General features: G+C 42.1%; 9 protein-coding genes and 1 pseudogene across 12 annotated transcripts in view; 4 read left to right on the plus strand and 6 right to left on the minus strand.

The window, feature by feature from the left end:
- Nucleotides 1-19,000: 19,000 nt before the first annotated feature.
- On the plus strand, nt 19,001-35,486 carry PWP1 (PWP1 homolog, endonuclein). Of its 3 annotated transcripts, none has more exons than XM_058804788.1 (15): nt 19,001-19,098; nt 19,179-19,237; nt 21,403-21,560; nt 21,992-22,077; nt 23,625-23,721; nt 25,215-25,325; nt 26,088-26,218; nt 26,784-26,854; nt 28,945-29,041; nt 29,870-29,931; nt 31,669-31,780; nt 33,112-33,202; nt 33,570-33,691; nt 34,138-34,243; nt 34,959-35,486. In XM_058804788.1, exons 1-15 carry the CDS (start codon nt 19,033-19,035, stop codon nt 35,072-35,074), a joined length of 1,485 nt encoding a protein of 494 aa, XP_058660771.1. In that variant the 5' UTR covers nt 19,001-19,032; the 3' UTR covers nt 35,075-35,486. The 3 variants fall into 3 exon arrangements, with proteins under 3 accessions (XP_058660771.1, XP_058660772.1, XP_058660773.1); XM_058804789.1 differs by having other exon boundaries at nt 19,028-19,098; nt 21,421-21,560; XM_058804790.1 differs by having other exon boundaries at nt 19,033-19,098; nt 34,812-35,047.
- Nucleotides 35,487-37,235: 1,749 nt separating this feature from the next.
- PRDM4 (PR/SET domain 4) lies at nt 37,236-53,208 on the minus strand. Its single transcript, XM_058805495.1, has 11 exons — nt 53,149-53,208; nt 51,491-51,624; nt 50,662-50,847; nt 47,893-48,687; nt 44,670-44,819; nt 43,364-43,482; nt 42,539-42,624; nt 41,491-41,618; nt 40,615-40,929; nt 39,311-39,479; nt 37,236-38,294 (listed from the first exon to the last, which is right to left on the minus strand). The coding sequence occupies exons 1-11, from the start codon at nt 53,157-53,159 to the stop codon at nt 37,985-37,987; spliced, it is 2,403 nt and encodes an 800-aa protein (XP_058661478.1). The 5' UTR covers nt 53,160-53,208; the 3' UTR covers nt 37,236-37,984.
- Nucleotides 53,209-59,521: 6,313 nt separating this feature from the next.
- ASCL4 (achaete-scute family bHLH transcription factor 4) lies at nt 59,522-60,088 on the plus strand. Its single transcript, XM_058805916.1, has one exon. It carries the CDS (start codon nt 59,522-59,524, stop codon nt 60,086-60,088), a length of 567 nt encoding a protein of 188 aa, XP_058661899.1.
- Nucleotides 60,089-72,250: 12,162 nt separating this feature from the next.
- Nucleotides 72,251-83,081, minus strand: RTCB (RNA 2',3'-cyclic phosphate and 5'-OH ligase). Its single transcript, XM_058805278.1, has 12 exons — nt 82,931-83,081; nt 82,754-82,832; nt 81,800-81,867; nt 80,548-80,647; nt 79,321-79,477; nt 78,569-78,725; nt 77,307-77,466; nt 76,810-76,985; nt 76,134-76,322; nt 75,541-75,651; nt 74,327-74,446; nt 72,251-73,292 (listed from the first exon to the last, which is right to left on the minus strand). The coding sequence occupies exons 1-12, from the start codon at nt 83,021-83,023 to the stop codon at nt 73,185-73,187; spliced, it is 1,518 nt and encodes a 505-aa protein (XP_058661261.1). The 5' UTR covers nt 83,024-83,081; the 3' UTR covers nt 72,251-73,184.
- Nucleotides 83,082-84,411: 1,330 nt separating this feature from the next.
- On the minus strand, nt 84,412-98,590 carry BPIFC (BPI fold containing family C). The gene is made up of 15 exons (XM_058805928.1): nt 98,485-98,590; nt 97,994-98,105; nt 97,741-97,869; nt 96,816-96,971; nt 95,996-96,059; nt 95,073-95,133; nt 94,014-94,105; nt 91,987-92,160; nt 91,244-91,297; nt 89,742-89,912; nt 89,147-89,214; nt 87,829-87,871; nt 86,944-87,007; nt 86,096-86,172; nt 84,412-84,477 (listed from the first exon to the last, which is right to left on the minus strand). Exons 1-15 carry the CDS (start codon nt 98,588-98,590, stop codon nt 84,412-84,414), a joined length of 1,437 nt encoding a protein of 478 aa, XP_058661911.1.
- An 18,550-nt stretch (nt 98,591-117,140) lies between these two features.
- On the minus strand, nt 117,141-139,337 carry LOC131558283 (BPI fold-containing family C protein-like; annotated as a pseudogene).
- A 102-nt stretch (nt 139,338-139,439) lies between these two features.
- Nucleotides 139,440-148,505, plus strand: FBXO7 (F-box protein 7). 2 transcript variants are annotated; one of them, XM_058805484.1, is made up of 9 exons: nt 139,440-139,696; nt 141,028-141,277; nt 142,220-142,447; nt 143,735-143,876; nt 144,344-144,427; nt 145,511-145,603; nt 146,554-146,730; nt 147,397-147,434; nt 147,770-148,505. In XM_058805484.1, the coding sequence occupies exons 1-9, from the start codon at nt 139,575-139,577 to the stop codon at nt 148,172-148,174; spliced, it is 1,539 nt and encodes a 512-aa protein (XP_058661467.1). In that variant the 5' UTR covers nt 139,440-139,574; the 3' UTR covers nt 148,175-148,505. The 2 variants fall into 2 exon arrangements, with proteins under 2 accessions (XP_058661467.1, XP_058661468.1); XM_058805485.1 differs by lacking the exon at nt 139,440-139,696 and adding an exon at nt 140,153-140,243 and having other exon boundaries at nt 140,868-141,277.
- Nucleotides 148,506-153,985: 5,480 nt separating this feature from the next.
- On the minus strand, nt 153,986-339,063 carry SYN3 (synapsin III). The gene is made up of 14 exons (XM_058805619.1): nt 338,949-339,063; nt 319,201-319,680; nt 307,321-307,378; nt 296,994-297,085; nt 285,172-285,328; nt 279,341-279,430; nt 186,722-186,784; nt 177,107-177,249; nt 171,804-171,878; nt 168,395-168,497; nt 162,443-162,577; nt 157,495-157,579; nt 155,740-156,037; nt 153,986-154,256 (listed from the first exon to the last, which is right to left on the minus strand). Exons 2-14 carry the CDS (start codon nt 319,515-319,517, stop codon nt 154,124-154,126), a joined length of 1,749 nt encoding a protein of 582 aa, XP_058661602.1. The 5' UTR covers nt 319,518-319,680; nt 338,949-339,063; the 3' UTR covers nt 153,986-154,123.
- Nucleotides 238,994-276,478, plus strand: TIMP3 (TIMP metallopeptidase inhibitor 3). The gene is made up of 5 exons (XM_058805620.1): nt 238,994-239,302; nt 264,580-264,662; nt 270,598-270,709; nt 271,397-271,518; nt 272,144-276,478. The coding sequence occupies exons 1-5, from the start codon at nt 239,179-239,181 to the stop codon at nt 272,339-272,341; spliced, it is 639 nt and encodes a 212-aa protein (XP_058661603.1). The 5' UTR covers nt 238,994-239,178; the 3' UTR covers nt 272,342-276,478.
- A 68,339-nt stretch (nt 339,064-407,402) lies between the features above and the next one.
- Nucleotides 407,403-576,716, minus strand: part of LARGE1 (LARGE xylosyl- and glucuronyltransferase 1) — a 274,524-nt gene continuing 105,210 nt past the window's right edge. The window contains exons 4-16 of the mRNA XM_058804704.1: nt 553,619-553,902; nt 547,372-547,454; nt 537,764-537,887; nt 517,783-517,954; nt 475,204-475,308; nt 457,831-457,943; nt 456,223-456,348; nt 445,741-445,896; nt 435,513-435,676; nt 430,872-431,150; nt 423,843-423,989; nt 418,537-418,732; nt 407,403-414,353 (exon numbers count right to left, since the gene is read on the minus strand). Coding sequence (XP_058660687.1) covers nt 414,156-414,353; nt 418,537-418,732; nt 423,843-423,989; nt 430,872-431,150; nt 435,513-435,676; nt 445,741-445,896; nt 456,223-456,348; nt 457,831-457,943; nt 475,204-475,308; nt 517,783-517,954; nt 537,764-537,887; nt 547,372-547,454; nt 553,619-553,902 — 2,147 coding nt within the window. The 3' untranslated portion in view covers nt 407,403-414,155. The remainder of the gene's footprint in view (nt 414,354-418,536; nt 418,733-423,842; nt 423,990-430,871; nt 431,151-435,512; nt 435,677-445,740; nt 445,897-456,222; nt 456,349-457,830; nt 457,944-475,203; nt 475,309-517,782; nt 517,955-537,763; nt 537,888-547,371; nt 547,455-553,618; nt 553,903-576,716) is intronic.

The raw sequence follows: 576,716 nt of genomic DNA on the forward strand, positions 1-576,716 counted from the left end.
TGCCCTCTCTGAAAACCACAGTAAGAAGCAGGCAAAGATGTTGCCTTCTCCATGGCAAAATGACATTAATATATTTATTTTTAGCATGCCATTCTAAGAAGTTTAGAAGTTTGCATGTTAACCTCTTTTTCTTTTGTTGAAGCATCTACATCAGGTGCCCTTCCATGTTCCAGCTTTTGATGTGCTCAGAGAACACAGTTTTAGCTATCAACACAGTAGGAGAGTGTTTTATGACTTGAGGTATAAATCCTCCCTTGTGCTTGGTCTTCTAAAGCCTCTACAGTTTCTGCAACAAATGACAAAATGTCTAAACTGCCACTAATGTTGCAGAGACACTGCATGTCAGTAAGTTAGATCTTGTTCTCTGCATAGTAGATGTTCACACAAGATGTTGTCTGGAACTTGAAAGTAGTGGCTACTTCTGAGTAAATGTTGTGATCATAGAGAAGCAAGACCATAGTTAATACAACAGCAACACACAGAGGCGCTTGTTGCTGCTTGGTGTGCCTTCTCATCCATGGAAACCCAGCCTTGTATGACAAAAACCACTGGCCAAGAGCAGGCCTCACCCTGCAGCCTCATGGTTTAATACAGCAAAGTTTTTAAAAAAATAATAATTGTATTAAATGGGAGAGAAGCACTGGTAACTCCATGCTAGTCCTTCTTCTGAGTTGAGGGTGTCTGTGGTAAAGTTCACTAGATTTCTTTCAGCAATAAAAGGGTTAACAGGGCCTTTGGTGGCTGCACATGGGATGCTCACCTATTTGGGCACCCTGAGCTGATAAAGGAAGGTACTGCAGCTGAAGATTTTTACAGGAATAACTTTTGCTCTTGGAAATGCTGGTAATCCAAACATCACAGATGAATAGTTGAAGGAAACCTTAAGAAAAAAGAGTCATCACTTTCAATTATTTTTTGCCCAGTAGTCCCCAGGACTTTTGCCAGCAGAAAAGCCAGCCTGTGTAAACCTAGCATTCATTTCTCCTGGAAGCAGCCAGCAAACCTTTGTGGATCCACAAACCAGAGTTTGGAGATGGTGATTTTAGTCTGCCTCTCCTGATGTGAGGCTGGGTGAAGTCCAGCTGAGCCATGCCAGACAATGTGCAATTTGCAGGCTCTTCAAAAATCCAGTCACAGAGATCCATGATCTTCACTGCTCTTGTAATCAGAAGGTTTTCCTAAGAGACTTCAGAATTTCTTCATTGCAAATCAAGCCACTTTTCCTTCGAGTCCTGATTGACAGGAAAAACAGATGATGTTACAAGATCTTTTTAGAAAGTTATTCTATGTATGAAAGGAATTATCCTCCTTGCATCACTAGTATAGTCTTTCCTAGTTCCTTTGTTCGTGTTTTCTGATTTTGCTGTCATTTCCCTCATGGCTTCCTATTTTCCCCAAATTTCCATACTCCAGCAGGAGTTTTATATATTAGCAAGCAAAGCAGAGAAGCTGTTGTGGTGGTTTATGTAAAGCATATCAGAAAATATATCCCCAGATATTTTCTGCAAGAACATCCCATGGCTGACTTTGATCTAGTCTGTTTTATAATTCCTGAGGGATTCACTGCTGCCTTCCCAGGAATTCCATCTTTATTTATGCATTTGTTTACTACACCTTTCAAAGTATAACACTTTCAATTTCTCCTTATTAAATTTGTTCTGCTCTAATCAGGGCAATTTCCCCACTTCATCAAGATCAATTGCAATTCTGATCGTGTCTTCTAGCCTGTTTCATAATCTCCAACCTTTATTATATGTGGCTTCATGCATGGATTCTTCATTCCATTAATCTGGGGCTGGGGGGAAGGGCTCTTGTCAATTTAATCTAAAAAGCAGTGTGAGTTTCAGTGGGTACCCATGAATACCATCACTATCAGATAAGGCTTTTTCCAACAGAGCATTTTATTAGCATTTTTTTCAGACATGGTGTTATCATCTTAGAAAATAAAAAGCTTTCTCTTCTTTTCATCTTTGTATGAGTCGCAATAATTTACAAGTTTTGAGGCCAAATATTGCTTCCACTTTTGGTAAAATGGAAAAACATACAACATCCTTAGAAAAACTTGAGATTTTCTCTTTTAATCATAATTTTCCAGCCTCTAATGAGTGAAGTTGCCTTTCCATCTGTCATTTTTATACTAAACCACTGCTGTAATATTTGAGGATTTACATGCATCCTGTCCTTGCCTCCTGGCAGATCTTTCCTTACATCCCTTCACGGTTGTCCCTTCGTTTCCAGAATTTCCTCACATTCCCACTTTGCTTAATGTCCTGCCAGTTCCCACACTTCCCAGTTTTTTTACTCTAGAGCCCTGCTGGATTCCTTTCCAAGCCCAGAAGTGGTATCTGTGTTGTCCTGAATAGTTGATTTTCCAATAATTTGCTCAAGAGCTAGGAAGCCAAAAGGATGGGGAATGTAGGAGGGCAAAGGTTTTGGACATCACAGGGGAAGGCTGGCATTCCTTTCATTACACATTTCAGCACTACTTGTTTCTCTGATTTTCCCCTGATCTATTCCTTAGGCCTGCTGTCCTCTAAGCACAGCTGGTGGCCAGATGCTCTCTGTTCTGGAACAGGGCCAGCTTTCTAATGGCTAAGACTGCTTTTTCCCCAGCTAAAACTTCTGCCTGCTTGGTTCCAGCTCTGGAGTAGATTCATAAAAAAGACAGAGGAAACATCTCTAAAAAGGTGTGAAGGTTTAGTAGCCAGGCTCCTATTGGCACTAATGAGAGCTGCTTGCTGAATCCTCCACCTGCTGCTTTGGACACTGAGCCTTTTTCCACTGAATATCCACTGGCTTCATACCAAACACTGCACAAGTCCTGGATGGGCTGGACTGTGTGATGTGCTGATGGCTTTCTGAAATTCTAGATTAGTTTCAAGGCATAGCAACATGTGCTGCTCTTTGAAGGTTAAAAAATAAAAAGGGAAGTGGTCTGTTTGCACTGAAATAAACTGCTCTGAGGTGCTGCAGTGATGAAAAAGAAAGGGCATCTCTTCTTCCCAGCTGTACATGCCTAAAATCAGAGGAGGCTTCAGTTAAGGCATGGAATGCTGCCAGGTCTGTGGGGATTCAGGCATGCAGGATCCTGTTTAAGTGGGGTTTTTTAATGTTAACACATTCACATACTAAAGATGAGGATTAGGCCATCCTAGAAAAAACAGCCATTCCTAGTGCTTCTATCTATGGATTAAATCCTGGGAGAAACTGGAATCCTGCAGAACTAATTGAAGTCAGTTGCACATATTTGGGGTCCCTCAGGAGCTGGCTCTGTCTTAAAAATACTGCTGAAAGATGACAACCTGAAACTTGCATTCACTAAAGCTGCCTCTGAAGCCACTAGCTTGGGTTTGGGGTTGTTTGGTTGGTTGGTTTTGGTTGTGGTTTTGGTGTTTTCTTTTGGTTTTGCTTGTTTGGGTTTTTTTGCTGAACGAGAGTTACCTAAAGCCAAAGACTTTAAGTTAGTTGGTTTGACAAAGTGTCTTTCATGTGAGGCTCTGCAAGTGCTTTACAGAAATGAAGGGCCTGATGTTGCTTTCGTTATCTGGCACAGAGGTGTTGAGATTTATAAGAATTAAAAGAACTGCCCAGGATTTAGCCTAAAATTTAATAAACTTGTTTGTAGGATGTTAGCCTTGAAACAGCCCTCAGATAATATCTGAAACCCCATAGATGAGAACATTACTATGTCAGCCTATAAGCAAACCAACCTGCAGCACTTCCATGTGTTTGTAGCAAAATTATTATGCTATTTTTTAACTTGTTATTTATTTTGAGGTAAGGCCTGTTATCTTTAGTGGGTGAAAACAGAGGCTGGCCACTCTGACCATGTTATCATTTCAGTACAATTGCACCTGATCTGCTATTTGTAACTGGCCTTCAAGTGCAAAAAACAGCAAAGCTAAGTCTTCAGCTGTGGCTCAGTGCTCCATGACTTCAATGAGAGCACTGCTGAGAATATTATTCATGTGGTGCCCAAAGCAGAAGGAAAATCTGGAAACCTGCAGAAAGACTAATGAGAATTTGTCAGCTGCCTTCAGGGAGCCTTTGACCTGGGGAAGCAACCTCAGTGTGGGTAGGAGAAGGGCATTCCATTTATTTTTGTTGCCATTAAGCTGTCATTCCTTCAGCTTTGTCCAAGGCTTCTTGCATGGAGCAGCCATGAATGGCCTAGAGTGTGTTTGTCTTGGATGCCTGCACACGACTTAAAATGTGGTATCTCACCACTTCAAAGTCAAGAGTCTCATTAGATGATGGGGTTTGTGCTTTGCTTGGACTGCTTGTCACTAAAACACCCAGGAGACACGGCAGCAAGTTACAAGAGAGGTTGTGTTGTCTGGATAGGTTAAATTCTACAAACACCTTGTGCTTTGCATGTTTAGTTGACTAAATCTGTCCTCTTGATTGTACCAGAACAGCAACTTTATAGTTTCTTTTTCCTTTGGAGAGGCATTTTTCACCTTTCTTTGGGCTGACAGTTTTGTTCTTTCATCCTGTAGAGGCAGTGATGCTGTGTGAGTGGGAATGCTTAGCTTAGGCACAGGTTTCTGTCCATGCTGGATGGCACACTAATGAAGAGGTCTTGGTAAGGGAAGAGTATTAGGTAAAAGAATTTGAATGTATAACCTTAGATCTTTGCCCCTGATTCCAGAGGTATATTGTCCACTGCTGGCTAATTCATTTGTTCCCCAACTCAGAGTTTCCAGGAAATCAAAGGGAAGAGGAAAACCAGCCCCCTCTCCCACCACTTGCTTGGCATTCCCAACCAGCCTGGCTGGCTCCAGTCTCTTCAGTGCTCATACAGAGGCTTTGCTTGGTCCCATGCTCAGATATGGCCACGGAGTTAAGCAGTTGGTGGCACTTACTTGTCCTTACCAATGTCTTCACTGCTGCTGCTGGTTAACTTTGGTCTTTCCACTCCCCCTCATCTCTGCTGCTGTGTTATCATTAAAACTTCCATTATTCGGCTTTCGTCTAGCATAGTGAGAGGCAATCTTCTTTCTTACTGCCTTTCTAAAGCAAACAAAGACAAGGAAAAAGCCTCACTGAAATACCCAATAGAAAATCATTTATGGTTTAAGTCACAAAAGAAAAGGGAGATGCTCAGAAACAAAAAAACAGACTGCCACTTTAGGAAAATCCAGTGTGTTAGGAGGTCATTTTAATTAATTAAGGTCAAAGCCTTATTCTGGCAGGGACAGATTAACATGTTTCAAAACATCTGGACTTGTTAAAGCTGCAGGTTCAAGAGAGTCCAGCCTTACCCTTTCCCCTTCCCAGCAGTGGATAAATTGAATATCCTGTAGCTTACTACGTGAGAGGCTTTCAGATGAGCCTTTCCAAAGTCAGGTTCTCTCTGTTCTGCATAGCTTTTGAAGAGCTCACAGCACATCTGCAGGCTGGGATTTGCCCCTCAGCACAGTCAAAAGCCTCCTATGCCCCAGTGCTGGTTGTGGGGCAGAAAGTAGGAAGGAGCACAGAAAGCCCCTGGAGCCTCATCAGAGTGAAAGCTGCTTCCCCAGCATCCAAGCAGTGTCTTGGTCAAATACCCTGCTTAACCCAGTCAGTTCAGTACCTTGGGAACTGATTTTTGCCATGCAGTTATTAAGCCAATGACTAATTGTGCCATTTGGGGTTGCAGTAAAACGTGCAGTCTTACTTCAGTTATGAGTTATGTTTTCCCATTGAAGAATACATGGACTATAGGAATGTATCTCAGAGCTTTTTGACTTCATGTTCCTGGCTAAGTTCCAGTTAGTACTAGAAAAGCTTGACCTGTTTAAGTTCCCATCAGTGCATTTTGGCCAGCAGGTTGCTTCCTGTCTGTTTCTCTGAAGCCTTGCAGCTGTTATGCAGCCATATGTGCTGTGCCAGTGGGAAGCAGAGGTGCTGAGCATTATGCAGACCCTAAATAAGTAAATCCCACTCTCTGCAATGCAGGACATTCCTCCTACCAATCTCTTTGGTGTTATGGGTGAGGCTGAATAATGGATCTCTGCTGTTTACAGCCCCAAGTTAGGATCAGTGCTCTTCTTCCCCACTTTCTCTTGGCTCTGCCATCTACCACAGAGAGGAAGGAAAAGAAAAGCCCACAGGAAATACCACATTCTCTCAACCTGCCCTCCCCACCACCAGTAATAGGTGGGCTGCTAGAGTGTCCTTCAGCCCCACTCCTCTGAAGGCTTCTTGTAATGCTATTTGTACATGAGTTATCCTTAGAGCATTTTTTGCATTAGGTCAAAGTCTGGAAAGTGTCTTAAGTCATTCATGGCAGAAGTGAGATTGTAAAACTTTCAATTCCAGTCATCCATGCTGAGAATTTTCTGTTTCTCTGTTGTTTTTGGTGTTGAGTTGGTTGGCTGGTTTTGGGAGGGATTTGGGGGTTTTGGGGTTTCTTTGCTTGTTTTGTTTTTTGGTTGGTTTGGTTATTTTTTCATTGGGAAGATGAAACATGTACAATGCTTTGGATTTTGTGTCTATAGTTCAAGAAAGAGAGATGGACAGTAAACAGATCTACAGGATATGTTATGAGGCGTGAAATCATGTTTGTAATGAGATTTCTTGTTAATGGCAGTCAGCATTCCTTGATGCTAAGCATTAATGCAATATCCATTAGTGCAGCTAAACCTCCCTCTGCTCCACTTTCCCAAATGGCTTTCACTTTGTACCTAGTTTAGCATTTACAAATATTTGATACAGGGTTCAAGGAGTAATTTACATGTTAATAACGTATGAATGTTCTATGAAAAAATACAGGTTAAGTTTCTGCTATAACATCATTCACAAACCAAAACATGAAAGCATGATGAAATTTGCTCCACTAAAATGGCTGGAAGCCTTTTCATTGATTTCTCTAGTCTGTGTATTAGGTCTGTTTTCCATCTCTCTTTCATACTGTGTTACCTTTGAAGTCCTTGCAGGCCAAATGCATATCTGTAATTAGAAAGCACAGTCTTGATCTTTAAATGCAGAATGATCCACTCCTGAAAGCAACACCTAAATTAGGAAATCCTGGTGTGAGCATCCTGTAAATAGAGAATAGCATTGTCTGTGGGATAGCTCTTTGCTTCCTTTCTGCCTCTTTGCATCCACTTCCACCTGTCCCTGAGATCTCTTGGAACTGGAAGCTAGGAAAGAAAAGTGAAAACAAGAGGAAAGGATGTGGCAGAAATAAGATGTGCAGAACCATTGTGCTGATCTTGATTTTTTGCTGGTTTTAGGCAGACTCCTAATTTGTGTAATACAAACCCAGGAATGGTTATGATTGTTTTGCATTTGTTATGGTTTTTACGAATTTGGGGTTGGCTTTTTTTTCTAGCAAAGTGGTTTTGTTTGCTGTCATCTTTTGTTGGGGTTTTATGTGGAAGTTTCATTTCACTTTTTATTGAGAAGGAAATGAAAGATCACATAACCCAACAACCATCATCAACAAACAGAGAGATCCTGTCCTCCTTCCCACAGATGTGGCTTAAATACTGGTTTGTGGCTTCACAGGCATGTTTGAGGTCATCTGTAATTACCAACACAGGTGAAACTTTCTTCCCCTTTACTTACCCATTTACAGTGGATAAAAACAAAATAACAGAGTGAGAGTGTGGACAATAGGATGGCAGATGTTTTTCTATTGAGAAGGATTATAGCTAAGAAATACAAATGTTTCTGGAACCAAATATTTTTTCTCAAAAGGACAGAGAGACATCTGTAGCTCATTCAAAGATGTCATTCTCTTGAGTGTGTTAGATGCTTTTGAAAATTGCCTGGTTTGTGCTGTTAATGATCCAGCACAAGCCCTTCCACTGGAGAGACTAACTGAGGGCACTCAGAACCAAGACAGAAGGGAATGTATGAAAAATAGGGAAGCTCAGCCATAATTTGAGGTGGCAGCTTTGTTTGCTTTTGTCCACTGTGTCCACAGATTGAACATTATTTTAAAGGGCATGTTTGTATTTAATTTCTTTTGAATCCTTTTTTTAATTGCTGAAGTACTCTCACAGCATCTTCTCCAAGTGCACCTTAGGTCATCTTAAACACCATTTAATGTCTGTCTGATGCTGATCCTTTTATAATCTCCAATGAGACTACGATTCATTTGTCATTGCTAGATGACAAATGCATTGTAACAGCCTTAACAAAAATCTTATTTTGTTAAGGCTGTATAAAGGCACTGCAGCATGTGAAACCAGCAAGTTGATTTTTATTATTGCATTACTCTGAAAAAAAAAAAGACTAATGAGATCTTTGTTTCTAGTGTGAAAGGCTCCCCTTAGCTTGAGAGGACACGTGCAAAGCCTCTGCTGTAAATGCCTTGATATAATCAGCTTACAAAATGGAGGAAAATGGTATTACAGAAAGGTTTTTGAGGAACATAACTCCAGAGGAGCAGAGCATGCACTTGCTAAAGACTGCTCTCTTGCTCTGTCTCTCTCCTGAAGTCAGTGGGAATTTTTAATGGGAGTTACTGCAAGGCTGTATGGTTTTTTAATGCACTAGCAGATGTAATTTCCCATGCAGTCATCTGCACAGTTGTGGTTGGTACACCATAAAGGCTGAAGGCCAAATCCTGCTGTCACTGCACACAGCCCCTCTTCTTCATCAGGGATCATAAACGTGTACTTATGTTACTTGAGGTTTTTGCTGAAGAGAAATGGGAGAGGGCAGGCCTTCCTTCTGCTCCTTAATCACAGGCTTTGCATTCCCAATGACTTTTATTAGAAGTATCATATATTTACATGCTGCAGAATGAGGCCTGTGTGGGATGGGAAAGATTTTTATGAATTTAGACCTGCCTAAGAAAACAACCATTCTAATTTTAGACAAGTTGCATTCCATATCCATCTGTTTAGTGCATCAGGCTGATGTTTACTGTTTAGTAAATTGCATTTGGGCTTTTTTTTTTTTTTTTTTTTTTTTTTGAGGGCATCTCCTGTCATCAGCGTAAAATAGCACCAAGGACTCAGCCAGTGTAAAATAGCACTAAGGACTACCAGACATACACATAAGACCAAACTGTGCCAGTTTCACACACCACAGTCCCATGAAAAGCAAGGGAAGCTGGACCGGGCACACTAAATACAATCCCCCTGACATTACATGTCCTGCCTCATTTCATAGAGATGGATGACATCCTGGGGAAAAAAAAAAAAAACAAACACATGCTGCCACTTCATCTGAGTTTAAAATGTATTAAAATCAAGGAAATTGTATTAGACATGGCTGTAGTCTATCAAATCCCGCCCTGTGCATAGTCAGAACTCCAAGGAAAAGTAACAGGAGTTTCCATTATGGAGTTTGCAGAAGGAAGCCTACATAATAAATTTGACAAAATGTCAACTTTGTGTAAACTGTCCTGGTGGGTCTGTATGAAGAGTTTTTAAAGAAATCTTCATTGGAACACACCAGAGAATAATAAACTTGCACCTTGATAGAATAGCTTTATTTGTATATACTCTATGTAAATTTTAAAGCAGAGGATACGTGTCATTCCTTGTACATATCTGACTAGAATGGTGGCAGTGCTGTGCACTGCTGTTTAGGGGATCCAGCTTCTCAGTCCTGGATTTCCAGCTGTAAAGGTTGCAGGAGACTGCTTGGGACCAGCTAAAACATTGGATGGATAGATGCTCACCACTCACTGCTTAGAAATGCAGGAGCAGGATTTGGAACAGATGTTGGCTATGGAGAAGATTGCTTGCCTCTACTCCTGGCTAAGGGACAAGTGCCTCCTTTGCTGTCATCTCCAACAGAAGTGATTTATTGTCAGAGTGTGAGAACCTTCAGAGCCCTGTTTGGTCTTTCAAAGGGGTCTGAGATTCAGGTGTCACATGGGAAGGTCCCTGAAGAAGCAGGGTGTACCTACATCTACCTACTTGTCTGTGTGTTATCTAATATCCCACTGTTTCTGTATGGAATGGTCTCAGTAATCTGTAAACAAGTGATCGCTCCTGTTGTGCTACTGCTTTGAAATTCTTTGCATGCACTCTAGCATATAATTCTTTAAGAAAAGAAATTATACATATTATATATACATATATATATATATAGTAGCTTGCAAAATATTCATGTTGAAGAGCCATGTTTTGTGCAAATTGTACATTCATGTTGTGAGCAATATGGCAATACAAACTTTTATTAGTTGTCAATAGTAGATTTATCAAATTATTTTTGAGCGTATGTACGTATCCCAAGCTCTCAACCTCAGGCATTAGATCAGCTACTGAAGGAGACTTTTTCTGTGCAGTAGAAATAGCACAGGCTTTCAGTAAATAGGCAGGTGTGCAAGTCTCATTCTGTTTAATGCAAGTTGTGAGGCTGATTCTTCATGCAGTTTTGTCAGACAAATACTCTCTTATCAGTGCTGGAATTTGTGTTTGGTATGAGGACCCTCTTGTGCTCATCTAGAACAGAACTCAAACCCCAGCGTTGCAAAACAAAATGCTTGACTCCTACTGCCCTCTGTCTCCACAGGTGCTCCAATATAAACACAAGGAGGACTTAGGGAACTCCCAGTTGCCTGCTGGATAGCCAATGTTATATTTTCAAATGTTCATGCTACATAGTTTTCAATGTAGGGGCTAGATAAAAGTGTAATACCAGTACGGCTTTAGAAAAGCTACAGTGTTTGGAGCTTGACCGTGAAACTTTTACCTGATTCCTGAACATCTTCGGTGGCTTTGTTTGCTCATTGTTTACCTCTGAGAAATGTATGCTATTGATTTAAATGTTTAATATATTGACTGCCTTTTTTTGTATATTTGTTATCATAAATATATGATTGGTTTGGTTTAAATGCTAACAATTGTGGTCTATTTTCAGACTTGAAATACTTACGGTTCTGTATTGGGAAGGCAAAGTTATTAATAAATATAGCAATTTGGTATTTTATTCCTGTTTTATACAGCTGCCCCCATAGGTTATTATCAGATAGCAATGAATATTGCTGAACAGCAGGTGGAACTCCTTTGAGTGTGTTTATGAGCCATCTCTGTTCAATAAAAATTCCATTGTTTTCTAGCCTAGGAAATGGCTGCTGTGAGTGTTTTTGTTTCTTCTCCCCTTAAGGTGTTTCTTGATATATTTCAGACAGCAGCAGGACTGGGCTTCTCCCAAGGACCATCTCCCAGAAACCATGTGTTCAGGGTTTTACACCTGCGAGTCCTGGTGCTGTTTTCCCACATACACTGTGATCAGCTTGCTGTGCACGTAAAGAAGTGATATGGAGTTGGTTCCCAAAAAACTTTCTCCGAGTGCTGGTCTGCCACAAAATGGGCACATCAGACCTGGGAATGGAGCTCCATGATGCTTAAAATTGTCTGCAAGTGCATTATAGCCAGAGTTTGGGTGCAGGAAGATCTGAAATGCTTGTTTGGAAGCTTGCTCCATTATACAGCATTACTGCAAGTGCATACAAATTAGCTGGAAATGGGTATCTCAAAGGGAAATCAGGTATAAACAGAGGGACTTGATTAACCTTGGTGTGAGTGTGAAAATCAGGTTTTAAAAATATTTTTGGCTTTACTTTTTTACTCCTTAAATTAATTTCCAGTGTATTCTGTCTTGTATGTTTTAGTGGATTTGAAATCAAGTTCTTTCTTTGTATTTAGAATCTTTCTCCAGATTATTGAGGAACAGGTCAGTTCAGGAGACAAAAGAGGGTGACATCCTTTCATGTCTTTTACATAAGTTGTGGGAGTAAGACACCACTCCCACCACACTGGGTGACTGCCCAGACCAGTGGTGGCTCTCTCAGGTGCCTTTAGGTTTTGCAAACTCGGCTGTCCAGGAGTGGACTTTGAAAAGCAGCTCATAGGGAACCTTGCTGTCGACGGAAGGAGACCAGGACATCAATTAGATCATCACAGGCCCAATTTTATTGATCAGTACGGCGGGTTAAATACAGTTCATAATGAGTTTCATACATATTGCAAAAGTTGAGCTCAGGATTGGTCAGTTACATATCAGCACCTACGCCTACTTCTGCATTCCTATGGCTCTACTTTTGATACTTTCTACATATTCTCAGGATATATTCAGGAATAATTTCTACTCCCTATCCTCATGTTGCAGCAAGGTCACTGCTGACCTTTCCTTTCAGCTTGCTGACTGCTGACTTTCTTCCTTCAGCTTAACCAGCGGCATTATGTCAGTATGGCCTTTTTCAGCTAACCAATTATTAATAAATCTCTCCACATTTCACCCATTTTCTTCTTGAGCAAGGAGATTAGTTTGCCATGTTTTTGCTATTGTACGGCTGACCATGTTTTGAATACAGTTAAAGATACAAGGCAAAATAAGCAAAACCAGTAAGATTACACCCAGAAGTCCTATAGCATAGATCACAAGGTTCCTCAGCCACGGTCCAAGTCCTAAGCCTTTAAGCCATTCGTCAATTTCTAAACCGTCTTCTTCCTTAAGTTTGTGAAGTCCCTGTTGCAATTCTTTTATCTTAGAGTGAATGGACACCGAATGATCAGACAGATTCATGCAACACATTCCCTCGAACTCTTCACATCCATGCCCTTGTGCTAAGAGCAAAAAATCTACAGCAGCTCTATTTTGCAAAACAGCATGGTTAACACTTTGCACATCTGCGGTTAGCATGTCTAGAATTTGTGATGTCCTGTTCAGCTCATCCTTGGCCCAGCATCCTAATTGTTTTGCTAAATTCATGGCTTTATTGGCACATCCTCCTGGCAAGATAGTTGAAACCATCACTTGTTTGAATGTACCCCAAAACTGTGGATCTCCTATCTGGCTGCAGTCTAAGTCATGTATGCTACGTTTTTTCCTGTTTGAATTTTGACTCAGCTGCATTAGTAAGGACACGTTAGGGTGAAACAATGACAATTTTCCCAAAAAACAGGGCCCACCTTGTGGTTTAGCTGGTATGCCATTCCACGCCCTGTCTCCACAAATCAAAAATATTCCTGTGGGTAATTTCATTGGTGCTGTGATATTTGTGCCGTTACATTGACTGTAATGTTGCGGAGAGAATTCACTCACATTCAGGGATGAATCTAGGGTGGCCCATGTTTCTTTAGGTTGGTTTAAATTCTGAGCATCCGAAAATTTGAAGCTAAACCATCTGCCAGTTGTAGTGTTAGATATACTGGCGTTTGTACTTCCAAAAAGATCCAGTTCCTCAGGAGGAGAATGTAAAGAGGTGTTAAATGATTGGATTAGTAAGCATTGACGATAGCCATCACTCTGACCTGCAGTATACCCTTGTTGCACTGGCAATGTGATGTTTGACATGTTAGACATACATAAGGTTTGATTGTTTATCAAACTGCAAAATTCTCCAGGAGACCACACCGGAAGTCCCACCAGGCATGTTCGAAATGGGTTAGTGACTCCTCCAAGACTAAGACAAAGCGATGATTGGTTAGTTTGATTAGCAAGTGTCACCCATAAATTTTCTCTTGGTTGACTAAAGTGTGTTATTCCTACTGCTTCGCTTGCTACAGCATTGAACAGTATAACAAGAACAAACCTCATTTTTCTTTCTGCTTGCTTTGCTTCTCCTTTCTTTCCTTCTGCTTGCTTTGTTTTTCCTTTCTTCGTTGTCTTTTCCCTGGTTTGCTAGATTGTCTATTGTAAGGCTGAGTCCAGGACATCAATTTGATCATCACAGGCCCAATTTTATTGATCAGTACGGCGGGTTAAATACAGTTCATAATGAGCTTCATACATATTGCAAAAGTTGAGCTCAGGATTGGTCAGTTACATATCAGCACCTACGCCTACTTCTGCATTCCTATGGTTCTACTTTTGATACTTTTCACATATTCTCAGGATATATTCAGGAATAATCTCTACTCCCTATCTTCATGTTGCAGCAAGGTCACTGCTGACCTTTCCTTTCAGCTTGCTTACTGCTGACTTTCCTCCTTCAGCTTAACCAGCAGCATTATGTCAGTATGGCCTTTTTCAGCCAACCAATAAATCTCTCCACACCTTGCAGTTATCCAAATTCTATGGGAGATGTAGGCCTGCCTTGCCTGCCTCCCCAGTGTCTGGAAGAAAACAAAGCAAGCCTTCACTTGTAGCAAACTGGAATGATTTGTCTCCCTTTCCCAACTGTGGGTACTGAAACACTATAAAACCCTTTTTCATGGGCATTTGAGTTAACGCTTCACTGAGAAAAAACGGGAAGTTCGGCCAGAAATGTTCACACCATTCTTCTGGGTTCTTTGTAAACTTACCCATGTTTTTTCTACATTCCATTCCCAGTTGTGTTCTTGAGGTTTTCTGTAGAGACTGAAGGCTGTGGCACACGTTCCCTGGACCAATTAGTCTTGCCCACTGCCTCTCCCACAGAGCAGAAATGGACAGTGATGTCTAAACCCACCCTGCTACAGAGTAGAACTCACCTAGAGGAGCCCAGGTTTAGTCCTGAGGCTAAAGCACTGCCAGAAGTGCTTGATGTTGATCTGTTGATGGAACCAGCTGCAGAAGCATGTGCATAATGTAAAAGTCATTGTGTGTCTCAGTTTGATTACATAGAAGTAACATTCAAACCACTCCGAATTTTTTTCCCAAATCTGCATAATGGTTTATACGGATACATTTCTAGGTGTGTGGTGGTATCAGCTAAAGTTTTCTATGTTGACAGAGCCTTACACTTTAATGAACATTTCCTCAGTGGCTTTTATTTTGTCCAATAAGTCTTTCATGGGAAATGTTCCAGGATAAGTGTGTGGGCTGGCTGTCTCTAAGCTTTGCTATGAAGATGTAAAACTGCAAAGCAGAGGGTGTCTGAGAACCTGTGCACATATCCTTGCAGGCTGGAAGGCCACCATTCCCAGCACAACCCTGCAGCCTGGCTACCTTCCTAGGAGCTTATTAGCCCCTCAGGTCTACAAGCCAATGGCTTGTGTAAAAAGCTGTTGTGTCCTCCTGTAATAACGAGTTCTCGAAGCATACAACACTGGGCAACACACTCAGACATGGAGGAAATAAAACTGTGACACCTCTGAGACAAACACTGGCCCTGATGTCCCCCATTGCTCCCATGGTGGTGGAGAGGTGCAAGCCCTCGGGTGTTTTGAGGTGTCCAGCTGAGAGCAGTTGTTGCAGGAATGATGGGATTCTCATTCCCAAACTCTCCAGCACACCTTTTGGGGAAGCAGCTGCTCCACAAGCTCACATTCCTGATAATGCAGTTCCTGTATCCCAGTGAGGTTTTAATGTCTTTCACATGTATCTGGTTCACACTGAGATCACACTTATTAGATGTAGCAAAAAGATAAGTGATAGACCTCATTTATTCCATAAAGTTAAACACAGACTACCAAGAGCAATAGGTAAGATCTGGGAGAATAAGCCTTAGCAAAAGGATGTTTTATTTTTCAAAGTGAGGAGGTCTGTGGTCTCCCAGAGAACCCCTTAAGGAGATCCTGCGTGAAAGAAAACCAAAGCAGCCTTGTTTTAACGACCTGAAAACTTAACTTTCTGCTTAGCTATCAGTTCAAGAGTTCTTCCCCCCAGGCTATGCAGCAGTATGCAAACAGGGCATGTCATCTCCCTTGATGAGATGCTGCCCTACCGAGAGCTGATACTTCTTTGGCTTCCTGCCACTATTTGTGCTCTGTGTTTCACAGAAACACACAGGGAATGCAAACAGAAAATCAAAAGACAACTTTGAGGACTTAGATGGCTGCCTTTGGTGTTTCAAAGTCACTTTTAATACTTCTTTCTTCCTTTTCTTTCTTTCTTCCTTCCTTTATTCCTTTTATTCCTTTCTTTTCTTCATTTTTTTTTCTCTTGATTATGTCATTGTTTTTAGTTTTTTAGCATCCCTGGGGCTGCAACACTGGTATTTTGCAGATCATTTGATAAAATAGACAAAAAATAATCTGAGATGCCCGTGTATTGATCACTTTCCCCTTTTCTCAAATAAAGAGGTCAGCTTAACCACAGCTGTAAACCTACAGCATAACTTCTGAAACCCATAAAACCCCCTTTGTTTTCTTGCCTGCAGCCTGGGTGATTTGCACAATTAATCTTTTCCTGGCCTTGTAGAACCTTCCAGCTGTCATACTAGAGATGCTTACAGTGTTTCTGAGACCTTCATGACTCAAGGTATATCAAGGTCTCTACAGACCCTTGGACACTGGAGCTCTTTAAGTTTTCCAGTAGTTACTGGAGAGCCTCCTGCTGGAACCAGCTCCTTCAACATTACTTCATCACCCAGCTCTCCTCTCTTCCATCTGACTTCAAGTGAAGAACAATACTCTGGGTGCTCTCTGGGCACCTTGACATGTCCCCTAAAAAAGAAGCTGAACCTTCCCTTTCAAGGACTCATTGATTTTTTTCCCACTGGTTCCCTTTCTTTACCTGGCATATCCACTGCAGAACAGAAATTTGCTTTTATCAAGCAGTAGGGATAGGTCAAATACAGATCCAGAAACAGGGACAATGTTTCAGCGCTTTTCACTTCAGACAGGCAGAAGTTTCTGACACTAGAATCAGTGACTAAACGGAAAATGAAAATTGCTATTGTCAAGTCTTGCCTTCCTTTATGGACATTCATAGGGATAAAAAGAATCTCAGCTCTCCTCATCAGAGGTTAAGAAATGGGTCTGAGAGATTCAGGCAGTGTCTGACCTCTGACTGGGGCCAGGGGAGTGGAGCTGAATCCTTTCAGGAGATCATCTTTAGGAAAGGCCCAAGGCTGGTCCAGAACAGGCTGTGTCATGAAAGTGTCTCATGACAATTCTTTTATTTCCACAGGATCTGAGCTTTGCCCTCACACCCTTCCTGGGACAGCTTGTCTGCTGTTGCACATACCTTTCTTCATGGCCATTTTTTCCACCTAGCAAAGATTCAGAGACTTCTGTCAGCTGTACAGCCTCATTCCCAATTAGGATAGCTCTTTGGGCTCATCCCATAATTCCTCCAATGATGGCAGAACTCCATCCAAATGAAGAAAATAACATCTGCTTTATTCGCTAATCTTTCCATCTCTGTGGCTGAGCCATCTTTGGACACTGGATACCAGGAACACCATTTTTTATTGGTGTGTAGTGTTCTGTAAGTCATCCTGGGGGATTCCTTGCTGTGGCTATTCTGGGCTGCAGTAGATTTTGCTTCCATGTGCTGGGAGCTTCCTGCCTGGGGCATCACTCTTTCAGCCACATTTCCATGACTGCCAAGGCACCATGGAACACTAATACCTTTAATAGAATAATTTTTCTTTTGAAAAAAAAACAGTTGCACATCCCCAGAAAGTGTATGACACAGAGAGGTATTGGAATCACCCAGCATTTATAGACTGCGTCTCAGAAGAAAAATCATCACAACTAACTGCAGCTTTCTAAGCTATAATATCCATTGTGCACAATTGCTACCTATTTTCCATCCTTCCTGCTTTTCTTTGGTACTTCTGCTGCTGAGCCTCCCCACAGGGCACTGCCAGCTTGTGATTATGTACATGATAGGACAGAAGGTAGAGCTTGTGAGCCCCCTCTGAGTATGGCTTCAGTAAAAACAAATCTCGTTCCACTTTGTTCGGTGAATCTCCACACTGTAAATGTATACATCTGAAAAAAAACCCCAAATACCCAGGAACCACAAACACTGGAAAGTAACCTGTCTTTCTTCCTCTTGGCTGCCTAACACTCCCCTCTGCCTGTCCTTTGAGAATAGCAGCCATTTTCACAAAACTTTCCTGGGAATCTGGAGGAAGACGGAAGGTCACGCTGTGGCAGATTAATGCACAGGAGGAGAAGGATTTCTTGACCACTGTTAAGAGAAGATGGACAGCAAAGCAAATACAGCCCAGCAAAAAGGCAAGCATGCCAAAATGCAAGATTACAGGTAGGACTAGGATGTCCATGTCACAGGTTGCTACAAGGAAAAGCTAGTAGAATACAACTTCTGCCTTGGGATGTTCATGTCTACATTAAGACAAAACACAGCATATTGGTGAAATTAAGGGGGAAGTGAAAAGGTAGTAATATTTTGTAGATTTTTATTTCTCTCTCATGCCAGAACCACAGAAGAATCAGGATTAAAAAATAATGAAAATGCCACAGTGGTGCTGCAGATGGAATAGAGGCCATTTCATCTGCCCAGCTGCAGTTCGATTACTGAGTTGAGAAACACTCCTTCTCCTTCCTCAGCTGCCCATCCCTGTACTTTGCACTGATTTAAGATTCCAGTGATGGGAAGCATGGTTTCTGCATGTTAGAGAGTACCTTCCTGTACGTTCCAGCTAGCATTTAATTAATTTCCTCTGATTTAATGAGTTAGCTCGTGTAGGAGAGCAGAAAGCAGCCGCTCCTGTGGAGACGCCGGACCCTCACAAGTCCTTGCCCGTCCCTGTTGCCATTGATTCCGTGCGCTGGTTTCTTTTCCTTGGATAAAACGCAGGGACCAATATCAAAAAAAGGCCTTTCGGAACTTCTCATTCCAGTGGATTGCCGCCGGGATATCTCAGTGGCAGGGTAGCGAGGGAGGCCGTGACCCAGAGCACGTGAAGGTTGGACTCACTGATCTCAGAGGGTTTATTCTAACTTAATTGATCCCGGAATTCCGCATAAATCCCGCAGACCGGACACTTGCAGCGCCCGCGTCCCCCTGAGGCGGCAGCGCCCGCCCCGCCCTCAGGCCCCGCCCCGCCCCTCAGACCCCGCCCCGCCCAACGGGCCCCGCCCCGCCCCTCAGGCCCCGCCCCTCCCAACGGGCCCCGCCCCGCCCCTCAGGTCCCGCCCCTCAGTCCCCGCCCCTCAGAGCCCGCCCCGCCCACCAGAGCCCGCCCCGCCCCTCAGGCCCCGTCCCGCCCCTCAGAGCCGGCCCCGCCCCTCAGAGCCCGCCCCGCCCCTCAGAGCCCGCCCCGCCCCTCAGAGCCCGCCCCGCCCCTCAGGGCCCGCCCATCTCTCGGAGCCGCGCCACCACCCCGGCGCGCGGGGATGACGTAACGGAGCAATCTCCGCCCCCTCCCCGGCCCTCGCCGTTGCGGGCGGCCGCTGCGCTGGTGACGTCACTGCGGCGCGCCGGGCCGCTCGCACGTGTGGCGGTGGCGGTGCCGCCATGAGCGGCCCCGTGCCCTGCGCCGCCTGGGTGCGGCGCGGCGTGGCCAAGGAGACGCCCGACAAGGTGGGGCCGGGGCTGGGGTCGCGCTGAGGGAGCGCCCGCGCCCCCGCCGCCGCCCTCACCCCTCTGTGTCCGCCCCGCAGGTGCAGCTGAGCGAGGAGGAGCTGAAGGGTCTCATCGAGGAGGCGCAGGACCGGCTGGGGTGAGCGGGGGCAGCGGGAGGGACTCGGCGCCACTCTCGGGCTCTGCTCGGCCGCTCAGAGCCGGCGAGGGGAGGGGGCGGCCCGGGCACGGGGGAAGCGCAGCCCGGGGGCTGCAGCTCGGAGCGGGGACGGGCAGCAGGCCCGCGGATCCCTCCGGCAAACACCGCGCCAGGGCAGGCTGGCGGCCGGCGGGGCCAGCGGGGCAGCGTCGGGCGCGGTGGATCGGGGGCAACATCGGGTGCTGCCGTCGGGGACGTGCGGTTCCTCAGCTGTCAGTGGCAGCGATGGGCACTGCGGGGCCTGGCGCTCGCTGGAGCTCCGCTTCCCGCCTGCAGGGAGAATTAAAGCGCTGGGTTTGTATCCGTGGCTGCTTTGGACATGTGGCAAACGGAGATGGGAGTCCCGAACTGCTCGGGAAAAAGGGTGCTGAGGGTGGGACAGGGCACTCTAGGTAGGGAGGGCACAGTGGAGATCAGAGTGATGGAGTATTCGTGCTTTGGTAAAAAAGGCAGAACGTCACTCAGGGGTGTGTTTATGTTGCACACTGAAACCGGAGGCATCGCAGCTCTCCCCTCAGCGCTGAGAGCCCTTAGTTATGTAGTTGTGTTGTCTTGTCACTCTGCTTTTAAGAAAAGTGTATTTACAAAACTAATACAAGAAGTGACGTAGAAGACACAGTAGAAGACAAGAAAGAAATGTCTCTCTTTTGTGTAGAAAGAATGGGGGATTGAGGTCTTATTCCATTTTCTGGCCATTTTCTGTTAGATCTGTTCATATATTTAGGCTTCTGAGTGTTTCAGCTCTGTAGGGTGTGTGGTAGTGCCACAGTGTGAGTGGTTAAACAGATGCAACAGGTAGCAGAAAAAGTTTTTATAGTTTGGTGAATATTGTTCACCCTGTTTCTGTTGGATGTATCAGTGACACCACTGATACACTACCGAGTGTACTGTCCCAGGATGTATTTTATTCTGGTTTTTCTGGTTTTGGTTATTTAAAGGTTCCAAAATAATCTTAAATATTTGGAAGATTCTCACATTGTGTTAATTTCTTAACTGATTAATGTTTCTGGTTTGTGTGGAGTTATTTGTTTCCCCTTTCTGTGTGCGAGCATTTGGTTTTCTGAGTGATTTCCTTTCTCTTGCAATTTCAAAAGCATGGAAAGATTTGAGATGCATGCTATAAAACTTCAGGATGGAAGTATGAAGACCATCTGAAAAAGCTGATCTATTTATAATTTGTTGTACTTTGCAGAATTTGCAACACCCCACTTTTTTCCCTGTCCAAAGATCACCAATCAAACTTGGATTTAGTTATTTAATTGCCTCGATATTCATCTCTAGTTATGTCGCTAATGTGAAGTGTTTATTTTACTGAACAAATTAGGAAAATTAGGTTTCTGATATTTAGTTTAGAACCTGTATCTGAGAACTGCCTTGGCTCATTGTTGCTTGGGAATTTTGTGTGCAGGACAGAAGTGCAGCGTGTTGAGCAGGGGTGAGTTTCTTTGGAACATGCTCCATTGGGACATCTTGGGTGTTTGTTATCTTCTCAAACAGTCTTTAATGTGCATTTCCTTCTCCTAAATTCCTTGCATGCAGAATTGATGTCACAGAGTTCTGATTTTTCTAGATGTTGCATGGTTTACCCCATAAGAAGAATCCACAGTGTGACCTTACCTAATGAATGTTAATCTATGTGATTTTTACTTTGCTTAAGTATGGGAAGTATGAGGAAATTAGGTCTTAAAAAGCTTGAAGAAATGTGGGAATTCTCCCACATGACCATGCCCCTGAGTGGGGAAAAGAAAGGAAGGAATGGCATGGACACTTGTGAATGCACAGAAGTGAGGTTGAGAGCACTGTATCCACAAAAAACGTGTAAGAGAAAGGGGATTGCATACACAGTTTACCTTGTTGAAGAAAATATATGCCATGTTTTGTCATGAAAACTTTCAAGGAAAAACTTCCTCTGAAAGCCTGAGAGTTACAGATGCCTTGTACTTTAGGAAAGGCTCTAGAAGGAGTGGATTGATTTCGAAATTATTGGCATAAGGGCTTGAAAGCCATGTGAGCCACTGAGACTGTGTGCTGAAATCTCACCAGCAGCCCCCTGGAAGTGTTCTGTGTGTCTGCCACAATTTCTCAGGGCTGTGAACTTTCCACAGGGACGGTGCCGGTGGCAGTGATGAGGGCCAGACAGCAGGTGACACGAATGCACCCGTGCCCGGCAGCAGCACTAAGTCTTCCCAAAATAATGAAGAGCTGTCTGATCATGAACTGGATGAATATGATTTGGACAATTATGATGCTGAGGAATACACAGGTAAGAAAAATTTGTGTCTCAGATGTGCAGTGTAAGTGAAGAACCTTTCCACTTCTTGTTTTACTGAGGGCTTTAATATCCTAAGGCTACACTGTGTTAAGATTCAGAAATTCACAGTTTTAATTATTTGCTTGTCTCATCTTGGGAAGTCATTTATTGAGGGAAACGGTTCAGCATTCCCCTTGATGACACTAAGACCAAGTGCATGTTGGAAAGGTCACTCTGGCTGCTGTAGTGCTGGAGCAGAGCAGCAGAAGTCCCTGAAAGCACTAAGCAGTTTATCTTACCAAGATACTTATGTTTGGAATTTGGAAGTTCATGTATACCACTCCTGATATTTTGCTATTTAGGTAATACTGGTATTGGTACAGGAGTTTCTAACTTTGCCTGTTACAGACATGTATAAAAAGTGTTCTGAAATTCCCATCTAGGTGATTTAAAACTTGGAGACTCTTTGGCTACTCTGACAGTATATGGGAGCAATGAAAACGATCCTTACATCACTCTAAAAACCACTGTGAGTACTTAAAAGATGTTAATTATCTTAAACTGCACAAACTTTAAAATCAGTTAAATTTTCCACTCTGCCTTGGGGTGTCTAAGTGCTTGCAGTCCTTTTTCAAAGGTGTGCCAGAGTTTTGGTTGGATGGTGCTCTTTTATTTTAAGGTTGCTTTGTGCAGGCCCTTCTTTCTGTGCCTTTTGCATTTAAGTAGGAGGTTAAGGTGAGCTGGCTCCTCACTTAAACCATGCACTTCTGTACATGGAGTGGTTTTTCACCTGCCTAGTAGGTCACAGAAAATACTTGAAGGAATAACAAGTCTCAGGCAGCTAGTGGCCAAAATTAGAAAATTTCACAGATTACAAGAATCTTGCACCTTCCACCAGTTTGTGTAAGAAATCAGGCTGAGGTGGACTCTGGACTCAATCAAGGTGTCTAATATATCAGTGTTCTGTGTATAAATATGTGTGTGTGTATACGTGTATATCAATATATATATATCTAAATAGTACCGTGTCATTGGCTGCTTCTGCCTGTATTAGTTTCTACTGTCAGATGGGGAACATCTTTGCAGAAGCTGGGTTTGTAGACATACAGAAAAATGAACACCTTTTTTCTCAAAAGAAAAGCAAGCTCTTCTTCCTATGCTCAAGTTCTTTGCCCAAATTATAAAAATTATGCAGTTCTTCAAATATCAAATGACAACAATTTTCTGTTGTCATTTGATATTTGCTACTGGAACTGTTGAAGACTATGTATTGTGTAACCTTAAGTGAATTCAAAGAATTGCAGGACTTGATAGAATTCAAATATTAAAGTATGCTTGAAGTGAATTAAAAAAAAAAAAAAAGCTTGCAATGAGAAGTCCACAAAGTCTTGTATGTGTTGAAGATGGGAAGGATGGTACTCTGGGTAGGATTATTGACTTCTGTACAGTTCTTAATTTTTCACAACAAAAATTCCCAAGTTCCTTCCATTCCTCAGTAACAATGAAAATCAGATGAGTGGTTACATCTGTTCTGGTACAGCTGAATGCCTGGTGGTGCTGTTGGCAATACTTCTTGGGAAATAGTTTCCAGGAAGTAGACAGTGGAAGTATTTCCTGGATGTGAGGAGCAGCTGCGGCACTGTTATTGGGTAAAATGCTGTTATATAAGTGGTCAAGGCACAGGAGCACAAGGGAAATCACCTTTGTTTGTGGACTCCTGGTGATGATTTTCTTTTCAGGAATCAGCTTCATCAGGATAGCCTTGAAATATATGTATATTGATAATATATATTGTTTAATTATATTTGATAATTAAACACCTCTACAAACCCACCTATGTTCACATAAAAGTCCTTCAATCTAATTTAATGACTATTCACTCTCCCAAGAATTGGGTATGGTTCTTGCTTTTGTCTGTTCAGCACCATAACATGGTTTTAGGTGGGTGGGCATTGGAGTGATTTTGAGTGTTTTCAGCTGGGGTTCAAAATTACTGATTCCAGCTTTTGAACATGGTAGTTTCATATTTTTGTGTGCTCTGCTCAACACCCCTCGTCTTCTCTTTTTGCTGTTCAGGAGCAATATGAACAGGAGGACTTTTTGATTAAACCCAGTGACAATCTTGTCCTTTGTGGCAGAGTTGATAAAGACTGCTGTAGTTTGGAGGTCCATGGTGAGTAAAACAGGGTTTGTTTTTTACAGTGAACATAGGAAGTGTCTTGCCTCATATGTGCCATGTGGCTGTGTTGAAAAGGGAGTGGGTTGGTTTTGAGGATTTTTCTTCGCTTCTGCCTTGTGTTTTGTCCTTTTCCATGTCATGGTGCTTTAGCTACTTTTCAGGACTAGAGTATTTCCTGTGTAGTTATTGCTATTTATTTCAGGCTGTATAGCAATTCCTTTCCTTATTTCATTTCTTAAAACTTTTAGGAAATACTATGGCATTTTTATTCTCTGAACATATGCTCTCCATTCCAGTCTTACTTTCCATATCCTGCAAGCATCCTCTAGTGGTTTGTTTTGTTGTGTTTGTTTTTTTTTCTTTAGCTTTCTCCTTGCTTCTTTGAGTGGGCTTTCCACTGCTGGGATTAGAAGAACCAGCACCTTTATCATCATGGTCTAGGAGAGATAATCCCTAATAGGGCCTGAATACTGCTTATTCTAGAAATAGGTTGACTTTTGCTGTGTAAAAATTTTTCTGTTGCAGCCAATAAATACTACTGAACGTGCTGACATTATCATCTTTGCTTACTGTGGTTCTTTTTGGGAATGTTTCTGGCCACTTGTGCTGTGGTCTGTGTTTCTGTAGGAAAAATATTTCATGTTAAGCAACCAACAAGACCAAAATGTGTGAAAGCATCTCGTCAGATACCAGCATGTGGCATTTTCTATGTCTGGAGGTGTTTACAAATTTTATTAACTGTAAGTTTATACCAAATATAAACTTACAGAACAATAACAAAGGCTTCTGCAGCTTCTAAAATTGGGTAACCTTGTCTTAGTTGACTACTGAGATAACTTAGTTAACTGGAGACTTTAGTTAGTATCTGAACATCTGTCACATGCACTGTGATTTTGTGTGTGATAGGATGTTATTAAAATAATTAATGGGTTTTCTCTGCTGTCCAATTGGTAAGTTATTTTATTATATGGAGAAAAATAGCTGGCTACAGTGAATTTGTATTTAGTAAATGGCTGCTTTACCAAAACTTTTCCTGTATCTCAGTACCATCTGCTAAAGGTAACTTCTGACTTCTTCACCTTCCTCTGGTTTGTCTTTTTACCTTAATTTCCCTTTCAACTTCATCTGAAATAATTTTTTTGATCGCTAATCCTGTAAAATGAATGTATCCTGATGCAGAAAGTGCTGGATATGGAGCACATACTATGAAGAGATCTTATAAACAAAGTAAAAGTATTGAACCTTGACTGAACTTGTCACACCTTTATCTAAAGTACACAGAAGAATGTTTAATTTTTGTAATTCTGTGAGGTATAACATTTGTAGAGGGTCTGGCCTCTACAGTAAAACTCTGAAGACTGAATTTTCCTTCTAAATCTTCTTGAGAATTTTGTTTTTTCCACAACTGCCTTTGTAGAAGTAACCTGCTCACGGTTGGTTGCTTTCCCTCTTCACTGATATGTTGCATAACTTTAATTATTTTTCAGTTTATAATCATGAAGAGGACTCATTTTATGTCCATCATGACATTATCTTGCCTGCTTACCCTCTGAGTCTGGAGTGGTTGAATTTCGATCCTAGTCCAGATGAATCAACAGGTAAATTACAAAGGATACTGTCAGTGTCTAGTTAAAGAATTTTTGCTTGAAAAGTGTGTAAGTGTAATGTTGTCACTAAATAAATTCTTCCTGCAGTACAAAGAAATAAAATCAATGTTAATGTCAGGGTAATATTGACTTGAGATAACCAAGATGTGAATATCAGGTATTTTTGCTTGGTGATACAGTCATCTCAGTAATGCTGCTGTAACAAATGCTTTTACTAAAATACTGATTTTATTGCAAACAATTAAGTTATTGTCAGCAGACCAGAGCAATCTCTAAAATCTGCTTTATTTTCTGTTTGCAAATGGAAGGTTGCTTATGTTAAATTTCTTTATGTCCAGTGCAGTTAACTAAATGTAAACCACAGCAAAATTTACATATATTTTATATATTTATGTATTTAGTAACATTTTTCCTGTGTTTCTCAGATTTTTTTCTTCCGTAGTACAGGGGATGTGGTTTAGTTTTGTTTGTTTTTTCCTTTCAAAAACAAACAAAACATGCAACTTTATACAGGTTGTTTGAACAGTTACTTGTACTGAAGGGGAAGGAGAGCAAGTAAATTTTTTCTGGCAACATCTGCCGTCAGCTGATATTTTTAAATAGCTCCTTGCCAGTTTTAAACATAAATACATTCAAGTAGAAGATTATGGCACATAAGTTTTACTTAACTAAAGAAATAAGGGACAGCTGGATTGCCAAATAGACTGTTTCATAACTAAATAAATGTGGTTGCATTTCATTTTTTGTTTGTAGGAAATTATGTTGCAGTGGGTAACATGACCCCAGTCATTGACATTTGGGACCTTGATGTAGTAGAATCCTTGGAACCAGTCTTTTCTCTTGGAGGCAAGAAAGAGAAAAAGAAGAAAAAGAAAGGAAAGAAAGTAAGTGTTGCAAAAAGGTTTACCTGGTTGGATGGAGGAAATTTATTGCAGGGATAATGCCTTCTTTTTTCCTCCCTACAATATTTAAAATGCTAATTGTTCTCTAAATAACTAAAGCCTGGAATTAAGAGCAGAACAGGAGTGGGGTGGTGTCCCAGTAAACTTTGAATCTTAACTATTTAAAATTGGAAGTTACAGGAACTGGCACTTGCAAGGACCCAAGCTCTGTTAATTGGGAGGAGAGAGAGGGAACTGCCAGGAGAGTTTAGAAAGAAGCTGAAGAAGTTGCACATTAGCTGGAAATAATGAGATTTCTTTGACTAGCCTGGAGGGAATACCCAGTTCTGTAAACCCAGCAGCTGGAGCAATCTGTGATCTGGGGTGGGAGGCAGGGTGCAGGTGGTGCAGAGATGTTCTCTCAAAGGCTGTGTTGCAGCAAGTGAGAGTAATTTCATATGAAGCTGTTTGTGAAGACTTTAGGGAATTCATACTAATGTGGAGTAATGCTTGATTTGCACTGAAGCTGTAATTTTCAAAAGTCTGTTTATGTTGTGTATGTACACAGAGTTTATCTTCAGAAGGGACTGAAGGACATACTGATGCTGTGCTTGATCTTTCATGGAATAAACAAAGCAGGTAAAAGAATACTTGAATAACAGTGGGTGTTAGAAAATTGCAGTCTCAATTAGGCATAGTTTCCACACAAAATCAAAAAACTTAAAAGCACTGCTGAAATTAATGCATTCTTAAAAATACACTCTTTTTTAAATTTTTTAACTAGAGTTCTTGATTTTAAATTTTTTTTGGATACTTGTATATTGCTGCAGGTCATTTTTGATTTGCAGGTTGAGGGCAGGGCAAAGGTGGGTGTGAGCCATTTGATAAATTGTCTACATTTCACTTGTTCAAACTGGAGAAGCAGAAGGGCTGCCCTGAGCTATGCTGTTCTGCCAGTGGCCTAAACCACCATTTCAACAGAGACAAGCAGATTTATAGAAGAAAGTCCTTGCTATTCTGTTTTGTTTTTTTTTTTTCCTTCTGGCTTTTGCCCCAGAACTGTGAACAGGAGAGTGTAAAAACCCTAATAGCTCAGTTACAGGAATGCCTCTGGCCTCCAGGCAGAGAAAATTCCCGGTTGCCTGAATTAACTAGAAATGAAGTCCTGCTATAGAAGCAACACGAAGTTGGCCCATCCTGGGGCAGAGGTCAAGGACAACGTGCTGACTGAAGTAAAGATGCTGTTGGTTTTTGTCACTTAGGTTGTTGTTAACAGCTCATCTGTCAGAGAATCCTCAGCAGGGGCCTTGAAACTGCTTCAGTTAGACATAGGCAGATTTTTTTTTCTTCTGTCATACATGCCTCTGCCTTTGAACATGTTCACAGACAACTCTGAATATTCTGATGAGCAGGTGTGAGCCTTCCCTTGTACTGCATTCTTATCTAGATAGTGATGAAGAAAACACCCACACAGACCTCAGTAAATGTATATAAATTGCACTCTTAATGTACAGTGTTCTTAAATCAGACACATATGCACAGTGTGACAGTGACCAGTCCATCACTCTTACAAAAGAGGAGCTTTTGTGTACCTAGGAATAGTCTCGTGATAATACAGACAAGGATGAAAAAAATTATGGCTTCAGTAGTTAAGTTTGAAATGCATAATTCTATGATGTGCTGAGTTACAAAATTCACTGATTCTGGTAGGTCTTTCAGGAAATAAAACCAGCCCTGAAGTGGGCAGCTTATGGAGAAAACAAGGAACTCCTTGGAGCAGCTTGTATATAAAATGTTTTATTGTCATTTCTTTGTTTTAAGCAAGGCATGTTGTGACAACTCTCTACAAATAACTTTCTGCCTGTAGGTCATAGTGGTGTTACTGTAAAATGTTCTTACAGCCTTCACTATGCATTTTCTTAACTTTCCTTTGTAACATTGCTTGGGAAAACAGCCTTTCCAGGAGAATGTTAACTCTTTCAGTCAGAAACACTTGGTTAATATAAAAAGGGGAGAGGGAACACTTTCAATCAGAAGCAACGTATTGAGGTAATAAATCTGATTTTAAAAGCAATGAAGCAGTTATAGGAAATGGTGTGTGTTCTTGACAGGCATTTAGGGATGTTTTGATTTGTTTTTTCTGATAAAACTTTTAAGCTGTTTTTATTGCTGTTAACACAATTGTTCAAATTCAAGTTGAAGTATGGGGTCTGTAAACTAACTGAAATTTTAGTGGTTCTATTCAGCAGTCTACAAAGGATATAGTGTTGTGTCTTCAGTAGGAATATAAACAGATATTGAAGGGCAAAATATTTCACAAACAGGTTTGTCAGGTTCTTGGCTGCATGAATATGCAAACAGAACAAAGTAGCATAGGTAGTGTTTAAAAGTACTATTCAATGTCAAAGGAAATAATGTGCTTCAAAGACTTTGTTTTGTTTGAGAAATCTTTGAGCAAATGGTATTGTAAGTAATGTCAGGGGAAATAGGAGCAGAGCTGTCATTGTTATAAGTGTTCTATAATGTAATGTAATATATCCTATTTATAATCTTTACTTAAAACTTAGAATTGCCTTTAGGGAATTATCCCTCAGGCTTGAGAGGAATCATCTATAGACCACAGTGTACTTCTTCTCAGAATTGGGCACTGTGTGTATTTTGGATTTTTGACCATTATTTCTTTGTACCCGTAGAAAGAATTTTAAAACTAATTTTTGATCTGTTATCAGGAATGTTTTAGCAAGTGCCTCTGCTGACAACACAGTGATTTTGTGGGACATGGCTGTGGGTAAGCCAGCAGCCAGCCTGACACTGCATACAGACAAGGTATGGAATATTGCTGTGTTTCTTCCACTGTAGAGTACTGCAGTTTTTCATTTGCTGCTTGGTAGTGAGCCCTCAGAACAACAATCCTCTTATTTTCTGACATCTGTGCTGAATTGTTTTAATTTATTAATTAGTTGCTTTTTCAAACAGCACTGTATTTGCTTTTTAAAAGGTTATTTAACTTTTCTTTAAACAAGTTAGAAAAGCTTTGCAACAGTTTCTAAAATACCTTTTGTGTGTTGTCCCTAATGGTGGGGAATATAATAATGCTGGTATAAGCTACAAAAATAGATTTCTGAACATAAGGTCAAACTATAACTCTCTTAAGGGAACAATGAGTGTCAGTTACAGTTTGTTCTAGGTGGAAAGGTTTAAAATAAATGATACTAAAATACCATAGTGATGGGTACTTCAGAAATGAATTAATCTCATAGTAATTAAAATGTAAAACCTAGTTATTAATAGCTGTAACCTTATTTTGCTGCTAACAAAGTCACTGCCCTTGACAAACTCCTAATTTTCATTTTTTGTGAACATCTGCATTTTTTCCCCAAACTGGAAGCAGATATTCTTTTGCCTCCAGCTTTTTTTTTTTTTTTTTTTTTTTTTTTTTTTTTTTTTTTTTTAATTAATATCAAGGGCAGAAAGGGGGCATGGAGTTCTGTTTGGTCAGATTTTATTGGACAATATCTTGTTTTCCCCAGGTGGGGTTGTTTGAAGTAATGCACATCTCTTGCACTGATTTTGAGCAATCTGAGTGGGATGGTTGTGCTTTGTTCCAAGAAAGTTCCTGTATATGTGTGTTACATAAAATCTTCCATTATCTAGGTCCAGACATTGCAGTTTCATCCCTTTGAAACTCAGACCCTCGTTTCTGGATCGTTTGATAAGTATGTCAGGATCATGTTTTCACATGTTGCACCTGGGGAGGGTATTCGTATTCATTTAAGCGTTGTGTTTTCTTTCATTTTTTTTATAACTCTGCCAATTTGAGTAATGTTATTTTTTCCAGCAAGGAAGCCAGGTTTGCATATGGCCAGGATGTACTTTTCCTTACCTCTTTTTCAGGGGTAGCAAATGCTTTAACCATCTGGACTGACATTTTCTGTGCCAGGTGTCTGCCTGCTCCAAACCAAATTTATTTCTTAATTTGGCCTTATGGCTTTTCTTCATTGGGAATGTGTCACTGTTTATTCCTGTGAAAATTTGCCCAAGTTTTGCCAGCCAGCAAGTCCACGGTGGAGGCACGAGGGACTTTAAAATCCCAGTTCTCCCCTTCCAGCTTCTATAGGCACAGCCAAAGAGTAATGGGCTGTCTCCTGTGATTGCAGCCTGGAGATGCTTGGAAATGGTTTGTGTCTGCACACTTGGTCTGCTCTTGGCTGCCAGTTCTTGTAAGTCCTGCCAGCCAAAAATATCCCTCTGTGTTCTCCCATCTCAATGGAGTAACTTTCAAATTTTAGTCTCTCACCATGACTTTCTTACATTGATTTTTTTTTTTATTCTGCTTTTAGGACTTAGTCCTTATGTTAAAATAATTTATAGACTTGCCAATCTTTAGGCAAGCCTTTAAGTTCTCTGGCTTCTGTTTGTTCTTGCTGCATCTGCTGAAGTATTGGAGGAGGACCTTTTGCTGTTAGGAGGCTGCTTCTGTCTTTTCCCTCTCAACTTCCTTTGATGAAAGGAAGCATTAAGTCCAAGCAGTGACCAGCTCCTGATCCCTTTTTAGCTGCCCCTTTGATACCATGGACACCTCTAAACCACTGTGTTATCCATAAACTAAGTGTGCCCCTTGTGGATTTTTCCTGCAAAGCCTTGCACAGGGCCACAGGCAATTCAGTGTGCATTTGGCAATGCCTTCAGAACCTGGAATTCAGACTTAAAGAAACTGTTGTGTCAAATGCCTTTAAAAGACCTGGGAAACCTATATCACACTTCTTTAATTACATGATAGAGTGGGAATGAGTTACACTGAGGATGTTGATAGTGGTGAGATGATGCTGGACTTACATGACCACTCCTCCCTTGCATTTGCACCCAGGAGCTTTTTGAGTTGGGACAGATTCTGCAGCCACTCAGCTGAGCACGTGCCTGTAAAGAATCCCAGAGGACCCACTGACTGCCATCCACTCTTTCTCCTTTGTGGAGTACTGTTTCTCCAACTATTTGTTAAGATTGTTGGATTTCAGAAATTACTTTTTTATTAAGCACATTTGAAAATGTATGCATACGTATGACAAAATGATTTCCTAATTAATGCATCATTACTTGAGTTTACTGAAGTCTGTTCGTAATTAAGTGATATATTTGCATAATTATGGTCTGCTATGTGATAAGTATCTTATGTATTGAGTAAATTCAAGCTCTGCTTAGTTTCAATAGATAGGCTTTTGGGGTAACCAGGATGAAACTTTGAAGCACATGGAAAAATCTTATGCTTATCTGCAAGAGTTTAATCTGTTACTGAATTAGAAGACTAAGTAGGGAAGTTGTTTCCATTTAATTTTTTAATTATAGTTTACATGGAGCTTCTGTAGATGTCAGTGAGAAAGCAAACTATGTAATGAAGCATTCTGCCCTGATCTTTTTTTTTTTTTTTTTTTATTTCCTGTCCCTTTATCTCCTAGATCAGCAGTGCTGTATGACTGCAGAAACCCCCAGGACAGCCATCGAGTGTGGCGGTTTAGTGGTCAGGTTGAGAGAGTAATTTGGAATCATTTCTCACCTTGCCATTTCTTGGTGAGTACTGCTTTTCTGTTTTGGTTGGTTGTTGCCATGTCATTTAACCTGTGTTAATCTACTTAGTGTTCATAATGCTTCTGAATCAGAATGGAGCTGATGGACAAATATTTGGATAGTTTGTGCTGCTTATTATAATAATGCAGTCTGGGGGAGGATGTTTTTAGGTAGTTTTTTCAGTAAGTATCTCTAGACCAGCTACTTACTTGGTATCTTCACTGTGACAGTAGAAATTCCGGAGGTGACAACCTTGGTCACGTCGTTGCAGTGTTCAGTGGCTGGGATACATTTTCCTTTGCAGAATTCCTGTTGTGTTTCATGCAATGAAGGAACTGCAGCTGAGAAACAGCTAATTAGAACGAAAATCCTGAATATTAATTCAGTGTTTCAAGTCAGCGCTAGAGGGCACTGTCCTCCTGGCTGGTATGGAGCGATCCACTCCTTTAGGTTGGAAAAGTCCTGTGAGATGGAGTTTAAATGTTAACCCAACACTGCCAATCCACCACTAAACCATGTCCATAAGTGCCTCATCGACATGGCTTTAAATACCTCCGGGGGTGGGGATTCCACCACTTCCCTGCCCAGCCTGTGCCAGTCCTGACAACCTTTTCAGTAAAGGCATTTTTGCTAATGTCCAATCTAAACTACCCCTGGTGCAACTTTTCTGTTGTTCTGTTGCTTATTACCTGGGAGAAGAGAGCTACAGCCACCTAGAGTATAAAGGAAAAATATCTTGGTGTTGTTGAGTCTTTTGTAATAAAACTTTGCAACAGAAGTTAAAACCAAATCTTCCCTATTATCTCAATGGCTGTCTAGTTCTCTGTTGCTTTATGTATACAGCCAACAGAAGTGGCTGCTCAGCTCTGTTGGTTTTATGATGTGGCTCTCTCCTGGTGTAATCACACTTAGTTTTGCACAGGACTTCTGTCAGTAGTCCTGTGCAAAAACTGATGGCTCCAAAAGCCACTAATGGCTCCAAAACTAAACTGACAGTAAAGAGACTGAAGGCTCTGTATTTAATTGCCTGCCCTGAGCACCAAACTTAGTGGGGCAACTCTATTTAAAATACATTTTAAGAAGTTTGCATGGGATTAAAACTTTCATGTCATTGGTGCAGCATAATCGAGGTTCATAGAATAGCTGGGGTACCGGCTGGGTGGAGCCTGACTTTGGGGGTGCAGGCCTGGGAACAGTGTAACATGTGCTAGGGAGAAGCAGTGTCTGCCTGGGATCAGAGGGGTTTACCAGAGGGTGGGTGTTACTTCACTGGCAGTTTTTCCCCAGAACAGTGATGGTGGCTGTTTGTTATTTAAATGTTGTGGTTTCCGTAGGCAAGCACAGACGATGGCTTTGTGTACTGTCTGGATGCTCGTGCTGATAAGCCCCTGTTTACTCTGAAAGCTCACGATGAAGAGGTGTCAGGTAAATTGTCTTTGTGTCCTCTTTGTTCCAAGTGGGCAAGGCACATCTGGAAGATGCCTTTAATCCACAGCACTGAGGTGTAGTTATTCTTTGTTAAACAAGTAAATTGTGCATGCTGATCATGGTAGCTGGCATGTGAAACAAATCTCTGCTGAGGGTATTGGGAGGCAAAGTAGGCCTGCATGGTTCCCTTGGCTCACTAAAGTGGCAGCATGGAACTTTCATTAATGTTCTGCTCCTTTGTTCTGGAGTTAGTGTGAGGAGTATATTGGGGTTGTTCTCGTATCTTCACTTCAAAATGTATCCTAATCTCTGTGAAATGGGGATTGCCTGTTGCTCTCACACTGCTGCACTCTTCATCTTCCAGGGCTACAACTAAGCAGTCAGATCAAAGGGTGCCTTGTGACATCATCTGCTGACAAATATGTGAAAATTTGGGATATCCTGGGAGACAGACCAAGTTTAGTCCATTCCAGGGATATGAAAATGGTATAGTAATATTTATGTATTGATTCTACTAAGTTTTATATATTAACTGTCTGCTTTTTTTTTTTCTGTCTAGTTTAAATCTTGTTCTACCTAAGGTCTCAGAGAGAAAAAAATAGTAATATATTCTGGGTAAATCATTTTCATCACAGTGCAGTATTCCATATGGAATTGGCAGAGTGCTTTAAAGCCTTAGAGTCCCAAATTCCAGGTACAATGTTCTAAGTAGAACTATGGGTGCTCCAGCTTGCATCTGCTACATTCAAGAAAAAGATGTGAGCAACTGTTTATAATTAGCAGCTCTTGACTTTCATTTTATGTCTTTATGAAAGAAGTTTCAGAAACTTAATTAAATTAGTTTAAACTTGCTTGGTGAAAATATTTTCAGATGACAAATTCATTTTAAGATTTTAAAAAAAAATCTTTTTTTTTTTCTCCCACCCTGCCAGGGAGTTCTGTTCTGTGCAGCTTGCTGCCCTGACTTCCCCTTTGTCTTTGCCTTTGGAGGAGAGCGGGAAGGGCTGCGTGTTTGGGATATAAGCAAGATCTCTGCAGGTAATGTTCTAATTTCTTTGAATGTTGTAGTTCTCCCCTTGCTTGCAGGGTGTATTTGTATTCAGTAATGCATTGCGACTCTGACAGAAAACTATAGGTTAGTATTTTTAAATACTCCAAGACTGTATGTGTGGTCACATTTACAGCTTCAAAAAACGTGAGTTTTTTTCTAAATTGGAAAACTGCTTGACACGATTTATGTTCTTGCAGCTGATGTGTAATACCTTATTCCTTATAATACCTATGTTTTGTTTTTTTCTTGATAGTCTTGATAGTCATATTTTTGAGTACTTATGGGAAGAAAAGTGAGGACTGGTTTTGATCACTTGTAGTTACCTGTAACTAAACAGCATGATTTTTTTGGAGAAGGCTTTTAAGAGCCTATTGGGAACCACAGACTAAAACCAGAAATAAATTATTTAAACTTAATGATGTGGTCTTCAAACCTCATCAGTTTTACAGTACTTAGGTACAGAATTATGTAGAGGAAACCGCTAGATGCTCTGGAGGAAAAATAACAGAACTTTTTAATTGAAGTATCATAGGCAGGCAATTTTCTGACCTTTAGGTTCAACTCTGCACTTGGGCTAAGGGGAAGAGCTTTGAAAGCCAAGTACATTGGGATTTCCATTCCATGGTGCTCACCAGGCTGTCCCTGCTCTACTCCTCTTCCCTCTGGGAGAGTAACATGTAAGCAATTCCATTTGTATTATAGTGAATGAAGTTTTTGGAAACAGAGAGAGGCTCGTCCTGGCCAGTGCAAACTCTGTGGCTTCTAGCTCCACAGCCAGCAGAAGCAGCAATGATTTGGAGACACCAATGGAATCATGATGGACCAAACATCAAAAAATCAAAGTAATTAATGGGACTACAACTAATGTGTATTCTGCAAATGCTCCTGTTCAGTGAGAGTTCATGGAAACAACTGGTGTCTTGCAATCTGCAAGCTTCTTCATCTCAGCCAAAGAAAGATGGTGGTGTGGTTAAGCTCTGAGCTCCTGCCTCTATTACCAGCTCTGAAAGATTGAAGCGCTTGCTTTAGCCTGAGATAATGATCCCTGAAACAGGGGCTACCATATGTAAAGCTGATACACAAAATGGAACAGTCACTAGAAAAGCATTCTGTGACCACAGAATTTTGTTGAATACTGCAAAGAGAGTTTTATCTTCTACCTTCTAAGGGCATAAGGAAAAATACTTCATACAACAGTTGTGTAATAAATAAACAAAAGATTGACTTAAATTACAAGTGTAAATAAATAATTTATCCTTAATTTAAGGCAAAGTTTACAGATTTTGACAGATCTTCCGTGTAACTTTTTAAATCTTAGGAATAGTTCTTGGGCAACAAGTTGGAGTCTCCAAGCAGAATCTTGGAATGTATTTCTAACCCAGATGTCACCAGTATCAAACCAGAAATAACCCAGCTCTATCCCACCACGACTGGGGGTTTCTTTTTCCAGGTTCCACAGCACCTGAAATTCAGTGACCCTGCACATAGTATTGGGGTTTTTTTCTTCACACTCCAGATGTATTTCAAGAGAATTTGAACTGAAATAAGGAGCTGCTACTCAAGTAGGATGAGAGGCTGTCAGGACACAAAGTGAGGGTTGGGATCCCAGCTGTTCACTGTTAGTGGTGAAAAGCTCTCTCTCTTATGTTCTTAACTCTGTTCAGTCATTTCTGCCTGACACCTGATGGGCACAGAGGAAAATCTTAAGTATCAGTTTAACCACCAACTTAAGCCCCTTGTTTGCAGAATCAGGAACCTAATCAAGGGATATGACTCAAATAATTTCCTTGCATTTATAATGTAACACCCACCTGCTTTACCTCAGGAACTCAACTGATGCTCTTACCTTCCAGTGAGCACTTGCCCTCTGCACACACTGAAAGTGCCTGTAGAGTGTTCCTGCTGCAAAGTACCCTGGCTATTAAATCCACTGATACCAAAGCAGCTGTAGGATCATACTCACAGCTGCCAAGCTCTTCCCACTGCATTTCACTCTAACTCAATGTAGTTCATGCTGCTGAAGTAAAACAGGTAAATTGTGTCCCTACAAACTGCAGCTGGGGAAAAGGCCAGTCTGTAATTTTCCTTCCTATCCCTTGAGGGCAACTGGCTGCTTTAAAACTACTTCAGCTGTTTGTAGTCTGGTGAAGGTGTTCAGCATGGCTCTGCAGGAACCAAGAAGACTTTGTATGTGCTGGGACTCCTGTCTCCATCCTGTCTCTGCCAACCAGTAGAGCATGATGTGTGGACAACAGATGCTTTTGTGAAGCTTAAGAAGGTGTATGTACCAGAACCACTGCTGTTTAACTGCTCTCTGTTGAAAACTTCCAAGTTTATCAAAGCTTTGATTTTAAATAAATGCTTTGTGACAAGATCTTTGAGGGTGAATGATTTCTCTTACCTCTACTCCTAGTAATATAACTGGCAGTGTAGCTCTCAAAGTTGCTTTTTGGTTTTGGGAGAACTTGCATTACTGGAAGCAAGACATATTTCCCTGGATTCACCAAGATTGCAGCACCTGTCTCTCTGGATCTTTTTGGTCACACACTGATCTGAGGCAAGCATTTTCAGGTTTTAAGAACCCTGGGAGCTCTCTAAAAACTGCAGCATACAGGGAGAGCTTAGGCCATTTAGGGCCCAAAGCAGAGCCTCTTTTCCAAGGGAACCTCCCATTACCTTGTCAGAGAACAGAGCACAGCTGAATCTTCTTTTGCAGCACAGCCAGAGGAGTGACACAGCAAATCAGAGTTCATGGAGGTCCTCCTACACATACCATGTCCCAGGAAAGCCTGGGAGAGGCAGATGATTAAAAGGTGGTATTACTTCTCTTAGCATCATTATCAGAAATGGAAACAGTCTTTTTCCGCATATGTAAATATTAAAAAAGAACATTAAAGAAGAGCCACATTTTTAATTATTTTAAAAGAACAACCAAATGTAATAATCTTCATTCCATAAATAGTATTAGCAGCAAACCTCCCATGGTTCTAGGTGGTAAAAGGTTTACAGCACAAGAAGTAACATATACTGTAAACACAGCCTGATCGTCTGTAAGCCCCTTCCTGACTGAGTCCATACAGTCTTTTATCTCTTCACTGCTTCCGTGGGCTGTGAACTTGAGGGAGAAGAGGGGATAACTGTTCTCCAAAAACCAATGTCTGATTTTCTGTAGTGGGATAACTTTTGTATGGAAGTGCTGATTTCACTGGCCTTTTTTTTTAACCAAAAGGTTTTGTTTTAAGAAGGAAACCTGAGCATTGAGAAGTCCTTGCTTTGTGCCAAACCACATCCTTCAGTTAAAAAGTTCCACCACCATTTTTTCCTTGTTTCTCTTCATGTCACAGCTTGGGCAGTTAAGGACAGTTGGCTTACAGGTCACTGAAACCCCTCAGCTACATTTCTGGTTCGTGGCTCTTTGAGCAAAGGGCTATGCGAGGTGTGTCACGTGTCCTGGCACTGGATGGATTCATCTGAGTGATTTGGAGAAGTATGCACAGCGTGTGTGAAAGAATCTTGCCTCACATTTCCTTCTTAGCAACTCTTCACTCGTACGTGCATGGTCCAGTCTTGTTCAGTGTTCTGGCTACAGATTATATTAAGTGGTGGTAGTGTGGAGACAAAAACAGAAGGAAAACTCCTCACCTGACATACACTGGTGACTGGGGAAACAAGGAGAAGGGTTTTTTCCTTCCCTACTAGTAATATCCAAGAAAGTTTCCCTCTCTTCTTCATTTGTGTCCAGAGAGAACATCACCTGTTGAATAGACGCCATTGTTAATCCTACAGTCTTCGGTCCTCATAGAGTCTATTAATTCCTCCTCTGAATCCTCCTCCTCTTCCTCCTCTGGGGCTGACAGACTGGATGTAGGGCCTTTACATATTTTTAAGTGTCGAGTGAGGTGATATTTGGTTAGATAAGCCTTGGAGCATTTTTCACAGACATAGTCCCTCTTTCCTTCATGTGAATTGAGATGCTTTTTCAGGTGATTTGTCCTCAGAAACAGCTTGTCACACTTGGGGCACTTGATCTGCCGTTCTCTGCAAAACACAAAAAAGTGAGTTTGCTCCTGCCACAAGACAGCTGGTATTAAAATGCTGATTAAGGTCCACGTTCTAGCAAGGACAGAGATACCACCCTTGATGAAAAGGTCAGTTTCCTTCCCACCCTACATAAAGGCAGGCGGGGAGGAGGCAGGGAAGAACAAGTAAGGAAACAAGGCTCCTGCATTTTAACAACCCTCGGTCTGTAAATGCAGAGGAGCTTACCAGACTGCAACACATTCTGTAATGACACTGCAAAATACCTCTCAGCAGCAGGTAGGAACAAGCAGCAGAGCAAGTCTGTGTTTCTGTCTGCCTCTCTCTCACTCATCTGGCTGCACTACACTGGCTCCTAGGCAGCATGACAGAAGCAGCAATGGATTCTAAGTGAGTACAAAAACCAGATGCTGAAAATGAAATAAGCAAAGGGACTAGCTTTGGCAAGCAGCTTTTAAGGAGGACCTTGGCTTGGGAATAAATGAACAGGATGGAGAGATTCTCAGAGCAAAAGACCAGGCCTGGCAGAGGGCTGTGGGTAGGAATCTGCCTACAGGAGGAGTGGGAGAGCAAGCATGCGAGTGAGACCTGCAGGGAGGAAAGGGCTGGGAAGGGGAGCAAAGGGCTGGGAAGGGTGGCACCACACCCCTACAGCAAACAGGTGGAGCTCACTAACAGGGTCCTCAGTGACAATAGCACTGAGAAGTTTGTCTTTTTTGGTCACGTTGGGACATGGAAACAGTTCTCAGCAAATAATGAAATATAAATCAAACAACCCCTCTTTCTCTTCAAAATTATGAACACTCCAGACTGCCATTTCACAACACAAGGAGCACACTTCGAATTTACTGTGTCATGGAAATACTGCAGACACTAGAACTGACCTCTCTGTCATTTCAGAGGAAGAACCCACCTATGCTCCCTAGGCCAAACTATTTGCAAACTGGAGATTCTGTCTTGGGCTGTTCATTATTTCTCGCACTGGCCAGTCCAACAGCTCCTGTGAAGTCACTTACTGTGTGTGAGTGAGCACGTGCTGCTTGAGGTCCTGCCTGCGCATGAAGAGCTTCTCGCAGTAATCGCACTTGAGGTTCTTCTCCCCGGTGTGAATGACCATGTGCGACTCCAGGTGAGCCTTCTGCGTGAACGATTTGTCGCAGAGGGTGCAGCGGTAATTCTTCTGACCTAGGAGTACACAGGGACACCCACAGATTAACACTTGGTGTCCCAAGAAATGCAGTAAGCAAACAACCCTCACCATTGCTGAAAAATTAAATTTTACCGTGACAAAAGGCAGATTTTTTGTGAACAGGACTTGTTTTCTCCTGCAGTTCCTTCAGACTCAGCATAAAGGCCTACTTGGTTCCAATCTGCATTTAGCTATGCAAAAAAACAGACAGCTGACTTCATCATTCCCAAAGCTTTTCATCCCATACTCCATGCCCCCAATGCCACGACACTGTTTCAAATCACTGATGCGCTAGTGCACCTTTCTGCACGTCATCCTTCTAAACACTGCTGCTTGTTTCTCCAGTGCTTGTGGTCAGCCAGCCTTTCTTGTGAGGTGGGGTTTGTGCTTCTTGTCCACACCAACTGTACCTCCTTGTTCTGGATTTCAACACACCCCCAGCAGCTCTGCACATTTTCCACCAAGAAATTCAGGCAAACACTTAAAAAGACTAGTCTTATCCAAGATGAATTCTTCAGTAAAAACAATGGTACCTTCCTTTGTAACAGTAACCATGGTAACCATCTAGTTACTGTACATTAGTACATCCCTATCCTCACTGATTTCCCACAGGAATTGTATCTGATGCCTTACTGGAGCCCAACCACATTTGATGCACTGCATTGCTTTTGTCTGCAAAAACAAGTTCTCTTACCTAACAAACACACAGGTACAAATGTCAGTGGCCCTTTGAAAACTTCTATGTTTTATCCCATTTTTCAAATTATCAGTACTTCTGTTATTCTTTGCCAAAAATAGTTTAAAACCCCAGCGTGTTACTGAGTTCAGACTAAGTCTGAATACCACTTGAATCCCACCCCACTGAGTATTCTGTGGTTGTGTATACATTAATATTTCATCAGTCCATTAAAATCCCTGGCTATTGAGTCGACAGCTTCCTATGCTTAACTTGAGAGCACTTCACTCCCAGTTTTATTTCTTTTCTAGCTTTGTAATTAGAATTTTGTGATTTCCCAATAAGGAATAGTGAAAAAAACGAAGAGGCAAAAATACCCACACTGTTTACTGGCCTGTAACTTGACCTTCACCCTCTCCCCTGTCCTCACACAGGCATCTGTACAAAGCCCTCACCTGTGTGGATCTTGAGGTGTGTCCGTAAGTTGCTTGGATCGCTGAAAGCTTTGCTACAGAAATCGCACTTGTGTGGCTTCATGCCCATGTGCCCCATGAAGTGCACGTGCAGCTTGGAAGGGGAGATGAAAGCCTGGGGGCACATGGAGCACTTCCACTTCCTCTCCTTGCTGTGGCCTGGCCCGTGGCTGCTGCTGTGCCCCTGACTGGGGAGGTGGTTGTGAATATGGCTGCTCAAATGGGCCTTGAAGTCCGCATAGGAAGCGCATTCCTTCCCGCAGTGGCAGATGTGCACGTCTGGATGCTCAGGGACATCTTTGGGAACAAAAACATCACTTGTACTGAGGCACAGTAAAGCCTACCAGACCCTGAACAAGGACCACTTCAACATTTAGTCTGTGGTAGCAAAGCCAAGTGCAGAGATTTTCACCTTTGTTCTCTTCTTTCACCTTTGTCTGGTGTTGCTTTCCAGCTGTTTCAGGTAGGTCAATTAAAATGTTTTGAGGGGCCAAACTCTGGAACGGTTTTGAGCACAGCTCACCCAAATCTAAATTATCACAATCCCAGCTGGGGGAGGATAGGACCATCTTCAGCTCAAAAACTCCCTTAGCCCTGGATGAACAGAATACTATTTTTCTTAAAAAAAAAAATCTTCAAAATCTTTTACTCCTGATCAGTGGAATTACATAGGGAAATGTTTCTTTTAAATTATGGTACTCTGTAGTAATGAAATGTTGAAGGAAACTATGACACGCACCAATGGGAATTGAGAAGGAACATAATGCAGTCCCAAGTCACAGAGCCAAGAGATGGCACTGAAAGGGATTTCAAGCTGGATACTCCCTGCAAAGCCAAGAAAAAAGAGCTCTTACTTACCAAGCTGTCGTGCATAGTCCCGACTGTAATAGAAGAGAAGCTCGTGTTCAGGGGGGATGTCCCGAGAGGTGCAGAAGTAAATTTTTCCATCATGAGGATAAGCTACCAGGTTCTGCTCTTCCCGGTTCCTACAGCAATAACAACAGCTAAGGAAAAAAGCCCTTCAAAAGTAATGCCTTTTGGGGGAGAGGAGAGGGATGGAAAAGAAAAAAGGAAGGGAAAAGGAAAGATTCCTACAAAAAGGTAATAGGAACATCAGTGCTTGTCAGCATATTATAAAAACTTGTATGTCTATCACTTCTGTCCTTCTTTATTAAAGGAAAGAAATACGAGACCTTGAGAGCCAATATCCTCCACCAAATTATGTGTTTCTCACAACACTTCTGAGAAAATTATCAATAGATATTTGAGTGGGCTGAGAGAAATGAGTTTATGATCTCCTAAGAAACTACAAAAATCTATGTATTTTTTATACACATAGATTAATTTACATAGATATATCCCTTAAGAAATAGAGAATGCATGATGGAAAAAATATCGGTAATGTCATGAAGCAACATTATCTTTAAAAAGTCCTCTTGAGGACCAGTTCCAAGACGTGGTCATTTATTTTTTGAAGCAGTATCTTGCATAAGTTTGTTCTCAGTATCTGAAACCAGCAAAAGGTCTGCCCCACTGCAGTGGGAGATTAAACATTACAGTTCTTGACTCCTGCACATAGGAACAATGAAATGGAACTGCAGGAGAAACCTACTTTGTGTCACAGAGAAATAAGAAAGGTTCAGCCTTCTCAGTGGACCATGATGGAGCAATACTTAGGCCAGCCTGGATAGTTTTCATCATAGACTGAAAGGCGCAGGTCTCACAGGCTGTGGGGCTTGGAATTTGGCCAAAAGAACTCAGGGACACTTTGTAAATAAAGTATTAAAATCAAAAGGATAATCAAGGTCAACTTAAGTTGAATGAAGGTCAACCTTCATTCTCCAGTACAGCTATGAGCCTGCAGCTCAGACTCAAAGCCCCTTAGCACAGTCCAGGTGGCTCTCACCTGGCTTTGCGTACGAACATCATCCAGTTACACTCATTTTCATCAGCTGTGATGACACAGAACTCCAGGACACCGTTGTGATAGATCTATCAGGAAAGACAAATGCAACCTTAGGACAAAACATGGCAATAAATGCAGTGAAAGCCAGCTTCTTTCTTTGAGAGAGGATGTGTTTACCTAGAACAAGCCAGGAAGTCTCCATTGCCACTGCCAACACCACAGCCCTGTTTTCACTCCTTACTTTCCTCTTCACACAGGCACCTTGACCTCTATTACCCAGGAGGCCAGAAAACGTGTTTATCAGCATCTTTCTCACCTTTACCTTCCAGCAGAAATGCATTTGGCTGCATTTCTTACAAACCAAGTCTTGTGAATAACAAAATCTGGGCAAACAGTACATGTTTTATTTATATAGGTCAGATTTACTTTCTGAAAATGAAATTATGGGGAAAAGAAAGCTTTACATTTACTTTCCTAAAATAAAACATTCATCACCTGGGGGAACTTTCAATGAACAGAGATACAAAACAAACAAACAACTGCTGCCTAGCAATTCATACACAATCTCTGCGGCAACTCCACACAAATACTGAAATCACACACAGCCCTTTAAAAGAGAAGGCATTAAAGAAGCTTATTGCTCTTCAGGACTGACTACCAGCATACTGCAAGGTATACAGCTCTGCTGTGCTGATACTAAGAATTAAACAATTAAACTGCATTACTTTTTACTTTGAGCCAAGATGATAATGTTAATGTTGCTGTCATGTGGTATCACCAGATAAAGGCATGCTGGCAGGCTGTGGGAGCTGTAACACCACTGACCTTCCAGATGTGACTGGCTGCTTTGTCTGTCCAGTCGGCCACCTCCAGAGAATGGCTCTGCTGCCCGATCAGAGGCCCGAAACAAGTCCTCACAGGAATGGTTTCTCGTGTCCACACACCTATCATTAGAAGACCATAATCTGAAGAAATCAATTATTTAAATAACTAATCATGCACAATAAAGAAGTGGGAGGCTTATGAGATAATGCTCCAGAGGTAATATCTATGCATAAGATCATCAAAGCTTCTACTTCACATGTGAAACACACCTATGGCAGAGACAAGAACTACCACCACCACGTGACACTAATGGGAGCCGTTTTGGTGTCATTACCAATATTTATTTGGTCAAAAGCAAGTAATTTATTTTTCAGTAAGCTATAAAACTAACATCCTAGCCACTTGTACCAATTAAAGGTCTCATGGCACTTTGTGCAGAAGCAGAAAATACTAGTTTCAGTAACTACATTTTGCCTACCTAATCCCCAGGAATTTCCAGAATTGTTGCTGGGCATTGTTAAGCAGCTTCTGCATTTCTCCCCAGAGGCAGCTGTATTTCTGTCATGGGCAGAGGGATTCCTGCATGTATATTATTTATTATTAAAACATTTATATATATATGTAGGTCTACATGAATACACTGAATAGCTTTTAGGAATAAACTGGAAACTAGTGCAGCTTGAAAAGAACAGATGTCATCTACTCTCAACAAGCAGCATCACTAAACAAGCCAATAATCACATTCTTCTCTAGCCTTCAGATCCTTAGGGTACTGCACTGTACTCTTCGATTTCCAGGTGACACTGACGTGAAATACAGTAACAAGGTCCACATCCAGTGGCAAAGTCACAGTCTACATGCCAAATGTAAATGAAGGGGGGGAAAATAACAGAGGCACTTGTGATCAATACTGCAGTGAGAGCACCCAGAAGGTAGCAAACCAAGCTCATGACCAAGCAGACAGAATTCTCCTCTATGACTTCTAATTGTCAGCTTCCACTGCAATTGCTGCATTGTTTTCTAATCAAAGCTGTGCCTGGGCTGTTTAGCACGATAAAAAAACCCCATACCTTGCTTAACCTTAAGAAGTGCCACACTGTGGCAGCAGCCCTATGGTACAGCTGAAGTCTAAGCAGTAACCAGACCACAAGGAGCTCATGGATATTATAAGTCAGGGTGATTACAGAAGAGGGAAGCATCTCTCTCTTGTGTTTCTTTCCCACATTAATCTCCCCACGGTTTTGGATTTCAGCAGTGAGTGTATTTTCAAGTGCTGCAGGGAAGTGCCCAGCAATGCGATCCTTACCCGCCTCAGCTCCCATGATGGACTGCCGGAGCAGCAGCTGCTTCGGGAGGGACAGCCTGGCTCGGCTCTCGATGGGGCTGTCGGGGACAAAGGTGACGGGCCCGTGGTCCGGGCAGTCTGATGGATACGCCTTGTCACACAGGGTGCACCCTGCAGAGACAGGAGGGGACAGCAGGCATGAACAACATGCCACAGCTCCCTACCAATGTGCTTCAGCTCAGCTCCTGCCAAAGGCTGCTTCTGTCACGTTCAACTTGTCCACTCAACAGCTTTTACTCAGAAGAATATGGACCATGTTCTTACAGTCAGGTGGGACTGACATGCATGTCAGTTTCTATCCAATTCAGATCAAATGTGAGGATCTCCATCTACTTTTCTGATGGTAAACTGATGACCTAGACTCCAGATTATCCCTACAGGGGAATCTAGCAACCGTACAGAGCCTACTCTTCATCAAAGCTACTGCAAAATGAATGATAACCTCCCCAGTGCTGGTGATGGAGGAGCGAATTTCACTCTGATCACAAGTGAAATGAAGTCTACTGGCAGAAAAATCTACAACTAACAAAACCAAACATATTCTAACTGGTTATGTTTTTGGAATTAGGCAGAAACACTTCTTGCATGTAGAACTTCAAGGATATCCATGCAAATGAACCAGTAAGATCATCCTTCTAAAATTTTCTGACCATGAACCACAAATCCCCTAATCTCCATTTAAATTCAATGTGTAAATCACAGCAGCAAAAACCTGACCTCACTGCTGCTTTTGAAGGTCTCACTGCAGCAAACCCATGCAGGCTGAGTATGCCACTGAATGCAACAAAAACAAAAGTCCAAGAAGAATCAGCAGCATCGCTTTCCTAATCTGTTATTCAGCAGAAGTACTGTTATAAAAGAAAACAGTGAAAGTCTTCAGTCTAATAAATTTGAGGAAAAGTACAGCATAAAATGCTCTCTATAGCATTACAATTTAATGTAAAAAAAGGATGTAATTTTAATTCTCTGTGGATGTAATAACCAACACCTACTCAGCAGCCACTCTCCTGATAAATAATTACTCTTCTGAAGAAGAAAGATGTTCAGGTAATTAATCAGGATGTCTGCAAAGACCCTCTTTGGCCTCTTGATGACCCAGCTCCAGTATAAAAGACCTATCACAGAAGTAGCCTTCAGCAGGCCCAGACAGCAGTTCCATCCTTACACGCTTTAAGATATTTTCCAGATACTTCAATGATATACCAGGGTACCAGAATCTGACCTCATATAAAACACAGTTTGAGCAACTACACAGCAACAGATAGGAAAGTACTCAAAAAAATTATTAGGTTGCAGCTATGTAAGCATTATTCCATGTGCACAGGTGACATGCAGGAGTAAAGCAACAACAAGCGAGACCTGAGTAATGAGAACCACTGTGTGGAAAAGCTGCTTTTAAGCATTGCCTGGCACACACCCACTATGGGTCTGTGGACCAGCTCCAAGGAGAGGCAGAGGAAGAAAAGTTCTAGGCATGGGATATTTCCACCTGGAGAAGTTCCACCATTCATACATTTTTAAGATGTTGGAAAACAAAAAATCTCGCATTCCGCAGAAAGTTAAATATACTTTCCAATACTGTCCTTGCCAAATCATTAAAAAAAGAAAATTAGTCATTATTTCTCTGATTTGGATACCCAGAACTGCCAACAAAGATGACCAAAAAAAATGGTTCTTAAAAGTGTTTGCAAACTTTCAGGACTGTAGCAAAGGAACACTTTTTATTTCCTGCTTAGGAACAGTAAAAAGTTTTCTGAAAAAGGCCCCGACTCCTGCCATCTGAGGGAAAACCGCTAAGGGGACCTAAAACAACTCCTTGTCCTTGCTGTCACCTGTCTGGACACAAATTCCTGTTAATTCAGGTGAAGTTTAAAAACATCAACAAAAAGTTAAAATTTAAACCTCCCCAAGTCAAGAATCTGTTTTGCAAATCACATGCAAGCACAAGGCATGCAACAGCCATTTTAATGTCCTACCAAAGGGGAGCATCGTCTGGAAAACAATTTAGGACTATGCTAACTATAACAACAAAAAGCTGGCACATCAAATCTCACTTTTAAGAGAGGAAGAATAGTTATTTCACCACAAGCATGTTGGATATCACAGTATTTTGATCATTATTTGTTCAATTTGCAACAGATGCTTGTAGGAACCTCTGAGTGCATCAACTGTAAAACTCTTCCTCTAGGAGTTGTAAATTCATCATAGTTCTATGCCCACCTGATTTGAAGTTGTATTTTATCCCACAGAATAAAATCTTAACAAATTAATCCAAATGTCTGACTGACTAGACACTTTACACTAAACTGCATCTCTTCCCTTGCTAACCATAGCACTGTACCTTTCAATTTCTTAAAATATGTTCCCCTGGCAAAGCAAGCCATTAGGTTCTGGCAGTTGTAGGGCCAGACTGGATGAGGAGCAGCACTCAGCAATGCTACCACAGATAATAAAAATGAATATAAAAGCTGGCCTTTTGTTTCAGTGGCAGTAAGCCAGACATCCTGCAGGTGAAAGTGCAAATCTCTCTCCCAGCAAATGAGAACTTCTCAGTTCTCAAACACCACTCCTTGAAAGATAACAGGACTGGCAATACAAAACCCAGTGCTCCTTTCTTCCTACAAGATCTACTAACCTCTGGACTGAAGTCCTTTGATGAGAATAATTAGAAATATTATAAAGTTCCTTCCCTCTCTGCTCTTTTTTTCTTATTTAGAACAACACTTTCATGATAATTGTTCATGGTTTAATATAAATTTTGCAAAATCATGTAATGTCATACTCAAAAATTACACCCATTTGATGGAAAGTATGGCCTGTGGTCATGTTTGTTGTGTACTTTTAATGGGGAAAGAAGAGTCACTTTTGATGTGACTTTATAAAAAGAGAAGTCTCATTGGAAAGGATAATAAGCATATCCACCAAATCAAGAGCTTCACTAAGATTCAGCTTCCAACCTCATGGCAACATGAAAATGATACAAAGAGAATTATGCTAAAACATCCTCCTACGTCTCCTACTACTTCCAACTACTGTTGTTTCAAAACAGTTAATCTGGCACTGCAGATGTTTCAAATTTTGCACTTGTTAAATAACCATAAATCTGTAAGACTAGCAACCAGAGTCCAGCCACACCAGCTACATGGCAAACCCTACCCCAAAAAAGGACGAAATGTCCACTCACATATGGTAAACAAGGTTGCCATGTTTTCCTTGTTGGAATTGGAGTCTTCCATTTGCAGAGATGACGGTACAAAGGCAAGATTGTCTGCAGACACATCGACATGGCTTGGCCCCATGGCTACTTCCTGACTTATGGAAGACACTGCCACGGGCTCCAGGCTGAGGCCCACTTCATGCAAGGCTACTGAGTCCAGGGAAGCGAGGTTGTGTGAGGTAGGGAGCGCCACACTCACGGAGTTGGTGCTCATGGCCACAGTATGGATGGGGTCATTTAGTGTGCTGTCCGACATCCCTGTCACCCGGCCGGCAATGTGCTCGGGCTCCATGACAACAGGGAGTTCCAAAGTGCTACCGTGAATGGGAATGACAGCGCTGTGTCCCACAGCGTCCGATGTCAAGTTACTGCCCACTGCGTCTACCGCTAAAGGTTCGTGGTTTCGGGAGCCGTTTGGGATCTGCGTGTGATCCCCAGCTACATCATCCATTGTAAGCTCCTCTGCCATCCCATCTGTAGAGATGGGGCTGGTTACCCTGGAAACGCTCTCCATGGTGATTGTAGTATCCAGTGCTACCTCATGGCTGTCACTAGGATGCAGATTTTGAGGACCGTGTGTGCTCACTGTGCGGGAGTCCATGGAGACAATCCCTGGTTCCAGCCCCACGGTCCCACTGGGCTGGTAGGGATCCAGGGCTGAGGGATTGTTGGAGACTGACAATGCTGGATTGCTGTCAACATTTATAGTGTTGGGATGGATGTACTGAGGTGGTGGTCTGTCAGCCAAGTAAGATAAGATACCTGATAGGAAGAGAGGGAGAAAAAGAAGGGAGTGAGATTACAACAGTTTTCAAATCTTGAATAAAAATCCGTTGAAGGATACACTGAATACATGTTCTCTACATTATCTCCAATTCAAATCCACTAAAATGGATTCTAAAATATGGCTTACAAACACATGCCAGCCTAACACTCTTGTCAAAGTACCACTTGACAACTAATTCAGAGTTTCCACCCATAGAGCAAGTCTCTAGTTATTTCTCAAACTCTGAACACCCACGTTCGTGGCAGAATTCCACCTAGGCTGCTCAGTACAAAGATCGAATGAGAAAGAGGTTCTTCACATTTTAGGCTTAATTTTTCATTCCCAAAAAACAGGTCATGAGGATGAAGGCCTGGTAGTGGATTCTATAATTTGGTCATTCCTGGTTCATCTTTGCTAGAAACAGAAACAATTCTCCAACACACATTATTTTTGCTTAGGTATTCAAGTTTTAACAATGACTGCTTCCTTCCTCTAATACTAAGTGGCACAACTGTCTATCTCAGAGGTCATCAATTGCAATTCTGAAGGACAAAGACAAGTTCTCTCACAGACTTCATGAGTCATCTGCTCTCTTTTCTAACATGAAAGCATGTTGTTTCTCCTAAAACAATGGTTTGGTTTAATTTAAATCAGAAACCTACCATCTTTTCTGATAGTTCTGGGAAGGTACTCAACATCAAACAACCTTGAAACTTAAGATATGAAGAAACACTAAACTGTGTTTACATACTAAAAACAAACAAACAAAAATATTCAGAAGAAATGCAACAGCACATTCAAGTAAACATTATTTCCAGCAGAGACAGAGGCAGATACTGCAGATTCTGCAAGATCTGACTCAGCATGTTTCTTTTTAGTCTTCAACTCTATGAGCCACTTGTTCGATGTTTTCCATTCAAATGTGTTTGTTATTACAAGGATGCAAACACAGATACTCTTTCTGCAGCACAACAAGCCAAGAAATTAACAGTTTAATTTAATCAGCTGCATCAAATATTTCTGCATGCAATGCTGCCTTGTGGCTTGAACACAGAGGATCCTTGATGGCAGCAATACTGACAGAAGAACTGTATAAAACATCACAGAAAGATTATTCCAGCTCAGAAAATGGCAAACACCTTTGGTCCTAGTGCACAGTCTCCTTGCCTACTGAGCAGCAGGCATGCAGTGCAGCAGGAAAGGTTACTCCTAAGCAGCTGGAAAGTTCAGCCATCAGTCACCAGGTAGCTGCAGGAGACCTGGGCCGCTAGTTTATTCCTAATCCAGGCCGAACCAGCCCAGTGAGTCACCTTGAAGGAGTTTAACTACCTCATCCACCCTGCCAATCTTAGCTACCAAACAAAACCAGGAGTGCATTTAAAGTTTCAATGTCTGTGTTTTCACATACTGACACGTAAAATCCTACATTAATACTCCAAAGCACGTGTGAGAAAGCAAACAAGATAGAAGTCAGTGTGTTAACGCCTTTGGAAATCAACCTTGAAGAAAAATGAAGACAAAATGTGCCATGGGTTAAATGGGTGGGAAAGTGCCCAACACCACAGCTGATGTCTTGCCCTCTTTGAGCTTTGAACTCCTGTAACCTCCCATTATGCACATATTAAATATTGCTTCAGACTACAGGACAAGAAAAACAGAAGCAACTTCCAAGCTACAAGCCACTGGAGAAAGAAACCAGGCACGCTTTGTTTTCTGTTAATCCTAAAATCAAAGCAGAACCAATCTAAGGTTAGGTTTAAACAGAAAATGCCCTGCAATTCTTTTCATACACAAATATAGAAACAGATATCTGAAAATCAAAGTGTGTAAATGGCACAACAGTCTCCAGACAAACTCAAGGGAACAACAGCTCTGTCAAACTGTCAGTCATTCCTGCTTCAGGACAGAAACAGACAGCTCTTAAAACAGTTGCTCTTATTGTTCCCATCCATCAGCACCAGAGCACTTACCAGGTAGAATGTGTCTGAAATAGCTGCTCTCCAGGTGAGGGTATGGTGGTGGAGGTAGGGTGTAGTTTCTCTCTGGTATACCACACATCACTCCTCGATCTCCAATACCCATTGGGAGCATCAGAGACAGAGCAGAGGGCAAGGAACTCAAGGAGGGGCCCAGGTTTGGAATTGCAACAGGCAAGCCTGCAAGAGAAAATGCCCATTTAAATTCAATGGAACTCCCTGAGTTGATGAACACATGAGCTAACAAATAGATTACTAATTCCCCAGGAGCTTTTGCCCTAAGGAAATACAGCATGGCACTGTCCAAGTAAGGTGCCAAGCATCAAAGAAAGGATCAGTTATCACAGAAGTGAGAGGCATGCCTGAATATGGCTAGATCTTTTACATTTTATAGGCCTTGCTTCTATGTGACAATTGTAATGGACTTCTGTCTGTGCAGGCCCCTGGAAAGAAGAGCTATGAAAACAGTTTTGCTATACAAGTGATTTTTCACCTGAGAGAAATTAGACATAGATGAAGAGAGATTTTCAGCTACAGTCCTAATTTCAAAGGGTTTTGATACTACTCACCCACAGAGCCAATCACCCCATTAAAACCAAACGATGCTCCCACTAAAGCGTAAGCCTGACAAGCACTGGTGCCTTTTGCTTTGCCCTCATAAGCAACTATTTATGGTTTCCCCTTCCCCAACTCTGCACCATTTCACTACCTACGGTATGACTTGCTATCAGAGCGGGCACTGCTGCCCAGTTAGGACCATTGCTGTGACAGCAGAACACAGAGCAGGAGCTGCAATACCCCGTGTGGGGCCCTCCCCCGTTACCTGGTGCTGGTATGGCGCTGTGAGTGGGTGACGCTGCCAAGCCCAAGTGACTTCCTGACACTGGCAGGGCATTGCTCACAGAGGAGGAGGTCAGCTGGTCCATCCCTACAGGACTCAAGTTCATTTCATTCATTCTGGAGACAAGGAACATAGAGGGGAGTAGGAAAAAGAAAGAGAATGCAAAAGCATTCTTGATTACTGACTGTACTGTGGTGAGGAAAGGTTGAGCAAACAAACTCAAAATCTGATATTGGCATATAAAAACTCTGCCTTAAAAAGCTAAGCATAAAACACATCAGCCACTCATATGGTCATCACATCATGATCAATACCTATTGATCATATTAGATAGCAATAATCAGGATTAAAAAACAGTTCAGAAAGACAAATCAGACATAGCTTCTTCCTTGCCATCCAGAAAACAAAGTCTTGCTCCTAGTAATAAAAGCAACTGCGATTAAACTATTGTGAAAACAGATCCATTTACAAGCTGAATGTCAGAAATACTCAGCACCTGATTTATATTTCATGAATTCTGGACACCATATCCACATTCAAAATCTAAATTCTGGGGAGAAGATCACTTCAAATTGGTAAGAGACACACAACCTCTAATTCCCCACCAGTTCAAACCGGGCCAATAGTGACAAGAGTTACCACCACAAAACAGCCATAGCAGTTTTAAAAGACTGTCTCAGTCTGGTTCTACGTGCTCCCATCACATTAAATACTGGTACCGTGGATGCCATCCTATTTCAGTGATCAACCGCACCGCTCAAGTGGGCACACACCACACAAGCAGCTGCAGGAACCGTCCAACACTCCAAACCTTCAGCCTTGGTAGAACCCATGTCAGCTTGGAGCACACATGTCCTTTGGGGTCTCAAGCTGCACATGCAGCCCAAACCACTCCGCAGGGATGGGGACAGCATGAAGACACTGTCTACTCCCACTTGTCAAACTCTGCAAGCCGTGCCTAACCCAAGCCTGCCCACGCCGGCCCTCTTACCCATACACCAGGTCTGACCAGCAGCTCTTAGGGCCAGCCAGACCAGCTGCCCCCCGAGCAGCCACACACGCAACACGCTCCAGGCTGACCCAGGCCTCCCACATGGCCTTTGCCAGCAGCAGGCCCAAGCGCCGCAGTACTGATGGAGAGCTGGAGTTTGGGCTGCCGCTTCGGAAAGGAAAGGTACCACTCATCCAGGAAAAGCGGCCGAATCCACCAAACTCACGCAAGTTCACATTACAAGGTCTCAGCTTGGAAGGGGCCCGCAAGGAACATCGAGTCCACTGGCAGCTCCTCGCAGACCACCTGCCACCCGGGGGACTGAGCCGCAAGCGGAGTCGCCGACTTCCACCTCGGCTCTGCCCACCTTGGGCACCGCGCACTGCCCAACGCCCCGCCCGCCGCCAGGGACGGCTCTTCGGGGACGGGGCCGAGGGCTCCAGCTGCCCGGCGGCATTTCATCCCCGGCTCAGGCGGCGGCTGAGGATGGCGATGCCCGAGGGAGGGAACCACCACCCTCACCCCGGAGCCGAGTCTCGGGGCCTGCGGGAGGCGCCGAACGCTTGATGGACCCCCTCCCGTGCTCGCCGTCTCGGCCGGGTGCGCCCCGCGGTCCCGCCCGCCTCGCCCGGTGCCCCGCGGCGCTCACCTGGGGTGCATGAGGCCCGCCGGCGGAGCGCCCGCAGCCGCATCAGGGCCCGACCCACCGCCTGCCCTCGGCCCCGGCTCCGGCCCCAGACACGGCCCGGCCGCAACCCCCAGCGCCGCCGCCGCCTCATGGGCGGGACCCGGGCGGCGCGGGCCCGGCGCGGGCGGGGGAGGCGGAGGGAGGCGGGGACGGCGCAGGGAGGGGGCCGGGGCCGCTTCCGCCGGCGAGTGCCGGAGCCAGGAAGCGGCGCCACCGCCCCGGGGCTCGGCCGCTCCCCCCGAAACCCTGCCCCAGGCTTCCCGTGCCGTCTCTTCCCGAAGGGTGCGATGTTCACTCCGGTGTTCCACCCAGTATTCCCACACAATATTCCCAGCTGTCTCACTGCTTTCTCATTACAGCCTCGTATCTGCTGTCATTAGAGGGTTGCGTTTTGTGTCCTCAGCCGTTCCATCACCCCGTACGTGCCCAGCTGCCTCTTGGACATCGTCGTTCAATTACGGTTCATCATATGTGCAATTCTGGCTAAGGTGACATGTAAAAGGAATCTCTTGATGTGTGCAAGAGGTTTTGTAGTTCGCTGTTCGCCTGCGACACGTGGATAGTCATCATGTACGCTGCTCGAATCAATCGCCGCGTTCCTTCAGAGCCGGGGCGAACAGCTGTTTCCTGGAACACTGTAATGGGGTTTGGTAATTTGCTTGTGCCTGACACTTCAGTGATGCCTCGTTAAATGAGCCGTCGCTCCGTAGGATGTCTGCACAGGAGGAAATTCAAAGTATTTTTCTGTCTGCTCTCTTTTGATCTAAAGAACCTAAATGTAGGATCTGTGAGGATCATTCTATGATCTAAAGGGCCTAAATGTAGAGGTTTAGTTCAGTACAAACCTATTGATTCTTCTGGGGGTGGAAACTCTCATTCGGCTTTGTCAGAAAGTTGAATGCCAAATATACACTTGTTTTTCAAGCTCTCTCTGTAGCTGAAGGAGAGAAATAGTTTGCTGCAGAGAGTGCTTCATCTCCTCCTGAAGTAGGTGTCTGAGATGTGTGAGAATTCCCTTTGGATCTGCCTTTCTGTGTCTATGGCCTGAAACTGGGACCTGCATAATGGGTTTAGTCTAAATATCTGACATCTAAAGGAGCACATTTAAGCAAAGTAAGTCCAAGTCTCTGTAATTCATGACCAAAAGAATATCCCACAACCTCTCCTCCACCAAGCCAAATAATCCTTACCTGACCTTGACTGACTATCTGAATTGGCCCACAAACATTATTTCAGCGAGTCAAAAAAGAAGTCACCAAGTCCTCAGGTTGTTATGGAATGCTAATCCTGTGATGGGGGCTTTAGGTCTGTTTCATTTTTGTATGTGTAGTCCCACGTATTCATATGTTGGTGCTAATACTTCACATTTTTCTTAGAATCTACAGTGAATGACTACAAGCCCAAAAGTCTCTCTCTTCATTTTGCATTCCCTAATAGAAGATGACAGGAGACCTTCCATTTTCAGTTTTCATCCTTTAAACTTCATGGTCACACTCAGTACATCTCAGTTCTGTCCTGAAATGCTAGGTTATCCCAAGCCCTCAGCTTGTCTTAATTCCAATTATGATACTGTAATTCTACAGCAGAAGTACCCTGGCACTGAAATCTTTGTGCTGTTTCAACTATCTAAGCTGAAAGCAATACTTTGAGCCTATGAGCCAGATTGGATGTAGTCATACATAGATAAGAGTATTTTTTTCCTACTGTCAAGCACAAGTCTTCTGAGATTCCAGCTTTTTTTGTAGTCACTTTACTCCCTTGAACTAGTGATATCTTAACTACCAGTTTAAAGCAGAAGTATCAAAGGAAGCCAGTGATAGTATGAAGTGACACTGAATGAGAAGTTAATCTGTGTCTACAGAGATGTATGCTGCATGCCCAAGGTATTGTGATAAAACACATTTGGAAACTGTTTCTTCTGCAAGGAAAGATTTTTTTTATATACCAAGCACTTTTATTATATGTGAAGTGTTTTGATAAGACAACTGCACTATGTCTCCTGAAAGCCTGGTTTATTGACATTTATAGCAGTACTTGCTGCGTGAGGAACAAACTGCTGAGCTAATTTTCAAGACATCTTCAGATCCTCGAGATATACAGAAAGATAAGGGAGACTCTGAAACCACAGGGGAAAGAGATGGCGGTAAACATGCTTCAGTCCTTCCCTGCAGTGTGAGCCAAAGTCCCTTCTGGACCGTGCCCATGTCTCCGTGCAATCAGTTCCCTTCTGCTATTGCAAACCTGACCCTGGGTTCTTTCTCACACTGAGCAGGATAACACTGCAATGAAGATTATGCAAAAAGCCATTTTACCACCAAAAGCCATTTTACCACCAAAAATCCAAATTTCTCATCACCTTTTATTGTCTTGTCAGCACTTTGCAGGCCAGTATTTTGGTGATAGTCACAGTAGGAAGCCTAGGTAGTCTATGAGCAGCTTTCCCTTCTAGGTCTAGGCTTGGAAAGAGATGATCCATGCTTAAGGATAAAACAGGATAAGACAGACACAAACTGACTCAGTCCTGTATTCCTGCAAAGTTATTCTATAATTCTGTGTGAGCAGTTAACAAGAGAATCTGGTTTGGTGGTTTTTTTAATTACATATTTTTCTATCTGATAATAAAATGCAGCAGCCTAGACAACCTATGATATGTATAATAGATACTAGAATTTGGCATAATTACAGCACAGTAAAATAAAAGAAATGCACAATATTATGAGAGTTTCAATGTAAGAAATGCACAGTGTTGTGAGAGTTTCTTCTTAAATTCCTGGTGTATTTTCTTCTTCCTTTTCAGTAATGTGTTCCCAGATAAAGCAGCAAGGACATCTTCTGTTGGGAAGTTAGTGGACTTGCACGTGTTCAGCTGACTCTTGTGTTTCTACTACAGTATTTCCACCAATGACTTTCTTTTCATACACAGAGGGACACAGGGTCAAGGAGGAGCTGTTTCTTTGAATAATTCAAAGTAATTCAAACTCACTGTGTAATGTCAGTAGTGTTATTCATGGTTATGGTTCGTTTGGGAGTGGGAATGTGTTAAGGGTTCTCTTGTACAAAGATTACATACTTACAGATATCATGTTAGGATATATGCAATTAAAACCACAACTAAGTTATATCTGGAAGGAAGATGCCTAAATGTGTTATTTTAGATATATCAAGAGTACTTTCTATTCATTTAGGCTAGGTAATTAGGTGCTTATAATGAAGTATAAGAAAAGGAAGAGAACCTGTTTGAATACCGTAGGTGATGGAGTGTATAAGGAGCCTCCCAGCATCCCCATTTAGACTTCGTATTTACAAACAAAACAAAACAACAATGAAGCCAAAACCCAAAAACCTAAGCAAAAGCTAAACATAAAATATGTGTATAAACATACAATATGTGTATCTGCCATTTTAGAGCAGTGAACACCTGATTTGTACTGCCTGAAAAGAAAACCAGGCCATCTGCTTTGTATCAGCACAGCAGATACTGCATTCTGGAGTCAAAGCTTCATCCAGACAAAGGTGTGAAGAGGATTTAATTGGAGAAACAGTGTAAGAAAGAAGATCAAAGGCTCATCTTGAAAGAGGACTATTATTAATGTAGTCTTAACCTACTGTAAAAATGGAAAAGAATTTGTATTAGCCTTTCCCCTTGGTGGTCCAATCCCACTACTTTCACTGTGTCTGCATGTGCAAACATGCTGAGACTTTGTGCAGGAGTTGGCGCAGGAACGATGAATTGCTTTAATCCTGCTCACCCTCTCAACAAGGACCTGCAGTGGGATGTGAGATGCGTTGGTCTTGCTCTGGCTCTCTGCCAGGGGCAAATCCCTTTCTGAGCAAGTGACATTAGATTGTCAACAAGATACCATATTCATCAAAAGCCTGTGGCATATTTTCTCATTTCACTTGCACACAAACAAATTCAGACTTTAGAGTCCATTCGATATGAGATCAGCTTCAATAATTCAGGTCAACAATCAACATTTACCAGTAATTTTTCTTCATGTGTTTCTCTAAAGGATTAGCAACGTGGATTTTTCTGTCAGAAGAGAAGATGTCATTAGCACAGCTGCAATTCTGACTCTCTGGGAAGTGCTGGTGGCCTGCATTTACAGTAAACATAGAAAAGAGGTCTGGTGGCAGGGCACAGTGCATCTGCATGACAGAACTGAAACGTAACCCTGCCTTTTGTACGTGGCCAGGCTGCTGGCAAGGTCATGGAGAGCTGTGAAATGATCTGGGAGCTGAACCCCCCAAGAGGCATGCTTCCATTTCCTTACAGGAATACTGCCAGAGAGCAGTGTTTTAAACTTAATGATAACACAGATCAAATGGCTTTTGCCTGCTTCAGGTATTTGCTTAGAGGTCAACATTCTCTTTGTTTCAAGAAAACTAGAAGTCCTGGCCTAGCCTAGTGCTACAGTGAAGGAGCTATTTTCCTTTAAGCATTCATTTCTGAAAACATTTCTGGACAATGAAGTTTAGAGTGCAAGTAATATTGAAAAGTCTATCCTGATCAGCTGTTTCCAAAAATTTTTTAAAAGGCAGAAGGACTCTCACTTATTTGATCTGCAATGAGCTGTACATACCATGGGGCATTCCTCAGTAATTTTTGCTCAGGCTTTTGAGCCATTTTGGTGCTGATTCTACCCCTGACATAAACCAGAGTCCAGGACTGTTCTCACTCATGTCTGTCTGGAGTGGTCTGCCTGTATGTTCATCGTACTTTGAAGATTACCACTGTTTTTTTGAAGCTGCAGAATAGGCCAGCAGAGACACAAAGGCTGACTCAAAAATGCATGCTACTCACATCATTGCTGCTAGTTTCTAACTCACCAGAGGCATAGATGTATTTCTCAGACTGGAGAATGTTGTTTCAGTTACTGACACTTCTGAGGCAGTTTTGCATGAAACACTAAACAGGGCAGAAACTTTCACTTTGAGCAAAAACCCAATTTTAATAGAGCCTACTCACCTGTACCTTTTCATGTCTGTCCCTTCCCACAGCTCTCCCAGACCAAACATGCAATTCCCCAAACTGATGATGGCCAAAAAAGGAGATTCAGTGAATGTGAAAATGTGTTTTCAACAAAAAAAACCCTGTAACAACGGAGCTCTTGAACAGCAACAAGGGAAAAGTCAAAGACTGTCAAGTTGCTGCAGAGGAAGATCCTAACGCAGCAGGGTATCTCAGAGGAAAGACACAGACAAGGACATTAGGAGTTTATACTGCCAAAAGTCCTTGTAGTTTGTCCACCTCTTTGATTTGGCAAGCTGCAGGCAAACTGGAGGACACAGCGTAGAGCTGGCAGGGTCAAGAGGGACTTCCAGCTCTCCCATTAAAGCAGCGTGTAGGGTCTATCAGGTAAGCCAATCCTTGTAAACATATGGTAATAGCTACACATGGGGCTATCAGGGCATCACCTTTGTGTTTGTTTGTCTGAGGCAAGTTCTCTTAGGGATGACCAGAACATTCCTACAATGAGCAGAAACACACAAAACCTTGAAAACTGTTTGAAAATGCCAAAATGCTCATGTTCAATTTGTGAAACGCACTTCTTGGAAAAACCTCTCTTAGGGCAAAGAAGGCAGTTTTCCTTTTATGCTTGCACGTAGTACACTCTTCATCTGACAAGACTTGCAACCACAAGAGAGCACTCTTTCCTTTGAAGATGTCTCAGCTTTCCCAGAAAGCTTCAGATATGCCATATAAGTTTTGCAAACTGCTTGTAAGCTGGTTCAGTTAAACCAGAGCAGCCGAAACAACAAAGCTTGCAGTTGTCTTTTGGATTTCACTGTGAAAAGCCTTTGGGTAGTTTTTACATGACAGAAGATCCTTGGTTCCTGAAAGTGAGGAGTTCTGCCAAAACTTTGAAGATCTCTATAAACTTTGCAAATTACCCATCTTTTGGAGACAATTATATCAAACGATATCATGGATTACAATACATGAGAAGTCTTTAGAGCCTGGAAGATTATTTATGTTTGGCATTAACTCTTATGGTCATAATTTCAAGTGGAGAGAAAAGGAATACGCAGGAACCCTCTTATTATCTTTTGAAATATGAAGATCACAGGAAAAGAAGGGTTTAAACTGGGGAGTGATGGTCCTCAAAACCTGTCTGTACATTAACTGGCATCCTACCCCTATAAAAACAACAAGGCTTTCCAGGCACAGTGTGGACCTTGTGAGTTGTTAGCCTTGCTTTGAGATCTGAGTTTTTATACACCACAGGAGGAAACTGCAGCCTGTGGGGCAGGGTACCTATACAAATGTTGGATTGATACACGGGGAGCCAAATTCAGGAATTAGCACTCCACTGGTGAGGAAAAAAGAAACATGGACAACACTAAAGACGATGATAGACTACCGAAGAGGATTGCATTTCCAGGATCTGTGTCCCTGGCTAACAGCCGCATGCACGCCCATGGGGTACCCCTGAGAGAGCCCTTTGGGGTTCCCTTCCACCTGGACCCATCTTACTGGGAGCAAGCCTACAGCGGGCACACAGGCCGCATCTCCTACCTCCCATTTCCTGGCTGCATGGGCATCTATGACTATTCCTTCGAGCCTGCCTTCATTCGCAAGAGGAACGAGAGGGAGAGGCAGCGGGTGCGCTGCGTCAACGAGGGCTACACGCGCCTCAGGGAGCACCTGCCCAAGGAATTGGCCGACAAGCGCCTCAGCAAAGTGGAGACCCTGAGAGCTGCCATAAGCTACATCAAACACCTGCAGAGCTTGCTGGACTGCCATCCCTTAGGCTCTTCCAGTAAGGAAACGCTCTCTGCCAAGGAGAGCCCGGGAACTCCCAGTCCGGCTTCCCCGCGGGAGTGCAACAGCGATGGAGAGTCCAAAACTTCTCCAGCGTCATCCCCCTACAGTGAGTTTGAGGAGATGGGCAGCTAGGTCTCCTCTCTGGACACAGAAAGCTTCAAGACTGGCTGAAAAGCAATTTCAAACCCTGGGGAATTTTCTACAGGTGAAAATTAATATCAGGGAAAGGAAAAGCAGATAGGGAAGGCAAGAAAAAAAAAGGTACTTTTAATCTGTCAAAGGACTTTAAATGTTTGCTGTATAAAACTTAAACGTAATTTGTGAACAAATAGATGTCTCGCAGGTTGCTTCAGCTGTGTTACTAAGCTTCCTTTGGACTGTTAAATTGGAGCAACATTTACATTCTACTTTTCATTCAGCTTTTATTATGTGCTATTTTCTTTTGCCTTTCACTTGAGACAGTAAAACCAGATAAATCAATTTTGGGGAATTCCCCATCCCTTTCTTCTGCTTTGTCCAGTGAATTTTACTGTCTGTTTTTCCTGACTGCTAACCTGAGATGCACTGCACTGCAAACACTTGGACTGGGAGATGTACAATTTAGATATATATCTTTCCCTGACTATTTCAAAAAGCTCACAGAAATACTTATGTTTATGAAACAACAAATTTTCAACTAAAAACAAGGCTATATTTTGAAACTTATTTCTTTTAAAGCATCTTCTAAAGTGAAAAAAACAGCTCATACACTGGACACTGGCTATTTGGTGATTATTCTAAGGATAATTTTCAGGAAAATAAAGCTGGACACTCATTCCAGTCAATGCTAGGAAGAGGGATACAGAGTTGTAGAACTGCATCTTCAGAAGCAAAGCTTCACTCAATATACTGAAAAAATTAAAGCCTTTTCCCTACTTTTCTGAAATCTGAGTTCATGGACAAAATAGTCTTGATTGTGTCTTTGGCAGGTCAGAAATGATATGCTTAGAAACAGAACCTGTAATGGTTAGACACTGCTGTGTACAAAAAGGGAAATGTTGAATATATGGGTTTACATCTGCATGAAAATGTAGGTATTTCTCCTTTTGTTTAGAATATTGTATTACTTTTTCAAAGGACACTGCTTTTAAAATTAATATCTCAAAATCTATAGAATGCCTTTAATTTGGATTGCATCTACTTAAAATGACAATTTCTCTCCAATTTGTTCTCAAACCTGCTTTTCTCCAAGGCTTAAATCCCATTCTGAATATGGGGTAAAATTTTTACCCATCCACTTTCAGCACACCTTTCAAACTTTTGCTTTTTTGGCCTTGTGTTGATGAAATGATTTTGTATCTTTTTGTCTTTCCTTCGTGTCATGCTGACTGAACACCTGAATTTTATACTCATGTATAAAGAAGAAATACTGATCAAATACCTCAAAATGTGTCCATAAAATTTCCTTTAAATAAAAAAATGTAATTAATCCTGGCTGTGTCTTTTTTCTCTTTTCACAAACAGGACAGCTCTGGTTGCAGGAGTAGAGAAGTAATAACTTCTCAGGAAAAATATGGAGAAAATGAAAAGGGATTAAATATTAACTTCCACCTATAAAAATAAACTTTTCATCTAGATTTTAAAATTTAGCTAAGGAGCAGGTTTGTGTTTTGGCCATCTAATAAAAATTATTTGGTATAAAAATACTCTGCTGCTTTCTAGAAGACTATTCTTAACATTTGTACACTTTAAGCTCCTGTGTCCATGGGAGTCACAGATGTTGTTCTTACTCTTTACACGGGAGCCTCCTCCATTTTATAATGATTATTTTGTTTCCCCAAGGGCTGTTACTTTTGCAGAGGCTGTTTGCCATACTCAAAAATTGAGATTTAGTTACCTGGACAGTTCAGATCCAGAGCCAATGCACTAATTTCCAGCTGTGCAGTATTTGTATTTCTTACCCAAGAAAGAAGAGGACAGCAAGGTAGGGGTCCAAATGTCTGATTGAGTTCCACTGTTCCTTGGCTTTTCTTCTTTCCTTTGTGTTTCTCTGGCAAGAAATTCACCCTGTCTCTCTCTTTGACTCAGTTTTGAGATTTCTGGAAATGTGGCATTGCTGCTGGTAATTCTGTAAGCCTGAACTGCATTTGTCCCTCAAAGCAGAGATTAGATCTTGGTTATCTATAAAAAACATACGCCCCCTCAGAGTACCAGAGGCAAATTCTGTGAAACTTCTTTGGAAAGCACTCTGAAGATAAAAAGCATCTTCAGATATAATGACAATAAATGATATAATGACAATAAATAGCCAAATCAAACCAAACCATTAAAAATAAAAATTGCCAGAGTGACCATTACTTCCTGGGCAGGACACATCAAATAAGGCCACAGATGAATTTTTAGGTCAGATTCCTATCACAGTGGTCTGACCCTGACTGATAAATATCCAGGAGCCTCAGTCCTCTGATTCTCAAACCTCAGAGATGGTGCACTGTGCCACCTTCTCGTGAGCATTTGGCTGGAGAAGGGGACTAAGGGGTGACTCTTCCCCTTTTCATCTCTCAGGTGGAATGTTCCTCAGTGTGGAGTGGAAATTATCCCACCCTGGGCCTGTGCTTGGCCATCACTGCTTTAGGCTGTCTAGCTACTTTTTTTTTTACTATATATCTTTAACAGTTCTGGAGATGTCATTAAAATACCTCCCAATCCAACCTCAATGCTGAAGATGCAAAAAACCAGAATGCCATATGTATTTTAATTTACTTTTATAAAATAAAATTAATTTCTGGATGAAAAGGAAATTCTTTCTGTAGGAAAAATCTGTCACAGGTGGAACCCCTCTCTTGAGGAAAGTTGTATGATTTTATTTCTCACAGTTCCTGTTGTTACTCAAACCTCTTGCACAATTTTAGCACAAGCAAATAAAAACCAAGATTTCCTAAATATTGGTGCTTTTGTCCAGGCATCAGCAAAGGTTTAAAGTGAATGCCACACTTCAAAATGCCACATTTCCCAGCTTTATTAAGCTGTTTCTGTCTAGACAAAGGGTTTTTCAAAGCTCCTAAAGTGTATCATTATCAGACTTTAAAGCAGAGAATGATCCAACTTGTCATCATGAAAATTAAAGCTTTAATAAAAATGGTGACCAGAAGAATTCTCTCCACGTGAGACAATTACTATTTACAAGAAAGGTGAATGCTGCTGTCTGTAGGCAACCATGCTATAGTTTTATCCAACCCTTGCACACCAAAAGCATCCACTTTAATCTTTCTATCAAATCTGGAAAAAACAGACATCTGAAGTCTTCTCTCTGCTGCCATTAAATTACAAATCCATTTGCTTCTTGATATTATCAGCATTTGAAAGATGTGTTATCCTGGCCATGGCATTGCTTTTAATCCTCTAATAGCTGTTTAGCTGATTTCTTTATAAAAGCTCATTCACAATCCTTTCATGTTATATTACCCAGTGTCAATAATGTGGCCAAGGAAAACCAGAAGGCACTATAGAAAAGTCATATTCAGACAGTAAAGCAATCAGGGCCGATTTATCTTACTGGAACAAATGAGCAGGGAATGTCCACACACACACACACACAGAGTATCTTCAAAAACATTTGTCTCCAGCATACTTAGGCAGGAGGCAAAACAAGATCCAAAATATTTTGAAGAGAGACTCTGAAGAGGTACCAATAGGAGAGCCCTGCTGAAGTAAGCTGAGGTAAGTGCAATAGCTGAGTAAGGTTTTAGTAAACCTCTCCAAAACAGTCTACACAAATACAACTCCAGCAGGTGCTTCTCACTAGTAACCCCCATTCTCCATCGCCTGAAGGTGTGCTTGTAAGTAAAAATCCACTGTGAATTCTCACTCATGTATTTCCCACATGATCCTTACACAATTCTTTTCTACCTTATTGTGACTATGTCCACTTACAGAGCAGTGGAAAGGTTCTTCAAGTTGCCTTTGCTGAGAGAACAAGTTAGAGGAGTGAAAACACCCTTGAAAATTTTGGAGACCCCCTCAGCTCACTTCTTATAGGGCTGGAGATAGAGGTGTCAAAGATATGAAATTCCTACATGGTCCATGAGCACTGGGAACACCAGTAGATCCTGCCCCACTGGAAAACATCACCAGACTGCCCCTGTAATGCTTTACCAGGAGCTGTTTGCATGGGTTTCTTGTTCCCTGTGTGAGTGGATGCACCCAGGGCTCCTGTGCTTGTAGATAAACCTGCCCTTGCAAGTTACCCAGCTCTGGTATTGCAGAGTTGGCAGCTATTCTATTCTATTCTATTCTATTCTATTCTATTCTATTCTATTCTATTCTATTCTATTCTATTCTATTCTATCCTATCCTATCCTATGCTATCCTATGCTATCCTATGCTATCCTATTCCCTTATATTACAGTTACAGTGAGGGTGGCAGGGACAAATAAATCTCTCTACCAGGCTGTCATGACAACAATGCCGCTGGCATCCTCCTTGCTATGAGTGTTCCACTGCTGACTAATGCAGACCACTGCTGGAGCCAGGCAAAAAGCCATGAAAAGCCCTGCCCTGTTCCCCTGTTTCCTCCCTCAGCCCCCAGCCCTGGCAGTTTGCCCCCAACACACCTGGGCGATGCTGCAGCCCTGGTTCACAGGGGCAATGCCCCATTGCAGGCAGTGGTGCAGATCCTGAAGGCCTTGTTAGGACAGCTTAAAGCTCTCAGCATGACAAGCAGTACAAATGCAAGGAATTTGTCTCTGTTTATGCAGTGTGCTCCATAGCTTTGCATTTTGCAGCACCATGAAAGCTTTAAAATTTCCATTTACATTAACAAGCCCATAAAGCATAAGGTTATTAAGTGGTGTTTATATTATCCTGAGAAGCTCATTCAGTTACCAGCTGGTTCAATTTTTACTAAAAGCAAGTTTCATGAGGGTGCTGAGCTGGAGCTGCATGTGTTGGGGGAACTTGCTTTGAAAAGACAGAACAGCAGCAATGCCACCACCATGAAACAGCTGAATTGCTCTGTGCTACAAGTGGTCAGTGCCTTCAGAGGTGAATGAAATTAGTTGGCTCTGTGATTGAAAAACATGTTGCATTTTTAAACATTTTTAAATTTACTTTTGACAAAACTCTTTGAGCATTGGTTAGTTTCTGCAAACTTTACTGGAATTTCACTGTCACTGTCTTAAGGAGCACTTTTACAGTCTCAGGATTATTTTTTTCCTAAGAACAAAGTCTAGTGGGGTCTCTGGCCAGACATTCAATGGCTGAAGCAGGGGGTAAGAAGAACCCCTGAGAAAGAACCTGAGAAAGCCACTGGTGAGTTTCCCACGTGGTTCTTGATTGCAAGAGATAAAGAGTGCAGCACTGAAGCCTGGCATGCAGGTGTAGGCACAGATCCGTGCGGGACAAACACCACAGAGCACCTAGGGGAGCAGGCACCAGGGGCTGGAGAGCAGGGGCTGGAGCGTGGGCAGGTGTCAGCTGGTACAACCTGGGACTCAGGTGTGACAATGGCAGCAGCAACCCCTGCCCAGCAATCATCAGGATGTGTGTTTTACTTTATACCTGAAGTTTTACAGGTAAGAAAAATATTATTCTGCCAATCTGTAAATGAGGTGGTTTTCAATTTGGAAGAATATAATGAGAAACAATGTAAAAATATATTTGTATTGAGTCATGCCCACAAAACAGAGGCAATTTTTGGGTTTATTTTTGTTTTCTGCAAGCATTCCCTTCTTTCAGCTAGCCCTAACTTTTAATGCTGGGAACGAAGTTCCCAAGTGTATGCTCAAATATTGACAGCAACTTCACTGCAACAATTAGGAAAGTGACTTAACAGATCTGAAGGCTTAAGGCTTCCACACCATGAAATGTGTGAATGGGAAATTCATTAGACTTACTTAAAATTTACTTGGAGAGTTTAAGAAAAGGCAGTTTGTAGGGCAGAGTAAAAAATGTTCAAAAGGTTTGAAGAGCTGTTGAGATTTCTGGAAGATCACGTGCTAATTTTTAATGAGACTCATTGGAATGGAGCTCTTTGGAAAATAGGTTTTATAGTGACATTTCCAGTGCTTCTTCATTTCAGCCACGTTTTAGATAAAAATATTACAACACAAATATTCCAAAGGAAACGTGTGCATATACCAGGCTGCCAGATAGAACTAGGAGTATATTCCACCTGGTTCATTATGGATGTAAGAAAACACTTCCATGCCTAAATTATATCCCTCTTTCCTGTTTTTTTTATCCTAAATTCAGTGGGACAAACTTACCTCCTCAAGAAAGACCTGGCAGCTCCCTCTGTGTCCTGAACCCTATCCAACTGATAATTAGACTTGTTTGAAATCGGGGAGCTGAGAAGTAGCCTCCAGCCACTCAACAAAGGCTCCTCCAGTGCTCGGAGCAGGCGGTGCCGACACTTCCTTCTCCTCGTCTGCCGCCTGCTGAAACACATTTGCAGGGTCTCCTGAAGCCTCTAAGGCTTTTCCAGAGATCTGGTGGAACCAGACCTGGTATCTCATGGAGTATCATCACATGCAGAGACAAAGAAACATCCCCACAGGCATAGTTAATGCAGTCAAACCTTAATGGCTTTTTTTCCTTCCCCCTCCAGTTGCAAATGTATAATTAATCTCAGTTCAAATTTACATGTTTGATCTATTTCCTTTAGGCTTCAGATGTCTTTGAAGGAAGGGGAAGAGCCTGTAATTTGATCTGAGGTGCCTGGGATAGGCTCAGTGTTTACATGGACAGACCTGCATGCCCAGAGCTGGTCAGGCATGGAGAGCTCCCAGCTTGCAGCCCTGGGGCAGCAGGGCAGTGGCTGAGGTGCTTCCAGCTGGGTTGCAGGAGCCCCTTCACCCCAAAAAAACATTTCCCCAGGGCACCCATGAGCAGTGAGGACACCCACAGCCAGGAGACAGGAACCTCCTGTGGACAAGAGCCAGAGCAGGAGCCGCCCCTCCCCTGAACAGACCCTCTGAGCCCCCGCTCCCACAGCGTAACAGAAATGAAAGGGGTAGGGATGAAGGATGTTTCCACTTCAAACAGGGAAATTTCCATTTGAAGTGCTGTCTTGAGTCAAATCCTCCCCAGCAGCACTTTGTTCCCCTCACTCGTGTGTATCAATTTCTTCTGACAACAGTTTCATGGCTTCAGGATAAAAAAGCCCAACTCCACTGAATTATATTTTACACCTACAGACAGACCATGGAGATTAAAATTCCTTGGCTGAGTCACCGAAGATGGGACGGGGGGAGATGGGTCCACCAGGCACTGTGAAAGGTGGGTCGAACACAAACCACAGTGAACCCAGCCTTTCATCCCTGGTGGTGCCATGGAGCCTGGGGAGGGTGGTAGATGCAGGTGGCAAAGGCAGAGTGAGGGGACACTGTCATGAGAGGCCCTGCAGGCTGGGGAAATGGACTCTGGCACTGACTCAGGGCCCTTCACTTCTTATGGCATGACACTAAGGGCTAGTTCCCATGTAAACATGGCTAGCTTTAGAACAGAACAATTTCTGGTTGATCCATAAGGGTTTTGTTTGAAACCAAAGGTGGAGGCCTTTTAATTGTTTTCTTCCCTGACATGCAGCATTTTAATGTGATCTTTAGATTTTGAAGGTTTTTCAGGTAGGACTGTGAAGTGTGAAGGAAAATGAAACCCCGTGTGCTGACATCCATTGCTGAATGTTTCCTGACTGAAAGCATCCACCTAACACTGCCCCTTTCCCTGATCCACCCTGAGAGAGCAACCCGACGCTCTCTCAGCTTCTGCCCCTTAGCACACAAAGATGTCACATTGAGCATTTCACATGAGCACAGAGGAATTTAGGCACTCACTAACACTGAACTCCAGGTGAGAGTCTGGCTGAGTGGCTCTGTGTTCTAGCCAGAAGACAAGGAAAAAGTTATTCTAAATTTTGCTGTGACTACTTGAAACTCAGAACAGCTTACACTCTCTCCTACTTGCAGTTTAGATTGTGAGAGGAATGAACCCATCCCCTCCAGCTGCACTGAAGCCTCAGGAGAAGACAGCATATACTGAGCATGGGACAGCTGAGGACACGCTTCACAGAGAGGTACCACTGTGACCAGCAGCACTCATAGGTGCAAAAGGATCTGGTCCCTGAATCACAGACTCATATTTAAATAGCAAAGACAAATAAAAAGTGAGATTAAAGGAAGTAATTTTTATTCCCATTTGCAAATAGAGCACCAAGACATGGGAAGATGGAGTGACTTGGTACAGGCTGGAAAATCCATGATGGACTTGAATGTCTGAGCCTTAAGCTGAACTTTTCTTCCCAGGACCAGTCTGTGATGCAGGATTCACTTTCTGCCAGAGAAGCAGGGGGAAAGGAGACAGCAATGGGGCTTTTGGCTGCTATTGATAATCATCAAATTGTTGGAATTTCTGCCTGAGAGACAAGGAAAGGAATATTGGCACAAGCAGGGCTTTGTGTTTCTCTATCAAGATAAAACTTCCGCTCATCCACTGGCCATTAATTGAAGAGCTCATGGGGTCTGGCAGAAGAGCAGCCAGCAGGCTGCACATCTCCTGGACTTCCTAATGACACTTGTGAAGGCCAGCTCACCCCACAGCCCTGGAGTGAGGATAGGACAGGAGCTTAGCTGCTGGCACACCGCTCCTGCAGGCAGGGCTCTCCCTCCCTGCTCGCCCCTCTGCGGGCTGGCAGCTGCCCAGGGGCACTGCAGTGCCCCTGAGATCCCTTCCCTGGGGAGAGATGCTGTGCCCTGGAGGGCCCACTGGGGCTGCTGGGGTAGGAGAGCACCCAGCACTGCCTGCACCCACAGGCACCCTCCTGCCAGCACAGCCCCATGTCTCGGGCTGGGCAAAGGCTCCTGGATGGAGTTGTCTCCTGCTCTGCAGGGCTCAGTTCTTCCACCATGAAAGGGCTCCAGCCCTGCAGACATGCACAACTTGTGTCAGAAGATGGGCAAAGACCTTTCTGGGTAGATTCAAAATATACAGTTACTCAAAATAGTCAAAATGGAAAGAAAGGGCTTGTCATGGCTCTTTGTGTATCTGCCTGACAAAAACACTCCAATGAAAGGCAGAGAAAATCCCTTTAGCAACAGCTACAGTATAAATACCTTTGAGGGAAAGAATAATTGACAATGATACCTTTTCAGCCCTCATCCAAGGATTGGTTAAACATTTGGCAGGGAAACAGTAGAGGAACTCATCAGCCTACCTATGGTTTTAAAGGTTGATAACTTGTCTGTGAATGACACAAATTTAAAGCACCATAATAACAAGCGTTAGTCAAAAAAAAAAAAAAAACCAACCAGGTTTTTGGTTTGTTTGGTTTTAAGATTAAAAGCACAAACAGGTTATAATTCTTAAGAGCTGAGAGCTGGGTAACCAGGTGGTTTCTTGGAACAGGCTCCAATATACAAGGCTGACTCAAACACCTCAGCATGTGAGGGCAGCCTAGCCCCTGTGTGTCTTTTGCTAAGCTAGTAAATGTTAAATTAAGTGCTGGCAGATGATTCAACTTCCCTTTCCTGGTCATAATCTCTGCAATTAAGACTAGTGATTATTTTGGTTTCTGAATTTATATATACAACATGATCCAAAGCAGTCTTATGGGGTTTGGGAACAAGGGTGCACCAAGATGGGGATGTGCTGAGCACTATGAAAGCCAGCAGCAGCTCCTCAGGCAGGGGATGGTTGGCTGCCTGAGGAGACCAAGCTGCACATCTGCCATGGGAGACAGAGGGATTTCTGTGCCCTCTGCTCTCCCACCTCACGCATTGCTCACCATGACCCCCACCCTCCTGCTACATATTGCAAACAAAAACCCCACCAGAAACCACATAATTATTGGTGTTTGTGAGTGCCAGGAAGTTACCCTCTTCTTCCTCCCATGGTGCAGAGGACAAAGCACCTGTACCCAGTATCTCCCTGTCTGGGGACTGCAGAGCTCCTGCTTTTCCACTGTACACCTCCCACTGCCACCTTTCCAGTCAGAAAAACAAATCTAAAACAAATTTGTGGTGATCAAAACCATTTGGGCTAGGATAGGGCTCAGGAGAGCAAAGCGAATGCCAGGTACAGCAGGGCCAGCTGCTGCACTGAAGCTTTCCTGCAAGCAGGGAGCGTGCTGGCCCACGCTGCAGGAGGGACATGGCTCTGTCTCATCGCTCTGGGGCGGTGCAGGGAGAAGAGGCCAGTCAAGTGTGTTTATGTTTGAGAAGAACAAAGGAGAGTGGAGGAGAGTGGGGTGCCTGTGCCAGAGATGTTTCAGAGATCACTTGCTCCTCCTGGGCCAGAGCACCAGCCTGGGACCACCAGCGTAGGAGGAAGTGGTGTGTGCAGAGCTGCATTTCCAGCAGGCAAAGTCAGAGCAGAGGGAAGAGAAATCCCAGGAGACTTAGGATGGTGACAAATGTGATACCAGGTGATTAACATCAGACACCAGGCTCCCAACCCGTGAGGTGTGCGGTATGGTGCAAATACACCCCAGCAGCTTACCTGGCTGCGCTCAGGTTTCCCTTGGGAGAGGCTGAATTAAAAAAGTTAGGCACCTGGGGAACACAAAGTGTGACCAAGTCAAGGGAGGCCATCAGCTGCACCCCAGCAGTGAGTGCTGCCCCTTCCACCTGGCACTGCACCCCACAAACAGCACTCCCAGCTTGGGGTGCAATCCCAGGGCTTTCTGAGAGTCACCCAAGACAGTGCAGACAGTCTGTGCAAGCCAACAAACCTTCTGCTGCAGACCACAGATGAGTGAATCAGCTGAACTTGGGCAGGGAACAGCTGAGTGCCTGTGCAGCAGAAGTGTGCAGCAGTTCCAAGGGTAAATGTAGACCAGATCTCCTAACTGTGGTATCCCAGGGAAAAAAGGGCCTAGCACTCATTCACCAAGGCTTTTTCAGTCTCCTGGGGAGGAAAGAGCATCATCAACAGGTATTTTAGAGTTCTTAGTAATCCCCCATGGAAGCAGAGATGGTTCAATAATCACACTGGTTCTCTGGTGTTGCCAAAATGCTCCTGCAGATCCACCTGTATTTCAGCACATGAAATTAATACTGCATGCCTTCTCTACCTAACACCTCTTATATTTTTTTTTTTTTTTAATACAGAATAAAAAAAGTTGGTGGACAACCCTATTTGCAGAAAAAAAAGACAGACTTGAACTGGAAAAAAAATCCTGGTTCAAGCAAATAACTGGGAGACATCTTACATTTTCCCTTTCTTTTTTTAGGTGGTAAGGAAACCAGCACTTGACTTCATACAGCAAAATATATAACCAAAACTAACACCAGCTTTGTAAGAGGAAACCAGAACTGACAGCTCTTCCTGCAGTCTTGACTGCTAATGCATAAACATTGATGATCAGAGGTCATAAGGCATACATCCCATGCATATGACAGCACCTCCATGGTACTTATGATTTCTGCTTGTAAAAAACTTAAATTTGTCACTTAATGGTAACAGTAAGTAGAAGTTGGAAGAACTGTATTTGTGAAATGCTTATTTTTAAATGTGAATTTTTTTAAATGTTAAGTTTTTCCCCTTACATTCCACATCAAAGAAGCTGAAGTATTTATAGACAGAAACTTCTGCAAGGAACATAGACTTTTGCAGAAGATTTGAGACCAATTTTTCTTTCAATCACTGGAGGCTAATTCACATTTCTAGGTGAAAAGATTTTTGTTTTAAACTCAGCAAGTATGTCTCAGACCTCTGAAATGTCAATCTGAAGTGTTCCACTAAAGAAAGGAGGGGAAAACAAGAAACTGTAAGTTCAAACCCATAAGAACTCACAGCAGTGTGTATAAGTACATGTACTGCTTCTGAACCTGCACAAACACAGTATTTGAACCTAAAAAACCCCGTAAGAACAAAGGGATTACAACAGTGAAATGCCATTATGCCTTCTAAGATCCTGCACTTAAAGGGATGTTTCATCAAAAGGCACTGCAGTCCATCAATCACCATCTGCTCCCCTTACACGAGTCCTTGGCAGGCTCCCCTCTTGCTCTGGGGTGTTGTTTCCCTGCAGCCGCCCTCTTGTGCCGGCATCCAGCCTTGCAGGCAGCCGCCATCCCTGGCCGGGAGGTGGGCTCGGCAGGACAGGTAACAGCCAACACACTCCTGTCAAAACCGAGCTGGGAAAACAGCACTGCACTGCCCTTCCTTGTATCCTGCAAAAATCCTGCCATCTGCACATTCTCTGCAAGATCCATCATCTGAAGTCACAAAAGGCAGCGCGTTTCAAGCTTGTATGTGGCTAAAATGTCTGTTGGCTGCTTTCAAGTACACAGAATAAACATGACACAGACACACTGCCACATCCATCTTCCCATTTTATTGTAATCCCCCAAAATGATCCAGTGAGGATGGTCAACTTCCCCTCCAGCCTTGGTTAATGAATGTAAAAGAAACACTCTAAGTCCCACTGCATTGGGCCTGACCCCAAAATTGGGCTCCATTGAATCAGAGCTGTGGGACACAGTGAGCAGCATTACCCAACCCAACTTTCACATGCTCAGAGCTTCTTAAAATGTTAGATTAGCACATCCCTAATTTAAGTCACAACCTTTACTAGGCAAAAAAACCTCTCAAGGCAACATACTCAGTTCTACTCAGATTTTCCAAAAACCTGTGGAATGCCTACTTGTCCTGAGTCAAATTCACCAGGTGCTGTGTTAAATGGGAGAGGCTGGGGTAAGACAGTGTCTCCAGCTTAGCTAGCCCATCTCAACCTGAGCAGGAGACTAGTCCCAACTCCAGATTTCTTACCCAATTACCAGAACACATGCAGCAGTACAGACTATGCATCTCCCTGCCCACAAGTGCAACACCTTGTCTATCAGAGTACTTCCACATGTAGAAAGAGCTCCAGGCACTCAGGTGGGGTGACAGCAGCTCTGGTTCATACACCACCTTCAATGATGGAGGTGGTCTTGCAGCACAGCACTTAGTGACAACTCAGGCAAGTCTGAAGTCCTGCCTGAGCAGGGAAATGGAGGAAGGACTGCATATAAAAACCAAGACTTACGTATTTCTTTGCCCCGTCCTCACAGGAAAACAATGCCATATAACAAGGAGGAGGGGCATTAATTATGGCTAGGAGTGGTAAAAATAGGTGTATCCTCAGCTGTTGTGTTTCCAGAACAGGAATGTGATATTTGAGCATCCTACAGAGCCCAAAAAGTGTGGGAAGATGATAACTCTAGTCAGTTTTGTGTAAGGCCTGGAGACATGGGTGCCTTGTTGGCTCCTAGCCTTTTATAACAGCAATAGGTCTCAGTTTAATGGCTTTCTTGCTGATGCCAGCTTCATGGCAGGTGTTAACCACATCAGTCACGTTCTTGTAAGACTCTGGTGCCTGGAGGGGGGGAAAAAAAAGAAAAGACAAAACTATAAACAACTGATAGTCACAGGAAATCAGGCGTAGAAATCCACTCTTCACAAAAATAACCATGTCAATGAAGAGTGTAGAAGCAGGTGCAGGTGAACATATTGAGAATCTGTCCACCTGATGTATCTAAGAAATCTGTAAGACACTTAGCTTTCCAAATAAGCTGTCATCATATTTCAGATAAAATATTAGCTATTTTAATCCAGTTTTTCAGATAATGAGTGCCCCAGCATGTTAGAATTGCAAGCCTCATTATCTAGTAGGAAGTGACTCCAACTTGTTCTTTACAGGTCGCCTTTAAGTTTTATCTTCACTGCTCCTTAGTGACAGCAGTCAAGGTTTAACTCTAGAGTTTCCCCCTCTGGCCCCTATTCTGACAAGGAAGCTGCTCTTGAATACAGACTTTAATGTTATCAATATGTTCATATAACACCAACACCCAGAAAAGCATAGTGTCAAATGATTAACACTTTTATGAGTGAGGTTGTGAACAGAAAAGGCATGCTCACATTAATGCAGAGGAACACCCAAGTCATAATACTCAAAGTTCTCTGACCATTCAGAGTTCTCTTCTTGAGCAAATATAGGAGTTCATCTTAAAAGAGGATCTTTCAAGGTGCTACTAATCTACATGAAAGCTGCCGAGTAAGGTAAATTTAAGGCAGGGAGAACACCATTCAAGAAGAAAATCCATAAAACATAACTAGTTTTGTAGATGCTCACACAAAGACAGCAACTATCCCTATCACCAGGCAGAAGAGGAAAAAAATACCCCCAAAACCTGTCAATCAGGCATCTCGCCTTTTAGCATGCTTTTAGGATAGAGAACATTTCACATCATTTTCCAAAAAAATTGACAGCTCTATCAGAAATCACACGAGCTGCATATTTACAGTACTGGCAATTGCTTAGCACTGCAAAAAATCAGGTCAGGGAAGGTCATTCAGTCAGGGAGCAAGACCCCCCCTTTTCCTTCTAAGATAATGAAGTACTAAACTCACTTCTTCCATGACCAGTTTGGGAGAAGCAACACGGATGGCAATGCCCATGTCAGCCAGCTTGTCCAGTACGTCCTGGAAGTCCAAGTTACGTCGAGATTTGGCTCGAGACAGTGCACGACCCTAGGCAAACAGTTGTGTTAGTTCTACTTTTTGTAGCAGTTTGGAAAAACAAAACTCTTTCTTATCAAAAAAACCCATTATTGCTTTATAAGCAAACACAGAATGACTGAGAGCACAGACCACAGTAAATACGAAGACAGGAAATTAATTTGGCCTTCAGGTTGATAGTGGAACCCTGCAAAAAGTTAAAGATAGAATCTAAAATGTTAGGCTTTGTGCTTTCCCAGATCAACTGCACCTGCGTAAGCAGTATGATAAATTATGTAATTGTTAGATGTGATGATTGTTTAGTAATTAAATGTAATTATTATATAACCATAAGAAGAATAGTGAGAAACTATGTTGGAAATTCGGAGAGGAGCTAAATTTATGTATACAATAGAACAATAGAAGTTTAATAATTAACATGAAAGTTATGTAACGATAGAGTATAAAACATGATCATTTCGGATGTATGGTCGGAGTCAGATTTGGGTTGAATATACCCCGATTCCCAGAGCTCTTAATAAAAAGCACCGCATATAGTCCCCGTGATTATGTGTTTCTGAACACTAACAAGGTCACAGGCTCCTGCAAAATCACACCTCTGGTATGATGAGTAGGAAACTTTCATTTGTATAACACACTTGTCTGCAAGTATCATTTTTTACCCAAACCAAACAGTATTCAGGACTTGGAATTTACTGGAAGATGCTTCTCTTCCTCAATCATTGTCTCACACTATGAATAACAGGGGAGAAAACAACTTCTAACTACTGAGGAGTTATATATATAGACAGCCTCAGCCCAGTTAACCCCCTAGTTAGCTCAGAGGTATCAGAATTGCATAAAATAAGCTTATTCTCCACATCTTCATCCTAACATCTGCCTTATAAAGAGCAGTATCCCCTAGGTTTTCTGCAGAAGGAGTCACAACTACTCGGTAAGGGACCAAGACTTCTACCTTGCAGTTCTCCTGGGCAAGGACTACTGGCAAGGCTAATGTCTGCTTGTATGACCAACAGAGGAATCACACATTGGCTGACTCTTCAACAACTTTGTTCTCTGGGTCAAGTCTCATCCCAATGCCTCCCTGAAATAACTTCTTGACTTACAGCTCCATGGCAAGTAGTTCCAAAGGTCTCAGTCATGCCTTGCTCTGTGCCAGTGAGGACATAGCTGCAGGTGCCCATTGTGCCACCGATCAAAACAGGCTGTCCAGTCAGCTGTGGATGCAAAGCATTCATTCGTAAGAAAATGCTGAAAAATCTCATTCTTAATAAAAATCTGAGATGAACTGTGTCTCCAGAAAAGGAAGTCAGATTAACATTCCTTGAGAGCATCCCTGGCTGTCTCAGGTGCCTGGAATCAAAGCATTCTAGAAAACTAACTGCTCTGAAAGATGCAGACCAGTAGATCAAAAGCCTTGTGTCCAACAGACAGACAAGGCAAACCACTGAATCCTGAAGTCCATAAAGGACTTTCTTTCCTTTCATGTTCTTCCAACCATTTTGTGTCTGGAGCAGAAAGAGAAGCTCAGTGCCCCAAAGATCTAACACACACAGAAGCTGAATACTGCCATCCCACCAGGGTTCCAGTGCTGTTACCTTAAAAAATGAACTCACAGCATTTAGGTATCTGTTAGGAACCCTAAAATTGTCTGATTAATCCAGAATTCTTTATTTCCTTCTCCCAAAGCTAAACTTACTTGATAATCAACAGCAATAAGAGGATGGTGAGGGGGGAAGGCCCTGGTTGATCCCTTTCTGTGCACCAGCAGAGTCCGCTCCTTTCCATCCACTACATGCTGTTCCACTTTGGCAATGTTGTGAGACACATCATAGATAACGTGCATGTCAAGGTCATCTGGGGTTGTGTTGAACACTTTGGCAAAAGCCTAAAAAGAGAACAAGTCAGGATGTGAGACACAAGATCATCATAATTCAGCCACAGTGGAACTGAATACAACAGTGCTGAGAATGACAGAATTGGACTGCATAGATTGTTTCTCTGCCACTGCCAGCTTCCTGTTGTAATTCAGTCAGATATCAATTAGGCAAATTTGTGCAACTCTGAAAAGCTGGCTTTAGCAACGTAATTCCCCAATTTTAGCAACAAAACCCCCAGTTTTCTTATATCCTCTGTTTCCAGCTCAAGGTGTTTTCAAAAATACTGCTTAAGCAGCTTCTGCCAAGTACAACCTGGTGATGTTGAGAGGTTTTAGACAGATTGTCAGGACTACATCTTTGTGCAAGTCTCTCCGGAAAAAAACAGTTTAAGAAACACACAAATGAAATAAAGTTAAATAATGCAACTACTCTCTGTTCTCTATGTCTGGGATGAAGCAGGAAAAATATCTGCATCAGAGACAACTGTGATCCTACCTGTCGTGTTAGGAAAGTCATGGAAGAGCGGTTAACCCAGGCATAGTTGCCAGCAGCTGCCATTCCCTTTAGGTAATCCTGTCCCTCTGTAGAGGCAATCCTGGCACACGCCAGCTGCCGATCATTCACTATGATTTTGTCCCGTTTCATAGCTTTTTCCATAGCCACCAGTGCATCTGGAAAATAAACACAGTAAGTCTAAGTGACTTCTTATTTTGCTGCAATCTTTGAGATTAACAGGGTGTCTGTAATTTATATCCTAAAACTGAACTCATGTGTCAATGGTCAAGCCCAAGGCCATTTCTCAAACACAAACGCAAATCTGTGGCAGAACGTTATCAACTGTTTGCAAACAGATAACACCAGACCAGGCAATTCAGGATCCTCTCAGCAATTCACTGCAGGAAATGCTCTTTGGTGCTGGAGTTTGCCGTCAGTGACAAGACCATGCTGGGGAGTTTGCCTCACTCCAGGTAGCTACACCAGTCAGATCATACCTGTGGCAACCTGGTGGCCCAGCCCTCTGCTTCCACTGTGGATCATCACGCACACCTGCCCTTTGTGGTCAATGCCCATTTTCTTGGCAGCGTATTCGTTGTAAATCTCATCCACCACCTGGATCTCGGCGTAATGATTTCCAGCTCCCAGGGTCCCCAGCTGCCAATCACAACACACTGATCAGACAGGGAGCCTTTGGGAGCACAGGGGAGAGCTACAGCAACAGGCAATAGGGCAAATTGCTACAGCAAAGTTTTGGGTTTAGAAAAGGTTTTTTGGGAGAAAAATATTCCCATATAAACTGCAAGGAAGTAGAACTCAGTAGCATCACCACTTTCCTTTTTGCTCAAACTTGTAACTACCTGTGATGTTGGAACAAGACTGTGATTAAACACGAGGAGCAGGATCTACATACAGACTGTGCTGCCACTTTTTTCCAACTTACTTCGGCCTGGATGGGAAGAGTGTAGCGTATTGAAACTTCAGTTTGTACAGACAAAGCAGACAGGCTTATACTCAGTTATAACTCCACAAAGAAATTACAATATCTTGTTAATCACGTACTTAAAACTTTTCAGTAGATTATAACAAGTTATTCCATTTCCAAGCCAAATTTTTTCAACTATGTAACAGATGCAAGGCAAATGATGAAAATTGGGGACATAACATTATTTTGAGGTTAAAATGCTGTAATTTTGCACCACCCCAATTAATAAAAAATAATATCAATTAGACCAAGAATGTACAAGAAAGCTTTACAAATATGTCATTAGTATAGCCATCTCAAATTGTTCCACACAGAGTAGTGTGAAATATATATACAAATTAAATCACACTATATATAGAAATTAAATCCAACTCTTAAAATGTGATTCAGTTATGAGCTAGTTCCATTTATTATTGTATCTTTTCTTGCCCTGCTATTACTTGCTGAGCAAACATGGATGAAAGTTGAACACTAACTCGCCTATCTCTTAAAAACAAAATGCATCTGGATGTGGAAATGGCACCCAATATAACTTCCAGTACCAGATGTTAACAGATGAAAACCTGATGGCCCCAGAGACCTTGGATTAGCCCAGTATTATTCTTCTCTGTTTCAGCTTTGTCAAGCATTATTCAGAACTGACCTCACCATCTCACCTTTCCCCCTGCCCAGAAACACTAGACAGAGTTTGAAGAAAAGACACAGAGAACTACTTTCTAACATTTATATTTGAACCCTGGGAGCATGCACAGCCCCACTGAAAGATAACATTACCTGAGGCAGGCCCCTTTTCTTTGCCCTTGAAGAGACTTTGTTGGGGTCGGCCTGTAGCATTCTTCCATATTCCTCACAGTGCTCCTTGTCCTCTGCCCAGGCATAGCCCTCTCGGAGGGACCAGTCCACACCCATCTCCAGTGCCTCTTCCAAATCCCTGCAATTTCCAAACACCTACACATAAGATGACTATCCTTGGATATCCTCAAAACTCCACTGGATATGGCCTTGAGCAACTTGATGCCTTTTTTTGACAGACCTAACTTTAGATTTAGATCCTTCCTGCAAGGAATTGGGTGAGATGACCTCAAAAGATCCCATCCAACCTAAATTATTCTATTATGTTATGGTCAGCCCCCAGCTCTCCTAACAATATGTCCAGCTTCTTAATACTTCATGAAAGCTCTACAAATATATTAACTTTTGGTACATCATCACTTTTTCCTCTTTGCTGGGTGGAAATATCCTATTTTCTACCTATAATCCTCTCTTTCAAAAAAGGCCTTTATGTTCATGGAAGTTTTCAGAAGAAATGAGAACCCAGCAAGAACCTTTAAGGGGTTTAAATGGGGAAGGAAAGAGCTGACTGTGCATTGATGATGATATCAGTCCTGGTAAGGCACACATGCAGAAAGAACAGAAAGCAGTCTAGAATGACTTTTCCTTTCTTAAGTCTCTCACTGATGAATCTTGCGTCAAAACAAACAACAGAGATGTCCCCTCTAGTGATGTGTGCACAGTCATTCTCTTACTTGGCATTCATGGGGATGACACCTTTGGAGCCAACACCAACAGGAATGTGGTCAAACATAGCCTGGGCGAGCTGTTCTTTCACAGGCTGCACATCGCTTTCGTCCAAATTTGTCCGCAGCAAGCGGACACCACAGTTGATGTCAAAGCCGACACCACCTGCAAGAGCAGAAAAAGCCATGTCAGGGAGCACGTTCTGAAGGCTGCAATCTCACTCCTTTTCCCGTGACACAGTACTGAGGGAAAATAAGCAGAACTGTACTAAGTTTCATTTTAACAGATTTACATGAAGCCTCAGATTTCAAGACATAGCTGTATGATTGCCTACAGAGCTCTCCATTTACAAAGTTACTCCAGCAAGCTGACAAAGAGAAGTGGACACAATTATAAAACACACTGCCCATAGAAAGAAGAGAGAATGTTCCTGTTCCGCTGCCTAAGGTCAGAAGAAAAGTGACAGATCTTAGAATAGCTCCCTGATGTAAAATGCTCTTAAAGCAATACCTAAAAGTAAGTTCTTTTTTGAATCTTCACTGGAATAAATAATAAATAGTTATAAGAAGTAATAAATACTTATAAGGAATACTATACTTCAGTTCTTGATGTTTTGCTTAACTATTTATAATAATAAATTCTATAAGGCAATGCCAAATGTGAAAGATAATCATGCCAGTTTTGTTATGAAGGTTCTGCTATTACTAATGTTAGAGGGGAGATACCAAACTAAGAGACTTTGGGTCTCAGTCAATCAGGAACACTTGAACTGATTAAAGCAAAACTAAAAACGAGTATCATGTTTCATGACAACCACACAAGCTTCAGACTGTCAGTAACCAAAGATCTGGGTGTTTACTAAAAAGACAGACATACTGTAAAGTCATGTTTTAAGTGGAGAAATATCCTCAAAAGATGTTTTCAAACTACTCAAAGAAACTAGTCAGTTCTTTATCAATCTGGTGAAACAAGGTCAAAGACTTCAGAACGGAAGGACATCACAAGTCCAAGCTGCAACACAAGGGCAATTCTCCCTGTACTGTTTAGCTGTTCTCAGTGTAATGACCTGCTCCATAAAGAATAAACACTCTAAGTGCAAGAATTAAGCACCCCTTAACTTCCTGTAATTCTCATATTTTTTGCTTTGTTTCTGAATGTAAAGTCCTGCCATTTTGAAAAGTACTTTTATGCCATCCCAGATATTTCTCAGAGCAGGTCAAGCCAGTCATCCTTACCTGGTGAAACCACTGCTTCAGGATCACTCATATCAAAGGCAGCCATGTTGCCAATAGCAAATCCATAACCAGAATGGACATCTGGAAGGCCTATTGATCTCTGAAAGGCAATTTTAAAGCTTTATGAAACAATTCTTGCAGAGTAGCCTTGGTTGTACTATGCCTTGTGGCAGTGGTTGTCATATTTGCAAACAAATATACCAAAAAGAGAATGGATGTTCAGATGTAGGTAGAGTGAACACATCAACTCAGGTAAGGGTCTAATCTCCTGCACTTACAGAACAGTCAAAAAAAGCAGGGAGCAGATCTCTGAAGCAAACACCCTGTGACACCCAGAAAGTTACCAGAAATTTGAACTTTTCAGTATCTATTAAAGTGCTACCACACACTGAAGTGAAGAGTACTTTTGAATGGAATTCTGTGCTTCTTCTGCCTCTCCTTGACATCACAGAGAAATCCTTGGTTTGGAGAGAAAAAGTTAAGATCTGATGTAGATGATTGTAGCATCTCTTCTACAAACTACCAGCCAAAATTCCCACTTTAGAAGGTTGTTACTATTCTACCTTACTCTATTTTGGCCTGACCCCTAAGGCATTTAATAGCATGATGGTCTGCCTTTTACTGCATCCATAAATTTAAAACTTCTGCCAAAAGAGACAATTTAAAAAAATGTGTTATTTGTTACTTATTAATATATGCAACATTGAATGTGAAAAGGATAATTTCCACATTGTACTCTGCACTTCTTGAAAAGAGTCACAGGTAAGCATTTTCCTCCTGCATCATTATGTGATGCTTTGCTTCCAAAAAGGCACAGGATGAGGGAAGTCAGTGTTGAGTGCATGTGAAGGGTCACTACTCACATGAGGACAGTAACAATAGTACAGATAATGGTACCACTTCCTGCTCTCTCCACACTTCTCCATGTATTCCAGAGCAGAGGCAATTCAAAACCAACAAGCAGTTAGTATGAACAGCAGGAAAAGGTGGCTCAAGAAACTGAAACAGCATGAAAACCTCTATGTCAAAAGACAAGCAATGAAGTAAGTGGCTGCTTCTCTCTCTGATACTTCAGTTTTGCAGCCTGCCCTTGCAAGCACTCCTTCCTCAGACTTGGGTTCCTAACACACAAACTGCCTTGAGAACAACTTTGATCCATAGCTCTTCTCGTGAAAGAGTTTCCATTTGGAATGCAATAATCTCAGGCTAATGGGAACAGAAAAAGAGCAGATTTTTCAAAGCAGGTACTCACGTGAACAATGCCAGGCAATGCAGCCACATTCCCAATCTGTTTCATAGCAGGCAGAAAGCCACCCGCACCTGAAAAAGATTTTTTAAAAAAAGTAATCTGATAATTTACCATGATAATCACAATGAAACACTTTCTAAAGAGGCTGTTTAAAACACTGACAAAAAAGAAGTCAGCCACCAGCAAGACTTCTAACCTGGTATAAAGAGCCTGGCATTGTACACAATCTGCAGTTTCATTAAATTATTTCACTGAAGACCAACTTCTGCTGTTTGTACCCATAGTGCGGGGTCTGTGCTAACAACAGCAGCGTGCTGCCCCAGCCCAGCTGGCGGCTGGGATCCAGCCCTGCGCTCCAGCCCCACAGCGAGCAGCCCCAGGCAGCATCCCCCGGTGAACTCTGAGAGCGGCATTCAGGGGACACTCCGAGCAGCGGCAGCGCTGGCACAGCCCGCCACAGCGGCATTCAGGGGACACTCCGAGCAGCGGCAGCGCTGGCACAGCCCGCCACAGCGGCATTCAGGGGACACTCCGAGCAGCGGCAGCGCTGGCACAGCCCGCCACAGCGGCCGCGGCCCGCGCACGGCGGGAGAGCGCGCTCCCGTCCGCCGCCTCTCCGCGCCCGGCGCCGGGCCTGCCCGCTGCACTCTGCAGCTCGCAGAGCGACGTGCGGGGACACAGGACTAGAGGACAGCTTTAAGTTGTGCCGGGAGAGACTGAGCTTGGACATTAGGAGGAATGTTTTCGCGGAAAGACTGATTACACGTAAGGAGGTAGCGGAGTCACCGTCCCTGGAAGCGTTCAAGGAAAGGATGGACGGAGCACTCAGTGCCACGGTCTAGTTGGTATGGTGCTGCTCGGTCACACGTTGCACTCGATGATCTTAGAGATCTTTTCCAAACCGACTGATTCTATGTTACCCCCGGGGTCAGGGGGTCCGCTCCCCGCCGGACCCACCTCCGCCGCGGCAGGCATTGCGCAGCTCCTCGAACATCAGCTTCTCCAGCGGGTCGTTCACGTAGAAAACGCCCTCCACCTGCGGGGAGAGCCGTCAGCCGTCCGGGCCGCCCCGAGCCCGACTCCGCGCCCCTTCCCCGACCCCCACCCCGGGCACCCAGGCCCCGTCCCACGCACACGCATGTTCGGCACGAAGCCCTTCTTGATCCGCCAGCAGTTCTTGTCGATCTTGTCCAGGTACTGCAGCTCATCGTTGTAGCTGCGGCTCATGGCGGCGGCGCTCCCGGTCGGCGGATCCCGATTGCAGCGCCGGCCGGCGGCAGGAACTGACGCGGGCCCGCTGCAGCAGCGGACAGGAGCCGCCGAGGCTCAAACCTCCTCCCTCAGCCCTGCCTCCTCCGTCCGTCCGTCCGTTTGCCCCTCGCCCGTGCCGCCCCCAGCGAAGCCCATGCTGGGCCCGTCTCCCTCGATGCTGGGGCAGCCCGCGGCAGGCACCGGGTACCCGGGGCCCGGGTGTGAGAGGCAGCGCAGGGGGCTGGGCTGTACCTGGCTGCCTCCTCCCTCACACCACTTGTGTGGAAAGTTTGTGTGGGGCTAGTTTGTGTGGAGAAACCCCAAGTATTTTTTTTGAGTGCCTGTGCGTGCTGAGCCCCGGGCAGAGTACCTTTGGGGTGTGTAGGTACCTCCCTGCAGCAGGTGGTATGAGCTCGCTCAGCTCCGGACAGCGAAAGCTGCCTGCGCCCCATCGCTGATTGCTTCTCAGCGTAGGGAGGCCAGAGCCGGCTTCCCGTCCAGGCTTGGCACAAGCCCCTACGCATTGCAGGGCCGGCATGGCCCTCGGCAGAACTCTGTTCACATTTGCACACCAATAAAGTACTGGGAAAAGGAGGAGAAAGAAAGAGGGTAAGATACCATACACAAATGAAGTAAGAAAAGTATCTAATCTTCAATTCAGAGAAAGATGTCAGAGAATTAGTTTTAGAGGACTTACTCAGAAACATTGAAGGAGTTAAATGTATCTAACCTGGCTAAACAGCACTTAAGAGGGCACATGACAGGCACACGGATTTGAAGAGTCACCCGGAAAGATGGAGAGTAGTACTGCCACTGGCTCAGGTCCTGTTCTGCATATTAAGATTTATGTTAACACACTGCAAAGATTTTACTTCCCATTGTAACTGGGACAGTTCTCAGTCTGACAGTTCCACGGTTCTGGAGAGGGCTCACTCCCTACTTCATGCATGGTGTGCAGAAGGGAAGTGCTTAAGGTTGTTAGAGTAGAAACATATTAGCAGGTGTATCTGCCCCAGCAGCATTTTGACAGTGTACTTTCCCTAATTTTAAGAGATTGCATCATCCTTCTGGAAGTGTACGGACAAAAGTGTATTTCAAAAGAGTCATTAATCTTAAAAACATTTTTGCATCAATTAAACTACAGAATAAATAAATGTCAAGCATGCATTACATGTTTTCCCTTGGGTCTGCTTGTTACCACCATTACACCAACTAACCATTCCATGAGCTTTTTTTGATTCCCAGCACCCCCTCTTGCCCCCAGCCAGGATGGGGGTTGTCAGAGCTCAAGTTAAACATTTCACCAGAACTGGACAGTGTTTAGTCTTCAGAGTCACATTTTTGACCTGATTTGAAGTTCATGCTTAACATGTGGTCTTTCTTCTCCTGTAGTGTTTGTAGTGGGCATCAGTTGAAATCAACACATATCCCTGCAGGGAGGAAAACAGTCATGGATATACTGTGAATTAAAATGAACACGTTATTTTGGGGTTTCTTAATTTCAAATTGATCTTGGTGTTTAAGGTCCAAAAATCTACTGAGAAGAGCTGAACCTTGGAAGTAACAAGTTTTATTCAACTCTGTCCTTTGAACTTTGCAAAAGGACTCTATCTTTCCCTGGGTGCTATCCCTTTGCACCATGTTAGCAACAGAAGGGAATCTAAAGATCATACAGCCTGCTCAGGAAGGTTCATCTGAGCCTTGAGGCAATTCGGCAAGGATCACAAGGGATTACCTAATTTGTGCCACTTAAGAATTAGCCATTTAATCTAAACTTGTCCTTAAAGCTTCCCCCAGTGTCAGCACATACAGAGCAATAAGCCTGCAGAGAGCAGCTCATCACAGTCACAGAATCACAGAATGGGTGGGGCTGGAAATGACCTTAAAGACCATCCAGTTCCAACCCCCCTGCCATGGGCAGGGACACCTTCCACTAGATCAGGTAGCTCAAAGCACCATCCAGCCTGTCTATGAAAAGTAAGAACTGTTTTTCTTCCTGTTGACCATAGCCATCAGACTGGGACTGGAAACTCTAGAACTAGAGCCTAAACTCTAGCCTTTAAATGGGAATCTCATTCACTTTGGTAGGGCATAGCAATTCTGTGTTGTCTCTTATTCCCTTGTTACTGATGAGGAGATTGGTGAGAGAACATGAGGGGGGAATGGGCACCGCAGAATCACTAAAATCCTTCATTCACAATTAGTCTATAGGACTGTTGGCAGTGAGTGCCACTGAAATCAGTGTCTGAGCAATTATTTTTTGTAGGGAACCAGGTATGTGGGAGGCAAAGAACAATTAAAATCAACCTTTGCATTTCCTTTCCTGAGCTGTGTTTTGTGCTTAACCTCTAACAAAGATTTAGAAGTCTCTGCAAAGAAAAACTTCAAAAAAACTGAAAATAACTTTGAGAAGTTGTTAAGCAAGTGGAGAAATGCAGAAGGCTTACTCATTTTCTGGGCATTAATTTGTCAGCAATGCCCTTGTACTGACTGGTTACCAAGCAACATTCTGTATGCTCAAACTAAGGGCTAGTTTTGGAGAAGGATAACCAGAAGGCAAAAAATATTTTCTGAGAGCTCACTAGCTACTTTTGGCTACTAGCCTCAGTCATTATCACCAATTATTAACAAAATCCGGGCATCCTAGATGCACAAGATTGAATTCTCCTCCCTCTCATATTCCAAGTATTCAACAAAACTGTGAGATAGCAATAACTCTAATTTGATGTGGTTGGCCAAACTTGAACAATATGTCAAGCCTGTTTTTACACTCAATTCCAACTTAGAAGGCTGAAGAAGTTGTACATTTGATCACTTCATAGTTTTATAATCAGTTCTAACTTTTCCTCTCAAAGAAAGATACATTTGTTTCTAATAGAATTTTACCATTTAAGGACCTCATTTTAAACCCATTTTTATTAGTTAAGTAGCTCCAACACAGCAAATTTCTGGCACTGAAAAAGTAAATAAATGCCTAGGGGAAAAAAAAAGTAAAAAGAGAGATAACCTTTTATAAAGGAAAATCTTTCATAAGTATCAAAATCTCACCTGTACAATTGTAATGTGAGGTCTTGTCAAGGTAACATTGGCCAGACTGGGAAGAGGGAATCCTTTTGACAGTTTAGCTTAAAAAAAGAGACAAATGATGATTTAGGTATGCATTAGAAAGATAATAAACTCTTGCCCTTCAACAACACTGTTCATCCAGAGACTTGTAGGTCATTTATAACAATTAGCCTCTTAGTCTTCACAAGCAAGCCTGGGAGGCTGCTAAGATGCTCATTTAGCAATGGGAAAAAAAGAATTACGAGTGCTTCTCTCTTGGCAGAGTGTTGCAGCCAAACCAAGGATTTCATGGTCAACACATTACATACTAAGTGCTTTGTCCCTAGTGATCCCTGAGGGATTATTAATACAGCTCTACCATCATTAGGACCTGCTCCCATTTGTATCCATTAGCTAAAGAAGGTGATGTTCATCCCAGTATAGAGGGCTGACACAAAGCTGTATCTCCCTCCAGGGCCTTAAATAAGATTTATGAGAGGCAAAAGCTCTGTTCTGGTCTAATAAAAAGGAATACATTTCACATATAGTGGCCTCAGGCAGGTGTGCAGATGAGAGAGATTTTGCTTTTCTCCCTGATGCATCAGGACCACCTAGCCTGAGATGAAGGCAGATGAATTTTTGATTTCCTAGTAATTTTTGCCCTTTTTACAGAACAGTGAGAGCGAGCACTGACACCCCTACAATCTTTGCCTTCCACTGCTTACTGGCAAATGGTCATTTTCTACTCCAAGTTAATGGGAGCTGACAACTTAATCAGAAAGTCAGTAGAAGTTCCTAGAATAACCCATTCTGATGGAAGCTTTTTAGCTGATGCTGAAATACAGCTTTACCATTAGCTGATGGAATTACTTCAGTCTGGAAAATGTAAGATAGGATGTTCTCCAGAAGTAAGACCTGCCACAGACAAGAAGAGTGAGTTAGCCATCATTTCCTGATAGTGGAAGAGCTGTTGTGCCCTAATCCTGAGTAGAGTTAGTAGGCTTTTAATCAACTTCCAGTTCTCTTTTGGCCTCAAGAGTCATAAGCTCAAGTGAACCTCAGATCTTAAGGTTTTGGAATGATGCAAAGGAAGTGAGATGCAAAATGCAAATGTATTTCATTATGCTTGGCCAACATTTTAATTTAAAACAGTCTATTTGCTTTATTTGTGAGATAATTTATCACCAATAGCAAAGCAGGACTAGAACAGTTTTAATCCTTTCTCCTCCGCTACTCGGAACTCATTGATTATACTGAGAATGAAATGACTCTGTGGGGGCAGGGTTTTCCCCTGCAAGGCTACAACTGCACTGTTTCAGGCACCTGAGGGAAAGATCTTGACTCCCTCTCCTTGCCAGAATTCTGAGCACCTTGATGAGCATCCACGGAGTGCCTGTACCTCAGCCATCCCTGTGACCATTGGATGGCGCTCTGCTCTGCTGCTGCAGCTCAGCTCTGCTCTGTCTCACCCTGATGATTCGAGAGATCTCTTCTACTGCAGCCGGGGCAACTACAGAATGTCTCATTTGCACAGCACTAGCTTGCCCCAAAGAGTTCACTTTTAACTTTTTGGGGCAAGAATAGAGAGGTGGCTGCCAGAAGACAGGAAGAGAGCCACTTGGGAATGAAGCCAAATGATTTAGAAATACTGATAAAATTTAGCTGCTTACTCTTTAGCCTTGATATCACTGATATTCTTAGTTTGCATTTCCTATATGCTTCAACTACCCGCTTACCTCAAAAGAGCCAACATTGGAGTGGGCTAGGGAGAACTGGATCCTGAGAGAAAGAAGTTAAACAAGATAAGTCACTAAGAAAGGATAAACACAGTTATTCTAATCATGTGCAGTCATGCTGTAGAGCTCCAGGTCTTAGGAAGCATCTGTACAGAGATTTTTTTTTAAAGCACTTTCACCCATTGCATATTGCTAGATACAGAAAGATGTGGTTTTCTTGGGGCATTGCTGAGCATCCATGCAAGAGTGTGCTAGAAGGGCTGCAGCCAGCAGTTTGAGTGTGCTTCTCCCTCTGTACTGTTCTGGAAATCCTACTGACAATTGATTTTACCAAGGACTTGTAGGGTGTCAGGTATTTTCCAAAGATTTTGGTACATCTGCGTAATGCTTTCATGTGAGTCTTACCAGGAAGGAAGGATCTGTTTATTGTGTGGTGCTGCTGCTACTGATGGCTTTCTTGCTACTGCCTCTGTATCCAAAATGAAATACTTATTCCCTAAGTTACTCTTGTATCCAACAAAAGATTTCTGAGTTTCCTCAGCACCAGTACCTGAGTTCTCAAGGCCAGCTTCCAGCACACTCTTGATTTTCCTCTTAAAAATTACTGCAGAAAATGCTAACAGCACTATCCTCCTTAAATTCCTAACATCCCTCTGCCCTGATGAACTCTGCATGTTCTTAACCCCGTGTCTTTCTTAGGGACTTTTATGAAATTGGAGTCCCAATTCCCAGTTGTGAGGTGTTGGTATACAGAGCATCTTCTCCATGAAGTGTGACATGTTAGATGTGTAAATGGCCTAGCCTCTGGTTTCCAGCTTTCTGAACCTTCCAAGTTGCAGGACTTCAGTTGGTGAATGTCTGCAATAAGAATATCTGCATAGGGGACCTGCAGGGGCCCAGGTTCTTTACTGTGCCCTGGACTGCTCTGACATTCTTTAGTGGTACAGGTTGTCTAGAAAGCCATGACATCTTGCCAGCCAGAAAGTGATGAGGGAAACTCAGATGATTTATGGTCATCAAAACTGCCCTACATGCTTAGTTTATCTAGCTCAGAGGGGAGAGTAAATGTAAAAAGAAGGGAAGTCTAGTGAGATACTTCCCTGCAGTAGTCCACTGGTGGGAAGCCCCTTGGGGCCATTGCACTTGTCAGACAGAAGCTTCCTGCCTCCTCTAAACTGTACAAGTGCTGCCAGATTAAGAGAATCTAATGCAGGTGAATTTACCAGCAAAACTTATTTACAATTATCTGATCAAACTAATGTTGGGATTGCTAACATTGTTTTCCAAAGGAAATCTTTTTCATCCCAGATTGGATTACCTGTTCAAACACAGCAAGCCCATCAATTTCTGATCAAATATATTCAGGGAAATGCTGGTGTTGGCTGCCTGCAGAATAAAGAAACCATGGATTACCAGACATAAAAAACCCCAGGACCCTTTCTGTGAATTAGTCACAAACACATAAATACCATCTTTTCAGTGATGCATGGAAGCTGTTTTAGGTAAATGCAGCTTTCTCATTGCAAGGCTGCACACAGCAAATGTCTGTTCATTTGAATGGCATTGACAAGAGCTGAAATGGGGGTAATGAGATGTCATTAATCAAAGCCATGAACAAGATGCCAAGAGGCATGACTCACACTTGCAGAACTGTCATTGCAGACAACAAAACCTTGCTTAATCAGAGCCACTACATGTTGGGAATTTTGTCCATCTGTAGGAAAATGTTCTTTGCCACAGAAATGTGCTGTAGGTTAGTTGAGGTCATGCCTATACCTGTGACTAAGGGGAATGTGCATGTTTAAGTACTAGAAATTTGGCATTTTCTTTGTTTCTTGTACAGAGTTTTAAAAGAAGGAAGGAACAAACATATTTAACCCTGAGTTAAATGTCACCTTGTTTGTTGTACTTACTATGTTCAGTGTGAACAGAGACTGGGTGGTTGAGTCTGGCAGAATGGCCAACACCTCCACAGAGCCCTGAATCTCTGCCGTGAAGGAATCCTGCTGTAAGCTGATGGTGGGGATTTCAGTAGACATTAGCTTCAACATCACTGGGTAGGGTGTAATTGAATATTTAGCTACCTGTAAGATTCAAAGACAAAAAAAAAAAAAAAAAAAAAAAAAAAAAAAAAAAAAAAAAAAAACCCACAACATTTTTTCTCATAGAATGGATCAGAATACTGCATTTTCTCACTTTTGAAGCAATATTTTTTAAGTATTTCCTTATGATGAGGTTAAGGACAGCTGTTAACATAAGATTCTTTCAGGTAAGCAGGAAATAAAGGTTTTCTGTGGTACTAAATTAACAGTATTGGCCACTCAGAAATGCAGTGAAAAGTTCCTTCCACTTGAGGAATACAAATTTTTCCATATTATTTCAAGAGAAATTGAATACTACCTTGTGGACAGAGGAGATAAATGGACCCTGAATGTGGTATTTAGTCACACAATAAAAGAGCTCAGGAGTCATTCACTTAGAAATTCACGCATCTCAGGAGATGGGTTCCTCCTCAGGACTGTCCTCAGAGGAGCCTCACTCTGTTCATTGCCTAAAAAGTGAATAGACTCACAAAGTTCAATATTTGAAACAGAGGGGATGGAGTATTTGCATCAATGCTCATGGCATTTTATGGAGAACATCATACATGCCTACCCTTGGAGAATTCTTATATTTCTGAGGCAGGAACTTAATAACATCTGGGAAGCAAACAAGAATGTGAAGTACTTTGAACTATTAGTTTGATTTCACCCATCCTCTGTATTTATAGCCTAGGGGTTCTTCTCCTTATTTTGGTTTCTCATCCTGTCTCAGAAGGCTGGTGGAAACCATGCATGCTCATATTCTCTGTCCTGTTATACTCATCTCCTTCACCTAAAATAAATGGAAATCCTGTGCATCTGCCTTGTCTGTTCCATAGGATGTAATGTTTCCTGTCCATCTGTTAGCTCATTTTCCTGCACATGGTCCCTTCCCAGGTTTTCTGCTCATCAGTCACAGGTCAGCAGCAAAGTAAAGAGAATTAAGCAGGTTTGGGGAGGAGAAAGGTGATTTTCCTGAGCTGAGACCGCTCTTGGATGCCTCTCAAAGCGGGACTCATGACTGGAAGCTTTTTCTTGCATGGAGCTGGTTTTAGGTAGGAACAGCTGTGGCTTGGGCATGGTGCCCAGAGAAAAGATTGATGTGCAAGGTTATGGGCCAAGATTATGTTTGGTAACAGTGCAAGTCATTCAACTCGTGGGGTGGGAAGTGACAAGGCCCATCTGCTCTGCTGTTACAAGGCACATGTGTGCCTGATTCTCCTGTGCAGGAGCCCTGCTGGCCCCAGAAGCCTTTGGGATACACCAGTAGTGAGGTGTCTTGACACCCACACTGGGTGGCTTCTCTGAGACTTTGTGAAAGTAATGATACTCACCTCAGGGATGATACTGCTAAATATCTCTGTGTTTATATTAAAATAGCTGCAAGTCTGAAGGAGAAAATAAAAGAGAGAAAACAAATAAGTTACCAGATTTGACCTTCATGGTCAGCTTTTCTCTAAATGCATTATTACAGTCATTTCAATTAATCTTTGATTTTGTTCCTGTCAGAAATATTCCTAAGAGACTCGGTATATTTAAAGCAGCTTCCCAATAATACATGCCAAAATAATCCCTCAGAAAGCAAATTCTTAACATCATTATAGTTTGGGCTGCAGTCTATGGGTTTTGGGACATACTGAACCTCCTGCAGTCAGGCTAGCCAAGTCAGGCAGCCTTCAAGCCACAGATGCTGTGCTTTGACATATGCTTTGCTTACAAGGCCCCTGTCGTATTTTCATTCTAAGAAGATCCCTTAGAAAGCATCCAATGAGGCTGCAAAATTCTCCAGAGCTGATCTCTTGTCCCTGTTAGAGAAGTCTGTGCCTCAGGTCTACAAACCCCTTATTTTTTGGCAGTATTTGGTTCTTGGCTCTGTGGAACTTGGCATGCCTGGCTGTGGCCTGAGGCATCTATATCGAGTGTAAGTAAAAGAGAATAACAGTACCCTAGTATTTATAATCTTCTGTCCCAGGACTCTGCAGACCAACTGAGAGCTTTATGCGGCCACATACTGACATCTGGCAGGTCAAAGCCCTAACTGAGCCACTCTGAGCCCATTCCTCTGTGTCCTGCTCACCTCCTCTGCAATGGTCATGTTGAAGGCCCCTGCGGTGTAGTAAGCAAATGAGGAGCTCTGAAAGAAATACTCAGAGAAGGCAAGGTACAGCATGGAGTCCCTTTGGTCTGGGATTGTGAAGGAAGCTGCCATGTAGGGAGAGTCAGTGTGGTTTCCAGCTGGGAAGACTATGCCCTAAAAGGTATTGTCAGAGGTAAAGAAAACAGAGTCAAAATATAACTTCACCATGACTGCAGACCATGAATGGTACTTTCCTTGACTTTGCCCTGGCTATTCATTTGGTATATAAATGAGTATGCAGGCTTTGTAGTACACCCTGAAGGCTTGGTGCTTTCAAGCAGGTGGTGAAGGCAAGTTCCAGCATTTGGACGTCTTCACAGATCCTCATCCTCATGCCCAAGATCTGTCTTTTGTGATACTGGTCACCAAGGACAGTCTGTCACCTCAGACCACCGTCTATATTAAGGGTCTAAATGTTGCATTAAGAACATGACTAGTGGTCCTCCTTTCTCCTTTTCTCATCTCTAGGAATTTAAATCTGAGAACTGCTGCTTAAGAGCTATCTAATGGTCTCAATTACAGAATTGTTCTGTAAAACCAGGGGTCTTTCTTGGTCAAAATCAGCACTGTATTGTGCCCAGAATCAAGTTGATAACTTGTGCAGACAAAAGGCTTATGAGAGAGCAAAGTTGTGTCAGACAAACCTAAAATGCCTATGTTGTCTTCTGCATTAGCCATCATATTGGCCAAACCTTGCAGATCTAATACTTCCAAATGCATACAGATGAAACAAAAAAGTAAATCAGTAAAACTGATTGGAAGTGATGAAGACATTTAAAGTTTAAAGTTTTTAATGTCCATTTTATTAGTTCTGTTTCTGTTTAATCTCAAATGTATTTTGTCTGTCTTTATTTTCTCATCTAGCTCTAAAGTTCCTATTGTCTTTTAAGGACTATCAAAATGCTTACAAGGTACTGAATCACAGTAGGTGACCTCTCCGTTCAATCCTCACTTGCTGGAATTACCAGTCTTTGTATATTTCCCCACTTATGTGGAAGAGTAGCTCTCGGAACAGCCATGATTTTACATCTTTAGTTTGACACAATTCCCTGCTTAAAATCCAGCTGCTGCAATACTCAGAGTTTGACAGCAGCTGCACAGCTGGTGTGCTGAGACCAGTGTCTACCACACAAGCAGATACTAGCTTTTTGTTCCTTTTTGTTTCCCCCTCTCTTATTTCCCTGTTGTCCTTTTTTTAATACTTAATTTGTAGGATCTTTGTGACAAGACTGCCTTTTCATTTGGCCTTTGTAAAGAACCAAGCACAAGGCAGCTTAAACTTAATTAAGGATCGCAGATACTATAACAATGACAACTACCCTCAATCAAATCACCTTATACAGAATGACAATGAAGTCATTTTAGAATCAGGAATTAGTCAAATTTTTTCAGTACATAAGGAGATTTTTTCCCTAATTTGAAATAAACTTTCAAGTCTACAGACTCAGCAGCATTCCTTGGGCTCCCATGCTTTTGAAAGGGTCTTCTGCCTTCCCATTCAAGAAGCTAGGGGCTTAATTCTTGCTCTGATAGTCTTGCTCTTTCTTCTCTCTCATCCAACAGCAGACATACCAAGTTAGTCCCATGTATAGAAATATTATCCTGACTGACTGAACAATGAAGTCCCAGCTATAATCAGCAGTGAGAGAAAGATGAGGTTTAATAACTTTTTTTCTTTCCTTTCCCTTTCTCTTTTCTTCTGTCTTGCTTAGTCTTTAACTGCACTCTATTTTTTACAACCAGCTCAACAGCAGTTTAAATAAAAGAATGTGGCTTTTAAAGAATTCATTGCACAACAGGATTGTTACAAGTTATTACTGTAACAAATTCAATAATGCTTTGAAATGTCTGTCTTCTCAGATGGTGAGCCTTTGTGTTCAGAACAACAACCATGGCCACCTTAGAAAGTGTCTCATAGAATAATGGAACCCACAGCAATGTAGGCAAACAGCACTACAGGCAACTACCTTTAAGTCCAGGTCAATGAATGTTTGGAATACTGCTGGCAAGCCACTTAAGGAGTAGTCTACTTCAGCCAAATCATCAATCTGCCTTACAGCTGTAAGAGTAGTATATAAGAAACAGAATATTACAAAAACATAGAAATAATTGTATGTATGCATAATTACAATTACATAATTTTATGTATACTTGAAACTAAGTCAAACTATGTATACTTAAAACTAAGTCTTTTCTGAAAGAGAATGACACAAATTGTTCCAGAGAGTATGGAAAAACACAACCAGGGACCTCCTGATATGCATTCTGACCTAAGATTTGGTGTTTCTACTGAGACTTTATGTAAAGTGCCTTCTCCAGTTTGTCTATTGTTTTCTCATTGTGGAAAGTAAGTTTGGTCTAACCCCAAAAAGGAGATGGCCATATCAGTGCCTCAGGGCATAAGGAGGTGTTGGGATTTCTTGTCGAGCAGTTTTAAGAGCATCCCAAGTAGCTGTAACTTGCAAGTACTTTCCCAGGAGAGTGCCTGATCTGCTTAGATACCTGTTTTGCACATGGTATCTGAGCAACACTTCGGGTGTCTTAAATGCCTGCAAATGTAACTCAAAGTAGTTCAAGTGAGAAGGCTTTTGCAAAGGAGCTTTTTCATTTTGTCTCTGGCAAGTCTGATGAATAGGTAAGTAAAACTTAATTTCCAGTCAGACTAGGAGAACAGACTTCAGCTTATAAAGTGCTGTGTGTGCAGGAGGACTTGGAGCATGGTAAAGGAAAACTGTCTTAGCAGTACTGTGTGGCCTCTAAGTGGCATTTCTCACAACAGAAGTGCACACTGCCACACCTGCAAGTTGAGAATTGCTACCAAGTCCTTGGCTCTTAGAAACACATATTTCTTGCTCAAGTAGCCCAGCCTTTAATTAACTGTGGTTCTGTATGCAAGGGAGCAGATGGAACAGAGGGACTGATACCACTCCTGGAGGCATTGCTAAGCAGCCGCTGTTAAGGAAGGGGCAGAATTTCACTGATCAGAAGAGAGAAAACAGAAGGAAAAGGTATCACTGATGACTCACCATTCGGTGATCGGAGGTCTCCATCTATCAACTGGATCCCAGCTCTGATATTGGGACATGACTACAATAAAAGCACACTCAAGTTATTGCCTGATTACCATGGATGCATAAGCACCTCTTACATGTGTGCTAGCAGATCTTTCTGCTGCATGACACACATTGCAGTATTTGTTTATCAAAACACCTCATCTGGCTTCTCTTTACCTAACTGGATCCCCAAGGTTTCTGCTTGGTGCAATGCGAGTGTGTTGTATGTCAGAGCTACAAAAAAGAGGGACGTTTCCAGAGGCAGCCTGGTGGGGGTGACAAAACCACAGCCTTAAATAGTGCGAGGACAGCTCTCATACTGGTGCCACACGAGAGATCTCAGAATTGTGGAATCATTTAGCTTGGAAAAGACATTTAAGATCAGTGAGTCCAAGTGTAAATCCCTGGACAGAATGACAGCCATCTCAAGCTCTGTTTCCTCTCAGTGGCCCTGGGCAGGCTGTCACCAGAGCTACTCACCCCTTTGCTACAATGAAGTTGAAATGTCATACTATCAGTTGATATACTATAATTTCTCTATGTATTGCCCATACTGGGCAATATGTTTTGTCTGCCAAGCATAAAAATAACCCAAGACCCAGGATGCCTGTAGGTACATAGGCAGGGACTTATTCTGCATTGTAATGGAAAAAATAACTACATTATCCATCCCTATTGCTACTGTGGTTGAACATAGCTGTGTCAGTATCTTGGCTATGAACCTGTCACTTTATCTGGAATCATTTCTGGCTGGCAAAATGATGACTATGCTGATCAGACCAGAATAGGACTATTACAGGATTATTTTTCTAATTCTTCCTTTGCCAAGTTCACAGCACTGACTTGTGACTGCTATCCTCCTTACACCCCTCCCCTACACAATGTGAAAATCTTACATTAGTGACCAAGCTCCTGTGAATGGGTTTCTTCAGATACTTGACAAAGAAGTTATACAGGAAGCTAGAGGGAAGGAAGAAGGCAATTAATGGGTCAAGTACTATGGTTACTAAGAGGAAATCAGGTATCTCTGCAGAACATGAATTTAATGGCCTCTTAGTGTGATATTCTATTACACATGGGACCTTTTTGAAATGTAAAAACTGTCAGAGAGCCACCATTTAGAAGATGATCATTTCAGCACTATGCATGTCAGCCTGGGTTAATTAATATTTATTAAAAATTGATTTCTTCAGAAGACCACCATCTTATATGTACAAAATGGTCTCTGCACTAGGAACTTCCAAAGCAAGTAAAAATAAACAAACAAAAACAACCCCCCCAAACAGGTGACAAGAGTGGTATTCAGACAGTGAGAGAAATACAAGAAAATAATGAGATGCTGTTTCATGGGGCTGTATCCAGAGGATTCATACAGAGTCTGCTTCTGTTCAATTTTGATAGCACTGTGAGTAGGAGGAGTGAAGCATAGTACAACCTCATAACTTCTACCTAGAGTTGAAGATTAGAGCAGAAGTTTGAAAGTGCTGAAGAAGCACAAGGGATTGTTTGATTCCGTCTTTATCTTCTGCTGTGTGTAAATACAAGGCCAAATATCAATGCTGGCCATTTTAATGCTGTATTGGGGCCCCAGTTCTCACCTGTGGTGCCTTATGATGCCTAAAAGCAGTTCTGTGTGCCCTAGTTTGTAAAGCTGTCGCTGTGCCATTCACTGACAGTTATTATGTGAGAATGTTTATACAGATCTCTTCCACTTACCCAGTTTTCCCATTCAGCTTGATATCTACATCACCAGGAGTTGTCTGGCAGCTGGTGAGGGCTATTGATGTAGGGCCTGCATTATCCAGGGGTGTTGAAAGGATTGCAGTAACAAACACTTTTGAAATGTGCACTGTGCCTCTTCCACTGTCTTTGCTGCATCAAGTGAAAAAAATAAAAACTGAAAAAAATCCACCTCTTCTCTATGGAATTGCCTGGTGATGTGGACCCATGGCTGGTGCTGGTCACTGCCACTACTCTGCTTTGCCTGCCTGTGCCGGGTGCCTGCCAGTGAGGGCACTGTGACTCCTGCTGTGCCACCGCCTCAGCTCCCAGGGCCCTTCCCCTGCATGCAGCCCTGCTGTCCCTGGCAGAAGGGCAGGTCAGAGACTCCTGTAATTCAGTCAGTTTAGCAATATAGGTAATGTGAAGAAGAGGGATTTCTTTGCTCTGAAACAGCCTGGGACTAGGAAGGTGTGGAGATTGCTCTAAGGATATTTACATTTGCTCATCCATTTTCCACCAGCTTTTGAACTGTATCTCTTGGTGGCATAACAGAGGGTTTCCAATAGTGAGACTGCACTATGAGGGTTTATTATACTAGACTGTGATCCACCACACTACAGTTTTTCTAAATGTGTCATTAGCTGGCAGGCTGGACAATGACAGCATTCAGCTAGAGCAGCAGTCCTGTGCTATTTGCAGCAGTGCTTCTCAGCCATGGGCTCTTTATCAGTGCTGATGTCTGAGGGTGCAGGGGCTGTCTCCCACCAGCAGACCTGTCAGAAGCACCAGTCTGTGCTCCTGGGTTACTCCTGCCAGCTGATAAAGAGCACCTTTACAATGAAGGGGTCACAAGAATAAACTAAAATTTGCATTTTGTATTATCCATCAAGAAAAATAGAACATGCAAAGCTGTACATACAACATCCAGGTCCTTATGTTCCAGTTCATATCAATGGTTAGAGAAGCATTTCCAATCACCAGTTTTATCCCAGACCCTGGTAGGAGGGAGATGGAAGCACTGGGTAATTCTACAGCAGTAACATGTATCCTAGACCATGAAAGAGAAAAGGGAGAGAAAAAATTTTTAAAAATGGATTTAATAAGTCAAAATGAACACAAAACAAGATTCAAATTTCAGTCAAACACAATTTGCCCCCAGAGAGAATACTTACCTTGAGATGTTGTATTTGACATTACCAAGCCCAAATTTCTCATGGCCAGTCAAATCGGGGAAATGCTCCTTCTCCATATTCTGCTTCAGGATTTCCAGCCCAACCTCCCTGGCTACAGGAAAACCATGATCAGTTCAGTTGCCTTTGACGGTGCCTGGGAGTTTGGAGTTATGTGTTTCTGGCTTAGGAAATGTGATGGACACAGAATCAGCAAGAAGGTGGTATCTCACTTGAGACATGGCAGTGCTGTTTCAGGTCTCACTCCCAGCCATGGCAAGAGCTGAACTAACTGGCTCAATCTCTGAGGTCAGGTGAACCTTGATATGATGTACAATGCTGTCAAGCAGATTACTGACTTTGCTCTGTTGTGCTCTTAAACTTTCCTTTATAGCCTGCCACGGGGTCATTTACTCCCACTGCCCTCTTTCCTTTGTCATATCAGTATTGAAGGCAATGCTACTAGCAGCTCTTGATGAGAGCATCACACATACCATACTCCAGCCCCTTCTGGGTGATCCTCACTTTGACTCCAGGATTGGCACTCAGTAGCCCACTGAGCAAACTTAAGAGAAGGAGAGAACAGCAAATCTTCAGCATCTTCCTCATTCTTTACAGGACCTGTTAATAAATATTTATAATAATAGCAGAAATTCATGCTGTGTGGTGGTTGCACTCCCTTCCTCCCTACCCCAGACACCAGCTTTCCCTCCAGAATGAAGAAAGTGGAAAGCCCTGCAACCCTGGCAGCAAAGACCACAGACTTGCAAAAAGTAAGCTCTGTGGGGTAGAGGAGAAAAGTCAGCCTGTTCACTGCCATAGAGACTGGGGAAAGTGCTTGGCATACATCCATCTGGACAAACATTGAACTTCTACGCTGTAAATTGGTGGCTCTACAGGATTCACCACAGGGCTGGTGAATGAGAGAAGCCAATGCCCATCCCAGGGGCTTCTGTGATGAGATTTAAACCAAGATAGAGTTATCTGTATAAATCACAGACTGCATGTAGTGTGAAATTCAGAAGGTCTTGCTTTCAGCAAGGTTTCCCTGGGAGAGTGAGAGAAGCCATCCTGATAGAGAATTTTTAGACAAAACTGGACAAAATCAGAGAATGTGGGTTTTTTTCCCCCAGAGCTGGGAACAGCCTTCTATGTAGTTATTTGTCATCTGGGACTGACCTGGCAAACAGGTCACGTTATTATGGTTTTCTTCATTTCCAGCTACTGCACTGAATTATAAACAGCTGAAAGTAGACGAGAGTGTCTTTTCTAGCATTACTTTTACAGATAAAATTTTTTTAGTTACCACAGGGCTATGGAAGAACTGGAATTAAACCATCTATAAGGAGACAATTGCCTCTTCCCTAATATCTGAAAAATTGTTTTGAAATTGCTGCATCTTTCAGTAGCTGCTTCATTGCCAGAGGTAACAATATACCTCAAACCACTAGAATATTTTCAGTCATGATCACAATATAAACAATCTCCAAAATTATGAGAGAATATTGACTTAATTTTTTAACAGTTTCAACCAATCCTGCAGAACACCTTTGCCTTTTAGTATAACTAGCATTTTCTTTTTAAATTTTAACTGACAGATATTGAGAGATGAAAGAAACACATTTCATATGTAGAACAAAACCAAAAGACTGGAAGGATACGTGATTTTGGCCTATGCATAGTTCTCAAACTTTAAAATCTCAAAATTTAACCAGATTTAGCTACATGAGTCACTTCCCAACAAAGCCCCTCCTTGACAAAGAGGAATCACCTTGTATTTGTTTCCATACCTCTCCTTTGAAGGGTGAAGACAAGACCTTTGCTGTAGCAGACCACAAGGCTGAGGATGTTGCAGGGAAAACCTTCTGCAGCCATGAGCCCATCATTTAAAGGAAAGAGCTGCGGGCTTGAAGAGGTGAATTGCTATCACCTTCAGTGGTATCACCTAGGGAGTGGCTCTGATAACCACATCCCAAGCTATTTTGGACCTTCAGGTAAAATCTAATAAATTTCATTTAGGGATAAGCACAGGACAATGTAAACTGTTGGCTGGGGGTGCTCAGGTGCCAGAATGTAGAGATTGGGGTGGCATGCTGCCTTTGTGGAAGGTGGTTTCAGCACTGGTTTTTCAAATGAGGAGGAAACTCCAGTAGGAATTCCAGTATTTCCACAGGACAGATATTCATAGCCATGCTTGTACTGTAAAATAAGTAAATTAATGTGCTATTGGTATGAAAAACAGATGGAAAACAAGTCCCATCTGTCTGAAATTGCTCATGATACAGGAAACCATAAACAATATAGTATTTATATTACAACACATACATATATATAAATGCACACAGACACTGCAGTGTATATATCTGGTACAAATATATAGTATCAAGTCCTTGCAGTCAAGATTTTCCATTTCTTCTGTTTTCTTATCCAGTTAACCAGTACTTCAGCTAACCAGTACTCCTTGGCTTGTCAAGGAGGTGATTTAATCAATTAGCTTGCAAGTACCAAGCAAATGCCCCCAGGCATGGGGCACTTTGCTGGACAGAGTCACTTCATTGTGCAACCCATGAATAGAAAAGGTAGAGACACTTGTCAGTCAGTCAACAAATGCTCATACTTCACACAGATTTAACATCCACCGCAGGGAGTCGCCTGCATAATAATTTCATTATTCGTATCTCTGGCTACTGATGATGAATGTAACTCACACCCTCAGTTACATAAACCTCTATGCATTTTCTCATATCAGTGAGGGACACCAATCTAATTGAAAATCTCCATTACTTTGGATTTCTTCTTTCATTCTTTTTCTAGTCACTCTTCATCTACCAAAGAACACAAAGAATTAGAAGACCTGCCACGACTTACTGCTATTTGGTTTCAGGATGCCTTTTTTAGCATTCTGTCACACAGCTGGATAAATAAACTGATTCAGCTCAAACTACACAAGCATCTTTTCTATCCTGAACTGAACTTTCTGTAGTGTGACTTTTGTAGTTTTCCTTTCCAAATGCTTTTAATGTCTCCCAGTTTAATGTCTCTGTTGACACTGATAAAATAAAAAAATACACCTTCCATTTTACAAATATTAGAGGTATAGAATTGTTTGAAGGTTGATACCCTCAAAGAGCTGCAGCTATCACAATCAAAGAACAACTTCTGTAAGATACAGAGGCCAAGGACAGCCTTGGCTATAGGGAGCATGAAACTGTCAGGTTTCGGATCCTGGGAGAAGCAACAAGACAAAGAACAGAATTACAACCACAGACTTCAGATGAGACCTGCTTGGCAGGATCTGTGGGAAGTTGCCCTGGAGAGCAGAGGCCCAGAAGAGCTGGCTAATCTTCAAGGGCAGCTGCCTCAGAGCATAAGAACTGCTATTAGAATGTTCAGACAGTTCAGCAACTGCGGCAGAAAGCCAACATGGAGAACATGGAGCTACTGAGTGAACCTAAACACAAAAAGGAAGCATGCAGAAGATGGAAACTGAGACCAGCTACTTGGAAAGAACACAAACATTTTGTTTGCACACATAGGAATGAAATTAGGAAATCCATAGTTCACTTGGAGCTGAAGGACAACAGGAAAGATTTCTTGAAGAACATTGACAGCAGAAGATGAGTGTTGGCTTGTTGCTCAGTAGGATGGGAGACTAGTGACAAAAGACATAGAAAAGGCCACTTTTACTAGCAAGGCTTGTCCTCTGGCCTGCACCAGCAGGTGTGGCCGAGGGGGCTGGAGAACATCAACTACAAGGAGACTCTGAGAGATTAGGTTGTTCCCCCCAGAGAAGAGAGGGCTTGAAAGGCCATTTTGTTGCATGTGAATTTTGCAAAGAGACTACAGAGAAAATGGAGCCAGACTCTTCTGGGAAGTGTGTAGTGAAAGTACACAAGGCCACAGAACATACTGGAACATGGGAAATACTGATTAGATACTGCAAAAAAAAATTACTTTAAAGGTAGTTAAGTAATGAAACAGATTGTTCTGAGAGATTATGAAATCATCCTTGGAGGGGTTCAAGACTTGACTGGACACCATGCTCAATAGCTTCATCTAATTAGTCCTGTTTTGAGCCAGTGTCTGAACTAGATGATATTCTATAATTACACGGCAATTCACTGAGATTTGTAGATCTGTTCCCACTCTCAGTGTCCAGTTACAAAGGGACAAATTGTGAAATTCTTACAAAGCATAAGGTCTCACTCCATACACAAAGTTTTGCTAACACTAATGGGAATAAATTGAATTATGCAAGAACTGGCTTTTAATACTAAGAAAATATATTGTCTACAACTCTAGTGAAAAGAACCAGTTGCTTCTTCTCATCAGGCTGCAGGAAGTTTTCCAAACCATCAATAATAATAATTAGCTACACTCACTGTACTTAAAAACAACAGATTTGCTTTGTGAAAAGTGCTTAAGAAGTTTTTAGTAAAACATTAAAAATTGTGATGAGCCACACTTCTAATGCTATGGCATCTACTCCATATATGACAACAGAAGGAAGAGTACATTTTTCTCTAATTGTTCTTTAAAAGTAAAGGACATCAGCAGTGGCTGTGAAGGTCCTCCTCAGCCTCCAGTTGATAGCGAACATCAGTGTAAATAACCAGATGACTCTAGTGAAAGAAAAAACATATAAAATGTGTTTTACCCACCCTAAATTCAGGTGGGTACATTCAGGTACAGTACTCTGGGACTTGTTCCCATGGTAACACCCTCAGCAGGGCAGGAGGCAAGAGTGGCTTTGTGCCTCCTGAACTCTAGCTAACTTTAGGGTAGGAATGGGCTCTGATGTAGGTTAATACAACTCTCCAAAAGACTGAGCAACACTTACCACAGAGACACTCTGCCCATAAGCCTTCTTAGAGAATGGTCAGAGAAATGAGGACTCAGGCACTCAGTGCTCCTAAGCCCTGCTGGGGATGGTAGTGCTGACCTTGTCACGTCCCCATGATGGCACCCCAAAAGGCTGGTGGGCCCTTTACAGCCTACAACTGCTAGGGGTGGGGGGCTCATTTCTATTCAGAGGTTGCATGTTATATCCAATGTATAGTGAAAGCTTTACTATTGACAACATTTAGATCTACCCACCACTGGAAAATGGCCCCAATAAAAGGCCTGAAACAGCAGCAATATTCTATTAGAGGAAATTTGGCTTCTCACCTGATTAATTTTTATTACAGATCCAGTCAGGCTAGTATGGGTGAAATTAAGAAGAGGAAATCCTTTCCTTAGCTTATCTTCAAAAGGGACAAATATAAATACATTTGAAAGTAATAATAAAATGCACTTCAGAAGCATCTTTCTCAAGGAACTCAATTTGTTTGCAATTTCCCTTTAATTAGCTGTCATGTCTCTCAAGGGAGCTATTATTCATATGTACTAAAAAGGCAAAAAACCATGCAAAAAAGTTGCATATAAACCTCTTAGAATCTCTCAGCTGTCTGACACTGGGATCTGCCTGCCTTTGTTCCTCATCTGGTATCTCCCACTCAAAATCTGGTTTCTGCTGTTTTCCATTCAGACTTACTGTCCATCTTTATTTTCTTCTCTCAGCCTGTGGTTTCCTCTTGTTCTCATCTATTCCTATTTTCCTGAATCAAACCCCAGCTTTTTTCTTATTTGTTTTTCTAAACATCTTACTTTTGATTCCCAGCTTTTCATTCTCTTTCTTTTCTTCTCATTGATAGGTCAGCTTTTTCCTCAGCAGTCTTCTCACCTCTGTTCACCTCAGAGCCACCTTCTGTACCCTCCCACCTGCTTCTCTCTGCCATCACCCCCTTGCTCCTTGTCCCTTACTCCCTGCATCCCATGGAGCTGGTTTTCTACTCTGTCCTGCCTGTGGCAGCAGGAGAAGCACAATGACAGAGGGAGGTGATGAAGTTGAGATGTTACCCTGAAGCCCAAAGATGCAAGGGTGCTCTGCACTTCCTCAGTTTGGGCCATTCTCTGGTCATGGCTTGACTCTGTCAGGACAAGACTCAAGCCAATCTCAGCTCTGCTGCCACACTGCATTCAGTGAAAATGGAACCCTAGCCCAATGTTTGAAAGGGAGCAAACACTTACTCTGTGCCAGCCCCTGATCCATAGGGCTGAATGACCAGGATCGAAGTCCAGCAGAGAGTAAACCTGACCAGCTGTCACCAAATGGAAAGAAAACCTCCCATAACAGAGTCTTTAAAGCTGAGCACTCCCTTTTATGGTTTCAGTCTTGCTTTCCAGCCAGATGTGCTTAGGAACTGGCTACAGTCCTTACCTTTGATTACTGGAATCACTATTCTCTGTAAAGCATAAAACAGAAAATTCTCCACCAGTGACTTCGGCTGTGACGGAAAAAGCACATTTGCTGATTAGTGCCTGATGCCTGTGAGGTTGTAGCTTGATGAGGAAAATGGAGGGCTTGGACCAAAGTGACAAGCAAAACGATCAGAGCAGAGCTTGACAGAGAAAATCTCAGGCCAAAAAAATATTTATTTTGGTTTAAGTTGCAGCTGAACAATGCAAAATATACATGGCAAAAAGGTGTCCATGTTTCTTGCAATGAATTAAATTGAAGGGTTTTTTTCTTTATGTTAAGAAAAGTGTGTCCACTGCCTCTTGTCTTTTCTCTGAGCATCATTGAAAAGGCACTGGTTCCCTCCCCTTTGCACTATTGCTTCCGGTATGTATGTGTGCTGCCATGTAGAGAAATGTTAAAAACCTCCCTGAAGCCCAGGCAGACAATATTGCCTTCATCTACCAGGCAAGTTGATTCATCAGGGGAGTTTCAGAAGTTGTTCAGCATGAAATTCCCCTGGCAAACCCATGCTGACTATATTATGTTGTCCTCCTTCATGTGCCGGGCAAGGCTTTCCAGGATTACCTGCTCCATCAACTTCCTGGGGATAGAAAAAAGGCTGGCTGGTTTGTACTTTTCCGAGTCCTCCTAGTTGCCTTTTTTGAAGGTGAGTGTCATTTTCTTTCATCCAGTCTTAGCTCTGGAGAGCTCCATACATTCGTCTTTAGCGTCTCTTGTCGTCTACATCTTAGCAAAAAGCTTTTCCACTATGTCTGGCAGGGAGAAACTGTGCCAGCACAGAAAACATGTCCCATCGTGTTCGAGAAGTTTCAGGGAGGTGTTCCAAGGGTTTTGCAAGAAGAGAAAGAAAGTTGTCCAAAACAACTTCCAATCGTAAGCTTATGTGTTTGGAAGAGTCAGGAGAGTGGTAAGGTACTGTTTTCTATCAGTTGGCAAGCTGCGCACACAATCCCAGTGTTGTGCAGCTTCCTTCTTCACCTTTCCGAAGCTGCCGCTCTCTCCGGCTCCCAGAGGCGAAGAAGCGGCTTCTTCGCGCAAAGACGATTGTACCGCTCACAGTGCTCTCCTTAGCGCGGCTTGTGCCAAAAGACGCCCGGGAGTGGCTTTTACCTCTGAGGAGCTCAGTACCATCATCTATAGCGTCTCTTCTCGTCTACATCTTAGCAAAAAGCTTTTCCACTATGTCTGGCAAGGAGAAACTGTGCCAGCACAGAAAACATGTCCCATCGTGTTCTAGAAGTTGCACGGATGTCTGCCGAGTGTTTAGCAAGAAGAAAAGGAAAGTTGTCCAAAAGTGCTTGCAATCGAATGTTCATGTGATTGGAAAAGTCAGGAGAGTGGTAAGGTACTGTTTTCTATCAGCTGGCAAGCTGCGCACAAAATCCCAGTGTTGTTCAGCTTCCTTCTTCACCTTTCCGAAGCTGCCGCTCTCTCCGGCTCCCGGAGGCGAAGAAGAGGCTTCTTTGCCCTAAGATGATTGTGCCGCTCACAGTGCTCTCCTCAGCGCGGTGTGGGGGACGGGACAGGTATAAGTCCAATTGTGTCAGGAACCCACGTCTTAAAAAAGGAACCCACTAGGACGCGGCAAAATATCCAAATATGGATAACATTGTAACCAGACCAGTGAAGAGATTTTTGCTTTTATTTCCAGCACATAAGTCTCGAAATACAAAATGGAGACATGACAGCTCACTGATCCACACCAAAAAATGTCTCTCCCAACAGGGCTCATACAGCAATACATAAAATCATCTCAGACTAGAATTCAGCCAATCAGACACAGAAAACACGTATTGACAAGCATTCTATCCAATCTTATAAAACATACGTAATCGTAGCTAAAACAAAGACTAGTTCATAAGAGACAAAGAACAGAGTTCTATTCATGCTAATCTTTTTAAGATATACATTAAATAACCTTGTTGCCATCCTAAAGCCAATTCCACAGAGACCTATTGTTATTTTGTCACGTCTACTGCTTGGGAAACTTTTCTGCTTGCATGGGAAACTTTTCTGCTGTGTTTGCAATGCTAACAAAACTTCAGTCTGAGGCCTATATACTTCTTTTAACCATTTCTTAAAAATACTCTAACCTTATAGATTCCAACAGCGCGGCTTCTGCCTGAAGACGCCCGGGAGCGGCGCTTAGCTCCGGAGAGCATCGCACCTTCGTCTTTAGCATCTCTTCTCGTCTACATTTTAGCAAAAAGCTGTTCCACTAGGTCTGGCAAGGAGAAACTGTGCCAGCACAGAAAACATCTCCCATCGTGTTCAAGAAGTTGCAGGGAGGTGTGCCAAGTGTTTTGCAAGGAGAGAAAGAAAGTTGTCCAAAAGAGCTTCCAATCGAATGTTCATGTGATTGGAAAAGGCAGGAGAGTGGCAAGGTACTGTTTTCTATCAGTTGGCAAGCTGCGCACACAATCCCAGTGTTGTACAGCTTCCTTCTTCACCTTTCCGAAGCTGCCGCTCTCTCCGGCTCCCAGAGGCGAAGAAGCGGCTTCTTCGCGCAAAGACGATTGCGCCGGTCACAGTGCTCTCTTAGCGCGGCTTCTGTGTAAAGGTACCCAGGAGAGGCTCTTACCTCCGGGAAGCTCGGTACCTTCGTCTTTAGTGTCTCGTCGTCTACATCTTAGCAAAAAGCTTTTCACTATGTCTGGCTAGGTTAAACGGTGCCAGCACAGAAAACATCTCCCATCGTGTTCTACAGGTTGCACGGTGGTCTGCTGAGTGTTTTGCAAGAAGAGAAAGAAAGTTGTCCAAAACAGCTTCCAATCACATGTTCATGTTCATGTGATTGGAAAAGGCAGGAGAGTAGTAAGGTAATGTTTTCTATCAGTTGGCAATCTGGGCACAAAATCACAGTGTTGTACAGATTCCTTCTTCACTTTTCCGAAGCTGCCGCTTATTGCGGGGGAAGGGTAGATATAAGTCCAATTGCGTCAGGAACCCACGTCCTAAAAAAGGAACCCACTATGCCGCCGCAAAACGTCCAGATATGTACAACATTTGAACCAGACCAGTGAAGAGATTTTTGCTTTTATTTCCAGCACATCAGTCTCAAGACAATCAAGACCTGATGTTAACAGCTCACTGATCTACACAAAATGTCTGCCGAGGGTGGGATAATACAGAAAGACATAAAATCATCTCAGTCCAGGTCTCAGCCAATCACACACTGAAAACCACATATTGACAAGCATTCCATCCAATCCCACAAAGCACACGCAATAATAGTTATAACAAAGACTAGTTCATAGGAGACAAAGAACAGAGTTCTATTCATGCTAACCTTCTAAAGATATACATTAAATAACCTTGTTGCCATCCTAAAGCCAATTCTACAGAGGCCTGTTGTTATTTGTCAGGTCTACTGCTTGGGAAACTTTTCCACTTGCATGGGAAACTTTTCTGTAATGCTAACAGAACTCCAGTCTAAGGCCTACATTTTTTTTTAACTATTTCCTAAAAACCCTCTAACTTTATGGATTCCAACACCGCTCTCTCCGGCTCCCGGAGGCGAAGAAGCGGCTTCTTCACGCAAAGTCGATTGTGCCGGTTCCAGTGCTCTCAGGAGGCAGGCTTCTGCCGAAAGACGCCCGGGAGCGGCGCTTAGCACCGTGGAGCTCAGTACCTTCGTCTTTAGCATCTCTTGTCATCTACATCTTAGCAAAAAGCTGCTCCAATATGCCTGGCAAGGGGAAACCGTGCCGGCACAGAAAACATCTCCCATCATGTTCTAGAAGTTGCACGGAGGTCTGCCGAGTGTTTTGCAAGAAGAGAAAGAAAGTCGTCCAAAAGAGCTTCCAATCGAATGTTCATGTGATTGGAAAAGTCAGGAGAATGGTAAGGTACTGTTTCCTATCAGCTGGCAAGCTGCGCACAAAATCCCAGTGTTGTTCAGCTTCCTTCTTCACCTTTCCGAAGCTGCCGCTCTCTCCGGCTCCTGGAGGTGAAGAAGCGGCTTCTTCGCGCAAAGATGATTGTGCTGGTCACAATGCTCACCGGAGGCAGGCTTCTGCCGAAAGGCACCGGGAGCGACTCTTAGCTCCGAGGAGCTCCGCACCTTAGTCTTTAGCATCTCTTGTTGTCTACATCTTAGCAAAAAGCTTTTCCACTATGTCTGGCTAGAGGAAAAGTGTGCCGACACAGAAAACATCTCCCATCGTGTTCTAGAAGTTGCACGGAGGTCTGCCGAGTGTTTTGCAAGAAGAGAAAGAAAGTTGTCCAAAACAGCTTCCAATGGAATGTTCATGTGATTGGAAAAGGCAGGAGAGTGGTAAGGTACTGTTTTCTGTCAGCTGGCAAGCTGCGCACACAATCCCAGTGTTGTACAGCTTCCTTCTTCACCTTTCCGAAGCTGCCGCTCTCTCCGGCTCGCGGAGGCGAAGAAGCGGCTTCTTCGTGCAAAGACGATTGTACCGCTCACAGTGCTCTCCGGAGCGCGGCTTCTGCAGAAAGACGCCCGGGAGCGGCGCTTAGCCAATGGGTGCGCCGTATCTTCCAATTCAATGTTTAGGCTCGACAAATCAAATGGTATGCCTGCAGCAGTAGGGTGGGACATTGACCTGAACTTTCTCCTTTTAGAGATAAGCTAATGAAAAAGTTTCACCAGAATCAGAGCAAGCTGTAAAACAAGAAAATTGTGATAAAAAGAAGCCAGTCTTATCCTCTTAGTATTGCTAGTTGTGATTGGACATGAATGAAATATGTTGACTCTGTATTCCTGGTGAGCACATCAGTAACAGGTACTTCATCTGCTGTACTTCTCTCCTCAAGAACAGAATCCAAGGAATTGCGATTCCATGGTCACAATTCACCCTATGGTGTTGAAAGGTGAAAAAGGAGAGGAAGGTGCACAGGTCAATTAACTTGAATGGCCTATGTAAATCAGCGGCCACTGATTTCCTGAAGGCTTCAACAGGTCAGTTTCCTATGTTTTTCTTGGAATTCTTTTAATCTTTGGTTGTGCTTTTCTTGGGATTCTTTTACCCTTTCCCCATTAGTTCAGCCTTTGCTCTCAAGCCTTTGCTGACATTTCAAGTATCTCGGTAGCCTGGAAAAGTGTTGTCTTTATTGATCACATGATTATTGCCTTCAAAGGGTTGTTTGCCTCAAGTCTCAGTTTTGCTGGTTTTCTGCTAATTCATTGTCAGAGGGCAGCAGGTGTTTTGTAAAAGCAAGTACACAATCCCATAGCTTGCTTTTCTTTTTATTTGGCCTGTCTAGAAAATGGAATGACTGAATGTCTCTGAGAGGCTTTTCTCTCCCCATTAGGTTTCACTGGAAGGGCAGATGCAAATCGTCTATCTAAAGTCTTGGCACAGAAGAAAGTAGTGGTTTGCTGCTGCATATAGCTGGGAGCTTACAAAAGGAAGGCCTTGGGCTGAGGCCCATTACTTTGGCTAAGTAGAAAAGTACTGTGGGAAGGTGAGGCAGCTGAATTCGAGGTAGATCAACAAGTTCTAGAAGCGTCGTGTGTTCACAGCGTGGTGCATGGTGGTTTGTTGAATTGTGTTTGTTATGGCTTAAAGCTATGGAACTGAGAAAGGCCTGAGTGTTTCAAAAGCCTGGTTTTTGCAAGAAAGCAGCTCTCCTTTGCATCTGCCTGGGGACTCTGCATCACCACGGACCCTCACTCCCAGTCTGCCAAGGAGATGATCAGTAGGAATGTTGCAGAGCTGCTGTGTGCATCTGAATGGAATGGCAGAGAACGAAGCGCTGGACGTTTCTGGCTTTAGTACAATGCTGCTGCATTGGTGCCAGTTTAGTTGGTTTTCCATCAGTGGCCTTTCTGTCTAGAAGTACACTGCCCCGAGTCTTTCTAGCATTTGATGCCATTTCCTTCCTGTTGTTTTCATACCTTCCTTCAGTTGAAAGGATGATACAACCTTTACGTTTTGAAGATCCCTGTTAGGAAACACTATGCCAGAGGAGTCATCGCTCCCTTTTCTTCTGCCTCCTTTGTCATTTTCAGAGACTCATTTCAAATTTCTGCTAATGTCAAGAAGAATACTGAGACTACTTAGCAGGGTTGATGCTCTCAGCTGCTTTCCTCTTTCATACTGCTTCATACTGTGTGTGACTTCAAGGCCTCGTTTTGTCATCTGCATTTTGCTGTGATCCAAAGCTAAATATTCCAGGCCTGTGAACACAAGAAGAACTCTTAGTCTTTTGCAAGAACTACCCCTAGGAGGATTTGTGTTCAGTTTGATTTCTTCAGTGTTTCAGAAAAAAGGAGATTGTACTCTCTTCTTGTGTACTCTCTTCTTGTGCTCTCATTTCCCTCTCTCTGCCTTGCATGCCCCAGTTAATCTACCGGTGTGACTCATTTGGCATCATCTCACGGTGCAAATTCTGCATAGTTTCATGTCCTTACAAATGCCAGTTGCCAAGGAGCCTATCTAACCATTCAAGGGGCAAAGAATTGTAGGGCTGGCAAGTTCAGGTGCTGAAACTGTAAGTCATGCCATATCAAAGTGACAGAGCAAATCAATTGATCTAGGACTTTCAGCTGGACACCTCTGAGAATAGCAGCTTGTCAGCAATGACACAGCCATCTTCCTAGCTGTATTCCAGAGAGAGGAAAGGGACACCTTCAATGGTTAATATGTTTGGCATGAGAAAACAGCAAGCAATGTACGGCAAAATACTTTAGTCAGATAAAGTGCGTTTCTCTAGTGAGAATTTTGCACTTGTTCTTTCTTGTCTGTGCCTTTACTTTTCACAGAAGACAGGGGAGCATTTCATTAGTACTGTTCTTTTGTTTTCTTTTGTTGGCCTCCCTCTTTCCACCTGCAATTAACAAATTTGCCTTTCTTTACTGGCTTCTCTTTCTTTACTTCTAGAAGTTTACATGAGGTCATCCAACCTTATCATTAATGTTCTCAGACAGTGGAGAGAAGTAGAAGGTACAGCTAAATGGATAAAACAAACCCACAAAAATAGACAGGTTTTGACAGTCTTCTGTGAGAACATTAGTACACAAGATGTCTTTGAACTGAGTAATGCTGTATTGCTTTAACTTTTAGTCCACTGGTTACTATTATTACACGTGTTTGGCCTTTTGGCCTTTAGTACAGAGCCTTGGAACTAATCCAGGCCAATTCTTTGGCTAATTTTGTTTTATTTCTAGTTTTGTTTCTTTTGGAATTACTTTGTTTCTTAAGGAATAGTCCAGACAAAGAGCATCCACGGTACAGTTACGGGTCATAAATTCTGGTACAGTTTGTGCTGGTAATACGTCTAGGAAAGAAAGGTTTGACATCTTTTTTGACTTTCAAATGGAACCATTAGTTGAAAAACCTAAAGTTGGGGTTCCCACCCCCGCCCCCAAATACTTCTCTCTGCAGTATTACTCAGGGATTACGCATAAAAGCCCACCCTGTAAGATACGTTGCAGATACTTTGCAATAAGTGCAGCTTAGCAGCTAGAGATGATAACGTGGGTTAAATAACATTGCTTCTGCAGTGATGGAAACTCTGTCTATGCAGACATACTCAACAAAGGTTACGATGGCTTAGCTCCTGTCCTAAAGTTAATGTGCATTTTAGAACTTCCCAAGAAGGTGAATTCAACCTCCTTCATTGCTCTCTGCTGGAGTCCCAAGAGAATTTCAGTCTGCTTTTTGTCATTTACAGCTGTCACTGCTTTGCTCTTGAACATAAGACTCCCTGATGGCTGATGAAAGTTGTCTAGTTAAGAGTGGGTGAAAGACATGGTCTTGCTCTAGAAGGAGATGAGAAGGTTTCTGCAGTCTTTGTCATCTCTACTGCTTGTGATTTCTAGACAAAACCAGTGGGAAGTTTTCTGAAGGCAGTCCAGAAGCTGGCAATATGGAGAGCTTACAGCCCAACACTTGCTGCAGTGCAACCATGGTGACACCAGAAAGGACTTCAAAAAATTCAAAGGGCAAACAAAGCAGTTGGAAGGAAAAGAACATGAACCATTATTCCATTTTTCTAATCTATCCTTCTTTAAATCATCGTTTTCGTGCAGTTTCGCGGGTTGCGTTTGTATCCCTCCAAAGGAATCTGAGACAGAGTAAGCTTTTGAATGGAGTAGAAGTGAGAAACGCAGGCCACGTTGCCTTTTTTGCCATCAAATACCAGTTATGCTTGAACTACCCTTTGCTTAAGGTGCTTAGCTTACACTAAGAATTGATTAGCAAATTTTGATGCAAGCAAATTTTACTGTCATGATTGAGTAAATTTTGCTGTCACTCAGAATTTTACTGTCATCTGAATAGCAATGTTTGTGTCAAAATAGTATTTTGTCTCCTGTATCTGCAGCAGGTAAGCCTTTTGCTGTCAGCAGTGTTGCTTAACCTTTGATGTCATATCCCTCTTCATATCCATCTTCTGCTTAAGGCTTATTAATCTACTTTAGAATTGGCACGTGGAATAAGACTACTTTTCCTTTTTGAAAGTAATGTCATTTGACCTACTTACAGCAAATAATTCATTAATTGCAAGTCCCCAGCTAGCATCTTTTCGGCATATTCTAACCTTCTAAAGGAGTAACAAAAGCACTCTCCAATACTTGACTTTCTTAAGCACACAAAATGCTTCCCTCCTTTGCAGTTGGCATCTCTAAAATGAACCACATCTCTGCAGCATTTTAACATGCGCCATATTTAGCCAAGTCATTCATAACAAACAAAAAGCAGTCCCTTCAATTCAGAAATAGTTTTCAATTGTTCTTGAATATACAAAACATACCCTTACCGTACGCACTGCATGCAGATTTAATGGTCGTGAAAGCAAACCCTATGTTTCTCTTGTGATAGAAGGGTTTTCCACAGTTTTCCACAATTGTTCTTGGCACAGTTTTCTACTTCTGTGACTGTTAGGAAACTTGAAGGTACTTCTAAGGTACTGTAGTAAGCAGAAAAGGAGGAGAGGTTGTGCCTTATTTCTGGCTTCCTTTGGTTTTCTTTTTGGTTTTCTTCCTCTTGCTCTTTTTCATGTCACCTTTCTAGATATTGTGATTTAGATTGGTAGTTTACTAAGCTGTGTTTTCTGTCGGCAATTCTTGTAAATTCCGAAAGGAACCCAACTGGTGAATAGGCATCTTGTTATGATTTGCTAGCTGCATAGAAAATCTTCCTGCTGCTCTAAAATGCTTTTATTTGATACGCATTTTTATCACCATTCAAATGAAAAGAGAACGGTTCCTCCAGCCACTGCTTTTGTATTGGATTCAGTTCAGTGTTTGCTAACGGTGCAAAAAAGTCCTGCTGGAAGAAAGGATCTGCCTAGAAATTGACCAAGACACGTGCTACATGGGTCTTGGAAATGTCTGAAGTTTCTCTACCTTTCTGGCAGTCTGTCTTCACAGCAAGACTTGAGGAGGGCTTTTGCTAGCATTTCTTTGACAGAAAGCAAGAACAAAGCAAGCAAAATGGAGCAGCAAAAGAAGAAAGTAGCAAAAGGCACATTATCCCCTCTGTTATTCATGCATTGATGGAGCATACTATCTATGCATACTAATAAATGAGGACTCCAGACAAAGGAGCAAATGCAGATGAATTTCAGGGAAGGAAATTAGTGGAGAGCTAACTGCAGTCCCTCGACTTCACAAGAAATGGTGTCCGGTAATCCCAACCAGAAAGAAATAGAACTCCATTTTCAAATGGGTTGCCCTCTATGGTCCTCTCTTCTTCCTCTATGAAGGAACTGTGTTTTGAACCAATCTTCAAGATGGGATGGCTAAAGACCTTAGATGCCTCCAATTTTTTTTTTTTTTTTTTCCAGAAGCAACTGTCTCAAAACCTCTTTAAAGCTGACTTTTCCCCTTAAGATGCCATCATTTAAAAGAGCACCTTTTCATTTAACAGGGTATTTCAAACATCATTTACGAATTTAGACTAAAAGTAACACTTTTCCTAGTAATCTTTCATTTTTTGCAACTCAGTGCTAACATAGGAAGCAAAGAAGAGAACAGACCACAGCTCTTTCTGGAGCATCTTGAACAAATGCCCTTGCTTATGTTCTAATCATTCACTTCACCAAAATACCTAATGATGAAGAAAAGGTTGTTTACATGGCAATGAATGGGTGTGATTTCTCAAGTAGCATTTTTATCACGTAGGTGATACTTGGCAAACAGCAAATGAAGGGGTTTTCTTCAGCTCTCAGACTGATGTTACGTGTGAGTAATTAAAAGAAAAGATAACAAGAAGGATATGTTTTAACATGTGAATTTAATTACACCCCTACCATGGGCATCTGAATGTTATGAATAGGCAGTGTCTGATTTAGAAAAAAATAAAGAATTATCACAGTTTAAAGAAACATAGGATCATAAACCCTTTGCGGATGGAATGTAGCCTATTCCTTGGTTGAAATGAAGCTGGTAAACAGAACATATGGAATATTTTTGGGGGGGATCAAACATTTATTTTCTAAAGTGATGCTGATGGATGGTGAACTCACCAACTTAGATATTGCCAGTAGACAAGGTTGCATAACTTGAAGCTCCATCAAGTTATGCCTTGGAATCATCATCCAAGGGGATTTTCCCTGCATCTGTGAAAATGTGCCTACCTTTTTCACAATATTTTTGCAGCAGCATTGTTTAGGCCTGATCAGCTGGTATGGAGGGTGAATTAGCAGCAGCAGCAAGGTGACTGGCCAGGGGAATTTGCTTCAATGGATTTTGATCTCCTGGATATTTTGAAGATCTGCTTCAGCCCTGTTTGTCAAACACTGCCTTTAAAGGCTGCTAAACAATTGTTCAGGCTATGGATCACATGAAGAAATACTTTCTGGTGTCCATACTTACTGGGCCATATGCTCTTTATTCTCTCCCTCAACTTCTCCATCACCTCTCATCATGTTTCGCATGAGCTATGATCAAGGTCCACAGGCTACTTTTCACAGAATCTTCAGGCCTGATGCAGTAAGAATGATGAATAGAACACAGCTGGGATCAATTTTCCAGTTGGGATAAAATGCATTCTGCACACAAATCCAAGGAGAAGGGGCTGCCCCGATGCCCAGAAAAACTTTCACTACTACTAGTGTTCTTAGTCTGAAAGAAAAGCTTTTTCTCTGAGAGCATCTGAGAGGTTTGCATGAAGCACTGATATCTGACATATGCAATTTTGAATAGGAGAGGAAAAAGAAAATGGCAAGAAGTTTTTAATTTTACTGGTTTCAATTTTAATTTCCGTGCACTTTTTCAAAACTTGTCAGCTCAAATGCCCATCAACATCTTTTAGTCATCTGTAAGTCAGTATTCATATAAAATGGGCTTCAAATCAAAAGAATTTCAAATTTGCACTCTAAGTTTCTGGGCCTAGATTTATTATTTCCTACACATATTAGATGCAAGGAAGGCCTTTTTTACTGTGGGAGTGCTGGAACACTGGAACAGGTTGCCCAGAGAAGTTGTGGGTATCCCATCCCTGAAAGTATTCAAGGTCAGCTTGGACGGGGCTTGGAGCAGCAACAAAGGAGAAGCTTGATGGTAGAGAAACAAAGTTGGACTATAGAAGAAACTGGGATTGAAGTATAGGAGCAAGTTTTCTCTCAGCTCTTGGGGTAAATTCAAAGTTGTACAAAGTGACATTTATCTGTGATTTTCACTACTGTAACAGAAAGGTTCATGAAAACTGTACAGAAGATAGCAAATTTTAAAAGAGATAAGAATTACAGCATAAAATCCATGGGATGGGTTACAGCATGAGACACTCTCTAAGAGAAAATCTCTGTGTTTCAGCACTTCATCATGGTAAGATTTCATGAAGTGCCAAAGAAGGCGGCAAAATATCATTCGGGACATTATTTACTGGAGTTCAGCCTGGCCATTAGTAGGAACTGGGTTTGAACATCATGTAGATATAGCACACACACTTTCCCTTCACTGAAAAATTACTGTTTACAACGAAGAAGCAATTGAGGATCAAACTTGATTGAAAGCATCTTAAAAATGCTAAGCATTTCATTGTAAATGATGTGTGATCCAAATACTTCTTCCACCTTAGAGAGGGACAAAAAAATCCTTCCATATCATGATGGTTTAAAATTGTATCAACCAATGTTTTCTGCTGCAAAGATATCATCAATTTTTTTCTATTTTTCGAAGAAAATATTCCTAGACGTACAACACGTGAGAACTAAGTAATTTTAAAGAAAGAAATGAAATGAAAATATTCTGTAAATGGAATTAAATGAAAAGCTGTGTTTTAAATAGGAGGTAAATATTAAACAGAATTTTTGTACCAGGCATACCTGGGATGAACCTTAACTTTAGGAATGAAATATGCTAAACCTTATTTCAGCTGGCAGGACTCAGTTCTCAGAAGTGAACTGCTCTCTGGATGGAAGAACTGTCCTGTGCTTATGCTCTGTCTTAAAACCACTGTGATTAGAGCCTTTCTCCCTTTACTTAAAGATGTGGGTTGGACTAAGTTGCTGTAGATTCTCACTGAGCATTTCCAAGTCTACAGTGAGTGATCAAATGGTGGGTTTTTTATTCCACTTTTAAACTCCTGTTTTTATGGTATTTGGTTGAAGTGACTAAAGATAATTCCTGAAATGGAATTTAAGCCTGATTTTGTATCCACTCCAACTACTACACCTACTCCATCCAGCTGTGAATTCTGTCTGAACCTAGGTAGACTATATAATATTTTGAGCCTCTGATGAGGAAAAACCCCAACACTCTCAGAGATATTTCCTCTTACTGAAAAGAGAAAGAAAAGCAGAGAGTATAGGGTTTCAAAACACAAAGAGCAGTGGCAGATGATATCCCAAGACAGACCAATAATTGTTCACAATAGGTTCAGAAGAATTTCTTTTGCCTCTGAAGGGTTCAGCTACCTTTCCTAGGGACTGAAACCATCAACTTATGTCAGGGAAACCAAGACTGGAGTGCAGCAAGGAAAACTGGAACCTGAAGTAAAAAAAAGTAAAAGAAGAGGATTCACTAGAGGCAGAAGTTATGTACACTGCCTGAAAATTCATTTGTGGAAATTCATACTTATTTCATGCTGATCCACACATTTAACTTTGACAAAGGCTCTTCAATTCCCAACAACTTTTAATTAAAACTGGCACAACTGCAAATGAGTTCTAGAATCATCAGGCTTTTTCTGATACTAATCTCCTCCTACGGTCATGTGTAGTCCAGTGCTGTGACCTACAAGACTTGGGAAATCAAATTTTTCTGGAATAGTAATTTCCTGGAATGGCTGAACTATACCTTTGTCAAATACTAATTATGATTTGAATAAACTCATACCCATTTCTAACTATTATGATTTGCTAACTTTTCCCACTGATGCCTGTAATGAATCCTTGGTTCACTGTACACATATTCCTGGGGAAAACCAAAGTTTTGAAGAACAGGAGAACACATTTTTGTGTCAAAAGCTCTAAGTGAGCAGCACCATTACTTCTTAAACTTATACTGACAGGGTCTGATCATTCTAAGTCCTCTTTTCCCGTTAAAAGGTGCAGTGACTAAAACTAAGAAAAGACTGCTCACATTTTTCTTAAATGAAATTATAATAGATTAGAAATTGTTATAAGTTCTGGAATTCTAACCCACCTTGATGTATAGAACTAACATGAAGAAACACTGATGTGGGCTACTTGTCTGAAAGTCTTTGCTTCTACCCATCATTTGCATTTATGGAGAAAGAGGCTGTAAACCCAGCCCTACTTGAAGTGTAGATAAAATGTGTTGTAAGACAGCTGAGAACAAGCACAGCTGCAGGTAACCACAAAACCAGCAAGACCTAAGTGAAATCTAAAATGCTCTGAGCTTTGATTCAAACTACAGACACCTTTCTAGTCCCATGTGTTTGATGACATGCTGCTGCAGTGTGTGCTATGCAGTCTCACTTTTCCCTGCCCCTCTCATGAAGGCATATGGAGAACTATAGGGACAGTGGTCCTGTGCAGAGTTTGCACTCCAGCACTTCTGTTTATGGTGCTCAGCCTTTGCAGGAACATTCAGAGGGTTTTGAGTAAACTACTGAACTTGATTCTCCAAAACCAATATAGACTGAAACAGATGCCTTCAAGATAACCAATAAATTGAACATTGTCATCTGGAAAGGTATCTAAGCTACAGAAAAAGGGAACATCATGGGGTACAGGAGACATGGTTGTTCCACAATATTATTATAGTTCATCACCAAGATTTAGACTAACCAGTTGAAAGTATCTTGGAGCTCCTATGAGAAAGAAGGTAACTAATATTCTTTTTCTCATGGCGAAACAAGCACTGTCAGCCTGACACAAGTTCTATTGTATCCTAATGTAGGGATAATTAATGCCTCTTTCTGAATTTTTCTTGGTTACCTCTTCAGAAGTAATGAGATAATCAACTTCTGTTTGCTTATAGTCAAATTGGCTCTGGTACTGGCTGTCTGCAGGGAAAAAAACAAAGCAGTCTTCTGTGACTGCATGCACAGATAGATACTGTCTTAGATACAGGCACAAATGCAGTTGCTTTTGTGATTGGAAACACATTGTCTAAACTTTTTGTGTGGTCAATATATAGAGATTGTGAAATCATTTGTGAATTTGCTGTTTTCTGCCAGTAACTGGGATTGAGTGAACAGAGTGATAACACTTCCCTGATTGCCTCTTTATCATGAGGATCATTTAAGTCCTTGCATGGCTGACATAATTGGTTCACTTGCAATCTAATGAAAAGATGTCTGGGGACACACTGAACTATTTCTTAACACAGAGGTTAGGAACACTGAGCATCAGACAGTAACATTTTTATATATTACAATTTATTCTTGAATAGTTACTCAACCTCCCACATGGAGAAAAGGGCTCTCTGCACCTACCTATTAAATCTATTAACTTCTACAATGTGTGGTGTGTGTTTCCTTCCTGTGAAATGCAACACAACAATGTGCATATTTGTGGCAGAGCAGTATATGCTATTTTATGCTAATCTCTAAGATTTTCAAAGGACCAGGAAGATTAGTGTGTGATTTGTTCAGCCCCAGCACTGAACGTTATCTTCTAGCTCCTTTTACTTACTAGATTCCCTGCAAAGATGTACTGGGTGGTTGAATTTGGCAGGACAGCAAACACTTATACACAGCCAGTGATGTGTGGGACACATCTGCCTGCATTTAAAGAGACTGCAGGAGGTGATGTGGCCATCAGCCTCAGCAGCACTGGGCCCGCTGCTGTGTGACTCCAAGCAATCCGAGCAGGGTCAAAGAGGAAGAAACTGCTGAGGGCAGAGTTCAGCTTTTCTCCAGCTACAGTTCCTAAAGCTGCATCATAATCAGGTGCTATTCACCAATCCTCTGGTGATGAATCAGTATTAAAAAAGCTTCATTTTCATTACACCAACTGAAGTGACAAAATTAGCATTGCACATACTCTGAGTCTCAGAGATGATAAAGCAAAAGATGAAGTTTTAAACTCACTGATACTGAACATATATAGAGAAACAATTTAGAGGCTACTCCTGAAAAACACATTTTAAGAGAAAGAGATCAGTGTGTTTAATAAGTGAAGGAAATGAGTGAGTCCAGTAAAAAAAAAAAAAATAATCACCTTAACAATATAAAGAAATTGGAAAAGTTGACAATCTTTTGAAAAGCTTTGGAAACTACTAGAGGACAAAGCTTCAGTTTGCAATGTAGATTCTGAATTTCATAATCTTATAGTAAATATTGCCATATTTTTAAAGCATTTCATAGTATCTTAATTTCTTGCATCACATTTATAGATTCATAACTATTATTTCTCATTGTATATAATCTCCAGGAGTCAGAAATTAGGAATCTTTGCAAAGAGAAGTCAGGCTAACAATAGCAGAGATACCATTACTTTGAAGAGGAATGAAAGGAGATTGATCTGACAGATGGCTACCACTTATTCTTTTCAACTGTTTCAAAGACTGAGAGAAAATCGAGCCCTCAGAGGAGTAGAGAATGACTAAAGTGTAGTATGATATAGTTAGGAACAGTTTTCATGGGGTAGACATGTAAGTTTGAATTTTGCACTAAAAATAGACCAGTTTTCTTGTCTCCTCCAGCTTTTGCAAATGAGCTAGTGCACAGATAATATCCATAGAAAACATTAGATACTGCTTTTTCTTGAAAGATCTGTACAAATAAAAGTACTCACCTCAGAAATAAAACATCTGAGTAGGGAAGTGCTTAGATTAAAAGTACTATTAAGCTGTAAACAAAATAAATTAGGTAATTTTATCAGCTTGAAAATTAGGTTTTCCTTGGGGGAAAAAACACCCAACACATTCTGTTTATTTTAGTTTTAGATAATCCATGTTTTGATTTAGTATTTTCTTGCCCCAGAATGATTTCTAAGGAACCCACAGTGCTCTTTGGGACAGAAGAGAGAGATTTCTCATGGACTTGATTCAGGAGCATATATCAGTAAACAAGCATTATTCATTGAAAGAACAGACATGACTTCTGCCTCTAAGACTTTCTCAGATGAAATGCACTGAATATGTCCGAGGCAAGGACTCAAAAATCTCATTTGCCTTTTTGCTGCTAACCACTGTGATGATGTTTACTAGTACCATTTGTGTCACCAGTTTTCATAAACACCCTTTTGGCACAGTTAGCAAAACTTATTGGAAACTTTGACTAAAAATGCCATTGTGGAAACTGGCATTTTGGAGAGGCCCTGTATGTTCTTCACCCACAGAGGAAAGCTTAGTTTGCTTGTATCTGCTGCTCTCTTAAGTCTGAGGATTTATTCTAGTTTGTCAATATAGCCAATACATTTATCATGGGCCACTGTGCAGCAGACTGGGGCCTCAGTACACTTCTTCGTGTCTTGCCCTTTTCTATGTGGAATCCATGCTGAGAAAAGCTCTTTTAAATTCCTTTTGCCACTCCTGGCACACCAACTTTTGATGTTCATTTTATCTTTCTTTGCCTAGAGCGGCCAAGAAGTTCAGTTCTGAAGTCTGAAAGGGACTTTGACTACTTCAATTATGACAAACTGAATGTCACGAATCTCTCTTACAAGTGGTATAAGTAGGACCCAAATCTATGTGAAATGGCAAACACAAGGTGTTAGTGTTCTTTGCTGACTATCCATCTTGCTAATATTTGTAATTCTATTACAAGCAAATCATACTCACCTCTTTGGAGATAGTGATGTTAAAGGCCCCTGCTCTGTAGTGAACCAGTGAAGCAGACATAAGAAAATAATCGGAGACTCCCAGATATATCATGGAATCACCCTGATGATTCCATGATGTATCTCACCTTGGGAGAGCAAATGGAGCTGGCACAAAGGGAGGGTCTGTGTGATTTCCTACTAGATAGACTATGCCTGCAAAAAGTCATTATCAAATATTTCTAGTTGAAATATTTTTATCTGTTAGAATGCATTAGCAGTGGTTGAACAGAAAGATTTTTTCCTAGTCTGAAGAAAAGCTTGACATTAAAGAAATCTTGAACTAAGCAAATAAGTTTGTGTTATGCCCTAAAAATCAGCAAATTATGGCTCTTAAAAAAAAACAAAAACCAGGAATCAAAGAAAATCTGGGTGCCATGCTTTCAAAGTTTTAATTTGAGAATTCAAGTGAGTATTCTGAACAGCAGCTACAAGACACACACAAAAAAATAATTCTCTGGACCACAGTTTTCTTTCTCTTGTAGCGAAGACACCTTTTAAAATTTAATGCTGAGGGTGGCATTTCAGGAAAATCTTCAGGCACTCCTGGAAAGCACTGGAAGTTGCTTTGGACAGGGACACAAAAGAGCCTTTTATATCACCTAACACTTAGTCCTGGCCCAGCTGCCAATCCTCCCTGGCCTATTTTGGGTGCTGCACAGGTAGGGGACCTTGGTTCAGGTATGCTAAGAAAATAACTATTAAAATGTGAGAGGGTATGAGGCCATGAAATTAAAGAAGAGTAATACAGACAGTAGGTAGTGTAGTTACTGACACTGTGAATGTTAGTAGCTGGAAGATTCAATAGGGAAAACACTGCCATGGGAAGGTATAAAACCCTAAGAAAAAAAGCTGGAAGTTGGAAGAAGACAATTTATAACCATCAAGAACCAGCCTGTTCCAATGAGCACTGAATAACTTCCTTGACTGACTTAGAAAAGTCATCCTGTGTCCCACTGTGATGTCCATGTATTAAAGCTTTGCCTATGAATTCAATATAGTGACAGTAGCTGATAAGCAATTGCTTAGTTCTTTAAAGCTGTGTACATCCTGCTTGCAGAGTTTTTTGTATGTGGCAAGAGTTGCTTGAACAAAATCAGCTCTGGCACATTTTTCTTAACTGAAGTCTGTTCTGAGAGCCATGGGGATGCTCTGAATTACAAGGACTGTTGAAACTGCTGGAAAAACTGGGTGTTGCTGAGATAACTCCTGCAACAAAGGTGAAAAGTAGATAAGAACTGTTATGTGCTGCTCAAGGACTGTCTGAGAGAAGCCTTTTTTTGGGTGTAATTTGTACTTATACAAGATGCTGAATCATGTCAAAACAAACAGCTTTGGACTGCAATCATGTTGGGAACCATCACAGATTATGCATCACTGCTAACAGGTGAAGACTAAGCAGCAGTACAAGAACTGTGTATCTAAAGAACACTTTTAAGCTGTTTGTAAAGCACCTCTGAAGGGCTTAAATTCTGAAATAATTTAATTATAAATAATAGCTTGGGTTAATTAACAAATCCTGGTTTCCAAAATAATTCTTGACCAAAATTCCCAAAATGTCTTATTGCTTTTCTAAGTAAATGTTGGAGAGGCCGAATAAGACTGTAGTGAGAGAATTCATCAACTCAAAAGATAATCAGAAAAGTCTTAGAAAGCACACTTATATTAAAGACAAATAACCTTCAAATACAAGTTAATGTGTGATTTGGAGACTGCTGGAGAATTAACTAGGGAATAGTCTACTTGTGCAAAGGTGTCAGTCTGGCTTAAAACTAGAAGAATGATAGACAAAATCAAAACAGATGCTATTTACAAAACCACATCACAAACAGTTATTACTTAGTTTAAGAAAAGCATTTTTGCAATGATGAATCTGAAGAAGAATGCTGGGAGATTGAAGAAGAAACACAGAAATTATTATAAGGGAAAAAGTGAGAGTATTCCCTTTGGAAAAACCACTAATTCCTCCTGGTTCAGGCTTGTTCTCCTGCTGTTCACAACTGAATACACTTTGCAGAAGTCTCTCCCATGTAGTGAAAAATTCAGGGCAGAGTCGCTTTTTTGCTACATGTTTGCACAAGAGAACTAAACTCTCCTATGTTGTTAGTGAAATACTGCTAAGCAGGACTAAATCCTTTGGAAGATGATGTTAGCACGTTTTTCTGCATATCAGTGCTGAAGAAAAGGGACTTTTTTCATATAGAGAGTGCTTCATTATAAATATGATTGAAGACTTTTTCTGAAAGGTGCTGAATGCAGCCTCAGTCTGTTACTTTTGATTGGACTGTGTGGTCTGTTTATACTGTATAAAAATCAGATGGGTTCAAAGAGAAATGGGGAATTCACACAGAGATTATGAACTTCTCAATATGAATATGAATGTGACAGCACAGCTCAGAGTGCCCTGGAACCTGAAGTGTTTAATTATGTGCTATGTAAGAAAATTGTCTCAATGACCATGATTTTCAGTAATATTTCCCACTGCTTGGCACATGGAAGGTATAGGTCATTTTAAGAAAAATAAATGTCTACTTACTCTGCTTATGAATAACAGAGCAGATAATAGAAATACCCACAATGAATAGTGAAGAATGGGAACAAACTCTATGACTTGAATTATATTACTTACAGGAATTTAATTAATTTGAGTTGAGAAACAACTCAAATGTTTTCAATCTTGAGGGGAAAAACTCTAACAAGAACAATAATAAAAAGCTGTGGCATTGACTATAGTAGTGAAAATCTTATATCCTTTTTGAACATATATAACTATTGTATTCATGTCTCTGCAAGAATGACACAGGTATAGTTACTGGTGGTAAAGAAACAAGCTCTGTGTGACAGTCTGCCTGCAGCATCTTGTTACCTCACTGAACACAAGTCTTATGTCCACACACCAAAAGCATAAAGGATCAGAAGGAAAATGCTCATCTCCAAAATCTAAAGAAATAACACAGGTCAATTACAACAGACTGAAAGGTTGCAGGTGACTTCCTATGGGTACAGAAGAAATCTGAATATTGTATATAAGATGCATGCAAGAGATTTCTAGGGTGCAGTATGGAGTATGTTAAGATACAGAACAATGGCTGTATTTTTCTTCCTTTCCTTTTTTTTGTACTATGAACACGGGAATAGTTTGGCATCTAATAAAAATAGCTACAATTTGAGCACTATGAAAATTACTTAATCAAAAACTGCTATCACCAACTCACTCTTATGCTTTTTAAGCAGTGCATCCATCAATTTGATTTTGTATTTGATATTTAGGCATAGCTATATGAAAAGAGAGACAAGTCAGAAATGCAGGCCTGTGTTTTAACTCCTCCCTTCGCTGACTGAAACCATCTTTGCAAATTACATTTTATCCAATTTGGTGTGAATGGGCTTATCAAGATAACCAGATAGAAAGCAGTAGATACAGCTGGAGGAAAGGAAAGGGACACAGTGGCTTTCTTACCATGGACTGACATATTTGAAATATAAAATCTATCAGACTGGGACATGAATGTCATTTATATTAACAAGAAGCAATGATAGCAATACTGTTGACTGTTAGTTGTTGACTATAGTTGACTGTTTTTATTAATTTGAGAGTCTCAGACAAATCTAGGGGGTCAGAGTCTCAGAAGAGCTATATAGAAAGCAATCTGCAAAATTGTGAATGTTAGTTTATAAATGATGCTCAATTAGCCACATTTTGTCTAAGAAAAAATTTTCAAGAAAATCGTAGTAAGAACTGTAAGCATTGTTTCATATTCTCTTTTGAAAGCTGTATTTATAAATTGTAGGTCAGCTTGCCAAAAAGCTTAATCAGTCTAGATGCCTTTTATACCTGCAGCCTTCCATTTGCAACCTTGGACTCTCTAATATGGTCAAATGTCAGTGCTTTCATGTGCATAGGTCTAGTCAGCTTATTTGCTAGCACACAGAGGAAGAAATGTAAATTAACTGCACTTCACACACTCAACAAAGGAGTCTAGTTTTGAAAACAGATCATTACAAATGTCTTTACAGATTTTTCAGTGGTTAATCACATCCTGTAGCTGGATCCTTAGAAATCAAAATTTGAAAAGTCCCTTTTATGGTACAAACAGTGCTACTTCTCACAGAATAATTAGAAAGTTTGCTGTACATACCTAGATCCTCCTCATGATTTGACTTTAACACTATCAATGCTCAGCTGGCAACTGTGTAGCAACGTGCACAAGTGGCCTCTGCGATCCCCTGACACTCCGAAGATAACTGCAGTACACAGTCCTGAGATGAACACAGCAATTTCTCCTTGGTCTTTGCTGCCTGGGGAAAAAAGCCAAACTCAGCCAAGAAAACATCTGCTGTAAGGGAACTATTTAAGAAGTGGCCTGTAAATCAAATGTGAAAGGACTTCTTGCTTCTATTATCTAGAATGAAGAATGGGTTTCCAAGGGATTGAAGTATTTTAGGGACATGCCTGGTATCCAAAAACCGATTATATGCAAAGGTTTCCAGGACATGAATTTTCAGTGTGGTGCAGGATTTGACAAGTTTGCAAAAATGTCACAATTTCACAGAAATACAGGACATTCCAGTTTTTCATGACAGATCAACCTGAAGGTCTCTGGGACTGCAACAGCAGAACCCAGACAGCTCATAAATATATAACTCAAGTTTCATCAGTGCTTTAATTGCTCTACTTTGCTCTTTCCTGTAAGAAAATTTTCAATAACTCCTTTAGATCTTTACATTACTCCATTTTTTTGTCCAGCCCCAAATCCATTCATTCTCCTTTCTAAGAGAGAAATCTTTCTAAAATCCCTACTAAGATATCAACAGAAATATCTTTAAACCTGAATTCCAGCAAATTTAGGTACTAGAACTATGGTTAGGAGTTGCAAAAGCTGTAGACCAACCACATAGGATAGAGAGTTGAATGGTTGTTAGAATAGCCTTATAAAAACCTCATTTACCATAATAGCACTGACACTGAAAGCATCACTTTTCACCCTTTCATCTTGATTACTTGGGTTTTCTTCTCTCAGGCATTACTTACTAGAGTGATGGCACAATACTATAGAGAAAGAGCCCTGTCCAAGAGAAAGTTCAAACCATGAGTCTCTCCACTTTCCTCTTAATTTTTTTTAGGCAATGCAAAATTCCTGGAAAAAGAAGCTGTGATCCTAAAAGATTAATTTTTACCCTAGACTGCCCCTAACAAAACCAGTGTCTAGTATTGCCAGTCACAATATTTTGCAAGTCCTTCCTATCACCATTACCATATTAAACCTCCCCTTTTCAGCTCATGTATTTCTCTTCACAAAAGTGATGTAACAGAAGAAAAAACAGAGAGGCTGGAGGAACAGTGACAGCAGTTCCCAGCCACCAGTGTCACTGAGACAGAATGCAGAACTGCATGCCCACGCTCCTTTGGAATCAGGATGTGCTGTGCTGTGAAATTTTGCAGCCAGGTGATCCATCTTGCTGTGCTATCTGGCTCACAACACAGCAATGCCTACTGTTACCAGCTGCTCCATTAACCCAAATTGTAGAGATTAGCACCTTGCAAACTTTTCTGGTATCCCAGAAGTTTTAGCCCTCCCCACTCCCAAGAAAAGTTATACTATTTAATACCATTGTATTAAAATTGTGTTGCAAGAATGCTGAAATAAGTGTAAAAATCAGTGTGTAATCATGTCATTACAGACATTCTTACACTGCACAGGCTTATGAAGCTAAGTCAGTTTTCCATAGCAACCCAACTTCTGGAGTTTCTGAAGTTCTGAATGTTTGGCATTGTGACAGTGCCCTTCCTTTAGTAGGAGCTCTTTGGAAGGCAATATACACTGTATCAGCACATAGCTAATTAGCTATGAGCTAATTAGCTATAGAGTCAAGCTTCCAGCTATACTATACAAAGAAAGTAACAAATGTGGCCACTGTAAACTCTGTGGTCCTGAATATTCATGCAATGCTGGGCAAACTGAGCATGCTAACAAATGTCAGAAATGATACTTCCCAAAGAGACCTCTGGAGTAAAATAATTTAAAAAAACCCAAAAACCAACATTAGTTGTCAGGGGATGTTTCCTTCTTAAGAAGCTTATTCAAATAGATTATTGTTGGATTGTAGTTAAATGATAATGTAGATCTGACCTGAAAAATAATTTCCCACTATATTTCTTAGTTTCATTTGCAATCCTTCTCCCAGAGCCCTCCTACCTGCATTCTGTACAAAACTTCCAGTAGCCATGTGTGTCTTGTCCAGTCTGCACTGATTGTAGCAGAAGCCTTTGCCACTGACAGATAAATGCCAGTGCCAGGAATAAAGGAAGCAGAAGTTTCTGGGAAATCTACAGCATTAATTCTGTGCCTACAGAATACAGAAAGGGGCATTATTACACTGCATGTCGAAAGACTAAGAAGGACCTCTGATCACTTAAAATCCTTTTGGTATAAAAGGCAAAGTCTGTGCTTGAGTAAAAAAGCATTTCTTAGAAATGACTGACCCATGTATATTTTAGGAAAGAAAGACACTTGTACCATTTTAACTCATAGCATCCTTGGAAAAAGAATCCTTGATATTTAGCCAGGGTGGGATTTATTGTTTTGTTTGTTTTGTTTTTTGTTTTTGGGGTTTTTTTGTGTGTGTGTGTGTGTGTGTGTGTGAGTTTGTTTTTGTTTTTTTTGTTTGTTTGTTTGTTTGTTTTTTTTGTAACAAAAAACTTCCCTTGAGAGAAGAATGAACTCTTTAAAGAGGACTCTTCTTGCCAGGCAAAGAATAAATCCATGTTTAATCTCAGATACTGCATTTATAAATAAATCCAGGTTGTCCAAATGCTAGCATTTGCTGAAGACAACCAAAGTTTTTGTTCTCCTATTCTGCTTCCATGCCTAAACAAAGGGCTCTGGAGAGGATCCATTTTTCTAAATTAAATCTTACTTGAATATTTCCCTGCCAAAATAAATATTTCTGAAATTCAAGGTTATTGTCTTGCAAATGAGTGTGTTGAACTGAGCTGAACATTGTAAAGATATCACATGTCATCTTATCATGCAGTATACATTCCTCATTGTCCCTGCTATCTGGCAGAGATCTCTGAAACAATTGCCATGAGTCTGCTTTCCCCGGGGCAGAAGGCACCAGCTACTTTCAGTTAAAATGACCGTAACTTTCCAATAACATCTCAGGCATGCCTGATACCTTTAGGTATCTTGTTTGCTGTCAGCCAAAATCAGATTATATACTGGGAAAACCGCGAATTTCAAGAACTATGGTTGGGGGAATGAACTGGGTTTTGAAAATCATGCAATAATTTAGATTGAAATAGGACTTCAGGAGACTTTTCTGGTTCAGCCTCCTATTCAAAGATGAAACAACTCAGAGACTCTGCCCACCTGAGTCTTGAACTCATCCAAGAATGCAGACTCCCCAACATTTTCAGCCCTTGTTCTGGTGCTCCCTAGAATGTTTTCCTAACTGCAGTACTTTTCGTGATGTGACTTAAAGCCTTTTGCTTGTCATTGTTCCAGTGTGTACCTTTGGAAGAATCTGGCTCTGTGTTCTCTTGGTTTTTTGTTTATAGCCTATTGGAAGGTGGGATTGAAGGCTGTAGAAAGACCTGCTTCTATATTAGTCTCTGTATTTGGAAAACTTGTAGGAAATTCTGCAAAGCCATTTTTCTACTGGCTGTCCCTGGTACAAAGATTTTCCTCTTCAATAAATACTTGTTGAGCCCTATCCAGTTAAAATGGTAATTTATGATGCAAATTCATCCAAAAATATTCTGTAAAAGGCATCTTCCTGCCACATCAGCCAAGATACATCATCCCCTGCACACATTTTCATCTTATCCCTTTTTTGGCTTTTTTTTTTCATCAAACACAAACAGATTATTTTCACTGCTACAGGTCCTTCATAATAGAAGATTGTTAATAACATCAATTCTGCCCTCTTTCACACCTATTTCTACTGCTGCATCATAGCCATGCGTACACCTGTCTTGCCCCAAACTCCGACACAAACTAGATGAAAAAAAAACAGCCAAGGTGCTCCTTCAGAAGCTTTATAAAGCTCACCTCTGAGTGTAGCAGAACAAGTACTTCTAAAACCAATCAGAAGCAGAGTTAGATGAACCACTAAAATTTTACACTGAACAAAACACTGGCTGTGTAATTATTGCACTGTTGTAATAAAAAGTGGTTTCATCATAAAACTTTGAAAATTATTTCCTTTACTTAACTTGAAATGACATAGTTGATCTTAACAACTGAGGGACTCTCCTGCCCACTCCAGCTTGGGAAAGTCTCTTTCAATACTGCTTGCTTCAGGAGCTCCATGCCAATCCTCCTGCCTACAAGAGGACATAGGAAAGCATGTGCCTTGCAGATTAGATTCAGGCACCTGAAGGCCCAGATACACTGCTGAATAATTTAATCCTAATTTTTATCATAATTCTTGCAACACTCTATGATCCTTACCTAAATCCAACTACAAATATTCCTAAAACCAACTACAAATATTCCCATCTACAACTCCTCTTAAGCTCACATATAAGACATTTAATCTAAGATCAAGACAATCTGTTAGGATCATTTTGTCCCTGAGTTGTATTTCATATTTGAGAGTTCATGTCAGGTTTCTGAACTCTTATACTCCCTTAATTCATAATGTGGGTGGCCTTGGGAAATACTTGATCATCACCCTCACCTCAGATTGGCTCACATCTGTTGGATGAAAAAGCAAGTTATGAAGCAGCACGGCAATTTGTCTCTGTAGTGGTTACTTTTAGAAAAAGTGTGACATATGTATCTGAAGTACTGGTATGTCAAATGCAGAACTGTCTCAATTGTTGCTTGTGTACAGGAAGCTGAGTTTTAAAGACAATCCTCTAAAATGATTTCTTCCAGTTTCTTTCACAGTATGTGTGTTTTGCCACTGCATTTTAACCTTTACAGCCTGCTTCAGATATCTGACTTATTTTCTTACTTTCTTTCCTGCTTTAAGGAATCTCTAATTTCTTGAACGTTTCAATGCTATTTGTGAGTTGATAATATACACAGAACCTACTGTTAACAAACAGAGCATCTTTTCATTCCAAATTCCTCGGGCCTTCCTTCTTTGATTAAGACATAATTAAAACTTTAATACTGAATGATGTCCTGCTTTCCAATGTTTGTAACACAAGAGTCTTTAGCTTTTGACCTCACAATTGCTGAATACAAAACACCTGGGTTTTTTCATCGCCAGGCTCCACAGTATTAGAAAAGCAAAGAACTGAAATTTGTGATAAGGTAACACTGGAATATCTTTTTATAAAATGCATGTTTTATGAGGGAGAAGTAAGTCATGATTCCCCAGGAATTCCTGTCTCCAAAGCAAAATATGGCCTCTCACTGAAATAATCTAAAGCTCTCTTATGACTGTCAGTGAAGGTAGACAGTGATCACAGGTGGAATTTCTCTCAAGGTTCTTGTAGCAGGCAAGAAGCATGAAGGCAGGATCTATTGCTTCAGCCTTCAATTCTCACATTAAGGGAAAGGATGTGAGGCACCAAGATCTTCAAATATGAGAAATACCTTTGGGATGGGCACTGTTAATCTGCTCTTACTACTAATGCAGGGGTGTGCCAGCTTAGTCTGTTCATTCAGCATTTGGAAGGCCATGCTGCCTGTCACAAGAACTCCTATGCTCACACTAAGAACATAAAGGCATCAGAGATCCCTAGGAAGCAAGCGAGATCAATACTATTTTAGGTGATTGATGTTTGCCCTGCACTTTTCAACTCCTCAGAAGCCTTTAAAACAATGTTCATACAGCCAAATAAGTGGATCTGATCCTTGCTTTCATCTCAGTGGCATAATCCCTTTTAGTTTTCACGTCACAAGTCCATTGTTTACCTGTCAGCATGCTCGGTACATAAATGACAATTAATCCTTAGCATGACCCAGTCTTTGTTGAATTTAACCTTTATTACTTTATAACCTTGTTAACCTTTATTACTAATATTAATTCTGTAAACAACCGAAATTCTATTACATGTCCTTCACACCCATGGAGTAAGCTTTAGGTAAGAGACAGTGAAAGTTAGCATAAATAGAAAGAGTATGGAAAACATACTGTGGAAATTTTCTTTTAGGGGCAGAATTATGGCAGTCACTACATTCTTTTTTTAAAGAATAGTAAATGCAGGTGCTGTCCCATGCCAAATGCAAGAGTGAGAGTCAAGGTGTGAAGCTATGTGGCTGTTCCAAAATGGTAAGCTTTTTTTCTCCAATTTTGTCTGTTTATTTTCAGCTAAATATTGCACTATAAGTCAGGTTTCTGACACTTTAAAAAAAGAAATTGTATGACCATCTAATCCTGGTTCTAAGAAAGTATATAGATATAAAGAATGTAGTAGAACCTTCTGGACTGTAGGAGAATGCAGTCATCAATAAAGGATAAATTCACACCCGAGATGCACACAAAAGAAAGGAAATGAATTAGGGAAGAGGCAAAGTGTCTTCCTGGTGGAAGTGACAAAAGGAATATATTCTCTTTCAGTATTTAAGAAGCTTGTTCCTTCATTGCACCTCTATTAAGAAATTATATTCTGTACATAGAGTATTTATGATAAATTAACTTCTGGAAATGTTAAGACATAATAAAGTCCAGCCAGTTCTGAGTAATCCCCACTTTAAGACCAGGATTAGCCTCAAGCCTCAAGGACAGCCAACACAGCAGGAAAAAATACCATATCTTTAGCATCTTCTCACCCTTGTCACAGATCTATTAACAACATATATGATACAGATGCTTTCATAAATAATGCATACCATGAGTTGCAAAAATTCAGTATCCATTACTTCCCTCAATGAAATTTGGACAAGGATGGATAGGCAAGAGGACTTTAGGTAATGATTTTATTGCACAGAGCCATCACTGTGTGAGCCAGCAGAGATTTCTGATTCCTTGGATATCACTTTGGCAGGCACTAGCTTTTGGTGAGACTGAGTGGTTCTGCTCCACTACTCTACCCTTTCCCCACACCCATGTCTCGGCAACTGTATTTTATCATCTGTCCTACCACCTGCAGAGTGAGCATGACAAAGCAATCCCAGTCAAGCAGGAGTAGGTCTGTCTTTATAACACCACATTCTCTTTACAGAGCCTCCCTAGGATACACTGGCTTTGAGAGTTCCAAGGTTTTTCAACTGAATCTTCTAGTCTAACACAATAAGGTAGGTCAGATACTGCTACATGAGCTTGACTAAATAAGATTACATGAGAAGGGACTGCAAGGGTAAATTCAAAGCCTGTGTGAGAATTACATGGTGATCACAAAGGAACAGTGAAGGGTTTCCTGGCATGAGAATGCAGTGACGTGGTTGAGTGCAAAGCAGGCTCTGAGCCACTGTGTGGTGGGACATAACCACACAACACAGATTCACAAAAGCTGAGGCAAATTGTTTCTTTCTGTGACATATCCCTACTATAAAAATAAGGTTTCTTTGTTCAAAATTCTTTAATTGATCCTGATTTTCACTACCAATGACAGCTACTGCTCAATTTCCTAGAAATAACAATACTGTTTCTCAAGACAACTCCAAGTCTTCCCAGTGCTGCCTTAGAAAATTGTTTATTAGGGACCCATAATAACTTTATGCTGGGCTTAGCACAGAGGGGAGTGGCACATCCTTTTCTAACATGTCCGACTGTGATCATGATACCTGTCTAAGTATAAAACCATGCTAGTTAATTAGTAGCAATAGGTTTTGCTGGTTTCCCAGTCATTTGGAGTCTATAAAGTCATTCCTGGATTTCTAACCAGAATCATATTGTCTTGGGCAATCTTTTCCATAATCTTAGAAAACACATAAATGCACTTAAAACAAGCACAAACCCTCTGCTCCACCAAAAAAAAACCCCACCCACCCACCCTTTGTTAGTCTAACTTCTGTATTGAACTTAGAATTACCAGGTCAGACTACAAATGGTTGCAAATCTATGTTCTACCTAGTACCTCATAAAAAACTGGTCTTTGGTAGATTTCCCACTATAAGACAGACAAAATACATTATCAATATTGCCCTGGTATTGGTTCTTCGAGGAATCCTTACAAAGTTATCCCAGGACACTGTGCAAGAAAAAGTAGTCTCAGGGAAAAAAACATTTTGAGAACATAATCCACATTCTGACAAATTTTGAAAATGTACCCTTTAATTGGTCCATCTCTGGTTCTTGCCATTTGGTTTTCTCTATTGTAAGCAACTCAAAATAAATACTTTAAGGTAGCAATGCTGTATTATGCACAATAGACTCCTGAAGTCACATACCCTACGTGTTTTCCAAAAAAGTGCCCTAACTTTTCTTGCAAACATGCCACTTTCAATCCTGATTAATGAGTCAATTAAAAATCAATGTAAAACCAGAAAGACTGATTTTTCTATTATTAAAGGACATGGATATTTACTATATATTTATCTATCAGGATTGCTAGAAACATTGATGCAGATAAGATACCTCTTTCCCATAGCATTTAATTCACACTGAAGGACAGAAAACAGCAGTCTGTGCTTTGGAGTTGATAAGTTCTTCTTTGGATCTTGAATGTATGGTGGGTAAGAAGCTGAAAGAAAAACTGAACAGCCATGGGAATAAAAGAAGTACCATTCCAGGCTGCTTCCTCACACCAACAAGCTGTACTTCTGCACCCCAAAGCTGATACTCTTGCTCTCATTCCCAAGCCCCTCTCAGACTCAGGATGATTGTACAAGGTCCGTCAGATGACTGAGGCAGACTGAGCTAAGCAGAAGCAACTTGTCAGCTGCCTGATAGTCTGAATGAGAGCTGCCAATTGCACCTGAGGACAATAGATGTCAGACAAACTGCTCTGATTTTTATCTTCAGTAACTGAGCAGGCACAGAACAATATCTGTATGTAAATAATTCTCTTAATTCTTTTGTCTTCACAAAGGTTAAAGTACCTTCAAGTACTTGAAATAGAGAAAAAAATTAAAAACTCCTTTGTTTCAATTTGTGTACCTGTCTCACCCTAATGAAGTATCCTACTTACCAGAGTGTAGATACCATGTCTGGTTTCTCCTTTGTGAACAGTCTGCAAAAACTTTTAAGAAAAATCACAATAAAGATTACAGATGAAATTTGCCTAAGAACTCAGCAAGCTTCTGATGTAGAAAAAGTCACCATACTTGTCTTGTACAGGTTTAACACACCCATAAAAACACACTATCTTAAACTGTCCATACTCAGAATAGACTATATCTGAAAAGGCATTTTGTAATTGTCTTGCCTTGGTCCTGTACAAGATTCTCCAGTTTACAACCCACAGAGTAATTTGTCTCACTTTCAAACATTTAGAAACCCCACTAGTTAGCAAACACAAGACAAACAGTTCTCAAACACAATAGCAAATACAGAGTCTACCCAACCTGAAGTCGAAAAAGAGCACTTTAGTTTCCCAAATATCTCTGCTGTTATCTCTGGGACTGGATTTTTCAGTTTCTTTTCTCCATTGTTACCAGTCACGCTTCAGTATACTCAAGAACCAGTATGGTTTTTGCAGCTCACCCAACAATCTCAAATCAAAAAGGACTCCATAGTCCCAGAGTTTTAACCCTTCCTACACACTGATATTTCATATGGAAGACTGCCTCTTGAGGGAAAAGGAATATGAAGTTTATATAATTGATGGAAGAGATATATTGGTAGGAATGCTTAAATAAAACAGCAAATGACACAGGAGTTTGCTAAATTACATAAAGGCAGATAAACCCTCTTCCCAACTACTGGGAATACCCACAGAATAAGAAAAACTCCAGTAAGCTCCTGCGCATGGTTTTCTGCATTCTGTGTAGAAAGTCATGCTATCCACTTCCCAGCTCATGAGGCAGCCATCAATCTTACTCAGTGAAATCTTCAAACAGAAACCACAGGAGGCAATGGCCCCCCCTACTCCACAAGTTGTATCTGTGAGTATGTCTGGGACACTCCCCAATTTTTTAGCAGCTTTGCAAAAGCTTTGTGTTACCACAGCTTTTCCTAAGTGTGGCTTTACTACTGATGCCCTTCATAAAGGCTTTCAAGGCCTTGGAGCAGGGTTGCCAGAGAACTATTAATCTATGCCAGGCTGCAAAATAAATAGCATAGCTGCAATGCCTACACAGAATCTGCTAACAATGGATAACAATGTTGGGAGGCAGTTGTCTGATGAGCTGATGGAAAAAACCATTGTCACTGTTTGGATCCATTGAGTCAATGTTGCTGAGCTCTGTAACTGCCCTATCCTAGCACCTGAGCCAGGACTATGAGGCTCATTTTTACCAAAGTCCATTTAGCAAAACAAAAATCAGTGTCCTTGTTCTGGCTCTGCCCTGCCTGCTGCCCGCAAAGCTAAGAACTGAGGGGTGGTTCCCAAGACACAGGGAAAGAGTAAGAAACACTGAGACACTGAACAGGACTGCAGCAGACATTATCTGTCAGCCCAGATTTAGACTCGAGTCCATCATTTGCATAGGTCTGTTCTAAGCTTTCCTCTCTGCTTTTCTGCCCATAGTTTGGCTCACTCACCAGCCTCCTGTACAACCATTCCCTTCCTTTCTGGGAATTGACAGTGGCATGAAGCACACTCAGCCTAGGCAGCCACTTCCCTGGGCTCACACAAATTGCAGTCCTGTCAGATTCCCAAGAGGTGGATGCAGTGATCTCCCTAAGAAAAAAATTTGCCTCTTTTTACCACCCAGAGGAATGTGATTTTTAGTCTGCTAATGAAAAGATACAAAATTCTGACTTTAGCCACTTCAAATACTTTTGCTCAGCACACAACTCCCAACAATTGATACTGTTAAAAATATGGAAATACAAGAAAAACCACTGAAAGTGTCTGAAGCAATCCGGCAAACTCCAGGAAAACTGCTGGAAGGTCTTTTGCTCCATACAATCAAGATTTTAATCAGCAACAGAGAAGATAAGAGCCATGTGAGCAAACTCAGACACTGTTTAAGAGTAATCTGTAGACAGCCCACCTGAGATGGTATAATGCACTCACTGTACAGAGCATTAGCATAAAGGGCTCTAAAACACCTTTTGGCAGTAAAGCTGACCACCAGTGAGCTGCAAGAATTTAGGAGGTTGCCTCCACTGGCTTTCATTTGAATCTCCTCCAGTGGTACACTTCAATGGCACTTTGGCACTTCATCTCCCAATGATACTCCAGCCTTCATACCCTTCTCCTTCTCTTCCCACATTTTACCACATCTTTCAGTGTGCCTCTTGTCATTCAAAATATGAGCACTGAAAGTTAATATATACACATATGTATTTATTGATACATATTATAAAATACATCATTTATAGTGGCAAATACATGAAGAGAAATAACAGAAAAGGTCCACCGGCTCACAGCTTTATTACCCCACTCTTCTTTCAGGAAAAAAAATTTCCATGAGGTATGTAATTGAACCAAAGAGACCTTTACATTTTATAGTTCTCCTCTGCCATGGGACTTGGTCAACAGGACTCCAGCTTTAATTTTCAAATTACTCAAGAGCACCCACAAGGGCTATCAGTAGGGTTTTACAGCTTTGGTGAAACAGGTTCTGTTTCACACTGACCATGAGCAAAAGAAACATCCTCAATAAAGTATTTTGAGTAGAGAAACCACAGTCTTCAACAACCATTCCAAGCTACTGACAAAGAGCTTTCTTTTGGCACCATACTGTGTATTATCTTAATGAACTAGACTTAAAAATAATTCACTCTTTCTCACAAGAGTGAACTATGCTGAAAGTCAAAATTCCTCTGTCCACAACCATTCTTTAAGCCTCTAAGCACACAGGTTCCCTATAGTATTTGGACAAGTGCCCTTCCCAGCCAGAGGTCAACTTCATATATGGCCATTGAAAGTCTCCAGCCTGCAGACTGAGACAAAATTAAAATGGTGGAGAAAACCTGTAACTCATCAAGTAACAGCCCCTTCCTCTAGAATGATGTGTGAAGGAAAAAATAATGGTGGTGTTGAGTCATGTGAAATTTGCCAGACTTGAAAGCTGAGGAAAACATTTTAGCCTTTCATCCTAATTGTTTCCTAGGAGGGTTTCCTGCTGTGTGGAAAATGTGTCTAAACCATATATTATAGCATGACTCATAAAGTTCAAAGGAAAAATTCACAGAGTGGCAGCAAAAAGCTCACTTGTAACTTGGTCTAGCTGGTTACCCAATAATGACTAGTCAGCTCCTGAGAAACTGAACCACCTCACGTCACACAGTCGCTTCAGCTTGTGCAAGCTACAAGAAGGGTGGTTCTGCTGTTAGCAGCACGTCTGCCATAGAGCCAGTGGGGTAACAGGAGGTGGCTGTGACAGGGATAACTCTGGAGAATGAAGCAGAGTAGGACATCCATGGCCAAAGGAAAATGGTGCTGATATTGAGGCAGCAGCATGATACACTTTGGATTCAACGCTCCTGGAGAGAGCAAAGAATTTCTGAAAGGCACAGTGCTCCTCAAGTGCTCTCCTTTCTACTTCTCTGCCAGTTCCACTCTCATCCCCCTCTGTGGCAGCAACCCACTCTTCTGGGTTTATTCAGGATGTGTCCCCATTTGATCATGACTGTGTAAGGACTCCTTCCAAAACGGTGGTGGCAAAGGGTGCAGCTTCTCAGGAAATCCCTTGTTGTTGTGGTAAGTTCCACCAAGCTGACTGTAACGAGCATCAGCTCTTCCCTTGTCCAGCGAGTGGTGTTCCAGCTCAGCTGCCTCTTTCCTTTCATCACCTCCAGTGCAAGCCTCTCCTTTCCACTGAGGAGTTTATTGGCTTGTTGGAACCAGAGGATGGCTGCCCTTCAGCTTGAGACATCTCTGAGAACCAACTCTAAAAGAATTGCATGAGATTGATTGGATGGCTGTGTTCAGATGCATTAAGGAGATTTCACCTGCAGCCCAGAATAGTTTTTTGAAGTTTCAAGTCTCCTTTTTCTTGCTGGGCTCCCAGGCGCTGAAAGAAGACAGCAGGGCTATTCCTGCAGGGTTAAGCAATATGATTAGGACCCTAATAAGCAGTTGTACTTGGTGGTAGCTGTGTAAGCTAGGTCTTGTAATTTCACTTATTATTTTAGTATTACATTCCCAGAAAGTACCCCACTTTTCTTATGTTATTTTTTTGTACGGAGAAATGTGATGCAAGCTAACTTTTATTGTTAGAAAAACCCGATGATCTGAGAATATCCATTGCTCTAAGTTAGCTCTGAATTTACTGCTTTTGAAAATTCTACAGAATTCATTAAATGAAGTGAAAACTTGAAAAAAAATTGCTTTTTACATTATTCCCCCACTCAACATTATGCTCCTGCCAAGTGTGCACTTCCAGATAAAAGACGTGAGGATATGCTTTTTTTCCAAGTATGACAAGTGAAGGGGAACTAAAGCTAGTAAACTTCAGTTTGTATCACTCCATACTTTTGTCGAGATTATTGGCTCACAGGTGTTGCAGCACTACCTCTGAAGTGACAACTTAGCAGACTGGTCTAGAAAAAACACGTTCCTTCATAAAACTAAACACTCTCGGGGGCAGCATCTTCCTTCAGCCTTTTTCTTTGCGCATTTCCACTCGCGGCCACAGTTTGACAGCCAGCCAGGCTCTCGCTTGTAGCGTTGGCTACAGAGCATCACCTGGCGCCATGTCACACTGAGGAGGAGCAGGGCAGCGGCCCAACCACCCTCGGCACGCGGCACCAGGCAGCCCGAGCGCAGGAGTTCCTCCGCCATGGCTCATCCACGGCAGGGTAAGAGGCTGAGGAGGAGCGGAGCCGTTGCGAGGCGCGGGAGCAGCGCCGGGCCCGCACACGCAGCAATGGCGGCTCCCGCACCGCCTCTGGCGGCGCGCGCGGGGGCAGCTCCTCCCCGCGCGCAGCCGAGCGCCCAATCATCGATCGCGGCCGGGCCACAGCGCGGCACGCAGAGACAGCGATCGGGGGCGTGCCGCGAGCCCCGGAGGCGGGGCCGGGGCCGGGCTGAGGCGGTTCCGCGACAACCAAAACAACGGCCCGGCCCGGCAGCCCTTGCGCCCGCGCCCCGTCGCCACCTTCCCCGCCGCCGCCGCCCGGCGGGGCCCGCTCGGGGCGCGAGGTGGGCGCGGAGACCCCGCCCGTCCCGCTGCCGCCGCCATGAAGCTCCGCGTACGGCTGCAGAAGCGAACGGCGGCCCTGGAGGTGCAGGGGGCGGAGCCAACGCTGGGGGAGCTGCGCGCGCAGCTGCGCCTGGCCCTGCTGCCCGCCTGGGGGTACAGGTAACGAGCGGAGCGAACCATCGTGAGGGGTGCCGGGGGGAGGCGATGCCGCCCGTGCGCGGCCCGGGCCGGCGGGGCCGTACCACGCGGCGCGGGGGGAGGGCTCTGCCCCAGGCCCCGGGCGCGGTGCTGCCCCCTGCGGGGCGGGCGCGGCGCTGCGGCGGCGGCGCTGCCCGGGCCCGAGGCGCATCCCCGGCACTGGCAGCGCCCGGCCCGGCCGCTTTACCCGGCCCACGGCACCGGCTGCCCGGGCTCCTGCCGGGCCTGGGACCCGGGCTGCCTCCCGGCTGGGCGCTGCGGAGCGGGAAAGCAAAACTTCGGCAGTGCTCAGCTGCGAAGTGCGGGTTGCAGCGCGGTTAGAGCTGACTGAGATTTCTGCGTGGCGCTGAAGTTACAAAATGCTGTAGGGTCTCGGTTTTACACTTTTCTCGGGCTTCCTGGACAATCTCGGTTGGAGTTTCATAAACATTTTATCTGTGAAGAACTCACGGCATCCTCCGTAGGAAAATGAATCGCCTGTAAAAGGGGAGCGTTTTGTGGCTGAAGGGTTTGTGTCACAAACCTTTAATTCGGTCCGACGCGCTGCTGTTTCACTGGTGATTCACACAGCGGTGTGGGCAGGAGGAATCCGAAGTGACTGCTTGCCTTGCCACAGTGGGTGTATTTTGTAGCTGCTGCTGGGTAGCTGCTTCCCTGCTAACCAGTTTCATTTCTGTTTTTTTTTTGCCTGAAGTGTCTTATCTTGTTATCCTCATTTGCAGCTAGCATTCTATAGGACACCTGCTGATCATTGGAATAAATGTTTAGCTTGGTGAGAAAGCAAGTTGGTTGAGGCTTCAACACTATTTATTTTTAAATAATCCGAGGCAGTAGCTTATTTAGATCTTGTTTTCCAACTGTGAAATCTTTTTTGAAGGATACTTACTTGCTTTCCTTCATAACTGTTTTATGACCAATTTCTGTAAATGAAATTTTATTTACCAAGCAGCTGTAGCAACTTAAAATGTACTTGGTGAGAAACATGGGGGACGCAATTTCATATAATCTTTTCATAGTTTCATATAATCTTTTCCCCCTCACCCGTATTTCTTTTATATATGGGTAATTAATAGTGGATTAAGCCCCGTGGCACAATACTATTGTAATATGCAGTATGCATTTCTAATTGTAGAATCACAGAATCATGAAGGTTGGACAAGATCATCAAGTCCCATCTTTGACCAATCACCATGAAGCCACCTAAACCACAGCACCAATTGCCATCTCCAGTGTGTAGCTATCCAGGTGCAGCCAACCATGTTTCCTTACTGCTTTTTAAAATTATTTTGCAGTTCTGATACCACGTTTTCAATAACACTGAACAGAAAAGATGCTCTCACAGAGGATCAGAAGACCTTAGCTTCATATGGGATTGTTTCTGGTGATTTGATATGCTTATTACTAGAAGAGCCAGATGGACAGCCCAGCCTACCTCCTTCTCCTGCTGCTCCTGCCCCACTTCAGAATGGTCATGAGCCGTCCAACAGTCAGGCCAACGGTGCAAGAGAAAGGCAGGTGGAAGTTCAAGAGAGTGGTGAGAGGGTAAGTACATGGGAATTTTCCTGTACAGCACAAGGCAAAACGGAAGGTGTCCTGTTGTGTCAGTTGCTGTGCTATATAGGAGTGAATTTCTTGGGAATATTTGGCTCCTTATCCTTGTCTGACACATGCTTGGTTATTTGAATGGAAATTTGTCTCTGTTCATTGTATATCACTGTGGTACAGAAGAGAACCCAGAGTGTTTCAGGTTTACAGGAGTATATGGTTTTGCTGGAACATGCACGTAAGGATTATGTTTCTTGCCTGCCTCAGTGTCGTCTTCTTGAGGAACCGAGTTTAGACTGGGGCAGATGCAACAGGCAGTGTTGAAGATAGGCTCTTATCTTTTCCCCCTTTCCTGACCCTTACTGCTTATAGTTTTCATCTGCTTTTATTTAATAATGTGTCTGTGTGTAGTTTTGTCAGTTAATTAATAGCATGCCATGATTTATAAGAAAGGAAGCTACAATGAAGCCACAGTGTTCCTCAAGTGGCAGGAGATGCACTCCATTGATTGACTTTTTTTTTTTTCCTCCTCTGCTGTTTAGGCCTGTTGTGTTTGTTGGCAGTCCAAGTTGGCATTTGGGTCGCTTGCTATGCATATTGGCTAAGTTCAAATAAATATTGATACTGTAGTGATTAAATTATTCCTATGTATGTTGCAAAAATTCTGATGAAGGTTTAATATACTGTGATCACTTTGCCTTCAGTTAGTATATGCAACAAAATGACAGACCCTTTCATGGAGGGTTTGCATTATAAAAACTAAAAACTACAAGGGCTACATATACGATCCCAGTCTCCATCTGGAATGCTAGAAAATGGAGGTATAATGAATCCATATGACTTGTATGGGGAATCAGGCTGGAATAAGCAGCTGTATAATGTTGATGTATATAGAGGTGTAATATTCTGAACAAATATATGCTTTGCTTTCCCTTGAAGGCAGGATCCAGCCAAGAATTTCCTTCTAGATTAGTCCCAGAAGATCCTGACCTGGAAGAAAGTACAGGTTCCTATCCCTCCGAACCCATGCTGTGCAGTGAGGCTGCTGATGGTGAAACACCCCATTCCTTAGAGGTGCTCTACCTTTCTGCTGAGTGTACCAGTGCCACTGATGCCTTGATCGTTCTGGTTCATCTTCTCATGATGGAGACAGGCTATGTACCTCAGGTAGGTAGGTGCAGGAGAAACAGAAGTTTCTGGATCAGTGTGGGGAAGCTGTGGAATATACAAGCTGCATCTGAGGATCTGGGGCTGCTGAAGGATCAGCTTCTCAAAATTCCCAGAAAGTTTTCAGACTGAAGACTGGAGCAGCTTTTAGAAGAAGAGGCCTATCCTTGTGTTTCTGTTGGTCCTCGGCCTCACTGGGACCCAGCTGAACCTCCTGCTTCTGCCTTTTACTATAGAGCATGTGAAAATGTGCTTAGATTGTGGCACTTCCCCAAGATACTGCCTTAAGTGTCGGTATCATCTCAATGATATCCTGTCAAATGGTATTTAATGAGGTCTAAGTCTGCCAAAAAGTGTCTCTAATTCCGTATTCAACTTAGTGTCAAACTTGGCTTTGATTGTTCTAATCTGTAGAGGTATCATACTCAAGCACCTATGGCAGTATGTCTGTACAATGTATGGATTCACTTTTCCCCTTTTCATTTGCATTTTATATTTACTAATACATGGCTGAACATGGAGAAAAAGATTTGGTCTCAGTAAGGTGTTTAAATTCTCATCTTTTTTCTTGCAGTGAGGCTGACTAAGCACATGTGGGTGTCTGGTTGACCAACACCAATTTAATAAATCTGCTGAGTTCATTGTAGCACCATAATTTGAAGTACTATGTAAAGAATACATTTGCCACTGTGAATAAAGTTTATGGCAGTGAGCAGGCTTGGAGGTAGGGAAGATGAATGCTGTGCAGATTTAAGAGGAAAGAAAGAACCTACTTGTGCTTGTGGTTATATTGTATCCCACTCTGATAATCCGTATGAGCTGTTTCATACTGAAATTGAAAGCAAATCTGTTAGTTGAATCGGGCATTCTAATTAACTTCAAACTATCATTCTTAAAGCCCTGTCAAATATGGTAAGTTCACAGAAAAGGTGCAATGTTTTTTTTTTTTTGAGCAGCAAATTAATTATGTGCAGGAGTTGTCAGAATGCTGGAATGGATGACAGAATGAAGTATGTGTCTCAAAGAAAGAGGTGTGAGTGCTCACTGAATGTCTGTTCCTGTCAGGACAAAAATTACTGAACTTCACTTAGATGTGCTGTTAGTTTTGGGTACAATGTGTATAATCATATATATTCATAATCACTGAGTCATTAGAACTGATCTAGTTCAAAGGGTTGAATTGCAAGCATCATTCTGCCATTTCCTAACTTCTGATCCTTTTCTCACCCTTCAGCATTGGTACATTGCTAAAGTATGACTGTGTTTGTTATCCCTTTACATTTGTAGGGGATAGAAGCCAAGGCAGTCTCCATGCCAGAGAAATGGAGAGGGAATGGTGTTTATAAGCTACAGTACACACATCCCCTTTGTGGAGAAGGTTCTGCTGGTTTGACTTGTGTGCCTCTGGGAGATCTTATTGCTATTAATGGTAAGTCAGTCAAGTCTTTGTCCTGGATGCACATTCCTAAGTACCACCATTGTTTAGGAAGAGAAAACTTAAGTGTGCTTTTGTGTGTTTTTAACTGCACCTTTATTACTTGGGTTGCTGAGGTGCAGAGGATGCCACTTCCTGATGCTGAATACTCTTTTCCAGTCTCTGTGTTGACTGTTTTTTTCCCTCTTGTTTTAAGAGATTAACCCTTAGGAGTTTCAGCTGGCCTTTTCATTGCAATATTGTAGAAATACCTTTGTTGTCTCATTTCATAGGAATTTTGGTACACATTGCCAGACATAAAGGAAGTAGATTTGCTTCAGCTACAATGTTTTGGCTTCTTTTATGTTTTCTGCAAGACTTAAAACTTCCAGACTATGTATTACTTAAGTAATGAAGTGGTCTTTGTTGTCTCTCTTTATTTTAAATTTTGAAATGTCTTTCTTTCTTTCTTTTATTTATAGCAACATTAAAAATCAACGAAGAGATTAGAAGTATTAAGAGAATCCAGCTATTGCCATCATCCTTTGTTTGCTTTCAGGACCCAGGTATGCCTGAGCTATGATCTCATAGTAGTAAACTGAAAAGTAAAGGGACACACTGAGTAAGAATTTGCTTTAGTAGAGCACCAAATAGGTACAGAATAGCAAAAAAGAATAAAAGTGTGGTTACCATTTAGGTTAGTCATAACTTCTTGGCAAAAGGATTTCAGAGTGTTGCCATTTACTCACATTTTGTTGTTAGAACAAATTGTATTTTTTGGATTAACAATGTAAGGAAAGAACCTTGTAAAGCTCAGTTTATCCTTTGGCCCATATGCCTGTTACTTATGAGGTCTTAGGCATATGTGTGAATCTCTGGGACAGCAGTGCTGAGTGATATCCCCTTTCTTCCTGGCAGCTCAGAGCTTCAGAGGCTGGTGGTACCTGCACTCTTGTTGTGGTGCTGTAGTTGTTAAATTCCTTTTGTCAGAAAACATATGCTGACCACATAGTTTCTCCAGAGTGCCAAAATTAGAGTGAAAACTAAGTTGAGGGAGGAGAGAAGAGCAGATCCATGTGGGTCTTTGTGAGCCCAGACCTGACCATCCTTATATTCTCTGGAGGATATGAGTTGCTTTACTGGCAGTCCATGCTGACTCAATTTCCTATGTTCTGTGTAGTCCCTGAAATACAAGCCTAATTGAAAGGTTGTAGAAGAACTGAGTGCTGAAGTGTGTCCAGTATAACACTAAAGTCTTCTTGCTCCTCTTTCTTCAGAGAACAGCATGGAAGAATACTTCTGTCAGAGGAATGAAAGTTGCAGGCTCTTAGAACATAGATCTGTGTTAGGCAGGAGCTTTGAAGTCTGACAGAGGAAGCTCTGACAGCTTGAGAATCAGTTTGTTTCCAGAGAACTCAAGTCTTTCCCTTAACTGTGCCATCTAAGGCTGAAGGAAAAGCTTAGCCCAGTCAGGTTTCTAGTTCTTCAATGACTGACTTGTTGCAGGATTATTACACTCTAGCTGCAGAGCTGCTCCTATCAAGATCACAAGCAGAAAAAAGCTGTGCTAATAAGAAAACTGTAATTCTTATATAATTGTTGCATTATAACCTCTTGAAGTTAAGCTTTTTCCCTCTCTTCTTTGATAGAGAAGGTTGCAGGTGTTTACAAAGACCTTCAGAAATTGTCCCGTCTCTTTAAAGACCAGCTGGTTTACTCTCTCCTAGCTGCTGCCCGACAAGGTGAGAGAAAATATTTGCAATTAAAGATGGAACTTAATTTGTGAGGATGGAAGGAAGGGAGTCAATCTAAAGCCTTGAAGGAAGAGTGTTAGAAACAGCTGTTGAGTGATAGGTGTATAAACAGTAAAAATAAAGTAAAATATACATGCTAAAGAAATCACATTAATCTTTGTAACACAGAAAATGTTAATATAATTCTGGTTTTAATTTTGATTGCTCTACTCTCACTTCAGAGATGGAAATGGAGTGGCTGTTTTCCGTGCATAATGATGAGGAAATCCTACCACAACAATTTTACAGCAGTAGTTCTGTAGTTTTGATCTATTTCTTTGTCAAAACAGAAACATTTATTTAACATCATGTTTGGAAGTCTGACCTCAGGAATAGTCTTACTAGGAACGGTCCTTGAGGGCTTGGAAAGGATGGTAGGAAGTAACCCAGGCTGGTGTTTATGAACCAGTAGGAAGCCAGGCTTTCTCTGCATACTTACTGTCATAAATGTTCTCAGTTTTGTATTCTGAAGACAATGGAATTCCCTCTAGACTTCAGTGCATGAAGATTTTATGTGAAGCATGTGCTCTATATTTGTCTTTTTTGCAGGGTTATGAAATTGGGAAGGTCTTTCTTCCCTTTACTTATTCCTTAGCTCCGTAGCCTGTAAGCATAATTTAGTGTGCAATGTTTCTTAGGCATAGTGCTCAGTATAAAGTGTAATTTGTCCTATTTTGTGTACCTCTTAAGTGTAGTTAGAGTTGCAAGAGATCACATCAAGGAGTCACATCACAGTAGTTGCTCAGAAGAGTGGTGTAACTCAGGCATCAAAGGGAGAGGATGTAAGGGAAAGATTATAATGTTCTTTCTTTCTTTTGGGGTCTGTGGAGATAGAAGCACTACCTAAGAGAAGTCGAGTTTACTGTATTTTTTCTGAACTTTCTTTCTCCTTTCTGTAGCTTTGAACTTGCCAGATGTGTTTGGGTTAGTGGTCCTTCCTCTTGAGCTCAAGCTTCGGATTTTCAGACTCCTGGATGTCCGTTCCCTGATCTCTCTCTCAGCTGTTTGCCGTGATCTCTACACAGCTTCCAATGACCAGCTTCTGTGGAGGTTTATGTACCTGCGGGATTTCCGAGGTAATGTCAGGCACATCTTTTTCTCATTACATTCTCATGTTGACAGAGGGGTTAGTTCTGACAGGCTTTGATAAGAGGCTCCTCAGGCAACCAATAATGATATTGAAACACTGTGAGTAAATGCAGTTGTTTGTGATACTAATCAGTACAGTTGATCAGTGTGTGATTCAGGGGGATGCAGAGTTTTCCACCAAGGAAAATGGTTGGCAATCTTCTGAGCCGTTATTGATGCTCCACATGGTTCATCCCCTTGTGTGGTGCAGGCTTTCCTTGTTTTCATCTGTTTCCTTTGCTGCCTTGATGTATTGGCTACTGCAGATATTAGGAAAAGGAGGGAAGATATATTCCTGCTTCAATTTCTCACAAGAGAGTTAAGAAACAAAGGTAATCAGGGGAAGTGCTGTCAGAAGGCAAAGGCAGAGATGATGTTTCTGGGATTTCTGTATTTAATAACATTTCAAGATCATGCTTTACTTGGGAATGGGTGTGCAAGTAGATTACCTATCAAATGGACCTGGAGCTTTATATTTTTTAAGATACATTATCTTTAAAAAAAGATGTATTGACCAAAAGTGTTGTTCATATCTTGATTAGTCTTTGAATTCTGACAAACTGCAGGTATCTGCAGATCTGTTGCTTTTCTTAATGCTTTGCTTCTCTTTGTAGATCCTATTGCAAGACCTCGTGACACAGATTGGAAAGAAGTAGGTGGCTTTTTAATATAATCTCTCTGAGATCAATCTTAGTTTGAGAATTAAGTATAGACTTTGGGAGGCACTAACTTTGAGTTAAAGTTTAGCTTAGAAGTGTGGTATTCTGTGTGTGCATGTTGGTCAGACTAGCGGAAAGGAACATCAAGAAGTTGTGGTGCACTCTTCATGAGGGTTAGAGATCTTCTGGGGTGCTGTGCCTGGTCTTTGGTGGGCAGGGCTGGTCTGAGTTTTCAGGCTGGTGAGGAGCATGTGCTGTAAAACTGAATGTAGCTGCTGAAGCTGGAACACTTAGAGAGCTTTAAAATACTTTTTTTTTCTGTCTGCAGCTATACAAGAAAAAGTTGAAACAGAAGAAGGAAGCCCTGAGATGGAGGCACATGATGCTTCTGCCCCCTATACCTCATCCAATCCCCTTTCATCCCAACCCATTCTATCCTAATCCCTTTCCACCCAACCCATTCCCATCAAATCCAATCTATCCCCCAATGATCATTGGGGGAGAATATGATGAGAGACCAACACTTCCATATGTTGGAGACCCAATTAACTCACTCATTCCTGGCCAGGGAGAAGCACCAGGTCAGTTTCCTCCATTCAGACCACATTTTGACCCCATTGGCTCCCTGCCTGGAGCAAACCCCACGCTTCCAGGACGAGTTGGTCCCAGTGACAGGTTTCCACCTCGACCCAGCCGGGGCCGCCCCATGGACATTCGCCGTGCATTCATTTGATTGCTGCTTTTTCCTGCAGGGAGTTCTGTAGTTGCTGAGCTTGCTTTCTAACTGTAGGAGATTGCAGATCCCAGGCACTAACATCTGCCTTCAGATTGTGTCAAGAACATGTGTGCATGGTGATGTCCCAACTGCAGAGGCTGGGTTTGTTTTGTGCTCTGGTAGTGCTGTATCACCTGGCACTTAAGGTCTGTTCCTCAAAGAGCTACGACTTAGAGCAGTTTGTTCTGCTGCCCCCTCCTTGCCCTTGATCGTCTGTGAAGTGCTACTTAGAGACCAGAATAGCAGCCAAATCCTTACTGCATCAGATAAAGAGCACTTTAAATACAAACCCTCTACTTGTCTGTTTTATTTGAAGAGTTTTACTGCATTGCCAGGATGAAAGGTTTTGTTTAAAATCTACTCAGTTAATTAATAATCGTTATTAACAAAAAAGTTACCACATAGAACAGGATACTGCCGCTGTTATGGTGGATGTGTGTTCATGGAAATTTTTAAAGGTGTTGTTTCCTTTTTCCTTTAATGTTTTATTAGGTAAAAAGCATTTTTGTATTGTTACTTAATGCACAAAGAATACAGCAAAGGGATTTTCTTTACAATGGAAATATTAGAACACAAATAAATTCATTTTACAAACAATTGAGTAAAGTCATGCCACAGTGCAACTCAGAAGTTTAAGCAGAAGCAGAGAAATTTTACAAAGAATCAGCAGCAAAACTTTTGACTTTGTCCTTGACTTTACAAATAAGGATCTGTAGTACACGACTGCATTTACTGTGTTTGAACTAAAAGTGGTGTGAAAATGCATCTCTTCTTCCTATCTGACATACTTAAAGAATTAAATAGGCTGAACCTGGTTACAGTGGGGATGGGATCACAACAACATAAGAAGCAGAATGTGTTCTGACTTTAGTAAATTCCATTTAGTTCCATTACTTAAGTATCAGATGATAACTTGCCAAAAAGAAATGTGTCGTAGCATGTTATGAGCACCTTTCAAGTGTTGTCTTATTAACTAATGAGCAGCTAACAAGACCACTGTTAAAGTTTCCTGATGAGACCTGCAAACTGATGCTGGAGCTCAGTTAAAGGAAGACTGGAATGACTGAACTTTGCTAGAACTTTTAATTTCTTATGTATTTTTTAAGATGATTGATCTCAGTGTTTCTATAAATGTGAATGGTACTTAATGGCTGTTGTGACAACTGATATTATTTTCTAAAACTTTTTTGAAATTCCAGCTGTGGAAATGGAATGACATTTCCTGTTAAATACAAGCTATTTAATCAGTAATTCTTATGTGCTTTTTCTGGTGAGATTTCAGTGGTTCATCCTCTCGTTTTGTATAAAATCAGCTGACATTAGTAAGGTCAGGGAGTTTTGCCAGTGGAAGTAAAATATAATACTTTATTTTGCTGTCAAAAGTTGTATTGCTTCTTTCTTCCTTTTCTTCTTCACAGAGATCGTTTTCCTTCCCTACCAATATTAGCCTTAACTTTTAACTTTTGCCTTCAGTGGTTGAATTGCCTTGTTCCAAAAGCATTTTTACCAGTGAAATGCATAGTCAGATCTCTTAGAGTTTGCAGCAATTCTTTATATTCCACTGACTATAAAAAGGAAAAGGTAAATCTACACTGTATTGGTCTTGCACAATTTTGTCCTTGTGATGCTTCAGCAGCGCTTCAGCAATGCGTAAATAATACTCGGATAAGGTTACAGAGCTTTAACTGACAAAATAATTCATAACTTATATTTTTTCTTTTTTTCCAAGCTATTTCTGGGAACAGTGATCACATAGTGCGTGTTAGGAGTTAATTTTGTGGTGCCAGTGGTGCTCACATTGCCAATGCCTTGATGACAGTCGCATGGCTAGCCCTGCTGGCAAGCCACGTGCTGCTCTGGAATTGGGCCCTCTTTGCTGAAGACAGCCATGAAGTCATACTTCTGCAGGCTGATGCCAGAGGTTCAGTTTATCCTGGATTTTGTAATTGAAATGTTTGGTTTTGAAGTAATGAACTCGGCCCTTTTACACCACTAAGTGACCTGAAGATACTCCTTCCCTTTTTTTGTTCTCCCTCACATTGTAGTAAAGGTGTTGTGAACCAAAGATTAAGAAACCTGAATTAGCTGAAATTGTAAAGTTCCTTAAAGAGGAGTTCCTGTTATTCATAAAACAGGGTATAAAGTATAAAGTGAGTATCTCAGGACCAACAGTATAAAATTAGAAGACAAAACAGAGGAAATACTTGAAAACTAGCTGCTTGTTTGTTTGGTTTTTTTTATTTCCTAGCTCCTAAGTTAAGTGTGTATATCATTGCTGTTGCAAATGATAAAAGAGAAATCACAAAAGATGAAATGCCTTAAGATGAGCATTCTTTACCTGTACTAATCAGTATCTAGCACTGTAAAGGTTGCTACTGAGTCACTTGGAAATAAGGAACTATTATCCTTGGCTTTTCTATGTATTGTTTTATCTTAGTAATGAAATTTCAGGCCAACCAGATGAAGCAGCTGAGGCATACACAAGGTCTATGAGTCATACACAAGGTCTTACCTACCTGCTTGTGATTAGTGGAAGACTGTAAAATACCACTGCATTTACAAGTGGTATTTTTTAAGCAGGACTGCTGTTCTGCTGGACCTTAGCTTGCCTGGGAATGTGTGTTCCATTTCTCTTGAAATACCACACCTAGCTATGACAAGAAAGTCAAGGTGTTCTTCAGTTTGTAGCTAAACAGCAAAATGTAAACTAATTTTCCAGGTGGTGGATGTGGTTGGGTGTCACAGCTGTGTCCCAGCTACTTCATGGGCTGGACCCAAACACACAAACCTATTCATGTTTCCTGGCTTCCATGTGAAGAAACTTAAGGCAAATAGGACAAAAGAAGCTTTGACCACGTTCTCAGTGTTCACATCTGTGCGAGAAAGATTCCAAGGTGTGCTGTGGGGCTTGTGTGGCTTGTGATTTAAATGTAGCCTCTCTTTACCAGTTTTTCTGTGTTTTCCTACTGCCCCTACTATTATATTTAGGTACCTAAATGCCTCTTGGGTGTACCTTTGTTTTCCATTCATATAAAAGAAGAATACCCCTTGTATTCCCTCTTCTCTTTTTCTAGAGGGTAGGGATTTTGGAGTAGAAAGCCAGCATCAAAGGTAATAATTTGAAGATGGGATGATGCATTTGTGAAATCTCCTGTTAGCACATCTAGTATGTGAGCATCATACCTGTAGATGGGAAGTGTACTGTTGGGACAGTTACAGGACACAACAGATTTTCATCATTCTAGCTTTAGAAATCAACTCACTGCTTTAAAGCACTTCTGTGAATAGAACTGAAGGTGCTTTTTCAGGAACCATGGACTGACTAAATTAAGCTGAGAGTGCCTGTTGTTTGTACTTGATGTTACAACTTAAAGCTAGGCAGTGAGATGCAATTCTGTTTGCTTGTTTGTCAAAAGGCGACAGCTGGGAGCTGTAGGCAAATGAAGAGACTGAGTCACTACTGGGAATGAAAACTGACAGTGCTGTCCTGTTCCTGTGGTCTGTCAGAGGACAGCCCTGCTGTGTTCAAATGCAGCCTCAGCAAATGACCCAGCTGTTGCACTTTCAGTGATGAACTGCTGTTGATGTATGGGACCATGGCATACTAGTCACCATTCCTTTTTTGTATATGGCCTATTGGTGAGGGAATCATGGAATTTCAGGGGATAAAGCAATTGAGGATTCTCTCAGTAAACTTTCATTTCTCTCTCCGCATCTCTGTTGACCATTCAGAAGGGAAAGGCATAAACCATGCTGAGAGAAGTGTTACAGAAGGAAATCCTCTTCTACAGATAGTGAAGCCTGTTAATCTACTTCTCTTGCCAGTGGGACACTGCTTGCTCAAGGCCATTTCTCACTCTTTTATTGCTCCTGGAGACAACACAGCAGGGACTGGGTTATTTTTTCCTCAGATGATGACATATATTTATGATATATAAAACCCTGAAGGACAGCACAGAGGTGAGGAAAGCAAAACAGAAGACAAGCCATCAGAGAATAAGATGGTTCTGTAATACCGAACTTGAGGTATAAATCATTGATCCGGATGAGTCTCTTGAGGGACTTCCAATCTGGAAAAGCTGTACTGTTATTTGCCATTATATGTGCAAAGGCCTGCTCAGGGGTAGGTCATACAAGGTCCAGATGACTTCATTGGATTTAGATGTTCATTACAGGTGCTATGCAGGAAGGATTTCCTTGTTTGGCTTTAGTCCCACTAGTGAATCATAAGATCCAAGATGGCTAATGCAGATGTTGCTTTTGCTGCTTTGGGGATCTCCTTGTTTAAGTGACAGCAAAGATCTGGGCCATTGGCTCAAATACTTTTTTGACTTACTGACATCCCTGGGCATTCTTAAGTATCATCATGGTGAAGTTGCCAAGGGAAGCACAAAGCCAAGTCTGGCCTCAAAGCTTCATGTCGAGGAGGTGAGATGAGGACTGGCATCTGCATTAGGTGTGTTCCTAACAGACCTCCCAGGGTGCAAGGGGTAGGATCTCAGCTGGTATAAATAGCTAGAAATTTATGGATTTACCTAGGATGAGTTTTTTCAATCATGAACACAGCTTGTGTGGGGTTTGTCATGTCCCTGTTCCAGTCTATGTGCACAGACACACACAGCTTCTTTCAGTGTTGCAGGATCAGAGGAAAAGCACATCAGCAAAGATCCATCTCTGGCTTCTCTGGAAGAATAATTCTTGGGAATGGTCAGGGAGAACTAATACTGATTGTTACTGCTTGGGACAATCCCATATGTGCCCTCCTGTGGTTTGGTGTCTCAGGAAGGACCCAGGTCATCTTATTTGTGAAATGTAATTTTCCAGTTCTATTGCAAGTTTGTCACCTTGCATTCATTTTGCATTCACCCCAGCAAAGTCAGTGGGAATTCAAGGCAGGAGACAGGATTTCACTCCATCTCTCTGTCCATTCAGTATTATGGAACACTCAGCACACAACTATGTGCACTTCATCAGATCTGCTATTAATTAAGCATGCTCCTGAGGGACATACACAGCCAGATGTGATCAAGTCACCAAAGTGCTTGGAGTTTAGCTGGGTTTTGTCTGGAATTTGTGTGAACTGTGAGTGTGAACTCTGGTGTTTTCAGGGGCAGGGGAAGGAGTTGTTTTTTTGTGTGGAAGACTCATTTCTTAGGTTATTTTTGAACTAAGGCTACAGGGTTAGAACATGACATTTTTCTCTCAGACCTCGGGAGTCACACGCAGGGGACATAAATGCAAGGCATGAAACAGAGATGTTTTATCTGCTATGAGCAGAATGATCTGGAATAAAGCAGCAGACCATCTGGCTGACCTGCTTGTGTGATCTTTGGTGCTTACTAATGCCTGGTACCGTCTTTATCTTGAATGTAGTTTTGCTCTGAAAAGTGACCTTTTATGAAGTTGCTATAATGAAATTCCACAGTTCACTGGATGCTCAAGCATGCTCACTTTGTTGTTCAATGGATACTTATTCTTGACTCTGCCTTTGCATGGGTGTTTCTGAAAGAAGCCTAATTTTTTTTAGCTTGATCTTAACAAGAATTCACTAATTGGAATTTAATTGTATTGACTATATACAAATTAAAATAAAACCTAGTTTGCACTGTCATAACTGTGTTGACTCCACAGGGGGTAGCAAGAGTAAAATTTGCTTTACAACTCAGAACAGATATTATTCTGATTATGCACAAAACCCAATGAAATACTGACACTTTTATACAGTCACTTTTCAGATCATTATTTGAATATTTTCTTTGTATTAAAACAATTATAGTTCTCTAAATTCCCTTTACCCAGGTGTTAGTTGTCAATCGCTGGGTTCACTGAGTGTATTCCAGGATGACATCAGGTATGACATAATGTAGAATGAGGGCTGACAAAAGCACAGATCCAGTTGCAGGACTGTTAATCAGAAAACAGGCTAGCAAATGATTTCCTCAGGTTGCGGATGGTCTCAGCTTTTGCTTCATCTTCAGTGGCATTTCCTCGCTGAGATGACTCAGGTATGCTGAAGTTGTTTGTCAGGGACTGCGATTTGCTGAAAGGGAAAACAAAGTTCAGTCTCAGCAGGAGAAGGTGGGAATTCAAAGCTGGTTACTCATGCTTTGTGTTTCATCACAAAAACAAATGCTAGGATAAAAAGATAGGTTGGCATGGAAAATATCCATGTGCTAAGATATCCAGGAATGGGGGAGGTGGGACAGAATGAGGCATGGGCAAGTGGCTCAGTCCAAACTGGTAGGTGTTGATGAAAACATCTGACTAGAAGTATGCAGTTGCTATTTGGTGAGGCTGTTGTGAGACACCTTGAAGTAATTTCACTACTAATACAGAAGAGATTAATATTGGGAGTCACCTGTCTTTCATCAGCCTTACCAGGAATGATGGTCTTGGCCTTTCAGCTGTGAGAGCTGAAGAGGCTGGGTAAGTTGGCATCCAGATCCCCTGCAATGTGTGCTGTTTCCCGCCCTCCCCAGCCTGTCTGCTCTGACTGTCAACTCTCTAATGCAGGTCTTTGGGTTGACCACACTGCTCTTGCTGACTGTGTATCTGCTAGCGATCAAGTTCAGATCAGGACGTGCTTTTGAAGTAAATGTCCCAGTTTTCCCTGCTACCATGCTTAGTCTCTTCTGATCAGTAATAGGTATCCAGCACAAAAGTAGACTGGAAAAAGTATCTGAAATACATATAGTGTGGTGACTGCATCCTTAGCACCAACAATTTGATCCTTAAGTACATCTCCTTTAGTTTGTCTTGCTTGTGTAAACGTGATCACTGAAAGCTTGTTCTAGAACATCGCTCCTCTGCTTCTCAGAAATTGTCTTCTTATTCCTAGCCTATGTTTTATTCTGGCCTGTTCATACCAATTTTCTTGTGCTAACTTTTTGTCAGCATCAGACCTTTTTTTGGTCAGTTTTCCTGTCATGGCGCCAGCTAGATATTCTCCACACAGGGTGACAGCAAAAGCTGCTTCCAAAGATCCACAACAGTTCAGCAGTGTGCTCTGCTCCAGAAGAGTGCTTCCACATACAGTCACCATCTGGAATTTTATATACATGAATAGGGCCACTTCCCCCTGTCTCCCCAGCCTTTTTGTTACCAAATGCAAAAAGAACCTTTGTGGCTCCTGCACCTAGGAAATAGTGAAGCTGGTGAGCTTTCTGGTCAATGTTGTGCTGTTTGCAGCCTGTGAGGATTATACACCCTGCTGGGAAGGTGGTGGCTCTGTTGATATGGCCGGGGTAGAGCACACGATGAACACTGAGCACGTGAACAAGAAGAATAATGTGAAATCTTTGTGATGTCAAATACAACCTGTTTTTCCTAACAACAGGTCACTGGTGCGCTGTTATGCCAAGGGATACACATTTACCTCTGAAGTCACTCACAGTTGTGCAGGCCTTTGTCCCTGGGGACTGCTGCTTGACAACAGATGATATATTCTCCACATCATCTCAGGATACTTCCTGGACAGCCTTATTCTAATGTCTACAGATACTAGGAGTCTGTCAGAGACTTACTTCAGGTGTGGGTGTGGGGTGGTTTGCTGCTTGGACATTTCCGTGGGGCTCGGCTGGCTGGGAGCCCGGCCTTGGGCAGGAGGCCGAGGCTGCTGTGGAGGGAACGCGCCTGCCTTGGAGGCCTGCACTGGAGAGGAGCCAGTTGCTGATCGGATTTGCTGTGGAGATCCAGGTGACCTTTGCTGCTGAGGGGAAGTGGACTGAGGACTCTGGGGCTGCTGTCCTTGAGGAGACAGCCGCTGCTGTGGGGGTGCGTTTGTTCGGGGAGGCTGAGATCCTTGTGGCTGGCGTGGTCCACCTGAAAGGGACATGTAGACATAAACATGAGGAAGTGTATGTGGCGGGCAACAAGCATGGAACATCTCTATGGAAGGATGGGTTTTGCTAAGAGGAGAGACTCTTTGGAGTAGCTTTATGGAGAAGAATATGGCAAATAAATACTCTCTTACAGGCCTAAAATTGGTGTGATTTCCTTCTCCCTAGAGTTGTCCATTTCTCTGCCTTCTTCAGCACTAAAGAGATTTCTCCGCTCTCCCCAAAGGGAGTCACTTCAACCTGCCTTACTCTTCATGTATCTGGTGTTTCTTATCCTTGGTGAGCACTTCCTGCTTGGGTAAGGAAGAGTCACTGGAGAAGCAACTGTGTGGGAAATGTAAGCTGACCCTGCTGGTTTGGGTCAGCAGTCCCTTCACGGGCCCAGCAGTTTGATGTGAGACATTCCATCCTATCCCTACCCTCTGTTCTAGAACCATCACCCAGTGCCTTCAGTTGCTTTGGCAGCAGACTCTAAGAACTGAAGAGGATGTGGAAAACAATTGGACATGACATGAGAAATTTCTGGACAAGACAGATAATACTGTGAGGACCTGACAAAAGTTGCAGATAGTGTTGTGAGGTCTGGCTGGATTTCACAGGTGGTCAGGGGAGTTATGTGAGAAAAAGTTTTACAGAGAATTGAAGGGGAGTACTGGAGACAGATGGAGAGTAGTATCCTGCAAAACCAACAGGTCATATCAGTAATAGTAGTAATAGTATGGAATGCCAAGATTACATAGAAATGCTCAATTTTGGATGCAGCAAAACGATGACCAATGAGGAAAAGATAATTAGAGGAGGGTGTTAATTTGGTAGAAGATTGAAATGGAGAAAGGAAGGGAAGGTGGCAAAAATGAGGGTCTAATGAGTTATGTGAATTGAGTGGTTGGTGTGATCTGGCTACCCATGGGGCAGCCCTGTGCTTTATCACCTCAGTGTACATCAGGACAATAAACCAAACCTCTTGTTCTGACCAAGCCACACAAGTCAGAACTGCTTCTGCTGTCAGGAGGAGCTGGAGTTGTGCTCTTGCTGACATGGGAGCTCCTGGACAGAGGGATCAAGGATCCTGGCATTGCAATGTTGATGTCTGTTCCAAGCCTGACAACACTAGCATCTTCTTATCAATTCTTAACACTTGTAACTGCACAGCTTTGTGCAAACACAATATACTCTGTTGCTCCAGTGCCCGTTCAAGTGGCCTTGTTTTGCTGAGCCAAGTCCTATCAGTGGTATCAACTGGATCTATATCAAGTTTTCATCCCACTTTCTAAGCTTCTGTGGAATATGACAATATTTGCTTTAATAGTACACTGAATTTGCTGCCTGCTTGGCAGTGAATTGGAAAATGAGCAAAACCTTTCCCCTGATACCTTTTACTTAGAAGGCAAACTGATAGGACTCAGAGTCACCACTGACATGGGAATCAGAGAACTGTACCTTGTGGAGGAGGCCGTGGTTGTGACAGTTGTCCAAGTGGAGGTCCAGTCTGAGATTTCATTGACACAGGCTGAGCTTGTGGAGGCTAGAGGGAAAAAAGCCAGTCCAGTTAATACATAGTCCCTAAAGAGAAGCCTGAGGTAATACAGGAATTGTAGAGTCATGAAGTGTTCCTTAAATACACTCACACACATGCAGCATCTGGCTGGTAAAATCTCATGGGACTAAAATGGAGAGGTGAGTCAAAAAGAGCATAGAAGTTGTTTGCTCACAGGGAATAACAATGAAATGAAAATTTAGAATGTTTTTAGGCAATCAGGAATTACCAAAGTATCTGGCTTGAGGGATTCTCTCAGTCCCATCTCCTATTTTGGACAGTTGCCAGCACCAGATGTTCCGAAGGAAGGAGGGATGAACCATGGAAATGTCTACGGAGTAATCATCCCTGTACCCTAAGGGGTCTCCTCTTGATTACTAATAAGCATGGGTCAGCTTTAGCCCTGAAACATGAAGCTTATTATCTGCTCCACAAAATCTTTGCAACAGTTTCAGATATTTTGTTTTGATATTTACATCCAGACCGTTTGAGTCATGCTCACCTTTCAGCCTCATTGTCTTTCCCATTTCTTATCTCTGTTGCTTTGTTCTGAGTTTTGAGACTACTTCTCACAACCAGCCCATGCTAAGCCATTCATTATTTTGAAAACCTTCACTGCCCTCTCTCTCATATACCTCCTTTCTAAAGCCAAGAGACTTTAGAATCCCTCCAGTCCCTCCATGGGAATATTTCCAAGGCCCTAATTGTTTTCATCACCAACTTCTCTTTCCCAGCTTTGTAATTTCTCCTGGAGATGCCAGAGATGGGTCTGCTTATATTTTTCCAGATGAAGCAATATCTGGGTTCTCTGTATACGTTGCCAGTTCATTTTTCCTGCATCCTAATTTCCTGCTTTTCCCTTGTCAACACAACCATAGGCTGAGCAATGGTTTTCATTAGCCTGTATGCGACAAAGTATTTCACAAGGGAATGGCTGGTGCCACTTGAAAGTTCTGCACATTGTTTATGCTCTCTCTCTCTCTACCCCCAGCTTTGCTTAGCCTTCAGTCTTCCATATGGAGTTTCATTTGCTGTTATGGTGACTGAACATACATAGCTCTGTCAGATGTTCTTCACTGCCATCCCTGGTCCTGACTAATGCAAATAATTTGGTGCCATCTGCTCTTTCTTCTCTCTCACTGTTTAATCTTTTTGACAGATATTTTAATAAACAGATTAAGCAATGCAGAGCTGCTGCACAAAGGGCTGGTCCAAAGTTAACAAAAGTCTGAGTAAGCCTATTGCACAAAATTGTTTATGAAAACCAGAAAAGCTGGAGACAGATAGGCTGGTACATGCTGGATTATTTACATGCAGAACATCATGATAAAAGGGTCTTCAAGGCTCCTGGAAGGTCAGAAGAATGAGCTAAGTGATTCTGGAAATGTGAAGAAATGTTTCATAGTTGGAAACATTGAAATTAGTTTCAACTGACTAGCATAAATGTGATGAAGTTGCCAGTCCATCTTTTGCACTATTTACCTGGGACTTGCAAATGGACGGAGAAGGAAAATCTGTGAATTTTCCATTCATGGCTTCTAGCCCTACATGGCTTGGGAACTAAACCTTGCCTTGGTGTTGATGGAAATTACCTGTTCTGATGCTGTGAGATGTCTTGATTAGACCAGGCAAAGAAAAGGAATTGGATCTCCTATTCACCTCTACAGTCTCTCCCTACAGCCAACAAAGGCATTTCAGAAATAAAGGCAAAACAGGTTTTTGAGGCTGAGAGATGAAGGGGTGAGGACCAGCCCAAGGTCTTCTGGTGGTAGGCAAGGACAGAACCTCATTGTAGCCATGGCACTGGGTTTCATGTTGAAGGCATGAAAGCAAACTTGTCATTAACATCCTGTCCTGGGCTCAACCAACCCATTTATCAACATGGCCAGGTGCAGTATTTGAAGTATCCCCTCTGCTAACTGTTTGCAAGAATTAAAATTTCTAACATCTATATCTGAGGTCAGCTTCTGCTACACAATAAAACTTTACCTTTTAGCCCCTCCATGCTTTCTTTTATAGCTTGTCTGTTACCTTGCCTAAGGCTTTTTGACTAGCTACATCATTCTGACTGCCTGTTATCTACCACTTCATGAAAGTATTCCCAAAGAAATGAAAGGAAAAGAATCAAAAAGAAATGAATGGAACATTTTTTCTTCTTTGCAAAAAAATCATGCGGTAAATGCCCTGAGCTGTGGTTTCTGCTGATTTATTTATTCTTCTGTATTCTTCTTTAAATTATCATTTGAGATAATTCATAAAGTCTATGACTTACTTGTCTAAATTTTTCTACATTACTCTTTCAGCTTTCAAACCACATATTTTGTATTTGTTTTACACCAGTCCTCTGGAGCAGTAACTATTTCTAATGATATTGCACAGTTTTTTTGGTAGCTTAGTCACTTCCCAAATTCAGTTCATTGGATGTAGCCATCTGGAATTGGGGGCTTAATAATTTTTTTAAAATATCAGTCATCACTGACTTAATAACTATTTTTGTTCTTTTCTGTGTCATTCCAATCAGGAAAAACTATAATGAGGTAAAGAAGTTCCCTACTTTCAGCAATTACATTAACTAGAGTCACAATGCTGTCTCTGTTGTTTTCTTTTCCTCCCTAAAATTTGGATGATCCATAGAGCCCACCAATTTTTGTTAGGGTTCCATTTCTGAAGAACTCAAACAACTTTTTTCATTCTTTCCTCTATCTGCTCCTCAAAATTAATTTCTATCCTTTTTACATTTCCTTTTATTACTTGTAGGATGCCACATAAAGGTCTTCTTAAATGTCAGATTTCCAAATTGGAAAGACTTTTTTCCCTGTTTGTCTTAAATGTCCTACCTGTAATTTAGTTCTACAAGTTTATTTCTCACATTCTTTGTGCAGGAGCAGATCAGAAGCCTATATATGCATTCCGGAAAACAGTGGTCTCTCAAAGAGTATCTCTACAGTTTTACTGCTAGGGGATGGATTGATTTTCTCTTTTCTCACGCTTGTGTCATACCCTTACTTTTTGATATCACATTTGTCCCTTGGACATTAAATCTAACTGTCCACACTCACTATCTTATGGCAAAGTCAAGGTGTTTTTACCTCCTTCTGAATTGCTGTTCCCTGTGATATTTGACTTGCTTCTTGATAGCTGAAGTAATGAGTCACATTGTTGTGACTCATTACTTTTCCATCTCTGTCAATTCTGTGCACTCAGTTTCATAATTTCTCAATTTTTTTAAATCCAGAGTCCAATAATAAGTATTCTATTCATACCCATAGGACTATGTATTCAGTACTTCTGCCTTTATATTCAGAATTGCTCTTTGTATTCCTTCTGTGGAAGTCTTCATCTGTAGTAGTAGTTCTGCATCTTACGAGCCTCATATTTAATTCTTTCTCCCTGGACACTTCTAACTGTTATAACATTGTGTTAGTAATGCAGCATGTACAATTTTTTGTGATGTTTGTGACACCAAGCCCTTTCTCTATTGTAAAACACTCTAGTTAACATGTTTGTGGGTTTAGTTTTCTTAATTATATATACAGGAAATTCTAGGTTTTATTCCCAATGAAGACCCTTTTCTTATTTGACTCTACTATTAGACACCCTCTTCCTTCAAGATTTGTTTTGTTCTTGTTTTTCCTCAGTTTAGGTCTGCTGTAATCCAATCCAATCCTGTATCAGTATATTACAGACATGGAAAACACATGCATCTGTCCATGTTCTCAGTTTCTGCTGGCTTGCCCTTTTCTCTTAGTTCATGCTCTCTATATCTTGGCTATTTCAAATGGTAGTTCTTGATTCCACTTTGTAAATGCTATCTTTTCTGCATCACTTTCCCTGCTTCAAAGCATTTTCAGTGTCTATTAAATGTTTACTCCTTCACTCTAGCTAAAACTTGGAGCTACCCCAAATACCCTTCACGCTGGGTCCTGGTTTAGCAGGAGTGGACTGTCAATATTACAAAGGCAGAGAACCAGAAAGTGCCTTCTCCCATTTTATTGTCTCAAGTGGAAATGAAAATTCTACCAGTGTATTGCAATCAGGTTTGTCCCTCAACTTTTTACTCTCTTGTCTCTTCTGTTGTACAGATTTGTTGTCCTCAAACCTTCACACTTGGCTCTCCGTTAGATGCTGAAAGAGGTGCAGCAAGTATACCTGGATACTCAGGTTCTGTTCTGGGGTGTTTCATTTATATTTAACTGCCTCTGGGAAATGTGGTAGTGAAATTAGATGCATTTGATACTCAAAATGGATGTACACAAGAAGAACTAAGGGGTCAGTTTAAATGCAAAAGTAACAGGTTCTTATACGAGTTCAGCTTTAGTAAAGCTCCCCCCTGATGAAGGTGGCAAAGGACATCTCTGAAGAAGAAACTGCAGTAAGGAATGGAACAAGTCTTGCTGAAGATTCCCACTTTCTGTTCTTGGAAGCAGAACAGGGATGCAAAAACTGGAATGAAACCTATCCTGAGGGAAGGTATTAGACAGAAATGAAACTGGGTTGTGGGTTATAGATTTGTAGAAAATTCTGGGCATTTGAAGTACCTCTAAAAATGCCCGTCTTCAGTGTGAATCAGTGAGTTTATCAAGTCAGAATGTCTAGATGCATGGACATGCTACTGGTGTGATGTCATACTTATCTGTAAGGAGAGTAAGGGAGAGAGATGTGCTCCTTAGGGGCACCCACTTCAAAGAGCCTGTGAGAGTCTCCTTTGGAAGAGCAGGAGTCAGTCTGTTCAATACACTCCCACATGGGACTGTTCAACTCTCTGAGATGTGTGACTGCTTGACACACTCAGCAAGGTGACAGAAAGAAAGAAGGTCAGGGAAATAACTTGCTCACAAGGTTCACTCATACCCAAGGCCTCAGCGGTGACGGTGTAGATCCAGCAGTGGCGACAAGCTGAGTCATTTTGGAAACAACCAGATCAGCTATAAGTTGTCTGTCCTCTTCTATGTGCTCCCCAATCAGGGGCATTGAGCTGTCCATCACCTGCCACAGGAGGCAAAAACAACAGTTAGTAAGGTGGTTTCCTGCTGGCAGATGCCTGTTTCAACTCACCTCTTACATTAACCTCTTTCATGTCTGCACATCCTTGTCAGTATCTACAGTCACCACTCTCCTCATGCTGAAACATGCTTGACTTTTCCAGGTGTGGGATTTCGCTTAGGGTTTTTTGGAAATGTGCTTCCCCCAACTCTCCATCTTCCTTCCCTTCACAACTTGGGAGCCAAGCCAAGACTTATGGTGGCTGGAAACTTTCTATATCAACTTAATACAAATTTTCTCCTTCACATGTCCCGAGGAGATGCCTCTGATGCATAAGGTCTGTCATTGTCTCACAGTACTTGGGGGTGACATTGCAATTTAAATGGCCACAGGAGAGGAGAAACAACATGTACCGAAGCCTGAGGACATGAGAGCAGCAGGGACTGGAGGAAACCAGGAAATATTTGGGATTAATGAACACAAAGCACTGCACCCTGAGAGAGAAAATAAACACCACAGATGTGTAATGAATAGGATGTCACCAAACCAGCACCAAGTGCAGGAAAATAAACTTGGTCTCTGCTTGTCTTCTTGATAATGCTGTGATACAACTGCTGCCCAAGCAAGTTCTACAAATCTACTGGGGAAAACTGGGAAGCAAGACTGTGGGGATGGGGGAAGGAAAACTGTCAAAGGATCTTTGAGGTAAGAAATGGCCTCAGAACAATAATACTGAAAGCACAGCAGGCCCTCAGCTGTATAGCGGCCCTGAGCATGATTTTCAACAGTTCATCATAAATCAAGTGTTTTGCAAACATTCACTAAATCCCACAGGAAGAACTGTGCTCTGATGAAGTTAAGATTCAGCTGGAGTAAATATAATAGTACCAAAATATCAGGGTTGGAAGAGTTTGTTTTATTTTGCTTTTATTTTTAAAGCAAACATTAAAATCCCTGGAAATGCAAAGTTGAAGGTTGAATTGCTCAAGAAAGGCACTGACTCACGCTCAGATAACAATCGGAAGTGCACTCCACCCTGGCAGGGCCACAAGAGTGCACTCTTGGAGGGAAATGGAAAATTTTGTACCCTCTTTTTTTAATTTAAAGTAGAGGAAATCAGTGAGGTGAGTTCACTGAGTTTGTATTCTGCTCTTTTCATGCAGCATAATGGTTTTGTTTAATTTCTAGAGGTGTCTTCTATGAACACTAGAAAAGCTACCTAGAAAGGTTCAACTTTGGTTAAGGTACACATGGAAAGGGGGCTGATGTTTATATCCATGGCCTACTTGGCCCAGGGGGCAAGAGGAGAAGGTTAGAAAATTATATGTCAGCGTTTGGCTAAATACACAAGGTGGCTTTTCCTTCCACTATCCACTTAGCTGTTCTTCCATTGAGAAATGAGGTGAGGAATGTGATGCTTCCTAACAGTGTCAGGGGATGGCAAATTCACACCTGGGTCTCACTAGCCAGGGGCTCCTGGTGGCCCTCCAGCAGGTCCCTGGGCAGGTTTCCCTTCTTTCCAGTCCTATCTTGAAAGGAAACGTGGCAATTACAGTTCGCGAGAGAGAAGCGGTGTCCCGCGTCCCCGCACGGCGCGGTGCGAGGGCCCGTGTGGCCGCTAGGGGATGCCGTGTGACCGCTGGACGATGCCGTGTGACCGCTGGATGATGCCCGTACCCTGCCGAGCGCTCCCGGCTCCCCGGGAGCCACCGAGACACGGCTCTGCTCAAAACACCCCGAGCCCCGCTTGTCATAGACGCATAGAATGGTTTGGGCTGGAAGAAAACTTTAAAGGCCGTCCAGTCCAACACCCTTGCTATGAGCTAAGACATCTTCAACTAGATCAGATTCCTCTCGAGCCCCATCCAGCCTGACCTTGAACGTCTCCACAGATGGGGCATCCACCACTATCTGCACAGTAAAATGTTCTTCCTTACATATAGTCTGAATGTACCCTCTATTAGTTTAAAATCATTATCATTTGTCCTGTTGCAACAGACCCTGCTAAAAGGTTTGTCCTTTTCTTATGGGCGCCCTTTACATACTAGAAGGTGCTACGAGATCTGCCCTGATCCTTCTCTTCTCCAGGCTGAACAACCACAGCTGTTTTGGGAGCTGTCTTCATAGGAGAGATGCTCCAGCACTTTAACATCCTTATGACCCTCCTCTGAATCTGCTCCAAAAGGTCCATTTTTTTTCCCTGTGCTGAGAACCCCAGAGCTGATTTCCCTATCTCAAGGATTGCTTTTTCCTATTTCTGTGGCTGCAGCGGCAGAAGAGGAAGATGGTGCTTTATAAACCAAAGGCTCCAGGGGGAGTGAGCCCTGGAGCAAGTTCCACCTGAACCAGTGAAGACACACCAGGGATGAGGCTATCTGATGCCCTGATGTGTAGTATCTGGCAGGGGAATGTGAGATTTGGGAAACAGCAAATACAGGAGTGAACAATGACATGCACAAGGGAAGGCCTTTGAAAATGGCAGAGATTTCTGACATCAGCTGGTTGCCACTGAACTGAAAACAATCATGAGATGTCACCTTGCCTGTCCTCCAGGAAGGGTGAATTGGTCTGGAACTGGGCAGATACAAATGCTAAAACTGAATAAATCAACTGGCTGAAAGGAATATGTGAATTACAGACAGACTGCACTCGTCCCTTCCTGGGCAATCACAGAACAGCTGGGCAAGGCAAGAAGATGTCAGCACATATGGACCCAGCCTTTGTAGCTGCTCAAGGTCAGAGGCTGCTCCTGGTGCAGCTGCTGCTGCCTGATAAGGTGAACAAGGGGTGAAGAAAAAGTGCCTAGGCAAAGAGACTCAGAAAAAAATAATCCTGTTTCTCCCTATGTGCCTGTATGATGCTGAAGCCTGAGCATGTTTTTTTACACTCTGATGTGCAAGAGTGGAGTGTTAGGTGATAGGAAGGCAGGCAGGCAGGAAGGAAGGAAGTGTCGGAAGGAAGTGTCGGAAGGAAGTGTCGGAAGGAAGTGTCGGAAGGAAGGAAGGAAGTGTCGGAAGGAAGTGTCGGAAGGAAGTGTCGGAAGGAAGTGTCGGAAGGAAGTGTCGGAAGGAAGGAAGGAAGTGTCGGAAGGAAGGAAGGAAGGAAGGAAGGAAGGAAGGAAGGAAGGAAGGAAGGAAGGAAGGAAGGAAGGAAGGAAAGTGATGATTTGACATATTAAAAGAAATTATAGGCACTGCTGAAGGGATGAGCAGGGCTCCTTGCAGGGCAGCAAGGAGCATGTCTAGTAAAATAGCTTAGCAGTCAGGGCTTATCTTATTCTTCCAGGAGGAAGAATAAACCACATGGACCATTTTTCTTGCCCTCTGCTTGCTTCATATTTTGTATCTTAGCAGAGATGTAGAAATGGGCTAGATTACAAAAAAAAAAACAAAACAAAACAAACAAACAAACAAAAAAAAAAAAAAAACCAAAAAAAAAAAAGGAGAGGGAAGATTACTAAACCATACATGTTGCTGATAAAGTTCATTAAAGTGGAGGAAAAAAGAATTACCAGCATTAACTGCTAAATTCACAATCTATTTCAATATGAGCCATGAAAATGGTACATAAGTGTGTAGGCAGAAATGTAACAGATTCTGCTGTTTGTCATGGGAAACGAAAAGAAGGTGAAGTTCAAGTAAGAGCAAATACCACGTGTGCAAGATTACTCTTGTGCTGTTGATAACTCATCTGTCTTAATCTAATTTATTTTGCAACAAACCACTGTGATAAATCTCAGTTCATAGCACTGCCCATCACTACTTCTGTGAATCTTTCCTGAAGAACTACTTTGTGTAAATTAATTACTGCCTGCAGCTGTATTGTGCAGATTCCTTGTTTGTTCAGCCCAATTAGGCATGCTTTCTTGTAAAGTGTCATAGCACACTGTTTCTTCTTACCAAGAAAATACAACTGTCACTCTGTCAAATAACTGTTTTCTCCCACTATCAAAAGAAAAAAGCAAAACAAAGGATCAGTTTCAGACCAATAAAAGTACCCCAGGAAGTTGGCTGGAGGCAATTAATTACTTGTCAACATCTCCCTCAGATCTGCATAAAAAGGTACCTGTTTGGTTTTGCTCTGCTCCTTATATTGCACTACTCTACTCCTTTCCCAACAGCATCCATCAGCCTGGCATCTGAGTGCCTGCTAGATATTGGTATATCAGGCCTGCTCAATCAGGTTCTCCACTGTGATAATTCAGCATGACCCATCTGAAACTATATAGTGTTTCTTCTGATTTGTGCTGTATTGAGTGCCTTGCTGCTTACCTTGCTCACAGAGAGAGGAGCACAAGCGTGCATTTCTCTGTGTGTGAGCTGATGATGGCTGTTAGAGTACAGATGTGCTTTTCACCAGTCAGTCACACACAGTGGCAGATGTGAAAACCCAGAGGCATACCCAGACAGAGCCATATAATCTTTAAGCCCAGAACGAGCAGTGTGTGCACGTACATAGGCTTATGTGCAGGAATATATGTAGGGATATGAAAACCACATATCACGTCTAACCATGTGTGGACACAATCCAAATGTCCTTACAGTTGTCTCTAGCAAGGCCACTTTCTTGCTCTTTCTTTCCCAGCTGCAGGGGCAGAGAGATTTAAAAGTGCACAGCAGGGAAACAGTCTGCTCTAGGGGATGCTCCTCTAGGTGCTGATGGATTGCATACGGGAGCAGACCCATTAGCCCTGGCCCCATCAATTCAGGAAAAGACAGAGGCTTGCCAGCGTTTGGTTGCTGGCAGCACACTTCTATCACATGGCCTTTGACAGGTCACCGCTCCCCTCCCTGGGGAGAGCAGATACATAATGCAGGAATGCGCAGTCACTGGAGGGCTCATGTGGTTCTCATCAGCATCCCAGCCCTCAGCGGGTGGGACTGCTCTCACACACATAGCTTTGCAGTGTGTCAGCACCCCTGCATGAAGCCAATAGCCTGGCTCTGCTCGTCCTCCTCAGCTGGCCTGTGTTGGTAGAGTTTACAGCAGGTCAGATGTTGTGTCTCCTCAAGTCACATACTGACAGAAGCACTTGCTTACTTGCTGGATTGTCTCTCCTCCAGGGCATCTCTTCAGTTTCCCACTTTGATTTTTCTGGCCAGGTTTTCCTTCTCTGCCCTGTTAGGATGATCTGAGTGTGCTATTTACCCCACCTCCATATCTGCCTCCTGGCATGGGAAGGAGCACATTGAGCTTTAGCTCTCAGAGCCACAGTCTGTCCAGCCCTGAATACAAAAAGTTGTAGTGCACATTACTCAGAGTAACTTTGTGGTGCTTTGTCTTGATGGCCTCTTACTGTAGTGAACGCTGTCTACACAAAAGATTTTAGAAAATACACCTTTCTTTTTTTGCTCATCAAGATGTTCCTGTTGCTTGTGAATCTTTTGCTACACTCTCACCATTTATTTTATTCTTTTAAATAAAGTGCAACTTGAATTTTTGTTTGGAAGTCCCCGTAAAAGTGATCAAAGAAAGGTTCATTCAGAGAGAAATTGAGATTTTTAGTGAACTGAATCATCTGCTGAAAAGCTGAGGTGGCCAAGCACTCTGAGGCTCTCCATTTCCTTTCACTGTCCACACTGAGAAAGGAAGGCACTTCAACCCTGACACTTTGCTGTGTATCTGCTGGTTTGGCTGGGGCTCTGAATCAGTTCCTAACATATCAGTGGGCCATGGCCTGAGGATGCAGGTGGGCACAGAGGAGCAGAGATGGCAGAGCACGCAGGGTTGGTGCAGGTTGGTGCATGTGAACTCTGAGGCAGAGTGCTTGCAGATACACTTCCCAAAGGAGACTCACATTCAGGTTGCCCATGCTCTCACCTCAATGATATAGTCTTTTCCATCTTTGCTGTGGACAGCTTTGACAGCACAGATATCCAGACCTCCAAACATTTCTGCGCAGGCATCTGCCCAGAGTCGGTACCTGCAGAAACCACAACGGTATGGCCTAGGATTAGCTGTCCTTGGGTAGTCCACCAAAACCAGCCACCCACCCTGCTGCCCATAGGAACACAAAGTGATTTGGGAGCCCTTATTACAAGCTGTCCTTCATGTGTTTTGCTGGGTCCTTGACTCCCTGTCTTGACTACCACTCGCAGGGGATGGAGTAAAAAAAATAATCTTGCCTAAAGTTTCCCTTTATTTCAGATTGATTCAATCCTGCCCTCAAAGCCACCTTAAAATGTTTCTTTCCCTCCTTGGTATTTACATCAGATCTCCAGTTGGTTGTCATTCAGCCAAGCTATAAATATTTAGCTCATTTAATCTCCCAGTAGTGTTGGCCCCTCAGCGTTTGTATTGGCTTTGCCTGAAAGCCCTCCATTATGCAGGCAGCTTTCTCCTGATAAGATGTCCTGGACATTAGGACTGGAATAAGATCAGAAAGTGAGTGTTGAATTTAGCAAGGAGTAGCCATCCCCTCTCTGATCTGTAATGCAGTAGCTCCTGCATTTTACAATTTACTTTCAATTTTATCCTTTTACAGTCTCCTGCTTCCTTCTATCCCTTGGGTGTTGTTCCTAGTCAGGCAGTCTCATCACACGGACCAGGCACTATTTGTTGGAGGAAGACCTTCAGGCTGCAGCACTTTTCCCTATCCATCCCAGGATGGGGATGTGAGCTGGTGGTCCCCTAGCTATCCTGGAGTCAGAGGAAGAGAGAGAATGACAAGAGGCATGTTATGGGGGGACCACATCCCCCCACTGCAAATGAGGAGGGAATGAGGCAGCTTGGTTTTATTTCCTGTGCAGCTGTGCCGTGGTCCTGGCCATTGAAATAAAAATAATAATCTCAGAACAGCAGATCTGTAAGCAAGGCTATGACATGATGCAGAGAGGGGAGGGAAGGCCAGGGTCTCATGAAAACACCGACATTTTGCAGACCCTACAGGGACTGAAGAAAGAGCTGTTCTGGCTAAAGAACAAATTTATGTCCTTGAAGCCAGCCAGAGTCCCCATATCTTGACAATATAATGATGAACTTGTGTGAACACACTGTCTCTGGGAAGAAGAAAAATTATGACTTATATGACTACTGGTGCTCTTTTATGCCTAATGAGGAGACCAAGTGTGTTCACCCTGGACCCCCAAGGAAGACAGTGTATGAGGAGGCATCAGTAGCATAAGAAGGAGGAGAATTATGGACTGCATGAGTCAGGCATGAGGCACAGAGAGCACCCCTCATGCACTGCTGTGACCCAGCATCCAGGGGCACCATTGTGGAAACCACCTCTCTTCCTGAGGAACACCTCTTGGCGTCTGGGCACAGCAGCCAGGGAATTGTTGGTCACACCAGAGACTCTGATGGCTGCACATCTCCAATGTTTGTTGGCCATAGGTGAGCACTGGGAGCATCAGGGCTGCTGGGTTGTAATAGGAGCATTATAAGGAAGGAGATCATATTTATGCATGTGCACCAGGTGTTGCATTTTCAGAGGATTTACTGTCATTTCTGCATTACCTGAACATTTAAATTCTTTGTACTTATGTTCAGTACAGTAGGTACTTCAGGTTGCTCCTACTCATCAGAGCATTTGAGCACATTCTTGCCTTGTTTAATGCACTGGCAACTCAACAGGGTTTGTTGCATTTATGGCTGAATAAGACTGGAGTGGTTATTTGTGGTACAATTAACAAAACAAACCTTCAAAATGCAGTGTTGCAGGCTGGTAGAAATCTGGCTTTCAGTCCTACAACACTGCAATAAGGTAATGTCTACCCTTCACGTGTCTAGCTTCAGCTGTGTTATAAAGAGCCAGGATGCATTATTATGTCCATTTCCCACAGTACTATTAGGGTCTTGCAGAGTCACCTTCAGCATCTGATCTGGGGCTTGGCTTCCCTGTTTCACAGAACTAAGAGTGCAGAAGGGACCTTAGATGGCTGCCTGCACAACTCTTGTGCTCCAAGAGGAGACATTTCTTTTATCTGGTCTGAAAGAGGACAGAGATTTGCTATCGCCTTCAGAGTATCAATTTCTGTGCTATGCTATCCTTACTTTAGGACAATACAGGAAATGTTCAAAGGAACCTTGTAAGCTATAATTTATTTCTTACAGTATTATACTTGTAATGTAAGTAATGAGAAATGCCTATATCATATATTTAAAGACCCTATGCTTTTTCATTTTTTTCATCTTTAGAATGAAGAGATGTTCAGCTTGTGGGCAACTTCTTCCAGGTCTGTAACATTTAATGAAGGACAGTGAACATCTGCACTGCAGGCAGGATAGTCTACAACTCTACTGGAAAAATATCAGTGGTCTGCTAACTGAAAAAGGTGGAAAACTGCATAGAACTTGTTGCATGTTTTTCTCAACATTTCATTAGGTTTTCTCTGAATGTTCTTTTTATTGTTCTTTGGACTTTCTCCAGCTCCTTGCTATTTCTCTTCAATTGTGGTGCCCAAAACTGGACAGAGTCAGAATTAATCATGAACCTGACAAACGAGGTATAATCTCAAAAAATCTTAAATTCACTAAGGAGGAATGCCTACATGTAATCAATGGATTTTATAAATCTATGAATGATCTACTTGGATGGGATGGAGAAAAGTGATGAGAACAAGTGTTAGTTCTGCAGGATAGGAGTTACAGCAAAGCATGTTACCATAAGTCCACAGTGTTAGGCAGTTGCAGTATTAGCAAATATCACAGTGATTTGAATACGTGGAAGTAGCATTTGAAAATTTTAGTCTGTAAGATGCATGAGGGTATTCTTTCTGCTCTGTTCAACAGTGAGAAGACCTTAACTTAGACAGTGACCACTTTTGTGAGCCTAAAGCAAAAAAGTGCTTTCAGCACTTCAGCTGACAGGTTTTTTCCTGTTAAGCAGAAGAAAAATTCTTTTTCTGCCTCTCGTTAGTAATATACTTAGAATAACCTCATGTTACTTTGTGTTTTGTGCTTTGACCTTTCTGATTTTATCCCTACATGTTTGTACTGGTGTGCTTGACCTAGCATGCTGGTCTTGTTTCCTGTGGTTGCATTCACTAAAGATCTAATGATTTAGCAATGTTGGTTTCTAGCTGTACTTTCAGTCTGTTCTTCAAAATAGGACAGTTTGCCTTTGTGTTCTTAGTATTTTTTTAAGAAAACACTTGGTCTTTTAAAGTCTTTATCCAGCCTCCCAGGAGACCTCACTTACCAGTTCTCCCAATTGACCAAAGTCAGAAATACAATTCCTCCCTTCTAACCCAAGAATAGCTAATACTGTCTTGAAACTCTTCCTTACCTCTCTGTCATTGCAATCTGTTCTAGCATCGCAGAACCTGTGTTTGCCTTCCAGTTTCCAGAGATGGAAGTCCTCCTAGGAAAACAAACCAAAAGCATAACCTGAACATGAAAATAGACTCCTGACCCATCCTCCTGCATACTGTAGTGCTCATTCTTGACTCTGTGCTTGTACAGGAGGGGATGAGGTGAGGTTCTTCCTCCCAGAAGCCTTTCCAAATCCTTCCTGAACAACACTCCATACAGGATATGTTGTTCAGACTCATGAAAAACTGACTGAGGACTTTAGGCCGAGAAACCTCCAAGGAATCTTGAGCACACATCAGGCTCTGTGAGTACTTTCTTTCTTTATACATTAGACCTAGCAGAGTTGAAATGTGTGTGAAAGATCTCTAGGTTAATCACCCTTGTGTTCTGCAATGGGTAGCATCCTCCATCCATGCAATAGAAGGTCTCCAGGCAAATATTTACTGAGCAGCTTCACAAAGTATCAGTTCTGACATTCTGGGTCTACCTAAATTTGATTTCAATTGTACTTCTGTGTCCACTTCAATTTGATTTCAGTGGTACTGATGTCATAGAATATATTATCATACTGTCTTATCACTGACTTTTCACTGACTTTTCATCGTGGCTCACTGTCTTTGGACTTGGAGAATTCCTTATTTCAAAATCTTTGGAGTTTCATTAGCTGCAACTGATAGTTGTTTTCCAAAAAAGGTACTGTTGCTAGAAAATTCTGGGTTTCACCATCACTGTCAGGGGTGAAAATTTCCTTTTTCTTGACCTTGGGCCCAAGGCAGACATTGGACAGCCTGCTCTGACAACACTCCAGATAACCCTTCCATAGTGCACAAGCCAGGACAAGTCAACAAGCTGACAGGATACATCCAGGAAGCCTTCCACACTGAAAGAGATTTATGAGAGGAGTATGAGGTGTGATCCAACACTTCAATATGAGGTTGTGGGAGCCCTTGCTGCCAGTTCTCTCACATTTTCAGCAACATGTACAAAAGACACTGAATTTGCAAAACTACATTCAGCAGTGGTAATAGTGATGTCCTGCTAGACTAAAACTTGAATCATTATAGCTGACTACCAAAGGCTCCCCTTTAATCTTGTGAGAGACACCCTAGAGTGCTTTTCCCAATTCTCCTCTAAACTGGCATGTTTAGTGGCTGTGAAATTGAGATTGTATTTGTGGCCATGTTTAATGGACTGGACTGGGGGGGCTGAAGGAGAGTGGTTACTGTGTTGAATAACTGTGTTTTCATGTAGTTGACTTTTTGGCCTGTTGCCTTCAACCAGCATCCATTCTGCTGCCCTACTTCCTAAGCAACAGATTGGATTCCTCCTCAGGTTTGGACTGTCATTAGCCCTGTGATGAACTGTAAGGTCAGTGCTCAGTCTTCAGCCTTTCTTTCTCTTTTAATATGGAATTCTTAGGCTTATGTTTTTCAGTTCTGCAATGAGCAGAACCACTCTTTGCTAACATTTATTTTTAACAGAAAATTGCCCTGCAGGGGCACAGGGCATCCAAAATCCTATTAGTACTTGTGGGAACTCCTGGAGTCTCATTAGTGACAAGATGATTTGACACTGGGGTTTAGAAAATGTACCTGGCATACCAAATGTAAGCAGCTATGTTGTCCCTAAGAAAATTAAACCACAGTTTGACAGTTTTACAAGGAAATTTGACATGGGAAAGCTCCCAAAATAAGAACTCTGCTCAAGCCATTGGGCTGATTTGTTGCACTTGTTTATGCCTATCCACTGTGAGCCAGTTTTCAGCATAAGATTTAAAATATATCTCTCTGCTGTATTCCTAACTTTCCTGTTAGGGAACCTTGCTGTTTTGAAACTGAAGAGTTTTGTTTGAAGCCCACTGGATCAGACACCAAACCCTACACCACAGCCTTTGTCAAGATCACTCTCTTCCATGCAAGTCTGAGCAGTTCAGGAGTCAACTGTGCCCCCAGACTTACAGAATCACAGAATAGCTGCATATTCTCAGTTGGAAGGGACTCAAAAAGATCATTGAGCCCAACTCCTGGCCCTGCACAGCACCATCCCCAAGAGTCATATCATGTGCCTGAGAGCATTGACCAAATGCTTATTGAACTCTGTCAGGCTTCGTGCTGTGACTGCTTCTCTGGGAAGCTGTTCCGGTGCCCAACCACCCCCTGGTGAAAAACCTTTGCCTAATGTCCAACCTAGACCTCGCCTGACACAATTTTAGGCCATTCCCTCGGGTCCTGTCACTTGTCTTCAGGGAGGAGAGATCAGTGCCTGCCCCTCCTCTTTCCCTCACAAGGAACTTGTAGACTAGGATGAGGCCTCCCCTCTGTCCCCTCTGTTCTTCAAGTCACCGAGTGACCCCAACTGTTCCTCATACAGCTTCTTTTCAATTTTCTTTTTTGTATTGTATGAAGTGAAAAAGGAGACTTAGGACAAAAAAATTTTCCTAAGGATGTCCTGCCTCAAACCCCATTTCTCTTAGGGATTGAAAGGCTTCCAACAATCCTAAACATCAGGGGCCACACAGTGTACAGTCAGTATCTTAAAGAGAAGGACCCCAGACTCCTAGAGATCAGTTGCTCAAACAGATTTGTGACCACAACACCTTCAGCATTGTTAGGAGAAGTGGATAAACGAGCAGATCAAGAGCTCTTGGTGTCCTATCTCAGTCTATAAGTAGCTCTAGTTTAGACACAGGTGATGTGCACATTGAACTGCTTTGGAGGTGACAAGTCAAAAATCCCAGTCATGAAACTACAAAAGAAGGGTATTACCCTCTTACTAAGAGCTGGTGGCAAGAATAGCCCATGTCTGAAAGTCAGTAGCTGCTGGCTTAATTCAAAGTGAACAATATTTCATGTGTCTAAACTGGAAATAATCCTGCTGTTTGCCTCCAGTTGGGGTGAGTATGGAAGCATAATTTCTGTCCCAATTTCCCCTTAACATAAACTGTTTTCATGTTTTCTCTTTACCAGTATTACAATGGCAGTCAAATACACTTGGTGTAATTTTAGGCATGTATCATATGCTGCTTATCTGCTGTTTTCAGACTGGCTCAAGGCGGGGACAAAGTAGGAGTCTGTTAGCAGTGTAAATCTGGAGTCACTGTTCTGAAGCCAATGGGAAACCAAACTGAAGCCTTGGGCCATAGGCTGGAAGGAAGTGCATTGAACATCTGGGGCAGGGAGGAATGCATGACTCACCCTGCAGCATCCTCCCTCTGTCAGATGCTTGGTGCAAAGTAAACATATTCTGGAGAATTTCAGTGCAGTCTTTTCTCAATAGAAAAGGGGTTTTTAAAGTCTATATGTGTGGGTGAAGGTATAAAATTACTGAATAGATTCCATGGCTCACAGATCAAAGCAAGTCACTTAGTATGACGCTACTGCAGATGCTGGAATTGTCTTTAAGGCTGAGATTTGCTAGCATGACTAATGGTTTTGAGTCTCCTATTTGGGACACCAGTGAGAGCTCTGATATTTTGGGTGCTTTTACCTCTGTCCTTGGACATAGTGGGGACTTATACCATAGAAAAAACCTATTTTGTCCAGTGCTGGAGCGGAAGGAACAGTCCCTGGTGGGACTGACTATACTGCTCTCCCAAGCTCACATCCATAAATGGCTCTCTCAATCCAACTCAACCTCCTGGGTTAGCAAGTCACTGGGTGAACCTTGCTGTTTGCTTTCTTTGCTAATGAGCTTTATTTCTCATTAAGGTGTTCTCTGTTCATGTGAGTTTTCACATTAAAACATTTTTTCTTTATCAAACAATTGTCTGTGCAGCTATACTCCCAAGTGGGATTAGGTCTTAGTGTGGCTCCTTTCTTTCCTCAATCATCTGGTGGTATTTCTGATTGCTGTTCTGGATGAGTGCACGGTGAGTGTGAATAATAAGTGAGAAGAGAGTATGGTCAGGATAATTTGGCTTTTGTTTCAGTTAGAGGCAGTTGGGGAGCAGGCTCTGGAGCCAAGGCTGGGTGTGTTGGCAGGAACAGGGAATTTTAATTGATATTTTAAACCTTCTTTCCTTTGGCCAATTTGAGTCAGACTCTCTGAGATGTTAGTGTAGTATTAGGCAACTGTGCTATTGTTGATCTGATTCAATTACAAATAAATTTTCTTTCATTGAGATCACATGAAGTAGGAAAGTGTCCCCCATGTCCTTCCTTCCCAAGAAGAATGTAACTCAGTCATTATCTAGTTTTCTTAAACATCTCTGTGCTAGGAATCCAACTGGGAATTTTAGGCAGTTATAGTTGAAAAATATATGATTGTGTACATTTGAATATCTTGTTTAACTACGCTTTAGCAGAACTATGGCCTAGAGGTTTGCAGACATGGACCCAAAAGTCACAGTGTTGTGGGTGTTAGGTAACATATGCAATTTATCTGGCGACCTGAAGAATGTACTGCTGGAACTGACTACTTGTCCAGAATTCTGTGATTGGATAAGGAGCCTCTGGAGAAGCTGTGCTGTGTGGCTTTTTTCATTTACTGGTTTGTAGTAAGAAGAAACAGGTGTCTTACTGACTCATGTGGTTACATCTCTAATTGAGCATGGTGACTACTGAAGTTTGGCTGAATGCTTTTTAAGACTTTTAAACATGCCAGCATTGAAGATTGCTGTCATGCCACCTCCCTCACTGCACCACAGGGCAGGGAGGAGCTTTGGGGCACCCACAGAAATGTTTCACCTCCTGTCCCTCCTTTGTATGCATCAAGGAGCACACAAGCAAAATGCCCACAGAAACTCTGTGTGCTGCCCCAGCTGAGGCCGTTCATACCCGGTGCTCTGTGCCCCTCGTGTGATGTGGTGCTGTGATCTGCAGCTGGGGAGAGCATAGGGTGCTGCTGTGGACTGAAAGATGGAGTGCTGCTATGGCCTGGACACTGTAGGACTCCAGGAGTTGCAGCTAGTTCAATCTTCTTTATTTTTTTCTCCAGGTGGAAAGTGGGTGGGTTCAGCTCCCACTAAAGAGTACTTGGAGCTGGAGGACTTTGCTGGAAAAGATGAACCCTTCAATAACAGGATGGAGAGGTGATGGCCAAGCACAGTCATTATAGTGGGAATTAAGTGAATCTCAGAAAGAGACAGACAGAAACAATGACCTGACAGTGACTAATAGAGAAGATGATTGGGATCTGGGTTCAGAGGTGGGAGAAGAACAGCAGGGTTATTCTTCAAGGAAATGAAGTCAGCTACACACTCCCAGAGCAGACACCGACTCAATCACATCCATAGCCCTGCCTCCTCCCCGTCTCGCTCTGGCATAGCCATGCACTCACATGTAAGCCTTGTAGTTGCTGCCAATTTTCTGGATTCGGATGTCGTATTTGGAGTCAATGAATGGCTCGGTGGTGGCATAGGTTTTTGCCATGGCTACTATGCTGGCCATGTCCCGGAAGTCGTGCTGGTTCTCAACTTTGACCTTGATTATCAAAATCCAGTGAAAAAGAGACAAGAGCAAAAAGAACATGAATACTTTGTGAGCAGAAGTCATCTCTGCACCTGAATAGCACAATGTTTATTATGAATAGCACAGTTTAACCCCCCCACAGACACAGCTGAGGACAGAGCAAGGCTTCTGTGATTCAAAGAGAGAAGCTTCCCAGAGCAAACCAACCCAGACCAAATCCATCCCATTCTCCTTCCTCATGCACCAGCCCTGGTCATCCTGGCACCAGAGAGGCAGCTAGACCTTTTGCCCAAGTGGATCTTGCTAATGCTCTTTGCTTTTAGGATGCTTCAGAAAAATATTCAATCTCTTAAGAGCTATTACTTCATTCAGACTTTGCAACTGCTGTTTCCCATGTTGGGATGGATGAAAATAGAGTATTTTGGGCAGTCAGGAAATACAAACCAATTCCAGGAAATCAACATGAGAGCTGGTTGTCTGTCACCTCTAGCCTTCAGTTCCCTGGCTTTTCACATTAACCCACTTCAGACTTTCTTTGAGGAGCGTAGGTCTCTTGACTGAACATAAACTGAGGGAAAAGGATGTCTCTGGGGGAGTTTTTGACTCTTGGGGAGACTTGTGTGAGCGTGAGGCAATGGGCATGTGGGTGGGACAGCTGGCTGGGTGTCAGACTTGAGTCTCACTTGGAAACAAATGAGCAGTTGAGACCTATGAGCTACAGTTTTTCTGAGAAGATGGCTTTTCACAGAGCTGTATTCAGTTATGGGAAAACCTCTGTATCTTAATTTAAAAAAAAGTTAAATGAGGAATGACCAAAACAGTTGAAATTCTATTGATATACTCAAACCTTTACAAAAGCTCATTGATTTGGGAAAGCAAAACTGAACAAGAGGTAATAAGAACATAGTGGACAACTTCACTCATATCTTTAACCATGGCCTTTAGTGTATTGGCAAACACTTGTTTGGTGCATCACAGAAACCTGTACGAGTCTTGTTCCTTAGGGCTGGACGTTTGCAGGAAGGGTGGATTAATTTGTGGAAGAAAGACCATGACTGTATGAAAAGGATGAGCAAGTGAGTGACTTTCTTCATGTTATTACCCTCACTTTGTCTTTTGGAGATGCTTTAAGACCACAGCTGGAGATTGCAGCCCTGCTTTGCTAAGCATGCATTGATGGGTGACAATCCAAGGGTGTCTTCTCCAAAAGAGTTTTCCAGCTGCATCACCCTGTGTTAAAGGAGGGTGATGCCAGACTCTGTGGAGCCAGCTGAAGGAAGCACATGCAATGGTATTTGGTGTTTCCTTGCAAAGAACAAACAAGTGGTTTTACGTATCTGCTTTCAACCATGGGAGGGTGGGAGCCATCTTCACTCAGGAACAGAGAACAAGCTTGTTGCTAACCTGCTTTACGCTGTTTAGATTGTTTTGTGTAAGTGCCAGCTTACACACAGAGCACATGCAAAGATTTAGACACATCCTGTTGCAGAAAAGCTTTCAAAAATGGAACAGTTGTGGGGAAGGTGAAAAGTGCAACCAGTTTGACCGATCACCATTTCTAGATGCCTGAATTTGCTTCTCCTATTACTGACCAGCAAATACCCCTAGTCCTTCTCCCTTTTGCTGTGGTGAGGGTTGTGCTCTCACCATTCCAGGAACTGCTGAGGAAAGGAGCAGAGGGTGATGACAGTCATCTGTGGGAAGGTAGGGTACCAAAAAAAAAAAAAAGGGAAATAACAAATATAAAGGGGATATATAAAGGCAACCATTGCATGGCATTCAGGAGGAGCAGCCTTGCTCTAGGCTGTGTTGTTTCCCTTTCTGTCTGAGTGGGGCTGTGCGGGGCAGGGTGAGGTGGTAGGAATGCCCTGGAGGCAGTGGGGAGAATGGGAGAGGGAACCCAGAGCCTGGACTTGCAAAATACCAGAGAAAACAATGCAGGCTGTGTTGGAGCTGGGTATTTTTGTTGCACTGATAAGAGCTGCCCTGGGCTGAATAACATCAAGCAAGAGAGTTCCACCCAGATGAGATGATCACAGGAGGGACTGCAAGGGCAGGCGACACTGACGGTGTTAAAACATATTCTCCCGCACCCTTTTGGGAGTGAGAAAATACAAAAGCCATTATATAATGACCTACTTGGAGCAAGGACGTTTGTAGGATTTGAAACAAAGTGCTGTGCTTGTGCAACAGACGTCTTTGGGCCCAAACTGAAATATTTGCATACTCAGCCCAAGAACATTTGACCCAGAGCAGAGCAAAGGATGGAGCTCCCCCCTCCACATTGGAATTAGACCATATTATATTGCTAGAAACGAGCTCATCTTGTTAAATGTGACGTTTCCTCAAAAATACAGCATGTCTGGAAAGGAAGGGTCCATTTTTCCTCCTCCTCCACTACCCCTTCCCTAGAGGGAGAGAAGGAAAGCAATTGAAAATGTTCCCTCTAATGGGCCTGAGGACTTTTGGCTGGGTTAATGAAGAGGGGGGACTCACCAAGGACACAAAATAAGAAATGAAAAATAAAGATGACTCCCACAGTGCTACACCACTGCACAGTCCTCAGGAAACAGCTCTGGCATCTTCCCCGGCCTCTGCCAGAGTACTTCCCATGGACTTTTCAGAAAAAGCAACTCACAGAAGTCCCCTTGTAGGGGATCACAGCCTTATTTCCCACCAGGCATCAAAATAATCACCACACCAAAGCTGAAATCTGAGCCACCATTTGTTAATTGTTAGAGCCAGCCAAATTTGACAAAACAACAGCCGTGTTCTGGGTTAATGCTGGTTTATCCCAGGGTACGGTTATTACTTCATAAACAGGAAGCATTCAAGTTACAGTCAAATTAGATTTATTTTCCTGCCTTATCTATTGAGTCCCCCATTTTATTAGCTTTCTACTTTTAAATTTTGTATAATTAATTTCCTCCTGCCTTGTAACCCTTTTAGATGTCAATAAGATATCTATTTTCCTAACAGAAGAAAAAATCCCAGACATAACCAAAGCCAGGATGGCTATAGTGTGACACCAGAGGGCATTATTTAAGAAGGTACTATTAAAAATCAAAAGTTACCAATTTACCTAACAAGAGACAAATCTGTCTCCTAAAATGGCAGGTTGGCCAATACATGAAACTGATAAAGGGTGGTGAAAAGAAACCAACAGGAAGCCATCCCCCCCCCCCCCCCCTTTTATTTTGCAATCTTCTTAGGATAAATTCGATATCCCATTAAGTGCATAGAGGAGTGCAAACAGTGAATACAAACACAGCCTCTGCCCTGGCAGGCTGTTTGCTTAGCTGTGCTGGCTGTTTGAGCAGCAATAGACTCATTCTGAAGCCATAAGGTGCTGTTTGCTGTAGCATTTTAGTGACCTATTAAGAAGGGTTTGGGTCAGTGTGTTGACAAATGCCTTTTCTGAGTAAGAAAACTCCTCCTTCCCCTCTGGCTCTCTTCTCTAACCCAGGCACCAGTGATGCCCTAGCATGCTCCCTGTTGGAAAGGGGAGTCTGGCTGATTGGCTGGGGACGTGCTCACACAGGTGTGACCATCCCTTTGCCCTGTGGTGGCATCTCAGAGTCTGATGCCACCACATGACCTGCATCTGGCACCTGTTGCCATCCTCAGCCTGCCCAAGAAGCACTGATCTTTCTGCCTTTGGCTGGAGAGCAGTCCAAGGAGCAGATAATGAAGAAACACTCTGCTCCATCCCTGTTGCAGACCTTGTTTTGAGATCTTTCTTGCAAGGCAGGATTTTGGATTGGTTCTGGCAGAGTTAAAACCCCACTGTGGCAATTTCCTGGGCAGTCTGAGCCACACCTCAGATCTGTGAGCACAGGTTCCTTTAGTGAAGGATCTGTCTGGGTAGAAACTTCTGCTTCTGCTGTCTTACAGGTCCCTAATCTGCTGCCTCTTCTACATCCCAGATGTTCCTGGACACCAGGGTCCCAGGGCTACAGCTCTCCTCCCTTATCCTTAGTCTAAGCACTGCAAGGTCTGGCTTTGCAGTCCCCTTTTGCTTTCATTATGTGGCCACATGAAAAATTAATCTCTTAGCTAAAGTGCCATAATTATTTTAGTCCGCTAGGACTGCCCTAGCCTTGCCTTGAGTGTCATCCAGTGTGAACTCTGCTTTTGAAGTTAACTCTGCCCTACAGGCTAAACACACATCACTTTGGAGATAACTTGCAGAAGCACTTTCTGTGTTTAAAATGAGGTTAGATCCAGGTTCAGCTGGAAGGTGAGTGTCCAAGGCTGAGCTAGAGCTGGACTTGGCAATGTGGTGTTTAACTGAATCTTGGTAGGCTTGAAATAAAAATGCACGGTCTGAGTGTTTTCCTCCAGAGGAACTGGTGCAGCCACACAAAGCTTGTGATTTTTCATCCATCTCAACCTGCTCTCAGCCCTTCTGTAGGGACCCTACCATCTTGGGACAGTGGGTCTTCAGGAACAGTTCTGTGCAGATGGTTTCCTGGATCTCTCCTTTCCTCTACCCCAAATTATGCTCTTCTTCTCAGAAAATACCCAATCCAACTGACACACAATCAGTTTAGGCCTAACTTTGGCCCACCCCAAAACAGTGAAGTCACAATGGGGTCTGCATTTCTTTATTATCCTCACACTAAAGTTCCCCATCTGCTGCCTTTAATGCTTTCAACCTTCCTAGTACAGAGCCCAGGTCTTGGCTGCTGTGGTCCTCGGTACCTTGGGTCAGTCACTGTTTCCTGTGTTCAGCAAAAGCTTCCAGACTGATGTGCAAGAAATGGGGATGTTTTTGCTATTTTCAAGACATTTGGAACATCCTCACACATGAGTCAGTGGGAATGCAGTGATTGGGCTGCTCTGTTGTGAATGAATGTTACATGTCAAGTCATTATTTGTCTTCTCCAAAAGAAAATATTTGTTCCTTGACAAACTGAGGCAGCCCTTTCCCTTCCTTTCCCCTTTAGCACACTGGATTTTCAAAGCTCTCACTTTTGGAACATTCTATTTCCAGTCCCGAGAGAGACAAGGTGACGAGCTGTCCTTCCTGATAAAAACCTTGCAGTATTTTTACATTACAGAGTGGCTCTGTTTAGTTTGTGCTATATTTATACCAGGGGAAAAAAAGAAGCAGAGAAGTCTTTCCCATCCAGTAAGAGAGAAAATAACTCTGAGCATATTATTACGAACAACAAGTTTTTCTTCTACAATGTCATAAATTCATCCGAGCCAGGATTTGTACTGGGAAGGTGTTTTCATAATTATGGGGCAGGAAGGGACAGGAGTGAGTATTAAACTGACCTAATTAGAGAGGTCTAAAAATAAAGTAGGAGTAGCAAAATATACATATATATAAAAAATTGATGTGAATATATGTAAAGTCACATGAATAGATACTGGTTTTCCTCTCTTTGTAGATCTGGCAGTTGTTTCCTTCTCATGATCTGATCAGGAAGAGGTGAAGAGGCTCTTTGAGTGAATTTGCAGTACTGGGCTCTGTTCCTAGGGAACTTTAGGGTCATGTTAGCACACAAATGGCAAATACTAACACACTCAGAGCTTTATTCTTTTCCATGGGCTCTGGCATGAGATCTGGAGTCAGGAAGAAATGTTTTTCCTTTCTCACTGCAGTGCTGTCCTTATTCAACAGAGACCCCCAATCACTTCTGGGGTAGGTAGGCTTAAACTGCACAATGCCTAAAAATGCCTTGACCTCTAAGGAGCTGCTGGGTAAACAGCAGTTCTGTTCTGCACATGGAAAGACATCTCTCAGTGTCCATCCATGGTTTTCCTGGAAGATTCCTTGGGTACTGTTGATTCTGTGAGTTTGGGCAACTTGAGTACTATATGAGAAAGTTCCTTCTCTGCTGACTCCACTGTAAACAGTTATCTAAGCAGTATTTCTACAAATATTTTATTTGTACCGATACTGCACAGGGCCAGCAGCACAGAGAGCACTTGTTATGATTTTCCAGAGCCATGGAAATATGAACTGACTCCAAATTTTGGAAGGAGGATAATGATGGTTATGGGAGGGGCCGAGGGGCATGTGTTCTGTTTTTAGATTAGAAGATTGTCTGTTCCTGGGTGAAGGCTATTACTGGTGTCTCTGTTCAAGTCAATAGAGAAGTTTTTGTTTCTGCATTTCTTAATGGAATTTTCAAAAGATGCCTGTTATTGCAAATGTGTTTTCTCCATCTCCATGCGCACCTCACATGCACACATCACTTGGCAAGAGCATTTCTTTCACAAATGGTGTACTGCTACCCCTTTTGGTTCTGATCCTGAATAATAGCTGCTCCTCTCCCAAGCTAAAGACAGTTGTGGTCACCTACCCTTAAGGGGAAGGGAGTCAATAGAGCCTATTTTGTACAAGCCCTACTGTGGTTATTTTTCATTTTAGCTTTGAGGATTCTTTGTTCAGCCCTCTAATTAAAAAATGTGGTGAGTGAATTTGGTGAAAATTGTGTCAAAACAAACAACATGTGAAAATGAAAGTCTATTATAATTATGCTCCTTCTAGCAATTATTGCAAAATAATAAACATTCAGCACTTACACTGCCAAGAAGGTTATGAACATGAATTAGCAACAGGTATTAGGTAATCATTATAATTCCTCTAGTCTGTAACACAGAGAAACTGAAGAAAACTGTAAAATGACACAAATCTCCCTGAAAGCAGATGGTGGAACTCTTTGGGGAAGAGGCATTTTCTGCATCCAGAATTCTTCTGGCTCCTGGCCACTGCCTCAGACAAAGAAAGAATAACAGTGCCTGGACTTCCCATCTTTGCTCATTCTTCTATGTGTTGGTGCCTCCCATTACACATGATTTTATTGTTAATAACACAAATAAAAAGTAACTACTTCCTTAACAATTTCTGTTGTAATAACACTGAATACTGACATCCTTTGAAGCACCAATTACAGGTACACGTACATGGCTCGCTATCTTGGCATCATTTGTTGCAGTGAGTACTATTTTAATACTCACATGTGTACTTTGGCTAATATATTGGTAATTCTCTCTTTTGTTTTTCCAATCACTGGTTTAATACAAAACATGACCTGACGCAGGTGCTTTATTAACATTTACTTTGTTGCATACATCAAACCAAAAGCAAACCTATCTCTTTTCATATTATGTATATTTTATAGCTGAAGTCCTGCTATTTCCTGCTATCATCTCTAATTCTGAAAACCAGTGCAAGGAAATAATTTGGCTCTCTCTAATCTCACTGGTTATTGCTTTTGCATTATGATGGTTAAAAACAACATAATCTCTCCTGAGAACTTTCCTCTTCTGCATTACTTTATTGTAGGTTTGATTTTTTAGGTATTACTTTCCTAGTATACCCATAATTGTGCTTCTCTGTATTTCTCCTGGTATTTTCTGCAGTTTCTTTTGTCAGTCCTGCTTGGGCTTGAACCTTACTCTTTCAAAAAAAGCATGAAACAAATTCTTGCTACTTGTGTTTTAAACCAACTGATTTATTCTTTATTTAATTTAATTTAATTTAATTTAATTTTAAATTTTATTTTATTTTACCTTTCTCTCTTTTTTGCTCTGCAATGAAATGGAGTGAGACTGAACAGAGAAAATTTAATCAGTCTCAACTTTCCTTCAGGCTGCTTGTGGCTGGAGAAGGGCCCAAACTAAAACCATAAGGTCAACAACCCTTGCTTCCTGTACCTTCCCCATCTACTGAACAGAGCAGTGTGGAAACTCTGTGCCCAAATGCACATCCAGACTTTGCTAGTAGTCACTAATTTCATAATGGACTAAAGTAAACTTGGCTTCAGACCAATTCTTTCTTCTAAGATGCTGGCTGTTAGCCTATCTGTATCTGGAATGACTTCCTACATACCTTCCTTGTACCGCTGAGTACAATTGTACCAGGAGTCTGAATAGAAACTCTCTTCCTCCTTAACTTGTGACAGCAAAAATCAATATAATTAAGGAATAAAAAGGGAGGGAAATTATGAGATGGAAGAAGATCTGGTGTGTGCTGCAGAAGACAATAGCCAACTGTTCTGCTGAGAGATTTGTCTGGAAATGCTGTTGAGATTGGAGTACTTCTCTCTGATTCTGCCCTCATTTCTGTAGCCAGTAAGGATCCTTGGTGCATGAGACACATGAAGCCCTGCATTACAGGTGAAATGGCAGAGCAGTCAGAGACATGCAGGCTTGCAAGGTCTCAGGGGAGAGGTTTTCCTCCTGGTTTGTCCTGGTTGGTTTTTGTTAATTGAACCCTTCCTAGGAACAAGTTAGTGGCTCCCTACAAGCACCCCTAGGCTGTCTGCACACACTCTAATTCAATGACACCTCTGCCTGCTTATCATAGGCAGTACCAATATATTAACCAACATTTCCTGCTGATTTACATGTTTGTTCCTTGATGCTGAAAGCCAACTCCACCGCTGGCACAGGGATCTGTGCCCACTTCCTCCCCAGCAGCTACCATCCAGACAGGGGAACATTGCAAGCAGAGCAAGAAAGATTATTAAATCCTCCATGTGCAATCCAGCAAGCCAGAAAGGGCTTCTGTTTCCAGAGCACAACAAACAAACTGTACCAAGTTTAAATTTGGTGTAACTATATATATTTTTCAGGCAAAGTGTGAGGCCGGGAGAAGATCTGTCTGCTCTAGGGAGGCACTGCGACAGGCGTATCAGTTACGAAGTTCATGTACCACTCATTTGGATTCTGAGATGATGCCTCAATTTTGTACTTCTGAACAAACCAAGTTTTAGACAGAGAGGGGATGCCTTTTGAAAAGATATATGCAAGAAAGAGGAGACTCAAGTGCAGTAGGAATGTGCGGGCGATTCCTCACTGAAAGGGGAGCCCAGTCACCCCAAAAAACAGGGGCTGCTAATTCACTGGGGAATAAAGATCCCAGAGAGCCTGGGAAAAACAAACAGGTCCTTCTGGGTAGTGAACTGTTTTTCAGGATTCCTTGGCAGGCAACCAGCCACTCTGCTTTGTAAGGTCTTGTTCTTCCTTGCAAGGAGGAAAAAAATAACTGAAGGGCTCCCATTTTTGAATAAGGTCATCATAATGCACTCAAGAAGCCCAGTGCCACAGCTCCTCATTGTGAGTGCTATGGGGTGTAGCTGCACTTTACAGGTGCTTGAATAAACAGCACTACCACTTTCAGGAGAAGAGAAAATGTATAAAAGACAAGCCTAATGACTTCAGCCCAGGCAGCTTTTCCCCCACACTTCACCAACCCCCCTTCCCGCATCCCAGACAGTCTCCAACCCAATCCCACTGCCTGTCTCCAAGTGCGTGACAGCGGAAAAAGGCCTTTGCTCCCACAGGAACAGCCAGTGCGACCCAGATAGGTTGTGGGGAGCTTTAACCCCTTGGCTGGCTGGTCACATGCCATGTGTAATCACAGGAATGCTGAGCCACATATGTATCTGTTTCCAGATATATATATATATATATATACATATATATATATATATATATAATTTTTTTTTTTTTTTTTACTTACCTTCCCCATTCCAGCATGAGCATGTCCCAGCTTGACCACTACAGGAAAATTTGGAGTTGTGAGCTGAAAGACAAAAGGACTCTTTAGTTAGATTTTTTCCCCCCCAGCTACTGTATTTGGAATAATTTTCTTTTATTAGTAGCTTTTACCCCCTTCCTGGATGCTGTAAAGTGCATAATAAGAAGGCCAAATAAAGTTTGCCTGGATGATAGGGCAGTGAGCAAATAACGCTTTACTTGATCCCATAGGATTGAAAATGGAGGCAGAATTCCTTAGATCTGACCCACTTCTGCTGTGTGATAGCAGTTTTCCCACTGTACATAAGGATTTGTGTACACCCATATGCATGTAAAACACTGTTGCACTGGCAAGCCTGAGTAAGTGAACACTTTCAGATGCTGGAAACAGCTGAATGGTGAGAAAGACAAGGGTTGTTTGCTCTTCTCCACACTGACTGCTTTGGTCTTAATAGTGAGTGCACTCCTCCCATCCACAGGGAGGGTGGGGGGACAAGGAGAGAAGGAAGCGGGACCAACACTTAGGAGCAACTCACAGAGTCCATCTATTCATAAAGCCTGTTCTTTACCTTCAGGGGTGGGTATAGTGAAAAAAAGAAAACAAGGAGGATTTGAATCAGCAATAAAAATAGAAAAAGTCATATGTTCTCCCTGGCTTGTGTGGTGTTTCCATTGGGAAGGGTCTTGCCACCCAAGGCATACAAGGTCCTCTTAGAGCATACGTGGGATTGATTTTACTTGAAGAACTGCAAGTGCCCTCTCTGCCTCTTTTTCTCCAGTTTCAAGCTCGTGCAAGGATTCACTTGGAGTGGTGGGCTCAGAGCTGGGCAGCTGTACTGGTAGGAAGTGCACATGTCAGGATTAAGTAGGTTATATGCACCACATTTCCCCTACGTACTGGTTGGTCCAATTCTACACCTCTGCTTGGCATCCCTGTGTCCTTCATCTTGTCCTGTGCTTATGATTCCTGTGATCTAAGTGCTATTTGTTCAGTATATGGCTGGTTAATTTTTATTGCATATTTAATTTCCTTTAAAGGCACTTTTATATTTGCTTAAGTGCCCGAAGTGATGAGCTCTATTCATTAAGCAGTTAACCTGGAGATCTGGCAAAGGGAGGCAGTTGAATTTTGATGGATAAATGGGTCTCCTATTTATTTATGTTTCAGAATAGGTAAACAACTTCTTCTTGTGCTAATTACCAATTGTCTGTATGGGCAGGCAGGCACTACGCCCTAAAGATAGAATGGTGCTGCAGTCTCCATCTGTGGCAGCTCACTATAAATAACAAAATTAGTAATGAACACTGATATGTTTTGCTATTCGGCTGCTTATATAAAGAAATGTCACAGGAGAGGGGAACAGTGAGTGCATCACGTCCTCAAGCAGCCTGTGTCCCTTTCTTCAGGCAGAAAGCTGAAGAAAGATCCTCTTTGGACCACAGAAGGGCATTTTAAATCACAGTCCTGGCACAGGCTGGGACCAGCACCACTGCTTCAGAAGAAGAGGCAAAAGACTGACAGGTGGCCGTCCTGAAGTCAAATGGTTGCATATATGTCCAGGCACATGCTTTTGTCCTCTATTTCACCTTTGCCTCTTTAATCATTGGAAAAGCCTGAGGCTTAATTTATGCTGGCATAAATGAATCAATTGGAGGACTGCACCTGAGGCTTACTGAAGATAGGTTTCTGGATGGACCATGCCAGGCCTTTAATGCTGGAAGATGAAAGGCAGCCTAGTAGTTGGGGGCACCCACCTGCTCAGGCTCTGGGAGATGTGGCTCACTTCCCAGCTCTCTCATCCCTGCCCCATGTGTCCTGTTTGAGCCAAAGTGCTTGCAAGCCCTGGCCTCTGTTCCCTGTTTGGGAGCGGAGGCAGCAGCTGTTCCTACGGAGCAGGAAAAGCAAACTGCACGCTGTGAGCCCGCCTGATAGCCTGGCAAGGAGTGTGCAGGATAGATAATGCTCTATCGCCAGCTCAAAGCAGACAGAGGCAGGAAGCAATGTCTCTGCTGCCCTGCTTTTTGTCCCCTGCCTGTGATGTTGCTGAGGGAGCCTGCTCGGGCATGGGGCCCAGGAGTGGGAAGCATCTGTTTTCCTGTATACATGCAAAGAAAGTTTGGGATCCAGTAAACAACCCAAGTTTACTGTTAGTCTGGAAAATACCACTGGCAATGACATTGTGCGGCACAAACTGCTCCCTTTCTTTTTGCTTCTTGGAGACATCACCTCAGCTTTCTTACTAAGGCTTGATCCCATGCCATGTAGGGGTGATCAGCATGTTGGGGTCACATGTGGCTTGGCCTAGGCATAGCACTCGGGGCTTGAGGTGACACAGATCCAGACTGTGAACATGTGGTAGCCTTGCTGGGAAAGCTGTGGCTCCAGAGAAATGCTGGTGCATGGTTAGCCAGGAATCTGCCTCTGCTGCTGAAAACCCATCAGATTTCCATATACATGAACCTGTCTTATGGGGTAACCAACAGGAGAGCACAGTACAGGCACAGAACTGCATTATATAATGAGGTTATCTAGTGACAGTGGAGTGCCCTTAGCCTGTGCTGAAGTTAAGTGTAATCAAAAGCTCTCCACAGTCTGCAGGACTAAAGCAACCAGAGTCCACAAGCGTGCACTGGAAAGCCCTTGCTGAAGTGGTGGAAGAAGTTGAACACCACTGCAGTCAACAGGGAGACCTCCAGCTTCTACCAGAATCTTGCTGGGACTCATGTCCCATTTTTGTTGCTAATAAGGTGGCCAGCCAACATACTTGGCAAGCACCCAGATGGATAGGGTAGCCAAAAGAAGGGAGAATCTGTTATGCACACAACTCTGATGCAATTCACACACAAACACAGTGAGAAGATCTGTAGGTGGCCAAAGCCACCACAAGGGCAGACCCCTGAGATGAGTATGTACATATACTGAGTCATAAATTTCCCAGGAAAAAAGATTATTACAATCACAGAATAGCATCATATTTTAATAAGAAAAGAACGTTTTTACTGAAATCATGCAAAGACATATATCTGTGTCTTTCTATGTGTTGCAAGGACTCCTCTTTTCTCAGAAAAATAGTGAAAAATACTTTGATAATTTTGACATGTGCATGAACTGTTGACAGGACTAAGATTAAGGTAGCAGGTTTTGGGATGGGTCTGTAGTGCTGCAGCTAGCTCAGTGATCATATGCAGGGTGTTAGTTCATATGCATAACTCAACCCTTTGAATTAAAATCTTACAAATGTATTCCCAGAGGTTGTGGCAAAGCCTTGAGGTGCCAAGGATTACATAAATGTCTAGAGCTTGTTGTATGTAGAGGCCTGTTAAGAGTCAAAGAGAAATTTGAATCCTGAACTAGCAACTCATCCATGTCTTTGGTAGTAGGGAAGAGAGTAATGAAAATTATTTCCAACTTAGAACGCCGATGGTCCAAAGTGTACCATTTCAGCCCCTGATTTTCAGAGCTCTGCTCTGTGTGTAGTGTCACTGCAAAGACAACTTTGCACTTTATCAGTTTTGGCAGTGGTGCGTAAAAGTAGCGCTGGTATGCACACATTAGTGTTTATTTGAAAACAGCGTGGCTCTCAACTGTGACACTTTCCTCTTTACCTTCTGCCCCTCCTTTTCAAAAAATAATGAGGGCTTCAGTACTTTTTGTAAATTTATGAATATTTTCTCTATTTTTTTCTGGTGGAGCAGTAGAACAGAGTTGGATCTAAACTGATCTGAAGGAAGGAATGTTAGACAGGCAGTGTTCAAAGCCAGGTTGGACAAGGTCATGAGCAACTTGGTCTAGTGGAAGATGTCCCTGCACATGGCAGCAGGGATTACAGATGATCTTTAAGGTCCCTTCCAACCCCTTAACAATTGATGATTCAATGAAACCTGTGAGACCCTCAAGAGAGAGGTTGATTTTAAGTTTGTGATTTTTTGTACTGTCCTGTAGTCCATGAACAAAGTAGAATGTCTCTTTTGATTTCCTTCTGCTATGTATAGTTTTGTGCATTAGTTCACCTTAGCTAGTTCATTTTATACAATTAACTTTCAGTTTCTAGAACTATTCTTTCTTCTGCAAAACCCTTCCAATCAATGCTAAAATAAATAGTACAGGCTGCAATTACATAACGGAGGAAAACTCCCCCATATTAGGAGGAATTTGGGGTGGTGGGAGACAGATCGTTAAAACTTTGTTCTCTTGGCATTGGTACTGTATTACCATAGCATCCAGTGTTTTCAACCAGGCCAGAAGGCCCCATAGCACAAGGTATTGTAATTTTGCCCTCACCCTTCCCCCATAAGTAATATTCTGAATTTTTCTTTTATACTCTAAAACTGATTTTTTATGTTTACTTAGCTGCTTTCACTTGTATGATGACAAAGTCTGGTTTGGGTGGGTACCTAATGGATGATGGGAATGTTGTTCACGCACTTGAGACCTAAATGTTGGAAGTAACGTGTGTGGCACTTCCCTGGTGTCAATTAAGTTGAAGGAGATGTGAACATATAATTTCCTGTAAAAGCAAGCAAGCTGATTCAAACCTACAGGAAAATAATGATGTAATGACATTATGTCATTATGTTTATGGAACTATCCTACTAAAAACTTGAGCTGAAGATCAGCACTGGCAAGATCAGGGCCGCATGTGATCTGGTTTCCTGTAAGACGCACACCTGTGTGTCGGTTACTGTATTGCAATTAAAGCACAACGAAGAAAAAGATTATTATTTGGGAAAGGGGCCTTCAAGACAGCTTTCAATTCAGTTGAAGTAAATGCTGAGGAAGAGTAGGTATCTGCAAAGGTCTCAAGAGGAATGAGGAGATAGGGGGTATGACGAGAAGAGCAGTGAGATACGTGTGACACGAGGAGTTCAATGACAAGTGGATCACAACAGCATTATATACAGGTGGGATCTGAAGCAGTGAGGCAGTTGATGGATGACATGGCAGCAGAGTGGTAAAAATATCCTTTGATTCTCCCATTGCTTTAAAAAAGTACAACAAAAGAGAAAAAAAAAAAAAGAAACCCCAACAGCAGCATGACCTAATCCCCACATCCTCGAGTAAACAAACCACAAACTAATGTTTCAGGGCTCCTAACACTTTCTGTGGTTAGAATGGGTCATAGAAGTGAATAAAAAGTGGTAAGCACAAACCGGAACATTTTGTCATTGATTCCACCTCTAATGTTATGTAACTTCTTTATTTGAGACAAGACATATTTGGGTTCCCCTAGTGGAGAATAGGAGTGTGGGCATATGATATTTTTCTAATTCCTTTGGAGCTTCAAGTGTGAGAATTATACTAACATATCCAGACAAGCAGATGCGCAGCAAAAAACCCCAAAATGCAGTATGTGTGTACTTGTATTCACACACATATCTAGCAGTCCTGGTTGATAAATCCCCTCTACCACATATCAAATCACAAGCAGGTTTTTAAAAGATTCCATGACTTCGTAGAAAATTTCTGTAATTCCTTAATGCATGATGTTCACTTGGCTATTTTGCAGTGGTGCCTTTAATGAAGATTATCTTTCCTTTGTTGCTAGGAGAGTGAATACATTCTCCCAAGTCCTTAAGTTGAGAAACTGTCCAAATATTTTTTGTGGGATGCAGTGGAAAAGAAGAAGAAACTCGAGTTTCATTTTCCTCCTGACCTGAATTGTGTGCCTTTTGCTGTATTTTTCTCTAATTAGAAAATTCCATCCCACAGGTAAATGCATTGCAAAGGAAGAGATGGTGAACACCAGTTGTCAACTGTAGCATCTAAGCTATGGTAAAAGATATAAGGAGACAGATGGGAAATAAAATGCTTTATGAATTTATGCTGGAGTCTTCAAAGCCATCATTTTTCTAAAAATCCTTGAGGTTCACAAGATACTGGCCAACAAACCTCCCTTCACTTGGCAGGTATGACTGTCTCCTTTTCTTTGGGAAAACTCTGAATTCTCACTGATTTTAAAATGGGCAGCATGGGGTTTCTTTGGAGAGAAAAAACTTCCCTAAACTTTACAGCGGAAAACAGCCTTTTGCAACAAGTGTCACTGAAGCCAATCATGACCCAGTTACTGCTGGTCTCTAATCTCAGCACACAGTCTCCTGCAGGTACATTTCCGTCACCAAAGGACAATGTGCATATGATTCTCACCCTGACTTTTACACACAGGGAAGCTGTGTGTCCCGACTGCTGGGAGGTCCCCACATGACTCCAAGGGCTTAGTTGCAATTTCACAGCCTTCTATAACACATCTGAGAGTTATCTCACTGTAAAATAAGAAGCAGGTCCTGGGATTATTAGTACATTCATTGCGAAATACCTGCCTGCCACAGAAATGGCTTCGAAGTTTTCTTGTGAGCATCATGCCCTTGTGAGAGCCAATGACCACGTGCAGACTTGGCCAGCGTTGCCATGTCACATGCTGGCATGAGCCATGAGCCATGGGTGCTGCTTGGTACAGGCAATGGGATACTGGAATATTTGAAGCACTCTCTGGGCTCCTGAAAGCTCTTGGGTAATGAATCACCACCTCCTTCCTTCTTGCCCTTCTTCAGCAATGAAAGCTATAGAAATAGCAGCACAGAGGACCAGGCACAGTTGGACTTCTTTGAAAGATTAATTTTTTTTTACTTTTTTAAAAGCACAGTTAATAATCTTGATTAAAGCCTCAGGAGGGACTTTATCCATAAAGAAGAATGAGGATTACGGGAAGTATCACCCCGAAGCTGGCATCTCATGCCACATCTATACAAGTAAATAGACCAATGACATAGTAAGGACACTGGCCCTGATTTGCCTGTACTGTTAAATTGTTAGACCAATCTCTGGCATATTATGTCTCAAGATGAATAAGCTTCTTCCAAGCAATTCCCAAGCGCAACATGGAACCACCATAAGTCTGCAGACATGCCCCACATAACACTGTAGGCTAGAAGAGCTTGATAACATAGCTGTGGCTGGGCCATGACAGAGCTGCTGGAGAATGAGCCTGGCACTGTATGGTTTGCTACTGCTAATACAGCCTCTGTGTGCCTCACTGGGCTGAGCAGGAGAGTAATTCTTATCTTGCATTATGTATTATATTTGTCTGCTGCCACATTAGTGTTTCATTTTGGTTGTACACACAAATGGTCTATCTCATGCAGCAGATGTCATACCATTCCCGTATGACAGTTTCCATTGACTACTTTTTTCAGGCTGACTTCTCAGTGGGTCCTTTTTTGGCTTACAGCCACAGATATTTACACCACATTTCTTTTGCCTGCTGATCTCGAAAGTCAGGTATTGCCTCACACGAGAAATGTTTGAGCTAGGGGCTCAGTTTGTTCTGTTTCAGAGCTAGATTATATTTTCAGCTTTTTGAGCCCTTAGGCTCATGCAGGAATTCAAATACTTTGCTAATGTGGACTGGAGAAAAATACACATCCCCTACTTTTTGTGCTCTGGGACACAAATGCGGGGAGTAAATCTTGTTCCATGGATTTCCCTCCTTCTTGAGATGCACGTGGAGTTAAACAGTGGCAACAACTCTTCTTAATCTGAGTTTGTTTGGTGTCTTTTTTAGGCACCTAGAGTGGGTGGGGGCCAGGTATGAGCTCTGCGCTTCCTACATCCTCATTCTTGTGCTTCACAGTTTCAAGCTTCTTTCTCCAGATAAAAATCTTCTGTGTTTATCCAGACTAATTTTTGGCTCATGTCAGAGACATTGAGAACATGAAAGGCAGCCATTGTATCCCATGTTTGAATTAGCTCTGTGTCTGTTGAGATTTCTTGGGAACTTTCAAATTACATGTTTTCAGTAGGAGCCAAAAACTGTAGGAAGGGCTCTATTTCACAATCTCTCCAAATTCAGCAATTGCTTGGGAAAGAGAATGAGGTCCCTGGGGGCAAATTTTATATTTTGAAAGGTGAAAGTATCATGTTTCAATGATTCAGTGAATGAGCACTAATTAACTTCTTCCCCCATCCCCAGTCCAAATGGGACATGGAATGCTTTCAAACTGCAAAAGGGAAGTTTTTCTGACATGCATTAAATTTCTCCATATTTAATTCTTGAGGGTTTTGGAGATATTCAAAACCTTGAAACCTCTCAAGAGCTGAGAAATACATTTTCCCGTCTAAGGCTTCAAGGGTATTGGTCCACATTGGCACCACTTGGGTATTTGTCCCTCTTGTGTCTCATTCCATGAGAAAAGATACAGTCCTGCCCCACCTGTTTGATAAAGCCCCTAGAGCTCCCAATGAAGTGGAAGAAGCTGTGGGTGACCTGTGCTCCTAACTGTCTGTGAACTCAGGGCCGAGAGACAACCTAGTCTGATTAGCAATAACAAGCAGAAAGGGAGATCAAGCAGGCTCCACACAGGACACAGGCAGAGTTATTTTCAGCTGGGACTGGCTTCTGTTTACATCTTTCCCAGCTGTAACAAGGAAGGGGCTCCTGAAGTGAAAGCATTCAGACGAAGACAGAAGAAACCACTGTGTGGATCAGCCTTTTTCATCTCACAACCACCACCTCAGCCAGTGGCATTTTTCCCCCGCTGAGCACACATTGATGTACTACAGGCTGAAACAGCCAAGAATGGTGAGAAGCAGGAAGCAGAGAAATTCCTTTTGGAGTAACACATAGACCCTCTTCTTTACCTTGGGCAAGCCTGGAGTAGCAAAGGATGCTGTGGTCTCTGTGAGCCCACTCCTTCTGTTTGTCTAGAGAGAAAGGGTTCACCCTTTACTGGAAAAAGAGGTGGAGACCTGAGCTGATTTCATCTCTGAGGCAATATCTCCACTTCTCAGGGATAAATGAGACAAATGTGATTGAGTTGGTCCACGCCCAGTACAGGAAGACATTTGTTTTTTTCCCAGGCACAGTACTGAGGCTGTTGTGGGATCCAGGTAGGATTTTGGAATGCAAGCAGAAACCCACACGGAGGTAACCAGGGATGTGCTCAAAAGAAGGGCATTGGGTTCAGCAGAGGAGCTCATGCTAGGCACTCTGGTTGGAGGTAGAACCAGGCACAGTCAAAGTCTGAAACTAGTCTGGAAAGATGTGTTTCTTTTAAAAAGTGTTTCTTGAATACAATTCTACCTCTTTTCTTCCCATCAAACTTCATGCCATTAAATTATTTTTCAAAAATAGTTGCTGAAATCTTCTACTGAGGTCATGGTTTTTATTCTCATGGAGGAAGTGCCAGCACCTCAGTAATGCAGCAGCTGAACTTCTCTGCGGAGTTTCTGTGCTGCACAAACTTTGCTATCAAAGTACACAGATCAAATTTCAGGGGGGCAGGAGTACCTTTTAAACAACAAATCTTTGCACAGACAAAGGAAATAGTTCACTTTCTCAAAGAAGATAAATCATACCTTAACTGTTTAGGCTTACATAAAGGCTGCAAAGTAAAGCTAATGCGCAAAAAATTAGGTTCAAATGAGAGAAGCCAAATGGACTTTTCATTTTTTCTTGGTTTCATTTCTTAAATTGTGAAATCAAAGAGAGTTTTTTAAACAAAGAGAGTTTTGTATTCTCACAGACCCCTCAACTGATTGGTTTTCATCTGTCAGTTGTAGGTGGCACAATAAAGAAAATATTCAAAACTTCCCATACAGAAGTGGCTTGGCTAATTCCATCCTCAGAGAGTAGCAGGTGTCCCTGCAATGTATCATAGTGCACTTTTGGACTTCAGTAGCAAGAATCTCTGATACTGGACCTTGAGGACAGAGTGCTATTTCATATGCATTTTGTAGACAGCCCTAATTAGTTAAATTAGTTTGTCTACATCATAAATGTAAAGCAGCACACATTGGATTTGTCTCTAATTGTGGCATTGCTCTGGTGATGTGTTGCAGACTTCTTTTTTTTTTCAACTTTCTCATTAGTACTTAGCTTTAGGCATTTGTGAGAAACCACAGCCTCCCAAAGCTCCCACTCCTGTCCTCTTAATTTTGACTCATGAGGTTTTAATGGATGAACAGAAGGCAAAGAAAGCCTTTGGTTCTCATACCATTCAGCAAACCTCCGGCTGGCACTGGCATTGTTTGGGAACCCTTGTGGGGATGAAAGCAAACTCTGTACAGATGTGGCCTCTTCTGAGACTGCCCTTTGAGGCCTGTTGATTCTCAGAACAAAAAGCACGTGAGGAGGGTGACTGGCAGGGGATTTCCATGGAGTGCTCTAAGTGAAATTATTTCAAACTGATCCTGCACCACACAGGGATAATAATAGTCCTTGGTAGAAGGGGTTCCCAAAAGCACAAATGCTGCTCTGATCCTTTCTTTGTACAGAGCAAAATTTTCCATAACCTCAGTGGGACACTGTGTGGAGATTCTCTGGGCTGATAGGCTCATGAAGCACATCATGATGCAGGCCCACCAGTTTGGAGCAGGAACATGTAGGGCTGCATGAATGTGGCAAAATACCCACATGTAAATGGCTTTTGAAGGGACAGTTTGGGTGTTTCCGTTCCCAGACCTTTCTGGGGAGGGAGCATGGGTCTGGCCTACATGGATCTGGCTGCTGCTGTGTATTTTTGGACCTCGGTCTCCACCTGAGAGAAGTTAATGGAGTGAAGCCATCTGGTTGGCTATCTCTGTGCCTGCTGGGAAGACACGTCCACAGGGAGCTAATGACAAATCCTGTCCTTTCTTCCTAAGCCCTCACACCGGGAGTTTATGAGGCATGATATGCAAACCCTGCCCCACGGAAGGATTAACCAGCTCTCTGAAACTGGGAGTGGTAAATGGGATCCCTCCTGAAACAAATCCCACTGTGAGTACAACCACTGATTAAATTGGGGCTTTGGATGGTAAAACTGTAACCAGGGCAGGAAATTTGATTGCATCCATCAATCCAGCTGTCTGACTTCATGCGGCTGATGCTGTCCTGAGCTCATCACTGCAGCAGCACGGCACCACACACGTAAGGCTTGGAGCCCTGGCCACACCGAGGGCAATGGGAGTCAGCTAATTCATTTTGATGAGGCCATGCTTTCTTTTGCAATATCTGGTAAAGAATGTTTATCTCAAATTCCTCTCCTACCCTGAGGTATTTTCACTGTTTTATTGCTCAATGATGTAACTTTTAAGCAATCCATATGAAGATGGTCTTTCATGCCAAAGCTGAGGCTGACTGAGAGTAGAGGGACAGCTGAGAGGCTGTGGCCATTCACCCAGCTTCTGATGCAAGGTCCCAGGGGAACATGGACCAAAGCTGCCTTGAAGTGTCCTCACAGCAGGGAGAAGCAAGCTTTTTCAGGAATTTGGAGCAGTGCTGGAAAAGCTCAGAGAGAGGGGGGAAGCTCCTGACCCCTTCCTCTCTCTGGTCTCTTCCCACACATCTGTGAGGTCTCAGATGAGGTCATTGAGGACAGGCTGGGACTCTTCCTTCTAGGGTGGCACATCTCCATGCCACACCAGCACTGGCCTGGGACCATGGACCTCATTTGCCCCAAAGTTTCCAGGTTGCCAAGTAATGCCAGGAGACACAAATTACTTCTAGATGTGATTTCATTCTTTTATGCCATAAGCTAATTACTTCCTTGTACCACAATATGTTCCAGCTGTCGGTCTTTATCTGTTTCTGGGTTTCTTCTGTCACTCTAGAGCATGGGCAATTTAGAAATGATTCCCACATTTCCTCTTTTACTTCAAAAGAAACAAGAAAACAAAACACTCTTAGGCAAAATCTGGCTGCTCCTAACTGTACTTCTCCATGTGAGAGGATCCAAGATCAGATTTTCTAAAATATTACTTATTAAAAGGGTTACTCTGCATTTGTTAATGAAGAGCAGAGCTTCTTTGGGGATGCTGCACACATAGAAGTACAGACAGAACTGGGACAAGCTAAGCAGTGCAGTATGTGACAAAGTGTTAATGTTTAATGTGGTGAGACTACTTGTCCAAGCTTACCAAGTCTGGCTTGGGAGGGAGAATAAGGACCCTTCATTTGTAAAATTTGGTGTAAACCTTCTGTGTCCCCACCAAAAGATGATATTAATTATATTACATTAATTATATTACATTAATTATATTGAATTCACATCTTTAGATCCAGTGGGCTGGTTGAGAGGTGATTAGGTGGTACACAGTACTGCATAGAGAGCCAGAGATCAGATTTTCAGAGCTACAAGCAATCCATGTGAGAAAGGGATTAAACAGGTCCTTCTTCTCCAAGCACAGCCTTAAAACATTTCCCAACACCCAATATTATTTTTAATGTGCTTTCAAGATATAAAATAGTATATCAGTTTTAATATTTTTCAACTGCAAATATGTTATGAAGGGAAGACGTATAAGGAGTTGCCCAGAGAGGTGGGTGAACTTGGCAGCAAAATTCAAAGCTGACCTTTTCAAAGTATTAATCACTGGCTAAGCTAACATCTGGCTTGTAGCTTCAACAGAAGACAGGATGCTGACTTTACGGAAAGAGTGAGCGGGAATTTTTCAGTGAATCAGTAGGAAGACAGAAATGGCTGTATGGAATAGGTGTGAATGGTTAGGGAGCTGCCTAAATGGGATGAAGAGAGGCTATTTTGTTGAATTCAGTGTGAGTGTTGCTGAAGACAGATGCCTATGGACACCCTGATTCTTGGTTCCTACTACTCTCCTTTGTTTGCAGCTTATTGATGGATACCAGCGACATGAATTAAATACCCAGGTGTAAACTGAAACAGCTCTGAAACTCAGTGGTCTCTAATTCAGCCTCATTAGTTTGGTCTGGGAGTGCCAGCTGGTGGCCAGAACTTTTGACCCAAGCAATGGACAGAAAGAGAGGTCTGTGTTGTCCATGAGCATGGTGAGTTGCAGAATGCAGCTTAAAATGCAGTTGGGAAAATATATACAGCAATTATGAGGGTAGATTTAAACTGTGCAGGAAATTTTTGTAAGGAATGGGGTTTATAGTGACTTCAGATGACATTAAGAATGACAGGTGCTACTGCTACTCCTCACCAGTTCCTCTCTGTGAACACGACCACAAGAGTCAGCAGTGATGGATACTTTGGCCCTTTGGGTCATGCTTGGGACAGGGGCTTTGCTTGCCAGCTTGGCTATGGGAAGTGTGTCATTTAGTGGAAATCCATTTGGGGTGTGAGGCCAAAACCCAGCATGTCTTCTGGCAGTAGTGGGGGGCTGGAACTCCTCTCTGTGAGACAGCAGCCCAAGCCCAGCTGGCCAGGCAATCAAAGCACTGGCACTCAGAGCTCACATTGTGAACCTCATGTTAGATGTGCCTCACATTTGCAAAGGATGATACAATATATGTCAAGTGAAGAAAGGAGTTTCAGTCTGTAGAAGTGTGCTAGCACTGGGACTTTTTGCAGGTGGAAAGATCATAGGGCTGAACCTTCACACTGCTCAGGGAAACACAGCCAGCAAGAAGAGAGGAAGCCCCATAGATACCATGGCTTTTTTCAGAGGTTTGTAGTGACTGCAGATGACAGTGAAATGCAATCTGTCAGAGTGCTGTCAGGTGCTAAAAGAAAAGCATAATCCCATAATGCATTAGTTCCTGCTCACTCTACTGCAAATACAGCCCAAGTTCCCAGATCTGTAGGAATAAGGGCTTAGATTTAGGGTTCAATGGATTTGATCAGCTTGAGAAAATGATTCAGCTAAAGCCAGCACTGACTGAAAACAGAGGGCAGCTCCTCTGGTAGGTGATGCTTCAGTGCTGCCAGCTTAGGGCTGAGGTCTTCAACGCACTAGGCATTGTACAAAACCAGAATGCAAACATCCAGGCAAAACACAACTGGTGAATAAACAGGAAAGCAGGTGAGTGCAGGTGTAGTGGGAAGATGGTCAGCACAAATGAGTAAACACAACATTGTGACAGAAAATCGTCACTGCTCCTAAACACTTACCCAGCTAATCAGAAGTAGATCCTGGGGAAGCACAGGAATAGATCCTCCCAGTGTAAGCTATTCTGAGACTGATTATTTGACAGGTGGAGATGTGAGAAAGCAGCAGAGTGAAGCAGGTCCTTCAGCCATTCCCACAATACTGAGTTTTCCCAGGCACGCTGGCCAAGCGTGCTCAAGCCAGAGTTTCTGTGTTACCTAACCCACAGGCCTGGACCTGATCTGTAGTAACACTTCTGATGAGATTTCATACACTTCTTAGCTTAGATGAAGTCTAAGGATGCAATGAAAGAACTAAGCTCTTCTTGAAGTTGAGTTCTTAACTTCCAGAATAAAAGCCTAGGATTTGGAAACGTGAGATCGGCAGATTTACGCTGATGAAAACTCAGCTTTGAGCATGGTCTGACAGAGCTCTGACATTGCCTGTCTGGGTGTGGTGAAAAGTATACTTGTTTTCAAATCCATGCATTGGGAAGAACTTGCAGAGGGATTTTTTTCTTGGAGACAAGATGACCTATTATCAATATATATGCCTAATAATTAGAGTATATTATGCTGAACACTGTGGAAAACACACCCCAATTCAAGCATTTATAGTCAAAACAGAGACAATGAAGGGGAATTATCTTCATTTGGGGAATGAAGAACTGAAGCACTGGGAGATTAAGTGACTTGCCATGAATCAAACAGGCAATCTGTGGCACAGTCAAGAATAAAATTCAGATCCCACTGCAGCAACCTAACTAGGAACATCCTTCCCATTGAATAGTTTAATTAACATAAAATAAGCAGCAAGTTGACTCAACGTGTTTTTAATTTTACTTGTGTACTTCAGAGAACACAATAATTGCATTTTATAATCTAAAAATAAACAAACACATATGTTTGTTAGAAAAACAACAGGCACACAGGAAAAATAATTCTTCCTTCTATTATATTTGGTGTGGAGTCCTTCATTAGGACTAAAATTGTTATGTGAAGTGAAGGAAGAAGGCAAAGAACTCTCTCCTTCTGTGCTAGTTCATTAGAATTAAAAATAAGCCTTCTTTTAGGTTTGTGCTGAATTCCAGGGCTCTGTGTAAACAGAGAGTCAAAGGACGGATTTTTTAAGCACAGATTCCATCAAATCCACCACATCCTCAGTCATCTCAGCAATCTGTAGAGGGCAAGAGGCAGAACTGAGAATTTGCTAGCACCTTTGCAATTTGAAAGGGTCCAAAGATGGAAAGAGTCTGGAAAGCACCTGAGCGCTCCTATATCCTGAAAAGGAAGATAAGAGCAAAAAGGGATACAACAGCAAATCCCAGTCAAGGGAAAGATGTCTTTAAACTCAGCAACAAATCTGTCTAGTCTTTGAAGTTAGCTACTCTAGGCTTCATTCCCAGACAGCAGGGTGGGCATTCCTCTCTAAAATTAAGCCCCTGGCAATTGCTTCCCCCAGGAATAGGCATGTACTGAGTGCAGGAAAGCTACACGTGAGTGACAATAGGATTTAAAGAGCAAGAGAGACAGAAGAACTGATTTAAACCTCATGGGAACGTTCACGAAGCCTTTTCTACATGCAAAACACTTGCATTGAATTAAGCTAAATCAATATAAGCCAGCTGGAAAGTGATCAATGGGGATGGCATTCCGAGGCAAACAAGAGATGATTTTGCAGGGGCTGCCTACCAGCCGAGTGCCACGTAGCCCTGGCCAGCACAGATTCACAGGGAGGGTCAAAAGGCAGCGGCGCTTGTGGTAACCACTCTTGCAATGCATGATGCAAGCAGAGCCCATGTCTGCAGTTCTCCCCTGCCAGAGCACAGCCACACCACCAGCCCTGACAGGGAGCACTGGGTCTGAGGCAACTGCCCTGTGGATGGCAGTGGAGCAGCCGGAGCCTGGTGCTGTGCTAGAAGGATGATGTCCCAGCACAGAGCACGTGCTGAACAACCGCGAGTCTGCCCAACGCATGTTTTGTTTGTAGATCAGCCTTCGCTAACTTGGGCTCTCTTCTGCAACTCCTTTCCCACAGTTAAAGTGAAACTAGAAAATTTGGCAGATCTCTGGCTTTTGTCTGTGGAGTTGAAAAGGCACAACTCTCTCTTCCTGTGACATTGCTTGCTGCCAATATGACACAAACCCTGCTTTGGTTTTCACTGGGGTGACCTTACACAAATTTTTTTTGTCTGTAAGGAATGTCAGAAAATGTGAGTAATATTTGATGCACCCAGAATTATGTCTAAGATTGCATTTTGAAGCAGAAACTTGGCAAATTGGAACCCGGTGGCTGTATCCTTCCAGCCACTGCATCCCTTCCAGGAGAAACTGCCCCTGTTGCATTCTACTTTTCTTTCACAATCAAAGCTTAAAGACATTTAAAGGTTATAGATAGATCCCTTTCTTGAGTCCAGGTTTGCATTACTTAATCTGAAGAGCTGGGAGTGAGAAACTGAATAAAGCAGGTTTCTATCACACTCCTCCAATCAGTTACTTGTCACTCAACATTAGACACACATGAATCTCATTTTTATATCTGCAGCAGCCAGCCTGGACAAAGTTTAATATCAGTAGAGATCAGTTGGAGGTTTCAGAGCTTGGTTTGTCCAAACCACCTGAGATACAAACCTCAGTCTGAGAATAGGTGTTCCACAGTAATACCTGTGTTCCTCCCCACTGATGACAAAGACAGTGCTGGCGACCAGGTCAAATATATACATTTACAGGATACACGTGTGGATTTGGTTGAATGAAATTGATTTTGACTAATGCCCTGGTGCCCACAGGCAAAAAAATCCTTAAGAAAATTCTCTGAATGGAAGAAAAATCCTCACCTTACTGAATCTAATGCTCTCTGGGTATATGGAGGGTAAATTGAAAAATTTAAACAGGGCTTGTTGTCTGCCAGCAGAAGTTGGGGGCCATGGAAAGGGGGGAGCCAGGTTTGCTCTAAGATGCTGGGAAGTGGTAACTAGAGTAACTGTGTGTGGAAATGTGGACAATCTGTGTTCTTGTGGCCTCCACTGCTCAGTGATTACAGGAAATTATGCTTAGGTGACTCTTCAGGTGAATGGCTCTACATCATTCAGAGGTGGCCTTATTTTGTGACAACAGCTGGCTCTGGATTACTGGATGCTTCTAGTAGTTTTGAATTAAGCCTGTTATCTGTGACTCACCAGGATCCTGCAACACAGGAATTTGAGGAGTCCTGGCTTCCATGTAAAAATGAAATATGTGAACCACCTGTCATTAGGCAGTAAGATAACCAGGGGTAAGGGCAGCAAGAGTTTTCAATTGTCAGGGGGTTGAAAATCCAAACTCCTTGATCTTGAGAGGCTGACTCTTTAGGAAGACAGCAAACATGGCTGGAGCTTGAGAAAAAGCAGTCAAAATCTACTGGATGAGCCAGAGCTATTTTTTGGAAATGCCATTAAAATTTGCCAGCCAAAGGAAATTACCTAATTCAGACTGAAAGCTACACAAAACAGACAGTACCGTCATGCCACAGAGGATGCCATTACAAGACAGGAGAGTGGAAGCAGAATGGAATATTGAGCATGAAGCTGCCTCACAAGGCTGCACACAGATTTACAAACACCTCAAGCCAGGACAAGGACATGTATTTGGAAAAACCTTCAAGGACTATGATAATTTCTATCTCTGTCCAAGACATGGACAGAGGACAATAGCACAGCATGGACAAAGAGGACAATAGCATGTTGGCAGGCAACACTTCATGGGACCAGTGAGCAGTGCTGCAGAGGATTAGAGCACTACCTGCTCAAAAGCAAAGGAACATGTGTCTTGAACATGAGGCTGGTGCAAGCTGAAATGTTGCCAGGAACGGGCATGTTAGCATAGCAAGTAAAACTATAGGCAATTGACCATAAACAAATGAAGCTTGGGACTTAGTGTGGTGAGCTAATTCCTATTACAGTTATGACTAAACTCATGGGCAATTAGCAAATTGGAAGAAGTACAATTTATAATTACACCAAGAGAAAAAAATTACCCATGAATAACAACATGCCACTCCCTTAATTTCATTAAAGAGGTAACTCACCAAACAGGCAGAAGATCAAAACAATTGAAAAATAATTTGAGAATACCTTCCAAGGGAAAGGGAACCTGTTAAGCCTAGTCACAATTACTGAAATCACAGGCCAGTCAAGTGAAAACTCCCATGGCATGGGAACAGTTGGTCAGCTGATGCAGTCTGGCATAAATTCCTTTATGTTGGAAAAATGAGGTATTTATTTCAGAGGCAGCCTTGACTAGCTAGCCATAGAGGTGATCATATCAATTTTTGCCAGGTTTGCTCACATGGCATAGCTATTTGCTAACACAGCACTGCAGTTTTAGCAGATCTGAGTCTGTGATGGGACATTATGAGACATTTTATTACTGGTCCAAATTTACACTCAGTACAACAGGTTGGTAGGAAGCATAATTAAAATGAGAAACCACTCAGTGGAAAAGTGTAAGGATGTAAGAAAGTTACTGTTACCTGCATTTAGCATTGCTAAATAATAGGATTTTATAGAAGATGAGTGGTTTGTCAGCTACACAGGTCTCCTTCAGCAAAAATCTGAAGAAGTAAGAATGCTTAAAGTGTTAGAAAGTGATCAAACTAAAGCCTAGCACATCTACAAAGAAACAGATGAGGTAGAACAAACTTTTAAGGACTGAGGTCCTGGAACCATCCACTGCTTCACAAAAGAAAAGCAGTCGATCTATAAAAATAATGTATCTGGCATTCTATGTTTTTTTTTTTGTGAAGGTGCACAGGGAGAACGGTATTTTGAAAGCAGCAACTGCCTTGATGACAGGCCCATGTTATGCAGTGATGAACTGAAAATCAGGCCCCAGTGAAATGCATCTCCTTCAGATATGATAGCTCTTAATAATTTCTGAACAGGCACAGCTCACTCAGGACTACTGAGTAGTGTAGTGCCCTTTAATGAGGAAGTACTGCATTAGCTGGCATTCAGGATAAGCATCTCTTGAAGTCAAAATAATTTTGCAATTACTTAGAAACTGATTGTACTTTCATCACAATATTGATTTGCCAAAAGATCACATATCAGTCCAGTATAACTCAGGAAAAGCAAACTAAAAGGCACTTGAAATGCAAGGTTTCAGCAATTCACAATGGCTCATCTCTTCGTGAAAAAATGTCATCAAGACAGTATTTTCTGTGGACATTTCAGTGGAAATGTCAAACGAAAGCAGGAGAATTTTAAACACTAGGAGAAGAATACATTTCCCTTAAATGCAGATTTTTTTTCTTTAAAACATTCAATCGACAATACTTTTTATGCCAAGCGGGACTTTTGGGACATTGAAAATCACACAAAACTTGTAATTCTGTGATGGCCTATCTGCTATTTTCTGCCAGGCTTAAAGCCTTTTGTGTTATCAGAAAAATGACGAATCAACAGCACAGATCTAAGAGAAGCATATATGAATATTCTGGGAACCTAAATGGAGCTAGTTACAACTATTAATAACTGGAAAGTTAATTAGACTGCTGAGGTACTTAGATATCTAAGGACCATTTCTGTGGTCTGGGCCTTAATGCTTTTGGGACAGAGGGGCAAAGCGCTGCAGCTGTATTGGAAACAGCTGAAACAACTTTTGTTTTATCACAGCACCATTTCCTAACTTCTAAACCCATTCCCCCTAAAAATCTCCCATAAATCATAAAATGCCAACAAGAAAAATAAAGTAAAACAGAAGGGATGTCCTTAAAATAAAATATTGAATTAAATTTCCTTCTGGACTCCTCATAAGGTTCTCCCATCTCAATAAGGGAATAGTGACATTGGTTCAAGGTGTCATCCCCGTCTGAGTCATTCAGCTGCACAGAAGGGAAGGGAAAGGGAAAGCATTTTGAATAGGTCTCCAGGGCTTTAGCCCACTGAAGTCCTCCCCAGCACAATCTCTGGAAGAAGTGGAGGAAACCCTTGAGCAGGAAGTGATTCAGAAACATACGATGGTCTGTTTGCAGTGACTCACAACACATCAATAGCAGAATTATCCAGAGACCTATAGAATGTCAGGACTCTTTTTATACCATTGAGCAAGCACAAGTACCAAGAAACATATGTTTCCTATCACTCAGCCCAGCTTTATGCTAGACTAATACATACTAATCTCTCTTGTTTGAAAACATTCCTGGGCTTGCATAGATGTGGTCAGCATATTATTATTACTATTAGCATCATCATTAGCATCATCATCATCACATATGTTTCTGTTGAAGATTGTATAGATGCAATTACAATTTGTTCTTTCTTTCCAGCAGACTGCACTGTGTCAATATATACACTGTGGATGGTGTGTATGTTTAACACTTCCTCTACAAGCAGGTTCCATGGAGACATGACATTGCCTGATGTCTCTGTGGCTGATCACAACTTACTATAAGACACTGGTTTACCTTTAGAAAAATTTTTCCTTCTGGTAACCATTCAGGATGGAATATTCCACCCTGAGTGCTTCCCTTAAGAATAGATGGAATATTTCAGGGAAACCAGAAGGCTTAATAGACATGAACTCAGACACACAAACAAAAGAAGAGTTGGTTTGCCCGTAGTGAAGAATATTTGTGACTGCTACCTTGTAAATCTGAGACCTTCAGCTATGAAAAGAGCCAATGAAGGGTAGCAGTCCCTGAAGTTTTTTAATAATTATAAAAATTTGTCTTCGTGTCATTGTCACTTTGTCAAGTTTCAAACTTCTGGTATCTGCAGTTAGCACCTGCCAAAGACCTACCCCATGTGTATCAAAACACAAAAACAGTGGTAAGCAGGTTTCTGAAGTACAGAGGCTCACAGAGATCCTCCCCTGCAATTACAGGCGCTGCAGGTACTGAACTGAAGCAAGGCAGTCTGTGGGTGTGGAAACATGCCCAAACAAATGTAGGGAAGCACATTACTTTGTGTGAACTGATACGTAGCAATTATCCCTGTTCATTCTTACCCTGCATAAAATGGGGTAATTCACAGCAATTTACCTTTCAATAAAAGGCAAGTAAACTGCCCTGCATTTACAGCATGGTGAGAGCTGTCAGCAGACAGACACCAGTTTGTGGTCACGAGGAGCTGATGGGATCTGCTATGCATGGTGACCTTTCTGCACCTCTGTCCCTTTCTTTGGGACATGTGGGGCATGCCACACTCTCTGTGCTGGGCTAACATTGGGGCCACCGGGAATGCCACGGTTTAAACACAGGAAAAACAAGAATCAGCTCTGAGAAGGAGTGTTTTTATCCAGGGAGCAGTGGAAAGTCAGCTGATGACACTGGGATTGAAGACTGCTATGAAGGAGGAAACTAGAAGTAAAGTCTGGCCATGTGAGAATGAGACACAAGAGCAGAGTATATGGGGACCAGTGGGACAAAGAGACCATGAGGAAAGACAGCAGAGATGTGATCTGATATGCAGTGATAAGGAAGGCAAGGAGTAGCTGGGGAAGGAACTATGGACCAAGGAGCAAGGTGTTGACAAGGGTCTTATGGAAGGCAGATATCTCACAGGGATCAAGGGGCAAACAGAAAACTGGGATGGGCTGGAGAGAGTTGGAAACAAAGGGGTGCACTGTGAATGAACAGATATCTGGGAAGGGAGTCTGAGTGAAGAAATAAGCAGGTAGGCAGAGTCAGAGAGGGGAGGGAGCCAGGATAAAGGCTCCCTCCCCTCCCATGGATAGAGAGCTAGGGATAAAGGCACTGGATGGGTCAGCCAAGGCCAGTGGCACTGGTGACAAATATTGGGACTTAGTGGGCACCATGTTTATGACAGGGAAGAATAGGACAGATATTAAAACCAACTACATGAGGAGAATGGGGCTTGCCTAAGGAGCCAGGATTGGACAGACCCAGAATGTAGATACAGATGAACTCAAGGGAATGGGGAAGGAAAGCCTGTCTCCAATGTGACCTTTCCCCTTCAGAGTCCAGAGTGGATTTTAAATGTCCTGATTGTTACCAGTTCTCTCCCAGCAGAAAATATTTGCTAAGATGTCCTTTTGGCCACAGGTGGTGAATGCAAACACATGCCTGACCTTCATGAAGTGCAGGTCAAAGTGCCAACCTTGGTGAGTCATGCATGTACCAATATACAGCTGCCAGAGGGAATTTTTTTTTCCCAGTGTGATTTGTGGTAAGCCTAGGGATTGCCATGCCCATATATCACATGAAAAGAACCTTATTAAGGTCAAAAAGTTAAGCACCCAAACTTTAGGAAACACAAACTTCATTTTCCTTCCTGGTACATAAGCTTTATGAATCAGCATTTAATTACATGACTGTGAGCTATTTTTTCCACAGGTCCTTTTCAGAAGGGTCCACCAGGTAGACCTGTTCTGAGGCTAAATCTGGACTTAAGGAAGAGGTTGTTTGCAGGACCCCTGCTTCATTTCTTCCAGAAGTCAGAAAATGCATAATTATGTGTCAGGGAGTAGCAGATTAAGAAAAGGCACTCTGATGATTTAGGCAGCTGAAAGACATCTTAGGGAATTGAGTTCTATCCCTAAGTGTGCCAAAAAGTCCAAATGAAATTCTGAGAAAATCCTTTAAATCACAGTTCTCTGTAGGAATTAATGTTCTGTCTCTCAATTTTTTTACTTTCTTAATTTTGGACACAGTAAACTAACTCAAAAACTTTTCAATCCTGCTGTAATGAATTCCAGAGACTGACATCTTGGACTCATGTTTGTTGTGGAAAGGCAAACCGACTTCTTAAACTTTTCAAACTTTAAAAAATGTGACTGGAAAACAGGTTACAAATATGCTCCTGTGGAATAAATACCAGATATAAAAAGAATCTATAACCCAGTGGAGAAAAGTAAAGTAAGCACCTGTATCTGTGAGATGAAGCTAGGCAGATTCATATGAGTAATTTGGCATAAAGCTTTAAGTGAAAGTAATTAATCGTCTCTCCAAAATCAACCCAAGAAAATCATCAGCTCTTTATCTCTTCAGGTCTTCAAATCGAGACTAACTGCCTTCATAGCTACTTGCTTTATTACTTGGATAATCCTGAAGGATTTGACTAATTACAGGGATAACTTAATTAAATTATATATAGGTCTGTAAAACAGTCAGACTCTGTGACCTAACAACCCTTATCTTTACTAATCCAAATGCCAGGTAGTCATTGTTGCATCTGAAGTCAGTTGAAACTTCTCTATGATTATATAAAATTCTAAATAGTGCTACACAGACAAAAACCTCCAAAATCTCAGATATCTCACTTAAGATACTTAAATACAGTACTTTTGAACATAATCCCTTACTAGTTCAAATTTACATTTATATGATGGGTCCGAAAATCTCCCCTTAGCTGGAAGGGATGCTTTGAATGTGCACTGTATATTATTTATGAAACTTCAGCAATGAGAACCACTGAAATGCCCAGGGGTAAAAGAATAATTCTCTCCTTAGGACATAATTTGAATAGTGTCAGAACAGTGGACCAAAATTTATGAGGAGGTAACAGGTCATTCAGTCAGAATTGGGTGTTAAATGATGCAGAAAATTTGAGGAAAAAAGTCAGTATGTGATCAGTAATCAAGGACTTGTGCACAGATGCATAAGAGAAGCAAAGAAAGTTGTTTCAATCAACCCTGATAATGGAATTTCCAAAGATATCTACAGTTTTCAGCCTGATTATGTTCCTTAGTTTATTGTCTGACATACAAAATAAAATGAAGTTTCTGCTTTTTCCTGAGCTCTGAGCTCACTAAAGCCCTAATGATGCTGAGAGCCCTCACCTGGAGCTCACACCCATGGGCCCAGGAGCTCTATCTGAGCTCAGCCCTGGGCATTCATTGCTTTCTTGATCCATACTGGAGGAGTGCTGGTCTCCTGTCCAGCCATGGCCCCACTCCTGTTTGGTTATGAAGCCTGTTGAACAGGATCCAAACCTATGGACTGGCTTCACAGCTTGATTTTTGTCACTGTGGGCCTGCCTGGTGGGCACTGGACCTGATCCTTTTCCCTGACTTTGTGGATTGGCCTCAGAACCTGTCCCATCACCATTATAGAGCATTTTGACCTGAATTTTTGGTTGGACCTGGCCATCATTTTGGTTTGTCTGGCACACCTCTGGCAATGTGAGACTGAGACCTGGCTAGTAAGGCTCCCTCTTGGCTCCTGCCTCCCTTCCTTTAAGGAGCAGCCCTGCTCTTGCTGCTCCCTGACAGATATATCCTGGTGTTTGGGTGCTGGGTGCTCCGAGGGAGCAGCTGCCTTGCCATTTGGAGCCAGAAAGCAACATAACAGTTCTGAGAGGGAGGGAGAACTCTCCAGCCAAACACAGCTAATTTTATTTTTTAGCCATAACAAAAGTTTGGTGACTGGTAGCTGTGTGTTATGTGGGACTAAGTGCGTGCACCCAGAGCTCTAGTCTGACTGTAAGATGACATCAGCTAAAGCAGCATGCCAGCAGCCTCTGTCATCTCTTTCCTTGCTTGCCAAGAGCTGTCGATGCTTCCCAAAACATGTGGTAAAAGAAGCCTCATGCATGTTTACATTCAAGGCAGGATGAAGGCCTGGCCCTGACCAGACAGCCACAGTGCACTGCAGAGTCTGAGTCAAAACAATGCTGCTTTGACAGAGGCTGGTTTCTGATGGCTCCTCAAGAGCTGGGCGAGGCTGTTTCCCATCGTGTTCCTCTGCTGTATCTGTTTATCTTCCATGACATTCCGATATGTGAGAAATCAAGTGTGGGACCAAAGCGATCGTCTTGGGAATGACGGAAGTAAGGTCTCATGCTCGAAGCCAGTCTTGGTGAGTGGTTTCCAAAAGCTGGCACAAGCACAGAAGCTGTGGATGAGCTCTGTGAAAAGCTTATCGGTGTGTGTCCTCTGCCTGTTTCCCAGCAAGTAAATATCATGTAATGTAACCACCCTTGTAACCGTGCACGACAGAGATTTACAGGAAGGCGTTTACTTTGGTTTATAGGTTTAATACCAACACTGCACAGCTCCTAACTACTGAAGCAGGCTTTCCCTTGTGAGCTGAACAACTCAAGTTTGAAGGGGACGGAGATCCCTCTGCTGAGAAAAATGCGTGGTCTGGTGAGGATGGTGTCCCCTCTCACCATCTTGGGAAGCGACAGAAAGTGATTCATGGGTAGGCTTCAGTCTGTTCAGTTGGCACTTTATATTTTATCATGACAGTAGTGAAGTTTAAAAAAAAAATTCAAATATAACGGGGAGGGATATTGTGCCTTTTAATTATGTGCCATAAGCTGGGCAAACCAGTGGTACTTAAACATGGACAGGAAGAGCTTGAACATCCTCATTTTAGGCAATAGCTGTACTTCAGGAAAGTAACAATCCAATCTAAAGGATGGATTGGAACATGTTGTTTTAAAAAACCCTTTCTTTGGACAGAATGGAGTGAGTATATGCATGTTCTTGTTAAAACAAAGGTGTTACTGATGACCAGAAGTGGCTGTCAAAGTCAGTGCAGGTGGCCAGCTGAAGTAACCTGTAGGGATGGTTAATGGGCTAAGAGGGACAGTTTTTAGTGGCCTGGACATGTGTGGCCTGATGAAGCAGGGGTCAGGCCTTGCTATCCAGCTGTGACAGTCTCAGGCCCAGGCCAGCAGAAACTGCAATTGTGTCTCTGAAACAGCACTGGCAGCTGCTTCACCAAAAACTGATAGGGTTTGAAATGATGGCTCTGTTATAGGAAAGGTCTAACTGATTAATCTAGTCCTTCCACCTCATTGCTCTTATAGCACATTATTTTGTTTATTTTTACTCTTTTCCCTTAACTCAATAATGTGCTGTTTTAGTAAGTTGTTAGGCACACCATATGGCAGCAGGAAGGCTAAGCCCTCAGATGAGCCCATCAGTTCTTGTTTTCCCCATGTTTTGAGGTGGCAGATTCAACTGGTGTTTGTTAGAAGCCTCAAAATTGAGCTGTACCATTCTGCTGCTAGCCTAGGATCATGCAGGAGGATTACAAAACCTTAGCTTCTCTCAATTTTTTTCTGCTATGAGAATCTGCTTTATTTTGAAACATAACTAAAGAAAGGGGAGAACGGTACTTCCAAGGAATATTTACTTTCTTAATGGCTTTCAAAAGCTTCAGGCAAAAAAGGTCCTCATCAGATCATAAGGTGTAGAAGAGTGGCCAACTGATAGGACCTCACATTCTGGTAAATTCTGGAAAATTGTAGAAGCCCTGTAGTGCTTTTTCAGAGTTCAGCATGCTTGTCCAAAATCTCTGTAAGCCTTTCTCACCATAGTATAGCAAGTCTTAGGAAACTCATTGAGTCCATCACCTCCTACCTCCTACTTTTGCAAAACTTCCCATGGGGCTTCCTCCTTTTTCTGTCAGGCTTTGTGGTTTATAACTACAGGGGCAGAGCCATGTGAATTTGGCAGTAGTACTGCATTCAGAGCCATATATAATGAAGAGCTGCAATTTCCTGGGCACAATGGCTCTGCTGAGATCTTTCTCTGTGTTGCAGGCAGGGCTAATGCACATGCAGCTGTTTTCCACTTGTTTCTGTAGAGGAGGCCCCACTGCATTCACTGGTTTTGCTGCCCTTTAGTACCACTGGAGAACTTTCCAGCTCATGCTGTTTCCCAGAACAGATACTAACTCCACTAACTCCAACCTATGGCTTCCCCCAGTTCAGAATGAAAGATGCACAAAGACCATTTTCAATGAGGAAGCACCTGACTGCATTGCTGGATTGTGTGGATACTGTCTTTTCTTGCTTAATACTAAAAACTCATGTGCCCTGTACATGGAATTTGCCCAGATTATTGCATTTCTGATAGGAAAACAGAAGCTTTTCTTTGTCAGTATTTTTCACCTCTGCACCTCATTCTGAAGATATCTATCGTCTCCTTTTGATTCCAGGCACATATATTAGTCTGCCATTATTTTTGAATTAATTCCCCATTCTGTATATATATTTGTGCTTTATTCTTTTGGGGGGACAGCTTTTGACATGTCTGTAAGAGTATAGAGTTCTGCTGGTAAAATAAAAAATAAGTTTTAGTTCTAACACCCTGAGATCCATGTAATTCCATTCCGAGGTCCAAAGAGCCAAGTGAATAAAATGTGACTTGCTTATTCTTGATTATATTTCTTTAAATCTAGACCTCCTGGTGCCAAGAGAGTTCTTCTGAAAAGAGACAGTAAGAGAGAAATAATTATGTCCACATTTGTTTTCGTATTTTCTTGACATTTCAATTTCAAAACCTCTAAAAACTTCAGGCTGCAAAGCAACCTAATCAACCTAGGTTCAATTTTAAAACTATTTTCTATGTTGAAAGGTAGAGCTATAATTTCTGGAAGACATCACTGATAAGCACTTGAATGTTGCAATTTGTAAAGAATATTTTAAAATGTCAAAAATAGAATTCTTGCTTCACATTTGATGATCAGAAAATACTCCAATACTTGTTTTTTTTTTAATATAGTACAGGTGGTGGAAATACCAATGGGAATCTCTACTGTCACTTAAAATGGGTTGGCATGAAATGGTAGTTAATATATCTGCGCTGACAGTGGTTTAAAAAGTAATAGTAGCAGGAAATATTTAACTGAATTAATTATGAACAATTACTTTTGAATGTAGTTTCTACTTGCTACATTCACTTGTCCAGGCTGGTTTCTTCAAGGGTATATTTGTTAGCATTTGAAGCAAACATCACCAGCCTTTAGGCTGTTTTAGAGATATTTGCAGCTGAAAGTATAATTTGCTTCATCATTCATGTTACTCTGTTCTTTCCTGGATGTCAGAAACTACAGAAATACTTCACAACTAAAATGGATCAGACAGCCAAAAAGCCAAGGGGAGGAAAAAGTTTGTAGGCAAGGAACTGAGGATGAGAGATGAAGTAGCCTGCCAAAGTTTACAAAGGAAAATCTATGCTAGACTAGGAATTGGACCCAGACATCCTAAATGTCAGTCCAGCTGTAACCACAAGCCTGTCCCTCTTCTGATTCATAAATACTATTGTAAATTAACTAGCAGCTCTGAGTCCTTGTGATACATTAGTCATAAATAGTGGAGTAAAAGTATTGCATTCTTTGTAAAAACACAACTCTTTGAGTTTGGGTTTGCCTTGGTACTAGTCAGCCTTTTTAACTAAGGGGTCATTGACTGAAATAAGGGCTGCAGTTACCAGATTTAGATTTTGGCTTTTTGTCATTGTTGTGTGTCTGTAGCCAGGACTCAATCAGGACACTACTCTGTGACAAAGAGACTACATTGGTAAAAAGAGGACCTAGCATTCACATTTTAGCTGTCACAGCAAGGAATGATTGCTGCCACTTGAATAAGTGCCTTTTCTTGCATAGGTATCATGCATATATATCTGGGCCTTCAGAGTATTTTTACATGACAATAAGTTATTTGAAGCCCATTGACTCTGCTTCAGGATTTTTGTGGCACCATCTCTGTTGTGGCTGAATACCTCTGAAAATGTCTTTATAGCTTCTCAGAAAGTGAGAGAAAATCCAAAAGGTGTCTCTGACCCTCAAGGATGGTCTGAGCTTGCTCTCAAAACCTCACCTGAGTGTAAGATTTTAAAATCCCTTGTTACTTCCTGGTGAGGTCCTCTCTGACCAAGGACTGATTAGAGAAGATGCTGATTGTACAGCTGATGCCAATAGTAGTCCCAAAGAGCATCCATCTCAAACTCAAGTTCTAAGTATGTATGATCTGTGGCTGACTTAGAATAATAAATGGGAATCACGTTGCTCGGCATGAAGAAATTTAACTATAATGCTGCTCACCATATTTTAGAGGAAAAAGCTGTCAGGCATGCAATGATCTAAGTCTGCTAGGAAATAACTCTATCTGTACAGTGACCTTTGGGAAATACTCTTGTCAAATTCAGTGACTAGCAACTGCAAAGAATCACAGAACAATAGATATTGTGATTGGAACAGTTGTAGAAGTCATCTACTCCACCCACAGAATTATTCACAGAAGTGCTATTGCCAGCACATCATCTGGTCAGCCGTAACTCTGAATAGCTGCATCCTGAAAACTGCCTAAATTGGATATTCTATGACCTCTGTGGCCTGTCTGTTCCAATGCTGCACTACCTTTATAGGAATTTCCCTCTTAATGGCCAGCTCCTGTGGCTCCTGTTCAATGCTGTATCATCTGATACTGCTGAGGAAAACATGGATCTGTTGTGCTTGTAATTTACCCTTCAGGCAGTTGCAGGCTGTTTGATTAGCCTTCCTTTCACCTGCTTCAATATGCCTCAGCACACCCTTGCCAATCATGTGCTCCAGGCCTCTGACCTCTTCTGGTCAGAGTGTTAGACTTCTGCTGACACTCTCAAGTTACCTCCAATTCCTCTGCAATGTTCATGTTCCAGACTGGATAGTGTGTCCTATCAGCAGCCTCATCAGTGTCAGGCACAAGGGAAAAGAACTTTCCTAGATCTGCCAGCCATGCTGCTCCTAGTGTAGTGCAGAACACAACTGCCTTGTGGTGTCAATGCAGGAGCAGCTCATTCAGCCTGAAATCCACCGTAACCTCCAGACTTTCATCCTGACTTTCATCTCAGCCAGTTCCTTCCCAGAGTGTAGGAATCATTCCAGCTCAGGTGAAGAACTTTGCACTTCTCCCTACCGGTCTAAATGAGGTCTCTATAGCTACAATCCTTATATCTTTGAGGTGCCCCTACGTTGAAGATGTCATTTGATGTGTCAGATTTCATAATTTTGCATCTTCCAGTGATATGGTGAGGGTGCATGTGTACGCTATCCAGGTGGTTGGTGAAGCACATGGACCACAGGATCAACCTCTTGTGCACACCATTTATTACTAGGTGTGAGCAGATGCTAAGCCTTTGGTCATCACTATCTTCTCAGTCTTGTGGTCCAGCTGATTTTTAACCCATCTAGAAGTCCTTTTACCAACCTTGGCATTAAAAAGCCTAGAAGATAGCAGAGCTTTCCCATTTCTAGGAGTTTCTAAAGCAGCACTGGGGGGTACTGTTTCCAAATTAATTCATAGAGATTCTCCAAAAAGACTATCTGCAACAGTAGGGTATTGATAAAAGAAAGACCATGTTCAAACTGACATTAGGCATTTATGGAAGATAGTGTGCCTCTCTTGTGCTGGAAGTTTCAAAACTGTTGCTTTCCTATTCTGCTATTGCTTCTTTCCTTACCTACAAACATTACAATTTAGATCTATTGTGCAGTTAAAGGAGAAGGGATGAGGCCTGGGGTATTGATAGTGAGCTGATATTGCCAGCTAACATCTACAGACCCAGCAAATTGCAGTGAGAACAGTCCACTTTCACCTTATGTTGTCCAAACATGTTAACTCAAAACATCTTCTTCTGGGAAAAATTAACCGGCGTTCTGTCACAATATTTAATTACAACAGACTTACTTCCCCACCCCAGATAGACTGAAAGAGTTTCAAAAGGTGAAAAAAATTAAATAAATTAATTTTTAATTTTGTTTTGACTGCAAGTCCTTCTTCCTGGTGTGAAAAGATGGGAGCAAAAATACCTCTTCACTTTCCAAATGTGCCTGGCTCTGGATTTGGATATTTCATACCCAAAGTCTCTGCCTGTAGTCCATATTTGTTAGCAGGAGGTCAGGGATTAAGACATCCCCACTCATCCAAGTCAGAGCTGTTATAAGGAGGCCTTTTATTCATTCAGTTATTCCTTACTCGTCCTCTTTCACATTCAATTTCTCTTTGTTTTCTGTTTGGTTAAGGGAAATTACACATCCATATGGTTAAGAGAGAATGGATTCCTTCTTCCTCTGTAGACGGTAAGGAAAACTAGAGGAAGCATCAATTTGTAATGTAAGATGACCAAAGAAATCCTTAGCAATTATTTCATCACAACTGTCTAATTATGAGGCTACAGTTTCCTCTCTACACCTGAGGAGCTGCAGGACTGAGCTACATCCCAGATGAGTGTGGTACAACTGAACAGTGCCAGAATTAAGTCCTATTAGAGAAGTTCCTCCTGTTGCTAAGCTGGCTGGGTGACCTACTTGTACTGTCACTGGATACTGAGCATCCTTGTTTGAGCACAAAGTTGGTATTGTTGCTGATGCTCAGACTTATTAGCTATTTCTCCCTGCCACCTATGATAGGATTTAATCTCAAGTAATCTGAGGTGGCAATGAAACATGATGCAAAGCAACTTGGAGGGCTTTTCACTTCAGACAGGCTTATTCAGTTTGCCCTGTATGGCAGAGTTTATTGAATACCAAGCAAGAGACCTGTTCTCAGGGAAAAGGCTCTCTCCATATATATGGTGACTTGCTGCAGTGAAGGAAGCTGCCCTGACCTTGCTTTTGTTCCTCTCCAAAAGCCAATTCAAAGGCACAAAACCAAACGCCCCAAGAGAAGGTGAAGGAGCTGGAGCCCAGAGGCAGTTTCCAGCTGCCTGGTATAATTTCTCTCCCCTAACATGAGCCTCCTCAGGGATAGGGGGCAGCGAACTGGGTTCCCACTGCCCACTTCACATGGCACATCCCCTTTGGCCTTGGGGATGCACAGAGGGAAATTTTCCTTCAGCTCAGTCAATGCTGCAATGAGGTGACTTTGAGTCCTCCATCTTTTAGTTACTTATTTTCTTGGCATTTCAGTGAAAGGCAGAGAATCTGTTTTCCATTTGCTGTACTTTTGCTGGAGACTGTAATTGCTCTTTGAACCTTCAGGAGCAGGAAATCCATTAAAGGCCCAAGAGGACAGGGATTCAGTGCCAGCCAGCACATTCCTTAGCTCCTTTCATCCTGCATGAGGAGAGTGCTTCTGGCTTCTCCAGAAGGGATATTACTACATTTTGTTCAAATGTAAGGCTGATTTCAAGAGTAATTTTACCACTCACCTTATAGTTATCATAATTCCTGCTATTTGCAGTATTCTTTTTATGGTTATTAACACAGAAATATCTATGGGGAGGTCATTACAGAAAGCCCAAGTATCAAGCTTGCCTTTCAGTATCTTGCAGACTGTAATGGCAGATATAATAACAAGAAAATTCTGAGCTGTGGCCATGGCACATCAAACTGTGGAAAACTGTTGGGTCAGAACTTTTAAGGAGCCTCTGGAAAGAGAATGAGAAGGCTGCATTTGTATGGGAAATAAGAGCTGCCTGTTTCAGGTAGAAAAAGTATGAAAAATCTTTCATGCACGATAATATGCCTTTAATGATGCAGCTGCCACTCAACAAGATTATTTTTTTGAAGAAGTGACACGGCTCAGAATAAGTGGGACAGGCATTTGCTGGATTATCTTGGTTGTGCACCCCCTCTGTGAACTGCTGATAATCTTCCAGAAAGTGGGAAGTGGTTGGCTGTTACTTTGCCTCAGTACTGTGTGTCCCACAATGACTTTCTGCTGCATGAGACCCCTAGGGTAGCTAGCTGGCTGTGTCTGAGTCTGCCCACAGACTCTGGAGTGGGAGAGAAGGAAGCAGCACACCACAAAGAGGAAAGGGTAAGCCTCAGAAGGTGCTTCTAAGAAAATAATGGCAGACTGGGGTAGTAGTGGGAGTGGGAAGGCACAGATATTCTCAGCCTAAAAACTGAGAATGAGGAGCTTGGATCAGGTGCAATGAAAGAAACAAAAGAGATTCTTTTAAGGATGACCCAGCCAAAGTTTGTTTGTTATTCTAGTGAATTTCACAACAGTTAGTCCTATGCCAGGTTTTAGCCCATTCAGTAGTTGGCTCCGTGCCATTTTAGAAACACAGATTGTCACTAAAGCTGATAAAATGATTTTGGGAAATAGAGGATAGAGTGCACAAGAGTGTAAGTGAAGTGGCTCACACTGTTGTCCCATCCTTACCATGCTGAAATGGTAAAAGGAAAGGAAGCAGGAGACACGAGGATGTCCCATGTGTCTTGAAGATGTCAGAAAGGCCATGAGACTTCTCCAGCTGATGTCTGGGAGTGGGTCCTACTGGAGAGGAGCTAGACAGACCATCCTAGTGATGGCAATACTTGCAGAGGAACTATCACTTATTTTCTGTATTTCTCCTTATGAGGGATCAAAAAAAGGATTTTGCTAGGCAGTGACAAGAAGCAAAGCCTGTCATGCATGCTCTGTGTGTCCAACAGAGGCACTGACATTTGCAGTGGTCATGGGTTAGGAAGGAGTCTGTGCTGTACATCACAGTAACCATCTCGCTTCCAACAGAAAATAGCACTTTGCAAGTGACAGCTTCTCTGCAAGGGACCAACAGGCTAGCTCAGCTCTGCAGTTTACAGCAACAACCAGGTTCTGAGAGTGGGGAATCTTTGCTGGTAATCCCTCCAAACTCCTTTATCTCCAAATAATCTAGCATAAAGGACAAGGACAAAGCATTGGTTCCGGTCCTCAGCATCGTCCAGATTCACATCTCCTCCCTTTCTCATTCTTATACTTCAGGTTACTTTAAATGAGGACATATAGAATCGTGGAATTGTTTAAGTGGGGGGAGACCTCTAAGATCAAGTCAAGACATTAACCTAACACTGCCAAGTCCATCACTAAACCAAGTCCCTAGGAACAACTTTTACGTATGGTGTGTATAGCACACAAAATGCCTGCAAAAAATATTTGTAATGGCTGTGAAGTCAAGTGCTTAGAAACCTAAGAAATCCAGGATGAAAGTTACCTGGGTAACTGATGGCTGCTCATGGCTGTGAAAGCCCCACAAGGGCTCTCTGCAGTACTCCCTGCCTCTTGCATCCAGGGACATAGATGGCAGTGGTCAGCAGAGGAAAAGGGACTGCAGAAGCAGCAAGGGTCATCATGGCACTGAAGGGATGGACTGCTGCCCTGCAAGCTGACCAGTGCTCCTGTCATCCAGTGTGATGCTTGGCAAGTTAGCCAGATACAAGGCTGTCCATTGCTTTCTGCATGCTTAACATAGCCTCTGGTCCCAGACTGTGCTCTCAGGCCAAGCATGGTTATTTTTGTTATGAATTGATTCCCTGATCCTATTTGCGGAACAGGCCCAAAACTGAAAACGTGTGTTGTGACATTCAGTGTAGGGCCAGGGTGGGAAGGCAAGGGCTCTGCCGACCAGGGTGGAAGCTATTGGACCTGGCATTGCAACCAGAGCCCCCTGAATGGCTGAGCCACAGCTGACTTGCAAAAGGAATGAACACTTGCAAATGCACCTGGACTTCGAGCTTAGAATATAAAGTGGTAGAATAGAAACTGAAAATCCAAGTCCCTGAAATTCTGTATCAAGTTCACAAATCTTCTGACTTTGCACTTTCAGCAGGCAGCCTCTCATTTACAAAATACATAATATTTACTGTCCTGCTGTGAAAACAAATTTGTGGATGTTTCTGAAGCAATCAGATATATCTTGCTGAATGCCATGAGCTCAAAAGGGGTTTTAGTCATTCTGCTCTCAGAACTTTGTTTAAACCCTATGAACTAAAGACGATCTAAGTTCATCCACTGGGCAGAAGGACAAAGCTAAATCTGAAATGTTTATTTTTTTAATTGCAGAAATCCTGTGACAGGAATCCTATCAAAGAAATGATCTACATTGCATGTCTCAGAGTACGGAAATTAAAACTTCAGTGTCAACCCTTCTTTGGGCACTTCTCATGGGCAATTCCTGGCTTTGCAACTACAACAGTATTTGAGTGTAGTTTTTGTACTCAGACAATACATTTAAGTAATCTTCGCTTGTAGCCTACCAGTCCCCGCTGACCTGAAACATTCTCAACTGAAAATTTTTTGTTTTTAACAGTCAGCTACAAGCTCAATTAAGCCGGAGGGAATCTTTATATAGACAGCTTTTCTTGCTTGGAATAAGTGGCTTATTTGATTTGGCTTCCTCTGCTTTTTTTTTTTGTACAGGGAAAAATATGAAACATGTGAGCATCTCTCATCATCTTTATAATCTACAAACCCTTCTGGATGGGCTTACTAGCACATCCCTGGAGAGACAGCAGGTATGTGTGGGAGCTGGAGTATGTCTGAGATGGCTAATGACCTGTCAGATTTTTTCAGAAGAAAAGTTCAGCAACACTTCTGATGTGGCAGCCCTTTAGTACAAGAAATTTTTAACATAATTTTTGATTGGAAAAAAAAAATATAAGAAAAATAGTATTTTAAAACTTTTTTGTTTTCTCTGCTCTCTCAGCTTTCTGCTCCTTGTTTACAACTTGGAAGCAAAGGAACCAGATTCTTTCACCCTGCGAAAGGTTTAAAACAGGTTAAAGCACCAGCTTAGGATTTTTCTTAAGTAATAACCAACAAGCAAAGCTAAATCCTTTTGCAAAATAACAAATTTAATCGGACAGGCAGCTTTGCACCAGCTTCCGCCAATCTGCTGCCCAGTGCAGAGGCACAGGAACCGAGGGGGCCACAGCTGCTCTCCAGAGCGACTGGCAGGGCTCCAGCACCAGCCTGCCCAGCAGATAAAGGTTCCAGCCTGTTGGGAGCACGCAGCAAAGTGTGTGACTGTCCCACTGGTACTCAGCGTTGGGAAACTATTAGAGGAATGCGTAGTTCAACAAGCCTCTACACACATGCCTCTGTTTTTTCCCTTGAGATAAGATTTCGTGTTATGAATTCTCAGGGCTTCCCCTGTTTTTCTGGCCAGAGGAATCCTGGCTTAACCCAGCAAATTATGAGAGGGGTCCATAACAAGGGACAGAGGCAGGCCTTGTCACCTGAGGCACCTGGCAATACATTAGGAAAGAGTTTCATAAAGCAGGGAACTGTCATTCTTGGCACAGCTGTCCCTGCAGAAAGCAGACAGTAGCTCCTGCAGCCCCATCCATGTGCAGTTCAGATGCCCTGAGCTGGGTTTTAGCAGCACTGTGGGCTGCCCAGAGCAGGCTCCAGCCCTGCACAGTTTCTGGGATGAGGATGTTTGCGAACGGCTCCCCGTGAACTCCACAGCCTGGGTTCTTATCAGCACCCACTCCAGGCAGGTTACAGCGAGTTCGAGCTTGCCTGCCTGACCCAGGGGCTGGCCTCTGATTACAATGTCACTGTATGCTAGCTCTACACCCCCTCCTGCACTGCCTCCTTTGACAGACCACTTAATATACACAGCACATTTCTGAAAGGAAGAAACAATTCCCCATTCCACTCAGAGGCTAATGGAGAAAAGTCTTGCTCAAATACAAGTGCATGAAATGCTTCAAAGTAATTTTCTTGAAAATGGCTGGGAGTAATTTCCTCCTTTCTCTCAGAACTTTTTCTTACTCTTTATTTATATAAATACTTGCAACAATGGCTAATTGTCAGAAAAATGTAAGCTATTTCTTAGCAGGATTCTTGTCTGCCCATTTGTACATTCCAAACTTCTGTCTTTATGGCTGAAGTCTTGACTAAATTATATATCTCAGTACTGAGCTAGGCACTACCTCCCCAGAATGAGCCTGTTGGGACTGGCAAGCATTCTTGTTAAAAGCCTGAAATAAAATAATCCATTCCAAATGACTTATTCTTGGCTCTGGCAACTATTTGTGTGTATATATGCCCCAAGTTACGTTAATGTGGAAGTAACAGATCACAGAGAGCTGGTAGTGTTGTATATGATACTTACACGTTAAGCCTATGGCCATGACATCACTGCCCTTGTTCTGGGCTCCAGTGATGGTGTAGCCAAAAAAAACTTTACTGAGAACACAACTCATTGTTCCTCTCAGCTGCTGAGGCCCTATTGACTTTGTGAGTCACGCTCAGCATGCAGAGGTGACACATTCCCCCATTAGTGTTACTAATTCCCTGGTTTGGGAAGGGAATAGTGCCTGCTCTAGGAAAACAGGGAAGGGGTGGAGAAGCATTGGGACTCACAAACTCTCTAGCATGGCTTAGCCTTTCTGAGTTCATCTGTCTGCAACACAGATATGACACCAGGGTCTAAAGTTGTTATAAACAGAGGATTGTCCTGAGGCTTATTTAGGACAACTACTATTCTTTGGTGAATCCTAATGAGAGGCTCAGGCTGCCTGCAAGATACAGGGAACTAAGACCCTGTGTTTTCCTTTCTGTTTTGTTGGCTGACCAGCATGGCAGAGAGAGCTACAGGGACAGAATTGCCCTACTGGCCTCAGTTGGAGAGAAAAGAGCTGAAACAGCCTAGAGGTGGGCCTAATACTGATCAACATATGCTGGCACATATGGGTGGATTTGTGTAAGAAAACAACATCATCAGCATAAAGTGTGAAAAGCTGGGACTAGCTGTGCCATAGTAGATCACCACCCTTAGTCTCATGTAATGGTTTGCAGTCTTTGCTGATAAAATTACAGCAAACTAGAGGACCAGAAAAGTCTGTTGAAGAAGTTATCTTTGAGCAACAAAAAGCCAGAACTCAGTGAGGATCAGGAGTACTTAACAGGAACTGCAGGTGGTGGGAGATGCTTAGCTGGACCCACTTAATAGAAGCTGCTAAAGGAGTTAGAATAGCTGCAAGAAGCAGCAAGACAGAGGGACTGGTCAGGGGTTTCTACCCCATCTCAGCTCCAGCCTGAGGAAGCCTTTGCTACCCAGCAGGTGTGTGGCAGTCCCCCGAACTGTCAGATGTGAGCAGAATGTTTCCAGACCTGGGGAGCAATGGTCTGCTCTAGCAGCTGTGCCAGCAAGCAATGAGAAAGGGCTTTGGCAAGTATCATTCTGGGAGCTGGTGGATGCCTGTTGTTTGTGTTCCTTTGTCCTTTTCTTCTTTATTTCCAAAACAGTGCTGTTCTGCTAAGCCATTTATGATTTGTGAGCAAGGCAGCAGAACTCTCTGAACACTCAGTTAATTTATTTTTCTCAGGTTAGAAGTTGGAACACGAAATTCTATTTATTAATGAAATTGAACTGCCCTTGCTGTTGTCAGTTAGACTGGAAGAAAGAGTACATTTATTTCTTCCTTAATTTTTTATCTTTCCCTTGTTGTGCACTTGAGGCAAGGGTGAGGAAAGCTGCTTATTGCCTATGTTTGAGCTCTTTGCAGACTTGATGAGTCTCTAGTGAAAGTCTGCATGAGGAACCATTGGGAGGTTGGTACCACAAAACTGGACTTTCAGTTTATATACAGGAAAAAAAAATAAAGGGCCCTTTATTTACACTCTGTTGATGCCACCCCTTGATGGCTTTTACACCTCTCCTAATAAGAGCCTGAATTCCTGACTGCGTCTGACATGTGCTCACCATGTGTGGCTGCAGTATGCAAAGGTGTGTAAAAACTGGATATAAAATAACTCACATGTGTGGTAGCATGGGTCTAAGGTCAAACATGCCCAGGCAAAATTCTGGGCAAATGCCCAACAAGTGAAGCACACGGCAGCAATGATGCACAGCACTCACACACTTTGCTGCAGTTCCCATGCTAGTGAGAGGAATGAGGGAGGTTTGCCCCCACACTGCCATGTGTCTCTAGGACACTGCCAGGGTATTTCACCTGCAAGGCCAAGGAGAGGAAATAACAGCCTATGGTTATGTCCCCACTGCAAATGGGGCCAGAGGTACGCTCTGCTGATGCCACAAGCATTGCACAGAGTCTTTGGGAAGGCTTTTTACAGCTTCTGTTCCAATGGCCGTTCTGGTAATTGCACTTTCAGAGCAGTATGAACAGTATCAGCAGCATGAAAATATGTTACATTTGAAGCCTTTGGAGTCCAAGACTGCTTCTTACTCTTGCGATGCTCAGAACAGCCTGGAATGATGTCTCACATACCAGACTGCTGTCAAGCCTGAGAGATTGTTTCAGCAGTAGTCAGGACTGGCAGAAGCCAATTGAATCAGGCAGAGAGAATGCAACAGACTGGCCTGAGGCTGTTTTACAGCCCTGAAGGAGTCAGCTGCAGGGAAAGGATTATTTGTGGAGATAGATCCAGACCTTGTGATACTTGCTTGGTTCCACAAGGTGAAAGGAAGCTGTGAGCAGTCTCCTTGCAGGTAACCCTGTGATCACAAAGACACCTTTGTCTGTCCTGCCATCACTCCCCTAGTATTTGTACACAGACCCCAGTGCTATCTGCCCCCTATGAAAGCTAACCCCCACGTGCTGCTTTTTTCACAGGACTCGATCTATTCCTATGTTTCTCTATCCTTGCTGGAGGAAAGTGGACTTTCCTAAAGTCTAGCCGAAAAGACATTATGAGCCCTTTCACCCTGATGCTCTTCTTGGATCCCCTTAAATAAGATTTCGAGGTCCTCAGCATCTTTTACTTTCTAAATTCACTCTTCAGAATGGTGTATTCTGTTCATTTTCCATGAAGGGAAAGGCTCCATGCATAAGGTACTGCAGAGAGCCTTTGCCCCCACCCAAAGTCTTGTTTTTCAGAGTGACGCACACCCCGCTCTGCTATTACTTAATAAGAAGTGAAGTCACTGCTTTCCTCCCCTTCAAACTGCTCCACCCTCAGTCAGGAGGTCTGCTTCTCCACCCTTTGGCAAAACAGCTGTTTGGGGGTGGAGGTGAGCTTAGGGGTGCTGTTGACCAGCCTCTCATCTGGGGAGAAAAAAACCAACCAGTCTAGCCCTGTCAAAGAGCTGCTTCAGAGCTGGGAACAGCCCTGAAAGCCTTCCCCGTTTCTGTGTTTATGTGTATTTCATGTGAGCACAAGTTAATAAGATCATTCAGGTCAGTCTGTGGGGCTACTTTAGGATGCAAAGAAGAGTGGGAGCACAGCAAACCACCTGGCTATTCTTTATTTGTCTTTTTCCCTACTCTAGAAGAAAGTTTTCACTGGAACTCTCACCCTCCTACTTTGGCAGGTAGGAGGAGGCAGAGAAGTTGGTGTGTAGTGTGATGTGGGTCTAAGTTCTCTCTGCTCTGCTCAGGCCTTTCTCACAAGCAGTGGGAAGGAAGACAGCCCCTAGGAGTTGGGTGCAGCTGCATGATTTTGCCTTACCTCTCTCACTGTGAGCTCAAATAGCCCAGAAGCTGCCCTAAATATACTCCAGCATCCAGCAGTCCCTCAGGGACCATGTGCCAACTAAACATGCCTGGAACACAATGTGGTGCAGCCACTCTTCCTTCCCACCCCTGACATGCCCTTTCCGGCATGCTGGTGGCTGTTCTGGCTGTCTGCTCACCGGACACTTCACTGAAACAGAGAAACCACAGGCAAGGGAGCGATGCCTGGATTACATTCTATATCCTTGGAAGACAGAGTGTTGACATTTGGGGCCTCAACATCAAGGCTTTTAGGGAAGGCGTTTGCTCCAAGAGGTGTTATGTCGCTCCAGAAGCTCTGTGTTTAAAAGGGGAGCACTGCGAATATTCATTCAGAAAAGAAATTGTTTCATGCAAGGAAGCACAAAAAATGTGAAGGAAACTTGTCCCGGTAGGGGAGGCAAATGTTTCAACTGGCTCATGCAGAGGGTGACAACTGGAAGGGACCTCTCCCATGAAAAGGACAAACAGATGGTGAGGGACAGAAGGCAAAAGCAGAAGGTCTGACAAGTGAGGAGGCAGCTGGTAGGTCCAGTGGTCAGGATGGCCAGCTGTCCTGGGTTTGGAGGACGGGACCTTCACCTGCTGTAGAGCAAATGTAGTTTTGTTCCAGCTTTGCTGGGACCAGTAGAGTAGAGGAGCTCTCTGTGCACATAACTACTTTTCTGATATCTCCTGCTTCAGCAAGTCTGTACCAGCTCATGCGTTCTGTTCACTGTGCTACAGCAATTTATACTCCAGTTTCTGTTTTCCCTGCTCCTCAGGCATTTCCTGGCTGAAGCAGCCGTTAGCTCTGCTCTGCTCACTCCGATGCTTTATGATCACTTACTCTTAAATAATCAACTCAAAAGCAGCAAAGAAGAAAGCAGAGGTCCCACGAATTTTTAAATTTGTTTATATAGAGGTAGCAACTCACTCAAATGCCAACATCCCCATTGTGCCAGGTGCTACACAAAAATGGAACCAAGTATGTGTCCCAGAGGGAAAACGATTTTCATGTTAGCTGAGACAGAGTGCAAAGATGCAATGAGCTAATACTGGTTAATTCCAGTGGTCTAGGACTTCAGCTTTACATTGTTACAGAGCTCACATTCCTGGGTCAGAGAAACCATATTTTTGGGAAGGTTCAGTGGAAATGGTTTTGGGACTGTACCAAAGCCCTCCCAGGATTCCAGTTTTCTTAGTCTTAGCCTCAAAGGAATTTACAGCTGGCTCGGGCAGAACTGGAAGTCCCCACAGGAAGGATTTTGTTGATATTCAGTCTTTGGAGGACAGTGAGCTTCTCTGTGAAAGGCAACACATATATCTGTGGTCCATGACCACAGCACCACACCCACCACTCCTCCAAAACAGATAGAGTTTCACGGGCTCACATGACCCCATCCATCTGTTCAGGGACTATTAGGGCAACCTACATATGGGGTGTAGTGGGGGGAGATTCCTTCCATTCATTCCTTCAGTTTAGGCAGGATTTATCTCTGTCTGAAAGTGAATCAAGCTGCCAACACTTAAAAATTAAGGGACCTTCAGCAATCAGCAGAGCTCCCAGGAAAGCAGCTCACCAGGTCTGTTTTACGTGCAGACTGACTGCTTCCTGCCAGACAGAGCAGGGTGCTACAGGCAGTCTTGTCCAAGATACCCTAGTCAGTCTTCTGCTTCTGGTCCAACACAAAACCAGAGGTGTCTGTCTAATTAATAATGTAAATCTGGCCTCTGGCCTATTCTCAAGGAATACTGCTTTTCTGTCTTTGAGAGACATAATAACTACCTTTTCCTCCTCCTAATCAAGTTTCTCAGGATTCCTCATCTGACTCTAAGACTTTTGAAATCAATCAGCTGAAAATAAGGTTAGTGACACAATTTACAGGCCTTGAACTAAATTTTCTTACAGAGCAGAGTCACCATCTAAGGGCCCCTGAACCCTTTTACTGTCCACAGTCCTACACATCCATCACTTAGAGCCCACACTTTTCCCCTGCAGAGCATCCTCTACAGATTTTATGTGGAGAGGAGAGGCAATCAGGACTGGGAATCCATGAGAAATTTAGTGGAAGAAAAAGAGTCACCTGTTGCTCATGTTTCTGGGAAAATGTGGTTGAGACAAGTGGAGTCATCCCTACCCTTTTACCATTCTTTTGTACCCTGTGGTGCCTCTGGACTTCAGACTCATCACAATCTGTACAGCAAACCTCATGTTAGATAAAGCATTGACATCAATTCACCACAGGACTGTAAAGCAGGTAAGACTCAGAGTTCCCTGAATGTGGTATCTGCAGTACAAATGCCACAAGCTGCAAGCTCCTTCCCTCCTGGCATGGCACATTTATTGCCACTATGTTCATTTTAAACCCTCTCTAATGTGCACTCGATGCCCTTTGGCAGGGACTCATCCTGCCTGTTATGTATCAGTACAGTGTTTGGGACAATGTGGTTTTGATTTTTCTAACAAAGAGCAGTGCCAAAACATCATGAAAGTGCATCAGTCATAGCCTGCATAGGAAAGGCAGTGTCCATGGGATGATAACATCTTTGGTGGTTACCATAAAATTTTAAAGAATAGGTCATTCCCCTCATACACTTTTAAAAAACCTCATAAACATGGTATGCTAAGAACTACTAATATGAATATATCGCCCTTATTTGGAAAAAAAGCAAATTATGCTTCCAGTTGCATGATCCCACTTAATTTTTTGATATTTGACCTGCAGATTAGAGGTTTTCACGTCATCTGTCAACCCACAGAGACTATCCCAAGGTTCAGTGTGTGTGAGAGAGATAGGAAAGGAACATTAGAAACAGGCCAACCACAAATAGCTAAAATTAGCTATGAGAACTGGAGTACAGAGGTCTCTAAGGAACACTAGTCAAAGGAAGAAAATGGTTGTTTGCTAAACTCCCACTTATTCTACTGCCTCTGAGGACTCCTGGCTCATATCCCTGCCCAGACATCCTACACGGCTATTTAAGAGGATTTCCCCCACCCCTTCCCCCTCCATTGGCCATAATTTTCCTTTTTTGTAAGTGCAGTACAGAGTGATATGGGATTCCTGCTCTGGCAGCAAGATTCTGACTGGAAACAGGAAACAGGGGGGCTCTGCAGAGCTCAGCCTCTGTGACAACATGAACGTCACACCCATGTGCAGACAGGGATGCTTCTCACATATGGCAATGATCAGCAGCTCCCCTTTTTCCTCCCCTTCCCTCTTCCCCAGAAGGGCTTACAAAGCCCTAGAGGGGCCATATATCGAGTTGGAAGCAGTGTTTATGAAGCACGGCTGTGTGAGGCCTCAGTTATGACAGAACATGATTTCTTGCATAATTCTTTCAGATTCTCTGAGGCCAGTAAATTTGAGACTGTAAATCTTCACGTGACCAGAGCATATGGTCTTAGAATAAGACATGGAGTGAATCACAAAGATACAGTCCATCTTCTTCAGAATCTGATTAGGGGAATCCTTTGAGAACTATCCCTTGCAGGCATGCAGCCACAGGCATGGCTTTAAAAGCTTCCCTCCCTCCTTCTTCCCAGAAATGCCTGATGGAATAAGTTGGTTATTTTGGCAAAACCAGGTTGTCCTATTTTCTCCTTCCTATTTTAAAAGCCTTTTCTCAAAATAAAACCAAATGGCTATGACTACCTAATCCTTCAGATTACAATTTCAGGGAGAAAAAAATTGTTAAAAGTGATTGCATTGATACATGTGAAAACACCTTAGGGGACTTGGAGACATTGTCTAAGCTAAAGAGGTAGGTTCTGGAGGAGCAGGAGGAGAAGGAAATGCTCTTGCAATCACTTGGAGTGAGTATGGGTTTCCTCCAGCCATCTCTCTGGAGTGCTATTGCTTACATCCATACACAGATTATGCTATATTAGCCTCTCTAGGCTAACTTGCCAATACATGGTGTTCAACGGTGAAGTTTTATTCTGGATGAGGAAAGTCAATTTCAAATGAAGTAAAAGATTGCCTCCCTAGCTTGCTCCTTCTTTTTCATGGGGTAGACTGTGCTCTTCTTGATGATCCGGTTTCTTTGGCACAGCAGATACTTTATTTAAATATCAATGGGAGAAGTTTTTTCCAGCAACAGCTCATTCAGTCTCAGCACTGGAAAGGGGAATTGAAATGCCTTCAGTAGGTACACCCAGAGCTATCCTGTGAGGAAAGGGAGACCAGATTAGTGCCTTCTATCCTAACTGCACTAAGGATTTGTTGGCACTGTGCAGAACCTCACCCCTGCCCTCCCATTCCCCTCACTGGTCTTGTGGTGGTTCTGCTGAACTTGAACTGAGGGAAAAGGAAGCAAGATTTTGGTTAAAAAATGCTGGGTTGCAATCTAGGGAACATACAGGTAAAATGAAAACACATAAAATACTTGTCTATCTACTGTCTTTTGTACTGTCAGGTGCTGGGGAAAGTCTGCTGGAGAATCGTATCTCTGTTGGTAGAAACTGCTGTTGCTCAGCCCTTTGTTTATTGTTTTCCATTAATTATCCCATGATTAAAACTGTGGATTCCTCCCATGCATTGCATAACTTTTACTCTGAGAGCACTTTCCTCACTGACCTCAGCTAGGTGTCTAGGGAGAATCCTTCTGCCTCCCTGGCCTGTGTGGTGAGAATTCAATCTCTTCTTGCAGTTTCCTTGGAGAGGATAGGCAGGCAGAGGCAGAGGGAGAGAAAGAGGAGAGGGAGAAGAGAGAATGTGCTGTGCTAAGCTGCTATTGGACACCTGCTTCTGCTAGAAGTGTTCAGTCCCTCTCCAACCTCTTAGCACTTGAGATGAGCCGCTGCTTTGGAGCGCAGTCCAGGATCCCACTGCAGGCACTTGGGATAATGCCAGACCCCTGGCCAACACTCTGTGTGAGATTTGGTGGCACAGCTACAAACAGCAAAGCTACAGAGAGGTGTTTGCTTGCTCACAGCACATGGTCAAGCTGTGGTACCTTCAGAGTTCAACTCCTGGTATGTATTCTGTACATATGGACTACACCTCCCTGGTTCCTGCAGCTCTGGGTAGTTCTCACTGAAACACCCCTCAGAAGCATCCTCAGAAAGGCACAGTGAAGGGAGAGAGGCTGTCAGATTAAAGGAAAGGGGAAGAGAGGCTGTCGATTAGCTCTGTTTTCAGTGGACAAAGAATACTATTTTTGCACATCTGTGCTAAATCAAACACTGATTTTTTCACTCCTGACATTAATATATTAGATGTGGAACTCACATTGCTGACCTGAAAAGTTCCTTTGAGGAATGCATTACTCTTCACTTGGGAAGAGCAAGACAATAAACAAATAAGTGTCCTCACTTTAGACTGCAGATCTACCATCTCCTCATCTTTTGTCTCACACTGAATGCCAAGATTTATGGATAAAAATTCCAAAAGAGTGAGGAAACCGAAGCGCTGCCTTTTGCTCTAGAGAAGAAAGAGATCCGTCCTTGAAATCTCCCATCGGAAATTCCCCAGCTTCTCCTGGCTGGGACTGTGTGTCTGAGGGAAGGGCCTGATGTCAGTGAGCAGTCAGCTACTGTTTAGAATACAGCACAGATTTGGGAGCACAGGAAGGAAAGCATTGAAAAAGTCTGGATTTATAAGAAAAATCCTTTGCTGGAGCAATTCCACACAGAGGAACTGCTTCTCACTTTTGACATCACGCAGTGGCATGCATGACAGGAGTCACTGAGCTCATTCCCTGCTGGGACACTCTCCTTGTCACTAGAGACTGTCCTTGTAACTAATACCTTAATTTGCAGGTTCAGGTGAGAGGCTGGTAACACCTGCACTATGGGGATGAGGAGACTGGTTTATTCTTACAGGAAGTTTCTGAAGGCTGTGCAGGGAGAAGCAACTCAAGACATCAACTTTTCCTGCACTTGCAGCTGTTCTGCAGGTAAAGAAAAGACCCTTCCTTCACACCAGACAGCCCAATACTATCTTCAGGCTCTTTAAAGAAACAAAAAAAGGGATGCAAGCCCCGTGGTGCTGCTCTTTCTGCTTTTCAGATGTATGGTAATTTTAGGGGATTCCAACATGCTTTAAAACCAGTGACACATCCTAGGGACTGGCACATGAAGGGGCTGCAGCTCTCATAGCTCAGGATGGTCTAAGAGATGCAGGATTAATGCCTCCTGCCTGGGATCTTTCTCTACCTCCCTATACTCACATGGGATTGTGGAAGCAGCTGTATCCTGACAGTGCCCTCTGATGAGAAGGAGAAAAAGATTATGCTGAGAGATGAGGAAGCAGGCTCAGTCCATGCCTTCAGAAGGCTGGTGAGAGGCCTTCAGAGAGATGAGAGAAGAAGGATCTAGCTGTTCAACATGCCAAAAAGGCCATGTCCTCAGGTCAGCCAGCTCTCCCCCCAAGGGAGGCTGTATTCAGCTCTCCTGCTCCTCTGAGGCAAATCATCACTATGAAAAGCCAGGCCAGTAGTTGAGAGAAAACTGGGGATGCAGTGGTCAGCCACCTTCAGTAAAAAGAAAAAATTGGAAAAGTTGAAAATTAAATACTGGACTGTGCCGGGGGATTGAAAAGCACCAAGATAATCCCTCACCCCTGCCTAGCAGAGTAACCTCATCACAGGGAGGGCAACCAGCTGTGAGAGACATGCCAGTCTGGCAGGCTTTCTGTCCCACACTTGAATTTGAGCAGGACATAAAGGCTACAGTGAGAGAAGGCAATGAAATCTCTGCAACCACACCAACCTTTAGGCTCTTATCCCATCAAAAGGAAGATTTGCCCCATAGCTGCTCATGGAGCTGATGCAGATGTTACTGCATTTCTGTGTCTATCCCTTCTTCCTCAAGGGAAGGCTTCTACAGAGATATTGTAGAAGCCTCCCCTCAAAGGCTTCTACAGAGATATTGTCTTCTTCAAGTTACGTGGATAGAAACGTCAAACCTCAATTGCAGCCATGAATCTGCTCATGAATTCTGCTGGCTGCAATGCCACAGAGCTGCCTTAAAGCTCTCTTAAAAATGTGAGGCATTCCAGTCATTTTAATTACTGTGCATTGCATAAGCCAGAAACCAGTTCATACAAAGGAACAACAGAAAAGTGATTTTCAATTGCTCTCACTCTCTTCTGTATTTAGTGCAGCCTCCAAAGCTCTGGGAACACCAGCTCTTATTACCATTTGAAGTACTTCATCTATTTGAAATCTCTTTGTTCAGTCACTTAAAGCTATTGATGCAGTTTAGAAGGCTTTAAAAAAGAAAATCAAAACTTCAATTTGAAAATGGCTACAGCAGCAGGAAAGCAAAACAAGAGAAATGGAAAGACTTACTATAAACAAAAATGAGAGAACATTAGTTGCTTGGAATGAGGCATAGGCAGGTAGAACCAAGCAAATCACGTTGAGTCCTTCCCTCCCGGATTCTGTCAGACCATCTAATCACAGCCTCCTGGCTTGAACCTGGCATGGTACTGAGCCCTCTGGCCCTGGTCCAGAAATGCACTTAAGCTTCTATTTAACTTTGTGTATGTAAATGGTTCTGTTGACTTCAGTAGAGCATCTTGTATGCTTAAAGCTGAACATGTGCCTTAGTGTTTTGCTGGATTTGGGCCAAAGAGCGCAGTCATGTGCAGGAAACATTTTCAGCTTGATAAGGCTGTTAAAAGATATTTCCTGGTTACTCTTCTGCAGCTGATGCCACATCACAGCCTGACTGGAGGATCCCCACACTACTGAGGGGTGATTTCATATTCCACAACCCTTTATAATGTAATATTCCTGGAAACACATGGTGCCTACAGTCTGCTACCAGGCTGGGTGCTCTCGGTGGGCATAGTCTCTAAAGGATTCTTGAGGACTGAACACAGTATAGAACTGTTAGAGCTGATGAAAATTTAATGGTGTACCTGCAATGAAAAGCTTGGGAATGGGATGGAGTGTTACCTATGTCTGGCTTGCAGACAGGAAGGTGACATAATTCCTTTGCAACCTCAGAGAAAGAGATCAAATGAAATTTTTGTATGTATTCATAGAATCAAAGACATTTTTGAAGAAGGAGTATTCTCATTTTAAATAGCATATAAAGTTCAAAGATACAACAGTGGAATTAATAGGAGTTTTTCAACTTGTTTCACACACATAAATCATAGCAAATACAAACATTTTAAAGAAAACATCTTCTCAGAGGACAGTGTTAGAAAAGAAACAGTTTACTGAAAAAGAAGCAGATAATCGAGAAATATGAGAACCCTTTTCTAACACGTTGCATGGCCATTCTCTACTGTCCTACAAGATGGCAGGAGTGTGCTGTAGAAAGAACATCAGAAAGCTCTGAAAACCCTTCTCCTCATGAATAAAAACAATGAGACCTCCTAGAGGGCATGATGCTGAGCTGCTGTAAAAGATATAAAGATCATCATCTTCAAGAAAAGTTTTTAGGACAAGAGGATGCTTTTGAGCAACTTGTCAGGTGGACAATTTAGAATGCTAATGGCAAGACTCCACACTCATGAATCAAGTCAATTTGCTGTCAAAAAATTAAAATAGAAAAGGGCCCTTACTTCAGAAGCTTTTAAAGTCAATATATTGTTAAGGAGGTGGCAGGGCTGTTGAACTGCAGGTTGAATTCTCCTGATTTCATTAATGCTGAGCTCAGTTTAAGCCAGCTAAGATCTGGTGATGAACTGAAGTGTTACCAACCACTACATGTGACATTTGTCAGGGTATTTTGCTCTGGTGATAGTGGGGTCTCTCTCTCTGCGCCTCCCCCTCTCTCTCTTTCTCTCAGCCCTCCTGGTATGTGTTGTTTTTGCCAGCAGTTGCTGTAGTTTGATGAAGCCCTTCTGTACTGAAGCAGCCGGCATCCCTCACAATGAAATGTGATCAGAAGACAAGTGAACATGCCTTTAGTTCATATCTCAGTCTCTGTCCCTGGTTCGAGGCGGGTCTTGTGGAAGGAAAACGATGTTAACATGCACCTGATATAAACTCAGTATCAGAAAGCAGAAGGCAATTCTCCTTGCCGAAATTTAAATGACACCCAGCTCAGTATGTTTCCTGTTCCAAGGAATGTGTTCTTCAGGTCCTGCGTCCGCCGGCGCCATCTCTTGCAGCGCAGTGCCCCCTAGCCCTGCCGCGCACACGCTGCGCTCAGCCACCAGCGCCTGCGGGACGCGCACGGCCTTCCCCGGGGATTCTCGCACCAGCTGCTGACCCGGCCCAGTCACGCTTGGCTTGCGGGAGCCGACGGGAGCACAGCACGAAGCTGGGTGGCTGCTCGGTAAGGCAGAGAGATCCTTAATTGTGTTCAGCAGTGTGTTCTTGATGGAAGACTGGAATAACATAGATTTCTTTATTTGGTGACATCAACCAAACGTGAACTCAAATTTTCTCATATGAAGATCAAGGTGTCTATTTTCTCCTTCTTTCAATGCTGCCTTCTTTATGGCCATATAAGGTTTAAAGTTTTATCTGAGCAAAGAAGCAGAATGACAGTTTTTATTTTATTTTTTTTTCCCATGCAGTTTTTTCCATAGAAGAAGAATTAAGAGATAATTATCCTTTCAGTTCCTTCATTGACTTTCTCTGTTAATCTGACACCATTATCAGTATTTTCTCATATAAATAAACGCTCAGAATCTTTGCCTGGCTTTTTCGGAGTTCACTTTGCCAGTAGGTCTTAAAGGGGAGAGGCTAATATTGGATATCTAATGGATATTATCAGATGATAACACAAAATATCTCTATTTGCAGATGATAAAATAAGTGTACAGACAGATTAAAGTATTTAACAAAGGCCTTGAGCAGGCCACTGGCCAGACTGAACTTTCCTGAGTATAATTTACTTGTACTTTACAAAAATAGAACATTCTGGTTTCTCTGTGTGAAGTGTACTCTTCAAGAGGCAAATAAGTATTGTTCTTAATGTACAGTATCCAGTCCTGATTGAAAAAACTGCACCCCAACTACTGTAGAGAAATGAATCGCTCTGAAAAAGAATATCTAAGTGTAAAAAAAGCAGGTGAATCAGCTAAGCCCTGATCAAACACAGGTACTACTACTCCAGGCAATGATAATAAAAGCACTAAAAAGAATTCTGGATCATTTCCTAAACAGTGGTATAGAAGATAGTGGCAAGCCTTGCCATACTGACAGCCGGCACCCCATCCCTTCCGAAGAGATGTGCCCAGCCCTTGGATCAAGCTGTGTCACTCCTTTTCATCTGATTGCTTCTCTGGATTATATCTGAAAAGTGAGCCAGTTCCTGCAATCAGCACAAACTTGGTGTCATTTTAACTAGCTTGGTCAGCCTCACTGTAAGCAAGCTACTTCCATAGCTTGGAGGGCCCTGTGGAACTTCAGTAATTTCTGGGCCCCTTCCTCTCCTGTTTCAGATATCGAGAAACTGGGTTTGTTTTTCAGTCTCCTCTCAATGTGTCCTGCATCTGTGTATCATAGACTCTCAGCATTTACACAGCACCCCACAGCTTAAAAACTTATTACAAAGCATTTAGCATGTTAGTCCTCGGAACACATAGGAAAGGTGTTATTATAGGAATGAAGAAACATATTCAGGGGAGTTACTTGGCCAGAGAGCGAAGGGAGGTGGTGCAGGAGCTGTGATTATAATCTAGTTGTGTGTGAGCCAAACTCTCCCTTATTTACACCAGTGTCAGGTTCTGGCAGAATTCTACTTCTCTCAGATATTGATCTGAGATGTTGATAGGGCAGGTGTATCATGATGTTGGTGGATATCAAACTTTTTACAACAATAAAGGAAAAATGAGAGTGCCAGACACACCTAATTCTTCTTCCATGTTACTCTGCTGAGGTCGGTGGAGTTGTTCCTTGTTTACAGCCAGTGAGACTGAAATGACATCCACCCAACCTGATGGATCCAGCTTCACTTGTAGCACCTTGAACAGATAGTCCAAGTACCTAAAATATTTTTTGAGCAGGGTTTCTTGTATTGCAACTTGGGCCGAATGGTTCAGGCTGTGAGGTGTCTAAACAGAATGATTTATTTAATACCCTGTCTCACACATACTTATCGGACCCGTTAATACCTCAGCACCGTCTGATTTTTTCACTGTGTTCACTAATGCACATTCCTGAGCAGCTTCCAACACTATTATCCCATGACACAGGGATTGGAAGCACAGTGAGGCAAAGCTGCCACACAGGTTGTCTGTGTCACAGCGAGGATAGGAACTTGTGTTTCGCACTGCTGGCATTGCAGCCTTGATCCCTACTGACAACACCCATCCTGAAGCTTTTGCCTACCAATGCTCCAAATAAAAGCCTGTGCTTCCTTAAGACAGGAGATTTTAATTTTATATGGACAATATGATTAAAGAAAAGGTGTAGGAAGACTGTGTTTCACCCAGATGGAGCAGAATTGTAAATCTAAAGACTTAGCTGACTGTATAGAAATTTAGGACAGCTGGTCCCTGGCCTTTAATACCAGCATAATTTATAACTAGACGCGCTTAAGTCTTGTAAACCCCGTGGAAAGTACTCTGACATTATATATACTGGTTTGATACTGTGATTAATCACCCCCCAGTCCCCTTTGAAGGATAATAAGGCTGTCTGTATCATGCAGCTGGCAATCTTTGTCCTTACAGTCCCAGCTCTTCTATAACATTTACATTTCTACAGCTGATGGAAATTTATGGCTTCGAAAGGGGATAAAGGAAAACAAAACAAACAGGACATTTCTCTAGATTCCACTAAAGCCACTCTGCTAAAATGTACTTTGAGATTAAATGTTGGGGGTGCCCAGGTAGATACAACACTGCTTTTTCCAGCTTGGTTTTAGCAGGTTATGACCTCTTTCTGACTGAAAGGCCAGAGAAGGGGAATTGCTGGGTGGTGGAGAAGGAGCATCTGAGCAGGATTAAAAACATTCAGGACAAAATCCTGGTTTACAGTTCACGTAGGTCTTGTCCTTTCCCCCCATCCTCTTTCTACGGCCCGTTGGGAGAGGAAAAGAAGCAGCACACTGCACTTGTGCGTTAGACAGCTCTCTGGAACAGCCGCAGTAGCGTGCCTGCAGGTTACAGTCAGTTTGCAGGCAGCCCCGGCGGGCTGAGGGGAAACAGGCGAGTGTCCAAGCGGGCCGCGAGCGTTCTCCAGGTGTCCTGAGGAGCGGCGCGGCCGCCCCGGGGCAGGATGTGACAGGCTCGGGCGGACACCCGCCGCCACGGGAGAGCTACCCCGCCCCGCCGTACCGGGAGCGAAGCGGGTCGGGTCCAGGTCGGATCGGAGCGGGTCGGGGCCAGAACCAGGGTCGAGGCCAGAACCGGGGTCGAGGCCAGAACCGGGGTCAGAAGCGGGGTCGGGGCCGGGGCCGGGGCCGGGGTCAGAAGCGGTGTCGGGGTCGGGGTCAGAACCGGGGCCAGAACCGGAGTCGGGGCCCCGCCCGCCGCGCGCCCGCTCTATTCCCTATAAGGCGCGGCGGGCGCGGCCCCGCCCCGCGCTCGCGCCGATGAGGTAATGCGGCGCTACCATTGGCCGCGCGCGGCGGCGCCCCCGGAGCGCGAGCGGCTCGAGCCGAGTATAACTCCGCGCGCCGGTGCTGCTCTGTCTGCAGCGCTCCGCACCTCAGCTCCCCTCAGCTCCGCACCCGCACCGTCCCGCCAAGCGAGCCAGCCAGCCAGAGAGACAGGGGCAGGGCAGGCAGCCGCGGAGCACGGGCTGTTAGGGAGCAAGAATAAAGTCAGCCGAACACAGCATCGGCCGCTTCCCGCTCCGCAGAAGTGAGGAGGCACCTCGGGGGCAACATGACGGCGTGGCTGAGCTTCCTCGTCGTGTTCCTGTGCAGCTGGAGCCTGCGGGACTTGATGGTGGAGGCTTGCACTTGCGTCCCCATCCATCCGCAGGACGCTTTCTGCAACTCCGACATCGGTAAGTGCCGCCGCCCGGGCCGGGAGGGCTAGGGGGACGCCGAAAGCTCCCGGGACCCTGAGGGGTGCGGGCAGCAGCGCGGCTGTCACGGCCAGGCAGCCGCGTCCCGCCAGGCACGCAGTGAGCGCAGCGGTGCGGCGGGCGGGTCACACCGCACAGCGCTGACCTGACCTTCCAGGAGCGGCTTGGGCTCCGGTGCTGCCCCAGACGTCTGGGTTGGTAAGAGGAGAGGCGTGTGGTGGCGGACCCCCGCCCAGCCCTCCCAAGCTCTGTCCCACGGCGGCAGCAGCCTTCCGCAGAAGTATCTTAAAGAAATCAGTCATTGTTAGAGTGGCGTATTTTGTACAGCAGGACAGAAACACAATTGCAGGTGTAGGCTGCCAAAACTTCCTCCTCAACTTGGTGACAAGAAGTAGGAGGCAGGATTAGGATGGGTGCTCCCAAGCCACGAAGCCGCCTGTGGCCGCTGCGTGTTGGAGGTGCGGCTCTCACGGGCTTGTGGTGCTGTGCTTGTAACGTTGGGAAGGGCTCGAAAAGCAGGTACCAAGTGTATCCAGGCTTGCTGCATGCTGTGCTGTGGTCTTTGCAGCTGTGGGAGGTGTGTACACCTGCACGCTTTTGGGAGAGCTGAAACACTTTCCTTGGATCCTGACTGATATTTTCCACTATGGGTTTTAGCATCCCTAGGGGTCTTCGTTACACTAACTTTAGGTAGAGGACATGGACAGCACCAGAAATCTCTGAGGAGCAGGTAATGGGGAACTCTGTTCCCAAGTTTGTTGGCTTGCTTGTGGTCAAGGGTGGGTAACAAGATATTGTTGTTTCTTGTTAGCTCTCCGTGGCAAAGTGTATGAAATCAATTAGTTGTGTCCTTTGAGCTACTACTGGACACATGTCTATGTAATGGTAAATACAGGCTATCACTTCAGCAGTGGTGAGAGGACAGCACAAGTCCGAGAAGTCTCCTGCCTTCTCTGTAGGTTGTCTTAGCAGCACAGCATAAAAGGGGCCAGGGACTTTGCACTGCTGATACCCACATGGTACTGACTCAGAGTAGAGTCTGCAAAGAAATCCACCTGGCAACTGCTATGGAAGTCAAATAGAAAGTAATTCTCACTGCAGCAGAACACCCATTGCTATGAATGCTGCCAGTAGCCTTTTCAAGTTAGCCAAGGTTAGTGGCAAAATATCTCTTGCCTTCAGTTCTACAGAAGCTGCAGTTGTGCCTGGTTACTCATGTTTAGTTTATATAGTGAATCTGCTCCTGAATGCCAGAAAACCCATTCCATATTAAAAGTGGTGGGAAGCTTACACTTTGTTTCAGTGATGATAGCCTGGAAAACATTCATGAAATAGTTTTATACTGGGAAATTCTTCCAGGAAACTAAACTATTCAAACTTCTGTTGCCATTTTCATAGCTTGGATAAACAAGTGTGTCACCTAAGTGGCAACTGCCAGGGAGATTGTTCTTTCTGTGAAAGTGAGACTGGGAAACAACAAAAGCTGATGGCCTTCATTAGCTGCATTTTGGGAGAACTGTTTTCTTGCTCTGGTTAGGTCATGCTATAATAGATAAGAGGTAGTTTCAGTTCAAAAATGGTATTAAATACATTTTGGTAATAAATACACACTGACAGAATATTTTTACTATACGGATAAGTGACTCAGAGTGAACTATGGCATTTCATATAATGGTGCTCCTAAACTTTAGGGCACAAAGTTTTTCCATTTTCTACTCTGTTTTCTGGTTGAGTTCAAAGTCTTCCCTTCTTCTTTCCTTTCTCTCTTCGGGGCCCTTCATTATATCTCAAGCCTTGGCTTTGCTCTGAGGCAAAGTAGTTCAAAAAGTTGATGTGTCTGGGGCTGTCATGCCTACAGACATCACAGCAATGCAAAGGAAGAGCAGCTTGAGGGGAAAGAGCAACCCATTCCAGTAAATGCCTTGAATGCAAGTTTGGTTAAGACTGCATGGGTTGAAGAAAAAGTAAATCCTTACATTTGCTAAGACTGTCTGGAAAATGTGATATTTCTGTAGGCTGATTTTAGTAAATGCTGTCATGTTCTTCATACGTGGAAAGGACAAAAAGCTCACTAAAGCTTTCTGGCTTTGGAGGAGTTAATCATCTCCATGGAAACTGATGGCAGTGTACTAGTGCAGTGTTTAGACAGACTAAACTACATGCTGGGTTATAAAACACATTGTGGGGAAGAAAGGGACTTGGCAGCAAGTTTTTATGCTCTTAAAACTTCTGACAAAATACCAGCTCTAAAGGGAGGAGTCAGTGCAGTAAGGGCTGGAGCAAAAGAGGCTTTTAAAATAGCTCCTGAAACAATACAAGAAATTAACTAGCTAGGTGGCAGCCTAGGAGAGGCTTTTCTTCTTCAGAAGCACTGCATTTTGAAGAAGGAGAAAACTTTTGGTTGAGAACTGTAATGCAAACTTCTGATGTTGATGTTTTCCTGCTTAACCAGTGAAGTCCTACTCTCAAGTTTTATTCTCTTCTCCTTTAATCTGATCTCACTGGACATTTAATTTTTCATTTTCCAGTGGCTCAGTTCTGATACAGCCTCCCAACCCTGCAGTCACTAGAAGGTTTTAATCTTTACAGAAACAGATGGTCAAATAAACCCATTGGAAAGAGCAGGATTTCAATATGTACATAGTTTGAAAGTGAAGGTTGTGTTCTTTGAAGGAATCTTGAACTTCATAAATAACAACGTATATATATTTTTTTAATTTAAAAAAGGAGGAAGGGGAGAAAAAAGAGGTACTATTGGTCACAAGGGATCTTTTCACTCAGCCTGACTGTTCCATCATGATGAATGAAGCAAAAGTGAAGAGGTGTGTCTTATCTGGCCCTATGGGTCAATCAATAATAAAATTGCTATTTTAACTCTTGGCTTGCTTTCTTTACCGGGATCAGTAAGTGCCAGAAGAGGCAGTACTGTAATTGGACAAACAGCGGCTGCTATGATTTGCCATCTGAACTTTGCTTCCTCCCCTCCTGCCCTCTGCCTATGACCCCTTCCAGATGTGAATATTTTTCTTTTGTTTGAATTAAGAGACCTTTTGAGAGAACAGACGCCAGGCATGCTTTGTTCTTTTGTGACAAAGCTGTGACATTTCCAGCTGGACATAGCTGACATGAAAGGGACTTGTTTGTCCTTTTTTTGCACGAACAGCAGGAATTTTTGAGCTTGGCTGAGGAATGTTGAATTCACAGGTCTGGAAAAAACGCCTCCCATTTGGCCGGCCCCCTCTGCCCCACATATCCTTTCAAAAAAAAGAAAAAAGGGAGAAAATATATGAAATTGCAGACTGCATTTTGACAAACCAGTCTGCAAGTGATAAAGTACTTTGTTCACTCCACAGCTATCTTACTTCTATCTTGCGCATATACTTTAGAGAAGAGCTTATGGCACTATTAGATGTTTTTTACCCAGCTCAAAGGAGCTCAACATTGCTCTGTGCTGGGGGAAAAATACCAGTATCAGCAAGGATGCCAGTGGGCAGTGCTCCTCTCTGTTCTAAGTAACCTCGCTCTTGGTGAGATGGAGGTGGCAAACTCTGGGGAGGTGAAGGTAAGTTCTTAAGAGTCCCTTGGTGCTGTGGAAGCCATTCTATATTCCATCCTCCTATACCCACAGCACTGAGCTCACAACACCTGCAGTGGCTCCCATCCTTTTAACTGAGAATATGAGAGAAGAGCAAGAAGAAAACAGCAGAGAAGGAGGAAAATGGTGAACTTGTTTGGCCTGAAGTCTAAGCACCTAATGAAAACCTGCTCTTTCCTGGTTTCCCTGAGTTGATCATTCCACCTTCTCACTAATAACCTAAAAGAGATGTGCTGAACACTTGATCAAACATGAGATTTTGAACGTGATTCTTTATTTTGTTGTAGTGATATGAAATGTCCTGTCTTAGCCTCTAAGGCAGACAGGTAAGGTCTGCCAGACTAAAAAAATAGTTACAATAACCTATTTCAAATTAATTATATGAATCTTTAGTGCTGAGATGAATTTAAAACTAATTTTTTTGGTTATATGTTGTGGCAATGGTTGCAAAAGTGTATCCACTTCATCAGACATTTGTCAAGGAAGTAATGATGTGATTTTATTTTTAGACTGGACTTCCCTTGGAGGCATTTTAGAAGCAGGAAATCTGAGAAGCATCCCATAAAGCTTCAAAAAAGAATAAAAAAAAAGCACTGCAAATTTCATTTTATGTGGGAAGAAATGGAGGAGATTTGACTTCTATGGAATTCCCATGTCCACGCTAATAACTTTGTTGAAAGAGGGTGTTCCTTGTGACTAGTCATGTCTCCTGACAGAATGATGGCCACACGCAGCTGAATTGTCCTATTTAGTAGAAGTGGAAATAGAAATGATTCCTTTAGTTATTATTAATTTTTTGTGTGTGTGTGGTTATTTGCGATTTTAGTTCCTTATAAGAGTAGTGGGATCTGGAGTTAGTCACTGGATGAAATGTATCTATTAAAAAATAAAAGTGGTGAAAATTACTGTTCAGAAGATTTAGTGCAGAATGTTATTTCTTTTTATTATTGCATATGCTTACTCCAGATTTCCTGCAGGAAGTGTCTCCAGCAAGGTCTCTTAAGCCAGCAGAGAGCCAGATGTTCCAACCTTAAGCCTTAGAGCTCCTGCTTTATGCAGACATTTTTTTCCTTATTTTCACTGATTTCCCACATGTTCTTTAGAACTCTCCACCTGTCAATTGCTCCTCTGATCTTTCTGGAAAGAGGTGGGCTGGTGTGAACATAGTTATGTACAGCCATGCACAGTATGGTGTTTTTCATCTGGGTTTGGGAATGACCTGCCTTGTTCATGTCTGTTTTTCAGGATGAGCAGATTTGATTGTTTGACCATAGGGGAAGTGACACAAGGTGTCACACAAATTCTTAGTTCCATCAGTGGACTTCACATTTTCTGAGACACTACTTCAGTCAGTCCTGCACTTTCAGACCTTCTTGGACATAGCAACTGAGTTGCATCTGATGAAATGGATCTCTGTACTCAAGTGCAATCCCAGCTGGGGTGGGTGGGGCCAAGCATTTTTAATAGGAGCACTCATTGAGTTACCTCAGCCTAGGTTGGATGTTGGAACTACTAAGATGGAAACTTAGTTTTATGATGTAACAATGTTGTCTTAGGTCAACTTCTTTTTCCTCACAGCTCCAGGACCATGTGGTGCTCTTAGGTAGCCCAACCAAGCGTGCATCACTGAAGGAAGGAGCCTATTTGGTCTGGTCAGGAGGTCTTGGAATTAAATGAAACTTCCACCAGCTGCTCTCTGGGAGTTTGGAAGAGCTGGTAAACCTGAGAGGACAGCTTGGTTTTAGTCAACAGGCAAGACCAGGCATGCTGTGTTTGCCAGCTCTGAACTAGACTAAGCTAGGGAACTTATTTTTGGTCCTCATAATGTCAGCAGTGCCTGTGTTTGAGTTTCTCTATAATTATAGGGGGGCTTTTGTTGGTTGTTTTTTTTTTTTTTTTTTTCATTTCAAGATGAAGAGGCTTTTGCTCTAATGTGCTGCTTATTGCTGTAGACTTTCAGGGTATGATTCTGTCTTTCACATGATAATATAAATTGGAAGCAAATTATAGTGGTAAAATGATAGTAGTGTAGAAGATGAAAGGAAAATTGTGCCTTCAAGCACCAATTAATTAAGTAAATGCAGAGTTCATTAAAGGCCTACTGTAGCTCATCTAAACCTCTGAAGAACATCCCCATGTGACACTTGAAATTTTACTGGCAGAACTTTGATTCTTACTACTCTTTAAGCTAACTATCCCTTACATAGACTTCTCTGAGACAAGGCTGATCAGAGCAGCTGACTACATTTGAAACTATCCAAGACTGTTTCAACTTTTCCACAGCTTTGTGGCACTGAACACTCTTTGCAACTTGCTGAGCTGAAGGTCATCCCATTTGGTAACCCTCTGTGTAGAACTGCTCAGAGCTCATGGGGAGGAATTTATAATTTCTCTGCCCACCAGTGATATGACTACCAATGCTATTTGCCCATAGTGGGATAGGGCCTTATTTAAAACTAGGCCTAAACTGGGGGTGCTTTGGAATAGCTTGAGAAAAGAATGTTAACCAGTGTGAATTTCAAATTTCTGCTATTTGAAAGTATTAGGCTAGTGCTGGGCTTGAGGTAAATGAGACCAAGGGGGGATTAAATGGATTTGCACCCTCTTAGACAAGATCTAAAATCTGTCCTAGTAATGAATATGGAGAGGAAATACTGAGACTGCCTCGTAAGCCTCGTGCTCTGCGCAAGGCAGGTGCGCTGCCACGTGCCTCGCCAGTATTTCACCACCTTGTATCAGGGCTGGATTTGACTTGATAGTTTCAGGTTTCTAAGAGGAATGTTACAAACACTAGAGAGCTTAAAAGCTATTGTCAAAAACTAAGTTAACATTCTACTGTAATGTGAAGTAGTTCTCTTGAGTGACCAGAGTGAAGACATAGTGCATTAACTGACACTGTCTAATAATGTAAAAATGCAAGTAATTTCTCATAACCCTGATTACTTTATTTACTCAAAATTTCTGCCAGCTAGAAAAGATAGTGGGAGTCTTCTGGAAACAAGACAGAAGTCTCTTGAGTTGCTTGGTGCTAAAATTAATGTTGACTATGAATAGTCCAAATTCCTGCTAGTGTTTACATAAGACCTTTCTAAAGGGCAATTTGAGCCCTTAGAAACAGTATACAGACAGTAAAACTCTAGTTAAATAGCAGAGAGGTGCATATACAAAAAATTATATCAAACCTCATAAAAATCAGCTATGGTTTGCCTGCAGTGTAGAATCTCATTTTTACTTTAGAAAGAAAGGAGGAGGTTTGGGGTGTCCCTCCTTGGAAAGAAATGTGCCAAGAACCATCAGACAGCAGTGCTTGGGGAGTGGGGGTGCCATAGTCACTTTAGGGATATGGTCTTGGGCTGTGCTGGTGGGTCTTGAGGTCTGTGTCAGTGGGCTCAGCTTTGAAAACTTCTGTCTTTATTACAGACTGGGGAAGAGAATGGCCATAGTAAGAGGCTCAGTGGGAAAGCTGTAATAGGAGAAGGTAATTAGGAGCTGCAGGAGTGACAAAGGCCCTCCAGAGACTATCTCAGGGTATAAGGAGGAGAGAAGGACTCCTGGAGAAGGTAAAAGTGCAGTGTGGAAGCCCCAGTGAAGAACTAGTACAGGCTTGTCGAGCCAGGAGGAGTCACTAGCTGTGACACATGGCAGGTCACCCTGCCTGGAGCTATGGGAACTGTGTGGGGCATGCCTAAGGTGGATCTTATCCATCCAGGAGAGCGAGGGTGCACTTGGTCTTCAGAGATCACTTCATTAGGAGAACCACCATAAAACAATTTGCTGTTCTACTGATTGATCCCTACCAGCCTGTAGCATGGTAATTTCTGACTGGCAATCAAGGCTTAGGCTTTGAAAAAACCCAGCCATGGGCAGAACACATGCCCTTTATATGGACTCCAGCCAAGCTGTTGCCTTCCTCCATTCAGATGAATGCAAAGTTCCTTCAAGTAGCCCTTCAAGAAATGCAGGTTGTATGGGTGTGTGGGCAGGGCTTGGTCTCTTATTTTTGCCAGGTGAGTTACAAGGAAAATACTGCTTAGCTGGAAAATTATTCACATTGAGCAGCAGGAGAAGCAAATGAAGTGAAGCCATATGTAACATGCTGTCTAAAGGCACTTTTGAAGTACATGATGTAATAACCTGCCCCACTACAGCCAGGAGATAAAAGGAGAGTGTGTAGGTGGCAGAGCCATCATTGTTCAACATGTTGTTACTGATCCTGGGCAAAAATACACACTAATAAAAAAATCTACAACCTTCCTTAACTACCTGTCTGTTCCTAAAGTGTCAGAGCTCTGTAATCCTGCTGGTTCATAAGAGTTTAGAACCAGTTTATTGGGGAGGTAAAAAAGCATGTTAAAGGGCCCAAGGAGGGAAAAGCAACCTCATGGATTTTCCCCTTTCTTAATTTCTCAGTTATGACATGAACAAGCTCAGCTTTCTGCTGGCCTGCATGATCACTGGTACTTCAGCAAGGCAGCTATAAATTGCACCAAATTTACACAAGAATGAGCAGGTAGCAATGGCTACACCAGGTGCAACAGCATGAAGGTAACACATTATTACTTCTTGCTCCCTACTGATTAATTAAAAAAAAAAAAAAAAAGTCACACAACAGCCCATAGGAAACAGGAGTACTTCTGTTTCAGAGGGCTATATTCAAAATTACCCAACTCCTGCTGGCCTAGAATGAAGGACTTGAATTTTAACTCCCTCATGTTGCATTGTAATTACAGTATGGAGATTTCAACATCTGTTTCCTTTTCTCCATGTTACCCTGAGTATTGGGTGTTACTGCAGTGAAGTCAGCAGGGAGGCCTGCTGGCATTATGTTAGTCTGTTAATTTCCTATAGAGGAGCACTGGAGCATTTGTTCAGACAACAAGTTCAATCTCTCATGCTCAGTGAATACACGAACAAGCAAAGATCTTGCTCCTCTGATGTTTAATCAGCCCTCTCAAATTTCATGGATCAGCTGTAAATCGGAAGATTTCCCTCCAGTGAACAGGTTTTGTTGTTTGTCTCCAAACAGTTAAAATACAAGAGAAAAAAATGCTCTTGCTTGTACCAAGACAGGAAGACCACAGAATGGAAAACTTCCGCTTAACTTTGAAAGACGGGAAATAGCTGGTGTTGGAAAGGGAACAGGTAGAGGAGGAGTGAGCCAGGGGATATCTCTGGAAATCCAGCTACTCCCCAGACACTTCTTCAGGTCTGTGTTCTTTTGGGGGATGGAGTTCCAGGCTGACCCCTGTGCTCCAAGCCCTTTACACACTTTCCAAGCACCCACCCCAGTTCTCTACTTCCTGCCTCCTCTGACACTGCTATAAATATCCTGCCTGCCTTTCATAGGTCCAGAGAAATGCACACTGCAGATAAAACAGATCTGAGGTGACAGTATGAAACAGCTTTTAGACCAGCTCTTGTGAAAGAGTGACTGTTGGGTCTTCTGTTTTATCTTGTGAAGTGTGAGGTTTCTGAGTCCCCTGCTTTAAATTTCTTGAAGAGTGAAACATCCTCCTTATTTATCATACTCATCTCTGGATTAGGATCCATGGGTGTGTTTCTAAGGAAATTATTTCCTCCAATAAATAATGTGCTACATAAGACACAGAACTGAAAGCTGAAAGAATTCTGGTATTTGGGAGAATGTAGGGTGGGGAAAAGATGGAACTAGTTGAGAGACCACACTGCATGCAAAGTATAGCACTTACAATACTGAATATCTTAAATGCTTTGGTGAGGTGGATCGGTCCAAGAGGAAATACAAGAGTGAAGTGATCCCTGGGGCACTTAAATAGCCATCATGTACAGTACTTCGATAGCCACAAAATACCCAGCCCTCCCTTAGCATCCTGCAGGGCAAAAATCACAAACCCAGAGAAGCGTGGGAAGACAAGAGCTGCAGTTCCTGTGCAAGAAGTTAAGTATTGAAAAAGATAGTGCTGGAGTGGGGGCAGGATGAGTTCTTAAGCCCTTTGTTTTACTTTTTTAAATATGAAGAGCAGCACCTGTCCCTTTTTTATTTTTTCCTTTTTTTTTTTTTTTTTTTTTGTTCACCAAGGGGTTGGGGATTAAGGATTTACTTGGTTATTTCCTTAGAGGATCAAGATAAAAAAGAGACTTCAATAAGTCTCTTTCCATCTTCTCTACAGACAGTATATTTTCAATAGAATTAAGCAGCTGTCCTGCTTTTCCCCACTGTAAAACAGTTTGCAGCTTTACAGAGAAACAGAAGATTTTATAATATCAGATAGAACTTCTAGGTGCAATTTAGGAGACTCCAAGTTATCACAGAAAGGTTTTAAGGCATTCAGACAGAAGTTCAACTAGATCAGGTGGCAAATAGCTAGTGACCCTTATCAGTATTTTGCCTTTAACACCTTTACTTTGGAACTAACACACTGCAGCAGAACCTATGATAATGAGTCATTTGCATCATCCAGTGCAGCTGGAGTCCTGGTACTGATAAAATATACCTCCCAGACACGTGGTGTGGGATACTCTGACTTTCCCAAAGCTCCCTTCTCAGGCTGTCTTTTTAATTCCTTGTTATTGGAGATGATTCAATCCACGGAGTTTTAAGTTCCTTCCAAAACTCTATAGAGATATATTTCAACTCTGAAATCTTTTTTTTCTTTATCAGGATGAGTGCCTAATCTACCTCCCAGATGCATTCTAAATTGTAGCTATCTCTTGAGTTTGCCACTGTATTCTGTTTTCCTCTTTTTCTGTTTGACTGGGAGATCAACAGGGTGGAAAGCAGGTCCTTGCCAGCCTTTATTTGAAGGTTTAAACTGACTGAAGAAATGGCGTAGATTGAGAGCATCAGTCCGCACCTGTCTGATGTATTTGGCTGTATGGGAAACAAAGCTTTCACTAGTACAGGAAAGTTTTCAAGCTAATAGGTTCCTTCCTGTCAGTGCAAGGTTTCGTGTTTGTTTCTGCATGCCCTTCTCACACTGATTTCCTCTAGTACTAATGGCTGTTGGAAGAGCTGGATAAAGGAAAGCACCGGGTCTTTCTTTCCCTCCTGTTTCAGAAACTGCTTTCCTGTTTGTCCTTTATGCAGCATGGCAGCTTGGGCTATTGATGTAAACTTTGTTCTTTGTGCTGTTCAAAGCTCTCCTCTTCTGAGTTTGACATTCTACTCACATCCCGACTGCTGTTTTGACAGAAAGAAGGAAAGAGGAGAGAACAGGATTCTAGGGTGGTGGTTGTCTTGGCACACCCAGGGATTCACATTTTTGTGCAGCTTCAATGTTTGTACATCAAACTGTCATAAGGTCAGCACATGTCAGGATTCCTCCAGTACATACTCCTCAATATATATGTGGACTAACGTTGGAAAGATTGACCAAAGTTGTTATTGAAACACTGTGGTGGTGCTTTGAGGAAGCATCACTAGGTTGCACTGTTGAAAAATATGGGAAAGACAGTTTTGGTTCAAAAAAATATCCAGGACCTGAACGGGAGAGTAAGAATTCACAGGAGTTTTCTAAGAGTAGTTTAGCCCATTTGGTTCCCTTCTCTGATGAAATCCACCAGGGCTTGCAGTATCCAATCTTAATTTGAGCAATTAGGACCAAAATGCTGATGTACGTGATTTCCCCACTGAATTTTGGACTGTATCTCTTTATTCTACTTTTTCACCTCATGTGAACATCAATGCTGGAGTTACTGCAACATGCTATATTGTCATAAACATACTGAAATGCAGTAATGCGGACAGTCATTGTACACTGGGATGAAAAGGTGTTAAATAAAATTAAATCTTGTTTCTGTGTGTTCCCAGGGTATTTTGCCTTGCCAAAGTCCAGGCACTGAATGGAACTATACACTCATGAGTTAGCTACATGTTTGCCTGCCAATTTAACAGGAAGAGTAAGCAGGATCTGTTATGCTTTTACCCAGAAAAACAAAACTGTGTTTTGGTGAGATTTCACTATAATGATGGTGGTTTCAGATCAGTTTTGGTTTTAGAATATATAGGCAGCAAAGCTAAAGCTGACAGAACCAGGCAATGCCAGTCTGCTTTCTGCAGAACCAGTAATGTTTCAGCTATTCAAGGTTATATTTCTTCTCTGCCCTGTTTGGAAGGTGACAGGGGAATCCTTAATTGTCTTGTTGTGTTTTCCTTAAAATCCCTTAACAGAAAATGTTACTGCAATCCGAGGCAAGGAGAATGTAATCTGTGGCTGTTTTGCATAGTTGGATTTGTTGTTTTTGTTTTTAAGCCAACTTGTGACTCTCTGAGGCTAACACTGTTCCAAATCTTATTAATAGCAGTCCATGACATTTTAGAGGTTTTATCTTTTCATTATTATTCATACATGCTCATTTCTGAATTTGCTAATGTGCACTTGCACTTCCTCAGCTTCCTTGCTTGTGGAAGGAAGCTGTGGAAGGAAACTGTGTGCACCAACAGCAGGGTTTTGTTAACTGGGGTTCTGCTTTTCCCACAGACTCTTAGAAGTGAACATGAAACTACACATTGTAAGCCACACCTCTGATTTTTCACAGGGGAAAAAAAGCTCTGTAACTATTCTTAGTTGGTATATTATGTGTGAAATGAAGTAGTTCCAAGGGGATGAACAACTGCTATTCAGATGGGGTACGTTTATGCCTTGGTCTTCTCCTCAGAGCTCCAGCAGTTCAGTGTTCTTGACTCCAAGCGTATCCTTGGGGTAGGAGCAGATCAGAGCGCGGGCAAGGCTGCCAAGCGCAGGCTTCGACGTGTGCCTCGTGTGCGTGTGTGTACATCTCGCGGTTCGGTGATGACCCCCGTGACTTCTTGAACTTTTAATGACAATGCAGCTGTCTGTTCATGGTGCTAATTAACCCAAAATCTGATTCCTCCCTCTCCCTCGTTATCCATTGCGTGAATGAGACGTGAAAACAAGAAGACGACTTTTCCCGTGCCCTTAGGGCTGTCTGAGCCTGGCAGCAGTGACCCTGCCTGAGCCGAACTGAAAGAGCTGCTGCGCAATGGCCCATACGCCTTTTTAATGGACTATTAAGATTCCACCTTCTCCCCCTCCCTCCAGTCCTGTAACAATTTGGAGCGATATGGCACTTAGGGGAAAACAGCTGCAGGAATAACTTCTCTTTTGGAAAGCCAGAGACAGCTGTTCAGTTTGTAAGTCTAGGGATTCCTCCACTACTTATTTAGGGCCTGATCCCGCTCCAGTTAAAATCAGTAGAAAGTTTCCAACTGGGTTCAGTGGGCAGTTGAAGGAAGCAGCTTCAGGAAGCAGCCTGCAATCAAACAATACTGCTTCAAAATGTTGGAAACGGCCAGAAAAGAAAATGAAAGTAGGAAAGCATTTATCATAGAGTTGACTTTCTGACTTGCCTGCAGGCTCAAAGTACAAGCACTAAGCAGATTGATGAGGAACAGGTTAAATTAGTGTTTGTGGTATCCTAAGTTGCTTTAAAAAATGGTTTTTGTAGGTCTACGTTCATTTACAGTCTGCAGTGTTGGCAGACTTTTATTGGCACAGTGAATTAAAGGACTGATCTTTGATGTTGAATGCTGATTTTAGTTTGAATACTCTGAAATCACAGGAGATAATGGCTTACTTTTTGAAATTATGCAAGTTCTCAGTACCTGCAGCTCTCATTGGTATGAATTTACTTGCCATGTCTGAAAAATAAGGAGAAAAATGGAATCACTCTTGCTTCTGTTATTAGAGATTGTTGTTGTCACCTGATTTATATACAGTGAAAGAGAAGGCTGGAAACTTGCTGATGAGGGTCAGATTTTCTGCTTCATAGAGAATTTTGAAATGGTAGAAGTTTATTCCATCTGAAATGTGAGGGAAAATGATAATATTGGAGTTTCAGCATGACATTTTCTAGGAAAAGTGATTCAGATGCATCTGAATCTAATGTTTTGAAGGATTAATTGAAAATGTCCAATTTGACTGAAGGTGTCTTTCATGTCAACATTAAGACTTCAAGTGCAGTTGAAGAGAATTGCTGATGCAGGTTAAAAATAGTTCAATTTTTTCTGAGAAAAAAATAAAAAAAACCAAACAGTTTTGCTGGAGTTGATACTTTGTGTAGAAAATTGTGACTTAAGTAAAGCCATGATCCCTGACAGGAAAAAGCCTTTCCAAAAACATCCCTGATGGTTTAACAGTAACAGCCTCCCCTCCTGGAAGTGATGGTTTTGATCAGGTTACACACTGCCTCTCAAGCTGGGAGAGATTCCAGTTCATTAGTCCTTCTAGGCTTATAGTTAGCTTTTTCTGAATGCTCAGAATTCCCTTTAAGACACAAATCTAGCTTTTCCTGAATGCTGAGAATTCCCTTTACAACACAAAACTAGATTCCCTTTGCTTGCTCCAGTCCTTGTCAATAGGCTGTTCTCCTTGTGTTTGCTGCATTAATGAACAAACAAGTTTGCTTGGTGATTGTGTTGCTGCCAGTGGACTGAGACGAGGTATTTCCCCTTGTATTTCTGTTAGTTCCCTCCCTGTCAATGTTTAAACAAGCTTACACCTGTGTTCCAGGTGCGAGCTTAACTCCAGCCCTGAAAAGCTGGCTCTTGGGAGTGTGGTTCATTACTTTGCCAAAATAGTCCTGTTACAGCAGTGTCTGAGAAGACTGAGACAGGCAGGAAACAGTCAGGCTTGGTGGATACCCTGGAAATGATTATCCTTCTCTGTAAACATTCAGCACTGCCATATCCAGAGAACTTCTGCCTCCCAAACAGTTAATGGGCCTTAGAGCATTCAAAAATAGCCATCACTGTGCCAGGGCAGCTGTGAAATGATTACCCAACCACATCTTGTGACCTTTAGGTTTTTTTCTAAAAAGTTACAAGGACACCTAAGAACTGATATGGGAATGCAAGCTTGCCTCCCTCAAATTGGAAATTTATGAAAGTTTTCAGTAAGAATTCTTTTTGAAGCTGTCAAACTCCAGTAGCACAGATGAGCTAAGTGACTGGTACATTCACTTCAGAGCGAATCTCCATCAGATTCATGGGGTCAGACTTGAGCATTTCCATTTAAAACAAACCCACTTATTATCAGCACTGTCTAAGAATAAAACAACAACATGGGTCAGTCTTTAATTTGTGTAAATATTTGTTGTGCAAAAAAAAAGTCAACAATTGGTGTTAGACCGGCATGAATAACCATTCAGTGTGTTCTCTGCACTTCCACAAGTCTGGCTAATAATCATAACTCATTAATGTGTCATTGGTAGCACCAGGGATGTATATAAGCACCCTAGTAATGATACAGTACTTCTGGGAATCCATTTTGATTATGGTCCACTGGGTTGTTCATGGATACGAAATTCTGATGAAAAGTATGTGTGAAGAAAGTTTGGGTAGTAGAAGAATGAGATACAGTTTCCATGGAACACCTTAGGCTAGTCTGTCAGTAGGACAGTCAAGAGGAAAAGAAGGAAGGTGACTGACCACTGGCTATCTACCTTTTCTGCTGTCAGTGCTCTGTGTGCTTGCACAGGGAGAATCCTGTCTTCAGAGCCAGAGGATGCACAGCGTGCAGTATTTGTGTTGCTCATGTAAAGAACTGGTGGTTTTGGTTTTTTGGGGATTTTTTTTGGTTGGTTGTTTTTTTACTTGATTTCCACAACAAATCAACACAGTTCTTGAAGCCTTCTAAAGTCAAAAGTGAAGGATGATGCTTTGGAATGCAGTTTTGACAGGGCACTACAGGGACTTCTGGAAAGTTCTGAATAGGCGAGCAGATTAGTTAAATTGCCCTGCTATTGTCCTAACCATGACCTTGTATTGTCCTTGTCCTTGACCTATAGGCTGCCGGGAACTGTGTTACGTGAGGCTCCCTCAGGACTCAGGGAGGTTTCCTACTTGCTTTAATGAACAGTGAATCAGGATCTGAGTGCTACACCTAAAGCTTTATGTGGTGCTCAGACTCCATAAAATTCTTCATGTACCTAAGATCAGCTACATGGTAGTAATTACTGTGATTACATAACAGACATTAATAAAATGAGCAATTAGTAAATTCCTTAAGCATTGTGATATAACCAGAACTGTGTCATGGACGTGTCCAGTGTGTGTGAACAGTCTGCAGATGCTGGCAGCTTGAAAACAATTGATGATGTCTCCAGAATAGTGGGCAAAGATACTCTTTTCATTGGGGAAATCATTTGAATGCAGGTTTAATTTCAGAGTCTGGCAGACCAAATACTAAGTCCTGTCAGGCCCAGTGTGAATAGGAGCAGCAGAGCAGTGCCTGTAGGCCTGACCTGGTTAGATATGTTTACCTCTCTGGTATGGACAGCTGCTTAGCGTGTCAGTTTAGCGCAAGTTTTGTAATGCAGGAAGGAATTTGCAGGCCCACCCAGTACCCTTGAAATCTATACATGTTCCCAAACAGTTCTTCCTCTCTAGCTCCTACGTGCAAAATTGAGCATAAACCATGTGATCAGTGGAGTGCGGCCTCCTCGCAGAAAGCTGGCACCCATCCCAGACGGGCAAGGTGCTGGAGCAAGGAGAGTCCTCTGAAGTAAGTTGATGAAGCAGGGAGTGTCCAGGCCTGGGGCTTTTGATAATCTCACTTTTGAAAGGTTTGCATGGCTGTCAGAGATGCCCTACTTCTAATGCAAAGATGAAAACTGACTTCAGATGTTCTCTTTAGTAGGACTGTCTTTCCTCCTCCTCTTCCTCCTGTTGAACTGTTTGGATCTGGTGCCCAGTGAGTTTGTGGATTGCACAGCGGATTAAGAAAGACTAATAAATTGGCAGATTTAGCTCAAAAATTTTTATATTACATCCTTAAAAAATACAGTGATGAATTTATGATGCTTGTTAACTCTGGTTATACCCCAAGGGAAATCTAGCACTAAGGACAAAAACATGCCAGTTCCATGTGTCTGGTTTTACAGAAGTTTCATTATTACTTGTAATGCCAAGTAGCATCTACCAGGTTCAAGCCCTGGGCATTCACTCGTCAAGTGCTGGATCAGAACATCTTCCCTCACCTCCTCTTTGATGTATGTGAGCCATCTCTTGGCTGCTTAGTGGAGACAGTGGGTTTGTTCTGAAACCTGATATTAAGCTGCAACACAACAGCCTACCGAAGAAGCTACCGTAGCCCCATAAAGTAACTTATCTACAACTTTACAGGCTGGGGACTTCCCTTTCTCAGCAGAATTGAAACTTTCTGGGTAATTTATAGTAAATTAAAAAAAAAAAAAATCAGAAGGGTGTGTCTACATTGCCTCTTCAACCTGAAATCTCATTGTGTACCCATTTTGATATACACCAGAAAACAACACCATTTGAGAATTGTTCAGTTTCAACAGTATTTTGTTCTTTAAAGAGTGCCCATGACCTCAAGAGAAAAAAAGTCTGCCCCATGTGAACCAGAATGGGATTTCTGTGATTGTGGTAGGTTCTTGAAAATATCACTTGATCCATTTTAATCACTTTAGCACTCGTTCTTGCAGTTTATCATCATGATCTGTGGAAACAGAAGATCAGCCTCATTACAGCTGTATCACTAAATCACAGGCAAAGGACATATTTTTCTCCTTGCAGAGGCTGCTCCCCTAACTGTACTCTTTAGGCAATTCATCTCTCATCATATGCTCCAATTTGCTTTCCATGTTACTGCTCACTTGATGGGTTGGGAAACGATCAATGCCAGATGCACATTCCTTTCAGGCAGTAAATGCTCCTGCAGCAGTAAGTTATGTGCACCAGCTTCTTGTTTCATTAAAATCACATATGGTTTCCATTTGCCCCTAATTGGTCTCACATCAGCTCTGCCATATTCTCTGAGTGGAAAGCTTAGACCTGTGGCTCCTTTGAACAGTTCCAAAGAACTGTGGGAAACCAGAGCCTTGTTTCAGCCTGGCTTCCCCTGGTCCTATATGTACTGTGTCGAGAAGTACTTGATCTGGAAGAGAGGGCTGAACCAAATCTTATTCTCTTGCACCAATTGTATGTAGACAAAAGGAAACAGAAAAGGTGTTTTGAGCTGAGTATTGCTCTGAGTCACATACTTGTTACCCACTGTTGTAAGCTGGCTTTGGAAGAGCTTTTGTGTGATAGTTTTGACAACCACCTTTCCAACACTGCTAACCTTGGCTGAAAGCATTTCTGCCTTTGGCAGTTGTCAGACACAAAATGAGGCAAAATGCAATCTGCTGAAAACAGTCCTTGGAGAATGCACTCTGCTGAAAACACTCTTTGGAGAGAGATGTGAGATGCCTCTACTGTGCTCTGTACATGAGACACACCCTTCCCCTCCCTCCACTTGTGTCATTTTTCCTTCGTTTTCTCTGATTCTTGCCTACTGCCTTTTGCCTTAGCCTGAATTAAGCTTCCAGTGATGATTTTAAAAATATAGGTGGAAAGTAAAAAGAAAAGCCTGCCAAAAGGGAGACTGAAAAATGTCTAGTTGGCAGGAATGACATTGTTTTCTCCTTTTATTTTACCAGTGTTCTCAATGCTGTAGTCATGCTCATTACATAGTCTGCAGTGTCTCTGCTTAGATCTACAGCAAACCTAGAATGTTTTGTTGATGCAAGTTGTGGACTAACCCAGCAATGCATGTAACTCCAGTAACTCAACTCTGTGCCTGATCTAACTAAAATCTCTTATGTCTACCTGGCTTTACTGAATTTAGTAGCTGGTAATAACAGACAGTGGGATTTTTTTCTTCTTTCTTTTCTCTAGCTTCTCTGTGTTTTTAATGAGGTATTTCCTGAAGCTAGTTTTTACATGTACTAGCATCTACATACAGATCTAAGAGATTTTCCTTGGACCTTTTAAATGAATATAAATGCATTTTAGATCCATCTATTCTTCCTTCTCCATTCAGTCTTCCCTCTGAATTCCCAATGGTGTGTATGATGGGGAAGCAGGGGAACTAACATCAGGAGTTAAATGCAGGGGAAGTGCTGGGCAGTTGAAGGGAGTTGCATATAGGAACCTGAAAGAAATGTCCAGAAGAGAATTTGCAGGTTCTCATTTAACAGAAATCTCTTGCTTCTCTCTGATTCTTATGTATTACAAAGAGTGCTTGGACTTCCATAGGATCAGATGCACCATATAGGGAGGGAGAAAATGCTTGATACTGCTGCCATCACAAAGATTATATCCAGTTAATAAGCTACAGGTGAAATGCTAAGCACTAACCAAGTTCTGCTTGGTTGTTTTATGCAACCTTGTGTCTTTAATTTATGGTCTTGTTGGGAGGACTAACTTTCTCCCAAGTAAAGCCCTTCTAGAGAAGCATATACTTTTTGAGGTGATGGAAGGTCTGACACAATCAAAATCTTGTCTGAAAAAGTTGTATCACTCCTTATTTTGCAGTGTTAGAAGTCAAGAAGCACAGCATGTTGTGCAAACAGAATCTCAGTGGCAAGGAAATCTGTAGGGATGGGAAATGTGGTTAATATTTAGCAAGTGTAATTGTGATCAGTTGTTTTATATGGAGCTTAGGCCTGGGCAAACCCATTTAATTGCCTTCTACTTTTCTTTGGGGTGGCCTTCAAACAGACTTGCCATGCCACAGACAGGGGAAATTTTTTTGGAACTGTAAAACAAAGGCCAAAAGTAAATGTCATAATTCTGGTTAGAACAGGGGAAGGAAAGTTATCTCTGTCTTGCTTTCCTGTTTTTATTTAGACTTTCATTGTTAGTTACCAACACACTTGCTGATGTAAATGCACGTCCTTTACAATGTGATATTGATGTGATAACTGACTGGCAGAGGTGAATGGTGTTGAAAAGGTGCTCTTTCTCTGTTCGTGTTTCTGAGAGCACTTTGAAAACATGAGAAGTCAAGAGTTGGAGTGCCAATAATGGAAACTAGTTTGTTGGTCAGGGTATGAGAAGAAGGCAACCAGCAATGAACTTTTTAACATTCACTACCTTTTTTTTGTTTCCTTGATGTTCTTTGGTGATGCTGTGTACCAGCACAGCTGAATTTGACTTCTTCAAAGACAAAGCAAAAGGGGTTTGGTTTGCCTTTTTTGGCTTTGGATGAAGGTCATGATGGATTGAGGCAAAATAAAGCTGCTCCATGGTGTTTTTTCAGCCTTCTTGTGCTTTTCAAGAACCCTTCAAATTCAACACTCTGATTTATAAAAGAATTCTGTTTTGGTCATAGAGGAGGAGGCAACTTTCAGTAGTAATAGATCATCAAACTGGTTGGAGGCTTCTGCTTTTTTTCCCTCTTCATAAATCCCCTGCTGTAATCAGTGTTTCCCTCTCCTCTCTGCTTTCCTGTGGAAGTGGAGGAATGGGTGAAGGGCTGCTATCTATTCCCCCTCCTAAACCAGGCACCAGCTACTTGCTGCTCATAGAAGCCTGCAGCCACCGGGCAATTTAATGGAACCTCCCAAAAGGCTGCAGACAGTTGGGCCACACTTACAGTTCAAAGGACAAAATCCACCTTTAGTTATGGTCCTCTGGTTTTAGAGCAACCAAGAGTGTTGATAGTAATTGCTAACAGATCAGCCAGGGCAGTGGGAAAAAGAATGCATCTTGTGAGAAGTGAGCAAGGGAGACAGCAATTCCATCTTAGCAGCACCATCAGCATCTGTACTAGAAAATGTTTGCTTTTTCTGTGTGTAAAAGCATCCTGCCTTGACCACATTAGGAGACACCACCATAAATGACACTCAGTAGTGTGCTAGGTATACACAGAGAAGTCCAAAACATACCAGTTGCCTTAGCCCTGTGTGATGTGAGCCCTCCAGCATGTACCAGCACAGAAAGAAGTTCTTGTGAGGCAGATCAAATGAGAGAGCTGCTAGTAAAGCTGGTAAAAAGGTCTCCGTAAATTGCTCATGGAAGCGAACCCTTGTATAGTCTTTGGATAAATAAAATGGCAACCATCCTCCTTGGCATATTCGTGTGTCTGGTGTTAAAGCAGTGTTTTTAAGTGTTGGTCTAGACAGTGGCCTTAGGACAGAAGGAGCTTCTCTTCAGCCTCCCAGTCATGTTGCTGCTCCCTATATATTTAATTTAGCCACTATGTCAGAGAATGGCCTGGGAGAATAACTTGTCCTGTGTGTCTCCATTAGTAAACAAGTCCTCCACATCCTTCACTCACTTAAGTGCAATGAGCATGCATTTCAGCCAAAGCTCTCACTTAAAATTACTTATATTGCACACCAATAAAATAAATCCTTGAAACAATAATGAGAAGTGTAGCAGTTGTTACCCTCCTGAGCTGTTCATGGTAATTGGTCACAAGGGAAATGAGTTTGGAGCAAATCCTGGTCTCTGAAGGGTGTGCCTCCATTTAAAATGCTGTTTATGGATGACAACCAGCCCACTTGCATGAAAGCATCTGGTTCTCATGGTGCAGTTGAGCAAGCAGCTGGGATTGGTGGTGTTAGGCCGGGTCTGTACCGCTGCCCTCTCATCAGGGGAAGGTAAGATTTGGGACAGGGTCACCATCTAGTGGCTGGTCCCGATAAAGGACACGGGCTGAATTGAGCCAGGACATTTGATGTTGCGTATTGGTGGGGAAAACGAGCTGCCACAGATGTAGTAGTTACTCTGTGCCTGGATAGAATTATTTGGTAGCTACAAGTCTTTTCACTGTGTTGTTTACTCAGCCTGGTGAATGCATGTTTTAATCTCTGTTTTAATCTCTGTTTTTCTGCTCCTTGACTCGTGCAAAGAATGCCTTCTGACATCTCAGATGTAAAGTCAATGTCATCTTCTGCTTCATGCCTTGCCTTTAGGCCTATTCTCCCTTGAATCCTTGAGAAAATGGCCACAGAGTAAGTGATAAGGTAAAGAGTACTCGAGTTAGATATGTGTGCATATGGGCAAATAAAAGGTCACCTTCTCTTGTCCCCATTCTGATTTGTCTGCCTTTATAGGACCTCATCCAGTGACATTTGGAAAAGATGTAGGTGATTTTTGCCTATATTTATGAGTGTTCTTGCACCTGCAGACAGTTTGTACCACACTGGAGATGCCAGGGAAACACAAACCAGTAGCTGCTGGCACTATACTAGTCCTGGCAAATCTGAGCCATCTCTGTTTTCCTAACTACCAAGCTAGTTTACATTTTAAAAATGCAAACAAAACCCACAAAAAAGCCAAGGAAAAGAGATAAATACACTAATAATTTGTGATACATTATTAGATGCATTTCTTGAATACTCAAACACAGCAGGTTATTATTTTAATTATTTTTTTAGAGTATCAACTAAAAGCCTGGTTTCCTTCCTTTCATGAGGGGATGTTTCCTCCCTCAATTTTTTAATCACGTCAAATGTTGAGAAGCAGTACATATGTTTTCTCCTCTTTGTATCATGGCATGGCTGCCATGCTTATCTTACCAAGATTTATATCCTTGTCTAATTTAGCTTTTCATAAGTAATTACAAATCACTCATGAGACCCTGCCAACTGCTCCAGTCCCACAAAGTGACCTGACCTGAAACCCCAAAGTACTGAGAAACATTCATCTTGGAGTATTTTCATAGGCAGTGCTTCAAAGGAATTGTGGTTTAAAAATATGCAGCTATTTTGGTGACCACTTGTGTGGGATAAAGTTCCCATCAGTAATAGCAGGACTGTAATAGAGCTTCAAGGAGAAGGGAGGAGCTCAGGAGAGCAGTCACAGCACCTTTTGCCTCATTCTGCTCAAGAAGTAGGAGTCTGCAGCAGTAAACAGTCGACTTCATTAACTTAACACGGACTGAATTTGCAACAGCAATGCTGTAAATTTCAGATAATTTGCAGAGGGTGGAAAGTTCTTCTGGCAAGTGGGCATGGCCCCTGCTCAGTCAGGAGCAATGTTCTTTATTTTCTGTCTAGGTGTGGAAGTGGCCCAGCCATAGAACTGGAGAGTGGTGGCTTGAGGGAGCAAAGATAGGGACTGGTAAAAAGGCTGCAGGTGTGCAGCATGGAGCTCTGCTCTGAGCAGGGTGTACAAGTGGCTCTCGTGTGTGGAGCCTCAGGGGGTTGAAGCTATACATGCAAGAGCAGTTCTGAGCAGTTCTGTCCATCCAGCATTTCTCTCCAGTGGCTCAGAGGCATCTCATCCTCAGGGACGGGAGTGTAACCACACAAATTAAAGGTGATAGACTTAACTTGGAATGACCTCTGCTACTAGGCTAGCTGGTTGTTTTTTCCTTTAATATGGGAAAAATTGTGCAGGGTGGGTTCTTTTTTTCATTTCTAGCTCTTCAGTGAAGAAAACTTAGCTAGAAATGTTACAATTGGAGTGATAAAGGCACCTTCTCTGAAAAACAGAGGGCTTGACCCTCTTACAAAAGGCTTGAAGTGATAGCTCACACTAAGGTTTGTCATGGCTTTTCTAGTTGAATTTGCTAGGATGGTTCTCCAACTTTATTAGGGAACAGTAATAGAAAAATGCAGACCCTTCTACTTGTTTGCAAGGGTATTATTAGTTGAAATCAGAATGCTCTTATGTCCTAGTAGAGGTATGCATTTTTAATATTTGGTGAAGCTGTTGGGTAGTCCATAAATCAAAGCTTCTGTCTGAAATGGCTGTGGTACCCTAACTAGAAGTCAAAAGACTGACAAGCTAGGAGTGAAACACATGAAGAAAATGGTTTTTTAGGTATTTTGTCAGCAACTGAGAATGTGCTTGTGATCTTATATGCTAACTATGTTCTGGTTTGGAAACCCTAACATTTTGTAATACTGACTTTTAGTATATTTCTTATAATTGTCAATAAGATATAAGATTTTTTTTGTTCTTGTTTTCTTGTTTTTTTTTTTTTTTATTTTTGTTGTTAGATGTGTTGGGCAAACACCAGCTTTTTCAATTTCAGTGTATCAGCAAATGATGATAAGATTTTTGACACTCTCTTCTACAGACTCCAGTGTTAGTGAGCTATCCTGCAATTCGCAAAACCTTAAGGAATTGTGTTCTTTCTCACTGACCCTTGGACAATCTCGTTTCCGTAGCTTTGCTGGTGGTTGGGGGCACTAAGTGGAGGAAGCTGGTTCTTTAAAGATATTTGCAGTCCTCAAGTACACAGCTCAATATGGCTACTAAAATTTGAAGATGAGAGTAAATTGAAGTGGGAACAACTTGTTAAATAGAAGAATCAATAAAATTGCTTTTACTGCCATTGGGAAATAAAAGTTTAAAAAAAATTGAAGTTTTACACTTAGTGAATGAAGGTTTTGTTGGTTCTTTGAATCAAAGCCAAGACTGTCCTACCTAGTTTAAAATTTCTTTGACAAGTCTGGCTGAAGCACAGGATATAAATCAGAGCAGAGTGGATTTGTCTTCATTTCACACCACCCTCGTGGAACAAAGTCCAGGAACTGGTATGTAAAACCAGACCTATCTATCCCTTTAAATCTCTTCTTCTGATTATTCCAAAAGTTGAGACAAGCTTTTTGTCTCCTTAGTTGGACCTAGGTAGTGAAAAAAACCTTAGTCTTCTCTTTTTCCCCATTCCTTCCAGTGGGCTTCTGCAGATTTGAAACCTAAATAAACTAAAAAGCAGCAAGATGTTTGTTTTATGTCCTTTATATTCAGGAAAACATATCCCAGAACTTTGTTGCTGCTGTTAGATAGTGTTGTAATGCAAATAACTCACTGTATTTTCCTGCTTCCACCTCTTTGGCTCATTTCTATGCCTCCCTGCATTTTGTTTTGTTTTTTTTTTGTGATAGATTAAAATGGATAATGCCTGCCTGTCCCTGAGCTTTGCTCCTCTGCTGAGATGAGTGGGTATTTGAAGAACTTTTTCAAAGAGGATCAACAGAACAGTTTTTAAAATTTTCTTTTGTGTGTGTGTGGAATGCCCCAAAAATGGATGAGCAAGAGAATCCTTCATTAAGCACTGACTGTAAACTTCCCACTAGATAAAAAAAACTAATTCTTATCTGTGGGACCTCAAAATGCTTATCTGTGGTGAGTTGGGTTCAGTTGACATTGCTGTAGTGCATCTGTGGTACACTGGCAGTAGCTGTGCCACAGAGCACACACTGCCCCTTGCTATCCATGAGGAAATGCAGTGCAATGTACATAAGATCTGATGGGTCAGCTTTAGTTTGTCTTCCAGGTGACTTCTGGCTAGCCTGGCAGCTTTCACTGGGCTCTTGGTGGTTGCTGAATAATCCAGTTTGCACAGTAGCTGTTTGTTCAAGGGAGCATTTGTTAGTTTTGTGGCCCTCCTAGAGGTGGCAGTTGTAATGAAATCCCACATATGAGATATTCCAGTGCCCTGCACTCAGTTGTTATGTTTATTGGGAAACAGAAGCTGCAGTGGGCACACAAAGAACAAAGTAGAAGTACTATCCTATTGGACATCATCCTGTATGTTGAGAGTTAAGGCACTACAAACTTTGCTTGGTGCAAAGATTTTAATCTGTCTTGGTCCCAGCTACAGTCTGCTCTGTGAGACTTAACCACAAATAATGCTTTTTCTTATTCTTTGTACAGAACTGGATTTCCTCTAAATAAATACCTGTTTTGCCATCCCGTTTGGCATACCTTCACTATGTGTGAGACTTAGAATAAATTGAGAGGAAGGTTGACCTGGACTTTTGTTTATTTTGCAAGATAACTTATGTAAACAGATTTGTGGTTTTGGTTTTTTTTTTTTTTTTTTGTTTTTTTTTTTTTTTAAGTGGAAGATATAGCAAAAATGCTATGTAAATTTGTCTATAATTTGCATTATTTTTCTCTCCCTCATGACAGTGATCCGAGCTAAAGTGGTGGGGAAGAAGCTCATGAAAGATGGACCCTTTGGAACTATGCGATACACGGTCAAGCAGATGAAGGTATGTTTGCAGACATTTCCCATGGGCTAGGAGATATGGTAAGGAATCTAATTAACACATAATAGCAAACACTTTGCATACTTAACAGCACCTCCACTTTTTGTACTGGCCATACAGAAGGGAAGGAAACCAGCAATTGGTAGAAACTTGCCTGAAGAGGGGAAAGGAGGAGGAAGAGATCATTCCTGACATACAGTGCTGAATACCTGAATTCTCCCATTATTTTAAGATTTCTGGTAGTAAAAGATGCCAGATGGTCTTCTCTAGGTACTGAAGAAGTGTTTTGTGTTCAACATGCACAGTGTTAGACTGGAAATGCCAGCTTTTCCATGCAGCACATTCATTAAATCCAAGAAGGAAATTATGGTAGGGGGTCTGCCAGCCTTGGGAGAACGCTCGTTTCTCTTCTTTCCTTGCTTTCTTTGTGACCACTAGTTAGGATTACAGCATTTTTTCCATGTACAAAACAAATGAAAATCATATAGTGAAGTCTTTATATAAAGCTAAACAGAGCGTTGCAGCTTTTAAATATTGTCAGCTTAGAAGAGCTGTGAAGTATTGATTCAGAGATGAAAAGAGGCACAACTACACCAGTTGCTTGATTTCTTTAGTTTCTTTCTTCAGAGCTCTAATTCTTTGCTGCACAAACTGCACTCAACCTGCTAATTTGGACTTGGGTTTTTTTCTTAAACTGCCCCCTTGTTATGTAATGCTAAAAATCAGCCCTAGATTGTTTTTCTTGGCAATGCCATTCCAGTCATAAGACTGGTTTATGTCTTTAGGAAAAAAGAAAAAAAAAGAGAAAGGGAATGGAAAAGCTTGGCAGAGACTGCAGAAATCTGAAACATATTAGACAAAGTAAAGGTTCAGAAAAAACCAGTCACTTGCTTGCCTTGTAACAGTAACTCTCTTTATAAGGCAGTTTATAGCTAAGCACGAAAGCCGGGAGGAGGAGACGCAAAGCCTGTTTCATAAGCTGTCGCAAAACCATGCACGCAGCCAAATCTGGTCCTAGCATGGCCTTTCCACAAGAGTGGAATGCCTGCACTTTGAATAAGAGGGCGTGAGGTGCTGGGCTTGTTGACTTCCTTAAAAACCTTGAAAATTTCTCTGCAAGATTCCAAAGGAAGTATATATTTGTAAAAAAAACCAAACAAACAAACCAACAACTGGTTGTGTTGGCAATAATGAGACAATACTGCTGCTTTTTTTTTTTTTTTTTTTTTTTATGGTTGTTGTTGGCTTCATCAAGCTTGCAGCACTCTGCCTTTCTTCTCCAGTTTTGTCACTCTCCAGCTCAGCAAGTGTACCCTGCTTCACAAAACTACTCAGTGTCCACATGCTGCAGTGGCTTCATCAGCTTCTCTTTCTGATTTCATCCTGGTCTGCCCAGTACCACTTCTTTTCCTCCTTCTCAGCCAAGAGTTTGGTGCTTTCTGTCTGTGAACTGTGATCTAGAATGATGGTAGTCCCTTGAAATGAATTACTACCCTATTTACCACTCAGAACAGTGCCCCTGTTCTAATTAAGTCCCAGCTGTTTTCATTGGGTTATTCTGCAACACGAGGCCTTTCTGCAGGAGCATTTACACAGTGTTTTTTAGGAAGTTATGTGTCCAACAAAAGCAAGAGGGATTTTAAAAAGGAAATCGTGTGTTGGTCAAACTGCCCTTATGTCTGCTGCTTAGATGGTGAGCTGGTGGGATGTTGCACTGGACGTTTAACTGTGACCTTTGACAGGAAGGAACCTGAAGCAAAGTGCTCAGTAGGACTGGAATGTCCGGAGGACAAAGTTCTTCATAAACAAACAAACAAACCAAGTGTCTTCTTTGGAAACCCTTCTGTCTTTCTGCTGAGCTTCAAGACTTCAGTATAAAGAGGGATTTAGATCCATACAGTGGGGGAGTTCTCAGTGACACAGCAAATTTTTCCCTTGTTTACTCCAATGAAAGCTAACTGTCCTCCTGCTGAAAAGAGAACCAAGGAGGCCTATGGCTCTGCACAGCTGTATGGGAACAACTCTGAAGATAAAACTAACATGTCAGTCTGCATAAACCCTTCTGCACCTGCAGGTGAAAAATAAACAAGCCATTTAGTCTATCAGTGTGTGCTGAATTGCCTGTGGAAAGCACTGAAAGCCTTAAAGGGCAACAAACCATCTCTGTAGTTCTTTCACAGGCTCCTTGGAGTTTGTGGGTTTGATTCTTGATCTCACTAATATTCCTGAACTCGTTGCTGCATTTCACAACTAAACCAACTGGGGGCCTGGACTGGAGCACAAGATCAGCCCACAGGGACAGAACAGTGCTGGGCTTTCTAGAGTTCAGGTTTGTTGTCTGAAGAGGCCTTGTGCTTTCCCAAGCAATCTCTGCCTCTCCCCACTGCTTTCTCAAATAATATAAGAATACTTTGAGATCACGTGTCATAAATCTGCACAGGACTGATCTAACCCCTACATGTTCTGTGATCTTGCAGTGCATTCTGAGAATGGCCCAAGCCTATTTCAGGAAACTGCAAAGGAAACAAGGAGATAAGATATTTCTCCTCCATGAGCACAAACAGTCCTGGTTGACCATGGCAGCACCCTGCACAGGCTGGCAGAAGCAAGGAGACTTTCCTTGGTTTGTTGCTTATCTGTAAAATGAGTCTGTGGGGGGGGAATGTGATAGTCCCAAGAGGAAAGAAGTGGGGTAGGATTAATTTAGTTTAATTTTAGACTGACTAAAATGAGGTGTTGAGTCTTTCCTGCTCTCTTGATTGTCAATGGGTAGAGAGAGGAACCACCAGTGTAATTCAGCCCACAAGTTGTAGGCAGCTATTTTAGGATGGGCTGAGTTGCTCTGGAGGTGTCTGTTCTTTGCATTTGACTAGAGAGGATGCCTAATTCCTGTGAATTGCCTATATTGTAGGTAGCTGAAGGTTAGACAAGGTGTGACTCCCAGCTCTTGGTATCTAGTGCAACCTCACAGGGGAGGGATAGAGGGAGGAACATAATGAACAGTTTTACAGGGTGAAGTCATTTAAGCAGCAGGAACCACCACAGGATTTGCTTGTGCATTTCTGAGGCAGTATGGGGGCTCCTAAGGGGAATGCTGACACAGATGGAAATAGAGCAGCACTAGCAGACATCACCATGTCATGTTTGCTAATACTTTATTCCCTGTTATTATGCTTCCAAAAATACACGTTTGTGGGGACAGGAGAACTCTGAGGGTAGCAGTTAGGAGAGAGGCTAGCTTTATGGGTGAATTTCTTCTGACTGGTCTAACAGCACTTCCAAGACATTTTGTATATCCAAAAATAATGCTCAAAGTATTGTTTTATTGAATAGTGGGCCTCTGTAGAAGATTCCCCCTTGCCAAACTTTCTTTTTCCTTCCCTGAGAACCAAAGTCCTGCTGGTGAATTTTATTCAGTCATCAGAGGGTGTGGGAGGCCCTGACTGCCCCAGCGTGGGTTGAGTCAGTGTGACATCCCATCAACGTGGATCACTGAGGGCTGAGTGGAAGTGCTTTCTGGGAGGCTGAGCATGCTTTCTTTAGCAGCCCTGACTGTGGTGGCCCTGATGGTAATGTGAACAGGAAATTAGGTCCAGGAGCTGAAAAACAAGCCCCAGTTCAGCATCACTGGCTACTTCCTAGGCAGTAATGTTGGGCTTGATAGCCTAGAAGACGTGAAAAGTGATGACTAACAGTCCTGTAGGAAGGACCTGAGCAGCTTCCCAGGGGAATGATTAGGGTAGCTCATAGCCCTGTGGGCAGCAGGAAGAAAGGGCTCTAAGTGTACCTGCTCACATGTAGACCTTATAACAGAGATGCTTAATTAGCCCAACATGAGCTCAGCGCTGTGAGTGACCGATTCCTTGCACTGCCATGCACAGTGTGCAGCTCTCTGCAGTGTTGATAATGCACTGCCTGGAGGGACTGGGCAGCCCCAGCTGTTATCTTAGCCCGTTTTATTTGCTTAGATACTGTTATCTGAGCTTCTTGGTGTGACACCCACTAGAAAGGGTCTGGACACATGACTTTTATTCTATGTGCCTTTCCTCACAGTACCCTTGGGAAGGAAGAAACAAAAGTGTGCTGAGGGCTAAATAACGCATCCAAGGACAGACAGGATGCTTGTGCCAGAATATAGATCTCCAGCTCTGTTGACTGGATTGGAAAATCTGAGTAGGTCATCTGATACCAAGAAAATTGCAGGGATAAAGCAGAGATTAGGTAAAGATCACTTCTTCCATCTCCATTGAAAGACTTTGGCCACTTATGGATACGATGTCATATTTCAAGCATGATCTATGAGTTTTTGTTGGTATAGTAGGATTAAGTAAAAAAAAGTACTTTGCTTGCATATTAGCTGGGTATAGAAGAAAGGCTGGAAAATACAAACTCTTTAGTGTGCCTTTCACTGCACCCAGCAATGCTGTTACTGAGTTGTGACACTGTTACAAGATCACACTGATTAGGGGAATTTAAGGAGAAAAAAACTTAACTGGCTGACATTCCATAGATGCTCCAAAGATAATTTGGCCTATCAGCATAGCAGAATTAGTAGAAATTTTTTATGGTTTTATATTAAGTACTTGGGCCTAGCATAAAGTCTGTTAAATTAACAGATATTCTTCCACAAAGAAAAAGATTTGCTGTTTTTAAAGGAGGTAAGGGCATGGTGAAATACCCTGGAGTAATAGGAGACTTAAAGGAATAGAATGCAGCCTGGAGAAGAATACTACAGCTCAGGTGACACAGCAGCAAGGATCTATACCTCTGGGATTGTTAGGGATTTTTTGGTCCTCTTTTGCCTAAATAATATTTACTACTAAACTGAATATGCTGTCTATCAGTAAAGATGAGAGAGAAAAGGATAGGCTTGGAAATGCCAGGAAACTGATTCTCTCTGACTTGTATTATTTCTTCTTTAACTTCTAAATATTGGCCATTTGTGGAGTTGGCAGGGAAAAAAGAGTGACTGAATGCTTTGAAAAGACAAAAAAATATTTAAAGACTAAATTCTCAGGAAAACAGTCCTCTGTGTTTCAAAAATAGAATATGTTTAATGGGTCCAATGTACACGTGTAGTGGTTGTTTCATTGCTATGCAAAGACTTCATTATGCTGCTAACAGGTGGACATGAGTTTCTCTAGATTGCAGCAGTAAGGCCAGGTCAGATGGGGACATGTGCTAATTTCTGACTGAATCCAACTGCCAGTGCATCTATGGGCTCATGTTTCGATTAAACTGAGCTGGAAGAAAGATTATGAAGATGGAGGAGGAGTGCAGAGGAATTATGTATACATGATATTTTCTTTATGGCGCCCATCAGTATGGAACTAATTTTAGAAGATGGTGTAGAATTCCATGTCTGCATTCATTGAGTTAGAGAAACAGTGAGTCCTTGCTGAGGTCAGCAGGAGTTGCGTGTGCTACGCGTTTGAGAAGGAGGTGTCTGGCTTGATGACTTAGATCAAGCGCCAAAGGTTTGAAACTCTTACAGCAACAACACTGGAAAATAGGGTAATTGTTTAAAAGAAAAACCCTTTAGTTTGGAGGAAATTGTTTAAATCACATAGAGAGAAAGATTCCAAGCTTGAACTAATTTTATTTCTCCCTAATTTTGACCTTTATAAGGGGGAAAAATGTTCAGGATGTTGGCAGAGCCTACAGCATTGGCACTTTGTTCAGTCAGTACCCCTGGAACTAATATGAATGGGAGAAACTGGTCCCTGTGCTGAATTGCAATGGCTTATTAGCAGGTGTTTTTTCTGCTTTACCAGCAGATCTGGTAGGGAGATTCCATGAGTCCAGCCAGTGTCATTATTCCTTCACTCTTGTAAAAACCAGAAAATTTATTGCTTACCACCACAAACTAGGAATGTAGATTGTAAAGAACCTTAAGTGAAATTTGTCCTCTGAAGATGACTTTTTATTCTTTCTCTAGATGTACAGGGGCTTCCAGATAATGCCACATGTTCAGTACATCTACACAGAAGCCTCTGAGAGTCTTTGTGGAGTCAAGCTGGAGGTCAACAAGTACCAATATCTGATTACAGGTAATGGACCTTGTACTTCTCCATAAGCAAAACCTCTTCTGTTTTATACACACACCTGCTAAGGACACGGGCAGTGGTGTAGATAGCTCTGTACACAATTTCCTAAGTGTTAAGATGGCCAACAGTATTCTGGTGTTCAGTACTCTACTCTGAGTGCTTCTGAGAGTCACTTCACTCTCTAGATGTCCCTCTCTTTCCTAAAGTGTGTCTTATACCCAGACATGCTCTGACAAGTATGTTTTATGACAGTTCATGGCTCTCAATTTATACCTGAGCTGGCATGTCTGTTACAGGGAACTGGGTGCTACTGGGCTGTGTCATAATGGAAGGTTGTTTTTGGAATGAGCTGGAGAATGAGGTGGGGGGATGCAGGGGGATGGACACGTGTCAGTTGCCAAGTCTTGTTTCTAGGGAAGGTGTCAGTTAATTTGCTCTGTTGTTAAGAGGAGCTGGAGAGCATTACTAAACTGCATGTTGCTGGTGGTGCTCTCAGCTGGCACAACACTCCTGACTTTCAGAAGCACTGTTATCTTGCTGGCCAGAGATTCCTGAACCAGTTAATAAAAAGAGAGCATTTGCTGAGCAGTGGCTGAAGCCAAACATATTGAGAGCATTAGCAATGTCAGGAAACGAGAGAAGTGCTTGAGTTGAGAAGTGCTAACTTGTGACCATGTGTCTGTTTTCAAGGCCGGGTGTATGAAGGGAAGGTTTACACTGGCCTGTGCAACTGGTATGAGAAATGGGACCGGCTGACTCTGTCCCAGCGCAAAGGACTGAACCACCGTTATCACCTGGGCTGTAGCTGCAAGGTAGGTGTGTCTCTAGGGTGGCATTCAAGCCCAAGAACTCTGTTTCTCCTGGCTGGTAATACTCAATGATGCCGGAGAAGAGCCAGGAAGAGAAATGGAGGACAGCAATTTTTACAGAGAAGAAGTAAAGTTCATTTTCAGTGTTGAGACAGAGAAGAGACAATCAAATAAAAATGCAGAGTCTATGTCTTTAATACCCTGTTGGAGTTAATTGGGGTTGGGGAAGACTTTCAGAGTCTATGCAGAATCATTTGCAGGTGAATGAAATCAGGTACCAAAGACTTGGCAAGATATGCCCAGCCTTTTTCCTGTGTAAACATTTTGAGTACTTAAAACCCCACAACCTGGCACTGGAACTAAGACTTTTGCATGTGGCGTCAGGCCTGCAAAAACATAGACATAAGCTCAACTTTTCTGCACCTGAAAAGCCCTTTTGACGACAGAATTAGCTGTGTGTGTGAAGCTAAGCACATGCTTACGTGCTTACAGAACTGAGGCTGAATTTTGTATTAGTAAGCAAGGTTTGAGGCTGTGGAATTTTGAATCACTTGTCTCTGTTAAAAAGACATATTATATAATGTTGTTTTTACATGTAGCCTTACATTATTTTTCTTTCCAATTGCAGATTAGGCCCTGCTACTATTTGCCCTGCTTTGCCACCTCCAAGAATGAGTGCATTTGGACAGACATGCTCTCCAACTTCGGCCACTCGGGATATCAAGCAAAGCACTATGCCTGCATCCAGAGGGTGGAAGGCTACTGCAGCTGGTATAGAGGATGGGCACCTCCAGACAAAACGATAATCAATGCCACAGATCCCTGAGCAGCTTTCCCTTTTCTTATCTCCCCTCTCCCTTACTTGTGGCTGATCTTCCTTTGGACACTAACTCTTACCAGATCGTGATGATGACAATGAAATTAGTGCCTATTTTCATGCAAATTCTAGCACTTCGAACACTTAAAAAAGAAAAGGAAAAAAAAGGAAAGGAAAGAAAAAAGTCTGTGCTACCTTACTGAATTTTTAATCACCTTTTCCATTTTTTGATACCACTCATTCTGATCAGACAACATATGGGAGCTTACTTTTGCACACCAGAGGGAAAAATGGGAGGGAAAAAAAAGGAAAAAAATAAAAAAAGATGGAGCTCTTGCTCTGTTACATGTATCATTAGCTGTAGCAATATAATCTCTATTTTTTTAGGAAAACAAAAATCTAAAAACTATGCCAATTAGGCACTGTATTCTTCTATGCGCTGGCTTCCCATCACCCCTCCTCACGCACTAAGTGCTGAAAATACATAGAAAAACCTATTTTAAGGGAAACAGATTTCATTAATCAGATTAATCAGGCAAATGAAGGAAAATGAAAAGAAACCCAGCCTAAACTATGGTCAAAATGACATCCAAAAGAAATCCTCCTCTCTAGGAGAGATTGGCAATGTGATTGACTCCAGCAATGGGAGACTACCTGGTGTGTCTGACCACATCATCTGGTAAAAACATTGTTGACTGACTGTCCTTGCTAATTCAGTCACAGTGTGAATGCAACAGCACATTTGAAGTTCTGGCTTTACCCAGAACAACAGAGAGTATTTTGTATTCTTGTTGTTGTTTCAAAAACAAAAACCCCATCCCCTATTTTCAGGGAGGTAAATGCAACTACAGCAGAGCATAAGAAGGGTTGTCCCATCCTGTTTTGAGCAGCATTGGCCCCTGAAATTTTTGCAGCTTAGCTTCAACAGGAAAACCAGCTTGTGAACACCTAAAACCAAACAGATTCAACAATAACAACTGTAAATCAATCATTTGCAAGAGGGAAAGGGGAGACTTGCTAGAACTCATATTATTAAAAAAATATTGCCAAAATAGCGTTTTGCTGAACTAAGATGTATATACACATAGTGACATAAGCTATTTTTGACAGGATGTGGAATTTTTTTGGTGTTATAAACAAAAGAACGGTTTCATTGTGTTTTAAAGACAGAAATATTGACATTCCAAGTTGGTGAGTCGCTTTTAAGATATTGAAGCTCCAGTGTATCTGCAGTAGTGGCTACAGTCATTGTTTCCTCTGTAACTCCTTGCACCACGGTTCCTTCCCCTGCAGCTACAATAGCTGCGTTTGTTTATATGGTGAAAGGAAGCGTGTGTGTGGGCTAGGCAAGGAAAAGTGGTCTTCTAATAAGTGTTGTCTGGGATCATAAAATTTTCAGCTGCCCGGAGGATTCCTTCTGTGTCAAGTGCTGTGTTTCCCCCTAGGCACTGTTAAGCATAGCCCTGTGCATGTGCTCATACCATGTCCTGCAGTCATGTGGGAGGAGAAGCCTTACTGTCTTGTGCTTTGCTGTTGACTGGAGAAGTTTTTTTCATTATATTTTGGTTTTTTATTATTAAGAAAACTATAATATAATTTTTCTTATCAAATAAAAGTATTTTAAGTTTTAATGATGGTGAAGAAGGGGTGCTGACAAAATGGGTGACCTAAGTTTTGGATGGGGAGGGCTTGGGCAGGGAGAAGATTGTGCTTAACTTCATTTTTGTATTATTATGATTATTTATCTTAAGTTTTGATATATCTTCCATTCATTCCACTTAGAAAGCAGAGCTGCCATGAGCAGGAAAACGTTGTAGCAGTGATCCAGCTTGGGGCAATACAGCATTTTACAATCAGTGACCTCAATTACTGGAGAGTTGTTAAGAACCACTTTGCCAAATGGAAAAGAATGGGTGTCTGAGATGGGCCCTGATGTGTTTTTAAGTTCCTTGCATGCTACCAGAGCTCTGCCAGATGTACGCCCTCTGAAACACCCCATTTGCTGGATGACTTGTTGCAGCAAAAAGCTTCATTTTTAGCATGAACTTTGAAGGGCATTTTCACAGAATTGCTGTAAGAAGTGCCCAGGTCTGCCACATATATTTTTTTTCCCGGCAGCTCTGAGCGGCAATGCAGCACAAAACACATTAAAAGTCTATTGGATTTTCCTGTGATTTAGATTTGGAACATTTCTCAGAAGTCCTCTTCCCTGTGACTACTCCTAAATAATGGGTTGGAGATGAGAGGGAGAGTAGGGTGCTTCATGTCACCTGTCACAGGACCAGGTGGTGGTTCAGAAAATAGTTCCTTTTGGCAAAATATGGGTTTGGGCTTTGGAACAATCTCTGTTTGATTTTTGCATGGCTGACAAAATCTGTGAGGGTCACTGGGGGCAGAATGGAGCCGCCCTCAGTGTCTGCATTGTTTGGAATTGGCATTGCAGGATGTGGCCCTCCTCAAGCTCAAGGTGACTTGGCAAAGCCAGTGTCTCTTTGAGCTGCAGCCACTTCTCACAGCTTTGGAAGGCTAAACAATAATGCCCCTTGATGTAGTGAAGTGTTGATCTGAATTTTCATTAAACTGCAGCTCTGCATATTTTACCTGTCACTGATTCATTCAGCTAGCTGAGACATCACAGTATTGCACTCAAATTATTGTGAAAATATTTGCATTCTAATACTATGAGGACTTGTGTCCCTACGTAGGATATAATGTAGCTATGTGCTTTGTAAACAACAAAACAGCAGATGCATTACCAGAAAGTGAAGCATATTCCCACTTTGTTTTGCAGACGGTAAAATGTTTCTGAGATGCAGACAGCTAGACTGGCAAGGGCAGAAGTTTGGTGGCAAATCTTTGCCCTTGCTGTGTAAAGAAACAGTTGTTAAGGCTTTTCAAAATGTGAAGCCAAAAGGAGGGGGAAGAATCCAATGAAAATACATTTCTTTTGGGAAGCTTCTTTATTTTGTTTCTGTGGATGCTATCAGGGACATGCATTTCTTGGGCTTGTGCTTGCATTAAGGACCTGCCTGAAGGCACTTCTGAAGTAGAAGCTATTACATGGATTGAAGAGGCTCTAAATTGGACTCAAAGACTTCTTCCTTTCTGTCAGCTCTCCTTTCTTCTGCCTTGCTAAGTGACTTCTGCCTGCCAATGCAGATGTCCAGGATTACACATACAGTCCCTGCCACCATGCTTTAGACACACAAACATTATTAAAAATACTTTTAAAAGTGCATAGCTAATATCTAGACCGAAGCTGTTCAGTTTCTTATGCATATTTTTTCCCTTACTTGCTGTAGAGTGTTTTCCCCTTTAATATGACAAAAATAGATATTGAAGGTTTGGGAAAGGTTAGATGCTATTTGCTTTTTCCAAAATGGAGAGGGTAGAGAGTAGGAGGAGATCTGTGCATGGAGTTTCTTAAATAAAGTCCTCTTGTGGGAGGCTTCTACCTCCCCTGTATGGGAAAAAAAATTGCCATTTTTAAGTCTCAATTTCCCATGTTTTGAAGAGTTACGTGGCCCTTTAGGTAGGACTATTCTAAAACATAAATCTATCATTGTATCCCATTTATACTTGTCAGAGTGAAATGCTGATGGGAAACATACTGTTGTGTTTTTATAGTAAAGACTGTTGGAAATAAAGGCCTCCATGAGAACAAGTTTCTATCCTTGCAGGTGTCTCTGAAAACACTGCTCGCTTATAATGTGCTTTACAGCTTCAAAGGACAGAACAGAATTTAGGGAACTGCAAAAAGTTTTGGTTTTTTTTAGAGTAAGTGACTTCTGGGGCTACCAGTCTTGAGAAAAAAACATAAAAAACCCACTAAACATTTGCTGCTGTTTTGCATGTACTGGCTTCTCCTTCTCTCTGACACTGTCCTTCCTTCATAGAGCCACTGTGCTGTTCCTGATAGTCATGGAAACTTGGGGAGAGAAACAAACCCATGTGAAAAATCTTGTCCAGAAGGAATGTATTTGTTGCTAAATTTTCTAGCACTGTTTACAGATTTCCTCCATGTTATTTATAAATTTTATATTCAGTGAATGTATATTGTCTTTTAAGGTAATGTTGCATAATGTTCACTTTTTATAGTGTCCTTTTATTCTAAACAGTAAAGTGGTTTTATTTCTATCACAGACATTCTGTCTCTGCTTCACTTATATTAGTTCTTGTTGACTTCAAATGTACACAAATGGATTTGCAACTGGATTTCTTAATTTCCTTCCCCTTCCTGATACCCTTTTATTGGTCCCAAAGGAGATATTCCACCTCTGGTAATTCTTGTGCTTTGGCAAACATCCCTTCAGGAATCCCCCCCTCTTTTTAAGAGCTTGTTCTCTCTAAGAATTATTATTGTGGTCATAAGCCCAGGAGAGGCGAAAAATCCATTCTGAAGTTAATGACTCCCAGTTGTTAATTGGCCATAGGAGGTCAGTACAGAGCAAGGCACTCATTAGGGCTGGCTGTAGCACCAGTAGGTCCTTGGAAGAACACTTACCAGATTGCTCTTATTTCCAGAAAACTGAACATTATGGGGAGGTCTGAAAGGTGCATGCCCATGGCAAAGGGAAGAGAGGTTCATCTTCTCTGCTGTGAAATGTCAGAATCTTGTGTCCTCTCTTTAGGCTTACTGTTTAAGGCTGATTTAAAGTCCCCTGTTCTCATGAGAAGGAAGCTTCAGAAAAAGCATTTTCAGATAAGTTAAAATGCTCACAAAAATGACCTACTGTTAGAAACCTCCTGTATCTCACTTTTTACTCTTGGAAAGTCTAGTCTCTACAGAGATGAAGGAATGAAAGAGGTCTTTGAATCTGTTCTCTGCTTAATCCAAAGGTTTAGAAAGTAGACTCTGGAAATTTTTGGATATAGTAGGATGAGGGTCTCCTGTGTGAGAATTTAAGCGCTTAAAGTGTGTCACATTGCGGAGAGGTAAAACCATAGCACTCGTTATAAACACTTCCAGGGGGTGACCCATCAAAGGAACACAGTGAGTTTTATGAATGCTCACTGGTACAGCTTGGAAATACCTCCAGGAGAGTGAAGAGAAAGGGTGTTAAAGAGGATCAGTATATTCCTATCTGACAAATGGAGAAGCGGATGCACAGTGGAGAAGCAACTTCCACAGGTGTTTGGTGATGACTGTAATGCAGCATGCTTGGTGTAGGCACTTGACCTCTCAGACACTCACAACCCAGGATGCTGAGAAGATGCTCCCAGAAAAGATATTTATAAGTTGTGAAAATTCATTCTGTGAGGCAGACCACCCCCGTCACCTGGGAAGGGCTGACCTGAACTTGCCCAAGTGGATTGTTGCTCTGTAAATTGTTGGGAAGTGACTGATTTAAACCAGATTACTCAGGCTTGCATGTCAGCAGTAGTGTTTGTAGTTCATATGAGATTACCTACAGTTTAAAAGGCTTCCTGTACCCTTTTGGAAGTAAGTAATAGCATCTCCAAGTAGGTGATTAGTTACAAAGATGAAAAATAAGTGAAAGTAAGATCAGTGCTAAACCAATCTACTTTGCTGGTACCAAATATATCTCCATCTGTGGAACCAAGAATCAGATAGCCAGACAAGAAAAATGTGCTAAAAGTGCTAACTTATTTGCAATGATAACCTTTATCAAGTCTTCAAAAAATACCGTTCCTGAAATGGTGGTCCAAGTCACAACCTTCCTGAAGTATTACTTACATCACAAAACCGTCTTCATAAATCATTAGTAATTAAATGCCACAGCTATGTGACTACGTATCTTATAAATGTGGAAAACACTGTCACATTGTTCAAGGACTATCTTTATGTCTTAAATGATAATATAACTTCATGACTGTACTTACCTCCACAATGTGCCTGTGAAGCATGGAAGTGCCATAGTCTACACAGCACTTCCATGGTAGAGAGAGTACTGCAACAGAGAGGTGAAGGACTGGCATTTCCAAATATTTGAGTACCTAGCAGGCAGCAGTGGGATTTTTCACAAGAAACCAGAGGATCATGTATCTACACCCTATTTTGTGTTGTGGCTGGCCCACAGTTGCAAAAAGCGTGTGAGAAAAGACGGGATTGAATATTTTTAAGCCTTAGTTTGACATCTCAAAAACCCTCATGTTCAGGCTGGCAATGCTGCTTGGGTTCACAGTCAAGCCTGGGAAATGAGCTCAGCCAGCCAGTGGTCACACAAGGGGTCATGGTTCATACAGGGTTTCATCAAAGCCTCAGCCATGTAGGAAGAGCCACTAATTCATGGATGTAAGTTGGGAGCAAAAACTCACAATGGACTAGTCTTTCCTTTAACACAGGGAAAAAAAGAGCCACGACCAGCTGTAAACAAAGCCCCTCTCTTTGCCATGTTCTCCAGGACTAAAGGCACCTCTGCAGATTTCTTTGGAAGGTGCCCTGAGAGTTTGGTACAGTGCCCAGCAGTCACACAGGGCACTGAGTGTTCAGCTGTTGACAGAAAGACCCCAAAGCACTGTGCAAAGAAAACATGAGAAGCTGAAACAAACTCTTTTAAGAACTCTAGGTTACCCTGAGTACCTTCAGGTTGATAAATGTTTCATGGATGGTGAGCACGTGACAGACCAAGCAAACTAACATTGTGAAACAAACATCTCTTAGGACCCATGTTCCAAATTGTCAGAATATTTTTAAACAATTCCATGAGCAGGGAAAATCCACTTTATCTGAATAGAGTGATTCTTTCCTCTAAGGGATGAGCTTTTTGTTGACCGTGTTTTAAAATGGACTTCTGCTTTAGTTTTGAGCCTTTGAGCCTCTTTGTACATTTTTTCAGGGTCCTTACATGACCTAGGGGAGGGCTGGGCAAGAAAGGAAAGAGGTTCCCAAGCAGTGCCTTTTCCATAGCACTTTTTAGCTAGTATTTTTCTGTAAGCAAAATTCAGACTCTTCCCAGCATTCCTGCCACCATTTCCCAGGTCCAACTTGCATCTGTTGTCTCCACCTCATCCATAGTGGCATCAGAAGAAAGTAAAGTTACTCACCATCTGCTTATGGCTTGGGAAGAACGTTTGCTCCACCAGGGGGAACTTCTCAGGGCCCAGCGAGTTGAAGATTTTAATGAGCTGAGAGAACTTGGGGTGAGGGAGAGGGAACAAAAAACAGACACAGTGGACGTCAGTGACTCATTGTGCAACAGGCAAATGCTTACAAAATGTTCTGATAGTGGTGAAGGGGGTGAGAGAAATGTTATCATGTCTTTCCCACCTTGCTTTCTTGACCTGAGAGCAACAAGAAAATATGATGCTGCTGTATTTATTCATGGCCAAGCCAACCTATGTACACAAACCTGGACTAAGGGAGCACAGAAGGGATTCAAGAGCCAGAAGGGAATCAATTTGCATTTACTTAGAGATCTACTATGGACAAGATTTGCATTCAAAATGCAACTGGGGAGAGGAGCCTTTCTTAGTAGAGGATAGAGCCAGGAAATCAGTGCCCTTGCTCCCATCAGAGACCAAATAAACCAAAGCTGTCCCTTGGATCTCTTCCTCACAACCAAATCCAAGCAAGGCACTTTGTGCTGGAGGGCAGGAGAGCTGCTAAGGGACAGCGATTACAAGAGGGTTGAGCATCAGACCAGGGGAGTAGAGTCCACTGTTAACCAGAACTGACATTTATTGTGAACCAAGGGCCCCCAACAGCCCTTCATGAATGATGGGAGAGAGACGGGTTCATATGCCTGTCCCTGTCCCATCTACCATGAGGTTTGAGGGAGGCCCCACTCTGTGAGGGCAGTATCTAGAGAGCAGTATGACATCAATGGGGACAGCAGCCACTCCAGCATTTCACACACAAGGAAGAACATTTGTCATTGTCCCCACCCATCAGCATGAACTTCACCATCATCACCACTATCACCATTATAAACCCTTTTACTCTGCAGGATTGTGCCCAACCAGACACAAAGCTCCCCATGGTAGGACTGAGTTTTGATTTCTGTTCAGGTTCCAAAACCCTGAGAGAAGTATAACACATCACAGCAAACTCCTGCTCCACTTCAGCCATCTGTGAAGCAAGCAGACCATTCTGTACGTTCTCTGCAGCCTCCCTGTTCAATCCATCATTCATCACACAGAGAAAAAAAAAATCAAAACTATAAGGGGGAAACCTAATAACCATGACAGAAAATGTTTCTGAAGTAGGGTTCATATGCCAAAAAGAGTAAGAGTGATGCATATCCCAGAATCTCAGGAGGAGCTTAGACACAGCCCTGCTACCACAGTGCTGAACTGGCATGACTGTTGGTGAAGTGGTTGGACTGGCAGCCACACAAGAGAATAAAGTGTTTGGGAATTGGTTCCTGCTGAGCTGGTAGGTAGATCTGAGTTCTCCATTGAGTCCTATTCACAGTGTAGTTTATTAATTGAATTCAGTTTCCAAGCCCCCCAGAATCAGGCAAAATCAAGTTAATTAATAAAGGTCTCCACCTTGGGCCAAGTAAGGACAGATTTTAAGTCTTTGCGTGAGTTTCTCAAGTTGCCCATCAAAGGTAGGGATGTATTAATCTTGAAGGAGATCTCTGTGTCACCTAAGGGAAGGAAACAGTCATCTAGGGAAGAAGGGAAAGAAAAGAAAGTTCCCTTTCTTCACAATAGCACTAGCAGCTTAGTCTTGCATGTTCTGAGCACTTCTGGGCAACAGCTGGAGCCAGTAAATGCACCAAATCACAACACCAAGGGTACATTGCAGATAGAGAGAGGTACTGAGGATGTTTTCTGCTGAGTAGCCCTGTTAAGGCTTCTCTCCTGGTTACTGGGCTAGTCTAACGACTCCAAAAGAATTGCTACATAAGAAGTGGAAACTTAATTTGCTGGTGGAGAAGAACAACCCCTTTGAGAGTTAAATCTTGGCATGCAGTCACTGTGAAAAAAAATTAGGCTGTAAGGTGTGTGCCAGAACCAGGCCAAATGCTGAAGAGGCAGCTGCCAGCAGATTTGCAGACAAATGCAAAGAATCCTTTTCCTAATCTTGTAGTTCAAAACACAGCATTTAAAGAAAATCCAGGAAACATCAAGAGGCAGCATATCCCATCACTAACACCACCACCACCCTCACATGCATCAGCAGATAAGAGGAAAAACTCCCAATGCAGAATAATTATTGTTGGCAAGGAGGGTATTGATGTTGTGAAAGGAGGACAGCTTGCTTTTCTCAACTACTTGCACTAGCCCTGCACATTCTAGAAAAGAAAAATAAAGCCCTGTTTTGACTAGCAAGGTGAGCAAACAGGGCTTAAAAGTTAAATACAATGAGCCAGAGACAGAGGGAGAAGGAAAAACACTCTGGCTGAGAACAGCCCATGCCACTTGCTGTGTGTGCACGCAGCCCTGGTGAACCATGGACACCGTGACGTTGAGGCAATGTACAGTTATCCTGGGAAAACAGCTCAAACAAAATAACTGGAACAACTGTGCAGCTGATAGACAATGTTCTGACTTACTCCTTTTGAAGCATACAGCTCTTGGCTGTTGCTGAAATAGCGAGTGTTTCAGAGGAGAGATTCAGACATCTGGGAGCCTCGTCACTGGGCCAAGCCTGCAAAAAGGTCTGACTTTGGTATTGCCCCTCATGGGACAGTTCCCTCCCATTTTCTCTTTTTTTACCAGTTATTAGGGACAGGATGTTGACAAAGAGACTCCCATGTTAAGTGGTGCAGCAGCCTCTGAGATACCTGATAACAGCTCAAGTAACATCTCGCCATGCAGATGGGTAGGAATGTTGTTGTCAGCAGCTCTGCTAGATATAACCACACCTTCCACATGCTGGCAGCAGTTCTGGTTTTCTGTCCTTCCACTGGTTTTAGTGAGATTGTATCCAGACCACAGATAACACATGAGGGAAGGCAGAGCCTGGTTTAAGGTACCTGGAACACGCAGGCAAGGGAAATGCCTTGGCCTGACTGTTTGGAGAACAGTTACTTGCAGGGAGTCTTTACAGAGAAATAAAAAGTTCCATTCAGAGAATCTTAAGGCCTTTCACACATTTTGAAAGTGCCTAGGTCATCAGGGAGCCTGTATCCCTTGACAGTCAATAACAGTTTGGCTAGGAGTGCCTGGACTCAGGAGAGGACTGTCAGAAAAACTTCATGTTTTCTGCTGCCTTACAGATGCAGAAGTCGCTTTGCAATTACAGACATTACCTGCATGCAGTGTGAGTACTACTCTGAGCATTCTTCCCACTGTATTTTGGACTGCAACTTAGAATTCTAACACAGAAATTACTATTGGTCCTTGAAGCATTGTGCTTAGTGTGCTTGTAGTATTATTTCTCAATTGTTCTGGGATCATCTTGGACTTCTTAGATGTTTCTCTCAGAATGTGAGATTCCCTGAATACTTTTTTCTTTTCTCTCATAAACATCTAATTCAAACTGTGCCTGTTTTAATCTTAAAATAAATTTTTGTATTGCAGAACTGGAAACCTGGCAAACGTCATTAAAAATAGGGCTGCATGTTTGAGTAAACTCAAAACCAAACTCAGCTGATTGTAATTAGAGTTGCTGAGAATAAAGCATGGTTGCAAACTGCCAAGGAAAAGCAGTCTCAATTTCATCCCCCTCCACAAAATCATAAACATTTCTATGAAATGGAACCGTTTTTGGAGAAAATAAAAAATGAGAGTGAAAAGCACATTTCCCAGGGGTATTTAATTTCATTTCTTCATGCATCTCAACTGTTTTCTAGATCCAAAAAGTTTCCAGTAATCTTTGTTATGCAGATCCCTTATTTCAAGATGCCTGTTTTGCAATCAAAGTGGAACGTGCACCGAAGTGTCCCTATCTCTCACTTCCCAGCTATCACAAAAACAAAATCTTCTGATTCTGCTGCCAGTGAAGCTTTTTCCCTCCAATACCCCACTGCAATCTCTCCATGAGCCTAAATACCATCTGAATGTTGCTCATTCAATGCAATCTTAGATTGCTGAGCACAATACAATCACTGGTTTGGGGGTGATGGGTGTGCAGGGGCAGCAAGGAAAGGAGGCACTCTGAAAACCTGTTTAAATTGTTTGCTAGTGGTTTCCTTGACTCCTCTGGGAAGGCTGTCTGTGCCAGCTGTATTCCCTGTCAGGAAAGCATGGCACAACCAGACCCAGAGCAGCTAGAGCCAAGCTGCTGGCAGCGCCAAGTTCTCCCACACTGCCTTTCCAGCACTTCTTTTTTTTTTTTTTCTTCCTTTTTTTAATGTGCTAAGTTTGTTTGTTTCCTTTTATTTTAGATGCCTAAATATAGGCCTTTCGCATCCTGAGGCCCCTTCACACCATCAGAAACATAATTACAAGGCATGAGTTGCAAAGTGTCAACTAAGCCCTGACTGACTTGACCCCAAAATCAGATGGAATGGACCACATGGCAGTGTAAATGTGGAGGCTTTTTGTCTGGTCATCAGGGCCAATGCACTTGTGTGTAGGACCAGCTGTCAGAAACAGTGTGGAGGTGTGGTACTGAGCCTGGAACTGAAAAATCAAATGGAAACAGGTCAAATGTACATTGACCACCTATACAGTGATGGCAAAGTGAGATTGTTCTCACTACCCTGATTATTGTATGACAGCATTTTTGGAAAAGACAAGATCTTTCTTTTGGTCTCAACAAACCCCACAAATGTTGTAAAAGGGGTGAAAACTGAAAAGACTCTGTTTATTACACCGGTACCATTTTAGTAAGAAATTACTTAAATCCAACACTGCCCAGTCATGGAAATAAAAGTCTGAGGCCTCATCTGGACTTGAGCTACCAACCAACACACTGAGGACCACTAGGATATTTATTCCAAGGAGAAAAACAACAATAAAACCCCACTTAATTAGGTGATAAGGAAGATAGCTATCATTTGCTATAAAAATTCCATCTCACCCCAAGCTCAGTTTGTTCAATGAGTAAGGGAATTCCTGAAAACGCATCTAAAAGTTTTCCATGGAAAACTTTCATATTGGAAAGCCCCACCTCCTTCTCACATCACTATAGCTGTAGTTTGCTGCTTTGAAGAACGCAGCCAAATTTCCATTCTGGAAGCATCAGTGATCAGAGAACACATTTTGGGACAAAACTGCTCGGAAAACGCATACAAGAATTCCAAAATGGTATCAGGATCTGACTTCCTCCTGCAGGTGCTGCCATGGACAGCCTTACTCTTGTGGCTCATGGCCAAATTATCTCTCCAACTCTCCTGCTTCTGCAGCTACAGCTGCCTTGGGGCTGGTCATAGAAATTGTCTGGGGATTTGGGGATGAGAAAATCTAATGATAATATTTTTCAAGGTTTTCTGAGATTCTCATGTGAACTTGACAAAATTTAAAAATGGGCGAAGGGATCTTCCAGTGCAAAATATCAAAACATTGCCCTGCCCTCATCAGGAGCTGACCCAGCCTAAGTCTTTGCAAGGTTCAGTGTTTCAAGTTCAATGAACCAGCACTTTATGGTAATACTGCATTTTGTTCTGAGACTGTTGCAAAACTACATGTGTGGTGATTTGACCCTGATGGACTGATTTTCTCTACTTCTTCCCATGTGGGTCCTTCCCACTCCTTACAAGAAATCTAGGTGCTGCTGCACTATCAGCTCTTGGTGATCCTTTTGAGTCTGGGACAAGGGAAACATCCCGCTCACGGTGCAGAAATAGCATCTTGATAAAGAAGTAGTGCTGGTAGGTTTTTTCCTCCAACGACTCCCACCTGGATTCCTAAGGTTGTTTAGATTTTAACCTAAAGAGACCAACTCCTTTGAAACTCCCAGAAGGTGAGCTGGGCTTTCTGTTGGTGCCAGAGGTCTCGCGTGCAGTGCTGGCACGCAGCAGAGCTGGGTCATCACTTACCACCCAGGGCTTGCTGCAGAAGTTGTAGATGGAGTGGAGGGAGTTGACCGTGTGGACGTCGCCGTACTGCAGGCCGATGATGAGGCTGCGGAAGTCTTCCCCCAGGGCCATGCTGTAGGCGTGCTGGCGGATCAGGACAAAATCCGGCTTGAAGGACCTGGAAGAGACGAGGAGAATGGTGTTTTACTTTCAAATGCTCCAGAAGCACTTCTAACCACTCCTTGTTTCTTTTCCATCCTTCCCTTTTCAGGAAGGCGTGTTGCTCTTCTCTTGGGCCCCTCAGGGTGTATTGCTTGTGTTATAATGTAACAAACCCTACAAAACCCCCTAATCATTTAAAAAAAGAGGAAAAATCCAACATAGCTGCAAGTGTGAGAGCATAGAAACAGGCCAAACAGATTTTCTGCAGTTTCCATGTCACTCAGGCATGCACAGGAACAAGCCACAAGCAGAGCCAAGGGTCATAAATTCACTGGTGGGGGGATTCTCTTTTCTAAAAGCTTGGCCGTACTTGGCAAGCTCTTTGCAATGTGCAACGCAGATGAGGGAGCAAGTTTGTTTCCTGACGATTGAGCTCCATATTGAAGCAATGCCCAGTGGGTGGGAAGATCATGAGGGATTTCAAAAAGCTCTCATACACATCCATACATTGACACACATTCCCCCTTTAGTGAGTTTACTACGTACGCAGCACATCCCAGGCTCTTATGGCTGTGAGTCAACAAGTGAAGGGCAGGCATGGCAATGAAATTAATCAAATGAGCAGAGCCCCTCGTGCGCTGCTGTGACTCATGGCATGGACTTCCAGAATAGTATTTAGCAAGAGTGGAGCTTGGACTCCTATGGTTCAACAGCAGCAGCCCTCAGCTAATGCACAGGAAGGTGAGGCCCTTTCTAGGTAAGCCAACAGGCAATGGATTATCTTTCAAGCAGCCAGATTTTATTCCTTGCTGACACTCTGTCTTCAAAGCCATTCAAAAATATCTGGAAACAGCAATTGGAAAGAAATGGTTCCCAAAATGGAGCCCAGCAGCTCATTCTCGAAGGAAGGGGCTTTTCCATGGAAAGAAGGGATTATTTTACAAGTTAACAGAGGTTGCATCAAGGACATTGAAAAATTTCCATGCTGTATTAAAGATTTTCAGAGAAATGAGCTCTGTAACCAGGTCCCATTACCTCACCAGCCTCGAACATTTTCCTTGCTAAGAGACTATAATTTCTATCCTTTGGATGTATGAGCTGGAAATACTTTGGGTTTATAGCCCCTATTTATATTTCCATCATTCTGGCAGGGAAATGTGAGATGGTGACTCTGGGCCAGATTGTGGCAACAAACACTGTACACAAACCCCAGCACAGCTTTGTTGCTTTAAAGCTGTTCATTTTGTTTGTTGACCTTGGACTTTTGTTATCACCCGCCTGAGACACGGCGAGGAGCAGGCTCAGCTTTTGTGATGCAAGAGGCCAAGCTGTAGAAATGTTGTGATTCCCTCCCATGGAGGTTTTTTAAACCCAGGCATGTTCCCTAATGTACTTGGCACCAAAGGTGGTGCTTTCCTCCAGCAGCAAGATGCATAATGAGCACTGTGAGGGCTGTGCTGTCGCTGTGCAGCTGATTCATGGACCTCCCTGGTATGAATGGGGATGAGGCAAGTGGTGACCCCTGCTGAGAAACAGTAAGTGAATATGAATTTTGGAAAGTCTGAGCTGCTCCATTCTGCTGGACTTGCTGTGTAGAAAGCACCCTGGAGGCAGGCACAGGTCCCCAAGAAGGATTAACCAGCTACTTAGGACCAGGGCTCGGTATCTGTGCTGAGTTACTGAACAGCTGTGGTGCCTGGAGAGGCAGGAGCTCCAGGCATGTCTCTCTTCATGCAGCTTTCTGAGAGGGGGAGGACACAGAGTGGCTGGGAAACTGCCTTCATTGGCTTTACTTTTGCCAGCCAAAATCTCAGGAAAAAAGCTCTTGTCTTTTCGGATCCTGGCAAAGAAAGAGTTTCTCCACTTAGAGGATGGACACAAGAATACAGAATTAATGTAGAAAAGCCTATTCTCAAACTCTGTGTCCTGTAGGAAGGCAGGACACTCTCTCATGCAGCAGATGAGGAGTGAATCTCTAAAGCGAAGGTGGACACTGAATCCCTGTTTTGAGCTGTGGAACAATGCGAATGTTCCCATGGATACTGAGAACAAGGCAGTGGAGTGCCAGGCCTGGGACTAGCTGAGAATAAACATCAGCTGAAGAGCAGCAGAGCCTGTACAGAGAAATGGAGACCAGTGGCAAAATGAGTAACAATCAATAACATCTCTGTGCAGAAAGCAGCTCCCCAGCCTGCTTTGGGGTAGAGAAGATAATGACAACAATTCCTGCTGGGAGGTTTCATGCCTTAAAGAGATCTCCTATTTCTTATTTCTGCATAGAGCCATAACTCTGGCTTGCTTCCTGGTCCTTCAGCTTTTCTCACTGAAGCACAAAGAGATTTGAGGGCATGAAGAAAGAACACAGAAGAATGCACTATTTGCATCAGAAATAGTGTGATTAACACATTAGATCTTCTCCCTGTGCTGAGCACTGGTGAGGCCACACCTCGAATCCTGTGTTCAGTGTTGGGTCCCTCACTGAAAGAAAGACATGAGGTGCTGGAATGTGTTGTAGTGAGGTGGGGATTGGCCTCCTCGCCCAGGTAACAAGCTACAGGACAAGAGGGAGAGGAAGAACAATGGCCTCTGGTTGTGCCAGGAGAGCTTTAGTGGATATCAGGAAAAATTTCTTCATGGAAAGGGTCATCAAACATTGAGACAGTCTGCCCAGGGAAGTAGTTGAGTCACCACCCCTTGAACTGTTCAAAGGGTGTGTGAATATGGCACTTAGGGGTGTGATTTAGTGGTGAAAATGGCAGTGCTCATTAATGGGGGATCAATGCTCTTAGAGTTCTTTCCCAGCCAATTCTGTGATTGTCAAAATACTTCTGTGTGATCCCTTCCGCAGTGCATAATCATTTGCAGCCAAAGGGTGCTTTATATTTCAGTACCATGAGAGGGCTTTTTTCTGGTGTTGTTGGAGAAGGATGGGCTCTCCTGCTCTCTTTTTAGAAGACTGACATTCTTACTAGACACTCTGCCCTTTGGGACAGTAGATCTTCCCAGGACACTGAAGACGACATCCTCACTTCGGGTTCTGGCTACCCTCCATTATTCTAGGAGATTTCATTCAGCTTTCAGATACTTCCCAGGGATCAAGACACTCCGACTAAATTCCCTTCCAAAGCCTTTCCTATTTGGCATGACAAAGAGAAGAAGAGAACTGCATAATTTAGCAAAATGATACAACAAGTTTTGCATTACTGGCAATTAATGAAGCCTTCAGGGAAGCGTCTGAGGCACAAGTACAAGCCATAAGAGGCCGCAACTTTTGCCAAGAAGTGCAAAAAGTCCCTCCAAATATGCAGTGCCTCAGGTGTCTGACACCTAATAGAAAATGGCATTTACAAATAGGAACAAGTTCTTTTTGTGCATTGCTTCAGTGTTAATAGCATTGTTATTAAATTACTGAAAATTAATATGAAATCAATGACATTTTCCCCTATCTCAATATTAGATTTAGCATTCTGTTTGATGCTTTAGTAAAGTGGAAAATATGCTAAGAAAAAAAGTCATTTCAGTCAAAACCTCATGTCATATTTTCTACAGAAAGAAATAAACCTTGCTGAAGTTATTCAAAGAAAGAAAAAACATATCTATAAATAAGATAACACAGAGCTGATTTGAGAAAAAAAAAGAAAGCAACATAGAATAAAGAATAATCTCTCCTTACTAGGCTGGAAGAGAGAAGCAGGGGTTTTTTTTAACATTATAGTAGAGAATGGCTGAGTAAAAAGCATGGGAGGTGTGGGAGATTAGTGCAGCAAAAGCAGCAGGAGCCAGGAATCACAGTTGCAGTAGGACCAATACACTGTAAGCAGATGAGGACAGCCTGGAAGATGCTCTGATTTGCTTCTCAGCCACAGGTCAATGCTCAGCTAACCATTAAATCATGTCACACACTCTCTGAACTGGAGTCTGGCAGTCTCAATAGTCTGCCATATATTTTACTTCTAAACTGATTGACATTGACATTGACAAGGAAAATCATGTGGACTCAGACAAAGCCTGAAAGTAGTAACAACCACACCTGCCAACACCAACTTGCCTTCAAAATGCTTGTGATCCTAAGCTTTTACATAAGGTGATCCAAATACTTTCCAACATCACAGAATAAGGTCACGGAGCAATTTAGTTTGGAGAGGATCTTGGAAACCATCTGTCCCAACACCATGCTCATTGCAGGGCTAACTCTGAGGTGACATTAGGATGATTGCCATTCTCTAGAAGAAGCCTTTGTAAAAACCCATGTGGAAAGGAGACAAATTATGGCAAGATTGATAAAAAAAAAGCTGATCAAGACTGAAACAATGTACTAAAGTTTTGAATAATTCTTGTATTTAATCCTGGATTAACTAATTATTGAGTGCTCTAGACCCTGGAGGCTTATTCCTTATTGGAAAGAATTACTGTAAATGCAAAAAGGGTCAGGGAGTAGTTTAATATGTGAAATGTTCCCCACCCTGGTCTGCTCAGAGTGACTTTTTCTTTCTGGCAGCTGCCTGCATGCCAAATGTTTTCCTGATAACTGTCAGCATCCTGCCTGCACGTCGGCTGGGCGCCAGCTGCCAGGGAGGTGAAGGGGGACATTATTCATCTGGGACATCAGCAAACCCCAAGGGGAGAAGCAGGCCTCCAAGCAGCTGTTTAGCAGCAGGAGCTGAGGTGAAAGTAACTGAGAATAAATGCATAAATCATCACACTCCGCTGTCTCTTCTCTTTTGTACTTCCTGCTAAAAGAAAAATTAAATTTTTTTTTTTTAAATTGAGGACAGGAGCAGGCAGGTGAAGAGAGGAGAGATATTAGTGAAAAAAACAATGCTAGATCATCCCCCATATGGGAATAATTCTCAGTTTATAAATGTTTACTAGAGGTGGTAAATTCCTTCATATGTAACTGCAGCTTGCCAGAGTGTATACCCTGTTAAACACCTCGCCCAGCTTATTGTCTCTGCAGGGTATTTCAGTGAGGAAAGTGGTCATTTGGCACACTGGTCACTTGCCTAAACTGAATTTTCAAAAGCTTGCAGGCTGTTACACACACTTCTTCATTACCTTTATGGATTGCTATGCCATCAATAAAAAAAAAATATTGCCCAAATGTTTCTGTGCTAAATACATAGCACATATTGTATGTTTCTCAGTGTTAAATACATAGCACATATTGTATGTTCCTCACTGTTAAATACATAGCACATATTGTATGTTTCTCACTGTTAAATACATAGCACATATTGTATGTTTCTGTGTTAAATACATAGCACATATTCTATGTTTCTCACTGTTAAATACATAGCACATATTGCATGTTTCTGTGTTAAATACATAGCACATATTGTACTCCACCGAGTGGCACTTTCTGCAGAACTTGGGAGAACCAGGTGTTCAACATATTCTTCCATCTGGCTGCTAGAAACCTAAACTTTCCCTATCAGTTTCTGCCATTTTTTCTCCTATTTGCACCTTTAAAAAAAATTGCAGAAATTTGGTTTGGAAGCATCAAACCAACCAACCAACCAACCAACCAACCAACCAACCAACCAACCAACCAACACAATGACATCCCACCCTCAACCCCCCAAACAACATCATTTAGAAAAATACATTTCATAAAAGACCCTAATTAGGGTCAAGAGTTAAATTAAAAAAGGCAGGGATTTGACAATGGCTGGAGTTCATCTCTGGCACAAGCTTATTGGAACATGAGAAGCTGGACAATGACCTTCTGCCTACCAATACTTGTTACATCAGTGTCCACCAACAGCAGCTACTCCCATGATCTTCCTGGGCACTGTCCCTGGAGAAGAACTGCAATGAACCATCAACTCTTGTGAACAAATTGTCCTGGAGAGACAAGAAAACATCCTTCTAGCAATGTGCAACTACTGTGTGGTGAGCAAGCATGGCCTCTGTAGGATAGAAAACCTCCATGCCCCTTTCAGGCAGCTGCTTCTCAATGGACCTTTGGGCTGAGTGAACCTATTGGGATGGGAAAAATGCAGTGGGCAGAGGACAGTGTCCTCACTGGGCTTTAAAGATCTGGCATCCTGGTGCAGACAGATCTTTTTTAGTCGGACTACACATCTCCTGGAGCCTGCAAGCTCTGAACAGCAGGGAAACACCTGTGAGTTGGCCAGTTTCTTCTCTACCCCTCCCATGTAAAAGGATTTGCCTCCTGATGCTGTGACTGCACTGTAGCTTGCAGTGTGAAAATATGCTTAAAGAAAAAAAAGCACTTTCAGGGATTTTGGGGATGGTGATTCAACAGGCTGCTGTCCTGTTGTCACAGCACAGGGAATCATAGAAGCACTGAATCAGCTGGAAGCAACAGGAATGTCAGTGTTAACTACAGGAATGAATGGGCTTGTGTGGAGAATTCACTGACCCCACCATGGCTGTGAGCAGCAAGGGCACATCATCCAGGGTGAGCAGGGGAGACACACACCTGACACACACCTTACACATTCAGGCAAGGCCTGTAGGGACAAACATCATTCCATGGTAGAAATCTTCCCCACAGCAAGGCTTTGTCCTGGGTGCTGTTCCTCTTTCCTTCGCTGCCATTGTGGACACCCCTCTACACCCACCAGGGCCATTTCTCCTCGCAGGGTCCTCCCCACATGAGCCCCTGGGCATCTGCTGTCCCCCAGCTGCTGTCTGTGCTGTGGGGCTGCATGGAGCCTGCGTGCCACACTCCTCGTGGCATGGCCACCACTCTGACAGGTCCCATGCAAACGTGGAAAAGTGCTTTCTCTCCTGGATGATTGGCCCCAATGGCAAAAGAGGAAGCTCTACAGGGAGACAGGAGATGAGAGCAGTCTGGTGCATGATTAATTTATATCCTTAAAGGTCTGAAATGCTCCCAAAGACATTAGTATTCCCCAGGTAAAAGAGCTGTCCAGATTTTCAACATATCCCTGCCTTATATCTAGTGGAATTAATACTGAAGTCTGTTGAAGCCCAACAGTCAAGCATTTAATTGAATACAGAACCTGAGATCATAGTTTGGGAGTCTAAATGCTGCTGTCAGAAACAGACACATCCCAAATTTTCATTTCTACTTAGACAGTTTTATAATATCATGAAAGCATAAATGCATCTCAGAGTGGGTGCAGTGCCAACACTGACAGCCTCTTTACACTGCCAAAATATTGATATGAAGGAATTGTTGGCCCTTCAGAGGAATGTGAAAATAAAAATCCCCTTCCTCACATCTATCCCCAGTAAAAGTGACGCAGTCCAAGAGCTTTCTACAGTAAATTATATTCCAGATGGTTCCCTCTGTCTCTTTCTGTTTGTGTGGGTAGACCTGTCCAAAAGGAGGTTGTTTATGCACTGGAGGAGGATGAAGAATCCACCCAAGTGTTTTAAAACTAGGCATGAACCCATTTGTTTTTACACACTCTAATACTCCAGTAGTACTTTGCACCCAGTTGCTATGTCTAAGTTGGAGAGGGATCCTTTGGGATGAATAAACACTACCTCCTGCTTCCCATATTTAACTTTTCAATAGGGAAGGTCTGTTGCCAATTTTTTCCAAGTAAGTGCTGGGGTAACAAGGACCCCACCCCACCAGTCCTGGCTGAACCCAACGCTGCTCCCTTGCCCAGCTCATCCCCCCAGTGTCCTCAGTCAGGGCCAGGGTTACAGGGCACTGACATGGAAAAGTGCTTGCTAGAGGCTGCACAAGATACTTCATGGCCAGCTCTCTCAAGGAAATGTGATGAACAGGCTGATGGAGCCTTCACAAACCATGGTGGAACTGGCACAAAAAACACAGATGCAGTTTTTTAGATTTGTTAGATGATAGCCTCTGTCTCCAGCAGCACATTTTGCTGACACTATCTCAAATCCTCCACCCCCTCCTACAGATGTGCAGAATGTAGTAGCTAAAAAAGAGAAGTTGGAGACACAGAACATTGTTACTGTAAATTTAAATTCTTGGAGCCACGTTTGTTTTAAAATTCAGGCAAGCAAAGTAATGTCTGGCTTCAGTTAGATTGTTTGCTAACTTACTTGCAGCTACTTATTTCAAGATGCACAGGCTAGAAGTCATGTATATGTCCATGTCTTTGCTTTCTGTAATTGCCAATAATATTTCTAAAGCATCTTTTTTTCTTTTTTTAGTATTATCCTGAGTCAAAAGGGGTAAATGGAAGGCTTTAAGGACAGTTATACCTTCTTACTAAGGGAATTAATCTTCCTGGTAAAAGAACCATAATTTTTTCCTGGTGCAGTTCAAATCAGTTGACGTGGAGTATGAAAGAAAGCCTTAATTCCAAGGTGTCAGAAAATACCAAGTGATCAGCAGAAAAAAACCCTTTGGTTTGAACTTTGCTTTACAGGTGCCATATGGTATTTCCAGTTTAAAGAAAAAACTAGGAGATCTGCTCCAAAATGATGGAATTTAATAGGCTAAGAAATTGTTAGATAGCTTATCAGTAAACGTAATGTCAATTTGGAGAGGACAGCCCAGTGGTTGCTGAATATGAATATGAATTGTTGGTCTGAAGAAATTTATTATTTCAGTGATTTAAATCTACTGGTCTGTAGTATATTCACCGTCTTTCCCCTAAACTGCTACATTCTATTGCTCTCCCTTTGAAGAGGAATGTGAAGCAGGCAGGGCTCCTGCAGGAGGGAATCCCAAACGTGGTTGTTAGCAAGATGGTGTTGTATTTATCTCCTTATAAATTGTCAGTGGGATTTCCATGATTCTGGGTATTCAAAAATATGATGAGTATTATATTTCACCATCTAGAAGCATTCTGACTTTTGACTGAATGTTTTGCTCAATTATTAACAGAGGACAAATAAGTGATGGAAAAAAGATGACAGCAGCATCAGTGTTGGTGCACACATGTGAGTTGCAGGTGTCTCCCTGTGGCTGGGCACTCTGAAAGGTGTCTGTAGCCAGGCAGGATATGGTTGTGGATGGGACTGTGGGACTTGAAGGAAGTGGGAAGAAGCTGTACCCATGTGCATGGGTTGAGGTGCCTCTACACAGCTCACACAATTTGCTTTCTAAAGTGAAAAAGAGTTTTAATTTCTATACCTTCTAGAGTATTTCTAGGAGTGGCTGTGGAAGGTGGCACCTAAGCTCTTAAGCTCACTGAGCTGGGCACAACAGGGTCATATCAGCACAGGCTGTAAACAAATATTTGCTGGTTGCAATAACTATGGCATGTAGCATATGCTATATAAATTGCATATCCAGACAAGTATATATTTACCAGACCTGCTTCCCACAATGCAAATGCGTCCTTAAACATGCAGGAATGAAAACAAACAAACAAAAAACCCTCCTGAGCTAATGCCATTCAAAAACCCACGTAATCCACATATAAATATCCATGCAAAAATGGTATCAGGAATACCTGTGTGTTCACTGTGAGCAGAAACATGAACACCATGCCCCAGACAGTTTTGTAAAATAAATTTTGTCTTCAGTTTCAGTTTAATAGCTCAAGATCTTTCTGCCAGATGTATGAATGGCTTTGCGAGGAAAGACACAGGAAGGAAAATGAAGATGTGATCAACCTAGGAAATGGTTCTTGGGAAACCTTCCAGCACCATGAGCAAGCGAAGGCAGGAGTGCATTAGCACTGCACACTGTCTGATGAGTGCTCCAGCGGCTGGTTCATGGGACATAACACTTTGTTTCATTCAGAAACAGACAGGGAGAAAGCAAATGCATGTAACAGACACAGCTTTAAAAGTTTTTAGCAGAGGCTCGTGAAGTTTTACCAAAGAACAAATGGAGACTTGTGGGTGTACTAAGAGAAATGTCAAGACCTGAAATGAATTGATGGACCACAGTCATAGCTAATTGACAGTGACATGTTTTGCTTTGCACTGTTTGGACTGGAAATGAGATTTTGAGAAATTAGACTGAGGCCAGCATGCTCAAAATTACGTTTTTTTAGCTGTTCTAATAATCCCTTTCAAAAATATCACTGCATGCTCGATTATGTGTCTCTACCTCTAATTTTGAACTTGTTGCAAACAGACAAAAGCACTGATTAGATACGTCAGCAGTATTTAGCTCAAAGGTCCTGAATACACCAAAAAGTGCAAAGGAACTGTACAAAAAGAAGCAGGGTGGCTAAAAAAATTAATTTGGTGCAACAATGAGATTTCAACACAAACAGAGAAAAGCTACTGTATCAAAGATGAAATGTAGAGTTGTAATGACAGGAACCCATAAAGATGAAGGCTTGGGAATAATAGGGTGGAAGGTAATATTGGTGAAGGTAAACAGAGGCATCCCACACAGATGTGACACTATTCTTTACATAGAACTTGTAAAGATGCATCTAACATTAGCTCCAAATTGCTGTCACTGTGGTGCTTGAAAGAAGGGGAGCAATGCTTTTGGGAAGTGAATTGGATGTGTGATTGGAAAAGCACTGTTTGGGAAAAGAGTCTGCTTGCAATGAATGACATTATGAAGTAATGCTAGTAGGACAGAAATCCCCATCAAACAGGGACAGGTATTACCTTGAGATATACCACAGGGCAATGCCAGAGCACCGGGCATCTCCCATAAAGAAAACAGTGCTATTTCAGGAGCAACTCAGGCTACAAGCATCAGGATCTTACAATTACAATTGGATGGGACCTGAAAGGTCACCTAGTTCCAACCCCCTTGCCATGAGCAGGGACACTTCCACTAGATCAGGTTGCTCAAAGCACCATGCAACACTGAGCACTGCCAGGCACGGGCATCCACACTTTCTGTGGACAGTCTGTGCCCGTGCCTCAGCACCCCCACAGGTAAGGATGTTCTCCTGGTATATAGCCTAAATCCACCCCTATTCAGTTTAAAGCCATTCCCCCTTGTCCTATCACTACAAGTCCTTGCAAAACTCTGTTGTAGTACCCTTTAGGTACTTGCAGATCACATAAGGTCTCTTCTTCTCATGTCTAGGCTGAACAACCCCAACTCTCAGCCTGTCTTCACAGGAGAGGTGTTTCAACCTCCTGATGGTTATCAAGGCCCTCCTTTGGACTCACCCTAACAGCTCCACGTCCTTCTTACATTGGGTGCCCCAGAACTGGACACAGTGCTTCAGCTGGGGGGTCACCAGAACAGAGCAAATGGGCAGAATCCCCTCCCTTGCCACGCTTCTTTGGAGGCAGCCCAGGGTGTGGTTGGCTTTCAGGGCTGTGAGAGCATACTGCTGGCTTATGTCAAGCTTCTCATCCTCCAACACCCTCAAATCCTTCTTCTCAGGGCTGCTCTTGATCTGGTCATCTGGGCTTAGTGGCTACTGCAAGGGCAGTCCACTGGGATCAGGGCCCAAGACAGGCAGGCTAGTGAATCAGAGCCACTGTTTAAAATGAGGGTTAGTTGACAGAGCAGAGAGAAAAATCAAGGGAGAAGAAGGTCTGTTGTTCCTTTTATTGGGAGTCTGGAGGCTAAAAAGAACCTGAGAAGGAGGCATTTGCATGCTGTTGCATGGAGGGTCTAGACCAGAAACAATGACTGGCATAATGTGCACCTGAGACCTGATACAAACCCACCAGAGTCAGGCCATTCCTTTCACCACTTCCAAGAATCCTTGAAGCTACCAGGATTGTGCTGCCCAATTCACATATTTGTCACCCTGGAGGCCAACCTGCTTGCCCCAACACTGATCCACAGAGCCCAGTTTCCAAGACCAGCTGGTGCTCCTCACCTGACCACCTTGGTGCCGTTCCTCATGACCTGCATGTCCACCATGCAGCCACCCATGACGTAAGCAGCCAGGTTCAACTCAGAGAACTCAGCCTGGAATGGAGCAAAAGGACAAAGTGTTACTCAAGGGTGGCAGAAACACAAACACACAGACACAGACACAGAATTTTCTTTGTCTGGAATGTGCCTTTCCTTATTTTCTTTTTTTTTTTTTTTTTTTTTTTTTTTTTTTTTTTTTTTTTTTTTTTTCTGTGAGGCAACTGGAGATCCAATTATAGCTGGTTTGCCCTGAGAGACTGTAGAAGTATTTATGGCTCCCACACTTGGGTTGTGAAAGTACACGGGATTAGACTTATTGCAGGAATAAGTACTGAAGGAATTAAGAATGAGCAGGCTGAAAAATGCACACAGGAAAGAATAATAAAAATAATAACAATAATAATGAAAATATGTTAGGTCATTTGAATTCAAATTCCAAGTTTCCACTTGGAGACATCCATTCAGAATTATGTCTGCGTTGGCTGCCATGCCACTGGCCAGCTTTAAACCTAATACAAAAGATTCAAACCTTTTTAAACCTCATTATGTTGCAGGAAGGTGATAAGCAGAGGTCACCTGATGTGATTTGCTTACTAAGTTTTTTACTATTAAAGAGTTAGCAAAGCTGGGTAAGTTATTAAGAGAGCTGCTCAATCATTAAAACACTTTGTATTTTAAAAGAGGCATGACTTGCAAGGCTGGAATAGTTGGCAAGGGATATTTCAGCCATGGGGAGCAAAAGATACAGGGGTGATTATGATAAATATAAATAAACAGGTTTCATTTTGTGACGCAGAAAATTTAGTCTTCTCCCTTTGAGCAGTTTTTTCCCCTTCCTTTTAAGGCATTTTTTCAGACTTAGTATGATGAAGGCTGGGCAGCAGTAAATTCGTCTTCTAACCAGTAGCTGTCTAATAGCAGAGCACTCAGATGGTGCTGCTAATACTTATGACTTTATTGAGATCCTTGTACTGTTTAATGTTCTTCTGCTACTTCTATTAGTTGGAACCAAAAGATAGTGCCAGGAACAAATTTTATGCATTAAAAAAAAGGAAAAAAAAAGAAAAAAAGAAGAGTGTTTTGTCCTCATGAACTCATGGAAAAAACTTGCCAATGGAGAACTGGTGCACCTGTAAAGGCTCAAAGGCCAGACGACAAATGAAAAAATAATTTCCAACTTTCCTTTTAAAATCCATGTAATTTTAAAGCAATGGCTGTGGACTGGTGACCCGATGATGTAATGAGATTTCATGTCTGCAGCTTGGCGTAAAGTTTTTAAAGCAACACCCTTACACAATCTTACATCATTGTAACTCCCCATTACAATGAAAAGAGGGGGAAAATTCCTATTGCCAAGAAATAAATTCTACTTCAAACACAAACACACACACAGACATGCTCACAGGGAGGGATTGGCAATGGTTCAGGTGACTGCCTGGGTTTTACTCATGAGAGATTGCACTGTGTTGCCTTGGCCACAGCCACGCTTCTTCAGTGACCCTATCAGATCAGAGGTGAGCAAACATGCACCCCTGAAAGGCACCTGCCTTTTAGACATTTGAAAAATCTCAGGAGACCTAGGGGGAGAGGAGTCCACCTTGGACAAACTCAGTAAGATCAGATATTTTGGGTACCATCAGCGATCTCCCCAATGGGAGATGGCAAGCTTGCTACTGTACACATTAGCTCCAGAGGCTCTGTAGACTGGGGAGATGAAAGGATGTTTTTTCCACTTCTGTGTCTCCGTATGCCTCAGAGATGTCCCACTCTGAAAGCAGAGTGTTGTGGAGCTGGACCTCCAGCTTCTGTTACTCAGGAATGCATCATCTGATGTGAACACCAGTGCAAGAAAACGAAGTTTTAGGTCTGTGTTTTCATGTTTTTTATGCTTTTCTTCCAAAGTTTTTTTCCATGATGGTTTGTAGTAGAGTGCTTAACACTCCTCTTTGCTGGGGGAGAAAATGGGCAGTCTTCATTCGATGAGGGGCACTTGCAGTCTGACTAAGTTGCTCTGACAGGCGTTTCCCTGAGGCAGTCAGGCCAACAAAGCTGTGCTCAGACACCTGACCTGCAAACAGCCCTGAGAACCCCCTGAGCTGGTGAGCACTTCATGCCAAACTGCCAGGACCAATTTCAGGCCCTGCTAATGTCAAGAGCCAGAAGAAAAGGAGAAATCCCCTTTGGCAACTATTGTCCAGGGAACACTGGTAAGGAGAGAGAAGTGTAGAGAGGGTCTGGGGGATTCAGCTATCTCACTCCCAAAACGTCCAGATCTACAATCAGAGCTGAGGGACAATCCTGACCTTTGCCTGGCATTCACTTTTGCCTTTAACAGACAAAGTTAAGGAATGCTGCTCCTTTCATGTAGCTGCTTTGTTCCATCCAACAGGCTACTGCTAGCTGGCTTTTGGAAGAAGGCTAAAACCTTCAGTCAGCAGAAATTGTTTCCTGTTGATTTTCCAGTGCTCCCTGTATTTTTAACTTTGTGGGTTTTGTAGCCCGATGACTTCCCTTGGCTGGGATTTCAGCTCTGAGATCATCTCCAGCCTGAGTTTACCTTGCAGACAAAGAGGTCTTTGAAAGCAGCCCATGCAGATAGAGTGACAGGTAACTATGCACAAAACAGGAGAGCCCAGCTCCCTGTGGCCTTGCAGAGTCATTTGCATTAGGAATCATGAAACAGAAAAAGGCATTGCATTAGCCTGATGGTGTTTTATACTTTGCAGCAGTGCCAGTGGCTGCAAAAACATTCAGGGCAAGAGCAAACCATGTGTGACAAACGTGACACAATCTGTCCTGAAGAATAATCTAATAAGACTGTGGGAGTAGAAATATTTCATACCTCTGTGAGGCTCAGATGTGAGATGATACCCACAGCTACTTTGATCACAGTTTTGTCAAAAATGCCTCCTTCAGGTATTAAGAATTGGAAGACTCTCCAAATCATTTGGACTAAACCTTAAGGTACTCTCAGTTTCCATCAGTGTCCTCTGTGTGCTGGAGCTCTTTTTGGTGAGCTATTTTAGAGTGTCTGTTTCTGTTTCCTGATATTAAAACAGGAAGATATTTCGTTTTCAATCATGCAATAGTAGAAATGCCTGGCTTGGTAGATATGCCTGTTAGTGATTTAGGGGAAGCATGTGTTCAAGGTGTATTTTAAGCATTTTTCACAGAATAACAGGAAGCTGTGTTGGAAGGACTTCAAGACATCACATAGTCTTTCCCTCTTTCCTAAGGCATGACCAGCTCTGCCTCTGCCATTGTGTGCAGATACTACATAACCTTCTTCTGGCTTCCATAGATGAGGAATCTCCTCAGGCAGTCTGTACCTTAACAACAATGGAAAATTTTCCCAAAGCCCAATCTAAATCTCTCCCCTTACATTTTAAGGCAGCATTTTTTTTGTGTCCATTACTTCTTTCTGCAGAAACTGAAGACTTATTTTATTCCTCAAAGACCTGCCCCCTTTTTTTTTTAGACAAAAGTAGTCCCATTCTTATAAGATTTTCTTGTAGGTGATCTTTTCAGTGAATTGATCAGAGTTGTTGCTGTCACAGGGATTCTCTCTGGCAAGTCCACAACTTCCTCCATATGTAAAATTGCCAACCATATGCTTGAGTATGGATTTGTCATACATGCAGCAGTGTGGCTATTTTTTAACTCATATTCTCTGGCTGAGATCCACTATAATCCCTGCACTGCTTTGTCTGGCCTACTGACTAGCCTGGTCCGTGCCATGGCTTAGGCACTTGGGATGAGGAATTGCTACTGGAAAATCAAATCTCATACATTCCTCATGGATTTTATCCCTTATTTTTTGGTGGATCTTCTGATATGTACAAGGAAGGGCCCACATCAGGCTGCATTCCTAATGCAGCACATTTCACTACAACCATTACAAGCATCCCAAGGGGAAAATAAGCAATCCCTAAGTCCTGCACAGGCAGAAAGGTGAGCACATAGTTTGGATGCCTGTAGGATGAGGGCTGAGGCTATGCATGCATGCAGAATTAGGAATTACACATCCTGATTCCTCGTGTCTTTTCCTGAGACAGTTTCCCTTGGGCAGGCACCCTGCTCCCCACCTTTCCCCAGTACTAGGGTTGCTCTCTGGGAGAAAAGAATGGAGAGAGCCCATCTGTGATGTGAATATTGCTTTATGGCTCCAAGAGCAGCTTCCTCAAGTGCTCTTCACAATTCCTGAAGCTGGGGTGATTCTCCTAGGCTAGAGACAATGCTGGTGCTGAAGGGCCACATGCCTTCACCTGTGAGAACACCTGGTGCATCAGCTCTGATGGCATTCAGAATGGTCTCTTGAGTTTTCATTTCAGAAGTTACCTGAAAATTTGAGGTTTAGAAAAAGCACATTTCTAAATATTTTGATCCCAGGAAATGGCTCAAAACCATGAACTCTGTAAACGTCCAAAAGCCAATGGAAATTAAAAAAAAAAAAAAAAAAAAAGATAGTATTCATTTAAGAAAATAATGATTTTAAAGTAATTCTTGCTACTTCTCCCTTTATTCATGGTTTCTGAATGCTTGCATGTGGCAAGCTGTGAGAACCCTGTTGCTGTTCTTGAACTGTTTTTGGCATTCAGCTGGGAAAAAACCCAAACCCTAAACATATAATGAATAAAAATTATAGTGTTGTTTGACAAGAGGCTAGTTTTCCTTTCATCACACACAGACCTGTCACACTCTACCTTTTGAAAGGACCATTTTACACCACACATGAAAATACCTCTTTAGGGCGGGAAGTACAATGGAGCTGGAACTCATGATTTGTATTACAATTATCTTCTGTGACTGCCAAGTACAACGTTTTTCCTGACAATGCTGCCAATGGAGTCATAATCTATACCACAAGACTTTTCCAGAAGCATGTACATAGGAGTTCACTGAATAATCATTCCCTGAAAATAAACTGAACAGTGGGAACAAGTGAATGAGCTATACAAGAAAAATGCGTGTCAGACAGACAGACGGACCCACCTCGTCACAGCAAGGAAATGGTGGGAAGGAGAAGGGTGAACAAACACCAAGGATAAAAATATAAATGGGCCTTTGGGCTTCATGACTCCCCTTTCATACTTTTCACCCCACTCCACCATCAATTAGGCAATGCCAGGAAAGATGTCTCTGAACATATTAAAATTCCTTTGGGAAATACCTGCAGGAAAGGTACCCTGAAGGTGGGGGACCCTCTCTAAGAGGTGCTGCTTGCTCTTGCCTGCTGTGTCCCTCACTGGTATGTGCAGGGCACGGGACTGGAAAAGCCCATCAGAGCCATAGGCTTTAATCCCTTGCTACACTTGGCACTGTGTCAGGAGAAATGAACTCAACTCTTGCAGTCTCTCTCACAAGCCAGATCTCCACGGCCATCCCAGTGACCCTGCTCTGCACATGTCCTGCTTTGCAGACATCACTCTCACAGATGGGCATCAAGGGTCCCCTCATCTGCCCCCACCCTCAGGGTCATGGCTGTCTGATGGGCCTGGGGCTGTCACCTCTCAGCCCCATCTCTCTCACCCTCTCTGCTTGTCTCTGGGGATATTTGGCCATGAGGCATTCCTCTGGGGCATGGGGCATGTTTCATGCCCAAGGAGACCCCACACAAGGTACGTAATGATCCAAACAGAAAACCTCAGAAATCCTCAGAGCACACAAGGTTTAGTTTCCTCTGGGACAGCACAGAGAGGGTGGGGAAGGAGGTGCTGAATTAGTTTCTCTCTAAAGAAGAAAAACATCTGACAGAGCAGAAGGCCTATGGTATAATTCCTCCTCTTCCTCGGTATACTGTGGTTCCTAATGCCTCCTGCCCTCTGGCCAATGAAGAATTGAGGAGATAAAAGTAAGATTTTTTTTTTTGTGAGAGACTAAAAGTAATGTGGTCCACTCCCTTGACACTTTAAGATTCTTCTTTAAGTTCAACTTAGCCTTAGAGACATTTATCCAAACGTACACTTTTCATTTCTAAAAGAACTTTTTTAGTATTTGTATTTGTAGGGAAAAGAACTAGAGATGCATACACTGCAGTCCTGAAAGCCAGAAATCAACAGACAAGTAAAAGCAACAATGTGGATCAAAATTTAAGCAGCTTATTTTTAGCATAAAATAAGAGATAGTATTTTTAGACTCAGCTGTTCTCTTAAAGCTTAGAGCTTTACCCATACTGAGTAAAACTTAAACCATCAGGGGTTTGATCAGAATAGGTCAAATAGATTTTCACTTTTGGATCAGTGTTTCAATCAGTCTCATGAACAGCTATCATTGCTACAGAAGTGGAAAAATACCCTAACAAGCAAAATGCAATCCAAACTGCCTCCAAAGAAAAAGAGGCCATGACTCAGGGGAGTGCTTGAACTGGCTTTACACCACCAAAGCCTTTCACCTCCCTCCCTGCAGCCAGCAGGAAGAAAGCAGTGGCTCTGCTTGCCTGGTTTCACTAAATGGTGGACAATAATAAATCCTTCAGCCTTTAAAGCATATTATAAATATGATTTCAGTGTTACACTGAGGATCAGACGAGAAGAAACGAAGTCAGGCTTCACATTAATTTTAATGAATGACAGGAGAGCGGTTGCAGCGGTCCGCGGCCTTTGTAGGTGGCTCGTCCGGCTAGCTGAGGGCGGCCAGCTGCAGCGGTGGGGAGTCAACCCCGGTGGCAGGGCCCCAGGGTTGCTCCTACGAACGCCCCTTGGCGGCAGTGGCCTCAGGCTGCGTCCGTGCGGACGAGATCGCTGCTAGGAAGACGAGGAAAGAGCCGGACACTCTGGGGACTGTCAGGTTTATTGGTGGAGGACACCAGGGAGTGATCCCAGCCTGAATCTAATGTAAGTCCAACAAGGAGCGACCAAGAACAACCTGTGCAACAGAGTTATAAAGGGGGAGGAATCCAGGGGAGGGGTTTACAACAGAACCAATCAGGGGAGGAGAGGGAGTGAACTTAGGTTAACAGACACACAATGACAACCAATACATACATAATCAAGGAGGGGCCCCGACACCACAGCCAATCATGACTCCCAGAGTGAAGAACTTTCTGGAGAATTAGGTGGAACAGGGAGTGACTGACTGGGCCCAGGGTGGGAGGAGTATGCACCCTGTATGGGGGAACAGGGGGAGGAGAACTTATGTAACTGGAAGACAGACACAACTTAAGGCGGGAGTAACCAAGGCAACAGAATGACTGACAATACAGTGGCAGGAAAAGCAGTCGAGGGCAGAACCATAATATAAAATGGGGGAGCAATTGAACAAACTAACAGAACACACTACAACAAGTGGTGTACACACTGCAGTGTCCTTGCCATCCTCATCCACTGGCACCAGGTGATGCCCACAGTAACCCCTACCTCTTCCTGGGAATAATGGATGTGAAGAACTAGGGCCTGGGCTTGCTATCAAGGTATGCAATTCACTCACTGCCAGAGAACCAGAACACCTTATTGGAGAGTCCTCCATGAAACCTACTTTCATAGAAGCTGAGACTTGCAGAAGCAGCTCCCTGAGCAGCAGGATGGCATTTAACAGTATCTTCCCTGTGTATTACCCAGTGTCTAACATGAACTGGATTCACCTCTTGCAGAAACTTCTGCCTGGTTCTGGAATCCAGCTGAAGTGAGCCAATGCGTTCCACAGAGCTGGGTGTGGGGGACAGACAGAGCAGGACAGCATGATCACAAATGTCCTGCACTCCTCAGAGGAGGGGGAGGCAGCCTGGAGAGCTGGTAGGGGTGTACAACCAGATTAGATAACTGAGAGAGGGAAAGACTGCTGCTTGCAGCACTCCTGCTCCTTTACAAATAACTGATGTCACGGCTTTTAAAAAATATCACCTACTATCCTGCTCTGCTTCCCCCACAGATTGCTAAAATGGCTTGCTTAGAAAGAATTAAAATGTAACAGAGATGGATATGAAAGAGGAGAGAAAAAGTTCAAACCAACTACTGAACATCCTGGAAGAATGGCAAAAGAGTTAGCATGGGCAGTAAAAATAAGGCAAATGGCTTTTTCCCAGTGTGGTTTTCCAAAAGTATTTAACATTTGGATATTTCCTTTCACTGCTTTCTGCCATTCAAATGTCTTTGTTATTTAGCCTTTCAGATCAAAAGTGGTTTTTTGTCTATAAAATCTAAAAAAAGTTCCTAAGGCAAACTGCATTTCTGGCTGAGTTAATAATGTGTGGTTATCTGATACAAGATCACATGGAAAAATGAAAAACTAAATGAACTTACTGAGCAGACTAAATGCTCAGGGTTCAATAAGGTGCCTAAGAATTGAAGTCTCTGATGGAGAGTTTATTCAGAACTGAACAGCCAGGTTAAGGCTTGTGCACCATGGCACAGCCTGTGTGCCACGTGGGGGAGAGTTACAGGAGTGAGGGCTGTGAGCTGGGAACTCACAGAGAAAGATGTGGACCATGTTGATGAACACAGTTATGTTCTTTTTTATTTTTTTTAAGAAAACTGTGGAAGAACATTCATTTTTCAGGTAGAGAGGGTCAACATTCAACTTCAGGGGACCTGTTCCCACAACAGTTTAGGCTCCTGGACTGCTTGAGGAAGAGGTGAAGTTGGGAAGGCTCCAAATAAATAGGGTAGAAGCAATGAGTGAAAATTAACTATCAAGAAATACTGAGCAAGGATGGATGCACAAAATAAGAAGGGAAGAAAAGGAATCAGTGAAGGGAAGAAGAGGAATCAGTGCCTCCCTCTTGACCTAACAATACACAAGAGGGGCCTGGGGTCAGATTCAAGGACTGCCCTTGACAATGCAGCTTCTGTGTTTCCCTGGAGAGATAGTGATCCAGCTGGGAAAAGCCATCATTCCTTCTTCTGAGGTCTGGAGGAGTCCAGAGCAGCTCTCTGCCCACTAAAGGGAGGCTGGGCTGCCTGATCTGAGTGGCAGGGAGGGGAAAAGTGGAAATAGCCAGGATCCTTGTTTTCCATTCCTCAACTCTCCTACCCACTGGGGACTTCATTCCATTGGGCAGTGCTGCAGTCACTATGGGCATTTAATGAAAGCTGCAGGGGTTGAGCCATGGTCCTCACCAGCGAAATTGCATCATGGTCTTTGCCTGGAGCAATTTGTTGCCTCATCTGCAACATGGGTATTCAGCCTAGTGAAGGATTTCAAGAGGTAAAATGGAAAAGCCTCCCTACCAGAGGCCGTGGGGACACGTGATAAGCTGCTTTGTGATGGTGACAAGCGTCACAGCTTGATCCCCCAGCAAGGATCAGGAGTCCACTCCTGACCTTCTGCACTCACCAAACATTTGAAGGCAGTTCCTTTATAAGGACTTCAAGTGCAATAACATCTGAGGAGAAGGATTATGAGGGGAAAGGCAGAGACTGTAGCTTTGGGAAACAATTAACAGGCCATTTTGAAGAGTACCAGGTCTAGCTTTGAAGCTGAATCCACCTTGAATGATGGAGAGGCTTGAAGAGCAAACCTAAATTATTTGGTTTCATGCTTTTAAGTGAGTAGCATGATTTGTAAATTTTTAAAATTTTCCTGTTCTCTTTTAGAATAATTCCTAAGGCTGACAACAAAATAAATACTTTGATAAGGAAATGCCAGGAAGAATTATTCTTGCTAATACCACCCAGACTGACAAGTGTGATATCGATAAAAAAAGAAAAATCTGTCCCAGACACAGTTTGATCAGAACATATATGCTCAGGAACAGTCATAGACAACAGGACAGGACCCCTTTGAAAAGAAAAGAAACACCTTTTCAAGGGCAATGGGTCCTGAGAAAGTCTTCAAAAGCATTGCATTAATAATCTGTACATGCACACATGCAGAATCAACAGCCTTATAAAAACAGAAATATCAGGTCATTCAAACAACATTCAGCAGCTTTCTTTACTCACCCAAACATTTTTATAGTCCTAATGAGTATAAAACAAGCATATGGTTCCTTCAGGACCACCTTCTTATCTCTACATCTCTCTCTTCTTATGCCTGATTTCCAGTTGGGGGCCTGAAGATGATGATTATTAATTATAATTTCTCTTTTGGCAACAGCATCCAGTCTCAGTCCATATGGGACTTTTTTTGAAGACACTGCACCAACACACAGAGCAGGGGACAGACCCCAACATGAAGAGGCTTCAATTGAAATGAGTATTTGGTGCCAAGGCTAACAGGGAAACAGAATGTGTCCAGTGCCCAGGGGAGCACATAAACCAGGCTATGAACCTCAGTACTGTTCCTGGGACAGATTAGCTCTCCCTAGCTGTGTCCACATACATTCCTTAGAGAGAAATTCACTTGGCACTGACCTGTTCCACTCGGATATCAAATTCTCCATTCACCTTCTTCCCCTGGAAATATTTGGCCCTGCAGAAGAAACAAGAGAGATAAACATGGTTAAATAAGATTTTTGGCTTTCATTACATACGGTTTTGCTTCTGCATTTCCCTTTTTTGATGAAGAATTTCAATCCGGGTCACAGCATGTTTTTTTAATTCCTATCTTCTTTTACCTTTCTGTTCTCCAGGACAAACCTGCCAAGCCAGATGAAAACCACATTGGAAAGTTCCTTCAAGGCTTGTTACTTTTTCATTTAATTTTCAAACTGAAAACCAAATGTTCTCCTAATCTTTTCCAGGGAACAACTCTAATCAGTGATTCCTTGCTGTATCTCATTTAATACTCAATCTTTATTCTGTAAAAGGAGAACAACATATGGCACAGCATTGGGAATTTCTTCTGATGTTGAGCAAGGAGCTTTATCATCACAGCTGAAGTACTTGTGAAGCCTGTTCTCATGCTCTCTCACTCCAGAGCTGCTTTCCATTTCTGTTCCTTTTCGCTGTTGATTTAGGGAAACTGTATCTGCATCTCTACAGGGTCACTGATGAAGGATCTCGTCACCTGAACACAGAAACTGTGTTTGCTTTGGGGTTGAACACTGCTGTGAGAACATACACCTTCCACCACCTCTGTTCCTATCTCCTCACACCATGCAGTCAACAAAGCACTTCTAGTAGGTAATTCATGCAAGGGGAAAGCTGTCAGTAGTGCTGGAGAAGAAAACAGAGGAAAAGGACAGGCAGTTTTAGCTTTTTGTATTCATATTTACGTATAATGCTCCTGATATTGATTGGTCAGTGGGGAAATTGCCAATATAAATTTCCCAGTGAATATTTCTCACCAATTCTTCCTCTCACCATACAAGCTTGACAGAAGAAAATATGAATTTATTTTGTCCTCCTCCCCTATAAACTTTCAGAAGGCCATGTAGGCTCCAAAGGGCTCTTCTGTTTGGAAAGCATTGAAAACAGTTTAGCCCTACAAGAGCTGTTTCCAGAGACAAAGTAACTCTGGTTTCTGTTTCCAATTGGCAAAGACAGGACAGAATAAAGAAATAAAGGAAAATGAGGGGAAGCAGGCTTTGCTCCCTATTTTATAGTATGAGAAAAAAAAAAAAAAGCTGGCTTGCATTTTTACTATGTGTCTATTTGTTCCAATAAAAAAAGGAGAGACAGTAGGAAGGCAATTTCCCCCATGGCTGAATCACATCAGTTTATAGCTGCACATTCCCCACCCCCAGAAATGTGATGTGTAAATAAAAAAGTTGTTTTGTCATTCTGGCTCAAAATGAAGTAATTTTTTTTCATTATAATAGAAAAATACATTAAAAATGACAACAGCCTTCTGCTTAATTCTAACAGGGACATCTGATTGCTGTATCACACTTCCCTTCCCAGACAGCCCATCCATCAGACTTCTGTATAGGTGAGGGACAATGTAGCAGCCAGGTGTAACTGAGACCAGGTGACTCAAAAAAACCCTGTTTGGTACAAAAAGCAGATCTCTGCCCATTTTTCCTTCTTTTTTTTTTTTTTTTTTTTTTTTAATTTATGAGCATTGCATGAAAAAAACAACTCAGCAGACAAGCTAAGACATCATGCCTCTAACAATAAATAGCAACTCTAAAAGCACTTAATAATTCTATTAAATTTCTGGAGGCATGGCTCAAGAGGGTCTGGCAACATTCCTCACTCCTAAACATTGGGGGTACTGCTGGAACCAGTGACTTCTTAAAACCTGCAATAAGCTTTCAGAGGGCTCACAGGAACTGCTCTGAAACTTGAGGTGTACTATTCCCTGGTACAAGTTTGATTTTATTCCCAGCATGCTCATAATATATATTCCTTACCCACATTTATGGAACACACTTCCTCCCTCTATGGCCTCTCCTCTTTGCTGACCAGCTGGATGCAAACTCCTTGGTGATGCTTTGCTTCAGCTTGTAGTGAAGTGTGATTGACCACAGTCCTCATCCTGGTTCAGGGGCATCACAGGGGCTTCCACTGCCTGGTCCAGGAAATCAGCCTGCACACAAACCCATCTTTCTCCTCTCTGCAGTACTGGCTGGGCTTATGGGTGGTCACACAGAGGGTGCACCCAGCATTGGGAGCTGCTGGAGTGGTGCAAGGCACCTCAGCTTAGACACTGTGTGACCACTGTCTGTCCCTTTTTCCACACAGGTTGTCTCATCCAATGTCCCTAGAACTTTCCTTTAACAGTAAAAAATATGACTTTCTTCCCAAAACAGTCCCCCAGGAAGCTTAACCTGCTCTGAGTGTCTCTGAAGACTACAGGTGCTAAGCAATTTGCAGCCAAATATTTTGGCCCACCCATCATTTGACAAAGCCCAGGATAAGAATAAAACATTTCTTCCTGAAACATCTTTGAAATGGATGGAGTGATGTTTTCAATTCTCACCTGGGGTTTTGGAGCCTCTGGGCAGTAGAGGCTATCACAATGAAATGAAAAATGGCCTTAGTATCCTCCTGGAGACCCTCAAATTTTAAGCAAGCTGGAATCATTGCCACTGCTGTGGAAGTATCATACCTCTTGCAAGAGACTCTTTGGGTCCGTTCTGCACAACGTCTGAAATGGCTTGTGGTCCTCACAGTGGCCATGGCACAGAGGAAAGGAAGACCATGCTGCTGTGATGGGGATGCATGAGAAAGGGAGAAGGCATGTAGAAACATGCCAGGAGTTGGCAGACTCCTGGCTGCACAAGACATTTGTGCATGCTCTCTGCCCCAAAAGCACCCGAGCAAGTCTCTTCCAGAACTCTGTCCAGGACCTGACTGCTGCAGAGCTATCTAGGCAGCTTGTAGGGCAGCAGAGGAGCTGTGCCCAGAAGACCAGTCCAAAAACTTTCTGGGAACCTTGGAAGCGTCCCCACTCACCTTCAGCTCCCAGTGATGAGAGGAGCAGTTCATGGCCCCAGGAGGGCTTAATGTCCCCAGCTTGGGACACTGGGCAAGCCACTGGCCACACAGACCCACTGCCTCTGCCAGGTGGTCTGCAGCACTGACCACTGCTTGGCTGGCCACCCTTTTATTTAAAGCATGTTCAGCTCAGCACAACACAGAGCTGTAATTTGGCCAGGCAGGGTGCAGATGGGCTGGTGTGGTTGCTGTGATCTCAGTGAATTAGCTTGTAAACATGTTTTGACTGAAGAAAACTGCAGGGCCATACTCAAGAGCAGTCCCTGGGTGGGATTTATAGAGCCAGGCAATCCATTTAAATGTGGCCCCATGCACTGGGAGGGAGGGAGGAAGGACTGTGATAAACACACAAATGTCTGCCCTGGCTTGCAGGAAAGAAGCTTGCCTCAAACCCCTCTCTCTTTCTGATTAAGAAGCTGCATGCTCTGGAAAAGAATGTATTTTATGGGTGCAAAGACATCAAACAAACTTAAGTTTTGCTTTCTGCCCCAGCTCAGACACGATTACAGGGACATAAGAAACCCAAAGCCTCTTCTTATGAAGTAATCTGGAAAGGATATAAGTTTATTTTGTAGAGATATACTGTAAACCAGCCCCAGTCTGCCTCAATTACCATGGCTGGAGGAAGCATACACAACAATTTTCTGCCAGATATGGAGAGTACCTTTACCAGCAGCAGGGAATAATAAATGATCATTTCACCTCCCATTATCTACCTCAGGCTAATTCACTGATTTTCAGATCTTCCTAGGAGAGGCCTCAGTGGAACTGATACTGCAAATATTGGAATGCTGTCTTGGAAACTGGGAAGCCATCTTTCAGATTAACTAATAAGCCTGAGCCCAAATCCCCCATGATGTGCGTGACTCACACCTCTATCACTGTTCAACAGAGGCCTTGAGCTGCAAACTCAAGAGCTGGCTTGTACCTCCAACCCAGAAATGGGCTCTCCTCACTGAGAGCATGCAAAAGGAGGACACTAGGATATTGTAATGACAAATTCCTCCAAATCCTCTGACTGAGCTTGTGCCTCTGGATCAACATACATGGAAACCACTTATCTAGAGCAGGAAGCAGCCTTTCCTATGCTGTGGAGGGGCCAGAGCAAAACACAATGAAGAGAGAAATGCACAAGGGTCGTGGGGAGAGGTGGGCAAGCGAGTGGGTGGAAGGAGAGAAATGGTAAGAAGACACTCAGGTAAACAAACCAAAAGGCATCCATGGGTAAATTCTGGAATTATCTGAATTATTTCCCTGGCACCACATTACACATATTTCTCTTGAGCCCTTGAGAAAATAAGGCCTGTAATTTCTTTCTGAATAATCTAGGAAAAGGCGAGGCTGAAGCCCCCTGGTTTGGGTGTGGGGGCACCCCAGGGAGGGTGGGGAGGTTGTGAGCACTGTATAAAATCCCCATGTCAAAGGGCCTGGGGGCCCAAGTGATGCACAAGGCACTCACTGTATGTCCACATTGTCTCCTTCATAAAAGGGGCTGAGACTGGGAAAAAGGAGGCAGTTTCCAGGATACTGGCCAGCAGCTGCTGGAATGCCCCGACCCCCCCAGCCCCTGCATGCTATAAGGGCAGCAGGGAGGGGAAGGGGGAGGAGTGCCCTTTTTTTTTTTTTCCTCAAGGTTGAAAATAAGGAAGATTTTCCTTTCAGGAGCCAGTTCTCATTCGGTCCACTAATTTTCCCCACTCCAGAAATTCTCAGCTGTACATAGTAAGAAATTTTAAGATGGTCAACTCCTGGCTTCCCAGGGCACAGGGATAGGAAAAATCACTCCATAAATGCTGAGGTCTGCAAATTGCTGGAGTTTTGTCCACATCTACTTTGGCCCAGAGACCTTTATGCAGTGTTCAGCTGTGAGGTGGAGTGGTTGGTAATTAATACTTATTCTCCAAGAGTACCTTGATGCAAGAGGTGAGGGTGTCAGAATGGCGAATAAGAGTGGTGGATGTGTGCTTTGACACCTCAGAAAACAAGGTTTGAATAAAAAGTTAGATGGACCAGAGGCAAGGGCAGAAAGAAAGAAAAGGTATTCACATTGTACATACAGACAGGGAAGGGCCCGTGAGTAAATCTCAGGTTTGCGGTGGGTCAAGGTAACCCTCAATACACTGCTACTTTGCCAGGAGCTCCACAGAAGTTTCAGCTCCATGCCTGGGCCCAGCAGTGCTGTGACCAGCCCTGCCCCTCCCTGGGGCAAGATCACCTTGCTCTAGGTGCTGTCGCCACCTGACTTGCTGAGGCCACCGAAGAGAGCCAGCTCTGCAGTGCTGCAGGTGTGTCCTCAGTGTCCTTGGACGGGCTGTGGGAACAGACTTCTTTTGTTGCCTTCTGGGAAGAACCGCAAACCCAGCCCGGGTACTGTGAAACACCCCCGAAACATTATTAGTTATGGGATCACATCAAGGCAAGGAATGCCTCACCCGAAGGGGGTTGTGCTGGGCTCTCATGGCAGGACGGATTAGGGTTTTTTTGGATAAAGGAAGTCCTCCTGGTGAGGTCCTTGATGAGATCTGAGGTCCCACCCTACAGGGCTGGGAGGATTTTCTTGACTTGAATGCAGATGGCAAGGGAAGCGTTGGGGCAGCAAGGGAGAAGTGTTTTTAAAACCTTCCTTTGTGAGTGCTCCCTTTCTGAAGGCCTGTTTTCTGGGGAGACCTGGCTTGGCAAGCCACCAGCACTTTAACCATTGCAGACACAGCCATTCAGGCCTCTTGTCCTATTCAAGGAATTGTGGAGTCCCACACAATAGTGGCCTCCCAGCATCTTCCTGTGCCACGTCCTGCTCATCACACAGGGGTAATCAAAGCCATCCCCCACCACGAGAAGAAGCACTAGTTAGTGCAGCACTATTGCTTTTGGGCACAGCTTTTTGTGCTTCTCTGATCTGTCAGAATAAGAAGGACACTTTGCTGTAGGTCTGGTCCCCCACCCAGGCTGTGCTGTGGTCACATTCCTCCTGCCCACAGAGAGCTGGGGGATGGAGGTGGGGTACTGCATGAAGTACAACATGAGGCAGCAATTTCATTTTTGTGTATTATCAAAATAGTGCATTGCTGGAACATTTCCAAGTTGCTAAATCTAAATACTATGGCCTGGAGCTGTTTGCAATGGGTATCAATTTTTGTTGAGGATTTTGCAATTTTTTTCCCAGCCTAATTCAGTTCTCCTTGAATTTGAGGAGCAGTAGAACCGGCCTAGCTTGGACCAATCCTGGGGCAGGGCTATGGACTTTCAGGCAGAAGAAATCTGGCTCACAAACCTTGAGAAATGTATCTGAGGGTTGGGTTTGTTGGATGTTGTTTTTTTATATTTACAGGACTAGGCAGGACATTCTGAGGTTAAATTCTATGCATTTATAGGAATTCTGGTAAAGTAATTAAGGACCCAGATTTGACTTGCATTAGCATAGTTATAGCCTGGTGGGGAATGTTTTCCATATTCCTTGTGTCTATTTTTGTAATGATATTAATCCTTTACATTTCTGTATCACCTTTCATTTAGGGGGACTAGATCCCAAGACACTTTACATATGCAGGACAAAAATACAGACAGACATGACGGTGCTATACCTAAAACAGATTGAAAAGCGATGCGATAAATGCAATTTCTTGAAAAATTTTGACAGCCTTGTCTCCTTTTCACCCTTTATGTATGCTAGGGAATATAGAAACTCTCCATGCTGCTCCCAGGCGTGCATATGTGCACAAACACACACACTCATTTAACACAAACTTGCCTCCACTTTCTGCTTTCCACTTCTCAAAAAGTGGAATTTGGCAGGAAACATAGGAAAAAAATATTTGGTCTTGGGTAGACAAAGCTAAATGATGAAAATATAAGGGCTTTTAAACCAGACTTGTGAAAATGTGAATTTTATGTGTAAGTTTTTTCAAATTATTGCTACATTGTTGCACAGAACTTGTGAAACATTAAAAGCACTGTGTAAAAAAAAACTTACTCATAATAATCTATTGTCAGTGACCATCATGTTAAATGATTTGGGACTTTCTTACCAGGAAATATAGACAAAAGTTTGAAATTTTACCAGCAAATTCTTAAGTTCAAGCTTAAATTCCAAAACTTCTCATTATGTTTAAATGAGTTAGGTGCAGGAATACTCCTCTTAATAGGAGCCTTAGTATATCACCTTCAGCCTACTGAAAGCATGAAATTACTCATGACACTTACTGAATATTTTTAAAAGGAATTCCTTGAAAAAAGTCCCAGTATTTAGGAACTCTGATGTTACCAAGATTCAGTATTAGACTGTTATTATTCACAATCAAATTTTTAGGCAAATGACATATTTAGGGCTCAATATTTTTTATGTTTCAGAAGGAAAATTATTTTCTTTTTTAAAAGAATTCATTATTTCCTTTGACCAGTATAAAACAATAATCCTGTCCAATCAGTCCATAATTAGACCTGAATCATGACATTATTGTTATACAAAGAACCATTTCAAATGTTTTAAGAGGATTTAATTCAGTGCTAATCACAGTTTCTCTCTTCCTTGATCTTAAAATTTTTGGAGACAGTAGTTCAGGCAGATTTGGCTACAAATTAAAGAGGAGATAAAACAATGCAATTTTTATATCCTCTGTGACTCATTTTTTGATGAAGCGTTTCACAATACTCATGTATATAATACAATACTCAACTGCTGCACACAGGGCACTTGTATTTTGGACAAGGCAGCAAACACAGCACTGTGAGCTCTGGAAACAGCCTGAAATGTGGACAAAACACACCAATGGCTTTGAAAAGCCACATGAGCTGTTTCACAAATGTAACTTAGATATCCCGCAAACGCAAAAAGAACAACTTTGTTATGCTGTCTGGTCCAGAAAGCAATGCTTTTAGCATGTGTGGCTAATAGGAGCCTTAGCTGTGCTTGATCACTTCCCCCATAAGCTGTTTAAACATGAGGCATTAGGCTGGAAAGCTGAGCACTTTCACAGAGGATGGGGGTTAATAATTTACAGTGCAAAATCCTGTTTGATCTGCTGAGAAATTCAATCCAGCTAAAGCATAATTTTGTTTAATAGCATGGTGGGCAAGGAGGTTGCCAGAGGTGGGATGCTTCCCTGCTGGCTGGGGTCAGGCTGCTGGAGCTGGCCCATGTGCCAGCACCTGGAGTTCTGCTGTCTCCCCTCCTCATGGGCTGCTCCCTTTTGCTGTGTGTTTAACACAAGCATGTGTATTCATGTCTGAGCTCCATTTTCTCTGGCAGCTGCTGTATGTGAGCTGTGGATGTGTCTTTGGAAGTCTCCCAAGGCACAGATACTCCAAGCCCACCAGAAGGAGCCTCATTCTCCAGGTGGAGGCTCCCCAGCTGAGAAATGTGCCAATAATGAGAGCAGAGAAGCCGAGCTCTTCCCTGGTGCGCTGATGCACAGGTACACTCACTGCTGTGCGTGCCTCTGGGGGCTGCCTGTCAAAGCCAGGAGCACAAGGAGCTCTAGAGGCAGGGATTTCCTCTCGTGCCCATCCCACACATGGCAATTCACTGTGTGCTTCCTTGCAATGTCTAGAGCTGCGCCTTCCAGGAGAATGGAAAATTTGTCAAAATGTTGCCACTTTAACAGAAAGCTGGGTGAGTACCCTTGTTCTTAGTAGAATGTACCTTTCTTTTACTGCTGCTAATGCAGAAAGCAGCTGATCATATTTTGTGGGACTCACGTTGTTTTTATAGTACTTTGCCTCTGGAATAAACCAGAGCATATTGCATGTCAAGAACGGCAAGGATTTTATGGTGGAAGACAGGCCATGGGTTTCCATGGATGCTCTTCCTTTCCTTCAGACATCTGAGAGAAATTGAGTGCTACACTGTGCCATCAGAGACATAGTAGCTCCTCAAAAATAGAAAGGATTGTCATTTGTCTCTTTAAAGTGCATTCAACATGCACTTGCCTATTTGGGTTGTTAAAGCATTTCGTCAAGCAATTGTGCAACACCTCATCCCAACCCACAACTGCAGCCCTTTTCTGTAATACAAACAGTGATGATAAATTAATGTCTGGCTTGGCAATATTGCTACAGTCTCCGATTGTGAGAAAGTGTTTTCATTTAGAGAAGAGAAATCAAATGGCAGATTCCACTGTCTCTCACCCTTCCTGTCTGTGAACAAGCTGGTCCTTGTTTGTAAACCCTGTGTAACTTGCTCTGAGGGAGGAGGCAATGTGAAGCCCCCTCATCCTTGTAATAAGGGCAGCACATCAGTAGTTATTTCTTGGGGATTTTTTTAGTTAGCTGTTTCAAAAGGAGAAGGAAAGAGTTTCTTGAAAACCAAATACTAAGGTTTTACAAGTAGAAAGAGCAGAGCAGGCAGAGGGGAAATGCTTTACAAACATGATGCTCTTTCCAAACCCAGAATCACCAGCACAGAAGTAACAATGTGCTGTTGTTCACCTTCCAAAGTCTGGAACTGTTTCTGTACATGATGCAGAGGGGATAGTCAGAATCCCTGGATAATCAGCTTTGTCAGCTGGGCTCTCACAAGGCAAACACAGCTTCCTGAGACTGCTCAGCCTGAACTCACATAACACCCTGGCTGAGACCACGAAGGTGACTGGGGTTGCTCAGAAGTACCTTACCAAAAATAAACATCCACGGAGCCATGGAGTCACTGCTCTTCAGTGCTGCTCTCAGGGGCTCACTGAGTTTCCTGAAGACACAAAATCAACCAGGAGGAAGCACTCGTAGTCCACTGGAATGGTTGCATTGCTGTGCTCTCTCAGAAAGGACCAGACTTTAAACTGGGGAAGTTTCTAGGCAGGTATTTCTGTCCATGCTACAAAGAGCCATGGCAGGCAAGGGTTAGTAATGTTCTTTCCTTGTTTTTCATGTCATACATACATCAGGGTATGATCATGAATTCATACACTAATTTTGTTTAGTGTTCTCACAGCCTTAGAGAAAGCAAAGGCAGGGAGCCTTTGCAAGCAGCATTTGATACCTGCAGACTTGTGGGTTGAGTCAGAGAGCTGGGATAAGTGAAAGGGATATCCCATCATTCCTAGAAATGTCTAAGTTATAGACAGCAGAGGGACAGCCAAGACAGCAGGATGTGAGGAGTGCTTAGAGGAGTGAAGGAGTGAGGACAGCATGGGTAGCCTTGCTTAAAGGAAGGTATACTTCCTTTTTATATATCCCAGCTGCTGCTCCCTCAGCAAGCTCAGCTCACAGACTGCAAAGCTGGAACAGCAGCTGGGAGATATAAAGGCAGGGATTCAAATGAAGTGTGTGTATTTTAAAACATGAGAACCCTGCAGCAGGGTCCAACCCTCCTTGTCTTTTGCCCTGCCCTGACTACCCCAGCACCATTAATCTCAAGGAAAAACTAGAATGGCCTTTGAGCTAGGGCTTTCCTCTCTGATTACAATGTTTGGACTGCACAGTGCTGGCTTAGTCCCAGATGCTGGAGCATCACAGGCACGCCCATTCCCAGACGGTGGATGCTGTGTTAAGGGACTGCCACCTGGCAGCATCTCCAAGGAACTGCAAAAACACTTCGCAGAGACAGAGGTCAGTGAGCATCAGCCTGCAGAGACTCGTGGTGCACCCAGGAAAGAGAGATCAGGTCTGGTTGAGCCAGACTGATGTTGCTGACTGACGGAGCTGGCGTTGAGGGGCTGCTGCTGTGATGAAAGACACTAGGCCAGGGAAACATTCATGGGAACAACCTTATCAGGGACTTTCCCACTCACTGAAGAAGTTGTTCCTCCTTTGAGAAAAATCCTGTTGTTTTCCCTGTCTTACTTCAAGTTGGCTGAAGATGCTTAGCCTCGTTGTACTCAGTCATGGTCTCTTTTTAGGTAAGAGCTAAGCTTTTGGTTTGTGAAGATACACCTGAAAGGTAGGTTTCACCTTGTCCCTATTCTTCTAGCTAAAAAGAGAAGAACAAATGTGAGAACTGTACTGAAGAGTGGTGTGGGATGAACAGAAAAATAAAATAATCTCTCTTGATCAAGAGCCAACCCAATAACCCAACTTCCTTCATTTTGAAGTCTTCAATACTGCCCTCTTATCTGAGCTACTCTTTCCTTCTTTTGTTTTGTGACAAGCTGGCAGATGAAACAACAGCATCTTTTCAACACATTCTCTGGATATTTCCCCCAGATAAGACTCTCAGACAAGTTGCCTAAAGCTTTCTGAACCAGCTAAATTTGAAAAAGAGCATACAAAAGGCAGTAAGTAATTTCTGTAACATTTCAGAAGACTTCAAATGGGAACACTTTGGAAAGTTTACTGTGCTACCCAACATCATAGGAAACAAACTTCCAAACTTTTGTTTGTAAAGAGACCTGCATGAACTAGACAAATTTGAGGCTTAGCTGAGCCTGAGATCCTTTTGCCAGTGCATGTTGCTATGCTTAGCATGTGAAGGGCCCTTGACAGGTAGTACAAAGTTTGGTTATCTATTCATAATTCATGTATAAATTTGCATACAGAGGAAAGCTCAAGAGAGATGGAGAGCTGAAGAGATTAAGTCACTTTTTAGAGTCAGCACAGTGGATTAAGGTCCCGAATGACATCATTAACAAACCTTCAGCTCTGACCTCATTGGATCATTGCTAGCTATGATATCTTAGCTAAACCTGCTGAGCCATGAATGCCCTATGTGTGTTCATATATTAAGGCCATGAAGAAGTTGATCAGTGAATACCAAATGAACATTTTTTACCAAGAAAGTTACGAAAAATCCCACTCTGCCATTCACACAAGTTGTCTGACAGACTCCAACTGGGGGCCAGAGCTGGTTACCCAAATGTGAAAGCATCTGTGCACCCCCTGCAGATTATCTGTGATTCCCTGAGAATTCTCATGGATTTATGAGATTCCATGATTCCCTCCAGCTCCCAGGAGCTGAACTAGTGGGGGATCAGGGTGACTCACCAGTCCGTGTGCGCGTCATCGATCACCAGGAGGACCTTGGGTTTCTGTGCCGCGGGGGCCGCGGGCCCGGCCGAGTGCTCCATCAGGCCCGCAGCCGCCTGCGTGGTTTGCTTCATGGCGCTGGAGATGGAGCTGAAGATGCTGCTGCCCGTGGAGGAGGAGTGCGAGGGCTGGGGCGGCTGCAGGTGCTTTCTCTCCGTGGCAGGAGACACCGGGGAGCTCGTGGAGCTGTCGGGGCGCTGCAAGTCCATCATGTACCCGTTGGGCAGGTTTGCCACGAAGCTGCTGTCTGAGAGACGCCGCCGGAGGAAATTCATCTTTGCAGTGCTGTGGGGAAACTGAACGGTGCTGTTACCAGTCCTGGAGGATGCCTCTGTGGCCGTGTGGGTGCTTCTTTAAAGTCCAGGCAGGCAGGCTTTACCCCTTGAAACTGTGCTGGGGATCTATGACTAATTTTGTCAGCTATATTTTCCTTCTCTCCTGCGGGAAGAGAATAAAAGACATATATGTGAGGTACATACTGTGAGACTGAGTTAAGTAACCTCCTTTGGGTGTCTTAGACAGGTACCTTAATCAATGGAAGAAGGGACTGCTGGTTGCTATGTAGTATTCCACACTGCTACAGTCAAACAATTAGGACAAAATATGTGTCACCATTGTCATCCCCAAACATTTTCTGATCTGTAGAGACTAGCCTGCATTAGCTTAGGGACTAACAATTCGATCACTGTGGACAAAGAAAAAATTACTCTGATAAATGTTAATTTTAAAATGAGAAGCACCTTATTTCTAGTATCTTGTGTGTTGAAAATTACAGAATCACAAGCAAATAATCCAAATGGATATAAAGTTGTATCATCTTTGGTAGGCTTGTGAGCAAAGTTTTGAATGTAAAGAAAAAATGTCCAAAATTCAAATAGGATTTAAATAAAAAATAGCAGAATAATTCCCATACACATTTTGATCAAGTTCAGTGACAAAAATTACACTTTTCTGCACCCCCTCATCCCTGCACTCAGACTCTGAGCCAGGTCCTTGCTCGTGGTTGTTTGGTAGATACTAGCAGGCCATCTGATTTTAGACATTCACTTGTAGGAATTTTGCAGTTACTCAAAACTAGAAATTTGGCTGTCTAATCTTCATACAGTTTTTTTCCTCTCTCATTGGTGTTTTTGGTTTGTTTGGTTTGTTTTGTTTTAATGGGAATTTATTCTGCTCATCTCTTCAAATGAGAAAACTAACACGGTGAAATATAGGTACTTTACTCTTCTCCCTTGACCATGGTATGATGACTTTGTTTTTATTCAGAGTACTAAGTGTTTCAGCAATTAAATAATCTCACAATTTAAAAAATAATTCACCTCTAGGCACACCCCAGAAGACAGACTTCCACAGTAATTTCCTGAGAAAATTTTATCTGCTAAGACAGCCTTTGAGTCTTGGTTGGTGAGATTTAGGGGAAAAACAACAAAAAATTATTACTGGTAAAACACATACATTCTTTGAGACATACATATTTGCAGCAACAAAAATGGGTATTATCCCATACATCAAGTGAGGTGAGTCTCATGCATCCATGGTATCATTGTTTAAGTTATGCCTAACTCCCTTCAAGTCTCTTTGAATGACCCCCTGCAAATAGTGGAGCTCCTTGCCTTCACCTGGTTTGGTGTCCCTTACTGCTCACCCTCCTGTCCCAAATTCTGATTGCCTCCTGAGGGCAGAAAATTGTCTTTCCCCAGTTGTCCAAGAAGACAAATTGAGAATGTCTCTCCTGGAGCTGTGGGTGAAAGCTCATGGAGAACCAAACAGCTTTCTAAAAATAAGCTCTCATTCATTTTCACCTACACAGATTTACAAAGCTTTGCAGACAAAAGAGTCAGATCTGTCCTTGTTCACATTGGTCATAGCCCCCAAACCCTTAGAGAGGCTCAGATGAGCCTACCTGCAAGTAAGCAAGCTACAAAAAGCCCCTTGGCACATCCCCAAATCTCACTGTCCATCACCACCCTGAATCTGTGGGCACAGGATCCATCCAGAGCAGAGGGCTCCCTACTGAAGCTGCTGACCCTGACTGATTGGAATAATTTTTCTTTTGATTTCTAAGCCCTGGCAGTGCAAGTCCTCTGACTTTGCTGGAGCCTGGAGGTAGTCTTTTCCCAGGGAATGGCTCAGGAAATCTTTAATGACTTCCTGCCACATTCACAGTCGATAATGTATCTCGGGGTATTGTGCTGACTTCCCGCCTCCCGGTGACTCCTCAACATCAGCAGACACACACCAGGGAGCACTTCAGTAGCACTGCCTGCAGCAATTGCTCCAAAAAGCAGGTAGTGGAGAGTACCCACGAATTGTGAGCTGGCTACTCACCCCTTATATACACCCACACAATACTTGTCCTGCTGCAGGAATGGTGAGCGCCAGCACTGAGCCACTGTCCAGGATGATGGGGGTGGAACAGCCTACAAAGGCTTTCGGGGATTTATATGCCACAGACTGGGTAAAAATGTGCTGTGATGTCCTCTAATCAGGAACCTGTGTCTTCTCCTTGTGTAACACAAATAAGAAATATCCCCTCCCCTGAGTGACAATTCATTCAGGAGTAGGTGCAGTCCTGGTTAAAGAGGAGTATCCCAGAGATCTGCCCACTGTCAGAAGGGCTCCAAATGAGTACCCCATTGCTGTGTACAGCTATCAGGCATGCTCTCTTCTAGGGCCTTGGTGTTAACTGGCAAGACATGGGGCATAAATTTGATACTGGCCTTGGAAGAAGCACTTGCAGCACAAGATCCCTGCTCTTTGAACGACTTGCACATCACAGAGCTGCTGGTTCCTGCTGTGGCAGCTCTCAGCCACCGGAGGGAACCTGCCCCCAGCCATACAGGCTGGGCAAGGCTCTTGTCACAAGCCAGCATCCTTGGGACTGGGTCCATAAAGACTTTCATTTTTGTCAAAGTGCTTCTTCCTCTCTGCCAGATGTTTGCATAGCTGCTTCCTCCCCTGAGAGATTTGCACTCTCCAAATGAACATGGATAACTTGCAAAGCGTCAGCAAGTAAATGAATGGGCAAATGTCTCTGCTGGGCCCTGCAGTGAGGGAAGAACAGCAAGGAGGCTCATGACCTAGGGTGTCCCAAGGCTGGGTAGGGCCAGAGTATTCCATGAGGTGCATGGAAGGCACACAGTTTTCCCTCTTCAACGTGACTTCCCAAACTGTGCTCAGTGCTTGCACTGAACAATTTATCATACTTAGTGAAAGGCCACGACCACTCTGCTCCTGGCCCCTTTTAAACAGGAATGTTTGCAGTCACCTGTCATTTTTTTCCACCAGGGGTTTCGAAGTGGGAGTTGTTGCCCAGGAAATGCTGGGAGCTGGCAAAATACTCTTGTCTAGAGAGTTTGGGACATTGCACTTAGTCTGGCCTTTCCCTGTGCTGGTTGGCACAGCCTCCACTCTCTGCTAAGACTGGGCTGCATGCCGTTGGCTTGGGGAGGAAGGAGAGGAAACCTAAGCTCTGATGTCACCGGGAAATCTCCCTCTGGCAAAGCACACAGAGGTTAAAATCAATGGATGACACTGCAGCAGAGAGCAATGCCTGGCTCCACTCTGGGGTTCCTCAGCTTTGGGCACCTCAGAGTGATGGTCCTCCTCTCATTACATACATTTTTCTAATGATCTGGCTAATGCAATTGAAAAAGTTTGTTGGTTTTTTTTTTTTGTTTGTTTTGGTTTTGGTTTTTTTTGTTTTAGGCTTCACTGTATCGATTTGACAATAGCCACAGAGATCTTCTCTGCAATGGGAGCAGTGCAAACTGCCAGGAGCTTTTCTGCCAGCAGTTTACACTGCTTTCATTGCTGGAAAACCTCATTGTCTGCCTTTGCATCACTCACACTTACTGTTATTTAACTTTCAGAAGTAGGTGTTTTCATACAGGCACAGGCTGCGTAGGTTAGGGCCTCATTTTCCTACGGCTTGAAACTCTCTGTGGACTTGCTGAGGGCTCAGCCTGTCAGGCCAAATCTGGCTCTGTAGCTCTTATGCAGCACAACATCCACCCAGTGCACACACAGATCTTACCCTGGCAAGTGAGCAGGGCTGCAGTTTTCACAAATGCAGGAGCCTACACCTCCATCAGAAGCAAGACAGATCTGCGGAGTGTTTTTTGTCACTCCAGAGCCACAGGCAGGAGAGCTGCTGGCTCTACACCATCAAGTCATACGTTCCCTGTGTACACTAGTCTCCGTATGGCTCACAGGGAGACACATCACCTACTTAATGCTGTGCCAGGCACAAACTTGCCTGCAGGAAGGGAGCTCCCTGCACATCTGCAAATACAGCCCATGGGCTGCTTCCAGACCAAGCAACAGCTCCTGTGGAGTTCCTCAAGTTGCAAGACAAGCAGCTGCTTCTCACCAAGCAGGAGTCATCTGCTGCTGAGTGAAACTGAAAGCTAGCTGGGAAAACAGCATCTGGGCCATGGAGCTGCAGGCTGGGATCTGCTCTATACTTCAGGGTGGGGAAATAATAGCTGAGGCACAGGAGAATGAGTGAGTCCTGAGGAAAGAGAGCAGGCAAGAGAGACAGGGAGAGGAGCAGGAGGAGGAGAAGCAGTAGCAGAAAGGGAGGAAGCAAGCAGGAATAGGCTTAACCAGCAGACAATGCAGGAGCACGCAGAAATCCCAACAATGTGAGCACCTTCAGGGAACCAAAAGGGAACAATGTGAGCAACCAAATGAGGCAAGAAGAAGGTCAAGTGGAGCTGACCTTGAAAACAAGAGCCAAGGGGTTGGCACTGTCAGCCCCTTACTAGCACACAGTTAAACTTCCTGGCTGATATTTTTGGAAGAGCAAGGGAGGATATGCAATCTACTCACTCAGCACACTGACAGCAGCCAAGCACCTACCTGCTTTCTCTCAAGGATATACTCCATGGAGATGCAAGTTATCTCAGAAAACCTGTTGACATGTGTTAGAAAACAAGAACAGAATGTTCACTTAAACCTCTTGTTGGGTTATTTTCTGATGTGCAGCAGTGTCTGGAGGGAACCCAGCTCAGCTGGCTGATTGCTGCTACCCACGCTTAGATTTCCCCTGAGCTTGTTATCTCATGCTGTCAGGTAATGAACTGACACAACCACACCAACCTGCATCTGATTACTGCTCTTGACAGAGCAATGCTGGGGGCAGCAGGATGGAAAAACACTGCAGAGGGATTATCCCCCACCTCACTGTTAGAGACTGCACTCTTCCTTCTGCCCCACGGTGGGAGGAAAGGTGAGGGGAAGCTCCTCACCTGGCAACAACCATTGACTTTCACCCCCTCACATCCATTTTGCAGACTGCCTTCAGCACATATTCAAGTCTTAATACATTCCCATGGATCCCTTTCTGCCTTCAGGCATACTGACATCATGTGGTAGTCAACCTCTGTGGAGGGACAGCCGTGTTAGGAAACTCAAAATCCAGCTGGATGCCTTTCCACACACAGTATATTTTTTAAAACTGTATTTTCCACATTTCTAGTATATTTCAAAAAGAAGAAAGCAAGAGGTTATTTATCATTGTCAAGCTTTCAGTGTTTCACCCTGAATGGTTTCAGTGTTTCAGCATCCCAAGCTTGGCATAACGTGGCATTTCTTGGGAAGAACTGAAAGCATAATAAAACAAATTGTTCTGAAATGAATTAGAATTTTTGTTAGTTTTTTATTTCATTTGCCACAGTCCTCGGTTCAAGAGGTTCATATGTTTAAACATTTCTTGGTATTTTTCAGCAACAGCTGAAATTCCATAAATCGGGAAATTACGACAACATGGGTAAGAAAAAGAAAGTGATACACCACCAAAAATACTCCGCATTTTGTAAACCTGAAGCACATACAAAAAGCATAGGAATTGGAAAGACTGTATGCCAGCCCAAAGAACAGAGGAAAGCAGAGTTTCCATGCTGGTTTTCAGTTTGCAGAGAGCTTTCCCTGTAATGTAGACACTGGTTTAAATTTTCCAGAGCATGTAAAACTTCAGCACAAACCCCACTGACACCAGCAGAGTCATATGGTGTCTTTGGAGGCGGTTGCAAGGAGTCAGAAGCCTGCAGCTGGAGGGGATGCCAGGGCAGGGGAGCAGAAAGAGCTCTCAAGACAATAATCCTATCTGGAGCCTGAGTCTCCTGCTACGTGTTAGACAGCAGCTCACCAGAATCAGAGAATGACTTGGGCTGGAAGGGATCCTAAGAACCATCTAGTTCCATCCATCCTTCTGTGGATTTTCACAAGAAGCCAGTCTCTTGTGCATTCTGTTTCTCTGCTCAAACACAGAGACTGTCAGAGATGTCAGGATGTCTCTCTGTCAGAAGCGAATCACTTCACAGTGTTCAACATGCTTCACTAAGCCACTGAAACATGTAAAGGTGCAATGATTCCATTGTCTAATTGCTGCATTCCTGTAGATCTTAAAAAAAATCCTCTCTGCTTGCTTGGGTGGCTATTTAACTGGAAGTCTGGGTTTCACAAATCTTATCTGTATTTTCCTTTTGCAAAGCTGCCAGAGCTTTCTACACAGCAGTTTCATGGTAGGGGGGGCTGCCTTATCTCCTGAAGATAGTGGGGGTGTGCATATCAAACCAAGTGCAAATGGGACCACTTCCCAAGAGCTACACCCTCATTTGCACAGCAAGTGAGCAAGTCTGCTTCCTCTTTTGCCTATTATTTCATAATGGCAAGTGAGGAAAAGATGGGGAAAAACAATCCTAAGTGAAAAAATGCCTCTGTAAGATCATCAGACTTTCAAGCAGATTACAAAGGAAGATGACTAAAGCCATGAACAATAGTGAAAAATTTTCTAGCAAAAATAAATCTGAATATAATGATAATACTCTCTGGCTTTAATATCCCCCAAGATCAAATTACGACGTGTTACTTCTTGGAAACAATATATTATTTCATCATTTTAGTTTCACTTTGGAAATCCTGTTGGCACCTAATGGCTGTGGTGTTGTCTCAGTGGTAATATCCTCTTGTCAATGAGCTTATGGAGGCCTTTTGTGGCCTGTCTGCTCAACATCAATAATTGCTTATCAGCAAAGCCAGACCCAGCACAACTGGAGCAGGCAGTGTGTCTAATCCTTGAATGCCACAGAGTCATCTCCATCTCAAAGTCAGTTGAGTTTGCATCCTTGCTCCATTTCTTATTTCCCAGGAGTGCTGTGGTCATTCCTACCCCCAGCAATAGTGACACTAATGCTTCCATTAAGGCTGATAGCTACAGACATGCCAAAGTGGCTCCTCATGGTGAGGGTAAAGGAAAGCAGGAGACAGCAGTACAACCAGAGAACTTGTAAAGATAAATGCTCTGCATATTAAGTGAATGAAATCGTAAGAAGGAAGTAAGCAGGGCTTGGAAGGTCCTGTCTTTTTCCTCCCCAGTCTTGGATCTGATGCAGTTCATGTTGTGTGCTCTGAGACATGCTTCAAGTTCTCTGCAGCAACCGTGCAAGCCCTGATTTCATGGTGATAAGAGTGAAAGTGGCACCAGACACATCATTTATAGAGCAGGGATTTCCTTCAGCTGAGAGGCGTGCTGCTTTGAAGAGTGCTGATCTGAATAAAATCAAGGAGCTGGGTGTATTTAATATGTAGGGCCTGCCAATATGTATTAGGGCTCATGCAGATAAGAGGTGCCTCAGGGACTGACAACTCACAGGGTCTCAGGAAACTGCAGCATCTTGCCCAGTGCTAATGGGGCTCGTGTCTTGATTGTGATCACTTCCTCATTCCCAGGCCATTTTCTTTCTACTCTGTTTCAGTTCTGCCACAATAGACTGGTTATTCAAAATGCTTGTAAACAAAATATTTCACTACCACAAAGTGAACTAGATATGCTGTAGGGAAAAAAGTGCTATAGGCTGTGAAACAGGAGGAAACAATTAATTAAGAGATTATAGTATACATCAAATACATAATTATTAGTTAACTGGTAATGATAAGAAGGATTTTCTGTTTGGAGCCCAAATTGTCTTACTTTTGATATGATTATAAGACAAAAATCTATTGCATATTTCCAAATAAAAAAGCTTCAAACACAACTTCATAATTCTTGCATCTATGCTTCTAATTCATTTTAAGCTGCTACAAAAACTCAATTTCTTTCCCAAATGTTCTCTGCTTCTGGGGGTTAAAAAGTCTTCCTTCAAACATTTTAAGTCCTCCAAACTATCTGTAGTACTAACATATTCCATCTAAGCTTTGCTGCCATTTGCATCTGCCTCATTCCTTCCCCCTGCATCACTCCAGGCACCAGCATATTCCAGTTTCCCAGATTTTCCCCATATGGCAAGGAACCCCTTATCATATACATGAGATTTACTTCACCTGATGGTGCGAACAGCAGATATCTGGAGAAATAAAACCTGTAGCTTGCCTTTGTTTAGCTCTTTTGCTTTCTAACCTTATGTGCCCATCTCAGGCAGCAACACAAAGACTAAGCCAAGAACTGGAGCACCCTTACTGATTTATTTTGATGACAGAAGGGAAAGACAATGTTTTACTGCATTCTGGGCAAGATTTGTGACACAACTGTAAGACAGCTTGATGTAAATTCTTTCGTGTGATGTAGAAGTGGTGGGAGATTGGCTGGACTATTCCTGACAAAGAGACAATGAGGATGGGTAGACCTTCAACTGGAGCACTGCATGAGTTGTCTCAAGCTCTGTGATAGCCAACCTGAACCATGCTGAGGATTTGTGGGAGATATTTTCCCTCACTTTTTTACATCTTTGATCACATGGAGACACACGAAAAGATGTGTGGGTTTGTGGAACATGTCCCTTTTTCTCCCACCGTGTACCCACACACTTCTCACCCCAACAGGGGCACGTTGCCCTATCCCAGAGCTGAACTGAGCACCCCAGTCTTTGTGACATTGCCAGTGCCTGCTGCCCTGTTGCAACCTCAAAAAATGTGCATAAGATCCTGCTTTAGCATGGCTGCAGGTTGGAGAGATGCAAGCCAAACATATCTGTGGTACCAGCAGAAACCTCTGCAGACAGTCAGGGGGTAGGTGTTAGGTCCCTTACAATAAGGGATCTGGACAGGTTCTAAAGGCTATTTATGAATTTATGTTGTCTCTGTAGGGACACTGTGTTGATGAAGAGTTGCATCATCAGAGATGCACTGCTAAGATCAGAAAATAACTTTTAAAAAGCTAGGGATAAACTTTATTGCTACCTTATTTCACTAACTCTTTTTTATCCGGCTGCCTTCTCTCCCAGTTCCTGCCTGCTTGCCTATCCAGTCTTTGTACTCATGCTGGATGGTGTAGGAGCCCTCCACAACTGGCTCCAAACACCAGGTGCTGTGTTTAGACAGAAAGCATCAGAACATATAATACACGAGTGGGGAAACTGGATTTGATTCTGGACCCATACAAAGTTCTGAAAAATCAGGCTAGTTGGCTGTGCCCAGAGATGGAAATAAAGCACAATGTGATTGTCAAACCATGACAAAGTCTCCTGCTATCAGCTTGGGGAAAGGTCATGCAGTGCCTTGGTTTCCCATTTAAGATGACAAGCTTTATTTTGCAGAGTGCAGAGATCTTGCAAGGCTCAGCTCATACACCTTCATGCTGCACCTCTGAGGCAAGCACAGGCAGCTTCAGCAGCTCTGCTTCCTCTGCTGATCAAGAGCTGAATTACAAAGCTTTAAGAGTTACAAGAGTGGCCAGCCTTATTTAAGAAACAAACCACCAAACCTTTTAAGACCTGGAGAGTATATAGCCACCATGAGTGGGGGAAAAAATTAAAAAGCTTTCTTGGAAGGCTTGGAAAAAAGCAGCACTTAGAACCATTTTGTAACCAGGAACACAAAGGATGAATCTGCACAGCTATTTTGGGTTCTCCTTCTGTGCTTTGAGAAGTTCTGCCTCAAGGAAAGGAGAGAAGGAAGGGGAAGAGGGAAAGAGCAGCATCTGCAGCTGGACAGCCCCAACAGGCACCGTGAGAGGAACTCAAGCCACAGGCACTGATGTCAGCTCTTTTTGGGTGCACACACAAGCATGGTGTGAATTACTGTGCTTGTGTACAATTGTACAATGATATGGGTAATGATAGAAGCATCATTGCAAAGTATTCCTATTTCTCTCTGGGTCAATCTGCATTTCCCAGAGCTAACTAGTGCTGTCCCACATGACTGAAGCTTACAGACAAAAGCCTCTTTAACTCTGGATATGGATTTACAAAATAAAAAGGCATGCCCAAGAGTAGACTGCAGTCTACTGAAGCAGTCTCCTGAAGAATCCAAACCAAACTCCACAGAGTGCTGAGTAACAGCTGGAGAGTTGCCTTGCTCTGCTAGGTTTGTTTCCAGCTCTTGCCCAGACAGAGTGCCTGTGCTCTCAGGATCATTAAGGCCAGAAAGGTTGACATTTTCTGGCCACCTGTTAACAAATGCCTCACTTTGTCATCACTATGGAGGCACAGAACTGGTTAAAAAACCAAACCAAACCAAATCCAACCCAACCAAACCAAACCAAACCAAACCAAACCAAACCAAACCAAACCAAACCAAACCACAAACTCCAGAGTGTAACTTCATAGCTCCAAAATTTCTATGGCTGGCATGGATGACCAGATGTTAAACAAAGAGGCTGAGGAAGTGTTTATTCCCTGCAGCTTTGCAGGGGCACTCACCCTGGCCTCCTCCTGTTCAGATGACAAGCCAAAAATCAGTGCTTACACTTGCATATTCAGCATTTGCCAAAGGTTTGACCTGAAGGGCAGAACTGATATTCCTGCAGGTTGCAGTGCAGCAGTCAGTTCACTAAAACATACAAAACATTATGCTTTATTTCAAGAATGCACACACAAAAGAAAACCAGTTTTTGAGTTTTTCTGGATCAAAAGACCTGTCCTTTCTCTATTTTTTCTAAAGGACTTTAAGGAAGTCACTAACTATACAAATAAATCATTGAAAGGTTATATTGGGTCACATTTTAGAGAGACTGATCTCTGTGGTGACATAAATACAGATTGCAGAGGTGTTAAATAATACACAACGTAAGTACAGCAACTCTTTAAAAATAAACCTACCTGAAAAACATATTACTTGCTAACATGGAAGGATATACAGAGTTCTCAGCTTAAATGAGTACTGCTAATTGTAGTGGTGTTTGCAGGGGTCCCAGGATGAGGGAAGGATCTTGACTCCATGTTTCAGAAGGCTGATTTATTATTTTATTATATATATTAAAAGAAAATTATATAGTAAAACTATACTAAAGGAATAGAAGAAAGGATTTCATCAGAAGGCTAGCAAGGAATAAAATGGAATGGTAATAAAATCTTATGACGGCTCACAGCCTCGACACAGGTGGCTGTCATTGGTCATCAAGTAAAAACAATCTCACATGCTGAGTAAACAATACTTCAAATCACATTCCAAAGCAGGAAAACATGGAGAAGCTGAAGCTTCTCAGCTTCTCAGGAGAAAGGACCCTGGCAAAAGGATTTTTCATGACACTGCTAATGTCACTGGAGTCTAGTTTCAGAGCTGATTGCTGCACAAACTGTTGTTGATGCCCAGAAGATGATAATGTGTAAGAAATTAGTGTATGGATGATCTTTTATAAATAAGCCAGGTTAGACACAAGGAGTTCTATCCCCTTTTTCATCTACTCAGTGCAAAAACAGTAACCAAACATGTCCCAGTGACGGGATTATAAAATCTGTTATAATCACTGAACTTCATCAAAGTATTGAATCACCTTCACATGCTGGTGGCAGGCCCTGCACATCCACATATGTTTTCCTAAGAGATGCATGAGTGATCCTGGTTAAATCACTTCATATTGGGACACAAATGTAAAACCAGGACAAGAAGGGGCCATATTGTGAGCAAAAATAATGTACACAGCATGACAACAAATATATAGAAGTCCTTCACTATCATCAGCTTAATCACTTGCTCTTGTCACGCTTCAGCTCTCCATCATTAGTATCTCATTTCTGAAAGAGGATAATTGCTTTGGATCTCTTCAATTACCACTAAAGCACTGCAGAGCACTTGTAGAAATCAAATGAATTTGAAGACTAGGATCATTGAGCTTGTCCTCCCACTAGTGCAGCTTGTATACTTTCTCCTATCTCCTCCCATCATGAGTTTATAGTTTCTGATTGGAAAAACAACTCCAAGGCTAGTTTGTAAATACTCACCAGCTGGTGCAAACCAGTCCTGTAGTTAAGCCATAGTCCCTGCAGCAAGAGCAAAGCACAGCTCCCTGAAAGCCTGAGTGAAGAAAACAGTGTTTTCTCCCAGCTTCAGCAAGGACTGCACGACCACATGGTACCCCAATGCAAAGACACTTGCTTAAGCATCCCAGGAGAGCTCAGATGCTCATGCTGTAAACCAGAAGCTCTCTCCTGGGCAGCTAGATCTTGAGCAGCAGCTGCTGACAGCACAGGGCTAGGCAGTGCCTCGCAGCAGCTTCAACTGAGCTGATTTTTTGGTTTGTGTTGCCCTGAAAATTGAATAAAAAATATTGCCAAGTGATGCAGGAGATGGCAGCTGGTTTGTTATTTATTACAGATGATTATTGAATAGGGTCCTGAGCAACCTCACCTAGTGTAAGGTGTCCCTGTCCGTGGTGGTAGAGGGCTGGAACTAGGTGATCTTTAAGGTCTCTTTCAACCAAGACGTTCTATGATTCTATTCTTATTTCACCTCCCCCATCAGCTTCTACCCCTGACCATACTACAAAACAGGCAGGTGCTGTGCTCTCCTTAAAAATCCTTAAAAATCTCCTTAAAAATCCTTCAATCTCCTTAAAAATCAGAGTTTTCCTTACCTGCCCATCGCCTTTGTTGCCCTATCACTAAGCATGAAAACATACACTTAGGAATTCAGACAACTGAAGACTATTCATTCTTCACCACCTACTCTGTTCATAGAAAATATACTGGTCTTACAACATTGTGTGAGGTAATCAGCTATTGCTTCTATTAGCAGAACAGAGCATAGAGAAAAACTGTAGCAATGCTACTTATTTAATTGGAAAATATCTCAGAAAGCAGAAAGTCAATTCTTTCCCTGCTAGCTCAAGCAAAATTCTCATCAGCTTCTAAGGGGTTCTCTATGAAATGAAAATAATTTGGAAGTTAGAAGTGACCCCTCTCTCATCCCGATGATGGTGGAAGGCAGATGGTCTTGCACAGCTGGCATGATTTTTGCAGGAGATGTCAGCTGTGACTTTGCAAGGTCTGGGTTTGCCCTGGGTGACCGAAGGCACTGTCCTGCTCTGAGGGTCACGCCTCATGAGGTGACAGTCTGACCGTGGGGCTCAGCAGAAGAAAGAGGTGGCACTTTCCTTCAAGAAAGAAGCATGACATGTAAAGCCAGAGGCCTGTGAACTGTGACCAAGAGTCAGAGACATCAAAGAATCTTCCCTGGAAAAGCCTGCCTGCACATTAATAGGAATAGGCAGCTCCAGCTCTTGACAGGCACCATCCTCCCCTATGCCTTGTGTTTCTCAGTAGCTGGTGCCTTGAATGGCCTCAAGAAACTCTCATATGTGAAACTGGCCCTGTGGGGAACAGCGTGGGAAGCCTGGACTAGAAAGGCTCTGCTGAATTATTAAGGTTGCCCAGAGTGAACCAAGGTAACCTTCATGTGGATTCCTGTAAGCCTCTCTCAGTTTTATTATAAAGCAGCAACCCCCTACCTCGCCTACTCCTCTCTCTCCTGCTAAAAGAAACTTCACAAGAAGCTGAAGTAAGAAAGTCTGCCCAAAAGATTAACTAAATACACACAGGCCTATTTTAGATAGAAGCATCAAGCTAAATAGAGCAGCCTTGAGCTGCTGGAGGGAGCACAGTGCTTCATCCAGCCTCTCCTGCCAAAGTGCAATGCTTTAGCGAGCATGCAGGGAAATACAGGCACTGAGACTCATCTTTAAGCAGTGAATCAAAAACCTTTGGGGCTAAAAAAAGAATAAATTCTTCCTGGCTTGTCACATAATTTGGTTTTGCCAAGGCCACTTCAGAGAAGAGCCATGCACCAAGTGTGTTCCCTGCCCATGCGCTGTGTCCACAGCCCCTGGCAGCTGCCAGTGATGGGCACAGTGCATCAGAAGTGTGTGTGGTGACTCAGGGACAGAAACACATGGTGCCATCACCTCTGGCACCATGGGGTCATTCTTTAACCCAATTTTCCATTTTATTGTTCGCTGCTCTACAGCAGTGGCTATAAAAAACTGCGCTGTGCTGGTAAGTTCAGTGAGAAAACTCCTGATTTTCCTTCTCCAAGAAGGATTTGTATTTTCTAGCATCATCCTCTGGAGTTTATCAGCTTGCTCTGATAAGTATTTCTGCAGCCAAGAATGTCTTTGATATGTTCCTGGGCTGCAATGCACTACAGGGCTCTTCAGCCCTACTCTAAGCCCAGCAAAGTACAGTTAGAAGTGGGGGAGAAAGATGATGGCATGACAGATATGCTCATTATGTTTTACAAAAGAAAACAACCACATAGGGCCAGAATACCCTATATTAAAAATAATGCACTTCATCTAAAAAAGGAGTGCTACTATATTTTAAATGACAGATTTTAAGGGTCTGAATCATCTTGGAGCTGACTGTTCTGCTGCTATTGGTTTTGCTTTTCTAATAGCTCTATGTAAATATCCTTGTGTTTATAAACTTATAAACTTAATTTAGTGCTGGTGAAAGCCTACCAGTCCTTCTAAATTAAAAATATTTTGCATTGGCTACATAAAAGATATGATGTAAGCATTTCTGGCTGTTTTTTTCCAGCAGGCTTGGAAGTTCTGAGTTGCAGAGGAGTGGGACTTTCTCCACTCACTTGGATGGGAATCAGTAAACTCTTTATTTGACTCCAAGTAATCTGAGTGGCTTTAGCTGTGGCTTTTATGAACGACTGGTCAATTAGTCTCTTTTCTTAAATGGCTTTGGGATTTTAAAGGGCTAGGATCAGCAAGTTAAAATACTATTTCCTTCTTGTCAATTAAATGTAACATTAAATTGTAAATTAAAACATAGGGCTCAAGGTAGCACACCTTTTAAACTCAAGGGAGCTCAGCCAAAAACCATTTCAAACCATGAAGACCCGGCTGAAGACACTGTTTGCCATCTTTCAAAAGGAGTTGATAGGTGTATGTTTGCTCCTGTGTATGAGAAGAAACAAAGAAGCAAATGCTTTTATTTTTTTCCCCAGCTGAAGGAGTGCTTGATCTGGATCATGCTGAGAGTGGGAAATAAATCAGCCAAAACCCATAAAGCTTGGCAGAAACCAAAATTTCCTTCTTCCAAAAAAATGCACACCCCTCTCTGTAACTTTGTCCAGCTTTTCATATGACTCTTCAGTCCTACCTTTGTCCTACCTTCCTCCTTCTTTTAACACGGACTCTGATTTATTTTTCAGACACACAGGAATATAATGCTGCTTGTCTTCTTCAGGCTGGAGTATGATACAACACAGCAGCTCTCTGTCTTGTTCATATCCCAGTCTGACAGTTCAGAGCAAAATTTAATGTGCTTTTAAAAATGACTGTGGTTACTCTTTTAAAGTGATAGGAAGGGGATACTCCCAGTTTCAGGAAACCTAGAAAAAGGGTCTTTCCTATGCCATCCAATTCACTTTTTCCCCTCTCCCCCATGCCAGTCCCCCACAGGCCATCCTGGGAAGCAGACAATCTTTTCTTCCTCTTCCTGTCACTCTGATGGCAATTCAGCCCTTTGCAGTGGAGGGCTGCCACCAGGACAAAACATTATTCTCCCCAAAGGCCCCACCACAGACTCTTTCTCCTACTTTTCCAAGGCTGTGTCATTAGTTTTTCTCACTTTTATTAGTTTTTCTCACTTTTTAAAATTACAGGCACGTGCCCTGGACCACGTCTCCTGTGGCCAGTGCAATCTGCTAAGCAGCAGATCCAAACTGCACCCTTGCTTTAGCATTTGATCTGCCCAGACATAGTAGAATTATTCCTCATTAAACAGACAAGAGATGAACGTCTGGAACCTGACAGCCATTAATACAGACATCGTTAGTTCTGCTTAATCACTTCATTTTCCTTGATAACTGTATTATAAATATATATGAGTCTACAGTACTGGACTGGTAAGGGATCTGCTACAGTTGCTAATCAAATCTCTGTTACTTGTTGGCATTTAAAAAAGCTCCTTGACATTTTCAAATCTCTAGATGAGGTAGGCGAATACCACGACAAATCACAAAGGATGGGAAAAGTGAAGAATTATCAAGAATGGAGAGAGAGCATGGCTTCTCCACTGCTTAAACGGAAAGGAAACCATTTCATCCCATAAATAAAAGGCTAATCTAGAAATGGAAAGATTTCCTTTTGGTCTTACCAAGCCTGTTTGAAAACTTATGATCCAGGGCTTTGTACACCTCTGAGAATGCAAATCAGCCAAAACCACAGAGGCCTGAAGTGAGAAGAACAGCACTGGAGTGAGCGAGAGGGAGGGATCCATGTGGCAGAGTGACACAAAATTCTCTTACAACAGCTCTGAAAACGCCCTGGGTGGTTTGTCTGACATTTCAAGTTAGATGTTTCACCTACCAACAGATTGACAGATCAAGTTGCTGCAACTTTATCAGCTATTAATTGTGTCTGGGCCAGGACAGCTCTTTGTAGTGCCCACCTGGGAATTCTAGACTTATTTACTTAGCTAGAAAAGAGACAGGAAAGGGTTTTTTAGCCTAAAAACATCACAAAAGAATTAAATATCCTAGAGTATTTACTGCAAAACTTGACATTCTGGGGAATTTCCAGACCAACTAAAAATTGATCCCACACCCCTATAGACTGAGTACGACCCTCTGAGATGAGAGCACCACAGTGCAACACACCAGCCACTGTGCAATAAGAAACAAACTCACTTCTTTTTATCTTTTTTCTTTTGTCTTTGTAATGAGAATAGTACTGTTTTTTTCTTGTTGGAAAGTGCAATGTAAATGGCATAAATAAAGTAGTTAACATGAAAACAATTAAAACAAAAATCTGTGTTGCAGAGTAGCTGTGAAAGTTAAGGGGCATTATGGTTCAGTCCTGTGGTGTAGAATTTGCAATACTGCAAATCCCATAAGAACACTTGCTCACACATCCCATGGCACCACCCCCTCATCCCCCCTATAAAGCCCAAGAAGAAAGCTGTCCCCTTTCTGGGGGAGGAGGGATGATGTGGAGCACGCAGTGGCTGGTTTGTTCTGATTAGTGCCAACACCAGCCAGGAGCACGAGTTTGCCTCCCATCCTGCCTCTCGTTACTGGAGCACACAACCTCCGAACCTCCCCCCCAGAAAGTGATATCATTGCATGAATTAATCATCTGAGCAATTAATGGCAGCAAAGCGACCTCAGGTTTCCAGCACAGTGTCTGGCACCGGTGAATTGGCCATGACGTCAGCTTCCCTGGGGATTTGCTGGCGTTGTGCCCGTTCCGAGCTCCCCGTGGACTCGGAGGGCAGCAGCAAACAATGCAGGCACCCAGCCGGCTGTGACTGCCAGCACCACCGGGCTGCTGCTGCTGCTGCTGCTGCTGCTGCTGCTGCTGCAGCCTCAGGGGACGCTCCTCCTGCCAAATCCCTGCGGGCATCTCCCAGGGAAGGTGCGCTTCCCAAACCCAGCAAGAGCAGAGGACTTCCTCTGATGTGCAGAGAGAGGGACTCTCCAGGAGCAATGAGTATCAGCCCACCTTTTGGTAGGGTGAACCTCCTGCTCTGCACCTGGGAGCTGTGCAGCCTTCTACAGTGAGTGAATAAGCAAGTTATTCAACTATTCCTCTGTTTTGGGGCAAATTGAAAGAATTTTATTACACTGGGGAGTTTATTCTCAAATGGCCAGGGTTGTTTTTTTCATTTCTTCAATGACTCTGTTACTGGGAGTGCTCTGAATGCTGATGTCAAACACAACTATGACCATATGCCCTGTGTTAGATCTATTTTTTAGTCAGCCGTTCCAGGTGAGATGAGGAGAGCCTGCCTCTATCCCACAGGAATCTGCAATGTTTCCTTTTTTTCATCACCCAATACAAATACCCTCTGCAAGGTGGAACCTTTCCATACTTTTACCGAGTGAGTGTCCTTGGCCCTGCTTGGGGTGCATGCACACGCTGTGAGACAGGGGGTCAGACTCAGCTCACCACTCAGAGGAGCACAACCCAGAGACTCCAGGAGATGCCATGGGCAGAGTGTGGACATGAATAGGGAGGTGCTCTCTGATGGGGATATCAGTCATTTTCTAAACCTTCAGGCCATGTGAGAAAACCACAGAAAAGAAAGAAGCTTGGTAGAGGAAAGCTGACCCCTGATGTAAGAAATTTGGTGTCAGGAAGGAAGGAGAACCTATTTGGGCAAAAGGGTTTGGCTAATCCAAGATAAGGCATTTGCAGCTTCTCCCTATGGGGTTTTCTGCCTTCTCTTTTGGAGGCAGCCTCTGGCTGCTTTTTTCTGCACAAGCAGAAAAAGCATATCTCCCTCCACACTCCTCATAAGAATGAGTTTCCAACAGAGATGAGATATCCACAGGTGAGCAACGTCTTAGTCTCAGCAACACTTTCCTCTGGATTCCAGCTTGAAAAGAATGAGATGGTGAACCCCTATGAGAAGCAGCTAAAAATTTTAGTGCCTTACAATGACCTGTGACCCCTGCTCCAGGTGGTGACCGGAATAAGCTTACCCCAAATTCAGGACAGCCTTGTCTCACACCCTTGCAAAGATGTAAGCAGAAGAAGTGTGATTATAACATCACTTCGAAGGACACTCGCTGTCTGCATGGCTTAATGCCACTTGCCACGTTTGTAATCCATCTTCCCCCACCTGCCCTGTCTGTTCGGCAGTCACTTGTTATCAAAGGCAGTGAAACAAAAGGAAGGGCAGAGGCTAATTTGCTTGATGTAGTCCTGTTCTTCCAGATGATGTCAATTTATGGGCTCTACCCTGATCCTCAGAGATGTTCACATTTGCATCATTAAAAGGGAAATAACAAATATGTGGAAGTAACTCAATAAGCTACCACTTTAGCTGCAGGCACAGCAGGCAGAATGGTTTGAGCATCAGTTTCCCTAACCAGGCACGTTCTCTGTCCCGATTCCCAGCCCATCTCCCCCTTTCTTTCCAGGTGTAGCCAGCTCAGCAGAGAGGATTAATCCACTTCCGTACTCACTTGCATTCTCCATGTTAGAGAATCTGATTACTCAGATTGCCTGCAATTTATCTCTACCTGCGACACCTAATGCTCCAGTCTGATCTTCTCTTTCTCATTTTAACATCTCACTGCAGATCCAGTACATACACAGACAGATGCACATACACTTGCTCTATTTTGTTTGCCAGCAGCTCACTAAGAGCCTCGGCATTTTCATTTTCAATCCAACCAGAAAGCACTACTGTTTTCCCCACTCTGCCCATGAGGTAATTCCTCCCTTTGGACTCTCCTCATTACATTTATACTGCACAGGCTCCGTGCACTGCTGCTGGATCCACACAAACCACAGGAATCTCTGCACAGACACGCTCGGTGAGCATGCAGCGTTATAGAGCCCTGCAGCACGTATAAAGACAAAGGCACAGGCTACATGCACTAAGTGCCACCACATGCATTCCTGCTCCCTCCAAACCCTGCAGGAAAACATTGCCTGCAGAGTGCTTTCCTATGAACAAAACCAGCCTTTCAGCACAGGGTCAGTGTATGATTCAGGCAAATCCCTTTCCCACCCGCTCCCTTACCTTTCCTTTCCTTATTCTGCTAATCCAGGGGCCCTGGACCGATTGCTTTTCCCTCCTGCACACAAACTGCCAGTCCGTCCTGCTTCACATTCACAGCACACCAGCAGGATTCACCGTCATCCCATTCTGCCAGATCCTTATCACCCTATTGGCCAATGCCAGGCAGTAAATTCAATTAGGCTCCTCCTTATAACTGTATTATCACAGGAACAGGAATGAATAATTTAGTAAAACAACAAGGGTGTGCAGGCTCTGGTGTCACAGACTTCACCCCCACTGTCAGGCTTTTATCAGAGAGGTGGGTAAAAAAACCCAGAATCTCTCTGTCACTGCTGAAAAGGAGACCTTAGATTACCCACTTGTATTCCCCATTCCATCCCTCTTGTCCTCCTCCCCCTAAGCCATGGCATTCCCATTTTATTGTTGCACCTCCTTCCTCAGCCCATAATAGAGTATTTCCCTTGTGAATGGTCACTACCATCTCAGTGGATGCAGAGATTTCTGTCCAGGCAAAGCGATACCGCAGAGCATCAAACACTTTGCCTCTTAGCTGAATGCAATACATGAGAAAAGAATGAAACTGTTCTGGAGAAGGGAGTGACAAGACAAGCAGATCACAGGGAAAAGGAAGAGTCTGCTTTGTATCACTGTATCCTCTGTAAAGCAACTGTGCTGTTATCCCATAGGTTCAGACACCCAGAGGATGCAAGCACATGGTTCCTGAGAGAGAAAGGTTCACAGATACACTGCCCAGGGACTGTGATTTCACATGCCTGCTGTGGGAGTTTGGATCCCCACATAAAAAAAACCCACTCTAAAATGGCAGTTTTCCCCCAAACCAAATGACTAAAGTGTTCTGTTTTGGCACTTTTTTTTCCTGACCAGAAATTTCTAGAGACAACTATCTATACTTGCATTTCCTAAGAAGTTGTTGGTCCCAAAATGAATGCTGCTGTTTTTCCTGAGGCTTTGTTTGAAGATTTACAGACCATTGTAGAGTCCCTCAACAGGGTCACCACTATCTAAATCAAGCCTCAGACCACTTTGATTGCCTCAAGAGTTTTATTTTATGGGAGGAATAGTGGAAGTGGAGGAGCTCAGCAGGGCAACCCTTTGGTATTCTCAGAACAGACCAAGCAGCCAACAGGGGTTTTTAATGACCATTCACAGCAATATTGAAAGCTACTGCTAATACATGCTGATGTGCACAGTATTAACAAAGAGATGTGTCATTCCACCATTATTGAAAAATTAACAGGCAGGATGAAGCTGTCATTCTTCTTCCCTTAGAGTCCAAGAACACCCTTTACACTCTGCTTTCCATGTGCTAATATTTACTCTGTAGAGTCTATATATCTACTATCACAATGATAAGAGGTTCAAATTTGCACTAGAGCCCAAAGCAACTCAAGCAACTCCTACACCAGCTCTTGGTTTGGCTTCTCTCCCAGGCCTGGTGGGCTGGGTAGCCTCAGCTCTGCCTCCAGAGGCAGCAGGGACACCAGGGTGAAGTCAAGCCCAAGCACCAGCAAAGACACAAAGGCAGTTCATTGGTGACAGACCAGAAGTTTTCCTAAAGGCACTGCCTTTCCTTAGGCACTGCCTTCACATTGAAAGACTAGCAGGAAGTTGGGACAATGCATGGGGGTTGCCAGCTCCTAAATGGCTGGGCCATCTACCTCCATCTCAGTCCCAAAGCAGGATCCAGCCATGCTGCCTTCCCTGGGAGAACAAAGTACAGGATCAGTGGATGCTTCTGCCCTCCTCACCAAGTTCAAAGTGATCTAAAGAGTGAAAAGGTAACAGTCTCAACTAAGTTTTTGTCTTTCTCTGTTATGGGCGTCTTTGCCACAAAAAGGGACAAAACTGCCCTCATGTTCCTGCAGTTTCTTCACTTCTGAAGAATGGCAGCTGCTCTTTTCCTCCTCCTCGTTCCCTTGAAGCCATCCAAACTTTTTTCCTGTGTTAAAGGAAAGCCTGAATTATGCACTTGGTGGTAGCTTCAGAGCAATTAAACTAAGCCATGTGGCAAGTTGCCCAGTGTCACTACCAAAGCTCAGGATGTTTTAGCGTCATTTGTTGAGGAGCTTTTACATGATGCTTACTTAAACCACAAAAAGAGAGCAAATTAGGCTGTTGCCATGACAACTAGGGAATCTACTCAAAATTCAGGAGATGCTGGGGAGGGGGGAAGAGCCCTTCAGTGGAGATCTCTGCATCGTGAATATGGCCCTTGGTTATCAAATTCCTTTCAAGTTAATTCCTAGCATCAAAGCCTCCCTGACAGAGGCTTTAATAATTGGGAGCAAAGCTTGGCTAAAGAGGGAACAAACCAGCCCTCCCAGCACTAGTGTGACTTTCACTCTGCTGTGAGGTGCTCAGCTGTGTGGTCCACAGAGCAGTCACAGAGGGGGCAGCACATATGCAGCAGGGCAGAGGAAGGGGCAGGGGCGTCACTGCAGGCAGGCACTGGAGAGACAGACAGACAGACAGACAGACAGACCCTGAATCTGTGCTGCAGTTAAAAGGAGAGACAACTTCCACAGGGGAGAGGGAGAGAAGGAAGAAGGGTCCTCGCCACCTCTGGTGGAAACCCTCTGGAAGTTGAAACAAGCTGAGCAAAGTCTTTTGCTAACCCCAAGGAATGAATTAAAGCAAATAAGAGAAAAAAAACTGCAGGATCAATGGCGTCAGGAGAATCTGACAAACTAAACAAAGGGAAGACAGGCTACCACACTACAGTTCTTCTGAAGGAATTCAATCCTTGGTAGGATTGTTGAATATTTTCTATCAAAGCTGGCTCTCTTTCTAATTTTTCTTTTCTTTTAGCTGAATATTTTTTCTTTGCGTGCCTTCTAAGAAAATCACTATTTTAATAGAAAATTTTCAGTGAAGTCTTCTGGTTCTCAATTGAAATAGCTGAGGTATTCTTGGCTGAAAACAAAGTACATTATTTTGGAAAAATTCCAGACAGCTTTGTAGTTTTCATAGAAGCTCTCTCCTTCCCCATAATTATTTTTGATCAGACAGTTTATTGCTAGTGGAAGTTTTGGTATTCTCCTTTGAAATGATGCCTTACTGGGCATAAGCCCCTTTTGGAGGGTAGCAGCAGTAAGTGGGAGCAGATCCAAAATTAGGGAAATTTAGGCACTTGGACAAATGAAGTTAAATTGCAAAAGTTTCTTGTCCTCTCTTTTCATCTCCAGATGAAGAACTGTGTTTAGCATGAAAATCAGAAGCAATTGAGAAATTTAAGGATAGATAAATGATTGTATTGTAGTGAGCATTACAGTCCAAACAGGATACTTGCCAAGCAAAAACACACATACTACAGAGATCCACAAGTTCAAGAAATTTTGAAAAAATCCCCCTGTTTATAAAAACGATGCATTTTCATTATACAAGTGTTCCCATACCTGATATTCAGTTCATCTTTTGAGCTCCAAAATTCATTGGAAGTCTGCCTTACTTGGAATGTTGTGGCATTATTTCAACATTTTGAGTCAGTGTTGGTCTTGGGGTCTTCTTCCCAGTGCCGGGGTATCCACATGCACAAGTTGCTGAGAGTGTCCAACACCTAATTGATTATAACTGACCAGAAAACAAGGCTTTAATTCATTATCTACTTGCAAATGAGACTGGCTGTTCCTTTTCCTGCTCCCTCCCTGCCATTTTGCCAAAGCCTTGCACAAAACATTTATTAGGTAATCCCACTGTAGCAGCAGGAGTAGGCTGGGCTGCACACAAGCCAGGCAGGCTTGTTTTGGACCCACAATACATGGCAGAGACCAGGTTGATGTGAGCTTCTTTTTCATATTGTGACAGCTACTTTAACAGATGTCAATTTGGCAAATGTGCTCGTGAGATGGCAAGAGCAGAGGCATTCAAGGGGCAGGTACAGCAGAAATAAATCTGAGGAACCTGAGGAACAGAGAACAGGGAGATAGGAAGAAAAGAGCAATGCATATCAGAAGAGGAATGACTCCTTAGAAGTATCTGGGATGTTATTTTCTGAAGTGGGACAAGTTGAATTTCTTTTATCTAGTCAGATTGAGGCATTATTCTGAGGCTTCAATGCTACTGCATATCTGTATGGGGGTCTCTATAAAAAGCATATTACCATCCCACTGAAAACATGTTTTATTATCCTAAACATGTCCTTAATTAAAATGGTTTTTCATTCTTCAGCAATAGTGACTTATTCAAACAAACTTTTCAAGAACTTCTAGGTATCATCTCTCCATCTAGGGGGAAAAAAGCGAACTATTTTTCTACTGGTATTCTTTACTTACTTCAGTGAGTAAAGGTGAGGAGCAGCTGAGGGAGCTGGGGTTGCTTTGCCTGGAGGAAAGCGGCTCAAGGGAGACCTCATCACTCTCCACAAGCACCTGAAAGGGGGCTGGTCCCTACTCACAAGTGTCTCAATAGCACAAAAGGAAACTAGCTCAAGTTGCATGCACGAGAGGAGCTTTAGATTGGATATTAGGAAAAAAAATCCTCACTGAAAGGGTTGTCAAGCATTGGAACACACTGCCCAAGGAAGTGATAGAGTCACCACCCCTGGAGGTATTTAAAATACATGTACATGTGGTTCTTAGGGACACAGTTCAATGGTAGACTTGGCAGTGTTAGGCTAATGGTTGGAATTGATCCTAGAGGCCTTTTCAAACCCAAATGATCCTATGATTCCATGACTCACTAAAATGTTTCTGTAATTAGCTTATTCATTGCAGTGACTTCTTGCTATCTCAAAGACAATAGCAATGAGGCCTTTAAAAGCCATGTTTTATCCCACTCTGCTATTCTTACACAAGAAAGCACAAATACAATTTTTTTCGATGAGGCTCTGTGAGTACAAATCTATTTAATAGCTTTAATCATCTTTAAAAATACATCACATTTTCACTAAGTCCTGTGCCATGCTTTGCAAAGCATCATTTCTAGGCTGTTTTCCAAGGCAAAAATAGTGTTCCTGTTCACTGATGGTATGGATTTTCCCCTCCCAAAGATCAGAAAAGAGAGAGACCTGCCCTAACTCCATGGCAGCATAGGCAATATGCCAAAGGTTATAGCACCCATTTAGGATGTAGGAAACAAAGGGCCCAAACCTGAACAAAGCCAACAGGAGACTCACCTCTGGATTCTCCCCAGCACAGAAAGTAACTGCACCAAGATTTTGTCAGCTATTCAGAGCAGAGACTATCATTACACCTCCTACAGAAATTATTCTCCACTCTGGACACCCTGCAACATTAGGCCAAATATAGAATGGATGACCAATGGCCAAGACACCCATGAGAATGTGACACTCTGGCTTGTAGCTCACAGAGCACAGGTTTGACTTCTTTCTCCCACATTCCTGCTTCATCTAAGTGTGTTTTCATCCAAACAACAAATCCTACACTGGATTTGTTGTTTGGATATTTAATTGGAAATGAAAATTTATACCTTTCTGTTTCTTTACTTTCTTGGATTAGAAAAACCTACTTCACCTTTTAGAGTTTCTAGCCCCTTTGACAATTATGGAAAGTATAATATACAAGATCTGAGGTTAAATATCATGTTCAGAAGGGACAGCTGAGCTGAACTCATCTTTGGCTTCCTTTTAGCTAAGGGGCCCTGCTCAGTCACAGCATACCTAACATAACACAGGGGAGCTCTGGGCAATGATCAAAGCTCATTTCTTACCTCAGAAAAGGTAAGTTCCCACTGCAGAAGAAGAGTTCTGGCACTGCCAAAGCATTCACACTAGGCAGAAACTCTTGTAAAATTACAGCAGAATCATGGTCCTCACCTTTGGCAGACAGCCATCTGAGGAGGGCCAGGAATGACCTAAGTAGCTCAAGGGAACCAAGAGCTGATTTGCTGCAGATAATGATGTTTTACTAATAATGTTTGCTGACTGGTTTGCTACAAATAATCTGCTTCTTCAGATGCCTCCATGCTCTCACATCCTTCTCCTCCTCCTCCTCCCTTCCCTGGTTGCCAGGCAACTACAAAAGGACCAGAGAGCACGCTAGAGGAAACCACCTTGTGGGACACTGCATGGGTTTGGGTTTTCTCTCCTAGAAAATGCTCCAGGGCTAAGTGGCCTTGGCTTTGGAGGCAACACCTCACTGCGAGACCTTGCTTTGCATGAACACTGGCTGTGGGGCAAGTGATGTGTATCCATGATTTCCAAAACAAATGCCTTCACAGATACAAAGCTGCTTCTGAGATTTTTCTGTGGCTCAGCTACTTCCCATCAATTCCACAGACCAACAGTTTAAGGAGCTGAGGCACAGAAGCTGCCAGCCTGTGCAGCAGGACATTTCCAATAGCAGACATCCCATTCAGCTGAGGATCACTGCTGTAGCTGGCCAGAGCCATGTGTTTGCAGCACTTAACAGTGTGCCCATAGGGTTAATGCAAGAGAAACACAACATTTTTTGACCAGAAATGTGCTTGCTCATAAAAGCTCAGAGACTTATGGAAGAGGACTGAGATCAGCCACTAGAAAGTGAAACAGAAAGCCCTGTACTGGTATCCATGAAGTCCCTTGGCCAACTTGGTGGGAGAGAGGCTGTCTCATTCTCCCAAGTTTATCTGGCTTTCTTAAAATTGAGGGATAAATCTCAAATCTATGAATAACTGCCCCTTGGGAATCTGATGGTTGGAACCATCAGTATTTCAAAATGTAATTTAGTTTAAAAAACGATGGCATGAATGAACCAGAGGTATAAAGTCAGATTAAAAAATACCTGGAAGATTAGATAAACACATCTATGACTTAACTTTCAAAACTAGCTTATTTGGCAAAGTTTTATCCTCTATGACTGAATCCAGCAAGAAAGAGAAGAGAAGAGAAGAGAAGAGAAGAGAAGAGAAGAGAAGAGAAGAGAAGAGAAGAGAAGAGAAGAAATTTTCCATTTCACCATCTTCAATATCACTTTTCATTTTAATTTACTGAATTCTCGAGGCTTTTCAGTATTTCAGGCATATTTTTGAGACTTATTAAGCCACCCCAAAATCTGGTTTATATCCAAACTCCATATATCATGCCAGAAGAGCCACTTTTTCTAAGCAAAGTTTTCCATTTCTATTTTCTATTGTGCTGCCTAAACTGATAAACGCTGTACCTTGAGGCCATTGAACCTAACAGCGTTCCCTACAGACTCCACAGTCTTAGTTCACACAGCCACTTTACCACATATCCCAAAAATTTCAGGAATTTCTACAGTTTCCCCCAGAACTCTTCCCTCCCAGCCCTTTTGAGCCCATCTGCTATTTGTGTACAGCACACAAGCATTAATTAGTAGTGATCTAGATGGCCAGCCCCTGAACAAACTCACATTTTGCTCTCAGTGGAAAGAAGTGCTCTTCCTCCCGCACCTACACCTCAACCAAGGTTGAGTTTGACTAGCAATGAAATAATTTCACAACTGCAAAGCTCCAATTCTGAGTCCTGTTGTTCTTCTTTGAGATTTTCTTAAACAACTGCATCCAGCCTAGAAGCAGATTTCTCCTCCAGTCCTCCAGCAGTCCAATGCAGACAGTTAATTTTTTCCTGATTGTTTTTTTGCTTTTTCCTGTCATATCCAAGGTCAAATTTTGTCTTGCTGTCTTTTCTGCTGAGGTTTGAAATACAAAGCAGTACTCTATGACAAAAATCTCAAAAGTGCATTCGCAGTTTTTGGAGTGGAAAAATTAAGTTTAGAGTGACTAAGGAAAGGAAATTAGGATTTAGGAATAATTTTATTTTTGCTGAGTTGACCTTTTTGTCCTTTTAAAAATCTTTCAAATTTGGTAGGAAACAAATCAGCTATTCTAATGAGGTATTAATTTCACCTTTTTAATCTCAAGGTCGCTGCTATTACTCAGAGAAGGGTAGGGATGGGATTATGACTACTGGCAAGCAAACCTTGCTGTTTTTTGAAATGGTCTATCCTTTTGCTGGCTCTAGAGAGAAATGTCTTGAATAAGAAAAAAGGGTTTGAAAGGATTTTGTGAAAAGAATGGGATAAGCAGGATTGCCCGGACACATTTTTCTGCAGTGCTCCATACTGTGCAGTGCTGTGCAGCAGCCTCAGCCCTGCTGGCCCAGCTGGGCTCTGGAATGGGGCAGATTTCACCTTGTCCCAAACCCCAGGGGGACAATGGGCAGGCTGAGGCAAGAGGAATGAGGAGGGGGAGTACAAGGGGGCAGGGGAGGGAATTGTGAAGAGAGGGGATGGTGAACAAGTAGAGTGGCAAGGAGGTGAAGTGGAAGGAATGTGGTGTAGCCATGCAGACTCCTCTTGTTTGAAGTGGTTAAAGACTTGTTCAGTGAGGAAGAAAGGTGAGGGAATAAATTCTTCCAAAGGTGCAGATATCCTAAGGGAGCATTTCCAATAGCAGTCTGCAGTGGGCAAGAAACAGCTGCATTTAAAAGAGGGGTCTGGGAATCAAATACTCCAAGGGTTTCAAAATTAAGCACAGAAATCGTTAACAGAAAAGTTACAATTTAGAATTACTTGCTGACTGATAATGAGAGTAAAAATATGAACACATTTCTCAATGCTGGTGGTTAAATGTCTTCCTCTGAGCATGTTAAAGGAGAAGGAGACACTGATAGCAGGCTGAAAGGAATTTGAGAGAGCTGGGTGTATGCTACAGCAGCAGACAGAATGGCTAGGACCAAACAACACAGCAGAACAGCACTGATTCCACTATTCCCTTTCAGTACCTTTGGTGTCTCCCCCAGGGTATTATAAATAGTGTGACCTCACAGTTATTTGGGAAATAACATGTTCTTCATTAAAGATAATTTTTCTGGGATTGGCTAAGTCAGTTTTCCTTCACATTTCTTAGGACATGTCTTTGAAGCACCCAGCACCTTGTGAGGAGGCCTTCAGGTTTGTATCTCATTCCAGTTGAGCTATTGTATGAGGAGCAGGGCCAGTCCCCTTGGACAGAAGAGCACACTGGTGCAATTCAGATTCTGGTGCTGCTGGTTCTGGTGCTGCTGCAGCCCCAGCCCTGTGTTTGCAGCACAGTGCTCTGGGCTGTGCAAGTGCACTTCCATGTTCTCATAAGGCAGCAGCTCTGGCCTTGGGGACTGTGGTGCAAATTAATATTGTCTACAGCCTCAGTAGAAAAAATTAGTTATATGTGGCGTCTATAAAGCCTGTGAGTGAGGGGTGATGATAACTCATCCCTTTTCACTGGTTTTCATGGGTGCTGTCCTGCAAATACTCTTAAGCAGAATCACACAGTAATCCTGGCTCCTGAACAGGAGAAGACTTTCATGTCTACAGCTCAGTCAGACTTCGCACAGGTCTCTACCATGGGGTCTTCCCTATTTCTTAATTGTATCTACTTCTGCTGCTGCTTAATTGACTGCCTGCCTTTATGACACAATGATAAAAAGATGAATGTCTTCTCATTTTCATGGTTTTTAAATTTATATCTTAGATATACTTCTCTCTCCAGTTCTTTATGCATTCAGATTGAATGTATCTGGACAGGCTAAAGATTTCTATACCTTCCAGACCCAGGACTCTTTCCCAGATGCCTTTAGACATTTCAGTCAAATGCTGTTTTCCACACAAGCCTCTTTTCTCCAGTAGATTCTAACGAGCCCCACAGAGAAGGAAAGACAACACTGAGAACCCCAAATGTTGTAGCTGTAGCACCTGAGCTTTGTTTTTGTATATTGCTGGGGAATTGCTGCTCATTCTGTAAGTCAGCATTGGAGCAGAAGATCAGAAACACCTTGCAATATCCTCCCAGTGCAACTACATGCTAAGCAGTACCAGTAAAACAGAGAGATTTCTATTTCAGAAAAGAGCTGCACCAATTTATTAGTGCTGGGACTTCTTCTCCACAGGGTCTGTTTACCCAAATTAAGCAATGTGTGAAATTCAACAGCCACAGAACCTCAGAGAAGTCTTCTGTCTGTTCTTATTAAAGAGAGAAGGAAAACACTCAAGGATCTTTTACTGTAGTAAAAGCTAAAAAGATCAACAGGAACTACTGTGGGTGGATGAAGCCTCTACATTTTAAGGACTTCTGAAATACAAGATCACTGTTGTCACTAAACAAAGATTATGTACTGCAGATCTCTGATTCCAATATGTACATCACAAGTAAAAAAATTAAGAAAAAGTTAAATTCTGAGAATGTCAGTTAGGAAAAATATAATCTTACCTCTGCAAAAGGGAGAGATTCATATGAAAGTAGAACCACCATGCTTTTCCATATGCCTTCCATGTTGTGTGAGTTGAGAGTTGATTTGTTTGCAGTATTTAAAGCTCCTTTTTAATGAGTTGTGTGAAATCTGGCAGACACATAACCTCTTTGAACTACAAAGCATTTCCTGCATTAATGAAGGAAGAAAGAAAGCCAAGAATTAATTTATTACAGCACATTAATTACTGCATGAAATAAAAGTTCAAATAATCAGCAGAAACCACAAGGGTGAGGTAAAGGCGAGAGAGAAGATAAAATATGTACATTCTGTTTAGTGATAGCCAAAATGGGCCCCATTACTACCAAACATAAATATAAGAAATGCAGCTGGAGTTTGTTATTGCAGAAGAAAGGAATTATATTGAGGCAACTCCTAGAAGTCTTTTCTTTTGGTAAAAAAAACCTGCTCTAACCTTACACAAAGGGAATTAAATAAAAATAAAGACAAGACCAACCACGGCTAGCAAGAGTGGACAGATATACAGAACTGCACAACTGGTTCCTAGAAAGGTATGTCACACATGAAAAGGGCAGCTGCAGTCTTGGAGGAAATTTTGCCATCAAGAGGGTGATTAAAAAATTAAAAAACCCAAAAAACAAAAAAACCAAGCCCAATGAAACATTTTCCCCTGAAGCAAGGCTCTCAAAGGGTATGTTGTAAAACTGTGTGCACATGCATGGGCAGGAGATGTGTGTGCTTAAATACTGAAGGTACATGACAGAGGGAAGTGGTGAAAATTTTTACAGGCTGAAAAGTGAACACAAGCATTTGTTTGCCTGTGCATGCACAGGTGGAGTTGAGGTTCTTCTCTTGCAGTGGAATACCTCCTAGGGGCAAAGCAGCAGGGAACAGCATCCTGCACATCCAAACATCCCAAAGATCTCCACTCAGACAAGAGATAATGACAATGTTGCCCATGGCTGTACATCTTCAGTCTTGCATTCATGGCCTGCTGCCACAGCTCTGAGACCAGAGGACATGGCATGGTCTGTCCCTCACACATGATGCGCCATATACAGTGGCACTGACAAGCATTGGTGGCTGTGCCCTGTCCTGGCTGATGACCAGGAAGAACTCACTCCGTGCTACTCCTCACATTGTCATTTAAAGGTTACCGGGGAGAAGCCATAATTCTGAGTTTGGGCTATGAAATTCCTGACTATATACTTGCAGTGTAAGCTAGCAATGAAGAATTTTGCAGAATCCACAGTTAGAATAGTGATTGCCTTCTTTAGTTTCCTGTAAGATGGTCTGCAAATCTTTTCATCGGAAGCACCAGAAGAATATCTGTGTTCTTTCTTGCATTTCTGTAGTTCTAGTTTCCTCAAAAGAAATACGGTTTTACATTAAGAGATGCAGGTGATAAAGATTAATCATTTAGATGTGAACCCACAGAACCTAAAGCAGAGCTACAGGAGGAAGCTCAGATGTCCTGCAATGCTCCTAATATTGCCCTCTGTGTGAACAGTCAACATTGGACAGTCACATTGTGCAGAATGGTTTTGGTGCTTGTTTCTGGACATCCCACCAGACCAGGTGGAATACAAATCTCTTGCTCTGAGAAAAAAAGGATGACATTAGAGTGTTAACTGAAAAGGGAAGTGAATCAACTAAATGCAAGACTGAGATACTCAGAGGGTAAAAACAGGGCATACTGAGAGCAGGTTTGCTCTGAAGGGCACCACATCTTCAGTCCTCCTGCTTGGCCAGTGCAGGATGCCTCGCAGAGCACACAGAGCAATCCTGAGCTGCAGTGGCAGAGCCTGAAGAGCCCCAGCGTCCTCGGCAGTGCTCGCCCAAGTGTGTGGGTGAGCACAGCACTGCCTGGAACTGGAGTGCTGCTCCCTTCCCTCCCAGCTCTCCTTCCCCAAGCGCTGCAGGTTGTTTTGTGAACAGCCTCACTCACTGCAGGCTGCACTTGCCTAAGGCTGGAAACTCATCTCCCCCCTCCTCCCTCCTCCCAGCCTGCCGCTAGTTTTGATGGGATGTTTTTCTCCCCATATTAGCCTGCTCTCTTCTTCCCTCTCTTCCCGAGCTGGGCCTGTTTCCTCCTTCTAATTATTCAGGCAGGAGAGCAGATGGCAGGGGGAGTGGATCTCTCACTCGCTCATACAGACATGAGGCTTTGTCACGCAAAGAGGGAACAACACCAACTGCACAAGAAAGCAAGATATTCCAGAGCCTGGTCCCTAGCAGCCCCCTATTCTCTGTTTTTCTTTCAAGCATGATATATTTTGGGAAACACCACTCAGTTCTCAGTGTGTATTTATGTCAGTTACATCACATCATGCCTTTTCCTTCTCTCGTTTTAAAATTTTAATTTAGCTGAGGAAACAATTCACAGTGCAACATTTCTCAATTTCTCATTTCTCGCAGATTTTTTTCATCTCAAGGAGTAGCTGCAGTTCAGTAGTCACAAACATTTGGGATCCCTGTTTCCACATCTGCACTGGAAGCGTCGGTCACCCTGTGCAGGTGTTCCATAATCTGAGCAGGTCAGTTGTGATGGAGTAAGTGGGGCACGGGCAGGATCTTTCTGACCTGAGGGGAGGACATTTGTACATCCAGCTTGCCTGCAAACTGTGCTGGGATACTCACCAGCCACCCTGCACCTGGTTCTGTGATGAGGGCATTGCTGGGAGTGTTCCCAGAAGGCAGATTGTACAAGCCATGCTGGTTTGTAGTCCAGCAGTATTTACTGTCACAGAATTAGGCCACTCCATGACAGTTGGCCTCAGTACCCAGGGAAATTCTTGGACATGCCAATTTATTAAACTGGGTGCAACTGTGCCTCAAATACCTACACAGCTGTCTCAGGTGTGCTGGCCCAAGTGACCTTTTCATCAGCGTGCCAGATTGTTGCCACTGGAATGCAGCTGCAACTATCATTGATAAAGCTTCTGTTGCAGTTACCACCGTGACCAAAATAAAATGCTGATGAGAATACACATATATTTTCCCAGCTCTTGCAGTCTGACCAGCTCTAGCTGACAGAACACCACTAGGACCTAACAGCAAAGCAATTGTTGTTGCCTCATGGATAAAGAACAGCCATGCTTTACATGAAGTCTTTCAACCTAAATTTTGCCTGGTAGAGATTGTAGCAATAACAAAGTGCAGTCACCTTTTGATTCATAGTGACATTCCATGGGTACCTCAAGAACAGGACAGAGAAGTCATTGGTAAAGGCCAGTGGGGTCTGGGCTTTTTTAACTGAAACAACAATGCTGTCTTTGACTGCTATACAAGTACTTCCAGACTTGAAGAGATTTTGCTGTTTTTCAGAAAGCCTGAACTGAAATGACCTTGCAGAAAACTATATGCAACTGAAAACAGCTATTCAGAAAGAATGGAGAAGTCAACCAAATCCAGATTTTAATTTGTAGTTTCAAAAGCTTCTCTCATGCTCTAAATTAAGGTAACTACTGAGTTTTAAATCAATGGAGCTGCAGTGGGAGAAGGCTGGTGAGAGAGAATCTGCCCGATGTTTATCACACTAAAGCAAAAACTCCTCAATTTTATATCAGGAGAATGAGCAGCAGGAGCCAGTGAGCTTCCATTCAGCAAATTTACAAGTTTATCAACAGAAGTATCACAGAAAAAAAGCCACCAAAGAGGAAGGAGGGGAAAAAACCTTCATGTGGCAAAGCACTATAAGGTATTATCTTCAGACATCAGAAAAAATGTAATTTAATCTCTTACTAATGCAAAGGCCATTTTGCTTCCATTTGTCATCAATGATAATAGACTGTCAAGGTAACACAGACAAAGGCAACTTAAGGCATGTGCTTTCATTATATGTCTCAGAGACAAAAGCTTTGGCAGTTTGATGACAAACAGGAAGAATTAGAACATTCTCTGGTTTCATTGTATGTATGTACCTCCCTTCTGGGATGGCTTCTTAATCACTACAAAACTTAGACTACTGTGGCAATAATTGTAGCATACCTCAAATTGGACAGGATCCATAAATGCACCTTCTAATCAACTTCTCTTTAACTGGCCCCTGCCATGTGGCTTTTGCCATGAAGCAAGTCAATAAATTTCCTTGTCACACAAGAAACCAGATCAAGGGCACTCAAAGAGAGGAACTGTAAGCAAGGCAAACTGAATAATCCTTCACAACTCTACAGGGAAGCATGGACTCATCTCAGCCGTGTTTTTATAAATCATATAATGGTCAAACAATCAATCAATGAGAAGTTCAATCCCCTGAGCCCAAAGCTGCATGATTTCTTTCTTAACTGCTTTAAACTCATGCCCTTCCAGCCCAGTTTAAGTTGAGATCTGGCCAAATGCCTCAGTGTGTAACTGTTTTGTTGAACTGGGAATTTAGCCATGGGATAATGAGAAGAAGGTTTTTTGTGCAGGACTCTTGTAAACATAAAGCCTGGCCTCATGTAAGGATATTTACTTCAATAAAGACATGGAAGACTATCAACAGCTTTCAGAGTCAACCAGGAGGCTCCTCTGAGCAGTTTCAAGTTATGTTTACAGAGCAGGTGTGGGATCTCAGCACCTCAGGACGGAGGTGCAGAGTGGCCGAGACCACCCTTGGGGGGCTCGGGAGTCCTGGAATGTTGCCAGAAGTGTCTGGTGGCTGGACTTTGATCCTACACAGCACACGACACCTGTATGAGGATAGGAGGAATTCACTGGGTGAATGGTGAAGGGATAAGTTAATTAGAGTGTAAAACACAGGGTTTAGGATTTTGGTACAGGGGGGTCTAAAGAAGTAAGATGGAGGAATTGGGGCGTGTCCTGTTCTTCTTCTTCTTCTTCTTGGCCTCCATCTTCTGTGGTGATGGTGGCACTTTGGGATTGGTTATTACTAGAAGTGCACCGGTTAATAAGGGTAGAAGGTATTGGGGAAAAATTATAAATATTGTATACGTAACTTCAGGTATAAAGATAAGTGACCGCCCCGGGGGCTCGCAGTGTGCCCATGGCTGGCTTGCTGTGCAGACCTCTGTCGGGCTGAAAGAAAATCTTTTAGATAAACAATTAATAAACACCGAGACCGAGACAAGATCAGAAGTCTCTTCTCGTCCTTTGAAGCGTCGGCTCTTCAAGGCCATCCCTGGGCCTTTCCAGGCCACCTAAACAGCCGAGAAAACGACAAGCAGGCTCTTGGAAAACCATTATGAAACACTTGTTAAAAGGTTATTCAAGCATCCAAGCCCAGTCGCATTAATACCCAAAACAAAGCTTTCAAGTCATATCAGCATTTGCTATTTGTAAAACCAGAAGGCAACCCAATGCCACCCCCTCCTTGTAGTTTTATAACTTGGATTTCCTCCTCCTCCACTCCCAACTGTTGTTGACTCACTGTCAGAGTTTTTCTTCAAATTTGCTGTAATTGCTTTATGTGGAGGCTCTATTGATCTCTCGAGGATGTGCAAGTGGGGGAATTTCTTGACAGCTCTGAGGTTCCAGGTTTCTGCCTGCTGGCAAGCAGGCATGGACAAGTCAGATGGACAGAGGTGAGGGGCCAAATCACAATTTATTTTTACTGAACACCATGTTTCCTGTGCCAGCAATACCACCACCACCCTTTACCCAGCATGAAAAAGGCCTTTGAAATGACCACAAGAAATTGTCCCAGTTCCTGCCTCCCCCAGGCACTAAGATGAACAGAGAAACAAACAAAGCAAAGCAGAGTCTAACAGAAGAAAGGGCAGGCTAAACACAGATATTACCCACAGCAACACAGATGTTTGATCCTGTGAATGACTGAACCCAGATCCTGCAGCCCAGTCTGCTGGTTAGTCTCCTTTTCCAAGCAGTTTTTGAAGTACTGTAGCTGTCTTCCTGAGGAACTGTGCTTCCATCCCACCCACCTCTCACAATGAACATTTTTTCTTCCTTAGGTGTTGTGCACACTCCTTGGGTAGCAGAGCCCTGAGCACAGCCACAGTGGCTCTCACTCACTGTGTCCTTAATATTGATAGCTTGAAGGCTACCAAATGTTTATCTTGGCTCATGGCAATGGCCAGGGATCTTTAGAAGTCTCATTAGTGGTTGATGAAATAGATATTCTGTTTGTCATGAATCATCTGACATTGTTCATCCAACCAGCTTCCTGCCTGATGCCAAATGCCAAGGTTTCCCCAAGCCAAGCTTCCGGGCATGAAGGTGACAGCACTTCAAATCTTACTATCCCTCAAGTCTTTGGACTGACTTTGTTGTGTGGATGCAGTCCAAGCTGGGCCTAGCAGAACACACCAAGCACTTGCTTCTCTTTGTATCACACAATGTTCTTTCATGAACAGTTCCTGCCATGTAATGTCATTCTGCCATTCAGGGTAAGAGTTGTGTGTGAAAACATATTAGTCATTTGATTTGCAGTGCTCTCAGCAGACAAGAAAGTGATTTGATAAAAATGAAGGTCTGTGGTGGTTCAAAAAGCAATTTGATGTGTACCTAGGCTTTTGCTAGACATTTATTCTCTAGCCACGTAAGCCCCATTGCAGCCAGTGTAAGAAAAAAAAAGGAAAAGATGAGTGGATACAATAAGGCAACTGCAAATGGGGTGTGCAAACACAGAAAACACTTTCATATTCCAGCTTGAAGGATTTTTATAAGCAGAAATAATGAGGCCTGACAGAGTTAATATAAAGGAAACACTAAGCCAGTTTGACTAGATTACAGACGGTCCTGTTAGAGAAAAATGTACTTACATCACATGGGATATTCTTCCCCCTCCTCATGACACCAAGATTTGTTGCAACACCCAATAAATTTGATTTTTTTTACTGTGACTTTAAAGGCTGGAGACCTTGTATTTTTCTGACAGCACAGGGTCACAGGAATTGTTTGGACTTGTCCCAGCATAAGTTTATTTTAGGATGTTCTAGCAACAAGGAAATCAGCTGTCACTTAACTTTGGCTTTTTTTCACTTTAGAGTAGTAACAAAGAGTTTTTTCTATGTGTTGTGTTGTTTGCACTCTTTCCCACCTCTGTGCTCTCAGTAACCTGCACACACAAGGCTTCCTGTGCAGGACTTGTCCCTCAGGCCAGCTGCACTGCCACTCACCACCCTGTCCTGCAGTGTGCAAGTAACTAGACACAAAGCAGGGAAAGCAAAGAGCCTTGTTGGTCTATAGGCACTCTCTCAGATGACTGCAGAGTTCCTGAGGGCTCCTCTTTGCTCCAAACAAGAACATAGCTCTGCTGCTCCTCCTGCCCCTCCTGCAAGCAGGCATGGCAGCTGCACTTTGCTGCCTGCAACACACAATACTCAGTACCTTCATTACTGCCAATGTATTGGGTGAGCAGCTCAATCCTCTGGCTGGCTAATTCACCTCCTTTAATCCAAACACTTCAATACCCACTTTACTTAATACAGACCCCTCTAAATATCTCCTGGTCTGCGAGCCATTTCCAGGTAGCAACACAGCTGAAATACAGCGCTGGTAGAACTTGGGCTATCATCTAGTTTTGACATCAAAAGGCTTTTGCAACTCAAATCCGACTGTTCCAGCACCAAGACCACAAGGCAAGACATATGACTCTACTTGAACAAGCAAGAACAAGTCAAATAACTGCACATGGCTGCCTGGGACCAACCACCCCTGGGTTTCTAAATCCAGAGCACGACTCCCTTGTGAAGAGCCACTGGCAGTGCAGGATGTTCCTCAGCTTTTCCTGCACCCAGTCCCCAGAAAACAACAGCAAATTAACATTGCATGGCTACTGTGGAAGTGTGGGTTCCTGTTGTTTGGGTAAGAGAAGTTTTAGAGACAACAATTAAAAAGAGAGCATGAAAATAGAATTGTTAAAAAATAAACCAAACAGGAGCTCAAGACTAAGGAAGAAATAGCTGCTAACACCATGCACCTCTAGCTGAAAGAGAGGAGTAAATACCCACTAGAAACAGCACAGTCCTCCTGGAGAAAGCCAGAGCACTCTGGAAGCTCATCACATCCTTCTCCCCTAACACACAATTTCCTGTATAATATTTTAAAACTGTATTAATGAGTTTTTTTTCTGTAGTATTCTGGATTATGAATGTACAGTATTGTAGCAAAGCCAACAGGTAAGCTCAGACAACAGAACAATTGTCATTGCCTTTCTTGTCTGCAATTTTTCTGGTGTGGAGACTGGAGAGAGGGGCAGGGTTTGTCCCCATGACAGAGGGCTTGCAGCACACTGACCAGCTCAGGCTCTCCAGGATACAAGGGTCAGATTTTCACCTTTGTATCCTTTTCCTTTCCTGATGTCTTCCACAACTCACTTGGACATATGGCACAGGATTTGGCAGTTTTCAATCTCAGTCCAAGAAGAGATCTCTGTCCTTATCTGTAAACAATGCGGGCATTTTCTTGAATGTCAGATGATCTTCAGTGTGTTATTGGTATCCTAGCTCTGGGGCTTCTATGAACTTTTAAAATCACATTTCAGTCCTGAAAAAGAAAAGAATGGTAACCTGGAAATTATTTAACAACTTCTCCCAATCTGATACTATTAGCTTTAAAGGAAGGGCAATTCTGGAGCAATGTGGTTAGAAATGAAATTGTGAAAACAGGTAACCTGCAATTTAATCCACAGTGAATCTCTAATTGTCTCACTATAATTATCATTACAACACATTAAAAAAAAATCTTGTTCCCCCAATCCACTTCATAGAGCACAAACCTGAAAACCCCACCTATAACAGAAAAATCATAGTATCATAGAATAGTTTGGGCTGGAAGGGTGCATAAAAGGCTTTCTACTTCTTCCTGGCAACAGTCTTAATCTTGATCCTAAATGGTTTCTGAATTTTCACATGCAATATGTCAAAACATTAGGAACTTAGGGATTTTTACCAACTGAAATTTAGCTTGGAGCCTTGATAGAATCAACAGTCTTGCATTAAAAGTACAGAAAATTCTCAGAAAAGTTTGAAGGTACAATTTTTCAAACTTGTATATAGGAAGACTTGAAGTGACAACCCTTTAATTTTCCTTGTCAGAATGAAAGGTGCAATTTCTGATCAAAAGAATTCAGCATCTCTAATTTGAAGACTTTCAGAAAGTGTTTTCTCTCAGTTCATTTCTGCCTCTGTGGACCAAGGGAGAGGCTAATTTTGAAATGCTTAAGCTTTCCAGGGATGGAAGATATTTCTGGACCAGCTCTACTGAATATGTTACGTGCCACTTGATCTTTGTGCCAAATAAAAGCTGTCAAATCACCTTTCAGATACACAGAAAAAAGCCAGCCTAATTATGCTCTTTGGTCATGGAGTTTAACATCACACAGAGCTGCCACCAAACTGCGAGGGTTTACATCAGAAATGACAGATGGCAAGATGGTTGCCACCCCTATCAACCCTGTCCTGTCACTGGTTCTTGAGTCTGAACGTGCCTGACGCAAGGACAGCCCTGGTTTATAGCTGCTAAAGCTGAAAGGATGTATTTTTCATGTCAACAGAGTGGAACAGTTGGTAATTTTTCCAGAGGAGAGATTGCAGGAGGCTGCCAGGCAGCCATCAATTCTGACACACTGTTCAGAGTCCCTGTTGCTGCACACCAAATGTCTGATCCACAGCTCAGGAAAGAGCTGGACGGTGAGCGAGCAGCTGACATGCATAGAACAAGCTGGCATTCCCACAGCATGGCCATTTTTCTAAGAGTCCTTTAAAGATCATAAAATATGCCTAGCCATTAGCTGAAAACGCTGAGGCTCAGCCAGAATTAAGTCTCACATATACACAGATGTGAGGTAAGCATTCATGTACACACATTGAATAACAAATGCTATGGATACTTCAATTAGTCTGAAGCATTTAATACATTTAGGTTTGGAGACTGAAGGGCAATCTCATGAAAAAGGAGCACAGTAATTTTCTGCCCTTTTCCCCCTTTGCAGGTGGGGAAACAGTGAAGGAGGTTTCTCATAAAAGGGCAAAAGCAGGCAGGTAGACTCAGAAAAGTCTATAGGTTTGGAGAGGGACTACTAAATGTTAAATCAAAGCCACAGCACCATGTCTGAAGTGAAGGCTTATTTCACCCTGATGATGAAGTGCTCTGGTACACTCCAACACTTGGCGAGCAGGTTACAGCTAAAGGAGAAGGCAGCCTGCCTAAACAGCAATTGTCCCTTTCCTGACTATCCTGTTCCCTCATGAAGGCAGTACTGCCCTTAATAGGTCACTGGATCCCTCTCCCAGGGAGAAAAAACATCCCTCAGGAAGCAATGTCTTGGCTCTTTGTCGTTTGGGCATGTGTACAGATTACTCTCCTGCTCCTGCCATCAGAAAGTCTCCACGAGGCTGATCCCTACTGTTCTGAGCCATCTGGATATATCAGCTCCAAAGTACTGCAACAGAAAGGCAGTCCATAATGTACTAGAAGAAAATATTCAGCGTTAGCTGGGCACCAGAGATGGGGTGGATTAAGTATTCCTCAACAGCTGTCCTGTGCCATTTGTACCGTGCCTGTAGGATGTGTGGGTATTTAACAGACACGGTTCTCACTTGAAACAAGACCTCATTGACCAGTGTTTTACAGTTGATTAAAAACCCAAATCCATATAAACCCATGTAGTTCCCTGCTGTGAGAAAAACATCAGGTTGAATAGGTCACTTGCTACACTTTAGAGGTCTTGTAGCAAAACCAGAATGCAGGGCTCCCGCAGCCTTGGCTCAAGCCCTGCCACTGGCAAGGCAGTCTCTGTAATACGAGGAAGGATAAACTTGCAGCAGCTATTATTTGTCATTCTTCACTTAAGGAAATGACCTACCACCTAAAAGTAGGCTAAGATAGCTTCCCTTGCATTAAATAAATTGCGTAAATGATGTAAATTGCACGCCCATCTTTGAGGAATTCACATCTCCTAACCAAGAAAGAAGGGGGAAGCAGTTCCTGCAGGAACTTAGCTCTTACTCTGTTACATGTCCGAGGCAATTCCTCACCACTCTTGAGAGAGAAGCATGAACACAGCCCAGGCCAACACCCTTTGTGCTAGAATTCCATCCAACAAAAGAGAATGATGAGATTACGCTAATGCAAATGCATCAGTAGGAAAAAGGGTCATCTGCTGACTCGCCTACCATTTTCCTCACAGCATTTGTCATCCTGATTTGCTGCTCTTGTGTCTACAGAAGCAAAGGGTAATCCTATTGTGCAATTACCTCCTTCTCCTGTAATTAATTTGTTGCTTGAAGGAACAAAGCTAAATGACTTTTTATTTTGTTTTGAAATAAACTGTGCTGTGTGACTTCTTTTGCAGAAATGAGAAAAGAGCTGATTTTCTTCTGGATTGTATTGTTCTTCCTTAGCATTGTGTGCTTGGTAAATTGTATTAGCACAGCATGAAGCTGGCACAAGATATGTGATGCAGTCTCAACTGTAAAATCAAAACTGTTTGGCTAGAAGAATAAAGGATATTTCCTCCTCCCCCTCTATCCACAATATTCAGGGAAGAGGAAAGCCATAGCTTGGCTATGTTTCTTAAATTGTCATTAAAATATATAGATACGTCCTGCAGCAAATTCCTTCTGACTGATGCTGAATGGCTGACTAATTCTGTAGGCTGAGATAAGAAGCAACAAACCTACAAAATTTTCATTAAGTCAGCTTTAACATGATATATATTATACTTTCTTTTCCTGGACCAGAAGCAGCTCACAGACATCACTTTAAAGAGTTTTCCTCAAACCACTACAAAGAGTTCTGCCAACTGTATCGACTGAAAGGCCAATAAAAATTCCAAGATCATTGATTCAGGATCTAGGCTCTATATATTCCCTGTCAAAAGGAACAATTTCAACACTTTCTAAGGGGGAGGACCTCTTTAGTGTGCCTCACTGAATAAATTTGGCCAAGATACTCAATCCACTCAAAAGGCATGTTGCCATGAAGCACCTCTTTTGTTGCTCCCATAATGCATGTCTGGATTTCAGAAAAGTCCAGAAGCCCCAAAGAAAAAGATTTCCTTTTAAATAGCCCAAATTTTCTTTTGGATCAATTTTATGTTGGATAAGAATATTTCCTGTTAAAGCTTTCAATGGACAAGAGGATTTGATATGATGAAATGTCAAGCAAAAAGCATTAAAGGAGCTTTATATAATTTTTAGTGAAGTTGTCTTTGAAATCCTCTACTCCATGTTTGACTCCAGCTTTGAAACTTACCTAATGCTGATTATTTCACACGTCAGGGCTTCATTCATGTTGAAGATCATAAAATTGTAGTTATTTTAAAGGGATTCTCTACCTTGTTTTTCTTACCCTAGCAATAAGTAAACTCTAGAAAAGTATTAGCTGAAGTTACCTATGGCACTGAACCTCAAATTCACTGAACCTCAAATTCGCCTGAAATAAGCTCATGCTAAAAAAACCCTGCAATTTTTGGATTTGGATGAAGACCTCTGATACCCTTCTTTCTATATCTTAAACACCCATGGATCATTAAAACAGAGAAGGGCAGAAGACTCCCAAATTTGATGGGAAGAAGTGAGGATGTGGCTTCACTGCAGGCAGCACCCCATAAAGAAGCTTCCCCACTTTGGGTGAGGCAACAAAGGTGAGTCAGTAAAAGGTGCCCCATGAGCAGCTTCCCTCCCACAGAGGAGCACACACAGGGACCCAGTGCTGCTTCTTGTTAAGACACACCAACCTGTGAGGGGTTTTTCACAGGAAGACTCCAAGAAGTCCCACAGTCTTGACACCAGCAAGAGGGGTATTAGGGAAAAAGTACGGACAGAAAAAGTGGATGAAATACGAACACAGTCGCCAGGGTAAGCAAGACATTTCAATAGCTACAATGCAGGGCCAGTGAGGTGAAAAATACTTTTTAACCACCACAGCTGTATCAAGTTGCAAGAGTTTTAAGTCTACTCAAAGATAAGCAATGTAAAAAGGAAAAATAATTAAGGTATGTGTAGTCATAGAATTACTACTTCTGCTACATGATAGCCCATGGTGATAAAGTGAGCTTTAAAAAAAAAAGGAAAGCAGCCAATGTGAAACAGTCAGTAGGTGTGTGATATCTAAGTTATAAAAAGCCTTCAGAACCAATGAATTTCCAGGAAAACAGTTAAGGAGTACACTGAAGTGCTCTAGAATTTCCTAGGTGTCTCATCCTCTTTTTTTTTTTTTTTTTTTTTTTTTTCCCCAAGCATTCTTCAAGTAAAAAAAACCAAAAAAACCCTCACTTATGTTGACAGTCTTGCCCTTATTTTTAAATCTCAGCTTATTCACTAGAGAGGAACAATTAACCTTCCAGCACAAGTTCCAATTCATATACTTAAGAAACTGCATTGAATGAGTGATGTGCAGTCTGAAATTAGACCACACAAATTTTTAAGCTCTTGAGCAGACTAATGAAGGTAATTATTAGGACAGAAAGGCGTTTTCTGAGGGAGCCTGCTGAACTGAAGGCACCAGTCTAGCCTCCTCATTATGTGCCACAGCATGGCACAATAAGCTGGCATCCACTGAAGTAGAGAACTTCAGCCCAAAACACTTCAAAAAGATGTAGCTTTTCTGAAGAACTGCTTTCAGACTATGTGCCTTTCTATTAACCTGCAAAGCCATAAGGTCAAAGAGTAACTAAGCAAATGGGACGAGACATCTGACAAAACCCTCAATCCCATGGCAGTTTAGCAGTTTACTATAACTTACTTGGCAGGAAATACAGGGAGCTTGGCCACTACCTGGAGTGCAGGTTTGAGTCCCATCAGCACAGCCAGCCAGGGCATTTCCAGAAAAATGTTGTGGTACTTGAAAATAGCCACATGTACTGCAGGGATCACCAGCACGAAGGCATTTTTGTCCTTCAGGAAATCCCTTCATGGTGCTGATGTGCATATCTTTTAGGAAAGCTCAGGACGATTTTTTGGGTTTTTTTGTCTTGTCATAGAGTAGCTCTTTCCCAACAGTGTTATGCCACAATCAGGGTGAGTTTGAAAAAAAAATTCCATATCTGTTTATTTGCAAACCTTTTACAAAAGATTAGCAGCAGTTGCATACAAAACCCAGAGGAATTTTGTGTCAGAAGGAGATCTAATAAAATACACATTGAATTTTGAATTCAGGCAAGTGCATTTTTCATCTTCCCCAAGAGGGGAAACAAAGCTGCTGTGGCAGCAGAATGTGTTGGTGCTCTATGTCAGATGTTGCCTTCTGATGCAAGGCAAGGCGACCTGGTTCTGAGGAAACAGCACGGCGACCCAAACTCTCCAGGGTCACTGGGGCCAAGAACGCACGCTAACTCCAACGTGGTGGACGGTTCAAAGGCCTTTATTGTCCCGTCTTGTCGGGTTTTATACTCGGGAAGGTTTTTTCTCTACGTCAGGGGGTCTTACCTTACTGTAATTGGTTAATAAGGAGTAGAAAGTTACTAAGGTTAGGGGGGATACATTCTTGGGTGATCCCTTATCACTAGGCGTTAGGGGGAAAGGAATCCTGCTGCTTTCCGTGACATCGCGAGATTTTCCGAGCGCCTGCCCCTATCTACTACATCTCCCCCCGCTTTTTCACAAATGAACGAAGTAGTCATATGCCATAGGTACTGAGATGAGGCATGAGGTTGTTGACAAAGAAAGGGGTTTGGTAAACCTGGGTAGGAAATCTTGTGACTGGCAGTGTTCCCTGGTCGAATTCACAGCAATTGTTGCCGGCCTATGAACAGGATGTTGGCCCGTTCTAGGCGGGTCTGAACGAATGAGACTAGCTTGTTCAGCAGGCATGGTCCGAAGGTGACAGCTAAAAGTAGCATTGCCAATGGACCTATTAGGGTAGAAATTAGGGTGGTTAGCCATGGTGATCGACTGAACCAGGACTCGAACCAACCCTGTTGGGCTTCCCTGTCTTTCTGTCTCTGAGCCAGTCTGTTTCAGAGTTCTGCCATGGAGTCTCTCACGACTCCCATGTGGTCTGCATAGAAGCAGCACTCCTCCTTCAAGGCGGCACACAGGCCCCCTTGCTGCATGAACAGGAGGTCCAGTCCTCGCCTGTTCTGCAAGACTACTTCTGAGAGTGAGGAGACTGACTTCTCTAGAAAGGAGATGGATTTCTCGATCCTCTGCAGGTTCTCGTCAATTGTTGCCTGCAGCTGTGACAGTCCTTGGTGCTGTGTCGCTAAGGCTGAGACTCCTGTGGCCATCCCAGCTGCTCCTAGGCCCAGCAGCATTGCGATACTTATACCTGTTACTATTTCTCTTTTGTGGAGACGGCTGGGTTCCTCGAAAAGGTGATACACTTCTTCATCCGCGTGGTACAGGACCCTAGGAACAATCAGAACTTGGACACAAAAGTCGTTAGAGTCATCGAATTTGGCAAGGAACACACAGGGACTCACTCCAGATCGCTGGCAAACCCACATCCCAGACGCGGATGGGACTACCCACTTATTGTTTTTTCCATTGGTTTTGACAACTTTGGTGCAGACGTTGCCTTTCTGCCTAGCTAGGGTTGCATTGCCAAAGCATCTGCCCTGGCCTGTGACTTGACTCAGGGTGATTCCTTTGCCGGGGGCGTCCCATCTACATCGGCTGGGTGCATCTGCTGTGGAGTAACTGAAGGGAGTGTTTAAAGCGACTCCTTCGTAAAAGGGAGGTTCGACATCGTAACAAAGCCAGCAGGATTCGGTTAGGTTAGGGTTAGATTCGTTCAGGGATAGGAAGGTAGCTTCTAACATACGAAGGATTGGGTCTGGGTCCGACTCGGCTGAGCGGCCTATCTGAAAGGCTTCCGCATGGCCGATCGGGATATCAGCGACCCTTGTGGGCAAGGCTTTGGGGTGGGTCACGTTTCTCCCTTTCGGCACACTTTTAATCACTTTGTTGGGTCCAACCGCTCGGGGTGTCGACGGTTGGAGCCTAATAATTCGCACATTCACCCTCTCTTTTGACCCTTGAAGGACTACTGTCCACGTTCTGCCTATTGCCCAGCTAGGGTGATCTGGCTGCAAAACTGTCATGTTGTAGTCTGTACATTTCCGAAATTTGGGGATTTTATGGCAGTTTCGATAAAAGTTTTCATGGATGAAGAGGGGTGTTTTGCAACCGGTGGGTGCCCAGGTGAACTGTAAGAATTTGTCGGGCTCTTGTGGATCCCACCCAGGCCCCGATGGTCTGGCATCTGTGACAATGGTTTCGCAGCCCCAGCGCCCACAATGTCCCCACCCTGGGTGATTGCAGTAGCTTTTCCCAGGGTTTGAAGCTGGGCACCAGTAGGATAGGTACATGCGTGTGGTGTGTGGGGAATGGGGGTCTACCTTTGGTTGTCCTGGAAACAGGTCGGTGATGTGGAGCGCGAAGGATGGGGTGTTCGGTGTGGTGATTTCTTTGAGCACTTTGTCACTACTAAGGTGTTGCATGACCCACCTGAATGGCCGATGGGGGTAGTGATCTGGGCTGGCTTGCCCTCTGGCAACAAGCCCCAACAGCAAAATCACACAGAAACACCGTTGACGCTTGGGTTCCACCCGTGCGGGTCTCTCGGGCGCTGCCTGGCGGCTTGGTGGTCTGTCGCTTACCTCTGGAATGGGGATGTACGCGTCACGAGGACATCCCACGAGCATGTCCTGTAAACAGAAACTCACAACTCTCATCAGTCTCATTCTGCTCGTTATGGAGGTCCGGCTTAATTGACTTAAGTGGACACCACCTGATTTTGCCGTCCTTTTTGACAGCTGCGTACCCTCGCCCTGTGAGCATCAACCTCCAGCCCCATTCCCATTCGCCTAGCTCGTTTCTAATTACAAACTTCGGGCCCTCCTCTAGCGTTCGAGTGGCCCAGTGTTTTTGAACGGGACTGTTTGTTTCATCTCCTCTAGGGAATTGATTCAGTGCTAGCAAAGCGGTTGCCAGTATACGTGTCTGGTCTCCTGGGGGAATGGCGTTGGCAAAGCCCTCTGCTTTCACCAACACTTCTATCTTGGTTTTCAGGGTCTGATTTGCTCTCTCGACTATGGCCTGCCCGGTACTGTTATATGGGATACCTCGCACTAATGTGATGCCCCATTTTGAAGTGAACTCTTGCACTGGTTTAGAAGTGAAACTGGAACCGTTGTCAGTTTTGATCTGTTTGGGGATACCAAGCCAGGCCATGGCTGTCAGCCAGTGCTGATTTGTGGCCTTGGAGTTTGCTTTGGGGTGCTGTGTGGCTATGATCGTTCCGCTATAATTGTCTACTGTCACTGCAAGCCATGCTCGAGGCTTCAGCAGTTCGCACCGGGTAAAGTCCGACTGCCAGATTTCTGAGGGCTTGAGACCTCTCGGGTTGACCCCGCAGGTCCACAGGGGCGACTTCTGGCAGTAAGGGCAAGTGGCTACCGCATGTTTCGCGTCCGCTGTCGAGATTTCGCATCTCTTCGCCAGTGCTTTGGCTCTGATGTGGAGCGACTCGTGCAGTTGACGGGCTTCCTGCAACGTCCATACGCCTTTTGCTGCGGCGTCCGCTTTGTCATTGCCGATCTGGAAGTAGCCTTTGGGTTGTGGCTGTTGATGTGAATGACTGACACGGTGCCCTGTCACGAGGAGAGAGCTTCTTCTAGCATTAGGGCTGCTGCTGATGTCGACATTCCTGGTCCTGCCATGGCTAGGCAAAGCCTTGCCACAAATACTATGTCCGTTACTATGTTGAGGTGTTCTTCTTGAAAGAGTCTGCACACCAAGACGACTGCTGCTGCCTCCAGCTGTTGCACTGACAGTGTGGGGTCACACGCTTTGACGCAATGCCATTGCTCTCCTGCCTGCCACACTGCTGCTGCGGTTGAAGTCGTGGAGGAAGCGTCTGTGAAGACCGTTGGTCCTGGCTGTGGTCGACCCATGACCTTTGGTGGCGTGTCCATGTCGACTACGGTCAGCAGCTGAGTCCAGGGTGGCTTGGAGGAGTAGGAGATTTCTCCTCCGAAGCCGGTGAGAGCAAGGGCCAGGTATTCCGATATTGTGGCTGACTCCGAGGTCGGTTGCTTGCGGAAAGGGAGGTGGATGCTTGTTGGCTCTGTTCCTAGGTGTCTCAAGGCGAGTTTCCTGCCCTTCATGATGAGGTTAGCGATGCATTTGATTCCTGGGGAAAACGCACGAGCAGGTCTTCCGAGCACCACCCATTGAATCGGTCGGGCCTTTTCAGAAGGTCCTTGGGCCAGTGCTCCCACTCCCCCCTTTGGTGTAAAGTGGACGTATAGGTCCAGCGGCATGGCTGGGTTCCACCTGGCAAGTATGCCAGTGGACATCTGGCTTTCGATGAAGTCGAGGGAGCTCGTTGCCTGCGGTGTCAGCTCCTTGGGATCCCAGGGGTTCTTTCCTTTCAGGAGGTCATATAAAGGGTCCATGACCTCGGGAGGAACTAGGATGATGTTGCGAAGCCACTGTAGCGATCCCACCAGGCGTTGCATGTCATGGAGTGTTTTGATGTCTCGACAGACCTTCGCCTTGGGGGGTGTCACGTAGGAGCTTGTGATCCCCACTCCCAGGAAGGTCACGCAGGGTCCTCTCTTGATCTTTGTGCTCGTGATCTTGAAGCCGTTGGCCTGAAGGGTTTCTGTGATTGTGGACACCAAGTGATCTACTTGGCTTGCCGATGGTGCAGCGACTAAGATGTCATCCATATATTGAATGATGGTTGCGTTGGGATAGGAGTGTCGGACCGGCATCAGTGCTTTGTCCACGGTGATTTGGCATATGACAGGGCTGTCAACAAGACCTTGTGGAAGTACTCTCCATTGGAAGTGGAGGTTGGGCCGCTCGCCATTTCGAAACGCCACAGAAAAGGCAAACCGTTCTCTGTCCTCAGGGTGCAGGGGTATCGAAAGGAAACAGTCCTTGATGTCCAGAACTGCACACGGCTGCCCTTCGGGGATGGCGGAGTTCGCGGGAAGCAGTGTCTGGACTGGACCCATGGGTCGGATCGTCTTGTTCACTTCTCTCAGGTCGTGGATGAGGCGATAGCCTTCTCCAAACCTTTTGGGGATCACAAATACAGGGGTGTTCCACAGGCTGACGGAGGGTTCTATGTGACCCTTTTGCCGTTCGTGGTTGACCAGTTCTAGCAAGGCTGCCATTCGAGGCTCTGTCAGGGGCCACTGCTCGACCCATACGGGGTCTGGTGATTTTCCAAGTCAATTTGATCGGCAGCGGAGGGTGTACAGCAGTGGCCCTCAGGATAAATTTGTAATCCGGAATCCTAGCAAGGAAAGAACATCCCTTCCCAACAGGGGTGGAGAATTTTGCAAGATGTAGGGGTAGATTGCTACTGTCTGTTCTGGTCCCTTTTTCGTGTGAAGTGTTAAAGCCACCAACTGGGTGCTTTTCCACGCCCGGGACTGCCCTCCCACTCCGTTCACTGGAGGGACTTCTCTGAATTGCCAATGCCCGGGCCAATGCGCTTGGGGAATAATCGTGCAGTCTGATCCCGTGTCCGCCCAAAACTGGAGCCCTACGACGTGGGGATCCTGACTGTCATAAAGGCGGCATGTCCCCCACACCATCAGGGGCTCCTTCCCTATTCTCATGGCCAAGGCCACCCAGGGATCCCGCACTGGGGCGTCCCCTGCTGGCCCTGTGGCACCGGCGCAGCTTGTGGCGGTGGGGGGTGCGAAAGCTTTACTGGTGGTGTTGTGCAGTTCTGCCATTGCATTGTAGGTGGGGATGTAAAATTGACTGCTCCCTGTGGGGGCATGGGGTACGAGGGTCCCCTGCCCCACTGGGGGCTGCTGAAGCTGGGCCGCTGCACATTCCAAGTGGGAGGGGGCTGAACACGGCCCGGCTGCCCCCTCCCTCTCCCATTTTCCTGAAGCCTGGATCTGCATTCCTTAGCTAAATGTCCCTTCTTCCCACACACCCAGCACGGTCCCTTAAGTTCCCCTTGGCATGGTGGAGCAGCTGCTGATCGGCGCCTTGGCTGGGGGCAGTTTACTGCCAAGTGACCTGCCTGGCCACACTTAAGGCATGCCATCACACTGGTTATTGCAGTGTGGACTGCTGCTTGGATGGGAGCAAGGTGTTCCTCCTTTGCCACGTGTCTGATCATGTCGGCTATGTTAGCCCCAGGTGGCAGTGATCTTAAAATGTCCTTGGTAGCTGAGTTGCATTGCTGGCGTAGGCAGTCTGCCAGCACGGGACCCTTAGCCTCTGAGGGTAATGAGGAGGAATCTAATGCTGCCTGAAGCCTGTCCACAAACTGAATGAAGCTCTCACTTTTGCTCTGTCTTATGGTGGACCACGGGGCAGGGTTAGCCACTACTTTGGAAGCAGAACGAATGGCCTCTCGGGCAGCCCGGGTGGTTGTCATAACCTCATAATCCCTCAGCCTGGGCCTGGGGGGTGATCATAGTGGGGTCTCTGCCCATCAGCCTTTGTATGCTGGACCCGTGCAGTGGATGGTCAGCCCCCGTTATCTGGGCTAGCTCCTTTGTGCATTGATCCTCCCACTCTTGTTTAAAAAACAATCATTTCTGCCCCATCAAAAATCATTCTGCACGTCTGTTTAATGTCAAAGGGAAGCATGTCATCCCCCCCAAAAACGCCGTCAATAAGTGTGGTAACCATGGCAGAATTAATTCCCTTGTCTGCAATCGCTTTAATAATCGCCTGTACCTCTTTTGGATTCACTGGAGAATAGGTCCTTCTTTGGTTTTCGCCTGCCCCCCACACGGACTGGGAACACTAGCTTGGCTGAAGGGGTGTACTCGGCGCAGGCTATCTTTATTTTTCACCAGTCTGTAAGTGGGGTTCGGTCTTTCTCTGATAACCCGTTCACCCACGCGGGAACGCTGCGACTAGAGACCTTATATTCTGCTGCTCTCCCTCTGTTAAGGCTAGTATCTGAACCGGAGCTCCCCGACTCCCTCTCAGACTCGTCCCGGCTCGAGTCTGAGTCGGAGTCAGAAGTCGAATAACCGAGCACTTCCGGGCTGCTCTGCCTTTTTCTCAGGCTCCGACCCCGCCCCCTCCTGTGGGGGGCAGACCGTTCCTTCCCCCTGGGGTCTCCCCGCCCCCTGCTGGGGAGGTCCTTGCCTTATATGGGCTTAATTTGAATAGAGCACTCTGATTGGCCTCACCCTCCACCGCGGGGACCGCCCCCCTCCCCACTCGCCCGTGCATGCGATGTTAAGCAGGCTGACTGCGTTTCCGCCCTTTTCCCCCTCTTCTCTTCCGCCCTGACCACGCGGCTGGCTGCCATCTTCGAGCCCATATGGCGGCGGAGAGATTTTATCGATCCGGGCGGTTTCTGACCGTCCCGCCGCTTCCCACGCCTCCTCCGCCAGCCCCCCCAAAAACACTGCGCCCGTTGCTCTGCCTCCTGCGTTGGGTCGGCAATCAGCAGGGGGGGGACGGGTAGAGGAGCTGCGGTTTTGTCGAGAGGCTCCGAGGGGGGGCTGGGATCTGGCGGGCTCCGCGGGGGAGTTGGGGGGTCTCCCGGGGGTTTTGGGCTCGGGCTCGAGGGGAGGTGGGACACGCCTAGCCCTCGCACATCCCCGTCTTCAATCTGATCACTTTCCGGGGTGGTCTGTGTTGTAGCTCTCACCCCCAACTGCGGAGTAGCTATTAAACAGCTTCTCGCAGCTTTCCAGGTTTCTTGCTCTTGTCGAGCTTTTTGCAGAGCCCAGATGACTCCGCCCCACGATTTCACGATTTTAGGGCTTTCCCCGAGCCTGAACACATGGTATCCTGCCAGGGTTTTTGTACAATTATCCCACACCTCTGGGTGTAAAATATCCACAGGGCTTTCTATAGCCCCCAGCTTAATCAATCTCGACAATGCGAGAGTCATATTTTTAAGCTTACATACAATTCCCCATTGTGCATGCACCTCACTTACTACCTTTGCAATTACTTCCATGATTCGAGGGCGTCCCCTCCACTGCACAAGGCCAGCTGTGCAGCCACCGTCCTCTCTCCAGGCGAATCCCCGTTCCCTGGGCGCTGGTTCAATCCCGGGTTTTCAGCACCAGTTGTTGCCTTCTGATGCAAGGCAAGGCGACCTGGTTCTGAGGAAACAGTACAGTGACCCACTCTCCAGGGTCACTGGGGCCAAGAACGCACGCTAACACCAATGTGGTGGACGGTTCAAAGGCCTTTATTGTCCCGTCTCGTTGGGTTTTATACTCGGGAAGGTTTTTTCTCTACGTCAGGGGGTCTTACCTTACTGTAATTGGTTAGTAAGGAGTCGAAAGTTACTAATGTTAGGGGGGATACATTCTTGGGTGATCCCTTATCACTAGGCGTTAGGGGGAGAGGAATCCTGCTGCTTTCCGTGACATCGCGAGATTTTCCGAGCCCCTGGCCCTATCTACTACAGTCAGAGCTATGTGCAGAGAGACTAGTGTTATCTTTGCAGAAGCTTCATTAGGAAACTGCCCAGAACACAGAAAAATAGAGCTGATGTGGGGTTGCACACACAAACATAAAAATTAAAATTGCAAAAAGCCTGAAGAAAATTGGCTGCATTTCAATTTTAAGTAGAAAAATAAATTCCACAGACTAGACAATTATTCTCACAGGCTGAAGTCTGGAAAATTTTCGGTGTTTTCATGCAATATTTTCTAAATTTTGTTTATTGTTCTGAAAGATGACAGAAAGAAAAGGAAGGAAGGAAGGAAGGAAGGAAGTGTCGGAAGGAAGTGTCGGAAGGAAGTGTCGGAAGGAAGTGTCGGAAGGAAGGAAGGAAGGAAGGAAGGAAGGAAGGAAGGAAGGAAGGAAGGAAGGAAGGAAGGAAGGAAGTGTCAGAAGGAAGGAAGGAAGTGTCGGAAGGAAGGAAGGAAGTGTCGGAAGGAAGGAAGGAAGTGTCGGAAGGAAGTGTCGGAAGGAAGTGTCGGAAGGAAGGAAGTGTCGGAAGGAAGTGTCGGAAGGAAGTGTCGGAAGGAAGGAAGGAAGTGTCGGAAGGAAGGAAGGAAGTGTCGGAAGGAAGTGTCGGAAGGAAGTGTCGGAAGGAAGGAAGTGTTGGAAGGAAGGAAGTGTCGGAAGGAAGTGTCGGAAGGAAGGAAGGAAGGAAGGAAGGAAGGAAGGAAGGAAGGAAGGAAGGAAGGAAGGAAGTGTCGGAAGGAAGTGTCAGAAGGAAGGAAGGAAGTGTCGGAAGGAAGCGTCGGAAGGAAGTGTCGGAAGGAAGTGTTGGAAGGAAGTGTCAGAAGGAAGTGTCGGAAGGAAGGAAGGAAGTGTCGGAAGGAAGTGTCGGAAGGAAGTGTCGGAAGGAAGTGTCGGAAGGAAGGAAGGAAGGAAGGAAGTGTCGGAAGGAAGGAAGGAAGTGTCGGAAGGAAGTGTCGGAAGGAAGTGTTGGAAGGAAGGAAGGAAGTGTCGGAAGGAAGTGTCGGAAGGAAGGAAGGAAGTGTCAGAAGGAAGTGTCGGAAGGAAGGAAGGAAGTGTCAGAAGGAAGGAAGGAAGTGTCGGAAGGAAGTGTCGGAAGGAAGTGTCGGAAGGAAGTGTCGGAAGGAAGTGTCGGAAGGAAGGAAGGAAGGAAGGAAGGAAGGAAGGAAGGAAGGAAGGAAGGAAGGAAGGAAGGAAGGAAGGAAGTGTTGGAAGGAAGGAAGGAAGTGTCGGAAGGAAGTGTCGGAAGGAAGTGTCGGAAGGAAGGAAGGAAGTGTCGGAAGGAAGGAAGGAAGTGTCGGAAGGAAGTGTCGGAAGGAAGTGTCGGAAGGAAGTGTCGGAAGGAAGGAAGGAAGGAAGGAAGGAAGGAAGGAAGGAAGGAAGGAAGGAAGGAAGGAAGGAAGGAAGGAGAAAGAAAGAGAAAGAAAGAGAAAGAAAGAGAAAGAAAGAGAAAGAAAGAGAAAGAAAGAGAAAGAAAGAGAAAGAAAGAAATGCTTCAGTGTATGTTTGATATTGTTATTAATGATGAAGAAACTGCAGAAAATACTACATTAGTGCATTCTGATGGACTCTGTGGGCGTGGTGAGGGTGCCAATTTGGTTAAAAGACTGAATCCTGGCCTAATTCAATTACTCTCTCTTGCTAGAGAGGGTATGCAAAATTGTGCAACAGACTTATCTCCATACTCAATTCCCATAGCTAGGTGAGAAAACATTACCTAAAGTATGCTCTACCTGAAACTATGTATTGATAAAAGCTTAAAAATCTAGAGCAAGGACTAAAAGATATTGAACCAAAGAGATCTTCACATGAGTTACTGAAACTCTAGATCAGTGACATCAGCTAGATAATCCAGGTCAGTTTGACTTAAGATACAATGGCTAGGTGTGAACTATATGCAGCTTCTTTTATGTCAGTGCAGAATTTGCTGTAATAAAAAAAAGTAGAAAGTTTTTGAGGGCAGTAGAAGGTTTTGAGATTCTAATTAACTTTTTTTTTTTTTTTTTACAAATCAAAATAATATGATGTATCTTTTCCTTAAATTGAAGCTCCCCCAGAAGGTTGTTTAGAAACTCCCCTTTCAGAGGGAAGTACTGAGCATCTCAATGCCAGGTACTTCCTCTGCTCTGAGCTTTAGATATTTTTTTATAAATCTTCAGATCAAGTTCCTTGAAAGAGATGTGACAGATAAACAGAACAGGTTAAAAAATAGGAAAATATAAAGAAAAAAAAAATACAATTCCCAAATTTTTGAAAGTTGCTTAACAATCTCACTCACTCTCTTAATATTGGACACTAAGTTACATTTTCATGGCTCTCAAATTACACACATTAACTAAATTCTGAACTTCATCTTCACTTCAGTTAGACTAATTTTGTGCTGATGCTTCTAAGTCACTCTATGCTTCTGGGAATCTGACTCCTTGTTTGCAGGGTACAATGCCCTTCCCTCTCCATCTCCATTAGTTCCCACACTGATCCCAGGAGGAGAAATCAAACAGCAGCAGGCTCACCTGGGCACACATGTCCAGGCAGAGAGACCCTCTCAGCACAGTCAGACAGCAGGACACAGAGCTGAGTGCCTGAGCAGTTTGCTACAGCCAAATTGGGAAGCACTTTGGCTGCGGGCACTTGGTTTCTGCAGCCACCTAAAGCTTCACCCTGGGAGGCCAGCGGTGCATCAGCTCTTCTTCCCAGCTTGTGCTGCCCTGCTCCATTGACTGCACATTTCCCATTCTGGGTGGGAATTTAGTACTGTGGGAATACAAATATAAACTGGGGATGACAGGATTAATATCACATGCCACACAATCCCACACTTTCAGACACTATTGGCAGTTAAGAGGGTATTTTGCTGACCGCTGGTGGGACAAGCCAGGATGGTACATGCCAGGACTAGCAAAATAGACAGAGCTGCTGCCTGTCTCATATACACCAGAGTTCAGCTAGCCAGGAGGAATAGGGGGTGTGGAGGACTAGGTCTTGCTGGGAAGAGGAAGAAAAGAGCATGCCTGCATGCCAAGGATGGTTCAAGAGCTGAGAGAGTGGGAGAAATTAGTGTGCAACACATGCACCCAGACAGAGCAGCTAAAAATGGACAACCTACATACTTCAAAGTAACTGCTTAAGTATCACTATCAAGGTATGCCTGTGCCTAACTTTTCCAATGAATGACAAGAAAGAAACTGGTAACTCCTCTTTCCCTCCACCCAGACAAAGCACTGGCACCACTGATGGGAAAATGGGAGCAGGGTAGAAGACAGATTCTAGTCTTTCATTTGGTTTGCAATGAAAATCACGACTATTGATAAATGTGTTGCCAAAAAGTCAATATATATTTACTAATTTTGGTTCATTTGTCTTCATGGAACCCATCAGAGAAAATTCATCTCCTAGCTGGAAGTATGCCACTGCCAGAGCCAAACTCCTCCAGCTTGCCTTCAGGGGATTCCTTGCCTTTCACTATGATTGAAAGCCTGTGCTGCACCACTGAGCTGCACCTCATTAAATTAGCAGTGAGCAGACTTCACAGAGCTGCTTCCTTTCTAACACCATGAGAGTCAGAACTTGCTGCTGCCATGAGGAATGAGCTGCTGAATGTCATGAAAACATCAACATTTAGCTGTAATGAGGAGAGACACACAGGTAAATAATTTCTGTGCCTCCCTTCCCTAATGAATCAGAAAGAGATAATGTTCAAATTTTGGTTTCAGCAGCCTGGCTTGCTCTTGCTGGTTCCAGGGGACTTCTATTAACTTTGACAAAAATCAGGCACAAGCAAAATATTTTGACTCAGACTTGGGTCAGTGTGAAAGGCTTCATTAGCAAAGCCCACATCTTGCCAGAGTGTTCATGCGCTTTGCAGTAAGGCCCATATTTAAATACATCTGCAGATTTCACTCCACTGACTTTGCAGAAGGAAAGAAATGAAATTATGAAGGTATATCCTTTAAAAAGATGCTCATCTTTGGATGCTTTTCCTTTACAAATAAAAGGAAATCATGAACAGCTACTGAGAGCAAGGATAAGGCAAAGCAGTTCCCTGGTAATCCTGTTTCAAAATTCAAGTGTAAAACCCATTGTTTATGAGGTTGAGTAGCTGAAAGTAGCAGATAAAAACTGTTTTTACCAATTGCTATTCAATGTGTTGTCAGAGCTTAGAGAAGTGAAGCTGGACAGCCTGTAAGGAAAAGGATTTCAGAATAAGTGATGCAAGGATTATTGCTGGCCTTAGGAGTTTAAGCTGAGCCCTTATCACACTCTTCCTGGACAAACACCCACACTTCAAATGGTGGTGCAAACAGTTATGAGGGTGAGGTGCTGATTATCATCATCATCATTCACTCCTGAGATGGAGCTTGCCATGGGAGTCAGATCAGTCTGTCAGAGCTCTGCAGCTGGTACCAAGCAGTGTGGTGCAGCTCTCAGTGCAGCACATCTGGAGGCCATGCTGCTCACTTTGTGTCCCCTTCCAAGCACACCAGAGTGCACCACTGAGAGGTTTAAAAGGCAGTTCTGGAGACAGAAAGCCTGTTCATGTCATATCCCATGTTAGTGTCCTGTTTGCTTTCTGCTTTGACACTCGGAGCCCCCTCTGTATCTGAGAGGCCGGTGAAGTGAGATACTCTGGCACTGCACTCCTGAGGCTCAGTAGGACTTTCTTCTGAAGGAATCAACTCAGCTGCAAACAGATTCTCTCACTAATGCTACAGACATAGCATTAGCATGTTTCACTGCATATTGCTGCCTGCCTGCTAGAGCACAACTCAACCTAGAAGGTTTGTCACGAGAAATGCTGAAATTTTCTTGCTGTTAAACATTGTCCTCATCCAATCAGAAAGATTAGAGAGGTCTTGAACACCTTCAGAATATCCAGAGATTTATCCCTTCAAGCTGTGACAGCTCCTTCTTGCAATTAAGCCACCATGTATTAGTGCTGGTCACACCAGATCCTGCTGTGCAGCCAAGGACAGACAACCAAACACTGAGCCACATGCAGGCTGTGGAAAATGAACGTGCCATTTTGACTTCTACTTTGTCTGAAAGACTACAGCCACAACTCAAACCCTTCTCTTGCTGAACAGCCCAGCTGTTACCTCTGATCCTTTTATCAGACCAGTCATTCTGACATGTTTCCCATCTATTGGGAAGGAGATGGACTGTGAAGGGCACCCTGCCTTATCCAACCCACAGCAATAGCAATGCCTTCATGTGTCTTTCCCCGGCTGAACTGAACTGAGCCTGTTACACACAAATGGGAACTGAGGAGTAGAAACAGACACTATCCATCAAAAAGCAGAGCCTCACATTTAAAGAGAGAGCAAAGAAACAGCCATGGGAAGACCTTAACTCATATCCTCACTTGTGGCAATTATTGCCTCTCTAGTGCTTTGGGAGCCCATCTTTTTATATTACTTGAGATGATTTCTGCTGTTTTATTCACTTCTCACCAATTTACTGACTAGCAAGCAGCAACTTGAGCACTTTCTGAAGAACAGCAAAAACACATTTTGCATTGCCTACTACTGCTTAAAAAAGAAAGGAAAGGAAAGGAAAGGAAAGGAAAGGAAAGGAAAGGAAAGGAAAGGAAAGGAAAGGAAAGGAAAGGAAAGGAAAGGAAAGGAAAGGAAAGGAAAGGAAAGGAAAGGAAAGGAAAGGAAAGGAAAGGAAAGGAAAGGAAAGGAAAGGAAAGGAAAGGAAAGGAAAGAAGAAAAGAAAAGAAAAGAAAAGAAAAGAAAAGAAAAGAAAAGAAAAGAAAAGAAAAGAAAAGAAAAGAAAAGAAAAGAAAAAAGAAAAGAAAAGAAAAGAAAAGAAAAGAAAAGAAAAGAAAAGAAAAGAAAAGAAAAGAAAAGAAAAGAAAAGAAAAGAAAAGAAAAGAAAAGAAAAGAAAAGAAAAGAAAAGAAAAGAAAAGAAAAGAAAAGAAAAGAGAAGAGAGGGACCTTTCAACAAAAGTTAGAGAGACAGCTCAGCCAGTGTGGGCTGCAAATCACTTTTGGACCTGCAACAAACCCAGCTGAATTACACTTATCTCTCTGCCTCACTGGCAAAATGCTGAAGAGGGAAATTGCCCTGGTCTCACTGGGGCTGTTTACTATTCAGAAGTTACGACTAAAGGGCTCATATATAAGTTTTATCTTTCTCACTAAATTCCTAAGTGACTTTGCTCAGCTAGCTCACTGCTTTCAGTAAATGGGCTACTTGAAACTAGCTGAAACTTAAGTCAGGATAAGGCTAAGGCATCTGCACAGAAAAGGCTTTGGGCAGACATGTTTTTTTAAAAGCTTTAAACCAGTGTGTTAAATTAATGGTTCAATCAGTTTTCAAGGTTTTTGTGATTCTTCCTCACTGGTGGAAAAGAAAAATCTTTCAGTGGGAAAGTGAGCCTTCTCTAGACTCCTTTCAAAAATGTTGCTGATAGAAGCCACAGCTCTTTGGAGTTTGCTGGAAAGCAAGTTGTGAGCTTGGCTCCTCTCACCAGAGCCCTGTTCAGCATGAAGTGAACATCACACAGAGGATCTTTCCTGCATTGCAATCAGCCTTGCTAACTCAGGGTGTGTCAGCAGCACCCCCATGCACCATGGCCAGGCCCCCAGCAAGGCACAGGTCTAATGCAGAAGGTTGAATCCCCAGCTATTTTGGTGCAGTAACAGGTATTGGGCCCCATATCATCCCAGGTCCCCTGTTTTCATCTCCTAGTTCTTATCCTGAAGCACATTAGTTCAGCAACTCACTATTTATTTTTTTTTTAAGCAGAAATCTCATGCTGTACTAATAATTTCACAGGGTGAAGACCATGACACCACTAAACCACATCCAATCTGGAAGCTGGAAGAGAGTGAGAGCCAAGTTCACAGCTGCAGAGAGAGGAACATTTGCCAAGAGACCCCGCAGTTTTGAAGGGGACTGTAGGACACAAGGAGCAGGCAGGCTGAGAGACACCACAGCTTTCCTCCTGCAGCCGCTGCACAGCCAGGGGCACAGAACTCTTTCTCCTTCTGTAACACCACACAGCAGTCTGCCTTCTGCCATGATGTATGCCAGCAGCTCCACAGAATCCACACAACCTATGGTACCTAAAATATAAAACATTTCACTGCTAGAAGTATATTTCTCTAAGGATGAAGACCCTTCCACACCCACCTTCCCTGGCTTCCCTCAGGAAACATATTTCAGAGACACATTAAATACCTGTAATTAACTACTTTCTTATCAAACTCCATTGCTGTAAGCATGTGAAAAATAGGGTATAATTTAGTCAGCACATGTAACATACAGAATACCTCCCTCGCTAACATTAGGTAAAACTTACTATGAAAATCATAGTTTTATAAATTTAATTACCCATTCATACCATAGTACATTTTTTGCTGGAGAAAACTTCTATGATGGAGTGAAATATGTTGGAAGCAGAAAAAAAACCCTCTGTGCTGTCTTTTTAAAAAATAAAGAGGAAATTTGCACTGAAATAAATGCTTCATAAACATGCATTAAGAGGGATTTACTAAACGAAAAGATTTCTGAGGAAAAAGTTAAGAAATATGAACATGTCTTAATATGTGCTTATTATAATACACAGTACACTCCCAAGGTTATAGATACTTGTAATATATAGCATTTGCAAGTATCTAGAAGAAATTACTACATCAAAAGGAATATAATTTGGCAATTATGAAGCATTTTAAAAGACTGAATTTTATGACACTGTTCCTTTGAATGCTCTTGTGCTGTTCTTGGAATGAACATTTTACAGGTCTTTTTTGACTTTCTAATGGTCCTTTATGAGGCTTCTGAAAAAATCCTTCCACCCTTCAGGTCTCCCCATCTAATTAGAATATCATGCTCTCCCTGCATAGCCAATATTTGTTAAGAACAGATAACTACAAACACCAAATTTCTCATGGAACAGACAAGTTCAGTTTGACAGGCCACCTCTCATGACTTCAAATGGACAAATACCATTTAGAAAAAAATACACAGGAAGAGACATCAGAGGCTTCCTTCCTTCACCTAATGGGACCATGGTGCCTATGCTCCATGGGGAAGTCTGTAATAGCTTTGAAGGCTTAACTAACAGGCTACTTATTCTATATTTTCCACATCAGCTGCTTAAATATTTAATCTGTTAACACCTCTTAATGATATTGCTGACTGCTGAAGGTTTAGCTTTCTGAAGCATTTACTGCTGCCCAGCACCCTGCTGCACAAGTCCAAGTGGAATCCTGTGGGAAGCCAGCAACAAAGGAGTTAAAGCTGGGGATGAGGAGAGTACACACAATAATTGTAACTAGCCCTCGTTTAGGCCTGCTTAACGAGCACAGCAGATTATTTGAGACACAACCTCAAGCAAGGAAAAAACCCCAAATGAATCTGACGCATTCCTATATGGCATGGCTGAGCAGAGGGGCTTTAGCAAGTTTAAGGAGAAATATGAGGAGGCAAATTGGGTTAAATTTAAACAGCTTAGATGGCAGCTGTTCTTGTCCCTGAAAAGAAAATGTGTTCAATTATTCATGTTCAGCTTAAACTAACAATGAAGCCAGCTTCAACAGAGAAATTCTTCTGCATTATTCATACCATGGAGAGGGCAGAGTCTCTGCAATGAGGTGTTTTTGCAAATGGATGAAGCCTACAAATGGTTCAGAAGTTGGGCTTGTTCATAAACTCAGTAGAGAGAGAGAGTGTGTGTGCTATTTAAATATAACAACAAAAAATTTCCACTGAATACCCCTGGGAGCAAATAGATAAAGCTTACATCATCTGGAAGCTAAAGAGGCTTAGAAACATTATTGAGGCAAATTTGAAACCATCACAGAATGGTTTAGATTGGAAGGGATCTTAAAGCTGATGTGGCTCTAATCCCCTTTCCATGAGCACACCTTACATTAGACCAGATTGCTCAAAATCCAGTCCAACACTTCCAGGGATGTGGCATTGACAACTTCTCTGGACATCCTGTTCCAGTGCCTCTGCACCCTCACCGTAAAGAATTTCTTCCTAATATCTAATCTAAAACAACCTTCTTTCAGTTTAAAGCCATTCCTCCTTGTCCTACCTCCTTGTCCTGCCATTCTAAAAGGTTCCTCTTCAGCTCTCTTGCAGTTCCCTTTAGGCACTGGAAGGTGCTGTAAATTCTCCCTGGAGCCTTCTCTTCTCCAGGCTAACAACTACAATTCTCTCAGCCTTTCCTCATAAGAGAGGTGTTTCATCCCCGTGACCATCTTCATGGCCTTTGGGCTCATTTGAGCAGGTCCATGTCCTTCTAAAGTTGGATGCAGCACTCTGGGCTGTCACCAGAGCAAAGCAGAGGGGCAGAATCCCCTCCCTCCACCTGTCAGCTGCACTTCCTCAGATGCAGCCCAGGATCGTATCAGCAAGCATCACCAGGAGGAAGCAATGAACTTCACACCTCAGGTGTCTGGTCATTGTATCTGTTATTCTGCAGGACACACCAGAGAAAAATCTATTTAATGTAGTGGTTATTGCCTCACAACAGGTCTTCTGTGGTCACTTAACTGAAGGGCCAGGAGTTCTCAGTTTCTCCAAAGACTCCAGCTAGCCTTCAGACCAGCTTCAGCAGACAGCTGCACATCTTTGCTATGACTCAAGGAACCCCAACAGCTGCGCTCTTCTAGCTGTCAGCAGCTGGAGAAACTGCTCAGGTCTCTGAAAATTATATAAGGGGGTAGTCAAGGTGGTGCACCAGCAAAGTAAATTCTCAGAGGTTATTTTGTGGGTAGGAATTTTAAAGAAGTCTGGAAGCATCACATCACTTGCTCATGACAGCAGAGCAGAGCTGTCCTGCAACAATTACAGGGTCCTATTTGATGGGAGCACCACACAATCCTGAGGCCTTCATCACTCCACCACCCAGAGCAGAACCTGCACCTATCACAGTCATCCCTTCCATTGCTGTTCTTCAGAGTAACATCCTACATGGATGCACTCATTAGACCTCAAAGTTCCTGACAAAAGTTGCCTGGTTGAGCCACAGAGTGTAACAGAGAATGGGCTGGAGAAACACAGGAGGACTCTGAGCAGACCATATTGAGCTCTGCTCCACAGGCAAATGCTTACAGTCCTGTCAGCAGAGCTGAAAAGACAGTTTTCAGGGAACCCCAGATGATATCCTTCCATGTGGTGTAGACTGAGATGACTTCCTTTCATTCCATTTTCCCAAACACCACCATAACTCTGCATGAGAAACCCTCCATTTCTAGTCTGATGAAAGCAGCAGTACCACAAAACCTGATCAGTAAATCCCACCACTCTTTGCAAGCCAATACAGCCTCCCTGGGATATGCCATTCCATTTATTTATAACCATAGGTGTGCAAACTCAGCTACAGATATGGATCTGAGACAAGCAAGGAGCTCTAAAGTCCAGAAAGGAAAGAAATGTGGATGAAAACAGACCACTGATTACAGTCATGTGGGACTGAGCACCAACACAGCCCTCAAGGTGCATGGAGAAATGTGTCCTACCATAAATAGGTATCCAAACCAGTGAGCTCACAAAACCTTACTTGTCACTTCTATGGAGAGAGAATAGTGACAACCTGTAATGACAATCAGACCACAGATGAGAGCAGCTCTCTTTGGTACTTCATGTTCTATGAAAGACCAGAGCCTGAGACAGTGTAGGCCTGTAATCCAGAGTGGAAATTGTAAGCTGACCTCCTGCAGCCAGTGCATAGCCAAGGCACAGCAGAAACCTTGCACGGCCTCCTCTGCAATACTCAGCTCCAGGGAACATCCTGTGCACATGTTTTAGCAACTGGTGTCACCATGCAAAACCCATTTATCTCATCTCAGACTCATCCATGCCACACAGTCTCCTGCTCCTACTCAGTTCCTACACAAACACACTTGTACCAACTCTGAAGTTGCTCTTCTAGAATCGCTTTATTTCAGAGGCTGAAGTTCGCCCTCTGCAGAGCAGACCTAAAATGTCTGTGGAAATCTCTGCATCCAGCCCAAGCCTAGTCTTTGGGATGCAAAGCACTTTGGGAGTGAGAGCCAGGATTTTAATCAAGATTTAAGTCACAGACCTCATGCCCTCCCTGCAATTAGTCACCCCATTAACCAATTATCCTCACTGTTGGGAGCTGGAACTTGACTTTTAGCCAGATTTTGTATCACTTCAGGTGCCAACCACTGTGCATCATAATTTTCTCTTGGGTTAGAGAGCCATCTAGCAATGGACTGATCACCTTGCAGATTCCCACAGCACATTAATCCTTTTTCATACAAGCTTACTAAGCATGGATTTTGCTACATACATTTTCCTGAATTAACCTCAAACATTTTCTGAACTTTCCCGACCTCCTCCACCACCAATTATCCTTTTGGAAATGTAGGCAACATAGACCGATGAAAGAAAAGCATTCAGGGACTTAATAAGAGGTGACAGCATTACTCCTTTACAGGTTATTATTTTACTGACTCATTAATTGCTGGATTGCTGCTCACTACCCAAACCAATTGACTTTCAGAGCTTTATGCATTTTCACATCGTATGTTCCCACCTCACTACACAGTAGATTGATCTTTCACTATGTTCTTCATTGGAATCACACTATTGTGGATGGGTTTTCAACATTCCACCCAAAGTTTGTGCAAGGTATTTTACGGAAAGTGTTTTATTGCCAAGAGGAACCCAAGCTAAACATAGCAACATCCTGTCTTTGCTTGTGTAGTGCAGGAAAGAGCACACCCTTCCCTCAAGGGCTTCTAGACCTGGCTTCTCCTCCCCACCAGCCTTGGCACAAAGCACAGCACTGAAACACAGCGGCAGAGCATGATGTGTCTGGAACACAGGCTTTCATCCCCCAGCAGAACACACACTTTTTTTAGCAGCATGACTACAATAGCAGGAGAGTAAGCACCGGAGAAACAGGAAAAGGTGAAGGAAAATAGGTCAGGATCAAGAACAGGGCTGAGCCCTGGTGCAGTGAGAACATGGTCAAATACATACCAGTTTTGCAGATGTATTTGTCAGACAAGTGGCAGGTCCCATTCTGGCTTTTTTCCCAATCTTTGAACGTACTCATTGATGCAGGTAACCCCAGACTTACATGAGCCAGCATCTGTCCTTGGGCATTTAAGAGGTATTTCTGACAATACACCAGTCCTCAGGCAGGCACAGAGCTGATATGAACAGCAAAGCAGAGGGCAGTGCAGCTCTTCCCCTCCTGGGGCTCCATCCACTCCCACATCCCTGCTTCCTCCACTACCACAGACAACACGAGCTGGCAATGCTGCCACGGAGGAGAAGGGGACAGTGGCTGCAGAAAAGTAAACTCATTATGGCCCCACAGGCAGAAGGTCAGACTCAGACTTGTGATAGGCACGCAAGGCACAAATCTGGGCTGCTCTAATCTCAACTTTATTATTTATTTTAACCAAGAAAGATTCTAGGCCTTGAATTTTTTACGGACCAAACTGATATTATGATGGAAGATCATGGGTTCAGGAAATGAAAATATTATTTTTAAATTAAAATATATGTAGGGTGATGTTTAAGCTGCTCAGAAGTAACTTTTTTTTTTCCTGACAGAGTTGATGCTCCTAATTTTTTTGCTTTTGTTCTTTTAGCTGATATTGTTACTACAAACATAACTGTATCCCAGCTCTTTTGGATATGCTTCTCCCTACACCTGGCTTATTAGTGGAATAATTTAAGTCCTTCAGATCACTGACAGGCCACAGGATCCAGGAATCACCTCTGCACCTGTGATTCACCTAATTGCATGGTCCTCTTGCAAGTATGAGTTACTGAATTTCCTGATACGCTGAAAGGAAAAAAACCCCACAATTTACACAGAATCAAAAGTTTTCTCTAAAGCGTCTTTTCTTCTTTGGAGGAGCTCACATAACAGAGGTTTAATGCTTCAGCATCTTTTAAAGAAGAAAACAAAGCAATTTTCACTGCCTTTGCAAGGGACAGTTCTGCATGTGCAGGTGCACACTCACTGCCTGCTGTGCAGCCTTTGGAGCTGCCATCAGCTGTGAAATCCACCCCACTCACCTCCACAGAATCAGAGAAGAGTTTGGGTTGGAAGGGACCTTCAAAAGTAATCTAGTCCAGCCCTGCCCTGCAATGAACAGGGACATCTTCAACAAGCTCAAACACTCAGAGCCCCATCCAACCTGGCCTTGAACGTTTCCAGGGATGGGACATCCATCCACCTCTCTGAGCAACCTACTGCAGTGTTTTACCACCTTCACTGTAAAAAAGTATTCCTTCTATAAATTTACCCTCTTTTAGTTTAAAACTATTGTTTCTTGTCCTGCTGCAACAGGTCCTCCCAAAACACTTGTCTGCATCTTTTTTACCCATGCCCTGTCAGTATTGAAATGCTGCTGTAATATCTCCCAGATCCTCCTCTGCTGCAGTTTTAACAATCCCAGCTCTCAGCCTATCCTCACAGGAGAAGGGCTGCAGCCCTCTGATTATCCTCACTGCTCTCCTCTGGACCAGCTCCCACTGGACCATGTCCTGCTTCTGCTGGCAGCCCCAGAGCTGGATGCAGCACCACAGGGGGGGTCTCACCAGAGTGGGATAGGGGGCAGAATCCCCTCCCTAAACCTGCTGGCCACGAAGCTGCTTGCTTTCCTGGATTAGCTCATTGTTTTCCCAGGATTAGCGATCTGGAGGCACCATCTAGTGGTGTCTAGAAAACGCAGTCTCTCGCTTAGTTGCAGGTTCTGAGACTTGCAGAAAACTGGTGTCATCTGCACCCTCCACCTCCTTCCAGACAGGGAAGGAAACCTAGCACAGGATAGACAGGAAGTCCTGCAGAAAGAGGTTTGACAAGCCATTACTCACCAGAGTCACAGACAGGCTCTAGACTAAACTAAGCTTCATAAAAAGATGAATAAAAAGACTCAGCTGTGTGTTCACTTGAAGGACAACAGCACAAGGGTGTTGCTCCTGGACCCTGACCTGGCTCCAGAGCCACAAATGGTGCTTTTGGACACAAGATCTCCATTAGGCTTTCAAATAAAGTGACATTTTCATACCAGATCCTGACATCAAAACCCAGGTGGTTTTGTCAGAAGGAGCAACTCCATTTGACAATGTGGCAATTTAATGCAGAATTCAGTATGAAGACCATATGATTCCTGCAGTTTTCCCATTTAACAGCTACTTGTATTCTTCATTCTATCTGTCTTCAGGAAAGCCGAAAAAAGCAGATGCTGATGGAAAGTAAGAAACTGCACCTCACCTAATTCTTAGGATTTGCAATTTATATTTAGTTATAGGCAGTCAAACAAGTTACCTTTTTCTTGCATTCAAAGCACTCTAGACAATAGGCTTTTTAGTCCCCATTGCATTTGCCTTTTATAGCCATGAGTATTTCACATACCTTTTGAGCTGAAGGAAACATACGGCTCTATAATCACATGACCCTGCACAGTACTGGAAACAAAGTTTTCACACCTATTTGTTTAGATATGGTGTTCTCATATCACCCAGGGACAATAATGCCCAGCTTCTTTCAGTAATGCTTGAGCCAAGAAAAGGATGAAGAACTTTCTTGCAGGCATTTGCCTCACTTTGTGTCTCATTTGAGCAGGTTTTGTGTATTTTCATCTCTGACTTCACCACTTTCCCCTCTCAGTGGTTTAACTTTTCCTGGCACTCACATTTTGTACATTGAGCTACCAGCACTGTACTCTGGCCCTTACTCTCCATACAAAGAAGAAAGCAGCTCCTTTACTCCTTATACTGTCTCTCCAGAGACATTTTCATCCTGTAGACATATTTATTTAAGGAATATAAACCAAACAACATTTCCTCACCTGTAACAATGAATATAAATTTTTCATTTATTTTCAGCATTCTCTGCAGATTCTGCACTAGAAGCACTCTCCCAGGTTCATCATGCTTTTGTCAAGAGACCTTCCAAAATTACTGAGCCACTACAGCCACACTTTGACCTGTCTTGAGTCAGACTGGCCTCCCGACCAGAGCCTGCAAGGAGCCCTTCAGTGTCAGCCACTGGGATCAGCAAGGGCAGGATCAGAGCACAGTCAGACTGGGAGGAGCACAGAGATTCTGCATGGTGCCAGTGTGAGAGCTGAGCCCAGGGACTGGCTCCAAACTCCAGAAAGGAGGAGGACAGACTATGGAATAAGAGCTTACAACTCCATCTTTGGCTTGTTGACAGGTATTAACATGCCTTCATCTCCACTCTAGCAAGGACCATGGTTATACTGGGAGCCCTCTTTTGGCATTAAACTGTGGTCAAAAGCAGGACTACTTCAGTAACTGTGGGTGTCCAAAATAATAAACAGCAATACAGGGCTTAATTGTTAAATTCAGACTGAAAATTACCCAAACCCCAAAACTGAAAAAATCCCAAATCCTGCAGATGTTTTCTTGAAGATGGCAAAGAGCAGGTCCAGGATTTTCCCCCCCCCCCACCCCGCAATGGAGTTGAAATAGTTGGGCTGATTCTGTCTGGAGTATATTCAGCAAGAGGCAGGTACCCACAACAGAAAACAGCAGCTTAAACAACCTATTGATGCTGAAAGCAACAGAAGACATGCAGATGGGAACATCAAGAAAACTTAACAATAGCTGTTATTTCCTGCACAGCCTAAAATTAGATACTAGGGCAGTACCTCATACATACTTGAGATCCAAGCCAGAATACATTTTGCTTATTTTTCCATCTCTGCATTCCCATCTGGGCACCTTGTGTTGATGCCTGCCAGCTTTCTGACAAAGCAATATATCTGTGGCTGATAGTGGATAGGAACCATTGTGAAATATGTTTGCTTCAAAACCAAAATGCTATTAATTTCTTTCTCTAAATAAGTGCTGAGAACAGTAAGGTTTAATTTCCTGCCTCCCCCTTTTGCTGACTTCTCTTATTAACCTCAATTTATTTTTTCACCTCAGCCTGCAAGAGAACTTTACAAACCATGGTGTTATTTCAACACTTATTTTTCATTCTGATGCCTGGCTTGGGAAGACATCAAATGGAGTATTCTACATTTGCTTTAAATAAAAAACAAAACAAAACACCCTTTTTTGATGCCTAAGCACATCCTGAGAAGTTTCACTTCAGACAGCCATTTTTGGATATCATCCCCTAGAAAAGTTCAGACTCTTATGTCCAAGGGATAACGATGGCCCTTCTTGGATGTCAAGAACCACAGCTCCTGTTTCAGGACATATTTTCAGTCCTGCTGTCCAACCCTGCAGTAGGGAAGCCCCAAAAGGTGAGCGTGGGCAAGGGCTGCTCCTGTGCACAGCCCACAGTGCCCTTGGCATTTGCAGATGAGGGCAAAGGGAGAATCTGGCTGGAACATTCTTGTACCTGCCTATCCCCAGCTGGGATGCTGGGCTGAAAGTGCCTTGGGGAGTCCACACAACATCATATTGCCAGGTTAGCGACAGCAAAATTGCATCAACACTCACAGGCCACTGCTTGGGAAAGCAGGTGGTGTACAGGCTGGGAGGAAACCCCCTCTATATCCCCTCCAAAACAGCAGGCATCAGGCTGTCTCTCATTTCGTCTTCTATCTTTTAACAACTCACTTTGTGTAAAGTAGGCTTGAAAGGGAGAATTTAACCAGATGATCAAGTGGTACTTCTTGTTGGCTGAAGGCTATCAGATGAGACAAGATAATACAGTCCTATGGTAATACAAGCACTTATTTTCCAAGCGTCTGAGTCATGAAACCATTTTACCTGTCTTGGGTCTCTCAGGGAGTTGGTACAGCAGAAAAATGCTAAAAGGCATCTGAAAAAGTCACTGCACCTAGAAAAAACTGTGGTGCTGTTTTGGGGTAGTAGCAGAGAGCACAGCAGGATCTAACTTGAGATTCAGCTCACATCCTGCTAAAAAGCCAGTGAGCATATAGAAGATCTGACTGAGCATTTTCCCTCTTTATGTGACCTAGTGTCAACTACAAAGTTCAGGGAAGCACGCCATGGCAGTGAAGATGGATATTTCCAGACAAGTCATAACAGTACAGAAAAGCCCCTCAGTGCCTTCACTAAAAATCAGCGGATCTGTGCCTACGCTGGGCCATAAGCTTTCATCTAACACTAAAAACCCAGAACTACCTAAAGCAAGTGAAGTCTATGTCAAAGGACGCTGCTCTCTCCCAGTTCTAAGAAAATAAAATCAGTTTTAAAGTTGCTTCACACTTCATGGAACAAATCTGCAGCCAGACCCTGACCCAAGACCTCTGTATGACCCACAGAGGCCCAGAAGGGCAGAGGGGCGAAGTTTGGAAGTTGCCTCTGCAACAGATTTGTTCAGCCTTCCTGCCCAGACCAGAGCAGAAAAGTTTCTCAGGGCCAGGCTTGATGGGATTTTGAACATCTCAAAGGGTAGAGACTCCACAACCTGTCTGGGCTATCTGTTCCAGTGGCCAACCACCCTCACAGCAAAAGAGTAGGGTAGGGTGGGTAGGGTAGGGTGGGGAAGGGTAGGGTACAGAAGGGTAGAGTAGAGTAGAGTAGGGTAGAGTAGAGTAGAGTGTTTTTCTGTTGAATTCTTAAGGTGTTTCTTATTGTGAGGTTATAGCAGTTAGTTCCATGTACCCCATTCAGTTTCCCCAATGGTTTTGCCCTGAAGTTGTTTACTACTATTTTCCTGCCTAATCTTACCTCAGTCCCCATGTCAATCTCCCTTGCATCTCCCTGATTTCCAGACCCTACCCTGCCAATCCTTCAAGTACTGCCCTCTTCCCTTGTTCATCAAATGTAACCCCACCCCTTTCTCTAGAACCTTCCTTGTCTATCACCTTTCTCTCAAAGTTCCATTGGTGTGCCAAGCCTGATCCCCTTCCATGTTATCCGCTATTGGTTACCTAGAATCTGATCCCCACCTATGTTCCTCCCCTGCTGTTCTACTATGTATTATCCTCTAGTACTCTACCTTGTTCTTTAATTGCTCTTACTTTGTTGGAGCTTGTCGCTTGTATTGAACTTCCTCGGAGATTAAACCCTCTTGAGAACTTATGCAAGTGGCCCCTTTCGTCTCCTTTGTTCTGGCTTTCTCGACTTGGGATTCCTATCAGCAGCTGCCCAGAGCAGCTTTGCTGCCTCTGGGAATTGGGCAGCCCTGCTGTGCTGCCCCCACACCGGGCCGAGGGGTGGATAGGGGGCAGCTGCTCTGGGCATGGCCCAGGAGGTGAGGGCTAGCCAGAGGAACTCCAAGAGACTGCCCATGTCAGTAGTTTGGAAAGGAACAATGCTCATGTAGTCCAGTGGCAGGATGTGGGCCATGTGTCTCACCTGACACATGCTGATCTCTGCTATGATAAAGCAGTTGCAGGGCTGCCTGTAGAAAAGGCTGGGTGCAGCCAGAGTAAGCTTTGATGAGACCTCCTGGCAGGCTTCATCTGTGACACAACTTGTGTTGAAGCACCGTCACCGGGTTCTGGATGTGATTATTTTGATGAATAACATTCATACATCACCTCCCTACTGGAATTTAATTGACATAAGGAACAGAACACGGAAGAAATCTGTGCTGTGCAGTGACCCAAAGATATATGGAGGCCTACTTACAAGCTCAGGTGAAAAATGGGAGAATAATAACACCTATTTCGCAAGGTATTTGACTTATAGGCCTATAACTCTTAAATCTTGGCAAATGTGCTCCAGAATGATCTGGAAATATGAGAAATTTACTGCAGAGTAAGCATTCTCCCCCTAATGAAAGCAGCAGGGCTTCCCACTCCTCCTATTGCCTCCTCCTGCCATTCATCACTGAGCAGGGAAAAGACAGAACTCCAAAGCTCATAGGTAGAAATACAATCCTCACACCAGGTTTTACACCTCAATGAACCCCTATTTCAGAAAGGGCTGCTTTACACCATCAGCCTATCCATCAGTCCAGTTCACATGATAGAGGATGCAAAGAGGAGGAAAGAGACAGGATGTCAAGAAAGGTCTGTTTCTGAGGAGTGTGTGGGAGGAGTAATTTGGGTAAAGCAGTTTGTAACTGTGCTGCAGGACTGTTGTTGGCTGGGGGCTGAGGTGACACATACCCCAATTAGTCATGCTAGCCTAAAGCACAGGACATGAAGCCCTGTTCCTTTTGCTGCTGCTGCTGCCACCACTGGCTCCTCTAAGGGGCTCCAGACACTGCCCAGGGATGGCACCCAACCAGGCTGGCTGGGTCTAGAGAAGACAAAGATCTGTCCTGGGAGACAGCCAAAGAAAGTGGTCTGAAAAAGCTTCTTGCAGGCATTTAGAGATGGAAAAACTATAGGTACCTCTTCGGAAATTGGAACCAGTAAAAGTGAGATGTGAGGCCATAGTGAGAGGAACAGAGCGAAAAGGTGACTGAGTGCAGGCAGAATGAAGATTTGTTTGCTCTGAATTAATGAAGTATTTTGTTTGCACAGAGCCAAAGGACTATAAAGTTTCAGTCTGCACTTGTTTTTAACGCTTATTATTTCTTGCCTTTATAGCAAGAGGCCTTTATAGCTTGACAGCAGAAATAAAGCAGTCTACCAGAAAACAAGCGAGGCGTGAACTGCGATAAGAACAAGGGGAGATCTGTTTACCAGGCAGGATGAAAATATAAGTAATTAGCTTACCAACAGGCGGCAGGGACTGCTCAATCAAAAGGCAACATGATGCACAGAAGACCTTTACTGATGGACACAGAATAAACTATTTCAAGGAGATCAAATTTAAACTCAGCTAACAGGAATTTAATGATGCTGTCATTAGTAATTCAGATAGCTCTTACAAAAGACATCACTTCCATTATCCAAACTTTTCCAAACCATTTTACTATTCATGAACTATTCATCTGGCCCTTTGCAGTGAACCCCAGGCTGACTGGAGATGCTACTGGTTAATGAACATCCTGTTCAGACTTACTGTGGATGAGAGATGGCCTTAGGCAGAGTCACAAAAGCAACGCTGTGATCTTAAAAAGGATTTTTTCAGCTGAAAAAGAAGTGTGGATGAAGGTCAAAACACAGGTCAGGATGTAGAAGTTCAGAGACTCTCTGTTCTGATCTACCAGCATTCTGTTTGATGCTGAGTCGAGTATTATCTCCACATGTATTCATTTCAAAAGCTGAAATAATGGTAATAGTTACTTAATTCAAAAGGCCACTGTCATGACCAATCACAAAAAAATGTTTATAGAACACTATCATATTCTTGGGCATAACACATCACAGAAATGCAAAGTATTTGTTTATAATCACAGAGAAAAGACTATTTTAAAAATATCAAGGTTGCAAATTCAAGCATTAGAAAGCTGGAGATTTTCAAAACTAAGGGTATAGATAAAATCTTAGTTTGACTTTTCTATTTGCATGTACAATCATAGAATTATTAAGGCCAGAAAAAACCTCCAAAATCATGAAGTTCAACCTTTGACTGAATATCATCACGCCAACTAAACCATATTGTGAAGTGCCATATCTACTTGTTTTTTGGGCACTTCCAGGGATGGTGACATTACCACTTCCCTGGAGAGCACGTTGCAATGCTTAATCACTCTTTCAGTGCAGAACCTTTCCTAATTTTTCTAAGCTTGAACCTCCCCAGTACAACTTGAGGCCATTTCTCCTTGTTCTGTCAATACTTGCCTGGGAGGAGAAGCCAGCTGCCACCTGGCTACAACAGCCTCCTTTCAGGGAGCTGTGCAGAGTGATCAGGTTCCCCTTGAGTCTTCTTTTTCCAGACTAAACACCCCCATCTCCCTCAGCTGCTCCTCTGAGAACCTGTGTTTAGAGCTTTACCATGTGCACTGCTGTTCTCTGGACGCCCTGCAGCACCTCAGTGTCCCTGCAGCGAGGGGCCCAGCGCTGCACACAGGGTGGAGGTGCAGCCCCAGCAGTGCTGAGTACAGCGGGGCAGCCACTGCCCTGGTCCTGCTGCCACATTGCTGCTGATACTGCCACGATGGCCTTGGCCTTCTTGGCCACCTCAGCACACCTGGCTCATGTTCTGCTGCTGTCTGTCAACCAGCACCCCCAGGTCCTTTCCTGCTGGGCAGCTTTCCAGCCACTCTTCCTCTAGCTTGTAGCACTGCATGGGGTTGTCGTGACCCAAGTGCAGGATGTGGCACTTCACCTCGATGAACCTCATACAAGTGGCCTTGTCCCATCAATCCAGTCTATCCAGATCCCTCTGCAACACCTTCCTACCCTCCAGCAGGTCAACATTCTCACCCAACCTAATGTCTTCATCAAACTGACTGAGGGTATGCTTGATCCCCTGTCTGGATCATCAGTGAAGGTATTCAACTGGACTGGCCCCAAAGCAGCCTGGGGGAGCACTCCTCATCACTGGCTGCCATCTGGATTTAAGTCCCTTCACCACAACACTCTGGGCTCGAGCAGTGCATTACAAGGTACTTTGCAAACACAAGTAATTTCAGGGCAGTACCTGGCAGCAGCAGAGCAAACGCTCTCCCTCTATCAACACACACCTAGGAGCCATCACGTACACACCAAGGGGACAGACTCACTCGTGGGGATGTGAGCAGAGCTGGCCAAAAGCCTGGGGAAACCCAGGGCACTGGGAATATTTCTCTGTCTGCTCTGGGGTGCCCTGCTCAGGGGAGCACTGACTTTGACCCTCATTCATGGAGAAAGTTTCCTCGACTTCAAGATAGACTAGAATCCACAAAAGTGTGAAATAGATTGTAGAGAGTAGTGTAGGTGTATCACCTGGTGAGAAATTTAGACTTTAGGATTTTTAGTATGTTGTGGATGGAAGCAAGATGAAGGGCGCACGGTGTCATCCTGGGTTTCTTCTTCATGCTGCTTCTTCCTTCTTCATGGGTTTGGGTGGCATTTTGTAATTGGGCAGGAAAGCCAGCATTGCGGGCTCTTTGGGATCAGTTATTGTGTTAAACGGGAAAATAATCCAGGTGTCAGTTCTTAATTGGATAATTTAGTTTTAAAAGACCTTGTAACAAGAGATTGTTAGCCATTTTGTGCTTTCTAATGAAAAGCTGCCAAACTCACAGGTGTGAGACTGTTTCATTGATAAGAAATAATAAACACCTGAGTCCAAACGTGAACTACTGTCTCAAGTGCCTTCAATCCAGACCCAGAGAAACTGACAAAAGCCTAAATAGCCACAACCCCCAAAGCTTTCAATAGACAAAGAATTTATTTATGGGTGTGTGATAAAAAACAATGCTAGAAGTATCCACCCTGGAGAGTGTATGTTACACCTATGGAAAACAGCACAACATTCATTCAGTGTTATGTGCAATGATTGGTAGCACTTTGGCATTAACTTTTTTAGAATTTGTTTTTTACTACCTCATCCTGATGTTGCTTTTCCTTCTATTGGATCACTACTTTTGCCTTGTTGGTGGCATCCCGTACTGCTGCTTCTTGATTTGTGTATTTCTGCTTCTACTCCTTTCATCCCTTATGGTTGTCCTTCCTTCTTTTTCTCTCTGATTTTTCCTCACACACACTTCCACTTTTTCCTCAAAAAAACTTTCTCCTGTTTTCCTCATATGCATTTAATCATTACTGTGTTATCTTACTGTCATCACTGCAAGAGCCCCATGAATGCCCTTCCACTTCCACAGCCCAATACTTTCAGCTAAAAACCAATTTACTGGCAAGAACTGAGGCAACAGATTAGCATAACTTTGATTACAAACTGCTCCATGAAACTGAGAGAAAATCCAAACTAAGAGATGCACAAACAACAGATATCAGAGGCCAAGAGAGTTTGTGATTACCACAGTGCTCAGTGAAGCATCTACCTGCAGCCTAAATGACTCTGTGGCAGCCTGTGCAAACTACAAGGAGGCTGCCCAGAGCTCTGCCTCCTCTACCTCCTCAATAAGATTTCTGTATGGAATTACCCAGAAGAAAATTAGACTCCTAGAGAAGAAATACATCTCAAAATTGGGCATTCAGTGAGCAAACTTGATAAGAAATATTGCAGGGGAAATGAAATTTCAAAGAGAGAAATGGATTAGTGATAAACCTCTCACATCTGAGCAAATTTTTCATGTCAATTAAGCTTGGGATAGGTCTATTAAGTTTCATAGGAGTTACAACACTGTACATGAGATCTGAATTGTCCTATGGTATTTTAAATATTATCCCCTCTTCCCTGCCCTGTTCTCCTTACAGCATGAAAGTGTCTGTCTAAAGGACAAGAGTCACATTTGCACGACCCAAGTAAGAGGATTCAAAGTGTGCTAATGATCCAAGCTGTTGCATTTGGCATTTTGAAAGGGCAATGCTAGGATCTGAGATTATGGGCACAAAGACAGATTTAAGCAAATCAAATTCTCACAACTATTCCCATATAGGCCACTTACTTGAATTACAATGTTTCCAGAGGTGACATTTCACTATAGCATTTGGAGCAAAAGGACATGCCTTCCTAAGACAACTTTTTCTTTGTCATCCTGAAATGATGTGCACGCCCAGGACAGAGGGATAGAGAGCCCACTGTGATAAATGAAGTGAAACTTCAGTTAAAAACATCAGGTAGTTTCACATAGAATTAAACATTCCTGTTTTGAGAAGACTACTGAATTTTGTGCAGGCAGAGAAATCAAACTGGGTCTGAGATAAAGCATTTATTACACTGGGCCACCTGCAGAATTATCCAGCAACAACAAATGCAATTCAGATTCACAGCTTACTTACTCCAGGCATGCAAGTCACTGGAGAGCAGCACAAAGCGTATTTACATTCCCAGTCTTATACGCCCTTCAGCCAAGCCCACTGCAGAACTTTTGTCTTTCAATCATGAGTAAAGTTTCTGTCAATTGTACGAGCTAACCCAGCTGTGCTATGTGTAGTTTTATTTGGTCTGGCTGTGGAGCTAGGAATTACTTCATTTGGCTGGTTGAAAATCCTGATTGGCTCAGTCTCCCCAAGAGCATTTCCACAATAACCTGTAAAACATGTGGCAATCACTGCTTGAAGTACCTGTAGCTTTCTGGTGTCTGCAGATAATCCAGCCATCCAAGATGCAAATTATATAAACAGCTTGGGACACCCTGATGTGGAGAGATGTGCTGTTCCTGTGCCAACATGTATGCAAGACAGACACAGGCAGAGGGACCAAACCTGATCCCCTTTACTTTTTGAGACAGAGGAAACTGAGACAAGGCTCTGCAAAGTCTTTCCTGGTGAGCACATCCTGAACCCAATTTCCAAGTAGTTTCTTATTCCCACAAAAAAAAGGCTCCAGGCTACTGGTTCTTAAAGGACTTGGCCAACAAAACTTAGTCTTCTTCCTTTGCTCCATCACAAGAAGCAGGAGCACAAACTCCCCTGGTTACCTCATCCCAGAAACATCCTCCTTATCCTGGCAAAGAACTTTCCAAAGGTGAGGTATGGGATTGCCACCCCATGGTGGGGACAATTCCCAAAGGCCTTACCATCAGAACTTCTGTCCCCCAGCCTGAGTGAGCGGGGAGTGAAGGAAGCATTGTGCCCTGTGAACTGTCCTGCACAAGCACAAAAGCTCACAAGCTCATTTCACCACCCCCATGCTTCAGGCTGGGCTTCCCAAGCTACCAGTTATGTGAGAGAAAGCAGACCCAGGCTCCCAGAGGAACAGATGTTCAGTCCTTGGGTCCTTTGCTAAGGATGTCTCTTGGTTAACGTTATCTCCAACAATAATGTCAGTCTGACATATTACTGACCCTGTTCCAAGTGTTTCCAATGAGTCCTCAGAGATTTTGCTACCTGGTACAGATTTTCACCTTGTTTGAATTGTTAAACCAGTTGTGACTGCTATGAGGTAGTCAGGAAGGTGACTGATACTTTCCAGGAGTCTCTAGTGGCAGAACAATGGCTATAATTAACCAAAACTTGTTTTCCCTCCTTCTGCCTCTTGCTCTCAGAGTGCACACAGCAACACATATCCTAAGTGTGCACTGAAGTGTGACTCCAGATAAAAGAGTGTTTCTCTGCTGAAAACAAAACCAACCCCAAATGTAAAACAGGCAAATAAAGTTTCAGATAAAACAGTAAAAAAAAAGATCAGACCCATGATTTCCCCAACAGCATTATTTTCTGCTCCCCAAGGAACAGCTGTTTTCAGACTAGATTAGGATCACTCTATTGATGACCCTTCAGAATAAAGTTTCAGGGCAGCAGCTTCTCAAGTTCTACACGATTTACCATCTATATTTTTGTTGCTGCCAAGCATCCTTGCAAGTGCAGAATAACACTGCTCATTCTTGCTCAGCATGAGAGGGATCTCCAGGCATCCTTGTCACACAGACAGTTATGGAAGGGAAGCTAAGCTGAGAGCAGTGCAGAAACAGCAAAATGCAATGCCTGAAATGTAATATGGAAAAAAGCACTAAAGACTCTTCTTAGGGTTGTTGGGGATGTGAACTTTATTCTTATTTACTGTGATGCCTCTAAAGGCAATGGGCCTGTGCTTATCAGGGAGTAGTATCCCAGGAACTTAGGCAAGAGCAGAAAAAGTCATTAACCAGTACACTGTAAGTGAAACAGGGAAATCTTTCAGGTTCCTGATTCTTTCCCTCCAAAGAGCTCCTTGCCCTGTTCATCCAGCATTTTACACTGCAGTGCTTAAAATTTGCTAGATGACTTATTAAAAACACTTGCTAGCATTTCCACACAGTTCCAAAGATGTTCCTTACACAGAGGGGCAATAACTTTTGTATTGAGAGAGAGATGAGGAAGACAAGGACACAACTACCCCTACAGGCGAAAAGTAAGTGAGAAAAGGTGTCATTTACCAAGGGGTGAAGTTGTACCCTGTCCAGCTGCCACCAGAGGAGCAGGAAAGCACAACTGCTCTTAGGCTATGTATCATACAGAGGGAAGGAGAGACTGAAGAGCAGGACAAGAAAGCTGGCAAAGTCTCCCTGTATGCCCATCATCGCCCACGCGGGGCAGCAGCCAGCAGAGGGCAATGCCAGCCCACATACACACCACTCCAAAAGCAAACAGGGTGGCCCTGTCTGCCAACCAGTGTCCCAACACTATCTGAAGAGTGTGAATTAAATAGGATATTTCCCCTTTGCAGACCTGTGGCACTCTAGCAGTGATTGTGCTTGCCCGTTTACTGATGCAGCCCTGAGCAGCTCTGTGTGCCATGGCATGGGGAAACAAGGACCTGAAAGTGCATGTCAGGCCCATTTAATACAAAACCTTTTTATTTTTCATCAGTCCCACAGCCATGCAATTGGCTTTCCTGAGTCACTTGCTATGTACAATGGTCTGAGCTGTTATCCACTGCCTTTCAGCTGTGAGGCAGGTAAATGATAAGCAGTTTTGTGCTGCTTGATTTCTCTGTACTTTAAAGTATGCCTGGCTGAGCCTCTGACACTGGACTGTGCAGCTTGACATCCTCAATGGTGTCAAGCAGAACTGCAGTCTAACACAGCACAGAACGGAGGTGGGTGTGAACTCACTCACCTAGGAGCTGCATCCATGGGCATTCTTTCAGGCTACTGCCTCTCCTGTCAGCTGTCCCCCAAAGCAAAGCAGTCAAATTTTGTATTGTTGCAAGGGTTTTCAGGCATTACATAATAAAATATTGCCTGTGTATGACCGGAAGCTTCAGGTCATGGCAATATGGAATGCTTTATGTAGTGACAGGAAGAGAGCACAGCTAGGAGAGACAAGGGCAGGAGAGCTGGTGTGCAGGGAGAGCACGTGGAAGAGCAGGGGAGTGCCTGGGCTTGCTGAACTCCCAGAAGGAGTTGGGACTGAGGTGCCAACAGAAAGGAAATTCAGGCAGGTGCTTGGGCAGAGTACGGCAGTGATGAGTGAGAGCTGCAGGAATTTCTCTATGAGTTGGATATGTTTAAATGAATCAAATAATTGTTTGGCCTGGAAAGGAGCTTAAAAGGTGTTTAGAACTAGTTCAAACTCCCCTGCCATGGTTTGGGACACCTTCCGCTAGATCAGGTTGTTCAAAGCCCCATCCATACTGGCTCTGAACACTTCCAGTGATCCACAGCTTCTGTGTGCAGCCTGTTCCAGTGTCTTACCACCCTCACAGTTTGCAACCACAACCTCAACTTGCTTCAGATAACTCAGCTCTATAATGGGCTAAGCCCTCTTTCCCATTAAGGACTCTGTACAAAGGATGAATGTTCAGAGGACACAAAATACTACAGCCTTTAGCACAGGGTTTCAGCATTTTCTTCATGTCTTGATCCCATCTGAACCCTGTAGCTGGGATTGGTACAGGAATGAAAGGACCTACAAAGTCCCTCTCCACAATACCCCCGTCTTGGCAGTCAGCAGACCACTGCTTCTTGGAAAATTTGGCATGGCATCTCTTCCCCAAAAGGAGAGACCCAGTCAAGCATGTCTCATCTTGTCACAACACATGAACATGCACAGCCCTGCACCTCTCTCTTCTAGTCAAAGTCAAGCAGAGATGTGACAGGCTGAAATATTTTCCCTGTCAATAAGCAAATGTTTCAGTTCCTTTGCCTTCAGCTTTGCAACAGCTTATAAAGCAAACTGCACTGAGTGCTGGAATCTGCAGTAGAATCCCATTCAATTTTTTTCCACACAACAGCTGGGTTAAAAATCTTTGACTAACGTGGTTTCCCTGCCATACTAATCACTTTTCTGAATCAAACCAATGAACCATCCAATTTAAATCTGTTTCTCATGAAACAGACATTTTACAAAGATTCAGGGGTGATAAATAACCACAAAACTTGAGACACTGAGCTGAAAGGAGCCTCCAGGTCCCAGTTCCTGTCTTTCCTGACAGCCAGAGATGTGAAGAAAGCAGTCATCCAGCTCAGGGTCAGGGCTGTGACAGCTCCTCAGTGTGCTGGGAAAGGGCAGATAAACTGCTGGGTCTCTGCTGCGTTGTGTTGTAGCTGAGGGGAGTTGCTGTAGCACAGCAGCAGAAGGACTTTTAAAGGCTCCAGCTGAAAATTAAGCATCTTGTTATTTTAAAGGATGTTTGAAGTTAAAGTCCTATGCCTCACACTCAGCCGCAATGAACAGAACAGGTGGACTGTTTCTAAAAAACTTCCTCACTGCAGGGGGAATACAATGAAATTAAGCCAGACTACACATAGGCAGATGTTCCTACAGCAAGGCAATTCCCAGACAGAGAAGTTCTGATCCATGAACCGCCTCAATGTATGTATGGTACCAAACCCCCCATCTGTGCTGGAGGAAAAAAGCATCATGCTGCTGTGCTGATGGGTTCACTGGATGGGAACACAGTGACACAGGTTTGTGCCACTGCTCTCTCCCTTCCTAGAAATCCCCGGGAAAACATGGAGCCTCACTGAAATAACCCAGGGTTTTCCACACTCTCTGCCAGCCAGCAGCACCTCAGAGGGACATTGTGTAAAAACCACCTCTGTGAGTGCAGTAGCACACAGAGCAAGGAGGAATTTGCCATGAGAGTTGTCCCCAGCTTGAAATGTCCTGTGGTTTGTAGGCTTGCAGCTTACCCAAATAAGAACACACAGCCTCACCACCTCAGCAGCCACTGCATAATGGGAAACACAAAGAGAAGTGAAGAAAGGCTGAAGACAGTGTCGCTAAAACAAGAAATGAGCTCCAAGGAAGAATGCTGCTTTAGGCTTGAGAACAGGCAGTGTTAGGTTCAAAAAAAATTTATTAGAGGAATAAATAAATGCTGTCAGTACAAAGTGACATTTCTGGTCCTTGAAAGCTGTCTCTGCTGTTTGATGGAGCACTGTGGCAGCCCTCTGAGTGTGATGCTCATACACTACTACAACTGTTATTTTGGAGCTGAGCTGATTTGTGTTCAGGGAGCATCTCATTGGGGTTTCCTTTTGCGGACCCTCTGAGGACTGACAGACACACACCTATGATGAGCCTGAAGTCTCAGTCAGTGGTTTGCCTGTAAGTGCCTCAATGTTGCTTTGTTCCTTCAAGATTCCCTTATGGTTTGCCCAGGCAATCCTGATGGGCAAACCCAACTTCACAAACCTCCTCCAGATTACTACAAACTAGCACATCAGTAAAATATACAGCAGTAGTACAGATCTCCCAATTTCTTCACCACAAACCTAAGTAATGGTTTCACACTTGTTGCAAACATTGCCCAGCCTGAGAAGGTAATGAGCAGATGTGTGGGTATGCACATGTGCTCCCCCAGAAACGAGAGAGTAACCAGGTGAAGAAAGGACAAGGACTTGGGTCTCTAGGAGCAATAATGAGACTAACAGGGCCATAACAGGTGGGCTGCTCCCTGAAAACAACATGAAGGAGCTCTTCTCAGGAAGAAATACGTGAGAGTTCTCCAGTGCAAGACAAATCCAAGGGCATGATAAAGGAAAGGCAACCGTATATGAATTCTCACACTTGCCTATGCAGTTCAGGAAAGAGGAACAATTGCTTCTAAGAAATGTTGTTATGCCCTGAAGCAGAGGATGAATTGAACCCATTAGAGTTGTTCAATCTTCTCTCTGGTGGCCACTTCAAAACAGTGGCTTTTGTTTAGCAAAATGTGTACAGCAGTTATAATTGCAAAATTAACCTTCAAAATCAGAAACCAGCATAACTGAAGGAGCTGTATCAGCAAAAGCTTGGAACAAGAACTCTGAGGGGTTGTTGCCATTTACCACCTGAAATTGCCAGCTCTGGAGCCAGACTGGGGGGTAAATGTCAGCAAAATGCTATTTTTTTTGCTGGTATACAAAGACTGATATTCAGTGACCAGCTGATACCTGTGGTTTCACCACAGGCAGTACTTGGGTTTGTACAACTGACACCCCTTTCTCAGCTTTGCTGTGAATAACCTATGCTTTTATTTATGCTGCAACACAAAATTACCAAGGCTCAAGGTTTTAGGACATCCCAGCATCTGGGTTATAAAATCCACACTTTGGTGGGTGAATGAGGTTTTTATTTCGTTTTCCACGCAGGCTCTGGGTACCTTGCCATACAAGTCAAGGTAGAGCATGTGACTCATACTACCATCATGCAACATTATTCTTTAGGCATAATTTGGGCAGGGGGAGAAAGGAGGGAAATTGTAGACTGTGCTGCTGTGTGGCAGGAAAATAAAGGAACTGTAATCAGATTTGGTGTGTGAAAACCTGAGATGAAAACTCAAGTGGCAAATTAGGGAGATATATAGCCCTCTTTCATGCCACTTGAATGGCTAAATGTGTGGCAGAATTCTCATCAGCATCTCCATCCTCACACCTGGCTCTTGAGCAGCATAACATATCCTGAGGCAGCAAGCACACACACATCCCACATCTGGCTGTCCCTCCCAGTCACCAGCTAACTCCTCTGTTAAAACAGCTTGAAGATGAGTGTAGTTACACAAAGACCACCAGAAATCACAGAGAGAGAGAGAGAGCCTGCAGGAGAGTCGGCATGGAATGAATGAATGCCCCATCACTACTTCAGTCTTGGGAATTCAACTTCCCCCTTTCTGATGAAATGTAACTTTTGAGCCCAGGCTGAGCACACTGTAATCTGCCCTACTGCACCTGTCCTGGATATTAATAACCAACATAAATCCTAAAGGAAGCACTGTTCTTTATTTCTGATCTGTCAGAGGTGGAGGGATTGGAAGGGTTGTGGGTAATATGGAAATGGCACAGGCAGAGGATCCCTTCTGGGAGCCCGATTATTGAAAAGCGGCTGCTATTTACACAGTTAATGCCATTCACTTCCTGCACCTGCTCAATCATTCATTTCCCAGTGCAAGCCAGCTTTGCCTTGCTGCAAAGTCAGGGAATTTAAGGGAGGTACACCTGCAGGTTTTCTTTTTCTCTACAATGACTGCAGAGTTGAGCTTATAAAACTCCCATTTGTACATTTTCAGTCCTTCATCTTCCTTTTTTGCCAATTCTTTTCCCACCTACTTATATGTGTATATGCTTTTCCAAGTATTTATGTTTCTGATAATGAATCCTCTTTTTCTAACTCCTGTTGGACTTGCAGCCCATTCAGGTACTCCAAAAAAACATATTTCATTCTGCAGTTGTCCAAAAACACCCTAAAAATTCAGCTAGCTTCCCCACTTACACTAGTTTGTCTTCATATTCTATCCAGTCTTTGAGAGATGCTCCATGTCCTACATCCAGGGACATCCAATTTTTTATGATGTCCCTATGAATGTAAATTCCGTGTTGTCATCCCCAGCAAACACACTTATAGTTGAATCTACTTCGAATTCTGATTTAAAAGAAGACCAGAACAAACCACAAAGAATTATGCAGCTGACCTTTCTTCCCATTCTTGCCCCAGTCTCCTTTCTTGATAATGAATGTCTGCAGAGGCTGTAGGCCACCAAGGAGAAAGAAAGCAGGAAGGGAGAGAGCTGTAGCCCCATGGCTCTGCCTGTTAGTGCTTAAGGATACACCAGCTCTAAGTCACATTAGGGGAGGGGCAGTTGCAGCTCTGAGCACCTGAAAAACCCATCAGCAAGGCTTAAGTAACCCATCAGCAAGGGTTAAGTTAGAAAAGTGAAGGCTTCTGGTTTTTGATTGTTTTTTTTCCATTATCAGGAGAAGGACTCCTATTTAATGTAAAATCCATGCTGCCACACAGCACATAAAGCCTTTGCAATACTAAGCTGTTAGACTTGCTGCCATGCTGGTGGTGAGCTGTCATCTATTGCAGGGGATCCATCTGCTTGTTGTCATACTTACACAGGAACTGAATAAGCTGCCCCCATCTGCCAAAGTTTTGGCTTTCATTACAGAGAGACAACAGCAGGAAGGAGGTCAAGGTCAAGTAAAGCAGATAAACATGATTAACTCGGAGCAGATGATGACTCACCTGTCTTCAGTGGGAACAGCCTGGTACTAATGTGTCTGATTGAACCAGGGTTGGTGGGATAAACCAACTTAAAGAGAATGACAGTGCAAAAATGAAAAAGTAATAAAAAGCTTGAAGTTGAAAGCAAAACAGCTCATGACCTCTTTCTTTTTGTTCCCATCTGAAGAAACAACGGTATGCTCTTAAAATCAGCACACATCAAGTCAGACGCTGGAAAGGAATTGAGAGGATTATTTCACCATTTTATTGCACAATTGAAAATTAACCTGTTTGTTTTTTTTTTTCCAATATTTACAAGCCATTTACTTTGCACACACAATCTAAACAGCATTTTCCCCAGTAAAATTGTCACCTAGAAAACTTACACACGGACTGAAGTTTATGTGTAAATTAAGTGGTTTGTGTTAAATGCAAATTGCCTCAGTCTGGAGGGGGAGGTGCTTGGGAGATGAGGCGGCATAAGGAAAGAAGACACATTTTCTTTCCTCTTTCCTGAAACATTACTTAAAAATCTTTCCCCAAGCTGGGGAGAGAAACAGAAGAGTTGAAGCAGAAGGACAGCCAGTCAGGTAATATATTGGGAAATTCAAGGTGCTGAGTTGAAAAGTCAGAATCTTCAATGACACAAGCCTAGCTCACCCTAAAGGTCATGGCACTCCAGTTTTCCCCTGGAGAATGTAGAATCACCTTGGCCATGAGAGAAAAAGAATGAGGTTTGAGTCTTAAGAAGAAACACACGTGGAAAGCCATCGCTGGGGGATTTTACCCCTTTCTCACAGTTTCTTACCTGCACTGTTGGAAATGTGCTGGCTGACACACTGCCACAGACCTGGCACAACCCAACCACCAATGCCAGGGGTAATATTTTACCACCATTATGAAGCCCACGGTTTTGGGCTGAAAATGAGTGCTTTTCTGCTGTTAGCACAAACTGTCTGTCACAACATGCAGCACAGTCTCTGGAGTGCACAAATCACCCTCCTCCCGTGGCTGATCCACCCACACCTTTTCTGTCACATGGATTGTTGTTCTCAAGTTTGTCAGCTAATATCGAGTATAAGGCGTTGCAGCACTTACTGTTTAGTTTCCAGAGGATTTTGACACCTGCAATCTCAAATGAGTATGTGGCAACTCTAAAACTGATGCTCACTACCTGCACTGTAACCCTTTCTGCTACTCACAGAGCAAGGGGTGATGTGGTGCTGAAGTGAACTGAAATGCCTCTTCTGAAGTCCTGTTCATTCCATTGACTCTCAAAGGAAACAAAGGGGACTGCGAGGGATGTCAGTCACCAGAAAAGGCTGCCCAGGAAGTGTCACCATCCCTGGAAGTATTTAAAAGATGAATAGGTGTAGCACTTAGGGACATGGCTTAGTGGTGGACTTGGCAGTGTTAGGTTAATGGTTGGACTTGGTCATAGATTTCTTTTCCAACCTAAATGATTCCATGACTCTATGACCAACTCCCACACCATGGGTCTCAAGACAGCTGCCAAGCTGTATGGGCTAAATCAGGGCCTGAATGGTTGTAGCTGGGCACCTAAGAACTAAGGATTCTGGCATTGTGAGATTCATCTGGTATTCAGATCACTTTGGTGCTACCTTTCATCAGGTTTTGGGTACCCTAGGGATGAGAAGTGGATGAAGTTTTGTTTTTGCATTAATGGCATTTGAAGCCTAAGTATTCTCTCTCCTCTCCCCTCCCCTCTCATTTTTTTACTCTTTCTTTTTTTTTAATTTAACATGTTATTGATAGTTTAAGGGAGCCAGTAATGGAGAAGTATCTTTTCTCTGTGTAATAGTTATAATCAGATCTCAGCACTGTGGATGTTGTATATATTGTCTTTAAAATGCCTGTCAACACCAACCTAAGGTAAGATTTAGGGCTGCAGCAGATGGGAACAAGGAGAAAAAGTGGAAAACGCAAGAATGGGCTGACTGAAGAAGGATCCTGAAATGGAACCCTACAGAAATAGGGAAATTTGTAAATACTGGAAACCTGTGCTAAAATTCCTGGCTTGAGGAGATTACTAACCCTCATAGTGCTGCTGATTCCAGCCACACACTTATGCTCTTTCTCTCAAAACAGTATTTTCCTGGAAGGTATATGGATGTAGTAGACAGAAAACTTTGAACAAAATGAGTATGTTAAAAATAAACCAAAACATAGTGAACCCATTTTTACAGCTTTAAAATGATGAATTTTTTATCAGGTGTAGCTTGAAGATTAAAATTGAAAAAAAAAAACCCCTGCAGAATAAATTTGTTTGGAGGTTTAGGTGCCATGTAAGAAACACTGCTCAGTACTGAAATCATGCAGTGGTCTGGTATGAGCCAGTAGACTTTCATACTTATTGGAAGAGACACAGCTAAGGTAGAAATAAAATCTGAGATAGCACAAACTAATAAAAAAATCCCCCAGGCTACAGGAAAGACTTTCCCTGCACTATCATGGAGGACAACTCAATGGCCCCTCAGTTCTGTTCTTCTCCACAGACAATGCTGTAATGTTTTCAAGTCTGACAGATGCAGAAGAAAGTTGCAACATATTAAAATAAATAAAATAGAATCACAGAATGTTCTGAGTTGGAAAAGATCCACAAGGATTACCAGGTCCAACTCCTGGTGCTGGACAGGACCATCCCCAAGAGTGACACCTTGTGCCTGAGAATATTGTCCAAATGCTTTTTGATCTTTCTCAGGCACAGTGCTGTGACCACTTCCCTGGGGAGCCTGTTCCAGTGCCCAAACACCCCCTGGGTGAAGAACTTTTCCTGATATCAAACCGAAACCTCCCCTGACACAAGTTAAGGCCATTCCCTCAGGTTCTGTCACTGGTCACCAGAGAGAAGAGATCAGGGTCTGCCCCTCCTCTTTCCCTCATCCTGAAGTTTCAGTTGCAGTGAGGTCTCCCCCCAAGTTCCTTCTTTTCCAGGCTGAAAAAGCCAAATTATCTCAGGCACCTCCTCTGGCTTCCCCTCTAAACCCTTCAGCATCTTTCTGGATCTTTATTATACTGTGGCTCCCAAGCCTGGCCCCAGCCCTGGAGGTGAGGCAGAGCAGAGCAGGACAATCCCTCCGTGGCCTGGCTGGCTGTGCTGGGCCTGATGCCCCCCAGGACAGGGCTGGCCCTCCTGGCTGCCAGGGCACTGCTGGCTCACGTTCAACTTTGAATATAAATATCTACATTGAATAACATTAATAAAAATATTTTTCAAACTTTTAATTTCACTTATGAAAATGGAAAAGAAAGCACTAAAATTTAGAAAATATTTGTGTCTTGGGTGATGTGATTCAGAGTTGTTCTTTAGTACATGTATTTTTTTTGGCTCTATAAAGCGTAAAGAGAAAGATGATGATAGTGCCTGTATTCTCTGCATTTATGACAGAAGCTGGAAGGTTAACTTGGTGGATATTTTATATTGATGACTCTCTGTGAATGTCAATCCTTGTGGGTCTTTACAGAACTCAATAGCTTTTTTATTTTTTTAAATTGCCGTTGCTGTTCTTTGAAGAAGACTTAACAGTGAAAAATACAAGATGTAAACTCTCTGTGAGCCATTTGAACCTGTATGGAAATATTCATTGATGTTATGGACGGAAAACATAATTTTGCTTATCTGTCTATTCTCTTGTCAACACAGCAGAAGCTTACTGCCTGGCCTGAACACTGAGTCTCAGGTCAGCTGGATTAATTGGTGCTAATATAATTAATAAACACTGAGCAAGGTGTCAAGGGAAAATACACACATCTCTTGTTCTCATTCTAGACCAGCCAACTGCTGAGTCCCATCCTTTCCTCACCCCAAGGCGCCTCTGTCACTCACAGCAAGTGTACATGAAAAATGCAGAAGAGCTCGGTGAAATCTGTCATCAGAATAAGAGATTTCATACTGAACTCGCTATTGCCATCTACAAACAGTCCCAGGTGGTGGTGCCCCTTCCTTCCTGCTGCTGATGGTGAGGTCTGACTGGATGAAGAGTTCATGGATCAATCTGCAAGGACAGCTCTTCCTTCCCTTATAGTGTCACTGTTGGAACAAGAGTTCCACAGGCAGATCAAAAGAAGAAATTCGATGAACCTCACTAACTCTAGCTTTGCCCCAACCATTGACCTCAGTGCTGACAATTTAAGAACAGCTGGATAGTTGAGACTCCTACGGTTATCAAACTTCTATTATCTTTATTCTTTTTTTCCTTTTTCTTAAGGGCACCAAAGGATCAGTGTGGGAATCCAAAGAATTGGAACAAATTAAATATCTTTGAGCTGTGAATGGTTTACTGTCAGTGCTTTCAAGAATTTTACAATCCATAGAATTTACTGAAGGTGGGATGCATTGGCCAGTGTTTGTTGAGAAATGATACAAATCCAGAATGGGGTTAGTCCAACCCACACATCCTATGAACAGATCTTCTGGGACTTCAAAATGCTTATGTCTTCCTCATTCCTCTGAAAATCTGGCTACTTAAAACAAACCCATCATATCCCCACCTGCAATTATTTACTTCATATTTCTTTGCTTACCTGACAGACTGCTCATAGTCCTTAGAGTGGTCCCAGTGATGGAGCAGACATGCTTGGACAGAGCTGGGATTCATCACTCTTGCAAGTTCAGCTGTTAGGATTTGTAGCCTGGGGGTGAGTGCTACAAGGCCTCTGAATGTGTGATTGCCATCAGCTTCGTAGGATCCCCTCCACATGAGAAAAGCCTGCAGAACAGAACTGCAGGTGTTCTGCTCTGAGAGCATGGGGGATAATTGATTTTCCTAAATCAGTTTATACCTATCCTTTGGGGAAAGAAAAAAAGTCTGTCTTTGCTCAAAATCAAGATTGCTATCACATTATGAAAACCTCAATGAAAGAAGAAGTAAAAAGGAGTATCATACACCCAGCTGCTTCATTTGCCCAAATATTGTGCATTCTCTGCAAAGAAAGAAAGATAACTCCCTCAAAAAAACCTGAATGAAGAATTGTGCACAGACTACATCCTACTATATATGTGAGAGGGGACAGATACAAGTTTTATAAGCAAATCACCAACACCACCACCAATTTGAAATTTCAGATCTTCTAACTTTCATGTGATTGAATTTGCAGCCTTATCACAAGACTTGTGATGTAATTGTTAATGCTGAAAATTCACACCTCCACTGAGTCTCAATCATGTTGCCATAATACTCAGAAATAGGCTAAGCTTGGCTTGAATTACCTGGCCTAATATGTTTAGGGAGTTCTTCTTGATCATACCTGGTAAGGGTGTCTAAATCCCTGGTTAGAGAATTACCCTCAGGTCAGAACTGTTTCTTTGGGAATGAAATTTAGTGTCTTGTGGCAGTGGACCATGGAGCTCTCAAATGCAGCCTTTCCTACCTGTGCAGTGACTTCCACAAATTCATGCTGCAGAGATTTAAGACATTTTAACCCTACAGAAATAGTAATGTGCTAGAAGTCAGCAAGCTGCTCTTACCATATGAGGAGAAGCCACACACAATGACTGACCAGATACAAACTCTAAGCCTGAGTTCAGATTATTTGCATCCTGACACTTTCAGTGACCTAACACTTCCACTGGAGTAGCCACTAACACGTCTGGATAAATATGTTCATATGAATGACCACATAAATAAATATTTGGCTGGCTTTCTAATTCCCAGATTATTTTTTTCAACTCAACATCATAGTTCTTCTCTGTAAACAAACCCCAAATCCCAAGTAAGGGTAAGAGGAAAATGTTCCAGGCAACTGACACATACACAGCTCCTTTTGAAATTCTCAAGGACTTTATGTTCTGTTCTGGGAGTGTATTACTACTCATAAAACCAAACTCTTATAAAAGCAAGATTTTTCTAAATCCAGGTTTGTAAGCATTTTCTGAGCAATTATTTGCTGTGCACAGCCAGCAGCTCTTCCAAGCAATTTCATTTCGTGAAACAATATACAATCTTCAAATAACCCACAACACCTAAGTGTTTGGATGTAAACACACCATCTAAATATACATTATTAATTACTAATCCTCAGATGTAAAAATTATTTCATTGAGCTATCAATGCTTCTACATTTTCAGTGGTGCAGTGGAAATACCTGATTATTGGCTGGCATTTTCTACTAGCGACTTATCTGTTCTAGTTTCACCTAGTGGAGTTGCAAAAACTTAGCTGCTTTTTTTTCCCTAATATTGAAATATGTTTTGAGCTAACAATGATACATTCTCTTTCTAGCACTCCCACCACTGAAAGTGTTAGACCTTGTTGAAGTTCATAAATAATGACACTCACCCCACTTGCTGAGCTTCCTGTGTTCTGCTGCTGCTGCCCTGAAACTTGAGGAACACCCATACAGTATCTGGCAGAGCAGGAGGGAATGTCCTGAGCAATGCCTAAGAGTAATATCTCTGCTGATTTGCCAGGACTCCCAGTGCTTCTGGCCATTAATCTTCCTCAGCTGAAAACAGATGGGGCTATTAGGCAGGCTGGAGTAATGGGGGAAACTGGCAAGACAGAGAAGGAAATGCATTATCTTCTGGGTAGAGCTGCACATAAAAATGAGAACATTAAAAATGTATTTTTCATATTTAATTGGACGATGTATAATTATACCTACCAGAAAATGATGTGCAATGTGCTTTGTGCAGGGCATTTATAAAACTGTTAAGCTGTGCTAGGGCCTTATTTTCCCCTGTGGAGAGAAACAGCAGCTACAGTTTTGATGAGGTTTTTGTGCTTTTCCCTCTAACACAGGGCTTACTCTGCTGCCACAGCTACTGCAAATAACACTACAAAGTGCCTCTGCTTGTTGCAGTAAAAGAAAAATGCAGCTTACAATTTACCAACAAACCACATGAAGCCAACCAGGTAAAAAATCAGTACTTTAGGAGTAATGGGAGCATATGTCAGATTCAGTCTAACTAAGGCGATGGAACTGCATGTACAGCTGCTGGATCCTTTATGCCATGGCATCCAGGATAATGATTACAAACAGAAAAAATAAAAATAGCAAATTATGAAGTGGGACCAGATTGTTTACATAGGAAAACTAGCAAGGCTGGAAGGAATTACTACAGCTAGGACTTGGGAAAAAACCTGATAGATACTAAGAACTATCCCAGATAAACAGAGACATTTTCTGTGTAGGCAAATGGTAGATGATCCTTCGAGAGAAAGTGATATGATGGAAACTACAGCCAAACTTTTGAAGATGTGTGTATATATCTCTATACATAGATATATCTACTGTGACAACAGAGAAAAATCATGGAAACATATCATAAGGGTATGATAAGGTATCAATTAAGTGTTTAATCCAAAACTTGTGCTGGCAGAGCCTGTTACATCACAGGAAGAAGCATGAAAACAAAAATAGGAGGACTAGGTGCCAGGCAGCAGGTTATTATTTGGAATAATAATTATGTCTGATAGTGGTGGGATGTCAAAAGGTGCTGGAAAATGCACAGTTCTGGCTTTGGGATTTGAAAAGTTTACAATGACTCCTAAATGTCAATGTTTTGTAGTGGAGAGGGAAAAGGGAGATACAGAAGGGAGATACAGAGCCCAATTTCTGTAATACTTTATTTCTGATCCCCTAATTAGGAAATTAGAAAAATTTCACATTTAGGAAGGTGAAGAGGAAAATACCCTCAAAACCTAGTAGGGTGACATTCAAGGTAAATTTAAAAAACAAAAACATGATTTTCTTTTTAAAGAATCAATGGCTCTAAAAAAATGGACTAGAAAAGCTGAAATCCTCAGATTAAAATAGAAAGGGCTCTGATAAGACAGCCATGGAGTATGGTACCCCTTGGATGAATGGAAGACAATGACAAGGAAATGTTGATATGACTAAATGGGTAATTTTAGAAGTTATTCAGGCCAAATAGGAAACTTTCAGAGAATGGAAATAAAACTGTGTAAAGCTGAAAGGAAGGTATGTAACAGTTAAGATGAAATTTGAGAAAGCTAAGAGGGAATCTGAAGAGCAAACAGTAGAAAGTTAAAACTGAAAATGAACATTTGCTCAGTACACCAAAAGCAGAAAGTGGAGATAATGGGCAGGCCACCCCAAACAAGTAGAAGAAACAATTAAAGACAATAAAGACATTGCCAAGAATCTAAATGATTTATTTGCATCAGTCTTCACTGAGAGGGTGCTGGAGTGGTATCTAAACGAGAGACTCACACTTTCCAAATATCAAAGATAAGGAGAGGATCAAGGATAAGGAGATTGAAGACTCAAGAGAGAAGTTGCTGGAACAAATCAATAAATCAAAGGCATTACGTTACCAGGTTTATCTGCTACTTCTGGAAGATTTCAGGAGAAAACTGAGAATCAAGTAACAAAGTTCCTAGCAAAGACTTACTACAGCAGAGGACTGGAAGACAGCCAGTGTTATAACTGAGTTGGGAATTTTTTTTGTTGTTGGTGGTGGAGTTTTTCATGGTGTTGGAGGAGCCCTGTCAGTTACAGACAGATATGTAATCCTAACTTGCCATCAGGTAAATTGTTTGAAATGTGCTAAAAACCCCCAAGACCCATACCTCTCAAATTATGAAGCACAGAAACAAATATGACATGACAGATACAAGTCAGTACAGTGTCTATAAGGACAAAAAAAAGGGACTCTTTGTACCTACTACCAATCTCTGAGCTGGTTACATCAGCCAGCACACCTAAGCCTACCCAGGAGGTCCCAAGACTCAACCTACAGGCAAGTAGCAAATCATTACCTCCTTGCTCCCCCATCCTTCACCACTGAGAAGAGAATAATGAGAAGAATGCTTATAATGGAGCAGCCAAATAATGGCTATGCTGCTGTAGGACAATCCAGCCGACCCTTGGGCAATGTTGTTAAGCCAAGGAGAAATGTACATCTGGAATGCATATGGAACATAATGGTGGCCACACTGAAGCTCTGACTGGAGATTTCTTGTAGGTACAATGAATGGTAGCCTCTTTTAGATCAGCTTCGGGATCTTTCTGCACACTGGCTAATCAACAGTCCCTGTGCTGCAGGGTTCTTCTCATTCTCAATCAGTACAATGACCTCTGCATTTAATCATAATACAGGACTTGGGGAGTTAAGACTTTGATGTTTTTAAAAGAACGTATCTTGGCCAGCACTAAACACTAATATCACTTCTTCCCAACTCTCTCCAGCTTTTTATGTAAATCTTTACATAAAGCTATTAAGAACAGAGAAAAAAGCTCTTTGGAAAATTATGCAGAGATATATTCTTATGCAGCCAACACTCCCAGGGGAAAAAGTGAAAACTACACGGAGCCTCCCGCCCCTTTTTATTTCTTGTCAAAGACATTGCCTTTTTTGGCTTTTCTTATATATACACAGAATGATGAACTGATATTTGTAGTTTAAATGTCTGGTTTAACTGCGTGGTTTCCACCGTATCAGAAATCTCTCACAAAATGTCAGGTTAGAAATAAAACCAAGCTCTAGAGGGATGAGGTGGGGAGGAAAGTAGAAGGTCCAGTGGCTGAAAAGCAAAATGGAAAAATGTGAGCAGAACGCAATATGGATCCATTTCCCAGCTCAGGCAGTGGTATTGGTACATGTGGTTGTTTGGGGTTTGGGGCAGGGAGACAGACACATTTCTCACTGAGTTGTTTCTGCTTTCTCTATTAACATTGCAACAGAAATTACAAATAGCCCTGAAAAGGGTAGTGCACCTCATCTCTTCCTCCCATGTAAACACAACATTAATACTGAAGATAAAGAAAATGGCAAAAAGTCCAATGTCTTGTTTTCTGCATTTTGCTTGTTAGGTTCCTGTTCGCCCTCCAGCAAATTCCTGTGTGTACCGATGTTGTGAACTTGACCAGTCCACGTTCAAGCAAACACTCACTCAGATTCCCAACACATTCTTTTCTCCCCGTCCAATGGGGAGTTTATTCCTAACAGTTCTGCTCCTTTTAATTATAAACTCCTTTAACGAAGTAGTTCTGAGACCTTGCAGCAGGCAGCAGGAGAGCACCAAGGCTACTAGTTGCCTTTTACTCGTTTATATTCACTGTTCAGCAAAGAAGTCCACTTAAAGCCTAAGGCCCAGAGCCTTCACGGATGGGCAGCATTGAAATGAGCCTACAAATCGGTATTCCCCTGGTACAATGTGCCTTATAGGTAAAATCCAATTCCTGCCTAAAAGAGATAAAGGGTTAGAGCCAGGCCCTTTATCTTATGAGACACATGAGAACAAGTTGCTCTGATGAAAACAGACTTTAAACTGACAAGTTCTGTTCACTTTCTGGCAGAGCAACTGATCTTCTTTACTGGACCACCAAAACAGAAGATGGCAAAGAAACACAAGGGAGATATTTCCTTGGCAAGGAAAGGAGCAGCATTTAGAACTGGGGCCAAGGCAGAGTGGGATATAGGGGATTTTCCTGATAAAACAATTAATTTGAGAAAAAAAAGATCAACTGATATAATGTATACAACTGAGCCAGTAACACACCTTCTCAGGAGTGCAGTATTGTACAAGTGTCCCCTGTGTTTTCAAGGCTAATTCAGACCTTTGGCTCATCCTGCATTAACAAGGTCATCCATTGTTAACAGGGCCCCTGTGAAAGTTCACAGGTGAAAGTTCCCTTTTAAAGTAGTGCAGATTTGAAATTCACAGGACAGCGACCCGAAGATCTTCCTTTACAGATAAAAAGCATGTCAAATTATTAAATAGCAACATGAAATCCTATATTCTGAAGGTCTGTCTGTGCCCTGCAGTCAAGAGAGCGGAGTGCAATCCCAGCCCCTGCCCAGTCCCACCTTGGGTGGCTCAGAGGGTGCCTGGCCGGCCCCGCTCACACGCGCCTCACGAACGCTGAAGCTGACAGAGCCGGGGCAGTCGGAGAAGGGATGACGAGCATCGTCCGAAGATATGTCACTTCAAATTTCTACTGTTAGAACTGCCAAGTATGATATAAAAACAGAAAGTATTTCTCAGTTTGGAGTTCGAAGGCCAGGCCCCAAACGCTGAGCAGCTCTTGCCTCAGTGTCCCTGTTGGCCAGGCAGGGGCCCCACGCTGCTAACTGTTGTTCTCTGCCGTCAGGTATTTGAGGGCCGCGAAGCCGTAGTGGCGCGACATGTCCTGCTGGAACTCCTCCTTGAGCGTCTTGAGACAGATGCGGTATTGCTTGTTGGAGCGGAACTTGGTGATGTCGAAGCTGGGCGCGTGCGGCATGTGGATCATGTAGGCGTTGGGCAGCACCGTGAACTCGTATTCCTGCGGGACAAAGACACGGCTGTGAGGGGGATCCCCGCCTCCCACAAGACTCCTCCTCAGCCAAACGTGCTCCAGCGCCGAACGGCGCCGTTTGTGTCTCCGGAACAACAAACCCATCAGGAATCTCAAACAAACTGCCTTTGTTTTTTCAAGTAGCTTTTTCTTGGTTTTTTGAAAGATCTACGTAATCTTTTTGTAAAATCATAGAATTTTTGGGGTTAGAAGGCACCTTTAAAGACAATCTAGACCAACCTCCCTGCAATGAGCAGGGACATCTTCAACTAGATCAGGTTGCCAGAGCCCCATCCAATCTGTCCTTGCATGTTTCCAGCGAGGTGGGGTCCATATCCCCTCTGGATAATCTCCTCCAGTGTTTTCCACCCTCATGGTAAAAAAACTCCAGCTATTTTAAAACATTATACCCCATATAAGCCAAATAATGCGGAAATATTACAAAAGGCACACCTGAAGCCATGTCTGCCACGCAGATTTTTCAGCAGTGTGATTGCAACAACACAGCTGTGAGTACACAGCTAGAGTCTTACGTGTCCATGCAAAAACATGGCTTTGCCCCTAAAATTTATTTTGCTTGGGATAATGGAATAAGCTACATTTACAAAGACAGAACTGCATGGCATATGTTGCTTTGCCTATATGCTAAGATACTTACAGAGACAGAACTGTCCAAAATTATTTATCAACCTGAAATAAGGGGAGAATATGGTGTCATTTATAGGCAATGTGTGAAAATGGACCCGCTAATTCCATATGCTTTGAGACATTTTAACTCAAATTAAGTTCTTCCTCACAAAGTTTGAGATACTGTGCTAACTCTCCTTCTCCTGTAAAACTACTTCACTTATTCTCTTTATATCTGACCAAGTTCTTTGACAATTTTTGTTGTTAAAAAAATGATGGTTGATTTAAGTCTCCATTATTCCTGTAAGATTCTTTCAATTTTTATAGGTAAATATATGAGGATTAGAGCAAAGCTCAAAAAAGCCTGATTCTTAGACAAGCTGAAAGTTCACTAGTGTAGTAAACGCAACAAGCAGGTATCTTCTGCAAGGAACTGGGTAAGAGATATGAACCTTGTTATTCTGTAGCCAAATGAAGTACCCTAATCACTTTTTTCATATGGAATTTCAATAAGTCAGATTTGTATTGGACGCAAATGATAAAGAAACTTTGAAGCCTGCACAGTCAAATTTCCTATTTTCTCACACGGTTTCTATCTGTAGCTGTTGCTGGATGGACTCATTAACCTATTAACAAAAGAAACTGGCCAGGGAAGGAACAGCCACAGAGCATGCTGCCTTTACAGGAAGTGGTGCAAAATACCCCCTGGCTTGTAATTCCCAGTCACTTGTAGATTTAGGACTCTGTAGAGAGGCAAAGAATATCTGCTGCAGAAAGGCAGAGTACTCCAAAATATTTTAGTAGAGATTTATTAGTAGAGTTTTTTAGTAGGGAAAAAACCACATGTGTGCTGATAAACCTGAGTGTTTCACCTGTATGTGCAGCTAAGTGCAGATGCAGCTCCTGTTTCCCTATAAGAATTCCTGCACCCTGACAGACAGTGCTAAAGTGGTAAATCTCGATGCCAATTTACAATGTTGTCATATACAGGAATGGGGTCCTCTGAAATTCTGTTTGGGGTGAAAAATGTATAGCAAGAGCAAAATAATCTGATGCTCACATGCAGAATTCATGCACCTGGAAGATGCTTAGGACTAATGGGGAACCAAATGTGAAACCAAAGGCTGGCACCATGGAGTGAGGAGAGCTGATAAACTACAAACTACAGAAAATTACTCTAAAGAACCTTGGGCTGGAGCTGCAGAGGAAGATGCATTCCCCTCATACAACCTTTTCTTTGTTCTCTGTTTGCATCTCAAGGCTGTAATACTGCAGGTCAGGGACTGTCTACACTCTGCAGTGCTAACTCTTCAGCACAGCAGCATTCTCATCCCTCTGAATGGCCTTCAGACACATAAAGCCTTTCAAAAAACTGTGAGTCTACTGCTAATAATCCCCTTTGAAATATGCTGGGCTAGGGTCCTGGAAAATGGGACACTTACAGTCTAGCACAGTCACTGGAAAGGTAGGGAAAGGTTTCCTAATGACCTCGCCCTACCTCATGGAAGCCTCTGTTGAGAAGCCAATGCACTTGCAGGAACCTCTGTCCCTAGCTCCTAGATTACAAATTCTTTAGATGGAGACTAGCATTATCTGTGCATTTGTACAGCATCCAGCTCAGGGGACACCTGCATGCTCCCAGAATAACAATGATGATTATCTCCATGCCATGTCCTGCTCTGAGGGATGGCAGTGGCACAGGTTCTTGGAAAGGGATCTGGAACAGACCTCTTGACAGACACTGCAGTCATGACGAGCAGTGAAATAACTGAGAAGCTGCTCTGCCTGCTGGTAATGAAGCCAGCCTAGCAGCTGGCAGCAACCTGATCTGTGCACACCCCAAAGCAGAGGAATGCCACAGGGGAGGTAGCTGTGCCATCCCACGTCTCCTCTAGGCTCATTTGTGGGACAACTTGCCAATATCCAAATTGCTACAGAGGAAAAGGAAGCTTCTTTTAAATGTGATACTGTGCTCAAGGCTGGAAGAGTGAGAAGAACAATTTCCCAGAGTTAATTCCAACCCAATGGTCATTTAAAATAATTGCACTATGATCAACTTTGAAAACTGTTTCTATTTCCCATGTGTGAATCTCTGTGCTGAGCAGACACCTCTGAACAGAAGAGTTAAATCCTGAATGCTACATAAGAGCTGCCACTGGGAACATAAGCCTTGTTACCCATATTAACAAATAATAAACCATTACCCTGGCACTCTCCACAACTGATGGTTAATTAATTAGTGCTTGGAAAGTGCACTAGAAAATTACAGTGCTATAGCAAAGTATTATTAACATTAATATAAGGGAAAATGTTTTTTCTAGTCTGTAATAATTTTTTGTCATGTAAGTAGGTACAAATTTGTTGGGAATGACCTTGGCAAACAGAGGGCAAGTGGCTGCCAGCCCAAGGTGACCATGTGGTTTTGTAAGCAGAAGTAGAAAATATCCTTCCCACACATGCCTGCACACAAATACACTGTAGCCCACACCCCAGAGACACAATCTCCCACTAACCTGCTCCAAGCCTTGAGCTGCTCTGCTTCACATAAACTGGTAAGACTTGAGCAAAGAAGGATCTGCTCTATTCCAGATTGATAGCAGAAGCTATCACAGGAGGATAAAGATCACCAAAACTGATTTTTTTGGTTAGCATGAAATGCTACTAGTTCAAACACTGGGATTGAAACCAAACTGAAAAAAACTACAACAAACCCAAACTAAAAAGAAATGCCATGACCCAGACCTTACTGATGAGCACAGTGGGTAGCTCCTCATTCAAGAACAGCAGGGTGATGCAAATCCTGCCATTTCAGTGAGCAGCAGCACTGGGCTCCCATGGAGCCATAGTCACTGCCAGCCTCTAAGATTTAGGTTGGCAGCAGGGACCTTGGCAACTCTGAGAGCTCTGGTGCCAGTCTGGGACTCCTGAGCTTTCTCTGCATCCTTATTATTATAAATTCTGCCCAGCAGCTTCATCCCAAGTCACAGATCCAAGAAGCAGGTAGCCCAAGGCACAAGTACCTGGATCCTTTGGAGTCAGCACCACAGCCCCAGACTTTGGAAATGTAAAGACCATCTTTGCAGAAATGTGCTGTAAATTCCAGCCAGAAATTAAAGATGCTTGCCTTGAATTCAACTGAAGATTAGTTTTTGAATTGTAAATTAGTATTTGGGACTCACAAACCTCAATTTAATGGAAAAAATCCAGCTAGGTCTACATGTTCCTTAATAAGTGATGGGATTGGCAACAACTGCTTCAATGCTTCGGTCAGGAGGAAAGCACTACAGGGATTGTGCCTCTGCAAAACAATGGATTTCTTAAAACTGACAAATAAATGAACTCAGACTCAGCTCTTCATTTAATACTTGACAAGCATTAAACAGAGTGTTCCCAACTCAAGAAGTGCTCATTAAGGAGCTCAGTAAGGCCAGATGAACACTTTGGTGATGCAAAGCGTGACGCCTTCCTACAGGACACAGCCTTGGTTGGAACAACCCTGCTGCAGAGCCCTAGTGAGATACTCGTGTGTCTGTCACCTCCTCACCTGTGCATCCAGTTCCATGATGTGAGCTACTTTGTTCCAGCCAAATCCCACAAAGCGCCTGTCATACTCCGGGCAGTCCTTCCTGACGACGACGTATGGCTCAAAGTCTGCTTCCCACTCCACGCGGTAGGGAGTGGTGGCCGTTCGCCACTTGGCAAAATTTGTTGGCGCGTGCCCTTTCGTCCAGACGTGGTACCTGAAACAGACATAAACAGCAGGGGCGTGGGGAGGCAATTAGATAGAAAGCATCTTGGCAAGGAAACAAAATATTACCTGTTAGATGAAATGCTCAAAAATAAGGACATTAGCTTACAGTTCACATCATCATTTTCAGGACACGTCGGAGGCAATTTCTAGGACTATTTCCAGCACGCCTCCCGGAGCTCAATGCTTAAACACATCTAGTTGGTGAAGGATAGTGTGAAAACAGTACCTCATGCTAATGTGAGAAACCATTACACAGTACCCTGTCAGTTCATCTGCACTACAAGGGCTGTGTCTTATTCCTAGCAACCAAGCAGCTGCATCGGTCGGTGCTCTAAAATTGGTGTAGAAATCTGCAGCTCAGACAAAGTCCCTAAAATTAGCTATTTCCCCACCATGGTGATATTCACGATCTGTTTTACAGGCAATTTTATAATTTGCATGAGAGACATGTGCAGCTCTGGACAGATGTCCTATGTTATTAATTATGGTTATTACTATGGCAGGAACCAAGCTGCATAATTACATTAATAAGTAAAATATTACATAAAGGCTTTCTGCTCTAAGTTCTACATTGTGGGGAGTACTCCTGTGATCTTCAGTAAAGTAATCAATTTGATTTACAGAAGAAGATCCTTTTATATTTGGCTAATCTAGTTTAGGTCACAGCAGGTCTCCTCCTAGCACAGCTTGAATGCACCCCATTAGTGCCAGGGTCAATGACTCTCTCGCCCACTTATTCTAACACTTTCCAAAAATCAATGAGACAAGCTCTTTCTGCAGAGTCACAGATTAATTAATGAAACAAAGGAATAGCAGGTATCTGTATTACAACACTGAGATAGATAGGCAACAGAAGAGACAAAACAAATATCCTGCCAATTTGTAAAGTAAGGTACATTGAATTCACAGGGATGACTCACATGCTAAAAGTGAAGGGATTTGAGCATTAAATATTGAAAAATTACAGCATGATGTAATGCTTAAATCCCAGAAATTCTCAAAATATTGTAAGCCATTGCTAAAAACAGGAATATAAAATCACAGCCTAGGAGTTTTCTTTTGGACATATTTGTATGGCTTGTAACAGGAGAATCAGAGGTCTTCATCTTTGCTGACTCTCTCTTTAGGGGAAGTGCAGGAAGACTGAATTATTACCATGGCATTGGGGTCACAAGTAATGTATGGTCCTTTGTATGCTGCATTTCTAAACTGTAAATAGGTTTTACCACTCTCAGATATCTCACTTAGGGACCAGGAGAAACAAAACTCTTTTGTATTAAAAAACAGGGAAATAATGACAGTGACAGTGAAATAATTCTCCAGAGATTATTAGCAAGCAGTGCCAGATTCACAAAGATGCTTATAACCCTTAATGCTCTTTGGAATCATTGCCAAAAAGCCTATCCCTTTTCTTGGCCTTTTTTGGAGATGAGTGGCTAACCTAGCCAGTCATGAATGTGCAGCTATCTACGCTGGAAAAAAACCCCAACCCAACAGTCACAATGTGGGGTTTAAAATTATATGAGATTGTGGAGGGTGCTGTATCTTCTAAAATCCTACCTCCGGCATTTTGAAATTAATTATGATAATAATAATAATGACTGCTAAACACTTATGAAGTGATTTGTATCTTCAAAGCCCGTACAAACTTTGGTTAATTGAGAGATTCCTGCAGAGAAGCAGCCAAATGCTGCTGTTATTCTAGTAACACTCTCCCACTGATTTAAACAGGGGGTAACAATATGCTAACCATAAAAATAATTCAATTTCTTTCCACCCTTTTTGGAAGTATCAGTGTAAGCACCTATAGCAGCTCAAGTATAACCTCTGTGGATCAGACAGCCAACTAGCAGAGCAAAATAAATAATTGGGAAGAGACAATAAAGGGAAAATATGGAACTGGGGTTGCAGAGACAAAAAAAAAAAAAAAAAAAAAAAAAAAAAAAAAACAACCAAAAAAAAAAAAAAAAACCAAAAAACCCAGAAAGGAAGGAGTAGATTTGATAGTACAAAACCAAGTAACAACCGAAGTTTTTTACTTACCTCTTCAGAGTGATTGATGTGAGTAGAAGGAAAGAGAAAGGCAAAAGGACAGCTAAGGTCCTGACAAAGAGGTAAATGAATATTGGATGCTCAAATGAGGTGTACACACAATAGTGATGGAGAAGTAATTAGACTGAAAACAATCTAATTGTGAGAACATTAAAAGAATTGTGAGAGCATTATTGGATTACATATGTACATACAATATATATGGGTTCATACACAGATAATCTGCTGGAACTAGGTCTTGGTCAATGGCTGATTACACGAGCTGTACTGCAAAGAAAGAGAAGCAGACACCATTCTGTGGAGGTCCACAGAGAGGAAGCTCCCATTAAAGGATGAGTCATTCCAACAGACTTTACTATCGGTGATGCAACTGTGAGAAGAGGTTCACTGTCTATACTGGTATTCCATCTCACAGGACAAATGAATAAATGCAATTTTCTGTTCAGGCCCTCCTCACTCAAGACTTAAATACACATTGAATTTTAAGGCCACACTCAATCTGACAATCCCTGGAGTACTTTACGAAAATTGGGAACAACATATTTTTCACTATGCTCGCATTTTTGACAAATTCAAACCAAGTAATTCAATCTCCCTAAAATCACAATGAGTTTCTTTCCCACGGTTCATGGAAAACAACTGCGACACACCACATCCCCTCCTCCTCCACTTTGGATCCAATGCTTCATTTTACTTGTGTTCCTGATTGCTTTTATTTAAAATAAAATTTCATTTTGCTAAAGTTAGTAAAATGAAGTAGTTATTCTTCTCAGAGTAGTCTTCCTCCCTGCCTCCTCTAAGTTTCCCGCTTCAGTGAGAGAGATGAGTGAAAGAAGAACTTTCCCACTTCTGTTCCCAGATGCTTCAACATTTTGCTGGATTGTGGATGCAATCAGTTAATTAGTTAATCAGTTGTTGGTTTTAAAATTTTCTCACTATGCTGATGTGTCTACTGCCAGCTGTGGTTTCCCCTGTGCCTGGGTGTGCCCATCAGCTGCTAGCCAGGCCCTGAGCAGGCACATCCTCGGGAGCACACTCCCAGCCAGCAGCTGCCAAGGGAGCCAGCGAGCTGGCACAGGGTTTCACACAGCACACCTTGCCAGCCACAGATGCTCACTTGTCTTCTCTTTTCTTCTGCTGCTGACTGAGGGATGTAATTGAGAGCCGTTGTGTACTTCTTAGCTGCCCAGAGGTAGAAAAGGTCACCATTTCAAAAAGAGGTGACAAAAGCAATTTCAGTGAGGGAAAGATTGTAATCTACCATGTGGTGTGAGGGACTGGGATGCTGCAGGCACTCTCAGCAATCACTGTCACACCAGTCCTCCCCAGCTCACTCCCACCTGCTCAGCAGCAAATTGCAGCATTATTAAAGCACCTTGAAGGTGGAGGTGGAAATTCTCAGCCCAGAGCTGAGAGCCCACATGCTTTGTGGCTGTCTACAGATTTGAGCAATGAAATGAGCCAAAACAAACTGAGGAAGCATTTGTAAAATGTATCCTACATTAATATGTACACCAGCTACAGACTGCATGTCCTTCAAGTCTTACTTAACCTTGCTTTGGAAAAACTCCCACTGGTGTTAAAGACATTTTTGCCTGAGTGAGACTTGAGAAAGGATTTGCAAATCCAGCTGTGTATGTAACACACCAACATGCTGTTTAGCTTGGAGATGAAATCTGTAGTGGAAGGCCACCACTGTGCAGCTGACTGCTGACATCTGAAAATCCCGAGGGCATTATTTTCCACTGGAAAGACTTTTTCTCTCAACTATGGAAGAGGAAACTATTTTTTATCAGATCTCTTGTTAATTTTTATGTCTTTTGTATGTTAAAGAATGAAGGCAGAGGGAAAAGTACTTGCTTTATCAGTATCCTTAAGTTAACTTTCCAGAGGCATGCCTCTCTCAGTCACCTCAAGTTTCTGTTTCAAGGCAGTTACTGGTAGAATTCTGACACTGATCAGAATTATGTTTTTCAGACTCACACAGGCTGTCTGCTATGGTATGTGCATGCAACCACATGAGGGAAGGGTGGCTGCTGCAATGAGAGAGGTGTGTAATATAGGGAATGAGAAAAGTGTGAGGAAAGCTCCAAAGTAAGAGAAGGATGAGAGAGGTACGATATGGAGCTCCTCCAGCCATGGATAATGCCTAGCTTTTATCTCAGATCTCAAAATACTGCAAAAAGGAGAGGTGAACATTGTTACCTGTATTTCAGAGAAGGGGAACAGAGATGTAAGAAAGCAAAGTGATTCGTGTAGCACCTCTCAGCAGGGGAGCAGTGGAGCTGAGAAGAGAACGCAAGTCTCCTAAGCCCCCTCTCTGTGCAACATCATAAGGCCATATTGTACTCTTCCCATTGCTGAGATGCTTTACAAATGTCTGCTAATCAGACCTTACCACACACACCCAAGAGATGGTTAACCCCTGCTAGCTGCATTTTAAAACTGAAGAGTCTGGCAGGTAATAGAAGTGACTTGTTCACAGCCACAAAAGAAGTCTGCTTCTAAGAGGAGTTCCAAATTTAGGTGTTCTTTGCTTCTTAGCCTCTAGTCAGAGTACTCTCTTACCTCTGCACAGAGGAACTCTAGGTATTTAAGCAGCTGTTTCACACTTTAAAAGAGCATAAGACAAGCCTGTGTTTGTTTTTCCAGTAAGGAAGAGAACCAATGGGCAGAGATACATTACTTTTGGTCACATGAGAAGACACAGCTACACAGATAGTATTTGGCAGCCAAAAAGTAAATTACACGCACCTGAGTGTAATGGTCACGCTTGATTTTTTGTAGTGCAATAAAAAATGATGAAAATAAAACAAATTCGATTTAACAACTGAAGTCCTTCAGTAGAGGACTGTAATACAAGATAAAATGCTGAGCTTAAAGACAGAATATATCCACATAGTTCTGTTCACTGCCTCTCTTTGAAAAGGGAAAAAAATTCCAATGAGTTTCTTAATGCAACTGACAGTGAAAGAGAAGAACCAAATATTCAGAAGAACATAAAAACCAGAGGTAATTACCACAGGTTAAAGAGTACTTTCCATTACCTGAATGTAAAGAGGGTTCCCATGTCCAACATAGATAACAGCTCTGCTTTTGACTTGGGGAAGGAGAGGCGGTAGCGCAGGGTCTCAAAGGCAGGTACAATCAGAGCTTTCTTGGTGTTAGCTAGGTCTAGCTGGATGACAGACTTCCTGGCAAAAGAGAAACAACGAATGAAAACAGGAAAATTTTCAAATGAGCAAATCACTGAGCTTTTCAAGATAAAGTGCAAAAAATGGGTAGTTAGGATACTATAAATGTAACTGTGGCCCATATCTTTTCCTACAGGTGCTTCAAATTTTCTTCTCCTTTTGGTTTGCTGCTCTAAGAGCAGGGAGAGCAACAGAATTCCAAATGAGCTTGTGTGTTTGACTGACCAATGCTGATCAGACTGCTGGCAGCAGAGAAGTGCTCTACACTTGAATGGACTGGGATGCCTCTCTTTTTCCTTCTTTTTGCTGCAAGTTGTTCAGTGCACAGACTGTTTTGGTGTGTGAGTGTGTGTGCACATACGTATTTCACACAGGGCTCTTTTCTAGGCAGGGGCCTTGGGATGACTGTTGCAGCAGAGGAGCAGCTTAGCAATCTCTCATCCTGCCTGCCAGAGGTGTTCAGCCTATTTTTTTCTAACAAACTAAAATTTGAAGAAAAAGAAGTTATTTTTCCATCCCCCAACTGAATCTTACTATACCTGTCATTAGAAATAACTGTCTCAATTTTTATTTCATTATCTCCATATTTCATACCAGAAATATGCCTCTCTCTCCCTGTCAAAGTCAGTTCCCTTTAACAGGATTCACTGTCCTGACTTTTATGTTACTGCAACAAGCAATCAAGGAGAATGTTGACAAGCAGCAAACTCTCTACAGCTTTTTAAGTTGAAGGAATTGGGATCACTGTCCTAATAACAGAAGAACCAAACAAACAATTTTTCTAAGCCCAGAATACCTAGAATTCATTTATACTGCTGTCACAGAAAATGAAGATGAGCACAACTACTTCATAAAATCTGAATTTTAGGAAATTCATACCACCCTATAGGCCTGTTCTATATTAAGCAATCTGTTCTCAGCTCCTTACTGCAAAGTTTGCATTGTTTAAAGAGCCCCTGACACATTCCAGTTAACTTTTCACAAATGAAGGATTTTAACAGCATCTTATCATAAATAGTTTTTTACTTTCTTCTTGTAGCTTCTCCCTCACCATCACTAGAGGCCAAGATACCTGCATGTCAACAGACACATCCTTCACAACCAGCAGTTGTGACCTTCCAAAGTTGTTAAGCAGTGCCAGTATACAGTCTTTATGATGCTTTTAAATGTTTCTTCCCTTTCACACTTCTGAAAGCAGGGGATACTAATACAGTTTCTTTACCAAAATCTAAGTCTTTCTGGTCTCTGTGCAATCTATCAGCCTTGAGCAGTACAGTTTTGGGGATTCAGTTCTAGGAAGGAGCAGGTAACATTTGTAGTGATGCTCATCCTTTGGGCTCTGCAAGGGAACAGCAGCTTCCATTTATGGCTGTTACTATAACTTTGTTTTATGGAGAGCTCAAAAGGCCCAGGCAAAATTCAAGGCCTTGCTGTGCTTGCACTGTCCAAGAGTAGGAAACAATCCTGCCCACCAAAGTTTACAATCTGAAGCTGACCAAAGCTGCAGCAGGCACAGGTATTAAGCACAAGTAACAGCAGGAACTGTCAGACAGAGCAACTTGTGATGAATCTAGTGCTGAATGTGACTTATTCTCTAAGATATGGGATATAACCACAAAAATGCTGTTGATACCAGTGATCCTTTCTGCACATACTCTGCTGCTCCTGTCACCTCCAAATTTCATACAGTTGTCAATGCCTGAACTATTAGAAGGAATAAATGTGCCTTCATGAAGAAATCAAAAAGCAGAGGGAAAAAACTGACAGAACAGCCTGAAGTCACTTGCAGTGATAGAGGTCAACATGAAGAGTGAGGTAAGTGAAGAGAAACAGAGGTCTGGAAGCAAGATACTTGAGGTGCGTTCAGGCAACCACAGAGATGTGGAGATACTTCCAAAGTGAAAAAAAAAAATAGCAGGATACTCTCTGCAGAAATATTTTCAAGAGATGCATGAAATATTTCATGAGGTGCATGTTGGTATGGTCGGTTGACCTTGGCTGGACATCAAGTGCCCACCAAGCTGCTTTCAGCCCTCCTCCTCTGCTGGGTATGGGAGAGAAAATAAGATGGAAAACAACTTGTATGTTGAGAAGGCAGTTTGCTAAAACAAAACCAAAAGGCTGAGTATGCACCAACAAAGAGAGAAATAGAAGATTTTATTTTCTCCTTTCCATCAAGTGATGTCTGGCCACTTTGGGAAGTAGGGCTTCAGCACACATAGTGGTTGTTGCAGAAGGCAAACATTCTAAATAACAAATGTCCTGCCTTCCTCTTCCTTTTCTCAGCTTTTGTATCTATCTGAGCTGACACCATTTGGCATGGATTCTCTCTGTTCAGTTTGGCTCAGCTGTATTAGTTGTGTCCCCTCCCAAGATCTTGCCCACTCCCAGATGGGGGCAGAATGATGGAGAGGCAGCACTGATGCTGTGCCCGCACTGCTCAGCAGTAGCCAAAACACTGGTGTGTCATCAGCACCTTTCCAGCTACCAAGGCAAAGCACAGCACTGTGAGGGATGCTACCATCACATGGGGAAAGACCTCCAGCTCAGCCACAACCAGTGCAGGTGGTAAGGTCAAAGTGGAGGGCTCTCCAAAATGAAGCTGGGAGTTGAGGCACACAGACAAGAAGCCCAGCAGCACTGATCTCTGCGTAGAATCACCTGCCCTTGAGGTGGACTCTGTGACATAAAAGACTGATGCAAAGGGAAGAAGAAATCACTGCTGACATCCAGATGTTGAACTTCAGAGACAAAGGACAACAGAAGCCATTTAAACTGTGATAATGGCAGAGAAAAAAACACCTTCCATTTTCTTGTCATAACTTGGCTAGGGTCTGCTACTTGGACAACCAGCTGAAACTCTAACTTCTTCCTACTGGAAGCAAATCTACCTTTTCATTTTTCTGTTGGATGACTTTTTCTCCTGTTTTGAGTGGAGGTGCTATTTGTTGGTTGGCTGGTTCTGTTACCATTTGGGAATAAGAAAATTTTGTTGATGCTGCCAGATATCTGGAATATAGCGTAGGGAATACATTTGCTTATTTTGCAAGCTAGCACTGGGTAAACTAGGTAATTCTTGCACTATCCTGATGAGGACTGTTTTTTTGGATACAGTAGTATTGATTCAGTATCCACTTTCCTTTCTTATCCTTTTCCCCAAAACCCCAAAATAAGGATTTATGACTATGAAGAGCTAGCTCTCTTTGTGCTAGTGTTGTCCAGGAAACCATTTCCCAGCTATCTTTGTGTTCAGACCTATGTGTGTGTGTCATTCTGACACAGTGAAGGTTGGGTTAAACTTTAAATCTAATCAACAATATTTTTCACAAAGCAGTGAAGAAATGAATCCTAAATCACAAGAGTCTCCTCACAGTTGAATGAACTCCAGCATGCTGATATCAGTCTTCTAATCTGCATTGTTATTTTCAAAATTAACACAGAATTCTCATCCTCATATTAGTAGATAGCAAGATCATTCCCATTTTTGGAGGATAGAGAAGCTCAGACAGAGAAAAGCTAGCAACTTAATCCTAAAGCACTACACTCAGAAAAAAAAGAATCCATCATCAGGATTTGGAAAGTAGCTGGTTGCAAGTTACAAATATGTCAGTCATTGAGCTTGTGGTCAGAACTGGAGAGTTGCCAACCACTGTTTAATTAATTTGAATGCTCTTCCTCTCTGCAGAAGACACGAATTCATGGACTACAAAGGCAACCAAAACAAAAACCCCAACAGACACAATCTGAACTATCTCCCTAGCTGAGATGCTGAAAAATAAGCAGAACTACTTCACAACTCATGATGTAGGGGACAGATACAAAACCCATGGATGGAGCTGGGATGCTGGGTCCCAATTCATGCTAAATGTGTCACTGGAAGCCAAGGGCACATTTTACACAAATGTGTTAGGAAAGAACTTCAATGCTAGCTGTGACAGCTGTAGATAAGCAGCCTGTCTCACTGTTTTGTGTTACAAGTCACTGTAGGATGACCCAAGCACCTTACTTGCAGCAACCAGAAGAAGCCTTTACCTCTGGGCCACTGACAAGGTGACCTCAGTAACTACTGGTAAACAGGAAATCTTTAAATGATACATTTCCTTCTGTACTTCACAGAAGACTAAAGCAGGACTAAAAGGGTGTTTGATGGAGATAAAAACATTGAAATGGATTTACTTAGCAGCTATGAAAAAGCTCAATTAGCACAAATCTAAGTGCAAAGCAATAGATAAACAAAGGGATAGGTAACCATCAGCTCCATCAGCTTCTGCTTCAAAACTGGTTGTAACCTTTATCATATGACACCTTCAAAATAAGTTGAAAATATTTTTCGAAATTTCTTTCTTTTCGAGAATATATTATCTGCAGAGACATAATATGCAATATATGTAAATCAGCAAACTTTCAGTGAGTAGGACTTTCCTGGCTTATTCTGTACAAAGTGATGCCCAAAATACCACACTATTTCCATTTGTTTATGGTTGTTCTCTCTGAGGAAATGAGGATAAAAATGTTTTACATCTCTCTAACAAACAATTGCTGCCATTCAGACAGATAGCACTAATCAGCTATTTGCAGAGGCAGTGGGAACAGTCAATGCAGAAAGACACAGGGTATCCATATTTTAAATAATCTCAATGCAACTCCCTGCTACTTTGCTTAGAAAAATCGTTACAGAAAAAGCTACAAAAGCATCTAGTCCACGTGCAAAAAAAAAAAAAAAAAAAAAAAAAAACAAAACACAAAACCAAAAAACCAATCCAATCAGTTTTTAAAAAGCTGGTAGTAGCAGATTAGCAACTTCAATATTGCCAGGCAAGAGAGACTCTCAGTCAGAGCTGAGTGGTACAGGCCTTAAAAAGGTTGGCAGGGTAACACAAAGTCTCAGAGGCAGCAGCTCTCAGAGAGCATCTCTGCTTTTTTCTGAAACATCACCAATGCACCACCATGGTGCACTTAGTTCTGTAATACAATATCACCTTATGAGAAATATTTCTACGGTTGTAATATCTCAACGAAATGGTCGTACTTCATTCTGCCTTCTATCCTCTATTCTTCCTTTAATTGCTGGCTCCCATCCGTGCACTGTGAAGCAGCATGAGAGAACAAGTTCCTTATCTAGCACTCAATGCCAGTATCAACAGCTGCCATCCTTACTGTGTCCAGCACTGATCTGAAAAAATGTACCACTATGCAACACTAACAGAAGAATAGAGAAATGAAGAATAACTCTTCATCCACGTATCTGGAGATAGCTAATGTGGGCAAGGAACAGAGTAATTTTGGAGTGCTCCTAGCACAACTTGAAACGACTTCAACAAAGTAAGAGGAAAGCAAGCTTCCACAGTGTGCTAATACTTCACTGATACAACTGAAATTCAGCATCTTGAAAGCCATAGAATAGTTTGGGCTGGAACTCAAAGGTCATCTAGCCCTTTTTTTTTCAAGTAGCTTTTTCTTGGTTTTTTGAAAGATCTACTTTCTCTTTTTGTAAAATCATAGAATTTTTTGGCTTGGAAGGCACTTTTAGAGATAATCTAGACCAACCACCCTGCAGTGAGCAGAGACATTTTCAACTAGATCAGGTTGCTCAGAGCCCCATCCAGCCTGACCTTGAAAATTTACAGGGATGGGATACCCACCACCTGTCTGGGCAACCTGTACCAGCATTTTGACATCCTCATTGCAAAAAACTTACTCCTTGCATCTCATCTAAATCTCCTCTCTGTTAGTTTAAAAACACTTATCCTTGTCCTATCTCAACAGGTTCTACTAAAAAATCCCCATCTTTCTTATTAAGCTCCCTTGATATACTGGAAGGCCATAATAAGGCCTCCCTGGAGCCTTCACTTCTCCAGGCTGAACACCTTAACTCTCTGATCCCTTCCTCATAGAAGAGGTACTCCACCCCTCTGAATAGTGAGTTTGGCCCTGTAAATGTCTGATGGAGTAAAGCCTGAAAGAAAGAAACTCCTCCATAAGTTCATGACACCAGAAGGCATATTTTCCTTTACACTCCAAAGCCCCAGGCTTATGAACTGACAGGGAACACCTACAGGCAGGCCCTCATTGGAACACTTTGATCAACTTTTACCAAATTAGAATAGAGTTGAAAAGCTAAACTGGTCAGGATAAAGGAACTGACATCCTCCTGTCTGGCCACAGGGTGTCCTCCTTGCTCTGTGCTTTGGCCTCAGGTGACCAACCTCTGCAGGGCAGAAAGATGTTAATTAACAAAGCTCAGTTAATGGATCAGAAGTCTGTAGTTTGCTCAGCTCAACGTGCTCACATGCAGTATGTTACAATACACACTGATGTTACTCCTCCCAGTTTCCTTATGACAATTACTTTGCCTTGATAGGTGCTGGCATTGGAGTCATATTTTTGAGCTGGTTAGACTCTTTTCAAGATAAGGAACTGAATTAAGAGTGTGTCACACAGACAACAAGTTCAATACTGCTCTGCATGTTTTTCTGTCACTGGCATTAAGAACCAGAGATGTTTAGAGAAACTGCCTGTTTCACATCTCTGCTAATAAACGATGCTCTTGGACATTTAATAATACTTAACCCAGTTCAATTTTCAAATTGGTTCCTGTGCAGCCCTGAGGAGATTATTCTAATGGCTAACAAGGCTCACATTCAGATCTGGGTTTTTTCTTTCATAACTATTTTGCTTTACTTTCCAGTTACAGTCCCTTCTTCTACTCTAAAAATTCTTGCTCTTTGCTGGGCATTGTCACACTTCAGATCATTATACGCTTCCGTTTTCAGATCTGCTCAAACTGCTTTGTTTTGGGAATATGTGAGAAGGGCAGTGGGGAAGGGGAGTGGAGAGGCTGAAATGGTGGGTGGCAGTGGGAATTCCCTCAGTGTCCATTACCTGAGGTACTCGTAGAGTCCATACATGGGCAGGAAGTCGATGTCGGACAGAAACATGTATGGTGTGCTGATGTGCTTCATGGCCACGTTCCTGAGCAGGTTCACAGGGTAGAACTGCCCCTCCTTGTACACGATGTGGTAGCCAACGTTGTGGCGGCTCATCAGGACCTCCGAGCCCTGAGCGTAGCGCAGGAACTGCTGGGCTTCCGCGTCGGAAAGGTACAGTGCCAGGCTGATGGGACCTTCCCAGTGCTTGCAGATGGCTTCAAGCATCTGGAGCCTGGAAGAGGAAGGGTGAGAGTAAGAAAAAGCTATTTCCCTGTCTGGGACTCTGTGTCTGTGTTCACCTGACCAAATGCAGAGATCTTTCTCCAAGGGAGACAGATTGGGGATGTTTTATATGCTGTGGAAAGCAGTAAATATTTCTACAGTGTAATTCATTATTTAAGATGGTAAAGTAGAGGTCTCCTCCTGGACAGATGGACTGCACCCTGGATACACCAATCTCACTAAATCCAATGTAGCCTAAGATGGCTCTAAATCAGATACCTAAAGCACCATCATTTTCTGTCTAAAGCTTTGATGCCACAGGAAAACCCACATGGATAACAGGACTTATCTAGTGGGAGCTTGAGCAATTGCAAGGATCTGTTCACGTGGATCTACGTAGAGGATAGAGGGCTCATAAACACTCTGTCAAGTGCCCAATTCACATTTCAGGTCAAGCTATTCCCACACAGTAACACACTACAGTGCTCTTCAGCAAGCTTGTGGAGGACAGAGGTGTATGGACCCACAGATCATTTTACCTCCTGTCAGGAAAACCTTCCCCAAATTTTGCAAGGCAGTTAGTCAGATCTTAAAGGCTGTTAAAAGAGACAGGTCAATGGGATACTGCCTTAGGTGAAAATGGGCAATAACTAGAAGAAGGCTGGCTGTCAGGGAGAAGGACAGAAGGGGTGACACATTGATAGAAAGGGATTTACTATTAGTAGGGAGTAAGGAGAGGAGGAAGGACAGACATGGCATTGCTGTGGAATATCAAAAGAACATTTCAGAGAAAACCATCATTAAAAGTACTAACTTGTGTATGTTCACACTGTCTCAAATTTCATTAAATAATTTCTTAAACAGATTGTATTGATGTATATTTTTAAAAAAATCCTGCAGTTACAATACTATTGATAAAAATGACAAGGAAAGATTTCATTTGCAAACATAAATCAAACCCAACTTGGTCAAAATCATTTAAACATTTTGGGTAATTTATTGCCTAGAGATTGAGATGTGTCACCCAAAAGTAGTGCAAGGACTGATTACAAAGCCTCTTGATTTAATATGGAGGGAAATGACCTATGCAGCCTAGCCAGATATTCTATTAAAATCTGGGAAGAGTAGATGATGCAAAATTAGTATCTTCACTCTGTTTGAAATCCACATTACTGAATTTTTCCTATTAATATTATACAAAATGCAAGATTTCTGCATTAATAATGCATTTCTGCATTATCATAATCTGAGAAAATATTTTCCCCCTCCTACTATCTCCCGAAGATTTGCAAAAAAAAAAAGAATATACTCATACCAGTAAACACAGTCTGCCTTCTGAATGATTGTGATACCAAGATGACATAATCATTTTTTTTTTAGATATGAGATATTACCTTACTAGTCTACACTTGGTACATAATTTTCTTTTTATCTGTTATTGAAACAAAGGCTATTATCAGCCTGAAACATACAGCTAAATTTGAAACAGAAATCAATATAAACATATCTAAAAGGCATGTAAGGGGTCCAGAATTTTGATTACACAAATAATAAATAGGGGGAAAATACATTTTTTTGCCTCTTTCCAACATAATACAAATCTGCTAATCAGGAGACTCCAATCTGTCAGCACTCAAATTTAGGGCATCAGTTTAAAAATGGAAAACTTGCCTAGTAAAAAATGCAGCAAAATGCCTTCTAAGGACTCCATGCAGTGGACTAATGGCATATATAACTTATTTAAACAGCACACCTGCTAATGCAAACCTTTTCATGATACTGAAGTGGAAACTGGCTTCTGGTGATACAAGTTCCCAGCTGGACACCTTAGTACCCTTCAGAATACTCCACTGTACTGTGTTGTTCTCATTGACAGGCTCTACTTCCATAAATATGCTACAGGGACTGCTAGGTGAGCCTCCATAATCTGCTCTCTGTAAGCTGTTATGTCTCTTTTGACCACAAAACTTAGAATTATGAGTTTCTAAGCACAACATGACCAATTTATTTTGGTTTTTTTTTAGTGGACTTGAGGAAATGTGTTCTCTTAAGGACTCTAGAGAAAACAAATGTAGTGCTGTACTGCATAATAATGAGACCATAATTCAGTTGGTAAATTTTTAAAGGTCTGTTCAGCTAAGTGAATTTTGCTGGAATTCAATTTTTTTGTGAGATTCTTTATTTTTTTTTTCTTAAGAATACTCAACTGATTTCCAGCTCATTCTCAGATTCTCAGATTTCAAGCAGTGTATTGCTAATCATGTCTTTCCTTTTCCCTATTCTGACCTCACATTTTTTTAAGTCCTACTCTGATTTCTGACCCTCAGGTACATACTGAGCCTTTAAAAAGCCTGCTTAGCCAAAACACATGCATGAAAATCACACTGAAGCAACCAAGCCATTACTCAAGGAAATGTCACATCACTGCAATAAATGACAACTACCCAATAATGAACAACCCTTGATGAAGTCTGTCTCAAAGCTTCCACCTAAAACAATAATGTTAGCTTGCAGAATGCATCCCTCTCTTCCATTCCTCAAGCCTACAGGACAGGTAAACCTAAATCTGTCATGACAGTCACATCAATCTCAACTCCAACAGGACAAGGAGAAGTGCTGGAGTTGTTTTTTTGCTTTTCCTCATCTCCAATAATAATTTCAAAGAATAATTCAGGAATGTAGTGTACAGCATGTTGTTTATGTCCATGTCACCTTACATCTGAGACACTCTTCTTAAATGCCTACAGTTGTGCCAGAGGTGTTTAATAAAAGTGGTTTAAAGAAGATGGAAAAAGTTAAGGCAGTAACTGAAAGATGTCAAAGGAAACAAAGCAGCTAAACAGTTCTTTGGTAGGTTATTATTTATTGATTTTAGCTGAAAGGAAGTATTTCCAACTCAAATCAATAATTTATAGCAACACACCAGTGAAGTAGGGAACATTTTTCCTGCACAGAACCAGGACGGCTGTTCTTCCTGAATAAAAATGTGTGGTTCTGTCTATCAATAAAAACATGTGCCCCAGTGAGGATCCAGAAAGGGAAACAGATGCTCAGACGTTGCATCAGTGCCAGTGAATCAGCACTGAGCCCCAGCTCATTCTTTTTAATTAAATTCTGGGGGGAAAAATATACCATGTGCACACACCGGCTTTACTAATTTACTGTGGCACTCACTCAGGGTCTGGTTCAATTTATTTCTTTACTTTTTTACTCAAAGGTTTGTGAACACTTAAGAAATGTTTCCTCAATTAAAAATCAATAGAACAGACACTGATGTGCACAGCACATCATAACACACAGTGCAGTGCCGAGGCACCACTGGAACAGAATACCCCTTATTCATTTTTGTTTATTTTAAAAACAGGCTGTAAGTGTTTTGTTTGTCTCAGTTCCTGTAACCCTCCTGGAAAACTGCTGAGCTTCTACTAGTGTAGCAGTGGTGTTATTCACGTGCCATGTCGTATTCTGTATGTGCTATGCTCAAGGAAATGAAGAGTTTCTGGATAATACTCAACGAGTTCTGATTTGTTTTGTAACCCACTATGATGGCAGTAACTACAAAGTTTGGATTAGATTTGAACTGAGAAGCTGGAGAAAAAAAAAAAAAAGAGAGCTGACAATTACAAAATTTCACAAAACTGGCTGATCCAGACTGCACTTTCTGGAAAATTTCTTCTGAAGAAAAAGCTTCTGAAAAATTTCAGCTAATTGCAGGGGTGGGAATCAGAAAGGTATATGTGGAACTTGTCACGAAATTGATTTATTTTTCCCCAAATTAAATACTAAATACCCCAAATTAAATTCCACTTCACCTAAGAACTAAAAGCCCAAATGTTCTTCTGAGAATCTACATTTGGATAAAGATGCAATGACTGCTCAGATGGAAATTCTTTATTTCACACTAGCACAGTAAAAAAAAAGGTATAATTTTCAACTTCCTAACTTGAAACTAGAATATTTAGTTCTGATTCTTACTGTAAGAAAAATCATGAATTGAAATTTTCTGCAAGGAAAATGCCAATGAAAGCAAAACTAACATCTTCTAGTGCAGAAAAACACATGCAAAAACTTGGGTCAGCTACAACTGGTTGCCTAATTCTCTTACAAACATCTGTTTATTCCTAAGTTACTGCAAAACTCCATGGACTAATAATGCCTGACAATCCCAACAAAGAACAACTTTCTCAGCTCCAGGAGTCACCCTCTCAAGAACTCTACTCATGTAGAGTGTAGCACAGTGTGTGCACTGCACAGACAACATCTAGGCTTCCATGCACATGCATTTTTCCTTTCTCCAAAGCACTCCATAGTCAGATTTCCCTGTAATAAAAAGCTGTCTCACAGTCCCAGATGAACAAGAGGCGTTCCCCACCTGTCCATGGACAGTTGTGCCACGAGTGTCACATCGGTGTTGTCTGCAGCAGGCTCGTACTCGTAATGCAGAAAGTAGAGATGAGTGCGATGGACGGTGAAGCGCTCGCGACGGAATTCATAGCACAGGTCGTCCTCGTCCAGCTCAGACAGCTGCTTCTGGAGCTGCAAGCAAAGAGTGGACGTAACATCGTTTCCTTGTAATTATTTTAGCACATCAGAGAGAACCAGGAGCCTGGGAAATTGCAGAATGATGCAAAGAGGAATGGAATACACAGAGTAGCAGAGTTTTCCTGAGGTTTCCCTTGTTACTGCACAAGAAATTAGAAGGAAGGGCTTGCAGGTAAATTCATAACGCAGACAGGACACTCTATTATGGTCTATATATTCTCTATATTACCTGTATTACATACTTTCAAGATCCAGTGACCAATCCCAGGTTGAATAATCATCAAGTCCAGGAGTTAATGTTCCAATGTTTTGCATAATTTCATCCTTACTAGAAAAAGTGTTTTACACCAGTCACAGACATTCTTCACTAGCCAACACTCAGCAGCAGATTCAGCACTGAGAGATTCCCAGTCTGCTGCCTCAGCTGGAGAACAGTAACTGCTGCTACCAGCATGGACGGAGAGCTGGGAATGTAACATCTCTAACTGATCATTACTCCTTCTCTTGAGATTTATGTTCTTTCCACTGCAGAGGTGCCAGAAGTAAGCCTTTAAATGGGATTTATGCTTCTGGATACCTAGTTTGAGAAATCTGGAGGATGGCAGATAACTTCCTGGCTCCCTTGGAAACCAAGCCTCTTCAAAGACAAAACGGGCATCTCAAAGCAATCTAATCCCAAGTCTCTTAGACAGGTAGGTTTAAGAGAAAAAACTTTAGCTCTAGGGAAAGGTAGAAGTGAAAAACTGACCAATGGTCTATGCACATGACCAATTCCCTTCCCAAACTAATTATTTTTGGGGTTGGACTAGATGATCATTGAAAGGTCCCTTCCAAATAAAACTATTCTACAATTATATAATTCTCTGATTTTAAAGCCAAACATCTAGCTAGGATATTGAAAATGCATTAATTTTAAAGGAAAAAACAGTCACACCTGCAATAAAATGTTATGAAGATGAAAATTTTTTATGGTTTTAACATGTGAAATTGAGTTCAGTATCTGCTGCTCTAAAATGTAGGTTACAGATAAAGTATCATTTTTGTATCTGATTTCTTAAAAGCATCCTGTGAGAACAATAGCCAATTAGTAAAACATTCATCAGCAAATGAGAAAAATTATATAGGAATTTTACAATTTTAATAAAAATCACAGTGTACCTCAAAACTATTTAGTTAAAAAGGTTATTGAATTATAGACATCTTTTTCTCCTGCTCAGAATGAATAAAGTAGTAGTTTCCCCATCTTCAAGAAAAAAGAAAAAGGAAAATGTAGGTATTTTCTGTTGTGTGTTAAGAAGAGCTGTTGTTCTTGGGACTTATAATAAGCATAATGGTTGCCATACACAGCAATACTTACAACTGACTGTTTTCCTGTGAAGGCTGATGGAATAATTCCTGATATTTTCCTGTACATCACTCTATAATCTTCTTCTGAATAATGGAAATACCTACTTTGATTTCCATGAGTTTTGGATAAGGCTGTCATTCTTCTCTGCTATTGTTCTGCACAGATCTTAAAACACCCCTCAAGAGGGACTGCTATTAGAAAGATGAGAGTCTGAATCTTCACAAATCTTTACTCAGGCAAAACTTCTATTGATATCAAGATCTCTTTTAGGTGGAATAGAAATCAGGAGTTCTTTTACGTATCCTCGGAGTTTCATTCTTTCTGCTTTACAAACCATCATTCAGCTGTTCCTGCACTCTACTTTCAAAATCACATTCAAATAATATTTGAATTAAACTCAATATTTACAACAATGACTAGAAAGCATCTTATATCTTTCTGTTTCTTCCTTGAAAAGGGACAATAGTGTTCCCTTAAAAGAACTATTAAAAAGATTATTGAAATTTTGAAATTTAAATAGTTAAAACAACAGCAATGCACATTTTAGGGGTACCTTACTATCCTTCTGAATGTACAAATGACCAGGCCAGAAGATTTTAATTGCACAGCAGTTATTAATCAGGCAGTCACCAAATAATTATCAGATTGCATTTGGCTTGAAAGCTAAGAGGCTAAAATATTTAATTATGAGTTCAAGAATAACATTTGGAGCTAAATTACAGCTTTGTTCACTACTGAACCCTGGGTGAGAGAAGAGGAGGAGACATAGCTTCTGAGAAGTCCCACCTTTTTAATGGTGAAACTCATCAAATCACAAAGTTGGTGATGGAGGTGAAGGAGAGAACGTAAAATTTCTGTAATATAGTCTTTTCTACTGCACACATATTATGTGGATCCATTACTTAAAGACAAAGAACTCTTAGCTTGGTTTGAAGTTTGCTCCCACACTGTCTTCTTGAAAAGATGTGTTTATAATGGGAATGCTGACAGATCTACGCAAACAGATGCTTAAATACAGTGCTCAATCAAAATAAGGACTTGAATATCAGCTGCAATTGATAAAATCTATTGTGGATTTTTTTCCCATTATGGATGCATCCATTACATTGATAATGATATGCCCAACCCAGCAAAAGTTTCTCAGCTGTAGAGAAGCAGCATGTACTCTCATAAGCAAGTACCCTGCTAAGCCAGACTGTGTGCTTCTAGAAGAGTTTCAATGCTAAGGCTACTTGCCACTTAGCATGTGGGAAATGTCACCCCCAGGAAACATTCTCATAGCTGAAAAATACTTTCAGACTGTGTGGGGTAGATACTGTCCTAGCAAAAACTGTTGTGGGAAACAACACCTGCCTTCATTGGCATCATGGTGCTACTTGGTTCCGAAATAAAAATGAACTCTGGTTCAGAACTTGGTTCAAAAAACAAAAATGAATTATGATATGCATAAGGCCCAAACAGAGAGACAAATACATAAAAGAAATACGGGCTATATTATTTCTCTGGGACACCAGATGTGGCAGGGGATCAGGCTCCATCTCAGGAAAAGTAGTCTTTGAAGCTAGGCTAGTCAGACAAATAACTTAGCCTTGATCTTCCAGGTCTACTTGTCTAACACATTTCTGTGAGATGAGGTGTTTTGTATCCCTGTGACAGATGGCAGACCTTTATGATACATGGCAACACAACTTGTACCTTTCACTGGCAAACTGGTGACTCTGCTCATGAATCTCCCTTCCTAAAGTTGTTCCTAATATAAGCAAATCTGTCATTTGCTTAGTTTTTTTTTTTCCTAAACTGCTCTGCCACTGAAACAACTCACTTCCCACCAAAACCCAGGAGTTCATATCAGATGAGATAGATTAAAAATTCAAGATCAGAAGTATTTTCTGAGGGATTATTTATTAAAAAAAGATCAAAGCCCACCAAGAAACAATGTCATGTGTCTACAGGCCAGTTAGATCTTGGGGAAAGGGATAATGTAGGCTCTCTCATCAAGTGTTTAAGTTGAGGTGAGATGACACTAGGCTTAAGTCACCTGCTCAATATCACACTAACACCACAAGAACTGAGCAGCTTAGACAGAAACTCAGAACTTTCAGATCATCTTTCCTTTTCCCAGATGTGTGCAGTTAAGTTTCATAGCACAAAATCAACTCAGCCACTGAAATGAAAACTGACACCAGCCCAGGATGCAACAAAAACCTGGTTATAAACTGCAGCAGTTTCATTTTCTCCTGTGTAGCTGTCCAGTTCCCACCAGTAGGCAATTTGGATTGCAACATTTAGCATTTTGAAGGGTGTGAATTAACAGTTGCCTTTAGCATGGCATAAACAAAACAGATGATGATGTAGAGAGGAAAAAGCATTCACTGAGAGTTGTTTTGGATGACCTACATAAAGTCCTCTGGCCTCTCCAATGATCAGTAATAAAAACCAGACTAATCCCACGTCAATTAAACTTTTATTCCTCCCACACCATATAATTTTGTACATTTGCTATGGGTCAAATTGAGCCTTCTGTGAAACAAAGCTGTGCTAAGGACAAAGAGGATAGTTCCTGAGCAAACCCACCTGGCAGGAGGAATTTTGCTGCGGTGTGTGAAAACCACTAATACTCCTGCTAAATGGAAGTGATGGCTTATCCTGACTGCAAATATTCAACACAACTGAGAATGCAATTTTTAGGCATGTGGAGTATCTCAGACAGTTCTGTATATATCAAGTACAGCTCCCCTTCATCTTAGCTGCAGATGTCACATTTGGGAGTGCTCTTCATCTCCTTTCCCCAGACCCTTGACAAACATTTTTGGCTGAGCTGTTCCCAGACCCCCTTGCAGCACACTGTCTTGACAGGTAGGTCACCTTGCTTTTGTTGCCCCAGATCAGTCTTTGACCCATTCCTTCTTGTGTGGGAAGTTTTATGGGTCCAAGTCAGTCCCAGTCCTGTGTCTCATCCCATGCTCCCTATTCAAGCAGTCTGCCAGCTCCTTATACCTGTAAGTACCCAACTGTCCTTTCCTCTTCTTGGTACATTCTCTCTTTCCTTTCTGCCTTTGACCTGGATTTCATCTCTTTTGTATGTGAATCTGGATTTTTTTCTCCTCCCTACTGTGTGGTCACTGCTGAAGGCAATGCATGTCCCTCAGAGCAGAGACCCCAATACAGGTTCCTGCTCTCAGCTCTACTGTCCAGTCAGAACCTGGCATGGAGGATTCAGAGGAAATAATCACAGAAAACACCACTCTTTGTCCAGGTCCCCTGCCTGCAGCATGCCCAACCCTGCTGTGTCACTGGGATATGTATAATCTGGTCATATGTATCCATGCACATTCCTAATAAAGAGTCTCCAGAGACCTGAGCTTCCTGAAAGTCAAAGAAAACGCTACTAGCAATGTGTAAGCCATAATTTTTCTGCATTATAGTTTGCCTAATTTGTCACCAGGCTTGCAAAAGACAGCTCCTTCTCTTAGGTATGGAGTATTTTCATGAAGAAGTCATCAGAACTTTTGGTGTGGACAAACCTCAAAGCTTTCCCCCATGTTTCATATTAAAAAATGTGAGAAAAGAAAAAAAGGGCATAACAACATGACAAAAAAAAAAATCCCAGTCCATGTGCTCCTCCCCTTAATAATATTATAAACAGTTGAAAGCAGTATAATGGCAACTTTCAGGCAAGTAACAGGATGCCAGCTCAGCATTTAATAACAATAACAGTTACAATAATAGAAACAACACAGCTGGGGGAGTCAGGATTTCACTTCAAAACTGCCATATACCATCTGTTATTACTAGAGAAAGACTATGACATCACAAAATAGTAACTTTAAATTGCGGTTCTACAAATGAGGCTGTAATCTTGAAATTCAGCAGGAGCAAAGGGTACTCAAAGCATCAGTCAGACTGTGAGTTCAGGGCTGTGATACTGACTTGGAAGCTTCATTTGCATGCAATTACAGTCACTCAGAAATTGCTGATTTGTTAGTTCTGTTTATACTGTGTGGTGCCTTGGTAGAATCTCCCTGTTTTCTGGTGAATACAATTAGTTGGTATGCACAGCCTTTTGCTCATATTAGGAATCTTTGGTTTTGCACAAAAGAAGTAACTAAGTAAAAACATACTTAGTATGTAAGTTCACATCTAAGCAAGTGTGTTAAGGGACAGCTGGAGTTTTTTTACACTGTTTCTTTGTATTGCTGATTTGAAAATTTGATAAGAAAAACATGCAGACATTTTTTTTTCTCCTGTGCTTCCTGAAAGTCTTCTCTAATGGGATTCTACTGTCCTTTCCTTAAACTGAGCAGAATCAGTGATATACCTCCTACTGATCTTGCCCTGGGGTTTTGGATCAGGACACAGGCTTCACTAACAGGGATGCTCCATTCAACCTTCAGATACTTTGGCAGAAGTACCTGGTGAGAAGCTGTCTGCAGGAAAGAAGTTTTATAAGAATGCTGAAAGGTTGAGTGTGTGCCTTGGTCTAAAATCAGGCTGACAGTAACTATCTCATAGAGTAACTATAGAGATTGGCTGGAAGATCCTGTTGAAATATTCTGGGCTTTACAGTAGGTCCTTTAGAATAAAATGCTGGATATAAGCATTAAAAGCCAATTGAAAATGTCCAAATGTGAGATTATTATATTATTATTTGAGACTGCCTTTTTGGATTTCTCAAAAATCTTCCACATTGCATCCAAATAACAAAGAGGGTGTGGAAATGGAGAAATAGCATGGAATGAATAGGATAGAGTGACTAAGGACACGCTCTAAGGCCCACTCAAGTCAATGACTGTGCTTACAGGAGGGTTTGGTTCCTATTCTGGATTTTCCACCCAGAATCTGCACAGAAGACAAAGGGATGACTGTAATACCAACTTACAGAGAAGAGTCTGCTTTGCATGACCTCACTCAAGCATGTATTGAACAAGGGTACTCTTAGCACATGGCAGGCTCCTGCACCCAGCCTGCTCCTGCCACATAGAGGTCTTGTAGCTTGACTACTTTCAAGAAAGGATGAAGCACTCATGTACACATGGACAAACATATATGCATTTTTACATAAACAGATATATTATCCCATTCAGTGGGGTTTTTTTGCCTCCAGTATTCCAGTTTCTGAGCCCTATCTGTTCTATCCACTCCTTTGCAGTGCTTTGGAACCTAGTAAGAGTCCAGTCTGGTGAAACTGAAGATCAGCATCTGATTAAATCAGAACTATGCAGTACATTATCCGAAGATGGCCTTCAGACCTCTTAAAATTCACTCTGTGGTATTATACTTTCATAGCAAGCATTAGAAAAAGAAAAGAACTGGTACTTCCACATGTATATAGACATAATATATATTTAAGCATACATGTATTCACATGCATACACAGAGGAAGGGTGAGAGAGATTGAAGTGAGATCGAATTACCTTTTAAACTAATGCCTCTTTACATCTCTCTGGCACTGTTAAGAGTCCTTAAAAAGGGAAGATATGTAATTTACATTCATTTTAAGGCCATCTCTGTACTGATGAGAAGTGTAAAGGGGCCTTAGAGAAACAGAATCAGCCCAGCAGTCCCCACTGCCACACTTCCTTTTCCTGTTCTACAGATATTTGCATTACAAATGGAATGCCCTAATTACAGGTTGAATTGTAAATAAAACATCACTACAAATATTAAGCTGTACAAAAACAGTGGCTGGTATATTGGAACAAGACCTTAAGGGTATCTTTTGACACAGCCAGACTGTGAGTGAGACTCACACCAAACCATTGCTTCTTCCACAGCAGGGCTCAGTGAATTTAGTGCTCAAGTAATTCTCTCCAATTATAAACAGCAGAGCTGTTCTGACATTTTTTCCACTGCTCCACAGTGCACAGAAGCACAGGCAGCTGAGGGAGCACCTTCTACCCATGTACACTGCCTAACGTAAGAAAGCCCTGTTGTGTTTGGGGGTGCCAGCCTCAATTCAGGAAAAATAAAAGGAAAAATAATAGGAAAATGTAATGTAATCAGCAATTCCTACCTCATACATACCTGACTTAACAAAAATGACAGCCTTTCATGTAACATACAAGCTTATGAATTCTAATGGAAGTCTATGAATGCACTTTGACTGAAGGCTCACCTGGGCCAGCATCCTCTCTCCAGCTGTGAGCTGGCTGCCTGGGGAGTGTAAAAGTGAGGATTTCTCAAAACTCTAACCTAGACCTCAACTTGTAGCTCAAGGACTTCTAGCACCAAAGCTTAAAAGCTCCTGATTTATTTGCTTTCTGAGAAGAGTAACTTTTGAGGACATGTATACTTTTAGAAACATTACTTCCTGCTCAAAGCTTCATCACATTGTGAGTGAAATATCTTTGTTCTGAACCTGCTACTTGCTGTTTCCACTTCATGCCCTCTAATTCTTGTAAACGGAGAAATGACAGTGCTTTCCTCCTCACCTCACAAGATGCTCTGCTTCTGAAGATAGTCCTGCAATAGATCACAGGAATGTGCTGTATTTAACAGGACACCTGTGACACTGTATATGCTACAGCAGATAGAGCAAGAGTTGTTTCCAAGATAATCCTGTTCTTAGGGTCTCATAGCTTCAAAGCTGAAACTTGCTTGCTATGTTCTACAATAAAAGGACATAGTCAAGTCTACAGGGGAGTTTATATTAAGGGCAACTAATACAAATGTCTTCTCCTAAGTGACTACTCTGAAGTCTTCTGAAGTTGGATTTTTTTCCACTTCAGATTGTTTTGATAGAAGGCTGTTAACTTTTTGGTGCCTCTTGGCAAATTAGGAATCACATATTTTTGTATGCCTAGCTTGCTCTTTTCCAGTATCTTTTTTTTTTTAAATATATATATATATATATGATTTATAAATGGAGGAATGAGTTACATTTCTTTTTCAGACACAAGCCATACCATATACCATATTGCATTCTACTTGTCTTGAATAAGAAACAGGCTTGAACAGTTAGTCATTTCCAGTGTCTGTCAACCAGATACAAGCTCAGTAAAATGTGCTGTTTTAAACTTTAGGGACTGCCATTTACAGCAAGGACTTGCATTTGCTCTGCACTGCTCCCAAGGAACTTGTTGTCTGAATAAATCTGTTTATTAAGGATTTATAGAGCTCTGAAAAATACAGCAAGAAGTCTGTGACTGCATTCATGCTCTCTGAACCCACACAACACATTGTGAATTCAGTACAATTTTAACCTGCATTCTCAAAGTGTTATAGAGGTGTGTATTGTTGTCTTTCTTTTAATGTCTCAGTCAGCTGTTCTCTTCCTATTCTACCCTCTACCCTGTCTCTTGTATCTTGATGTCTCCAAGGGCGAGGCTCTTAGTGGTCTTTTATCACATTGAGTTCACTTGATTGTCTAAAAGGCTCTTGCAGAGGATTTTCTTCCTCCATGTGCTTTTGCTTTGCTGGTGCACTTGTCCTCCCTCTCTCTCATTCTCTCTCTTGCTCTTCCTCACCTCCTTGTCTCTCCCAGTTAAGCCCCACTCCTTTCAGAAGACAATGAGATGGTAAAATAAAGTGTCTGGGAAGCTGTGCCTTGGGTTAAAATATATCTGTCCAATCTCTTAGTGCTGCATCTAAAAATATGGGAATGGCATCTCCTGTGGTCCTTTTATTCACATGCCAAATGGAAACACTACCAGCCTCAATGATGATATTGATTGTCAATTACCTCTTAATTGCTAATGTGTACATGATACTGGCTTTCCTTAATTGATTTTTATGTAGACAACATTGCATATTTTAGAAATATTTTTTTTCCTGAATAAACTATTACAGATTCCTTTTTATTTCCTTTCAGATTATGTAGGCAAAATTGGTACTTGGTCTACAAATCTCCAGAAAACATATTATACACAAAGAGTTCATATACATCTGGGTATAAACATTTCAGTTAACAGTTTTTTACTTTGGAATCATATGTAGTAATGCACAGGCATACACATACATGTACATCTGTGGGTAAACATCCTTGATTTCAATCATTTTCAAAAGATTTGCTTAGTCTGAAAGGTTCTGATTGCAGATTTTATGCAGACACACATAAATACTGCTTTGATTAGTTAAGGGATAGAAAAAACCTGCAGTCTCACAGCCTCTGTGTACCCTGAAGCCTTTGCTCATTCTGCAGTCTGCAGCACAGCAAAAATTCACAGACCTAAATACCAGTAGTCTTGGTATTCTCCTTTCTTCTTCATTATTTGTGCATTAGTATCTACCAGACAAAACTGACATCACTGTATATTGAACAAATATACAGCAAGAAACAAGACCTCCTGGAAAGTTATAGGTCTGCCATACTGAATCCAAAACAGAGCCCTGGCTACGAAGGCAAAAAGTTAAATCTATCCCATCTGAAATCACGACAGGATTTAAGGGTGAGACTGCCTAATGGAATAAGAGCCCAAATCCTCATTTTCAGCTTGTGATGTTGGGGATTTTAAAAGGGCAAAGGAGACAAAAAAAAGCAGCAAAACCCAGGGTAAAGATGGGATTAATACAATGGTTTTACAGGTGAGGAACTGAGGCACAGAGAGATTAAATGATTTGCACAGTGTCTTCCGGGGTGCTGAGCACTGCCTTTAATTCTCCTGAGTTCCACTGCCCTGCACTACCCCCACAACCAACTCTGAGTCTGCAGAAATCCTGTGCCTTGTCTGAACCACCCTTTGTATCACCAAGCCTTAGACATCCCACTTACATTCTCACTGTTAACATCTGCTTCACTGGGGCAGCCAAAGAGTTCCCGTCTCAGCAAATTCCCATCATATTCCAGGAATGTCAGGTAGAGGTTGCGGAAAAACTCCACATGCTTGTTTTTCACTCGCAGCTTCTTCGGTGAGTTCCAGTGAATCACCTCAGAGGGAAAAAAGAGAAAAGACATCCTGCTGTTAGAATACAGATTTGCTTTATCTGCTCTTTTTATGCGTGTTCAGTGTGCTGCCCTCTTAAAAACAGAAGGAAAAAAACCCCCAAACTACCCACACTTCCTTCTGTCTTTTTATAGGGAAGGCCTTGCCGTGTGTTCCACAAGTAACTGTACACTCTGGAGGTGATGTGCTTGCAAACTCTTCCATGGTATCACCTGCACATTCTCAACATACTCTATGTTGAGAACAGCACCATGTAAGTGCTTCCACAACTCTCATCATGGAGCTGACAGTTTGTGGACTCTGCTGAAGAAGACAGAATGACAAGGGACACAGTGATGTAGGTATTAAACATTAATCTCAGATTTCCACATGACTGTTTCTGCTAATGAAACTGATTCCCTGTTTCAGACCAAGCAGCCTTTTTCCTGGTTAGATATTGAGAAGAAGCAGCTTGAAATTAATTCCCATACACATTTAAATAGTTCAAAAAGGACTGAATTTAATATAACTTCCTTTTTGCCATTGCTTAATTTAAACAAGATTGATCTCTGTGGGATTAACACAACACAGCGACGCAGTATAACTTCTCACCCTCTGAGTTCCAATTTCTAGCAGATATTTATCCTCTGCTAATGGGAGATGACTGTGGCCTAGACTTAAACTCTAATGCTGGCATAAAGGGCCTGATCCTCATTTGCATTGAGGCAACTTTGCACTGCTGCCAGTGTGAATGGGAATAGGACCCTAAGGAAAAACCAAGAGGGACTTGATACAGGCTTGCAGGAATGATTTCATTTTACAAGACTATATTTTAGACATGAGAAAGAAATCACCGAATGCTTTGTATTCAGTTTTATTCCTGTGACTTCTAAAGAGGTTAAAAACAAGAGTCTGCCTTCGGAATGTTTCCAAGCTCGAAGTTCTGGAAGTTCTCTGAATCCATTAAGTTAATTGTGTGAAGACACCGTGTCACTCACAGGCAGCACAGAGCTGCAGCACCACGATCAGCTTTGCTCTGAACATCATGGCTCAGGGAGGACACACCGAGCTGAGGCCCTGCACACACAGCAGCAGCAGCCTGGGGAAGATGAATGCAGCTCCCTTGGTGTCAGCAACACAGCTCCACAGGAACAGGAGTTCTCTGAAACCATGGTGTTTGTTGCCCAGTGAGTGGATTGGATGAGGAAAGAGCAGGACACAGCCTGAATTCTGCCTGGACTACAGCAAACAACAGGTCAGTCCACTGAGTGTTTATACTGCCGTAAAAGCTATAGCACTCTATTCTACCCACCCAAAACCCATGAAATATCTGCTGATAAGAAAAGCTTTATCCATTACTGGGATTTCACTGCTAAGCCTTAGGATGTCAGAAAACCATACAAGCTCTTGAAGAAAAACATCTGTAGGGAAAGAAGATAATTTCAGATATTGGCAAATTGCTTTTCCCAGTTATAAGAGCACCTTAAATAAAGATTATGATGCATCCACACACTGCATGAATTTGGGAAATTATTTGGACCAACTTACTCGGTGTAGATATTTGTCCAAGGAATGCTACATTCTTTGCCGGTTTTACATTTGTCCAGATGTTCAAAAACATAGCATAACTGTGCAGAAACATGTTGCTGCATCATGTGGTGAAAATACACCACATAAATGAAAAGAGCTTTGGGTAAGTAAGGGCATAAACTTAGGATAATGGACTTTTTCCACTGAAAAATGGATCATCAAAATCTCCTTTTTTTGAAAAGAACTTGACCTATTTCCTCCATTGTATTAAACTGCAGCAAAAGGCATTAATGTTTGAAAAAAATCTCTGCAACTGAATCCTACCGCAGGGAAATGGGCACATGGAACAGAAGCACAGGGCTGAAGGAACCTAAAGAGCTATTTAACAGTTTTACAGGGTACCAGCATGCATTTTTACAAGCAAGCATAGAATGGAAACTGTCTGCTGGTAACTTGTACTTATTTAAGAGTACTAAAAAGAAAGCTAAGAAGCTGGCAAATGGGACAAAATGCTTGCTAGAAAAACCTTTTGTGTGTTTTCCTTACTGCTCCTACTCTTCATGTGTTTCCTTTTGGATACTGTTGTGGTTTGAGAGGAAGTGAGTTGTTTTGGGATGCTGTGGTCAAGCCAATAGGTGCTCAGATTTGAATATTGGCACCTGGTGTGGCCACTTGGGACATGGATACGCCTCTGAGAACACGGGGGTTAAAAGCAGAGAACTCCCAGGAAAACTTCTCTTGGGTTCCGGTGGGGAAAGGATTCCAGCTGCTGGCTGGGCGGGGGCGGGGAAGCCATGCGGCCGGGTGAGGTGGGCCTGGGCCCTGAGGATGGCGGGGTGGAGGGGCACCAAGAGACATCGGGCAGCCACCCCCGCCCCCTCCCCCCGCAGGAGCGAGAAGAGAGAGAGAGAGAGAGAGAGACCGAGCGCCGGTGTCTGTGCCTGTGCCACCCTGACATTTTATAGCAGGCCGGCTGAGAAGGACAAGGGGAGGGTGCGGCGAGAAAGTGCCCAGCAAGGCAGCCGTGGGAGTTCTGGACAGGCAGAGCCTGAGATTTTTAACCCTTTTCTTGGATGATGGAAACCTTACAAATGCTAATCCTCCTGGAGCTGAATGAGAAGAGAGAAAGAGATGAGATAAGAGGAAATGGGCCACGAGGGAAGTGGAGAAGAATCTTAGGTGGGAGGAGGTGATGGAGTGGCCTTTGGCTGGACTTTTCTTGTATAGCCATGGACAGAACCATTTTTCCTGTGACACAGAGACTGCATTTGGGGGGAGGCAATGGCTCGGAGCCAAGAGAGTGCAGTGTTGTTATGTGAAGGAGTGTGTGAACAGAGGTGACGGGTGAGGAGGGTGGTTGGTGCCCTCGATCTTCAGTGGAGGAGAAGATCTCTGTTCTTGAGACCCCTCGGCCCCAGGGGGTGAAACTTGGGGGGGACAGGTGTCCCAAAAGTGAGAGACTGTGCTCTTTTTTGGAACTGGACAAAGCATCCTTAAAAGAAGCAGCTCTGGTCCATGTGCAGTGGTGAGAGCACGGGGCATGGAAAGAAGATGTCATGACAGCAAATGATCTCCGGGTGGTGCCATGAATGACATGGAAGCACGCAAGGTTTCAACTGTGTTTCCTGAGGAAGCCTATGGCACAAGAGGGACTCCTCTCCTCTTGATGAACTGAGAATTGATTATCTGAAGGGTGGTGATGGACTGAGAGTTGGTGATATGAGGGATGGATGTATTAGAAATTTGGTGGGGAGAGGAGGAATGTTTTTGGAAGGTTTTCATTCTTTCTGTGTGTTTCTTTTTACATATGGCTGTAGGTTAATAAAGTTTTCTTCATTTCTAAGCTGGAGCCTGCTTTGCTCTATTCCTGGTCACATCTCACAGCAGACACCAGGGAGAACATATTTTCATGGGGGCATTGGCATTGTGCCAGCATCAAACTGTGACAGATACTCACAAGCATCCTCATCTTCACAAGCATCCTAATGCTGCTGAGCACTCTGAGCACCCAGAGTCCTGGGACCATGAACACAGACATGGCTAATGACAATAACCTCAGAAACTGTCACAGGACAGGCTCGTGGGTACTGCAGGAAATTCCCATCAACACACAGAGTGTCACATCACAGCCAGGCCTTTGCTGATGCCTCTACCCAGTTGTGTGGGAGATGATTTCAAACCCAGACAACTGCAGTTGTCAGTGCAGAGGCTCTTTGCTGCCGTGCTTCAGGATCTGTTGTGTGTGTAAGCTGGCAAGTGTCAAGGGCTTAGCTGGTGGCTCAGATCTGATCAGATTTGAAACGTGTCAGGGTGCTGCATGTACTCTGATGTCAGGAGCCTGGAGTGAACTGCACACAGCTGAATGGAGCCAGTGACTACCTAAACAAGCTGATTTTTTAATCAAAAAGGACAGCACCTGCCAATGTGTGCTAATATGATGTGCTAAAGAAAATCAAGGAACTAACTATGAAACCATCTGGATGACCTGAGGTAGAAAAACCACAAAACAGGTCTAGCAAAAAAGCAGGCTGCTTTTCAAATGTAACACAATTAGACAAATAGTATGTGATATACCGAAGTATAAAAAAGAACAGCAAGTTACAAAAAGCAACAAGACTTTTCACCCTGATATAAAACGCTACATCCAAAGACCATATTCTTTTTTATGTCAGCCCACAAACTCACATTCAGTTCTGGCTGTCTGATATGGTCTATTGCACCATCAGCTACAGCAGAATTTGTGCAGGCCAAGACACTCTTGTAGACTGTCATGGGCATGAGTGAGGTACACAATAAAGATTGCACAGGTAAAGCTATGGCCACTGCATTAAAGACTGTATTGGGCACAACAGTAAATTGATTGGAGAAATAAAAAAGATCAGTTGGCAAGAGACTACAGGGAAATCAGAAGGAAAAAACCCCACTTTGTTTGAAGACTGTTATCTCCACATTAAAAAGAGAAAGTGAATCTAGAAACTGAGAATCTCATTACTCCAACATCCCTGTTCCAAGATGGAATAGCACCATAATACTGTGTTTATTTCTTCTTCTAGTTTCTAAGTTATTTCAAAGCTCTGCTGGCTTACAGAGGAAGTTCCAGCTAGAAATATAAAATTCCACTGCCATTATTACCTCAGGAACAATGCTAGCCTTCAGGTTGACCTACAGAGCCTTCCCACTCTTGATCAGAGCCTCCTGAGGACTATAAGAAAATACACTTCCTTAATCTTCATTTAGCAATTTAAGTACTGAAAGATCAGAACTTAAAATTCCACATCTATTTAACACTTGGTTAGTTGTCATCAAGCAATGTGGCACTATCCACATTTCTGTTAATACCACCCTAGTTAATCAGCAACCATTACCACTCCCTGATTACACACAGCCAGCCTCCTGGAACACTTCCATACATTTGTGGCCTAAACCAGGCTAACTACACCCATAGTTCCCATTTATTCCCCAGGTTCTGACCCAAGGCACTCAGCGAATGACTCAGTGGGAGCCTCATGGACTGGCAGTGGGATCTGAGATGGGAGGGAAGAAAGGATGTTATATGCTGGAGGAGTCTAGGAAGGCTCTAAAACAGTTATCTGGATGGAAATACACTGAGAACAAAAATCCCAGCAAACTTCCTTACATTACCATCTGCATTTAGTCTCTGGGAAGATTAAATATTTCAAACACGATGTTCAAACCATGAAACAATAAACATGAATACATTATTTCTATAGGTACCTTTAACCATTTTTTTCCCCCCTGAAGCGTTTTCTCTCTCAAAAGGAAGCATTTAGCCAAATGTTTCCTTAACTACAATCTCTTCCATTATTTCACCCAAAGAGACATCTTGATAATTTCTTGCTCTGCTTCAGCCCTTCCAGAATCAGAGAGCAAAGGATATCCTGTATAATTATATACCTGCTTTCCAGGCTGAAGGGCAAGAAATAAGAATAAATTAAGCTTAAATTTAAGCTTAAAGAAATTTAATTTTGCAAGGCACTGAACAGATATCCTTAATTAAGCCCATGAGCGCTTCACAGTTTAGGTAAACAAGTGGTATTTTGTAAACAGGAAGTTTTTCTGCTAAAAAACTGGACTCCTTACTTAGGCAACCAGACTCTTCTCATTGAATCAATAGGAGCTAAACATTTGGCAAATCTTCACAGTAAAGCCACCTATATATGTCACTTTAATGCCATCCCAATAGGCTTTTTTAGAAGCTTAAATATGCCCCAAACCATACTGCAAATATGCACCACATGTGTAACTTATGCCATGATTAGAAATGTCTGGAAACTTTATTTTTTAGTGTGTTTTATCAGAAATAAATGGTTTAATAAAAGAACCAATTTTTTCAGAAAGGTTCATATACTTCATAAGAATGCCATTACAGAGATTTTAATGTAATATTCTAAACCACCTAAGTAGAAGAGACTCGAGTTGGAGTAGCCAGCAACCCTAATTTGGATGTGGGACTCAAATCCCTGACCTGCCTAGTTTGGTGCCCATGGTCCCAGGGATTACTTTACTCCCCTGCTTACTGCCACTGTTGTATGGCACTAAGCTGACAGACTGCCCCTGCCTTGTGCTTTTCAAAGGTCATTATTTGTCCTCTGAAGGATTCTTCAAATTCTTTTCCTTCAGCTCCTGTGCCAGTGTTTAATGAGAGGCCTCGTGCCTGCGAGAACACCCCTATAAAAAGCCACGGTGCTTCCTGTGTAACAGGACAGAAACATCTGACTGGCTCCAATGTTCACTCAAAGGAGGGGTGTTGTTTAACCCTCTTGAGCCCTCACTCCTCTCACTGCAGCTCTTCCTGCGTTGGCATTAAAGGGTGCAAGGCTGCAGAATGCCAGAAGTGCTGCAGATTAGAGCAGAAGTGCTTGGACAGCATGGGGCAGCTCAGGGAGTGGAACACAAAGAGGTGAAATGGGTCATGTCTGAAGCAGAGCTGAAATGATGTATTACGGTTATGGAAAAGAAGCTGTTTAAACTTCTGTAAGCAATATCACAAAGTCATCCCAGTGTGGAGGACATTCCCAGGGAGGACACAGCAAATCACAGAACACAAGTTCCCAATGAGGAATTTATGAGATTCATGATTTATCTATCTGCTGATTTAGTATCAGCTGTATTCAAAACCAGTTTGAAAAGCCATCAATAGGTTGTAAAGCATTTTTCAATGTTAAGAGTGTGTATAAATTCTAATAATTTGATACATTCCCATTGAAGAGTCCAGCATCTGATTTCTGTGATTGTGAATTACCAGATTGTCTGCATGTAAATAGCATCTGTATCCTTGACAACCAGACTTTATGACTGACTCATTCAGTGAGGTCATGATTCATTGTCAGAGGTATCAAAATTCAGTACTTTCTTTCACAGTACATTTCCTGCCATTAGGTTTGTGCCAAATCATAGTAACTGAGATTTCCTTACAGACAGGAACAAAGTACTGACCAAGAAGCAAGCAAAAGCAGGGACTAATCCAGCAAAAGCAATACATAAATGAACCTCAGATTGAGACCAATCCCTCAGAAAAAGGAAAAAAATCAGTAAAATGGATAGAGATGCAATTTAATGTGGTCTAAAAAGAGAAAAAGGTGATCAGAATCCTCTTCAGGCAATATGAAATATTCAGCTGCTCCCTAGGCCTTGCATAAATGTGAGCAAAGCAGCAAAGTGTCTGAACGCACATGCACACAGAGATCCCTGAACAGCCCTGGGGGTCCGAGCTTACTTGACACAATTCTGTGTATAAGAGATGACAAATCCTCAACTCCCATGGACTTTGAGGCTAGATGGAATCAAATCAGCACCTTTTCAGTCTGACAGGAGGAATGCATTCTGTTTTGGGTGAAGAATCCTTGAATGGGTCAGCTTTACCTTTTGAATTTAAATCTCTCCATTCACTTCCTTCTTTCCTATGCTACTCTTCTTTATCCTCCAGTGCAAACTTCAAAATCTGTCTTTCTTTCCCTCTTACCCTCAAGGTTTGTTTTACCTTGTTTCTCATTCCAGTCTTACCATGCAATAAAGAATGTGCCAAATCTGTTGTGTTGTACCATTTATATTAAATGCCATGGAACTGATGAACTCGGGTGATTTTAAGAGTGAAATTTTTAACTTGGAGTAATGACATTTGTTAAGTTTTTGTGAGACTCAGATACCTAACCAGCTGGCTTCTTTACAGAACTAGAATTTTGATTATTTTCATAATGCAAATTCACAACTTTAATTGGTCTATGCCTTTTTTTTTTAATTGTATGAAGAATTTTAAACAGTGCTGCCTGAGGGTCAGTTCTTTAACTGCTCCATATGGGAAAAGCTTTATTGAAACCATGAGGTTTTATGTGCACTAGATAAGGCTCTGACCTCTCTTTCAAGGCAAAGAATTTCAGCCCTAATTTAGTATGTAGGGGATAATTTTAGTAGTGTGAATAAGTCCAGTTTAGCTGAAGAAATTGCTTATGTGTCTGCACCCCTTGTTGAGTTAAAATACTTCAGGCCAGAAAATCAGTGGAGAGCACTGCACATCTTACACTTCACTGCCTATGCTGTAATGGAACTGACAGTGTGACACAATATACAGCAACAATGACCAAGCCTGAATTACAGCTGTAAAGATAAATTTGTTAATTGACAAGAAAGAAAGGATTAATTTGTTTTTAAAATACTGTCAAATGCTTACTTGTAGGTGTTACATATGAGTTAGATGTCCCACACCTGAAGCAGATGAGTTAACACAGTCATTGGACTCAGAAGATCAGACATCTGCTCTGAGGTGAGCTCCAGCCTCCAAATCCACTCATAAAGATGACACTCTGGCTGCCTACATCCAGATGTACAGCAAGGTGTACATCTCAATCCCTAAAAGCACCTTACAGTTATCCTGCCTGCCCATCAGTTGCCTTGCCAAGAGGACATCTCCTGTAGATCTGTGTTTTATCTGCCACTCCTACATGGATACTGCAGAGTCCCTATGGTGACTCAAACCATGTTTAGACAATGGAACCAAACCCTTGATCCTTGTTACCAGCTTCAGTATCTTTTCCGCATGTAAATGGTTGTGTCTTTACCTTGTGCTGAGTCCAATCTGAGTGTCTCAATAACACAAATTAATCTCAGCATCTAATTCACACCAAAATATTGTGATATGTCACGGGTGGGAGATGTATTTTTCCGAAGTACATATTTTAGTAAACATTTTCCCTGTTACACATCTTTCTTTTTGTTTCAGGCCCTGCAATCACTGTCAAACATGATTCTCAACATGAATGCAGAACTAAAATCTCTATCAGTACTTTGTTTCAAGCCATAAAACCATGATGCTTTTAAAATGCCTGTGTTGATCCTGCCCTACAAACAGGTATTATAAACCATTTAGTGACTAGTGTACTGACAGTACAGTGATCTAACTTTAAAAGCTGTCCTTTATGGATCACACCTGAATAGACAGTTGTGAATAATTTATATATGAAATTCAATCAATGATGGCCAGTTTTGACAGGTCATTTAATCCATGTAGAACTTTTGTCTCTTGAAAGCACATCTTTTGCAAGTGTGTTGAGAGTGATTGATTTTCTATATTCATCCTGCATCTGGTGTTCATATTGAACACTCCTGCTCTTACTCTACAAATTGCTACAAGGGAAAACTTTGTTAGATTTAGGATATATGCTGTACAAAGAGGGTGGCCAAACTCTGGAACATGGGGCCCAGGGTGCATGTGAAACCTCAGTGTTTGGAGACTCGACACTCATCTGTACAAGGTGCTGAGCAGCTGGGTCTATCTATGTTGGTCCTGCATTAAGTGGGGTTTGGATAGTCTCCAGAGAGCCCCTGCAACCTCTTCCATAGTTTTGTGCCTTTGGTTTTTTTTTTAAACCTCATTTTCATTCTCATAACTTGAGTCCAAATATGCAAACCTTAACTGAATTCTAAAATCAGTCACTGAAAACTACCTAATATTTACTATGTTCTGATGCCACCAGTCTGCTCTGATGGAATCTTCTGCTGCACAATCTTACTCTACACCTGGACAAAGCTCAATCAAGCTTCAATTCTGAACTCTCTGCATGCTACATTTGAATCTCTGAGTTCAGTCTTTCAAAATGGACAGGGCACAATTGATGTTCACTTACCCATATCTATTAAAATTCATCCTGCTTTAATACTCTACTTGTTAATAGTGAAAAATGTGCTAATAAACTCACACTATAGCTTCATTTAATTAAATCAATAGGTTTTTAATCAGTCTTCTTTTTTTCAGGACAAAACATGGAAAAATGAGTGGCAACATGACTGGATAAAGTGTGTGCAAAGGCTAAATATGAAGTGAGCAAGGTCTTTACATTTCTCCTAATGCATTTCCAGCTAGGGTCTGCCCAATCTTCTCTGAATTTCACTCTGTTAAATGGTGTTCAGCAAAGAGTTTCAAGCTTGTCCAGTACAAAAAGGAAGGGTTTTGTATTCTTTGTCTAGGAAGATCTAAGACCTGGGAAAGCAATAAGAATTCAGTAGTAACCTGCACTGACACAGGTGGCAGGTGTAAAATGTAAGATGCACCTGTAAATGTAAGGCAAAGCACTTCTTTAACACCTTGCCAAACCCCAAAGCAGCATCTATATTGGAATTTTCTAATAGTAGTCAGAATGCACAAAACCAAAGTCACACTTCCTTTCCCCGTTTCAGTGTCTATACTAACAGTATGTGTTAGTTTCCCCCCTACTTAAGGCAGTTCATCTTTCTCTGGCAGCAGTCCTTCATTCTCTGTCCCAGAGGACACCTTCTGTGCAACTTACCTTCAGGTCAGACACATCTCTGTAGCACTGCTCAGAACGGGTGTGATCAGAAAGCTGCACATTCCAGAAGCATGGGAGCTGGTAGACAAGGAAGGGATTTTGTTTGATGACTGCATTGAAGATATCCTAGCAGAAAAAAAAACAGAGAAACATTTGGGTATGTTGTTTCTACTGTGTGAGGTGATCTCAACTCCTCCCCCAGCTGGCTCTCCTTCTCCCCCTCACAGGCAGAAATTCCAATGGTGATGAAAGGTGAAGTCTGTAAACCTTTCTCCATAATTCTGTTGCCTTGGAGGGTGCTGTTAATCTAAGGGGTGATGTATAGATCCACACAAGAGGAAAAAGCTCTCCTGACACACTCCAGCAAAGTTTTCAAACATTCATCTTGTACTGCTGGCATGAGGTGTGGCTCCTGTTCTAGTCACCAGGGAGAGAAACAGGCAGTAAAGACACAGTTCCTGCTGGCACTGAATACCGCACCACTTTTTAACAAAGGGCAGGAAAGTGAATCTGGCAGCTATGTTGCTTCAAGGTGAATTACTAGACATGACTTTAGGTAGAACTTTATTGTTGCAACAAGTACCACAGGTACTTTATGGAGAAGGCATGGAGGACAGGTTGCAGAGCAGCCTACACCATGAGGGACAGAAAGTCTTGCCGTAAGCAGTCATTCCGTTGGAGAAGTTAAAAGGACAATCTGAGGGTAAGGTATTAGGGGAAGACTCAAGCAGCCCTGCTCTTGAGTCTGTTGTGCAAAATTCTGTCCCATGAAGGTATTAGACAGCAACTCAGGACCTGACTGAAAACACAGTGAAATTGCAAGAATCTTTTAAATGAACCTCAGGATCACCCTGCAAAGATGCTGTACAGAGTGCACATCTCCATGAGCATGCTTCCTTTGTGGTGACTGGTCAGCAGCCAGAGGTAGCTCTGAAGGAGAACAAATATCTAAATATGATGCTGTATTGAGTTATCATGTTCAAGCTGTTGAGCAAGAATTATTGGTTCAAGTCTAGTATTACATTCTGTTTCTGGATCTAAATTGAGAGTTGGCAAGAAGCACAAATTGAAAAACTGTATTTCTATGTTTAGGCACACTGTTTCTTCTCCAGGCCTCAGCCTCCTATCTGTGGCAGGGAGACAGCAGCACTTTTGTCTTTACAGGGCTATTGTGCCAAGGAGTACATTAAAAGACATCTGAGACTCATCTGCCAGAAACAGTAAAGAAATCTCAGGAGACTCTTAAAACTAAAATCTGATTACACAATAACCAGTGGGAAAAGACACAGTTTATTTGGACTTCTGGTGCCTGGAGGGTTCTGTGTTAAAGAAGGGAGGACAGAAAAACAAAGCTTAAAAACCCCTTTTGTCCCTCTTATGAATCATCTGAGCAGAGGAGGTAAAAATGTCAGTGTAGTAAGAGGAACCAAACCTTGTGACTAAATCTCCATTCTCTTCCACATTTTGCCCAGAATGATTCAACAGATGGTGACTACAGGCACAACAGCTTTCCCTTGCCTGTCCCCACATCTCATCCCCTCTCCCTTTCTTTCCTTCCTCAACCCATGGCTCAGTGGTTGTGCCCCAGTCCTGCAGTGTCCCACTCACCTGGTCAGCCAGTGAAGTGGACAGCATGCTCATCAGCTCCCGCTCCGCCGTCAGTCTCCACATCTGCTCCCACTTCATCTTCCGCAATTTATCGAGGAGCAGCAAGATCACCCCTGAAGGGAAACACGGGGCAGAGATAAAGGGAACCCATGGTGTCACGTGCCAGCCAAGGCCCACCCTGCCCATGTGCTGATGCACCAGCTAAAACACAACATAAAGGTATCTGACGCACCTGACTGCAACCCTTGAAACTTCTCTGAGGAACAAATTATCAATGCTGGTTACAACCTAGACCTTGAGAGGGCCTGCCATTGAGGCACCAAGTGTGCACAGAACAGGATCCACAAACTGGAAATTTTAAGTTGGAAGAAAGATACCTCAACATTCATTGTATTCCTCAGTTGCTTTTTGGCTGGCCAGAATTCCTAGTGTACAAGAAGGGAGAACAGCGGAAACAATGAAGCTGGATTGAAACACCAGCAAAACCTTTCCTACGGTGTCTTAGAAAAATCTGCTTGAAAAATGAATTGGGAAAGGCTCAGATAAGAGTGCTGTCATGGGGAATGAATGCAGACTGAAGGACCACAAAGAAGGAGTACTGATAAACAGCAGGCTGACAGAAACCACCTAGTAAAATCAATGATGGGTTCTGTGTTGTTTCATATCTTCATTAGTGGAGGGAGGAAGTAAACAGAACAGTAATGACATCTGCAAATGACATTTAACAAGAGGCCTTACAAAAGAATATCACGGCAACTGCAGAGAACCATAGCAGCTACACAGAAGAATACGAAATGACAAAAAGCAGGCATAGGAAAAAGCTGCCTCAGGAGTCCAAGTTGATAAAACTAAAAGTAATGAGAAAAAGAAAGGAAAAGTAGTCTGAATGCTTAAGAAAAACTCTCCTAAAACCGCTGCAGTGAAATAAACTAAAAATGGCAGACAAACTACTTTATTTCACGAGTCTTTCCAAATCAGACTATACCAGGATTAGAAAATGTACCTGGAAAAGTGCTGCTCTGGATGGGAGAGGGCATAGGCGGTTCCAGTTGCTTCCTGTATTTAGTTTCTATGACATGGAAAGTTTCTTTCTAGTAAAACCTGGCACTGCTATGAATAAAAAGAAAATCTCTCCTGGCAGTGCATTTTGTGGCCTATTTTAGTTGTGTTTTCCATTCAGTCCATCTGGTTCCCAAGGATGCTGGAACCCGTGCTGGAGGGATCCCCTTTCATCTTCAGTCAACCTTTCTGCTTCCAGCTGTTGGATTGGGAAGGGATGCATTGTCACAACATGCTGCAGTTCATTTATGCCAGTGTGTTTGTCTTCTCTCTAGCATAAGGAAAGCCTGTTTTGGAGCATGTAGTGTGCATGCATGAGCTTCTAAGAGAGTCATTATACATTGTCTGAAATTCTACATCAGTGTGAAACAGGTTCCTTGTGCTGCAGCAATAAACTGGGCGGGAGATCTCCTCTCCAGCAAAGGACTTTTCCAGCTGGCAAGGACAGTCAGCTTTGCAGTGAAATGCAACTGAGAAGGTTCTTTATTAAGAAAAATAAAGAATAATGGTTAGATAACTGTAATAGAATAGTTTTTATAATTCAAAGACAATAGGCCGATTTTTCTTAATTTCTCTAAGCCTCCAAGTCTGAGGAAGAAAAGGGGAAATATTTTAATATGTGCAGTATTCTTTTTTTTTTTTTTTGACTTCCACTCTTATCCTAGCAGCAGAGTATGGCATTGCAGCTAACAAGATTATGCTGTCCTGAGGGGCTATCATGGTAGCAGCTGAGAGTAGAAGAGGCAGATGGGGTGAAAAAACTGGAATATATGTGAGAAAGGATGTACTAAATTATAATGCAATTATGGCTACTGAAATTATTCACAAAGTTTTACTGTTTCACCATCGAAACTAATTTCAATGTGATTTCTATTTTAATTCACCTGCAGGCTTGAGTTTAACACCTTTGTACAGTTTCTATTTAGGCTTTTAATTTACTGCTCCCGGAGAATCAAGTTTAAATATTTACTTATTAGTATAAGTGAGAATAAGACATTTCTACTAAGAGGAGATTTTAATACTATTCACTTAGTGTTATTGAGTCCAAAAGCAAAGCAAAAGCATGTGTTTTGAGAACTTTTAAAACAGTTCACACAGAGGAAAAATTACTTTTTTCAGAACAGTGAACTTCAGGTTCTTGTCTTTATTGTTGTGTTGCCAAAAGCAAACATAACAAATGAACTAACTTCAATCTACACAATTAGTTTGCAGGCAAAGTGTCTGAAATAAGGAAAGGAAAATATTTGCCTCAGGATCTGCTTCCCTCAGAGTCAAATTGAGTGAAATCTCCGACTAAATTCAAGATGACATACTGAATTTAGCTGAACATAAGGGGAAAAGGGACTCGCTCTCATCTGCTGTGCTGGGGGAAGAAGAAACTGGAGGAAAAACAAGAAATGAAACGAATATTTTATTAACATCTGGCCCCAGGCAGCAGGACTTCTGATCTTTGAGAAGTGCAGCATCTTCCTGCCCTAACCTACCTGAGAAAAACAGAAGGAAAGCTTGGCAGCAAACAAAGAAAAAGAGAGAAGTGGCAACCCAAACATCTCATGAGTATTAAACAAATTATGATTAGCCACAGAGCACCCTATTTTCCTTCTCCTGAGGAAATAGTTCAGGCATATCCAGAGATGTAAATATCTCAAAGATCTAGGAGAAAAAGAATGCTTTATTACTAAATTTGTGGAAAACATCCTAGTCTTGTTATAACTTGAATGGCATTTCTCTCCTGCTGCTTGATGAGATTTTGCTTGAACTACCAAAATTTGACAGATTCTGAACTGCTCAAACAGGCAAACAAACAAGAAAGCAAACAAACAAACAAACAAAGCAGTTTCTCAAAAATGTCATTTAAGGACACACAAAAAACCCAGCTCCAAAACCAAAATAAAAAAACTCCCCCTAAGCACAAATAAAAAAAAAATTGGTGAATAAATTGAATAAAACAGGACAATATACCTGAATTAACATATTTGGATTAGAATGTTTCAGTTGGAAAACACTGCAAAATATTTTTGGTACATCTTAAAGCTTAATTTACTTGAAAATAAGTTTAATCTCAAAATTGATACAAATTAAAAATCTTGTAGAAAATTATTACCAGATCTGAAAAGGAAAATAAATTTTCTATTTTGGGTCTAGCCAAACTTTTGGAGTCACCTTTTCCATCCTTATCCCATTTTTTGATTCAATCTAAACCAACTTTTTTGTTCTTACAATGTTTTCATTAATGGTTTCCAGAGATGCTTTAAGGCATGTCAGCAAATTTGTTCTTCTTTTTTGTTTGCTTTTGTTAATCTGCTCCAGAACAAAATATTTTATTTCATTTTTCTGAACAGTAAATTGAAACTCTGCAGAAAGATCGGCCATTTCCCTTGGAATACTACCAAGCACCCCCACCTCTTGCTTCTGGAACAAAGACAACAGCTCCTCCTGAAATTCATAGAGGAACATAGAGTAGAGCTGGAAGTAATAAACAACATTTTAAGACAAAACAGAATCACTTAGAGATGTTATAGTGAAACTGGACAAGCTTTCAAACTCAATCAATTTATTACAATGGGCCTTTCAAAATGCCTGAAAAAAACACTCAGTGCTGTGGGGGAAGAAAATGTAGCTCCTGAGAAAGAATTTTCTGTAGGATCTTGCCTGTTTCTTTTGGGTGGAACAGGATGCTTTTGTGAGCCTTTGAGGCAATGCCATGTTATATGAGTAGCACCTCAGAATCCATCCCTGTCAGATTTTTAAAAATTCTTCTTGAAATCAGGCCTGCAACACTGAACCAGCTAGACAAATAACAAGTAGATATCATCCTAATATCCAAAACAGACAGGTAAGACACGCTCCAAAATCTATCATAAAGCAATAGTGAGTTTTAAAAAAATTACTGGGATTTTGCCATAGCTAAGCAGCACACCAACACCAAACCACTGAGTCTGAGAGAAATCATGTTAAACAGGCCTGAAATTATGCAGATTTTGCAATAAATATCTGACCCAGACATTGAGGGCAGTAATCTATCATGTTTTGTGAAACAGATTTGGCACCCAAAATTTGAACTCTGTCTTGAGCGCTGTGGAAGAGCCGTGTGGTTCTGCTGTCCTACGAGAGGCTCCATGATAGTGCTGATTGCTGAGTACTCTAGCAAATACTTACAACTTCTTTTCATTCTCATTTATTGTACTTGAAGTCAATGGAAACTGTCCCAGTGTGCAGTGTTAGAGATGTGACTATGCCTTTGCTGGTCAGGGCTCCAAGGACTCCAAGGACTCCTTAACTGATTGTTAAGGACTGCATTTGGAATCCACTGAGCCACAGCTCCACACCACTGACTGTGGCCTCTCTTTTCCAACCACGGTATCAAGAGCAAACAGAAAAACCTAAGTATATGGCTGTTAGGGATTCAAACATTAATTTAAAGTTAGAATTCCAAAACAAGCCACTGAACATGTTTTAAAATGTACATCTTTGTGTGGATGAAATTCACAGCACTTATCTCACTTGGTTTATGGACTATCTGTTGCTCATAAATTGACAAGCCATAATATTACTGCAATAAAGCCATATTTTTCTATAGCTTTTAACATGATGTGACTGAAAGGACTGTCATTCTAGCACATTTCTGGAGCATTCTGATACATTATTTAACTATGAATTTCACGCACCAGTCTTTTTTTCTCAAAAAAGCTTTTCACAATCTAAAATACCCAAACTAATAAAAAACTCGCACGGATGTACAATGTGTTCATTGAGAATAAATGATGATCCACATTGGAACTTTTCTCTCAGAAAACTGAACAGGGCTGAGAAGCTGTTTTGAAACAAAGTGTGCGTCCCTCCAGGCACGGTGACAGAATGCAATAGCCCTCGTTTTCTCTGCACATGTATTAAAAGTGAAAGTTGTCATAGAGGGCAATTTGAAATGTTGTGCAGTCACTCTGTTGGGAGGCTGGTTCCTCCTGAAGCATTATAAACATTTTGTTTACACTTCCTGATGACCATTTAATGAAATAGAAAACTTTTACTTTCTTTATTCTCTTCTTCCCAAGTATGCTACTTTTCCTTAGGCCAAATTAAGATGAATGTTTTACTCAAGCATATTTCTAAATTCTTATTATAGAGCTGCTCACTGTAGCTCAGAATGTCCCAGTTTTCTGATTCTTTACTGCTTAGATGCTATTCTTCCTGAGCAATTTGGAAGAAGATAAACATGTTTTCTATCTTCTATTTAATGACTTCCACTTCTGGGGGAATTTCTCTAACTTTCTTTAAGCCCCAAAGCTGCTACAGAGGAATTTCCTTGACTCCAGAGTCCAGGAGGTCTGGAGGAGAGGAAACATGAGCCATAAGACTTTTTGCAGGTCTATGGAGGAATACCTCTGCTACTTAAGAGACCATCCTGCTCAGTAATGCTCTCTCCTTTTATCTCCCAGAGTCTTGTGAGGAGAACTAACAATTCCACAGGCCTTTCAGAGGTCAGCAAAGAAAAATCTTCTCTAGACCTGAAGAAACTGGCCTTCTCTCACACAGATCCCAAGCATATAAAATACCAAGCAGTAAAAATTCACACACTTAGCAGCCCAAATTGCTGAAAAGATTCACCTAACATGGAAAACAACATGGCTGGAAAATAACAGAAATATTACAAAAGTAAAAAATGGAAACTAGGGGTTATTCCCAGCTGCTGTACTTGTTTGGGCATCAAGGAAGACATTAAGGATAGTAACCTTTCTCAAAACCCTGTATCTTGAACCTTGTGCAAAGGGTTGTTGGAGACAAAAAACATCTGTGAAGAAGCTCCTTACATGGCTTCTTTTTGTGACCCTTTGAATATATAGCACAGAGAAATTACATTTTAGATGCAAAAAAGAAATATACCAGGGAGTTCTCATTTGGTAAACTATGGAAATGGCTTCTAAGAAGGGAAAAAACCCTGTAAGAGGCACATCATTAAAATCTCATAAAATGCAAAAGACTGGGAAAGTTTTTGCTGAGCACTTTTACACCTCAGAGAACACATTCTAACCTCAGACCTGCAAAGGGAGAGAGGAGGGAGGTTTCAGCCTGTATACACTGCATCACCATGGCAGTAGCCACAAGAAGTGGAGATCTGTCTCAAGGACATCTCACAGCACTGCCATGCACAAGGATGAGCTGACACATCTCTGCACATCTCTGAAACACATCATAAAGGTGCCAAAAGTGGCCACTAGCTAAAAGATGGCCAGGTACACATCTTTTTATAAAGTATTTTGAAATGTGAGATTTAAAATGAAAAATGATATTGGGTGGGAGGGGTGTGAATGTCGAAAGTTTTTACAAAGTTTTAAAGAACTTTTCTTCTCTTCAATACTAAAGCTGCAGTAAATTCTTACACACAAGATTAACTGTGGCTTCATTTGCTTCATTGTGTGCTTAGGTGGCTTCAACAGAAAAAAAACCTCCTGATTCAATATTTATTTAGGTGATAAAGTCAGGAAGGATAATTTTTCATTCTTGCATAACAGAGGTCATAAGATTTTTCAAAATCAGTTATGGGCCTACTAGACCATAACTTCTAGAAAAAAAAATCAGTCTTGATTTAAAAATTTACAACAATGGACAGTCTACCACAAACTTTGATAAGTTATTCCAATGCGTAATTACCCTGATGCAGAGTGCTTCCCTTATTCTAATTTGAACATCTCTTTGAACCTTTAGTCATTTGATCTTGCTGAACCTTTGCTAAATTGGCAAGCCCTCTATTAAGAAATGTTATTTTCTCCTCCGAATATTAATAACATAGGATCAAATTATCCTTTGACTTGCTCCCCGATAAGCTCCTGAAGCCATTTTTTCCAAACTTCATGGGAAATTTTCCAGTATTATTGCTGAATTTTGCAAATTTTTGAGTGGTCATTATTGACCTGTGAAGCTTAGCCCTGGACAAGTAGCTAAATCTATATTTTAAAATATATACAGTCCAAGAAGTGATGCCCAGCAGGCAGAGCACCAAAGCCCTGTTTGCTGTGTGTGTGCAGCTGGGGGTGAGCATGCTCTGCTCAGGGCCTGGCTCTGTCCTGAGCACGCCCTGCTGGCCACATCCATCCGGCACAGCACTTGTCTCTGAGGTCTGGTTATGCTCCTTCAGTTGTCAGACAGAATGATCATCCTGTTTGCATTTCTCAGTGTGGATGACATTATGAGAGAGCCATGTCACAGTTTTCTAGACTGGAGTGTTTTTAGCAAGGAACAGAGGGCTGTGTTGTGTGCACTGGAGAATGTCATCAGGGCATGTGAAATATTAATCTTCTGATGCCACACTTGAGGATTAGAAAGAGGTGCCAAATGGAGTGTAGTCCTATCCATGCTACCTTCCAGAAATACTTCCTGAAGTGAACAATGAAAAAATTACACTAAATTTATTTTTTTTTTTAATGAAAGACAGTTTGGTTCCTGAGAAAGACAGGGTACCAACTAATTTCTGTGTCCTGTGGATAAACAGGGAGCCAAGAGTGAAGAATGAACTGGGCAGCTAAGTTACCTGGCAGTGTAGACATCAGGTGTGACAGGAGTAAAAAGCCTCCATTCCATACAAAACAAATGCCTCTCCTGTACTCATACGTGAAATTACTCTATTTGTACATCCAATGATCACACAAAGTATTTTGTCAATCATAACAAACCTGGAGTTCATCCAATTACCCATCCTGGGTATGGATGATTGTCATGCATCTCTTAATTCTTCCTGAGCATAGAATTCTTCATGTCAGTGCCTCAAAACACAGAATTGTGAGTGAGTGAGTGAGTGAGTGAGTGAGTGAGTGAGTGAGTGAGTGAATGTCACAACTCTACAAAAAGCCAGAGGACCTGGACTTTGGGTGAGCTGAGCTGAAGAGGAATCACAGAATAATACAGACTGTAAAGGGTTACTGTGTGGGAGGTCCAGTCATTGCATCTCCGTGTGCAGGCATGTTTGGAAAAAGGGATCACACAAAACTGGTTTTTATGGATAAAAACTGAGGAGGTTTGTTGAAATTTGCTGGCTATTTACCCTGTTGAAAGCAAGTACATCTTCCAAAAGTAATTTATCTTAGACTCTCCACCAAAGAACCACCCACCTTTAAAAGAAAAAATAATCTGTTTCTTAATCCTTAGCTCTTGAAAATCAGCCTAAGTCTCTTTAATGCAAGAGTCAGGCATTTATATCAGATCTGGATCTTATCCATGATACTTATCTATGTTTTACTCTTCCACAGAAAGCAGCAAAAAGTGAATGGTAACAGGGACGATTGCTTTAAATTATGTTTGGTTTTTTGGTTTTGATCCTCTCAAAGTCATCATATTCAATAGGGGTCAAAATACCAACAATTTTACAAGGTTTCCACCTGGGACTATGTGAAGAGGAAAAATGCACCCTGCACAGGTGCTAATTATTTTGGCTGGTTTTTAATCTTAACAGTATCTGCCTTATACTTTCCATCATGGTGGAGAACAGCTTGCAAAAGCAGTTTCTAATATTAAGAGTAGTCCACAAGGCTAATTGTAACAATGGGCACAGTGAGCAAGAACCTGTCAGCTTTTCTGGGTCTGGCATTCACTCAACACCTGACCAACAAAGGAGGAGATGTGGTTCAGGGCTGAACGACCGGAAAGATATTTATTTCTATTAGGATGACAAAGAGGTTTGGAGTTTCATATTCAGGAAAAAGCAGAAAACTTCCCTCTGCCTTCCCCCCCTCCCCTTAATGGGCAGTTTATTGACTGAGTGAGATTCAGGAGGAATAGAACATTCTAAGAAATGGATTAGAGGAATGAAAGCAGCAGCACACAATGAACAAGCCTGGAAATTAACTACAGCATTTAAAAAAAAAGCCCAGGAAACATAATCCTTCCTGCACAACCACTTATTTTCTAGTAACAGAGAGAAGGATTAGGTTCCCAACAGAAATACAGGGATTTGCTTAAGGAGCTGTTTATCATGCTCATATAACCAAACTGAGGTACAGTTTGGGTAAGGAGATTGCAAAGTTGGACTGCCAAGCTTGGAGGGTTGTGTTCAGCAATAAAACACTCAGGTGGTGGCCAGTTACAGGGAGTATTCCACAGGAGTTGGTACTGAGCCTGATACGGTTGAGCATTCAGAATAATGATCTGGAAATGGAACAGAATGTGTCCTAGGCAAGGTAACACATGACACCACATGGTGGGCTGTGGCCCAATTCCCTGGGGATGGGCAGCTACACAGGGTCCTTGACTGGGCAAGTGGGTAGGAGAAAGCTCCTGAAATTCAACAGAAAGTCCTGAAAAGGACTATTTCTGAATGGAGAGTACATGCTGGGGGCCAGGTGGATAGAAAGATTTCCAGGAGAAGTTCTAAGGGATTGGGTGGACAGCAAGTTGAACATGAGCCAGCAGTGCGACCTTGGGTCAATATTCCATGTGTTGAGCTAGATCAGCCCTCAGGTCATGGGAGGTGATACCACTCTTGGCTCAGCACTTTTAAGACCACATGTGAAGCACTGTTTTGGATTCCTCAGTAAAATAAATACCCTGATACACTGAAGTAAATCCATCAGAGAGCAACTCAAATGGTCATAGGCCTGGCACTCATAAGGATAAGCTGGGAGAACTGGCCTTCTTCAGCCTGGGGAAGAGAAGACTGAGGGATCTCCTGCTGCTTTCTAAAACTACTTAATGGAACAATAATTTTCTAACAGATGCACAGAGACAGAATGAGAGATAACAGTCACATACTGCAGGAAAAGAAAATCTAATTACATAATATGAATTTTTACTTTTATTTTTCACTGAATAGAAAAATAGTGGCTGAATGCAGGAACAGGCTGCTCTGAGAGGTATCCATGAAGACACTTGAAACTCAGCTGGAAAAGGCCCTGAGCAACCTGAGCTGGTTTTCAATGGGAAGAGGGCCAAAAGACTTGGGGAGATCTTTTCTGATTAAAATTGCCTATAATTCAACAATTCTACTTGGGGAAAACTTCTCTTTTCATTGTCTGTGACTTTCTTGAGTACAACTGTATAGAGATGATCTGCATATAGAGTGTACTGCAGCACTCCTGTCCTCCCCTGAGCTCACTTTGACAAAGACTGGTCAGAAGGGAAGGCAGAGGAGCTACAGCACGAACAATTAAAGCCAGGACATGGCTGAACATAAAGACAAGACAATGAGGAAAGGCAAGAAATGAGCTGCTTCTTCTGAGATTTGTGTGTAATCCACAAGATTTGCAGATTCTTCTCTTTTGAAGTCTCTTGGTATTTTTTTAAAGGGGAAAGGTTTGTCCTGAACTTAGTTTGCCCAAACACAAAATGCTAGGTTGCCCTAGCACCCAAGAGATCCTAACAGGATCCAACTATGACCAAATCCAACTGGTTTTGTTGGCACTCTTATTAGTGGGAATGACTTTGACACGGGGTAGACAGACATCTTAGTCTCTCTGCTCCTTTCTGTGACAGGCACCAAGCTCCTTATTAAGAGTCCAAAGATGGAGTCCAACTGTGATGCCTCTTTTCTTTGTTTCGGGACTGTGGCTAAAACTGCTGTCTCTGTCTCTACAGAAAGGAACTGTCTTTCCACAATCACTTTTATGAGCACAATGAGAACCTGGAAAGTGAACTTGCACTTCAGAAGAAAACGTACTCGTTTTACTATCACTATGCATTTGTCTGGGCTTCTCCCATCATATAATAGAAGGTTTTGTTCTCAGTGTAGACACCTCAATGCCTTTACTAAGCTTTTATGTGCAAGTCTTTCATCCAAATTTAACCTGCTAATCATTGTCCCTCTACAATAAAGAGGGCACTTCAGACTGCTGGACAGCATAATTACTGATCAAGGTATGTATGTTCACATAAAGAACTGCCTTAATCAAGCTAAAAATAAAACACTTTGTTATGGTTTGGGCCTGGCAAAGCCAAAGCCCCCATGAGTACACCTTCTCCCCGGTGTCTGCTGTGAGATGTGACCAGGAATAAGCAAAGCTGGCTCCAAACTTAAACATAAAGAAAATTTTATTAACTAAGCTACACACAAACAATTACTAAACTACACACAAAAAGAAAAAAAAACAAAAAAAAAAAAAAACAAGGAAAATGAAAACCTCACAAAAACACTCTCCTCCTCCTCCCCCCTAAATTCCCAATACAATACATCCTCCAAATCACCAATTCTAGGTCCAACACCACCCTTCAGATTGCTCAGACTTTCAGCTCCTCAAGAGGAGAGGGAGTCCTTCTGTGTGTCGTGGTGGCCTCTTCCGTCCTTGTTCCGGTGCTCTCACCACCGAACAGGGATCAGGGCTGCTTCCAGGGTTGTCTTTTTTTAAGGATGCTTTGTCCAGTTCCAGAAAAACACAGTATCTCACCTTCTCACCTTTGGGACATCCGTCCCCCCCATATTTTATATACCCCCTGGGGCCGAGGGGTACCCACACTGAATCTTCTCTGGCACTGGGACATTTCTCCCCCTGGACTCAGTCTCTGTATCTCACGGAAACATAGCTCTGTCCATGGCTACACAAAAGAGTCCAGCATAAAATGCCACTCCATCTTCTCCCTTCTTTCAACATCTCTCACTCTCTCTCTCTCTGGTCCAGACCTCCATCACTGGTTCATTTCCTTCGTCCTCCTCCACTCTTATCACACGTCTAGGAAGGGTTAATGTTCTGTAGGGTTTTCATTGTCCAAAAGGGGTTAAAAACTCCTCCAGGCGGCTGGACTCCTGGCTGCACCCCCCCCATCTCCTCAGCCGGGCTGCCTGCTGCCAGCACATATTTACTGAATTTCAAGGTAACGACACAGGCTGCACTCTCTCTCTCTCTCTCTATCTGTCTCCGGGGGGGGGGGGGGAATGGCTGTCCGATGTCTCTTGGGGCTCTTCCTCCACCCTTCCATCCTCCAGGGCCTCCTCACTCCCCTGTCTGTCCAGGCCCAGGCCTACCGCATGGCTGCCCCTCCCCCGCCCAGCGGCAGCGGCTGGACGGGGGAGCGCTCCGACCTCCGTCCCTCGAAGTCCCAAGAGAGCCTCCCAGGGCCGAAGCTCTGCTTTTAACCCCTGGGTGTTCTCGGAGGTGTGTCCTAAAACCCACTGGCTACCCCAAGTGCCAATATCAAAATCCAAGCACCCATTGGTTTGACCAGAACATCCCAGAATTCCCACTTCTTTCTGGTCAAACCACCACACACTTCAAAATGATTTTTTAAATCATTACATGGGAATGCTACATCTAAATGCCTGATTTATGTACATTACATGGAGAACTTTACAGTATGGACCCAGGTCAGATCAATAAAACTCCCAAAATGAAGACAGTTTAATCAACTAAAAAGAGATAAATTTTATTTACTCCAATACAACTAGAATCTGGTATAGACTGTCTAAATGCCATCTTTTTTAATCACAGGTTTCCTACAAGATAAATGTTTTCAGTGTTTCAAAACAAGTCTGGTGGTGTTTTTTAAAAACAGTTTTTGCAGGGGCTGAGACATGAAATTGCTAAGGAGTAGAGGAGGTATCTGAGAGAATGCCATGAACAGTAGACTAAGTCAGCCACAGTAATGCCTTTACTACATGGATAGGCCTCTCAAACTAGAGACCTCATTTTCAAAATCAAAGACATATTGACCCTCATTTCAGAAATGTCAAACATGCTGTAAACAAGTTCTCAGTACATCACGTGCTTTAGAAAGTGCATGAGAAAGACCTGAAATGAAGCTATTCTTTGAGGATAGTCAGCTTTAAGATAGCTTATTTTTAAGTGCAAGCTACAGATTATAGACAACAAAGATAGGCATGTGGTCATCAAAAAGCAGAATTATTGCTTTAGCTTCTCACCTTTGACACAAACAGACTGATCTTTCCTGTTGAGACTAATAGCAAGGAGAGGCTGGCATTCCTAAACTGCTAGCTGGACAATGTGCACAGTATTTGTACTTCAAAGGCACCTTCACATGTATAAAGCTCATGTGTATCACCATGCTTTGCACTGAGAACAGTATTTACTGAGTAAACTCATGGTGTCTTAAAGGAAGAAAAATCTAATCCAAAAAACTGGCACAGTGTGAACCTAGGTAGATGAAGAAAGTGCTGCTTTTTGACTTGTCATGAGTGTTGGACACTGGTTTTTTAATCATTAAAATACATTTTTCATCTGTTTGCAAAGGCTCCAAAGATACTTTGACCCAACCCTAGTGACAACTCTTCTATTACCAAACATGATTTATATTCCAATTAATGGCAGACAGGAATATTGCAATGGCTTTAGAGGGGGCATGGCTAAGCTTGGTCAGGCCACCATGGTGGGTTTAAAAGGTTCTATAAACCATGACTTTTCTGACTTCTTCATTCACTGAAACAATTTGACAACATCCTCCTCTCTCAAACAGCCAACATACTTGAGTACAATTATCACAATGTCATGAGCAGAAGCCTGTGGAGCTTGGTGGAAAGCTGCTACCAGGTTTCTGGAGCAGGACCACAGGCAGTGCCATGACTACCAACAGCCCACTCTGCACTGCTTCCCAGTCATTTGTTTTCTGCACTGAAGATGCACAGCTTCATCATGAAGGAGCACAAGATGTGATCCAGGCTTATTTCATATAAACAGTCTGTCCTATGCTTGTCTTTCATCATTCAAATTTGTTAAATATAATACAAAAATGATGTAACACATGTTTTCAATTTCCAATTCCACTTCCACAGGTCCTTTCTTTCAGGGAAACAATAAGGGAGCAAGATTAATTCTAGCACTCTTCCAGTCATTACAAACACAAGAGTAATAAGGCACAGTACACATGTAGCCTAGTAATCGTTAGGTGCTAGCCATTCCCTTCTGTTCCCAATCCACAAATCTGGTAATGTCACATTTCCCAGTGTGGGAGTATGAATTCTCAGCTCAAGCTGTTGAGACACCTCCTTATAGTTTCTGGTGGCTTCACTGAGCCAGTGCATTTCAGTTGAGCCTCAAATCTTCAGTATGGGCTTCTGTAGTCGAGGAGTCTGAAATCCCCAGGGCCAAAGTTTTTTAAAATTACCCCCAGCACTCAAATTATAGATTTATCCCAAAGCTCTATTTGGCAGGCACGGGGTCCATTCTCAGCTGATGGAAGTTGGCTCTGCTGCACTAAAGCCAGAGAAGTCAGGGGTGAATCACCCCCCTGAAGGAGTGGTCAGAAGCCTTAACAGTCACCAGAGACTGCTTTTAAAAGCTATTCTCCACCATGATGGAAAGTATAAGACAGATAAAAAGTACTAAAAAAAATACTAAAAGCTTTTATGTTTAGAATTTCTTTTATAAGATACTTTTCTGAGGACTAAGATGACTGTTACTTCCGAAATGAACATCAAACTATACAGGGCAACTCTGAAGCTGTCAGTTTAACATCTGTACAAAGAAAAATCATAGTGTAGCAATACTTTCAAAAGCACAGTTTAGTCAGTGAAAGATAATATAGTTACATAGCAAGAAATTGTGCTTGAATTAGTGTATGAGGAATCTTGAAGAGTTAACTCAGCGCAGACAATCAGCATGGAGTGGATGATACATTAATAGGGCATTTGATTAAGCAGCTTACTGAGTGTTTGCCAGTAGAGTACAGAAAAAAACTTGGAAACCTTTGTGGTACAGAGGGAATTGTGTTTAAAATGCTTGAGAAAGAGAATGTTATCACAAATAAAGAGTGGTTATAACTAAGAACACCTTAAACACTAATTAAATCATATGACTTTGGGTTTGGTCTGGTTTTTCAACAATTATATTATCATCGACTAAAGTATGACTTGGATTATCTGCCTGTGCAAATGAGGAAGAATGAAAAACAACCAAATAAAATATTTCCTTGAAAATCTGTGTTGGCTGTCAGGAGATCTGTCCTGGGCATATAAGGAGGAGAGGAGTGCAAATGCTTACTGGGTTTCAAGAACCAGCGAAGAAGGAACAAACACATCCCTGCCTTTAATACACCTGCCTTCTGGGACTCTCCCAACCTATATGCTGTCCAGAGAGGCTCAGGCATAGAAAGATAAGAGTGAAAGAGAAATTATCTTCAGAAACTGTGAGGAGCAGTAGAGCACTTTTGACTTTGAGAGGTGCTTCAAAATCAAATCTGCCAGGGTTAGGTCTGGCTGAAGAGGCTCACATAAAAATCTCTTTTCCTAGGATTGTATCCTAGGTCTGTAGTAAATACTCTCCCAAGAGCAAGAGCAAAGTCTGTCTGAGAGCCTCCCCATGATCCAGCTCTGTTTAGCTCATTAATGTTTCAGGGGTTTGGGGGTCCTTTCAGAGTTCCTAAGTACAGCTCTAGGCACTGATTTCCATGCCTTCCCCCCCCTGGACTGCTGCCTTCATGAATGTTTTGCTTAGAGATACTGCCCCTCTTTTCAGAGTCCCCCTGCTTCAGTTTTCTGAATCCTCCTTGGCCACACCATTGCATTCAGTGTCAATTATTTTTATTTACTGAACTCATTACACAAGACCCAGTCTCACTTGAGAAATGTATACCTCCAGTCTCTGCTGGATTACTGAGGCAAACAATTAATTCAATCAAGGAATTTATATTAAAGGGTGCTGATTCTGTCAATAACCTCGTTTCCTACTTCTCAGAGGTTGCACTGATTCACTCAGTGACCTCTTGTTCCACATCCTTGAAAAAACAACATTCCACTTCTTATGATCATTTGTCAATCTTCCATACATTATCTACCTTCTGGTTTTCTTTCTAAAAAAAGAGTTTTTATAACTACAAGGTAAGTTGTGTGAAGAAAGAAATTGTGCAGGATTATGGGATTTTGCATGGCTTGATAGGTATGTATTAATACAAGAATAAACACATGCAGTGTATGTGAAGGACTGCAGATATTTGATTATTTTTGCTTTCAGTGTTAGTTTTATGTGATATACTGACATTTGGTATTCCTATAAACCATTTGGACGAGTAAGTTAAGACAACATAAGTTAAAGCCTTACAGATTTTTTTCAACATTAGCATTTTAATTATATGTATTTTATACTACCCACCATACATTACTGCATTATTCTGATCTTATGTGATTGTGCCAGATTCTCTCTGCCAGCATTGAAATGGCAGAAAGGAAAAAGCAAAAATACAGCAGAAAGAAGGTAGCTATAGAAGGTGGTCATTTCTCAGTAGAACAAAAGATATTGCTTTGTGGTGTAACAGTGAACTGAATTGACATCAACAAGTTGAACTGTGTATAACACAAACTTTCAGATTCCAGGAAAAATCCATGAAACTTATCTCTGTCTCATGCTTTGAGGGGGCTGGGGAACAGGGGTGGGCAGACCTAGCCTTTCTATTTGCAATTCTGGCAAAGACGAGTTAGGAAACAAACCTATTCTGCCAAGATCTTGTTTCCACACCAATCTGTGTTCTGTTAGGCTATTGTTTTGAACATTTCCAGAGAACAGAGATGCTCTGCAGAGGCTAAACTACACATTCACAAAAACTAGTGGGATTCCCACAAATATACATAAGAATATAGAAATACAGATGACCCAACCACACAACTTGTTCAATCCTTTTTCTAGTTAGTCTGTTTAATTTAATCCAATCTATTTCTGTGAAGCAAAATCACTTTTATGGTGAGTAATTTCCTGATAGTTCAGGGATATTTAAATGGACTCATCTGTTCCAAATGGAGGCTTCACCATCTGTTCTGCCCTTTTATTACAAAGAGAGAGAGAACCGAACTCACTGCATCAGCATTTAAGGGCCTGCAATGAAATGATTTAGGTGCATGTGTGTGTTCTGTATGCACCTGGTATGTTTTCTCACATACCAAACACAAATCAGTGGGAAGACCTGTAACCTAATAAATTCTCTGATCTAGTGCCTTTATTCCTTTCTCATGGCAGCAGAAACTGAAGGCCAGTAGCTTGCATTTTATTAGGACAATTATGACCCAGTTGGTGTCCTGCAGGGGTTATTTGGCTCACATTTTGTGATACCATTTATTTCTCTACATAAAACTATCAACTCCTATTCATTCCATTTTGCTGGGCCTATATACAAGTCACAAGTCATTGTGGACAGAAATCTTGTAGGAGATGTGCTGAGGACCTGTCAGATTGCTGAAAAGCTCTGTTTCTCCCCAAGAATGTCACACAATCTTTTCTAACACCATTTAGAGAAGACCAGAAATTCCAAAATGCATTACATTGCATCATTTTTCCTTTTCAGAAAGATAATTTTAGCTGTAGCTTAGGAAGGGAGAAGCCAGTTACTGCATCTCATACTCTCTGTACCAGGAGACTGACTGCAGGTGTTAATTCAAAGCAAACCCTCAGGTCCTACCTGTGTTGTAGCCTCTCCCAAGCGCTGGCCAGGGCCGATGGTTCTTCCAGAGATTGCCCAAATACCAATCACTCTGGTTCTCCACCAAGCCAAGAACTTGCTGCCCTGGAAAATGAGCAAATTGCAAGAATATCATAAGATATAAGACAGTCAATAAATGGAAAAAACGCAGGAAATCTGGAGAGGGACAACAAGTGGAAGGAGAAGGCAGAAGATGGGGTGCTGCCTTCCTTCCTTCCTTCCTTCCTTCCTTCCTTCCTTCCTTCCTTCCTTCCTTCCTTCCTTCCTTCCTTCCTTCCTTCCTTCCTTCCTTCCTTCCTTCCTTCCTTCCTTCCTTCCTTCCTTCCTTCCTTCCTTCCTTCCTTCCTTCCTTCCTTCCTTCCTTCCTTCCTTCCTTCCTTCCTTCCTTCCTTCCTTCCTTCCTTCCTTCCTTCCTTCCTTCCTTCCTTCCTTCCTTCCTTCCTTCCTTCCTTCCTTCCTTCCTTCCCTTCAGAAGAAGCCAGCTTATGTAACAGACAAGCAGGCCTGGGACAGAAATTCAGCATGGCTCATTTCTTCCCTGGCTAGCCTGAGTAATTAAACACTGTGGGAAACCTTTGTCACGCTGACAGAAATATGTCATCCAGACAAATCTGAATGCTGCTTGATTTTAGAATACAATGATGGAGAATCCTCCTAGTGAGAATTAAGTGTTGGTAAAATGATCATCTAATATGAAGATCTGTTCATACTCTGATGGAGATAACATAATTGAAGAACAAGGCTCAATGTCACAAAGAGTGACGGAGAAAAAAGTGACCCTTTTGCTTCAAAAAATACTGGATTTGAAAAGTTTACCTACATAAGAAAGCTGCACTGTTAATTTAAGAGTGTAATTTAGAAGTCATTTGGGTGAGCCTGTGTAGAATGCTGCATAGAAATTACGGCTTCAGTTTTATTTCAGTTTATCTTGCATTGATTAGCAGCTGGCTTCAGCTAGAGTAAAATGTATTTTAAATCAAATGTGTCTAGAAGGTTTGCACTGCTTAAAAATCAACCGAGAAATGAATGTTTGTATAGATAAGGACTTAATTATGTATCCTAAAATGTGGTGTATAAAATGTAAATAAGAGAAGTGATTGAAAGGATGCTGTGGTAATGGAGGATGGAGGGAAGGGGAGAACTGCATTTGGATCTAGTCAGAGAAAGTAAAAGGAATGGTGCTTTGAAAGAGGGACAGGCTCAATGAGGGCACTGAGACTAGTACTGGAAATTATTTTGCAATCTTTTGAGAAAGCAATTAAGCATCATGCTTTGAAGGCTCGTTTTCAAATCCCAGCTATGCTTGTAAAATTGTGTGCATTGTCACAGCAGTGCACTGCAAACCTGAAATGACCATTGTATGTTGCTTACATAAAACCACAGCTATTTCAGTATGGTCCAATACAAAGGTTGGGCTGAGAACAAGACACAGAGACAGATATGATTAACTCAATTTTATAATTGGCTTGAAAGGTGATTGCAATACACTCTCCTGTGGTATCTGCAATTCAGTGGAATGTCAGTAACCTCAATGTGTCTTGAATGCTGTTTCAAAGAGTGTAAGCAGCAGTGATTGGCCAATGCATATAAAAAAACAAGCCAGAACACTAGGAAATTTTTCAAGAAGTGAATGGAAATCAATCTAAAAATAACTTTGAGAGATTAACAAATCCACTCCACACCACTCTAGCATCATCCTAATGACATGACACTCCTCACCTTATTTTCCAGTGATGTATCTCCTATTCCCTTACATATTTATTATACAGTATATACAATTTTTCATGTTAGATCCCATAAATAAATTTTTAAGAAGGTGGAAAAGCTAGGAGAGAGAAAAAGGATCATATCAAACCCATTGGTACTACTGAAAACTGGTAATACTAACAGAGCGCAATGCACAAGCAAGTGAAGGAAATTACAAGCCAGAGGCAAACACATCCTAAGCAGCTCTGCTCATACAGATAAATGACAGCATCTCTCAACCTGTGAGACATATGGGACGCACTGGACAGCACATCAGACTTCACAAGCCATATACTGTGAGGAAATATGAAAGGGATCTCAACTGGCTGAAAGGAGCCTAAGGCAAAAAGAGGCCGAAGGACACAATTTAAGCCAACACTTGCTGACTACCAGATGGAAGTGTGCCTGTTTATAGCCACTCCCTTACAGCCGAAGTAGAATAAATCAAGATAAGAAACACTGGCTAATAAGGGATGAGGAGAAATAAAAAAAACCAACACAATAGAAAATGCAGGTGCAGCTGGGCTGGAATGGGTTGGCATAGTAGGTAGGAAGAGACTGACCCTATCCATAATCTAATAGCACATTTCACAACCCAGCAGTCCACAGATCCTTCCCAGGATAGTACAGCTACCAGCAAAAGAAATGTCAGAATTCCATTTGCAAGAAGCAGATACCAAACTTCTTTACCATGGAGCATCAATCTGCTTTCATTACTTTAGCCTCATGGATTTCCCAACATGCTACAGACTTCAGCCTTTAAACCAATGGATAAGGAAAAATGAACAACCTTAATGCTTGTCAATGGTTTTCATTTCCCATGTACCAGTCCAAAATCTCAGTTCCAGTAACTTACCCCTGAAATACTTTTTTCTCAATTATTATTTCTCATGCCAAGATAAACTAAAAAAGGTTCAGGAAATTATGTTGGCATGTATTTACTGTAGCTGTATAATTTCTTTCTGTATTTTCCCTTTATTTTTGATGACACCAGAAGAAAAACTCACTTTCACCAGTAATCCTTGAGGTTTCATACGGGACACAGATGAAGGCAGAAATGAACATCATGTAAGCTTTAAGGCTCAGATACATGGATCAGATAATGTAACTTAGTGTGTATCAACTGAGCTGGAAAAACTGCCTGTACATGCCCTCTTAGCTTGTCACAGACACACAGTAAAATGTATGAGCTAACATGCTCTGGTGTGCTCTTGCAATGGCCTGGCAATGTGCACATGTTCACACACTGTCCTGGAGTAGAGCATTATGCAACTTGTCAGGCTGTTGTAACTCTTACTGGTGCATAAAAGCCTATTAGGCAGATGTGATAGCTTGTCTCCCAAGCCACCTTGGAGAAAATTATGGAGATATGCTTTCCATCTCCTCTAGTTATAGTTCTATTTTCTCTAGGCTGGAATAGTGTTGCTGTCTTGCTAAAGAATATATTTTATTTCCCTTTACATTGTCTCTGTGATCTTGATTTAAGGCAGAAGTAATCCAGAAAACAGAACTTCAGCTGCATAGTAAATATTAATGTTTCCAAAAAGGTTTTCATTCTGAATCAATACAGAAAAAAAGAAAATCAGAAATATTTTCTGGAAGACATTCCCAAATATTTTGATCTGAAGATATAAAAATAACATCTAAGAATGTGCAATCATCCTCATGTTACATATAATACAGATGCATAATATATACTCTATAGACTACATTATTCCATGTATCTCAAAGTTCAAACAAAAAAAAATCCCAAGTTGTGTCCTTCCAATTGCAACCAACTAAAAATTCACTCAAAAGCTTTCACTCAGTGTTTTAATGCAATTTTGTTCTTTAAAGAATCATTGTAAGAATATCTGTCCAGTACCAGCTATTTCATTTAGTTATTTACTTTTTCAAGTGCATCACAAAGTTACAGACATGAGGCACATTGAACAGCTCTCTGACCAAAACCAGCCTGTCCCTCTGCCACCCTTTGTGCCTCCCCTGCAAGGTGCTCACAGTTCTGCAGGAAATATCACCAGGTTCACTCCACCTCTGATCATACATCAGTCTGAATTCAGCCTTTCTGGGCAACATAGACCAGAGTTCCCTCCCAGCACGGCCTTTTGGAAAAGGCAAGCATAAAGGAGTTATGTGAGCTATTCTTCCAGCAGATGAGAACACGGTGTCTGCTGTAATGGATTTGAACCTTTCAGCATTCTGAGCTGCTGGTTTCTTCTTCCTAAGAGTTATTATAATAAAATACCACAACTAACAGCAAAAGCTCTATCATTTTCTGTTCTGGTCCTGCAGTTATGATTAAGTGCACTCCTCTCACTCTCTGTTACTCCAGGCACAAGTTAGCTTATGAAAATTAAGCTGTCTTTCTTACTTCTTCATACATCAGCACTAACAGCCAGACAAGAGAAAACAAGGCTATGATTCTGGCATGACCATTGTGAAAAATTACCAGGCAGGCAGAATTACAGCTGGATTGCTGGGAATGGGGCTGTGTGCTGCCTGGCCATGGGTTGAGACTTCTCCAGAAAGCAGCTGCAGCTACAGCATTTTGCACAGAACAGCTGCCTGACAGCTCCCTCACCATGAGAAGCTTGGCTGTTGCTGGGAAGAGGTTCCCATGGAAAAACAGACACTTCTGAAGCTGACAACTCAGTGCCATTAATTCTGCTTTTGCTTCACAGATTTTTGGTGGCTAATGGAGGGGAAAGCATTATGCTGTAACTCAGACACTGAAGGGGACTCCAGACCTTAACTCAGCTCCCAGCTGTGACACCTATTTCTTGGGTGACACTGAACAGCCTCTTGCTCAATTCTCCCTGAAAAAAACTCTACCCCTCTTCCATTTTGCCGGTCTCACATGTTGCAAATGTAAGTCCTCAGAGTTAGTAAGTGTATGCTACTTTCTACAGGAAGGGTAAGAGCAGCAGCACGTGGCCAGGCTGAAGCTCCATCCAGCACGGAGCTGTCTCCAGCAGCAGGGAGGAGCAGCTGTGCAACACGGAGCACAACAGTGCAGCTGCATGGTGCCTCTTCGTAATAGGGGTCCTCTGCATGCAGTCACTCATGGCACGTGACACATCTGAAGGAGTATCAGCTATTTTCCATGTTGGGTCTGGTATCTGCTGCTTTTTCTTGGTGCCAGTCTCGGTGCCTGTGAATAATATTTTCCTATTCTGCCCTATTTTTTCCCATTTTTAGAGGACTTAATCTTCTTTGCAGTCTATGGTACACAGGACCTTAACCTGAGCTCTTGCATTGATGTATTTTGCTATAAAAAAACAATAAAAATAGTAGTAAAAGATTACAGTTATTACAGGTACTTTCAACATCTTCCTTAGTGGAAGTTTTGTTTTTCTTTTAAACCTATAGTAGCTTTTACATGACTCCACTGCAATTAAAGTAAGAGCACTGGACCTACTGCTAATACTTGAGTGTGAATTGCACTCTCTCAGGACATCAGACTGTTTCCAGAAACGGAAAAATAAGAAGGCAAAAATAAAGGGGAAGGAAGGGCTGGAGTGTCACCTGATTTCCCATGGCCAAAGGATGAGCTGGTATCACTGAAAAGATTCAGCTCACTTCTCCTGGTTGTTGGATTTGCAGGGTTTAGTTGTATTTGGTAGAAGCCTTCAAAGTTAAAATCAAGTGCAAAGTAGTTTTCAGCCTCTAAAAACATAAGTAAGAAATTTCTACACTGCGGAGACTCTTGAAGTAGAACAGAGCAGAACTCTGTCTTGCTACTTCTAACCACTCTAACAGTCATGGTTTAGAAAATTAGGAATTTAATACAGACATGAATGCTGGAGCTACAGCCAGATACTGCCAGAGCAGTGCAGGTCTTCAGTGTAAGCTGAAAGAGAGGAGAAGAACTCCACAAAAATTTAAGATTCAAGCTTGGCAGGATTCAGAACTGCAGCATTCTGCTCCCAAAATGAGACATAGAAATAGAGAATAAAAAACTGACAGAAGGGAAAAGGGGAAAAGTTACATCTTCGCAATGCTGGAAATATTCTAAATTGGCCAGTACCAAGCCTGATGAACACTGTCAGGACTAGCTGAAACTATACTGGTTGAATCTATACTGGTGCAATAAAGCAGAGTTATTTTCTGCATGATTCAGAGTTAAAATCTTTGATTAATGCCCTTTGTTTCTTTTCTGCTTCTCCTGATTTCTTTTTCTTTAGCCTTTAAACACCTGCCTAACAAACCCTTCCGTTCTGAAATGTGTGAGGCCACATCCTTAGCTGGTATAAATCAGCATGATTTCAATGAAATTAGTGTACTTAAGCTGACCAATAGCAGTTGAATGTGTTGCAGTGCATATTAAATCTTGCCTGAGTGACCCTTTCTTGATGGCCTTCCTGCCCCTGACCATATATTGGTTCATACAAAATAAGTGGCTTCCACAATATTTCACTTCTCCTGCCACATCTCTCATCCACCTTTTCAGATCACTGTCAAGCTCAAGTTCTTCATCCTCACTATCACTGCCCTTTGCAATTCTTGCACTGTCTATAGAAATGCATGTTTTTTTCCTGCTCCCAGGCTCATTTCTCTCTTCAACTGCCATGTCCTCTCTCATTCCTAAAAGATACTCTGTCTTCTCATGCAACAAATGCCCTGACTTACCTCTGAAAATTTATTTCAAGCACAAAATCCCTCAGGACTTTCCTCCAAAATTTTCTTTAGAAATTTTACCATGAGTCCAATGTATAATACACACAAAAAATTTTGTGGGTGCTCTATAACACAAGTGTGCCAGACCCTAAAAACACAGTCTGACACGGTTTCATACACTTGTATGGTATGGGATACACTGTGTTCAGCAGAACTGAATGCTTTAACCTCTGCTGTGCATTTATTTCAGAGGTGTGCAAACATAAGACAGACATATGCATTGCATTTGTATGCACATATTCACATGCACATACATAAATACATGCATAAATATGTGCAGATAATTGTGTGCAAATATATAGTCTCTGCTGTGAAGAACTTCATTATTACACATGGAAATGTGAAGTTTCACGGAAAAATGCCTCCTGCAAAAGTTAAACTTTTTTGCTTGATATCTCATTTGCATTTAGTACATTGCTGTCCCCCAGCAACCACTTCTCCTTCTTAGTGGACTAAATAGTCACGGAGAGAAACTGCAGGGACAGTTATTAGGGCCAGGTTGGATGAGAAGGTGGCCAAGGAGAAGCTCACTGAAGGTACAGCAGGACTGGCTCAGAAGGGGAGAGGATGGCTCCACAGGAGCACCATGTGCACAGTACACTGGTGCCAGGAGAAGAAGAGAGGATGCAGGCAGTGAATACCTGCTAAGAATGGATGGTAGACAAGGCAGATTTAGATACAATAAATCAAGGGCAGAGAAAGTCAAGATGAGCCAGGTTGACTCAATGGAAGAGAAAAGAGCAAGTGAAAGGAATAAAGGCAAACTCTGGCAAGGCAGAAACAAGGATGTAAAGCAATGTTATCAGCTGACTTCTGGGATGTACTCAGAGATGGTGAGGTGACAAGCACAAAAGAAGGTAAAGCAAATCAGACTGGAGAAGAAAAACAACTTGGCAGGAGTCTATACAGAGAGAAACATGACAAATATTTTCTATGTGGTAGGAAGGAGGATTCAAAAGGCATACATAAAAGGTGATCAAGAGGATGAAGCATACAGAACTGGATTGAGAAAGGTTGGGGTGAAGACCTAGATCTGATTCATCTTCATAAGGAAAGATGAAAGAATGAAATCAATCAAGAGAAGAAAATATATTGGGTTTCTGCTCATCTTCTAGTGTCCTCCAAGGAGCTTGTTAGAAAAATTAAGAGGACAGTGAGAAGTCCAGCAAACCCCAGCAAAGCTAGTAAATCTATCATTAATGTTTACAGCACTTTCATCTGCAGAATTTCAGTGAAATGGATTCTCAGCAGCTGAGTACAAGAGGGTAAGCACAGGAAAAAAGCCTTTCATTTTGCAACAAAACTTTGTTGAGGTTTTCTGCGGTCCCTTCCAACCTGGACCCATTCTGTGACATGCCGAACTCATTGCCATGAAATGTGCTCTGGAATGGAGTCTGGAGAAGAATGAAATGGTTGTGCAATTTTAAGCTTGAGCAGAAGAGAGGCCCATACCAGCTAAACGAGCTGCTGAGCCAGTCCTTCCTCACTCTGTTTTTATGTTACTGTTTATAGTACAAATAGTCCCAGCAGTAAAACTGCCACCTAATTAACAATAGATACCTAACAAGCAATAGGAGACGTCACACAAACCATTTCCAGCTGGTAAATACTTTGATAACCAGGCTGCAAGAGGTCAGCAAGTTGTACCCACTGCTCTGACTACACACCTTACTTTTTTTACTAACACCAATGGCTTTTCCTTTATCATGGTCTCCTTCTAAATTTTTTGTTTATTCAATGTAAAACTCCACACTCTTGTAAAATTGAAAACTTCTTTCTCTGAAAGCAGCAAAACATCCTTGTGAACAAAGTCAATTCAAATCCACCCCTTCTAATATTCAGGCACTGATTTGAGAGAAAGGGTCCAGAGTTTCAGGAATAGGCAAGGTTTTAAAACCACTGCTTGAATTTGGGCTATGAAGGAATAAGCGATCACTGAACAAAAAATGCTTTCTTTTTTGTTTTTGCTGCCAAAGATAATGCAATAAAACTGTGAAGAGCAGGAAAGTAACTATCCATGCACTATGACTCTGCCTGTCTTAAGTGCATCAATTTTATAAAGAGGATAAGGTCCTGATAGGCACATTTTTGTTGGCACAAAGCCCATCTGTGAAACGAGTCTCAGTCACAGGGAGCCGAGCAACAGCACACAGTGTGTGATCAATAAGGCTCTCATCTGATGCCTTTCAGTAGCAGCACTTCATTAAGGAGAACTTACAGCAGGAGAAACTGAGGCTCATGGTGATGGAATGACACTTCCACGGTCATTGGGGAGGTGAGTGGTGATCTAGGAACAGGTGCCAGGACTTGTGGCACCCAGAGCACCGATTTTAGACATTGAGAAACTGTCCCTAATGAGAGCCTAGTGCCTAAGCTGTCACTGCCAGTAATCACTCAGAAATCCCCACTCAGCTCACCTTCGAGCAGCTGTCAGCTCACTGGGTCCACTGATGGCTGAGTTTTTCCCTGCCACATCTTTGAATGCTACGTGCTGCCCTGACATAGATTTACTTTGGGTACATCCCTTGGGATTCCAGGCATGTCTCATCACTTTCCTCTTGATGTTCAGGCAGCTGCATTTTTCAGTAGTGATGTTAGCTGAATGATCTTAACTCATATTTGCACCAGGTAACAGAGGTTCAAAGCTGTCTCTTTGTCCCTCATTTTCACCACATCACTGCATCAGTACTCTTCATCAGGTTTCAGTGATTGTTGTCTGAGGTTGTTGGAATAGCAAACTTCTTTGCAAGCAAGGAATTAGAGAAAGAGAGTTAGAGCTTCTTAATATTCCAAAGACTGCTCAAAGAAAATGTGCACAGCTTCCTACTTATATCCTTTTGGGCAGTTATCATGTATCAACAGCAAGATACTAGTCCCCTTTTCTTTTTATTTAAAAGGAACAAATCTTTTAAATTGATTAACACACCAAGAATGTTTTTAAGCAAGAAATCAGTGTATGCATCATAAGTACTTTCCCCAAGAATCAGAAAAATCCAAAATGCAGAAGCAGAGGCAGATGCCTGAGATGAACAATATGAAAAGGGTTGGTTTTCTAGTGACAATTAAAAAAATCAAAACAAATCAGAAAAAATATAGAAAAGGGCTGTAGCTATCTGCTCAATGTGAAAAAGGTTGCCAAGTTATAGTTTGTTGTGTTGAAATCCAACAAGGTTGACATTATTTTTCCCCTCTGTTGGGTTCAGTTCTGTTAAAAAAATAAACAAGCTTTGCATTTTCCTTTGGCTATGTGGCTTTATCAACCTCTGCAAATTCTTCTAGACGAAAATTCAGGAGTTGTCCCTTCAGTAGACACAGACTGCAATAAGATGATGCTACCTGCCTAGCACTTCTTGCCAATGATCCAATGATATTAAGGGCACTTACTACACTGACAATTGGTTTGTGTAAACAGCTCACTTTATCCTTTTAATTACTGGCTTCAAGACAGGTTAGAGCTCACAGACACTACTGCTAGGAATTATTTATGCATCAGGAGTATGAGACAGTAAGGTGACACAACAAATATTTGTTCACGCCTAATGATTAAGCACAATTAAACCTGTATCAGAAATAGGACAGAGCTCTGACACCAAACAACAACTTGCTGTTTTGCATCTTGAGCCTGCAGAGTAAGAGATGCTTCTGCCAGATGCTATAAAACAGTGGCTGTTTCAGATATTTCATGCTTTAGTGATGAGCTCAAGAGTCTTGGGATCTGTTCCTCGCTCTTATGTTGACCGTCGGTGCAATCAGAGACAGGTCACCTCTTCAGCGAGCTGCAGCCTCCCTAAATAGGATCCTGCACTCAGGCAGTGGAAAAGAAGAAAACAACTTGGAAAACAGAAGTGTTGTAAGTTATTTTCTGAGCAAGAGATGGACCACTGCAAATAGCTAATAAATGTGCAGAGAATTTGCCTTAAATTTGAAAACAACCATCCTTTCTCTATGTTCTTCTCTTTCTTCCAGTCTGTACTCTGGAGAGATCTGGATTTAAAGGGTAAAGTGGTTGAGATGTTCTCTTGCTGAAAATATGTTTACTTGTGAACCCAATTTGAAACCATACATTGCATTGGCTGGCTCAGCTTTGCCAGCATGTCCAATACTACAGAGTCATGACGGGTGCAAAGGTAAAATTACAAAGCCATCTTGAGCTCACATTGAGCTCAGTACCTTCAGCTCTAAGAATAAATTGTGCAGGATGCCTTGTGGATTGCTAGCAAGCATTAGCTAGTTTACTTTCTTAGTTTATGGCTGTTTACCACACATATGACACATTTTGCTTGCATGACTACAAAATGGTCAATATTCCTGATGCAGAATCTAGTAAGGCTTGGAAAAAGCAATAAAGCCCCATTCTTCAGTCTTTTGCAGATCACTCTGTGGATAATACCAGTGGTTTTCAGATGTTTAACACTAGTCTGTCTCAGCACTGATATTTCCTTTTTGTCTCTGTTTATTGGCTTAGTAATGAGTGATTCCTGCTGTTCTGAAGAATCTTCAAGCAAAGAGGAAGAAGGCCATCTCAACTAAGCAAAGGGATAAAAATTAGTGTTATGAAAATCAGCTTAAGTTCTCTCTCCCTCTCTGTTGTTTAATTATTTAGTTAGTGCAGGTCAGGGTTTAATTACGACAAACAGATGAAAAATGTGAGGCCAATAGAGCACAGGAAATAAAGAATTTCATCACACAGCCCTGAGTCAGAGAGTCTTTCAAGTGTTGCAAAAGAGTTGCAGTCCAAAGGCAAAGAGGTGAGAGATTAGCAGAAGGCACCAGTTTCACTTAATAGATCTGTTGGTGATAACAGGAAGAAAGGGCAAGACTTGCTGTCCACTGAAACACAACAAGTCCCATAATGTATTCTGCACATCATATCGTTCAAGCCTCTAATATTTCATTCATTGATTTTATTGTCAAATGAAAAGGCACTTGCTCCAAATGGCATTTAGTGAGACAGATGGGGAGAGACCCAGAGTTCATTACTGGGAGTTTGCTCACTGGGTAACGTTGACATTATATGATAAAGAGCAAGAAGAAGGCAGAAGTCTACTGGTCCTAATGTTTAGAAAGGTCTTTCTGGTTCTCCTCCTGGAAGCTGAAGGTCTTTGCACCTGGTCAGACTGCAGACTGCCTCACATGTCATCCGCATCCATGAAAATGCATCACTCCAACTTCTCACACGGGCCCTCCCTCCCTCTTCTGGCTGAGGGCTCCTTCCCCTACATTAGTATGGAAAACAGCACACTAGCACTCCACAAACCCCACAAACTCATCCCCTGTAATGAGGTCAACTTGTGTGGACCTTCTAAAAGGTTATGTGGACCTTCTAAAAGGTTATGTGCAGGAGAGACAAGATGTATAATGGATTTAGGCTGAAAATAGCTAGCATTTGCTGGGCTTCAGCAAAACAACAGCATCTGTAGGCAGGCACAGCAGCAGAACTTTAAATGCCCCAGTGGTTAAAAATAAGGTGCCTACCAGCATCTTGCAAAAACTTTTGTGAACTTATTTATTAATTATGCATAGACACTCCACCTAGATTTAAATTTATACAACAGTATCCCTTTTTTAATCCCAGTCTACTTTTACTGCTTTTTTTAAAGTGACTTTTATAGCAAGGTTTAGCATTCAAGTGTTCATTCAAAAATACTAAAGAATCAAAATGATCATCTCAAATATTGAAAAACCCTCATATTTCCACAGTAAAATGAGAGAGATGCATGAAAGAATTATGAATTCTGAGGACATCAAGAAGCAGGAAGCCAAGTGTGCAGTTGCAGCAGGAAAGCATGCAAAGGGCAGGGAGCTCTGGTATCCGCTAATCCCCTTAATCCCTACTAATGCATGAAGTGTAAGCAATGTCTGCTTATGAAGTAGTAAAATGCTGCTATGAATTTTGAATCTATCTTGCATCTCAATAAATTTTGCAATCAAAAGGGTAAAAACATCAAGTCAAATAGCAGTAAATTTCTATTTACTCATTTTCCTGTTCACCTGTTTAAGGATGAGATGGAAAACAAAATTAAAACTGAAATCTCTAAAATGGACATAGCTAACTCACTCCCTCATAAGCACAAATGTCAGATAGCACACTGTACCTGCTCTTAAAAAAGGGAATAAATCCATGAGATAAGTATGAGAAAATTATTCACAGCCTATCTGTATCATAAGCCTCTTCTGTGATAAAGAAGAAATAAATTTCAAAACAGAGGGCTTCCCTCTCAGTCTTTCTTGGGTAGGAAAAAAAGCAATCCCTCACGCATCAGATAATCACGTCAGACTAGACACTTTATTAGCTCATAGTTCCATGTAGTGGAAACTGATGTCACCTTTTGTCAGTCATGCTGCATAGCCATTAAGCCATAATAAATACAAATTACAACAGAAACATATTAAATATTTTAGCAAATTAAAAATGGATTGCCTTTCAAGTACTAAAAACCAACAAGAAGTTTATATATGCATTTGCAGATTAGAAAGGCAGTAAGTAACAAAAAAAAAAAAATACAGCGATATAGAAGACAATTTTGGCTGCATATTAGGAAGATCAGTAAGACCCAGTTAAATGTAGTGATGAAATCTTTACTTCCATTGGATTTAACACTGTGAGGATTCAGACCTAGGTCACATAAATGCTGCAGAAGCAAGCACACTAATTTGAGAAATTATCATCCCACAGCAGGAGTTCCTGCCCACCCAGTTAATTTCAGTGTCCAGCTATCTGGGTTAGCTGCAGCCCTCTCCACTGCTCCTCCACAATGGGTGTATGGAGAGTGAGAGGGACAGTAAGTCCCCATAAAGCCTGCTTATTTAGCTCATGGAAAAATACTGAAGAGATGATAGCAATAATTTCTTAAATCACTCCAAACAAAATTGTCAGGACATCAGTTTATGGCTCCAAAAGCATCCAGTAAATGGGACATTTACAGATAATCTGTTCTAATCTCTAAAAAAGGTAAATCCTTTGGGAGCACTGAGGGCAGATTTGTGCAAGGCTCTCTTCAGTATCTCACTTCAGTTTCCACCTCTGTCCTTTTAGAAGGCAGAACCGATATTTCTTTTCCATGATTCTTTTCTGGAGGTGCTAACTTATAAAATCCAATTGTGTAGTCCCAGACAGACCTGCCTAGGATGTACTCTTCACAAACAATAGATAATGTAGGTGGTTCTGAGTAACTCTTGCAGTATCATCTGTGCACAGATTTATTTTTTTTTCAAGTCTATCCTAATTAACTCATATTTTAATCCATCCAGTTTCAGTCACCTTCTGTTACAGTGTCATAAGTGACCCCCGGGTCATTTCTTAGCCCCACACTTCATTAGCACTACTTTTAGCTTGGACCTACACTTGCTTCCTGTAATGCCTTAAGTGTTTTCAGAAACAAAGTTCTTCTTTACAAGTATGTTTTCTGTCTAATTTGTAAGATTTTCTCTCCGTGTTCAATGCTGTAAGATATGGATGGTCAATTGTGCTTTGCAAACTGAAATAAGAAATGCAAGGATCATTTTCAGTGGCACTTACTTACTCAAAGTAACAAAAAGGAGCAGAACACAAGACCCCCTCTATAACACATGAAATGCTAGTTTCTGTCCTTCTAGAGTAAGACATGACCTTATGGTTGAATTTTAAGCTCTTAATCTGTCACTTAGCCCATTAGTTGCATGAGGAAACAAACTCCAAGGCATAGATCAGATTCTGGGACAACCTTCCAGTTTTTATCACCACATGAAGAGCAACTGAGCTCCCACCTTTTCCATGAAAGAAAAATAAGCAATTTTGTATTTAAGCTTACAAGATCAATGCTGCAAGGAAGTGAATTGTGGGAGTATGTCTGTGCTAAAAGAAAGAAATATTTATGTGAAATGTGACTTAAGACACAAAAGCATTAAAAAGAGGTCATTATCTGTTTTGGAAGTGGAGAAAAGACTTATATATCATTATCAGATTCTGACCAGCTCTAGAAGCTGAAAAGTACTGATGTTATTTCATTTCATGACAGATGGGGATGTTCACCCCTCAGAAAGATTGAAGGAGGGCTGACTCAAGAGCAATTACAAATTATAACTAATTTGAAGGATTTTTTCCCTCCTCTTTTCCTCAAAGTCCTCTACGCTAATTTTGTAGCTAACGCAAGGACAGATCTGAGAGAGTAATTATCGAGCAGGTACGACAGGATTAAGTAAACGCTCTATGACAAGACAATACTGAACTTCTCTCACTGAACCACTACACAAATTATTTGTGGCCAGGATTAAAGTATTTAATTAAATCATCTTTGTGTAGATGAAACATGAAAATCATTTTCTAAATTGCTGCAAGAGAGAAAAACACTTCCCTTCGTTTGCTTCTTACAATCTATTGAGTCTGTAGTTCAAAACCAAAATGATCAAAACAGCAGTGACTCACTGGCAAGAGCATTAGGATAAATCAAACTACCTTGAAGGTTATCTCCTTGCATACTTTTCTCCTCCAGCCAAGATGGTTGCAACACCAAGCAAATGCACCACTGGAGAAAAAGACAGCTTCCAGACCAGAAAAGTACTGTCCCTCCATGATATGAGAGGTTTACACACAAGAATTCTTCTTAAAGTAAAGCTGTCCGTCACTTCAATGAGCTCTTACTCAACGTTAGCATTCTGCTAGAGGACTCTGAGGGAGAAAAGGGATTGTAATGTTCTTGTTTCACAGAAACAACAGAAAATAAGGAAACCTTCCTTCTTAAGAAAAGATTAAGTTTGTGTAGAACAAAGGATTTTTTGACCCCTGAAATCAACAAGGGGAAAACCCATCAAATTTAAGACATAGATTCTTCCTGAGATGTATTTTCTGCAGTACCAGAAGGGAGAATCAACACTGGGGGGGTGCTCAGTTAAGGCCAGAAGGTCCAAAATACTCTCTTGTCTCTCAAGGCCCTCCATCAGAAACTATGAGACACAGAAAACCTAGGAGAGAGAACTGAGAGACAGGTACCTAGTGTTTCTATGGACTGCACTGAAGAACATCTGAAGTCATGGTTGAGCTGGGAGAGAAATTTTAATGTTTCCATAAAAATGTTTTTAAAGTCACATTTAGAAAACTGTTTTGAGCAATGAATACCTGAACTTGGTTGGACTTCATTTGGCTGCAGAATTGAATGGAATAATCTACTGGTGGATAAAATGCAAGGATTTGGACTTAATTCTCTAGCCACTGTCAACTAGGGTGGAACGACTTCAAGCTATTTCTTTCTATTTGGACTAGTATCTTGGCTGGAAGAAATCCCAGTGGGGAAGAACTGTGTTAGTTATTAATGCAAATCCTTACTATCTCCCTTCAGAAGAGAAAGGTGTTGTCATTTTTCATACTGGATGTCTACTTCTTACAGCAGAAAGCAAATCAATCCTTTTTCTTTCCTTTTAATTGCAAGCCATAACAAAAAAAAATAAATTTACAAAACCATTACAGATGCATCAAAGAATAAAGTATTGTGAATTGATTTTTAGGTCTAAGAAACCTTGTCATAACCTCTTCAAATGACAAGAAAGATGAAAAATCTACCTACCGCTAAACTTTATTATTCCCTGTGCTGCATGCATGGTAAAATAAATAATTTTTCTGAAGGGAAAAAGAAGGAAAATTAGATAAAACAAATATTACAAATTTTTATAATAATTTCTTTTAAACTCTACTGTTTCAGAAACAGCCTATGGATTCTTTGCTCTCAAAAACAGCAAAACCAGTTAATAAATCTTCTATGTTAATAGTCATTAAATGAACAGTCTTTGTGAATATATGTGCAATAAAACACCAAGACCTAACACTCAGTGAGTTTTTGTTCACACAACTATACACATGCATATGTCCATGTGCAGCAGAAACTAGATCAACCCTTCTGAACAATGTTAACAAACAAGGAGTCTCTTTTAATAATTCTAATAATTTCTGGATTTACTCTATTAGTAAGTCACTGTGAATGAGAGAGAAACTAACACTATAAATATGCCTGTAACAACAACATGTACTAGGGAGCGGGGGGAAATATGGAAACAAGCATATGAAACTGCTAATGGAATAATAATAATAATATAATTCTACCTAAGAATTATAGAGTGAAGGTCTCTTGTAAGCTCCAAGGTGTATGATACTGCACATATTAAAATATTTCCACAGTATAATCCAAAAGTGATTTAAATACTTACAGCAGCTTTCATAAAAAGTTTGATGTGTTTCTTCTGGACCACTTAACAATCATGAGCTGCTGCCCAATTTCCTTTCCCATCATTACTTACTGTCAATAAATGCATGTGTGTTAAAATTAATTTTTCTCCTTTGTAATTAGTCTTGGTCTACCTGCCTGACATATTAACTGATTCTAAAATCTCATATTTGTGACATCAAATGATTTCCATGGTGACAGATTGAGACATATTCCTGAATAAAAGTGGTAAGTGGGTCATATTTGACTGGGAAGGGGAGAAAATTTCCAACTTTCCTTTATATATGTTTGCTTTGATTAGGCTAATCAGTAACTACAGGAAGACACGACTTTGGTACAGTTAATTTGCTGGGGAGCTGATAATCACAGAGGCTTGTGAGGAAGTTTTTAAGGTTATTGTGGGTAATAAAGACTTTAAGAATACGTCAATCACTTTTTGAAGATTAACTAATTTGATTCATAACTTCAGGCTTAGTTCAGTACATAACTTAGTTCACTGATTTTTAATTTTTTTTTAGTGGACTGTTATAAAGAATATGCCATTTTACAGCCATGTTGCAGTAGCTTTGAACATTAAGTTCAATCTGTACTTGACACTAGAAAATCTCTGGTCCCTGTCTCTTTGCACAAGGAATTTGCTCTCTTCTCAGATTTATTTCCATTTATCAGCTTCAATTTGCACTGTAGACCATACTTGAGCAATGGAACTGTATCTTATGTCTCTGGGTCTGCATTAAAATTTGATGTGTTCTGCTGCACAGATATGTGTGTCCTTGGATGATATCTGTCAAGGGTGCTCCAGTGAACACCAGTACTGTCAAGTCCTCAAAATTTGCCAGCACTTCTGGCTTTAAAGGGCAACTGAATAAAATATACTTAACAGGGTGGTCTTAAACATCAGCAATAGCACCTACTGTGAGTTCTGATAAAATGATCCAGTGGTGGGACTCTGTGTGACAGGGAGTGAAGACCCTCCATTTGACCCTCACAAATTGACCTGAAGGAGTAAATATTCAGACACAGCAAGCAGGCATGACTCTTTCATCTCAAGTGGAGCCATTCCAACTTGTAGCAGGTTAGAATTTGGCTCAGTAAATTTATACTACAGAAGAATGAAGTGTTTTTCATGTATTTTCTGGGTTTTATATATTTTCTCATAAAAACACCAGCTGCTGGTCTTTGCTGCTCATTAGCAACCTCCCACTTTCCCATTCCAGGCAAGTCAGTGAGGAAAGTTGTCAGACCAAGAACAGAATTGCTGGCAAGGCACCCTCTGGCCAAGGCACGCTCCATGGAGCACATGCTGTGTAGGAGAGGCTTTGCCATTTGGGAAACTGGGCCTCCTGAATTCTAATCCAGAATAGCCCAAGTTTAGCTCCTTAGAAGAGCAAGCTAAACTAAAACTAACAACTTTCACTTTTCAAGTGAAAAAGAAACCAACCTGATTTAGGAAATGCTACCAGCATGGATGTGTATATTGCTGTTTGATCACTGAGAGTACATCCAATGTGATGTTTTCATGGGGAGAAACTCTGCAAGTAGAAAGCACCAGAATCATGTGCGGCCCTAGATGTTCAATTTCACAGAAAATGGTAGTACTTGCCCTCTAAAAGTGTCTGACAGCAATCATTCAGATGTAGTGAAAATGGCACCTCAGAAACCACAATGAAACCCAACAGCTACGACTTCACGTATTCACAGTAAATCTTTAGCAATTATTCCACTGAAGCTAAACATAAGATAAATCAGAGGGAACTATCTATTCTCAGTGTAAAAAGGGCTCAGTGAGGAAAATATTTATTCCTGTGAGGAATTTATTTGGACAGGGGGAGCTTATCCAGAGCTAGGGCCTCTACACACACACATACCCCTTGGAATGACTAGGCAAGACAGAATGGGATGGAGAAAGGAACCCACAAACAGAACCCAGACTGCAGAGGCAGCAAAGTGTCCACTTATGTCTGTGGCAGAGCTGGGAAACAGAGCTCAGATCCCTGCTGTTCCACTTGGTGGAACTGCTCTTCTCCTACTCAATCCCTCTATGGAGTTTTATCAACTTATTTCATGAGCAACAAAGTTTGCCAATACACTGTGACAATGTTAATATGTAAAAATCATGAATGTTTTTCCTTGTTTCAACAGAAGAGTCTAAATAGCTGCTAAGATTGCAAATTAGCTCATTTCTGCTTAAAGGATTAACTTTTTAGATCTTTCGCATATCAGTGAAGTTAAAAGAAAAAAAAAGACACACAATGCTTTCCCAGAGGGAGTAAAGCCACTCCCCCAGCAAAGCTGCTTTCAACTCCAAGTTGTGGTAACAAAATGGCAAAGAAAAAGCTCTCTGCACCAACTTATTAATGTCAGACAAGACCTTGGGAAGTGTTTTGTAACATGTCAGAACACAAAGAATACAGAATTCAGTAATTAGCAATCATGGAAAGATTATATTGATGTTTTATAGATATTGGTGAGTAGACAGAGGAGGGACAGCAAACAGGAATACTGAAACCACAGCAGACTGGACAGTCAGGTTAATGGGAGTAGTTAAGAAGATTAATATATACTCTGAACTGAACTCCCCTCATCGGTCAGTGCTCCATAATTTAAAAGACAATGCCAGAGCCTTCACTTCAAGGTGACAGAAAATTCTGATGATGAAAAGACACAGCTGAAAACTTACTTTTAATTAAAAAGCAAATAGACTGAAGCTCCCATGTGCCTAAAAGGAAGTAATAGCATTTCAGAAACAGAGGGGAGGGATTATTATTTAGGTAGTTCATTTTATTAAATAAAAGAATTCAAAGAGAACAGTAACAACTTTTCCACCCTAGTATCCTCAATAACATAAGATGATTACTCACTGACTTAATGAGAAAAAGTTTGAGTCTAAAGAGAAAGCAATTAAACTGACAGATTTGCTGCTACCAAGAACAGATATCCACAAAATGCAGAGCTAGGATGCATTAAATGACCAGAATAATTCATGAACGTGAATAAAGATGATGAAGAAATGGATGACAAAATTCACATCTTCGATTCAATAATACAATAGGCAGACCAGTGACAAGCAAACTGACAGGTGCATGTTGAGATGGACACAGAGGTGACATATTCCTAATATTTATAAAAAATTGGTCAAAGCGGTTATACTAACAGTTTATGACATATGAGAGCTCAAAAATTAAAGCAAAAGAGGCCAAAACTAGTTTTATATAGAAACTGGAGGCTTCCAGTTAGTTTCCCTTTCTTGCTGCAAAAACTTCTAACCTGCTGAAGTTTAGTTATGAAACTATTTTAGTGTTAAGAATTTACGAGCTGTGGGCAGGAGCTGTTTTTCCTAGGGATCACGGAGCTCTGTAGCCTCAGGCATGCAACATCTGCCACGGCATGTGCCAGTGGGGAGCAGCAGCAGTTCGTCATGGTCAACTGCGACATTTTGCTGACTGCTCCATCTTTTTCCCAATTTGAACTCAATGATCTTAAACTTCAGCCTAAATTTCAGCATCAAAGGCCTAAGAGGAAGCTAGTACTTCACATATCCTCTGCAGTTGGAAAGACCACATTTGGCAGACACTGTTCAATGAGGGGGATAAAAGAGGATGCTGGTGGAGAGCAGCACTTGGCCCTGAATCCATTAGCCAGGACAGGCTCTGATGTTATCTGCCCTAACTCAATGCTGTATCTCAGTGCATCATCATTTTCAATCTTGCTTAAGTCAATGAGACTACTCATGAGCTTTAACACTTCAGCCTATGATTAAGTACTTCACTGAATAAGGTCATTAAATTTAAATTGTAGATGCTTGCTAGGTACTCCTGAAGGTTGTTCTCTCACCTGCAACATAATCCCTGCAGGCTCATGGCTGGCAAAACAAGTGGCTAAATAACATCCAAATCTGCATGTCAGCAATCCTCCCACTAAACTTAAGACACAGGAAATTGATTGATTCAAGAGGGAGCTGTGTTTACCCTACTGCTGATGTAGGGAAGAACAGAAGCATGTTATGGCTTGTAGAAAAGATTGAAACACACAGGAAAGGAAAGGTGGATGAACCTGGCACACCACAGTGTCTGGCAGCCTTAGCTGGTTGAAGTAGCAAAAGCCTTACAACTGTGCAATGTAAGGCTTAATACAGTGTTTTGCCACTGTGTAGTTTTGCCATTTCTCAGCAGAACTATCAGTGCAACATAATATTTTGCCAGTGCAGTTAACTAGCTCAGGTACATGTGCATACATTGGCCCTCACAGAGATATATCCTAAAGGATTCCTACAGGATTAACACGGCACTTCAAACACTACCGAGCTATTTTCACTTTTCTCTATTCAGTGTGCACACCTCAAAGCAGCCCTCTACCCTGCTTCCTACTCCCAAACAGGCCATCAATCACAATGAAGGGTATGCTAAAGCCATAATGCAGATAACAGACCATTAAAAGCTCAAATGAGACGACTAAACACGTTTCATTAATCATAGCACAATCCAGTCTTGAATCAGGAGCTACAGATTTGGCAGGTCACTAATGGAAGGCTTCTTTCTACCTGATCCTAGTGACTGGGAAAGGGAGTTGTCTTAAACCTTCTGCCCTTCCTCCTCTTCTTTGGGTGCACATGACCTGTGAGTGTTACATGGTTGGGAAAAGACAGTGAGAGAATAGAGAATAAAAATAAGAGACCTGCTATGAAAAAAGAGTGTGAATGCTCTCCAGAGAGCGTGGATCCTCAAAGGAGCCAAAATACCCACAGCTTACACAAATTTTAGTAACAGCACTTCTGAAAAACTGGCCAAATTGTCTCCTTTTCCCTTGCAAGGGGTCTTTATTTAGGGATTTGACTGAGTATCAGAAAGAGGCATTATCTTCCTAGGGCCCCAGACCCAATGCTGATCTTACCAGTTTAAAAGAAAAGCAGGTAAATTTTTAAGAAAATACGGTAAAAAAGAGATGCCCCCTTTGCACCACTTATTTGTACATGTCCAGTTTTCCCAGTAATTTTCCAAGCTCTTTCTAGAAAAAGTCAACAGGTTACCTGCTAGGCAACTGCCAGGTGAACAAAGCTACCTGCTTTGGCTCTTATACATATCTGGCTCTTTAACCCTCCTGATGCCACATGCCTCTGCATCATAGCTTCCAAGTGGCACATACATTTTTGGTTTGTTTTGACTCCAGAAGCAGGTTGGAAAAGGTGGTCCCAGCAGAGGTAGTTTCCTTCAACAGCAGAGACAGAAGACACTCTCAAAAAGACTCTAAAATTAATTGGAAGAGACAAGATGCCAAAACTAAAGGGGCCTAACAGAATGGGCTTCAAGTTTAATCCTAGTGGAGGATGTGAATCAACAAACTTCTTGTAAGGAGGCAGGGTTTTTGACCTTAGTTGAACCTCAGTGTGGTCATGCTGAACTCCAAGGTTTACTCTTATAAAAGACTTTCAAATGAGCAGAGACATCAATGGTCAATATTGGTGGATGGGTTTTACTATGGAATGCCAAAAAATGGGAAAGAAGTGTTGAATGCAGAACAAGAGCTTTCAAAAGCACAGCAGCAGAGGCTTGATTATGCCAGATATTTGCTACACTGTTTTTGAGCTCATTCTGTTAACAGAAGCATGTTATCACTTAATGTTATCATCATCACTTAGTTATGTTATCACTTAATTCCTGTATACTAAAATGACAGCTTCTATTTGGATAATGTGTGTTTCAGGTAGGATTTTGGAGCACTACCAGTTAAAAGTAGATTATTAACATACTTTCATATGTTAATAAACCCCTGACTCCTATTATTTGTTTTTAATGTTGCCTAATATTTTAAGATCTGCAGAACCTACAGCTCCTGCCAAATGGAAATGGGTTTAGAGGACTCAAAATGTCCCTACTGTGAAATTTCTTGAACACACTGTGCTTTGTGGCAGGGGTTGGAAACACTCCTAAGCATTGAAGAAATTAATTTCCGACATTAATTACGTTTCCCCAGTACAGCATCTTCCTTCCTCTGCGGGGTTAGGCACCAGGGCCCCGAAGATACCTTGGGAGTGTTTATTAGTATTGCACATTCTAGAAGTATCTAGTAACAGGGAAAAGTTGGTGATTACTGCTTTTTTTAAAGAGCAGGCTTTTTGCTTTTATGACTGCTATGAAAAGCAAAGAAGTGTAATGTCGATGAACCAGACAACAAACAAGAACTGGATACTGGATACTTTCTTTTTTCTTGACATCATCATTTTTAAGTAGTTCTCCTGATCTTTGAGGGTTTTACCATGGGAGACTATTCCATTTACAGCAGGTTTCAGGAATTAACCTCTTGAAGTCACTATTTCAGGTTCACATATCCCTTCTTACACAGGTGTTTTTTCTCCTGTGTGCAGAAGGCTATGACAATACCTTTACTTTCTTTGGCACAGCTACCTGCATATTTTTCAATGCCAGGGTTTTGCAACAAAAGTGATATCACTTTGGTAGCCATCAAATGTTCACGCAGCTCACCAGGATACAACAGAGATGAAGAAATACTGGTCCCATACTGAGAGCTAACTGGCAGCACTTCTTGTACCTGTGTTTTGTGTTAACACCAGTGGGCAAAAAAGCAACACACAGTCCATCACTCACTTCTCCTCTCCCTCAGTGGGACTGGGGAGGAGGAAAGGTAGATTAAAAGCAAGAAAACTTGGAGGTTCAGAGTGGAAAAAAAACCCAAAACCAACAAGCAATTGTTTGATAAGTGAAGTAGAGGAAGAGGGAAGGGAAGAAAACAAATCAAAACAAGTGATGCCACACAGTTACTCCTATTGGTAACTGATGCCCAGCCAGATCCTAATCAAAAGATGTCTAGTCCCCAAAAGCTGCCTCTCTTCCCTTTTAGAAGAGCATGATGCTGAATTCCATGGAATAATAACACTTTTGTTGGTGAGAGTCACCTGCCTGGTTGTGTCCTGTCCCAGCCCATTGAGTGGCCACCAAAGCAGGCACTGTGGGGGCAGAGTGGGAACCAGGGAAGGCCTTGATGCTGTGCAACCACAGCTCAGCAAAAGGCTGAACATGAGTGTGCCACCAGCACTGTTTTGTTACCAAAGTCTAAACCACAACACCATATGTACTGCTGTGAAGACAATTATTCCAGACTTTACAGGAGCTTCTCTGCTGTTACCTGCATACACAGCACAGATAAAATGAGACTGGTAAACAAAGGAGTCCAAGCGATGCTAAATATTTTAGCATGTTTTTAAACATTTAAACACATGGGAGTGAGCTTCAGAGTTACCATGTCCTGGACATCTTGTCTTTATTTGGGTTTTGCTGCACCATGACCTCTTCAGGAGACCTGCCAGTGTTCCATGGACCCAGCACCTCCTTGCAAGCACCTCCCTGTCTTCGGAGCTCTGTCACCTTTCTCTGCCAGAGAATCTGCTAGGAGGGATTTACTGCCCTGTTCAGCCATCACAACCTACTGCACCATGGGTTTCTTTTGCTTTTGCCAGATATTTCACACACCCTCAGGAAAATGTGACCCAGCTTTTGAATAAGGAAGTGAAAAGGTTAAAGGGGGTGGGAAAATGCAGGAAAGTATCTTGCCAGTGTAAGACTGCATGAGTCATGTAAGGTGTATCAATAATTAAACACTAAAAAGAATGAAGCAGAACAAGTGTGCATTAGAGGTGCGTCCCAAATACGGGCTGGAACTAATGAGGCTTTTCTTTTTACCACCAGAGAAAGTTTATTACATGTATTTCAAAGGCAGCTGGCTTAGTGAGCAGTGGAGATGGGTCAGATACATCCTTTCCACTGACACTCAGCATAAAAGGAGAAGCATTCATAATGGAATGGCTGAACTGGCTATGAAAATAATAACCCCTAACTTTGAAAAATTTTAAAGAGAGGATTAAACCCAAAAATAAAAAGAGAGGGAAGGGAAGAATGGCATATTAAATAAAAACAGAATCCTGTAGTTATTTCACAGCTACAAAAGGTGTGTGCTGATGCCATACATGCTCCTCATTCTGACCTCTGGCCAGGTCCACAAAACATGACCTGTGATACACTGGGCTGTTGAAATGCCTCTAATCTCTACAGCTGAGGCTGACCAATTAAATGTTAACAAAACTGAAAGTGGGGTAAAAAGCACCTTGATTACCACTGTAAATGTAATTACATCAAGAGCTATTGCAGACACCACCAGACCAGGAGACCTGTTATACAGGGACAACAGTGCAGATAGGAAAATTAGAAAAAAAATCATCACGCAAAAGTTACAAGTTAATAAGCCTGAGGAATGGAAACCCAGAGAGAAATACTGAACGAGGTGAAAACAGGTTGAAAGCAGTATATTAGACAATAGAGAGCTACAATCTGCTGTGCTTTTCACAAGGAACTGAAAGACAGGAAATCCTTGGTTCTTGTTTCACTTGTGAGGCTGCCTGGCACTCAGCCCTTGCTCAAGTTAGACCTTCCTGCCTCTAGTGCTGAATCTTGCCTGAACTTGTAAGGTGGAAAGTAACGTGGAAAGAAAAAGTGCTGGTCCTTGCTGACAGCAGAGAGCCACACCACATCTGTGTAGCACCAGATTTCTAAAATGCCCTTGTGACAGAGCTGTACACTCAGACAAATTCAGGTGTTTCTCCTGCACTCCATTGCTAAATCGCCCTGCGATTCTTCACATGAAATCACATCAGCTTGAAAGAGAGCAATTATTAACCTCTCACTGACAGAGCAATGGCATTTCAGGAACAGGACTGTGCCACTCTAACTTGGTCTATAGTGTGTGGAATAAACACAGGACATCCTTAAACTACAGCTCAGATGTAAGTACACAAATTCCAAGCTATTCCAAGCTAAATGAAAGCTATCACAACTTCTCTTGCACAAGAAGTTCTCTCACCAACTTCATCCACATTTCACAGTTTCCAAAATTATAGTTCCTTCATTTTTTCTTGATTTTTAACAGAATTTCATGCATTTTTATTTTTCAGGAAAAATTAATCTGTTGAGCATAGATGGTATGAGTACTTCTAGGAGACTTCTGCCGGCCACTGAAGTCTCTTGTCTTCAAAAGAAACCCCACTCTACATCCCACACATGCACTGTTTTCTAATTAAAAGCTGGATTCTCATCTAATTTTCCCCAATATAAATCCAAGGACAGCTTAAATGAAAGTAATGAAATTGCTCTAGATTCAGTCTATGACAAATGAGAAAAGGATCTTGGCCTAATCTCACGAATGTCTCCCTTGAGATCTCCATTAGTAACTGTTTTTTAAGTGAGAAATGCACCACATTCTTGCAAGATCTTCTGAAGGAAAAAATGGCGTTTTTTAATACATCAACTCTACAGAGTTACTGTAAAATTTTGGTGAGATCTGAGGCAAAATAGTTACAACACCCTGCTATCTCAATATACCTCCTCAGCAACAGCACTAGAAATACAACTGTAACATATAATTAAGTAACTTGTTTCAGTTTGTATATATTCTAAGCCTATAAGGGAAAACTGCGATACAACTACACCTGTCTTCCTTCTCAAGTATCATCAGTACTAGTTTTTTACAATTTCACTCACGGCAGTTTCTGAATTCAGTTGATTTCAAGACACTGCTAAGAGATACTAATCCCACTGGCAGGGCCAGAAATGGGCATTGGAATTGGTAAGGGTGCTTCAAGCTTTCCGGCTAATAAAACACTTGTGACATTTCTTTATCCTGACTCATCTGAAGGAGTTTGCCTCCTCTTTGCCCTTTCACAATGGACTATGAACAAGACATCAGAGCTACAAAGCTCCTTGGAACAAGCTCATGTTTTGCCTGACAGCTAGGCCAGACAGAGGCAGTCTCTGGAGAGAGGAACAAAAAGTATCAGCTATTTTGGACATCTAAAGAAGCATATCCCCAGTGCATTTTTGCAGAGGTGGACATGTAAGCATGATTTTTATTTTTTCTCCCATGAAAAGCTCTCAGCCTTAAATGACAGCTCTCCTATCTGTGCTTTCAACTCTAGTTGCAACTTCCTTCAGAGTTTATCACTGCTTTGTCAAGCACTGGTCACAAGGGGACAAAAATAATGAAAGGTGTTCTCCAGGTCTCAACACACTTTCCAGAGATTACTAAACTAATCTTTAGTTCTTAATTTTGACAACCTGGAAACCTTACATTTTGTTAGGGAAATTATTAAACATCTTCCTATTCTACCAAGGGATAAATTAAGACTCATCACAGCTTGGTATAATGAAAATCAAATTTCTTCTACTTTAGAATCTGCCTTCCAAACTTCATCACAAGAAATTTGCATTCCCATCTGCCTTCAGTGTGAAAGCCAGAGCTACATAGCAAGGTACCTTAGGACAATATATTCCAACCAAGTTAGTCCAAGCCTCAGTCCAGCCATGGCTCCATGCTCATTAGTACCCAGGTTCTGTTCACGACCGAATCACCCAGCAGAGCAAGCCTCAGACACAGTCAAATGTGGGCACAGATGACATTTCCAGAACACATGATTTGGAGCTTGGGCTGACTTTAGGCTTACTATGGAAAGACAGATGGTGTCTGATCCATGGTAAGGTTTCTCACAATAGTTAATCCATTAGTATTTTAGAAAAAAAAAGAATCAGTGACTTTATATCAGATACCACTTAGTGCTAGGCAGCTATGACATTTCCATCTCTAGTCTTTTATTTATTGTATCACTAAACAGTGACCTTCATTAGTAAGTCTGCACTTCATAATTTTCTACCTTTTGGGGAAAGGTTTTCTACCTTTTGGGGAAAGTACAGAGCTGGCTCTCTGGTGAAGCGTGCCTTGCCATTTCAGAGAGTGTGTTCGAGCAAGAAACTGTAGATGGACCTCAGAGCTCTGTTAAAAACTCATGGTGATGGGAAGACATGAAACAGGTTGTAAACCATAAGAAAGGTGAAAAACAAGGCAGCTCAAACACTGGTGTCACAGTCCCAATGACAAAACAGCTCTGAAGCACATGAAGAACTCTTGTTACTGAAACACACTGATATTTAAGTGCCATTTTTGCTGCCCATGCTTAGCCGGTACCAACTGTACTGGTTAGGGCAAGGTGGTGCTGATTCCATGTTCTTTATTGCCAATATCCTGACACTCCCAGGGGAATACAGTGGCTTAGGCCAACATCTGCTTCGTTACAGGGTTTGCAAAGAGCATACTGCAACCTCCAGCCCTTCCTTACCTTTGCTTCACTTTAAAAGGAAATCTCCCCAAATTCTCCCTCTGCACAGGTACATATTACAGATCCAGATCTAGATTCCCCCCTAACATGATTCCTGACACTGCAATCTTGCTTCTTTACCTGAGTTTATCTCATACAGCAATTTCAAGCAAGTGAGAGAAAAAAAAAAGACTAGAAATCATATTGCATGGTGGTAAGTATTCAGTAATTTAACTGAAACAGGTACTAATTTCAAGGCGGTACAGAAGTCCCTCTGAAGTCTGGCAACATTTTTTTCATGGAGTAGAAGTCAACATCAATGTTATAAGGAGATAAAGGAAAAGGAGAAGTAAGTATTTACAACATTTAAGCATTGATTTATTAATTTGAAAATTTTTGACTGGTAAAAGGAGTTGAAGAAGAACTAGGAGGAAATAATGTCCAGTAAATCCTGTTTAGATTCGATGGAAGACATCTGATCTGGAAACTTCAAGATCATGGAGGAGCTTTCCAATACAATGAAAATTAAGGGTAAGAACTATTCTAGGGTATCATTTCTCTGAACATGTTAGAGGGAGGCATTCAGAAAGCAGGAAGGATATCATCTTTCCAACTAATTACTACTCCCAGGGTTGAGTAATTCAGAATGAGGACTGTAGAATTGAGGGTCAAATGAGAGGAAGTAATAGCAGACTTGTCTAGGTTTACAGAGGGGTCAGAAACCATAAAGCAGAACTGTAAAGCAATTCCTGCTGTCTCCTTGACATTGGCAAGGGGAATTCTTGCAACATCCCAGCTGGAAACTTTTCTGTTCTTTAAAACATGCATATCAAGAATGAAATTTTTTCATCAATGATGCAACTGATTACAGGAAATTGATAGACCTGTACCTCCCATAAAAATAGTGATCAGTAACAATCTCCACAGCTGTCTGACTGTGCTTCTCTATTCTATTTCCAAAGAAGTTGTGTGGCTTGTCATAAGACTATGAACTTGTACTGTGCACTCCGTTTACTGGGGCACAGTATATGTCTGCAATGGGTCTTGTAACTTCAATTTGAAGTTTGATAGCAAAGATGCCCAGTAATCTATCAGACCTTAGGAGAGCTGATATGCTTCAGTGGTTCACTGCTCTGGACAGTTACACAATGAGTAGATGGAGATGCAGATTAGTGGAAGGAAAAGCTCCATTACTATTCCTTTCAAAACCAAGAGGCTCTGAAGAGCACAGCCATTAAAGGTATCACACAGGAAGAGGCAAAAGTCCTCAATATAAGAGATCACAAACAATTTAGGGACTTGCCAGGTCCCAGCCAGCACCTGAGGCTTGCAGGCCATCAGTATGCAGCTGGAGCCAGCTCTCAGCAGGAATTCCTCTCAGCTTTGTGAGAGGCTGCCTCGTTCTGCAATTCTCACTTCAGCCTCCCAACAGTCTCACGGAAAAGCCCCATGCAGGGAACTTTAAAGAAGTCCCATAATTTCACATCTACAACTACCATGGCAAACTGTTTTTACACTAATTCCCTGGTACACAATCAAAGTCCTAACTCCTGTTTTGTTAGGGTTTTTTTGAGTATTTACTCATGTAGACTGATTAGCCAGCCCTGCTTTAAGCTTAATACTTCTGACCTCCAAGTTAAGCAACAGGAATTTGTTTTTACTCTTTTTCTGTTCTCAGTCAACCATGATACCAGACTTTCTTCCTGGGTTTAAGCATATGCTTCATTTTTGTTGCTTCTTATGTCATTCTGACACTTTCTGAAACCTCTGTAGTGTATTGTAATATACCTGCAAAAGGCCAGCATTAAATACATTACATGAAGGAAAAAAAAAAGATTCTCATAAAAACTGTCACCCACAACAGCACGTTTCTATGGTAATACAGGACTGCTTTGGGTTGTTATGGCAACTAAACCTTTAAAAGCAATAGCATAAAACCAAAGCAAAAAAAAGCCCAGAAACAGAGCTTCATCACTACTCTTCTCAATTTTATAAATAATTCTCAGTCGTCCTTCCCCCCACAAAACCTAGATTGAATGTTACAGTGATCAAAACACTTTAGGAAGATAAAGAAAACCACTTGGCTTCACAGCAATGGGTGTGTGGAGAATCTTACCACTCTTTTAAATAAAACTATGACTAGAGGTGCTTGTACATAAACAAACCTCTGGCACCATAGACAACACAAATAAAAAGGTGGTGGCAGTGACAGTAGACTAATTGCTGACTGCAGCTAAGAGGAGATGGTAGAAGGGACAGGCCAAAATTACATTGAATTAAATGCTGTGTTAACTCCTTAATGCTACTATGTACTTCATTATTGCCTCGGCAAGTGGTTTTTTTATAGCCAGATGTCACTGCCAAGAAAATGCAGAAAAATTCTAGATATGTGTGCTTGCCTCTATATAGCTTCACAGAAATTGACTGTGATATACGGTGTTCTTAAATAATTGTAGGTTTCAAGATATACCATCTCGACTAACTTGGGATATGTTGCCACCTCTCCCTTCTCCCATTCCTTCTTCCTGCTCAGTATCCTCGCTCTATTCAATCTCCACATTGCTTTCTCCTTTATCTATCAAGTTTTATCCACTTCCAATTACTACATTTGAAAGAATTAAATGAACACAACAGCAGAATTGTCTGTGTGTGAACATCCTCTTCTAAATCTGCTGAGATGCCGCAAAGCTGATACCCCAGAAGAGCAACCCTTTGCTGCCTTGCTTACCACTTCAGCCCTTGTGCACATCAGACCTGTCTGAGGTCACCCAACTTTTTACTTGTGACCCATAACAGGGAGTTAGAGTTGAAAGGAGAACATATTTAAAGACTGCTCTTCCAACTATTCATATCTTTATTTAGTTAGTAAAAAAAAAATAAGCTGTAAGGTCAAAGCAGGGATGTTTACATAAATCAGGCAATATAGGAACTAGACTTCTTTACTGATAGCAAGTCAGCAGCATCCTGTTCACTCCAATGTTTTATAAAGGTAGTTCTTATCAGATGAGATGCACTCTTTTGGATTTTAGAACACCAGTGCAATAACATTCATATCATCCCTTCTTAGTAGTATGGGAATGAGTGTGAACCTCCAAATACTGTTAAACATTGGTGCCAGTATGACTCTGCAGCAGGTTGGCAAAGCCCTAGAGAAGTCACTTTGCACCTGCAATAATGGTATCCTGAAGCACACAGAAAGAAAAAGCATTACTGTTAATTAAGCAGAAAATGTGCAGAAGACAATGCAATGAATTAATGAAATTCAGGAAACCCTGTGCCACTTTCAGAGGCGATGTGCATTTCAGTGAGTTGCTGTGAACATAAACTGGCAGACATTTAGTGCTGATGACAGAAGAGTGGTGGCATTGAGTCAGCCAAGGACAATTTTGAAAGAGAAAAAGTACGATGGCTCACTTTGCTGTAGGGCTTCAGACCTGCTCCAAGTCACACATCTCAGAAGGACAGAAGCAGTAAGCATGTGCTAGATCCTCAGATGGTTCATGCTCTGACACATTTGTCAACATCAACACTGAACGCTGTATCACCTCCTTTGCTATCCACCTCCACCTCTGTTCCCACCACACAAACTCCCTTGGTGTGTCAGAACAGTACTTACTTGACAGCTCTCCCAGTCCTTAGGCAGAGAGGAAAAAACCACTGCATCCCCAAACACAGACATAAGTAGCTTTAGGATTTCACTTGGTTGTGCCAGCAGTTAATGGTTTTCAAGAATCTGTTCTGCTGACATGTTCAGTCCCAGCTCCAGAATGAATCCCAGAACCACACACACCAGAAGCAGCTGACACGGGGTTTGTGTTACACCAAAGCAGGAATACCATCAGCTTAGATTTTGAGTCCCTTTTAAGTATTTAGGCAGTGCAGAGGAAAAATGAACTGGCCTGGCTTTTCACCAGAAAATGTCTAATGCGCATCTCTTTTTACTGACATGAACTTGGGCAAAATTTACTGCAGCTATGGATTTTGCACTAAAGATCCAAATTCTTTTCAGGACTATGAATTTCCCTGTGACTAAATGTAGGAAATAAAATATAAATACAGAAAAGCTGTGGGGACAAAAAGATTTTGTCCCCAACTCATATTGTATGTTTATCAATCACCTTTTGGTATGCATCTAGAAGGACTAGGACAAAATTTTTTTTGTTGTTAGCAGTACCTCAAAGGACAAAACATATTTACCTTGAGGAGTCAGAGGGAGTAATGCTCCTCTGTTTAATTGAACTGCTTGGCCCATGCTAAATGCAGCTAGAGATTACTGCAAAGAACAGGGAGTGGAGCCAGTTTCAAATTCAAGTAAAATAAAGACACTTGAGAGATGCAGAGCGAAGTGGGCCATTACATACCAAGTTATTTTTTTCCTTTTAGCTTGCTAGGATTAAAATAAGGGGTTCAAACATCCCTGATTCTCTAGATTAATTGGAAAAAAGAAGCATCTGGAGGTTCTACTTTTCCCACTAAATTGGACTGATTATTGATTTCATTTACATGTCTGACTTCTAGCTGATGTAGCTGTTCCCAGGTTTTGCTCGTGGTACATTTGTACAGAGTCTTAGTGCAGTTATGTAATAAATTGGTTTAATTTTGTACACACATTTTCCTCTTCCCTGGCTGTGCAGAGAGCAATACCATGCACTCACCCTGCTGATGGGATAATCATGCCATTGACCTCTGGGCAATATGTGATATCTTACAGCTTGAACCTGAGAGACAGATATTCTCTACACCACTTTACCCTATGCAAATCCATGTGCTGCCAAGGACAATATTACAGGCATAATTTGCAGCATAAAACCGAAAAGGTGAAACCTTGAATGAGAGCTTTGTAATTGGAAATGGGGCCTGAGGTCCTTAAAAATATGGATTGCTAATGCAGAACAAGGCAGGTTCAGAGAATGTGCCTGGTTTGGAGAGGGAGAAAACAGAGTATCAAGTTATTACAATGCATGTCACAGAGAGCAGTGAAAAGTGTATGTGCTTGATAGATTGCACGTGATTAGAATGAGGGCCTTAGGCAGGGAAATCTAGCTATTAAATATTCTTTCTTTAGTCCTATTAATACAACTATCAAACTCTAGAGTAAACTTCATTTGTTAGGTGAATGACCCATGTGTCTCTTCCGCCTGGCTTTTCCCCACATGCAGAAGTTACTTATCATTAGACATTAATAACTCCTGGACAGGCTGCTACTCCCTCCATATTCACTGCCTGCTCGCGCACTTGCTCTGCTTTACTGTCACCCAGGGAATGCAGGGGCATTAGTATATGGGCTTAATTTGTGTGCTCCACCCAACAAGACAGGCAGACATTAATGTTTGAGGTTTTTTTAATAGCAGTCTAAACAAAATATAATTAAATAAGTTGTAAATTGACAAGGCAGGGATACTGAACGCACTTGAAAGGAAGCAGAAGAATGTGAACAGACTAAGGGAGAAAGCAATCAGCCTAAAACATTTAGTGGTGGACAACAACTCCTGATTGATGTCTCCTTTTTAGTTTGGATGGGGGAGTTATTATTTTCCTCCTTGGTTTCTTCCCACCCCTTGTTCTCATATATTTTCCTTTTAGCACAGCCTACTGGCATCTCATTCCCAGAAATACATTTTCCTCTGCCAATAACGAACATGCAAAGCAAAAATGCTCCTTCTGCAAGTCTGCACCCTGTGGGAGCTGGATTTTCTAGCTTCTGAGAAGGCACAGCTTTTGCTAGTCAAGGGAGATGGGATATGCACTTTGCTCCTTTGATGCCATGCTCTGCCCTGATTTCTCTTAATAAATATTTGGAAGGCAGTTCAAAAAAACTCTAGGTCCATTCTCCACAGCTGGAGGACTGGAGATTAATAGAATTAAAGTCTCTTTAAATCCTGAAGAAAGAGCTCAGAAGAGAAACTGTTTTTTGCTTTAACACTGAGTGAGTCATACAATGTTTAGTTTGGGTGTTTGATACATCACAGCATCTAAGCCAAAAAGACAGCTGTAGAATGAGTGGCAGGTTAACAAAGACTGGAGAACAATAATGTAGAAAAAGCACTAGACTGAGGTTGAAAAGGTAGAAAAAAGTCCTCAAAATTACAGTGTTACCAACAAAATTTTATTACAAATCTTGTAGCATGTGGAGGTTTTATTCTAAGATCTCCAGTTGTGGTATCAAAAGAGGACAGAAAATATCAGTTTTCATTTATAATTAAAACATCTCTATCTCCCATGGGAAGAAGCTTGAAAACATGACCAAAGGGTATTCCTTGGAAATCAGAATGGAAAAATAAAGAACTCAAATCTTTTATTTTATTTTACAATTTACCCCACCATGAGTTATACCCTATTTCTATGCATGGTTGGCCTTTCACCTCTAAATATTTCCGCCTGATGGCAGAAACAGACAAAGAAGCATTCAGCTAAAATAGAACTACAGATGTTTCAGAAACTGCAGCCATTCTATTTTGGCAGCAATTCATAATCAGAATTTTCTGATTATGTCCCTTGTCACATTAAAATCCATAAACTAGAATGTGCACATGCTGATCCATATAATAAACTCTCTCCCTTGGAACACATTTACTGAGGTCAACCTTCTCACATACTGGCTTCCCAATAAAGGAATATCACAGCAAAGCAAACTGCAATTAGGGAAAAAAAAATAAAAAAGAACAAAAAGAACTTCCATGCATTCAGCTTATTTGACAAGTGAGGAGAGAGAGAAGTATTCCTCCCTAGACCCACAGAATCAGCAAGTACCACCTCTTTGTTTGATCCCCTCCTAATTACAGTCACCAAAATTAACCCCCAATCACAGTTAAAAACTTGTCTTTTTTCCCCCAAATATCCTAATCCCTTACTTTCTTTCTCTCTTTACCAAAATAAATCAGTATTCTCCTAGTTTCATACACAGATGATGACAGCATTGTGAGACACTGGAGCACAACACCCCTCAAGATTTCTATCAGCTATAGCTAACTAACAGAATTCTCTATCAATGAAGCTTCAAAGATTCTGTAGCAAAAAAGAAGAATGCACCACAATATAAGAATCAGGAATGGAAATTCTTAACCAGATAGAGCCTCCACAGGGACCTTTTCAAAGAGAAACTGTATTTCATTTGTCTAATAACCCTAGAATGAGCTATGCACTGTAGTCTAACCAATAAATACTTATACAAATCTTTCAGAAGCTAACAGATGTTTCTTTTATGAGTAGAGACAAGTGTCATTCGGCCTTTTTAGACACTTATAAAAATTCAGATAATTTTAAGCTATTTTAATAGCTGCCTGACAATTTTATTAATGCACTCTGCTACAATATGATCCTGTTTCCTTCACAAAAAGACTGACTCATACCATGGATTTTATACACACTAAGGTGGCATGTTACTAATGCCATCCTCTTGATTAGTAAGAAAAGAAAGCCTTTTTTACTGACCAGAAGAAAGAAAGCTCTCTGCAGGATTTAACGTGAGTACTGTGTCAGCCTGCAGAGATCCTGTCTCAAAATCATCTGGAAGCTTTAATGATTTACTCAGTGTAAACTGACAGACTTAAGTACAGAACCTGTCCAGAATCAATTCTGTGGCTCAAATCCTGCCTTGAGCCATAGGTGTCAATGAATTTTAAATTTTAATCTTGGCAACAACTGAGTATTTTACATTTTACAAGAACAGCATACACATAAAAAGCACAATCCTTGCAGGAGAGTCAAGGGCTATAACAGGTATAGTTTATTAAAACAGGGCATCACTGATAGAGCCAAATTGAGGGAAATTTATACAGCACCTGCTGACTCTGCCTGCCTCTCACCAGTGCCATCAGCATCTCACTTGCTGGCATGCTAAATTCACATACAAATGAAAAGTTCTGCATGCACTTGACATTACAACCTTATGTATAATACTTCTTGTAGGAATATAACTACTAAAATCCCTACACAAGATGCTTAAATTTGTGAGGGTTATGATTTTTCCTTTTTTTCTTGTTTGTTTGTTTGTTTGCGCTTTTTCCTGAAGAAGCTGCAAAAATAATATGAACCCAGACTGTTACCTCAGGCTTTCTGCAGAGCAATATGCCAAAGCACCCACATGCTGAGTGTTTGCAAATTTTAAGTTTGGGATTGACTATGTGCCAGTCCCTCTTCAGCTCTGGGCACTTGATCCTGCACCAAAATCGCTGCTGACCTTTTCTGGTATTTATGATGTCAGTATGGATTTTTATCATTATTTGAGCTCCTGCCACAAAGCAAACAGCTTCTATAGCATGTTTTTCCTCATGCAAAGTATGAACATGTGAATCTCAGTATTCCTGTCAATTTTGCCATTTCTCCTTCTTGTATGCTTGGTTAATGGAGGTCACCTTCCCAGGGAAGACTTACTTGCACAGATGAACACCAATGGTAGCTTATATTCTCTGGGTGACTTATGAGTAGAGTTATTTGAAATGCAGTAGTTGGGTATTACCCAGTCTCTGTTGTTTAAAAGCACTTAAAATATTAATTCTATCAGCTAGCTGGATTGTGAGGCTAACATGCAGTAGTAGTAAGATATCACTGTTCAATAAAGCCTCTGAGTTTTGACATGTACTTGGAAATATCATAATGCCCTTTGATACAGCATTCAGTTTAACATAGAGCTCCTCAACACTGATCTCTACAGGGATTATTCAGGTCTCATTTGTGAGTCCCAGCTGTGACTCATGCAAAGCAATATCCTAAAGGAACAAGGCAGACACAGGAATTGTCACCTGACAATGTAAAGCAGGAAGAGAGTCTCTTGCTACTTACACGAGGAGCACCCAGCACACAGAGACTGTGATCCAGACTGAAACTGCAACTTGTAACACATATAATTATGATGACTGTTGTAGTCAGGTCGCAAATAAATTCAATCCTGAGAATCCATATTGAACACTCAGTAAAATTAAAAATCAAAACCTTGGAAAAAAAGGATCCACACTGCAGGACCAAAAGTTTGGGTGAGCAAGAATAATGAAACAATTAGCAGATGTGGACTTTAAAAAAACTTTTAAGATTGATGGCACAGAACATAGCTTTGGACTAATTTTTTTTTCTCAGAAGAGTTTGCACAGTTTCTGCAATAAAAACACATATTGGTTACTAATCCTTGTTGTCTGAAACACTGCAGCACTTCATCCAAGAATATACTATGATCCACAGTCCCACACTTTTGCCCTTAGGCTAGTTACTTTCTCAAGTTTAGAACTGTCAAAATCTAGTGAAAGATGAATAGGAGACATAATCAGTGTCAACTAAGTCACAGAAAACATGCATGACAGGTTATCTTCACCAGACTGGCTGCAGACTCAAACCTTTGAAGTCAATATTTTGGAGGTATATCTCAGTCCTATAGGAAAACATTCTACCTATCTACACAGCAATGGAGAATGAGGCTAAAGCAGAAATGCTCAAACCCCAGCTGAAAAGCTGAATATGACTCTTGAAAGTTATGGGTTCCCAAAGACATATTTATGCATAGAGATTGAAGTTTGTATATAAAACTATTAATAATTACACAATCCCCAACTGGCTCCTAGGAGAAACTGTTAAATGTTACATTTCTTGAGACACTGTTTCAGGCTACCAAAGAGAGGTGTGAATTTCTCCCAAAGCCTAAGGTTGCCATTTCAAAGAAGAGATTTTTACATTTCTGCACTCTGCTATGGAACAGCTGGATCACTTATTCTAAGGGCATATGCAAAGTGCTTATCAGGAAAGGGCAGAAGAGCAATAATTTACAAAGAAATCCTACTGCCTTTTTTCCATCTACAGAGCGAATGGAGTAGTACCTTTACCACCTAAAATATTAAATTACTATGTAAGGGTCTGATCTTTTCAGCAACTCCTAAGATAACTGGAATAAGAACCTTTGCAGAGCAAGGACTTTGGGTATTGCAGGTGCTGTTCAAAACATGCTGTAGGCCTTCTACACAGCAAATCAGACCTGGTTAGATTACAAGACAGTCCTGAATCTGAGTTTCTTCCAAGCATGGTGTCCGAGAAAAAATGAATCTGAGCTACTGGTTTCCCTTTATCACTGTTTTTGCTGGGAAGAAAAGTCTTCCCAGACACAGAAAGAATCACAGACCCTAGTACCTTCCCTCTGTGTGTCACTGCAATTTGGAAAAGGCTATTCTGGACTGTCTCATCAGTTATGTTGCAGCGACCTGGAGACAGAAGTTCTTGCCTTTCCTGCACTGATGTGAAAAATTCTTTAGTTTGCACAAAAAGCATCCTGGTGTAGGCAGGTTTATAATGGTGCCTTCTAGCCAGCAACTGGTTGTTGAAGCATCTCTAGAAGGAGACCCAGTGGGTATAAAGCTGCCCTCCTAACTGGGGTTGGGTGTCATGAGAGGTTCCTTTGGAGACTAGCATTTCCCTTCATAGGAGTTTTATTGTACTTCTGTTTATGTAACATTTCAACAAACATTCTAGATTGCCCCCAAGAAATCTTCACGAACTTACCAGGGACTTCTGTGAGAGAAACAAGGAAGACATTAAAACATTAGTTTAGTAAAATATCCTTTGGAGGAATATTTGGGGCTCATGACATGAGACAGTCTTTCAATCTTTTGTAATGCAGGCAGGAGAAATAAAAAGACACTTCAGAAAAATTGAGAATTACCACAGAATTAAGTCAAACATTTACAAAGCAGTAAAAGAGTATCATATCTCTCCAAATTACTTGCCCTTCCTTCCATTTCCATTGAATGATGGAAAATACAATCATTTAGATTGAAAAAGAGCTTTACATCCTACCATCAAAGTAACACTACCAAGTCCATTCCACTAAACCTTGTCCCTACATGCCACATCTACACAGCTTTGAAATGCAGCCAGGGATGGTGACAATTTCCTGGGCAGTCTGTTCCAATGCTTGTCAATCCTTTTTGTTGAGAAATTTTCTGCTCCCTTCTCTGGACATGCTCCAGCACCTCGATGTCATTCTTGCAGTGAAGGGCTCAGAAATGAACATGAGACTTGAGGTGTGGCCTCACCAGTGCTGAGAAGAGAGGGACAATCCCTGCCCTGCTCCTGCTGGCCATGCTATTGCAGATACAGGCCAGGATGCCATCGGCCTTCTTTGGCCGCCTTGGCCCACACTGGCTCATGTTCAGCTGCTGCTGACAAGCACCCAAAGATCCTTTCCCACTGGGCAGCTTTCCAGCCATTCAGCCCCAAACCTGTAGCGCTGCATAGGGCTGTTGTGACCCAAGTGCAGGACCTGGCACTTTGCCTTGTTGAAACTCACAGAACTGGCCTTAGCCCATCGATTCAGCCTGTCCAGATCCCTCCTGTCCAGAGCTTTCCTGCCCTCCAACAGATCAACACTCCCACTCAACTTGGTGTTGACTAAGTGTGCACCCTATCCCCTCACCCAGACCATTGACAAAGATATTAAACCAAACTGGCCCCAATACTGAGCCCTGGGAGACACCATTGGTGACTGGCTGACAAATGTACTCGGCTCCATTCACCACCACTCTCTGGGCCCAGCCATCCAGCCAGGTTTTTATCCAGAGAACATGTCTAAGCCATGGGAAGCCAGTTTCTGTGAGAATGCTGTGGGAAACCATGTCAAAGTTTAAGTAGACAACACCCACAGCCTTTCCCTCATCCACTAAGGAGAGCCACGTTTGTCACAGAAGGAGTTCAGGTGGGTCAAGCAGGACCTGTCTTTCACAAACCCATGCTGACAGGGCTCGATCCCCTGGTTATCCGGCACACGCTGCAGGACAGCACTCAAGGTGACCTGTTCCATGATCTTCCCTGGCCCCAAGGTCAGGCCAATAGGCCTTTAATGCCCCAGATTCTCCTTCCGGCCCTTTCTGTAAATGGACATTGCATTTATTCATCTCCAGCCCACTGGGACCTCCCTGGTTAGCAAGATCTGCTGACAGATTCAGCCAGGCATTGCCCTGTGACAGTGGTCACAGGGGTCTTCAGGTGAGGAAAGAGAAGAGAATGTTGACTCCATGTTCAGAAGGCTGGATTTATTATTTTATGATATATATATATTACATTAAAACGATACTAAAAAGAATAGAAGGAAAGGTTTCCTCAGAAGCTAGCTAAGAATAGAAAAGAACTAATAACAAAGATCTGTGGCTTGGACAGAGAGTCCAAGGTATCTGGTCCGTGGTTGGCCATTAATTGTGAACATTCAAGATGGCCCAATCACAGACACACCTGATGCATTCCACAGCAGCAGATAACCATTGTTTACATTTTGTTTCTGAGGCCTCAGCTTCTCGGAAGGGAAAAAATCCTAAAGAAAAGGATTTTCACAGAAGATGTCAGCGACACTGCCCCTGGCTGGCTCCCTCACCAACTGGGTCAGGAAATAATCTTCCACACACTCCAGGAACTTCCTGGACTGTTTCCTCTCCCCTGTGCTGTATTTCCAGCAGACCTCTGCTAAGTAAGTTCAACTTACCTCTCTGGTAAGTTCAAGCCCACCACAAGAACAAGGGCTAGCAACTGTGAGACTTCCCAGCTGCTTACAGAATATTTCTTCTGCCTCCTCATCCCAGGCGAGCGGCCTACAACAGACTCTCACCATGGTACTTGCTTTGCTGGCTCTCCCTCTGATTCTTACCCTAAACACTCGACTCTGATGTCACCATCACGAGGTCACCTTTGCTAATGGAACTGCAGTCTATGACACGGGCTGGAGAACAAGCCTGTGCTTGGACACTTCCTCTCTCCTCCGCACCATTTAGGATCCAAAGTCTTCTCCCATCCCAGCTCAACACCTGGAGCTACGGCATTGTCTCATCTACTCATTGTTTGTGCACAACTGCCTGGGAGAGGAGCAGATGTAGACACTGACCAATTTATTGCCAAGATTAAAAAACTGTGGAGAAGCAGGTGATCAGCTGGAATTGAAAAGACACATGGGACAACTTACAAAATCATTCATTTGGGAGTTGTGCTATGTATGTTAAGAGGGCAGCAGTACAGGAATTCTGACTCCATGTGTAAGTTAGAGTTTTTCACAGCTCTGATCAGACGAACATTCTTGCCTAGCTCTATGGAGATTGATCTGCCCACACATTTTACATCCATTAATTATTCTTCTCCATATTTCCATATTTTCTGCCTGTATTTTCTTTCAATCTTACATCTGCCTCTGCTCCATATTCATCTTTTTACAAGCAGTCTTTATGCCTGGTTTTATCCCCCCTGTAATAAAAGCAAGATATCTTCATTAAAATTACAACTGATATTTTAAGCAAGGAGACAATACCCCTTATTGTCTCAACTCAGATTTTGCTCTCTTTGACCATGCAGCCCTCTATGTCCAAGTTCTGTTTATCCACATTTCTTTTCCTGCTATGACAGGCTATTCACTGCAGTCAGTCAAATATGGCTATTAATGGGACAGCTGCACACAGTGAGACAGTACAATAGCCCAGCTTTACTTCCTATGTATACATTTATATTACTTAAGGTTGTCAGGGTATATGTTTGTTTACATGAAACTCAAGGTTCAGTGGAGGGAAAGGCTTGGTGAAGAGGTCTGAACAATACATGGAGTAAAAATTGTGTATTCCTTAATGAAAGAAGCTTGAGAATAATTAAGCAGAAAGGTGACCGCTTCTGGCTTGCTGAAAAGACATCAGTGTATCCACAGAAGGATACACAGAATGGAAACAAATGCATGAAGAAGTAAGCACTAGAACCCAGTCTTTGACACAGAGCTAAGATAACAGGTCCTGTCCCGGAGCTGGGTACTGAGAAAAGCAGGCCTTGTGGATTTCAGCAGGGGATAAGTACAGTAAACGTGCTCTTTCCTGGCTCCCTCCTAAAGCAGTGGTGTATTTTGGCTTCTCTAAATAAATACTCCCATTTGCTTAGGCTGACTTAGCTTGAGATGATTTTGAGAGAGATGATGAAACACATCAAGGCTGCACTTTTACAGGGTTGTAAACCTTTCAAGCAGGATGCTGGATTGTCTCTGCACTTACCAGCACTGCAATACATATGCTGAGGGCAAGAGGAGAACAATAGGGTATGTCTCTGACTCTGAACAGCTGGCAACACTGGAACCTGGGAGAATTAAATGGTTTTAGTGGTGTGCTAGCCAGAAAGTGCTCTGCTTTGTGACAGGGTAGTAGGGGAACTTTTTTGTAATCATCTCCTTACAGAGTTACTCTAAAAGTGTCCTTCCTCAGACCAACTATGAAATACATTTTCAAGGAGCTGTGGGAAATGGGAATAGGTAGGGAAAGCTATATTAGGTGCTTAGAATCCAGACCCCTTTATCAATTTATTAAGAGGACCAAACAGCAACTTATTTCTATTCACATGTGTAATTCTTTTCCCTTCTTCTTCCTCCCTGGTTCAAGAATGATCCCAACTTCATTCATTTTCAGTGGTTACATGGAACAGTTAAATTGAAAATAATAATTAAGTTTCATTAATTAAAAAAATTAATAAAACCCAAGTTTTTCCAAAAGGTATTGAACAGTACATAACTACAGCATGCACATAATTCTTTATCATCTACTGTATTGTCAGGCTCTCACCTGCCCCAAATAATCAGACCAATAAAACAAACTACATAGATAATCAGTGTTGTCATTTAATCCATACAGAACATCATTGAGAAAAGAGATCACAAAGAGAACAATTACATTCAAGCACAAAAAACTGAAAGAGTGAAAACATTTAACAAAATCTCAGCTAGCCCTTTCACCCACATTGTATTGCTTGCCTCATCATTCTCCCCCCACCCCTCAAATAAGGACAGTAAAAAAATCATTAAAATACCTTTGAACTTGTGAAAGACGGCCCATAGCTCAGCAATGTCAGTGGCAAATGTAATGTCTGTGTCGAGAACAATGACTCGCTCAAGATTGGAAGGTAGAGTCTTAGTCAGAACCAACTTCATCAGCCCGTAAATCCCAGAGTAGTGTTTGTTGGGGATCCAAGACACTTCAGACTTGACAGGAAATGGGAAGTTGGAAAGAGGAAGAAAAAATAATCTTTATTAGAAAGAGAAAATTTTCCTGAAATTAGTTTCTTGTCATAGTGGAAGATCTCTGAGGTGGAAAGTAATCTAAAAGCCTGTATTTAAATTTACTTCAGAAGTGCTGAAATACACTAGTTTCTGAAAGCTTGGGGAAAAAAAGCTCTTTCAGGCAACCCCTTCACACAATATAACTACAATTATTGGAGCCTTTCTGGTCTGGCAGAATTCATTCTGAGACATCCATGTGTCCTTATAAAACTGAAATACATTTTTAGTCTAAAACTTGAGGTGTATCATACATTACTTTAATTTCAACCAAAAAAGAAGTTGTCATCTCAAAATTTTCTCTGCATGATCTTTTCCTTACATTTTTTATAGATTTGGTGGTCAGAATTTCAAAAGGCTAATCATTTGAAATAACGGGCCAGAAAACTGCAAAAAAATTGTTTCTTACAAATGCAAATTTTCCTTAAGTCTTTAAGTTTTAATCTTTAACTTAAAACTACTGAGATCCCACAGACATGCTCAAAAGTAGAGAAATTTACAGAAAATTGTCAACCACACTTTTTTGTTTTATGTATTGAATGTGGCAAACTTACACATTTTCATTTCTTCACTAAGAGCTAAAAAAAATATTTGTAAAACTTGCAAAATAAAAGTTGGGAGGCTAAGTTCTGTAATGCATTGTACTCTTGACACTGGGATATTCCATGAGCTGTGTTTAGTTTTCTTTCTGTGAGACTCAAGTCCTCAAATTTCAAAAGTTTCTGCTTAAAGTGGGATATTAGAAGTTTTTGAGAAGTTCCTATTTCCCTGTCTGAAACTCCTTGCTTGTTTTAAGAGGCATGCACTACAATTCCCAGATTTTATGTTTTCCCTGGAGTAGTGCTCTCAATAACTTAAATTAGTATTTTGTCTACAAAATCTTGAGTGAAACTGATTTCAGGATTTGTCCTGGCATGTTACACTTTGGAGAAAGTAGGCAGAAACTCAGTGTCTTCATAAAACTGAGGAGATTTATTCTGTTGCTTAACTATCTTATATCTATTCACTGCCATTGTAAATTTTATTCTATGAAATAAGATTTGCACAAAAAAAAAAAAAAAATTCCCCCAAAATCCTTAGAGAAAACCTTCTGTAAGAGAGTTAGTTCCTACATTTTGAAGCTGGAAGCAGGGTTGAAGAATGGCTAATAATAGGTGCTTAGAGCACATTTCTTTTTGAATATAAAGTAACAAGGCCTCTGATGATGTAAGCTGACCTCCTCTATTCCCTTTTAAATGGCTCACAACTTTTCTCTGTATTCTCAGGATTCCTGTACCAGGGCAGAGCTCTCTCCCACTACAAAGTTCATTAAAAAGACAGAGGGAAGTAGAACAAACCTTTAAGGAGAAAGACAAGAATTCCAGGGGAAAGGTGGGAAAAGCAGATTCTCATAGAATAAAACCACAAAGTCCAAACTGAAGCATGAAGTTTTGGTTGGTTCATTTGAGAACTCAATGCTCCCCAGAAATATCTTCTGTGTGTAACAGAGATAATTTCAAATTCACACCCTCACAACTTTACTTATTGGTGGTCCCTGCTTTCCCACATCGTGGCTTTTGGAATGGACCATCACATCATGTTGTATTTAATTTATACAAAACAGCATCTATTTTGCTTCTGCAAACCATACTGTTCTGGATCTGCCACTTGATATCCTTGTGCTAGACCAGTCATACCTGACATGTTAGAAGTGTTAGACATTTACAGACTTGAGCTTGCTTTTACCCATTGCTATGTTATTAATTTTGGATAGCATGTCCTTCATTTTATTAGCTGAAATGTTTCTCCAGAAAAACACCCACTGTGCTTATGCAAATAAGTTTAATAAGGTAGGGGTTCATATGTTGCATGAATAGCCTGACACAAGCAGGGAAGGTAAAAGGTGGCTGGAAAAGCAAATCACCTTCAAAGTGCAGTTATTTTCTTTGCTCTCAGGATTCCTAATTTCTAACACCATGTATCTGGTGTTAGAAACTGGGAATCCTGAGAGCAAAGGATTGCTCTCCATGTATCACCACAGGGATGAAACCCATGTCTGGCAGTTCCTTCTGATCTGGCACACAGAAGGCAAAAGCCTGCCATCCTGAAGCCTGATGTCTGAAGGCACCACTTTCAAAAATGAAAGGGGCAGCCCTGTTCCAAATGGTCCATCACAGCTGGCCAGCATGTGTTGGCTTTGAGGATATATTGAAGCCTGGACACTCAATCAGTCCAATTTATCCCCAGTTTCCTCTCCTGTGATACAGAGTTGACTGAGATGCACACAGAGATCCTAATCAGCCCCTAGCATAATTTCTTCATGGCTTTGCTATTCAAGAAGAATGTAACAGTTCCAAATTCATGGTAAGGAAAACTCCTTGCGCTACAAAAGAGCTGTGAAGGCTCATTGTCTGGCTCACCACATTGCGCGAGGAAATACACAGGCAGTGTTGGAGCAAGTGCTTAGTCCTTATCTTGGTTTTGGCCACAACCTGGAGGTTATTCTGTATCATGTCAAAACCTTGCAGGGAGCAGGGGGAAGGGACTCTGCCTTCTGAGAAGAAGAGTGTGGCTTCTGGTCAAAAAACCATTTTTCTAAATATTGTCTAAATACTTTCTGTAAGTTTTAATACAATTTTGTTTGCTTAGCACAGTCAAAATGGCCCATATATGGCATGTTTGTGAATCATATGCTAACAAGCTAGATCAGAGCTGCCTTCAGAGAACAAATATTCCTAGAAGATACATCAGCAACATTAAAAAATAGAGTTAGTAAAAGAGAGTGAAACAAAACAGTGTGACATACTTTGCCATTTGTGTAATTCCTAGTTCAGCAGAAACACCACACCCAGACTTGTCCTTTGAAGCGCGAGCTGCCCCAGAGCCATCCTACGCATGTCTAGGCAGAGACAGACAGCCGACCAGACAGTGAGGTGTACCTGAACATAGAGACTTTGCTCCCACCTCTCTGGCATTTATCAGGAGATCAGTTATGTGCTGCATGCAGACTCATGGGCTTGTGATTTTTATATTCAAAAAATTTAGATATTTTAGTTTGTTTTCAGTCTTCAATTATGAAAATAATAAAGATGATTCTGATGAAGGACCTTTAGTGAGTAGACTATTTCACTTAAAAGAATCAGTGTCAGTACCAGCTAAATGCTTTTCTTTTCTCTTATGAAAAAAACCACAGATCTTGAGAGCTAGAGATCCAAGTCTGGACTCTTCAGATTTTCAGTCTTCAGATTGTTTATTATTTCTTATCTATATAATTTTCTTTCTGCCCAACAGAGGTCTGACCAGCAAGGCAGCCAAGGGCACTCTGACCTCCTACTGGGTGGTTGTCTCTTTTTATACTAAAAACTACATACATCATATTTAGTTTTATTTCCTAATACTTTTCACCCATATTAGCAAGTGCACCTTCACCACAGACCAATCCCAAAGTGCCAACATCACCACAACAAATGGATGACAAGAAGAAGAAAGAAGAAAGACAAGACACACCCTGATCCCTCCATCTTGTCTCCATAACCCCCGGTAACAAAACCCTAAAATCTATATTTCACCCTGTAAATACATCATTCCTGCACTATTCATTCTTAAGTGACTCTTATGTCCTCAAACAGGTAGCACATCCCTAGAAAGATCGAAGTCAAGCTACCAAGCGCTCCTGGCAACATTCTAAGATTTCTGAGCCCCCCAAGGGTTTTCTTGGTAACTCTGGACATCCGGAGTGATGTGCCGAGTTCCCACACCTTGCCAGCAAGTTCTCTTCCCTAATTGTGCTGAATCTGTGGGAAAAGCTGACCAAATCACAGTTGCTGTGCACAGCCTGACTCAGCTTTCTCACAGTTGCTACCACTGTATAAATGCTCATTAAGTTAGCAAAAGTGTCATTTTTAACAGAGAAGTCTCATACATAGAGCTTAAAATGTTCCCTTGACTGAGAGAGGGGAGAATGGCAGCCCTTTCTCTGTGAATGACTTGTATGGTGACTACATTCCTAAGCATTTAGGTATTTTCATTTTTTAAAACACTTGAGTCAAATTGCTCACACATTACGATCACCAAGCACAACACTTGTACCAAGTCATCACAAATACATCGAGCCAGACTTTGACTCTTACACTGTACTTCTTTATGGAACTGCATGACTTTTTTATATGTTCTTTTTTCCCCACAAACAGATGATGGGGCAACTTGCCCAAGCTTCCCCGGTGAATACTGACTGCTCCACAGATGTAAGTGAAGTATCTGTACAATGACAGGTTACCTGAGTCTCTGTGAAAGGGATGGAGGCTTGGACTTGTACACTTAGCATGAAACAAGTCAGGAAAACAGGACCAGCATGAACAGAATGATAGTGACCAACACAGAAGGACAAAAACCTTTGGAGCTTCTGACACAATACTTTTGGTATTGTGTCAGATCAATCACCCACTGAGCTCAGTAGTTGGCACCATACAATAGATGGTGGCAGCTGCCTACTGAAGAATATAAACCCAGGGGAATTCTATACCAATACTGCTCCCATATATATTTTCATCCTGCAGTGAGTTGCACTACATTTTGGAGCTACTGGTGATATTAATGTTGGTTAATAAATTTTGGTGGATTTTTCATCTGTGAATTAGATCAAATTAGGATACACTTTCATATTTGGCGAAAGTCCAATTCATTATATTGAATTATTATTACATTTTGATTTAAACCTCATACTCTTAAAGGTCTTGCATACCAAGACACTTTGCAAATATGACTTTGCTGCACTCACCCTTCTCTTTTCCACATTACTAAAATCATTATAAACAGAGCAGTGAGGTGAAGCACAGGAAAAGAAATTATGTATTTGCTGTCTTACCTTAATACATGTTTACATGTACACAAAGTGAAGCATCAAAACAGTAGCCAGAGGAAAGATAAACTAAGGCTATATGGGACTGAAGGACTGTATATGTTTCTCTTATAGTTTACCAGCTTCTCTGAAGCACTAGAGGTTGACAGAAAGCCTAATAGCCTGATTTGCTACATGCTTCTTGGATTGGAAGGTGATATATAATAGTACCATTAAAAAAAGCTCTCAAAACTTTCAGCTAGCAACTGTGTGAACTTAAGACTGCATTTCCTTTCTATAAATAGAAGTTTCCCTTCTAAAAGCATTTCCCCCATTAAAGACTTCTGATTACTTCCCTACCAGAAGAAAATTCTATCCTGACTTTTCCTGATGAATAGGTTGTACCCAATACAGCATCACAAAATCACAGAACAAGCTTGGAAGGTACCTCTGGGAGTGATTTGGTCCAACTTCCCCCTGATAAGCATGGCCACCCAGAGCCAGTGGCCATGTTCAGATGGCTTTTGACTATGTCCAAGGATAGGGACTCCACAATCTCACTGGGCACCCTGAGCCAGTGCTTGGTTACCCTCACAGTAAAATAATGTTTCCTGATGTTCAGAGGGCTCCTCCTGTATCTCAGTTTGTGCCCACTGCCCATTGTTCTGTGTCTGGGCACTCTGACAAGAGCTTGGCTCTGTCCTTTTCACACCCTCCCTCCAAGTATTTATGTACAATGATAAGATCCCCCTCCAAGCCTTCTCTTCTCTGGATGAACAGTCCCAGCTCTCTCATCTTCCCTTGCATGTGAGCTGGTTCAATCCCTTCATCATCTCAGTAGCCCTTGGCTGGATTCTCCATTATTTTCATGTCTCTCTTGTGCTGAGGTGCCCAGAACTCAGCCTAGACCCAGCCCTCCTTCTGTGGTCTCAGCAGTGCTGAGGGGAAAAGGGTCACGTCCCTTGACCTGGTGTCAATGTTGTATCTAATGCTGTCATTGCTGCAAGGGCAAATTCCTGGCTCTTGTTTGACCTGGTGTCCCCCAGATTCTTTTCTACTAAGCTGCTTTCCAGCAGGGCAACCCTCAGCATGTCATGGCACATGGGTTAGTTCCCATATGCAAAATTTTGCACTTTTTGTTGATCTTCATGAGGTTCCTGTCAGACCCCCTTCTCTGTTATATAGTATTTTTTTGCGATTTACTTAATGAAATTCCTCACTGTCCCACAGAATATATAGCATGGAACATTCTGAGGTACAAGAAGTGCCCCTTGTTCAGCGTGGTAAGATGGAATTTTGGCTGATAAAGGGCTTCCCTGGCAGCATGTCCCTAAACACTTTACCCTGGAAAAATGCAACCTCCAATACCATATTGATTTTGTCACTACATTCACTGCATCTTCCTAGGTATGCCTGGGGAAAAAAAAAACAATCAAAATAATGCAGAGCTATGAGATAGCATCCCCTTGCCCACTCCAAACCAAAGACACCCGTGCTGCTCGCTGACTCCACAGAAGCACCACCAGGTCAGTGCCTTGCAGGAGGAGCTGCGGGTCAGGCTGGCTGGGGGGAGGCACCAGGCTGACAATCAGCAGCCCTGAGGTGCCCCTTGCATGCCTCTTCTGCATATCAGAGGTGGGCTCATAAATGGCATCAAACAGAACCCAATTCCATCACCATCCTGACTAATGGCTGCAGACTCCCTGTGCTGGGGAAACAGCCAGCAGCAAATAGAAAAACTAATAAAACAGGAAAGGCAGAAGGAAGTAGAAAATACAGTCCGTAGATTTTGCCTCTCCAGAGCCTTCATGCCAGGTTTTACCATTAAAAATACCTAGCATCTAGAACAGACTGATTAAAATAAAGAGAAATGTGAATCAGGTTTTGTAATAAATGACTCAATGGAAACATGGATATCCAAAAGTAATTGTCATCTACTTGCTCTTCAACAACTTCAATATAGGCACTATCTTCCTTGAAAATTGCATCAGTCAGATGATAAACTAAGTTTGAAATCTTAAAAGAAGGCAAACAGAGCAAAACTTCCAGGCCACAGCAAAATCACAGAGAGTTTTAAATCTGCACAAGTTGTAGCTGAATTGTATCTCACACTGATCTGAAAAGCAGTGCAATCTACATGGTGAAAGAACTTGCAGCAGGAGGGATCTCTGTGAAGCAAAACCATCCAAAGTCTTTTGTAGCTGCTGGCTACAGGCAGCCCTTACAAATATCCTAGGCATGGGGAACAATCCTGAAATTCTGATGTGTAAATCAGGTAACAATAAAAATTGTTATTTCCTCTGACTGGATAAATAACTTTATAGACACAGCTGACAACTTGTTTTTCACAGCTTTTTCATTACTTGCTTAGTGCTTTGATGCTACTATGAACACTACAAGTAGCAAGATATTGGTTTTTAAATCATGTGGCCTTCATTTAAGACAAAGCTAACAGAACTGGGGCTTTCATGTCACTTCTAAACTGGAGGAAAATACTGCCACCACTTTAATGATGATCATATTCTGTGATTTGTAACATAAAGCATAAAAAGAGGGGGTAAAAAACCAATATTGATTTGCTGGCAGAGGACAGGAAGTTTGCTTTATGCATGGTTTTTCGCATCACTGTTTTTCACACAGGGAGATCTTCATCCTGCTGTGAATATATGCCATACCTCTTCCCACATTCCTGAAACTTGAGTCACAATTCCAGCAGCACTAGCAGGGCTCAGGATTAGTTCCAGGATAATCCTTCCCATTTTACATTGACTATACCTCACAATATCTAACCTCTCTGCTGGGACATGTGACTGATCCCCTTTTTCACTCTCTCGCTTCCAGGGGAGCAGTATCAACACCTTGTTGCAGAGACTGGGTTAACTGGGAATCACTGAGGAAGGAGACAAGTAGGTTACCATTTAAATTTGGGTAAACATTCATGCCTGTCTTTAGCACATTTTAGCACAGATAATTATAATAATAATAATAATAAAAGAAAAAACTTAGATTGAGAAATTCTAAATCCTCATAGATCCTGAGAGGAAGAAGATTGCTGTCACCACCAATAGTTTTCTTAGAAAGAAAGCCAAAAGGAATCTCCTTGCATCTTACCTTCAGAAAATCACTGCATTTGCTCCATCCTTGTCAGGCATCCAGCAAACATTATCAGAAGAGCCTTATTTGAACAAAACCAGACTCTTCTATTAATGTTTGCTGGATAACTTGTAACTTCCACATTGAATTTAGTTTTTTCATGGGTGATTCACATGTTTTGATTATACTGATATTCCCCCCCATAACCAGTCTTTACTATTTATATGAATGGTTGTCAAGGAAACCAAAAATACAGCAAAGTTGGGTAACTCTCCTGGATTCAGAATTTCTGGTTTCTGAGTATTTTAAGAAATAATAACTTGCTCTAAGAAACAATTGTAAGGAAAAAGGAATTTATACATCTTTGCTAAAATTATTTTTCTATTTCTGCTGCCCTTTGAGGCTGTTCTTGCTCATCACAGAAGCACTGGTGACTTTAATAGGATTCTGCCTCATCTTTCACTTTAAGAAACAGATGGTATCTTCCACACATGTGTGCAACAAGTCTGGATACAAATAGCAGTGAGCAAAAAGGTTGAGATAGAAATGGATGATTATTTGAACCTCTGGGTCCTGGATAATGTAGAGCAAATGCAGAAACCGTGGAGCAAGCCACAACTGGAAAGGAAGATTAGATACTAAAAAGGCAGAACAAACAAAACCTCCAAAATCAGCATCAGCATACAGCAAAGGAAAATAACTGCAAATTAATTTTCATCTCTGTAGCAAAGTCCATAACACAGTCTGACTGATGTTGAGCATTTTTTTCTTTTCTTTTTTATATTTTCCTTCCTAATCTCTCACCAATACACACATGCACACAAAGGGCAGACAAGTGGGATAAACCTAATTCAAGGATGCTTCTTCAAAACAACTTCCTAAACAACAAATTTAAATGAGGGTGCCAAGAGCTTATCCATGCTTTATACGGATACAACTGCAGACATAAACTAAAACTGATGTAGGATTTATTTTGGTCTCTGCCACTTAGGCAACAAAACATTCAGCCATACAGCTTCTTCAGAAAAGTAAGGACCAAAATGTAATTCACCTACTGGGATCTTCAGGGACTATCTCACTCCCCTTAGGTGTTTAGCTGGCTTTTCTCCCACTTTATTTAGCCCCATAAAACTCAAATGGCCAGTTTCTATTTGAGTCCTTTTTATTACTCTCATTAGAGACTTTCTAATTTTTTTTCATTGTTTCTTGCTATCTCCAAAATGCTGAATGCTCTCTTTGTTTTCCTTTTTTCATTTGTGCAAAAAGGGACTGCAGAATGACAAAGTCTGGCCAGTCTCAGTTAGTGCTGTTTTCTTTGTTTCTTGTTCCTTTGAGGCCCCTGGCCTCAATCACAGCTGTTTTCAGTGCAGCAGTCAAGGGTGGAGGACCTAAAAGAGTCTGAGCATCCCGAGAGAGGTCAGTGAGAACCAGCCAAACACCAGCCTCCAGCCCCACCTCTCCAGAAGAGGGAAAAGAACAAATCTTCCCTAGAAAATAAGATAAAGCCTTTCTTTCTTATTATTTTCTGTCAGTGAATGAGTGAAAAGAGACAAACAAGCTGAAGCAGATAAAATGGCAGGAAGCCAGAGCTTTCTGCTAAAAGCTGACTGACAGGTAGATCTGGCCAGAACTCGCCCAGTGGTGAAAACGCAGGGCTGCCCCTCTCGCTTCATCTGTATGCAAAGATAAGAAAGATCAATTGCCCGCTTTAATTGCCAGTGAACTCAATCAACAAGCTCTTTGTGCTAATTCATCAGGGAAGATACTAATCCATGAAAATATTATCACTGTCTGATGTACTTGAAGCTTTTCCACTTCAGTAACTATGCAAGTACATACACACTGGCTGCAGCCATTCCATGTTCTACACATTTCCATGCAGCTCTCGGGGTCAAAGCCCAGCAACACAACCTGCATTTTGCACATCAGGATAACAAACAGGTTTCACCAAGATGCACTATGCAGGATAAAATGCAACAGCATATCCTGCATAAACACGTTTTGATGGATAGACAAAAGCTCCAACTCAGTGACAAAAACTTATCTGAAGAGGGATTCTCTCCCTACTGGAAAATCTTTTTGTAAGGATTATCAGAGAAGGTTGCAGAAGTTACAGTGACTATTGCTTACCAAGTAATACCTGAGAAAGCAGGTGTAAAATACTAGTTATCATGCACAAAAACATTCCCAACCAGACACCAAGAATGTTGAAGGACTGACTTCCCACCCTTTTAAGCCTGAAAGATTCCCATCCAGTTTGTATCCATAGAAAACCGTGTTTGACAGCCAGAGTTGCAAAATAAAAAATCATAGAATATATCAAGTTAGATGGGACTCATAAGAATCACTGAGTGGAACTCTCTTCTCCTCACAGGACTACCTAAAACTAATCCCTATGACTAACAGGTTCATCCATGGTCAGGCTTGGAGCCATGACCAGAGCTCAGAGCTTGGTGACATGACCCTGGGGAGCCTGGTCCAGTGACTGACCACCCTCTCAGTGAAGAACTTTCCTGATGTCCTAGGGTGGTTTGTGGAATGGATGTGGGAATGCAGCTTCCACCAGATATCTGATATCTTAACACAAAGTCAAAACACAGCAAATGCTTATGAGAAAAAGGATCCATTCTTCTATTCAGAAGAAAATCCCTACTTACTATTGGGCATCTCACCAGTAAAATCACCTTCCTCCAGACCTAAACTTACACTGTTTCTGCCTAAAGAGTAAGAACAATAGGACTTCAACAGCTGAAAATGCTACACCAAGAAAAGGGCATTAGTTGGTGGAACACACATCCAACTAGTGGAATAAATGCTATATCCCATAAAGAACTCTTATGTCTCTTTTTTTTTTCACCAAAAGCAAACAATTTGCAGGAAAACAAATCAACCTCCACCCTCCAGAGTTGTAGGTCAAGTGAGTGCAACTTCTTATATAGCAATTATTGCTTCATGGGAATAAAAATTACATAAAACAGTGTTCTTTTCTCTAGTGCTAAGTATTACCATCTCTCAAAACTCCTAGGGACTAAAATGCTCCAGGAATATATCCAGAATAAAAAGAATAATAAAGGATAAAAGGTATTACAATTATGAACAAGCAAAACTAATAATCGCCTAGTGCAAGAAGCAGTGAAGGTGATAGGGTGTAAAAGTGTTCTTTTTCTTTTTTATTAGAAAGAGCTACATTGTCTCTCCAACAATGCAGCACTAACTAGATAAACAATCTGAAGAAAATAAAGACATTGGGAAAACTGGGCTCCTTCAAAAACAAGAAACACTGAAGTTCATAGTTAATTGCCCTGCTTCTGGTTAAATATCCTCAAATACTTCAGATAACAGTTTGCATTAAGTGTCCATATAGCAGGCATGTAACTCTTACAACTTCCTGAAGCATCTGAGGGCTAAGTCCACCAGTGGCACCCTAATTCCACGTAATCTTGGAGTTTCACCCTAAAGACCATCAGATAAAATTGCAAGCAGACAGGTGAACACAGGTTCCAAATGTCTCAATAAAACAATACAGATGGAACTATTTTAAAGGCTTTCATTGTGTCAGCTAAAAACTGTGGAATCCATCCAGCTGTGAAAGGCGTTGGATCTCAATTAATGGAGGAATATATGGGAAAATTAACAGGGGATCAAAATACTACTCAGTTTTCATCTTTTTTTCTTTAAGGGTGAGACCTAGACACCATCAACTTAAGCTCAAAGAATGAAACTTCCACAGAATTTAAAAATTTGATTAGAACAGAGGTAGCTCTACTAAGAGAAATTATTCAAGTCAAATTACCATCAGTGGCATCTTATTAATAACCTTACTATGTATCTCAAAAAATTAATCTTTGTAGGACTGCAGATTGACCTGAAAAGTGATAACTTCGCTAAAAGAAACAAAATTTCTCAATTTACAAGTCCAAATGTTCTCATACTAAGTCGACTCAAAAAAGAGGTGATGTAAATAGCATTTCATTAACAATGTTATTACCTATCCCCCCTTTAAAGCAAGTATTGAGACTAAAATCAGACTGTACACCCTTACCTGGACTGAGATGGTTTCAGACCTATGAGAAGAGTGACTCCAGCATATGCTTGTGCTGTGCCAGGCACACAAAAAGGTGTGCCCAGACAAGGTGAACACCATTTCTGTCCACAGAAAAGTATGACTATTTCAGCCCCAGTCCTTCAGAAGACTTGGTCCCTACACTGCCTGCTGAACTGTTCCATAGGAAGTAGCTCACATCAGATCTATTGCCCAACACTTCCCTGAATCTCAGTTGTTTCTCAGAAATAAGCCAACACCACAAATAAGCCAACATCATTTACAAATGAGGAAATCTAACCATTTCAGCTCCCAGGTTGTGAATCAAGAATATTCTTGGAGTCCTTGCAGCCTCCTATATTTTTCAGCTTATCAATCAGGCATGGAAATACATTTACTTCAGTTCTTTGTAAATCTAGAAGCAAGGCTCATTAAACATTTTGATAAAACGCTCACATCAATACTGATCCTCACTAGGAATGCCTTGAGCAGTCACTGCTGCTCTTCTGTGAGTAACTGAATGCCCTTTGACAGGGAGGTGTCCCTGTGAGCAAGTGAAGAGCCATTAAGAGCTAAGACCATCTAACTATAGCCATTATACGTCTTCCCAGCTTTCTACCTGCAGGTGCCAAAGAAAGAAATTGTGCTGGAGCAGAGGATGACCATTAACTCTCCCCAGCAAGCACAGGGGATATACAACCTACACCCCTCATGCAGATCAAAGTGTTCAAATAACTTCTGTATATCCAAGGTTAGGTCAGCAAAATGCTCTCATTTCTCATAGGTGGATGATAATGCTCTGAGAAAGCAGCTGCTGTAATGGGAATGCATGGAACAAACGATAGCTGCCCAAGTTATTTTGAGACGTGTCATTTTTAGGCTTTTCCAGGGCATGCTTTTTAATTTCTGTCAAATTGAATAATTTTTGGAAAATCTCATGCGAAGTTATTCATCCTTTTCTCATTCTCTGCTAAAATTGCCTTCCCTGGAGGTGCAGCACATGTTGCTGCAATGAGCAATGTTGAGGAAGCTGAATGCCAAACAAAAATCCTTGCTGTTGAAATGTCACAGTCAGCTACTATGATACAAATGTGGGTGATTTTAAGAGGAAGAGAGTTGGCTCCTTAGTTCTCATTCCACATATGTTACACAGAGCAGCTACACCATCTTCCTGGTGGACACAGAACAGAACAACTGTACTGTTTTTCCCTAGAATCAAGAAAAAGGTGGCACTACAGAGAGGCCGACAGCAATCAGAACTAAATTATAAAACTAACAAAGAACTCCAATGTTTTTTCAAAGCACCAGCAGCAGTAGGAAGGTACAAGGGGTTTACAAAGTCAGACATGAAGCTTTCTCCTCGAATAGTAGTGGAAGCACTGCACAATGTAACACAGCAGGCAGACTTCACAAAGGTTCCACTGTGCTGGGGAGTTTGAATTGCTATCTGTTTCCTGGTGGATAGTAATGTCCTCCCAAACAGTCTGAAGGAAAATATCTTGGCTTACAAAACCAATCTGTTAATTTCCAGTCATCTTTACTGAAAATTATTGATAAAAGACTGTTCTTAAGATGGCAGCACTGTGTCACAACCACAAGAATCTTTTATCACCTGAGACTTCAGGCATCTAGTATTCAATATGTCCATTAGCAAAGACACAAAATCTCAATTATAAAGTAGAAATTCAAATCTAAAAATAAGTAATAAATCTTATACAAATCTGTAAAATGTTTTGATTAGAGACTTCATTTTCCAGTATCTTGGATTTGCATATTTTAAAAAAATAAAGAGAAGGGGACACGACAGGAAGCAGCAGCAGTCAATGCCTATCATTTCACTGACATGTGCAGTGGGCCAGTTTACAGGAAGACAAAAGGCTGGTGAAATGCAGGAGCACTGCAAGCCCCCCATAACATGTGAGGGTTTTAGATCAAAACCTCAGTGCCATAGAAACACTTTAACTGAATACTTACTGCTGTGTGAATGAATGTAAACATAAACAGATGCTGGGTTTCTCTTTCTGAGTTGCATTAATAGCAATTAGATCTTGTATATGAAGTGGAAAAGAAATGAAGCAAAGTAACATACTTCTCCTTTATAACTTTGTGTGTTTGCCTCTGAGGCACACAGTGAACTTCTTAACAGATAAACAATCCTGTGCTGCCCTTAAGAATATATAATCTACATGCAGTGCAATGCAAATACAGTCAAACCCTTACAGTCCATGATAGTTTAGGGGTCAGTCACTATTACTGTGATTATTATAGGTGGCTGCAACATCCAGTGGAACTTCTTGACTAGGAAGATGATGGAAGGCAGGAGAATGCGGACCAATTTTATTGTTCAAGGCTTTATCAACACTGCTATCGTTGTCACCCTCTTAAACTGAAGTGAAAACCACCAAGCTAATAATCTGTTCATCAAATACACTCTCACATCTTCCCAACTACCAATCAGAATCCCTCTCTACCATGCTCAGAAAGTGGTAGTGCCATTCTGTTGAAATATTTGCTTGATCGTGCTTCCAACATTGGTATATTGCAATACTGCAATACATACAGCCTTATCACTACTATCACTCAATGGAAGAGCTTCTGCTGGTATCCAAAGATTTCATGGCATTTGAATTGCTTTTTGTGCAATTTGCTGCAAAGACATTTACATATGGAGCATACTTTAAAACAACTAACTTTATTGGGATTTTGACCTCCAGTAATGTTTGCATGGACAATACAATGTGTCAGACAGGACTTGCTTGCTGTCTAGATGGTAAAGGGAGTCTCTATAGCAAGGGCTCTTACAGGGTTATCTTAGCTGGATTGGGTGAGACTCCCTAAAACATGTTCCTGTACAACTTCTGTAACCCAGCTGACCCATGGTCCTACCTGACCACTGCAAGATATGTATTATGTGTATAGATCACCTTAACCTATGTACAAAACATTTCTCAACTATCTTAAGTATGTACAATAGACTGTCCTACATGATCATTTCTACACATGCAGGAACTGTTCCTATTGATTGTCTTACTCTTGTACAATTGATTAACTTTGCAGCAGGAACTGTCTGTGAATATCTGGGACAGCCAGATTCTTTGCCCAGGATGTTAATCGACATGCTTAAGCATACAAATTGGTCTAGGCACCGCAGGGTCTGCCTGGGGAATCTCAACAACTGTCTGAAATTCCCACCGGGACCACTCCTGTAACAAGCTGTCAAATACTTCTTGTGCCAGCAGTTCCATCAATCACCTAGCTTCAGCTTGGGCTGCTGTCTCAAACCAGTCCTTTATCTCATCTGTGCAGAAATCAAGCCTGGGAGTTCCTGGACCACTGAGGGAATTTAAGTGCACTAGGGGTGCACACAGGCACAGCCCTGAGAACCAACTATGCTACAATCATAATTAAAGAATTAAACTTTATTCTTCTGCTTAAGTCTCATAGCCCTTGCCCATTAGCTCAGCTAGCTGGAGCATGGTGCTAATGACACCAAGGTCGTGGGTTCAATCTCTCTACAGACCCTTCACTTAAGAGCTTGACTCGATGATCCTTGTGCGTCCCTTCTAACTCAGAGTATTTTGTGATGTCTGTCTAAATGATGTCAATATCTGACCTAGTGAACTGGCTTCAAAGCTGATGAAAGTGGCTAAGAAGTAATTCACCTCATACTGCAGCAAATGCCCAAAGATAGGTGATCTTTATGCCATGCTTTACCTGAGTTTGGTTGTGCCGTATCAGACTACTGATTTTGTAGTGATCTGAGTGCAGATGTCAACATTTCTGATAGGAAATCATCTAATGCAGCACTGGTACTCAGATTTGTGGTCTGTTGTTTCGGGGAACAGTAAAAGCTGCAATATTATCTATATGTATAGCAAAGAATGGAGCTTTCCATATTTCTCTTTCAGATCAAATGTTCATCTATTACAAAACCCTCTTCACCATCCCTTCAAGTTCATAAATCGATTGCAGCATATGTGGGCTAAACTATTTAAAGGAGATGGCTTTTCTGCTCTATCAGTGATTAAAGGACAGTGTATCTGGGCCATTTACTCACAGCAGAGCAGGCAACTGCTCATTCTACATTCTGCGTTCTTCAGTTCACCTGACGTCACCGGTGTGTCAAGCAACGTGTGGGAAAACAAACTCACCTCATCTGTATTCCACCCATCACATACAGTACTGCCTTATCAGCTGTTCCTTCTGCTTGGGACAGTGCAGATCACAATGGATTTAATGCCTGTGTTTCCCTGGGAGTGAACTGACACAAGATTCCATGTTTAACAATGAAGTGCAGAAGCCAAGTGCCCAAGCCGCACACCTTCAATAGTTTGTTCTGGAGCTTCTTCATGTAAGACTGAACTGAAAAAAACACCATTTCCTGCAGCCACATATGTGCAAATCACAGCTGTAATAGATGAATGTTTCACAAGCTTTTTTTTCCTTTTATTTAATGCTCAAAGACCATGAAAATGGTCCATTTATTTTGTGGGATGCATTGTTGTATTAGATACGTCTACGCATTAGGACCAAAGCTGACTAACACAACTAAAGGGATCATATAAAGTGAATTTACACTGCCAAGTAACTTTCCAGTTTGCAGTCACAGCCATATATGGCCACATAAATTCGGAAGAGTTTTGTGTGGGCCATACTGAGCAGTGGAAGAATGAAGAATGTAGCTGTGGAATAGTTCAATTACTGGCACCATTATCAGCAGCCCACACTTCAAGGATGCTTACTGTTGACTACTGACTGCACGTAGCAGGTTTAGTTAATGGGAGAGAGTTCCAAATCCTAACAGCTAGTGAGTTGAGGGAGAGCTTTTAAGCACCCATCCATGTTCCTTGAGGTTATTGGCAAGGCAGTGAGGAGACAGGCCAAGTTATGCTGGGGAAGGTTACAAGCATCTTAGTACAACTGGCTGTTAAAATCTTCAAACTAACTGGTTTAAAGAAATATATCCAGCAAGCTGCCATCTCAACTGTGTCTGACCCTGTTCCTGGAAATGCTGTTATTTTGGCTCAGCTCCACAGTTAAGTTTCCTCCTCTTCTATCCCATCCCATATAATGCACCCCAAGCAAAGATATACCGTTCCTTGGCCATTCTTTCCTGTGCTCTGTCTCTCTTCCAAGCAGGCTGCTGGTAGTTTGGCAGCATCTGCTTCTAGGGAGAGAATGAACCTAGGCTCTTTGTGGTGCAACAGCAATGTGAAGTGCTGTGTCACTTTGCAAAAGGAAAAATAAGTCTTCTCTAAGTTTTAAAAGGACCATCTGACATGCTTAATTCACAGCAGCAAAGCAGATATGTTGGTTTGCTGGCCCTAGAAATTCTGATATAATCCATAATACCTTGTCTTCCCTTTCTTGCAGTGAAGTGTCCAGTTTTCCTCTAAAACCTGAGAGAAAACAACAGCCACAGCCAAGACTAATTTTCTGTGCCTTTCTTCAGGACACTGGTATCTCTAAGCTATACAGCATGTATTTTAAGAGCTGCAGGATATGTTAAGAAACACTGCCAAATACCAAATACTTTAGTCTCCAAATTCTGCCTTTTAAAAAATTAATATGCTACTGGAAACTGTTGCCTGAATTCTAAATAGCTACTTGAAAACAAAAAAGCATCCATATTATTTATGGAGGATCTAATATTATGTGCTCTCTTCCACTGTTTGAGCAGGAACAGGAGTAGAAGCAGGACTTTTCCTAAGACTTAAGGGCTTAATCTAACATGCCAGCTCCTGCTGCATTAGAAGGAAGAGGCTGGAAGCTCATACATATCCAGTGGGAAAAAAACAAACATGAAATGAAATGTTTTCTGCAGCAGCTAAAATGCGTTCCAAAACAACTGAACATCAGTGAATGAAAGCTAAGGAGAAAGTTCTCATGCCATTACTCAGTTTAAACCCTTTTAAAAGTCAGAAATTGGTATTGATTGCAGGCTTAAAAAAGAACTATGAAACATAGCATATACTGTAACAGTGAATCCATAGATCACTTCAGAGAAAGACAAGCTTTCTAGTAAACATCCAGCATCAGCTCTAAGTTTTCTTAACACCAGGCAGCAAAATACAGCTCCCAAGAGTGCAGGTGAAATACATGAACCAAACCAATCATTAAATCCTCTCTAGGGGCTACATAAGAAACAAATGAGATGAGCTTCTACAGCTGTCTGTAAACAGCTCCTCTGTCGTCCTTGCTAAAACCTGCAGAATGATCTGGATATGAGCCAGCATCATTCCTGGTTTTTTAAAACTCTGTTTATATTTATAACTCTTTGCTCTCCTTTGCTAGTGTCTATCACATTCTCCTATGCTCAGTACTATATATTGTGGTTTTTTGGCCACTGAAACCAGGGAAATTGCTTGGTATGGAAAATGATGAACTCTGAACAAGAGGGGCAAACTTGGAAAGACCTATTTAGGCATCAATACCTGCATCCAGCTAGATACTGGTCCTCAACCTAAAGCCTATGGGTTGCATGCAAGGTAATCTAGTGTGGATGTAGGTCACCGGTCATATAAAAAATCAAGGCTGAGTGAAGAGGGAGGGACAAAACAGTTTTGCTCTGTAGCCTCATATCCTCATATCTACTCAGTGCTTTGCCTATAAACCAGAAATTGGGGATCACTGAAGCTCTCTTGATTATTATTTACTTAACTAGATTGGACCATAACCAAATGACCAGAAGGAAAACACTAAGAGGTCTGTCTTCCCCAGCTGAGAGACTAATTAAAAACCCTACAATTTGCAGAAAAGCACATGTAATATAGACACGTACGAGATCGATAGGAAAAAACCTCCTCCTTGCTATACAGCTATAAAGAACAGAAGGGGGATCTCTGGCTAATTAGGTTAATATCAGCTTATGGCTTCATGTAAAAGAACCAATGAAAAATAAAAACAGAAACAAAGTATTTTTCTTAAGAATCACTTTTTTCCCTTTTCCATCTCTTTCTAAAGCCTTCTGTATTCAATATTTCATAACGCAGTGTGCTTTGAATTTCCCTTTTAGTAAGTACAGCAATTTGCTAAATTTAGGTTTTTTTCCTTGTTTCAGGGTCCTGTTCAGAACAATCTGGTAAGTAATACAAATTACTGCCACCAACTTCAAATGCTAAAGTCTGAATACTTCATTCTACCTCCACAGGTAAAAAAAACATACAGCTCCAAATAGATGCTGTGCCTCCATGTTCTGATTTAAACTTTTTAAGTATGAAAAGATAATTACTTTGAGTGATTCCCAACCCCCCCATCCCATTGACTGAACTTTTAATAATTTCTTTTGGAAGGGCATCCATACAAAAAAGGTAGCTATTGTACTAATGCTACCTTGTCGAAGTGTGTGTACTTAAGAGTTTCACACACCTGTGCCTGAGGCACAGTGCAAGGCAGTTAGGTGTTTCCAGTAACAGACTTGGGTTTATTGAGCAAGATTCTTAAGATTTCACCATTGCTACTAGGAAGAAGTATCCTTAAAAAAACATAGTGTTATCAGATGGACAGCCAGAATCCTCTTGCTAGCAAGTGAAATTCTAAGCTGCTACACAAAACATTTCATTAGCTGCTCTCGTTCTAGAAAACTGCACTGATTTTAGCCATTTAGCATCTTCCAGTTACGTGTAATCGGGGTTACAACCATGTCAGCTAGAATTAGTTGTCATCAGGGAGAATATTTTTAGGCAGTAGTTCCCCTGCAATTCACCAGTCAAGGGAGATGAGGAACAAAGGGTGACATGAAATCACAAGGATATGACTGACACCTGTGTCTGTGTGTCTTTACCTTGAGCTCATCTGCATCATAGAAGTCTATGCGCACGGCCGGGACCATCCACGTCTGGAACAGAGTGGCCAGGATCTGTTTGGCAATTGCATCTGCGATGAGGTGGAAGTGGAGTGGGTTCCGCCTGATATGAGGAGGGAGAGGAACGCGTTAGTTCAAAGGTTTCTAATTCCTGTTCTTAAAGGACAACATCAGAATTTACAAAGTTTTATCTGTGTCTACCATGTCAAGTTTTGAGCGTGCAGCTTGTCTGGTGGAGTCCTGCTCTGTGGCCAAAACACTGACACACAATTTGAATACACATGACCAGAACACAATACTCAATCAGTTTCTGGGTGGCTATGAACACACAGAACCTTTGATTCCAGCAGAATGTGATGATTTATAACACCTAAGAGTCTTGTCCCATGCACCAGCTCCTTAAAAAAGGCCAAGTTAATATGCCTTTGGGGACTTGAGCTTTGGAAATGATTGTTTCAGTTTCTAGGTGAACCTGGTAATTTATCTTTGTAGTAAGAAGACTGTCCTAGGTTAAATATAACAATTTAAATGAAGTTAAATTCTGAGACCCTTGAGTTTACATAGAACTTTTCTACAAAGCAATCTTGGGGAACCAACAGCTGTCCCATAGGAGCCCAAAATTAGATTTTCAGGTAAGTGCCTTCTAGATATTCACTGGCATAGTGAACAGAATGGAACTTGCAAATCTTACCATATCCTTTTTTCCTAATGGTTAAAGAAAGGCACCAGAGTGCCTTTTACTTCAAAACACCAGATCTGGGTTCACCTCTGTAATCACACGACATAGGCTAACTGAAAAGCTTCAAAACAAGATGGGTGAAGCCAGTATCAGCAAGACTGGCAAGCTCTGACAAAGTGTATGGTTTTTCTATACTAATGTGAACTTAGGCATCATAAATACCTTGTTTAATTCCCTTAACCTCCCTCCCTTTTAGGGGGAAAATAAGCAACAAAATTTGATCTTAATTTCTGCGGTAGGAAACCTACCAGTGGAAATTACTCACAAATTGTAATCTTCCATGTTTAGCCCTAGCTTAGCAACTTTCTCTGTCAGCAAAAAAGGACAGACTTTGAAAGAACTACTAAGAGGAAAATATGCCTGTTTAGACTTCAGCATGGGATCAACCTTTCTTTGATCCCTAGAGTGGAATAGTGGATTCTCATTCCTATGGAATTTGTAAAGCTAAATGAGTGTACTTGCTAATTGGTATTTTTCATCTAACAAGAGAAGTATTTAGTTTCAGATGTTGATTAAAGCAGAAGATGAATGATGCTACTACATTCTTCAGTGTGAATGAAAAGTGAGGAAAACTATGTTAGCTCAGGCCAATATACTTCCATTACATTTTTGGGCTTAACCCAAAAAATGAAGGTTATTTTTTCTCCATTTTCTACATTAATAAAAAATGTGTGCCTTCCTTTTAATGTTTCTCTTCTTGCTTTGATGAGTAATACTGCTTCCCACTGAACAAAGTCCACAGGAAAATGTAAAAATACATATATTTGTTCATAGTATTTTAACAGACCCCTCAGCAGAAAGAAGAGGAGATTGTAGTGAGAAGCAGTGTATGACTGGATTTTGCAGATCCAACCCAGCACTCGGGGCTGCCAGTGAAGCTGCTGTGTTGGCTTCAAGGACACTGTGGATCACATTATGTGCTTACAGGAAAAGCAGAAAAGGGCTGGGTAGAAGCCTTATATATGAGATAATCATGATGGCAGAATAAACCCACAGCTGATCTGCCTTAAACAATATCCAAAACACTAAGCCACAACACGCTTTTCAGAAGACAAAGGTCTTTCAATCTCCAGCTTGTCCTGGAGGGAGGAGGGGAGGGGGAAAGGCTCAAGCTGCCAGCTGCTGAGTGTCCCATTACCAAGCTAAAGGGATCACAGCAATTACATTTGCTTCACCAGCCCAGCAGGAGAGTAGAAGAGGACATCCTGGCTCATGCAGATTCCGCAGTAACCAGGCACCTTGCCAAGAAAAAAATCAGGAAATAGCAGTGATCAGGAGATACATCTCATTAGTAGAGACAAGGCCAAGAGAAACAAAGTACAACACCGGTGGCTTTGGGTACTGGCAGAGCAGTATCTCAAGACAAATAAATGTTCAATATCAACATACACATCCCACAGAGCTCCCTCTGCTAAGGAGGGGCTGAGTCTGGGTTCTGGTAGGACTACTTCCCAGCTGGTGTTCTTCAGTAATTTCCTTCCCTTTTTTATTCTGGGTTATTTATCTTATATTCTAAAGTAGAATAAGAAGAGTAAAAATTCAGTTTAAAAAAAGGAAGCTCCGTCTTCTTTTAAATGATCATTTAGTTAAATGGAATTTATATAAAATATTTCAAGATGAAACACACTAGTTGAAAAGAAAAAATCTGACACAAAGACACTCAGATGTTCAGTAGCAGTTTATACTTATCTGAATGACCCAGAGTGTATGAAACTTATATGGGAACAAGTGGGTGACATTTACTTTAGTTCATCTCCTGCTGGGAGAAAGAAAAAAGGATAGCTGTACTCCCACACAGAAATCTCTTTCAAGTTGTTGGCCTCATGGTAAAGATTCAGCTGGAAGGAAAGTGTGTGTCAGAGGCAAGGCAAAAGATTATCACTTACAAAAATATATCCCCGAAACAGTATAGGGACCTGATGACATCTGCAACTAAATGTGCATCAGCCACAGAAAATTTTACTCCAGACGAGATTTCAGTTCTGTGAAATGTGAGGTTTAGCACGGTGCTGGATGCCAACAGTGCACAGCCTCAAAGCTGGAGGACCTTCTGAAGGTAACCAGACTGGCATACACACAGATGACATCTTTCACCTCTTCTGCTGTCTGCAATATGTGAAGCCTAAAAGATATGGATTGTTTCAAAGTGTTTAAGAAACAAGTTTAGAAGCTTGCAGATCAACCAACATTCATTATAACAGATACAGAAAAGATTCTGAAAGATGAGAAATCTTTCTCAACAGATGTATGAAAGGGATGTCATGATTATCTGACAACATGATTGAATAAGTGACTCTAAGAATTTGGGATGACAATCAGGATATTGTGAAGGATTTCCACTGAAAGTTGAATTACATTAAACTGGGACATTTTGCTCATTTTCCACCGGGCACATCAAGAAAAATAAAAAAACCACACACATAAAGGCTGGTTGTATCTTATACTGATAGAAATCCCTATACTGTACTGGGGACAGTATATTCAACTATGGAATAACATGGGTCAATAAAAGCCAACTGTGATAAACTTCTAACACAAAACTAACAGGTTTTGGAAAGTCCTCAGTATTCATGTGAATTAATCTGTTTAGGAATAAATGTTTCTAGTATCCCAGGTTTCAGAACAATGAGCCCCAGGTGTTCCAGATTCCTTACTGCAGAAGCAGGTATTGAAACAGCCATAGAATTTCTCACAATGTCCAGGAATACTTAATCTTATTTACTTCAATGATTTTGAACATTGGAATTTCTACCAACTACAACTTTTCACAGTTTCTGCTACATGGAAAATGCTGATGCATTATTGCCTAATTTGGTAAAATATAGTTCCAAAATGTGGCTATTTCCCATCAAGTGGAAACTTAAGGTTCTAAGTACTCTGTTCAGAAAACTGCAAATCTTCCTATATTAACTTATTTCCACTTATCTTAAGATCAGAACACTATATGATGAAGTAAACCATATGTAAAAAGCACACATTTACTTTCCTAAATTACTTTTCTCAAAAGTGAACAAAGGGAGATTCTAGCCAAGATTTTCAAGCATGGATGCTTAAGTATAGGTTCTTAGGCCTAAATATAGGAGTTTGAATGAATGCCCTCATTTTCAAAATTGCTGAGGTCCTATAAAGTTAGGAATATGAAAAGACATCAATTTTTTAAAAGTCAGGCCATGAATTTAGAAGTCTACTCCAAGGTACCCATTTCTCTACATTTTTTCTTATCATGATGTCTTATTCTTGCATTTCAAAACCTCTTATTCTTCATCAGATTTATGATCTGCTTGCTCAAGCATTTGTGGCCCTTTCTTTTCAAATAGCCGCTGCCATAGAATTAAATACAGAAATCTACAATTGAGAAAGGGAGTAGTGAACCAAGGCTCACTCTTCCCTCCTGCACTATTCCATAGCTCAATTGTTAGTAATTCAAAAGGCAGCTCCTTGGCTGCTTGGTTACACAGTTCTCTCTCTGCAACAGAGAAATTTTATTTTCTAAGAATACAAAAAGGTCAGTAGTCCAGGGGGTTTATTTCCAAAACCTATACTTTATTAAGGGAAGCACAACAAGGTAGTACCCCTTATATCTCTAACAAATGGTTACAAGAACTTCAAACAGGAATTATAAAAGGCAGTTTGGGAAACTTTTTCTCCTAATGCCCATATGACAATCCCTCTCTCATATGAGAAAAATTTTAATGTGAAAATCTTCAAGATGTTTTTATACCACTTCACACCCATTTGATGTGGTATTGATGAAAATGCTCCCCAAACTATTGCAGAGAGACTAAATACACATTTACGGCATCACTCATGGATCTTCTTGTTTAGTGTTTACTTACAGAACTTCTTTGAGAAGTACTAAGAGTAAATCATGAACAGATTTTTTTAAACATTGCTTTCTCCATTATGCTTCTATTGTTAGGACAGCTAGAAAAAACAAAAAGTGTGTATTATTGATGCATTAATATGGATCAGAGAAACCAGGCCACACTTTATGTGTTTTGCCAGAATAACCTCACACAAAATAGACTGACACATTAGAAAAGTTGGAAACACTGTCGGAGGCTTTGAATTCTCAAATTAACTCCATTAAGGCAAAGTGGTCTCAATGGAATATAGCCATTAGATTATATAAGCTTTAATTATCAGCCAGTGTTGACTTGTGACTTTTACTTGGAAATTACATGTCATCCTTTTAATTTAATTTAGATTTTAATTTGCTTTGTCTTATTCTACTTGTTCTGAGAAAAAAAAAAAAAAAGAGTTCATTATTCTTACAGCATTCTGTAACACAGCTTCATATCCTGTTCTTAAAAATGCTCAGACATACACTTCACTTTAAGGTTACAAGCAGCCTTCTTAAAGCAGAGGCAACTTCACAGCAGAGGCAACTTCACATTAAAAAGCATTTGTCTCTAGTTTTGTTTACATTTCTTCCAAAGCCCCCACACTCCTATGCCACTATTGCTGTAGTATAAATGGAGAGTTCAGCCAAAGAAGTAAATGCAGTGTCTCCTGAGAAGAAGAGGGACTGACACAGTGGGGAAAAAAACAGAAGGCCACAAAAAACCAACACAAGTACTTGCTGGCACAAAAGAGAAGTTAATTGTTTACAGATTGTCAGGCTGACCTAACTGCCAGAAACATGCTATAATTGTGTAAGTTTGTTTTTTATTTTGCTTCCAAATGAAACATAGTGTTAGGCACATCTTTGAAAAAGGACACATTAAAAACCATTTTAGCTCTTACTCAAGTTAAGACTTACCCGAACCAAGAAATTATCTTTTTAATATGTAACTGTGACTGTGGGCTGTTTCTGTAGCACTCTAGGGTTTGCAATTTTTAGAAATGGAGTAAAACATTGAAAAAATCACCAATGTAACTTGGACCAATAGTTGCAAAAGATTCAAGGAACATTATCAACCACAGAAAACTGCTTCAATTTTGAAAAAGAAATGCAGGTGCTTTTTAGCTTACCACTATAATCACTGTTTCCAGAAGTATTTGCACTTCATTCTGCCTATTTGACCCAATATAATACATTTTTAGTGTTTAGTCTTTTGGTTTGGAACAGCTAAAGTGAGGCTGCTCTAAGGACATGGTGATATGCTTGTGTTAAACTCAGATAATTTCTTTTTACCCCTGCAATGGCTTTATAAAATCTGTCATAATTGGGAACTGGATGTGCAAGAAAGGAAAGTGGCAAAGTTGCAGAGTAGGACTGAGTATTCATTCTACCAGCCTCCCTCTGTGCAGTGCTGCCAATGCATATTTATCAGACTGCAAGCCCTGCACTATCCCAGCTCTGCTGAGTCTCCTCCTGAGAACAGACTGTCAGTTATGTCAAACTGGGTGTTAAAAGCTGCTGGATTTTGTGGCTGGAGCATACATTTTTAAAAGACAAAACTGGAATCAAGCTCCTTTATCACTGGGAATGAAACACATTTCTGAATTATGGTGTTCTTATGTGGAATCAATCACACTACCCCTTTCCTCTCCTTTTCCCACTCTGGAATCTGAAGATAGATGTGGTTTCTCAAATGGTCTGAACAAGTAGCTTGCCTAAGTCTCATAATATATATGGTATGACTCAAATCTTGGTGTTTTAGGCCTGTGGAGAGCTGAAATGTTCAATATGCAGGATTTGCTGTACATTCCTGCAAGAGAGGAGAGACAGCACACTCCATCTATAGATAATCCTGTAGCTTTTATCCTTAATGACCCAGCACTCCTGCTGTTTTGAGTCTCTATTTAGTACTCTAGCTAAAGTTGGGGGTATAACAAATATGTTAATGCTCCCTGGGATTAGACTGATATGGCCTCCTTTTCTCAGAGCTTTTCTATTAGAGAAGTAGAGATTTCCTATGGAAGTAGGGAATTTAGGTATATAGGTTTGTATCAAAATGCATGCTAAAACATTACTAACCTGTACAGAAATGCCAAATTACTTAAATAATAACCTGTACAGAAATGCCAAAAGAAAGACATGACATCTTCATGAATTCCACATAGATTCAGTGACATCAGTGTCTTACAACAAACACCAACTGAGGTGCAGGAAGACAGGTGAGGACATTAAGCCTGGTTGCTTTGAGGGGTCAGTTGTTTCATCAGTAGATTGAATTCAGGATGTGTCGTAGGAAAAACAAAATCTCTATGACAATAAGTTTGGCAGCATATTTTTTCTGTTCTTGCAAAACTGTTAACATTTAATGTGGTGATCCTGGAAATGAAGGACCAGTAGTCTAACTTAGAGATTAGGATAACAAACTTCTTGTTAAGCAAACTTCTCCATTGGAAGCAGACCTTTCAAACAATGGCTTTTTGAACAATGCCAGCTAGCATGCACCCCCTGGTGCATATTTAGGATTAGAAGAAGGGACATCTCCATGCCTGTTCTCACTGACGACCCTCAAGTCAGAGGTAAACTTGATGCTGACATCATGAAGCACTGACTATCTGAACCGACCATTTCCAGCTCTCCTAATTCAATCCTCCTAAATGCACTATCATGACCTGTCTCCATTCTTCATTCCTATAATTAAACAGATCATACCATCATACCAGATCATACCAAAAAGCCTTTCCAATCATCACCATTTCTGAATTGCATAGTGGTCTCCAAAATAACATCATTTGCACATGGCAACCAAAGCAAAGAAACTTAGTTCTAAATCAATATTCAGCTTAATTTGTGGTTTCTTTTTGCTTATTCTGCATCCTTCTACAGAACTGCCATTCCAAAGATGAAGATCCAAGAAAGGAGTGCTACTGAAGCATGGCCATGGAGTCACAGCATCAACCGATGCTTAAGAAGTCTGTGTTTTCTAGAAGATAACAAAGAAACGTCTGTCTCTGTCTCTTTTCTGAGAATATCTTCTCTTTCTAGCAAACAATTTAATAGCTAGTGAGAAATCCTAGTTTTAGGCAGGAATGGACTTAGACTTGTCTTTAAGTATGTTCTGAGCAAACTAGGGAGATAGGTTATCTGGAATGTGCTCAGGTTTCATTAGCTATACTGGACTTTATCTTGACCACCTCTGCTGAGTTCAACAAATCCTTCGACATGAGCAGCAGTGCAGGCCAAACCCAGTATGTTCTTGACAGAGGGAGAATCCATCAGACTTAGAAATACCAATATTAATTACCTTTTTTGTTTAAACATTTTAATTTTTATTATTTAATAATTTAATTACATGACGGTATTGTTTATAAATTTGCTAATTGCTCAGAGGAGTGCCTTAAGTAAAACAGGGACATTTCCTTTAAAGAACAGAGAGAGGTTGTTTAAACCTTTGAGCTGTGAGATGCCTATTATTTACAGAACATTTGGAAACAGAGAGATTAAAGCCTTCTCAAAATGGATGCAAGTATTAGAATAGACAAACAGGGAGAAGCTTACCAATAGGATAACTAGTGTCACCACAAAAATATGATTTTCCATTAAATCCCTTAGAAACAACAAAAAAATACAAAACCTCCCCACATCCTTGCAATATAAACCCAGTTTACACTGAACAATTCAAACTTCTAATTGGAAATAGATATAGTTTTAACATTTACCAGAATTTTAATGTTTAGTAAAATCCCCCAAAGACAATGACATGGATATTTACTGTATTTTTGCTTTTGTTATGTTTTTTAGCATTGTTCTTCTGGTCCTACTCCCATCTAACATGAACATGCTACTTCCCAAAAGACTTCCAAAGATTGTGTGTTGATAATGGAAGCTGCTCTTCTATTTTGATTAAACAATACTTATGTGGTCTTTTTTCATACTGGACAAGGTAAGCATCTATATTATTTTAGGAAGCTTACCAAAAATGACAAAATGGTGTAATAAAACCATTGTCAGGGAATGACTACTAAGGCTTCCAGCAGGAGACTGGAGGCAAATATAAGGAGCAAAGTGTGGGACTGGAATGCCCCACTCATGACAGACACAAGAAGATATTACCACATGACATGAACAAAAGTAATTCACTCTTGCACAAAACTGTCTTTCAAAAAAAAGCAGCATATTGAAACTACCTCCCTTTAGAAGTTGTTTGTACTGTAAGCATATTTTACTAGTCTATTTATCCTGTTCGAACCAAACAGTCTGATCACTTCCCCAATTTTAATCCACTTTTGGCAACATCATGGGAAAGCATTTCCGAGAGAATTTCTAAACTGGACCATGGATACACACATAGGCCCACACAGAGTTTATTGTGAATTCTCTTTTTCCGGAGTTGCTGTCTATTAAGGGAATTGGTTATTTTGTTTCCATTTTACATTTATGCCTCTCAACTTTGGGAGCTAACTGTGCTAACACCAGGCTGCAGAACCTTCTGTGGGACAGTCAGCAGCCATTCCAAAGCCAGAATAAAGCACCTGAATTTAATGAAATAGTGTATATACTGACTGTAACAGCAGGTTTACTTCAAAAACAAATATCAAAATTGGAATCTGGGACAGTTAAGCAACCAATGTGAATTTATCATCTACACCTGTGGCATAAACTGATACCAGAAATAGGCTAAATGAATACAACACTGTTATTACCATTATCACTATTTTACAGCATTCAGGAGTGTGTAGATGCTTTACAGTGAAGATAGATACAATCCCTATTCCCACAATGCAACAGGAGTAGCAGGTGGATCTCTGATCCCTCTTACTCACTGTAGAAAATCTTCAAGCAGGTGAAATCTATTTGAGAGGATCATGAATTAAATGTTTCATTCCTTAAAATGAGAAAGGAACCAGGGAAGGGAATCTGACCTTCTTTTGAAGTAACATACAAAAAGCTCATGTAGTAATAATCAGATACACAATATACAGGAAAAGAAAAGAAAACTTCCTTTACCTGTGAAATAAGACAGACTTGACGAGTGTGACAACATCCCGACTGGCATTGTACCCTGCACAGACAATGGCAACGTGGATAGTCTGTGGGAGAAAAGGAACAAAAAGAACAAAATTAAAGCCTGCTCCTATGCTCATCACTTGTTAAGGAGATCACACACATGACACTGCTGTTGTTCAGTGCTGCAATTGTTAGGGATTTGAGTGGGTGTTTTGCAGCTGCAACCCACTTGAGGCAGTTTGCTAAAAACATCTTAATTGAGTTATAGCACCATCATCATTCCAAAGTCATTACTACCACTACATTACATCAGATGTTTGAGTAGAATTCTACTCAAGCATTTATTAGCTAAGACATACATGTGCATGTATGTACACACACCCTCCCTAAGTAAGCAGCACACAAAATCCTGAGTGTGCAAACATATAGATATTTTTAATCTCCTGAACTAAAGTTTAAAATTGTGTCTGATAATTAGAAGCAGGTATGATCCCAGAAGTTTTGAATTATTTCTGTCTTATGCACAGCCCGTATGGAGAGGGTGAGCAAGCTCTCATGGATGAACATGACTGTGACTATTGGTCTGCCAGGGCAGGATGCATCCCAGTGATGCGATGGGACACAGGCTGTGACTACCAGCATGGGCTGTTCTGGCAGCATTAATGTGATGTTAAACACAACCCCCACAAACAAATCCTCTCCACCTCATGACACTGGTAAATTATCACTTATTCTGTGCCTTTTTACTTCCCTTTTAACACAGGTCTCCTCATCTCTTCAGGAGGAAAGGGAAAATTGAAAAGGCGCTACGAGTCATTATTTAGCAGTACTAATCTGAAAAATGCTATCACGTTACTCCGCTCTGCTTTTAAAAAGTAGCCATTTCTGCTCCCTAGAGACAAAAAAAAAATTAATCCTATCAAGTTTTGACTTCAGGTTCTGTGATCTTCTGTTTCTTAGTGGTCACAGAAATGAAGCAGAGTTCACCATGCTGTTAGCACAAAGCTGCCATTGGGGACACAGCTGTGAAACTGCAGGGAAGCCTCATTTGGCTTCCATTTGAAGCTTGGTTAGCTGGTTTCTCACACACACAGCTCTCATTTTCCACAGAATGCCCACTATGCTGAGAACAAATGAGGGATTCTGTCTCCTCACGTAGCCACAGATTCCAAAAGCCTGGCTTGTAACAGAAGCACATTTACACAAGAAGTGCCATGTGTTGGGCACATCTGAAGAGCCCACAGCCCCATCCATTAAGATCCCCTGGTACAAGGCACAACTTGAATCATAAAAGTGCCAAGTGGCTGTGCCACAGTGGAACATCCACATGAACATCACAGCTCCCTCCAGCCCTGCTGTGCTTCACAAGCTCAGGCATATTTAAGATCTGATGTTTTAAGAGGACTTGAATTAATAAGACAACTGTCTGTCCAGAGAGGTGTGAGAAAGAATGTACTGTAGAACATTTTGGCAGCCACTCTGTGAGGTATTAGCACTTTATGTTAAAGTCAATGGGAGTCGAGCACGCTCAACACTTGGCAAAAATTGATTGTGTTCCTCTCTTGTGATAAGAGGGGAGAACACAGACTGCTTATTAATGACTTTTATTACAGCAGGAGTCTGTAATGTACTCACTGGCATAGGTTGCTGTGGGTGCACTGATTCCTGATCCTACATGAACTGCCTCCTCTCTCATTGTCACCTGGTCTCCCTCCCAGGCTTCTGGAAGATCTAAAATCCTTCCCCTCAGTGCCAATTAAAATCAAATTAACTGAGAACAGTTTCACCCTTGCTTTAAACATTTCACCTGAAGGCACTAGACCAGAAACAAACATTTTAGGGGTTTCCACAGAATAGCACTGTCATATACAGTCATCATTGTTTTATACCACCTACACTTGCCAGAAAAGCTCTCCTCAATGCCACTCTCTCTACCTTACAACTTCCCTCCAAATCAGAATTTATTCTGTCAAGTTCTTGCCCACATCTGTAGTCCTTTTACTAAATCAGTTTGTTTCAGAATTGAAAGCATGCATTCCTTGCTGTCTTCTAGTAGCTGCTGTTGCCTTGGATGCTGCTTCAGCCAGGACACAGTGAGAGCAGCACTTACTACGCTTCTGAATGCTCTCTTCCAGCACAGACACACAGGCATCCATGTACCTTCTGCTCAGCCTCTCTGTGGTGTTTGATATTACATATCACTTCTATTCCTGCCTGCAATCAGTTAAACGACAGAGCAATATTCCTCAAGAGAACAGAAATCAAGACCTTTTCTCTCCAAGTTTTTTTCCTGCAGCATGCTTCAAGGCTCAGTCTATTCCTCTCCTTCCCTTGATCAACTTTCCTCTCTCTTGTTGTTTAACTGTTAAACAAAGTCAGTGGAAAAACAGATAAGCCAAATGAAGTTATCAGCCGGAACTGCCTGCAGATGTTTGCATCCCAAGGGGAAAAACATTATTTCCAGTTTTCTCCACTCTTGTTCCAAATGCATGTTTGGATTGAGAGCAGCTGGCTGTACCCAGATTCTGGCAAGATATGGCTGTAATAAGCACTTGAAAGAACTTGCACCCTCCTGAGCATACTACTGTAAGCATCACCTCTCAGATTTTGAAAATTGACACTTCTCCCAAACTCCTTTTATCCATCAGCAGATGGCTGGAAGAGTGTATCCCCCATCCCACCAGAACTGGCCACTGTGATTCACACAACCTCCAGACCCAATGACTGCAGCTAACACCACGGACTAAAGCCACATGACCAAAGAATGCTCCAACTTCCACTGCAAGTGTCAGCCTGCCTGTTTGGCTCAACATGTCCCACCAAACTTCTCACACAAGGCTCTGCATGTTACACTTGCCCCTTTACTGTTGGCATTCCATGGCGGTTTTAGATAACACTAGTTACACTCTAGCCTGGATATTTCAAAATCGCTGCAGGACCAAACTGAGCATTCAAAGTGTCCATCTTCCTACAACGCTCTCTTCAAAGTGAGTGATGGATGTGCTCACCATTTGCTGCAGCAGTTTGGACTCAGGTAATTCACTGGAGATGCTTTTGGATAATGTAACTCACTGCAGCAACAAATGAAATTATGATACGCCTGACGATACAGAGTCAATGAATTCTTCCTCTGTTTATACACAGAGATATGAAGAGGTAATCAAAACACTGTGGAAGTGCATCACAACATTCTCCCTACAGGCTGAGGATCAGGGACACCAACTGAACTATTTTTAATTGTAAATAGTTTAGAAAGCACTCAGGTGTAGGTGCTTCAAGGTACTTAAGGAAGCTAAGCTTCTTTAGGAGAGGGAGTTTAAGTCATACCAAGGTATATCCTAATGTAGCTCAAAACTCTTACCTCAGCCACTACACACCAGGAAAAGCCTGCCTCTAAATGCAGTATTTCATGTTCTGGCATAATATTAATGTGAAGAAAATATACAAAACACAGTTCTTCTACATGAAGAACTGGGCCCCAGATCCATACTGATGAGGAATATATAGTGCCTAGATAAGCATGCATAACTATTTTTATTCCTTGGGCTACTTTTTGGAATGTTGAAATAATGAGTTTAAAAAACCTGTATTAGTCCTTATAGTTAAAAATAATCTTTGGTAAGACATTTCATACCTCAGTAATTTTCCAGTAGACTTTCCATTGTAGATATTTAATCCTTCATAAATAACTGTTGAATGTGATTAAGAGATATTACAAGTATGTTACAAAATACTTGTGTTTGTTTCCAGGGTTTTTTTTTCCCCAGTGGCAGATAAAATCTGCTTTACATGTGTTACACTGCTGATGTTGGTGAGGATCTGTTTTTGATGGCTGTGGAGCACTACACACTTAACCCTACTGAACAACATTGTGGAGAACAGGAACAATACAAATATGCCTCTAAAATGCTTCAAATGTTAAGTATCTTGCTAAGCCACTAAATGCTATACTGCTAATTATCAATTTCCTAATATATAATATCTTTCAAAAATATTTATAAATACACAATTCAAGTAAATGCTCAGTTTAGGGAGGCACAAGATGGAAAGATAGTGGGATAACACTGTAAGAAAAAGGCATACAATTTTGTTAACGTCCACTGGCATTATGCTCTCCTTCTGAAGCCTGTTGTTACTTCTGACATCTGTGTAAGGACTATGCTTACTCATATTTCCAAGGTTTGTGTTCAAATGGTCTGCTCCTGGGAAGGCATGATGGGCATCTGCTCGCTCAAGGGAGAAGCCCCTTGTCTGGGTGTCTGATATTTTTCTTTCAGTATAATGCTGGTCCATTTTAAAGTATCAGAAGAGCTCTCCTGTGATGCAAGAGTAGAAGGCTGTGGATGGAATGCAACAAACCCACAGCTATTTGATATAGATCACAATTAACATCACATAGATGATGCTTTATCAGAGATTTAATGTTCATTCATTGTAACTTCATTTTCAAATGTTTTAATCACCATTAAAGACCTTCCCAAATTAGATTGTGAAATGTTATCACCAGTAAATCTCTAAGAACAGACTCAATGAAATGAACAACCCATTCCTGGCATTCTTAGTCTCCACCAGAGCAAGAGTCTTCTTCCTAAGAACCTTTGTTTTTCACTACCCAATTTGTCAACTCTTGCTGTGATCTATTCCAGGGTCAGAAGCTAAAAAAACCCCTTTGTTTACACATCTGAAACACAGAAAAGAACCAGAGAATGAAAGGCATCAAGATGCCCCTCACACAAACAAGACAAGAATCTACACTAACAGGATAAATGATGAGACCCTTGGCAAATCTGGCAATAGGGAAGTTTCATTTTCACTTCCATTGCTGTAACTGAGTTACTGACTGAATTCCTTAAGAGAAGAGTAAGAAGTTGAGATTAAAATAGCATGCAGTGAAATAGGGGGATGGCAAATAATGTGAGATTTCGTATTTTATACAAGCATTGCCTCCAGCAGAGTGCTAAACCCCACTGAGCAAGCAAACTCATTGGCAAAACACATTACAAACTGTAAGGCCACCTAAACTATTCCTACTTTAAGCTACTGTTTTTGTGTCCTAGATTGGTTGGTACATTGAACAACCAAGAACTGAGATTCAGCTCATCACTCTTTAATATAATGATAAAGGAAAAGTGAGGTTTGCTGATTGATGGCCTGATTAAAAGAAATGCCAAAAATCTCACACTGAGGAAAATCAGGCCCTCATTATGTGGAGGAGGGAAAATGAAAAACAAAAACCTCCTCTTCCCTCTCCTTACAATAACATTGTTTTCTTTTTTCTACATTGTTGGACAAAGACATCCAACTGGAAAGCAGCAGTTCATTTTCAAACTGTGTTTGATATTTTCTCATTTAATAGAATTTATATTAAGAGATAGTTAGGATTTCTTTTTCCTCTCGCACCAATTTTCTTTCAACTTTTATCTTCCAAGTGGCAGCAAGCAAGATAGAAGGTGATATGGTATTACCCTCTTTGTAGAAATAAATGGAGGAAGTTATTTTTGATAACTTTATCAGCTGAGATTGGCATAAGGCCTTTAAGCAAGACTTTCTGTTTTGGATCTATTCATATTTGGACCTGTCATCATTCAGACATCTCACAACTAAGTATCTGGATGACATCCACAGAAGCACTGACACAAAATGGCGAAAACCAAACCAACCACACCAAAACGGTCTCAGAAGCAGATTGCCTGTTCCTGCAGCCAAGCACACTGCTAGTGCACGGCTCACACAAAGCACCTGCTCCCACAGCAACATCCAGATACACTCCTCAAAGTGAGTCAAAAGCACAGGCTGGCTCCATGAACCATGACTTAATTAATCATGAACCTTGAACTGTTTCAATACAGGCACAGAAACAAAGAAATAAGGCTTTTCTAAGCACTCTGGAGTCATTATTATTTAAAATACACAGGGTCAGTTCGCCACAGGTCTTTATCTGCAGAGCTGTAGCGAAGTCAGCTAGAAGCAAGGCTTTGATTTTTAAATCAGGTTCGGGGACACAAGAACGAAAAAGACAAAACGCTGTGATGAAATAATAACTCAGAAGATATTCTGATGACAAATGCATTAAAGGCTTTTTTAAAAAGAATAATAAAAAATTATCCGAAAAGTTGCACGCAGCAGACCTTTAAGACGCTGGTTTTGGAGGAAAATGTTTCAGAGGAAGGAAACGGGGATCTGCAATGTCCTTAAGGGACCACATCTACTAAGCTTTGCTTCTGGCACGTTCCTTTGGCATATTTACCTCACACTTCTCCACCACGGGCTGCTGGCCGCACTCGGAGCTGTTCCCCGCCACGATGCCAGCCCGCAGGCTCTCGCTGTCGCCCGTGCCCTCCTCCATGGAGTAGGTTTTGGAGTGGTTGGCGCGGCGGTGCGCGGGGCCCCGGGCCTGGGCCAGGCTGAGCTGCTTGCGCAGCGCGCGGTTCTCCTCCTCCACCTCCCGCACGCGCACCTCCAGGCTCGACGCCGTGTACCGAGGGCTGTGTGGCTGCGACTCCAGCGGGGACAGCGACACCGGCTTCCCATCTGCACCGCAAGGAAACAGAGCACTTCTGTCAGAACACACCAGCTGCATCTTCCTCTAATGTTGGTGTTGTGAGGCAGAGATGCGCTTCACATACAGCCATGTTTTATGCAGACTTGGCACTCCCAAGCCACGCTTAAGTGCACGGTAAACTTGGACAAATGCTGAATTCTACGAGCTACAGGTCCTACTAATTTTCAAATCACACCAAAAGATAAGCATGTGTTTCTTTGTTCTCATAGGGCTGCCTGCCAGTCTCTAGTCTGGGAAGACAGTCAAGAATATTAGGATTTAATTCAAAGGCAATTAATATACAGTTAAATATATTTTAGAAATATATGCAAGATGAAATAATTTTGCTATTCCCACTTCCTCCGCAGTCAAATGACAGCATTTTGGCAACCATTTTGTGCCAAACAGTAGCCCCAGCTGATGCACATGTGTGGAACAGATGGGTTTTATTCAGCAACATAGTATTATGTGCTTGCTGAAAAATAAGAGATTTGATGCAGAAACGTTCAATACACATGTGGGCCAAATTCTGGAAAGTATTCTGGCTTAAAAAGACTCAGTGGAATTTTCAAAAAAAATAACAAGGTTCAATTCAACACCTTCAAGTAAAGTGTCTCAAAAATGTTTAATGAAAATCAAATTGAAGCAAAGCAAAAGACAGTGAGAGTTATCCACAGTGTCACAACTAGCAAGAAATTTCTTTGCAGTGATGATATGTGAGTATCTTACACTAAAGTATTTCTCTGATGTAACTTTCTACTTGCATGTATTAAATCACAAAATTATAGAACTAAAAGGTTGAAAAAATCTCTAAGGTCATTGAGTCCAACTGCTAATCCAGCACCAACATGTTCACCATTAAACCACGTCCATATCCACATCCACATTTTTTGAACACTTCCAGGGATTGTGCTTTTACCATTTGCCTGAACAGCCTATTCCAATACCTGACCATTAGGTCATTTTTTCCTAATATTCAACAAAATCTTCTGTGGCACAACTTGAAGTCATTTCATCTCATCCTCTCACTTGTTGCCTGTAAGAAGAGGACAACCCTCACCTGGCTACACTCTCATTTAAGGCAGTTTTAGAGAGCAATAAGGTCTCCCCTGAGCCTCCATTTCTCCAGGGTAAGCCCCTCCAGCTCCCTCAGTTTCTCCTCATGGGACTTGTGCTCCAGACCCTTCCCCAGCTACACAGCTCTTCTCTGGATATGCTCCAGCACCTCAATACCCAGAACTGAAAGCAGGATTCAAGGTGTGACCTCATCAGTACCAAGTACAGGGACATGATTGCTATTCAATGATTTTTCTAGCACAGACAGTCTCATTGGTTTTATCAAACAAGTAACAGCCTGAGCGGTGTATAAAATGGAAACCATGCAGTTATTGTTTAGAAATTCTCCCTAAAAGTACATTTTTCACCAACCAACTCAAAACTATCTCCCTTCTATAAAGACCTGTTCATTGCTTGTTCTTTTTCATTGTTTCACATTAACATGAATGATGAGCAGTCCTCTGAATTGACTTCATGAAAAAAACTAGTATGGAAATCAAATCCTCAATTCTAATTCAAATTGTTGAGTTATACAGGTATACACAGTTCCTGTTAGGTATATAAATCATTATCTTGATTTTCATCATCATCTGGATAGAGTATCTTGCATTTCTTGCAGGCTATCTTCTACAAAAATATTGTAATTTATTAATTTATCATTAGCAACGGTTATGGATAAATCTGAGACTGAAAAACGTCTCAAGACAAATTCTGGAGTTTGGCCACTGACACGTTGAAACTTGAATGCTCCAGCAAATAGTTAATTCAAAATTTAATGAGATATTTGATAAGCTTGATATAAGAAAATAATGGGTGCATCAACAGAGAAATGTCAACATAAAGGACAGAGCCATGCTACAATTAGACATGCAATAGAATACTGAGTTATCTTTCTCCAGCAAGTTTAGAGGGCCTGGAACTGAAATTGTGTTATTTCTCAGCTGCTGATACTCAAGTTAAGGAAACTAAGACTCATTTGGTTGTGATTCTATTGCATCCCCATTACTGGACAGCAAGAGTGTATTGTGTAGACACTCTCAGATAAAAAGAAAAACAGCACCTTTTCTCACCCACCTGCGAGAACAACCAACCTGTGTTATCATCAGATACACAATTACACTGCAAATCTAGCCAAGCACTTCACTGGCTATCTTAACTCCTCACTTGGTGAACACCCAGCCAACACAGATATAAACTCATTGCTTCCTGCCTTTGTCACTGAATTCTGCTAGCTTCAAATAATTACCAGAAAAGGCAGCAAGATATGGAAGTGAATCTCAGAACAACATTCATCAACATTTCAAAATATGGAAAAAAATTAAACATATCTTTACCTATTCTACAGACATAAATCAATAGATCACAAATTCTGCTTTTCCAAAATTAAAGCTTTTAAATTTTTTCTTATCTTTTAGAAACAGATACCATTTTGTACATCTGAACAATTACAGATATACTGATCAGAAAAGTTCAACTGTTTCTACACAGTATTTAGAAGAAATAGCATAGTCTGAGAAAGGGACTGAAAGAAAATATCACCTTGCTGCCTCAGGCTGAAGTTGCAGCAGCTATGAGACCAGCCTGGTGTTTATGCAGCCTTGGCTGTAAGCGCCAGTAACTCCACTACTGTTCTCTCAGTAGCAAATATTTCTGCTGGTATGTAAAAGGAGTAAGGAAATCCTCTCAGGAATTACCTAGCTACACTCTTCATCTGAAATGTACAACTAGTTGAAATGCACTGATTTAATACATAAATTATCTATGTTTTATTACAAGTTGCTAAGTCCAAAATATTTTCTGAAATTATCTCTTCTGAGTTCATACAGCTGGCAAGTCATGTCTTGTTACTAATACTACTCACAGTTCTCAGGTGTATCATGTACTAGGTATATTTTCACATCTCAGCTCTCTGCTGCAAATGATAACAAGACAATTCCAGGACCCATGCGAAATAAAATTATAAAACCAAAAGTGAACAGAGTTTGATCTTAATACTCAGAAATAAAGTAATATTTTTAATAAATTCAGAGATTGCATAACTCATAATTTTTGCACATCTGAGGCTGGCAAGGCTGGTGGCAAGATACTATTTGATTTAGTTCTGTGTGTTTCATCTCATCTCTGAAGAAGGAGTAAGTGGATTAATGTTAGGGACCACTGACGTTTGATTGTGTGTGTTGCCTGGTAGAAGAGTTAAACTGATTGTACTGCACTTCAATTTTATAGTTTTTAGTAACTGGCAGAATGCTCTGAGCTGATTCTAGGCACTTTTTATCTAATCTAAATCAAAATAAAATAACATAACACATAATGAGGTCTGTGTGACTTTGGGACTGAAGATGTCCCAGGGAGTGCTACAAGGAACATTACTGTGCTCTGAAGCAAGTAGTGTACTTTTGAATGGTGTAATAAATAATAATACAGCTATTTTTTTAATTATTCATTTGGGGTTATTGCTCTATTTTTGAACTTTGGCAGTTTCAGTTTTCAACTTTAGGGGTTTTTTTTCTGTGTCAAGCCTTTTACTTCAGACTTGTGCTAATGCAACAGTACCACAAAGACCTGCAAAATTCCACTGTCCACAAAACAAAACCCAAACACAAAGCTGAATAATTACTTCATGGTTGACAGCAGTCAATGACTTATTCTCACACTAGGTCCAACAATTCAGAAAACTTGACAATATGTAAGTTGTGAATTCTATGGATTATTGAATCTTTCTACATATAGGAAATCACTTGAATTTAAGGTAACAGATTTCATTTAATACTAACTTAAGCAGAATGCCTAGGACACTGGACAAAATAAAGCAATCAGAAAGCAATCCAGCAAAAGTAATTTGAAAGGAGAAGGACTGAACCGGTGGCATTTTCTTTCTTACATACAGAACTTAAAGGACAGGCATTAAAGCCAAGTTCCTTGTTTTGTAGTTACCAGACTTGGGAGAGGTGACAGTTCTGAAAAGGACCCAGTGGCATTGGAAAGTCGCCAAGGAAAGAGGCACAGAGAAAAAAGAACATTTATCCAAGGGTTACCTGGGTAATAGAGAAAGAAGCAGAGTGTAGGAAAGTAAAATTTTCTCTGATTCAGAGAAGAAAAATGCAGAAGCAGGCATCCCAAGTTTTCCAGACAACCCTGATCTGAACTAAAATGCTTACAATTGTGTTAGGAACTGAGGCCCATAAAGTTATGGAGCATGTTTTGGGAGGGTTTTAAAAAACTTTTTACATTTTGTTTGTTAGAAGGCACAAACTACGTGTGTTTTGACATCTTGACAAGGTCTAGAGGTTTCTATATGTTTCAGCCATTACTCATCCCCTGCCTAGTGGCATGCAATGCCTTTAAAACAAACTAATGGCACTGAACTCCAGGCTGCTCCTTAGGTAAGAGGAAGTTATGCTGCCCAGAGACAGTGTTTCAGTCTGCCTACAGATACAAGATATGCTTCCATTTCACATTTGTCAACATTTGAAAATTCACATTATCTCTGCCCACTCTGAAGCATAAGAATTTTAACCAAAAGCCAGTATTTTGCAGAAAGAAATGGGATAGCAGGCAACCATGCTCATTACTCTCCCCCTGATAAGGGCTCAAAATCATTTCAAGTTCATTGCACCATTATTTTTTCCCACATCAAGACCATTGTGGAGAACTCCATGGACTCTAATGTAAAAAAAAAAAATAAGACTGCAGTCAGGCTACAGAGACATAAAAGCCTGGTGTAAGCAGATAAACTATCCTTTCTATTCTGGAGTTCTAGCTCAGCTTTAATCACCCAACATCTTAGTACTCCATGCACTGCTGCTCAGCTGGCTGCTCTGGTAGGTCCTGGCTATCTGGGCAGCTATGAATGAAGTTCTTTCTGCTGACACTTTGGTACTTTAGATATGTGCCTCCATGAGTAGGTGCTAAGGCATCCCAAAGTACCTATTCTCACACTTATCAATTTTTTCTCCAACAACTTTTTGTGAAACACTGCAGTGTGATCTCAGCTGGAAGTAGAAAACCTTGCCTGAACAACCATTTTAACAGGGAAACAGTCCAAGCAATTCAGGTCTGCAAGCACAGAACTTCATCCTAACAGGATATGAGCCAATGAAAACTCCTGCTTTTCACGTGTCAGAGGCAGAAACTTGTAACACTGAAAGATGTCACAGTAAGTGCACTGAAGGCTGATGTCCACTTGACAGATCACAAGAAGTAACAAGAAGCCTTTTCATACAGTCCAAACAAGTTTCCTCAGCTCCAACAGAAGAACTTCTCCCCATCACTATTAAGTCCTTCTCAGGATGTGGCATGGACAACACATGTGTAAAGTTACCTGTTATTAGTTAGGAGAGGCTGCTTGCACTGGAGATGCCAATCAACCATCAAGCTTGGACTCAGTCAATACTAATTGCACTTAAGAACTTCAGCAATTCTTTAAGTACTAAATTTGTGTTCAATTCCACTGCTGTTAAGGGTACTTAAGAACACATTAACATGGTTTATTGAACCCAAACCTGAACCAGTCAATTCCACTGAAGGTCAGCCTTACTTAAAGAATCACGTTATTGTCTGCTATTCATATACAGGGAAATTACTTTCTGAGTGTCCTTTCCTTGAACAAAATAGCCCTCTACAAGCAGTGGATTCAGAAATTAAACATATCATACAAAAAAACCTTCACCCACAGAACACCAGACTTGCCAAGTGCATTGACTTTGCTTGGCCAGTTTTGGCAGCAGAGGGGCTCCAGGGGCAGCCTCTGTGTGAAGCTCCTGGAAGCCTTCCCCATGTCCTAGAGAGCCAATGCTGGATGGCTCCAACATGGACCTGCTGCTGGCCAAGGCTGACCCCTTCACAAGCAGTGGTTGCCTAAGGGCTGACCACAAAGAAGGGGTAAGAAGTCACTACGCAGAAGCAATTGCAGCCAGAGGAGAGGAGTGAGAATACAGGACAGGAACAACTTTGCAGGTACCAAGGCCAGTGCAGAAGGGAGGTGCTCTAGGTACAGAGCTAAGATTTCCCTGCAGCTGTGGGAAGACCGTGGTGAGGCTGATGTGCCACTGTAGTCCATGGAGGTCCACTGGAGGACCATATGCCAGAGCAAGTGGATGCCCAAGGGAGGCTGTAACCCTGTGGGGAAGCCCACCCTGGAGCACGCTTGCTGGTGGGACTTGTGACCTGTGTCGGGGTGTCACCCTGGAGCAGTGTGTTCCTGAAGGACTGTATCCCATGGGAGAGACCCATGCTGCAGCAATTTATGAAAAACTGCAGCCTATGGGAAGGACTCTCTTGGAAGAACTTTGTGGAGGGCTATCTCCCATGGGAGGGACTCCACACTGAAGTAGGGGAACAGTGTGAGGAGAAAGGAGATCACATGTGATGAACTGACCGCAAGCCCCAATCCCTGTTTTCCTGCACCATTACAAGAAAAAAGGGAGAGAAAATCAGGAGTAAATTTAATTTGGGAAGAAGGTGGAAAATTAAGTGGGCTTTTTAGATTGAGTTTTATTTCTCACTACCCTACTCTCATTTGATTGGTAATAAATAAAATTAACTTTCCTGAGTTGAGCTCTGTTTTGCCTGTGACAGTAATTGGTGACTGACCTCCTTCTGTTCTTGTCTTGACCCATGAACTCTTCATTATATTTTCTCTCCCTGTGGAGCTGAAGAGGGAAAATGACAGTGCAGCTTTGGTACTTGGTGTCCAGCCAGGGTCAAGCATTGACTGAAGTCAAACACAAGTTTGGAAATGTGAGAATGATGGTCTCCTGTTCAATCTTTGCTGTCATTCCCTTGTGTTTGCTGACAGGATCCTGCATGATCACCACTTTATTTCCAAAGAATATCAGCATCATTGTGTGCAGAGGATGGATGGTGATCATAGCTATTTAGCAGGTTGTTTCAGCTCATCATTCTGTTTGTGACCACGCATACCTATCATGTTATGAAAAAAAGACTTATTTATTCCCTCACTGGCCTATGATGTTCTTGCTATCCATCTTAACACAGCACAGGGATCAGTGATATCTTTTAAAAAGTTTTTTAAAGGAAAGGTGGTACTGTCAGTCCCTCTTTTACAGTCAAGCAAGAAGTTGTGGAATCCTTAACACTCACAGAAAATACCATTTTCAGATGCACAGCTGAGATGGGTCTGATACAGTTTTTCAACAAATAATCACCTTTTCTGCATTCCAATTTTTCAGAGGACAGCTACATATACAACAGTTATAAGCTTAACATTTCTGTAATGCAGGAGTCTGCAAGTTGGAAATCCAGGAAATGTGGGGAAAAGTACTTAGCAGCCACTTGCAATATCATTGTTTTATGAACAGCACATAATGAACTCAGTGGTAGAGACAGAAACAATTCCTCAGGGCAAATTTGACTTCATAAATTACAAAGTTGTCCCCTGCCTTGTTCATGACACAACTTCCAGTCTCTTAAATTAACTAAATGGAGGGGTTCAAGAACCACTTTCTCTGAATTGCTGCATTTGCTCTGCACGCAAAATGGGGAAGGGGTTGTGTTTCAGAAAGGCTTTGCAGTCGTACCATCAATGATGGCATCATGCTGCAGAACTGCAGAGAGCTGCTTATGTGCTGGCTGAGCAAATGCAATTCTGATAGGGATTCTCTAATAGGGACGGTAAAGAGTAAAAGATACCAGGTAAAGAAAAAGCATGAAGCAACAGAATGCAGGAAGAAGATCTAAACATAAACATCCTTCTTGGAAACATATCTGACTTTTTAAAAATAGTTTGTTTTTGCAAAAGAAATATAGGCTCATTAGCTAGTTATGAATGTTGGCTTATTAGCATATTCAAAACAAGGGCCCATAAGTCTTAAAATATTTGCTCATTTCCTTGTCTAGAATAAAGTAATATTTTTTGTTTGTTCTTCTCATTCTTTCTTTCCCTGTTTTGCATTGCCTTGGCAATATATATGCCTCTTCAAGAAAAGAACTAAAAATAACATTTCTCTCCCTTCCACTGGCAGCAGAGATGTAAGAAAATAATATCTTATCAGAGTGAGCACTGAGGGAAAATAAGATTTTATCAGGGACTTGGCTTGACAAAGATAACATGTTATCAAGAGGGGAACTTGGCAAAGATAACACATTATCAATATCAGGAGTAAAGCCTGGGGAAAATAATGTCTTAATACCTATTAGATTCTAAATAAGCCATCTGTGCTCTTGATAAATTGTTATTTTCTCCAAGTCCCATTCCTGTAAAGATGCTAATTTTTTTGGCAAACCACTTCTTTAGCAGTTGGGAAGCGGGGGAGAAAGAGCAGAAAAGAAGCTCCATCTCCCCAAAGGTAGAGGGGTATTCTCTTTCTGCTCAAAAGCTTTGCAGCAGGTCAAGACTGCCAATGTGACAGCCAGAAAGACTCATATGTGCAGACCCTGAAGGCATATTGCAGGGAAATCCCCTACAACAACAGTCAGCAAGCAGCCTGCAGAGCACCCTGTGACAGGAGGAGAGGGTCAATGCCCTTTCTGTCCTCTGACCATGCTACCAGGCCTGAGGTGTTGCCTGTAAGGTTTTTGGCAAACACACTTCTCTACAGAAGCAATGACCCTAAGGCTAGCCCTTAGCAGTGACTTTTTGTCATAAACAACCTCATCACAATTAGCAGTATACACGTGGGGTACAAATAAATGAGCTCTTTTAGGTCAGTTACAGACACAAATCCCTGTTCAGTTAGAGGTTAGCATTCCCACAGCTTAAGCTGACCCAGAGGGTCACACAGAGCTTCTCACCTCCTGCAGTGCAGCACATCCAACTCAGCTGTAGCTGGTCTGAGCCAGCCCAATTGCCTCTGCCCTGAAGCACTGCCCTCTACACCTCCACCACAACCACTGCCTGGTTGTGGATGCCTGTGGATGCCTGTGCCCTGAAGCTGAAACCTTCTGCAACTCAATTATAAATCTTCAGAGTTTCAATCTGGATGAATTTAAAAAAATTGTGGCACCTCCTGGAAAATGAGAAATCCAATTCATAGCAGGATGGACTACTAAATGTCTTAAATGGCAGAATGTGGGTGAATGCCACTGGTTATTCATAGGAATGGGCAAGCAGGGAATAATTAGAAGGGAAGCTGTGGAGGGCCTGTAGGAGTGTGATGTGAATAATAAAGCACACTTAGGAAAAGGCATATGAATGATATCTGCAGGGTAAGTATTTGTAGCCAGCTGAATTTCCCTGGTGTACAGCACAAGTGGGAGAGAAAACAATGGGATTCGTTAATCTGAAAATTTCCTATGGAGAAGCAGCATCTCTTTTTTCATTAACCATTTGGATTTCTTACACCCAGGTATTCCCTGCTCAGGTGTGAGCTTTGTCTTAAGGTGACTACGGGCCCTGATACAGCAGAATGTATAATCAGCAGCAGGCAGCCATTACAGCTCTTGGAGGTAAAGCATGTGCCCAAATGTGTCACTGCAGCTGTACACACTACTGTGACTATCATTCATGGCATGGGATGTAAAAGACTGGAGCTATTCTATGTTGGCTCCTGCTCAGTAATAAACTGTGGAAGAAACAGGAAGGGGAAAAGCCATCATTTTACAGTGCTTTTTAAGAGGACAGAAAGTACAAGAAATAAGTACATGTAAGCTTAGAAAATGTATGTATCTATGTTTCTACAATTGCCACAGTAACCACAAGCTAGAGACAAGCATGCTCAATGCAAGCCTAGTAGCAGTTAATTCCAATTCTGTTGCTGGTAATTAGCCTCAGCTGCTCATCAATAGAGGCTCCAGCTGATAATTATTAAGTTAAACTTCTGAGCAGTATTTGCATATGTAAAGCACGCTTTCCCTGCTGAAGCAACAATGGATGCTATAATGCATTTCCTGATTGTACAGCTCTTGGATTTGGGAAACCTGGGCAAAAGAGTCTGCTTTGCATATCCTTCCTCACCCTCATCAGGCCAACCATTCAGAAGAAATGCACTAGCACACACTGGCATCTACAAGCTACAGTGGAAAACAATCCTAACCCTGCACAAGAGGGAAAAATTAATTTCAACCAGAATAATACAAAAGACGGTTCTGCACATTCCTCTAAACATTTACCTTAACTTCCTTACAACCTAAAAACATGCAACAACTTGTCTGTGACAAGGTAGCCTGGTCACCTTAAAAGACACACAGTAACTCCAGATTTGGTCCATTAGCTCCCAGTGACCACCTTTCAGATGCGGTGGAAAATTCAGCATCATTATGTGATTCTCTGTTAAGCTTTTTCTGATATATTACTTCCTGCAGGTCAGAATTTCATTTCCTGAATGTGATACTTGGTTATCAGTAACAGCCATGCCCCCCTGATTAACTGCAGTGTCAAGAACACAGATAAACACACACCATGCCTGGATTACATGTATCTCTTCAGTTCTCCACGTTTTCATAATTCCATGACTGCCAACACATGCCCAGATCTGCTTAATACCCAAGGAGTTCAGAGGCACAGTCCCTTTAGGGATAAGGAAACATGAAAAGGAATAGGGAAGACTTTTGTGGAATCCAAAAGAAAACTCCTTGTGCCTCCATGTAGCTACCCTATCACTTTGGTTTGAGTCGACTGTAGGCTTAACAGACCTGAATTGTCGATTAACCTGTTAATTGTCGATTAGCAGACCTGAATGCTTTTTTATGAGACAACAAGGAATAGAAAGGCAAAAGATCTATTTATTTGATGATAAAAAATATAAAGCAAAAGTAAACCAAAAGTTTGGCTTTAGGTAAAAATGGGAGATGGGCTGAAAAAGGGAGCTCTAAGGCAATGCAGGTGGTGAGCCTCTAGGAAAGCCACTCTCTTTTAAGTAATGGTTTAAAACTTAGTAAATAGTAAAATTTGTGTGCTTTGCTGGAGTTACACACTGCTCAAAAACTGACTTTCAGCACATAAACAGAAATGCTGCAGTATTAGTTCAGGCTGGTTGGTGATGCTGAAACCTGCTCAAAAGCTTGTTATATCCCTTAATCTCCCTTGGCACAGAGATGCCATCAGAGAACCATGCGCTCATATTTTGATTGAGGCTGCTGAAAAAGGAGACTGAACACTCACTGAGCATCAAGGATTGTTCAAGGATAAATAAGTAAGTAAAAAAATCCAAATTCTGCACCACAACATTTCTTCCTTAGTAGTACCAAGATCTGTAAAAACGTTCGAATCTTATAGAGCACAAGCCAACAACAGCAACAGATATGAGCATACATACATAAAGTCAAGTAGCACAGAAAAAATTTTCAGATCAGTGATTGCTCTTCTTTATAAATATATCTGAAGATTACACAAGCAAACAGTGTTATTCCTCTGAAGATGTAACACTGCAAAAGTTATTAGTATCTTTCAGTATTGAGTCTTTTCTCCCCACACATTCTCAGCACTTCATTTGCTGTGACTGTCATTTCAGCCACTTCAGTCCCAAAGAAAAGTGAAGGGAAAATGCAAATAACTGCACATTCAGGACACATGAAGGCTGATCAGTGTTATGACATTTATCTTCATTTATAAAAAGAGATAAAATAACTCTGGAGTTAGTTTCCTGTCCTCCTCATGAAGAAAAATGTCATACCAGATCATCATGAACTATATACAGCAAAATTGCTAACACACTTTGCAGAGGAAAGAAACATCTCAGCAGTGATACAGATGGTAGGTTACATGTCATGGGTATGACATCAGTAATGGAATACACATCATTTTAAAACAGTAGATGTAAAAATCAGTAATGGCAGAAGAAATACACCTACAACAACAGTACATAAATTAGCTAAGGGCAGCTAGTTACTTGCAGAAGTTAAAGTTGTGTTAAATAGCTATGAGTTGTTCATGGAAGTCAACAGTACTTTCAGAATTAGCTTCAGTATGGCCAAATATCTATCCAAGGCTACAACAAATTTTTGGTGATCAGACTCTATTGACATGTAATATGGAACCTCCTTTTTACACTAACTTACTCAACATTTACCTTTTAAAAAGTATTTAGCTTTAATATGGAAATGCTCCTTCTACAAAGATATGGTAAGTTTCTAAGAACTGATTTTTATCAGATGTATCTGATTGTTGTATCACCTAAACAGAGATTTAATTTCTATCAGTGATGTAAGTTTCCTATAATACATGAGGAAAATACTCTTTTTTATTATATTGTTATTTTGTTACAAAACTGAAGACAGTGTATAAGAAACATAATCCTCTTTCAAGTAAGCAAAAGGCCGCACTTGGTGTCTGATGAAAACAAGCGTAGGTCTAACACCGCATGATATGTGCATGCATACAGCACGGTGGTGTTACTCACTTTTATCTTGCACCACAAATACACCCAGTGCTGTACTGCTTTAGGTTAGAATGTGGGCTATGTCCCCTGTGCCCCATCACAAACCTGCTGAGCTTCCTGTGAAGCAAGCAAAGGAGATTTTTCATTTTCAAGCAGCCAAAAGTTTATTAAGGTTAAAACCAGCAAACTGGGAGCAAGACTTAGGTGTTCTGCTTACTAAGGGTTTGTCTTGAAACAGATGAGGGGGGATCTTGGAGACTAATTCACATATCTGCTGTGCTGCACAGAAACATCTTAATGCACACTTAGGATCCTCAACTAGATTTCTGAAGAATATGCCTACTCTTGTGTATGGCAACACTGAGGTTAAGCCCTACTGACACACTTATTTACTAATATAAAAGAAAGTTGCTTTACTCAGAGCAGTAGTGCTCAATATTGACAGGATTTGCATGCTTTTAAGTAAACATTTCCTTTTTTTTTTTTTTTTTCTCAAATAGATGTCTAGTTTCCCAAGTTTTCATTACCTCCAGGTGTTCCCCTCAAAAGCAGTATGATACCTCTTTAGTAAGTACAGACAATGTAGGATTTTTAAGGATGCTCTTGTGAGGTGAGACTGGATGCAGGGCCAATGGCCATCACCTTTCTACACTGATATATAATACAAACTAATTGATGTCTATGACAAGTTTCTGTGTTGGAGTAATGGGAAGATGAAGGCAGAGGAATTTACGAAAACTACTGTATTGTGTTGTGTCTAGAGGTCAATTACAGTCCTACAATTGTTCTTTATTCTGTTGACAGATTTGCACTAAATGTATTTCTCCATCTTCCTTTGTTAGTGTAATTATAGGTTTATTCACTTCTACCATTTGAAATATCTTTTATCTTAACATCTTTGCGGAATAGACAGAGAGTTGACCAAAATTGTTGCATATTGAAAAAACACAAATTAACATACCTTATGCCTAAAGAACAATCAGACATGGAAAAAAGTAATAGATCAGCTACATAACAAAAATGCTGCAACCTTAAAAGTCCTTTAAAGATCAAGCAAAAGAAGAAACAACATGATTGGAAAAAAACAACAGAGAAAAAGGTGGCTTCCTTTCTCACCTGCTCCCATCTTGTTTCAGGAAAAAGGAAGGATCTTTGTACTTTTAATTATATATCCCATACAAATTTGAGCTAAACTAGACATGGAAATTAGCTGTTAAGAAGTGACATTGGATAAAGCTGAGGACTGAAAGCTAAAGAACATTGCTTCCATTACCTATATTTTCTCTCAAACATACCCTTACAGAAAGTAAGGAATCTCCATCTACGACATGGACTTCTCCCTTCTAAATTATGACGATCTACTCAGGAAAAACTGAGGCAGGCAAAAGACTAAGAACACTTTATAGTCCTATTACTACAAAGTTTACTTTCTAAATCATGCCTTCTTCTGGTTTTAACTATCACTAAAACAGTACAGATATTGAGTTGTACCTGACTTTATGCTTTCCTCTGAAGAAGATCCCTTACGTCTAACATTATATAGTATGTATCCTGTCCCTTATGGTAAAATTCCAATAGACAAGACATTCCAGTGTGACTTCTCCTGTTTGGAGAGACAGTCTTTTCTCTCTTGAGAAATTGTAACTTCAGCAGGTACACATTTAAAATTCACACTAACACCTTACCCTAGCACGTTCTATGGAAATTATTTGGTTTCTTATTTGATGAGCACACATATTTATTGTGAATTCCATCAGACATTGCTTTTCTTTCTTTTCTTGAATAATCTGACTGCATCAAATCAACAGGGAAAGCTGTATTAAAACTGTATTTAAAGTCTTGCAATATTTTAGATTTATTGGAAAGTCAAATTTTGGACCTACATGAGAAAATATCAGTGCTATTTGCTTGCTTCTTTTGCACTAAGATCTCACTTTCATCCCTGCAGCAGAAGCTGAAAAAACATCACCTATCATGATGAAAAAAATCAGAAGACAAAGCTTTTAAAAACTTATCAGTTTAGATATAGTAAATGATGCCCTTTGAACTAGCAGTGCAAAATTTTTCTTAGGATTGTTCAAATGCCTTATGCTTTACCATGACAGCAGATACATCAGGTAGGCTGGGTAAATGGAAGGGTCAGCAGTGACAAGTCTGTGACAGCTATGGGGAATCCCTACATTCAGCCTAAAGACAATTAAGAGAATCTTCAGAGTTGTCAGGCATTTAAAGGAATCTAAATACACTTTAGTAATCTTCAGTAAAACTTGAAAGACTACAGAATTATACCTGATAAAATAATACACAAAATTAACAGGTATTTATAATGATTTTGAATTACTGAGGGTGTGTTTATTTTGGTGGAACTATCCTTGAGAGGGCTCTGCAGGCAAAGTTTCATACTGAAAAATGTTATTTTCACTGATCTCTCCCCAGTACACGTTATGGGGTTCTCTCCTTCTCCAAAGGAGAAGCATTCAAAAGATGTCCAGATTGCAGGAAAGAATGCTCAAATAAAGGTAAAATGCCATCATTTCTACTGTGTCCCACTATAGTACTTAAAAAGCTGAAGTTTAACTCTGCCAAGCATATCAACCTCCAAATCTGTTAGACAGCAATTACCATGTATTTAATTTCACAGCTGTGCCTTTTCCCTTTTTGATTCAGCTCCACCACCTTTTTCGGCTTCTCTTGTTCAATCCTCTTGCATCTGGTTCATAATCAGGTCCTGATGATCCTTAATGCCTTGATTTCAGAGCCCTGCATTCTCCCAGTTCCTTTCTCCATTTTGAAATTTCTGCAAATTCTATCTCCATCCTCTGTGTGGCTGTGCAGAGTGTAATCCCTCCTAATAGGCTGGTGCTGATCCTGCTCTGTGGATTAAGCAGTGTAAAATGCCTATGTAATGAATTCATACCTTCCAAACTGAGCAGCCCAGGTATATGTAATCTAACCAACTGGCTTTTATCAGCTGCATACAAGAGATGTGAAAATAAGCTTAATTTCAAGCCTCAGTCACATAGCCACAACCGTGTTATTATTTTTTGTATTTAACAGAATGTGCACTTGTGAGGAATTCTAAAGTGCACTCTGTAGTTATACATCTCTAGATTTGGTATGGCTCAAGATTCTTTGAAAATTGTGAAATGACAATATTTTCATGCCTGGTTTTGATTATTTCTCTTAAAAGAGAAAGGGAAGAAATATTACTGAACTTCAAGTGCAATTTTGCTGCTTTCTTCTTGTGAAATCGGTATTCCCATGCCAGATGGTGTCTGAGTTATCAAAGTTATTACCCTAAACTCAATTAGGGAAGAATGAAAGTAATTAAGTAGGGGGTGAAGTGACAGAAATATTCAAGATATAAAGCGTCTAATATTGGTGAGGACTCTCTAAATTAGATTGAAATTCATCTATAAATGAACCTAAAACAGAACAGCTTGAGCCTTCACTTTTAAATATTCTAAGACATTGTGCAAAATTCAGTACTTGCTCAAGTGGGCACAAATCCCAGTGACACAGTGGCTGTAGAAGGTGGGAGTAATTTTTTTTTCTTCTGGAGAGCCTATTAGTAGCAGTCACCAAAAACACTCTGAAACAGTTACAGATCAAAATGCTCCTCTATCTGTTGTGGAAAGGTTTTTCAGGCTGTTTTGTCAACTCAGGAATGCTTGTTTCCTCTCTTAATCCTGGCTGGTTTGTACTCACCACAGCAAAAAACCAATTACAGCAAATACATTTTACCATAAAACCTGTGAAGTAGACACCACAGAGATACTGTTAACACTTTACATTTCTTTTTTCTCTCCCTGTTTCCTTTTCCTTCCATGAATCAAATCAAAAGTTGTCACTGAGCTACAGGTATGACCAAGAACTGTGGCTACAGGTTTTAAGATGAAGCAGCCAAAAATTATTTTTAACCTACTGACGATGGTATACTTATAGGAGAAATATGTAAGAAAACCCAATGAAAACAAATCTTTTTTACTTACCAACAGTCACTTCTGCATAGCTTCAACTGACAAGAATCATGTTCATGGATAAAACTAATCAGGATTATTTCCTAGTGCTCTGCAGGCTGTTCATTCATTTTCTCTTTAACAGATAGATATATAACCAAATTCTCAAGATATGTGCAGATGAAGGATGGTAAGGAAAATACTGTTTTGTTCTGGAATGCTCAGAATTGGAGCTGCATAGCTGAGAGAAGAGGAACACACACTGCTTTAGAGAACAGGGATGTAGATGGTGCTACTGCCACGGGTAAAATCCCTGTCCAGAAAGGAAACAAATTAAATCCTAATCATGCTTGTAGCTCTTGCTCCTCCACATACCATAACATAGCAATACCATATGATGCCATGCCATACCTAAAAGTACAATGTGGAGCGAATACAAGAATTTCAAGGATAAGCAAGTGTAAATTACAAAAATACCAAAAGTACTTCTGCCTTCATTTAGCTCATGTGTGTACAGCAGAAATAAAAGAAATAAAAGCAAAAAGCACTCCTGCATGTACAACCAGGAGAGATGCAAGCCCTAATAATGGTTCCAGTTTGCAGGGCACTGAGCTGGCAAACTGCAGTGCCATGATACATGTGCTTAAGAAAGCTCTTTTCCCACCACTATAAAGAAAGAACTATTTTTAATGTACACTACTTAAATGTTGGTCTTAGCACAACCTCACAAAGGTTACAAACCTCTGTAGGAAGGGACTGCAGCAGCTCCTTAGAAGGAAGAGTAGAAGCACAGGCAATGAGTATGAACTTCCTAAATGAGCTGGGGCACAGCCTAAGGGAATCTGCCTTCAGTTACATCCTTTCAACAACAGTGGCACACACTTTTCCTGAGCAGGGCTGCTCTCAAGGCTATGCTGGGACCAAAAGCAGAAATATTCTAAAGACTAATTTCTGCAGTTCAAGAAAGAGAAAGAAGTCATAGCAGAGCTGCCACTTGCAAGTCTTAGAAAATATGATCCCTGACAAGTAAAGCTGACTTATGCCACTGGGAACAAGAAAAAATGGATCAGGAACAAATGGAGAAAAATTCACGACTGGAGACTTCTGTCTCTCTCAGGAACTGATTCAAACAGGGTCAAAACAGGACCCTGTTTGAGCATATGGGACTGCTGCATGTATGGTACAGTCATGTCTATCAAATGCTTCTAGAGGGAAACAAAAACATCCATCTGGAATTGCTATCAGTTCAGCTGCAACATTTCTGGAAATGCAGTAGCATGATGGCTTCATGAGCACTGCAGGTTAGGACAGCTACAGCAATGGCACTTCCAAGTGGTGTGTGAGAACGTTCCTCCTGTGCCACAAGGGCAGCATAAAGGGCACTCTGCAAACTGTTCCCTTTCTGACCCCCAATAAAGCTACCAATAAATCACAATGAGTGTATCTTGCCAATTGAATTTCAGTGCTTGGAAGATTTTGAACCCAGGGCACAGTAGAGTGATGGGCTTATATATGTCTTCAGGAAAAAGAGCTTAAACTATTAGTGCAATGGAGTATGCAGAGAGCACTGAAGCGCTGCTCCGAGAAACATGAAAATCAGTAACTTGAGGTCACATTTCATATCTGGCTTTGTAAAATGGAAATAGCAAGAAGGAGGCACAAATCCAATTTAAAATAGAGAACATGAACCAGAAAAATAAAAAAAAAACATAATGAAAACCCAGAGATGGAGCCGTTAAGACAAAGATGTCAAAAACACCTATTGGGTCTGAGATAAGAATAGCATATGCTGGCAGATGCTGACCCTAATTTCAAATTTACTAAGGAAAAGCATCTGATAGACTTCTGGTTAATTTGTTGGAAAAAGAAAAAAAAAAAAAAAAGAGCACACAAACTCTTTAGACTTCTCAATTTTAGGGAAACCTAAAAATCAATGTATTACTAAACTCACCTATCCTAGTTTCAGGGGACAATGAAATCCTAGTAAACTAGTACCTCAAGCTTCTGTAATGTTGACTTACTCAGAGGTATAAGAAATAAATCTAAACCAATGGATATATTTATAGAAGAGCAATTCTCCATAGGCAGTGACATATTCATCAGCAGTTTCTTTGAGAGAAAAAGAAAACTACTAACGTCAGTAAAAAGAGTGGTGACTCCCTTTATAATTCAGATGAGGGAGAATCCTACCACGCATCTAGTAGGCCAAAATTATTAAGACAGTGATTGAGAACTCTTTCCCAGAACAGCTTGCTCTGCCAAACCTATATTTTTATCTTTTTTTGAAATTAATTTATTCCCCAGCTGTCAAGAAAAGTCTAGCAATGAAAAACTTTTAAATTTTCTTTTTTTTTTTTCTTGTTTCTCATTCCTAGTTCCAGTGTAGACTGGGAGAAGGAAGAATGATGAGCTGGAAAAGCACTCATAATTGTTTTTCTTTAGGTGATAGAGAAGATGAATATTATTTAATTTTTAAAATCCCCCATATTGGTACTTTACAATGAAATTGTATTATCTGGATTTTTTTAATGCCTTTCTACCATTTTGTAAAAAAATAAGGTCTTGAAGATCACGTAGATGACTTAGAACCACATACCATTAAAATGAATAGTCACTGAGGAGCCTGAGAGGCACAGATTGCAGGTAGGTGCACTTTTAGGAATATATCCTTATTCAAATTGCTTAAATGGCTTTAAAAATAAAGTTATACCAGCCTAACTTTGTTCTTGAACGTGAGATTTAATATTGTTTTGAACATGCTGTCTGAGGACTTACTACAAATCCATTCTGATGGGCAGGCACCTGCCAGTGCTCTGTAAGCACACAAGCCTCAGGAAATGCAAGGGCTGCTGAAGGAAGGGGGAGAAAACCCACAAACCTGAAACAAGGTTTTTATGCGCATGGCTGCTACTGAAGGGTTTGACCATATCCAGTTTTTATTTTGGTGTGTACTGCAACAATTTGACTTGGAAGATGTTAACTTCTGCCTTACATCTGTTATACTGATAATGAAAATCATGCCAAAATTCAAATTTGAACACTCTTTACTATTTTAATAAATGAGACAGGCTAGTGCCCTGTCCTACAAGTGATCACTTGCTTTGTGCAGGTAACAGACCAAAGTATTTCAGTCAGCTCTTAAGTGTGAGTTTTGATAAATGTAGCCTAGTTTTAGGCTGCTCCATGCATCACAGTGGCTCTGAGGCTGCCCATGCTCAGAAACCTCAGAATCAAAACAGAACTTCTTGTGCTACCATGCAGCAGTTAAGTCACATTTTAGAGAAGAATAACAAGCAGCCTCACAAATGGAACATCTTTATGTGGTGATACACTGTGAATATGAAATACTAACAGTAAGATTTTTGGAAAAACAGTTCATTAATTTTTCTTAAGTAAGACTACTGATTAAAATGAAAACATTCCCTGTTCACTTCACTAGCTCCAAATAAAAGAGGAGGTCCTTAGAGTACCTTTTTTTCCCCAGCAGATTTCACGAAAATTAAAAACAAAAAAACAATCTTTACTCATTTTATATTATTGTATTAAAAGTCCTATTATTTGGTAACAAGCTAACAACCAAATCCTTGTTCAAGGGATTTTTCAAGCTTTCAGGCAGCCTACCTGAGCTTCCAGAGAGAGTTCCTGAGCCATGAAATGGGGTATGAAAATGTTTAATCCCTGACTGAACTGCTATCCTTGTGGAAGCACTGTGAGTACATACAATTACATCAGAAAAAAAATTCATGTTCACCAGCAGTACATTCCATTGTAGGGAAGCAGCTTATTATAACAATACAGAGAGGTTTTTTCACTGGTACACGAGGTTTTTTCACCGGTGCACTTGCGTCTGTGCTGGAAATGCTTCACCAGTACAAGATACAAATTATTGTCTGCTGGGGAGGTGCTCTGAGAAAATACACTCCTTAGACCACTGCAGTATTTTACACTTTCCTTCCTTTGGATTTCTATAAATAACATTTTTTAATCATCAGCAATTTACATATAAATAAAGCTTGGGAGATGGTGTGGGATTTTTAGAATGGCAGTCATCAGTTACAAGAACAAATAGGCTGTGCTCATCTTCCTAAATCTCTCAGATACTTTTGAACCTGGAATGTGGGCCTATTTCGCCAGCTCCTAAATCACCTGGGTACAAATGAAAAGCACATTCTTAGTCAAAATAAATAGTCTTCAAGACTTTCAAAATAGGATGGCCAGCATTGTGCCTTTTTAATTAATACTCAAATTCTAACACAAATTAGATAGTTATTCCAAATTGTTCAGCTAGTTTAGCTTTCTAAGCATTTTTCAGAATAACAGATTTATTTTTGATATTAACAGCATTTAATCCAAGCACAAAAACTGCATACCCAAAATCACTGATTTGCTTTTTTCTTCAAACTATGTATTTTCCAAAGCATTTTGTTGAGTTTGTAGATTTTTTCCAAGCTTTTGAAAGCATAAGGACAATTTTTCACCAAAGTTAAAAAGACACTGGCCAACAACGATATTAAATCGTGAATTTTTTTTTTAATTATTTTTTTTTTAAAGAGCAATTATTAGAAAGAAATACGTAGAGACTGCCTGGATTTAGGCAGTGGTAAAAATGGTAGAGACAAAGATCATTCTCATCAGAAAACAGCATGGCTTTCTGGCATTTATTACTATTACTTATATGAACATATTTTTTAAACAAAACTACAAACGTTACAGAGATAGACAATTCTGTACGGCTCAGGTTAGCACTAAAAAAATACAAATTGGACATCTTCTGTACTGTCCTTCTTTTACTGTTTTTTCTCAGTAAGTTCCATGAAGACCAGCAGTTCAAACTCATATGAGAATTCTAGTTATCAATATAGAAGAAAAGCTAGAGGAGAGACTACATTAAGCACTTGCTATTTTGCAGCAAAAATTATATTTAAAAAGTTATCACAGATGGCATGTACTCCTGCAATGTGGTATTGTTTTCATCATGGGGTCAGCTGCCAAAATAAAGATTTGGACACACAGTTTTACAAAAAACAGATTAGGAACTGTGGGTCCAAAATTTCCTCGGCTGTGATCCACTTAAAAAAGTTACCCTAGGAGCTATGGCAAATATAGGAAATCTGCCTTTGATATAGAAGAATACAACTGAACTTTTCTCACTTTTGCATGACCATGGTGCTGGGCTGTGGAGAAGAGGCTATGTAATAATCTGGATTCTCATCAGTACTTGTGAAATTCACAACTTATAAAATCAAAATACAAGAAATTTCACTTTCTTGCAATGAATCAGCTCCAAGTACAATACTCTATCTTTTTTAGTTTAAACGAATTTCATGGCAGAACTGGACGAAGCCATCTGCTGCCAATTGTCTTGGCAAGCGGCAGCATTGCTGCTGGCTGCTGCCAAAGCACAGCACATTGCCATACATCTGTTAGAGCTGCTATAAACCAGCAAGCTTCAGAGCTCCTCTGCATTGCTTCACCCTCCCAAATCCCTGAGTGCTGAACATGGCCAAAGTACCACTGGCATGGCAAAGGTGGGAGACCTCATCCAGAATCCTGGCTGTACTGGGGAGCAGGGAGCATCTCTCTCCTGGCTTTGTCCCTCCCTCTTGGACACTGTGAAAGCTGAGAAAAACTGACTGTGTCCAGTAGACACAACCTCCCTTTTTGTACTGAACTACTCATGATGTGCTTAGAAAGGCTCTGGTAGCCATGGGCTGTACAAAGATAGCCAGTGCCTGCTGGTAGCCATGGGCTGTACAGAGATAGCCAGTGCCTGCTGGTAGCCAGGGCTGGTACAGAGATAGCCAGTGCCTGCTGGTAGCCAGGGCTGGTACAGAGATAGCCAGTGCCTGCTGGTAGCCATGGGCTGTACAGAGATAGCCAGTGCCTGCTGGTAGCCATGGGCTGTACAGAGATAGCCAGTGCCTGCTGGTAGCCATGGGCTGGTACAGAGATAGCCAGTGCCTGCTGGTAGCCAGGGCTGGTAGAGAGATAGCCAGTGCCTGCTGGTAGCCATGGGCTGTACAGAGATAGCCAGTGCCTGCTGGTAGCCAGGGCTGGTACAGAGATAGCCAGTGCCTGCTGGTAGCCAGGGCTGGTTTGGACAGCCAGTGCCTGCTGGTAGCCAGGGCTGGTTTGGATAGCCAGTGCCTGCTGGTAGCCAGGGCTGGTTCAGATTGCCAATGGCAATGCACTGATTTCCTCCTCCTAGAAGCTCACAGGAACCGAGGTCAGGCTGCCAGACAGAAGATGGCCTGAGTTGTTCATCTCCCCCTTTAACATAGGGGTTGCCATTTAGGGTCCTAGGCAGCTCCTGTGAACTTAGCTCATGTTTTAATGGAGGATTTTGATCACTGTATTGTGACGCACGCTGAGAAGAGCCTTGAAAGCTTCTCCAAGAACACACTGATTAAATTTTACCTTGCAACAGAGCTGAGAGCACAAAGACACAATATCCAGTCCTTGTGTCAACCACTGCCAACCATTCAGGAGAAGCAGATAATAATGAACTCTCTT

Source organism: Ammospiza caudacuta, chromosome 5 (assembly GCF_027887145.1).
Source record: "Ammospiza caudacuta isolate bAmmCau1 chromosome 5, bAmmCau1.pri, whole genome shotgun sequence".
In the NCBI taxonomy this organism is placed as follows: Eukaryota; Metazoa; Chordata; class Aves; order Passeriformes; family Passerellidae; genus Ammospiza; species Ammospiza caudacuta.

Excerpts from the sequence above, each read along its gene's own strand:
- BPIFC (XM_058805928.1), bottom strand. The coding sequence starts at position 98,590 with ATGCTGAAGATTTGCTGTTCTCTCCTTCTCTTAAGTTTGCTCAGTGGG. Across the intron at positions 92,161-94,013 it reads TCATTGACCTGGACTTAAAG|GGCATAGTCTTCCCAGCTGG; the intron begins GTAGTTGCCTGT and ends AATACCTTTTAG. Across the intron at positions 91,298-91,986 it reads ACATGACCATTGCAGAGGAG|ACTTGCAGCTATTTTAATAT; the intron begins GTGAGCAGGACA and ends TTTCTCCTTCAG.
- PWP1 (XM_058804788.1), top strand. The coding sequence starts at position 19,033 with ATGAGCGGCCCCGTGCCCTGCGCCGCCTGGGTGCGGCGCGGCGTGGCC. Across the intron at positions 31,781-33,111 it reads TCTCACCTTGCCATTTCTTG|GCAAGCACAGACGATGGCTT; the intron begins GTGAGTACTGCT and ends TGGTTTCCGTAG. Across the intron at positions 34,244-34,958 it reads TATAAGCAAGATCTCTGCAG|TGAATGAAGTTTTTGGAAAC; the intron begins GTAATGTTCTAA and ends TTTGTATTATAG.
- RTCB (XM_058805278.1), bottom strand. The coding sequence starts at position 83,023 with ATGAGCCGCAGCTACAACGATGAGCTGCAGTACCTGGACAAGATCGAC. Across the intron at positions 81,868-82,753 it reads CAATGCCTGCCGCGGCGGAG|GTGCGGGTGGCTTTCTGCCT; the intron begins GTGGGTCCGGCG and ends AATCTTTTTCAG. Across the intron at positions 74,447-75,540 it reads GAACTACTTGCCATGGAGCT|GGTCGTGCACTGTCTCGAGC; the intron begins GTAAGTCAAGAA and ends CTGTTTGCCTAG.
- ASCL4 (XM_058805916.1), top strand. The coding sequence starts at position 59,522 with ATGGACAACACTAAAGACGATGATAGACTACCGAAGAGGATTGCATTT.
- SYN3 (XM_058805619.1), bottom strand. The coding sequence starts at position 319,517 with ATGAATTTCCTCCGGCGGCGTCTCTCAGACAGCAGCTTCGTGGCAAAC. Across the intron at positions 279,431-285,171 it reads TCTGCAGCAAGCCCTGGGTG|TTCTCTCAGCTCATTAAAAT; the intron begins GTAAGTGATGAC and ends CCTCACCCCAAG. Across the intron at positions 156,038-157,494 it reads ACCACGGCCTCCTCCACAAG|GTGGACCACGCCAGCCACAA; the intron begins GTACAGTTCTCT and ends TGTCCCTTTCAG.
- FBXO7 (XM_058805484.1), top strand. The coding sequence starts at position 139,575 with ATGAAGCTCCGCGTACGGCTGCAGAAGCGAACGGCGGCCCTGGAGGTG. Across the intron at positions 143,877-144,343 it reads AGATCTTATTGCTATTAATG|CAACATTAAAAATCAACGAA; the intron begins GTAAGTCAGTCA and ends TTTTATTTATAG. Across the intron at positions 147,435-147,769 it reads GTGACACAGATTGGAAAGAA|CTATACAAGAAAAAGTTGAA; the intron begins GTAGGTGGCTTT and ends TTCTGTCTGCAG.
- PRDM4 (XM_058805495.1), bottom strand. Across the intron at positions 50,848-51,490 it reads CAGCGCCATACCAGCACCAG|GCTTGCCTGTTGCAATTCCA; the intron begins GTAACGGGGGAG and ends TTTCTCTTGCAG. Across the intron at positions 48,688-50,661 it reads TTTCAGACACATTCTACCTG|GTATCTTATCTTACTTGGCT; the intron begins GTAAGTGCTCTG and ends TCTTCCTATCAG.
- TIMP3 (XM_058805620.1), top strand. The coding sequence starts at position 239,179 with ATGACGGCGTGGCTGAGCTTCCTCGTCGTGTTCCTGTGCAGCTGGAGC. Across the intron at positions 239,303-264,579 it reads TTTCTGCAACTCCGACATCG|TGATCCGAGCTAAAGTGGTG; the intron begins GTAAGTGCCGCC and ends CCCTCATGACAG. Across the intron at positions 264,663-270,597 it reads ACACGGTCAAGCAGATGAAG|ATGTACAGGGGCTTCCAGAT; the intron begins GTATGTTTGCAG and ends TTCTTTCTCTAG.